The 576716-nt window shown below is 50.0% G+C and overlaps 5 protein-coding genes across 9 annotated transcripts; 1 reads left to right on the top strand and 4 right to left on the bottom strand.

Annotated features, from left to right (window-relative positions):
* Nucleotides 1-14044: 14044 nt before the first annotated feature.
* Nucleotides 14045-16363, bottom strand: TLX3 (T cell leukemia homeobox 3). Its single transcript, XM_037057725.1, has 3 exons — nt 15802-16363; nt 15204-15447; nt 14045-14255 (listed from the first exon to the last, which is right to left on the bottom strand). Exons 1-3 carry the CDS (start codon nt 16361-16363, stop codon nt 14045-14047), a joined length of 1017 nt encoding a protein of 338 aa, XP_036913620.1.
* A 9040-nt stretch (nt 16364-25403) lies between these two features.
* Nucleotides 25404-264539, bottom strand: RANBP17 (RAN binding protein 17). 2 transcript variants are annotated; one of them, XM_037057757.1, is made up of 29 exons: nt 264433-264539; nt 256067-256213; nt 253230-253320; nt 250302-250468; nt 247150-247215; nt 241614-241718; nt 239935-240100; nt 238050-238123; nt 233768-233887; nt 231524-231670; nt 230784-230956; nt 227962-228155; nt 222956-223061; nt 215371-215506; nt 123826-123885; nt 116575-116648; nt 115492-115572; nt 106217-106280; nt 106022-106130; nt 95796-95899; nt 89991-90079; nt 81698-81805; nt 79443-79525; nt 64553-64767; nt 61739-61877; nt 47930-48096; nt 29451-29549; nt 27523-27650; nt 25404-25781 (listed from the first exon to the last, which is right to left on the bottom strand). In XM_037057757.1, exons 1-29 carry the CDS (start codon nt 264448-264450, stop codon nt 25685-25687), a joined length of 3327 nt encoding a protein of 1108 aa, XP_036913652.1. In that variant the 5' UTR covers nt 264451-264539; the 3' UTR covers nt 25404-25684. The 2 variants fall into 2 exon arrangements, with proteins under 2 accessions (XP_036913652.1, XP_036913653.1); XM_037057758.1 differs by lacking the exon at nt 123826-123885.
* Nucleotides 264540-298365: 33826 nt separating this feature from the next.
* On the bottom strand, nt 298366-317808 carry GABRP (gamma-aminobutyric acid type A receptor subunit pi). The gene is made up of 10 exons (XM_037057756.1): nt 317655-317808; nt 314664-314757; nt 314138-314256; nt 309998-310065; nt 309039-309256; nt 306917-306999; nt 303001-303138; nt 302372-302524; nt 301694-301881; nt 298366-300934 (listed from the first exon to the last, which is right to left on the bottom strand). Exons 2-10 carry the CDS (start codon nt 314714-314716, stop codon nt 300632-300634), a joined length of 1323 nt encoding a protein of 440 aa, XP_036913651.1. The 5' UTR covers nt 314717-314757; nt 317655-317808; the 3' UTR covers nt 298366-300631.
* Nucleotides 317809-330237: 12429 nt separating this feature from the next.
* KCNIP1 (potassium voltage-gated channel interacting protein 1) lies at nt 330238-575845 on the bottom strand. 2 transcript variants are annotated; one of them, XM_037057752.1, is made up of 8 exons: nt 575050-575845; nt 340434-340558; nt 339660-339729; nt 338229-338299; nt 337423-337530; nt 335942-336046; nt 335018-335080; nt 330238-331093 (listed from the first exon to the last, which is right to left on the bottom strand). In XM_037057752.1, the coding sequence occupies exons 1-8, from the start codon at nt 575135-575137 to the stop codon at nt 331046-331048; spliced, it is 678 nt and encodes a 225-aa protein (XP_036913647.1). In that variant the 5' UTR covers nt 575138-575845; the 3' UTR covers nt 330238-331045. The 2 variants fall into 2 exon arrangements, with proteins under 2 accessions (XP_036913647.1, XP_036913646.1); XM_037057751.1 differs by lacking the exon at nt 575050-575845 and adding an exon at nt 493325-493817.
* Nucleotides 549017-558684, top strand: KCNMB1 (potassium calcium-activated channel subfamily M regulatory beta subunit 1). 3 transcript variants are annotated; one of them, XM_037057755.1, is made up of 4 exons: nt 549017-549271; nt 551545-551702; nt 552975-553146; nt 553514-553693. In XM_037057755.1, exons 2-4 carry the CDS (start codon nt 551569-551571, stop codon nt 553676-553678), a joined length of 471 nt encoding a protein of 156 aa, XP_036913650.1. In that variant the 5' UTR covers nt 549017-549271; nt 551545-551568; the 3' UTR covers nt 553679-553693. The 3 variants fall into 3 exon arrangements, with proteins under 3 accessions (XP_036913650.1, XP_036913648.1, XP_036913649.1); XM_037057753.1 differs by lacking the exon at nt 553514-553693 and adding an exon at nt 557856-558684 and having other exon boundaries at nt 549022-549271; XM_037057754.1 differs by lacking the exons at nt 549017-549271; nt 553514-553693 and adding exons at nt 550861-550955; nt 557856-558684.
* Nucleotides 575846-576716: the final 871 nt, after the last annotated feature.

The following is a 576716-nucleotide window of genomic DNA, read 5'->3' as shown; positions in this document are numbered from 1 at the left end:
CTTCGAAGGAGGCCTCTGGGTTCCAGGGCCATTCCCCGCTCCGGGCACCCCTCTTACAGCCGGAAACTGTCAGTTGGTGGTCTCACAGACCTCCTCGTGGCCAGCAGCCAGAAGAGCTTCCCTAAAATTCAACACCCCCCCAACACCCTGGCATAGGGCCTTTCAGCAACCTCTGAGCTCCTAGGCAGGAACTGGAGCCCCCGGGGGCGGAGGAGGCCACTCTGCTGTGTCCCTGCCCAGCACCCACCCCACTCTCCATTTTGGGGGGTGACTTCTCCACTGAGAACACTTCCGCTTCCCACTCCTGGCCCCAGCCCAGACCTCTAAGATGGACACCTCTCCCCCACGTCCCTCCTCACCCAGTCCCCGCACCTGGCTCGCTGTTGGTGGACGTCTGTCTGCCCACCCCTGACATGCAGTCCCTCCAGGATAGTGTCTCGGGCAGCAGATGCAGAGTCGGAGCCATGGCAGGTGAGGAGGAAGTGTTTGCTGAACCCAGAGGTGAATGCACTGACTTTGATACCTGTTTATAACAAGTAACTGCACTGAGGAGGATTTGCCTGACCCCTTTGTCTTGCCAGGGAAGGTCTTAATAGCAGGTTTTGCTCAAGGAAAAAGGGTAACCTAGAGACGTCACCCAGAAGGTGAAGGACGGAGAAGGCATCCGAAGGGTTGGAAGAAAACACAGCAGAAACTCCACGTGGCAGCAAGTACCCTTGCAAACTTCTTGCCTGGCATGACCTTCCTGTGCCCGGCTCACCTCCTGGTCTCGGTGACCTTGGGGCCAGGCCAGGGCTTTTCTCTGGGCGATCTCCCAGGCTTCCATCCTTCCTGCTCTCTTGTCACCTCCATTGCAAGTGGCCTATGTCTCCCACCAGCCTCAAATCCCCACCCTGTGCACTCTGCCCCACAACCCCTAAAGGGTGAGTAAGTATAGGCCGTACTTAGCATATGTCTGAGGTCACTCGTTACCAGAAAAGCTAGCAGTGTTGACATGCAGGGACAGCCACTTTAATTACGGAAAGGGACCTCTTTATTAATTATTTAGAGCCCACAGAAAATAATGCATGGAAAATAAGAGCAAAAAAATAGCCCTCTCTTCTGCCTCAAAAATTTGACACAGGGGCCATTACCTGGGTACATGTACACACACACCCACACACATACTCCACACACACCCACACACACACACACTCCACACTCACACACGTGCAGAATGACACATGCACCCAGATCCATTCACCGCCTTGATTTCGTGCTTCCAGATTCTAAAAGCGCTACCTTTTGGAAAAGGAATGAAATAGCAGAAATTAACGTTGACCATGTTTGCAAAAAGCCATTGGAAAACAAGAAAATCTCACACGATGTTGGCATGGTGAGTTCGAAAGAGTATTTAGTTGAAGTAACTGATACCACCCCACCCCGCCCCGAACTCAAATGGGTCTGCAGCACTAGCCAGAACAGAGTGACGGATCGAGGTGATTATCCGCCTCGGTCAGGGTAAAAATACCTCTGGAAGCGTCCCAGTCACGGAGATTAAACGGTTTCCCCAGGCATCCGCTCCTCCTCCAGGTTGCTCAGCTAAAACGTGCCCTTGCACTTGGCACACATAACAGCGAGCGGGTCTGATAAACGTTTCAGGTTCAGTGTCTCTGTGCTGGATCCTGAAAACTGCAGGGAACTGCCGTGAGTTTTTAAATCTTCAAGGAATTGGGTTTGAGAACCTACTGAATTCCTCCTGTTTTCAAGGCGTGGTGCCAGATATGGGGAGAAACAAAAGCCGGCTTGCTTAATCTAAAGTTTTGTCTTTTGATGTCTTACAGAGTTTTGTTTTTAGTATTGCTTAAAGAAAAAAAGCTTAATGTTCTATGAGCTTTAAAAAAAAAACCCAAAAACTTTGGAAGGTACAAGCTAGCAAGGTTCTGGTGGCAGGACTGAGGGTCATATTCCCCCTCACTACTCTTCTGCATCTTAAACATTATATAACTTTTGACTTAATTCAAAATATATTTATTTACTTTTTAAAAAAGGTTTTATTTCTTTATTTTCAGAGAGAGGAGAAGGGAGGGAGAATGAGAGGGAGAGAAACATCAAGGTGTGGTCGCCTCTTCAGTGCCCCCCACTGGGGACCTGGCCTGCAACCCACGCATGTGTCCTGACTGGGAATCGAACCAGCGACCCTTCGGTTCACAGCCCGGCACTCAATCCACCGAGCCACACTAGCCAGGGCTTCATCCAATTTTTAAAAACCTTTATTTTTTTTGCAAATGACGTGATAAAGTAAAAAGTGCAAACCTTTTTACTTTTTAGTAAAAATCAAAGTAAAAAGTGAAAAATGCATGCCAGCATTTTTTCTCAGTGGTAACCTGGCAAATCTTTTATTTGGTGTCTGTCCTTTTAGACTTTTGTCCTGCATGGCTACAAGGTACACCTGTGTGTGTGTGTGTGTGTGTGTGTGTGTGTGTGTGTGTGTGTTTAATGGGATGTAATATACTTGTTATTTTGCCACTACATTGTTTCACTTAATATTGCATCATGGAGTTTCCTGATGGTCCCTATCAATTTCTTGTTGCTAGTTGCCCATTCTTGTTGATGGCTGCTGTTCTTTCCATACTGCAGATGACTTTATTTTAGGCGCCGAATCTCTAAATGATGGACGTGTGGTTATTTCTAATTTTTCCCTCTTACAGCCATTGCTGGGATGACCAGGCACGTGCGGCTTTGGACACTTGCGCTGGTATTCCCAGGATGCCTGCGTTTAAAAGTCGGGGTGGAGCTCACACAACACATAATGAACGGTTTTAATGTGTACAGTCCAGTGGCATTTAGTGTATTCACAACGTTGTATGGCCACCATCTCTCTCCAGTTTCAAAACCTGTTCACCACCCTAGAAAGGTGCTTCTTACCCATTTAAGCCATCACCCGCAACTCCTCCGTCCCCCTGTCCCTGGTGACCGCCGGTCTCTGTTCTGTCTCCACGGGTTTTTCTTTTGTGGACATTTCATGTAAGTGGAATCACACAGTAGGTGACTTTTAGTGTCTAGCTTCTTTCATGTAGCAGGATGTTTTCGAGGTTCCTCCAACTGGTCCCCCCATCCCTTTTTCCTGGCTGAGTAATATTCCACTGTGAGTCCATCCCGCCATGCGTTTATTCATTGCTCCACTGAAGGACTAAACTCCTTCTCTGAGAGAACGGTCGCAATGAGCAAGGAGATCCAGCAAGACTCTTTCTAGAAACAGCCCACAGCATTTGGCTGCATATCCTGGGGGACTTCTCTGTCCAAGAACGTGTGTTTGTTCATTTTTCTCTTTTGGTCAAGGGTAGGATGAGAGTCATCAGTCCCCAAGAGCCCCATGCTAGGGAGCCTCTCAAATTGGAGGGGATGTTAGGCAAGCAAGTAGGTTGGTCGGTTTTTTCCTACACGTGCCAGGAAAGAAGCAACAGAACAAAAGAGTCCCACTGCTGCTCAGACTGGGCCTTTGGAGCTGGAAAATGGCCATAATAATCACCCCTCATACTTCAGCCAGGGTTGTGTGAGCTCGGTGGCCGTGGGGGGGCGGCGGTGACCTCCAACAGTCCAGCAAAATATCAATACCTCTCGCTAGGGTCAGCATTTCTCCCAAACGTTGCAATGGAAGCTGTATTCGCCCATCCTTCCCCTTCTTTTTTCGCTTTGGTCGCTTACATCTTTTTAAAAGGGCCTTTTATGTGGCAGGCACAGCGGGAATAAAGATAAGAGACAGGCCCTGCCCCTGTGAGCTCGCATCACCGGGCAGATGGGCATGTCAAGAAAGAACGCTGCCCCTTGGAGCCAGAAGGACGGTGGGGGGCATGGGACTGTGCCCACCTGCCCAGATGTCCAGATGCAAATGGGAGCATCCTAGTGTTTATCTGGACGCTCACTAGCTGGCATCACGTGGACAAAAGGTGCAGGTGAATAATGGGGTTGCTCGCTGCTCACCCTGTACTGCTGCCTGGGAGTCAGTGCTCTGCGGTGTCTGGGTTCGAATCCTGCTCTACTCACTAGCAGCATAACATCAGGAAAGGACCTTGCCCTTCCAAGGGCTTCCCTTCCTGACCTGCAACATGAGGCAGAAGTTAGCTCTCAGCTGTGCCGGTGAAAGTACACTATGTGTAAGCAGATGGCGCATAATAGATGCTCGTAAATATCATGTGTCCTTTTCCCAGTTCCACATCAGTCCATTTTTTCCCCCCATAGTTTTTAATCTAACAGCAGCCCAACCTCTCAAAGTCCTGTTCCCAAGTGGGACTAGAGACCAGTGTGCCCCGGAAATGTCTGGGGGAAGCAGGGGTGTAGGGGGTGGCTCAGGCTGGTACTATGTTCCCTCCTTCTTTGCAGAAAACTCGGTGTCTTTCAAGTTAGAACAGGCAGTCGACACCCACACTGCAAATTCCCCGTCCATCCCTACTGTGAACTCTCTCCATCCAGCTCCCAGCAAACCTGTCCTAAAGGCACAGCCTGTCCCCTGCATCCGGTGCTCCCAGGAGGCACCGCAGCTCCCGAGACCTGCCGAAATCCAGTGTCCCACGAAAGGCCATCCTTGTCTGACAAACAGAGCCTGGAGCTTAAGATCTCTTCTGTTAGAACTTTTTAACGGTGTCATAAATCTTTTATTAACATTTGGTATTATACTAATTAAAACTGTTCTCTGTATGTATTATTAATTTCCCCAGCACTTCTTGCTGGGGTGACGGTTTTAGCCAGCTAAGCAGAATGTCGCACAGTAAATAAGGAGAAACTCATTTCCAGACAATTAGCCTTGCAGAAAAATAAGTTGGTTAATGGAAGGCATGATGATTACAAATTTTACCTAAATAAACAGGGTATCTTAATGGTAACTCTTCAAGCTAAGTAAACAGATTGGGGTGGTAATGTCCTAAGCAATACTTAAATGTAACTGTTTAATAAATTGGTAAATTACTCATTTCATCTTAGAACAAAATGGTAATACTGCAGTAATAACCTAGTATATATTCCGTAAATATGAAGCATTATCACGTTAGCTCTGTAGAAATCACCACAGTGATATGTCAGCATTGATCTAAAACTGTGGCATTTTATCTCAAGTTTATTACCCATTTTTGAGAATCGCTGAGATTTTCAGAGCATAATGGCAATAAAAGAAGAATTTAAAAAGCGCTTTAATGTGCATAAGTTAATCAGAGGTATTCTCTGGGGGGAAAGGAAATTTGGTAAAACATGAATTATAAGCATCATTTAAACTTACTTTGGACACTAGAGATAATAAATGGCATCATAATTTAGAAATAGCTTTTAACATCAATGACGGTAAGTACCACTTTACTGTTCATAAGAATTGCAGAGCGATGGTGCTGAGGCCAATTTTATTAGCCATTTTTTTCTTTATAAAAGCAATCCAGCCCTTTCCACAACTGAGGAGACAGGAACAAGAGTTACGTGCTAATATGCAAAATGCATTTAAGTTTTTTGAAATAGAGAATAATAAATTGTGCCAAAAGATAGAGTCTGGAGACAAATGAATGATCATTTAAAAAGAATAAGGCGCTCTCAGAGTTTACGTATTTGGGGGAACTTGATCAAAAAAAAAAAGAGCCAACAAATTGTTCATACATTCTCCCATTTGCCAGAGCACACGGGTGTGCTTTCGAATCCGAGCGATGAAGCTGTAAATCTCGGCCATTGGGAGATGCCGCAACAGGAATATATTTTTGCGAATTGTCGCCACTGACAAATCATTTCCAAACTACATAAAGTGCAGGTTCAACTTTCTCTTCGGAGAAAGCTTCCTGTAGAGAAACCTTGGACTCTGACCTTCACTGACCATCAAGCCAGACGAGACAGAGAGAGAGGATGCTGGCAGCTGGGCCATTTGCCAGACTTCACTGAACCACCTACTAAGTGCCCAGCATGCTGAGCATTCTGGGGCCCGGGAGGAGGTTGTCTGGCGCAGCATGGGACCAGGTTGGCAAAACCTGGCTTATGGGAAAGAAACGCATCCCAGAGGACAGCCCAGACCCTGCCCTTTGGGATGAAGTAACTCCAGGTTCAAGGTCTTTTGCTTTTTACTTGACGCATTTGAGGATAATCAAAATAGTCCACTGTGTTACTTGATCTTTAAGTCTTAGATGCAGTCGGGGAACCTGGATGTCCCCCACTTCCCTGCTTTTGAACATGAACTATATAGAATGCCTGAGGTCTGTGTTTGGAGCAGCTAGCTCTGGAGGCAGGTCGGGACAGACCCCAATATAGTGTGCAGGGGGGAGGGAAGCCGGGATAGCAAAGGGAGACCATGGGGGCCGTGAGAAGCCGCTCTCAGCCCTTGGCTGTCCGGCCGCAGACAGACAGCAGGCCTGCGGGGGGTCCCCCATCCACCTCCACCCTGGCTTCTCTATTTATGTTCATCTTCCTTGGGACAGTCCATGCTCGTCTGCTAAATACCACTGACCTTCCCTCTCCCGGAGAGTCCAGGAAAGACCAAGTTCACCCGCCCCCTGCTGGGAGAGGCCACATTTTTGTGTGAGAACTACACCCTCCGTCACCGTCACCGTGTCCACCCCCCTCTCCAGAGAGCAGCCCGACTCCTAGGGTTGAAGACCTCAATTTTCTAAACAGAGCGGCACATCCTTGGCCAGTGACAGAGAGAGAAAAAACTGTGGTAGTCAAGCCAGCTGTGTGACCTTGAGCAAAGACACTTTAAAGTCTGTAAAAGCAAAGTTTAAAAAAGAAGGTTATGGTGAGGACTGAGGGAGAAAACGAGCAGAATGTGCGTGCACTGTGCTCGGCACGTGGTGGGCGCTCGGCACACACATGAGACTCTTTCCCTCTCTGGTGTCACAACCTCCGGATGCCGGCCCATCCCCTGTGGGTGACACCAGTAAGTTATTTAATGTCCCCAAACCCCACGTGTCTCATCTTCAAAATGGGAGCTACTGCCGAGGTTTGTTTGAAGGGTTCCGTGTGATCATTTGTGGAAAGTGCCTGGTTAGCTGCCTGGCCCACAGTAGATGTTTCTGGAAATGCTACTTACTGTTAGTATTCTTTAATCGACACATACTGAGCAGCTGCTGTGTGCCAAGCAGTAGCAACCAAAATAAAGGGAAGCCCCAGAAGGCTGCAGAGCACCTGGTTACTCTTTCTTATCACAGTCTGGGTTTCCTACCACAAGTCAACAACCCTTTCTAGAAGATTCTTGGGGGGGGAGACTTTGCCCAGACAGAGGGGAGGCAGGGCTCTGAATGCCGGCATAACCCGGTTTGAATTCCGGCCCCACCATGTAATGTCTGGCGGCGAGGGAGTTTCTCTGGGTTTGCTTCCTTCTCTCTGCGAGAACAGGAACAATTGATCTTGTGAAAATTCATCTTCCTTGAATAAGAAGAATAGTAAATGCATCTTCGTGCTTACCGTACATCAGGGTCCTGATGAAGGGCTCCACGTGGATAATGGCATTTGATGCTGAACCTCAGGAGGACCAACCATCTCTCCTTACAGACTCCAGGCAGGTCACGGAGGCTCAGAGAGGCAAAGTGACTGCTCCCAGGCCACACAGCTGGTGGCAGTGAACTGAGATTTTACCCCAGGGGACTGGTAAAGATCCATTACCCGTTGTGTGCGTTTTGGCCTGGGAGGCAAACTGCGCATAAGTACCATCTCCTTCCCTTGAGCTTTCAATTCTCAGGGTCCGGCTGCCCTGCGGCCCATCGGCGCCCACGTGGCCTCAGAGGAGACTTTGTTTAGCCTGGGCTTATAGAGAGCGGAGGACCCCTCAGTCCCTCAGAAAATGTGCAAACCCTATGCCTTCCAACCACCTTCAGGGGCTCAGAAAAAGAAAAAAGAAAAAGACCAGGGCACAGTAATGGGAAGGAAGAGAGGCCACGGAGATCCTGCCCTAAATACAGCAAACCTGGGTGTATCTGACTGAGGAATGATGATTTTCATCTGCTGTGGTTCAAGTCCTGGCCTGGGAGTGGCCTGGGAGTGGCCTTGGGACTGTTGGGTCACTCCTCAGAGCCCCAGCTTCCTCATCCGTAAAACGGGGACTGCAGCACTACGTACCTATCTCCTAGGGTCGTTGTTCGGGTCCCACGAGATCGCTGTGCCCTCGCTCTGAACAAACGGCGGCCTCCGGGCGCCCGCACCCGCCGCGGGCGAGCACAGGTGGCGGGAAGCTCTGCGGAGGCGGTGGGGGCTCCGGAACCGGGGACCAGGCACACGGCTCCATCCCTGTGCCAAGGGGCCCCTCCGACAAACCCACTTAAAGGCGACCCCCCTCCCAGAGCCCTCTTCCTGCGTCTTCCCGGGGTCGGGTTTCGTCTCCACCCTCCCCACCGGCCTCTTTAGTCCCACCACGTCCTACGAACAAAGTGTTCCAGCTGCGGCCGGCCAGACAGCAGATGCGAGCGCGAGCTGTTTAGCATTCTGGCTGTGCACCAGGGCCCTTCTGAGCCCTGCGCCACCTTTCCAGCCCTGGGGGCTCCGCGGGTTTCGCCCATTAGTGCCCGCGAGGGCAGGCCTTCCCGAGAGAGGAGGGTCCATCTTCTGGAGCGCTCCGCGCCCGCCCGGGGCTGCGCCTGTGTTGGCTAGAGAGGGAAGAGCGGGTTTTTCCTGGCGGGGGCGAGGGATGAAAGATGCACTGGGTGGGCCGCCGGCCCGGGTTCCAGGCCTTCGACAGTGTCAGATACATCGGCAGGGCTTGAGAGCAAATACATTTCAGTAGCCGGCCAGCGCCGGAACTCTGCGGGGTCCGGTCTTTTAAAGCCAACCGAAGCCTCTCACTCAGGCGAAGATTTGGATTCTTTAAAATCGGGGAGTCTGCCGTCAGCACAAGTCTCCCGAATGACCCCGCGGCCGCCGCAGCCTGTCCAGGCTGCAATCGGTAGTCCGGTGGGCGCCCACCCCGGCGCAGGCCCCGTGGTCAGCCGGACGGGCTCACCCGGGTTCCAGCCCAGAGCTGAGTTGGGGTTCAGAATGAACCTGGGCCGGTCACCTGCCTTGTCTGCTCCCCGACTTCCACAGGACCTTTCTGGGGATCCGATGGGATGGTGGCCGGTGTCAAATCCTCGAATTAAACATTCTGTTCAAATGTGTTTTTTCTTCTCCCACCCGCCTCTTCACACCAAGTGGGAACCTATCGAAGGGGGTTGATAACTAGAGAACAACTTCCTCTAAAGTGAGAGTCAGGAAACCAGACCTCCACCCAGGCCAAGCCGCCCGGCTTCCCACGACTTCTTTGCCGCAGGAGAGGTGGCGGAAGTGGGGCTCCACTCCTCCTCTTTCCTTTACAGGAGCAACACCTCTGATTAAACCTCTACAGTATTAGAAGGCATTTCATTAGATTTCTGATCCGTAAATATGGTTGAAACGATTCTATTCTCACAATACACTCACAATCAGCTGTACCGTAAGCCCCCGGCCTGGAAGCGACCTTAAAGACTAGGTCGGACTAATTTTAAAGACGTGGCAACCAACGCGCAGAGAGTCGAAGCCACCTGCTCAGGGCCACACAGCAAGGGGGGCGAGAGAACGCAGGGGCGCACTCTGCGGACCGGCGTCTGGGTGCCACGACCGAAGGCGCACGTCGCTGTGGAGTTTGCGGTGTCTGAGCCACAGGAAATTTCCCAACTGGGTCTAGGCGTCGCTGAGAGGAGAGGCGAAGCTCGCACCCAGGGGGTGCTTGGGAATGAGGGGGCCTTGCGGGCGGCGGGCGGGTTTTGCGTTAGAGGCCCGCTTAGGATGCAGAGTAACCGCCTCCGCTTCAGGACGCGGGGCCTTGGGCAGCGTTTTAGATGCTCTGAGGCCGAGGCTGGGATTTTGGCGAGGGTTCCCCGGAACTTCCAGTGCTGTCGCAACCTGGGCCCGATTCTGGGACAGACGGTCTCGGCGGGAACTTGGGAGGAGGCTATATTCCGAGGCCCCTGACCCTCTGTGCCTACCCGGACCGCTGCAGAACAAACGCGCGTTGCCGGCTACAGCTGGGACCCCGGCGGCGGAAAACGTGCCGTTGGCGGCCGAATCAGCCTGGCAAGGCCGCGCGTCCTTCGGCCGCGGGTCCTCGACAAGCGTCGCAGGCTCCAGCTGCTCAACCAAGGTAGGCGGGCGAAGGGTGCCCAGCCCAGGGGCGCAGCGGGTCCTCCGGGCCTCCCTGCCGAGCCGAGACGGCCGCGGCTAAGTCTCCCAGCTCCTCCACGGACACCGCGCTCAGGCCGGGGAGGCAAGCGGTGCTGGACCCCCTGGAACTCGGAGGCCGAGACTTCCTCAGTTGGAGCGAGAAGGCCCTTCTGTCCACCTAGACCCACGGGCCTAGGGTCGGGGTGGCTGCAGACGCCCCTAGGCCGCCCCGCAGAGCTCACGATGCAAAGACCCCCTTTCCTCACAAGTGTTAGAGCGCGGGGTTTGGAGGCAAGAGCGCAGGTCCTCGCCGCTGCACTACCCGGAACTAATTTCTGTACTGCTGCGAACGTACGTTTTTCCCACCGCAAAGTGGAGCAGCCCAACCCGGCAGAGACGTTCAGCCGCCATAAACCAACCACACCGCGCGTACGAGGCGCGCGGTTTCTCGGCGGCGGTGCTGTACGGGGAGCCGAGGAAGGGGGATCATTCCCACCTGATGGAAGCCAGTGTCAGCCCCCCTGTCGGTCTGTCTGGCTGGCTCTGTTCTGCCCCGTCCCCGCCAAATCCCCATAATTCCAGACATCACTGGCTGTGGAGCTTGCTGGTGGCCTAACTACTTGTCCTGGGCCGGCAGCGTGGACCCTCTTTGTGGACTCCTAGGGCCCAGGCCTCCCCACCTGCAGGCAGTGCCCCCAAACCTTCGCACTGGGAGATATCGCGCAACCAGCCTCTGGGCCCAGAGGCTGCTTCTCGCCTCCGTCCCGCGTCTGTAAAATGGGGCAGCTTTGGAGACGCTCCAACCCAGGCGAGGGCAGGCTGCGGGGAAGGGCGGCGAGGCGAAGTCTTCCGCTCTGGCCCGGAGGTCGGCTGCTTCTCGCTGTCGCAGCTGGGCTGGGTATCCCCACCCCCTCGGTCCCCGGAGCTTCGCCACTTCCTCAGGCCAAAGTGGGCCCTAATGTTAGGTGAGGATCTCCAAGGAGGAGCCCGTGAAGGCCTCCCCGCCTCTTCCAGGCCTTCTTTCCCCTAAGTTGAGCTTTGGGGGCGCCTGTCTGGTCCGGATATTTCCGCGCCCCGGCTCTGCTTCAAAGCCATCCTCACCAGGGGCTGGGAGCTGTGCCCGTCAAAGCCGCGTTCTCCGCTGTATTGCTGCGCCGCTACAGTGGACACGGCGACCTCCGGGCGCTGGTTTTCACATCGGGAAGGAGGGGTCTAGGCACCGAATACCCGCGCATCGCTCAGAAACGGCTCCCACCCACGGGGGGCGCCCGCACTGCTCTGGTGGGCACTGAGTCGCCACCAGGTCCCACGCAAGTGGGCTCAGCAAGCCTTGGTTGGGGCGAAGCGCTCGGAGAGGAGGAACGCCAGGACGCACCGGGTGGGGTTGAAACCTGGGTTCCCCCCGGGGCCGCGCTGAGAGTAAGTCCCCATCCCGGAGCTTGCCCGACTCCCAGTGGCCTTCGCAGTCAGAGGCCTATTTTTTTTTTTTTTTTGCGAAAAGCGAGGCAACAGAGAGAAAGAAAAATACGCAAGTGTGTCCCCCAACTGTCCCAAGGCTGGAAGGTCATCCTGGTAAAACAACAAAAATAATTTAGGAAAACAAACCCCACCAAGCTGATTACTACGGAGAAATGGCCTAAAAGTGAGGGAAACTGGAAAGTGGCGGCAGGCCCCGGAGAAGGGGCTATTTGGCCACCAGCGGCAAAGAAAAATCGCTGTAGGTCTTAGATGCTCAAATCCCCAGCCGAGGGGCCAACCTTTGGCATCCCGATGACGGATGACCTCCTTCACTGGGCTTCTTATCCGGGAAGACAGACGCACTTCAGGAAAACACCCGCCGAAGAGGCACGCAGTTCTGAGCACACCCCCCACCCCACCCCAGGCCCTCTCTGGCGTGTCTTTGGGTCCCCGGCGACCCCAGCTTCCGGATCAGTGGGCCTCGGAGGTGGAGGTGAGCGCAGGAATCCTGAGAGCTCCAGCCGCGCTTCTCAGACACCCTCCCCTGCCTCCAGCCGGGCCCGCGCAGACGATCCCGAGGCCCGCATACATCGAAGGCGCCCCCAACCAACACCCGAGCTCGCAGGGAGGCGCCTGGCCCCAGGGAGGTGGAGAGAGGAGTGAGGCAGGGCTGCTATGGGGCCTCTGGGACAGCGCCCAATGGGTTTAGTCTCGGGGAGCTATTGGGACCCTGGCCCTGAGCACTGAGGAGGAGGACAGAGAGGGAGACACAGAGAGACAGAGGCAAAGAGGTGATCAGAGCCGAGCAAGAGAAAACAAAAAGACAAAAAAGAGAAAGAGAGGGAGGGAGGGAGGGAGAGAGAGAGAGAGAGACCTAGAGATAGACAGAGGGAGTCAGAGTCAGAAATGGAGAAAGGGACAGGACGAGAGGAAACGATAAAGTCAGAGAAACGAAAAGCAACAGAGAAGGAACGACCATGGAGAAAAACGTGAAACTGTAAAGAAAAGGCAAAAGGTACAGTCACGCAGAGACGTGGAGGAGAAACGTAGAGGAGGAAACAGAGAACACAGTAGAGAAAGAAACGGAGAGGCCAGAAGCAAGAAAAGTTTTTTGAAAGACCGAAAGGGAGAACGACGAAAGGAAAAAGCAAGGGGAGACCTTCGTAGGCGCTTCGAGTGCGTTTGTCTTTGTCGGAAGGAGCCTCCGGCTGCCAAACCCGCGATCCCCAAACTTCCTGCTTTTGAGTCCAGGTAACGCTTGGGTGGACTGGGCCACACCGCCTCACACCTGGATCAGGGGTTCGGGCTTTCCTGGCGCCGCCCCGCCCCAGCCCGCAGTGACGTCACGTGACGCCACGCTCTACCTGTGGCCCCGAGCAACCTACAAGAGCGCAGGTGTCCTGGGTTGTGCGTGGCGGTCGTCCCAGACCCCGAGAGTTTGGAGACCATGCGCACCCTCTCCACGCACAGGCCTTCCGCAAGGAGCGCAGAGCCGCTGCAGCTGGTCGGTGGGGCCCGCCCGGGGCCTCATTGGGAAAGGAGTGGACAGTGGGCTGTGGGCTGGGGGGCGGGATGGGGGGGGGCTCCGAGTTCCCAGACGCTCGAGGTCACAGGGCCTACCACCCTCCAGGTCGAATTGACTTGGGACGGCCTGTCGCTCCCCAACTCCAGCGCTGGTCTAGTACCACCAGGCCTAGAGGGCCCTTCCCACGCGCGACCCATCCCGCGGGCACCCAGACTGCGGGCGGCGGGCACACACTGACCTGCACCGCGGATCCTCCGCGGGGCCCCGGCGTGGGTTTGAGCTGAGGCGAGTACGGACGAGCCTTGGAGACGTAGACGTGCCCCGCACGCCAGGGCCAGGCCTCTACCGCCGTAGGGGTGGGGCGCAGGCCGGGGGTCACCGAGCATTATTGGAACGAAAACAAAATAAAAGCGGCGTTAAGTGAAATAGCTAACTTTTTTATTAAATAAAACGACTTAAATAAAAGGAACGGAAAGAAGTGGACCCTGCCTAAATGCAGTCTTGCCCCCAAGCCACTGGCTCTTCCCCCACCACCTGGTCGGCCGCCCCTCCTCCAGAGGCCCCCGCGGGGGAAGCAGGTGGCCGGTTCAGGGGCGGGGGGAGCCGAAACTTTTATTATTTACATGTTTGGGCAAAAGTACAAAGTATAATACAGGCGCCCGGCCCGGGGATGCGGGCGTGGGGCGGAGAAACGTAAGGCGCTTTCTTTGTCAGGCCCTGGCCTGGGGCGGAACTGGGCGCGGGGCGGGGGCTCGGATTGTGCAGCCGCGCGGAGCCCCGGCCCAGCCCCCTCCTCGGCCGGCGGGGATGCGGTTGCGCCCCGGGGCCTCCTGGAGCTCGGTGGCCCCTACCCCTCTCAGCCTCGGTTCCCGCCCCCCCAGCCCGGCTGGAGGCCCGAGGCGCCCCACCGCGTGGAGGCGGCGATCCTTGGCGACCGTGCGGGTGGGTGGCTCACACCAGAGAGGTGACGGCGGGGACTTTGGAGCTATCCTCCTCCCAGGGCTGCAGATTCTGCAGCGCAAAAAGCGACGAGTTGTGCAGACAGAGCGGGTCCGGCTGGATGGAGTCGTTGAGGCTCTTTTGGAAGGCGTCGTGTTGCAGCTGCAGCATGAGCCGGCTCGCCTGCTGCCGCTCCGCCTCCCGCTCCTCCGCCGTCTGCCGCCTGCACGGGGGGAGGGGGAGGGAGAGGGACAGCACCGTCATGCACCCGGCACCGCGGGGCGCCGGCGGGGCTCCAGCCCTCCCGGGAGCCCAGGCCAGCCTGGAGTCCCGAGGCGCAGAGCCCGTCTGCTTCCCTGCTGGTACTGTACGCCGGTGGCCGGCGGGCGCGTCGCGGGGCTGGGTTGGGTCGCTCGTTTTTTGTTGTGTTCCGGGAGGTCGCCGGGAGGGGACTCCACCCGCTGCCCACCTGCAGGCACGGGTATTGCGGCTTTGCCAACGACAAAGATCGTTTCTTTTGTGGGACAAGGGCAGGGTGTGCGTGTAACAGACTTGGCCCTGCGGCGGCCGGGAACCCACTGGGCTCTGCGGGTGGGCAGGCTGGCTCTGCACCGCCCGCGAGCTGTTCCCGGGCGGGGTCAGCCCCTCCAGTTCTCCCAGGCCCTGTCTCGGACCCGTCTTTCAGGACCGCTTCGCCGTTCGCGGGTTGGATGGAAAAAGGGATCGGATAAACATGGGGCTGGGGTCGGGATGGGGAGCTAGAAGGGGAACGTGGAGTCCGCACGGATTGTCGGAAACCCGAGAGGACCAGTGGAGGGAGAAGGGGAGTGCGAAAGGGGTGGGGTGGGGTTGGTGTTGGGGAAGGCAGGTGAGAGGAAACCGGGAGAGCGAAGGAGACAGAGTTAAACACGCAGAGAGTTGGAGAGGCGCAAGAGAGCGACACAGGAATGGCCACGGAGGAGAAGCCGAGGAGCAAGAGAGTGGGGAGAGAAACACAGGCCGGCGGGAAGAAGCGAAGGGAGACAAAAATCTGGGAAGGCAGGGTGGGGGGGAGGCAAGGCGCGGCCCGGGCAAAGCGGAGTAGGGGTAACGCCGATGGGCAGAGCGCGAGGCTGCAGCGTGGGGCGGGTGAAGGGCAGGCGCAAGATGGGCCGGGCTGGGCCTCTCTCACCGCCACTTGGTCCTCCGGTTTTGGAACCAGGTCTTGACCTGCGCGTCGGTCATTTTGAGGGACTTGGCGAGCGCCGCCCTCTCGGCGGAGGCCAGGTACTTCTGGCGGTGGAAGCGCTTTTCCAGCTCACAGATCTGCACCCGAGAAAAGGACGTGCGCGGCTTCTTACGCTTGGGCGGCGTCCTGTTCTGGTAGGGGTGGCCGATGCGCCGGGTCACCGTGAAGGGCGTGAGCGCTGCCGCCGCTGCGGAGACACACGAGGCCCCCTGAGGCCCAGCCCGGCCCCACTGCCTTTCAGGCCCCACGCAGACCCCGTGCTGCCCAGTGGGGCGCAGAATGCTCTGCTATGTCGTTGGTCCCGCGCGTTCCCAGCGGCACCAAGCTGCTTGGGAGATGCCCCCCCTGTGCCCTAGGCACAGGCTTATTTCCCCGAACTCCCAGATTCTGGTCCCCCCGCGGTTGCCCGGGATCCCTGGGCGCGGAGGCCTCCGCCGCGCTTGGGCCTCAGGAATCGTTTCCCGGAGTGGAGCTCACTGGGCGCGGCGCCTCTGGCCCCGGGAGGGCCGTGGCCAGACGCCAGTTCGCCCGCCCTGCTCACCTGTGAATCGGTCTTTCACGAAGCGGCGGCTGCTCTCCATCCAGGGGAAATTGAGGCCGCCCAGGCTGGAGACCGCGGGCACGGAGGGCATGGCCGGCAGCGCGCTAGGTAGAGGCGGCGGCACGGCTCCGGGCAGCGGCCTGTGCGCTGGCACCCGGATCACGCCGGCGGGCGCCAGGCTCAGGTTGACACTGTAAGATCCTGCGTCCTCGAAGGGCGCGCCGAGGCCGGCAAAGGAGGCGGGCAGAGACGGGTATGTGGCGCCCGGACGGCCCCCGGGGGGCCCTCCCAGGTAGCTGGCGCCGTCGGGGCCCCTCGGGGCTGGTGCGCTGTCTTGGTCCGGGCTGTTGAGGATCTGGTCAATGCCGAAACTGATGGGCTCGTGCGGGTGCGGGGTCTGCGCGCTGGCGGGCGCCTCCATCCTGGGCGGGCGTAAGGGCTGGGCTGGGCTGGGCGGGGAGGCGGCTGGGTCCCCGTTACGGCGCGGCCATGGAGCGCCCGGCGCCTCTCGTCGCACTGAAACTTTGCCAAGAGTGCGCGGGCCCGACAGGCTCTGTGTCATCTTTCTTGAACCGAACCTGGAGTTTCCGCTGCTAATTCCTCTCCCGCCGCAGCCATTGGCTGCGATCAACAAGCCTCTCTCCTCCCATTGGTTCCCAGCTTTCAATAAAGGCCTAATTCATGGAAATAGGAGCTTAGGGACTGTTCCAAGGTGACATCATTTTAACAAACGAACAATAGGTCAAATTTATTAGCTGGGATAATGGGCGGCGGATATTAGCGCCCGAACCGCAGCCTCCCAAACACGAAATCTAACGAAGCTGCAATTAGCAGACGCTCCCCGCTCCTCCGGGTCTGGGCCGCTTCCCCGCCGCAGCGCAGGGCCGGCCGGGGCGCTTTGCTGGTGAAATTGTCCTTTGCGGAGTGGGGGGGTTGCCGTTTTCTTCCAAAAAAAATTTTTTTTTTCATCTGAGCGAAAACCAAACCCTATGAATCCTCTCAGTTACAATGGAATTGCAACCCCGGAATGACTCCGCAATCCACGGAAGCGCCTTGGACACTCCAGCGCCGCGGGAGCAACGAAAGGGGCGCACCCCAGGGCGCAAGCTCCGCGCTCCTTGCGTGCGGGGCGACGCGAGTACCGCAGCGTGCTCCGCGCTGCCGAGGACACCGACCCGCGTGGGCAGAATTCGCCCCCGCCTGGCTTTCGGCCGCGGCGTCGCGGCCACTTTGGAGACGCTCCCTGGCTCCCGCCGGGAGGACGAAGGAGTGACTCAGAGGTGCCCACGCCTGCCCTGCCCGGAGGGGCTCGGGACCCTGGGTCGCCCGGTGGGGAGAGGGGATCCGGCCCCTCGAAGTTCGTTGCAAGATGGACGGGACTGTTGGTCGCTCGTGGGGACCCGCCCGTGGCGCAGCAGGTGTGGGGACCTAGGGTTCCCAAGGGGCGAGGGCGGGGGTGGCTCATATTTAGAGCAAACAGCGGGATATTTCTTCGGGTAACGAGAGCAGCGAGCTCCTCCGGCTCCAGGGCAGCCTGCGCGTTGGAACCGTTCCCCGCTTAGCTCGCACCCTCAGGGGCTGTCCAGGCAGAAGAGAGGCCCCGTGGACCCGAACGCATGCGGGGCGGTCACCCCCGCTCCAGCCTCCCCTGTCCCCCCCCCCAGGGGAGACACAGAGTCGTTTTCTACCCGCTAGTTCTTGAATTGTTAGGTGCAAACTGACTGCTACACCCTTGGCCAGGCCTCTCCCTCGCGCTCCCCGCCTCGAGGACGTGGTGAGAGGTGGGATGCGCGGTTGGCCAGAAATGAGTTTAAATGAGGGCCGGTCACTTCCTAGCTGAGTGACCTTGGGCAAGTGTCTCCCGGTCTTGGGCTTTGGTTTTCTTCTTTGTAAAAAAGGGCAATGCGTGCACTGCTGGGTTGTCGCGAGCGGGGATGGCAGGGCTGAGGGCGCGGGGCTTAGGGCCTGGCACACAGTAGGCGCTGAGCGGGTGGCTGCCCGCCACCTTCCCACCCACACCACCGCTCCCCGCCCCAGCGTGATGGCTGATGGATGATTCTTCGGATTCTTGTTTATTTGTTTGCAGTTTTATTTGCGGAGGCTCAGCATCCTGGAGAGATGGATGTGTTTGGCTCCGGTGGAGCCAGTCTCGGAGGAAGGGCAGTAGGCAGCACGAGGGGGAGGGGCCTCAGGCCCCCGAGTTCGGTCGCCACCGGCAGTGTGACCTTGGGCAAGTCTCCGGCCCTTTGTGGAACCTCAGCGTCCGGCGGGGAGCAGGGGACCTGGGAAAATGGGGCTGGCTCCACCCCCTCCAGGGTGCTGGGGCCTTCAGTGGGAGCAAACGCAACTGCTTCTAACCCCTGGCCGTGCCGCTGCGGTGCTGGGGCGCTGTGGTCTCGGCCCGTCCCGGAGCCTCACTTTCCGCGGCTGTGCAGCAGCTCCCCCGGGGCCTGCGGAAGTGTCTGCGAGGAACGCTGGCGGTTCCTCCATTCCTAGGACAGCAGGAGGCTGCTGGAGGTGGCTGGGGACCCGGTGTGTGCCAGGCAGGACGTGGCGCTGCGCCTGTTCCTCCTCAGAGCTCAGGGAGGAGAGGCTGTTACTGGTCCCATTTTTTTTAACATGATGTGGGAACTGAGGGTCATGGCGCTTACCAGACTCCCAGGCCCCAACGCAGGAGTTGGCCTTGGCGCCTCACCCGCTTCCCTTCTGGTTTCCAGAGCCCTGGGTTCCGGGCCTGTCCTGGCCACTTCCCAGCGGGTGAAACTGGGATAAGAAGTCCCACCCCGCACGCAGGTCTGTGGGCACAGGACTAGGGAGACGGTGTGGGCAGTGCGGGCCAAGCCGGTCCCAGGCCATGGAGAGCGGCCCAGCGTTGAAGAATTGCGTTTGTGCCTCTGTTTACCAGGTGTGTGGTCTCAAGGAATTATTGGTGCCTCAGTTTCCCCAGCTAGTAGAGCAGTGACACCAACGTCCTGGGACTGCGGGAGCCCTTCCGGGTGGAAATACCAGCTCAGGGCCTGGCAGGGGAAGGGCTCCGCCTCCCTGCGCCGGCCTGGCTCTCGGAGACCCTGGGTTTCTAGCACCCAGCACTAGGCACGTTGGGCCGGGCCAGGGTTGTCAGGAAGGGAGGAAAGGGGGCAGTTACCGTCCCTGGGACAGTGGTTCTGCGAGTGTGTCCCGGGCCAGCCGCCACTGTGGCAGCAGCGCCTGAGAACGTGTCAGAGATGCACATCTTTGGCCCCCAGGCCAGACTCACTGGATCAGAGTCTGGGGTAGGGCTCAGCAGTCCGATTTAACCAGGCCTCCAGATGACTCTGAGGCCCCATCAGAGTTGGAAGCCAGTGCCTGGGATATTGTCCATTTCATCCAAGCTTTCGAATTCATTGTTGTAACACTGTGGAAATATTCGACTCATTCGAAACTCTCATGCGAATCTGAGTTAATGTGGTCTGCATTCATCCCCAGCATGACGGACCTGTGCCTTGTGATCTTACGTGCCAAAGGTTTGTCCATTTCATTGGTCTTAAAAAAACACTTATTTCATTGTTTTCTTTTTTATGTCATCTTTTATGTCTTGTTTCGATTTATTTTTGTCAATTAATTTCTTCTTTGTTGAAGTGAAAATTTAGTTCATTTTTTTCAATCTTTCTTGTTTTTTTTTAAAATATACATGTTTAAGGGTATAAATTGACTTTTAGGCACATTTTTTGGCCAAGTATTTTTGATGCGTATTTGGTAATTTCGCTGCTCCTGCTCACCTGCTATCCATTGAACAATCTTACACACACACACAAAATCAAAATTCTAAGAACTGGGCACCTGGGGCCAGGTGTCCTGAATTCAGAAGGACTTTTTGGGGTATGATGTATTTTCTCCATACTTCCCCGTGGAGAAGCTGGGAGAAAGGGCAGAGCTGGTGGAGGCCTTGCTAAGAGTCAGATAGGAACCCGGAGGGCTTCAGACCCCACAGGCAGGATGCTGGAATTTCCAGCTACGCATGTGCAAGAGGCTTGCTCTACCACTGACTTCCTGTGTGGAGCCGAACTCCGTTTCCCTGTCTGTGAAATGAGGGAGGGATGGAATCAGGGCTCTTAAACGTGTTTGGATCAGCAACCCTATTTGAAAGACTGATGAAAATATTACAGGCAACTTCCAGAGACAAAGACACCCGCATGTAACTCGGTGCATGTGCTGAGTCCCCGGTGACTTGCCTGCCTAGTCTCCATGGCCACACCCTGGTCAGAGTCTCTCACGCTTAGAGACACCTGCTGAAATTGATCACTCATTCACCCATTCCGCAAATATTTACTACTGAGTGCCCGTTCAAATTTTCTGAACCACGTCCCAACTTTGGGCCTTCTTTTCCCCATCGAGAGTGGTCCAATGCAGTTTGAGCTCTTTATCGCTGCCTCCCTCTGCCCCCTCTGCGTTCCCGTGGGTGGGCTAGAGGAAGAGCCTTCCTGAGGGGTCTGGAAGGGCCCTAGACTCTGCCAGCTGCGGAAGGCAGAGCCCCCTGGGGGCTGTGTGCTTCTGAGGCTTAAAAAACAGCTGGTCCAGGGGAGCGAAGCCCCTTCCCAGAGGCATGAGGTTGGGAAGGCTGGAGCTGGGATTTGAACTCAGGGCTGTCTTGCGTACAAAGCCCATGCTTTCTCCTTTATGCCGCATCCCCATTTCCCCCTGGGAGCAGGTAGGAAGGACTCAGAGTCACAGGACCCAGCAGGGAGAGGAATTAGCAGAGGGTCACCCAGGAGTAGGCTGAGGCTGGCTATGGTGGGGCTCACTTCTGTCCCCTCCGCTGGCCCAGAGTTCCTTTAATGCAGGACAGTGTTGGTGGCATTTGATGCCATGACCTGGGGCTGGGCTCGGAGTCTGGGGAAAAGGGATCAGAAGCGTGTGCGGGAATTTGCTGGCACTCAGCTGCGTACCCACTTCCCCCAGGTCTCTGGCTGGGGCCTGTCCGTCCTTGAAGAAGACCCTGGTCAGCTGAGGCCTCAAGGCCCACCCTCCTCAGCAGCCCCTCTGCCTTATCCCTGCTGATTTTCATCATTGCCTTTGGATCCGAGATCTTTATCCTGCTCACCAGCCCAGGACAGAGACTTGTCTCACTCCCGGCTTTCTCTGGGACAGGCGAATGAATGAGCGAACGCATGCTTTCTGGGACCCTGTGCTGAGTCAGACCCGGGCCCTGGCCTTGGGGGTGCACCCTGGCAGCAGCCTGAGAAAGCTGGCTCCTGGCGGCGGGGGGGGGGGGGGGGCTGGGAGCTAGAAGAGGGTGTAAGGTGAGAAGGGGGAGGGGAGGAGATACCTTCCTCCCACAGACAGGCTGGTGGAGGACACAGAGGGAGTGTGAGCAGGGACCCTGTGCAGAAAGCAGTGTGTGCAGGGTGGCAGGGCTTGGTCGGCGCGTGAGCAGGCACACTCGGAGGGCAGGCACGCTCAGTGGCCTTTGTGGGGCCTCCAAACCCGAGCACATGCCCTGTTGTTCGCTTCCACCACCCCGCAGCCATTTTTCCTGTTTTGTGTTCTACAACTTTCCTCTCTTCCTGACAGATTTCTGTACTAAATTTGACTTCGTTTCAACACTTTTGTTGGGCAAATTACATTAAGATGGATGTTGCAGGTATGCGTTATGGTTTATTTATTGTGATACTGTTGGTATCTCACACTTATAAATAACTTATGTTATAGCTTTTGTTTGTGGAAATGTAACTTACATATTTTATTACGCTTTCTGTAAACCTCAGAAAGAATCTTGTCAGGGAAGCGCTCTTATCAGCAATCCGAACTGTGAGACGTGAAAATCGACACTAACATTATTTTTTAATATGCCAAAAAGGCAGGTTACTCTTGCTGTAGTTTGAAGGGTTTGCTGTCATCATAAACTTACACCTCAATAAAACATTAAAAAGGCTCAGAATGATTTTATAAAGTTCACGGGGGAGGAGGAATGGGTGGCAGAAACCACAGACACGACACACCAGGGGCGGGGGGATGGGACTGGCCTTTCTTTGCAGCGGGAGTGGGGGCAAGCCCCCAAATAGCCCAGAGGCACCCTGCTCCCCAACCCCTATCCCTGCCTCTTGCCACCCAAGCCTGGCTGTGAGGACCTAGTTTAAGGGATTAAGGTAGAAAAGCAACATGAGTTTTGGACCAGGCTGACCTGGGTTTGAATCCTGGTTTGTCCACTTTCTAGCTATGTGGCTTTAGGTCAGATTTTTAGACTCGGTTTTCGGATCTCTGAAATGGGGATGAGAATGCTTACCTGACATTCTGATTGGGAAGCATTAAATTTAAATGAGACCGCAATTTGCCGTGCTCGGCAGGTGTACTCAATACAAGAGAGTGGGGCCAATCATTTAATGCTTGTCTCTAAACTTTCGGCTTCTCTTCTTCTTCTGCCCAGCCCTGCCCTGCCCTGCCCTCCGGGTGCACTTCCCCTTCTCCACACCGAGCTGAGTTCCCTCAAATGCCCCTTCTGGTTCACCACCCCCCAACACACACCATTTCCCCAGTTTCTCTCTCCAAAGCTATCCTGTTCTTTGTTCTCATGCTCAGCGCTCGACTGGTGGTTAATCTAGTCACTGATCTCAGCTCATGGCCCCGTGCCAGGCTGGTTCTGCACATTGGAAGGAACCTCCAGCGGGTGATGCACAGGCGCGCTATGGGGGGGAAGGGGGCGGGGGGGGGCCAAGCCGAGAGCTTTCCCGGTTTCTAAGATCATCGTGCAGTACAGGGGCCTTGAGCTTCCCCATATGCCCACCCTAGAGGGGCCTGACTGGGAGGCACAGAAAAATGGGACACATCTAGAATACAGCGTTCACGAGGGTTAGGTTCTGAGGTTAGCGTAGGAGGCAACAATTGAGCAATGTCGGACAAGTACCCCCAAACTGCATCTTGCCTGAGTGTCCACTGGGGCAGCTGGCCTGATGCAGGGCCCCACGTGCATGAGTGACACATGTCCACACAGGAGAGTCTCGCCAGGACGACGGGGGGTACCCGCAGAGGCCCCCACCTCCCACCCTGTCGGTCTGCTTGGGAAGTGGTGGGCCCCGTGGGGCTGCCTGCCCTCTCTCTTCCCTCCCACTGCTGAATCTGAGTAAGTCAGACACACCCGTGACCTGACGGGAGCACATGGCAGTGCTCTTTTGGGTCGGCTCCACAAGTTGGGGTGTGCCCTCGAATGCTTGTCTTACCCCTGGGAGACCGTGTCCCTTGCCAAGGCCGACTCTGGCAGGTGTGGTGAGGGGGCAGTTAGGGGTCAGGTTCCCACGGGCTGGGGGACAAGTGCATAGGATGTGTTCCTGAAATGCCCAGCTTCCCGGCCCCCTCTTCTCAGAAAGGGTGCAGAATGGAACTGAGCCTTCCAAGGAGAATCGGGGCTCCTTTCCAGGTTTCGAGGGAGGAACTCACAGCCAAATTCAACCTCTCTAGCACTGGTCCGTAAGGGTTGTGGCAGGTGGTTCTGAAAATGGCTCCTGGGGGCCCTGCCTCCTGGCACCCACACCCTCGGTCGTCCTCCAGTGCGGGAGTGAGCCGGTGCCAGTGGTTTTAGGGACCAGATGGAGCGGAAGTGATGGGTGCCCCTTCAGAGACTGGGTGGGAAGCGGCTCCCAGGCCCAGCTCTCTCCACTTTTTCCCTCTTGTTCTGATGAAGCAGGATGCTGCTGTGTGAGCTGCCCGTGAAGAGGCCCATTTGCCAAGGAGCCAAGCTCCCGGGCCACCGGCCCCCAAGGGACAGACCCCTGCTGCCAGCCGCCGGGGGCCACAGAAGCAGGTCTTTCCCCAGGGGAGTCTCCTGATGATCGAAGCCTGGCCGCTGCGCCTGTGGCCTGAGCGCCCCTGAAGCAGGGGACCTGGCTGTGGACTCCAGACCCCCCTAGACTGTGACACAATCACCGTCATTCTAAGCCACTACATTTTGGGGTATGCTGGGTAGCATGAGTCCCGAAAAACCAATGGCAGTGGATGTAAATGTCAACTGCTTTCAACTCACCATTCTCGAGTATGTCTTCCGTGGAAGAGACCAGGAGTTCTTGGGGGTGGAGTAGGACTGGACCCCAGCCCTGCGGTGTGACCTGTGTGAACTGGATTCCCACTCCGGGTCTTGCTTTCCTCTCCTCACAAGCAGGGACAATGGGGCCTTACCTTCCCGGGGCTGTTGTGAGGATGCAGGGACAGAACACAGGTCACGGGGGCATGGTGGACACTAAGTGTCAGCCGCATCCCTCCTCCAGCCTGCATGCGCTGCCCTGCCACGCGCCTCGAAAGCCCAGCCCACGAGCAGGCCCTGGCTGCGGTCGGGCCACTGTGGGGCAGGCCTGGCGAGTGCCCGGAGAGCAGCTCTCCAAGGCCAAGACTGAGGAGCCCTCCAGGGCTGGCGTGATACCAGCAGGTGACCTCTGGCACTGTGGCAGAGACAAGCAGGTGCACAGTTATTTTCTTGGGATTTACTGCAAATACTTTTGGGCCTTCAGGTCTTAGACTTTTGGAGAGACAACCGAGCCGACGGGCAGGGGCCCACAGTGAAGACTGTTTTGTGGGATGAATGTGCAGTAGTTAAGTCCCTGAAAACCAGAACTTCTCAGGTCAGGCTTCTTCAGTCGATGTTTTGTAAGGCCCATGAAACACCAAAAGCAACCCTGCCCACAACACTTTCCCTGACTTCTTGGGCTCACGCACGGAAGACAAACGCTTTGAGGTGAACTTCGGTGACTCTGCTTTTATGCAACAAGCCTGTTACAAAATCCCTCTCAGGAATGGCTTCAACAACCACGAGTCTAAGAAACGAAATTGTAAGAGGAGCCTGCAGATTTCCTTCTTCTTCAACACTAAGGCCAAGGTCTCCCGTCTTATCAGGAATAAAGGGCCTAAGGTTTACTGCCAGCCTGGACCGTGAAGGCAGGACAGTGAGATGCCCCGGCCACCTGGGAGGGGCCGTCTGCTGCGAACAGCCTGGTTACGGTCACCCCTCCTGTCCTGGGGGTGCGTCCCGCTGCCACCCCCATGGGGATGCGTGTCTGTGGAGGGATGGGAACCAAGTATTCCTCCATTTCCGAAGACCTGAACTTTGGTCCCTGGAACTGTTCTGGACGGCCCGGGAAGGCAGAGCTGCCTCCAACCCGCGTTTTGGTTAGATGCCTTTGGGTCCTCTTAAAGACCGAACACAGCAGGAGGCCGGGTGCCTCCATCCCCCTGGGAGTGCTCGCCGGGCAGCCCAGCTCCTCCCGCAGAAAGGTCTCTGTGGGCAGTGACCACGCAGCTTAATTCTTCTAGACCAAAGCGCTGCAGATTTATGCCCGTGAAGAGCAAACGTTGTTTGTAAGCCATTTAATTGTGTTACTGTCTCTCCGCTTTATCAGATGCTGCTGAGGCAGAGGGGGCTGTGCGGCCTTCGGAGCGCTCCCAGGCTTGGGCTCGGCCCCCACAGCCCAGCGCCCTCCCCACCCCGAGCCGCTCCCTCCAGACTCTTAATGAACTGCTAACACAACGGGACCGAACGGTATTTGTCTCCATCTGGGGTCCACGGTGAAGGCTGCATCGCCCACACTTCTGGGCTCTGAGGGAAGAGCCATTAACTGGTCCACACTTAGGTGCAAACCTGGTTTATTATGTTCTTTGGTTAAATATTTCTACACCGTTTCAGAGCATTGTAAGAACAAAGATAAGGACATCTTTATAGAAAGATTGAAAATGCTTCTGCTTTTTCAGAGCAAAGAATGGATTTACATTGAATGAATTTGCACTATTATAAATTCTTTTAATTAGGCTAGACTTATAAAAAGGTAGGGCTTTTGTTGCTGTTTGTTTTGAAAAATAGATCTCCCGGGCTAGCCAACATCGCTGTCCTGGGCTGCTCCTCCCGAGGTGGCTCGGAGAAGCTGTGTCAGCTCATCATGTCCAGGCCGCATGGCTCGGCTCCGCCGTCGCCGCGCAGGGCCTCCGCCACGTCTCTCCTGAACGCAGACAGGTTCTGGGTGAACCTGCGGAGAGAGGAAGAAAGCGCCGAGGGCAGTGGCCGGGCCGCGGCACAGGCGTCTGGAGGGCGGAGCCAGGGTGGAGTTCAGCACCCTGGAGAGGGCTCCAGGTCTGGCTGGACGGAGGTTTCCTTCCACCCTAACTAGCAGGACCGCCCTCTCAGAAAATGAAGGTTACCACGCAAAGCACTCTGACCGTTTTGAGGGGTGCATTTTGTGGTTTTGCTGTTTGAAAATTGCTTTTAAAACAGTCAAATCACACATTGACAGTACAGGAGATTATAAAGAACTGAAGCCTAGGTTGAGCTTAACGTATGAATTCCTATCAGCAGCAGAAGTCTTCCCAAAGGTAGGTAACAGTATCCTCATTTCACAGACGAGAAAACTGGACTCAGTGCTTCGAGAGAGGGGCACTGGGTTGGACCGCCTGGGCTCAAACCCTGGCTCTCCCACTTCTCAGCTGGGTGATCTCGGGTGAGTACGCAGGCGCCCGATACGAGGAGCTACCCCATGGGATGGTGGGAAGTGAGACTTTTTCCCCGGGACAATGCCCGTGAGTGCTCAGTGCACAGCTGGTGCTCAGGAAACACTGCCCTTGCCGGTCAGTCCTCCGGAAGTGAGGGGCGCTGGCCCGGGAGGCGGCACTCCAGTTCCCCAACCCCTGGGGAAGCCACCCCCACCCCGCTGGAGGCACCGAGGGTTCCCCGCTCAGTGCCTTCTGCCAGTTGCCCCTTCCTGCCCGAGGGGGCATCCTGGCAGGGAACGAAGGAAGAGTCTACAGAGCCCACCCACTTGGCCTCGCACTGGCAGAGCCCAGGCTGGTGACTCCAGGACACACTGGCCACTGGGATGGCTGACGTGCGTTTCCAACGGTGTGGCCCTTGAACACTACGGCTTTCCCAAGAGGGTGGGACAGGCAGCTGTTTTTCCTGCAAACGTCACTCCTTACTGTCAGTCTTCATCAGAAGCTCCCTGAACAGGTAGCTCCCCATTGGTGTCCCCACACCTGGCGCACGGCGGGTGCTCCATGACATCCTGTGCTCTGACGGATGGAAGAACTCGGGCACGGCTGTTAAGTGTAGGTCCCTCTTACTTAGGTCTCCTGGGCGACCCGGGGGTCTCTGCTGTCACAAAACCAGTCACCACCGCACCCCCTCTGCTTTTTTTTTTTGGACCAGCCACTCTTGAAGGCCAGGCAGAGGAGCTGGTCTTTGCTGCAAGCCCTGTGTCTCCGGGACCGCTCTTCTCTACAGTCGGCATCTAAACACCACTGCCAATCACCATGCTCTCCGTTTTACTAGTAAATAAACTGAGGACCCATGAAGCCGACGTACTCATGCCACGCAGCCTTCAAAGTCAGGGATGAATTTAAGTTGGAGTCACCTGACTTCAAAGGCCGTGCTGGTTCAAATGCTGGGAAGCCCTCCCCTGTCCTTTGTAGCAAATCTGAACTTGCTTTCTTTGGCTTTTTGTTGGTTACTTTTTATCTCTCTCCCGCTGGACTGTAAGCTTAAGCGGAAGCTGGGACTTGTTTCCCCCGGGCCCCGTGCAGTCCCTGGTACGATGCCTGCAGGACGCGGATGCCCAGTCACGATTACCAGGCGGGAGGGAAGGGAGCCAGGGTTCCGAGGTGTAACGGAACAGCCACGTGCACGGGTGAGCTGTGTTAGGCACGACCCGGCTCTTCTCCACAAACCCGGAATATCCCCCTCCCTTAGAGACGCTGAGCCCACCTCGTATTGCTTACCTGTCCCTGTTCTTGACGGACAGGCTCTGCTCCACGCCTTCCATCAGGTTCCTGAAGCACTGGGCAAGGCCCTCCTGCTTGGGGAGAGGCTGGCTGTCGATCAGGCTCGCCCTCAGTTCACTGAAATACTGTTGGGGGACAGGGCAGGCGTCAGACTCTGGCCCAAAGCTGGGGCCCGGGGAGAGGCCTGGGGAAGGGGCCAGGCCGGCTCCCAGCTGCCCAGGCTCCCGACTGGCAGGGGAACGCCGGCCCGGGTCCAGTCTGCGCCGTGAGCCTTTGCAGAAGACGGAAGCAACAGAGGCTTTCCTGCGCACAACTTGCGTTCCCCTTCCTCACAGAAACCTCTCGCCATGCCTGTTCTGTTGTCCCTGGAGACTCAGGCTGACGGAGTCCTCACCTCCTCTGTGGGGACTGGGCAGGCGGAGGCCTTCCTGACTCGTCTCCACTTGTCACGCAGAGGCTGGGAGAGGCAGGGCCTCTCAGGCAGAGGGGAGGACGGACTGATGCCCAGGAAGCCTGGGGTCCCACAATCCTCACAGCTTCAGGGAATCGCCCCCCAACAGCCCTGGGCTTTGTCTCAAGTCCCTGCCCTTTGGGGTCAGGATGGGGCGGCTCCGCTGAGGCGGGCACGAGAGGAGCCTGCTTAGTCCTGGGGGGGTGGTCTGTCGTACCTGGTCACACTGGACCCGCAAAGCCCCTTCTCCTCTGGGGATCGGGGAGCTTTTGCTCAAACAAAAGCTCTTGTGCTAAACACGGCCCCTAATGATCGGAAACAGCCTAATTTCGGCACAGAGACAACATTTTGCCAGTCATGAGTTTATCCTTCCTAGCCCAAACAGCATGGTATTTAATTTCCGTCAGACATTAAAACAGCTCACATCAAAAACCCACATAATTAATATGGAGTCAGACGAATACTTAAATACTATATATCAGAGGCATTAGATGTAAACCTCACTGTCTTCCTGAACAAGATTGGGAATGCACAGAACTACTTATTTTTCCTTTTTATAATGATGCAGTGACTCACACCAAATAGAAAATTATTAGTTTTTCATCCCAAACCATGAAATATTGCCTCCATCAGTAAAGTATAATATTGTGATGTCATAAGCTTTTTCTAAACACTGAATTTGCCCTTATTCTCTCTCAATCATTTTAAAAGAACTGCTCTCCTTTATAGAGCCTGGATTTAAATCACAATAACGCCGGGGGAAGATGAATGGCGGTGCTCCGGAATGTGGCTAAAATTGGATACTTCAGCACAGGTGAGTGATGAGACAGCGCCGCTCTTTTTGATATATTTTCTTCTTCTATTAGTTTCCTTCCAAGGCTGGGGTTTCAGTTTGAATTTTAATGTATGCGCCTCCCTCTAATCTCACTGTCTCTCCCCCCAGTACTATCTTATTGTACAGACAATTCATTCTCCGGAGCAGTAACGCACTGTTCCCACCCACCGCTGGGGGACAGGGGTGGCTTCCGGAGCCAGCCCCGGGCGGCGTGCACTTCGGGACTGGAGCCGTGCGCTCCCGGGTGAAGGGGCCTGACTCTGGGTTTGGTCCCCAGGGGCTGCTGCTACGGTCTAGGGCAGTGGGGATCCCAGACTTAAAAGGAGGCCAAGGAAGGGGCAAAAAGGATTATTGCTCAGAATTCCCTTGGAACAGGGGGAGGAGATGAGGGAGGGCTGGAAGGCCTGCTGGGCACGTCGCCTGCCCTGTGCGTGGGAGCTCCGAGTTCCAGAGGACCTGGCCCCTTGGCCTCTGCTTCACCGAAGAGGACCCGAGGCCTCTGGGGAGGGCCTTCTGGGGGAATACGGCTCTGCCCCCGGGGCTTCAGCGCCCAGCGCAGTGGCCCCTTCATCTTTTGCTGGCGCAGCTTCTGCCCCACCCAGAGCCCGCCCCTGGGGCCCTCCCTACGGCCCCACTCACCTTCTCATGGAGCAGGATGAGCCCCAGGAGGGGCCTGGACACCGACCACTGGTTCCGACAGTCTTCGAAGACGATGGTGTTCATGAGGACAGACATCATCTAGGGGACAGGGTCACATGAAGACACGGCTGCCGTGGCTCGGAGTCCCTCCAGCCGCTGGGCCCTGCCTCAGCCCGGAGGTGCTTCCCCTCCACACTAGGTCACCAGGTGAAAGCCCAGCTCTCCTTGCTTTCTGCCTCTCATTTCACCAGAGGTCAAGTCACGGGAGGGGAACGGCTCTCAGAGGGAGGAGCGGGACACCTGCCACGGAACTGTGGAACAGCCTGTTTCCTGCCGGCTCAGGCTGCGAAAGGCTCTCGTTTTCCCTCCTCTGATTCGGTCGCTCACACGCTCACTTCACTCCTGCATGTGCACCCACCCATTCTCTCAATCGAAGCCTGCAGGACAGCCAGTGGAGGAAAGACGCCTCATCACAGGCGCCTCGCACAGCCTCTGCCCTCGAACAGCTAGCTGGAAGCTCCCGGGGGCAGACCGCCAGGAGACAGCGGGAAGGACACAGGGCTGGGTGGGTGCCGTGCCGTGGGCATGCGGCCGAGGACAGAGACAGGTGGGCAGAAGCAAGACCCCAGTGCCAGGTGGGAAGGCCACGCCCGAGGATCTGCCCTTCCCCGTGATGGCAGTGGGAGCCAGCCATGGGCGTACAACAAAAGGGACACAGGCTCAGACTTGTCTGGGGACACAGGCGACGTGTCCTGTGCAGATGACGCGGAAGGAGGGAGGCTAGAGACGAGGCTGCTGGAAATCCAGGCAAGTGGCAGTCTCCGCAGCTCGCGCTCCTTTCCCCACGGAGGGCACAGGCCACCACGCACACCACCCCGCACTGGGCTCTGTGGACACTTGGTTCCCCCTCTGGCATTTCTGCAATCCGGTTCACACTCCGACCTCGGGCAAGTTGCCGCGCCTGTCCCTCTCTGTCCTGTGTCATTGACTGTGGAGAGGAAAGTAAGGGTCCAGCAGAAGGAAGCTCGGAGAGTCAAACGAGATGGCGGAGGGAGGAAGTGCTGTGAGGAGCACAGACGTTCCAAGTGCATAATGACCACAGGAACGGGCGCCTCTGCAGCTCCAAACACCTGCCGCTGCAGGCACACGTCCCCACCATCACCGCCATCGCCACCAGGACACCTGCCAGTCCCTGACTGCGTGCCCAGCCTCTCCGGGGAGAGGCGAGGTCTCCAGCCTGACCCCAAGCATCGTTTGCAGACCACGTGTTTCTGCGTGTGACCCAACGAGCCACCCAAAGTCACAGAGCCACACATGAAACTGACAAGCAAAACTAACAGACCCACGGAGACGGTCTAAAATATTACACGCTTCCCAGTGGAAAGGCGGACTGGGTGTTTTAGTGGGAAAGCTGCAAGTTAGAGGCGCTGAGCTTCTGCAGTAACTGACAAGCGTCCTGAAGTGGGGCGCCAGTTGCTTTATAGGGCTCTCCCGTGGGCTCGTTCGTCTGAGTGCGTGTATTTATGTCTGTAATAAGTAAGGGGATGTGTGGATAGAATACTTTTCTAAAAATAAAGTTAGCTAAAGTGGATGGCTTTTTCCCCCTTTTTACTCTTCCGGAAAAATGGAAATTAGTGAGCAAATCTGCTGAAATGGCACTGACGTGGCGTCTTCTTTGCAGAGTTCTTTTCCCTAATAATCGTGGAGGGTGTGGAGGAAGCGGCCCAGCCACGCGGCAAGTTCCTTCGGAGAAGGAAAATCTCCCTCCCCCACGAGGAAGCACACAGGGTGAGACGCCCAAGTCCAGAAGCCTGTCCCTGGTGAGGGGAACTCGCTGTGGGAAGCCCTCTGCGGTTAAGGTGGGGGACAGTGGGGATGCGAGGGGCGAGCTCTCAGCGACTGCGCCGGCCCACCTGGCCCCACTGTGCTGCCAGGCACCAACAGTGTGTACTGCGTAGAAGGAACGTAGGAGAAGTGGCCTTCTCCCAAACTGTTACAGGGATGGTCAGAATGGCCGTTTCCAGTTTGCCCGACCCAGGCTGCCATTTCCAGAGCCTATGTCCAAAAACACACACGAGCCACGTATTATCCTTGCTGTATTGTGCCCAGCCCAGGAGGGGACCACGTGGGAAGAGCGCAGGCCACCCCACACTGCCTCGCCACTTCCTCCTTTCCCTTTCTCGTTCCCACAGGCTTTGGCACGAGATAACAGGAAACCCCTCTCAACGAAGTGAAACCCACATGCCGTAGTAGGGGACAGGCTTTGGAGCCAGTCAGAACCGAGGCCAAATCTGGCCCGGCCACACACCCACCGAACTTAAACTCAGGAGGCTGGGCAAGCCACTCATTTCTCCGAGCTTTAGTTCCTTGCGTATGGGTGGGGACTGTAGGTAGGTCCTTGCCGGTGCCTGTTGGAACAAAGGAGCCGCCACCATGGCCACGTGCTGCTCCCGAGGCCCCGTGTGCGTGGGCAGCACACTCGGAGATGTGATCCTCCTCAGACCAGATATTAGTCATCTTTAGGGAAAAGGAATCAGCTGCTCTCTTCGCCTGCTGTCTGCCCATGTGGGTCAGTGGGACGCTACGGGAAACAAAAGCAGAGGGAAGACAAACGTGCCCTTCCCTGCCTGGACTACCCAAGCCCCACCATCTACGTTACCTTCCCTCTTTTAACATCTACACAGTCAGCACACTCTGGAATTCCTACACGTCTTTGTGGCCTCGTAATAGGAAAATGCACTTAGCATTTTCAGTGAAAAACCTATCCAATGAAATGCACGACAAAGTGGGTCTCTTTTCAAAGAAACAAGAATGTGGTCAAACAAAATTACGGGCGACCCCCTCTCCTCCAGAAAATCAGTTCGGGGTCCTGCCTACTGGGCCCTTGCATGGGGCTAGCTCTGCTACAAAAAAAAAAAAAAAGAAAAGAAAGAGAAGCAAAGAGGCTCCTTACCAATAAAGGCTTCCACTAGCCTCTGGGGGTCCCCGATTAGCCAACAGGGGTGCAAGCTCAGGGGAGACTAACAGAGGCACTTGCGCTGTGACTCCGTTGGGAAAGACCCGCCTATCCTCACAGGAAGGTGTACTGAACTCGAATCCTAGCAGATGTACAGGGCATCGCCGGGCAAGGAGGACTTATTTGGAACAGACAATAAAACGAGAACCAGCACAGGAGACAGGACACAGGGCCCGGTCTGTGTGAGAAGCAGTCAGCCCTACACAGGAAGCTTCTGAGAGAGACTTTCTGAGAGGCAGGAAGTGGAGCTGACGACCGGGGGAGGCTGGGCTGAGCCCAGGCTGTAAAGGCCTTTTGGGTCACGCGGAATGCAGAAACGAGTCTGGGCCGGGATGTGAATGGGAGCCTTCCATGGCCCATGGAGTGGGACAGTGACGGATGGGGAACTGAGGACCGGCACCCACGGGCAGCTGGAGGCAGGGGGCATGGCTGGAGCCCGCGGCAGGACTCCAGCGGAGAAGTGACGTGGACCTGGCAGGGCTGCGGTGGCAGACACGCAGAGAGATGACTGGCATTCCTGACTGCATGCCCCGATTTCTTCCCAGTAAATGAAGTCTTTCCAAGAAACATGACCTGATACGGAAGCCGCAGGTAAACACTGAGCTTTAAGGACATGGCCTCAAGTTCAAGGCTGCCAATGGAGAGAGAAGGGGTCAGGTGCTAGGCGTGGTGGGGAGGCGGTTGTGTCTAGCAGGTCAGTAGGCCAACAGTGAATGCGGGGGTAAGGAGCAGTGAAATGAACCCTAACCAGGGTACACACATACGCATGGCAGAGACGAGTACAGGCACGTGCTGGTGTGAAACACTCAGTGATAAACAGCGAGGCCGCTGGAAATCAGGGAGGGGAGCAGGAGACAGCACACCGCTTTAGCGAACAGGCACCCAGCACTCCCCGACGAGTACCCTATTTCACGGCCGAGCAACAGGAGGCATAATGGCAGGAGGGCCTCTCACACGGTCCTGATGCGGAGGGCGATGGATATTGTATTTCGGAATAAATGTATTACCCCACAGTAGGAGGTCCGAAGTTTCATCACCTCTCATCTATTGCCACATTCTCCCTGTTTCATGGGGGGATTTGGTTAAATGGACATAAAACCTTCAGAACCAGCAGGGGAAGGTTATTTCACGTATCATGTTCACAGTGTTTCTGAGTGGGGAGAAGCGGTATTTTTGTGGAAAATTCATGAGGCCCTCAGAAGCACTTTCCCTTGAAGACTGGGCTCTGGCTCACATCTGAACCACAGCGGATGGCACGATGCCGCTCAGGTTTGAGGGTTTTTATTTATAGTTGTCTAAATGGCGTATCGAGTACTGGCCCAGGGGCCCGGGAGATGATTCCAAGATGTTGCTGAGATTTGCGAGCTCTTTTGCCCCGGTAATCTCCCAGGGGTCCTAAGAAACGATAGTGACCGGAAGTGCTGGGAATCAAACCTCGCTCCATGGTTTCTTCAGACACTGGCTGACCGCCTCCTCTGTGCCGGGGTCAGGGTCTGACCCCAGGGACCCAGATATGCAAGGCCCGGTCCCAGCCCTCAGAGCTCACGGTCAAGTAGGGGAGAACACGCACAGTAGTTAAACGACGACAAGACAGTACAGCAAGCACCACAAACATAGGTCCACACAGGGGGCGTTGAGAGACCAGAGGCGGCTGGCAGACTGCCTCGGGCTGGGGCGGGGGCAGGCGGGGACCCCCCAGTGTGTTGTAGGGAAGGAGCCAAGGTGGTCAGGTGAGAAGAAGGGCAGGCAGGTGCAAAGGTGTGGGGAAGTGGGGTGACGAGTGGTTCTCCGGGGCCGGACAGGAAGTGTGGGCCGCGCTGGTGACGGGCCTTGTCAGGCGCTAGACAAGGTGGACTGCATCCTGCAGGACACGGGTGGTGTTCAAGGAACCCTCCCAGCAGGGACGTGGAGAGGTGAACTGCCTCTGTAACCATGGCGCCTGTAGAAGTCTGGGCCTCCTGACTTCTTCCAAGAAGACGCGGCTTTTTGTCCTGTTCTAGGACTGGGAAGCCACAGACGGGCTGCCTGCGTGTCCCGGGCCGCGGTCAGGACGCACCTCAGTCGGCGCACCTGCCCTGCTGCTCGGTGGCCAGCGCCCTGAGAGACGGCACTGCCATCACTTCCGCTGGCCCGCAGCACATAACTTAATAGTGTCCCCTGTCAGGAACGGTTCTCTTTGTCAGAAAGCTTTTTATTGATGCTCAACCTTCATTTTCCCTTTCTTAATATTATCCCATTATGCCAATACTCCATTGTGCCAGGCTAAGTAATTCCCTTTCCTCCCTGGCATTTACATCCTCCGAGTATTTATAGACTTATCAGATGCCCCATTTAGTTGTCACTTAGGCTGGCTATACATATTTAGCTTCTTTAATCTGGCCCCATAAGCCAACCCTTCCATTCTCCTAAATCACTTGAGTTACTCTCCTCCAGGTTTCTGTCAATTTTGTTTCTAGCCTCTCTGTAATTCAGGGGGCTCAGAAAACAGACTGGGGGGCAGGGGGAGTGGGAGGGCCTGCTCCCTCCGTGGGATGGGAGCATAGCATTTGCATAGGGCGGGGCTTCTTCCTTAAAGGGCAGCCTCCCTTAAAGTGGTCCAAGCTTCTGGAGGGGCTAGGAACTCTGCAGGCTTTTCAAGTCAATATTCTACTCTCAGCTCTTATTATGTGCTAGGTGCACCCACACAACACATGTTCTGACCTCCTACTGTATGGCAGATTCTGTGGTACAGAACTGAATAAAGTGCGGTCCCCGTAGCCTCATGGAGCGTGACAGCCTATATATTTATTAATCTCCTGTTGTCCGCACGTCAAAGTTGTCTCCTTCTAATCTTAAGGGTCTCGGAGAAATCATCCCTAAATGCACTTAACTCTAATTGACGCTTTTAGCTCCCCGAGTGGGACTTCTCTGTCCCATCTAAAACGAGATGCCACATTAAGTATGGGCATTAACACAGGGCTCCTGCTTTGGGCTTTCCTTCTGCTGGGTCTCTCTGGGGCCTAAGAGATTTCTCTTCAGGTCTTGCACTTTCCTTCGCTGTACTTCCTGGCAGTTTATTTCTTATTCTTTGTTCCTATGACCTCAACTAAATGTGCCTGTGAGTGTTTTGCTTTTCCGTGGCACCCGCGTTCCAAGTTATGGGGCGGGCTGAGGGGGTCATGGAGAGAGCTCTAAGGCAGTGAGTGCTGGCTCAAGTCTTGGGGAGTCTGGGCATGAGACCCCAGGACAGAGCAGTTCAGCCGCCTCTTCCTGGGGCCCAGTTCAAGTAAGGCACAGAGTTCTCCAGGGAGGCGCTGTTCCCCTTGAAGAAGTGGAGTAACTAACCCAAGGTCACAGGCAGGAAGCACGGGACTGTCCTTCCATGCTGGGGGTGCCGACTGCAGAACCTGTCTGTTCTGATTGTGATAAAGTAGAAACTCCTCAACCGATACAGAGAATCTGCAGGGGAACAACCTTCAAAGGAGGACGGAACTGCCTCTGTCTGGAAGCACGAGTCTGTATTTCCCAAGCACAACAAGGGATACGCAGTCGGCACGTAAGGGTCGGCCGGGTTGCAACGCACAGGAAGCAGTAGTNGGCAGGAAGCACGGGACTGTCCTTCCATGCTGGGGATGCCCACTGCAGAACCTGTCTGTTCTGATTGTGATAAAGTAGAAACTCCTCAACCGATACAGAGAATCTGCAGGGGAACAACCTTCAAAGGAGGACGGAACTGCCTCTGTCTGGAAGCACGAGTCTGTATTTCCCAAGCACAACAAGGGATACGCAGTCGGCACGTAAGGGTCGGCCGGGTTGCAACGCACAGGAAGCAGTAGTAACTCACAGAAGGGGGGATCAGGAGGCCTTGACCTTGTTCTTCAAGGAGTGATCTGACTGCGACCCAAAAGAAAGTCTTCCCTAGCGTACGACACAAGCTCATGGCCGCCCCGCAGGCTGCTGCTGTTGCCTGAACTCTCCAAGAGTTAGGACAGAAACGAATACAAGGCCCTGACTCACAGTGCCAGCACACTAATACACTCTGGGAAAATCTCACAGAATTTACCCTTCACGCATGTGCAAGACCAGTAACAAAATGAAGAAATCATGCCATCATTAAGCCAACTCTCACTTCATACCGTTCCATTCTTCCATAAAACCAAAGAGCTCCTCACCCCCCTCACAGTGCCACTCAGAGAAAAGGCTGCGGGAGAGACCCGGCCCTTTATCCTGCTGCCTCCAGGGGACAGGCATGGACGGGTAGGAAGAAAAGCCTGGAAGGGAGGAGAGGCCAAGGCCCTGGGAAGCCTCGCTCTGGAGAAAGTGGCACCGTCAGGAGCTGCACCCTTTGGTGTGTTCCGGGCACCAGCATTTAGTGGCTGTGTGACTGTGGGCAAGTTATTTGGCCTCTCTGAACCTCTGTGTACTTTCCCCACGTGGGTGCTATGAGAATACATTTGTTAATGTACTTGTGCTCCCAAGTTCGAAAATATCCATACCGGCCTTATCTACCCGTTGGGACAGAATTTCAGAAGAGACTTAGGTGTGAAGACGTTATATAAAAGGAAAGCGTTAGGAAGCTCATTTTCCTTCTTGCCTGGAGCATGCGGGAAGAGTGAGTGTGAAGAAGTCAGTTTGGGGCCGACAGAGGGGCACAGGAAAAAGCGACTGTTTTTCAGAGTGCAGGCGCACCTGACACATTCAGTGAGCCCGCCTCTGGGTCAGGGAGGCGATGCTCCGTGGTCCATCTTGTCCTTGCAGCTTCCTTGTCTGTGAGGACAACAACTGCGACAGATGAAACTTAGGCCAGACAGGGCTGACTTGAGGACCGGAGACCAGGCAGAGTAGCCAGGCCTCGTAGGGACCCATAAGTAGGGACAAGGGGCTGCCAGGGCCTTTCCCAGTCTCTCCCCCGCCCCCTCTCTGGAACTGCCTGGCCCCTCATCGAGATTCTCAGCAGGTCGGCTGAGTTTCCCCTCGCTGCGGACTGGCTACTCCTCTGAGTACGTGGCAGGGGCTGGCTGCCCACGGCTCTTGATTTTTCAAGTCTTCAATTCAGGTGAAGACCAGAGGTTGACCAAGACCTTTTAAATGCTGATTTTTAAATCTAGGGGGGGACCCACTGAGGCAGCTTGTGCCAAGGGTTCACCTCTTGTCCAGTCAGTTCTCCAAAGAAGGGCCCTCAGCTCAGTCCAGGATTTGTGAGTGATGGAGTACCGCACGCCTCCCCTTGCCTTCCCTCACTCCACCAGTCCTGCTTCTGGTCTCCTTGAAATCTGTCCTGTGGAACAAAGAGGACTGCCCCCCACCGGCTGGATGGCTTCGGGTGAGCTACCTGACTTCCCAGAGCTGCAATGACCCTGTTTTGACTATAAAATGGAGGTGAAAATGTCTGCCTCACAGCTGGTGAGACCTAAATAGAACACACACACTAGACGTGTGCATGTAAGGACGTGCGCACAAAGCACTGAGCCCACAACCTAGCGTGTGATGATTATTGTTACTTGTTTTCCATCACATCATTTGTCGCCATAATTCTCTGAGTCTGAGGTGGCCCTTCCACTGTGACGGCTCAGGCCCTAGTGGCCCCGCAGAGAGCAGGGTGTCTGTGACCAGATGGAGGAAAGGTCTGGCTCTTTGAGGGGGTGTGGCAGTCCTTCCCCTTGCACGTGAGAGGAGTCCCCCACCCAGCACGTGCTGGTTAGCTCGGTCAGCCTCGCTGTGACACCCGAGCAGGCTAGGACCCTGCTGGTGGGCCCTGGCTTGGCTTCAGGGTGAGTCAGGACAGTGACCTCAGGTGTCATCTTCAAGGTCACAGAGACACCGCTCAGAGAAGAAAGACTGCACTTAAAAGTGCCCGTGAAAACCTGACAACTCCCACACGTGAAGAGTGGACAGCGCCACCGCCCGTGCCTCGCCAGCGTGAAAAGGTGGGGTCATCTGCGGTGCTTTCTTTTTCTGAGAATTCTCCAAAACGACAACAAAACTGACCCTTTGGAACACAAACTGTTCCTTTCCCCAGAGGTGGTCTCCGTACGTGAGATATGGACTAGAAATTTTCCTTGCAGAGGCTTTTACAAAAGATACGTTTAGTGAACTATTTCTGTCCTTAACCTACAGCGATAGCCACTGACGCCAGCCCCTGTTAAGGCAGACGCTAAAACCACCTTGCTCGCCACTTGCCACTGGGGCGATGTGCCTCACTCTGCCCTGCTGGGCTCAGCGGGCTGCAGCTCTCGGCGGCGTTTCCCTAGGAAGCGTGGTCTGTCCGCCCGCCCTCCGTGAGTGGGAAGGGAGAGGCGTGCCCACTGGTCGTGTCTGCATGGCCCCCTGTCCACTCCGAGAGCATCAGCTGCAGACTGACAGCTGAGCCGCAGATGAAAGGAGGATGATGGGCGGTGGCAGCTCTAATTCATAAAGAGCGCCCTTGGCGCCCCTGGGAGCGCCCCATCCAGCCGCTGGCACCCAGTGACTTCACAGCAAGTCACAAACTGTATCATATTTTTTTAGATTAAACGCAAGGGCTAATGGACATATGGCTTATTTATTTCAAATTCTTCTTTTATGAAGGAGTGGGCTCCTGGAAAACATTATAATTCCCCTATTCTATAAACACACAAGTATAATTGCAAAATGACATCATTCTGTTTTCATTTAATTACTCCTGAAATGCTTTCTATTTAATATTCATTACTCAAAAGCTAATTTAAAAGAGAAAGAGATGAGACTTATTCAAAAAGATGTACTGTCATTCACAGCAATAGTTATCTAATATACAGAAGTTAATAAAGCAGATTAATCTACAAGTCCCTTTAAGCCATTCTTGAGTTTTGAACAACTGCCTCTTTGACCTTTCACCCTCACGCTGAGCACCAGTAGCAGGTGCTGTACAGAAATTATGGCTGCGCCTCTGAAGGCAGAGTCTTTTCTTACTTCGCTTCTGACCAGCAGCTGACCCTGTAGGAGTGATTGTTTCTGGTGCCGGCCTAAAGGCTACATAAACCAGTAGCAGACTAACAAAAGGCTACACAGACCAGCTGCCTCGCCTAAGGGCACCATCCGAGGCTGACACCTCTGCTCCGTCTCCGAACCGCCCCCCCCATTTGTTTCCCTGCCTGCATTTCCCCCTTGTTATTCTGTGTGAGGGGGGGGGCAGGGGTGGGCAGAGGAGAAAGCCCCCTCGAACTTGACTTCTGAGTATTCCGTGTCAAACTGTGCCATTATGATGCTAATCTAGGTCTGATTTAGCAACTTTAATAAGAGGCTAAGCCCTCTTGTAATTAGATAATAAAATTTTATTATGTATTTTAATATTAAAAGTCTTAAAATCAAACTCTTCAAATCATACACTGGTACAGAACTAAGGTACTTAAGTACAGTGGCCCCAGAAAGGGAGCGTGAGGAAGCACAGTGTGGCTAATTTTTGACGCTCAGAAATGTAAACACGGAATTCCTACGTGGTGGCAGCGAAAGCTCCGACGTCCTTAATTACGTGCAGGGACAAGCGGATGCGTTCAAGTCTGGAGCGCACTGTACCACTTCCCGCAACGGCGCGAGATGGCTTTGACAGTTATTTCTTGGATACAAATTACACAAGTATAAAAACAACCCCCATAATGATTAAATGCAGTTATGTACATGGGAGAATACCAGTGCAAATGGTAACATATTTAAATGGTTTTCCTTCATTAAAAAAATTATATATGATATTAAACCATCAATCACTGTTGGGGCACAGGAGTTTCCACGTGCTGTCGCCGGCTGAAATAAATGACTTGGAGACTGAATTCTGGCTCACTCAATATGGTGCCTCCGCTGCCGCTCAGGCCCCCAACTCTCTGCTGGTTTGTGCTACATCTGGTAGATTCCATCCCTTTCAATTAATAAGGGCAGTTACGCTGTCAATGGATTACATCTCTAAACTGTGCTTAGAGGTAGAAAGAACACATGTCCTAGTGAAAACAAAACAAAACAAAACAACACGTCTCTCTGTTCTGTTAACCAGATAGTTCTGGAACTATATTTGAAGTAGTTATTTCTCTCTTCACGCGTGTGTGGAGTGAGATGTTGTTGTGGAATTTCGGCAGGGTTACAAGGTGGCAGACGGTAACAACTAGCTCATCTTAGCATCACCAGTTAGTTTATTTCGCAGTAAGTGGTCAATGATCACGGTGATTTGGTGCCTAATGCCACTGCCTGCAGACTGGACTTTGGAAGTCTAATTCTGTTTTTCTTAAGGTTTTATTTATTTATCTTTAGAGAGGAAGAGAAGAAGAGAGGAGAGAAATATCAATGTATGGTTGCCTCTGGTGAGTCCCTGCTGGGAACTGGCCTGCAACCCAGGCATGTGCCCTGACTGGGAATCGAACCTTGATCGTGTGGTTCGCAGGCCCGCGATCAATCCACTGAGCTACACCAGCCAGGGCTAATTCTGTTTTTCTTTTTGGCTTGTTTTGCAGACAGTCATCGACTAGTACGAGGTGCCAGGCTCCACCAGGGGCTGGGACAAGTACCGAGATGGTGATAATCTTTGGGGAAAACAAGGGATTCTGGAAAGACAGGCCTTATGGCCATAATGCTAATTTGATGATTTATTAATCAAGAATAGGTTACTATTATAACTGGTTTTTCTGTTTTAAAATACCACTCTTTTTTGGTTATAGTTGAAACAGTCATTCAATAATTCTGTAACAAAAATGAGGTCAAACTGGCAAAGATGATATATGAAAAGGATACAGACTAAAATCCTCCGTCTAAACAAGGAGAAATAATTTATAACGTCATGGATAAGATGCCATTGAAATGAAAAAAGAGTGTTTTTTATTTTTAAACACATAAACTTGACTTTTCTACGCTGATCTTCAGCGGTGGCAGTCACATACTCATCATTCTCCCCCGTGGACATCTATTACCTATTATCTAGATAATTTTGTCCAGCCCTGGTTCTTCTACATATTCTGATTTCACCCTGAATCATCAGATTTTACCGCATCCCTTCCGTATGCAAAATAACACATCCTTTAAAAACGAATGAAACAAGTGTGCTTTGGAAATTATCAAAGCGCCAGAGAGAAATACAAATACCGCTGTAACCGGGCCACAGGAGCTGGCGTGAGAAACGCAGGGGACCGTGCACTGGGGACCTCAGGTTCTGAAATGCTCTGCTACCGTCCAGCACAGAGGGGCAAAACTAGCAACCAGACATTCAGTGCTGACCTGCGGCGTGCTTTTATTTTTTCTTTCCAGTTTTCCGTTAGTGGCCAACACTTTAAAATCTAGATCTCTGGCTCCTCTTTGGGGGTCCGTCTCAATGTACCTGGCAACACCTAGCCTTCGCCCTCCCTTTTCCCAGGGAAGCAGTTCTCTGGAGCTGTGAGGACGATGCCCCCTTCAGACAGGAATGGGCACTCAATGTAGTGTTTTTCCCAGGCCAACTCATTCACGTTTTCTGCTTGGCTCTAAGAGGCACCTTGGCTTGCGGACTGGAAGGTGAGCAAGAAGGAGGCTCAAAAGAACCCAGGTGTGGGCTTCGGACTTGCCAATGTGGGAAGACCTTAAGAATGACCTTTGATAGAGCTAATGGTACTCAGTAGTAGAAGCTTCCATTAGAAAAGAGGAGCTGTTTATGACCAGGGGAAGGTGAAAAATGGTGTTCTGTACTGACAAGTCAGTGACGAAAATCAGGAGCAGGACGAGGGATGTGCAGGGGATGGGGATGGATGCAAACCACTTGTTGCTTCCGCACCTCCATTACCCGGCTGCCCTGCTGCGCCTACCCCAGCACGATCGGGTGCGCGGCGAGCGCAGGGGCCACCTCAAAGGCATGGAAGGAGGGTCACAGAAGCACATCAGGAGACAGTCACACTGCTGACTCTGCCCTTCTCAAGGAGACATGTCTTGCTAAAGTTCATACCCTCAGTGCCTGGATATGGCACTAACGCTTGGGTTTGGGTGGAGCAGGGGAGAGAGGAAACCCTGTTAGCTCTGCTCCTGCCGCCTTGGGGACGGCGGGGACCACCGGGCGTCGAGGTACCAGCTGGCGACCTTTCTCTCCCTTGTCCGTTGCCTCTTTGGGTCACTGCCCATCTGTTTCGCCCCGGCTGCAGCACCAGGTTGAGGTGTAGGGTGACACCCTAAATCATTCTACCTTAAGGATGGCCCTGGTGGGACTTTCTGGAAGCTCAACTTGCCACACTGCTAGTGCCTAAAATACACACACTCATTCAGAGGAATCACCAAGCGGCTACAGCTTTGTGGTTGGCATCTGAACTCGGGAGTTAAATGGGCCTAGGCTAAAATTTTAGTTTTTCTACTTATTGAGCAAGTGACCTTGGGAAAGTGACTTAATCATCTGGTGCCTCAGTTTCTGTGTCTGTAAAATGGAGACCACGTCCCAGAGGTACTGTGATGACGAGATCTGATGAAATACGCACATAAAGCGCGTCGGCCAGTGCCCGCCCAGAGTAAGCACGTCCAGTTTGTCAGTGTTACTTGTTCCCTAGGCGTACACACCCCGGGCGCGCAGGGCAAGCTGGGAAGGCCGAGCTCACAGCAGCTTCTGCGGAAACCAACTGCGTCCCGACACGGTCTAATGACCGACACGGTCTAATGACCGACCCCTGGCTTCCTTCAAACCTTTTCAGTCCACGTTACCCTCTGACCCCCCTGCGAGTGCCTGTCAGTGTGTGTTTCTGATATCAATCTACTGTCATATTTTTGATAATAAAGTTGCGAATCCACCAGACTGAGCTAACGGGTCATGCGGAGGGCACACATCCTATTTAGGGTTCACGAGAAATGCCTTTAACAGCATTACAAAATCTGGCTAATCATTTTTTAAGAGGCTAAGAGACATGAATATATTTCATCTGCCTAAGTGTTTCCCACAGTGAGAGTCTCGCGAAGTTTCCACAGGCCCAAACCTCCCCATCAGTTAAATGTGCGCCTGCACTCTTCCCCGCTTACGATTACGGAATGGAATCTTAAGTATGAACGATGTCTTGGCTAGCATGTCAAAATGTTGAGCAATAGCGTTTCAATCTAAACGCAGAAATGAAAGAAGAGCAGACGATTTCCCTCTTGCTGTAATTCACTTTGGGATGTATGTCATGCAGAGCACTGTACAAAAGCAATTTTCATTGATTGACTGACTGATTGAGGAAAAGGGTGAATGTTCTCGCAGCTTACGTCCCTGCTGGAGTGTGATTCTTATAGCTCCTGACAGCTCTTCACAATCTGTAGTTAAATGCCAGGTTAGCGCAAAAAGTGGGGTGGGGGGAGGGTATTTGGGTTTCTGATACTTGATCCAAACAGGGAAATAGATGAGGGCAAGACATTTTCACACCTAAATGTTCCACTTCGTCCATTCAACACAGAAATATATTTAGATTTTAGAGAATGTAATTGCTAACCTACCTTGTTAGTAAGTCAACCACATAATCTAATCTAATCAGCAGGAACACTGCCGCTCACACGGTTTTTGTTGCACTTCAGCAGAAGGAGCTACTGGCACTAGAGAGATTAGTTCTAGCGGACATTCTGACTTAGAGAAGCACTCGGAGTTGGCTCTCTGTTCTTACAATCCGGAAAAGAGGAAGTCACGTCTCTGACACGGCCCTGTACTTCCACAAAACTCACTCCTCCGTTTACCTAATTTGGGCAAATCCTACGCTCTGGGAGATAACGAAATGAATGTTGATCTATGGGTTATGGATGCAAACACTTATCGTGACCAGTGGTAAAACTGGAAAAAAAAAATGTCGCCGAGAAGTTGCATCTTCTAAATTACGGCCGCGCATCAGGGCCTCCTCACGGTTACCACCGTCCTGTTCTTAAAATTTCGGCTTATCTTTCTAATGGCATGTAAACACACAGGGAATTTTTTTCTTAATATATGTAAACTGGGTTTTTCCCAACCGCAAAGTAAAAACAATGGTGGCTAGAAAATGATTCTTACTTGAAATGGAGCTACTTAATTGTCGTGCGTCTTCGAATGGACTCAATGTAATGCTTGTAAAGTCAGATTGGTTTGAAAAACGTGACAGCTAACTTATCTGGAGAATGCTCTGAACAGCACGGAAGAGCTAACGCCACACGGCAGGTCAGGGTAAACACAGCTGAGGTGAGAGGCCCTTCGGATGTCTGTCCCAGGCGGCCGCACACGAATGGAGGGCCCGCCGAGCTGCTGGGAAACCCTTTACTCGGCCTCATCTGCTTTGGAAGCTTCAGGAGATCATTTCTGCAATTCGGAATCAACACTCCTCCTGCAATGACGCTGCCAGCGATATGGATCCAGGTTGGGGGGAAAAACAATTCAAACTAGTAGATAATTGCAGCATCATTGCATCAGTTTAGTTTTAAAGAGCTGACAAACCCTCTCTAAACTCCAAGCACAATTAGTCATCAGGGTCTAGTTTTTCAGCACGGTTAAGCAATTTGTAACCCGTTCCTTTTAATAGGGTTAGGCGTTACTTAGCGGACACAGATGTCTTGGAAACTGAAACCTCGAGTTACGCAGCAGCAGCCTTGTTCATTACTTTCTGGGATAGGCAAATCATCTATAAAATCAGCGTTTAATGGGCAACCAATGAATAATCAATGGCTCACTTTTCATCTGAGTGTGAAATGAGAATAATCTAATACAAAATCCCTCTGGTAAGGGGCCGAGTCTTGGGCTCTGCCGCTCTTCAGGGCTGATTTATAAGGTCTGAGAAGCTGATGTAAACAGATGATCAATGGGACCCATCCTTGCTCATAATAACCCCCAACTGGCCCACTCCCTCTTTTCCAAGTCCATCCCTGCAGGCTATTAGCTCCGTCCAGCTAATTCTTCCCACTGCCCAGCCTGCTGCTTTTACTCTGGCCATCCGTTCAGCCCAGCCGACTCAGAAGTAATTTTATACGCAGCAGAGAGAGGGTGGAATTGATTTTTCACTCAGCACTCAGTTCCCATCTGAATAATTATCAATTTTACTGCCTCATAAAGGGAAGAGTCAAAATTTCAAATCAATTCAAAAGAGCTTTTGAGACGACAGAAACTGTGCATAAGAATAGAGGTCAAAGTTGTCAGTGACCTAAGGAGATGATGTCAGATATTATGAGGCCCGATAGTTGACATCAGAGGCACTCAGGATGATATAACCTAGTGCTAATGCAAATCGTATTTATGCTGACTACCAGATACCAGTCATTAATATTTAAAATGCTATCTGAAAGCCTACATTCCAAATAAATAGAATGTATTCCACTGTTAATAAAGATGTATCACTACTTAGTCCTACACTACAAAGTAAAGGGTTACCAAGTGTTATTAACACAGAGAAATTACTTAAAGCAACGAACGCATGGTGCCTCTGAGTGCAGACAAACCTGACGGTCCCCTGCACTGCCACGTGACTTGCTCTGCATTGCCTCACGGCACTTGTCCGGGACCAAGGCCTGTTGATTTTTGCTAAAATTTTCCACCCATGTCAAAGTTCCTGCCAAAGCGTATAGGACAATGCTGAGACCACGGCTGAGTGCCGGTAGGGGGCATTTGGCGACCTTGTTGCCTGCCATGGTGGGGCGGGGGCTGGTCCGGTCCCTGGCCGATCCATGGGTGTTCATGTTCTCCAGGGGCTCCGTTCTCCAAGTCCGTGGTTCTCAACCTTCTCCTTGCAAACACCTAGGGCTACGGCACGCTGCCGACGGTACCAGCGCCGACCGCGGTGGGTGGGAGGGCAGTGGGGAGGAGAAGCACGCCCAGCTCTCCACACAAGGCAGTCTGGGTGAATCTGCGGTCTCACCCCCACCAACGAGACCCCTGAGAACCAAGGGCACAGGTGGTGAGGACTCAGGCTGTTGAGTCCAACAGACCTTCCTTCCTATCCGACTTCCCAGTTGATCTCTCTGAGCCTCAATTCACTCATCTGTAAAATGGGGATGATGATACCCACATCTCAGGGTTGTTGGGGGGGCATCGAAAAGAGACAACTTCCCTGAAAGTCCCCTTCCCCCATGTCACCTTGTCATCACTGCACTAATCACACCACCATGTAATTGGTTACGTATCTCTCTGTCCCACCGCCAGGAGACTTTTTGAGGAGGGAAGTTATGTCTTATGAGTCTTAATTGCTCTTGTACCTCACACGTAGACAGTTCTCAATAAATGTGCGTTTCCGTCTTCTTCTGTTCACTGTATCACCAACACGGAACAATTCCAGGGTCATACCAAATAGTTACAAGGCCCCAGCCCTTTACCTAGTCACACAAAATCTTAACTGCACCCCTCCCCACCCGGAAAATAACTGGTTAACTGAGACACTGCCACAAATAAAGTTCTCATAATTTCATTGAAATATTGGCCGAAAATGACAGCCAGGAAGAAAACCCCTTCCCACAGCTGCTGTCGTTTCCGCTTCATCCAGAGTGACCTTGTCTGTCGACTGCAAACCACTTATTTGCTGGTTCATGGCCATGGTAGGGCGTCTACATTTGCAAACCAGACCACAGCGGAGATAACAGAGCAAAGCAGCACAACTGGAAGCACGACAAAGTATCATCCTCCACACCTTGTGAAACTGGAAAATGTCAGAGTGATAGTACTTCCACAGAAAAATGGTATTATTCTTCCGAAATAACAGCATGCGCATTTTTTATGTGCATACTGTTCTGGTGATTTGTTGAAGTGAGCTTTTTAAGAACAGAGACAGAATCGTGGATACGGAGAGCGTTTTGAAGGTGGCTAGATGGGAGGGGCGTGTGGGGAATGGGTGAAGAGGGGAAGGGGTTAAGAAGCAGAAATTGGTCCTTCCAGAATAGCCAAGGGGATATAAAGTAAAATACAGGAAATATATAGCCCAAGAACTTATACGCGTGACCCATGGACATGAACAATGGTGGGGGGACTGCCTGAGGTAGTAGGGGGTGCTGGGTGGAGGGGGGCAAAAGGGGAAAAATTGGGACAACCGTAATAGCATAATTCATAAAATATCATAAAAATAGAGAAAATAAAAACAATATTAAACTGAGTCCTAACTCATATTAGCCACTGAGAAAACACATTTGACAATAAAGAAATTGTGGCTTTATTACTTATTATTAAATGCTCCTGGGAATATGACCCAGCCGGACCTTGCTTTCTCATCTTCAACTGGGAAACACCCACCGTGATATGATAAATGGAAAGTTCCTAGAAGGTTTCCCTGGGACCGATGGGAGCTCCCCACTTCCCGGAGTGTTCACCAGGCCAACTCAGACGGCATTACTACGGGCTCCAGGGAAGAGGTCAGAGGTTTGACCATTTCTAGCTCCAGTTTCACCTTCCCCCACAGGCCTCCGGAAGAGCTAGCCCCTTTTTGAGTTCTAGTTCACTCCGGGAGAACCGTCCTAGGGACTTACTGACGAAGGATCCCCGCAAGACCAGCCGCTCTCAGAGATATTCAGGGGCCAGGCTGGCTTTTGGGAACCTCTGTTTCTTAAGCCAGACGACCAATCGCCTGTTAGTTACCTGCTGCAGGACATCTGGGTTTTGCTGCATGAAGTGCAGTAGTCTCTGGCCGGCCTGGGTAGCTTCTCTGCATCGAAGTGGCTTCTTGCCCTCTTTGGCTATGTGCTTGAAGAGGTAGGTGACGATGGAGTCCAAGCTGGTGCAGCAGCTGGAGGAGACAACCGTATCTGCACGAAGAAGAAGGGAGAACTCAGCTGCACCGCTGACGTGTTTGCATCACCGATTCCTCACAACGCCTCGACTGAGACATAATTTTCTGGTTTCAAGGCATTTCCCCCCAGCTTTCTGAGTTTATTTGGGTGACATTGGTTAACAAAATCATTCAGGTTTGAGGGGCACGATTCTAAATCAACACGTCATCTGTACACTGTACATGTGTTCCTCACCCTAAGTTAAGTCTCTGTCCGTCACCATTTTCCCCCTTAAACCTCCCACCCCGTCAATCACCACATTGTTGTCCTTGTCCATGAGTTTTTTTATTTTCTTTTTTGCTCAAACCCCACCACCTGACAGCTGTCAGCCTGCTCTCTACCTATGTGCTCTCACAACATGCTCTTTAGTTCATTTTGTTCATTGACTGGCTTATTTCACTTAGTGTAGAGCTCTCCAGGTCCATCCATGCTGTCACAAAGGGTGAGATTTCCTTCTTTTTTATTTTTATTTTTTTTAAATATAGTTTATTGATTATACCATTACAGTTGTTCTATTCCCCCCTTCACTCCCCTCCACCCTTCCTTCTTTTTTATAGCTGAGTAGTATTCCACTATGTAAATAACATACCACAGCTTTTTCTTTTTTATCTACTCAGCTACTAATGGACACTCAGGCTGCTTCCGAATCTCGGTTATTGTAAATAACACTGTAATGAACGCAGGAGTGCATATATTCTTTTGAATTAGTGTTTTGGGTTTCTTTGGATAAATTCCCAGAAATGGAACTGTTGGGTCATAAGGCAGTTCCATTTTTAATTTTTTGCGGTAACTGCATACTGCTGCCCACAGTGGCTGTATCAATCTGCACTCCCACCAACAACGCATGAGAGTTTCCTTTTCTTTACATACAGCCAAGACTAATTCGTTGATTTACTGACGATGGCCATTCTGATACGTGTGAGGTGATATCTCATGGTGGTTTAAATTCACATTTCTCTGATGATTAGTGGCGTAGGGCATCCTCTCACACGCCTATTGGCCATCTGTACGTATGTCCTCTTTGGAGAAGTGTCTATTCAGGTCCTTGGCTCACTTTTAAATTGGATTGTCTGGGGTTTTTTGGTGTTGAGTTTTATAAGTTCTTTATAAGCCTTGGTTATTAACCACTTATCCAATGTATAAGGCAAATTTGTTCTCCCATTCAGTGGGTTGTCTTTTCATGTTGTTGATGGTTTCCTTTGCTGTGCAAAAGCTTTTGAGTTTGATGCAATCCCATTTGTTTATTTTTACTTTGTTTCCCTTATCTGAGGAGATATATCAGAAAAAATATTGCTACAAGAGGGACTTCCGCCAAGATGCAGGCATAGGTGGAAACACTGTGCCTTCTCCCACAACCAAGTTTGAATACAACAAAGGTTTGGAACAAAGACACAGCCAGAGAACAGAAAATGGAATTATACGGAAGTCTGACAACAACGAACCATTCAACCGGGGTGGTAAGAGGGGCGGAGCCAGCAGTGGAGCAGGGTCGGGCAGGACAGATCCCCGACCTAGGCGCGCAGGTAGCCCGGACCCAGTCAGGGCTCGGGGTAGACTGACCGTGGTCACACATTTGAGCACAGTGAGATGGACCACGCAGGCCCCAAGGGGTGAACCCAGTGGTAGAGGGCTGACGGCGGTGGCACACTCGAGTGCAGTGGGACGAAACACGTGGGCCCCGGTGACGGTGGCAGCTGCTGCAGGAGGCGGCAGACGTGACGCCATTGCTCCTCTGTGACCCTGCCCCCACATATAGTGTCACAACCCAGCGACTAAGTTGCCCTGCTCTGGTGAACACCTAGGGCTCCGATCCTGCTACATAACAGGCACGAACAGCCCAAAAGATGGCACAAGAAGAATTCAAAGTCCCAGAGGCGATAACTCTAAGCGACCAAGAGATTGCCAGCCTCTCAGATGCACAGTTCAAGACATTTATCAGGATGCTCACAGAACTGGTTGATTATAGTCACAAATTAGAGGAACATATGAAGGCTAAACTAATTGAAATGAAGGGAAATGCACAGGAAACCAATAGTCATGGAAAGGAAACTGGGACTCAAATCAATGGAATGGACCAGAAGGAAGGACGAAACATCCAACCAGAAAGGAATGAAGAAATGAGAATTCAAAAAAATGAGGAGAGGCTTAGGAACCTCCAGGAAATCTTTAAACATTCCAATATCCAAATTATAGGGGTACCAGAAGGGGAAGAGGAACAGCCATAAGTGGAAAACTTATTTGAAGAAATAATAAAGGAGAACTTCCCCAGTCTGGCAAAGGAAATAGACTTCCAGGAAGTCCAGGAAGCTCAGAGAGTCCCAAAGAAGTTGGACCCAAGGAGGAACACACCAAGGTACATCATAATTACATTAGCCAAGATTAAAATGAAGGAGAGAATCCTAGAAGCAGCAAGAGATAAGGGGACAATTACCTACAAAGGAGTACCCATCAGACTGTCANAATAGCATAGACAATGGGTAGAAAATAGATAGGGGGAGGGCAAGAATAGTAGAGGAAATAAAGAATCTAAAGAACTTGAGACACATGGTTATAAACTAAGGGGGGGAGAATGGTGGGGGAGGGAGTTTGCGGGTGGAGGGGAATGAAGGGGGGAATAGAACAACTGTAATGGTATAATCAATAAAAAATATATATTAAAAAAAGAAAAAATATTGCTACAAGAAATGCCTGCGATTTTACTACCTATGCTTTCTCCTAGTATTTTTATGGTTTTAAGTCTAACATTTAAGTCCAACATTTACAAGGCCAGCATTATCCTAATGCCAAAACCAGACGGACACTATAAAGAAAGAAAATCATGGGCCTATACCTCCAATGAACACAGATACTAAAATCTTCAACAGGATATTAGCAAACTGGATCGAGCAATACATTAAAAAGATCACATACCATGATCAAGTGGGATCTATTCTGGAGACGCAAGGTTGGTACAATATCCACAAATCAATAAATGTAATATACCACATAAACAAAACTAGGGGTAAAAACCATATGATCATATCAATAGATGCAGAAAAAGCATTTGATAAAATCCAGCACCTATTTATTTGTGATAAAAACTCTCAGCAAAGTGGGAATAGAGGAAACATACCTCAATGTAATAAAGGCCAGATCTGACAAACCCACAGCCAACATCGTACTCAGTGGGCAAAGACGACCGGGGTTTCCCTTAAGACTGGGAACACGACAGGCATGTCTGCTTTCATCACTTCTATTCAACACAGTACTGGGAGTCCCAGCCACGGCAATCAGACAAGAAGAAGAAATAAGCATCCGGATGGGAAAGCTGTCGTTATTTGCAGATGACACACTACTGTATGTAGAGAGCCCTAAAGATTCCACCAAAGAACTACTGGAAACGATAAAGGAATCCGGCAAAGTAGCAGGATATAAAAACAAGTATCTAGAAATCAGTTGCATTTTTATACACCAATAATGAACTATCAGAAAGGGAAACTTAAAAAAATCCCATTCACGATTGCTTTACAAAGAATAAAATACCTAGGAGTAAAATGAACCAAGTATGGAAAAGACCTGTACTTGAAAAATTACAAGACACCGAAGAAAGAAACTGAGAAGATACAAATAAGTAGAAGCATATACCTTGTTCATGGATAGAAATAATTAACATCATTGAAATGTCCACACTACCCAAAGCAATCTACACATTCAGTGCAATTCCTATCAAGATATCAATGGCATATTTCACCGAACCAGAACAAATACTCCAAAAATTTATATGGAACCACAAAAGACCCCGAATAGCAAGGGCAATCTGGAAAAAGAAGAACAAAATGGGAGGAATCACACTACCTGATACCAAACTATACTATAAAGTTACAGTTATCAAAACAGCATAGTAATCAGACGGCATAAAAACAGACATATAGATCAATGGGACAGAACAGAGAGCCGGGAAATAAGCCCATGCCTTTATGATCAATCAACATTTGACAACATTTTATCAAATGTTGAAAAGGAGGCAAAGGCATGCCATGGAGCAGAGCTAGCCTCTTTCATAAATGGTGCTGGGAATAAAGGATAGATACGCTCGAAAAAATGAAACCAGACCACCTTCCGACACTGTACACAAAAGTAGACTCAAAATGGACCAAAGCACTTTCATCAAACTGTAAGTTCCTGAGGGAAGGGATTTGGCCTTGTTCATCTCTTTAAACCCCGTGTCCACTGCAGGACCGGTTACGGTGACATGTGATTACATATATGGCTCCTGGATACAAGTCAGGGGGAATGTTCCGTTTGTGACCTTAAAGACCCTCTGCTCAATGCGAGTGCCTTTACTACACATCTGCCTGGTGCACAGTGCCCTGCTTCAGGGGACACGCCCACCCTGGTGCACAGAGGCCACGGTTTGGTGCCTCAGCCACTGCAACACAGTGAACGACAAAACTGCTGGGAGGATGTCAAAGGGGACGTCAGCTTTGGGTGGGGCTCCAGGAGAGTCTAGTGAAGAAGGCGGCACCTGAGATGGGCTTGGAGAAGTTATTCCGGTTAGACATAAGGAAGGGCGCGTCCACGTGGAGAGATTAACACACATAATGTGGCAGAAAGGTGAGCTCTGGTTTCAAATCCCACCTTTTCCATTTACTTGCTGCACCGTTACTTTGAAAGAGGCACTTAACCTCTCTCGTCATTTGTAACATATACTGTAGAGCTGAATCAGAATAACTAGACATTCTCATAATGACAACAGCGGATACTTATTGAGAATTATTGTGTTAGTTGCATGGATTATTACTGGTAATCCTCACAATAGCATTATAACAGTTACTACTGTTCTCTCCATTTACAAGGAGGACAGCGAGAGATCCAGAGACTTGCCCAGTGTGGGGCTGTGATAGGGAGGGAGACAAAGAACAGAGACCCATGCTCTTAAACACGAAAATTGAGTAGACATTGGGCAAAATTGAGTCTTCAGGAAAAATATACGTAAGCATCAAGCGAGGTCCAAAACCACAATGGGGACTCAAAAGATGTCACCCTGGTGCAAGAGGAGGCTGCACTCAGGGAGCGGGACTTCCGGTTTGAGTGAAAGACCGCGGAGGGAAGTCGCAGAGAAGGCTGACGAGGAAGGTTCGGGTCCTGGAGGACATTGAATATTGGGCCGGGACATTCACGTTTACTCTGAAAGGCAACAGAGGCCCTTGTGAGATTTTTGGTTTTTTGTCTTTTGCAAGTAAGTGACACAATAGAACAACCATTTACTCATTCTCCTTTGTACATTTTAAAACGATCATTTCATGAACTTCTGAAAACCACTTTGTATATACGTGGTGTTATCTGCATTTTTCAAATGAGAACAGTGAAGCCCAGAGATAAGCAGATTGTCCAAAATTCATGGGTTTGATTCACAGCGTGACACTGCCCAGGTATTTTTGGCCAATGGTAACATACAAACACGATCCCGGGGAGTCTATGAAATGTGACAGAAACAGCAAGAGAAATAGTTAAAAACACCACGGACTCAAAAAGTGGCAACCATGCCAGACACCGGAGAGAAGTGGACTGGGAAAGCAGGACCAGGGAGCAGTGGGTTATTGAGTTCCTACAGCAATGGTTTCTTACTCGCTTTATTCACCTCTGAGGTTTGGGGACACACGTGCCCGTCACAGATTAGAGATGAAATATGAGCTGAATTGATTAAAGAACGGTGAGCAAAAGTAACCTGAGAAAGTTTTTGAAAGGTTTTGAGTTGTGTTTAGTAATAAAACCTACAGTTGATACACCACCAGAATTTAAAAACTCACATATACTGTTTTAGAAAGAAACGACACAGTAAATAAAAAGGGGCAGGTTGGGGGCAAGTTTTAGAGTACAAACATATGCATTCAGAACAGAGGCTGATGCCCCTGCTGGTGTGGCTCAGTGGATGGAGTGCCGGCCTGTGAACTGAAAGGTCGCCGGTTCGATTTCAGGCCTGAGTTGCTGGCCAGCTCCCCACTTTGGGGGCGTGCAAGAGGCAACTGATGGATGTATCTCTCACACACCAGTGTTTCTCTCCTTCTCCTGCCCTTCCCCTCTCTCTAAATAAAATCTTTAAAAAAATAAAACAGAGGACAACGATGGCAGCAGGATCACAAGGGGTTGCATGAGAGTTTAGACGATGGGCCCAGACAGCAGTTTCGGGAACCTGTGGAGCTGCTGGCTTTTCAGGAAAGCACTGTCCCCTCCTCCTGAGGCTCTGACACGTGACTGAATTATTAGTTAATTAACTGTTTACTCTCCCCACTGCCTGGGTTACTCTGCAGAAAAGGGAGGTTCGGTTTTACAACCCTGAGTGGCCGCGTGCAGGGGAAAACCAGGCCCGAGCGCCAAGTGCACACTTGCTGAGCCTGGGCGTCTTCTCTCCTCCACATTTCTACCTTGGAGGTCCTCAGCACGACAGTAAATGGGGTAAGTAACTTAACATCTGCAAGAGGAAGCGAGCAGGAAATAGATACGGTTCCTCTCACCAGTGGAGAGCAATGCGCTATCAATCATGCAAAATGGTGAAGACTTCACATAGACTGGGTGACCACATGCCACGCAGGTTGCATTAAAAGGTTCCAATGCACTGAGTCAGCTATGAAAAAGCACGGTAAACACTTTACATACGAAGGTCGGAGCGCACACCCTTGCAATAAAAGCACGGAGAAGAGCTTCCATTATGGCTGATTTATGGCCGGTGACTTTGAAACGGATAAACGTTATTTCAGGGTAGAATGAAACGGGAGGAATCGTAAGGCTTGAGGGGCATGTGACCAAAAAACGGAAGGAACAGTGCCGAGGACTGTGCACTGTTACTGGTTTTCTTCACGTGCGGCTCAGGCTACTGTGTGAGATTCAGATAATGAGTCTCTCCTGACGTAAAAGAACAAGCAAAAGTCAGAAATTTTCACATTCGATCCTATTTTTTGGTGTTCAGAATCTATAAGAAGGATTCATCAATAATTTAGGCAATTTTGGATATAATTTTTGCTAAAGATTTTATTTATTTATTTTTAGAGGGGGGACAGGAGGGCGATAGAGAGGAAGAGAAACACTGATCAGCTGCTTCTCCCAAGCCCACAGCTAGGGACCCAGCCAGCAACCCAGGCATGTGCCCTGACCAGGAATTGAACCGGTGACCTTAGGTTCGCAGGCCAGCGCTCAATCCACTGAGCCACACCAGCCAGGGCTAAACAGTCCTCTTTTTTAAACACACAGGGCACAATTCACCCACCAGTTATCCAGTGCTGACAATGCCATTTTGCAACAATTTAAGAAACTGAAGATAAAATCAAGAATACAAGGAAAACCACTCTTACCAGGCATCTAGCCATCAAAACTGTGACCTTTGTCAGGTACGTCTAGCAGGCTGGCAGGTAAAGAAGAATGGATGAGTTGTGAAGTTAGAAAGCCTCCCAGATCAGGTCCTAACAGCTGTATGACCTTAGGCGGATCGCTTCACCTCTCTGAGCCACAGCTCACCATCCGTGTGATGAACACGATCTTACCTGACTGACTCACTCAGAAAGTATTCATTGAGCACTTCCACGCTAGGCGCTGGGAATACAGTGAGATCGAGACTGCGCCCCTCCTTCAGCTCACAGTTAAGGAGGGAGCAAGGAGGACAAACAGTGCATCGGAGGGTCTGGCCCAGTCCCGGTGCGCAGAAAGCGTCCGAGGAAGCAATGAACACACGGGAACCACACGTGGGAACGCCGACGGCAGTATCGGGCACAGGGTGGGGGTCCGTGCTCATGCATTTAGTGAGTGGCAGCACTGGCTCTCGATTCCAAGTTCAACAGTCTCCCCATAAGGCCACTTTGTCAAGACTCACGCGAGAACCTTGCTTAAATGCAGATTCCAGGCCTCAGACCAGACGCTGAGAACAACACAGGCACCAGCGCCCAGTTCAAACTCTCCCGGAATTACTATGATGAGAGAGAAAAGAACGCCAAGCCAAACTGCAATAATAAAAGACATCAGTTTCTGTCCATGAAGAATTAACTGCCATGAGAATTCTCCCTTCTTACGTAAACAACTAGAACACGGAACAAAATATATGAAACAACATTTTCAGTTATCGCCCAACAAGTAATACAGGACTATTGAACCAGAGACGAGGGAAGCAAATGAGGTAATACCCACACAACTGCTCAAGCTTACTGCGCAGTGCAGTCTCCAGGCCGCAGACGAGGGAGGGGGAAGCAAACAAAGCCAAGTTTCTCACGGCGTTGAAGAGGAACAGCTGGGTCTGGGGAGGCTGAGGCAGCTGGAAACCGTGGGGCCGGGCACTAGGGAGGGGCAGCTATTCCAGGAGGAGTTGCGGAGCCCTGCAAGGAAGCCCTCTCCCGTCCCTGAACCACACAACCGGGACAGGTACCACCTGTGCACCTGGGGTTCCAGAAGGAAGGGAGACAGAGGAAGAGAGACAGACTGTAAGTATTTGAAGGCAAACTGCGATGGTATTATTTGAAGGTATACATTGGGAACCCTTGAGTACTACTAAAATTAAGAAGTATGGCGAAGAACTCAAAGGGGTTATAAAATGAACTCATAAAAAACACTAAATCCAAATCAAAAGAAGGGAGGAAAAAGAAAAGGAACGGAGTCAAGATGGGTTCCAGAGAAAACCAACAGCGACAGTGAAGTTTAAACTCAAGTTTAAACTTGGTAGTTACATGGCATGAAAACGGTCAAACCACTGATTAGAGGGTGGAGGGAGTCAGATTCGACATAAAAATATAACCCAACCATGTGCCTAGTGCTCTGCAAGTATGTCCACATGCTAATCCCCAGAACCTGTGAATGTGTTAGGTCACAGGTCACGGGTGTTCAGATGGAGAAGGTTGCTAATCAGTGGGACTGAAAATAGGGAGATAATCCGGGATTATCTTGGTGGGACTGATACAGTCCCAAAGACCTTAAAAGTGAAAGAGAGGTGGAAGAGGTCAGAGTCAAAGACAGACACACTTAGGGAAGGAGGACCACAGAGACCGGGTGTTGCTGGCCTACAAGACAGGAAACGGGCTGTGAGCCGAGGGATGTAGCTGGTCTCCAGGAGCAGGAAAAGGCGAGGAAATGCACGAACCTCTAGAAAGAGACCCAGCTCCGCTGACACCATGGTGCGAGGCGCACATCAGAGTCACGGCCTAAAGTGGCAAGATAACGGATTTCCATGGTTTGGGGCCACCAGGTGTACAGAAACTCGGTACGACAGCAATACAAAATACTGGGTTGGCTAAAGTGTCCGTTAATTTTTTTCTGTAAAATAAGGTGCATTTTTCATTTTCACTGGCAACTTTCTTGATTTGGACATTCTGAGTATGTCGGCCATCTCCTGCATGGCTGACGTTGACCATTCTCCCTTACGGTCTTGATGTTATCGCTGTGAATTTCAACTGGTCCACCCGACCGTGGAGCGTGATCCAGCAAGAAATCTCCGGCACAGAACTTCGCAAACCACTTTTGACACATTCAGTCAGTCACAGCACCTTCTCAGTATAGTGTACAAAACTTTTTTTGCATTTCATTTGTGTTTTTATCTTTCTTGAAATAATAAAGCATAATATGCCAAAATTGTGTGTTTTCCTCCATCTTCAGTGTTAAAAGGGCTACACAAAAATTCACCAATTTTGATAAGTTTTTTTTTAAAAAAAACATGCTCATATGACAACTGTCACACATAATCTAATGAAATTGTTTCAAATGAAGTTAAAGACAACTAAGTGCTACTAAAGCCATCTTACAGAATAAGCCAAACAAACTTTTTGGACAACCCAATCCTTGCTATCTATAAGACACCAACTTTAAATATAAAGACCCAGAGTAAAAGCAAAATGATAAAAAAAAAGATAGAGGATAACCATACTCAAAAGAGAGCTGAAGAGGCTAGTAGTATTGAAGTATTGCAGATTTCGGAGGAAAGAATATTCCAGGGATAAAGAGGGTTCTTTCACAATAACAACAGGGTGAATTCATCAAAGGGACACAACAGTCCTGAGCATTTGTACACCTAATCGTGGAGCTTCAAAATGCGTTGTATGAAGACCAATAGACCTGAAAGGAGAAATGGACAAACCTACAATTACAGTAGAGTCCACAGCACATCTCTCTCGGTAATTCAGAAAACAAGCAGAAAGCAAACAAGCAAGAAAGCAGTGAGTTCAGAAAGACCCCGGACGTTATCAATCGGTTGGAACCGACACGGAACCAGCGCCTCCCAACATCACTGGAGCACACGCCCATGTGCCCCCGGAACACTCGCTGTGTTTTGGACTATAACAAAGACTCAGTGAACATAAAAATTGTAACAATCATTGAGTATATTCTATGCCCACGTGGAATTAAACCAGGATCAATAATAGGAAGGTATCAGGAACATCTCTGAGCATTTGGAAATTGAACGATGTGTTGTTCCTAAGTAACAACCCATCAGTAAAAGAAGTCAGCAGGGCAGCTAGAAAATGGTTTGTTAACCTAGTAGAAAAAACACTGATATAAAAACTTTGTGAGGTGTAGTTACACAGTGTTTGCGTTCAGGCATTAAACAGGCATCTCAGAAAAGCAGGAAGGTCTAAAATCACTGATCTGAGCTTCTGCCTGACAAAACTAGATTGGGGAAAGTGGAGTAAAGTGAAAGACGGAAATAATGAAGATTATATATCCAATCAATGAAATAAAAATGGAAAAATAGGGGAACACCAACGAAAACTGGAAGCTGGTTCTCTGCAACATAACCAACAACCTAGGGCCAGAACGATCAAGAAAAAAAGAAAGAAGAGGCAAACTGCCAATGCCAGGGACAAAGGGGGGACATCACTACGGAAAACAAATCGTGTGAAAGGGTACATCATGGACAATTTTATGTCAAAGATGTCAGATTAACTTCAGATAAAAAAGTGGACAAATCCTTTTAAAATGCTACTCAAGATGTAAGAGGTAATTTGAACAACCTTATACCATGAACGAGATTTAATTTGTAGTTAAACACCCTGTAACAGAAGAAAAATCTAGGCCTAATGGTTTCACTAGAGGATTATGCAAATAAATGAAGAACTAATAACAACTCTACCCACGGTTTGAAGAGAACGGAAGAGGGCAGCATTTCCTGATTCACTGACGAGGGTGCCACTCTGACACTAACACAGGCAAAGGTGTGAGAAGAACAGAGAGCCATAAAAGAACTAAAACCTGTTTGTTCTAACAGTTTAGAAAGTGGAATCCAGGAATCTAAAAAAGAGATAATACCTTGTAACAAAGTGTGGAATGCAAGGTTGGTTTAACATTCAAATATGCATCAGTGATGATTAACATCATATCGTGTATTAACACACCTCTTCCCTAAAAAACCCATATGATCATCTCAACAGATGCAGAAATAGATGCTTTTTATCAAACTCAATACCCATTCATGGTAACACTCTGAGAAAACTGTAACAGAAGGGAATATCCTCAACAAGACAGACAGCACCTACGGAAACCCAGAGCCAACATTATACTAAGTGATGAAAGGATGAGCGCGTCATCCGTAACCCTGGAGACAAGAGAAGGCTGTCTGCGATCACCACATATTCAAAACTGTTCTGGGGATCCTAGCCAGTGGGATAAACCAAGGCAAAAAGCCACAAAGATTGGAAAAAAGGAGGTAACACTGTCTTTGTTTGCAGATACATCTATGTAGAAAAATCTAAAGTAATCTACAAAACGCTACCAGAATTAATAGGTGAGTTTGGCAGAGTTGCAAGATACAAGGTCGACATCCAAATATCAACTGCAATTCTACATAGTAGCAAGGAACAATATAATAAAATACTGAAATTCAACGCCATTTACAACAGCATAAAACATAAAATACTTACTGATACTTATTTATAAATACAACAAAATACGTACAAGACCCATACACTTAAAACCACAAAAATGCTACTGATAACGATTACGGGGGATCTGAACACCCCGATGTGCCGTTTTAGGGACTGGACGCTCAATAGCGCTGATGTGTTGGTTCTCACCGAAGTGGACTGGAGATCCACCGCGAAGCCCGGCCCAAGTTCCCTGCTCACTCTTTTTCCTAACAAGAGAAATGGACAAACTGACTCTAAACATTTATATTAAAAAGGCCAGGGACCCAGAATAGCCAGTTTTAAAAGAGAAAAACAAAATAGAGGGCTATACTGTCTGATTTGAAGGCTTACTACAGTATCAGGACAGCGCAGGGTTGGTACAAAGTAACCCAATAGATAGAGGATATTTTTTCAACAAAGTTGCTAGGACAACTGAATATCCACATGTTAAAAAAATCTGAGCTTTAATCTCATAATACTATATTCAAAAAGTTAGTGAAATGGCTTATAGACCTAAAAATAAGAGCTAAAACAATAAAACTTCTAGAAAAAAAACAGAAGAAAAATATCTGTATGGCCTTAGGGTAAGTAAAAATTTCTTAGTATGGGACCCAAAAGACATGAACCATAAGAGAAAAAAAAATTGGATTTCCTTAAGATTAAAAGCTTTTGTGCTTCGGAAGATATTGTTTAGAAAATAAAAAGACAGGCTGAGGGCTGAAAAATAACTGCAAAACATATATTTGATAAAGGATTTGTACCCAGAATACAAAATAAACCATCCAATTTAAAAAATGGGTAAAAGATTTAAACAAACTCTTTGCCAAGATACATGCAGAGCAAATAAGCAGGAAAAGAGGCTCAAATCATTAACCATTAGTGAAATGCAAATTAAAACCACAGTGAGATTCTACTTCACATCTACTGGGATGGCTAAGATGAAAAAGGCTGAGAGTAGCGGTGTTCCCATCGGGCACCCGGAGCCCGCAGACACTGCTAGGAGGAGCCAAATGGTACCATTACTTTGGGAAACAGTCTGGCCGTTTTTTTATGTTCAAAATATACGTGGCACACAACCCAGAAATCCCACTCCTTGGTATTTACTTAAGAGAAATGACATTTGTCCACAGAAAGACTTGTAACTCAATGTTCATTACTCAAAATAACTAAATAATGAAGACAGCTCAAGTTTTAAACAGCTGGTGAACAGATAAAAATTGGTGGTAATCTATGAAATGGAATAATACTCAGTGATGGAAAGGGATAAAGTAACTGATTCATAAATACAGGGGCGAGTCCCAAAGGCATTTTGCAAAATGAAAGACGCCAGACACAGAGGATTACACAATGTACGATTCCACTGACATGAAATTCTGGAAAAGGCAAACCACAGGGAGAGCAAGTAGACCGTGGTTCCACGGGGCCGGGGCTAAACGGAAGCACCGATTAGACGGGGGTGCGAGGGAGTGGGTGGTGGTGGTAATGTTTTACGCCTTGGCTCAGCGTACATACATTTGTCAGGGCTCAGTGAACAGTTCACTTAAAATGTGTAAGTTTCAGGATGTGTAAATTATACCTTAATAAAGCTGATTAAACAAACCGTGTATCAAAATATAACAGAAGCCATTTCACACTTGCAAGCAATTGTCACAACCTTTCAGTCTGGGCACGCATCCTGCCAGCGGGACGACCATCGCAATGAGCGCAGACAGCGAGGAGCACAGTCGAGTTTTTCCCGTGGAAGCGACGTTCCCCGTGCAACCTACCGAGGGTAGTGAGTCCCTCCGAGACCGAGGTGAGGACATACAGGAGCACGGGAGGCTCCAGGTTGGTGATGAAGCCCATGTGGTCCTGGGTGAGGCTCTCCAGGAGCGGGTAGTAAGCCTGGCTCAGCTTCCGGTATTGCTGCAACACAGAGACACTGAGTGTCAGTCACACAGAGGCCACGAGGACACGTGACAGTCCCAGCGGAAACTGCCATCTGTAACATTGGAAATGATAAACTTAAATAAAATAAACACGACATAAACACGTGAAACAGATGACGTAACGATTCTCAATTCGGCATTGAAAGGGTTCTAACGGGCATCTCTTGATGTCCAGAAACCCTCATTTGACAGCACAGCGTTTCATTTCAATTTCACTCTATGTGGCTAACACACAAATGCAAGTAAAATCTCTGTAGTAAGGAATTCAGAAGACTGAATTATTTTTCTGGACTGGAATATTATAACACCGAATACTGCCTAATCGTGGCTTGGCAAACCTTTTCTTTTTTTCCTTTGAACACAAAGAAATTTGCTCTTATGACAGGGTTTGGGCATTATGGTCTGCTGTATTTACACAGTGCCAACCCACCTAACTAAATTATAATTTAGTAAATGGCTTAACCTATAGCATAGACTACAGGCAAAAGATAAGTACATGAGAGAGATACCTGGAAAAGCTGAGATGAAACCCAAACCAGTATCCAAAGAAGCATACTCAGAAGAGAAAGAAGGCAGAGTACTTCTCAAAGTGCGATCAAGACCATGTCCATAAGAACTACATGAGGTGCTTGTTAAAAACGCAGTTTTCTGATCCCCACTTCAGATTCACTAAATGAAAAGCTCTGGGAAGAAGTCCAAAAATGGGCATTCTTAGTATGTCCACTAAGGAGCCATAGGCACCCTCAATTTTGAGAACAACTGAGGTAGAAGCTTGCCGGTCTATGAGAAAGAGGATGAGAGACATTCCTAGAACCACACCAGTTTGGGGGTGGGGCCTCCATTGCAGTGGAGGGTCCCCCCCATGAGCTGGTTGTAATGCAAGGCTCATCTGACTCAAGTTCCACTTTGTAATTACCGTTGCCCGGGCAGCCTTCAACATGCCTTCCATTCTCCTACAAAGAGGCTGAATCACTCTGCCTTGAGGACATCGAGGGGCATCTCCCACACAGGTTCACTCACGAAGGCCGCTGGAGCTCACGTGTAACCCTGGGTTGGGAGCAGGTGGGAAGCCTGCACTAAGGCTGAGCATGAACTTGGCTGTGCTACTGGAGTAATTACTGTAACCACACTGGGCATGTATTAGCTTTTGTGTAATCAGGCAGAGATGTCTAAAAAAAAAAGTCTGATGATGAAACAGCTCCGGGGAGGAGCCTGGAAATTTGAATTTTCCACAAGCACTCCAGGCGACTCTGATGGGCCTCCAGGTTTGAGGACCACAGACATACATCACAGAAAGTAGGTGGCAGAGTATAGAAGGGACCTAGAAATCTCCGCGTTTAAGTCACTTTACAGGTGAGACAATGAAGGCCTGGGGAGACACAGAAGGTGACTTATTCGTGGTAAAGGACCAGTGAGCGGCAGGGTTGAGGCTACGCACCAGGCTGCTCAACTTCCAGGGGAGCACTCTGCCCCCCAGACCCGAGTTTTGGAGGCCGTGGGGCCACCCAGCAGGGGAAGCGGACAGAGCAGACCTGAGGGGAAGACCCTGCAGCCAAGCCCGCACTTTCTGCTGTGGGAAACACAGACCTTTGCTGAGTTATAAGCGCAGCTGTAAGCAGCGAGCTGAAATGGCTGAGGACACGTTCTTGAGGTGCAGAGCCTGGAGCACGCGGGGTGGTTGGGCTGTCAGAGGTGGGGGCCGCGGTTCCCAGAACGGCGCATTTAATTACACAAACTCGGCCCCTGCAGTCGCTCAGCCTCCCTAAGTTCAGCCGAGATGCTGCTCTAACACGAAAAACAGTCCAGGCACCACCCAACCCCCCCCCCCCCCCCNTGGAGTAATTACTGTAACCACACTGGGCATGTATTAGCTTTTGTGTAATCAGGCAGAGATGTCTAAAAAAAAAAGTCTGATGATGAAACAGCTCCGGGGAGGAGCCTGGAAATTTGAATTTTCCACAAGCACTCCAGGCGACTCTGATGGGCCTCCAGGTTTGAGGACCACGGACATACATCACAGAAAGTAGGTGGCAGAGTATAGAAGGGACCTAGAAATCTCCGCGTTTAAGTCACTTTACAGGTGAGACAATGAAGGCCTGGGGAGACACAGAAGGTGACTTATTCGTGGTAAAGGACCAGTGAGCGGCAGGGTTGAGGCTACGCACCAGGCTGCTCAACTTCCAGGGGAGCACTCTGCCCCCCAGACCCGAGTTTTGGAGGCCGTGGGGCCACCCAGCAGAGGAAGCGGACAGAGCAGACCTGAGGGGAAGACCCTGCAGCCAAGCCCGCACTTTCTGCTGTGGGAAACACAGACCTTTGCTGAGTTATAAGCGCAGCTGTAAGCAGCGAGCTGAAATGGCTGAGGACACGTTCTTGAGGTGCAGAGCCTGGAGCACGCGGGGTGGTTGGGCTGTCAGAGGTGGGGGCCGTGGTTCCCAGAATGGCGCATTTAATTACACAAACACGGCCCCTGCAGTCGCTCAGCCTCCCTAAGTTCAGCCGAGATGCTGCTCTAACACGAAAAACAGTCCAGGCACCACCCAACCCCCCCCCCCCCCCGCCCTTCCCCGCCTCATCACCGCAATCCCACACCCGAGGGGGCAGCACTTCACACGTTCTGCACAGAGGCCCCGGGGATGCACGCGTGCTCACCAGCAAGTCGCTGTGGGACACCGAGAGCAGCATCTTGACGAAGGCCTGGAGTGCGTTGTCAAAATGGTCGTCCCCGTACAACTTGAAGACGCCAAAGCTGACATAATTCCCACACAAGGCCGATTTGAGAGCTGAATAGCAGATGGAGATGCCCTTGAGCTTCATCGGATAAATCTGATCTTTTGAGAGGCTCCCGAGGGACAGTATCTGATTACCTGTTTGAGGGTAAAAGCAGAAAGAGAAAGGGCTACAAGGAGACACAATTTGGAGCAGTTAGGAGGCGCACTATTGGACGATTCTACTTTCCTGCTTATGTTCACTCCCCCTGCCACGGTTCCAAGAATCATGCCATTCATGCCCTGAAAATGTAACTATCTAAGGCAGTTCACCTGGGAAGTACAAACAGCCTGAGGAAAACCAATTAAGGGCATTAGAAAATATTTTATATTTTTATCCGGATGCATATCTCGATATGTAAAAATTCACTGAGTTTTACTCAGGATTAGTTCACTTTATGCACTTTAATATGTGCGTTATCCACTCTCCAATAAGCTGTTAAGGAAAAGTAGGACTAAATAACCAGCTAAGTCAAGGGGAAAAGATAACCTAGACTGAGAGATATAAATTACTCTGAATTCTGCAGTGAATTTTCAACCTTTTTTTATATAAACTTGATCTTGAGATACTTCACTTTTAGGGGCCTCACAGGTTTGGCATGTGAATTAAATGAAATAAGACACATAAGAAGTTCTTGGCACAGCACGCAATAAATGTTACTTCCTTTTCCTCCTTAGACCCTTTTGGATGACTGCTTTAAAAACTGTACTTCAATTCTATGCTGACCATCAAAAGACAAAGAAATGTTTATATAATCACCTTAAAATTTTTACTAGGTATGTTACTAGGTGAAACCTGAGAATGCTTTTTCAAAAAATATAAAGCTGTACATGTTTCTTTGCTCTGCTTTTCCCTGTTCAAGTGCCGCTTCTAAAATGGAAACAAAATTCAATTTACAAAATTTAGAGGTGCATTGTTGTAGTTTTGCACTGTGTCGACTCGACTAAATAAGAATTCAGTTTCCCAGAATGCATTTCCCTGTATGGTTGTTGGGAAGAATTGGGCGAAACAGAAATGTGAGATTTGGGAGGTGGAAGTGAAGCAGCCGCCGTGGTTTTCTTACGGCCATTCTGATTAGAGAGTGAGAGTAAGACGCAGAAATGCCAGTGGGTTTCAGTTCGTCCCCGCTCTTTCCTGCTCTGTGACTAGAACGACCAGCTGTGCTGACCGCTGGTCCCAAGCTCACTGCCAAGTCCCTGGCAGCACACTCGCAGGGCGGCAGCGCTGCAGAGGCGACAGTCTCTCAGTGACTTGCACCCCAGTCCCCGCGCCACACCCCTCCTCTGAGGTGCCACTCGGCAGCTCGGGTGTGTGCAGCTTCCAGCCTTCCCCGCTGCTCCAGCCTGTCCTTCTGTGCCACGGTGTCAGGAGGGCTGGTGGGTGATTTTTCTCTTGAACTTCCAACTCCTCCCACTGGATCTCTCTCCCCACCTTTGCCCACGATTATGAAAGGTCTGATTCCTAAATTCCCTATTCCGTGTGTTTCCCCGTTCGACCCCTGATGGGTATGTTTATTATGGTAGTCACACGTTAGAGGTCTAAGAGGTTAAGAAGCGCCAATACTTCTAGCAGATCATAAACCACCCTCGGCCTGTCCGAGTGAAACCCTGTGTGTAGGTTTCCTTCTGTGCATCCTTAGAAGCCCATATAGCCTTGCTTATAATTTGTCCATCCGACTGCAGAACCACGGACTGGAGGCTGCAGCAAACCTTGGAGTTCGCCCCACACCCAATTCCGTACCCCCTCTTATGCCCTCACCTCGACTCACCTGCCACACCTGCCAGTGAGCGCCACACCGACTCGACGCAACACAACGGCACCAACTCGACAGTTACTGCGTGTGCGGAGCTGGGCTGAACAGAGCGATGAAATAAAACCTCTGCTCTGACGGGACACCAATAGATTTGCAAAGACACGGCTGCACACCAGGCGACAAACACTGTCAGAGAGGCGTGTCTGGATGCTATGGGGATAGCAGGGACCGACTCTGCGTGGGCAGGAGGGTGGTGGGTTCTTGCTCAAGGATCAATTGCAGCTCCCCGGCAGATGCGGAGGGAGAGGAGTGTTTTCCAGGGAGAGCAGGTGCACAGGTACGGAGGTGTAAGACAGCAGGGTGTGGCAGGACAGGTTCTACCTGTCCTGTGCCTCAAACTCAATACAAGGCAAAGTGGGCCTTTCCCGTCCCTCCCTTTCCCAGGAAAGAAAAGTACCGTTTACGTGCGATGGAAAGGGGCAGAGTAACTGGTGGGAATGGGGGGAGGGGGTGACGGGGGTTGTTCACATACTTTGTGGGGTTTGCTGGGGTGGCCAGGGTCGAGGGGAGAAAACTGGGTCATCACATTTGGGACCTCTGCATGCTCATGTTCTGGGGGAAGCAAAGGCTCTGCATTCTTCAGAAAGAGACGGGCTAGGCAGGCCAAGAACTCTGAGGGGGAAACACTGATTGTAAAGGCCCGGACGACCTATCGGCAAGAAGGATTAATTACTCAGAGCCACAAGCTGCACCTCTACGTTAAAGGTGCGGTGCGGCACGTCTTTTGGACTGTTCCAGACCACCTGTGTTGAAGGCCGTGCACAGCATTAGAGCAGTGAACAGTATATGGCATCGTGACCGGGCCACAGTGGAACGAGCAGTGCTTTTAAGACAGGAAATGCTTATCTCGCTGTGTTCCAGTGCCTTGGTGGCACTCCCTGGGGGCCGTGAAAGACCAGGGATGCAGGTGAACAAACGTAACAGACCAACAGAAACGCAGAGACGCAGACGACAGTGTGGTGAGCACCAGAGAGAAAGGGAGCGGGGGAGGGAACAAAGGGTAAAGCGGATCAAAGACATGGTGACTCGGGAGCAAGTACACCACGCGATGGACAGCTGATGTGTCACAGAACTGTACACGTGAAACCCGCCTGATTTTATTAACCAATGTCACCCAATGATTTTAATTAAGAAAAAGAAAAGACTATGGAAGAGAAGGCCTGGCTCAGTTGTCATTCACTGACTCCAGTGCAGCTTTTTTCAACAACACTTACTGAGACTGGAGGTCCTGCCCTCAAAAAGCCCAACATCCAGAAGACGGCCTCTCACTACTGCAGACGAAAGGGACTGGCCTGGGTTTGGTTCTGACGTTCCTCTGAAGGTGACAGCCCCCCTGGCCGCCCACCCCCCACCCGAAAACGCCCTTTCCTTCCTTCCCAGCACCCCCCACAGGGGGAGGTCTGTATTACACTGGCGGGCAGCTGGGAGATGTAGGCATCGCCAGCCTGGCAGCCACGGAAGCCAGTAACCGTCGCCACTTTGGTGCTATTGTTGCAGCACTAAAGGAAATGATCCTTTCCTCAGTGAAATAAAAGGAACTTTGAAAGTTTAGAGTCAAAAGGAGAATCTGTACATGTTCCCCTGACTCCACCTGCCATGAGTGGGGGCCGGGGGAATGAGGTGCGGGGACAGGCTAACGTCAGACCTGGGTCAGACGGCTGGTGAGGTTACACGCTGGGACTTGGGAAAAGACACCGTGAACTGAGTGGGGCGCCTGGCCGGAGGTGATGATAGGGGGCAGGAGGCGCAACGCCAGGAGCTGCCATTCTTCCTCCTGCACGCGCAGCGCAGCAGGAGGGGTCTACTAAACGGTAAGGGCAGTGAATGGGGACACAGGCGCAGAGGACGCCCGATGTAGGTAATCCGGCTCATTAAAAACATTTTCCGCCCTGGCTAGTGTAGCTCAGTGGATTGAGCGCGGGCCTGCGAACCACACGATCACGGTTCGATTCCCAGGGTTGCAGGCCAGTTCTCAGCAGGGGACCACGAGAGGCAACCACACATTGATGTTTCTCTCTCTCTCTCCTTCCTTTCCCCTCTAGAGATAAATAAAATCTTTACAAACAAACAAACAAAAATGTTTTCCTTATTATTAGCGTATGTTAACTGCTGGGGTTCTGGGGAAGCCTTTTTTGTGTGTCTGTTTCTGGTTAGCTCCCAGCACTTAGTCAGCAGTAGGCAACTCTCAAGATCTAGGTTCAGAGAGGGGAGTCCATATAAAGATGCAAAATCGCTTACTTTCAAGTCTGTTTCTTAGAGAAACTTTTTTCCTCTGACCCTCTCTCTTCCAAGGACACCTACGGAGGAGCAGCGGCCGCCACGGGCCTCGGCCGGGGGTGCTGGGCGGCAGGAGACCACTCTAGCCTACGACAAACGTCATGAACACACATGCAGCGACGAACTGGCGCGCTGCCGACCCGGGCTTCGAGGACTCCATCTTTCTTACTGCCGGGGTGTCTGAGCAGATTATTACGGTCTGCCGGCCAGTCTCCTCATCTATGGAAAGGGAACAGTCACAGTTCCTGTAACTCAGAAGGCTCTCAGATGGCGTGAAGGAGGTGGCATCGGCGAGGAGACCACCACAGAACCGGCCAGTGCTCCGTAGGAGTAAGCTGCAACGACACCCATACTGGGGGCCACTGCCTCCTCCAGTCTGATAGCTCGTAGGGTCACGGTTGGGGAGCTGTGGCCTGGCAAGGAGGCAGCGGGGAAGCTGGGTGTGTGCACTGTGCAATACCGTCCCCTCCTTCTAACACGTAATTCAAAGGAAGGCCAATACTTTATCTCTGACCACCTTCGCTCTGTCCCTTCAGTGGCGAAATGGCTCCAGGGGTCACAGTGGGGTTCTCTGCCCCCCGTTCTACCAGTTCTCTGCGCCCTTAAATGCACGCTTAGGGGAGAAAAGGCCCAGTGATGAGATATTGTAACAGAGCGCTGTACCAGGAGAACTAACAGCATGGACAATCCATTACACCGATTTACCTTTTCCTTTTCCCTTTTAATCTCTAAAATCTTAAAGGGAGCGTGATATTTAGCTGACAGCTATATGGGCTGAATGTCTCCATTTATCACCGGGGCAGCTACGGGGAGAGAACCGCAAGCGCGCTGCCACCCCGTGGTTCAGGCCCCTCTCTGCAAACCTGCCAAGGCCTGGGTGGAAACAGCCCAGTGAGAACAGGGGCTGTGAAGGCTGGAGAGGGGTCTGCTTCCCTTCCAGGTCGGAAAGGGTGGGAACAGGGCAGTGCGCAGAGGCTGTGGGAGACGGAGGAGAGCGCAGGAAATGTGAATTAGTACAACCAGTCTGCAAGGCAATGCAGTGGCATTTCTTTAAAAAGATAAAAATGCGTAAACCCACTTCCGGGAATATATTCTAGTTCCCAGCGCCAACACCACACCCACATCTGCTGGCATCTGCACTCACACGCCGTCTTCTGAACAGGCCGCCCCCTGCGTCTGTTCGACTAACTCTCATCTCCTTTACGTGCTTAACCAAGTGTGATTCCCCCCTTTCTACGCAGTCATTTTTTTGTTAGATCATCTTACTGGTATACAAGTTATGCTATTAGCTCTTCCATGAAAAAAACACAAAACCTTACCTTGTCCCGACTTCCATGCTAGGTAGGTATCATTCCCCCTTGTACTAAAACTTCTCTGGAAAATGGCCTGTATTTGCTCTGGTGAGCTGCTCTCTGACCCTCTTGCACGCCCACTTCCACACCCACTCCACTGAAGTGCTCTGTTCGAGGTTCCCCAGGATCTCCCCGCTGCTAAATGTCATGGTCAACTCTTGGTCCTCCCCTTACTTGATCCATTGGTGGCTTTGGACGCAGCTGCGTACCTCTCTCCGTCTTACAAGACGCACACTCTTCCAATTTTCTTACTTCAGTGCTCGCTCCTTCTAACCCTCCTTCGCTGGCGTCGTCTCCTCTCCCTTCTTCCTGATGCTGCAGCGACCAAACCTAGGTCTTTACATTTACATCCCCCCCCTCCCCCGCAATGCTGGTGATCGGTAACCTTACCTAGTTTCCCACTTTAAACACCATCTAAGGGTCAATGACTTCCCTATTTGTTTCTCTAGCCCAAACCTCAGACCCATCTACCCAACTCCATGTTCATCCTCTCCACTTACACGTCCCATCAACATCTCAAGCTCATTACGACTCAAACGGAACTTTTGATCTGCTCACACCCATCTTAGCCTTCCCCATCTGTTAACGGCAACCTCGTCCCCCCAGCTGTGTATGCCAAAATCCTCTATGTTATTCCTCTCATGCTGTGTAGCCAATCCACCAAAAAATCTGATTTGCTTTCCCTTCAAAATACATTCAGAATCCAACCGCTTCTCACCAATCCCCCTGCTATCCCCTGGGCCAAAGCCACAGGAAGCCATACCACTCCTCTGCTCAAGACATTTTAAAGTTGCTCTTTTACCTTGGAGTTAGGGTCGGAGTCCTGATAATGGTCTATAGGACATGACATTAACGGCATTGCTCTCGCTGTTTCTCTCCCTTTGGTTTATTGTGCTCTGGCTACTGAGCTCCTTGCTGTTCTTCAGACATGCCAGACACGCTTCTGCCTCAGGACCCCAAAACTTGGTGTTCCCTCAGCCCGGAATGCTCCTCCCCAAGATGTACCTACAAGAAGCCCCCTCACTTACTGCTAGTCTCTGGCAGGCGCCATCTCAAGGGGGCCTACCCTGACCGCTGCATACAGCTGCAGGTTTCCAGATCCCCGGCACTTCGCATGCCCCTTCTCCTCATTTCCTGCCTCCCTCCCTCCCTTCCTTTTGAAAAATGTTTTATTGATTTTGCTATTGTAGCTGTCTCAATTATTTCCCCTTTGCACCCCTCTGCCTGGTATCCTCTTCCCTCCAGCATACCCCCCACCCCCACTTAGTTCATGTTCATGGGTTGTGCATGTTAAGTTCTTTGGCTTCACATTTCCTATACTGTTCTTAACATCCCCCTGTCTATTTTATACCTACCAATTATACTTCTTAATCCCTGCACTTCTCCCCTCAATTCTCCCCCTTCTCCCCACCCTAGTGGACACCCTTCCAAATGATCTCCAAGTATCTATGATTCTGTTCCTTTTCTGGTTGTTTGTTTCTTAGATTCAGTTGTTGATAGTTGTGAATTTTTTGTTGTTTTAATGTTCATAGTTTTGATCTTTTTCTTAAATAAGTCCCTTTGACATTTCATATAGTAAGAGCTTGGTGATGATGAACTCCTTTAGCTTTACCTTGTCTGGGAAGCACTTTATCTGCCCTTCCATTCTAAATGATAGCTTGGCTGGATAGAGTAATCTAGGTTGTAGGTTCTTGCTTTTCATGTCTTTGAATACTTCTTGCCAGTCCCTTCTTGCCTGCAAAGTTTCTTTTGAGCATCAGCCGATAGTTTTATGGGAACTTGTTTGTAGGTAACTCTCTGCTTTTAAGATTCTCTCTTTATCTTTAACCTTTGGCATTTTAGTTATGATGTGTCTTGGTGTGGTCCTCTTTGGGTCCAACCTGTTTGGGACTCTCTGTGCTTCCTGGACTTGTGTATTTTCTTTGCCAAATTAGGGAGTTTTCTTTCACTATTTTTTCAAATAAGTTTTCAATTTCTTGCTCTTCCTCTTCTCCTTCTGGCAGCCCTATGATCCATAGGCTGATACATTTAAAGTTGTCCCAGAGGCTCCTAACCCTATCCTCGTTTTTTAAAATTCTTTTTTTTTCCCTGCTGTTCTTATTCAACGCTTTTTACTTCCTTGTGTTTCAAATTGTTGGTTTGATTCTCGGCATCCTCCTCTCCACTGTTGGTTCCCTGTAGATTTTTATTTCACTTAGTGTAACCTTCCCTTCTCCCTTTATTCTGTTCCTGTGCTGAGTTCTCTGAGCGTGCTGACCACCGGGGTTTTGAACCCTGCATCTGAGAGGTGGGTTGTCTCCGTCCGTTCTTTTCCTGGAGTTTGTTCTGCTACTTCATTTGGGTCATGTTTCTTTGTCTCCACAACTTGGCAGCCTCCCTGTGCTGGTTTCTGTGGATTAGGTAGAACTGCACTGACTCTCTTAGTAGCGTAGCGTGGCTTTTTGTCAAAATGGCACCTGAAAACTGTGTGGGGTGGAGCCTTAGGAAGTTGCCAGAGTAGAGCAACCTGCTTCGCCACTTTGTGGCTGCGGGTGGGGGCAGGGCTAGGAGAGGGGACAGTGCGGCTGCCTGGCTTCTGGAGGTTTGCCCAGCACTGGCCCCATTTCCAGTCACTGCACCCACTTCTGGTGTGCGACTGGCACCCTTTCAGCCCTGTCCTTGTGGTGAACCCTGCAGTGGGTGGGTTGTGTGGGTACTAAGTTGTGCAAGCCCTTTAAGCAGAGTCTCCTGAAAACCCACCAGCTCCCCTCGCCACCCCAGTCCGAACCGGCTTTTTACAGCCAGAAGCTCTGGGATTTACCTTCCCGGCGCTGGAACCCTGGGCTGGGCGGTCTGGCCTGGGGCTGAGACGGCTTGCTCCCGGGGTGTCCCTCCCAATTTTTACCCGACATATGCGAGGGTGAGATGTCCATTCTGTCGCCGCCGCCACCTCTTTGTGCCATGCCCCATCTCCACACCGCGCCTCCCATCTCCACGACTCCACCCCTCCTACCTGTCGGGAGGAATGAGGCTTCTTTAAATCCTCGGTTGTTGGTCTTTCACATGGCTCGATTTTCTGACAGTTCTGGGTGTTAGCTGTGTTGAGATCTAGTCGTAATTCCCTCTGTGGTTGCATGAGGAGGTGAAGCGTGTCTACCTGCACCTCCATCTTGACAGGAAGTCTCCTTCCTTCCTTTTTTATGGTACTTATTACCTTTTAACATACTGAGTCATTTATTTTTCAGTTTTGCTCAGTGCTGTATCTGAAGAGTCTGGAAAGCACCCGCTGCTCTCAATATTCATTTGTTGAATGAATGGAGCTCAAAAAACTGAATGTACAGGTTGCTTGGTGAAACATGGTGTATGTAGTGAGAAACTATCATGCACATATCATGCACATACACATGTTTATTACGTGTATCAAAAAGTGAACAATAGCAGCTATTTAACAGTATGTGGTAGATTCACACACAGGAAAATGGAAGGATGGTCACGATATGAGTAAAAACCAGCAAACAATATGATTGGCAAGTATGGTGTGATTTCACTTTTGGAAAGAAAGACGCACGTATATATGTACATATAGAAAAGTATGCGAGAGCGCACACTAAACTGTTAACGACGGCTTTCTTTGACAGATGAGATAATGAAGGATTCTCACCTTCTATTTTTACAACAACTTTGAAATCCCTGTAGTTTATTAGCAGACGACACTGATGTGTTTTAGCGATGTGATTTTGTGAAAGTTACTGTCCGCTTGAAATGCCCTTCTCCAACTTCTGGGTCGAGTTTTCATTCCTTTAAGAAATACTGCCTCCTCTGGGGTCTCGGCCGACTTACAAACCTGTCCTGGGCTCCTACAGCACTGTGGACGCTTCGGCAGCGTGCGAGTGAACGCAACACATCACAATTCTTCATTTACTTCTCCGAATCCCCCGCCGGGCTCAAGTGTCTTAAGGAAAATCTTTTTCTGTGTCTCCTTTTCCTAGGCCTTGTGACTCTCACTATTGGACACACAGTAGATGCTCAATAAATGTGAGCTGTACAGGTGAAAGAATCCACTGAATCCTGAGAAGTCACCTTCACTTATTAAACCGCTCAATTAGTGGGGTTTTTTTGCCGGCCTGTAGAATGGGCCCAGTTCAACTTGTGTGGTGGCAGACAGATGCAGACCAGCGCCTCCCGGAGTCCCTGTGGCTGTTTTCCCGAAGGCCCTCCTTTGCTAAGCCCCCCCTGATTCTGCTGTTGGGGTCCTCAAGGTGTTCATCATTTCACTGTCTCACAAGCCTTCCGTGAGCTTTACTCTACTACTTTGCCATTCTGTGTCCCCAGCCAAGGCTTTGATAAGATCTAAGGCCACACCTACGGTTCCGGACAGTGCTCTCCAGAGCCATTTTTCCTGGTGACAGTTTATTAAGCCTCGAGTTATTTCAAGATCAAGGCATTCTTCAGTTATCTTACAGTAACTGTTTAAATAACCAGCATACAATCGTAAACCTTCGTTTTTACGATACTTCTGTTAGTACATTCCAGTAACTTTCAAGTTCTTTTCTAAACACGTTTTTTTTAAGACAGAAGACCCCCTTGACAAACAAATCCAGAGCAAACCCAGACCAGCTGGGCGGGCTGGTCCAGGGGCAGGGGGGTCCCCCTGCCCCCCCCTTCTGGAGGCACTTTCTGCAAAACCTAGTTAGACACCGCTGGGCTGTTATCTAGGTCACAATACATAACAGTGGCCTGCACTTTACAAATTCAATTCCTGCGTCTTATTAAGTCATGCCTTAAATGCATCTGGAGCACAGGATGCCGAAAAGAACCGTGATGTAAATTCTTTTGTAGAATGAGTAATCACAGCCGGTTCTATTCATTTTTAGAGTTCAGAGTTTTGCACACCGAACTTTCCTAAATCTGCGGCCTAAGGAAGGAACGAAAGCAGGTCCATCGGGGCGGCCTCAGGAAAACAATCACTGTTTCCCCCTTTGCTCTCTTCAACCAACAGATGTCACTAAAGATACCGCTTACCCAGAGGCCAAGGGGAGAAGAGATTAGACAAATGGAAACTGAGCATAAAAAACATCCAGTTCTTACAGCTGAGAAGTAGGTTTCCAAAGTAATAACATTTATTACACTGCATGCAACATTTTAACCAAAAATTTAAGAAAGAAATTTCTTTTATTAAGTTGGTTAGGCTGAACGGATCACACGGCACTAAGTTTTGAACTACACGTCCTTGAAGCAATTTAAAACTCATTAGAAATAATAGGCTTGGGCTAGTAGAAAACGTGGTAAAATTTAATCCTCATCCAAATGTTACCTGGGCTGTACAAACAGGAAATTGTTCTGTGCTACTGTGGCTAACCTCACGGCTGACCCTGAGCTGCAACAGCGAGAGCAGCTGAGAGCCGAGGCAAAATTAAAAACTTACATCAAAGTATATCATGACAGAATGTAGATAAATAAAACAGCATATCAAAAGTATTATTTTTCTGCCAGTCTCATTGAGCAGGGAGGTGGAGGTATTCCACAAAATACAGAGCCAATCAGGTGCATTTGGAAATGAGTCCCCCGCCCTCGGTAGTCCCCCCACTCCTGGCTACCCAAGTGTTGCCCAGCAGGGGTGAGCAGAGAGAAGGCCCGTGCGCACGGGGACAGAAGGGATCACAGAGCTCCGGCCTCGTGCCCCCACGGGCCTCCCCTTCCTTCACCTGGGCTCACCAAAGAAATACTTAACGCCGGCTCTCCTGCATCCCACCAGCCCCTCTTCCCCTCATCTTCCAGACTCCTGGAGGCAGCCACACGATCCCACTCCAGGGCGCACGTCAGAATTTCCAGAGGTAAAAAGCAGGGTAACCAAAGATTCCAGGAGGAAGAGAGAGACAAAACCGGATTGGCTGATGGAGGCCAGAAGGGGCATCAGTGAAGGATGAGAAACATTCTTCTATCACCCTTCTATTACCACCAGTGTCAGAGTCACAGGTGACACAGTTGAAGGACATTTTCCCATTGAGCCTGATTTCCCTTAAGTTTTAGGATGGAAATCACCATACTTAAAAGAAAAGTCCGTCATCAGAAACATCCAAGGTACAATCTTTCTTTGGCCACTCCCCAGTAGCAATGAGAAATACGAAGACTACTGCCTGAAGCCAGACAGACTGGGAAGGAAATCCCAGTTCAGCTCCGTGCTGGCTATGCGGTGTTTGGCCAATCTCTTCTCAACCCTATGAGCTTCAGTTTTTCCCTCACAATAACCATGGCAGCTCATTGGTCTAAGGGCTTTTCACGCACAATCTAACTGAATCTTCATAACCACCAAATGAAGCAGGTATTATTTTCTCTGTTTAACAAGAATCTGAAGGCAAGTGGCCAAGCACCTCAGCCAAGTTCCAATGGCTAGTGGGTGGCAGCACAGACCGACCTTGAGAATTCAATGGGCTAACGTTTGATATACGGTCCAGGACAGGAGTGGGCACGTAAGAGCTGGTTAAAGAATGGAAGTTACAGTTACTAGCAGTACAAACGGGACCAGAGTGTGGGCCTAATCTCCTAGTCTCTCGTCAGGGTGAAAAAACACCTTACTGACTTTTCTTCTCAAGGATGCTTTCAGGGTTTTTCTCTTATCCATCCCACCTCCTTTCTCAGCTCCCTTACCATCCTCTGTTTCCATCTGTCCCCTCACGTGCTCCCCCCAAGTAACCCTTACATCTCTCTCAGCTTTCCTTTGTCTATGGCAGACAAGTGGACAGAGGGCTGGGTAGCTTTTGGAGCCCGTGGATGTGGCCTTGCTCTGAGATCGCTTGGTTGTCACTTGCTGGCCATATGTTTTTCTGTCCTAGAGGTTCAGAAGTACCACCAGGAAGAAGGCCCTGTTCTTCCCTGCCCCCTGCACTGACGAATGAACCTCAAGGGAAGGGCTGTACTTGGTGAAAGAAATTAGATCCAGAAGGAGGGACACGAAAGACACAGTTATGACTGGTAACGGGAATCTAACGCTCACACAGTTACAGCTCTCCTGCCTGGGAAGACATTCAAAAAAGGAAATCCATGCACACTTTCATAATGGAAAATGTTATCTCCTTTTAAAAAGTGAGGAAACGGAAACTCAGCCCTTGTCACAGGCAGAAGGAAGCTGAGCAGTGAGGTCCAAGTACGAGGTGTCCCTGAACAAAACTGCGATGACGTCTGTGCACCCTGTCCAGGGAGAGCCGGCTCTGTGCGTGCCAGAGAACACCAGCGGGAGGCGCTGCAGTGAGCAGGGTTCGGTGCCGCCCCGAGCCGAGCCGTTCACCCAGAGCGGCTCCACTCACCACCTTGTGGGCGACCTGGACAGGCAGGTCAGTAGCTACCGTTCACTACCATTGGCTCTCTCTCTACTGCGCCTGCAGTTCAACCAACTACAGATCTAAAATCACTGGAAAAAACAACCTCAGAAAATTCCAAAAAGCAGAGCTTGAATTTGCCATGCACCAGGCACTATGCTGAGTCCATGGGAATGAAAGGGTGTGGAGGCGGACCCCGCTGCCCCGCACACGCAGATCCTGTGCCACGTTCCACACGGGCCTGGAGAGTCAGGGATATTGGTATCTGCGGGGGACCCTGGAACCAGTGCCCCACAGACACGGAAGGACAACTGGAGTCCTAATTTTAGAGCATATGAGAGAACCAGGCCCAAAAAGGCACAGGGTCTTCGGTGAGGCTCATGGAGGTCACCAGGGCGGACACTCAGACCTTCGAATCGCCAAAACTATGCTTTTCTCTAAGGTCCCAGGCTTTTGGAGAAAGATCCAGATGTTTATCTTTGTATGACAGGACGCTGACAGGAATTAGACAGACGAGGGACGCGTGGCACTCCGCACTGGGAGTATTTTAGAAGGGGTCCGTTGTGACAGTTAGGAGGCAGAGCATTTCTGTTCGTACGACCCCGATGTGCCCATTTCGAGAGATGCGAGAGCCGTGGCAGTTCGGCTGCTGGCGGAGACGAGAACAAGGCAGTGCAAGTTCGCTGACTTGAGTCAGGTGATTTCTGCAGCTTCTGAACACTCGCAACCTCCGACTCTAAAGTCAACCGCACAACGAAAACTGGGCATTTTAAACAGAAGCCTCTAATGCACACACATCAGAGCCCCAGAATACATTCTTTTTAAAAAAAATACTCAACTACAGTTGTCCCCAGTCTGTGCCCCCCCGCCCCCGCTGCTGGCTTTGTCCAGGGGTCCCTTGCACGTGCTCCTTGACGACCCTCCCCTTCTCTTCCCCACTACCCCTCCCCTCCCCTCTGCTCACTGTCAGTTTGTGCTTTATTTCAACGTCTCTGGTTATAGTTTGCTTGCTTGTTTGGTTTGTTGATTAGGTTCCACTTATATTCTGCATTAATGTAAAAAAATGTAAAACAACTGTTTTTCTGCCTTTAAAATCATGGGGTTTTAAAAAAGTAACATGCTTTTAATGGTGGTTCTCTCTCTGTCAGACACACACACACACACACACACACAATAAAGAAGCTTTATAAATTTTTGTAAAATCTGTTTCTAGGCACCCAAAAAGATCTATGAAAATCGCAGGCAATTTTGACACCAAACGTACTTGGACTTGGCCACTGCCGTGGGAAAGTAAGAAAGGACAGGCAAAGAGACCAGAACAGAGTCAGAGAGGACACAGGAAATGCACCTCGGGGAAGGGCCCTCCCTACATGGGCCCCGCTTGGGCTCAGCATTTGGTCGGTGTGTGGCCAACATATCACAGTGGGCCCCCGTCCGCCCCATCCCCATGCCCTGGCTCCAGAAAAGTCTCAGCGGTGAGAATCTCACGGATGACGCTGCCAGAATAGGTAAGTATTAAGGTTTATGGTAGTTGTAAGGCCCACTTTGAGCTATTAACCCAATTTTTTTACTGTAATTAAGACAGTCTGTTGAACTCTGATTATGGGGGCTGTAATGCCCCAAAGTCCCTATGACACTGCTCGTTACCAGGATATTTTCCCCAAATTTTGTGCTGGTGACATACTGATCTAGGCATTTCTTCACCTGAGACAGCAAACTGCCTGACAGAACTTTTAGCCATTTTGAATATGCTATAACTTTTCCATATTCTACCCAGTGTATTCCCTGTGCCTCCTGACACTGCAATTTTATCCAAGAGAAATTCATCAAGTCGGTCAGGAATGATTTGCAGTCAGGGGCACACTGCGTGCTTCTCCCGGTGCCGATGTGACAGCTACCTGGCTCTGTGCAGCCTATTACCCACTTCACAAATGCATACAGATATGAAGTTCAAAATAACAACGTAACTAACATCTTTCTTCCCTCCAAAGAGATAAAGTTATATTGCAGAGACAAATATGGAAAAAGATACTCACCATAAGTGCAAATCATTTTACTAGCTTCTCTGAAGAGAAGAATTCCATTAGGGGATGATACATCAAAATTCAAACGCTGGGATCTAAGAAATATAGCAAAAAATTAGACTGCCTGTGCAGAAAAAGAAGCCAAATATAGGTTTAAAATGCCTAGCACTTCCATTTATGAGAAGTAGCGGTAGTACAATTAGCCCTCTTTAAAAGTGCTATTCCATTAACATATGCTAATTTTCTCACTACAGAGATACTAGGACAAGTAAGAAAAGTCATTTTTACTTATTTGCTGATTCAGAGAATTCACTTTTTTTTCTGTAGAAACAATATCCTGACACCCTGTATCACAAACACCGTTCTCCTTCCCTGCCGAGTGGCTGATAGGTAATAATATAAAGCCCGGGTGTGTACCTGCCGGTTTGTGCAGACACTTGGATAGAGATTTACATTTGAGACCTCCTGCCGTCCCCACCGCACATTCTAAAAACAGATTCTAAAGAGACAGGAAGCCTAGGTACCTTTAATACTGCACATTTGCATAATGACTCACCTGGCCCTTCGAACTCACCGGGCATTTCAAACCCGGTAGTTACACAGCCCATAGTTCCCACTGCACACAGCTCAAGGGAAGGAAAGCCAACCCCAGAAGTTCTGAATGAGGCCTAGTCTGCTGCCCGGCTCCTGACAGAGGAGGGCAGTGGGAACAGGGCAGAGGGCGTGCCATCCTGATACAATATTGGCCTTTTTAACCTCACTTTGGCTTTAGCTGGTTCTAACATGCCTTCCTGCTGTGCTTTCGAGAAATGATATGTTTCTAGGAGAATGAGCAAAAATATGAAATCAGGCCAAAGAAATACCAAAAGGCGGAGACACTTGCTAAGGCGCTGTTAGCTGGGAACGGGATGAAGTACTGCTTTTCCATGTCTTCTGAAAATGCTTTGGAATCAAGTTCAGTTATGACTTATCAATACTATTGTAAACTTCTGATCGGTGGTATGTAATTCCTGATTAAAAATGTACAGACACAACTCACATTAGAGTCTAGAGAAACACAGACAAGGGAACACATTTTCTGATACCAAGAGGGAGCTATTACAACAACCGTGCTAGATAAATTACCAGCCTACGCTCACATAAAATACTTCACAACGTATAATGCAATGTTTTTCCTTTAGCATTAAATATCACAGCAGTAATATACAGTACCAATTATCTGGCTGAAAACATTATAACTGAATAAAAAACTAAATTCCTGGTATAACATGCATAGCTGTGTTTCCCTATGAAAGTGATACCCAAGAAAGGGTATCCCTTCCCTTAAGCGACCTATGAAAATGGCTAAGAAAAAACTAACAGCTTTCAAAAGAATAACACTCACAGTTACTTATGTGCCAGGTGTTTTCCCACCTCTTGCCTTAAAAGTTTCAAACTCGTGCCAGAGAAACGCAGCACCAGAGCAAACGCTGGAGCTGAGACCCAGACTCCTGCCCGAGTGCCTCCCGCCAGCCAGCAGTTCACAGAGAGGAACTGATGAGACTGGCGGGCAAAGTGACAGGTAATTTGGTGCTGAGCCTCACGCACAATGACATTCTTTTAAAGAGGTAAACCAATTAGCTTACTGCAGTTTTTCTCTTTTGGCCACATCTTTGTTAATATTTATGTGCAGAGTTATTGGATCTCTGCTGGTCTATGCAAATTAGAAGGTCAACCAGGCAATTCCTGGGAAGCGTTGCGGTTGCTATTGAAATAACAATTCCGAGTGCATAAATCATCCACCGACCATGCACCCTGGCGCGGAGGAAGGAAGATTAGTTGGAAGTCAAAGCAGGGCTATTCCCAGGGCTCCTCAGACAAACTGGCCCTGGCCTGCTCTGGGCCTCTGTTCCCTCACCCATAAAAGGAAGCACCCACACTCCCACGACTCTAGACTTCTTTCCCGCTTTTAAGTTCTACAGCGTTGCAGGCAAGCAGCGAAACAGCTGAACTAGCTGCCCTTGCTCCACATCGTGCCTTTGATTATTTTGAGGGTGGCTGTAGCCTTCTGCCTTCTCCAGCTCCCGTACACGCCACAGCACACTGTGTTCTTCCTCCCAGAAGGACTAAGTCTACGCCTGAAATTCTATTGCCACCCCCGATCATCTTGTTTCGGCCCCTGGGTTCGAGCTAAGTCTTGATTACCCACACGTAAAGCAGTAAATACACTCCGATCTCCGCAGACGGCCGCCAAATGGACCGTATTCCCTCCCCATCGCACCCCTTACCTGTTCTGCATCAGTTCTGCCATGAGTTTTAAGATGGGCGTGGTACACGCTGGCTCTCCGTACCACCGCCCCACCGCCCTCTGAAGAAGGGGAAGATAGGTAGGGTACCTTTTATGAAGCCTGTTAAAGAATTTAAGGGTCACGAGAAGTATTGCTCTTGAAAGTGTTGCTTAAGAAGAAAAAAAAGGAATCCGCATTTGTTCTGTGTTTCATATACAATGGCAGTCTTATAAATCACTCTCCGTAACCTGGGCAGCTATGTTTTTGAGACTGCAAATGATTTGCTCTTATTTGTAACATATCCCACATGTGACCTTGCTTTATTCTTGGCAAACTCTATAAATAAAATACAGAGTATCATACAAGTAACACATTTCAAGAATTATGCTTAATAATGTAGAAAAAAAAATTTTGTGAATGAGGATAAAAACATATTTTAATTGTTATTCGTACCAGGCTTTCTTGGGCATCAAACTATTTAAGAAATAATGTTGCTCATTCTGAAATTTTAAAAATACATAAAAGTAGAGGGAAATAGTACAACCAACCACATGTACCCATCTCCCAGCTTAGAAATTACATGCATTCTTTTCTTTTCGAGTTGTTGACTTGTTCTGCTTGGACCACCGAAACTAAAGAACATCGGGGATGTTAACTCGAAGAACACCTTTGGGTAACTTTTAAGCTACTCAGTGTGGCTACCAGGTGGTCCCGTGTACACACACCAGGGAGAAACATCAATAGCAAGGAGCGTGCGCCTCCATGAGTCAACGGCCCAGACCATCAGAACCCACAACAGGGACTCTGCTCCACTGGCCCTTTAGCCCACAACCAGCCCCCTCTTTGTCACATGGGCACAGGAAGGTTAAGGTGAGGCCAAAAACTGCAGCGGGAAAAACTCACTGTGTGGCTACCTTCACTTCCTGGCTCTTTTCCTAAAACCCAAGTCTCTCTCTCTCTCCGACGCTTTCCGATGTACTGGCCTTTTTGCTGCAGACCAAGTGCTGAACCGAACCTTTTCACGGTGTTCCGTGGGGTGTGGTGGAGACCTCCTTGATGAAAAAGGTCCCCATTCCCCTTCCTGCTCTTGGAACGAACGTGCAACTCCTTAGCCGAGCACAGAGGCCATCTCAGCACTCCCGGCCCACCGAGGTCCAGCCATTCTCACCGTCCCCGCACACCCCGTGGCCGACCCTCTCGTCTCCCTTCCTTCATGTGCTGCCTCCTCTGCCTGACCCACTCCCATCTTCGATGCCCAGCTCAAGCGTCACCTCCCCTGGGACGAGGAGACTCGCTCTCTCTGGTCAGAAGGCACCAACCTCTCCTCACCCATGCCCAGAGCACCCGGGCAGCGCATCTCTGCTAACACAGCTTATCAGGGTCGGTTTTGCTTGTGTTCTCCGCCTGCCCGTCAGAGAGTGAGTTTTGGAAGGGCCGGGTCAACCTGCGCTCCCCTACCACGAGCCTGCTAATTCCGATTTGTCCCCCAGATTTCAAGATAGATGTCAATTATCCTAAGAGGCCTCTACGGCCCCTGCCCCCTCACCCCTGCACACACAGAGCACGGGGTGAGGTGTGTCGCCCGTGTATGACCATGGTAGCACGTCTATCACTGGGACAGCGCTTTATCTGTCACAGGACACGCTTCTGGAGGGCGGGGGCCTAGGTGCTCCCTGTGCACATGGGCCTGGCGTGGAGTAGACTTCAGCAAGGATTTGTTGCCGTAAACTCGGCACCCTCAAAATGAGGCATAACGCATTTGCATAGAACTACCTGTTTCATTTGTTTAAACTGTGTATTTTACTCTGAGGCTTCAGGAAACAACATTCAATGAAAATAAGCCCGCTACTAGTGTTAAGAGTGGCGTGCTCCTTGCAAGTACAAAAAGCAATATTTTTATCTCCCTAAGATACACCATGTTCAAGGTGGCATTTGCTTACAGTGAAACAATTTACCTAAGTATTTACTGAAGCCCTGTTCCACGACTGTGCTCACTGTTTTGGCCTCTCTGCAGACGCCAGTGAACCAAACCTTAAAAAAATCACTGCCCTCACAGACTTTATATTCTAATCAGACAGAAAATAAACAAACTAGATATGCAATAGGTTAGGAAAGTAGTACAAAGGACAACAAGGCGGAAAAGGGAGGTAGGAGGCGAGTGTGTACGTGAGTGTGAAATTTCAGTTGAATAAGAACGGAAAAACTACAGTCAATGAACTTGATTATTAACTCTAGGTTGGCTGTTGTTGCATAACTCACTACTCTTTCCTATCAGCTAGAAAATTTGTTAGCTCTCATCGATGGTAGATAACTGTGTGCCAGGTACTATGCGGGGGGCCAGGGATCTAGAGATAAGCCAGCCACGGCTTTCATTCCTGGGCAATTCGTGCTCAAGTCTGGATGGCGGGCATGTAGCAGGGATGCTCTGAGCAGCAAAATCCCGAGGCAGCGCCAGAGGAGCAAGGGTGAGAATATATTCCGCCGAGAGGCCTCACGAGCACACACACACTCAGTGACCACCAGTGAGAAAGCACCTGGAAGGCTCATTGGAAAATTGGGAAGACCGAAATGCCAGAATCTAAGGCCCCTGTGCTAGGCACTCCACAGGCATTAGGGCATCCTATTTTTCAGAGCACAGTGCAGTCACTAGGAGATACAGCTGGGGACATGTGGGGGTGCTCCCTTTCCTGCGTGGGGTGAGAGCTGTTCTCATATGCTCCTGACAGAGGTGACTGCCACAGAGAAAATGAGGGACAGTGGAGAACAGAGCAGGGAGCTACCCAGCAGGGAGGTCAAAAGGCTTCAGAGAGAGAAAGCCAGACTTACATCACAGGGCGAGGAGCAGAACCCACCCTCGATTTTCCCACGGGCTTTTGAGCCCTGTGCATACAGGGACAGGAGGGAGGCTGCAGTGGCCCTTAGGTGGGAGGGGTACGAATCTAACCGCCTTCACTTAGATCTTCTCAATGAATCCCCAAGGTCTGCGTCGGATGAGTCAACAAACCACAGATGCGATGTTACTGTGTAAGATGCCCAATATGAAGAAAATTGAAGAGTATGTGAGACTTGCTTCTTGACAACATCCACCCACCCACCCGTCTACCCACCCACCCATCCAGTAGTTATTAGTACTTTACTATACTATGTGCTGACCCCCCAGCACCCCCGCAAAAAGAAGTGAGTAAAGTCGTAATTCTCTCCCTCTGGAGTTTCACAACAGAGAAAGCATCACAATACACTAGAAAACAACAAGAGTTTCTGCTAAAACGGTCGGGAGGTGAGGTGTGAGGATGCGGGCGCAGGAAGAGCCTGCCACTTCTGAGCTTACTCTGCGGCCCCTGCCTGCGCATGTGAACCTCTCTGCTCGTGGAGGCGCACGCCGCCGCCGGGAGCCTGTCCTCTCCCTGCTGCCTGGCCAACGCCCACGTCCCTGGGAAGCTCCCTCTTTGTGCCAATCTCTTCCTCTCACACGTCCACGTGGTTTTTTTCCGTGCATTTTTGTTAGAACGCACTGACTGTTGATTAGTGACTTGTTATATCCACTAGATTGTGAGCTTCGAAAGAGCAATCAGTTGTGTTCATTCTTGTAAAGAGCAATCCTTTTATTCATTCCTCGTGCCTGGCACCGAGCACTCAGAAAAGAAAAAAAGCTTGCAGAACCGATTTTCCAGGCTTACGTCCTTCCCTGTTGCAGTCTGTCCAACATACTCATTATTTCGTTCTTAAAACTGAATTCTGATTTTCTTAGGCAACCCAAACAGTCAACTGCTTTGTACCGTCGGTGGAGTAAGGGTCTACATTCCTCAGCCTGACACTCGAGGGGCCCAGACAGCCTGCATTTCCGCCCAGGAAGGAAGTGGCCCCTGCAACAAACGTCGTCCCCACTGGTCCCCTCCCTGAGACTGCGCTTCGTTCGNGTTTCACAACAGAGAAAGCATCGCAATACACTAGAAGACAACAACAAGAGTTTCTGCTAAAACGGTGGGGAGGTGAGGTGTGAGGATGCGGGCGCAGGAAGAGCCTGCCACTTCCGAGCTTACTCTGCGGCCCCTGCGTGCGCATGTGAACCTCTCTGTTCGTGGAGGCGCACGCCGCCGCTGGGAGCCTGTCCTCTCCCTGCTGCCTGGCCAACGCCCACGTCCCTGGGAAGCCTCCTCTTCGTGCCAATCTCTTCCTCTCACACGTCCACGTGGTCTTTTCCGTGCATTTTTGTTAGAACGCACTGACTGTTGATTAGTGACTTGTTATATCCAGTAGATTGTGAGCTTCGAAAGAGCAATCAGTTGTGTTCATTCTTGTAAAGAGCAATCCTTTTATTCATTCCTCGTGCCTGGCACCGAGCACTCAGAAAAGAAAAAAAGCTTGTAGAACCGATTTTCCAGGCTTACTTCCTTCCCTGTAGCAGTCTGTCCAACATACTCATTATTTCGTTCTTAAAACTGAATTCTGATTTTCTTAGGCAACCCAAACAGTCAACTGCTTTGTACCGTCGGTGGAGTAAGGGTCTACATTCCTCAGCCCGACAGCGAGGGGCCCAGACAGCCTGCATTTCCGCCCAGGAAGGAAGTGGCCCCTGCAACAAACGTCGTCCCCACTGGTCCCCTCCCTGAGACTGCGCTTCGTTCGGCCACCGGAAACGGTCTGAGTCTGCAGGTCCAATGGTCCAGCTCTACGTACTCGATGAGATAAAAACAAAAAAACCTTCACCTTTAAGGAGCCTTCGCTGATTTCCCAGCTAAACGCAATCACTCCATTTGCATCTTTAAGGCACGTATCCCCTTTTATATTTTATTATAGTCATGTATGCAGGTATCTAACCAGGCCGATCTATCATAAGCCGTAAGCTCATTTTGGGTAGGGTTTGATCTGAAGTGATCTCCATCCTTCATAACCCCTGGCACGGCCCTCAGCAAACCCACCGGTAAGTGAATGAACGGACTCCCGTGCCTCCCCACTGGCACGCACAGAGCTAGAAGGACTGCGGCAGAGCGTTCACCTTGAGCCAGACCCTGTACCAGGCCCCTTCCGTACGTCAGTGCACCCACTTTACAACATCCCCTTAGACAGGTACTATCAGCCCTGTTCTACAGAACAGGACCCTGTGGCTCTGAGACACTGAGCGGCCCACCCAGGACCTCCCGAGATGTTTCGTGGTGAAACGAGAATGGAGTCTAAGACGACCCTACCCCAGAGTGTATGCTCGTCTACCAAGCTTGGTGTCTCGCCTTATCTCTGTAGGTTTTGATGCATATTAATAATCAGAACTGATTGATGGGAAAACAGTGGACCTCAAGGTCAGACTATGACAATTAAAACACCAGCTAGAACTAGCATCGTACACATTCTTCCAGGTTTTTTTTTCAATTTCCCTCTGGATTTTTGACACTTCAGTCTAAATATGAATCTGCGGAAAGTTTAAACAAGGTGACTTAATACACTGTGAGATAAGGTGCTGTTATATGGTTGCGTTCCCACTACAGGAGCAAATAGTGTATCAGTGATTCTTCTTCAGTTCTCCAGGAGGGGAACAATTCATCAACACGGTTGCTGTGCAGTTTCAGGCAATTTGGTTTTGGAAGGACAGAGTGATGAGCAATGTAGTTTGTGTAGCAGTTAATGCAGTCAGTATTTATAGAAATGTTTTTGAATTAAATAGCTAACCACTAAAATAGCATTTTGTCAAATAATCACCGTAAATAAAATGCATTTTGACTCTAAGACGACACATGCTCTTACAGCATGTCTCTTCTGCATGCCAGGGACGGTCTAACAAATTAAAGGATGCACCGTTATGTGGATAAAAGGCAAATAAACTTTCCCCAGCAGTAATGTGGGAATCACCACTGACGTTTTGACACATCAATATTTCAGGAAGAATAAATGACTTTCATATCCATGTTTTTTTAATCATATACTTATTCATTTTTACATCACCAGAATACTTTGAAAGGATCTGTACTTTATCACCTGAAACTGCTTAAAGTATTTCGAAATATTTTAATAAAGCTTTTTGAATGATCAAATCATGTAACTTTTAAACAAATTTTACTATTATTATAAATATTTGCTCTTCATCCCTGGCCCAAAGGAAAACTATAAATCTTGTCTCCACTGAATGAACACCATTTATCATATTCATTTTGTTGTCAATACAATTATGAAAAGCCTTTGGCCTTCTCCCAAGGAAGCTGATTTGCTACTGAAACTCAATTATTATAAGCGAGGACCGGACCACGCCACCCGTTTAGCGATCTAACCCAACTTCCTGCCTAGGAGACACCTGGCCCTGCGCCCCTGACCCTAAAGCACCAACCTCCAGGGTCAGGCAGGTGGAGGAGACAATGGCCTCTGGTTCACAGCAGAACACGGTCCCGAGGTTTTTGTTTGCTCTTTTCTGCCATCTGCTGGACAAAAGTTTCACTTTACATAGGTGCCAAGAAGAAGGAGCTGAAGCCAGGGAATGGAAAACAGCCTTAATTAAAAACTTAAATCGCAATATATCCTATGAATTTCAGGCAGTGCCAATTAAGGAAGACATTTCTATTCTTTAACGCTGAGGGAGAAGGCTCTGGCCTTGACTCTTGGTTGCGTCCGTGGAGGAAGACACGAAACATCAACTGCTGGGCATCCGAGAGTCACAGCTTGGTTTCAAGGTCACTGCCAATATTAAGGTGCCCAAAGTAGGCTTTTATGCCTTCTCAAAGAAATGAACGCCTTACTTCACGAGCTACTTCTTTTTAGAGAAATAAAAGGGCCCTATGTAATTCCAGTTTATCATTTACAATTGTTGAATGACTTTGCACATTGAAATCCATCATCTCTGGAAATGCACTTTGGTGATCTAAAGACACATGTGATTCCTCAATGACACGAAACATCATCTTTAACCCTTCTTTTTTTAAAAAATATTTTTTAAATTTCTTTTTAGAGAGAGGAGAAGAGAGGGAGAAGGAGAGGGAGCGGCAACATCAATCAGTTGCCTCTCTCAGGCTCCCAACTGGGGACCTGGCCCACAACCCAAACATGTGCCCTGACCAGGAATCGAACCAGCAACCTTTCGGTTCACAGGCTGGTGCTCACTCCACTGAACCACACCGGCCAGGGCTCTGACCCTAATCTGGGCACATAAATTTGATGAAGTGGATTTAATAGTAAAATGTAAGTCAGTATTCAAATTAATGTTAAAAATTAAAGAAAAATATATAACGCTCGCTCTAAAACATGCCAGGTTCCTAGTTAGTTATTTTTTTGGCCATAACTGTTGCAGACTGCCTTAAAAAAGTTTCTTTTACAATTTACGGGGGAAGTTTGGGTAAGAAGGGTTTGAAAGGAGCAACTGAGAAACAGTACAACTAAAAACTGAAAGAGCTTTAAAGCCTTAGAATTTTTCTTACGTGCTCTGATGGTTTCATGTATAAAGGCATGAAAAGTTTACATCACACCTATATGACTTGTGTAAGTTGTCACTTCCTATTAAGACCAAAGAAGATTCATATCATACTATGAAAGCAGTATTAATAACAACCATTTAAGACCATCAAACACGTTTCAGACCTTACACAAAGTCACCTAGTTTAATGGTCACAATAAGCCATGACACTGGATGTCTCCGTGTTCAGACGAGGAAACCTAGACTCTGAGGGGGTAAATGACTTGCCAGGGCTCACGTGATAGAGAAGAGCTGGGATTTCTGACCCCCCAATCCAAGTTCTTTTCACTCTTACGTGGTGAGACATTCCCATGGGAGATGTCTGTTCGTTTGTTTTGCTGTCTGTACTAAGCCTCGGCAAAGGTAGACTTGTACAACAAATGAAAAGTCCTGACCACTCGTTCCCCCCTTTCCACATCCACGGATATTTTCATGATGATGAAAAACTGGAGCACGATGAATTAAGCCTCCAAGAGATAAAGTGACCTTCTCGGTCCTGCTAATTAAGATGGAGGAGAAATTCAAACCACCTCAAAACACCAAACGCTAGAGTTTGTTGGTCCCGAGTCAAAGATGTTAGCCCGATTACCTCCCGACCCTGACACAAACACTCATTTGGGGACGTGATTTTTAAGTTGTCAATGTTTAACGGCACCGAGAAAGTGACCTCTCTGAGCCGGGTCTCCAAATGCGGTGCTCCGGTAGCTGCACCAGGGCCGCTGTGCTGTAATTTTTAGCTGATTACACATTAGTTCATTTAGCTTTGTTTCCTCTTCCCCACTGTGCCGTACTATTAAACGAGAGCGAGGGGCCCGGCATCCCTCTGTGCACAGGGTGGGTACTGTCACAGTGTAATAAGGATACATCCAGTCGAACAGCATGGTGTAGCTGGTCTTTGTGTTCAGCGCGAAGGCAATCCCTCGAAGGTCTCTTGCCAGCCCGATCAACATACGCTGTCAGTGGGGAAGAGACACAGTAATTGATTTTCACGTTAGCACAGAGCAGATGGAGTAATAATCAGGCAATAATGACCACATATCTGATTTTGATTCATTAGCTACAATGTCTCGCTCAGATCCTTTTCTATAGAAAACTATAGACCCTTTAACCAAACAGACCACATATCTGCTGACCAACTCGACTTTGATCCTTATAAATTGAGCTAAGTCATAATTCTAGTAGTGTGGGAACATGTAGATTCTTAATATATTTTGTTTCCAAATAAAGTCAAAATTGGAATAAAAGGACTGGTGATTCCACAAGACAGAAATGCACACAACCTAGACATTAATGAGAGCAGGTCTTAACAACGCTGGCTTGCATGGGATCAGTCCTACTACGCACTCTGAAGTCTATTGTGGAAGCATACTGGCATTTAAAAGATCTCTAAGAAAAATCCTGAGTAACTTAGGACGAAATAAAACTGTCCAGGTGACCTATTGGTGCCTACTTAAGGCATTCGTAGTCCCCAAGCAAAAACAAACACAAAAACAAAAACAAAAGGAGAAGGTGTAAGGAAGAGATTCTATATTCAATGCCAGAAGACTGAGTATCAAACTCCAGCTTACTTTTTAATTGTAAGTCTTAAAGCAAAGCAATTTATCAGTCTCGGTTTTTCCCATCCATAAAAGGGGCCAATAATACCTCTTTCAGAGAGGCATTGTGAAGAATACATTTAATAAATTTATGTAAAAATGCTGAACAAGAGCCTGATACATACTAAATGCTCCACAAACATTTAGTTTTAGAAAAATAAAAAGGGGGCTCTAAAATTAAAGAGCTCTGACTTATACTCTGGATGCTTAATTAAGCTCTCCTTAGGAGGATGCCTGGGAAGAGAAAAATAAAACCCATGAACAGATGCTGGAATGTCAGAACAAAGAGCGCGAATAAACATAATTGCAGAACAAGGGGGCGAGATAATTGAGAGACGCCACTGCGATTTCTGAAGATACTGTTTCACTAGGACGGTCTGCCGGAACACGGCTTCTGAACTTCCCATCTGACCAGATCTCCTTGTTCCTCATCCTCACCCTCTGGTAATAAAGGAAAGCCTCTTTAGGAAGGTGTTTGAATGATCACGAAGGACTTGGAAGTGAATCACGACCCCCAGCTTCATGGCTGACTAACACTTCCAAGCACCAAATAAGTTTCTCTGTCGGGGTGTCTGAACTCCCGATCCTTCCGCCACCCACCTGCGAGGTGACTCGTTACCACTGGAAGCTGTTTATAAAAACGCTCAGTTTTGATGCTAACTGTTTACAGAGTGATGGTTATGTGATTTTCTGAATCTGCAAACCCTGGATACCTGTTTCTGCTTCACCACGTGACTCATTCTTTTTTTCTCTCCTATCTCGCCAGTCCTTGCTTCTCTGTAATCGGCTAGCTGCCTCTACAGTTCTCTCACGTGACCTGCTATTTTTTTAAAAAAACGTTTTGCCTTTTATTTAACCTGCTTTCACCCCCCCAGCACCTGTTCCCCTCTTTCTCAGAGCAGCCTCCAGGACAGAGCAGGTCTTCTAAGAAGCCTTCTCAAGCAATTCTATTCTGACTCGGCAGCTCGGCAGTCTTTCTATTAAAGTGGCCCTTCTGGTCTACTTTTCTTACGTTTGCTTACAGGTTACAAGCTACTCTCCGAACAACCTTACACTCCCATGTTTAAGTGGCCCCCACCATTCCACTCTGGATTAGTCAATAGGAACCAAGAGGCAACTTTCTTTGTACCTAGTGCAAAGGATCCTTCAAATATTTCAGACCATTCTCATTACACAGAAATGTTAACATTTATTCCATTAAACATTTTTCTCCTTTAAAAGATGCCAAGTTAATTGACAAGCTCTAGTTGACTCACATCTATGAAAATCTACCAAATGTTTAATTTTAGAAAATGTCACTATAGAGCAGAGTAAGCATTAAGAAATAATAATTAAATGTATGTTTTCAGTAGACATGGCTGAGCAGGAAAGTGTGGTGGTCATGTAAGAAGCAGATTTCCTGTGCTCACACAGTGTCTCCCATCTCAAAGCAGCGAGAGGACTCTGACCAGCTAGCCAGAAACTCAAACAGCGGGAAGGGAGGATTTTCTCGAGAGTCGAAACATCCCCAGTGCTGGGACGAGAAAGGGAAACTGCTCACTGGGAGCTCAACCAGCTACTGAGCCACCTCAGAGAGGGACAGGCGATCTGGCTGAAACGTGGCGGGGGTGGGGGTGGGGGAAGGAGCCCCAATTTACCATCTCATTTAAAATAGCACAGAGAGGTTTATCTGAACAAGCTGCCTTCCTCCTCTGGCTGGCCAACACTTGACTGGTCTGAAGAGTGAGCGGTGCCTGTGTTTTCAGTGAGGCCCCCTGGGGGGCGTGGGGCGGCCCCCGGGGTACCTGAGGCTGCGGGTTCCTTTTCGGACGGCCCGAGGAGAAACCGCTCCCCGCCGCGATCCGCTGCCCGGCGGACACTTGTCCGTGTGCCAGGCGTGAGACGGATGGGCTGGGAAACAGCCGAGACGCGGCTCCTTCCACCCTGACCCCCAAAACAGGGTTTCTAATGGAAAGCCTGACAGACCCCCTACTGTAGTGGCACTACTGGGGGCAGCTATGATATTATCCTCATAATTCTACGATATAATAACAACAAAGGAAAAGAAGGTGAAGGGTCATTGTGCTTTGTCTTTAGAATTAAGATGGCTGTCTTCATCCTTAAAGCAAACTCTTAATTCTGGAGACACATCTTAATAACCTCTAAATAGTTCCAACAAAAGAGCCATGTCAGAGGAATGAGCGGGCCCCAAGGTGTTTCAACTGGAGTGTTTTCATCTGCCTTTATTGCTCTATCCCTCTCCAGAATTAAGGCAATAACCTGTGATAAATTATTCAGGAACTGCTACAGGGATCAAAGCAAAATCATTCTGTTAAAGTGCTGTTTGCAACATTTGGCACTTAGTGCGAAAACTTTTAATGTGCGCATGCTGAAAATCAAGGATTTTAAATAATTTAACATTGTGGAGTTTATACGGAGGGACTAAAGATAGCAGGTTCCCATTTAACTGCTCCTCTTCCTCTGAGAAGTTTTCATTCATTTTCCTTAAAACCGATGACGTCATGGTCCAATCAAAGATGATGCATGAGCGGGGGGTGGGGGGGTACTGGGCTGTATTTTACTACGGATACAATTACGTGGGAACAACATGTATTTCGAACGAATGCTTTAGAGCCAGGATCTGTCGCAGCATTTTCTTTCTTTTTCCCCTCTACTTCGAAGAGAAAAGCCCAAGACAAAAATTCAACATTCTCTTCATTTCTGTTTGGACTAAGTAAGAAAACAAAGCCATAAATTTAAGAGTGTCGCACCATCTCCTCCCTCACGACCATATTTCATCTTGGCAACACAGGTCCTTAATGTTTATGTTCGTCCTGAAATCTGCATTTGAAAAATGTCTATAAATAGGGAGTTAGAAAATCTTGGTAAGGGTTGCAAATTAAATGAATATAGCAGTCCTGAGGCATTTTCATAGAGATATTTTACCAGCATCACCTCCTGTGGCTTGGAATACTAAATACTTTATTGAGGAACAAAACAGAACCGTTTTTATCTTTAGTACTTGCAAAATGAAGTACCTGAAAGCACTTTTGCATGTATTATTTATTCATCATGATAGAAAAATAGCCTTAACCTAATAAATTACATTTAAAAGCATTTAGTGCAAAAGTTTTGTTTATGATAAAGCAACAGATTTAGTTCCTCCCTGGTAGCTTAGAGCACCAAGTTTCCTTTACACAAATTAGACAGATGGTGCTTACAGTAGAATTTACTAAAGGTCTGTCACAACAAATGCAGCCAAGCTGCATATTTAATCACTGCAGAATCTTGTCTACCTGCAGCTGCCAACTGCTAATCCAATTTCCCTGATAAATGTGGCAAGAGACACGATCAGCAATAAAGAGCATCTAACTCCATTTTCCTGCAGGGCGTCTTTTGATGAACATTTAGGACGGAAGCGGGGAGTGCACTGTGTGGCCCTGGTTCGTGGCAGCTGCATGCATTCTGAGGCACAGTTCTCAGATTACTCACTTAATTCTGCCACCATCATTACGTTGCTATTGATCTCAGTAGCTGTTGCCTACACAGCATTACTCTGGATGAAGCTGAATCAGGCAGTTATCATGCATCAAACTTGCTCAAAAGCCTGGAGATTTCCCCTTAATTACTTGTGATTTTATTTGCAAATACCGTTAAAGTGTAATCAAGCAGTCACTTTCCAGGGTCGTTAAGAACTTGCTGGTTTGGGGATGTATCACTGGAACTCCATTAAAAATGACTCGAGGAAGAGGGTCTCCATCAAACTAGATGGGATCACATCAAAACGGGCTTGGAGTCTAATGAAATCTTCCGATGAGGCGAGTGTGATTTTTATAGCCATGGTGTTTTTCAACCTCGCTTCTTTTTGGCATCACGGACAGCGATAGCCAGCCCAAAGCTGCAAAGATCTGGCTGGTCAGTAGGGATATTTGTGAGACACCTAAACACACAGCTCATCTGAAGGGAAACTACTCTGGGGAAGAGTTTCAGCAAGGCCATAAACACAAAGAAAACCGCTACCCTCTTCTTTGGTTTTAAAATTCTGTGACTACTACACGTTGATAAATGCTCATTTCAAAAACCTTATTTCAAATTAAAAAGCATAGTATTTGGTAATTATTTTTTGGTAGAAGAATTATCCTAAAATAATGGTCAGAAGTGATCATTTTTCTATTTGGCTTCTGACTGCTATTTTTTGGCTTTTGTTTTTGTTTTCTGGTAGAGAGAAAAGGAGCCATGTAAAATGGTGGTTTATATTTTGGTCAACTTATTTCAAATAACGACAAAATATGACTCAAGTATCACCAACAAAGGCGCCTAAATTCTCAAGAGTACACTTATTGGTCTCTTAAAAAAAATAATAATCAGTGCCAATCTATTTAACATGGCCCTGACACCTAATGATTTCAGAAGATGCTCTTTTGACTTAGCAGACCTTCTGCTCTCCATCCTCCAGATTAAAATATGGGACTGGTTTGTCACAAACAGCTTGCTACACTTAAGGATTTTACTAATAAAACATAATGTTGTCTTAGATATTATGACTGTTGCCACAGCTGAACTGACTTGTCAAATCAATCCTAATATGCCTCCCACAGGCACATAAAAACCTTATTTAGCTATCAGTTATCCTAATCACTTTGTTCAGTTTAAGAATGCAATACTTCAAGACCAGCTCCTATTTATACATATATGCCTAGCCATTTAATAAAGTCTTGATTTATAGAAATTCCTGTTTAAAAATATTTAGAGATGTAGTGTTTTAGCATGTGTATGTTTGTGCGTTCTTCCATATACACAGGTTGGAAACCACAGAGCAGGGCAGATGAGGGAGCAGGGGTGTGTAAAGGGGTGCACCCGTGAGAAATGTTCTTTTAGAGACATGAGCTGCCAGAAAGAGACGAAGCTGCGTCATCTAATCATAAACCGACTACCCAAACTCACCGCTGATCTCCAAGTCCATTTGTGTAAGACACGAGCGGTTGGGAGCGCAGCGGGAGGGGGCACAGAACACACACTGGGCGGCAGCCTTTTCTGCACTAGCCCCTCGGGAGTGAGCAAAACGGTCTTTTCTCACGTGTGGAAACAAACCCACCTTTACGTCTTCTTGTTTAAAGTTGCTGTTGAATATCTGTAATACTGTTTCAAAAGAGACCGTGAGAGGCAGCATGAAATTCTCAAATTCGTCCTCATCTTCGCCTATCGGAAAGACAAAAGGGTCACCACGGTTTAAAACGCCTGCTATTGTGTGCCGGAGCCTCAGCAGCGAGTGGGTTATGCCGGCTCAGAAGGGTGCCTGAGAAGGGGGCGCCGGCGTTCGCATCCAGGCCACACTTCGTGGTTTGGCTCATTGAATATTCTGGTGTTTTGCCTTCTCTTTTTGCACCACATGAAAGAGCAACATGACTCGCCAGCCATTTTTTCCCCTGGCTCTTTATTGGATCACAGACTCATGCCCCGGGCATCTCAGCCCTTCGGCTCTGAGGGCCCCCAGAGCTTCCCTAGTGCCCCAAGGAAAAGTCACTTCCAAAGCCTCTGAGACAAGGGCCTTTTCTCTCCCTTCTCTTTGGGTGCCAAGGCCCTAAGGGGCTCACAGACTCAGGTGCCCAGATAGCTCCAAGTTATTATTCTCTTTTATTTATGTTCTTTTTATTAATTTGTTAAATAGATGGCAGGGAAACTTCGATCTGCCCAACAGGCTGAGGTCCCTCCCAGGTCATTTGGATTTTCAGCACGTTCTCCACAGGCACCTTCCTCGTGCACTAAGCTTCCTTTTCTTTATAGAAAAGAGAGAAAAAGAGACATTTTCCACTGGTTTTTCACTTTAAAGGTACACTACAGTTTCCCCGAGGGTTCTGCCAAAGCGGAGTCTGCACCTCCCATACGGGTAGGCCCAACCGACAATTCACGTGGTGTTCTTTCAAAATGGGTTTCTTTTCAATGAGAGTTGATTCGCTCGTTCATCCTATGCCACAGGGAACCAAGAGGCCCAGTTTACTGATGACGAGCACATGAGAAAGGTCAAGTGACTTCCTCAAGGTAACTGCCTTAGCTGGAGGTGGGACGATGTGGTCCGGATGCCTGATTTCTACGCTTGCAGTTTTTAAATAGAGCATCCCAGAGGGAATGAGCTCTCAGAGAAGAGGCCGGTGGCTCCCCAAGTCTGGCCCTGGCCCAGCAGCAGCAGCAGCAGTATCCCCTGGGAACTCGTCAGGTGGAGATTCCCAGGGTCCACCCCAGGTTTACGGAATCAGGAACGCTGGGGTGAGGCCTCGCAATGTTCATTTTAAGAACCACCCCCCCCCAGGTGATTCAGATGCATGCAACTGCTGGAGAAACACCAGCCTGTGCACCGCTCTGTGGGTAAGGACACTGAGGGTCAAGGCCACACACACGGAAGACCAGTGGCAGAATGGGGACCTTCCCGCACTCAAGGGGTGGCTGACCGGGCTGACACTGACCGTGTTTGACTTTTCCTTCCCCTTCAACCTTACAAACTTGTTTCTAGAGTCCAACAGACGCAGAGGCTTAGCTTTGTTCACAAAGACGTGTCGAAAGGCCAACGAGCATCTCCTGGTCTGCCGTTCTAGACAAGGGTCAGGGTCCTAGGTGAAGGGGAAGGCGGTGCAAGTGACAGTCCCCGCTCTGTCCGTCAGCCCCGTGACCAACTTACTCCTCTCACACGCGCCCTCTGTCAACTGGTGAGAACGCCAGAGCTGCCTAGAAGCCACTGTCATTGCCAGAGCCCAGGTCAAATGATCGCATGCCCAGTGTCTGAGCCAGGCTCCCTGCAAGTACACCCTGAGGTCCCACCACAAGCGTCCCCCCTTCCCTTCGGATCCCCACGGCATTTTGTCTGACTCTGCCACACACAGCATTTTTATCGGGAAGCCTGGAATTGCAAGTATTTGGGCACGCAGCTAATAACATTAATACTACCACCTACAGCACTTCACCGTTTCCACCATCTGATGAGGATTACTGTGGGGATTGAACAAGATAAAATTTATACTGTGTGTAAATTACCAGGTATGTCAGCCTACACTGATAGCATCTTTGGCTTCCCTTCTGGAGAACTGAGACCTGCATCTTTGCGCTTCTCAGTGAAGGAAACGAGCCAGGGAGAGCTCTGCGTGAGCAGACCCGGAGTCTGCCTCAACCACACACTGCTCAACTTGGGGTACTTACTAATCACTCCGAGCCTCAGTTTCTCATCTTCAGAATAAGGATGAAAATACCCATCTTTTAAGGTTATGGTGAATATGAAACGTTACATACGACACGTGAAAAGCAGATGCTCAATAAACGGTAGAGGTGGTTACAGCGCCAGCACCTACACCAGTCCCTGGCAATAAGGTGGGATGGCTCCCCGAGACCGCTGGTCACGGCCCCTGGTGGCGGGCGCAGGTGCAGGAAGGAGCGGGCGACGGGCGAGTTCTAAGCTCGGACCCTGGCTCTGCTACCGTTAGCCATCTGGTTTTGGACAAAGTTGCTTTACTCATCTAAGCCTTAGTGTCCTCATCTGTAATTGAGAGACATAATATTCACAGTAGACCCCTCCCTTAGCCATGGCTTCACTTTCTACAGTTTCAGTTACCTGTGGTTAACCAAGGTCCAAAAACACCAAATGGAAAACTCCAGAAATAAACAATGTATAAGTTTTAAGTTGCATGCTATGCTGAGAGGCGGGACAGTGTCTGTGCCATTTCGCTCGCCCGGGTCAGAGCTGCTGTCCCACTGTCACAGAGCCTGTGCCAACTAACTCTTATCTTACTGCTAATGACCCTGAAGTACAAGATTAGTGATGCTGGCCATTTGGAGATGCCAACGAGAAGCTGTCAAATGCTTCCTTTAAGTGAAAGACGAAAGTTCTTGACTTAATAAGGAGAAGAAAGTCATACACAGAGGTTGCTATGATCCATTATAAGAAGAATGGATCTTCTATCTGTGAAACGGTGGAGGAAAGACACATCGGTGTTGGTTTTGCGGTCGCACCTCAAGCTGCAGGTGTGGCCACAGTGGGTGGGGCGTGCCTGGTTACAACAGAGCAGGCACCGAACGGCGGGCGGAAGGCGCGAACAGCAAACGCGTTCTGATCGATGGAGACGTGCTGCCCCCAGAAAGCAGCGAGACTAAAGGGGTCCCCTCCAGCAAGGGGTCCCCTGAAACAGGGGACCACATTCATACAGCTTTTATTACAGCCTGTTGTTCAATTATAATTTCGTATTTTATTATTCACTATTGTTGTTAATCTCTCGCTGTGCCTAACCTATAAATTAAAATTTATCACAGATACGCGTTACAGGAAGGAACACAGTGTGTGTAGGGCTCAGTACTACCCATGGTTTCAGGCATCCCGGGGGTCTTGGAACGTGTCCCCAGTGGATAAGGGGGGAGCTGCTAAACTTCATAAAATCAGCTGTAAGGATTAAATGACCAAACATCCGTAAACCCCTCTGCGTCAGTGTCTGGCACTGCATACACGATAACCACTAGCGTTTGCTGTTTTCAGTCTACACGGACTTCGGTGGTTATGGAGACCAAAGCGTGTCCACAAGGCTGCCAGCCCAACGCCCTCCGTTGGGGAGCAAAGCTCTTCCTAGGTACAGATGTTCACTCCGAACATAACCTCAGGACTTGAACATTTCCACCCTTCACTGATACACTGAGCCACAGATCAACATGTGGACTTCCTTCCCTTCCGCAATCCATCCTGGAGGCCAAGCGAGGTATCAGGGCCACAAGAGACAAGTCACCCAAATGCGCTGGGAGAGGTCGGGGAGCAAACAAGGCAGCCACTCCGAGAGGCCTCTGCTGCCCACTCACCTCACCCAGCGCCAGGGCACCCCCCCCTCCCACTTTCCAGCCCCACAAGTGACTGGACTTTCCTTAGGAGACTTACTAGACTGGCTTTCACTTACACATGTATTCGCTGGCTTCCCCACTACGGCGGACGCTCCTTGGAGAAGCAGCCTGGTCTGTTTGGGTGATGGCTGTGTCCCCAGTGCCTCGATGGGGGCCTGCCACCTAAGAAACAAGTATGTCGTGACAGCTGGAGCGCAGGGCTGAGAGCCTGTGTCGACGACAGCCTCCTGATGGGAGAAGGCAAGGGGACAGACTCCTCCTCGGGGCCTCCGGAAGAAACGCTGGCCTGCCCACACCTTGAGGTAGCCCCCTGAGGCCCGTTTCAGACTTCTGACCTCCGGAATTGTAAAATTACAAGTTTGCAGTATCTAAGTCATTACATTTGTGGTGATCTGTCACAGTGGTAATAGGAAATGAACATAGTCGGTAAAGGTCGGGTCTGATGCCTCTGTTCCAAGCAGAGCAGAACTGTGAGAGCAGACAAGAGGCACAGAGGCAGTGAGTGAAGAGACAACTCCGTTTAAAACCAGGTACCTGTGGGTAATCAGAGAAGGGCCGCACCGTCTGCTCTTCGGCCCCCAGCCCTTTCTTAGCGCAGCGCTTTCAAGTTCTGGGATGAGTCTTGAGACACGTGCTCAGCTAGACCCCTCTAACCTGGGCTGGAACTCGGTGCTGGCGCCAGGCCCTCCACGCTGCCTAGCAGGTCGGGCGGGCTCTGAGACCACATCTGGCGACAGGCAGGGCAGGAGGCTTCTGCATCCGTTAGGAGGTGTCGTCGGCTTGTGGTTTCGTAGGAAAGGAACAGCCCAGACTCTGAAGGCAGAGCAACTGTACTAAGGCCCTAAACCGGCGTTGTTCTGAGGTCCCATGGCAGTCAGTGTCCCTGAGAGTGCTGTCTGTGTACATGTGTGTCCTAACTAACACAGACCAAGTACTTAGGTTGTGAGCAGAAACTGTCCCAGGCCCTGTGCACACCTGTTACCGTATTTAAGCCGCACGACTCTCCTAGGTAGGTGCCTCCACCTACCGTGAGAACATCGAGGCTCCCTCTCATTCCTCTCCCGAGGGAACCAGCCTGTTGCCTTCGTTCCCAGAAGAAAAACGCAGCACCCGGTGCCGACCGCTGAACGAACACCTTCTCCAGGACAGCTACCTTCCCGTTTCACCTGAGGCCCCTTATTCCCTGGGGTGCCCCGGACTCTCCCCTCCAAACCAGGTAAGCTATTAAAGCTGGATCTGGGCTTAATGGGCTGCTTTCTGCCTACAGGGCCAGCTAATTAGTCTTAATGATCTCATTATAGATTCCAAGTATTTCCAGCCGCTTCTTTACCCATTATTGCCCACTCCCACCCCACCCCTAACCCCCCGTGTCTATTTTCCAGACAGTCTCCGCCAAGTCCTGGACACAGGTGATACACGGATGCGCCATTCCTATCTATCAGAACATCCGCTGCTTCTGATTAAGCTTCTCCCTCGCTGGATCCCCCCGGGGTATCTGCCTTTGTGTTCCTTTGGCTAGGGGAAAATATGCTTTGCCCAATTATTAGACGTAAGGACAGATTTTAAAAACTACCTCTGACTTTCACTGATCATATGACTGTAACCTACCCATAAAGGGCCAATCATAAACACGAGTTTATCTGATAGAAGCTTGGAAAGTAATCCCTTCTCCCTTCTCTCATTGCCCCCAAGCCTCACAGCACTCACTCAGGACAGAGTTCAAATAAAAATGAAGAAGAGGAAGTTACTTTTCCTAATTGGTTGAGGAAGTAAAAGGGAAGCAAGAGCTTAGCAAAAGTGAATGAGGACGTGTTGCCGGAGGGCTACAGACTGACCTTGGGCAGGCCACTTAATCTCGACACCTCAGCTTTCCAACAGGTAAACAGTGTGACACTCCTCACCTCGTGGGGGCTCTTGTGAGGGCAGAACAGACTAATGTATGAGAAAGCGGTATGCTCACTGTAAATTTGTAAACAAATGTTAGTTACTATCACTAAAGAAAAGGCAAGTTTCCTTCCTTTGTATTTCTACTTCTCTCTGTAGCAGTTCCTTCTAGAATACCCTCCCCTCTTGATCCAAGTCATTTACTTGCTATTTAAATGGTCTCAACTTTAAGCTAGAGGTCGCTTCAGGCACCAAGTACTTGTTATGTATGAGCCACAGACGTAGATGGAAGCTTTGCTCATCCCTGGAGAGCAGCGGTCCTCCCCTTTTGGGCACCTGGGGCTGGTTTTGTGGAAGACAATTTCTCCTCGGACCTGGGTCGGGGGTGGGGGGTGGTTTCGGGATGATTCAAGCGCGTCACATTCAAGCTCGCCTCCTGCTGTGCGGCCGGTTCCTAAGGGCCCGACCAGCACCGGTCTGAGGCCCGGAGGTTGGGATCCTGCTACAGAGAGAACCGTCTCACCACGTCTATAAACCCTTTTCATATATCAGCAGGGCCAGGATCAGCAAAACGCATGACTGCTTCTCAGGAGTTCGACTATCTGAGGAGAAGCACTGCTCACTCAGACGCTATCAACACGCTTGTCATCTGAGAATTCCAGGTGAGACCGTAAAATGTCCAAGGAAAACCAGTTGGCCGGGGCACTGAGCACTTCCAAATTTGTGGCTGGTACAAACTTCCTTTGCAACTAACAATATCCAGCTCTCTGTAAAACAGAAAGCCTCGTTATGGCTCTTCTCCACACTTCCCCTCTCCAGTGTTTGTCAACTGAGTTCACCTCCATTCAAATTAAACAAAACAGAAGGTTTTTATTTATTCTGGTATTTCACACCGAACAGCTCCCCGGAGGTTCTCCACTTACCGGCCTGAGTAATACTATCTTTCCCCTAGTTTATTAGGTTGGCGAAGTTAATTTAGAAATAACCCAGGGAACTCCAAGGATCCTGGGAAGGGCTAAGACACAGGCACACCTGCTCGGCATCTCTCCTGTACGTGGCCATCTCGCGAAGGGGATTGTTTTGCACTTATTTATATAATTTCTTAGAATACAAAAAATACATTGCTAACACGAAACATCTTCATTCTGCTCACAAAATGCTTCCAATTCTTTATTTCATCTAGTTTAGACCTGGAACAATTTGATAAACTCGTGCAACTGTTCATTGCCAAAAACCTCCCCATTTTCATCTGAAATACCACCGGGGGCACACAGCATCTAATTAAATCCGTACAAAGCACAAATGATTGACTAGAAACCAAAATGCACTTCAAAGTAAATCTCAATTAATGTGACACCCAATTTCTAATCACTCCAATGTTCAAGGCTCACGCACAAAACATATTCAATTTATTTTGTAGGATTCTATTAGAATACGTTTTATATTTCAACCCAAGAATCACATCTAGTGGTTTGCCAGCAGTTTGGTTAGGTATTTTTTTCTAGTTTAGTCTTACCAAAAAAAATGTTATAAGAAGTTCCTCCTCAAGTTCTTCTTTGTTTAATTTGAGAAGGACTCTCACTGCCTGACATTTCTCTCTCTCACTTGGTGTGTGGGTCTGTGCTTCCCTCGGAGAGAGCACAGTCCGTCTCCTCTTTCCTGGTTTCCATGACAGTGAACACCCAGTGGAAAACCATGAAACCGTCGTCTGTGCGGGAGTCACGACAGCAATGTGCCAGTCAACCCGGTTTGTGAGACAAGACCTCAAATAACAGCGCCGTGTTCGACAACACGCAACAAATGAGCGTTTCTCGAGCAGCAACTCTTTTCCTGTCCAACAGAAAAGAACAAACGACTCATCCAGCATAAGAGTGGCCAAGCGCGGCTCATCCCGGGTGAAAGTAATCAGCCATTTGATTAGTTCTGTCTTGCAGAGGCCAATGGGCAAAGCTAGTCCCAGAGGGAACCTGGCTGGCAGAGCTGATGCCAGGAGCCGTAACGATGGCATCCTGGCCACAGTATACTCGGGTGTCACACTGTCAACCCATGCTTACAGCGTCCTCCTCACAGTGCAGAGCCACCGAGACTGGTGCTACAAACCAGGGGACAGACAGAGGCCGTCTGGTGAGGGGCTGGGAGGAGGGGCCCCTGCGGTTCTTGTCAAGGGAATGACCTCGATACATTGATCACCAATCGGTACTCGATGCGTATAATATACATTATTTCAAAAGATAAAAAAATGCACACACAAGGAAAAACTCTCTTTTCAAACAACGCAAAGCTCCCACGAGTGCAGCTGCTGTGTTTTCACGTCACCCACACCCACTCCATTCAGTTTTCCTACCGCGAACGCCTGCGTGTGCCAGGCACGTCCACACAGCCTGTCTTTCCCTATTTCTCACAAGGCATCTAAAAAGTGCTTGCAATGTAACGGATGTTTAGTTTTTTTAATAAAACACTAATTAAAGAAATCAATTTATGCTTTACGTTGCTGTGGGTTAAATAATTCAAAGAAACTGGCGGAAGCTAAGAAAGTCCTAATACTTAAATTCACATATTTTTTACTCCCGTTTCTCATCCCTCACAGTCAACACCGAGCAATCCTGAATCAAGTCCTCTTGGCGAGGGCAGTGCGCGAAGCAGGGTCTCTCTGGGCAATGCTGCGCCTGCGGATTGTCGGCCAACGCTAAGCCAGCTGTGCTGTGCGCACTGCAGTGCCGTCCTGCTGGTGAAGCCTCTCAGGTTTATGGGGGCCCTTGCGTCCAGGAGGACCTTATGGAAGAGGGTCTAGGCCCTCCCTTTGCCAGTCCCGAGATGTGCGTGACATGAACCCACCCCTAGGCGAGCTCTGCCAGTTTGTTCTCGTTAACTTGGGCCTCCTCATTTCCTTCACTGTTTGACGGGGCCACTCAAAGGGCATGCTGAAGGCCTGGGAAAGAACCAAGTCTAGGGAAGGGCTTCTCAGTCTTCTTTAATGCTCGGACATCGGGAAGTGAGAGGGCACGCTCCCCGGTGGGGGGGCCAGCGTGGCAAGGCCCGTGGGGTGCCCTCAGAGCTCGGCAGAGCGTGCTCTGAAATGACCACTGAGGACGAGGACAAAACCCCAGCCTGGCCCTCTTCTCTCCCAGGCAGCAGCTGGGGCGTGATGCAGGTCATCGGCGTGCAGTGCACAGAGCTGGAGCTCCCGCTGGCCCACGGTAGCAGATGACTGGGTTTTGCATGCCTGGTTTACACTCTTCAAATATTTATAGACCGCTGTCTTAGCCCCGAGCCCTGGTTGTCACTTAGCCAAGTTATACATTCACGGTTCTTTTAATCTTTCCTTAGAAATCAATCCCACTTCTCTCCACTTCTGGCTGTTCGTCTTTCTGGTAATTTATTCTTTTAAAATGCATAAAAATAATACAGGTGTGGAGCAGAGAGGGGCTTGCTCTCCTTCCCCATTACAAGGTTATGTGCAAAATAAGATTATTCAGACCCTTTCCCTTTGTATGATCATGTTTTAAAGAACTCAGATTTGAGTCGATGGGCCAATCAGTGCTTTGCAAGAGGAAGGGAGAAGAGTCTCGTCAGCATCACGTGCTCCAAGGACGACAGGGTCACTGCGCGGACTCTCTCACGTGTTCACAGAACACGGTGAACAATGGGATCCAGAGCCATGTGGCCACAGAGAGGCCGCCACGCCTGCCCCCCGGCGCCGCCTCCCCGTGGTCACTGCCAGCCAACTTCCGCTCTCCATGGAAACAACAGACACAAATGAGTTTGTCCCACTGCAAAGGAGCACATGAACGAAAATGTCCCGGAACCCGACATGAGGAAATGCTACCTGTAGTCCACTATTCAAAGACAGTATTTAACGTTTTTGAAGAATTTCACGGAAGCCTTTTTTTGGTGTATTGCTCCCCCCAGACCCCAAGAGACATGGTCATACCACCTGCAGAGTTTAACACCTTGCTTTTTCCACCATTATAATAGAAAATTTCAGGTCTGAACTGTCTTCAAATTGGAATAAAAAACATTTTTAAAGACTTTATTTTAGATGAGGGAAGGCAGGGAGAAAGAGAGGGAGAGAAACATCAATGTGCAGTTGCCTCTCATTTGCCCCCCCCGCATGGGGACCTGGCCTGCAACCTAGGCATGTGCCCAGACTGGGAATCGAACCGGCTACCCTTTGCTTTGCAGGCCGGCACTCACTCCACTGAGCCACACCAGCCAGGGCAAATTGGAATATTTAGAGGCCATATATTATTCCATCCAGTAAGTGGATGTATCTAATTTTACAATTCCCTGTGTTAGACATTTATACTGTTTCCATTAGTTTCTATATTAAATGTCGTTATAAAGAAAATCTATGTGTAAGCCTTTTCTATACTTAAGATTATTCCTAGATTCACATCACTAAAATTAAGATAGCAAAGGACACCCAGAAAGCAAATTTAGAAGAAGGAAGGAATTATTGCTGGAGGCGGCGGGTACCGTAAGTCACCTGCGGCCCTCACCAGTCTTTCGCCTCTCCATTCACACGGGGGGTGGTCAGTCCCTCAGCGAGCAAGCGCTAGTTCTCACTCTTACCCAGCTCTACCATGAGCAGGCGCGTGAGGGCCGTGTAGAAGGTGGTGCGGCACCTGAGGTCACCGAGGCTGTGGCTGTCGCTGACCCCCAGGAAGGGGAAGTGATCGCTCTGGAAGCAGAAGAGCAGCCGAGGTTACACGCTTGCCGACACTGCCCGGGGCAGTCCAGTCACCAGCTCAAGAAAGCACGACTCACCGTGTGGTTTTTCAGCATGAACTTCACAGCATCTATCTTCACAAGTTTTTTCAAAAGGATATAGGTAATAGAAGTTAAGGAACCTGTGGGAATGTGATTGTCTTATTGATAGGCAATAAGCCATAAGATAGCACTCAATTATGATGGCGCCAATTTCTATTTATGAAGAATAATTATTTCTAAAGAATATTCCTATGGACATGTCCTTCATACTATTAAGAAGGATAATCTATTATTAACTAGTGCAATTACTTTCCCTATCTTATACATATTCTCATTATAGAAAGAAAGAAGGAATTTTATAATTAAGACAAAACTTCTTTACTATTAAAACCTTCATAGTAGAAAATTAAAATGACCTTTTTCTACATTTTGGGTGTCATGTGAGAATTTCTTTTCACTTAATATTATTTCATAATAAAATAATTATAAAAAACCCATAATATGCTATCGAGAAAGAAAAATTTTCAATTCGAAGGAAGAATGAGCTCGGTTAGAAACCTAAGGAAATTCTGCATCAGATGAAGGGGACCAGCCCTGGATGGAGGGGGGGGGACACACGGGACAGAGCAGACATGTCACCGAGCATTGAAGGAGAGGCTCAGCGGACTGAGCACTTCTCGAGAACCTCCTGGGTGCAAGGCATTTTGGATCTGTTAACTCACAGCCACGCTGTTCAACTCGATCTGTTATTTCTAATCTACAGACAAAACAGGCACAGAGAAGCAGGGGTCTTGCCGAGGGCTGCACAGCTGTGGATGGACAGTGCTGGGACTTGAACTGCAGTCGGGCCCTGAAGGTCCTACTCCTTCTCCTGTCCTGCTCTGAGGCCTGAACAGTTCAGCTGAAAATGAGAACCAAGTTAAAAAATCATAACCGTGATCACGGGTCTAAATAATTTCTGGTTGATGCCGTCATCAAAGTAGGACTGACATGGGTTCGGAGGACATCGATTCAGGATGCAAACACCCCCCTCCTCTACCTCGCGGCAGTCAGGGGCCTCCTCCTCCAGCCAGGGTCTCTCTTGGCCACTCCCCACACTCTTACTCGGGCCCTTCTTGCCAACCGACCGTAGTAACCTTCCAAGGCACCATTCGGGCTGCAGTGAAAACAGGGACTTATTTGCTTACATCATCTCCAAATACAGCACTCTGTAAACTGCCTCTGCAGGGGGCCACTCAAGTCCAACTCCAAGTTTTTGTCACTGGGGCCTGATGTCACAGAGTGGAAAGCACGCTGGAACACGGGTCAGGAAACCTGGGCTTTCGGCTCCACGACTCCGTCCACTCAGCCGGTGGAGTCCGGCACTGCGCTCTGCCACGTGGAGCCTGCGTGTCCAGCCCCAGCAACTGAGGGTGAAACCCGGACTCGGGCTACCCGTCTCCCAGAACTGCTGTGAGGGTGGGACGACGGAAACGTCTCGTCCGTCACAGGCCGGGGAAGAGGACGCAGAGACTGACGCAGACGGAAGGGGCACTACTTGCCAGGTGGATTCTCCCCATCCGAGATAGGTGGCGTCACTTCCGTTTATCAGACGAGGGAGCACACTCAAAAAACTCAGTGAAACTGTCCATACGAAACCATCAGAATGACTTACACTCCAGTCCCTGGGACTCTCGAGCCACCATTCCAGCTGCACAGACAGCCAGCATGTGTGGCCACCTCCGCGCCAGGCCGGACGCTTTCCGGGGAAGGGGCCGTACCTGCGCGTCCCCCTGTCTGCACTGCGCGCAGCAGGGGCTCAGTGAACTGCGGGTCCCTGGCAGGCCAAGGGCAAATGACCTCTGGCAGCAGGTCTCTCCCTGCCCACAAAGACGCAGATCCGATGCTCTTTCCCGGTGAAAATCACTGAGCAGAACAACTGCCACTCAAACTTGGCTGGGTTCAACAGGGCGGGGATCAATACACTAAGAAATACCTTAAGCAATTACCAAATACAATTCTCTTAGCATTGCAGAGTTAAAGTGACAGGGTCTGTGGGTAACAAGAATGCTGCCATTAATAGGAATCTTCCTGTCCGCGCTGCTAATAAACAGCAAGTCACGTTCCGACAACGGAATATTTATGGTGGCAATAAACAGAACATCCGCAGGACGGACCTCCTCTGCCACAGACACACTCTCTGCGGAGCTGCGTCTGTCCACCTTGCACCAAGGCCAGCCTCCATGCCTTTTAATTACATTCTGAAGGGAAAAATAATTAAGAACGTGTATTTTTTTCAATAAAGAAAAAAATGAGAGTTCGTCTGAATATTTATCTTCCCTTATAGGAATTCAATCCAAAGCCAGTTAGGGTCTGTACTGTTGTCTTTTAAAAGGCAAATGGATAATCACTGCATGGTCTTTTGTACCTCTATCTTATTCTTCCCTAAAAGACTCGGGTTCTCATGAATGGCACCACTTTATCTGGTGGGCGTGTTCTAGCTGGGTGGTGTTCTGAACAGCTCATAGCAGAAAAGCATGGTGACAGTGTTCCACAGTGACAGCGACAGGGGGAGGGGTCGAGAGTGAGCGAGAGAATTCTGAGGGGTCGCACATGGGACGTGCAAATGGTAGAACCAAGATTCAAATCCGACTCTGTGACGTAAGTATGAGCTTTTTCTCGAGGTTACATCACATTCATTCGATTTCAAAGAGGCTGGTGATTCCACGCAGACTACTGGCTTTCTGCGATACCACTGACGCTGGAACTCGGTCCCACAAGGAGGTTGTTCTTTCAGGAGGGAACCAATTCACGGAAGAACTTTCATCACACCCGGGACTGAGCCAACTCACAGCCTGGCTAATATCCCCCCACTAAACAGAATTCCCTGAGAACTCCTTTCTGTGTCCGTGTGGTCACGAAAACACCAAGGAAGGCGGAGACGGTCTGGTGGATAGCCAGCAGGACAGAGAAGGGCGAGAAAAGTTTAAAAAAAAGTGTCTCTTAAAGGGGGTTGCAAACTTTTGAAATCTGTACCCTTTGAGGAAGAGGAAACTACACTGACAATTAACTGGTTTCCTAAATTACAGGGGCACCACACACTTTATCTGAGTAGCTGACAGGCACATGAGCACCCAATACAGCTTCAGTTCATGGTACCAAGCTTTCATGGCGTAGCTACCATATTTCATCAGACCTACACCACCAGTGATTATAAAATACATTATTTATTGTATGCGCTACTACAAAAGGGAAGGCATTTAAAAATATCACAGATCATATGACATCCTATTTAGAGAAGTGTTAAAATGTGAAGAGATTTCTGTTTGAGAGTCGAAGGAGTATTGTCGTAAATATATACTTACCAAGCACAAGAGGGTGGATGATGTGCTGATCTGGGCAACACTCTTAAAGCCGTACCTGTTTATAAATAGTTTTTGCAGACCGAATTAGACCCTGATGATAAAAGACAATTCACCACTAAGAAAACTACGTGTCGGAAATTACTGTAGATAGACGACAGATACAAGGTCTAATTATTAGACTATTAGTCCACCTATTTCACAAACAGGATTGTGCTAATAAGCCCTACTGGACTAAAAAACCCAAACAGGTACAACCAAAAGGAAGCGTCTTACGGGATACGAATGCTCACTTACAAGGAACAGGAGTTCAAGTCTTCGTCCTTCAACAAGAGGGTCACAATAGATTCAAACGTCCACCAGGTGGAGTTCTGAAACCCTGGGGGGGGGGGCGGAGGAAGAGCCCTTCTCTCTAAAAACTCACAACCTAATTGGAGGGAGGACTAGCCAATACCAAACTATATTACATCCATCCTCAGATCCATGAACTGAATACCAAACTATATTACATCCATCCTCAGATCCAGGAGCTCAGTGTTCAGGAACATTTAGAAAATTACAGGCGGTAGGAACAAGAAGGAAGGGTTTAATTGAGTGAGCACCTACTTATATGGCAGGTGAATGGCACCGGGTACTTTATTTTTGTTAGATAACATAAATACCTTGTTATACATCTGTTATTTAATTTAGACAAAAACCCTAAAAGGCAGACAATACTTCCTACTGATGAAGAAACGAAGCCTCAGAGAAATGCCACAGCTTGTTCGCGTTCTTTCAGTTAGCGCAGTTACTACGGATTACAGCTATTTCAGGATGGCTGTACTAAGCCTTCAGCAAGACCTGAAGAAGAAAACGTTTTTTTGAAAGAGATCGAATTGAGTTGCCATGGGTCAGATGATGAGAACAGCGAGCACGGGGATTCAGTGAAAGGTCATGGAGGGTCATGGAGGGTGTCAGGGGGAAGCCAAAATAAATTTCCTTGGCCCAAGGAAAAGACTACAGTACAAATCTTGGTTGAGTGGTGGATCAGAAATTAGTTGCGGGAACTCAATAAGTCAGGTACTGTTAAAGGACTTGAGTTCAAATCAATAATTTTACTTTGACCTGAGAAGCAAGTAGAAGTTAATTCTGGGCTTTTGGGAAGAGAAATGATCAGATTAAAACAATGCTCCAGGAAGGTAATCTTGTGAAGCAAGAATTTAAAGAACTGAGTGAAGGTCTGAAAACGCAGCCTACGCCAAGAGTAAGCAGGATTCTCACGCTTGATTCTAGTAGAAAAACAGATACAGAAGATAAATTATGGGGCGCCTTTACCATAGGTGAGAGAGACAGAAAAGAGAAACATAAATCAACATTTCTTTTGATGAGGAATGTTAACAGAAGTATGCCCGAGGGGTGTGCGCTGAAGCTGGTTTGAACATTCTCGAAACCATCGGGAGATGGTGGGATCCGGCGAAAGAAAGCAATGTATTTTAATGCTGTTTCACCAAAGCAGAATCACTACTATTTATTACTAAATACTTCCTGTAACAGACATACCCACTTCTATTTCCGTCCTGCACACGTATTTCATTCCAGACCTTTGTTTCCTTTCTCATCCTCCACTCTTCCCTGACCCCCGGCTCCTTCAGGATTCACACCCAGTGGCGGGAAGACCAGCCACGGGGTAAGGGTGTCTGGTCTGCATATTACTCGCACGCTGAATGGCTTGTACATGAGCTATGTCTAAATGACCTTGAACAAAGAGAGCTCCCTCAAAGCCACCACATCAAAATGTCACATACCCACTTTATGTTCAGCAGGTAGATTGTCAGAAATTTAGTATGTGATCTGTCTGAGTTAAATTTTAAAAGCTCTCAGTAGAAATATAGGAAAGGAAGTCTGGAGTCAGGACCAATTCCAGGAAGGCAGGGCCTGTGTCTCATTTCTCCTTTTGCCCTGTACCGAGCAAATGTTTAATATTTGTTGAATTGAAAGAGGCCAGTAAGGTAAAATAAATCATTCAGATGAGTATGAAATTACAATTTTTAATCATTATTTCATTCTTATAAATAAGGGTGCGATTCTAGCTCTCACACTGGAACCAGCGAGCACCAAAGACAGATGCAGCTGGAAGGGGCTTGGGGTGCAGAAAGCAAACCAGCAGGGTGAGCCAGAACAGGAAATGAGAGTCCCTGGCTGGCAAAAGTGAAAACCATTGAAATAAACAAATAGATAAACAGATCTATGATGCATGTGGACCAAAATTACAGTCACAAAATCCCGGTGTACAGGAACTAAGGAGACAGTCTCAAAGTCTTGGAGAGTTCCTCTGAAGCCAAATAAAAGGAATCACTGTTTCACAGGACAGATAACCCGGGCCAGCCTCGTGGGTGTGCAAGCTGGGCTCCGGCACAGGGTCTTGTGCTTGGCTCAAAGCTCTGCTGTCGAGGCCCTGGAATTCTTAGCCACTTGGGAACAAGTGTTCCCGCACGTGGTCATGTTGTACTGGGCCCTGCAAACTACGTAGGTGGCCTTGGAATAATACGGATGAGTTATTAATCCTAAGAGCTGTCGAAGTTAACAGTAACAACAGGGTAAAAATGAGTCTGGCTCATTTCATGAATTAACGTAGAACTCTTTTATAGGGTTTGTTGTAAAAAGCTAAGGACATTCGGGGGTTTTCTTAAACCTGTGAGGATGATGCAATGAGGGCAGCTACCAACAGAGGGCGTAACGGAAAATCAAAGCCCTCTCTCTGTTATCTATCCGAAACCCACGCTACTGCAGTACACTTGAGCAAATAAACAACTGCAGTCCAGATATTCATCAGTTATTTTTCAAAGGAAAAATCTGAAGGAACAGTAAGCAAATAAAATTTTGGATGCAATGCAAGCCTTTCTTCCCTCTTTCTCTGCATTCCGTATCAGGTTGGCCTGCGTTGCTGCTCTGTGCGACCTCGGTTTCTCCGGTTTTCCCAGCAACTTCCTCGTTATAGTCATTTGAACAATCTCATCCCCTTCCAGGCAGAGCGAAACTGGAACCGCTGGTTGGAAAGCATTTTAAAAAGGAGAAAGATGCCTGAACCTGACCGTGGAGGGCTGCCCCAGGACACGGCCATCTCAACTCTGCGCGTGAGAAAAAGCTAGGTGGAATCTGGAAGTCTTGAACTTTTGTCTTGGATATTTAAAGAGTATACTAAAAAGCTACTCAGACGTATTTGCTAAAGAGATTTTATATGCCCCATATAATGTATTTGATTGGAAAACAAACTTTCTCTCAAAAAAGGGCTCTGGATTTTAAAATTACAGTAGTCTTAACAATTTGGAACACTTCACAGGGGGCAAACAGAAGCCCTGGGTAAAATGGAACAGGCTCGCCCTCAAGTCACAATCAGGGACTTCCCGCCCGGCAGCCTCCTCACACACACATTATTTAGGGAGCTGGACTGCAGGTAGTGCTCAAAGTATAGTCCCTGAGCCACCAGCGGTCCTGGAGACTTGCTGTAAATGCAACTTCTCAGCGCCTGGCCAACACCTGCTAACACCTCCATTCTGGAGGAGAGGCCCGGCTGTTCGCGGTCTAACGAGCAGGTGCTTCGATGTCCACTGAGCCCGAGACGGCTGCCTCGGGGCAGGTGAGCGCAGGCTTTCTCACGCGTCCTACAAGTGAGACTCTTTTGGGATTTCAATTTCCAAACAAGTGGTCAGATAGGAAAACACCAAAGTTCAGAGACTGACTTTGTAGACCATAGACACTGAACAAAGAAATAAAAATAGAAAAAAAACCCAAAAGTACCTGAAAACATGCATTATAAAGTCATAGGGAACATTCCCTATAAAAGCATAGGGAACATGCTTTTCATTTGTTATTGGTACTTTAAATACACTTATTTCAAATATTAATAGAGAAACAGATTTACATTAACAGGGGGTCAATCAGGGACGATTTTAATACTGCATAACTGTTTCTACTTCTGAAGAATACCATCTTGTTTTTAGCACAGAAAGAATGTATTGCTTTAAAATCGGGACTTGAAAACACATTACAGTAAAGAAATGTACTGGAAACAAGCAAACATGCAATAGGCATCTGCAACTGCACTGAAACAGATTCACCAGTCACATACTCCATTATGTAAATGAATTCAAAGATATTTCATGACTGATCAGCTACAAGGGACATAATGATTTATAATTCAAATAACTGAGCACAGAAATCAAATTGAGCTAATATATATTTCTAAATATGCAAACCTGAAATAATTGTTAAAAAATATAAATCAATGCACCCACATTGAAGCCATTCATATCCCTTAGTTTAAAATGTTATAGCTTTTAAACTTTCATCTAATAAGTTTTCTGAAAATATGATTTTTTTATTAACTTCAGGAAGTGCTCAAAAGCAATAAGCAGCTTATAAAACAAAAGGTTATAATTTTAGGACTAAAGAATATATACAAAACATAAGGTGATAGGGAAAGAATCTTAACAGCAGGAACAAATAAATTGGGCATTATGCAAATTATACTAAAAAGAACACAAATCAAATTAATTTTACATTAGATTTCAATCTCAACCTAAAAAGTCACGTAAATCTAAATAACAGATATGTGCTATAAAATATCACAGGCTTCTTTGCAGATAATACGGTCACAAAGTAATTCACCATGAAAAGGCCAGCATTTGCAATACTAGGAAGTACTTATAAACCACTTCATATGTTAGAAATAAAGAGTGTTTCAGCATTATTATTTAAAAAATACAGGCTCAGTGCTTTTTTTAATAATAAAAAAAAACCCCGCGTATCTTCAGAAGCCGAAATGACCACCAGAATTGGGCTGTGATTCCCTTTCCAGCAAAAAGGAAAAGCAGCCTGGACAGGTGTAATTTATCATTTTTCTGATTTAATATCAAAGAAATATATTAAAATAATAAAAAGAATCCTGAAATCCTCAAAATTTGTAGTGATAAATAGCCCTCCCTGACTTTATTGCATTATACCTACTAACAGAAATATTGCACGGTGGATTTTGCCAGACAAGGACGATTATTTTCCAATAAAAAGTTGCATATTAAATTCCAGCACAAAAGTGGGTGTGTAATACTTTGGAAATCTTTTACGGTTTGCCAAGGAACACAATTTTAAAGTTAACTAATACAAACACACTCGGGAAGTGAACCTACACCAAAAATTTCTCTCCAATGCCACCCATTGTCAGAACGTTACCTCCGTATTAAAATATGAATGCATCTCACTGTTTAATTAAACCAACATTTATTTTTCACAACTTCTCCGTATTTGATAGATAACATATAAAAGACGAACTTCATGCTTCTCTCTTATCAGTCAAAGCACGACAGCACTACCCATTACTAAGAAAAGAAGGTTCTGGGTTTAGATTTGGAAAATCGGCCACGGAGAGAAGACCAAGCCCCACACGTGCACCAGGCAGTGCGGAGTAAGTAATGCACTGATGGGGGGCGGGGCGAAAATCAAGAAAGGGCTCAAAAACTTACAATTTTCTTCCTATTCCTTGTGCCTCTTCACTAATGAAAATAATACCCTTTTCAACAGAACAATGCTGACTATGTATCTACTCTGAGGAATTCAGTTTTGATAAGGTAGTATCGTTAGAACATTCTGACCTTCTTAGAATTAGTAACATGCTTTCTCTTAAAACAAGAGCTTCTGGACAATCGTGCAAAACCATGGGTGAAAACACACGTGGCTGCAGACTTTCTGACATAACAATTTATTAACCTGGGTGCATATCAGCCAGAATGTTAGTTAGGAATCTACACATCCGTCTACATTCATTCTGACTCTGAATATAGGACAGTATGAAGCTAATGTAAATCTTTCCAAAACATCCATATACAGATAAGGCTAAATAAAAGGCTTTTTTTTTTAATGTGCAAAAAATATAAACAAGGAAAATACCCAGCCAATAGCGTGCACTTGTCAGGTTGTTTGTATAAATAATCAGACACACAGCCAAAAAAAGGATATCCGACAGAAAGGTCGTTCAGGAACTGGAGGGTCCTGGAGATCACAGGCTCGCACCTTCCCCAGTACTTAAGGTTGGTCACACTGAGTAGGAAAAAAGGGGTTTTGAACTGTGAGCCAGGTATTTGCGTGTATCGGGAGAACGCAGAAATACACGTGCATTTGTGTAAGTGAGAAGACCTAACGCACAAAATACCGATGGAACAGTTTTTATTGTATTCTTTTGAGATAGCACATTCAAACTTATAAATAATCAATGTACAATGGACACTACCGTCCAAATGGTGTATAATTCAATAAATTTAGTTCTGCAAATCAAAAAGCTACCTAAGTGTTTCACAGGAGACACATTAAGCCTGTGCCTAAAACACGGATTTGGGGGACACAGAGGACTTACAAAGGAAGTCAGGTGGAGGTGCACAGTCACCACTGAGAAACGAACCGTCAAACCTGCAGTTCCAGACTCACTTCGTATGACTGTGACTGCTTATCTAGCTTTTACTCTCTGTCAGCAAGACGGCGCTACTTCCGTGTCACACAGACACGGGGGGACGCCGCGTGGAGGTGGACCAGGGTAGGGGAAGCGTGCAGAGTCACGTTTCTAACCGGACACTAGTGGGCTCTGCGGACGCTGTAAGGACACCTCCGTTTGCCGGACCGTGTCCCCGACAACCATTGGTTCCTCCTGGAGGCAATCAGATCTCTCTCAGCGATTCCAAGGTACAATAACCTCTTCCCCGGCTCTTCAAAATTGGGTACTTTCTTTTTAATTAAAAGGAATCCTGGTCGAGTGACTGGAAGAGTCAAAGTCTGCACACTCTCCAAACCCGGGTTTCGGCGCTGCACACCGAAGTTGTTGGAGCCCCTGACAAATACCAACGTCTCCCAGGTGGGGAACTTTACATCTGAGAAATTAAGTTTTAATTAAAACCATGCTACCATTCTAAGAATTAAAGCCTAATTTTTAAAGCCATTTATTAAGAAAATGAGTATTTATACAAATATTTAGACAAAGTAAAAAGGTTCGTTAGAGTCAAACCAGCAGCAACAGCACAGAAAAATCAAAGAGCCAAGGCAGGAACTCACATCTTCGTCATGAACGTCTCCAGAACGTGGCTGTCATCCGTGATCCCTAAGACTTCCGACATGCGGGCGTACACCTGCGTGAAAAGAGTCCATTGTTAAAGGCTTTCTCATTAGTGTATATTTTCAAAAGGCTATTGAATGGAACAAATGTAAGAGTTAACGCACTGTTCCATCAAGACAGAAGTCGGGAGTGGGGGGAAGGGAGCAGAGCGAATCAAGAATTTAGAAAAGTGTTTAGCTCTCTCAATTAAGCTCCCCCCAAACCCAGAGATAGGTCTTACTTTCCATGCTGAAACCAAAACCCGGGGCTCAGGAATTCTCCGCTGGGCACCCCAGGGCCTGGGAACCCACTAAGCTTCCGGTGAGAGTGGGGGCTGCAGAGTTTGTCTGGGACTTCCGTCCCAACCCAAGCCCCACGGAGCTGAGAAACACATACCCGCTTCAGCTGGGAACCTGCCACCGGCAGCCAATGGAACCGTCCCTGAGAGCCTGGCAAAGCCGAGAGGTGGGTTACCACCTCCGAACTCCCTGATGTTCTGGTGTGGTTCCAGGTCGCCCTGCCAGACGCCAGCTGTATGGGATTTCTCTTCTGCGACTTGATCCCCTGTGCTTGTGGCTTCTCACTTTCTAGGGACCAGCCCCTTCGATGGAATGGGAGCTTAGCTTTCACTCTCTGCCGTTTCACGTCCACTACAGCTTGGTACACTGCCACCGGTCAGGAAGGTGACAAAGAAACCGCAGGGCACCCAGAGTTGTAGGGTTATACAGGGGAGCGAAGCTGCTCGCTGCCTGGGTCTCGTATTTGGGTTTTAAACACTACTCAAACCAGAAGTTTATGTTCCAGCATTTCAACCTAAGTCCTGTGACCAAAAGCTCCCCAGGCCATGGAGTCCACTAGAGAGGGGGAGAAGGTGTGGGGGGGGCAGGGGGAGAAGGCAGGAGGAGGAAAGAAGGAGCACGAGGGTGGGGGGAGAAGCAGGGGGGCCCAAGTTCCTGCTGTTGCCATTTCTGCTGACTCCCGAGCCATCAAAAAGGCATTTCAATTACGAGATCTGTGACTCTGCTCGGGAGGGTAGGCCTCCGTCTCTTCTAAGACTGAAGCCGTCAGTGTGTCTGTAAGATGTTTGGGGAGAAGAGGAAACGGGGAAGAGAGAACTTAGATCACTAGGTTCTAGGTTCTGATCACTACTCGACCTCAATGATCAGAAGAAACCTTGGAGCACGAGGCTCAAATGAAGAATCGTGGGTAGAAAGGGAAGTTTCCCAGTCTCACTGTGACCCGAAACCGCTCTCGTGGGTGGGAGTGGATTGGGTCCCCTGGAAAATCGCACAGAGGGATGATGAATGGCATATGCAGCCCTTCACAACTTGACCCTGACCTACCTCTCATCTACCATGTCTCCTCAACCTGAAGCCAGATGAAACGCTGCTGGAACACCGATGCTTCTCACGCAGCGTGGGACCTCTGTGAGCACACATGCTTCCGTTTTGCCCGAATCTGCCTTCTTCCTCCTCTCCCCAGCCCCGTGCAAAAGTCATCTCTCCCCTGAAACCTCCCTCCCCCCCCAGCAGGGAGGCGCCCTCCTTTGTGTCTCCACAGCGCTGGCTGCTCCCTCCACCAAAGGGCTCTCCACACTGCGGCTGGGTGTCCGTCCTCCACCCCCACGACATTGTATTGCCTTTTTATAAAATCACGTTGTTTACTTCCAAGGCTCTACAAATGCTTTCTCTAAGGACAAAACTCAGGATTATTCTAATTTTGATTTTACCCATGCCACACTAAATAAAAAAAGCACTAAAATGTGCTTTTAAACATTTAATATATTTTAACAGTTAAACAATGTTTTTTTTTTATTAATAATTCTTACAAGAGAGTCCCTGGAACTCAAGAAAGCAGCAGGCTAGACAGGCAGGCCTGTTGGGCTCTGCTGTCAAAACAGTTTCTCAGAGCATCGGGCTTGACCCAATAAGACACTAGAAAAAACAGTCAACATTGACACAAGGCAGCGCTTTAATCCACAATTATCCTCTAACTCGCACGGTTCCTTTTATCATCCATTAGCTTTGATTCCCATTACCCCATCCAGAACTGTGTCAACGCTTTCGTCTCCAGGGATTCCTCTCCTCTACTAGGATCTGACAGTCAAGCCTGAGTACTAAACAGGATCATTACCTCTTAAATCCACTTATCTGATCTACTGAATAGTAAATTGAAAAGCTCATTAAGAGCAACAATCTGATTTGTTTTCCTGTGTGACAGGGTCATTTAAAATCAATGTGTGATTACTGCATTTCTTTTAAAAGGCTGTCTCACATTTTCCAAGGCACCTTGTCATTCAGAGAACATACAGAAAATATGAAAATGTCTTCAAACATTTGGAATTTAATTTCGCCATAGACACACATAATTTGGGGGTGGGAAGTGATGTGCCCAGTGAGAAAAGATCTATAAAATTGTTTATCATAAAATGAGCAAATGAAAGTTCTCTACAGATAAAATTCTAACACACTATTTATGGGTTTTGACATTATCTAAAACTTCTATCATTTCATCAAACCTAATTTTTATGACAGCCAGAAGAAGCTACATCATGATGCTGATTTTAAGAAAGGATACAGACAGCATAGGAATGCAAGGCGAGGTAAAAACTCACTTTAGTTCACAGATTCCTAATCTTTTATCCTAGAATTAAGATAATTTGATCACAGTGAAAAATGAGCAAAACATCTAAGAAGTAACAGACGACGCTCATGGTATTGTCCATCTGCCTCCGAAGGATGCAGTGCAGTGGAACCAACAGTCACGTTTTTGGTTATACGTTTCCCATCCTCAGAGACGCTTACGTCGGGACCCAGTCTCTGCCTGTCAGCCGGTGCCCTCCTCCCTCTCTCCCCCCGCTGTTAATGTACCTGTATTTCTCGACAAGACTGCAAGCTCCCTATGGGCAGAGATGATGGTGTCTTTTACCTCTCACGGCCAATACTCAGTAAATGTAAAATGGCTCAAATAAGGTAATATTCAAATGTTACTTTCGGCTGATTCCATTTCATTAAATTTAACAAAATGAAAACAACCCATAGAAGGTTCTTTTAGAGTACCTTTTTCCTAAAAATAATACACCCCAAATTCCACTCACCAGAGGTGACCACTGGCAAACTTTTGTTATTCAAAAAGATGTGGTTTTAATGCTTCAATAATATTTCTGGAAGAAGCTCTTCCTGGGGACCCAGTAAGAGCAGCTCTCCTCCGGAAGCTCGGAGCACCCGCTGTGCCGGCCCGTTCTTGGTACTCCTCACACTGTGTGAAAGGGTGCCATCTCGTTTCGGAATGCCCTCCCCTGTGAATATGGAAGATGCATTTTCCTCCGGGATTTCAAACCTGTGCGGAACTATTCCCTCCGGCATTTCAAGCATGTGCTGCCTGAGGGCAGGGCGGGTGTCTGTTTCTTACAAGTACATGCCCGCAAATACTGGTAAGAACTGAATTTAGCGACAAAGAAAAAGCCCAGGTTCTGGTCCCAAAAGTCTGGATTTGCCCCCCAGTCCACCGCTAACTAGGTGTTACTCAAACCCTCTGAATCTCGGCTTCCTACCTGTAAACAGGAATAATGACCCCAACGCCTTCTTAATGGGCTTTCGGGAAAAATAAATGGCGATCCCTGACACTGAGACTGGCATTTAGTAGTCACTCAACAAACGCCGCGTCCCTTCCCACTCCGTTTCGGGAAACTTTTCTCACGGCAGGGGCTCAAGGTGTCCGCTACTGCCTTTTCAAGACAGGTTCATGAAAAATAACAGAAAAAATACAGTGGGATGAGAAGGAGCTTACCTTGAAGCTCTTGACATGGCACGAACAGGGCTAAAACAAACAAGACTTTAAAACTGGTGTTAACTTAGAAATCTTTTCATTTCTGTTCGGTCAACACACCCTAGTCGAGGTCAGCAATGGTATTTGGTAAAGGTATAAAGCTTCAAAATTTCATGACACAAACCCAATTCTCTCCACTTCTAGTTACTGCCTGAATAGACAGAAAAATGGCCCACTGTAACCAGCCATCCATCTCTCTGGCTCTCGCGATACAGGAAGTTGTTAGAAATGTAAGACATTACCAGTAATACAGACTTGAGAAGGCACGTTCCTAAAAAACGGTTCTAACATGTGTGCTTTCTTATCTCTGCTCATGTTACGTGAAGGAGATTTTAGTTTCCAGAACAGAACCCTTGGCTATGCACCTCATGCTTCAGTGACCACCAGAAACGTCTCTACCTCCTCAAGGAACAGAACGGCAGGTTCTGCCTGTACACACGCAGGGAACTTAAATGACCTTCTATCTGGTTTTCAAAAGGGAAGCGGATGAGATAAGAAGTCCAAGACAAGGACATAAACATATAAATAGCAATAAGACTTGGAGCTGTAAATTCAGTTTAATAAAGAATAAAAGTGTGTGCTGTGATCATTTTTAAACTCCTTTCTTTTTCCAACCCTAATCCTAGGTCTTCAGTTTCCGCAGCGCTGTCTCTAACGTTCTGGTTATAACTTTGAAGAAACTAATTATGTCAATCCTTAAATTTGAAGTAGATTACAGAACTGGGAAACCCGGAATATTAGTTCCTAAAGGTTGTATGGATATATAATGACAGGCACAGAAATTCAATAACAGCCCTCTATGAAATGTACTCAAAAGCACCACATGAAACAAATTAAAAAGAACAATGAATCGCTCATTCTGTGCAAATAAGAAAATAAAAGAGAAAAACTGGTTCTGCAGGTTTTCATAAGAGTTGTTATAATGAATTAAGATTTTGGATAATGAATCTTCAGAAAATTACAGTAAGTTAATACCCCCAGGCCTTCTATAACTGCTCTCAAAGAGCGTTTGCAAGCAGGCTCCACGCAGAAAATTAGCAGGGCTGTGAGAATCAGCTACAAAGTATTCTGCCGTCAGATGATGTATTCCTGAACCAGTTTAGGCTGAAAAATCCACACACGATAATACAAAATCGGTACCACAAAATTAAAAAGAATTGTTATGCATTTTAAAGCATTCCTGCAATCTATTGAGATGACTTACCAATCAAGACTGTTTTTAGCTGGTTGTAATTTGGCAAAACAAAATCTGTCACCAGAAAGGACCTAATATAATGAAAGAATTAACGTCCCTTTGGAAAAGAATTTTGGAACCGAGTGTGAACTCATTTGTCATGAGCAAGAGACCGATTTCCATTTTTTTTGCCGTAGGCTTCAAGTGCCCTTGAGGTCGATGTAGTGCTTTCTGTAAGACAGCCATTTCTGGGGGGGGGGGGAAGTGAAGAGGGGGCAGAGCACTTGATCACTTGCAGGTAAAAGGCTCCGAACTAAAGATACTAAGCTCTTTCATCAACATCGAAGCAGAATAAAATGTGATCAGCACAATTACCCCATGACCACAACAAGAGAATTAACGGTACAAACACCACTGCCACATATGAAACACACAAACTTAGTGACAGCGAGTAGGTCCACACCAATCTTGGCTGATTAATTTTCCCCTATCATCTAAGGTAACATCACAAAATACGGGACCCAAATCCCATGTAAAAAAAATCTTTTGCCAGAATGTAATTTTGAAACCGTAAGATATGTTGGAAAGCAAGTGGTGAATGTTTAGGAATCTGCTTGCCTTACTCAGAATGGCACCTGATGAAGAAAAGCTGGCTATGGAAGTATAAAATAAATACGAACGGGAAGTACTAATTTCACCCGGAATTTCGGAGCCCACCATCTGCGGTGGCCATCTTGCTGAGGGGACACATACCTCACAAGGCTCCTAAGAGGCATTCCCAATCTGCTTGAACAAGCTATTGTGTAAGAAAACCCGGAGCCACCCCTTTGGCCTCCCGTCCCTTCCCTCCGCATCCTGTGGCACAAAGCAGGAACCCAGCAGGCTGGGGTGCAGGGCTGCCTGCTGCCTTGCGATAATCCCCTCTCCCAGCAGGGGCCTCCACTGATGCATGGCTAAGAACACGCTTCCTCTTTTGCTTGCACCCCAGTGGGGCTTCCGTTCCTCACTTGGGCCCAAATCCAGACTGCTGAGGACGGGCTCCAGATGCTGCCAGAGATATGTTCGGATTAGTGTCCAAACAATCATTTGCTAGGAAGAGGAATACAGGTACAGGGGGAAGACCGGCAACACTGGCAATTTGGGAGCCATTCTCCGCCCCCACCCCCGCCCAGATCTAAGGTCTAACTACCACCTGTTCAGCAGAAGCTGGCGGCTTGCCTCGTTTTCCTTCGGGGAGCCGCTGACTAAGGATCTCCACCAGCATGAGCCTAATGTCTCCCGACAGGCCTTCGCTAGCCAAGAGGGACCCGGGTCGAGTGCACCAGTTACTGGTCACAGGATCCGCTGCCCGTAGAAAGGCCCCTGCGGCGCAGCCAGCTGGAAGCCAACTAGAGAGGATGGGCAGTGTGCATTTGTCCTGACACAGCTTCGCTCCCGCTGGCTGCCAGCTCCCTCGTGTCGGGGGCCAAGCTTCTGTTAAACTCGTCTTCTGTGGCTGAAGCCACGGCGAAGCCCTGGGTAGATTATTATCTTCCCAAGATCATACAGTAAGAAGCGAACCATGGCTACGGCATAAGGCTGTTGGAAGAGGGCTTGACTAATTTTGGTAGAAGGTCTGGAGACCATGATTTCAAGGGGCATTTAGGGCACTTCGTTTACAATTTTTTTGCAACAGCAATTTACAAGATGCCATGATTAGATCTTGGAGCACAGAAGTGGACGCTGGATGAAGTCTGTGGGAGGGCAATGGTGGAGGGAATCAGCCAAGGAAAGATGTGTGTGACGCTAATTGCCCGTACTTCTCAGAATGTTGGCCACAAACAGGTTCTGGCGCACAGGACACAATGTGCACCAGATACTGCTCAGTAACAGTTGCCACATAAAACGTTCTCCTTTCAGGTAGGAATACCTGCTTAGAACTGGCAGCTTCAGAAATGTTACGATCTGGAAACATAGGCTGCTTTCACACTCTGCAAGAGCACTAAACAGACTTGGCAGTTAATACGGCTTATTAGCTGGCCAGTGGATGTTCGGTTATAAAACACCCACCCTTCAGGGTTACGTACTGCACACAAAGGGGAACCAAGACAACGCACCCCTACGGATGTCACTGCCAGCATGTGCCTGTTTTGGTACCAGGAATCTGGGGCTATGCTGAGACAAGAATCAAGACTGGTGACCCACCATAATAACCAGCAACCCAACTCACCTTCACTACCTTCCAAGCCTTCTCTGGAACTCTGGACACATCACTCCTCAGGCGTACAACCTAAAAAGCACAGAGTTTAGGGACCTGGCGTCGGAGGGAAGGGAAGAGCAGAAGGCCTCCCCAACCTCAGGTACAGGGAGAATGTGGCTCGGGATCTTTGTGGCTGCCCCTCAACATATTCCTGGGACTTGGATTTATTCTGGAGGCCACGCGCAGAGGCCTGGCAAAGCGCTGTTTGAAGCCTAGGTGTGGTTAGAGGGATTCCATGGACTATTTCAAGAATCCAATTACTAAAGGATAGCCCTAAAAAAGAACCAATTATAAGTAATATTGACAGAACTCTGTAAAAGAATCTGTTAGCACTACTGCTTCCTACGGGACACTCTCTTTTGCAAGCGTGGCAAGTGGGGCTAATGATTTAAGGAGGCCAGGGCACCTCCTCACGGGTAAAAGTGCATCTTTAACAAATGGAACTCATTTCTACAGTCAGTCAGAGGGTAAGCAAATCAGATTGAGACTTCCGCCACTGAGTCCAATTCCCACACATACGCCCTCCCCAAACTATGGTTACAGTGGGGACTGCGATCTTTACTGGGTCCCTACTTCCACCTCTAACATCTTTATCTTTTTCACACACGTTTCCTGATAATACGACCCTATTTTTGCCTCTACCTTGCCTCCTTGAAACATGTCCCGTTTTCTAAATTACTCCTGTGCCTTTCTCTTACAAGATCTCCCCGCTGTCGCTCTGGGAAGGACCACCTGACATGAGGAGTAAGGGCTCAGGGAATAAATGGGGAGAGTCAATGCCATCAGCTATATTTTTGCTACCTTGTCCAGTCATCCCACATTTTACTCAAAGATCCTGTTCCCACAGTCCTTCGTCCCTTGTCATTTGTCTCTCACACTAGCCTGTAACTTTAACTTACAGTTTGCAGTAACTTTAACTTACCCACGGTAGTGGGTCAGCTTCACCTTCTGATGGGCCACGAAGGCCCTTGGACACTAGCGTCTGCTTTCTCTGAGCAGGTGGTGTCTGTGGGACAGGCCAGTGCCGCCTGCAGCCTGGTCTACCTAGCGAATACTTCTCGGTTGAGAACTAGCCACGACATATGCAAAAACCCACATGGTGGACACAGTTGCCAAGCAAGCACATTCGTCTCTCCGTAAGAAGACAGAAATGAGCGAGTTAACTGAGTACATGTTTTAGATGATTTCACCTGGAAGGACCCACAGAGTGTGCGTGCAGTGCAGCGCATGGAAGGGTCGGAGTCAGACTCCGATACTGGCTAGCCTAGCACAGTGCTTGGCCAAACAGGCACCGAATGAACACTTTTATTCCGATACATTGACTCCATAATCCTGGTTAAAATGAATTAGCCTCACAGAGCTTTAGTTCTTCATCTGTAAAGTGGGAAGGACAGCGTCACGACAAGTTCTCTCACAGACTGGAAGGCAGGCCAGTGAAGTGGTTAAGGACACATTCGAAGGCCAAGACCAGTTCGATTCTATCACTGACTGAGTGGCTTAGAGCAAGTTCCTTACCCTTCAAACCTTAGTTTTCTCAAATGTGAAACGAGGATGAGCGTAGGACCTAAATTACCGCATCTGAGAGGATTAAAGTAGTTAATTTATGCAAAGCACTCAGGCTGTGCACACAGTAAAATTCCCATGTGAGTTGTTATCGACATTATTCTTGTCATCCCATGCTGTATTATACACGGCACCGCCAGCCCGGGGTCAGAAACGCTTGGAAAGTTTTTAGTACGCAGTGAGCACCAAATAAACATTAGCTATTAGCCATTAGGACAGGTGGTCAGCCGATGGCTGCTATTATGATTAAATAGTATATAATGGAACATTAGTCTGACACTAAGGCTATGAGGCACGCGCCGTGATGACCATCTCTTTTCTTTGTGCTTTATCTGAACTAGACACTAGAAAACAGGTTCATGTTCTGAGTTGGCACCAGAGTGGCTTTAGTAAGGGTTTCCCCAAAGCAAGTTGGAGGGGAAAGAGCCCTTCTGAAAGCCAGCCTAACTCCCACCGTACCTTCTACCGATACCTGCGCTTTTATAGGAGGAGGAGCAGGACGGGCGTTGGGAAAGCAGGCAGGGGAGGAACCGTCTGGAGGCGGCAGGTGGTGTCTTATCTCAAGGGCTCGTTTGCATCACACAAGTTCCCAGTCTCGAGCCCCCATCTTCCTCTTTGGGAGTCATCACAAACGCCTCTATCTCCTGGGTAAGTTCTCAGCTTACTGGGTGACCAGATATTGGCATCCGGTGACCAACACATTATCAAAGTCTCCCCAGTTCAGACCAGTGAGTCCACCCAATTCTCAAGTTTTCTTTGGTAAATTAGTGCATGCAGACGACTGGTTTCAGAACACGACCACTAGCTGACAGTTATCGGGAGTTTTGGTAAAGGGCCACATACATGGTACTGGATGGAAACCAGACTTTTGGTGACAAGTGTGCATAGTTTATACAGAGACAGAATTATGTTGTACACCTGAAACATACACCATGTTACTAACCAAAGTCACCCGGATTCTGTGTGACAGGCTCAGTAAGAACAGAAGTGAAACGCCTTTCGGATGTAAATACAGTATCGCTCTCTGACACCAGACCATGAGCGGAGTTGCTTTCCCTGCAGTAGGGAAGGATTACATCAAACACCCAGGACCTAGCTCAGTTCTCCTGTGACCACCGACGGCTCCTCAGGACCAGAGGTCCAGTCTGTGGCTGTAGAGGTAGGTGTTTTCCTTGGGAAGTAAAGCGGCAAATCTGGGGATCAAACTTGTGCTGCCGGTTTACCAAACATTACACTTACACCTGATCGTGCCTGGACTTGAGTCTACATACGGGCCCAGGCAATGCGACACCGTGGAAGGCAACCCTGGGCCCACAGTGGGATGATTTGGTCAATCCCAGAGTCTGCCTCCAAACAAGTTTATAACCTTCCTGAAATCTATTTCGTATTCTGTAAGACGGAGATAATCACATCTACTAAACAGAGTCCTGCTGAGAAGACTAAATGAGAAACGTAATGAATAACCTCACAAAAGGGTCAAGCCCAAGGTAGAAACCCAGTACAGATTCAATTAAGGTTGAAGACACAACATTCTCAAGTGATAGTTCCCAGACATTTCTCACTCTGCATTATCTGAATATACGGAATTCGTAAGTTACAGCATGGACCTAATACCCAGCACCTTGCACTTTAGGCACGTCAGCAATATTGGGGCTGGAAACTGTGTGTCAGGCAGCTGCACCTGCTGGGGGGCATGCTACTGCAGCTTCGTTTCGTAAATGCAGACGGGCAGGAAAAGGGATGGCAGAGACCTGGGACCACCCAGCACGAGCATTTCTGATGAGCGAGGACAGTGGGCCAAGAGGAAGCCTGCGGGGACGTGGTCAGGAGCGCTTATTTTTACAAGGAGGACCAATGGCTCACAGGAAACTGACCTGATATTGAACATCCACTGTCATCAAGACATTAAAAAATAATCAAAAAAAGAAGTTGAAGAAGAAAGACTAAGATGAGGAATAAAGGGTTAAAACAAAAATCCAGAATCTCAGTTCTCGGCACCCGTGAAGCCATCGGCGTAGCGAGGTGCCGTGCACCCTTCGGCGTGGTCTGGGTTTGACAACCTCCCTCATCCAGAGGTCTGAGGGGTTTTCCACAGAAATGCAGTCCCAATTTTGTGACGGGAATCAGTCAGAAAATGTAATTCACCCTGGGGAAAGTTGTTTCAAAGCCAACTTCGCTTACACACATCTACTGAGGAAAGCAAGGGGCACTGGCACCAGGGAGCCACGCGGGCCGAGGGGAAAACCAAATCCCAGGGAGCCTGCCAGATGCGCTTTTACATTTCAGGGCTCCTTCAGCAGAAACATTCTGGGAGATAGAAATTAGGAAAACACTGAACTTGACGGATTCAAAATGTTGAAAAGATATTTTGCATTTGTGTTTTATAACCGAGCGCTTTTCCCACATTTGTCCCAAGGCAGCAGATGAAGCGTTATATTCACCCATGCTAATACTAGCAATTGGAACATGCTCTTTGGCAAGGCAGAAATAAGATAATTGTTCAACATAGCCTGGCTTTTCAGAAATACTGGAAGCATTGCCTGTAATTATAGACATCTGTCACTGCTAGCCACTCAGTACTAACCCTGACATCAATATATACAACCGTAGCACTAAACTGCCTGCAGGCACGGCCGCGGAGACCAGACACGCAGGCAGGCAATCATCTGCTTCACCCGCACTATCTGTCAAAGGTTCCCAACCACAAACAGCTCTTACGTTTTGTATCCTTAGGATAATATGTTGATTTATTTTAGGTTCCCTAATATTTACAGTCCAGGCCATCTACTAAAATAAAGAAACAAAACTTATGGCTAATGGAGGCAGTTACTGTTCACAGTCATCATAAAAGGTCATAGCTCAACCGTCGAACGTTAAAAATGGACGGCAGCTTTGACCGTGCACTACCACACAGGTGCTCCCTTCTGTAGGGGCGGCGATTTTCAACGGCAATTCAAAGTGGTAAATACAGCTGTTCACCAGCAAGCACACCGCCACAAATGACTCGATAGAAATGCCTGTATTTTCAAGTCTTTTTTGAGAAGTAAAGGTAGGTTTCGATGTTGAGTACTGCAGAATCCGATCACCAGTGTGGGTTTGGCCACACATAGAGTACTGTGTCTGGCAACATGGGTTTTGTTTTATATATACAAACGATGTGCTCTAAAAACCAGGAACTGGTATTGAAGGATGAAAGACTTGGTTAATGAATGAGTCAACTGACATATAATATTGCTGGGCATAGAGCTTATTGAAATCTGTGCACACACATTCATATTTTTAAAAGCCCAGAGATACACGATAGCTTTAAATGCCACTCTCTTCTTTTTCTTTGAAGCAGGCAGAGATGCTAAAAATGACTACACATTTAGGCTAATTAGGAGTAAACACTCACAATTATCGTAATGTGTTCCTAAAAACCCAGATATTTCTTGGTCTGATCCCAGCAGCCTACGCTGGAGAAAAACTATTAATTACTGACAGACGGTTAGCTTACGAGTGAGCTGCATCTTAAAAAACCTCTTTTAAAATACAATTGCTAAATGCCTTACAGTGCTGTAATGTGAGACAGGTTCAAATCTTATTACTTCACTGAAATTAAAACCTAAGTTTTAATACTGTTCAAGCCGAACAATGATTCCACACTTTATTGCTTTTGAAATCCCCCGATGATCATAGGAAAAAATGCCCTCGAGAAAGAAAGACTGTTTTCGATAAACAGAAAATACAGTTTGCACTCTTAGCCTCTTTGTCATCACCAAAAAAGGATTTAATGCCAATTCTTTAAAAAAAGACTTTTCCCCACAAAATGTGCACCTTGTGTGCCATTTGTAAAATCAGTTCACTTTCTTTTATTTATTACTGCAGTGCGGCGAGGCAATAAAGAAGCTACCGATAGCTAATAAATTACATGCCTTTTAAAACAATTCTCTGGCTACAAAAACATGGAACTACAAAGGTTTACATTTACATGGTACATCACATGAAATGTCTATATTTGTGTCCTATTAACCATTTTGGCAAACTGTGGATTGTCACCAAATAGCTGATGAGAAGGAAAAAACAAAGTGATTCACAAATGTCGATGTAATACAGAAAAAAACCCTTTCCGGGAAACTACTCTTACGCTATTTGCACTTTCGAAAAATCCTCCCAAATTTCTTTTAAAACATGTCTCGATAAACCATTTCATGCATCAAAAAGGAAGTGAAAGAGAGTCTAACCAAGGTCATTTTAACCTTCACTCAGGGAACACCAAGACCTAAGGAAGCACCTCCCCCCTAATTGATGCTGCTTGTACCACAGAGTCTCTTAAAAATCACAGCTCCTAGCAATTACTTAGAACAAATTATGACGAGGAGATCGCCGGATGTAAGGCAAAAATGACCCACATTTGTTCCTTAATATAGTTTGTGTTTTTAGAAAGAACTTGGTTTAGTAAATACAGGAACTTGGTTGTTTTAAAAATCTTCACATCAAATATCTTGCTTAATTATAATTTTTCTTTGAAAAGAATATAGTTTCACATATCCACAAGGACTGCCTAAAATCCCTACTCTTTGAAAACAGGCTGTTTATTTTGTCTTTCCGGTTTACCTACATTCAGATGAATTTTGGAATAGCCGCACTCCAATTCCAGGTTTAACGTGTTAAATTAACCAGGGCATCTGTTTAACGCCCTCGCCCTCTACCCCAGCGACTTCCAACGGGTGTGCCGCAAAATTCTTCAAAACATGCAGTGCCTGACTATTTAGTCAGGGGCACTGACCTCCTCTCCCTTATGCTGTCAGATAAAAAAGTGGCAACAGCCGACATAACAATAGCCGTCTGGTGTGAATGAATCAAAATTATACCTATATGTTTGTCAGACAGGCAAAAATTTTATTTATTTTTTGGTGTGCTGCAGAATTTTAGTAATTATTTTATGTGTTCCATGAGATGAAAAAGGTTGAAAATAGCTCCTCTAAATCTCATGATGAGCATGTATTTATGAGGTAATGTACTGTCTTTTATTATTAATTTCCTCCATTTCCTGTAATAGCTATCAGAGCTGTGGCTTTTTTTTGTTTCATACCTACAGAATTTCAGCTTTGTTCAATTATGCATGACGGGCGATAATTCAGTTTTGAAAGTACAAACAACGTCTTTGCACGGCATCTTTCCTTTCGGACGACAACCCGCTACGTACCGACAACTGCGAAGGCCACGCTCCATGGCACTCCATCTAGGACCTGCTTTTTCCTCCTTTCTTTTGATATCAGTTTGATTATGGTGATTAACCATCAGAAATTTGTGGAAGATATCTCTTCTGAAGAGTTCAAAGAAATCATTTCACTTTCGCAGATTTCTTTGGAGGGGAATTATTACCATCGCAATCATATTCTATAAACTATGTGTCTGTACATGACGAGAACCCTGGACCATGTCCTAATTCCTCTTTCGCTTGTTTCCTGGTGTTTTTTTGAAACATGACCTTACCCCACAGCGCGGCTGAAATGATAAAATTCTCAATCAGCAACCAGGAGAAAGAGCTGACAAAATACCTCCTTCCTCTATGGCCTCTCTCTCTCTCTCGCATTGACAAAATTTTCTTTTAAATCTTTAATTACTGGGTTTACCTTCCCTCCCGCTGGGAGAGGGCTCACAGTCACCATATTGCCTCTCTTGGACCTCTGAGAATGGGCACCAGAGCAGGGAGGACAGGGGTCACCAGCCTCATTGTTTTAGATGAGGAAGATGAAAAACGGTCAGACCGCTCATGATGACACAGTAAAATGGCTTCTCCTCCCACTTCCTGTTCACAGTTCTATTTGACAACACTGCTTCCTAGCTGCTCGGGAAAAATATGTATTCGTGGACATTTATTCTACTCGAGCCAAACTAAACTTCCTATTGGGTGCCATTTTATTCACTGTCTGGAAAACAACCTTGACTTACATCTGGCACCTGACGGAGTGGTAGTGGGTGGTTCTTGGCACCAACGGAGGGGGGCAGCAGAATTCATGCGTTTTACTAATTACCCTCTTAGAAGTGATGGAACATTTTGTCATCAACCTTTTTAATTTGGCAAACAATCTAAAGTGTACTGATGTTTCATTTTCTTGGTCTTGTTTTGCAATCTTAAAAAAATTTTATTTATTGATTTGGGAGAGAGAAAAAAAAGCCACACAAATTTGTTGTCTCACGCCATTTGTGCACTCATGGGTGGATTCCTCTCTGTGCCCTGACCAGGGATTGAACTAGCAACCCTGGTGCCTTGGGACGACACTAACCGACTGAGCTACTTGGCCAAAGCTTGGTTTTGCGGTCTTGATGGGAAAGTAGAAAACACACAGCTGGACTCTTCTGGCCTCTTTTGGCACCGATACACAACGAATCCTAACTGTACTTTATTTACCTGTTAATGTAACACACACTAAAAGAAACCCCCAGCCTCCCCCGGGGCTTACGTTAGGATTCTTCTTATATATCCCCACTGTTCTTCTGCGAAGCGCTCGTTCCTCATCATCCCGAGCAAGGCTTACCTGTCAGCTTTGTCTCGTTCTCGACGGGTCTGTGATGGCAGGACTCATCGCTGTCCAGCGCACAGCAGGCAGCTACATGTGTCTGTAATTCCAGCGTGTTTTCCCCCCAAAACCATCAAGTACTTCTCCGATTCTCAGTGGACAGTGATCAGATCCTAACTAGGTTCTGACGCTGTCTACCTAGAGCGAGTGTCAGATCGCATAGGTGGGGGCTCAGTCCCACAAGACTGCCCCTGATTCAGGGGACAGTGGAGAGAAAATCCAGATCATCACGTACAGGGCAAAGGTTCCAATGACTCCCTCCTCGGGTTGAATTTGCTAGAGTAGCTCCCAGGACTCACAGAAACACTTCCTTCCTGGGTTGCTGCTACGAGAGCTGTAACACAGGGACAGCCAGACAGAGGAGATGCTTCCGGCAAAGCACGTGCGACTTCCACGCCCTCTGCGGGAGCCGCTCTCCCTGGATCTGCCCGTGGTCTCGAACCCGCAAGTGCTCCAAGCCCCGTCCTTTTAACTTTTTACGGACGCTTCCTGACATAGGCACCACCGATGAAGTCACTGGCCACTGGCAGTGACTGAGCTCTATGCCCAGCCCCTGCCCCTCCCCAGACAGAGATCAGGGGACGGGGCTGAAGGTTCCAGCCCTCTAATCCCGTGGTTGGCTCCCCTGGCAGTCAGCTCCCATCCTTAGGTACTTTCCAAAAGTCACCTCTTTAACAAAAACGCAGGTATAGCTGAGAGGGGTTTGTTACGACCACCAAGACACCTTCACTGGCACTTACTCACTTAGGAAATTCTAAGAGTTTTAGGAGCTCCATGCCAGAAAGGGGAACGCAGACCGAACACAGTATTTCTTATTATAAATCACAATGTTGGAGTAATTATAAGTCCTTAAGTAATGAAACAATAAAAGGGGGCACTGACTGAGCCCCACATTACATGGTTACACCTACTGTAAAGGTCCTTTTCTAATTCACCACCTTGGGAGAGGGAACACGGGCTGGTTCCAAACCAGTTTCTCACCAATCACGGCTTTAATTAATGATGCCTCTTCCAGAAACGTGACTAGGGTCAGAATAAAATCTCTGTTTCTGTCCCCATGAATTCTGACCCTACCTAATCCATGTTCAATCAATAGGGACAGTCTCAAACTTGGTTTAAAAAATGAGGACACGGAGCAGAAAACACTTAAGGAATGATACTGGGAATTACCGCTCACCCTTTACTGGGTTTGGACCCAGACCTAAACACCAAATCACGTGCGTCCTCGGTCAAGTCACTCTGTCCGTCCAGCTGGGGTGAGAACGCCATCATCAAGATTATTTTGAGGCTCATAGGATATAATGCACGTAAAAGCTTATTGTCCCAGTGCCTGACATATACAGTGAAGAATAAATGAACGCTAGCATTGTCGTTATCATTATCACTTAACTAAGTTTAATGACTAAACCTAAATACTGAGAACTGTAAGACTGAACACCCGAGTAGAAGAATGGAGGACGGGAATCGCGGTGGCTGGAGGACGAGCGAAGGAAAGAGAGAAAGCAGAATCTAAGAGGAAGAGGGTGAGAGCCAGCCGGACAGACGAAAGCTGTGAGAGCTGCAACCGGCCAGGAGGAGCTCGGAGGCCTCGGGACACTGGCTCGATGCAGGCCACGGAGAGGCCTCTGAGCCCCGTGGGGACCGTGGGTTACAGCGTGTCCAGCGGCAGTGCGTGGATGGGCCACCGAGCAGTCAAGCCTCTATCCTTCCGGGACGTTCGCTGACTCTGACGCCATGAGTTTCCTCTCCTTGGGAGTCCTACCTTCATGGACTCATGGCTGNCCAGGAGGAGCTCGGAGGCCTCGGGACACTGGCTCGATGCAGGCCACGGAGAGGCCTCTGAGCCCCGTGGGGACCGTGGGTTACAGCGCGTCCAGCGGCAGTGCGTGGATGGGCCACCGAGCAGTCAAGCCTCTATCCTTCCGGGACGTTCGCTGACTCTGACGCCATGAGTTTCCTCTCCTTGGGAGTCCTACCTTCATGGACTCATGGCTGTGGGTTCTCATTTCTCTAATTCTCTATTTTCAGTCTCACAGTTCCTTGGGGAAGGTTCATCTGCTCATAAGATTTCAGTCAAACATGTACCTAAAACCTCTAAATCCGTAGTCCCAAAAGTCAGTGCTCAGTGTGGGAAAGGAGCCCCTCTGCCCCAGCTGTGCTGCAGAAGTACCGTATTTTTGCCGTGTTTAAGGTGCACTTTTTTGCCTAAATTTTTGAGGGAAAAATAAGAATGCACATTATACACAGGTACTGCTAATTCCATATCTATATGCATGTTTTTAATTCTTTTATTTATGCCTATGTGTTAAAAGTATAACTCTAAAAAACAATAATGATACCTGTATGCAAAATAATACCCTGGAATACGATGCTTGGTTTTGTTTCTAAATATATATAAATAAAAAGTGAATTAAAAATGATAATGAGCCCTGGTTGGTATAGTTCAGTGGATTGAGCGCAGGCTGTGAACCAAAGGGTCACTAGTTCAATTCCCAGTCAGGGCACATGCCTGGGTTGCGGGCCAGGTCCCCAGTGGGGGCCATGTGACAGGCAAGCATATATTGATGTTTCTCTCTCTCTCTTAAAAAAAAATGAAAATGAAAGATCTTTTTCCTGAAGCTTGGGCCCAAAACGTGGGTGTGCATTATACATGGCAAAATACGGTAGGTAGGGTTGGAAACTGAAAAGGAATGTGGAGGTGGCAAAACTGTGACCATTCCGGGTGTGTCTGGTTGAAGAAGAAAGTCCGAGGTTGGCCAGGAACCTGAGGGAGACCTCTGCTACCTGAGTCGGGCACGGGAGTACACAGCCTGCAAACCCAAGAGCTCCTCGGGTCATCATTGCCTCCGACCTCTACTCCGGTCACCTGCTCTGCAACCGTGACTGCTGACCTTGAAAGGTCAGAGGCGGAATCTAGATAGTTTTTTCTGTATAACTGCTTGAGAGTCTTTCATTCACAGGCTTATCAATCTGTCCGAACTCTCAGTGTGTGATACTGCTTGCAACACAAGTTCCATACATTTTATTATCCACCAGAGAAACAGAATCTCCCCCTATTCTCCCTGCACTTACTGCAGGGCTAGGGGGCTCCGGAACTTCACTTGGAGAAATCTTCCAGTCTTCCCCATTTCCCTATTAAGTAAAAATCTGATCTCCCCTCTTATGTGTTTAGTTTTCTAAGCTGAAGAGGCCTCATATTTCCACAGTGTTTTATTTTTATAGTGTGTATATAAGCTGTGTTCTGAAAAAGCAAAACTATATAGATTATACCTATTAACACTGTGCTTCTAAATCATTTGAACTATTGCATCTTCAGGGACTGTTCTGCGCAGACCGCAATTCTGGGTGGTGACAAAGGTCAAAAACCATGTAACGACACCACCGTTCAATTCTGACTGAAGTCTTAAAAGGCTACGAGAGAGGCCTTACGCTGACAGAGAGAAGGCCCAAGGGAAAAATAAACAGGTGGTGTAAATTTTTAGAAACAAGGCAAACTCGTTCATTTTCTTTCTTTTTAAGTAAAAGTGTTTTTGAAAAAAAATGAGAAAAGCAGAAATAGGGAACCAAGGGTCACAGTATTTCTCAATGACTAGAGAAGAAAATAAAATGACCAGAGACCCTCGGAGGCTAGCAAGAGTTGGAAACTTCACAACCAGATGAAGTGCGCTCACCTGCAACCACATAAAATGTGCTGGCTGGATGCCTTGTGTAGACACCTTCTGTCACACACCGAATCGTGTTTTTGACGGGGCATTTTTGAAAAGCAGTATACAAGAGGGGTCAGAGGAACTAGAGTTCAAATCCCGAGTCTCAGGTATGACCCTGGACTGTCTTATGGACCTCCAACTTCCTGGAGAACCCATTTCTTCATCTACAAAACAAAGACAGCTCCTATTTTATAAGGCCATGGAAAGCACCAGCAACAACTCAGACCAATGCCTAGCACAGGACCTGGCTGGGTCCCAACAGGCAGTTCATAACCACGACGGCTACTGTGAACATCAGTTGCATATCCAGAAAATAACTGAGCTTGTAAAGAATTAGGAATTCTCATGAAATTGTACAATGCTCTTTTTTTAAATGAAAAGGGAAAAACAAACCATCATTTGCATTCAATTACTATGCACCTATTAATATATCACATTATTTAGGCAATTTAAATTTTGATGTCTGAGAATAAGTAATTGGGAAGGGGGAAAACATTTTAATTGCATAACATATAACATGCTGTACCTAAATTAAAAAGCAACTATTCTCCGGAGCATTAAATGGGAATATCTAAAGAAAGCATAAGGTTTTTAAAGAGTGGTATGGATTCCTAGCTTACTATGAAAAACTCCCGGTGCCCCTTAAAGCTTTTTAAGAACACCAGAATGGCCAACAGTCGGGGAAGAGAGCATGAAGCAGATGGTTCGGACAGTCTGAATGTGGAAAAGCAGGTGCTTAGCAAAACAGAAGCATTTGCCAGTTTGCCAGCACTGCTGGTTCCTGCTTCCACATTCTGCGGGCAGCACCGCCCCCCCACCCACAGCTGCTCACTGGTGCTCATGTGATTCACTCATTTGACTCAGAAGCAGAACAGCAGCAGCCTGCAACCCCAGAGCCGACCGAGGTCTGTTATTTAAAAGTGGAGTTTTCCTTTCTTTGCAGGTTTTTCCTCAATATTTTGATCTTAGAGAGGTGGGAAAATTGTCTTTCAATGTAAGACACATTTCTTTGAAGATAATTCAACAAGAGCACAGTGAAGGGGTATCAATGCCTAACTTATGGCACATGTTAATACAGAGAGATGCGAACTAACTCCAAGCTTAAACCATGTCTGCAGATTATATTCTCCACTGCCCAAGTACCGTAAAAGAAGAACTCGCCATAAATTAGCGTCTAAAAACAAAGAAAACAACCATGGCCTCACCGATCACAGGGAGAACCAAACTAGGCACATTTCTCACAAAGTACCACATTTTTCTTTTGCTTCTGAACAAAGCTAGGAACTTCTGAGGAGAATACGGCACAATTCAGAAGGCTGAGAATCCAGCAGGCTGAAAGAATAAAATTAACGGTCACATGGTGAAAAGGACCCAGATGGGAGACAGTGATTTTCCCTTTCACATTCCGCTACTCGTGTGCCATGGGATCTAGAGAACAAAAATACTATAGTGTGTATCTACTTAGAAACGTAATGGACACCCGTGGAAAACAAGCGTAACTCAGACATAAACGAAGAGGAGGAGATCAGGGTATCTCCAGAAAGGGTCGAGGATGCGGCAACTGAATACCGACTGGTAGGTACTGGAGCAGAAAGAGTCCCTGTGAAGCAACCAGGCACGTGGAGGGTGAGCTTACGAAAATGGCAAGGGCAGTGCGTCAAGCCGGCTACAGACTCCACGGTCAGGTTTACTTTGCTAACAAGCAGCCTTCTATCTGGCCCCGCTAGTTTTTACCGTGTCACTTGAGGGTACTGAAGTTCCAGGGACGGAGACAGGGACAGTGACGATGAAGAGGACATGAGCAGTCCTCATTACTGAGTGCTTGTCGTCTGCCAGGCTCTGGAAGCAATCTGGCTTGAGTCTTCTTTACACACAGAAATCCTGGCATTAATGTGTCGCCTTCACAGTAGGTGCTAAAAGTACCTTTCAATAAAACAACAGCCCTCTCAGTTTACTAGCATGCAAGCATCACACAAATCATTTAATACTGTATTTAGTCACAGAAAAGCCAAGTGAAACGGAAGATGCTCTCCCAACAGGCCGCTTCTCCATATATCTTTATGCCTGAAGCCAAAATCCATCACAAGCGAAAATACTCAAGAGAAAGAATAATATAAAAATCATGTGTCCTTCCCATTCTCCATTCCTCTGAACCAACGCGGAGCACGCCATGGTCTGTGACATCCGAAGGAGATGATGACAAAGGAAACTACAAATTATCCTGTCTCACAGTAAGTCATAATGTCATTTCAAGTGAAGCAAAACACAAAGAGGGATTTCACAGAGAGTCACTCAGTTTTAAAAGGTCCTCCAAGCCTGATCTATGCTGTGTTGTGACAGGCAGACGCTCTAAAGGACAAGACACCTTTGACAAACCGTCTAATGGATACTCGCTGCCACCGCAAAGGGCCCGGGCGCCAGCAGGCATGGAGGATGAGGTGGCTGAAGGGCAACGTGGACTAGAGGCCGCACTTCTGCCTACCCAGGATTACGACAGTGTCACCGGAATGATGCCTCTGGAACACCACGTGGGTGGTCAGGCCCTGCTCGTCTAGCTCCAAGTCCCCAGGGGCACCCTATTTCCCACAGGATAAACCCTTCTTGCCTTACTCTGCGGTCCCTAACCACAGTGACCCCCTCTGTCCTGGCTTGCCGTGCACTGTCCAGAATTTCACCGCACAAAGCTCCCTGACCCCGGCTGCTCACACCATGCATTCATGCCTCTCTGGCTTTGTGTCCAGCCAGGAACAGTCATCCTCCCCTTTGCCACCTGGCGACATCCTCTCCACCTTTGAGACCTAGTTTAAGTGCCATTGCTCATGGGATGCTTCACTTCTCTCATATGACACTTCATCAATTCCGTCCTGCTGTGCTGTCAATTACTTGTTTATCCTTCTGTCTCTTCCACAGTCTGTGAGCTCCCGGCACAGAGAATGAATGGGGACACAGCACATGATAAAGCCAATTAAAAGGATGAATAAACTATGGTATTGAAGGTCCTTGTCCAGCCCTGACTGGCTTGGCTCAGTGGGTTGGGCACCTTCGTCCAACCTGTGTAAGTTCCGCAGCCTTTCTTTGACTTTTAGGACCTCGAGGTGCCTGTGAAGGACTCCACGCAATGATTTGGTAGAACGTCTATCTGGGCCAGTCTGAGGTTTCTTCGGGAAGAAAGTGAGGTTATATATTTTTAGCAAGAATACCGGAGGGGAGAGCATGTCAACAGGTCTTGTTACTTGTGATGTCAACCTTGAACTCTTGCCCGTTTTTCATTGCAGGGACTATTTTTCCTCTCGTAGCGAATATTTGGTGGGAAATACTCATCTTCTTGTGAAGATTAGGCAAATAACCTGTTTATCCTTAAATTTAGCCCAGTAACTTGAGCATCCATTGGTAGATCTTGCCTACAACAACTGTTACTGTGGTATCTGAATAGTGATTTTCTATTTTCTTCACTCCCTCTAAATTTATTAATTGGAAATCGTCCACAAGGAAGAACTTCCTCTTATTCAGCTGAATTTGTGTTGCACCTTTGTAACCATCAGAAAAGCATATTTGTGCGGGTCCATTTCTGATTTTCTATTATGTCCCATTGATCTGTGTCCAAATTTTCGCCAGTGCCACACCAATTATTGTGAATTTATGGCAGGTCTTGAAACTTGAGTGTGTGCATCCTGTAATTCTGTTCTTTCTCAACATAGTTTTTGGCTATTCTTGTTCCTGTGCCTTCCCAGATTAATTTTAGAATTAGGCTTGTCCATGTCTACAAAAAATCCCGAATCCTCTTATTCTACAAAGAACTTGCCCATTTATTCAGTTATATATGCCTATCAGTATTAACTCATGAATATTTATCTCATTCTGAGTGTTATAATCTAATACTATATATCATTCATTTCCCTGCTCGAAATTATTCCAGCCAGCCATTGGGAGTTCTTTCAGGGTGGCTCCTGCTTCCTGCCGGTGTGCCCACCTCCTCTGTGCCCCCTGCCTTTTAAAAAGCACCTCTAGCCCTGGCTGGCGTAGCTCAGTGGATTGAGCTCGGGCCTGCAAACCACATGACCGCGGTTCGATTCCCAGTCAGGGCACATGCCTGGGTTTCAGGCCAGTTCCCAGCAGGGGACGCATGAGAGGCAACCATACATTGATATTTCTCTCCCTCTCTCCTTCCCTTCCCCTCTAAAGATAAAGAAATAAAATATATAAAAAAAAAAAAATAAAGAGCACCTCTTTCCTTGCTGGCGCTGTAAGAAGCTCTAAGCTCATCTCTTCTTTTCCTTGACCCAGCCTTGGAATCAACCTCTTCTCCAAGAAGCCTTGGTTTCTTTACTGGAAAACGGTATTTAGAAATCAAGACGTGGGACCTAGATGCTTCTGTGGTGTCACTGATTCTCAGTGACAAACCAAGCAAATACAAGTGGATTACTATACACATATCCATGTTTATTTCTGTAACTGTGTATACGCAGGAGACACTGATGTGCTCTAATTGTGATGGAAGACCACCGCTCATTCCAGCCTCCCCCTTTCCTTATCTGTAACTCCTTTTCTCAGCAGGAAGAAATACAGTTCTTAGTATCTATGACACTTGGTATTGTGAGGTTTAAAAAAAATCTAAACCCTTCTAATGAAGTTGTAGTATCTTGTTATGGTTTTAAAACACATTTTCCTAATAATAATAATGTTGAACTTTTCATATACTTATTTGCTACCTGTATACATGCTTCATTGAAGTATCTGCTAATGTGGTGTTTCTCTTAATTGGGTTTCAAGACTTTTTTATGCAGTTAAAATATAAGTTGTTTGTCAGAAACGTAATTTGCAAATATTTTTGCCAATCTGTGACTTGTCTTGTAATTCATTTTGAGTTAATTTTTGTACATATTGTGAGATACAAAGAGAAATTCGTATTTTTGCATGTGGACATCCAAATGACCTAGAACCATTTGTTGAAAAAGACCATCCTTTGTCCAGTGAATGTGCATTGCACCTTTGTAACCATCAGAAAAGCATATTTGTGCGGGTCCATTTCTGATTTTCTATTATGTCCCTTTGATCTGTGTCCAAATTGTCGCCAGTGCCACACCAATTATTGTGAATTTATTGCAGGTCTTGAAACCAAGTGTGTGCATCCTGTAATTCTGTTCTTTCTCAACATAGTTTTTGGCTATTCTTGTTCCTGTGCCTTCCCAGATTAATTTTAGAATTAGGCTTGTCCACGTCTACAAATAATCCTGCTAGCATGCTGACTGGGAATGCATAGAATCTACAGGTTCATTTTGGAGAGAGTTAACATGTTGACGACATTGAACCTTCTGCTCATCATGAACCCTGTGTATGTCTCCCTTTATTTGGGTCTTTCCTTTCTTCTCTCAGTGTTTTATAGTTTTAGCATACGGGTCCTACATATACTTTGTTAGCTTTACATCCGAGTAGTTAATCTGACAGTACTGTTTCACATAGTACTTTGACAATAATAAAAATTTGATTGTTTATTGCTAATGCAAACATACAGCTGAGATTTGTGTTCTGACCTTGCATTCTGCAACCACGCTAAACTCACTTGTTTCCAGGATCTTTTCTTGACAATTTTTAAAATTTTTTGATAGATTTCTTGGCATTTCCTATATAGGCATATCATTTGGGAATAGAGACAAGTTTTATTCTTCCTTTCCAATCTGTGTATGTAAATTTTTTCTTTCTGTCTCACTGAACAGAACAGAACTTCCGTCTGATGCCGAACAGGAGCGGTGAGAAAGGGTACCCTTGCATCATCACTGATCTCAGAGGAAAGCATTCGGCCTTGCAGTACTCAAGTATGACGATGCTCTTCACAGGCAGCATCGATCAGACTCAGAAGGGTCCCTTCTACTCTCGGTTTATTCAATTTTTACCAAGAACGGGTGTTAAAATCTTTTTCTGCATCTATGGCAATGACCATATATTGTTTTTCTCCTTGAGCTTGTGAATAAGGTGAGTGACATTTATGAGTTTTCAATGCTGAGCCAGCCGCGCACTCCTAGGATGATTCCGTCTGGTTCCGCTGCATTGTCTTTCTAACATGCTGTCAGATTTGATTGACAAACATTTTGTCAAGAATTCCTGAGTCTATGCCCCGAAGGACATCGATCTTTAGTTTTCTTTTTGTGGAATATCTTTGTCTGGTTTTGAAATTGGGGTTATGGTGGCCTCGTAAAATGAGTCGCAGAGTATTTGCTTCTCTTTATTTTCTGGAAAAGACTCTAGAATCAGGGTCATTTCTTCCTTACATGTCTGGTAGAATTCTCCAGTAAACAACTGGGATCTGAGGTTTTCCTCATCAACAGGTTTTTAAGTAGAAACACAGTTTCTTTAATAGATACCAGGCTATTCTGGTTATCTGTTTCTTCTCGAATGAATTTTGGTAGTTTGTGTCTGACAGAACTAGTCCATGCAGTCCGAAGTGTCCCGCTGAATCGCTTCACTGTCCCTTTAACGTCCGCAGGACCCGCGCTGGTGTCTGCACGTTCATTTCTGATGCTGGTTTGCGCCTCTTTGACGTCCCCTTGGCCAGGATACCTAGATATTTACTCATTTTATTTCTCTTTTCAACCAGCTTTTGGTTTCATTGACTTTACTATTTTTCTGTTTTAAATTTCATTGATTTGTGCTCTTGTATTTACTATTTCCTTCCTTGCTTTGACTTTGAACTTAATTTGTTCTTCGTTTTCTGGATGAGGGGTAGGCAACATACAGTCCCTGGGACGACCTGGATCTTGACAGAATTAGTGCCAACCCCTGTTCAAGATTTCTAATTTAAGTTTCTTTTTCTTTCTCTAATATGCTCATTTAACACTAACATTTTACTCTAAGTACTTCTTTAGCACTACCCCACAAATCACGATATTTAAGATTTATTTTCATTTTCATTCAGTGAAAAGATTTAAAAAAATTTTTTTGACTCATGAGCTACTTAGAAGTGGTGGTTTTATTTCCAAATATTTAGTCATGTTCAGGATAGCTTTCTGATAATGATTTCAAGTTTTATCTTCTCATGGCCTGAAAACATACTTTACAGAATTTCTATAAATTTGCTCACATTTGTTTTACAGCCCCAAATAGGGTCTAGCGTGGTGAAGGTATCACGTGTGTGTGAAGAGAGCGATGCTCTGTTATTGCTGGATGAGCTATTCTCCAAGTGTCAATTCTCTCAAGTTGGTTTATAGCATTATTCCCGTCTTCCAGTCTACGCGTGCGCCGTACTTATGCTTTGGGAAAGCCTGTTCTTTTAAAGTTTCTTCATTCTTTTTCCTATTTATGTTTCAGTTTGGGCAATCTCTCTTGACCAACCTTTGAGTTCACTGATTCTTTCCGTAACTTTGCTCAGTGTGCTGATGAGGCCTTCAAAGGCATTCTTCATTCTTAGCATTTATATTTAATTCTGTCTTACAATTTTCAACTCCCTGCTGAAATTACTCATTTGACATTGTATGCTGTCCACTCTTACTATCAGAATCTTTAATGTATTAATCACTCTTATCAAATTCCTCGTCATATAGTTCTAACGGCTGTGTCACAGCTGAGTCTGGTTTTGTTCCTTGCTTTGTCTCTTGGCAGGTGGCTGCTTTTTTTAAACTCCTTTTTATACCTTTTTTTGTCGAAAGCCAGATTTTTTGGTGGTTTTTGCCCCTGGAAGTGGGCGTGCTTTTCTGCTAGGCCTTTCATGTGGGAGTCTGAGTTGACAGGAACTGGGTTAAATCTGAAATGTCTTGTTGAATGGTTACCTACAGTCTATCACAGGCTTCAATTTACTCTAGTGATACCTCTGAGTTAGAGGGGAGGCTGGTTATCAAGAGGATTGTCAGGGATCTTCCCAGTGTCTGCTCCACCCTCAGCATTAGGTCTCTCCTTTGTGCTGAGATCAGACAGAATCTATGTCCTCACGCTCTTGGAACTCTCCCACAGTTTCCTACGATTTCACTGTTACCCGTTACCGGACACTGCTGGTCTGGTGGTGGGGACCGCGAGGAGTGTCCTCTGCTGTCTGATGAGGTCTCAGTCCCAGGCAGGCACTGTGTCTCCGGGGGCTGGGGGTGTGGCCTTCTCAGCGCTCCTTTCCCCAGCAGCTGTAGTTCCAGGCTGCAGCTGATGTGGTCCTGGCTCCCTCACCGGCTCAGTCACCTCCCCATTCGCAGCTCCTCCCCGTTTCCTCACCTCAGCTGCCATAGATTTTCGTGGGTTGCCTTCCTTACTAGGCACAGTAGCCCCTTTTTTCAGTAGGGGAGACGGAAGGGTCCTGAACCCTCCACCTAAGGGTTCAGGTGGAGTTCTGTGCCCTGCATGGCTGTCCCCTCACCCAGGTCTGCACCTTGGAGCACGCCTTCTCAGGACTGTCACTCATCAGTCACTCACCTGCACTTTCTGGTGCAGGCAGAGACTGCCTGGTGGGGTCTGTGGAGAAAAAGCGTATAAAATCCCCACACATTTCAGGCCTCCGGGGCCCCACTCTCTTGCCGGCCTCCATTGGTTCATGAACTGTTTTAGCCCGGTCATGGTCATTCCAAATGGTTTTGTGAGTCTGTCCCGAGTAAGAGAGTGCTGTGCTCCCTCTCCTCCAGCGCGTACCTACCGCTTCTTAGACTTAGGCTACTGGTTGCCCTGCCGTCTCGGGTCTTTAAAAGGCTGGAGAAAAGTCACACAGCTGAGCGGTCCGCCCGGCTTTTTGTTGCTGGAAGGATGGCAGCTACGCTCCTGCAATCCTCTATAGTCTTGTCACCCCAATCAATTAGATTTAAAGAATTTATTTATTTATTTATTTATTTTGTAAATGTAAAGAATTTAAGAAAGGAAGTCCTCTCCCATCTTTACTCCTGGAAAGTGAGTCAGAAAGGTCCCAGGAGCAATCTAGTTCATCACTTTATTTTACAAATGAGAATACTGAAACACTGAAAGAAGAAAAATAACTTCTCTGGATATTTAGTGGCAGAGTCAGGGCAAGGTTAGTTATTTATACGGTGACTCATTTTACATGGTATCTGGAGTCGCATATAGGCAATCCAGGCATTAAAAAAGGAATTAAAATGAAACATAAGAACTGGATACAGTATGAAGTTGAATAAGAGGACAGATTGGGTCGGGAGGAGAATGATCAAAATTCATAAAAGCAGGTTATTAAGTTTCACACAATAGTATCTAGCTGAGCCACAGTGCCAAATTTCCAGATGTCCAAAGTGAAAAATGAAAGGTTATTTTAGAGTCTTTATTCCCCATCAGAGGAATATATTTGCATTTTTTTCAGGAAATAAAAGCATATCCTAGTGCTAATTTTTAAAATAAATTTCTCTCCTGTGGCATCGCATAGGGGCCCCTGTGGAATACAACGGGATGAGAGCGGCAACAACACCCCGAAGCAACAGTTATCGGGCTTTACACAGTGTTGGGGTGGGACTGCGGACAGAAGAGTTTGGTCCTAAACTGTGTGGTTGACTCCGCCACGCAGTTTACGCGGCAGCACGCCACTGAGACGGACCGCCACTGCACAGACTGCTGATGATCCCCGGCGACTCGAAACTGGGAGGTATGTCCTGGGTTACAAAACTCTTTCAGAGTGGAAGGGTCCTCATCAACTCATCCCGCCATCTCATTTAGATATGAAATAGATCATGCAAAGTACTTTCTCGTGAAGAATGTGCGGTATGGCCCTGGCTGGTGTAGCTCAGTGGATTGAGTGTGGGCCTGCGAACCAGAGGATTATTGCAGTTCGATCCCCAGACAGGGCACATGCCTGGGATGCAGGCCAGTTCCCATTAGGGGACATATGAGAGGCAACCATACATTGATATTTCTCTCCCTCTCTCCTTCTCTTCCTCTCTAAAGATAAATAAATAAAGTTAAAAAAAAAAAAAGAATGTGAAGAATGGCAGGTTAAATTCTTACTCAGTTTAAAAAGAAGTCTCTTAAAACCCAGCTAAACTGACAAGATATTTTCTCTTTAGGACGATATTGATGTTAATAATGGAACTTTATAAATATTTCAAGGTAATTCCTGAAATCATAAACAAAAGAAATGGAAAACAAAAGCCAGCCGTGAACCTTCCTGCACTGCCAATGACTTACTGGAGCGAAAAGGGTCAAAACCTAGACAGAAAGACTGGGAGAAAGCACAAAGTAAAAAGAAAATGAACAGTTACTCCGGGGATAAGATTTCCTACAACTGCTCAAACTATACAGCTTCACAGCTCCAAGTTTCAAGGGGGTGATGAATTTTTATTTAATTTTGTACATCGAATGCAAAATTAGTAATTTCTAAATTTTCAATTAGCCATTGAAAGTAGAATGACCTAGGGTAAGAACATACCTATCTATATGTAGGAGAACATTCAAAGAGATTGCAATTAAACATGACTTCACCTAGAAATTGAAAAAAAAATCCTCTGCTTATGATATTCGAATTCTCCCTTTAAGAAGAGCTGGGAAAGCCTCTGAAGAAATGCAAGGCTGGCTTTGGGTGCTGTTCCAAATACGTGTTTGCAGGACGTGCTGGGGTCAAGACCGTCTCTTCACATAACGCAATCTTACCTGAGACGGACCCTGCATCAGGCACCCGGGTACAGAGTCAGAGAGAGACCCCAGCTCTCTCTTTCTCTTAAAGAAAAAAAAAGGGCGGGGAGATTTGAGTAAAATGAAAATTGTATGTGAATATATAGAGGTCTGTTTGAAAAACAAATACCCAGTTAATATTACTGGGCATCCTGATAGCGAGAAAATAATTTCACTTCCCATTTGGCATGAGCTAACTCATGGCTAAAAAAAGTCAACATTAACAACCCTCACAGGAGGAAATAACTTAAATAAACTAAAGGGCCAAGAATGTTACGCTGGACCTATAATCCTGCCGTCATTAAGTCGGGATGTTAGTAATCTTAATGACAAATTAGGATTCAAAGACCGACTAAATAAAAATGAAGATGAACACAAATGCGCGAACACAAAATTAACTGTATATGGCAAATGCATGCCTCTTAGCACCTGTCCTCACATGTAGAAAAGAGCGTCAGCCTTTGACTGATTATTTCTTTTTGACATGATTTATCACCCGGGATTCTTTAAACTGGATAAAGCAAATTAATCTTTGATTGCAGGCGGCACTGGAGGTTGCCATTAGTCACGTAGTTGGGCGGGGTTCCTTGGGTTTCATTTACCGGGCGCGCAGCGCAGCAGAGAGCCCGGAAGCGACCGCCTCGGCTCTGACTTCCTTCCCAGTCCACCCCGGAGACATGATCAAAGAATTCAATATATGGCATTTGAAATTACTTCTATAGAGCTGACCAACAAGGGGAAAAAAGACTTTTCACTTTACTCTGTTTTTGTAATTATTTTTTAACCAAGAACAAGGGAATAGTTAAAATTTGTGATTTCAACATTAACAACTCAAATAGATTTTTTCTTTGTTATGGGGACAAGGACTGGGGGTAGGGAGTAATTAAGAATTACAATTTTTAAAGCCAGAATCTTAAGAAAGAATGTTTAGGAATCAACTATTAAGAATACAGACACAACAAATTGATATTCAATACTGAAAAGGTTCTTATCAAAACCATCTTTTACTGCAAAATACCTTCTAGATTAGTAAATATTTTATCCTAAAATTTTATCTAATTTTTGCTTTAAAAAAAATCAGTACACAATGATAGGGAATCTGTCATGACTTTTAAAGCTTATTCCTTTTTGGGCTCCTTACTTTACAATTTAACACTCAAAAAGCATTGTGTTGGTCTAACGCCATCGCTCGTCCCAGTATCTCAGTGCACAGAAGAGAGAGATTTAGCTGATGAAATAACTAGCAGGGAGCAAGGTCTGAGTTAGAACTTAGGGCTTTCTGCTTTTGGTCCTTTACTGAAGTGACAATGCCTACCGAGGACATGCCCCACAATTTTAAAACACAGATTCCCCTACTACACTGTCAGTAACAAACCGTCACATGGTGTATAATCTGGTCATTTCAATGAGACAGTTCTTCCACGTAGCCTGAAGTAAAGGATTGCAACTTTGATCCCTAAGAAAGGTGACACTCTATTAGGCTAAACTGGAGGAAAAAGCACCTGAATTAGCTGCTGGAGAACTTAATAAACCCCAATACTTATGAGACAGCCTCGTCTTCCAATTAGTTTGCACAAAGGACACTTCTACGCCTAAAGGGGAGGAGGTTCTCTTTGTAGCTGAAACCCACCTTTAAATAAGTCATTTATTCTCTTAGAAAGAAACCCAAATAATACATGAATAACTAAAAATACCAAATTCCATTTATGATTTATGTAGTGTCTTTTCAAAAAATTATATTCCATTAAAATGAACTGATCGGAGCAGGCCAACCATCAGTTGGTGGGTCGAGCATTTCGAGCGACACCATCTGCTCACGGAACAAAATTCTGCAAATGATCCAAATGTGGAGATAAAGGCATCGCATGTGTAGGTGCTTAGAAGGCCCTTCCTTCACTGAAACTTTAAAAACAGCCCCAAAGCATGGTGATGTGTGGAGACCAGCTGCAAGCTCGAGTGCGACAGTGCCTTTAAACACATGCGTGTGTGCATACACACACACACACACAGACCTATTAATGTTCTTATTCCAATGACGTCTGGTGCATCACACCCACCAGACTCCTGGCCATACGCTGAGGTAGGAACTATTATTAAAGGGAGCGCGGTTCCTGCCCAGCTTCCTGCCGTCTGTATAGGAACTGGGGCTCTGGGGCAGCCCATGCACACCGACATGCACAGAGAGAGCCGTCCCCTGCTCTTTTACAGAATTTATGAAAACAATGCCACAAAATGTAGTTTCCTGATTCCCAGTCAGGGCACATGCCTGGGTTGCAGGCCAGTTCCCAGCAGGGGACTCACGAGAGGCAACCATGCATTGATATTTCTCTCCTTTTCTCCTTCCCTTCCTCTCTAAAGATAAATAAATTTAAAAAATGTAGTTTCCTAAATACAATCATCTCTTCTTCCTTAACATGTTTGAAACCTTGTTAGAAATATCACTTTGTAAATTGTAAAGAGGAGGAAACCTTAACAAAGTGATTATATTAAAATGCAGGGATTTGAGCATATACTGTCTGTAATTGCAAACAAAATGCACCATTGGCTTGGCATTATTTATAGAAACTTTAAAAAGCCAGCACAATTAACAAACTATAATATTAACAGTAATCAGAATGATAAAATCTATATATTCCTTATAGCAAATATTGTCATATGTAAATAAAAACATTATCTGTAATTGTGTATTATCTTTCAAAAAACATACGTAACTCCATATTATTTCTACATTTTACCTTAACTAATTAAAAGACAAAAACTCTGACTAATACCATGAGTTTATAATGGACAACTTCGTTGCAACATTTTCTTCTAGAATCATTATCAATGATCACATTTTAGAAAATCTGAGAATGAGAGTTGGAAACTGTCAGAATAGAATGATGGAAAAACTTCCAATCTGCTAGATTCCAACAGATTTTAGTCCTGTTCCTGGCATGAGACCCCGAGAAGGGAAGACTCAGACAAACAACGTGTTCTGAAGCAAGGGTTTCGGCCTTCCATTAAGGCCTCCCTCCCTCCCTCCCTCCTCCCTTTTGACTAAAGAAGGACATTTCAGGGAAGAGTCTATTCAGTACGACAAAAGTCTATCTCTCCCTTTTTATTAGTAACTCCAGTTGTAACCTGTACGCTTATTGAAGGCAGGTTCACATGGAGCAACTTACTATTTATATATGAATATACACTTACTGCTTGGCTCCATTGAGAAACTATAAATTTCATCTATTGAACATTAGCAAAAAATTACATGTGTTTATCATCTGGATTATTCTCAGATTAATAGAGATAAATGACAAAACATAATCAGTAGCAGCTCCGCAACTTAATCATTGCATCTGAGCTATAGGAAGCACTTAATTACTCTCATTTACTAGGTTCAATCTAATGAGAAAGCATTAGCCAAATGAAAAGAATGCAGTACAAACAAACAAAATAGTTAGACCATCATTAAAAAGAAACTCTGACAGTGCAGGTGACAGCACAGGCGGGGTGAATTACCATAATGTTCTAAATGCTGAGCTGTCGGCGTGCTAATGCCGTGATCAGACGCCCTGGGAGTCTCGGCACCGTAGCTGTCAGGGACGGCTATCATAAATCACCGCTCTCTCCTGTACAGCTCATTATCGCAGCTATGGTATACGTGTTTTTCAGCACACTTCAGGACAAATTTGAAGGCAACACTTATTCTTACGAGTGGCTCTGTTTACTCTTGCAGACACTAGACAATCCCCGCCTAATAAATGGATACTTTATTTTGCAATAATGAACGACAGGTCTTAGAACACGATAGGCCTCTGCTTTTAATTCATAAACCACCTGAATGAACAAACTGCAAAAACAGCACATTCTCCCAAGCTATACAACAGGGTAGCAGGGAAGCAGATAAATTAACGTTATTTCATTGAACAGAGTATCGTTATTTGCAATCGGCTCCTGGATCTGGAAAACAGTAGTAGCAGCTACAAATTAGCAGCAGATACAAACCACTTCTAATGCCTAAAAACACTTAAAAAAACCACCAGTGAAATTAAAAGGCTACCTGAGGAATGGGGGGAAATATTTGCAAATCATAAATCTGATAAGGGCTGAATCTGAATATATAAAATGTATACAGACTCGTACAACTCAACAGACTTTAAAAATCTGGTTAAAAAATAGGCAGAGGATCTGCCCTGGCTGGTGTAGCTCAGTGGACTGAGCGCGGGCCTGTGAACCAGACAATCACGGTTCGATTCCCAGTCAGGGCACATGCCTGGGTTGCAGGCCAGTTCCCGGCAGGGGATGCACAAGAAGCAACCATACATTGATGTTTCTCTTCCTCTCTCCTTCCCTTCCCCTCTAAAGATAAATGAATAAAATATTTTAAAAAAATAAAATAAAGCATTTAGAAGAGTGCCTGGCCTATAGTAGATGCTAAGTAAGTTTAAAAAAAATAGGCATTGGATCTTAATGGACATTTTCCCAAAGACGACATGCAAATGTCCCGCAGGTACAAAAAGGTGCCCGACATTCCTAATCACTAAGGAAATGCAGGTCAGAACCACAGTGAGATACTACCTTACACCCACTAGAACAGCTATTGTCAAAAAGTCAGGAAATAAGGGTCCTATAAAAGACATGGCAACAAGTTGCACTATTGGTGGTAATACACCAGCAAATTGGTGCGGCCGATGGAAAACAGTACAGAGGTTCCCGAAGAGTTAAGAATAGCACCACCACGTGATCTAGCAATTCTACTTCTGGATAGCTGCCTAAAGGAAAGGAAGCCACTATCTTGAAAAGAGACCCGCCCCCACGTGCACTGCGGCTTTATTTACAATGGCCAAGACACAGAAACGGGCTACATGGCCGTCAGTGGAGGAATGAAGAAAATGTGGCACAGTGGAATCCCACAAAAAGAAAACCCTGCCACTCGATACAACACGGACGGGCCTTCCGGACAGTACACAAAGCTAAATAAGCCAGAGAGAAAAAGGCAAACATGGTATGATCTCATGTATATATGGCATCTAAAATAAAACCCCAGAACTTAACAGAGAACACGGACTGGTGGTGGCCAGAGGTGGGGGTGGAGGAGAGTGGGCAAAATTGGCGAAGGTGGTCAAGAGAAGAAAGACATCACCTTAATTGTTTTTCAGGGAAATTTTTTTTCCATAGGGAAAAAGAGCTAATATATTTTGAGAGCTCATTATACACTATCTCCTTTAATCCTTACAACAGCCTTGTAAATCAGGTATTACTGTTCTACCTTTAGAAGCAAGAGAAGGAAAGCTCTGAGGGTTTGCGAAATGTGCCCAAAGGTCACTGAGCGGTAGAACCATTTTTGAACCCAAGTTCGTATTATGCCCTTATCACTGATAGAATTAGCAAAAAATTTTTGGAAAGTCTAAAAACATATATAACATAAAAGATTTCTCAGAAGGGGCACCCCATCTCCAGTATAAATAAAATAATATTAAACTGTTAATTTCTTTTTTAGATACTGTATTTATTGTCTCCTCTGGTTTCTTTTTTTTTTCAATATTTATTTATTTATCTTTAGAGGGGAAGAGAAGGAGAGAGGAAGAGAAACATCAATGTATGGTTGCTTCTCGTGCATCCCTTGCTGGGAACTGGCCCCTGCCGGGAACTGGCCTGCAACCCAGGCATGTGCCCTGACTGGGAATCGAACCGCGATCGTCTGGTTCACAGGCCTGTGCTCAATCCACTGAACTACACCAGCCAGGGCAGGTTTCTAACTTAATTTTTATTGTTGACACTATTATAGATGTCTCCATTCTTCCCACCCATGCCTGCCTTCTCCCACCCCTCATCTCCCCTTCCCTCTGGCCACCACCACACTGTTGTCTGTGTTTGCAGGTTACGTTCTCTGGCTAAGCTCTTCATCTTCACACTACAAATTTTTACAACAGGAAAAAAGTATTTTTAAGGTAGTTTGATTGAGCATAAAAATGTAAGGAAAAGAAAAACATTATGTTACATTTGAGGAGCATAATTTCCAAAGAAAATGAAAATAATGAATGACTTTTTCCTCATAATCTGTCTACAGGCTCTCCTCGGCTAACCCCAAGAGAATGGCGTTTCTTACTGGCTTCTGGAATTCTGGTGGGAGGGAAGTGCTGGAGGAGCAAAGTGTTACAAAAATTGTTGTTTTAACACTCTCCTGTCAAGGATAATTGAATCACATGTTGAAATCTCAGTCAGTTTTTCTTCTGATGATAGTACACTCTGTATTGTAACCAGAATGCTCATTACTGTAAGTTTAATCCTTTTTTTATTTAGACAGACACCACAGCCCGTTATTCTTCTTTTACAAAATAGCTCTGCCTCGTGTGTATTTTCTTCCTTATGTGGCACAAAATCATTTCATTATTTTTGTAGAATTTGACTCTCTTCTGGCTCCATTTAATTCTACCCGTATTACTTGGAGATGTAACACTACGGCTCCCTCCTACGGGCCTATTACGTCCCAAGCAGTGTAGCTATTACATCAGGAAAGGCCCTCTGAGTGCAGAGGGTGGATCTGAACCCAGGTCAGTTTGGGACGAAGTCATACGCTAGTGTTCACGGTATAATACTGTTCTCTGCTGTGTGTGTAAATTTGCTTTCCTAGACTGTCCTGGGGAGAAAACTCTGTACATCTCACACTCATTTATTTCTCTGACAGACTTGCTACCCGGACATGGTCGTTTGATGGCGACTCAGCATGGGACATGCTTTGGAAATAGGGAACGCAGAGGTGCAGCAACACGGCTCTCCGTCACCTCCCCTGGCCCCTAGATGGCGCTGCGGGCTCAATGGCAGTGCCAGATTGAAGTAACTGGTAGAGACGCAGGGAAAGTTTGGGGCGAGGGAGGGAGGGAGCAGGAGGAAGAGAAGCCCCTGGGGTTCACATGCTGTGTACTTCAAAAGGTGTTAGCTAGTCTAGGTCCAACGAGCCCTCATTTCATTGGAATTTTTGTGGAAGTAAAAACTAGCAGGTTTTAAAAGATTGTAAATTTTGTTCCTAGGCAAACTCCTTTCTGTCCAGGCTAGTGGTATTCACCACACGGGAGTCCCAGGGCCCTTTGACCCCGAAACACCGGGACATAATGCCTGCTGGAATGCTGCTCGGTGAAGCACCAGGTGTGAAAGCAAGGCAGCCCTGCAAAACACTCCTGGCTGCAACAACGAAAACCGAAACTGCTTTCCCTGGCGTGGGCAGCGTCCGTGTTCACTGTGATACACAGATATGGGAAATCTACACAGAAATGTTCCTCAGTTTTCTGGGAAATTTGGGAGATCGCTCCCCTCTGATGACCATATACACTACTCAACTGGGCGATAAACTTATTTTATAGTGAACATTTTCCAGGGTCTACTCTTTAAATACAGGAGACAATGTTATGTCTTTTTATCTTGAGGGAGATTAGATAAAAAATATTAGTCATTGCTTTAAAAAATACTGAGCACTGTATCAGATATGAATAACTTCTGCTACATACCAGAAGGAAGATTTTATTACTAATTAATAATATTCATAAAATAGGCTATAACCTTTTTATTCACATAAAATCAATGACAGGCATCATTCACCAATAATAAAAAAGATGTTAGTTTTGGAAGTTTTATACTGGTTTGGCAAAAATACCTTTCATTTAACACAGAAGCTGGTTCATGGCTAATAAGTGTTAAATGAAAGAAATAAACAGTTCTTGTAGAAACTGTGACATGCGCCTGTATTCTGCCACGCCTCTAAAATGACGAAAAATGCACAACACACAAATCCTACCTAAAACATGCGGCCATTTCTTCATCTAAGAAAGGTAAATAAAATATATTTTTTTAAAAAGCCCTGGCTGGTGTAGCTCAGTGGATTGAGCGCGGGACTGTGAACCAGAGGATCGCGGTTTGATTCCCAGTCAGGGCACATGCCTGGGTTGCAGGCCAGTTCCCAGCAGGGAGACACACGAGAGGCAACCATACATTGATATTTCTCTCCTTCTCTCTCTCCCTTCCCCTCTAAAGATAAATAAATAAAATATTTTTTAAAAAGAGCCAAAATGTATATGGGATGGGTCTCAATTATGGAAGTAAGAGCGTGAAGCGGCGGCTCTCAAACGCACTGGTCCCTGGTGCACTAGAGAAACCTGCTGAGGAGAAACTCAAACAGCTTCAGCTCACGCGGGCTATCTCTACTGATGTCTACTATACTAGATATAAAATAGAATTTGTAAAATGTTAACCTATTAGAAAAATAATAGGTCTATTACATGCCAATATAATTACCATATTTAATGGGAAAAGCCTTGTTCTCTAAAACAAAAATCTGAGTAAGAAGAGCACCACTATGTTGCATTTTTATGAATCGCTAGCATCTGGGCAGCAGAAGCAGACACAGCGGGCTCTCTATCTGCCTCTGCACTCGCTCCGTTGCCCTCTTGCACGGCAGGCGGCCTCTAGAAAACTCCACTGTCCATCAGGTAGGGTACGAGAGTGAAAAGGTTAACACTGGCCTGGCCTCATCTGGAGATTAGTTTTGACCTCAGCGATCCCCAGAAGGGCCTTGGGACCTCCAGGAGCTCCTGGACCACGGGAGGAGACCTGCTGGCACGGAAGTTAAAACTCAGGCTCTAGATTCAGAGGTGCTGGGTCTTGTCCCAGCTCCCTTTCCTGTCCGCTCTGTCAACCAACTTCGTGGGGACTCAATTTCCTCGCCTGCAAAGTGGGGATTAAGAGTGGCACCTACTTGGAGGAACTGCTGTTATGAATTAAACAAGACGATCCATACCAAGAAGTTAGCCTACTAGATAATACTTTTAAATAATAATAAAATAGCTAACATTAAAAAATGTATTGCTTTAAAAGAGGTATGCACATCTTCCCATTTCACATTTGCTAATAAGTCCAGCCATTTTCCCAACGTGATGCTAAGGTTTAGCATAATTTGAAACATGTCTGGAATGTAGGAAAAGCTCAAATATTTGTGAATAAATTACCGAGTAAAGAGACAAGTGGCTGTCCACATACTACAGCTGTCGTCACACTCCAGCAGTGACACGATTCCTCTCTACTTTGAAACGGCAGTAGGATGGGCAGTGAGGGCCGAGGAAGCTCAAATCCGCACATCTAACCGTGGGTGGTTCAGAAGCCAAGGAAACAACGTGTGAGCGCACGGAGGGAGACTATGCGGCAGTGACTGTTTAAGGGGAAGAATGACTGTGAGTGATGCATCTCCAGGGCCAGTTGCAAATCTGCAGTTTGGCCGGGCTGCTTTGTCAGATTTATGTGGTGCGTCCGCCAGGTGGGGGAGTAGGAAGAGAGAAAGGAAACTGCTTTCACTGAGTGTCTATTCTATGCTAGCCACTATTTTGAGAAGAAGGGATTTTCATCCCCAAGTTACAAAGGGAAACTAAGGTAGGTTACATTGTCTGTGGTCGTACAGCTAATGTAACTTCCCAGCTACTTCTTGCCATGTCTCTAAACATTTTTGTCTAATTCCTTGCATACTACGGATCTTCAGTAAATGTCTACAGAATGAAGACGGTGGATTACGTCCAATCTGAAGGACGTGGATTCTTAACAGGTAAGTAAAACCGTGTCCTGGAAAGACAGGGGTCACCCTCGCCAAGGAGGGCCAATCCGATTCAGCTGTAGGGCATTTCACACGAACTCATGAGAAAGGGGACATGGAATGACACACTCAGTGGAGGAGCAGCAACAGGAGACATAACCTGGACTCTGTTGAAGAGAAGAGTGATCATTTGAGGACCATCATTGTCTCTGCGCAGCAAGTAACACGTGACCAGCTCTTCCGACTCAGCATGTCCCTCACGGCTCCCAGTCTCAAACAAAGAAGCAAGGATGTCTGTTTTTGGAAGATGAGTTATTAGGAGACTAATGACGTTGTGGCGGTGGGAATGAGGCCACTCTGCTCGGCAAAGGGAGGACAGGAGAAGAGCCAGCAGACGTTATCTTATAAGAAACATTATTTACCACCTGCAACCCACTGTTTTTCCATTAAGTGTACTTTGTTGTTTGGTGTTTACTGGGCATCTACCGGTTTCCTAGGCACTAGATGTACAGAGGTGAATGGGGCATGGTCCCCGAGTGTAAGGGGCACCAGAGACAAGGATACAGACAAGTACGATAGAGTTTAAATTACCACGAGAAGTGCATTTATTGCCTTGTACGTGTGCTAAGCCAATTTGGAAGAGTACCTAATGCACAGCGCTATTGTGGCAGGCTGCAGGGAGAGCATTTGAGAGAAAGAGGAACACGCACGGGCCCAACAGCATTCCAGGGGCACGGCCACGTCCAGAGAACTGTAAACAATTCAGTGAGGCCAGTGAGAGGCGAAATAAACAAAGCCCAGAGAGGGAGGCGGTTCTGGAGTCTGGATTCACCTTGAAAGCAGCTTTGTCTGGGGTGTCTGGGGAGGGGGAAATCAAGACTGGAACGGTGGGTGAACACAAAGGTGGTCTGAACGGGGCAGAGGGAGAGAAGCAAGCAGCGACATTCAAGAGAACTACAAAAGGAGAAGAAGCGTCTGAATGACTTCTACATCCTTCCGCATTGGTCATTCCACGGAGCTGAGGATGACATGCGCTCTCAGCGGGAGTGAGGGGTGTTTGGGGAGAAGGTGAATGGTTACGTCTTGGGTGATGAGTCTGACCCAGTGTGTGAGAAATACAAGTGGAAACTCACGGAAGGAAGATCAGCTATGAAAGCTAACGGGCTGGTGAACCCTGGTCATGAAGCAGGGGCTGTGTGCTGGGCCACCGCCCTGGAGGGTCTGTGCCCAGCAGACAGAGGGCAGATTGCAGCATCCGGGGGCCTCCGCTACGTGATTGTGTTTACCTACTGTAACCTCACAAACACTAGTCTTCACAGCAACCCTGGGGGTAGGTGTTTATTACCCCCACTTTACAGACGAGGAAACAAGCACAGAGAGGCATGAATGTTTGTCCAAACCCACGCAGCAAGGCAGTAATGGGGCTGGAATCTGAGGAAGGCAGCCAGGCCTTACGTACCGCATTACGCTCCTGGTGATCACACTAGGAAAACATCGTTTTTAGAGCTCTGTAATTAATTTTAAAGCATTTTTCCTGATAATGAGAGTAGTAATATTCAGAAATGATTCTAATGAAAAAAAATAGAATTACTTTAAAATACAATTTATATCAATACTATAATAAACATATTTTATTTTATATAATAAAATACAGAGTAAGAAAAAAAGGCATGGAATAAGACCACCGCAGGACAACCACTGTTCACATTTTTAGTATATTTCCTTTCAGTTTATTTATTTATTTAAATATATTTTATTGATTATACCATTACAGTTGCTCTATTCCCCCTTTCATTCCCTCCCCCACCATTCTCCTCCCTTAGTTTATAACCATGTGTCTCAAGTTCTTTAGATTCTATATTTCCCCCACTATTCTTGCCCTCCCCCCTATCTATTTTCTACCTACTCTCTATGCTATTTTCTGTACCTTCTCCCCCCTTCTTCTCCTCCCACTCCCCTGTTGCTAACCCTCCATGTGTTCTTCATTTCTATGGTTCCGCTCCTGATCTAGCTGTCCTCTTGGTTTGCTTTTGTTTTAGGTGTGGTTGTTAATAACTGTGAGTTTGCTGTCCTTTCACTGTTCATATTTTTCATCTTCTTTTTCTTATATAAGTCCCTTTAGCATTTCATATAATAAGGGCTTGGTGATGATGAACTCCTTGAACTTGACCTTATCTGAGAAGCACTTTATCTGTCCTTCCATTCTAAATGAAAGTTTTGCTGGATAAAGCAATCTTGGCTGTAGGTCTTTGGATTTCATGACTTGGAATACTTCTTTCCAGCCCCTTCTTGCCTGTAAGGTCTCTTTTGAGAAATCCGCTGACAGTCTGATGGGTACTCCTTTGTAGGTGACTGTCCCCTTATCCCTTGCTGCTTCTAGGATTCTCTCCTTCATTTTAGTCTTGGCTAATGTAATTATGATGTGCCTTGGTGTGTTCCTTCTTGGGTCCAACTTCTTTGGGACTCTCTGAGCTTCCTGGATTTCCTGGAAGTCTATTTCCTTTGCCAGACTGGGGAAGTTCTCCTTTATTATTTGTTCAAATAAGTTTTCCACTCGTGGCTGTTTCTTTCCCCCTTCTGGTACCCCTATAATCCGGATGTTGGAACGTTTAAAGATGTCCTGGAGGTTCCTAAGCCTCTCCTCATTTTTTTGAATTCTCATTTCTTCATTCCTTTCTGGTGGGATGTTTTGTTCTTCCTTCTGGTCCATTCCATTGATTTGAGTCCCAGTTTCCTTTCCATCACTATTGGTTTCCTGTGCATCTCCCTTCATTTCAATTAGTTTAGCCTTCATATGTTCCTCTAATTTGTGACTATAATCTACCAGTTCTGTGAGCATCCTGATAAATAGTGTCTTGAATTGTGCTTCTGAGAGGCCGGCAATTTCTCGGTCGCTTAGAGTTATTGGCTCTGGGACTTTGAGTTCTTCTTGCACCATTTTTTGGGCTGTTTGTGCCTATTCCGTAGCAGGATCGGAGCCCTAAGGTGTTCACTAGCGCAGGGCAACTAAGTTGCTGGGCTGTGACGCTGTATGTGGGGGCGGGGTCAAAGAGGGACTATGGCGTCCTGTCTGCCTCCTTCCGCCTCGGCCCTCACCGCTGCCGCAGCTGCTGCCATCACCGGGCCCACGCATTTCGTCCCACTGCACGCGAGTGTGCCACCGCCGTCAGCCCTCGCCCCCTGGGGCCTGTGTGGTCCGTCTCACTGTGCGCGAATGTGCGACCACAGTCAGTCTGCCCCGCACCCCAATGGTTAGATGTAGTGGGACTTCCGTATAATTCAATTTTCTGTCCTTTGGCTGTGTCTTTGTTTCTCCAAACCTTTGTTGTATTCAAACTTGGTTGTGGGAGAAGGCACAGTGTTTCCACCTATGCCTCCATCTTGGCGGAAGTCACCCCTTTCAGTTTTTTTTAATAACCATCCTCCTTAGCCTGGAATATGCAACTTTTAGCTTTTTAAAAATGTAAGATGGTTATTTTTTCAGAATATTAAAATTTCTATCCTATCATTACTGTTAATGGCTACAATGCAAGGTAGGGCAAAAGTAGGTTTACAGTCGTTTATATGAAAAAAAGTAATAAATAATGACCCAAGAATAAACTCCATGTCTTCTGTACTCACAAAGCGAAACCTACTTTTGCCCGACCCTGGACTTCAGACTGATGTACGCAATGGGCCCAACACACATGTCGATGCTGAATGTTCATGTTGCTCTTCATCTCCCACTATGATGAAAACGTTGCAATGAGTATCTTTGTATATAACGCTTTTTCTGCCCATAGTAAATTTAAAAATAAATTCTCTTAAAACAAATTCACAGATGATCATTTCAAAACAATACACATAGTCAGTGATGGATAAAAATGATAAATAAAACCTAACAAACTTTTTTCTAGAAATAACTTTCAAAATACATTAACAATATTTAACTTTAATGGAAAATTACTTCAAAAACCAATAGAATAAGAATAACATAATAAAAAATATAGCTAAAAATGCATAGTTCTTAATTTGAACAATTATCTCTAAATTATGGTAGTTTGAAATACATTAAAATAGTAACATTCCCTTGGTCTAAACTGGCAATTAATATTTTTAGTCTTATTGGATCAACACGTATTTCATTAAGTTTTTCTGAAATAAGTGAAACTCTGTCAGCCATTTTTCCGATATTATTTGATTTGAGTGAAATATTGTATAGGAAAAAAAGTGTAAGACACAAAAAACAACCATGTAATCACATCTGAACCTGAATCTTTTGTTTATTTATTTAACGTGCAAGGAACTTTTATTTTTAAGCAACATGGTTCATTTCTTTTAAATGTTTTGCTTATGCTATTACAGTTGTCCCATTTTTCTCCATTTGCCCCATCACCCACCACTCCCAAAGTCACCTGAATCTTTTAAACTTATGTGTGAAGTATGTTGATGTGCCTTGTATGAGTCTCCCTGTTACAACCTGACATAACATGTGAAAGTCCCCTTTGGAAGGACACTGCTTCGTGCTTAAGAAATTGGAAATACTGAACACTGAGGAGACCAAAAGAGTTCCTAAAACAAAACAACAAAAATAAACTGTTACTTATATAACTGTTTGACAAGGCATCTGGCTTACAAAATTTCTATCTCCAAGAGTCAAAAATGGAATACTTTGCTATGCCAACTTTATTTTTTTAATCACACAATGAGAAGATGAGTAAATTATAATATCCATCACCAATAAGCCTTCTTTGAGTAAGTATCAATTGACTTTGACCATAATTGATAACCTAAGCCAATAGTACATTCTGTTACAATTCCAGGTTCAAAAGGTTAATTATGGCCTGGCCACAGGCTCATCCGGAAATCTGAAACTGATTGCTATATGCCTGCTTAATGAAGATGTATTGTAGACGCGTACGCGTAAGTGATCGGAACCCCCGCCATCAATGCAGCGAGCAAGCATTAACCTCCACCACGTCAATTTAACTGTCATTCTCGCAGTTTATATCCCATCAGGTCCTTTTATTCTACGAGAAGGATAGTGTCTGATAACTGTATTTCCTTTGCAAAGACAAGATTTCCCTTTTCATTCTAATGAATACAGGAATCAATACTGGTAGGTCAATTCAAACTATGTTATGAATTAACAATACCCAGGAAAGTTAAGAAGAGATTAGAGTGATGATGAGAGTTATCATTTGTCACCCAAATCTTTAATTTGCGTGTAGATTTACTGCCCCTGTGCACAGGGCATTAGAAAAGTGTCCGCATCTTTTCTTTCTAAGAGGCAGGTACACTGTCCCCTTATTTACAGGCCAAGAAAAGAAAACGGCAGGCCGGACTAGGAGCATCGGCTCACAGATAGACCACTTTAGCAGCCTCCATGGCCCGCACCAACGCTCACTGCCAGCTTGAGGTGGGAGAGCTGGCACGTTCTAAAACCGAGTTGGAGGGACTGAGACACCTTCGAGAGAGCACGCTTCCTGAACTGATCGAGTGATGACAATTAGCCACAAGATCACTTCTTTGACAGGGTAGATAGCAGAGGCAGCGTGGTGTAATAGAGTGTGCCTTGAAACAGGAGGCTGACAGCGTACTGGCTGTGTTCTTTCCTGTGCGTGAGGCCTTTTACAGCACGCTCAGCTTCACCACCTATAACACAAGAACAGTTGTTCCTGTTTGCTTTATCTCATAAACACAAGTTTTCACCCATGGCTACACAGATTCTGACATTCTTTGTGTCAGAATCATGTCAAACTTAAAAAAAAACAACATAACTGTGTCTTACTGCAAGAAATTCTGACCAGGGGGACTTCTGCCAAGATGGAGGCGTAGGTGGAAACACTGTGCCTTCACCCACAACCAAGTTTGAATACAACAAAGGTTTGGAGAACAAAGACACAGCCAAAGAACAGAAAATTGAATTATACGGTAGTCCGACAACAACGAACCGTTCTACTGGACGGGTAAGAGGGGCGGAGCCAGCAGCGGAGCAGGGTTGGGCAGGAAGGATCCCCCGACCCCAGGCGCCCAGGCATCCGGGGTAGCGTCCGGCGGACCCAGTAAGGGCTCGAGACAGCGGGAGTAAGAAGTGAGATAAACCATGCAGCCCCCAGCAACGAACCCAGCAGCGGCTGACTGTGGTCGCACATTCGCGAGCAGTGGGCTGAGTTGCGTGGCCCTTGGTGGCGGTGGGAGGAAGCAAAGGGTGCCCGCCATTGCTTCCTTTGGCCCCGCCCCCACATACAGCGTCACAACCCAGCGACTGGGTCACCGGCCCTGGTGAACACCTAGGGCTCTGCTCCTCATATGTAACAGGCACGAACAGTTCAAAAGATGGCTCAAGAAGAACTCAAAGCCCCAGAGCCAATAACTCTAAGTGACCAGGAAATAGCGAACCTCTCAGATGCACAATTCAAGACACTGGTAATCAGGATGCTCACAGAACTGGTTGATTTTAGCCACAAATTAGAGGAACATATGAAGGCTAAACTAATTGAAATGAAGGGAAATGCACAGGAAACCAATAGTAATGGAAAGGAAACAGGGACTCAAATCAAGCGGGTGGACCAGAAGGAAGAAAGAAATGCCCAAACAGGAAAAAGTGAAGTTACAAGAATTCAAAAAAATGAGGAGAGGCTTAGGAACCTCCAGGACATCTTTAAACGTTCCAACATCCGAATTATAGGGGTACCAGAAGGGGAAAAGAAACAGCCACGAGTGGAAAATTTATTCGAACAAATAATACAGGAGAACTTCCCCAGTCTGGCAAAGGAAATAGACTTCCAGGAAATCCAGGAAGCTCAGAGAGTGCCAAAGAAGTTGGACCCAAGAAGGAACACACCAAGGCACATCATAATTACATTAGCCAAGATTAAAATGAAGGAGAGAATCCTAGAAGCAGCAAGAGATAAGGGGACTGTCACCTACAAAGGAGTTCCCATCAGACTGTCAGCGGATTTCTCAAAAGAGACCTCACAGGCAAGAAGGGGCTGGAAGGAAGTATTCCAAGTCATGAAATCCAAAGACCTACATTCAAGACTGCTCTACCCAGCAAAGCTTTCATTTAGAATGGAAGGGCAGATAAAGTGCTTCTCAGATAAGATCAAGTTCAAGGAGTTCATTATCACCAAGCCCTTATTATATGAAATGCTAAAGGGACTTATATAAGAAAAAGAAGATGAAAAAGATTAACAACGAAAGGACAGCAAACTCACAGTTATTAACAACCACACCTAAAACAAAAGCAAACCAAGAGGACAGCTAGATCAGGAGCAGAACCATAGAAATGAAGAACACATGGAGGGTTAGCAACAGGGGGGTGGGAGGAGAAGGGGGGAGAAGATACAGAAAATAAGTAGCATAGACAGTAGGTAAAAAATAGATAGGGGGGAGGGCAAGAATAGTAGGGGAAATATAGAATCTAAAGAATTTGAGACACGTGGACATAAACTAAAGGGGGGGAATGGTGGGGGAGGGGTGTGCAGGGTGGAGGGAAATGAAGGGGGAAAGAGAACAACTGTAATGGCATAATCAATAAAATATATTTAAAAAATAAAAAAAAAAAAGAAATTCTGACCCAACTGGTTTAGGATAGGGGCCCAGGCACAGACAGATATCTTTTGGTGGTGGTTGTTCAGAAAAACTTCTTAGAATTTTACTTCTTAAACTTTTTACCATAGAAATCTCCGAACATATACAAATACAACGGGGCTACTTTAATGAACCCCAGGTACCCTCTACCTCGCTTCAATGATTATTACCATTTCGCTAGTCATGTACGTTCCCTTCCCACCCCTCAAAATTTAAAATTTCTGTTGGAGTATTTTACAGCAAATCCACACTGGAATTAAAAAAAAAATCCCCATGTGATTATACTGCAAAGCCAGTATTAAGAACCACATAAGAATTCCAAAAATACTTTCTAAATTACAAAAGAGTAATAATAAAAACAAAGCCACGCACAGATGGATTATTAAGCTCAAGCATTTTTACGGAAACTGACTAATCGAGTCATTAGAATAGAATAGAATAGTCCGGTGAAAACATTTGGGTCGGAACCGACTAGTTCTGTTGCAAAACAGGCCCTCCAAGGCCACGGCAGGAGAACCTCCTTTCCCCCCTCACGCCCAGCACCTCCACCTCTCTACCCCAACTTACAGTTCCCCAAACGCGCTATTCCTCAACCTGGAAAAATTTCCCCCTCCTGCCCCTCACCCCCACCTACCTGCCAACCCCCTAGTGGGCCTCAAAGCCCCAAACACACAGTGCCATACGAAGTCTCCTGGCTCTGATCTCCCCTCTGACCTGCTCTCCTCCTGCCCAAGGGAGGCACCCCTCCTAAGGCGGCCGCAGCCCCGTCTCACCCCAGTCACAGCTTTGCCTTCCAGTTCTTGTTAGTCTCACCACTAATTACAAGATTCTTTTAATTTATTTTTAATAACCATCATTTTTTGGAAAACTTTATTTTTTATTATATTTGTCATTAACATTTTAAAAATTATTCATTTAGAAAAGAGAACAGGAGAAACAGAGAGAACTATCAATTTGCTGTTCCACTTATTTATTCATTGGTTGATTCTTGCATGTGCCCTGACTGGGGATGGAACCCACAACCCTGGTGTATCAGGACGACGCTTCTGAAAGATCGGAAGAATCGGTGTTAGAAGACAGGCTAGGTGACAGAGGTTCAACGTCAAGAGCCTGCAGGGTCTGAAGAAGCATTTGAAATCTCGGTTATCCGAAGGAGTACCCATGTCTACGAAACATAAATACGGAGGGGGTCCACAGAGGCACAGACCAGCCTTAAACACACGGATCATTATATAAAAGTGACGACAATGATGACGACAGTAATAACAGGCTCAATTAACAGAAGGATTTATAAAATGCCGGCCACTTGGCCCAGTTACTTCGCAGACATAATCCCTAATCCTCATATAACTTCGCAATGAAGGCACTAGGGGCCCATCTCTGCTGGAGAAAAATGGGAGAGGTTAGCTCGCCTCCTACTCGGCGAGCTGCCCAGGGCAGCGGTCTCTTATCAGCCAACACACGCAACTAAAAACCGCACACATGTTGGTGGCCGCTACCTGGACTGGCATCTGATTACTATTATTTTCCATTAAATAAAAAAGCCCCACAAGGCCTTGCACCAGAGTTTGTTGGTTCTTTCATTCCTTGGTCTGTTTGAGAACCCACTGCAGAGTTAACACATGCTGAGATACATTGCATGCTGGTAAATTATACTTTCAGGGCAATGGATTCCAAGCCCTTTAAAATAGTTTTTCATACCTAATGATTATTTTTAACAATATGCTTTTTAAACTAAATTAAGGTTAGCTACCATTACGGAGCAACTTTCCATGGCCTGGTACTGTACTTAGTGCTTTGTGTATGTTGCCGCAATCAGTGGAGATGCAGGTCTCTGTGATCACAGAACCAGGAGTCTTTCCCACTCATCACCTTGGCTCAAGCCCAGCTTTGCTGCAGTTTGCATTCGGCATGGCACGAGCACTGAGTCAGACTGACGCAGGAGGGCACTATTGCTACGGGGGGACACTCACACACTTAATCTGACTACATTACAGGACTGCACAAAAACCCAACTAGAAATGACCAACACATTTCTGCAGCCATTAAAAAAAAAGTAGCACTGTTTAGGGTTCATAAAAAAGTACAGCAGCAACTATGATTATTTGTCCCCTGTCCCTGAAATTACTAATAGACAGTGACGATGAGAGGTTCTTCTCCAAAAGGTCCCTTGTTACATACGCTCTCTCACACATCACACATCCCCTACTTAGAAAAAATAATCAACTAATACATGCTGGGCAGAAATAAACACTAGAAGGAGATAAAAAATTACAAAAGTAATTCTTCTGACTTCAAGAAGCTTATAGTCCACAGGGGACAAAGTCAGGTGTAAACATATATTGTCTACGACACAAGAAAAATAAATGTGTTTCTATTTTGTAACAAATTTGGGGGGCTAACCCACAGCTGCAAGGATTGGGATGTTGGGAGAAAACAGGGGTGTATGGAGCTGACTTTACAATACGCTTGTCTTCCCACAAAGTCAAAGACAGAAGCATTAGTAGGCATTCACTGAATGCCAAGCACAGAGTTTAAGGGCCAGAGATCAAAGGTGAGTGACGGTTCTAAGAATGTAAGTTCTTGCGCAGAGCAGGTTCCTCCAGCCCTGTTACTACAAAGATAAGCTTCAGAATGTGAAAAGTCTCTTAGCAAACGTAAACGGAAGTGACAGATACTGTTAAGCTCTTTTGGTTGAGAATTTCTCCAGTTAGACAGAACGTTAGCAGTAACCCAGGGCAAGCCATCAGCTCCTCAATCGAACCTACCAGGGTAACGTCACACAGTAACCGAAGGTCGAGCCTTGTACCTACTCCACCCTAATGACAGGGAGAGAAGTCTCAGCAAATCCCTCGTCTCTCAGTTTACTGTACCGACGTTATTAGGAAAGGAGACTATTTATTATGGAAGTCAGTAGGACATGACAGGTCCTCAGTCACACACTGAGAACATATTTGTTGTAAGAGCCACTGCAATGGAACTGTGCAGTCACAGATCAATTTGGCTAAGCATTTTCAGAGCTTCAACCAAACTTGACGTATCCCTCCACATGCTACCGGGAGTTCGCTAAACGCCAAACACAGAGCAGCAGGTCTAGGGACCGCAGGTGAGTGACAACTCTCTGAAGGTCAGAAGCTCCTGACAGGGTGCAGGACAGAGAGGCAAGCGTGGAGGTAACTGCCGCAGTAGAAGATATACAAGGAGTCACAGAAAGAAAAAAAGTAGTACCGATTTTGAGGAAGATAACTTCTGTTTTAGTATTAAGTCATTTAATAAGGCACAAAAGCTATTTTTCATAACTTAATCAAATATTCAAATTCAGAGTTTGCCAAGAAAATAGAAAACTTATGTGTTCTTTAAAATGAACAATAGTTTGTAGGCGGGACCAGCATAGACGTAATCATAGTTTACCATAATTAACATTAAGTTAGATTTTGGAGCAAACTTTTTTTTGCTTTACTGTAATTTTTTTAGGTATTAAGTCATTTTCCCACTTACTTTAATAAATTTAAAACCATGTTCTTGGGCATTCTGGTCCCCAAAATAGATGTTAATGAAATGAACCAATATAGATCGGCTCATCAAAATAAAATATTTAAACATTCAAACCTTCAGTAATCAATGTAAAATATAAATACAAATCAACACGGAAAAAATTTTACATTTAACAAAAAGATTAATAGTTGAAAGACAAATAAGAAATGGCACTGGACTAAGTAGAACGCTCTCGACTGAAAAGACCCCTCCATTTGGTTAGTCTGTGATCCCTGCCATGTTCGGGAAGCTACTGTCTTCTTTAAATGTGTGTGTTTACTGGGTAACAAGGATGAAGACCAGGAGACAGTAAGTCAGGAACGGACTAGATAAACTCAGCAATACAGTCTTAGCAGTTACATTGGATCGTACCCATAAAGTTGTAGTTTAAGAATTTGAAATTACACATCAAACCCAGGTAACAAAAACTTGTACTAGCAAGATACCTAAATAAGTATTGTCTGACAAGTCAGCAATTATTAGGAGTTCAGATGCCTTCATATATGTTAATTCCAATCATTTTCACACTAATCCTGTTTAGAAGGTACTATTTTCACCGTTTTGGAGATGAGCGAACTGGGGCATCAAAAGGTTATATGACCTTCCAAATCACGTGAACAATAACGAGGTGGAGGAGTCAGACCCCAGGAGAGGGTTCCTGATTTCTACTCTATTCTCTTCTCAGCGGCCCTGAGTCTGTGTGAATTTGAGCAAAGCGGAGACAGACCACGACTTTGATTCTGAGATTCATGTGTGTTTCTCAAACTTGCCTACCCTGGGATTGCCTGAGAGTCATCCTTTCATCCCAAGTTCCACTATTTCCTACATGCTCAGCAGTGAAGTACACAGTCAAATTGATCCCTTTACTCCTTTGTCACAAACAGAATTGGTTATCATGTACCTGAATACGTTAGGCTCCCAGAGAACCTAAGAAAATGGCTGATCAATCGTTCCTTGATTGGCACCTTCCTAGAAGGTCCGGAGTCAGGGTGTTTCACGTTTCTTTCACACGAGAAGCAAAGGAGAGGCACCTACTGGAGTGGGGCACGAGCCAGCTAGCCAGTGCAGTGGCGCCGACTCCGAGAACATTAGCTATTAGAAGAAGATCTATTTTTAAGGGGTAAAGGGAATGCATTTAAAAATGTTGTAGCAAAGATTACTTTTTACGATTGGTTGATTCCTTAAAAGTATGTGACAGAAAAGATGACTTCAAACTGAAATTCTAAACCTAACAAGTCACATAACTATAAAGTTGGGGTCATGAGGACACTTAGTTCATTTCCGTTTCTAAACACGGAAACAAAGAGTTAGGCAAGTTAAGAGACTGTTCCGTGACATTAACCAAAAAAAGCAGGAACGCACATTTCATCTGACTGTACTTACACTCAGCAGATCGAACCTGCATTGCAATAAACCGGTAAAGAGCGATCTCACCTCTTCTTTTGGATATTCCAATTAATTAACTATTAACTATTTCAATTAATTAACTATTAACTATTAACTATGGTAAAGTATCCTTACGTCTAAATTCACATCAGATCAGGTTTGATGTGAACATTTTTTATTTACCAGTATATGGTTCACTATCGCTAATTATCGAAACACTGAGTTTGTATTCTTAGTTTGAGTTAGAAATAACACTCCCAAGTTAAAGAAATAAGTATCTTACTTTCTCCAGGGTAATGGCTGCACAATGGTATGTGTGAATTGGCTGAATACTGGGAGAGTCAACTGTTCTGTAATGGCAAGTTTTCCATGTTTCCAAGTATTTAGAAGTATTTTTTTTTTTACAACAAAACGCATAATTCTATACCTTGAAACAAAGGACACTGCATGACATGTTAGGTTAATATTGGAACACTTGTATCAGATTTGGCTTATTGTGAATATACTGCTGAATGCTATATCAATCTACTATCTTATAAATCATTCATGAAAAAACAAATCCCATATCCCTTTATTCAATGACCACGGTGTAGCTCTTATCCTCTTATTAAATGATATGGAGATCTGTCACTTACAGTCAGTTTCACTGCCTGGTGGAAAGAGGAGGGAGCGAATAGGAGACACCACCACTAAAGAAACAGCGTCAAAGGTGAGGACATCTTTTACGGGCCTGTCCTCAGAGAGCAGTTGGGAGAAAGGTAAAAGCATAAGCTTCTGACGTCATGGACCAGAGTTTTAAATACCAGCTATACCACCAACTGGACGACCTTAGATAGAGGCTCTGGGCCTCGAGGTCACCTGTGACATGGAGAAGCATCACCTCCCTTAACATCCCCCGATGAACCACACCTGCTATACCGGGCTGAGGGAGAAGTGTGGCGTATGGATTACACACAGACAAAAACGAAATGGTGAGAGACAGCCCTCTCTTTTCATACAAAAATGCCCCAGAAGGCTCTGTATTACCATGGGCAGTCACGTACAATCTCTTCCTCATAGGAATGATGAAGAGCGTTGTATGCAGAATGTTCTATCTGCAGCTGTGGTTTGCCGTGTGCAGGAAAAAAACTGCTGACACGCTGAGAAGATATTTTCCCGTAAAAGGTTGAAGTCCTTAAGCAGCAAAAAACACTGACGTCCATCATCTTTAAACCCTATTGATTTCTGGTGAAGATTTAAAAGGCTGTTTACTTATTTCCCATCATTTCTGTCAGAGCCGTAACAGTTCTCTTCCCACTGAATAAACCTCTCATGGTCCTCCTGGCGATTAAGGTCAGACAAAATGTCAAACTCCTAATGCTAAGTGCTTTCCCATTAAAAATTCATATCAAATCACCAAGTAAAATCCAAACAAGAAGTCAGACATGTAAACAGTTCGCAAAAAGGGGCTGCAGTGACCACTGCAGAGTCCAGGGGCAGCGCAGACGTGGACAAAGGGGCGAGCAACAGGTCAGGACCTCTGGGCACCTTCGCTGTCATTTCCTAGTTTAGAATTAGTGGCCGTCCTGGACCTAAGTTGTGTGTGTGTGTGTGTGTGTGTGAGAGAGAGAGAGAGAGAGAGAGAGAGAGGAGGAGGAAAAGAAGGAGAAGGAGGAGGAAGGAAGGGAGGGAGGCAGGGGAGGGAAGACAAAAGAAGGAGAAAAAGATGAAAAAAGAAAGAAGAAGAAGGGGAGGAGGAGGACAGGGTGAAATGAGAGAGGGAGGGAGCGGGGAGGGAGGGAGTGGGAGAGACAGAAAAGATCACTGGTATGGCTCCAAGTCATTAGCAGCCATTTGGTTCTACCAGTTCAGCTCCTCTTTCGAAACGGGGCATGCGTGGAGGGAGTAGGCGTTCGGTAGCGAAAACAACCATTGCCAGACCTTCTCGTTCGTCACAGCCGATCACTGGGTCCAGGGGACAAAGAAACAGCATCGGGACTGTCGCTCTCCATCTCTCAGTATTTCATTCGCCCGCAAGCTCGGTTCCGAACACAGCTGCTCCCTGGTAGCTCCAGGACTTCCTTCCCCGGCCACAAATTCAGTGGAAAGAGAACTTCTCTTTCCAAACAGTTTAAGCAGGTCTCAGAGACTAAATCTCACTGACCTGGATTCAGCTTGGTTAGTATGTTCATATTAAACCAGTAATGGAAGTCAGGAAACGGGGTCAGTTCCCCATGAACTCAAAGTAGGAGAGACAGCATAGAATTCACTTGATAACAGACATCAGCATATAACTGTAAATAAAGGCCTGAGCAACAACAACAAAAAGACCCCAGACAAATAAGCTGGACGTTTACTGAATTGGAATCTCTGCACTTCAAAGGACATCATTAAGCAAGTGAAAGGCAACCCTCGGAAGAGGAGAAAACACCTGCAAATCGTGCACCTGACGAAGGTTCCATATAAAGAATGTATGAACGATTCTTATAATTCAGTAAGAAAAAGACAACACAATTAAAAGGTGAGTGGAAGACTGGAATAGATACTGCTTCAAAGAACATATACGAGTCCCTGATAATGTGATCAGTGTCGTTTGTCATGAAGGAAATGCGAATCAAAACCACAGTGAGGTGTTACTTTACACACAGAGAGGCCTGGCTATAATAATTATAGGTTGTTTAAAGGGCTGAAAGGACGGGAGAGGGGCTGAGAACTGTCCGCGGAACGGCCTACCCAGAATTCCGCACCCGGAGGGAAAATGTCCCTCGTAGGCAAAGGTGAAGTAATGACCACTCCCTGTGACGGAAAATGCAGAGAATTCACTGTTGGGAGACCTGCTCCGTAAGAAACGTTAAAGGAAGTTCTTCAGACAGAAAAAACTGGTATGAGGGAAAAAGCTGGAGCGTTGGTACTAAAACAGAGAAACAGAAAAAAGTAAATATATGAATAAATACAATAGAATATTATTTTTCTCTTACATTCCATGAAATATGTATAACTAACTGTTCAAAGCGAAAATTGTAACATTATTTGAGAAATCTTTAGTGTATGTAGACAAAACATAAAAAGGCTCTAAAACAAAATGAGTGGAGGATAAAGGGATTTATGTTCTGTGCTAAGTGGTGAAGTCGTAATTCTAAATATATTGTGAGAAGTTCAATATGTATGTTACAATCCTAGAGCAACCATGAAAAAAAACATTTAATGAGACAGTCAAAAACTCAGCAGATAACATAAAAGGGAATACTGTAAATGTTTAAGTAATCTAAAAGGAGGCAGGAAAGGAGAAATAGAAATAAAGAGGGAACAAACAAAACAAATAAGAAGGTAGACTTTCATCCAAATATCAATAGTAATTAAAAGTAAATGGTTTAAACATGAAAAGACAGAGACTGTAAGAATAAACCAAACAACAACCGAATGACAGTTATCTACCAGGATACATTTACATTCAAAGATACAGGAAAAGGATGGAAGAAAGACACACACACACAAATGATATGATTTAGGAGAACGAACATCTCTGTGCGTTGGGAATACGCAGAGTTCTCACACGTTGATCATTTAACTCTGCAGGACGCCAAAAGCATGATCCACCAGAAAAAAAATTCATAAATTAGTTTTCATTAAAATTAAAAATTTTTGCTCCTTAATGGACACAGTTAAGGAAATAAGAAGATAAACTATATATTGAACAGAAGACATCTGTTAATCACACATCCAGCAAAAGACTTATACCCAACATCCATCAAGTACTCTAAAAACTTGAGGACATGAAAACAAATGAGCTAATTTTAAAAGGGGTGAGAGACTTGAACAGATAATTTTCCAAATAAAATGTATGGAAGATAATTAGGTACAAAAAACAATGTCCAACATCGTTATCCATTCAGTGCGAAACCACTATGATTTATTAAAATGCCTACAACAACCACTTCCCCCCCAAAAAAGCTCGAACAAAAACCTACCAAATCTCGCTCCCCAAATTCTTGCTGGATTTTCTTTAAAAATCAGGATTGTGTTGAATATATACATCAATTTGGAGACATCTGACATCTTAACAATATTGGTTTCAATTGCACTGATATTTAATGATATACAGTTTAAAATAAAAGTAAGACATTTTTGACTAGACCTGCAAAGATTACAGAGAAGGATAATGAGGGTGAAGTAAGTGTGCAAACTCGCTGAATGTCTCTGGAAGGCAAATTGTGATTCACACAATTTTTCGCGTTTATTGTGTTTCCATGTCTTTTACCCAGCAATTTCACTTCGAGGAGTTACTGAAAGAACATGCATGCAGAAATACACGCACAGGAATGGTTACTGCAGCACCGAATGCCGTTGTTTAAAAAAGTCGAAGCGTCTGTGTTGGAGGCTGGCTAAACAACGCACGGTGTGTCCACAAAATTACAGTGGGGACAATGAAAACGGCAGAACTGTATGTATCAGTAAGGGCAAAAATCCAATTCTAGTTAAGAGGGGGATACTATGAAAAAGAAACTAACTTTCCCTATGGGCAGATCATCTCTATTAATTGGACACAATGATATCATTGTTGCTATTCAATTTTGGGAGGGGCAGATAGGAAACAATTTATTGATATTACTAAAACATGGATGGATCTCAAAGGCTTTGCAATGAATGAAAGCCAGTTTCAAAAGGTCAAATACTATGAGACCCTATTTACATGACATTGCAGAAAAAGGCAAAAGTACAGTGACTAGGAACAGACCAGGGATTGCCAGGGGTTAGGAGCAAGGGGAGAGTGGCAGAATGAAAAAAGATATGTTTCAGGTGACAGAACCCTTTTGTATACTGATTGTGATGGCGGATCCATAGGTTAAAACTCACAGACTTGTACATTACCCTCCAAAATTAAACAGTGAAGTTTACTGTATGTTTTTTTTTTTTAAAGAACAAGGTTTTAGATTACATACTCTTTGGAGGTTATTTTGCTCTTTCCCCTGGCAAGATTAAATTAGAACTTTATATATATCTAATATATACATATATAACTAAAGCCTTTGTTCTCATTCATTTCTGACTCAAAACAATTAGAATCAGTTTAAGTAAAAGTGATTAAGCAGCATATTGTTTCTGACATCCACAGTAAGTTCTTAACATAAATCTTCGTGTCTGAGAATGTGGAGAGACTTCTTCCTTCTATCTACAGTAAAGGCACAGAGAGATGCTTCTGGCTTATAAAATAAGAATTAATCAAGTCTCTTATGCTGTACCATGTCTTTAAGTGCCAACTAAATACCATCTTAAGGAAAACTAACACGTCTCTGGTATTATCTGTTCTGGAATGAAATCTGTTCATGCTTCTCATAATTACGTCAGTCACTACACGAGATATTGAGGAGTTTTTATTTTCTCTATCCACAGAAATTGCCATTCTTTCGGCCTGAATTTGTGTTAAACCTTTATCTCCATGTAAACTAGAAATAATGTTTTCTCTTGCACAAGAGCAGAACATTATAAGCATTACGAAACTGCTCAAATTGTTTGTTAAGTTATACATTATAATTAGTTTGGAAGAGCTAATACAAATCACATTTACAGACTAACAATAATAAAATTGAAGTACCAGTTAAATATCCAAAATAATTAAAGGAATCATTTTTAGCCTGGCATAATTAGCTAATTCACTTTACAAGCATTTATTAAAATGAATTCACATGTTATTATTCTATAGGTAGTTACACAATAGTGTTTATACAGGAAAAAATAATGAACCAAACTCTTTGTATCCAGCCCTCCACAATTAAAACGAAGACTCCCCAAGTAATATCAATCTAGGGTAGACTAATTAAGTTTGGTTTGATAACCATTCATTTCTTCTATTGCCTCTGAGCAAATTGTTTATTAGAGAAAGTTATTTTACACAAATCAAATCAAACTGGGTAAACCATTATATTTGAGCGAAACTTTAGCCATCAGTCAATTAATCCATCATTTTCTCCAGACACTACTGTTTAACGAGCAGATCATATTATCAACAACCTAGAAATCACATGATTCAATTATAACAGTAAATTTATTGACAGCTTCTCTAATACCTTTATTATGAGTAAATTTGGATTTCTCTTTACCTTTGCGAGCAAAAGCAAAACCAGGTTGAGTATTATAGTCAAATGTCAAATAAATATAAAATTCTCAACAAATTTTATAATAGTCTAAAAATATATTATCACCAAAGGAAAAATAAGCCTTCAGGAATTAAAATTGATAGTAAAGTAAAATAAAATTTAATATAAAAATAAATAAAATATTTCTTTAATATGCTGAAATACATCCATATGACCCTAAAGTTAAAAATTCATCTTAAGAAGACTTTCAAAAATATTAATTTATATCCTAAACAATCGGAAAAATGTGCCACTTTAATATTAACGTTCAAGCCAAACGAATCCGTATGAACTGTTCAAGCCATAGCCTGGTTCGCGCTAGGTTTCTAAGGATGCAGATTTCACAGGAGGTGCTGAAATAAGAATGTCATGTGACTTGCTCACTTCCGGGAAGCATGAGAAGGAAACTCACACCCTCCCACACTGGCCTGGAAGGTCACATTGAAGGCCAAAGTAGAGTGGCAGGGTTGATTTTGCGTTCCCAGTGGGAAATGCATAAATGCACAATTTGTTAGTTTACCTAAATCAGATGACATCTCAAACAAGAACTTTTTCTTCATCTAAGCATTGGAAAATAGATCCTTTCCAAATACATCTGTCTCTTTATAATTTTGGTTCTTAAAAGCCAAAACATTTTTTTTTAAAAGATTATCCAAAGCCTGTATAGTTTCTTTTTTTTTTATTAAGATTTTATTTATTTATATATCTTTAGAGGGGAAGGAGAGAGGGAGAGAAACATCAATGTATGGTTGCCTTTTGTGCATCCCCTGCTGGTAGCCTGCAAGGAACCGGTTTGCAACCCAGGCATGTGCCCTGGCTGGGAATTGAACCGCGATCGTCTGGTTCACAGGCCCGCGCTCAATCCACTGAGCTACGCCAGCCAGGGCTGCCAAAACATTTTATTAATATTTTGTTGATAGGTTGTCTCTCTTCATCATAGCTTGGTTGGCTTTAATCTCACCAAGCAGAGTTTAACCCCCTGGGAGCGATGGGCTAGGGCCAGGACTTGTCCATCAGCTCATAAAAGGAAAAGGCTCTGGGCTCTCTATGGAATGACAGAATGGTAGGTAGGTGCTTGGCAAGAGCTTCAGATTTGACTGCATCCAACCCTCTTTCATCACCTACACACAAGGAAACTGAGAACTGGAAGGGTCTGAACCCATCTGAGACACCTGAGTGTGGGTGCGGACTAGACCGACATTTTGACTAACAATGGCTCGGACAGCCAACAAGCACGGCACTTCCTGCTGAGTGAGTGTCCTTGCTGCTGGCCAGTGCATGTGACCCAACAGTGACACCGGGGCAGCAGTGAACAGCACAGGGCCTGTGAATGGTGAACTCCTACATTTGTCCTCGGTTCTCAAAACACCCTCCTCAAAGCCCTGGCTGGTGTAGCTCAGTGGATTGAGCGCGGGCCTGCGAACCACACGATCGAGGTTCGATTCCCAGTCAGGGCACATGCCTGGGTTGCAGGCCAGTTCCCAGCAGGGGACGCACGAAAGGCAACCATACATTGATATTTCACTCCCTCTCTCCTTCCCTTCCCCTCTAAAGATAAATAAGTAAAAATAAAAATAAATCTTAAAAAAACAACAAAAAAACACCCTCCTCAGAGGCGCAGGAGACACTGCAGGGGCCCCACCGAGGGAGTGAGGACACAGCCACTGGGGCACGCGTGGCTCCCTGCGACCCACGTGCCCCCATTCCAGCCAGAGCCATTTGCTTTGGCCGCCTGTAATTTTATGTTCTTTAGTTACATTTAAAAATAATACAGCCAAGCAACGTGCAACCTTTTTCAGCCTGTTGCACATGTAAGCTCATCACTAAAATTCTGCAGCACACCAAAAATGTATTATTTTTGGCCAATCTGCCAAACATAGGTATATATATATTCATTGTATTTTTCCCACTACCACTTGTCCCCCTATACCTTCTTCAACCCCCAGAGCCGTTTGCTTTTGTGTAAAATGGTTAAAAACCAGTTAGAAACCACTACCCCCCCCACCATGTACACTCCTGGAAACTTCACAGTGAAATGGTTTAAGAAGAGAATGACCTCAGGTTTTGTTTTATAAAAGAAAAACACTGCATTTCACATATCTGCCTCAAAAAGACTTACCCTCTGCAAAGTACTTACAGAAGCATCTGCATGAAAGTGCGGCGGTCAGTCACGTGGCACAGATCGGTCCCTGCACGTCCACACCATTTAACGCGAGGGCAGGAAGGCGGTCAGCCGTCAATGTGTAACATCGGCTCTCTCTCCTATTCTGAATTTGTCCCATTTTCATTCAACTTTTGTACCCACTAAGTACTTCCCTAGTATTAATGTAAGCAAACTACTCTACCCTCCTCTAAAGTACTTACTGTACAAGTGACTTTGTGTTAACTGTTTCTCCGAACATCTGGAATATAGCCACTCCCTTCGCAAGAAGCACCAACTTAAAAGAAGGGGCCTTTCTGTGACCTGGGTCTCCCTGGCAAAAACATTAAATGGTTCTTACGCAGCTCTCTGTCACTTCACGTGGTTTTGGATTTGTATTTATAATTAAGAAAAGCAATGGAAAAACAAACACTAGTTAGAACCTTTTTATCCAAAGATGATTCAAATGCGCGTTCTACCGTGACCCAATCACTCTCGGTGTTCCAGATCATTCCCAGCGTATTAGCAAAGGGAGGATTCCTCTCTGATCCAAACGAGTCAACAGCATTAATTAGTCATCTCCTTCACCACAAATATTTCATTAACACTGAAAACAACACATGTATTTAAGTAGGGCATCTGCTTACAATGATGTACTTCAAAATGGTTTCAACTGAGATATGGAGGACTTCCTTCAACAAATAAAACTGTATTTTCATATTTCATCGCAACTTAGATTGTAAAGGGGATTGTGGTGGGAATTTGGCTTCTTTATTTGTTTTGGGAGATATGTTGCTTTGCGCTCAGTAATAATTCAAGAAACTTAGGAATTACAAGATATAATGAAGCAAATGGGCGACATCACTTACGGAAATAAATGGTTCTCATTGCTTAATAAATATTACATAACACAACCCTGAATTTTTACAGAAGCCTTTTCGGGGATAACTCAGACGCCTTTCAATATTGCGTATTTATCGCAATTTCATGCCACTGAAGGAAAGCCTGAGGCATGACAGGACTTAGTCAATCACCCAACATCATTCAGTGAGAGAACCAAGACTTCAGTCTAGTTAGCCAGCTCCCCTGAGATTAAAGACTTTCTTACAAGATCTGACTACCCCCTCCATAAACACACATTGCATATGTAACTGTGCACGAAAATTATAAAGCCCCTACAGTATGGCCGATATTGTGTGAGGTGTATGTGTCTACCTTCACACTTCCGGTGTCTCGGTGTTCCTTCGGAATTATTATTAGGTTTCCCCACTTCCAAAAACAGGATACTAAGCCTTGGGGGCTGGGGCAAAGCTAGTAATTTCCCTATGTTTTATCTATAAATAGTAGTGTCAGACTTAAAGAATAATTATAAATATAGTTACAAAGAATTCCTATGTATCTTTCACTCACATCCCCAACCCTGCCCCAGGGGTATCCAACCTTTCGGCATCTCTGGGCCACACTGGGAGAAGAGTTGTCTTGGGCCACACATTAAATACAAAAATGCTAATGAAAACAAAAAAGCTCATGTTTTAAGTAAATTTATGATTTTGTGTTGGGTTGCACTCATAGCTGTCCTGGGCCATGGGTTAGACACCCCTGCCTTATGGTCATAAGGCTTTTTAGAGATGTGGCTAGAACCTAAATAACAGCTTTCTCGCTCCAAATGATACATTTCTTTCAATTATGCTATCATTTTAACTGCACATGACCTACGCGCAGGACAAGAAATTGTTAAGACCGTATGAGAGGCCACTACAAATATCTACGCATTCTACACAGACTATGCTAATGGATAAGACTTCACACACTGGAGTCCAAACTGTATGTAGTGATTTTCGATACTAAAAAGAATTTTACCAGGACTACCACTAAGAAGCAAAAAAAAAACTGCAGCACAGGTTCCCCGTTTGTCATTTCCCACAGCTTCGGATTTTTATGTGGGTTACGGTGAGAACAGCAATGCCAAGTCCAGTGCCTGGGATGTGGCGGACGCTACGCCATTTAAGCATGGTTAGTGTTTCCGGCCCCCATGACATCTAGGAAAAGGTCCGAGACGTGATCATTGCTGCCGTGTCACAGGAAGCATATCGTTTAGACAGAAAGAGCTGGATGTTAGTAGGTTTGCTAAGATGTCAGCTACCGATAATAAGTTGTACATGTTGTCCAGGCCAGGCAGAAAAGTTTCCGACTCTTCGCCACTACAGGTCGGCACTCATTCGGAAGAGCGATAGCTAGGAGCAGTATCAATAGGTAGGAGTCGCAGGTAAGAGTTTGCTCCCTCAACATTGTATTACAAAAATTTTCGAAAGATGGAGAAGTTGAAAGACCTGTACAATGAACAGCCGGCCATATGCCCGCCATCTAGCTTTTATAACGAAAGCTCTGCATCACTGCGTATCACGCCACCCCTCCACCCACCCCTTAGTCCACCAGTGGGGAGTTTTCAAGCCCTGAGATTCATAAAACTTTTTAACAATGACATCGGTAGGATCCTCGTTAGATGGACCCGTGGGCTTCGAAACTGCTCAGCACCACGATTACTAGTTCCACAGGGAGCGGTGCAGAGTGCACAGCCGGACACGCCATTCCCTCCATGACGGCTCCGGCCATCGATCTCTCCGAGTCACAGCACAGCAGGCCCCAGTACATGGAAGCTGCACAGTCTTCTACCAAGGCTCCTTCCAGCCAGGCTGACCCCTAAATCTGACCATGAGATCCTTCCATTCAATAATGACATAGGCTGAGAAAATAAAAATCCAGGGAAGCCCACATTCTCGAACTGGGAGAGGGAGACCTGAGAAGGTCCAAGGAAGTTAGCTGCCTTGGAAGCCATAAGGACAATCAAGCTGTCCTTTTAAGAGTTCCATGTGGTAAGAAAGTGAGGCCCCTGTCAACAAGGAGCAAGGCACTGAGGAGGCCCCCTGCCAACGCCCAGGGAGCAAGCCAGTCTGCAAGCTGACTCTCCGACCAAAGTCAAGTTTTCAGCAACGACAGCCTCAGGTGAACACCCTGAGTGACCCTCACGTGAAACCCCAAGCCACAGCCACTCAGCTACACTGGTCCCAAATACCTGTCTCCCGGGCCTGTGTGAGAGGCAGTGTGTTTACCCCTGCACAGTGGGTGATCCACTACGGAGTGATCCGTGACCGATGCGGGGCACAGCCAGGGGGAACTTCTTCAGCAGTTTCCTCTTGTCTGTGTCAGAACTTAACCTTCATGCTTTTAGCTTCCTCTCTGTCTCGGATCCTTGTGCTTCTAGCAAGGTCTTTTTACCTCTTTCCCCACATTTGGTTCTTCTGTTCCTCACCTTCTGCCACAGAAGACCCACTTTGTAGGATGAGAGAGCCCCCCAAACTCCCTGTTTGATCTCCTTCACGATCAGTAACTCCAGCAGCTGAAACAGCAGCGCCTCACAAACCTTCACGGAGCCACGGGCTGCTCTGCAAGGGCCGGTGAGTGCAATGGGGTTTGCTATTCCTGAGCGCTCCAGATAAAATGAGAACCTTCTAACAACAGTAAAAGTACAACTGTTTTCCAATTGTAAGCTCTTGAAATACATAGGAAAGTCCATGGCTCACACTGAGACTTTCTACAACTCATCAAAAATAAAAATCTAGATCCCCACAAAAATATGTATGATAGAGTATGTTAAAAATATACTCAAACAGTTTAAAACTATGTAATTTCCACTATATTGACAAAGCTAGTAGAAGCATCATTTGAGTCTGAACTGCCTACCCAACCAGAAAAAATCTTTAATGGCATTATATTCATCATAACTTAAAAATTGCTGAGCCAATATTTTAATTTTATTTTTTTCAGTGTTAACATTTATTCTGCAGTGAGATGGACGTGAACTCTGGAACGAAGACATGGGGGAAGAGCCCCAGTTTGCGAGAAAAAGACCTGCGGCGCTTGTAACGTCCGGAGCGTCCTTCCCCCTTGCTCACCCACCGAGGCACGGTGGCCTCGCTGCTCTGCAAACGCACCACGTGTGTGCTCCGTCTCAGAACCGCCGTCTCCACTGTCCTGGGACCTTTCCAGCACGGACCATCATGGCTTCTCATGCACGTTGCTCAGATTTTCGAGAAAATGTCCTCTCACTAGGAAGGGCCTCTATAAATATCCTGAACACAACACCCCCCGGCCCAGCACTCACGACCCTCCAGGTTCCAGCTTGCTTTCCTTCCTGGCACTGATTGCTTACTCATTTTATTTCCTGTTGTTTATTATTTTTGTTCTTCATTACTCTCTCTCCAACTAGACTGTTAAGAATAAGAAATGTAATTTATGTTATTCATGTTCTCCCTTGTTCCCCAAAAGATGTTGAGGGAGGTAACAAATTTAATACAACATCTAATCCTGCCTGAAATGACATTAAGTGTAACATGAGTCACGGACGGTTTTACAGATTTAAAATACATCTCTCAAAAGTCTCTAAACTTTGCCCCCCTCCATTATCCTGGCATCTTGCTTTTGCATTGCTCCCCCCGTTTGTTTTTAACAAGGAACGTGCTCCTGCGATGAAATCAACCAACAGAAGGTGACAAGAAGAAGCACGCAGTTCAGAATGGTTGTGTGCCCCGGCGAGCGCGGAGTGGAGCTGGTTACTTAGGCGGCTGTACGGTTTTTTACCTTCTAGGAACCTGCTGGCTGCAGCTGGCTGCGGCCTACGCCCCCGTGGCCAGTTCTGAACTCCGTGAGCAGCACTGGAGACTGCAGTCAAGACTTCCTTGACAAGCGTTCAGCCTCTATCACCACAAGCGCCGTACGTGTTATAAATAGAAAATACAATTTACAAAGGGCTGGTAATTACATTATGATAAGCGTCACAGTAATGCCTACAGATGAGATATTATAACCTGAGAATGAAATTAACTGTAAGAATGTGCTGTGATTTCTAACTTTGCAGCTGGTTGTTACTGCTTTAGCTAAGAATTTTTATGTCATGTGCTTTATAATAATGCATATATTTAATCCAGCTTTTGTTTTTTATTTTATATTGTTATCTGCTATTTCAGCAGTTATGGTGCCAAATCACAATGAGGCTGAGAGCAGAAAGCACGGAGCAGAACTTGGAATTTCAGCGATGATCTTAGACCCAGTCAGCGCGCTGGGCTTTTACTGTTCTAAATAATGCTCTCGATGTTATAACTCATAAACGAGACTCGACACAGAGAGGATGAACATATGCACAATTTAACTAACAAGGTCTCGTTTCCTGGGATTTTTTCCCTTTAATATAGAGGCAATATATTTCTTCCATTTCCCCCTTTGAGGCATCAAAAGCCTTTTACAATCAGGCCCCAGGCAACTGTCCCATATTTTACCCCTCTTCATCGCTTAGAATATCGTTGCATTCAGACATTTATTATTTCACCTAAAGAGCCTGAAGACTACTGACCTGTTTCCACTGTTACCAAAATGTATGGAGAAACAGCCTGGAGTTTAAAGGGCATCACCCACCCACAGAAATGTCAGGCACAGCAGCAGTCAAATCCCTAATCTCTCAAGTGGCAAAATGCAGGTTCCAAGTCCAGCCCTGAGCATCCAAAGTGCATCAGACCACAGACTTCAAAAGGATGCATCTGGGGAAAAAATCTACAACATATTCGGAGGCTATGACTCATGTAATACACAAGCAACAACCTGAGCACAACAATTACATCTGACCTTTAAAGTGGTAATGAATGTAAACAGAGTTTCTAGTTTTCTATTACTGCTCATTTTATTTTCCTCTTAAGTTTCACCCCATTGTGGTACAATAATCTCTCATTACTGTAGCACAACAATGCACAGTCTATACCCCACCTATAGTTGTCTGGTGTCTGCTTAGTTTTATAGCAAGCAAGCAATTTGAGAATATGGTAATAAAGCCTCAATCACAGTAATGATGTATGATGGGCTGTAATTTCTCTGTGCTAATGGGTTACAAACAGTATTACAGTGATGACGGGAATCTCATTGATTCATTATAAGACTGCAATAATATCAAAATGACTTAATATAGATCACGATTAAGTCATGCACACGCGACTAACAACCTCCATATTTCACTATATAGATATAGAGGGAAATAAAATTAATACTAGTCTTTCTATATAAAAGTTCACACAGCACAAAACATTCTGCGTTGAGTACCCTAAATCAATGTTTAAAGTTGGAATTACTGCATTGAACTGGTTCTTTGAAAAGAAAACCATTGATTTTAATCTGCTTGAAGCAATCAATTACCCCTGTCCTCTTTATTCCAAACTGTAATGAAAACTAAACTGCGTTGTCTTGAAAACTAAATGTGAAGATGATCATAAACAGAATTTAAACTCCATGGATTATTCATATCCACCCATTTAGATTTGCCATTTCCATTATGAGTACATTTGCCACGAGCATTTAATGGACATCTAAAAGGGAATTCATTAAAGCAGAGGCTGCTGGCAGCACTTACGGGCCTCAGACTGCTTTATGCTTGCCTTTAATAGCTCACTATTATAAAAGTGATATATTGTGTTCATCCCATTAGTAGTTTGCAGAAAGGTCTGCAAGAGATAACAAATCCTTCTGAATATTTTCACAACTGAAGGTAAATCACTGTTTGTAGCATCCGATTCTCATCATATACAATTTTTGTGTTTTCTAAATTTAGTTGTTTCAAGCCAAATAAGATTTTAGCAATCACAGACACATTTCTGAAGCAGGCACCACCTTTCTGAAATATTCTATGATTATTAACTTGAGACATCAGTAGCCGTCAGGCAATCTAACCAATTACTTGAAGGTATGGTAGGGATAACAGTGCAGCAGACATTTCTATGAGTTAATGGCCAGACACCACCAACGGGAGAGCTAGGGAGCGTGTTCCTCCAGGACCACGTGCTGCCGCTGTTCGGGGGTAGGAAAGAATGGTCCCTGGCATCACAGATGCATTGTGAGAGCTACTTTGAAGAATGACAGCCACTGGTCTTTTTTTCTGTTGTCCTACATGGAAACAGAAAGTGAACTCAAAGAAACGCAAAAGATTTTAATGTTAGAGCTTATTAGAGTACTGCAATCAAATCCTAACTGGGGAGAAAGAATATGGAAAGGAACCCCGATTCTGGCATGTAATCTCTATAATGCCTAGGTCTACACGATGCCTTACTCCAAATCGAACATATTTTATGTAAAAGATGTGAAGATGAAGCTTATGGCAGGTAGCAGCACGCCGTTGTATTTTTAATTTCGATACATGGAAGAGTCCAAAAGTCATGTATCTGGTTTTGGAAGGTCAATGACCTATTTTTCATAGCAAATTTGCCTTTCTAATTTAGTTTTGCTTATAGTAAGGTAAGTTAGCTAGTATGTCTTTTACTATGCATGCCAGGTGTCTCCAAAATGTGTTAACGGCTGTAGCACAGAAATGCTACCAGGGGTAATCAAAATCTATACATGTGACGTCTGTAAATCTCTGTGTAGACAAATAAAAGTTGACTCCATTATGACGTTCTAGAAACTGATCTTTTAAGTCTCTAAATTTTAGTTCATTCACTTATTGAAACAGATGTTGCAATGACTTCACTGCTAAAACGAAGGAACTGTCTAAAGTTCACAAGCGCATCTTCACAAAAAGCCACTGGTCACACAAGCAGAAGGTACGAGGAGGATACAAGTAGCAAAGGTTATTTTAAAACTCACTCCTCGGATATCATTCCAAAGCCAACCACATATACTATTCCAGTTTCACCCACAGGAGGCAAAACTTCTTCAAAGTCACACTCCTTCAGCACGGCGGTCGGTCAGCCCAGCCCCAGCATGGGGGGCGGGTCTGTGCTACTCCCTAGGGTTCTGAATCACAGCCACGGAGCACATTACGGTACAGAGTCTAATATTTAGCAAACATTTTAATGTGTCTGACATTCCTGGTTCACTAATGTAAGTCAGATTTCTAAATATTTAAGTTACTGTATGGTAATATTTACATAACTGGGTTAAAATGTGTTCACATACGCATGCAATGACCATGTAAGAACCTAAGCATGTTAAAACAGCAATGATTTGGTGGTAAATACCTTTGTCTTAGACTCGGAAGCAGAGTTAAACAACTTTCCTGTTCAGGAGAGATGCCATGGAAACATTTAACAATCAGTGAGTGTTTTCTGTTCTTCTGCTCAGGCCACACTAAACAGTAAGGGATCAGAGAAATAAAGAAGGACTTGTACGCAGCCGATTTTGCATCTAAGTCCGCACTAACTTAACCATTCTGCTACAGAATCAAATAAACAACTTTGTTATTTGGGTTCAACATGGGGAAATACAGGTGGGTCCACATAATAAATGCTTGAAAAGGTGCTTTTCCAGACAAAGAAAAGTTCTCTTGCTCAAAACTGTATCGACAGTTTTGAGTAATAAATACAAACAATGCATTTCAAAAAGCCAATAGTGAAGAGTAACACAACCATTCAGCTGTCAAAATTGAGAGTGGCGGCCCTGGCTGGTGTAGCTCAGTGGATTGAGTGCGGGCCTGCGAACCAGAGGATTGCGGTTTGATTCCCAGTCAGGGCACATGCCTGGGTTGCAGGCTGGTTTCCTGCAGGCCAGTTCTCAGCAGGGGATGCACAAAGGCAACCATACATTGATGTTTCTCTCCCTCTCTCCTTCCCCTCTAAAGATAAATAAAAATCTTAAAAAAAAAATTGAGAGTGGCGACAGCCTGTTCTTCCCAGGGACCAGGGGTCACTCTCTTCACCGCGGTGAACGCGCCAGAGTGCATTAACTTCAGTTTGTAACTTGAGGATCATTTGGACAGTGAGCCCAGAAAAGGATACTAGAGCACAATTTCTTCCCATCCACATGTTGGCGGATGCAGGGACAAGGTATATTAGAGTAGAATTACTTTTGTTTCCCTCACAGTGAAATGCATACGGTGTTACTACCAGGATGAAACGAGCAGTGTTTTATAAGACTGATAACTAATGCGTGCATACGGTGTTACTACCAGGATGAAACGAGCAGTGTTTTATAAGACTGATAACTAATGCGTTATGGTGTGTAAAGGGTCACCTACAAAACAAATCACATATAATGCACAAGTGTATTTGAGGGACAGAATATTGGAGTCAGAATCTAAGGCAGACTATATTTTCCCCAATTAAAAAAAACTTTTGAATAATAAGCTACCTTGAACATAGCCTCATAGGCACAGATCTAATTCACTTTCCAACTTAAAAGATACATCCAGGGGCAGAGCTAGACTACACTTGCCTGAGGCCACTTGCCTGAGGTCCAGTCATCAATTTCTCCCTATACCTCCCACACGGAAGTTGGATACAGAACAGGGAAACCCTTGTCTGTTTCCTCAGTCATTCTGACGTTAGATGAGAGAATTCACGCAAACCAGCAAAGACTTTCATGACCGCGAATGCTGTCTTGAATATGCTGAATCTACCTCTGGTTTTCAAGATACCTACAGACATAGTTAAAAGCTATTAAAATTACAAGGGTACACGACTATATATGCCGGATTGATTATAAATTGTTCTAAACTCTTACTAGGTCAATAAAAATGGAGACACGAATCAGTTCTAAACTGCAACTAAAAAGACATCTGTTTCAATATACATCTTTCTCACCACACGTGCATACTCCTTTTAAGACTTCGGGAATTAAAAATGAGTAAGTATCCTCAGAGGATGACTGCAAGCATCAAAGAAAAAATTTTGATGATGTGATCAGTCGTTAATAGTCTAGGTGGGTGCTTGCGTTAATGGGTAGATGAACTGAGTCTCTCTCTCTCTGTAGACTGGGAAGCTTGGAAAACGAAGACTGACTGATGATGAGCGAGATCATGCCCGAGTGTGACTTACCTGGCCAGAAAAGAAATGGGCTTAAAACAGACTGACCTGCCCTCACCTGGCCCCTGAGAGTGTGGTCCCCGGTTCGGATGCTGGTGGACCAGATCGTTCCCAAGGAGGAGGAAACCCGAGTTGGATACGTTTGCCACAAGCCCCTCACAGGAAGATGTCAGTCTTCTGTGCAAGACAAAAAAGAAAGGACAAAAGGTACAGTGGTAGTGGATGAATGTTCCTCTCTTAGGAGAGGGGAAAAGGTCAGGTATGCATATTCGCCTCCCGCTACCTCTTTTTGTACACGGGCAAAGAAAGTCTCTGTAGAAGCCGGGAGAGACAAAGGCGTGAAAAATCAAAATCACCTTGGGATGGAGACTGGAACGATAAAGATGCTAACTAGAACTTATTGTTTTCACGGCCCCTTAAAATTGAATTTTGGGAAGGTCAATAATCAAAAGTTTGCTTTCGTGGGCAAAGTGATTAGTCCTCAAATATTCCTAAAAAGACTTAAATTTGGATATAGAAGATGTAAAAAGTCCAGTGTCAATCCAGATGGTTAAGTTATTCTCAGGTATTGTAGCTACTGTAATGGTGATTTAAAAGAATGCATCTCTCCACCGTTCGAATTAGCAGACATTCCCAAGGCCAAGATCTGTTATGTCTCTAGCATGTTCCAACTGGGTTTTCACAGGTATAAAACAGTCTTATTGCAGTTTCGAGTAAGAATTCTAAAATACACTGTTTTTCCCTCCAAAACTGGTGATTTCCTATTTTTAATTCTAGGGTCAATATTCAAAAATACTATGTCAGCTCTTTTTACAGATATGTACACTACTGACTGAAAAAAATGATAAACTTTTGGATTTTAAAGTGTCTATTTTGCCCTCTTAAACACAAATAATTTTTGTTTTTTATTTAAAAATTTAGGGGTTTTTGGTAGTGCCTTAAAAATTAATATAAATTTAACACTTTTCCTTCATAAGCAAGTTTAAAATTTCACTGTTCTGGAAGTTACGGGCATCACTTAATTTTTATTTTTAAAAAAATCAGTAAGCACAAAATTCCTTTGCACAGGAGTGACATGATAGGGTGAGATACACTCATAATAAGACTGGCTGCAAAAAATCGAATAGGCCCCTAATTAAGAGCTGATGAATTTATATGAACTCAAAATCCCTTCCTCGTCTCTAGTTCTCACGTCCCATTGAACAAAATAACCAGAACCACCATGTCTGGCAGCGACACTGGACTCGTGAAATAACCCGAGTCCCCCACGTAAAAACGAGGCTACGGCAACCGCACTGTGGGGCTGGTGTGAGGGCGAAGCAGTCCTTGGCTGCACGTAGCATGACAAAGAGCAAGCGCATCGAAGTCGCTCAATAAATGGCAGCTATCATCGTTACTCTCGACTAAATGTCTCCCAAGGAAAAATGACAAGTTATAAGGCTTTTGTGGTCATTAGAACACATCATACCCTCATTTCACTTCACAAATGTCTACTGACTTTTAAAAACAGCATTGGTGCTGAGGGTGTGAAACAAGCCCGACACAACTCCTTCCCGCATGGAGTTTACAGTTTTGTGAGAAAGACAGACAAATAATGACATTAATTACACTTGTAACTGATCACAGTGTTGCAAGTGCTTTGAAGACTAAAGACCAAGTAATATGATTTCCAACAACTGCAGGCCCTAAGATGGGAAGCAAAGGTGACGGACGGCTGCCCAGGGAAAACGGTGTGAGCACCGGCTGGTTAAAGAAGAGAGAAGGGTCATTCCAGGCAGAAGGAGCAATACGTGCAAAGGCCCTGAGAAAGTCATTTGGAGAATCTGGGAATTAAAAAAATGCCCGAGTACCTACAGAGAAGAGAAAGAAGGGAAAAGGGTACAGCAGAAGGCTGAAGGGAGAGCCTGGAGAGAAGTTTCTTTAGCAGGTTCTATAAGCCATTCAAATATTATGAATGGCTTTATCTTAAAAGCAATGAGAGGCCCTGGCTGGTGTAGCTCAGTGGATTGAGCGCGGGCCTGTGAACCAGATGATCACGGTTCGATTCCCAGTCAGGTCTCATGCCTGGGTTGCAGGCCGGTTCCCAGCAGGGGATGCAGTTCCCAGCAGGGGATGCACGAGAAGCAACCATACATTGATGTTTCTCTTCCTCTCTCCTTCCCTTCCCCTCTAAAGATAAATAAATAAAATATTTAAAAAAAAATAAAAGCAATGAGAATACACGGATTTTCATTTTAAAACAATCACTTCAGCAATGGGATGGGATGGGAGGGGCCGTATTGAGAGATACAAGAACGCATACAGGCAGACCAGTAGGAAACTGCCACAAAGGCCACACGAGGTGGCCTGAACCAGGGTCATGCTAATACAGACAAAATGATACAAAATCAAATACCCAGGAGCTTAAAACCGAAAAGGTCTTAGTGGCTCCGGTGATGAGTTCTAGGTTATCAGCATGCACATCAGGGGCCATTTACTGACCAGGGAAATGAAAGGTGAAGCAGCTTTGACCAGGGGTAGCGCAAATTCTGCTTACAGCCTCTTGAATCTGAGATGCCAGACAGATGCCAGACAGACAGCTGGGTACATAGCCTGAAGGTCAGGAGACAGGCCTAGCTCCCGATATATATTTGGAGTCATCAGTAAATAGATGGCAACTGAAGACACAGGAATGAATGCACAAGGGTAGGAGGCAAACACAGCAGACAACATGACAACCTATCAGCCCAGTCCTAAGAAACTCCAATGTTTAAAGGCACGATTTAGAAAAATTAGTATACAAAGAAGCTGAGAGAGAACTCAGAGAGAGCTGATTTTTTTTAATATAAAAAAGAATGAACTGGGAAAAGCTAAAAAGGATGAACTTCAACAGGCTGAGAAATGAGCAGGGGATGAGGCATGGCCACAAGTGGCCTAGACAGCAGTTCTAAGAGGTTTGGTTGTGAATGGGAATAAATAATGAGGTTGTGACCAATAGGGGAGCTGGGGGTGGGGGGTTGGGGGGTGCGGGGCATGGTTCGAAGTCCAGTAGTTTACAGCTCGGCAATAGTTTGGCGCTCCACCGCGGTTGGGGCGTGAGCAGCAGGTCAGGCCAGGGAGTGTCTGGAATATGGTAGAGGCTCAAAGTAAAAAGCTGGATGTTGGGATCGCCTCGGAATTCTGGGAGCTGCTTCAAACATGTTCATGAGGAACTGCGAGCAATATCATGAATGGTTGCTCAGTAGCACTGCACCATTTTAAGGCAGTTCCAAAATGAATATGCACACAAACCCAGGGGAGTATGTCTCGAGATGTAACTCTAGAATCAAAACAGACATCGAAGCTTCCGCACGCCATTCACAAACGGACCACTTCCCTGCTTGGGGTAACTGCAAAGCGACCAGAGGAAATAGGAAGCCAAACGAGACATCTTATGTAATAATGGGAGAGATTAAAATGTAGCTCCTGTGTGATGTGAAATGAGCATATACATTCCTGTCTTTATAAGTATTCTATAATTTAGAATCCAAGTAAAATTAATTTGTAAAAAAAAGCCCAAGTCTGAAAGTTATGATTTCAGCATAGAAAAACTATCGTCAAAATCATGAGTTAACTGAAAATAGAACAGCAAATAATGATTTAAGAAGATTTTCTCTTTGGACACTGGAAATTTCTCGATCGACTGACAATTTCTACTTTCACTTATGAGAAGCATAGTTCTCAAAGGATGACTAGGTGTCTGGCCCAAATGCTGCTTCCCTCTGAGTAACCAGAATCCTGACCAAAAATAGTTTTCGCAAAAATATCCTAGGAAAATGTGAAACAGCAACTATCACATTCCAAGTCTAGCACATAGATTGCTCAGTGAGGGCGTATACACAAAAGAGATATGAATTTAAAAATAACTGTAGACTTTTACCTTAGATGAATACTAAAATTTAGCTCATTTCCTACATATAAGACAAAGTAAGGCGGAATTGATATCAGTAGGATAATCTTGTAAGTATCAGGTTTGCTGTTTCTAGCATTTTATCTACTTGCTCCACAGTTCATTGTTGGTCTACAGTGCCCTTTTTGCAAAAGTTTTAATAAAATTCTATTTCCTTAGCTATGTAGCATTCTTGGCGCTAGTGTTTAAACAGAGTTGAGGCAATAAGCCAAGAAACACAAATTGTGGGGCTTTTTATGTCACTGCTGGCGTGGAGTTCTCAAGAAAGTCAGTATCGTGAGACAACCAAAGGTGGCAAAAAAACTTTAGATTAAAGAGAAATAACTCAATATACAATCGCCGTGGTGTTAAAAAAACTACACATGACCGTACTGAGACAACTGGAGAATCTTAAATATGGACCATGTATTAAACAATATTCTTATGCCATCATCACAGTGGGGCGAAGTGGGTTTACAGTTGTAAGTAAGTGAAGGTTTATTCTTGTATTACCACTTATCAATTATTGCTTTCTTTTCCATGCAGACAACCATGAACCTACGTTTGCCCCACCCTTGATATCCAGTGTGATAATGGTGTTGTGTTCAGACAAGAGGACATCCCTGACCGCAAGAGACCTGTGAAAAACATCAGGGTTGACTGTCACGGGCGTAGCACATTCAAACGGGTCAGAGAAAAACGACTGTACACAATGTGTGCATATTACACGCACACTGAGTGACATACTAAACAGATGTGGCTAAGCACGTGGCATAAAGGTACTTGTTATAGTGTTATTCCAACCTTTCTGTGCGTTTGAAAAATTTTCAAATATGCAATTGGAGAAAAATAATTTTCCACAATTATCATGAAAATGCATTAAAATCCCTTTTTAATGAATAACATAAAAATAATAGAAAAAATAACTGCCTGCTCTAACGTCCTAAGGAATAGAGGCCATAAGCTACACCGACTGGCTATCTTCCTATCACACCCCAGTCAGTTCTGATCACAAGCTGGTATCAACACCAACAGTTATTCATGTTCTGATGGGAGGGCAAACTGAAGAAAACAAATACAGGCAGCCCGTTACCTACTCTTCATGGAAATACACTGATTGAGGTCTTTTCTTTCCTATATAATAACTAGCATAACGCTCAAAATGATTTGGGGGTTTTCGTGTTCAGGTTCCTGAGGTGTAGAGGCCCAAAATATTTTTCTAAAAATGCCCTTGTTGGGTTTTGGTATTAGGGCTGCACCAGACCCACACAGGAGACAGGGCAGTCATTCTTCTCCTGAAAGTCTGCGTGAGATCAGGGTTGTTTACGCCACCGATGCTTCACAGAGTTTGCCAGTGACAGAGTTCACCAGTGACAGAGTTCACCAGTGATGCCGTCTGGGCCTGACATTTTCTTTGTGGGGAGATACTTAATTACAAGTTTTATTACCCTTATCAAATATTAAACTATGTAGATTTTCCATTTTTTCTTTTGTTAGTTCTGGTAAGTTCTTTTTTAAAAAGACTTCTGTCATTTTCTCTTGCTGTCAAATTTACTGGCATAAAATTATTCATAAGGTTCCCTAATTATCCCTTTAATGTCTGTAGGGTTATATTGATGTCCCCTTTTCATTCTGATATTGCTAATGCTAGGGTCTTTTATTCTTTAATCCATCTTTCGGGGTTTTTTTTAAAACTGATTTGAGAGACAGAAAGCGGGGGGTGGGGGCAACAACGCAACATCAATTTGCCGTTCCACCAACTCACGCCTCCTGCATGTGTCCTGACCGAGGATCTGACCCACAACCTCGGTGCACTGGGTCCACACTCCAATCCACTGAGCCACCTGGCCAGGGCCGATTTCATTTCTGTGTTCAAATAACCAACTTTTCATGCATTGGTTCTCTCTATTGATTGCCCATTTTATAATCCATTGATTTCTACTCATATTTCAATGATTTCCTTTCTCCTACTTACTTAGGGTTTAATTTGCTCATCTTTTCTGACAACATAAGGTAGAAGTTAAGTTGATTTTAAACTTTCCCTTTATCACTTAAGCACTGCTTTAGATGTGTCCCACACATTTACTGAGATTTGCTTAATCTCACAGCGTATGGTGCAACCTGTCTCCATGTTCACAAACAGGCATATTCTGCAATCGCTCAGTGTAGTGCTCTACAGTGTCCTGCTGGGGGTTGACCGAGCTTCCTAGATTTGTAGGGCATCTTTTAAAAATCAAATCTCTGTGGTATAAACCTGGCCCATATTGCTTTCATTTTTTTTCTGTCCTTTCCCAGCACTTTGTGGGACTCCAGCGGCACAGGGGATGGGCTACCTGACACCCTCTCCTGGGTGGCTCTGCTCACCTCCCAGCCTGCCCATCGTTCTCCTCTCTCAGCTTCAGCTCTGATGACCTACAATGCTCTGTCTGTGAGGCTGCGGGTCCTTCCTTCTGCTGTGTCTAATTTTCTGATAATCCTAGTCACTGACTTTTTAATTTCAAAAATGGTAACATTCAGGTCTAGGATTTCCCACTGACTTTTTAAAAATGATTTTCACATTTGTCCAAAAAGTCCCTCACACATTCACTCAATTACTCTTTCATTTCATGAAGATCTTTAAACACAGCAGCAATTTTCAAGTCCCGGTCTAATAACTCCAACATCTGAGTAATCCTGGTCTGTTTAGATAGATTCCCTCGTCTCCTGTGTATCACTTTCACTGATTTTCACACGACCATTAATTTTTTTACTGCCTACTGCATAGAATGTCTGAATTCTGCATTATATTAGCTTTCTCCAAAAAATAATGAGCTTTATTCTTGCAGGCAACTGAATTAGTAGAGGATCACCTTGACCTCGCTAGACCTGGTTAAGGGTTTGTTGGAACACCTCCGTTTCAGTTTGCACGGGTCCTCTCACAAAAATGCTAGTCCCAGAACCTGACCTATATTCCTCATGTGTGGCCATTCCTGGTTCTCAGTGGTGAGCCGGGGGTGTTTAACACACTCAAGTTCAGCAGGACTGGAGCACGACACTCTGTCTTCAGCCACTGCTGAGAGCACGGCTTGGCCCTTCAGCGTCTCTTGAGTGTTGTCCTGACCTGCCCCAGGAGGGGTTTGGGGAAGTCTGGGTACAAATACTGGGGCTCCCCGCTTTGGGTCTCTTCCTCTCTAGCATCCCCCTCTATTTCCAGCTGCCCTGACAACCCAGATTTTCATCCTCCGACTCATCAAAAACGATGTCTGATTTCTGCTTGGGCTGTATGTATTCCTGCGCCACTGCATGAACTTGTGAGTTTCTTAGAGGAAAAAGCCAGAGAAATGTGGACCTCAACCAATTTTATTTCTTTCAAGGGGCAGTGTCTCTGGTTTCTGCCTATTCTGGGTCACTCTCTAGAGCTTTAAAACAGTGTTGTTGTTGTTTTTAAAAGATTCTGTCCAATGGTTATAATTCAACAAGAAGGTTATCTGATACAAGTACTGCACACTACCAGAAGCCAAAAGACAACAATGATTACCTTTGAGAGCAAAGGTCTTGATTAAAAAATGTTTTTCAGAAAGAATTTCTCCTCTTTTGGCTGCATTGAAGCTGACTGTGTAACATACAACTGTACCATTTTATCACTAGAAAAGAACTTGGAGATCACCTAGTTTGAGTAGTAACCCTGTTCAAAGATCTAAAAACCGCTTTAAGAATCTGAGGAGCACTACCAATCTGTTCATCGAAGTGTGCAAAATAAAAATGATGGCACATTATATTGAAGACCCCGACACCCATTTCTCCTCGTCTGGGTCAGCCCTTTTCCTTTACATGGGGCACAGGTGAGACTTAGTCCGGAGCTGGCTTAGCCGAGGTTACACAACTAAAGCAACGGCCATGTTTACAGAACACGAATTTGGTGTGCAGATCTTCGTGCGTATACCTCCCACCTTCCTGGCGACCCTGCAGGGTGTTTTATTTAGGAAAAGGGATACCTAAGGAGGTCAGGTCAATTGCCAAGTCTGCAAACCTACTGAGCGACACAGGCTGGCACCTCGATCAAGTATATCAGGTCCCCAAATGCAATGTTCTCCACCACGAAGTGCAGGATTTGAGTCAGAGGCCAAAGCAGCCGGCAGCTCTCCTGGCTCCGGCCTTCCTGCTGTGCAGTGTGAGTACGGATGCCCGAGTGTAATGGGGCCAAATAAGCTACATAATGCCATACAGCAACATGTAAATTATGCAAATTAGAAAGGTACAGTGTAGAAAATGGTGAGGTATCTACATGCAATGTTGTACAAAAAAAACCCCACTCTTCCAAATGTAATAGTAAAAAAGAAAAAGGGGTACTTATTGGAAATACATCTTCAGGTTGATTTCAACAGTCAACATAAATATTCAGATTTCAAAGCATTTTGAACTGATACGCCCCAAAAGACTGAGTTAAAAAGTTTAATTATACAGCTAGTCCAGTTTTACTGTGAAGGGAATTTACATATATTTTATTTTGTATGGCTAAAAGGTGAGGATATGGAGAAGCTGAAACCCTTGTGCACCATTCATGAGAACGTAAAAATGGTACAACGATGGTGGAAAAGAGTATGGCAACTCCTCAAAATATTAAAAATAGAATTACCACACAATTCAGCAACTGCACTTCTGAGTACTCGAAAGAACTGAAAAGCAGGGTCTAGAAGAGAGATTTGTACCCCACGTTCACAGGAGGACTCATGATCATTAGAATGTGGGAGCAACTCAAGTCTCCATTGACAGATGAATGAACAAGCAAAATGTGGAATAAACATACATCAGAATATGATCCAGCCATGAAAAGGCAGGAAACCTTTTCACACTACAACATCCATGAACCCTGGGGACATAGCCAAGTGAAACAAACCAATCAGAAGCAGACGAATACTGTATGATTCTACTTATAGGTGCTTAAGAGTTATCAAAACCACAGAGGCAAAACCAGGTCGGTGGCTGCCAGGGGCCAAGGGGCGGGAGGAAGGAGAGTCGCTGTCACTGCGTAACGGGCCAGGGCGCCAGTTCTGCAAACCGGAGAAGGGTCTGGAAGTCGGTGGTGGTGTGGCTACATAATATGAATGTGCACAATACTGCCATGCACTTATAAATGGTTAAGATAGTAAGTTTAATATTTTATACAATAAAAATAATTTGAGAAAAGATTTCAGTAAGATTAATATTAGGTTAGCGCAAGTGTATTAAAATTCATTCATCTCGACTCATATTTTTCAATCATCTTTGAGAATGCCCATATTTTTCTAAGCATATAAAAGACCAATAAATATATATTCAGTGTTCATTTTTAAGTTTTGCAAAAGATGGTATCAATTCTGAGTCATTTAAATATTAGTTTACAAATACTGCTTATAACTTAATAGCATTGTAGATGCAGCTTCACCAAGATATTGGCTCTAGACAGTAATTATATACTCAGCCTAATGTCTTAGTTAATGGACGCGCATTTCAGTGATAATTGCAATGCTTGAACATAATGTGCCTTTATTAGCAGTATAAAATAAAGCCAGCTTATATCAATTGAAAAAACAGGCTATTTATTTTTATAATTGCTTATCTTTTGCTGTAAAGATATTATAAAATGGCAAAAAGAAAACCTGTAAGAAATACTAGCATTTTATTTACAATTCTGAAAATACACTTAAAAACTTCATGGTGGTGGCCCTGGCTGGTGTAGCTCAGTGGATTGAACATGGGCCTGCGAACCACACGATTGCAGTTCGATTCCCAGTCAGGGCACATGCCTGGGTTGCAGGCCAGTTCCCAGCAGGGGACTCACGAGAGGCAACCATACATTGGTATTTCTCTCCTTCCCTTCCCCTCTATAGATAAATAAATAAAATCTTAAAAATATATAAATGTTACTTAAAAAAAAAAAAACTTCATGGTGGTGAACACTGGCATAAGCCGTGTTTGTTAAAAATGTATCAATGTAGTGATCCAAGAAAATAATTAAATAAAATGATTACATTAGGAAAACAGCAGTCTGGTTTCTAGTTTGTTCTAACACAGACTAGCTATGAGACCTTGAGTAGGTCACTTACTCTCACACGGCTTCCCTGTTAAAATAGGTTTAATCAATCAAGGTAGCATATGATTCGTTGAGATCCTTCCTAGTTGTAAACTTGACAATGCTACTATAGTATATAAATAAAAAATAAAATCTTGAAAGTAAATATCCTACAATGTGTGGTGTGGCTCAGTGGATTGAGTGCCAGCCTGTGAACCAAAGGGTCGCTGGTTCGATTCCCAGTCTGGGCACATGCCTGGGTTGCAGGCCAGCAGGGGTTGCAAGAGAGGCAACTACACACTGATGTTTCTCTCCCTCTCTTTCTCCCTCCCTTCCCCTCTCTAAAATAGAGTAATAAAATCTTTAAAAAGATAACAATATAAAATATCCTAAAATGCAATATTCTGTTTGGGCTCATGGACATTTCTAGAAACGATGCAAGTGGTAAGTTATAAAAATACCCTGAAATTTCCCATTCAAAATAAAATATATTTAATACAAATTAAAAACCACAGCCCTGAGACCTGTGCTCCCCTGGTATTTTTTCATTAAGACTGGAACAGATGACTTTAATTTCCCACCAGCAAACGCATCTGGATGGACAGCCAAGACAAAAGCACAAGCACAATAAAACGGACCCGTCGGTAGGGCCATTTTTAATTAGCAGCGGTTAAAACGCCTGGAGGACCTCAATGAGACTATTAACCTACTCGACGAGAAGGGTTTACCACTGAATTAACACTGCCACCAGAGCCCCCCACCCCGGTGCTGGCGTCACTGCCACGTGCACGGACATCTTCCTACTGCACAGACACGGCATCCACGTGCTGTGACGATGTGAAGTCCACCCACAGTCATTTAGGTAATCTGACACGGATATGCCTAAGAATGAAAAAAATTTTTTAAGCCATAAACCCAAGGTTTATGAATGGGGTCCTATGTCTTTCAGTAAGTAGTTTGACCTCAGAATGGCCTAAGTATTTGAAATTATTCTTAATTAGTTGAAATGACAATTGCTCCGCCCTGACAATTATATTCAAAATGCTGTATCCAAAAAGGTACGCATGTGACAATAACATTTTCCAAGGACAGAGCGGAACTAAGAAGTGATAACAACGTAGGATTTAAAACACCATGTTTACATGAACAGCAAGTTTACATGCATTTGGCAGACTTCACAGCATGCTGAAAAACTGTGTACGACAGAGAGTAATGTGAAAAGCCTTAGACTTCTACTGTATAATCAAACCAATTGTGAAGATACTAAAAAATAGTTGCTTGTAATGTGATCCTTTTAATAAAAAATACAAGGTGGGGCAAGAGTAGGTTTATAGTTTTCAGTATGTAAAACAGTTTACTTTTGTATTATTTGTTAATTATTATATTATTTTCCATACAAAGAACTGTAAACCTACTTTTGTCCCACCATGTAATACTGTAAAAACCACAGTAGTAGAAGAAAATTTAAGAATTCTCTGTAACTGTGATGAGAGATAAGGAAAATGAGTATTTTGGTTCATTTCCTTCTAAGTCCCTTTTTTCCCCTCTTTTTTCATATAGCTGGGTCTTTACATATAATATTGTGCACTGTTTTCTATTATCATAAATGAAGCATTTTTCAAGTGAATTCAGATTTCATCCTGTCTTTTTATACTAAATGTATTCCCTACAAATACCAAAGCAATGACTGATAATTTCCAATTAATACATTTCTAGATATGGCAATTAATTATATCAAAGGGTATGCACATTTTAAAAAATATTTCATTTCTTTATTTTTTAGAGCGAGGGGAAGGGAGGGACTTAGAGGGAGAGAAACATCAATGTGAGAGAGAAACATCTATCACACCCGCCCCCACTGGGAACCAAACCAGCACTTTACGGGACGGCGCCCAACCAGCCGAGCCATCCTGGGCAGGTCAGGGAGGGTCTGCACATGTTTACGGCTCCCAACACGTACTGTGAAGAGCTTCACAGACCTTTGATTAGTATATGGTTTTCCAACAGTGGAACAAAAGGCCCAAAGACACAGCTACCAAATAACTGCTTCGTCAACCAGTATTTACTTAAGAGCAGGTACAGGGAGGTAGAACTTCACCAAGCCAAACAGACAAACAGCAATCCAAACCAAACAAGGCAGAAACGCTTCAGTGAGAGGACTCAGAAGTTATCCATTACCCTCGGCAGTATATCCAGTATGCGGACCAGGGGGTAGAACTGCACGTAGTCCCTGCACGCAGGGACAAGTAACTGTACGTAGTTCAGGGACCCGCTACATCAAAGTTAGGAGGAGTGCTTGCTACAGTAACGGGTCCTGCCCCAGGCCTACCGCATCAGAACCTCCGAGGATTATATGAATCTGTATTTAACACCCTCCTCCCCTGACCCCCCGCCAAGATGCCTACCCACAACCCAGTCTGAGGAAGCACCATTCTCCAGCTCCCACTGAGGACTTGGAGCTGTAACCTGGGACTTAACTGACATGTTTTTTTTCTCTTTTAGCTGGCAATTCACTTTTCAGTTTTTAGAAACAAATAGAAACGCCTAAAAAATCTTATCTTTTAGTAAAGCTAGAAAAGGATAAATGACCCCTTTCCAATTCGTGCAGCAAATGTTTTGGAGTCTGAACAACCTAGGTGGGTCTGAGTTCTGTCTTCACCACTGTTTTTCTATGAAAACTTCCAGCATGTCGTAACTATGACATCAAAACTCTCCAGAGGAGAAGAGCAACGTTTTTTTCTACTCATCTAGCTTTGTTGCTGAAAGCTGCTGTTTAGCAGTGTGTGTATGAAACAAACTCCAGATTTCAGAGGCCCAAAATACCGGATCCCACGGAGATCACTTGGGTATCCCCTGAAGGCCGTTTCAGGTGTATTACAATGACTCCATCCAACCCACATTCCCACTCCTCCCATTTTTCACTTCAGTGACATAACTGGCTGCCAAGTTTCCAGGCGGACTAATGCTCCAGGCCTGGGCCTCAGTTTGAGGCCAGAGCTGTGATTCGCTATTGTCAACCTTCGAAACCCTCTCCTGGTGACCCTGACTCCTTTCTTCGACTCTGATTCTGACATTCTCTCCCATTCTCTTACACCCTCCACTCGCTTTTCTTCTCCTCAGAATTACTGCCTTGACTGCTTTTTTTCTTGTTTGTTTGTTCTGGGGTAGTTTGTAGACAGGTGAAAGGTACTGTTCTATTTCCTGTAACATGGAAATAGATACAGAGCTTCATATTTTATAACCTACTTTCACATACACTTACTTACTTAGCATTCATAATTCTAATAAATGAGCTGGCAGTGTTTATGTGTTAAGGTAATGCTAGTCTTCATATCTAGATAAGCTGCAAAACGCTCTTCCTGCTCCATCTCTTATGAGGGTCCACTCCTTGTTCCTACTTAATTGTTTACCAGATTTGTTTTGACAAAGCACGAAGCGTAACTGATACAATTCATTATCAAAAGAGCGATAGGTACCATGAACTTCATTTTACTGTCAAGGAACACAAAGTTGGAGAGCGGCAGTGTCAGAGACCTAGTTCATGGCCTGTGCACTGCGTGACTACAACCCAGAATGACGGAGGAGAAGCAAAAGAGGAGGAAGGCAGGAGACACAAATCCGACATAAGGATCAAAAGCTAAGAAGATAAAAAATAGAAATTCTGAGCAAAGAACAGATTTGATCACATCGGAAGTCACGCTTTTGCCTTTTTCTAAAGACTACCTGGTTTTAATGCCCATTTCTGCCTGGCGTTAGGAAAAAGCGCGAACTCAGTTTATCTGCTGATGTAACGAACACTAAGTATCTGTCCAAAGTCTCCAAAAAAGTCTATTCGTGATAAATCAGGTGGTTTCCAAAATAGAGCAGGAATTACATTAGATATTCTAAAAATTAGATCACATGAAATTCTTTTGAGAAGACCTCTCATTAATTTAAAAAATTTTACCCTATCTTCTAAGTTTCATCAGTAACAGCAGCCTTTTTCTTGAGTATCTGTATTGTATTAAATGCTCTGCTAGGTACTTGTCACACACCTTATTTAATCCTCACAACTCTCTGTAGAAGGCATCTCTCCTGTTGATAGGTGAGGAAATTTACACTAAGAAAAATGAATAGATCTGCCAAGAGCAGTAAGGGTAGAAGGAGCACAGAGCAGGCTGGAGGTCTGACTGAACGCCCACGCTGCTTCTCACCGCACGCTCCACCTTTTCTTCTCAACAGACAAATCCTTTCTTTAACTGGACTGTCTGATAGCTACCTCATCTGGGGGAAGGAAAAGAACCCACAAGTACCATTTCTAAAATGCACAGGCTCTAATTTTCCAACACTGCCTACCAGAAACAAATAAGGTGACCGCCTTCACAATTTCCACCCTGGGCTGCTTTTTAAAAATAAGTAATCATCCTCATCCTATAACACATGACAGAGGTTACGTGCCGTTCTCATTAGGATGCTTTCTGAAACTCTAACTGCTAAACTGAAACGAGAGGCATTTGGTGCAGTCTGAAAAATATTCAGTTCAATTAAAAGTAATTGATGCATGGTGAAATAATTCTTCCCAAAGCTGCTGTAAAATCTTCAAAAAAATAAAGCTACTTAATAATTTTCATCTCCTACAGGCTAGAGAGAAGCATTATTGCATATTAAAAATTGGAGTGTAGTTTTCCCAGAGGTAAAAGAAAGTTATTAAAACAACCTATTTATTGTTGATATAACTATCCATTTGTGCCACACAAAAAGTAACAAATTTCAGTACATTAAAAGAAAAGCTAATTAAGGTATAATTAGTATTTTCTGTATTTTGATAATTAGGGGTTAGTTGGCTATTCCTTTTTAAATTTCTATTTGATGCACCCTGACAATGCCTTTAATGAGCAACTAACGCTATTGAATCCCTCATGGCGGAGGGGTTTAGTGACCACGACTACATTACTTTCATTTATCACTGCCTCTTTACCTATAAATTAATCCAGCCCTGTAGCTATGTTGATCTACTTTATATCAATTTCTTCATCCATATCAGCTGAATATGTATGGCATTAACCTCATTTGCTAGTTGAGAAAAGCAGAATTAAAATGAGATCTAATTTCTTGTGCACAGCACAATTTCAAAACTGCCTGCTAATTTCCACCACCTGTCAGTGTGAAGAGCCTTGACTTTCTTGTAATTAAATAAAACAGTATATTTTTTAGCAGCTCTGAAAAATGCTAATCTTTCAAAAGTGTTCAGTGATCATTAATCATTAGGACAGTAAAGGAGCCGTATTCCGAACGCTCATTACCCTTTGTCTAAGCTTTAAAAAGAATATTTTTCGGCCTTCTCACAGGAAAGAAAAAACCAAATGTGCCAGATGGAATATACACATTAACCATTCTAATCCACATTACTGAAGTTTTTATCCAGTTTACTACCACATGGTAAAAAAGAGGCTTCACCTAATAAAACCTGGATGTAGCTGGTTTGATAAAATAAGCAAAAATATAAGTCCACGATATTCTCTGAAATCTGGGGGAATCTATAATAAATGCACACGGCATCCATCTGTGTCACTGAACCTGAATTTATAAGACTTAGAATATAGGATAATTGGTGAAAAACTTTGACAACACATTTAATCAAACACATTCAATAAACTGCCTACTACGCTCCACACTGAATTACCGCCTGGAAATACCACCCGGACAAAGGCGGTGCCATCCAATGCAGACGTGATTAAGCTCCGTTACCTGGAGGCTGCTGGGTCTCCCAAACAGATATAACCAGGAGGAATCGGGGAATATTGAAAGAACTAAAAGACTACACTGACTGTCATTTTAATTTAGAGAGCAAATTAATATTTTATCTCTCTGTACTAGTCTTCAAATACTGGTGTGCCTCGAAAGTAATATCCCATGTTTACTTCCTTATCCCTATCCTATAAAAATGCACACCATATTTGTACATAAGCGATAAAGTGATATAGAGAACTTATAAAGAATTAGTAAATGGTTTAAAATTTTTAATGATTAAAAACGCATGCCATTCCTTGTTCAACTTTGCAGGGAACGCACGACCCTATAGGATCACTATTTCAAAGCCTAAAACTCTACTGGAGATATTTCAACCATATGTACTTGCAAATCAGTAACTAAAATGACTTTTGCTATCATTCCAGCCGATCATCACAATACCTAATAGGTGTTAAGATTCCTTGAAGCAAAAGACACAGAGATGTGGGTGGCTTATTTACAAATGTTGAGTAAATTTGGGTTTAAGGTTTTGGGGTTTCTACAGCAGAAGTAGGATGGGTCCTCTCATCCCGATGCCCTCTAAGCGAGCTACTTGAAGCAATTATGGGAAGAAAGGCAGTACTTTCAGGGGTGCGGTAAGAGATCCTCACTGACCACCACTTTGACACTAAGTAGTAAAGAAAGAGAACTAACTTTAGCATCAGCATCACAGGCGTACGCATTTTGGACCGAAATCTAGAGAAAGATTTACATACACCTCTACTGCTGAAATGCCGAAGTTAGTAATGTATTTTACAGATGGGCTTCTTTGAAGAACTCAAATAATTTTTAAGAGGAGATTCCTCCCCAAGATCCCACTAATGAGGTTTCCCATCTCTACCATACAACGGTTCAATGAGGTATTCAGTAAATTCTCTACATTTTCACTTAGAAGCCAGAACTATCAAATAAATGCAGACACTGTGTGTGTGTATGTGTGTTTGTATGCTGTGTGATATATATATGGAAATGCAGACACATGTAATTAAATTACAGGAAAACCAGCCCTGGCTGGTGTAGCTCCGTGGATTGAGTGCGGGCCTGCGAACCAGATGATTGCGGTTCGATTCCCAGTCAGGGCACATGCCTGGGTTGCGGGCCAGTTCCCAGCAGGGGACACATGAGAGGCAACCATACAATGATATTTCTCTTCCTCTCTCCTTCCCTTCCCCTCTAAAGATAAATAAATAAAATCTTTAAAAAAATAAAAATAAATTACGGAAACCTTTCTTAGGGAAACGATATTTACTGAGTGCTTCGGCTTTGATTCGGGGGAAGATCGTTTTGTGCCATGATTTCCACGAGACCCAATGACTATTAAGAAAAACTACAGACCAATGGGGCGGGGAGGGGGGGCAGAAAAGGAATTTCTGAGCTGCAAAATCTAAAAGTAAAACTTCTTTAAATTAAGAGTGCTCTTCGGCGCTGAAATTCTTCAAAGACAGAGCTCAGTCACACACTGCACATTTTTTTTATTCTCAATACAAGTTTCTTTAAGTCATTAGAAAAATTTTAAACATTAGAAGGGAAGTTGGGATACATACATCCGAGGCAGAAAACTTACAAAGCACCACCAGAAGAAATTGCCTTGCATCTTCCTTTTAAGAAAGTCATCAAGGGAACAATCCAGAACATGCCATTCACGACTGTGAGTACAGAGGGAGTTTTCACCTCGTGCACATTGTCCACAGACGTCAACTTTTAAAACGCTTTAGACTTTATCATCAAAAACAAATGAAAAGAAGAAGAAAATACAGGGTAAGCATGCACTCTGTCATGTGCCTACAAAGAATCGTTACCTTTTTTTAAAAAAATATTTTATTTATTTATCTTCAGAGGCGAAGGGAAAAAGAGAGGGAGAGAAACATCAATGTATGGTTGCCTCTCATGGATCCCCTGCTGGGAACTTGCCCCTGCCGGGAACTGGCCTGCAACCCAGGCGTGTGCCCTGACTGGGAACTGAACCGCGATCGTCTGGTTCGCAGGCCTATGCTCAATCCACTGAGCTACACCAGCCAGGGCAAGAATGGTTACCTTTGCGCTGCTCCGGGGTCTCACACAGCGGGGGAGTGATGGAGACAGTGAGTGTCTAACAAACGTATGGAGGGAGAGTTACAAAATCACACATAAGTCATGTAAGCTTTGATGCCGAGTAACGCCAAATAGTGTGATAAATAATAAATAATAAAAGTCCGTTTAAAAATATAAGCCCATGTTTTCCCATTTAAATCCTGTATTTCTTTTGCATCATAATTTCAATTATTAATGGCGGCTAAGATCTTAACTTTAGGTCTTTCTGCTCCAAACTTCCTTGTCTAGTACTTAATGCTTTTGAGTCAACACTTAAATGCACTTCGGGAGTTCATACTTAAAAGTATAAACTGGCAAATCCATTTATAAAGCAAAGACACCTTAAAAATAAAATAAGTAGGCTTTCTATGTGCCGTGTTCACCTTTCTGTTAAGCAGAGCCATAGAATGTGGTTTTTAAACAGCTAACATATATTATCATGTAAGAGAAATTAAGTGGGAAAGGGTATAAAAAACCTTCTTTGTTAAGAAGAGTATATTTGGCTCAGTTGGTTGGACATCATCCCCCCAAAGCAAAAGGTTGCCAGTCGGATTCCCAGTCAGGGCATGTGCCTGGGTGCGGGTTTGGTCCATGGTCGTGGCCTGTGAGAGAGGCAACCACTCGATGTTTCTCTCCCTCTCTTTCTCCCTCCCTTCCCCGCTCTCTAAAAATAAACGAAATCTTTATTAAAAAAGAGCCTATATGAATAGTGATATTTTAGATGGATCAGATGTATTTTGATCATTAAAAAACAAATCCTTGACCAATAAAATATAGCAATGTAAGCATTAACTTGGACTCTAAGTACTAACCATTCTCTAAAAAAGGAAACCTAGCTAGCTCCAAAACCACTCTATCACGGCAATGGATTATGACATATTTACACAGTAAATGTGAACACAGCATATAATTAAAGTCCAAAAGTTTTAAAACACTTGGTGAAAATTCCAAAAGTCATTGATCATCACCCTCTAACACTCAAATGTGAAAAGATGATCTTAACTTTTCAAGGTACTTTTCCCCTGCATGATATACTATACTATATACTATATACTATAACCTGCATGATATACTCACTACACTAAAATATTTTAAATGTTTAAGAAGTTTTCAAGCAGCTACTTATCCTTCACCAAAGTGAAAAATCTATGCACAAAACAGTTTTCTTGTGATTGAACTACCTAAATGCTTTTCCCTAAGAGTGCTATCAAGTACAAAGACGTGTTCTCCCAACTGAAATATATCCAGGTACCCAAGAAGCAGCATGCACAGTATTTCAACACTGGACTGCACTTCTGGTTACCCAGCCCACTGAAGGCACTGCTACGGTATGTTTTTGTTTCATGATTCGAGTGCTTTCCTACTCAATTTTCCAGTAACTGTGAGGAGTGATCTGTGCCCGAGAACCTCACAACCGCAGGGAGAGAATGCCATCTGCTGCTCCGTGTGGGTACACAACAGGGGAAGGCGAGCTGGCTAACAGGTGGAGTAATTACATGCAACAACCGAAAAACCCGTGTGCAAAGATAACGCTTGCGAGCGGAAGTATTCCCATTCCTATTTTGAGTAGCTTGGAAATACATCAACGGGCACTTACTGTCTTAATGTAAATTCTAAGTTACTGCACAGAATTACAAGGCTACCACGTGCTTAGATTTCACTAGTTCATGCTTATAAACAAGGCTTTTTCTCAGGTACGAAGAGCCAGAGAGTTGAAAGAAAAGGATCGGCTGCCTAGCTTTGACAAAGCTATTTCCCATTTATGAATTACTACAGTATCCTGTTTATGAACATGTAACATATAAATAAAGTTTATAATTTATTACCCACACAGGGACACATTGGAGAATGAAAGGCACAGCAACTAACTCTCAGTTACAGCGGGACCAGTGTGCACCCAGACCACCCCAGGCAAAACCGAACGCTGGTCACCCTGTTCATAAACCACTAGGCTGTCTTCACTTCCTCCCAGTGCCTAGAGGACCTCCCAGAAAGGTAACTTGGATATTTTGAGGGAAGAGCCAGATTCAAGAGGAAAGCAAAAAGGAAAAGAAAAAAAAAAGGGAAAACTTAGTGCAGTGGACTCCCAGCCAGATAGTACCTGGATCTAAGTACCTGCCTCAACACTAGCAGATTTTTTACTTTCTCCCCTTTGCTAGGTCACTTGAAATTCTTCGGCATTAATAAATTCTTCCTTTAGAAAAGGCCAAGCCTTTCTGCGAGAATTCATTCATACACTAACTGGAATGCTTTCCTTTTGACATCTGGTAGACCCCAGGTGTCTGGAAAGAAGGCAGCCTTGGAAGGCAGGGGCGGGTGTGCGCACGTGTGTGCGGCCGTGTGCGGAGTGGTGATGGAGGAAGGAGAACCCGTCGTTTCAGAGGACGAATCCCTCTGTGCTGGCTGACTGGGCGGGCGTGAGCAAGGGGAGGAAAGTCTGAGACTGACTCGCCTATTTCAGGTTTTAAATCCTAAGAGGGAAAAGGAACTTTCTCCTCCATTTCTGATGCCTCAGTTTAAGAGGCCAAAACTCAGACAATGTCTATGAATACTATAGCTTATCAGTGTCACTGATTAAGTAGCTCTCTGTGGATCTATTTTTAAAGGAAAATACACTCCAAGGTCTAAAGAACCACATGTTAACGAACTTTTGGAATTTCATTTATTGGTGAGATTTTTGTTACCAACCAAAGCAAAACTGATGTTTATGGGTAGGAGTGAATAAAAACAGGAAAACAGAAATTAAGGACAAAACTTCCAACCCTCAGTAAACATGCAGAAGCCAAGCTGCCTGTGTGTGTGTTTGAAAGGGTTCTTCCGTATTTAATTTTAAGTTTTTAATTCTAATTTGAACTGGATTGAAAATTTGAACAAACTTTCCCCCCCCAAAATGAATGGACATCAAATACAAAAATATAATATTTATAACTGTTCTCAATAAACTGAAGCCATTAACAATTATGGTAAATGGTGGCATCTTCTATAGGAGATCAAAGAAAGCATGAATATTTTACCAAGGACTGAATACAAAAAATACTGCAAAACTTCTGATATACCCTAAAAATTCCATTATATTTAGTAGAGTTTAATGTTTTACATTGCACCCTAATATTTTAAGGGGGTGATCTATTTATATATACAGTTTACCAACTAGCCACACTTTTGATTAGTGCATTCCATTCCAAAATAAAATGGATTAGTGTAATTACGCCGTTAGTGAACTCCAGAAGAGATTATTTATCTATCTCAGAAATAATCCACTTAGTTGGCCGACCAACTGTTCATCTGCAGAACTTGCTACACCACCCCTTCCGCCGAGACTCCTGGCGCCCTCGCTGACAGGCAGGCTGCGTGTGACTGCTGCGTGTCTCCTGTCCCCTCTCAGGAAACCCTTCCCCATACACCTGCTCTGTCCTCAGGGGCTCTGCACGCCCACAACACCACGTGCTTACCATCACCACCTCCTGTACAAAGCGACAGTGTAGTTGTCCAAATTAGGTTGTACTTCTATAAAACTACACATGTACATCACTGAAAAATCAAAGAGTAACAGTAAAAAGCCTGCTATCCTCTGACATACTCCTCCACATGTCTGACTCCAACACTCAGGAAACCCACTGGAAACTCTCTCAGCTATTTCTTCCACTACTGTCAGCCATTTTTCTAAATAACACGCTGACCCAGCTATTTCTTGAATTTTGAATTTTAGACATCATCTCTTTTTAAAAAATATTTATTTATTTATTTATCTTTAAAGGGGAAGGAGAGAGGGAGAGAAACATCAATGTATAGTTGCCTTTCGTGCGTCCCCTGCTGGGAGTTGGCCTGCAGGGAACCAGCCTGCCACCCAGGCATGTGCCCTGACTGGGAATCGAACCACGATCCTCTGGTCGCAGGCCCGTGCTCAATACACTGAGCTACACCAGCCAGGGCTAGACATCATCTCTTGACTCCCTAACATCTTTATGACTATGGAGCTATCATGCACAACTAAGCTACATAATTCTACTCTAACTGGATTTCATTTCTTGTGCAAACATTTAGTTTGACTCACTGAGTTTTCTATCTTTCTACCGATTGCAAATTGATCCTTGAACTCTCTTCCTGATCTGTAAAACCTTCAACTCCTCTCCATGGGATCCAATGCCTCTGGGAATCAATCGTTCCTCCACAAAAGAAAAGAGAAACCAATGACCTCCCACCTGCTCCGGTCTAAACCGATGGGTCCCTCTGCTGGAGGCTCCATCGCCTCCCAGGCCGTGCTACAGCTGCCCTTGGCCCTGGCGTTGGAAAGTCCCTCTGCCCGCCCCCTGCATTGGCTAACCCGATTCTCCGACCCCACGCCTTCCTCCTCGTTTCTGGGGTTACTCTCTCACTCTGGTGGAACACACTTCCCAGGAGCTTCCCAGAAAAGAACGTAAGGGAAGCCAAGTTTGAGATTTTGATTAGAAACGTGTTGTTTAAGTTTGACGGGATATAAAAGTTCAGGTCGGAATTCAGTTTTTCTCTAAACCGCGAGGACACGGTCCCACTCTCTAGCTCTAGGGTTGCAGCTGACAACGCCAGTGTAACTGTCATTCCCAGTCTTGTGAATGGGGCGTCCAACTCTCTGGGCGCTTTCAGGGTCGCTCTTCCCTCCCTGATCACGTGAATTCCCAACGATGCACCCTGAGAAAGACCTTCTTTCCCTCACTTTGCTGGAGCCCAACACGGTCCTTTTCAGTCAGTATAAAAGCCTCTTCTCCTTCATTACAAACATTTTCTAGTATTCATTCATTTCCTCTTGCTGGAACAAATATCTTATTAATTCACTGTTTCAACTTTCTAAATTGCCTCATTGTCTTATTTTTCTCCCCTATTGTTGAGGTATAACGTACATACAATCAGGTACTTAAATGATAATTATAAGCTGAGTGAATTTTTACCTATGTATACACCCACGTCGCTCTGATCAAGATGTAAGTATTTACGCTCCCCAGACAACCTCCTTGCTCAGCTTCTCCTGCCCATAGATAGACTCTCCCTCCCCAAAGGCAGCCACCCTCCTGACTTCTACCACACAAGTCAGTGTGGACTGTGAATAAGTTAGAGTCATAAAGTATATCCACGTGTGTCTACCTTTTTCATTTACCATATGGTTAAACTGATTATCATAAATTTACCCACATTTTTGCACGTAGCAAAATGTTTTTTCTTTTACTGCTGTGTAATACTATCTCATATGGCTCTATGTTAATTCACTTATACATTGGACTGTAGACGGACATGGGTTTCCTGTCCTTGGAAGTTACAAATGAAGCTGCTGTGAACACTCTTACACACGTCAACTGGCGGCTGTACAAACTCCTTTCTTCTGGATGGGTACCTAAGAACGAAACGGATGGGTTACAGGGTCGGCTATGTTCATCGATACCATCAAATAGTTTTCCAAAATGGTTACATGTGCACCTGCGCCAACAACATACGTTGTTTCACATGTTCCACACCGTCAAGGCTTGGTCTGATCAGTCTTTTTCACGTCTAGCCATTGTAGCAGGAATATATTGGTATTTCATTAGATTTCACTGATGATTAACAATGTTGAGCATGTTTTTATGTGATTATTGGTCACTTAGATATCTTCTTTTGATATATTTGCTTAACTCTTTCCCTCCGTTTAAAAGTGGGTTTTTTGTCTTATTTTGGTAATAGCTGAAAATCATTCACCTAAATTCAGATATTTAAAGCATACAATGTAATGGTCTTTAGTATATATCCTCAGACATCTGCAACTATCAGCACAGACAATTTTAGAATATTTTCAATACCACCAAATGATGCCTTTCCTAGGCAACCAATAATCTCTGTTTCTATAGATTTGCCTATTCCGGAAATTTCACATAAATGAAATCACACAATATTTGTTCTTTTGTGGCTGGCCTCTTTCACTTAGCAATATGTTTTCGAGGGTCATCCATATTGTAGCAATACTTCATTCCCACTTACGACCAAGTAATATTTCACTTCTGTACATACGACACTTTATTTATCCATTCTTCAGGTGATGGACACTGGGTCTTTTCTTCTTTGTGGCTATTAGGAACAATGCTTCTGTGAAGAGGTTGTGTGGCTGTGTTTTCATTTCTCCTGGGTAGATACAACAGACAGGAACTGCTGAATCATACGGTAACTCTACGCTGAACTTTCTGAAGAACTGCCAGAGGTTTTCCAAACTAGGTGCACTCCGTCGCATCCCCAGCAGCACTGTGTGAACAGGTCTAACTTCTCCACATTCTCACCAAGATCTGTTGCTACCCGTTTTTATCATTCTATCCCTTGTAGGGGGTGTCTCATTACAGTATTGACATAAATTCCCCATAAATTATAGTGATGTTAAACATCTTTTCATGTGCTTACTGGCTGTTTGTATGCCTATTTGAATGCTTTTTCCATTTTAAATTGGGTTATCTTTTTATTATTGAGTTTTAAGAACTCTTTATGTATTTTTAGATTCGAGCCCTTTATCAGAGAAATGATTTGCATGTATTTTCTCCCACTCAGGGGGTTGCGTTTTTACTTTCTTGATGGTGTCCTTTATAGCACAAAAGTTTCTAATTTTTAATGAAGTTCAACTTACCTATTTTTTCCTGTGGTTGCTTGTACTTTTGGCGTTGTAGCTAAGAAACCAGTGCCCGATCCAAAGTCATAAAGATTTACTCCTATGTTTTCTTTTAATTTTAACTCTTACATTTAAGTCCTATTCATTTGGTAACTTTTCTGTACGGTGGGAGAAAGGGGGTCAATTTCCTTCTTTGGCATGTGGCCACGTTGTTGTCCGCAGCATCTTTTGTTGAAAAGACGATTCGTTCATCGTTGGACTGTCTTGGCATCCCTGGCAAAACAAACTGCCTGCCAATGTGAGGGTTTCTACCTGGACTACCAATTCCATTTCACTGGCCTATGTATCTATAGTTACGGCAGTACCACACACTGGCTGATGATTATTGAGGGTGGAAATTGAGAAGGTAGTGTTCTTCTTTTTCAAGATTGTTTTGGGTATTCTTGGTATTTTAAATTCCCAGATGAATCTTAGGATAAGCTCGTCAATTCCTGCAAAGATGACAGCCAAGATTATGACACAGTGTTGAAGCTGTAGGTCAGCTGGCGGGGTAAGGCCATCCTAACAATATTAGGTCTTCCAACTCACGACCATGGGACATCTTTCCATCTCCTATATTTCCTTCAATTTGCTCCAACAATGCTTTTTAGCTTTCAGTTTATAAGTTTTACCATTTTGTGAAATTTTAAGCATTTAAATTTTTATGCTGCTGTAAATGGAATGTTTTCTTCACTTCCCTTCCAGGGGGGTTACTTCAAGTGTAAAGAAATTCAATTGCTTTTTATATTGATCTTCTATCCTGCAAACTGACTGATGTTTTTTATCAGTGCTAATCATTTTTAGTGGATTCTGAGGATTTTCAATATAAAAGGGCCCGTCATTTGTGAACAGACATAGCTTTACTTCCTCTTTCCAATCTGGGTACCTTTTGTTTCATTTGGGGCCTAATTGCCCTGCCCAGAACCTCTAGGACAATGTTTAACACAAGAGAAATTCTTGTCTTGCTCCTGATCACAGGGGGAAAGCATTTATAAGTTGTTGGATTCAGTTTGTTTGTATTTTTCAGTGTTTTCATCTCTATTCATAAGAGAGATTGGTGAATTATTTTTCTTTTTTGTGATGTATTTGTATGGTTCTGGCATCAGGGTAAACCCGCCTCTTAGAATGAGCAGGGAAATATTACCTCATCTTCTACTTTTTTGAAAGCATGTATGAAGGTACTGGTATTAATTCTTCAAATGTTTGCTAGGATTCCTGAAGGAAGCCACCTGGGCCTGGGCTCCTTGTGGGTCGTCTCTGATTACTAATTCAATCTCAAGTCGTACGTCTGTTCAGATTTCTATGACTTCTTGAATCAGTTTCAGTATTTTATATCTTCCTAGGATTTGTTGATTTCATCTAAGTTATCAAACTTGGTACTAACTATTCATGACATTCCATTACAATCCTTTTTATTTCTGTAAAGTCAATAGTAATGTTTCCTATTTCATTCCTGATTTTAGTACTTTTGAGTATTCCCTCTTTCTTGGTCAGTCTAGCAAAGTGGTTAAAAGCACAGGCTCAAATCCAGTTCAACCAGTTAAGCACGGTAATTAACCATTCCAAGCCTCAGCCTCCATATACGTATAAAGGGGTGGGAGTGGATGTTAATACAAATATCTATTTGTGCAGAGTTTCCGTGAAATAAAATTGGACGCTTGTCAAGTGCCATGCAAAATCCTTGGCAGAGACTAACCACCAGACAGACGCCCACAGCTGCCACTGAGGATTCCATCTCACTTGCGGACGTACTTCCATGCATCGCTGAGGACTCTTCAATGATTCCACCTTAGTTCCCCAAACACTGATTTCTATAAATCGTATTATTTGCATATGTAGTCTTTTATACAATTTCAAGATGCTTAACAGTATACCTCATTTAAAGCTGCCACATAATTTCACAGAAGTCAGCATCATTCTCCTTTATCATCCTTAATTACCTGAAAGTATTATATCAGGAGGTCCAGGCTGACTTTGTATGGAATTCTGCTAAATATACATACTCAAGCACTACATAGTAGAAAGCATACAAGCAATATGCCTGGCACTTGGAGGTGAAAACAATAAAAAAGGCAGAAACAGTTCTAACCCGAGTTATAGTCCACATATTTTTTACTAACATACGTAATTACAATGCAATGTAATAATGCTAAAATAGAAAACACAGCATGCTGGAGAGCACAGAGAAAAGAAATTCTCCCAGAATTTAAGTTAAGAAGGGCATTCTAAAAGATGGGAGTCTGATGTGGAAGACAGATAGGAGTTACCAGAGAAAGGCAGGGAGGCCGAGTTGGATTTAAAAGAAATATGTCCTAGGCAGAAAGAAACATTGTGTTCAAAGGCCCCAAACTGACGGAGAACGCAGAATTCTGAAGGAGCTAAAAACGCTTGGCACACACACGTGTAGCGCGAGTCCGGAGTACTAAAGCATGGAACTGGTGACGTGTGGAAAAGAGACGGGGAAGAACCCTGTTAGGCCGTATTCTACGCAATCTAATTAAATGAAACAATGCTTACAGGTGTTCAGTACAGTTCCCGGCACAAAGTGCCAGCTAAACTCAACATTATTCTCTTACTGCTACCTAACACTCTCCTCTTTTTTGACACAATTTGAAATGCAACAATACACTAATCCCCCAAATATTTTCCTTCTAGTCTTTCTTAGTTGGATGCCAGAAAAATAGTATGTGGAGAACTTACAAATGTCTCGGTCCGCCCTTTCATTTGTAAATGGTTATGATATTACCAACCTCTGAGGCTTGCTGTAAGGACTAGGAAGGCCCCGAAGAGCTCCTAGAAGAGTTTTGGGGTGCATATTAATGACCTCCCAAAACAGCTCCTACTCAGGCAGACTGGTAGACCAGCCAGAGGAAGAGAAAAGCAGAAAGTTTTGTTTCACTCTGGAGTTATGCAGCGGAAATCCCTTAGAAAGAATGTGAACTTAGGCCTAATGTCTCCTTGAAAACAGGCTCAGATGCACCCACCAAAAATATTAAAGTTTCACTCAAAGAAACAACACTAGTCTGATAGTTTATTTTTTTTTAATGTGTTATCTCTTTCAAAACAGAAAGAGACCTTCCATAATTCATTTTTTCACAATTACCTTATATTAAAAGATGCGTATGTATATTTCACAAGTCCCATCATCCTAAAACAACTACTCCTATCTTACGAATTTCTTTCCAGTACTTTAAACACATTGGAAGGTTTTTCTACTCCATAGTACACTGTTCTGATTTAAGACCCAGACCAAATGGATATTGAATAAGTAATGTTTCCAGAGTATCTTGCAAAAGCAAAAAAACAAACTCTATGGGTACACTTAAAATAAGACAATTAATAATTCAATTTACATTCAACTTCTGAGTAACGCATCGAGGACTTTAAAAGAGACTCCCTATATAAATTTCACAACATATGACTTCTGTCTGATGCTAATTTGTCTTAGTCCCAACCTAACACATTTATTCTAGCTACTCTTTTTTTCCTCCCTAATGGTCTCATTCAACAGCAGCTTAATTCTGAGAAAATGTTATTGAGATCAATCATAAACAGAAATAAAATATCACATTGTGTTTGTACAGAAAGCATCAAGCTTTATCTCTTTCTTAAAAAGCAAACAAAAAACTACCTGAAATAAACTAAAGGATGATCTTAACAAAATCAAACAAATATTTTTTTCACACTACTATATAGCTATTATTAACAGAAAATCATAAATGAACTGAAGGTTAAACTAAATTTCCCAGGGAACAAAATGCTCAGTTTAATATAAAAAGCTTCTTCTAGAATTTTCAAATAGGAAATACTTCCACATGACTAATACAAACTGTAAATCCAAAGAAGATAAGACTATATCCTTAAGACTTCTTACAGAGGTTTTGGAAAGAGTTACTATTCCAGGAAGAAGAAAAAAATCTCACAGATCTTACTCAGTGTTGCAATACTCCTGAGTATCGGGTTAGGGTTCACATACACGCCCTCAGTCGTCCCTCACTATAGCTTAGGTTCCATTCATCTCTATTTGCTGATGCTGAACTTCCAATTACCAGAGGACAAGGGTTCTCCACACTAAGGTAATTTAACAGGGACCTCTCAAAGACACCTCTAACTCTCCTAGTTGTCATAATCTATCATGTAAAAATGTCAAGGAATGAGCAAAACATATACTGGAAGTCACATAAATAAATAAGTGTCCAGAAAAAAACCAAGAACTACTAAAAGAGTTAATCGTATGTTTTAAACCTTGAACTACAAAAAGGCAAAATTCATTAAGATCTTTAAAATAATCTTAACTATTTAATGAGTAGTCACATAAAGAACATTCACTAAGTCTGTCTGTCAATCAGTCTTCAAAGAAAATAGTAAATCCAGGCATAAAATGAGCAAATTAATCTCACATTGCCTTCAATGGCAATTAATTGATTGATTTCAATTGACTGATTACATTTCTTATGTAGAAATTGCCCAAATATATCACCAGCTCAAAGCTGTTACATGTAAGTATCTTTCTTCATCTTCAAATACATTTTTTTGAATTTCTAGTAAAAACCTACCTTTGAGGTTCTTTGAAGTTGATCACCGACATAGGTTTTACGAAACTGATCCAAGAACCACAGAATTGCGAGCTCTATTTTCTCATTAGAACACTGAGGCAATCCGGTATCCATTAAAGATATAAGCTGAAAAACTCTTTTCATGAAGGAGAGAAAAAAAGCTTCAGTGAAAATTGTTAGGAAAACAACATTAAAATATACATTTAACACATTTACTGTCAATGTAATATATAACTACTGTAAAAAGCGGAGACACACAAAAACTTATAAAGAGCCCTGGCTGGTATGGCTCAGTGGGCTGAGTACCAGCCTACAAAGTGAAGGGTCGCTGGTTCGATTCCCAGCTAGGGCACATTCCTGGGTTTTGGGCCAGGTCCCACTTGGGCAACCAATCTACGCTTCTCTTGCGCATCACAGTTTCTATCCCTCTCCTTCTCTCTTCCTTCCCCTCTGTCTAAAAATAAATAAAGACTTAAAAGAACCTATGAAGAAATTATTTTTAAAACCATTTAAAATTTTACTACTAAGAGATACAATTTGGTCTAATTCCTTCTAATCTTTTTTCCTAAGACATACATATACATACATATATACAAGCATACAAACCTACACAGATATAGTATTTTACAAAAAGGTTATATTTAAACACATGTAACATACATGTATAATATACATAGATATAAACAAATACGATTATTATGAATATAATACATGTGTTAATATGTGTATAGATAATATTTTAGTAAATTAAAAAATGACAATGAATACATAGTTTTGGGTTTTACTTTTTCAATAAACTTTGTATTTTTATTTAGTAATATATTTGGGGGTCCCATGATTCAAAATACAGAAAATATCAAGAGGTACAGCCATCAAGTTATATCACTTTCTTCATGAATAATAAACATTTGACCTGAAATAAATTACAAGATGGTTACATTAACATAATCAAATATTTTTAACACAAGTATGCTATTGTTATGATCAGAAAAATCACAAATAAACTGAAGTTTAAGTTAAATTTCCTAGAGAAAAAAAACCTTAATTCACTATAATGAAAAGTTTAGTCTAGAATTTTCAAAAAAGAAATCCTTTTATTATCTACCTATTACCATTAAAATGTTCCAGGGGATGGCAACCAAGTGCCTGGTGCTAACAAAGCCCAGCACAGTGTAAGGATCTTTTAAGAGACAGAAGTAGAGGCTGTTGAGGAAGCGGCACCTTTTCCTCCTCGGTCTAACCGCACAAAGGCAGCTGGGCAAGGCCTGGCCTGCCTGCTTCCTGCCATGTACGCACACAACACATAAACGCACACTGCTAACCGCCTATGTGTCCTTTCGAGGATGTTAAAAAATGTATGTACAGGCAAACATGACTATATATTCTAAATAGATACATACATCAAACTCTGTCTCTGGATCCAGGCGATATTTCAAGTGATGTAATTAAGGCATATCTTGCTATTAAATTATTTATTGAGTAGGACTTCCCTTTTCCTGCTCTAGTTCTTTGTTGATTCTATGTAATTGCTCTTGTTTACTTTTATTTCCTTTTAATAGCACACATTCTAAACTCCAAGGAAGACATGAGACCAAAAGACAGTTTGTTGAGGTGTCTTTACAACTCATATTAATAAGACGCTGATTTGCATCTCCCTAAGCAGCAGTCACATCCCTAGCAGGACAGTAGAAAAGAGTCCCCAGCAGGGCACACGATCCACTTGCCAAAGAAGTTTTGGTAGTTGTACAAGAAGCTCAGCTTCAAGTGCCTNCCGTCTATGTGTCCTTTCGAGGATGTTAAAAAATGTATGTGCAGGCAAACATGACTATATATTCTAAATAGATACATACATCAAACTTTGTCTCTGGATCCAGGCAATATTTCAAGTGATGTAATTAAGGCATATCTTGCTATTAAATTATTTATTGAGTAGGACTTCCCTTTTCCTGCTCTAGTTCTTTGTTGATTCTTTGTAACTGCTCTTGTTTACTTTTATTTCCTTTTAATAGCACACATTCTAAACTCCAAGGAAGACATGAGACCAAATGACAGTTTGTTGAGGTGTCTTTACAACTCATATTAATAAGACGCTGATTTGCATTTCCCTAAGCAGCAGTCACATCCCTAGCAGGACAGTAGAAAAGAGTCCCCAGCAGGGCACACGATCCACTTGCCAAAGAAGTTTTGGTAGTTGTACAAGAAGCTCAGCTTCAAGTGCCTGCAATCCAAAATAACAATGGCTTAAACAATATCGATGTTTATCTCTCAAGCAAAAATTCAAGGCAGTACTCCAGGACTAGTTGGTGCTCCATGGTGTATCAGGGACTCAGGCTCCTTCCATCCTGCTGTTACACTTGTTTTCATTCACACAATCACTTCATGGTCTAACACTGCTTCGTCAGCTCTACCCATTACATTCACATATGTTGCACATACTGCATTTATTTACATCCAAGTGCTGAACATAATCTAAGTGCTTAACTATACCTAGCTGCAAGAGAGTCTAGTAAATCTAGTCTTTATTCAGGTGGCCACAATCAGGTATTCTATTACTTCAGAAGAAGGGAATAAGAGATATGGCACAACTAACAATCTCTGCATGGTATACTTCAAAGATTTTTGGCCACCTCTAACAAGTGCTTAAGATCAAAACTTGTATTTTATAAATATATAATATTCACTTCCAGATCCAATTTATTGTTCGACATTTATTTTCTCTTTATGTTATTTTTGGTAAAGAGCACATAGGAAATAAAAAGATAAATATATCATTAAATTATTTTGATCTAAGTACAGGTACACCATTTCAAATACAATGAAATGAATTTTGGACAATCATTTCGTATTTCCCTAGATACCCAAGTAAATAATTATTCAGTAGACAAATATTTGAGGGTTTACTATATAACTGATATGTATTAGATATTCAGAATACAACAATGAGCAAGACATATATATTCCCAGTCCTCCAAAAATCTACTGTCTATGCAAGGAAAAACAGTAACACATGCAATTATAATCAAGATTGACAGTGCGATAACGAACCCAACAAAGAAATGAGTGAGGATTCCTAATACTCTAGAATGGAAGGGGACAAAGAATGTTGAGAAAGAGGAAAGTAGATAGCTATGTAGGAAGGTAAGAAAAAGCATGGCTCATTTAAGAGCTGAAGAAAGTTCGAAATGGCGATAAAGCAGACAGTGGCAGCAGAGGAGGCTAATGAGACAGGCAGAAGCCAGGTCACGAGGAGTCCCATAGGCTGCGTTGCTCTGCATCCCGATGGCAATGGAGAGTCTTGTGGAGTGTGAAGAAAGCCAGAGCCGAGGTGAGGTGCCCATTTAAGTCTATAGCACGACTCCAGGTGAAGGATCACAGGGGCTAAAACGGCAGGGGAGACGGAGGTAACAAGACTGACTGAGATAACTAAAGGGTATGACTGACAGAATTCGATGGCTATATGGATGCCAGTGAGAGGGGAAAAAATTAAGGCTAACTCCCAGGATTCAAGCTTAGGCATATGAGTGGGCGGGGATGGGGGCTTAATTTTAGTCAATGAACTGGAGGCACGTGTGGGACGGGACATGCGTGCCAAACGGTTCTGTAGGGGTCTGGAAGCCAGAAGACAAGAATTGCTAAAACAACACAGAATCACCGAGCAACACTGAGGGCTGACTTGAAGGAGAAAATACATACATAGCTTAACTGACAGTAATACCTATGTACAGAGGTGTGCGACTTCTTTTATCATCACTCAACAAATCAGAGAAAACCCTGAATCTCAAGGGTGCCAGGCAGATGAAATAATACAGCAGTGAACAAAGTATATGAAGCCTCTTCCTTCCCTTATTGCCTTATTGTGAAATAAACAAATACAGGTCAAGAGGTTACAGTGCTATAAAGAAGGACATAGAAAGCAGGGTAAGGATGCTATCGTGGGGAGGGAGGTCCAAGGCGGCAGAGACATCGACGGCGGGGAGGGAGTACAGCGCAAACACCTAGGAGAGAGCATGCCCAGCACAGAGAAGTCCAGAGGCAAGGAAGTGAAAACACTGGTAATACTCAAAAAAGAGCCAGGAGGCCAGTGTGGCTGAGATGAATTAGAAGGGAAAGGAAATCCGGTCAGAGAAGAGTATAGGATGCTTCAGACCAAGACAAGGATTTGGGAATTTGTCCCTTGTGAGACGGGAAGCCACTGGAAGCTGATGAATAAAGAGAGGACAGTGCCATTATCTGATAGCACAGAAGGTCATCTACTGTTAGATAGTAGGGTTTGGGACAGAGAGCAACACCCTGAGACAGTTGTCAAGGCCTTCAGAGAATGAGGAGGGAGGATGGACACGAGCAGGTGGGACACCGGGAGACACAGAGGGCGGTGCAGCAGAAAAATGACCCGAGAGCAGCAGCCCGTCGGCGGCACTGGCGAAATGAGGGCACAGGACGAGTAAGACAGAATCCCTGGGAAATCTCTCAGGAGGGTTACGCATTCTGGTCCTGATGAATGCAGCCGAAATGGCTATGAAATTATCCTCATTTAATTAGGATTGTGTGGCCTGAGCACAAGTACATTTATTTGTTTTCATTATAATCATCACAATATTGGGAGCTTTCAGGAATATTAACCTGCTCCTGATAAAACAGCATGCAGATTTTTGGCAGGAGCGCCACAATCTCCTAATTGGGTAGCATTCTCCCAGGGTTTGAAAGGTGTCAGACACCCACACACCGAAGGAAGCGGTATCATAGTTCCAATCACTTGGAACTTCTTCGTATGCCATTGGTATTTTCAAATACTAGGTAAAACACCATTCTTAAAAATCTCATTTTAAAACACACACCCGTGGTTTTTCTGGACAAAGCAGGGAAGCTGCAGCGAACGTCCTACGCTCAACCTGCCCCCCCAACCACTTCTCACCCCACCCCCCAGCCTCAGCCACTTGCCCTGTAGCCTAGGAAAGACCCACGAGTTCCCGTATTTACACCGAAGCCTCCCTCGCCCGGAGAAGAGGGGAGGCCTGCTGCAGCTCCACCCCTTCAAAGAGGCCAGAGACACAACTAAGAAATGCAGAAGAGTGAAGCACCCCAGGAGAAGATTTCAACCAATAAAAAACAGGACACAGAAGTAAGTAAGTAACAGATACATGCTTTCCCTTAGTTTCCACCCCGCCCCACTACCACCACAGACAGCCTCGAGGCAAAGAAAGGGGTTCCACGTGGCCTTCGGGGAAGGCGCCTGTACAGCCAAGCCACCAGGTGTGTGACGCGCCACCGTCTGCAGTTCACTGCCATTGCTCATGGTAGTTCTGCTCTGTGATGTCGCCGTGGGCACCGACTCAGTGAGTGCTGAACCGCTGCTCCTGAAGGACATATAGGGTCAGGTTCCCGAGGAACTACGGTCACGTGTTCATCGGCCCATGGACACGTCACCTTGTTTTGTGGGTGTGTTTCTTTAAAGACACCCTATTTAACATAGAGTTGATTCATTAATGCTGAACTCCCAGCCGGGGGCACTATCCCGTGCCTAAGTAAAGCTCACCGAAACACACGTCTTTTCTTTCTAAGGCACATTACAGCTTTTATGTGCTTAGAAACACTAGCCAGCACTTCAGCACTAACTGGAAGGGCCATTTTAAACAGCAAAACCACCAACAAAACCCACAAAAATGCAACAATGATGGCACTACGTAGGCAGCAGCAAGGGCGCATTTACAGCATGAGCCAAAAGAAGGCCGCGTGCCTGCTCCAGCTGAGCTAGGAACGTGTGCGTCCGGAACTCAAATTTCTCGCCACTACACGCACGTCCAAGAGCGACAACGGCAGCACCTCGCGGACTGACTGGGGTGCAGATAAATTTGAGCAAGTACCTCAGCCTGTAGCAATGAAGTCTGTGAGAGAGGACTGACTTTGTTTGTTTTCTCTTATTCTCCGGCCTCCTTTTCCTTCATTCTCTCTTCCCTAAAAATGCACCCTTCTCCCCGCCCCTCAAGAAAGCCTTAGTCCATGAACTTCACTGAAGGCTTTGTCTTCTAGACAATGCTGACTAAAATACAAATCTTATTTAAAGTTATAGAGATGTGTGCTGTGTAAAGAGAAAACAAATTTTTTCACTTGGCAGATAGACACCCTCTTTTGCTTACTTCCTCTTTTATATTTCTCAGGAAAATAGGCCAATAGGTATTTCCCTACCTGATGACAAAAACTTTAAGAATTAAACTAGGGCAATAAGTAGGAAATTGTTCACTTGGTTTGAAATGAACCAAAGCATTTTAAGAATGCCCACATTCCTATTTTCAAGTCATTTAATATTAACAATACAAACCTTAAGAGAAACTAAAAATATTTATGTTACATTTGGATTCAAATTTCAATAACAAGAGCTACTTTAAAGGCTGAAATGGGTATGGAATGAAGGGAAAATACAACTGAAAGAATATTTACCTTAAGGTAGTTGATAGTAACAAAAAACTGAGAAATGACCTAAAATTCCCCCCAACAAGGGGCTGTTTAAATTATGGTACAGTTGAGAATATGTCATGTCTAGGTGAAATGTTCATAATATTATGTTTGATTTTTTTTTTAAAGAAGTATTTTTCCCTGGCCAGGTGGCTGGGTTAGCTGGAGCGTCATCCCCACACCAGAAGGCTGCGGACTGGATCACGTTCAGGGCCATACATGCCCATGGGAGGAAGCAATCACTGTTTCACCGATGTTTAAAAATAAAAAAAGTGTTCTGAGGTTTTGTTTTTTGGGGTTTTTTCCCAGTAGTACAGTACTTACCATTTGCCAGGCATTGTTCTAAGCATTTAAAAAATTTTAACTCATTTAATCCTAGTAATGGCCCAAATGAATTAGGTATTATTATTAGTATTCCTATTTTAGTTTAGAAAACAATAGTGTGATATAGTTTTTGCTTTAAAAAGTTGAAAAATACACATGTGGTGTACATGTGTGTACATAATTCAAGCATGAATTAAAAAGACTCAAGGTCTTTACCAAAATGATAATAGTAGTTATTTCCAACTCAATATATGACTTTTCATTTGAATTTTTAAGGGTTCTAAAAAGCACGTATTACTTGGTTAATAAAGACATCATTACAAATAAAACATATGGAAAACCAACTCACTCATATTATTCATATACAGGAATTTTCCCCAGGTGAGAACAGAAACATGAATTGCTTCTCATCAATGACACATCTGAAGTGCAGTCTGGTCCACAATCCTACACAAAACCTGTCCCGCGTGACTGGCTTTGCTTTCTGACCAGAGGTATGTCACTCCCCAGTTTTGCCCCCAGCCCAACAAACACCAACTGGGCGTGCTTCGTCAGGTCCCAAGAAATAAAAAGCAACCTAAATCTTCATCACACTATTTAAACACGTTTAAAATATACTTGACTATAACTTACCACAGGCTCGACATCTACAAACCACTTAACCTCTAAGCCTTGGTATTCTCATCAATAAAAGGGAAAAGAATACCTTTCTCAAAAGGCCAGATACAAATGCTTTTGCTTATAATACCAGTTCAATAACGGTGTCAGGACTACTTAGTAAATTTCTGTAAATTGCATGGCCATTACCTACCGACAGGATAGTTCTCCATCCATAGCATCGTGTTCATCTGTACTGGTATACGTTAATCTTCCTCCAACAACTGTCCCCACGAGGTACACCAGCCAGGCAAGACGTCCTAATAAATAACAAGAACAAAAAATGTGTAGGAAGTACTGGAGAAAGTTAGTTTATTTTTCCAGAAAATAAAAACTTTAGTAAACTCCAAGCTTACTAAAATGATCTATTCTTCCAAACATGTTGATAAAACTATCGTGGACTCAGCTCTTCACGGTGTGGAGAGCTGGGTTTTAAGTTTATCAAGGCGCTAAGCAGAGTAAAAATGACAGGTTTGACAGCCAGGTAAAACTGTGTGAATCCCAGCTCTACCGATTTGCTACGTGATCTTGCGTAAGTTACTTACCTCTTTACATCTTACAGTTTCCATCTGCAGAGCAGAGAAAACCGTGAAGACTGATGATTAAAGTTGAACTTGATCACAAAAACACAAATGGAACATCCAGCCCAGGGCTGTCAGTCACACTGGGAGGATCCAACCACCAGGACCTTCACTGCACGGACAGTGCCGTGACAGCGCCAGTCTGAGTGTTTTTGACGTTAGCCCTGCTTGGAACGCCATAATTTATTCCCTTTGTGTTTTTATGCACAATTTTTTAAAAATCGAAGATTTTCACTGTGCAATTCACATTGTGTGACGACCAAATTAACTTCCCGGGCAAGAGGAGTGAAGGACCGAACAGCTGCACATCACGGGCACAGTGGCACACGTACAGTCTTCCCAAATCTCACTCTGGGGCGGCTGACACTGACCATTTAGAAATGGAGGTATTTGTACCAAGTGGCTTTTATTTCAAGCATATTATTTTATATCTCTAGATTCAGCAATCTATGTCACAGGTTCTCCAAGACTTTTGGGAACTTCATGAATAATTAACATACCAACTATCTTGCTAAAAAAAAACTTCGTGCTATTCTTGGAGACTAATTGTTCAAAGACGATCAGGCTGTTTCACGGTACTGAAATCAATGATGTTTCTGTCTTGGGAAACCTTTTTAAGTGAACTCCAGTGTTTGGGGTTTTTTCCCCACAAGGTATTGAATTGAACAGTAATAACAGAGGGTGTGCACACTTGTAAGAAGACTTAAGAAGGATAAATAAGTAGGCAGCAGAAAGAGGACATATTCTCCTATCTTCCAGGGGACACGAGTAGCGGGCGTTACTGTACTACGACTAGTCGACAGCGGCTTCAGACTTCTGGGAGCGCGAGCACACTGAGGTGACAAACGTCCTCTAAGTCTGAAACGCAACCCGGCAAGTGTCCACACCCCTGAATCTGTCGTGAAACAGCAATGACCAGATCAGAACTGACCCATTCTGCAGCCGTGTGTCAGCAGTGTGAAACCGGTCAGATAAAAGAATAAGATCACTCATTTGATCAAGCAGTCCAGGTTTGTGAATTAGTGATGTATAATTTGTGCAAAAGGTTAACAAGAAACCAGAGTTCACGCAGGAAACTGAAGGTGTCAGAAAGTCACCTTACGCACCTCAGCGCTTCATGGTCAACACGAAGGTGCGTTACTAACACACACAATACACCTTTACCGAAACCTCAACAATTTAGACCAGCAGTATTTAAAGCAATAAAGTTACCTTGGTTACAGCATTACTTCCACAAAGTTTGAAGAATCATATAAATCCATAAATTTAAACTGTATTTAGGAAGACACTCAATAAATATGTAACACGTGAGTTACGTATCTATAAATTTTAAAAATATCTCACGCTATAATAAGACTAAATTTCCATTTTAATTTTCCATTAATGTTCAGGGCACTTCTTTTAGCAGCTGTTTGAGCACAGAACATTTTTTCCTTTAAAAAATAATTATTGCTGTAATAATCTGTAATTATGGTTTATAACTGCAATAATCCCAAAGAAATCAGTCATTACCATAGATCACAAGTAATCGCTAACTACTGTTAATGACCTATTTCCTAGAGATTATTGTTTTCGTAAGCCATGACCGTATCATCACAAATATGGAAGAGCAAGACAATATAATACAAATGAGATCATAATATAATAATAAACTTATTTTGTAACATTAAAAGCCATTAAGCATCTAAATTAAAGCGCACATAACGAGAGCATATAATTTTCTTTGTTCAACACTAACTGAAGTGTTTGGTCTGCACAAAAGACACCGAACACTCCACACACAACGAAACAAACTGCAGCCACGTTAGGTGTTTTTCATGATATAAAACCACTGTTTCTGCGTGGACCCCAGGTACCTTTACGAGGTGGAAAAATTCCTTCCTCTGGACCTTTTGACTACAAAGCAACAAATATTTATTTACAAGTTTTTATGTATCAGGCATTATATCAGAGACTTTGAAATGTCATTTTATTAAAACTACAGAATGTATCTAACTATAAAAACGCCTTCAATGTATATTAACTAAAAATCAAATCTCAAAAAAAATCAAGTCTCACTTATTTTATTCAATAAACAGACCTTTACTTAACATTAGTAAATTATTACTGTTCAGTTATTTCCATTTACATTTCATAGAACAGCTAATATCCATTTGTAGGAAATGTCATCCTGTAAGAACACAGGTCTTTTTTTTTTTAAACTGTTGTTCAAGTACAATTGTCTCCATTCTCCCGCCACCACCTCCCTCCGCCCTCCGCGCTGCCACCTGCCCCCTCAGTCCCACCCCCTCTGTCTCTGTCCATAGGTCCTTTACACACGTCCTTTGACTTCACAACTGAATCCTTTCACTGGGTCGGCCAAAAAGTTTGTGTTTCCCATACGATGGCTCTGGTGGCACTCTGTTATCTGACACTTCATTTGAAACAATGTTGTTAGGTTGTGACAGGTGTCATATCAGCATGTGTTAAAAAAAAACAATCAAAATTTGTGAATTTGGGGGGAGCCATTTCGGCATATTTTCAGCATATTATGCTTTCCTACTTCAAGAAAGGTAAAAATGCAACCGAAACACAAAAAACGTCTGTACAGCGCATGGAGAAAGTGCTGTGGCTGGTAGAACGCGTCGAAAGCGATTTGCAAACCTTAGTGCTGCAGAGTTCTCACTGGCCGATGCTCATGTTCGGGTAGACCAGCTGAAGTTGACGGTGATCACACTGAGACACCCATTATTTGAGAACAAAAAATGTTATACCACACGGGAGATAGCCAATATACTCAAAATGTCCAAATCAAGAAGATTTTTGGTGAAAATGAAAAATGTGTCTTTTACTTTATGGAAAAAATGTGACAGACTTTCTGGCCAACCCAATACATTGTATTTAATATTTACATATATGAAAAACATAAGTAATGTAGGTAAAGTGTAATAAAACAAACAGCCGTGAACACGCTACACAAGTTAAAAACCAAGGCTTTACTGTCACACTCGCCCCTGCCTCCGTGCTCCCGCTGGCTCGTCTCCTTACTCCCACCCTGGAGGCGACCGTGACCCTGTATTCGGAGCTTACCAAGCCCTTGACATTTTTCTTTCATTTTGTCACTTGCACAATCACTACATGTTCCCACACTATAATATTTTCAGTCTCACTTGTTTTGGGGCTTCAGTAAGTATTTCGAACTATACGCAGTTTATGAAGAATTGCTTTCTTCCCCCACTAAACACCTCACCTCTGACACTTATCTTTAAGTGGACTTGTGGCTCAGCCATTTTCTTGTTACACAGTATCACTAGGTTGGCCAAAACCCATGTACTATTTTCAGAATATATAAATATGTAGTAAACATATGAAGAAAAGGCATTCAATGACATGGAAATTTAAGACTGCAAGTCCTGGCTGGCGGCAGAGAGACAAACTCGGACAGAGAGGACGACGGGGACAGCAGAGCCGGAGGTGCCACCCGGCCCTTTCAGCTGCGCGACGGGTCTGTGGCTGCTGGTGACTCCATCCCAATATGTGTAAATGTCCTCTGGTGTGTATTTGGCATTTAATAATTTTCAAAACTCGACTAAAAGAAGAAACCAATCGTGAAAAGACTAAATGCTGCAAAATGTTGGTTCTCGCCCATTTATTTATAAATAATGAAATCCTAACCCAAGAGAGGACGTTTCAAGGAGAGAACGTTAACTGGTCCACTACTTAGTCCCTTGGCAGGACTGTGTAGCACAAAAACAGGAAAAATACATAACGAATAAAAGGCATCTTAAGAAGATGTTACATAAATGTAGAGGATAACCCTCTAAATACGTTTTACAGAGAAGTTCAGGCGAGAAATCACTGAAGGTAAGTTTGACTATCACCTCTTACTGCTCACTTTCTGAAACAACATAAAGGACACAAATATTTTTAGAAAATTCTTGGGCTATAATTAAAATGCCTTCTCTTAGAAATGTATAGAATCAGTTCCATTCTCATAATTCACATCATTAGAAGAATCTGAAAAATGTATTTATTTATTCTCATGCCCTGCTAAGATCCTGATAGGATTTAAAGGGATATACATAAACAAATCCTCCTCAATAAAGGATTAAAGAAAAGCAGTGAGATTTGTAAATTTCAAGAACTAAAATTTAATAATAATAAAGTTAAGCCCTGGTGAAGGTTCATACACAAATGCAAATCCAGGAGGAGGTCTTACAGGATCGTTTCCTGGCTGAACCCGGGCCCTGAACTTGCAGTTGACAACGAAGATGGAAGCACGATCGATCAGGTCAGGTGTGAGATAATGAACTCTATTCATGATCAAAACTGATCATGAATAGAGTTCATTATATTTGGTAACAGTTAAAACACTCGATACTGATTCCAGAGAGAACTATCTCCTATGAAGATTATAAAGGAAAACTGAAAATTAACGGTCAAGCCACCAGAATATCCAGAGGTTAAAAGAATTAATGGCTTATTAGGGGATTAGGAATTGGGGGAAATACATACAAGTAATTTGTATAAAATTATTAAAGTGATTAATGGAACTCCTTAAAACCCCACCTAACCCAGGGGACAGACGCCACTCACTGACCCTCCTGAATCGTCATGTCCACTGTCGCCCCAGAGGCAGAACGCAGGAGCTTCTGGTAGTTCTGCGCGTCCTGGTCAAACAGCCGCACGAGGAGAGCGCACGTCTTCTCATAGTCACACCTGCTGACGGTGCACAGCTGCTCCAGCTGCTGGAACACGGTGGCCGTGTCGTCCAGTGGGTCATCCAACTGATCTCTGCGAACACAAGCACAAGTGTGCAGACGGCGTTAGAGTGTAAGGCACTGCAGTCACCACAAATAAGCTTTACTCGTGTTAAATAAAACTCCACAGTGGATATAGGGATAAAAGAAAAACAAACTGGAATCTAAAACACAATGTCTATATCTGAGTAGGAAATGATTACCTACATTTAAAAAACACCCCCAAAAAGCTGCTTGTACTAACAGGAGCGCTTACCAAGGTCCTGGCATACAGGGTCAATGTACAAAATTCAACTGCATTACTACACACTAGCAATGAACAAAGAGAAACTGAAACCTAAAAAACAGTATCTTCCAAAGGCACTAGAAAACATAAAAGACTAACGAAATCGAAGTAAACACCTATAAGAGCTGAAGGCTGAATACTACAAAACACTGATGAAAGAGATCGCAGAGGAGCTAAAGAAATTAAAAGACAAACATGCTCATTGGCTAAAAGACTCGATATTGGTTAGATGATCAATTCTGCCCCCAAATTGATAAATAAATTCAATGCAATCCCAGTCCAAATCCCACCAGGATTTAGCTGTCAATACTGACAGGATAATTGTAAAATTTACATACATGGAAAAACAAAGAAAGGAAAAAGAGCCAAAAAGAATTTTGGGGCTCCCTCATTTTCATAAAAACTTTCGCGTGATCTAAAACACACACACAGCAGAGCCCACAGATTACAGGTGCACAGCTTAATGAATTTTGACCAAGTGAACACACCCCTGTGACTGGCACTCAGAACAAAAACCAGCTCGTTTCTAGTACCTCACAAACCTCCCTATTGCCCCAAAAGCCTCCTCTTATTTACCCAAAGGAGGAGCTCGGATTCATTCTGCCTGACTTTGAACTTGACGGAAGTATACAGCCCGTACTCCTTTGGGTCCGTCTTCCTTTGCTTACTCTAACGTTTGTGGAATTCACCCATATTATTGCACATAATTGTAGAAGACGTATTCCCATTAGAGTCCAAATAATTTTGAAAAAGAAAGACTAAGGTGGGAGACTCATACTACCTGATTTCAAAGCTTATTATAAGACAACAGTAATCAAGATAGGTTATTAAGCAGGAGAAACATAGATTAATGAGAAGAGAGTCAAGAAATAGAACCATATGTATGTGGTCAATTACTTTTCAAAAACAGTGTAAAGCCCTGGCTGGTGTGGCTCAGTGAATTGAGCGCGGGCCTGCGAACCACATGATCATGGTTCGATTCCCAGTCAGGGCACATGCCTGGGTTGCAGGCCAGTTCCCAGCAGGGGACTCACGAGAGGCAACCATGCATTGATGTTTCTCTCCTGCTCTCCTTCCCTTCTTCTCTAAAGATAAATAAATAAAATATTTTAAAAAAACAGTGTAAAGGCAATTCAGTGGAAAAAAGACAGTTTTTTCTTTTTTTTTTTTACAAATGTTATTGGGATAACTACTCGACCATATGTAAAACAACAATAACCCCAGAAACCTCGAGCCTTACCTCATATCACATACAAAAATTAATTCAAAATGAATCATAGACCTCAATGTTAGTAATGAAAGTACATAACTTCTAGAAGGAAAATACAGAATAAATTGAACTTCATCAAACTTTATAACACCTTATCTTTGAAAGACTGTTAAGGAAATGAAAAGGCAAGCTATGAACTGGAAGAAAATATCTGAAAAAACACACGTGATAAAAAGACTTGTGACCAGAATATACAGACCTCTCCAATCTCAATATAAGAAAATAACGCAGTAAATAATGGGCAGTGGATTGGACTTTGCCCGGAATACACACAAATGACAAATAGGCATATAAAATGAGGCTCGGCATTATTAGTCATTCGGGGAATGCAAATTAAAGCCACAATGAGGTACCACAACGTACCTAGTGGGTTGACTACATTTTTAAAAACAGACAGTATCAACTGCTAATGAGAATGTAGAGCAACTGGACCTTTCGGACATTGCTGGTGGGAATGCAAAATGATACAGTTTGGAAACGAGTTGGGCAGCTTCTCACAAAGTAAAACACGCACTTACCATGCAACCTAGAACTCTCGCACTTCACCATCTACCCAAGAGAAACAAAAAATGTCTATGCAAAAATTTGTATGGGAACATTTACAGCTGTTTTATTCATAACTGATAAAAATGCAAACAATCCTAATGTCCATCCACAGGTGAATGGCTAAATTGTGATACATCCACAGAACGGAATACTACTCAGCAATGAAAAGGAAACAACCACTGCTGCAACATGGAGGAATCTTACACGCACTATGCTAAGTGAAAGAAGCAAGACTACAGGCCATATCCTACATAATTTCATTTTTGCAACATTCTGGAAAAGACAAACACTATAGGAAACAAAACGCATCAGTAATTGCTGGAGGCTCATGGTGGGGAAAGGACTAACTACAAAGGAACCCAAAAGACCTATTCAGGGATGAGGAAGCCATTCTGTACCTTAATTCTGATGGGTGTTACACAACTGTATGCACTTGTCAGAACCCATAAAACTGTACACTGAAAAGGATCAATTTTACAGTAGGTAAATTACACCTCCATTTAAAAAAATTCCAAGATGCGATAGATGAAAATTCAACAGAAAGATTTAGTTTTCAATACCTCACAACTATGGCAACAGATTCCAAGCGAGAAGTGATAAAGGCCTTCGTGATTTCTGGTGCATAAGTGTCTAACAAGTGGGGTTCGGTTGATTTCACAAAAGGAACCGAAGCTACCATCCTTTGCCACAGAGTTAATAAATAATGAACACTGTTAGGAGCAAATTCCCAATGCTATAAAGAAATAAAGCAAATGTTATTTAAAATGACATAGCTTTCCAGAATAAGAATTACAGAAGAAAAATGACTAAACACGGATTTTAAATTTAACATTGATTCTGGTTATAGAACCAATGAAAGCTTAGCACAGCAAATTTTGTAAATGCAAGAAATGTATAAAGAAAAAAACAACAATCTCTCATTCTTCTTCCACCCAGGACTTATAAGTATTAAAATGTTAGTATATTTCCTTCTAATCTTCTTTTCTTGAATAGTTTTCTACAGAGTTGATATCATTTGAAAAATAGCATTTTTAAACCTTCCCCCAAACTTATAAATTTCCCCAAAACCAATCTGTAAAAACTCTTTTATTTCCTCACATACATTTTACTGTAGCTTCTCAATTCATTCTTCAGTTATTAGACATTTAGATGCCCTCTAAGTTCTTATCATAAAAATGTTATAATAAACTTTTCACCCTAAAACCTTGCAATGAACATTTTTAGCAAAGTACTTTAAAAATTCCCTACCAAATCTGACCAAGAATCTACAGTTTAACATCAATTATATATTTCTATTTACCTGTAGGCTAGTAATGGTAAAATTAGCAATCAATCTGATAACTTCAGGGTACTCCTTCACCATAACCAATTCTCCCAGCTGGTAATTTGTCTTCAAACGAGCCAAAAATCGACAAAATTCATGATAATTACCTGGATCAGACAAACCCTAAAATATGAGACAGAAAGAAAGGCTTTTAAAAATACTTGAAAACAAACCAAGCCAAGGACCATCAGTAGAATTCCAAGAGTACTTTATTAAGCCTTCCAGTGTTCATGGGTACTCACGGTATTTTGTATCAACTAGGTAGGTAGTAATGAAAGCAAACGAACACTTTCTGCTGGGTTTATTAATATTGTCATCAACCATGAACAGTAAGGAATCCAAAGCAGAGCCTTGGCAGGAAACTCTGCAGCATGAAAACTAGTATGCTTAGGAACTCCTTACACCACCCAAAATGTGTGTGCGCGCACGCGTGTGCACTTGTGTGTGTGTGTGTGTGTGTGTGTGTGTGTTGACCTATACAGAAATCAATAGGAAACTTGGAAAATAGTTAAGATAAGACAATAAGAAGACTCTTGCAATCCCGGAAAAGAGTAATACCACTGAATTTAAGATAAATAGCGTACATGCACGGCACACACAAGTCATAGAAACTTCTTTTAATTCAACAAATTTTTATTGAGAACCTACAGGCACTGTACCTATAAGCATCTTCTGTTGCAAGTGAAGAGTCATTTGAATAGATTAGTGCAATGAAGGGCTCGAAGTTTAACAAAACTACTCTAAGACACAGAAATGGCTCCTGGGGGGGGGCGGGCAGGGTAAAAGGAAAGACCGAACCAGGTGCCCGCAGTGGTCTGTGAGCTCCTGGAAGGCAGGGCACACGTGTCACCATCTCTACAGTCTGAACACTTCGCAGTGGAGCTGGCAAGGAACAATTCAGAAAGTACTCGTTTAACACTGATAGAGTGTAGAGGAAATTTCACTCAAATGAGTTCACGGAAAGAATAGAAAATAGTGTGTAATTATTTAGGACAAATTACAGAAAGTACTGTGTACTCACAGCTCTTTTAATATGTGTGTAATCCCAAAATAATTAACATAATATTCAAACTAACTTTCAGAGCCATGAAACATCAATATTTGGATGTTAAGTGAATTAAGAAAATTATATGATATTACTTACCCTCCACATATTGATTGATGGTAGTAATTAAAATGAAAAACATTAAAGTATATTGGTAAAGTTCCATTTATCAGCAAAACACATACACTTTATAGTTATAGTAAATTGAAGGTGAAGCAGGGTGAGGGGACTGGATGAAAGAAGGTGAATGGATTCGCCAAAACACATGTATGTGCAATGTGCAAACACAGCCAACAACATGGCGATAGCCAGAAGGAAAGGGGGAGGGGTGGGGAGGGGACAGAGGGGAAGAAATAAGGACAGAAAGAGACTTTGCCCGGGTGACGGGCACCCGACGCCGCAGGCAGATGATGACGTTCTGCTGAGTGGTTCGCTGGAACCCGTGTGGGTTTATTAACCAAGGTCACCCCAGTAAGTTCCACTGATTTTAAAAGAGGGTAACGCAAAGGCACAACACATAAAATACTCCTAAGACTAACCTGCAAAAGATTTATACAAACTTCCTTAAATCACCATTTAACCTTTTAAAAGCTGTACTTCTGTTATGGATATTTTAAACCAAGCACAAAATAAAAAGTGAAACAAAAAATTTGATCTAGGCATGTGAAATCACTACTTGATAACGGCTTTGCAATGCTCGGAAATGAGTATTGCTATTGAAGTTTTGCAGTTAGTGTAGAAAGTAGACTTTAAAATCTACAAACTCTTATTTGTCCACAAGAGGGCAAAAAGACAGTATTTCATAATTTAAAGCCACTTAGAGCAATGTTAGCATTCAGACTTATATTTTCTAGTTCAGAAGGCAGCTATAACTCTGAACTCATCACTTCAGGAATTTAAGAAGAGCAAGCAAAGAAATGTAGTACAATAGTGAAAAGCGGAAGCATACTATGATACATGACATCCACTCAGCTCAAAGAATGGAAAAAATACAAGGGGAAGAACACACAAGTATGTCAGGAAAGGTGCCCATTTGCAGTACAAATGAGCCATGAGAAAGACGAATACGCTTCGTGCTTTCCTACAGAATGATAATAAAGTCACCAGTTTATGATGCACCTTTCAGCAGGAAACCTGTATTTCTAGATGGTAAGTATTAAAGTCTTCATAAATACCTGAGGGTTCTCAAGTATCCGTTTCACCCCCTTAATTAAATTGCTGAGGTACTGGGCACGTTCAGGACCGCTAAATAAGGATCTTCTTGTAGAAGCAAACTGAACCAAACATGAAAGTGCCTGAAAAAGGAAACAATGAAAGTCATTTCAATTTTAGAAGTAAGTAGGGCCACAGGTAAGGAACATGAGTCTTTACATAAAAAATATTTTTAATTTCTGAGATTAAAAATGCATTATAGAATCCAAAAATAATGAAAGCTAAAAATTTAACGTATCAATCACCACCACCATCCACAAGCCTTCAATCCCATTAACATTTCCATTAGTGTGCCTCCTCTTCTGATATTTTTTCATATATTAAATATGCCCAGAGCAGAGACTTCCGCCAAGATGGAGGCATAGGTGGAAACACTGTGCCTTCTCCCACAATCAAGTTTGAATACAACAAAGGTTTGGAGAAACAAAGACACAGCCAAAGGACAGAAAATTGAATTATACGGAAGTCCCACTACATCTAACCGTTCAACGGGGATGGTAAGAGGGGCGGAGCCAGCAGCGAGCAGGGTCGGGCAGGACAGATCCCCTGACCTAGATGCGCAGGCAGCCAGGAACCAGTCGGGGTGCGGGGCAGACTGACCGCGGTCGCACATTCGCGCACAGTGAGACGGATCACGCAGGCCCCAGGGGGCGAGGGCTGACGGCAGCGGCACACTCTCGTGCAGTGGGACGAAACGCATGGGCCTGGTGACGGCAGCAGCTGCAGCACTGGTGAGGGCCGAGGCGGCAGGCGGCAGACGGGACGCCATAGTCCCTCTTTGACCCCGCCCCCACATATAGCGTCACAACCCAGCGACTTAGTTGCCCTGCGCTAGTGAACACCTTAGGGCTCCGATCCTGCTATGGAACAGACACGAAGAGCCCGAAAGATGGCACAAGAAGAACTCAAAGTCCCAGAGCCAATAACTCTCAGCGACCGAGAAATCGCCAGCCTCTCAGAAGCACAATTCAAGACACTGTTTATCAGGATGCTCACAGAACTGGTTGATTGTAGTCACAAATTAGAGGAACATATGAAGGCTAAACTAATTGAAATGAAGGGAGATGTCCAGGAATCCAATAGCGATGGAAAGGAAACTGGGACTCAAATCAATGGAATGGACCAGAAGGAAGAACGAAACATCCAACCAGAAAGGAATGAAGAAATGAGAATTCAAAAAAATGAGGAGAAGCTTAGGAACCTCCAAGACATCTTTAAATATTCCGACATCCGGATTATAGGGGTACCAGAAGGGGGAAAGAAACAGCCACGAGTGGAAAACTTATTTGAACAAATAATAAAGGAGAACTTCCCCAGTCTGGCAAAGGAAATAGACTTCCAGGAAATCCAGGAAGCTCAGAGAGTCCCAAAGAAGTTGGACCCAAGAAGGAACACACCAAGGCACATCATAATTACATTAGCCAAGACTAAAATGAAGGAGAGAATCCTAGAAGCAGCAAGAGATAAGGGGACAGTCACCTACAAAGGAGTACCCATCAGACTGTCAGCGGATTTCTCAAAAGAGACCTTACAGGCAAGAAGGGGCTGGAAAGAAGTATTCCAAGTCATGAAATCCAAAGACCTACAGCCAAGATTGCTTTATCCAGCAAAACTTTCATTTAGAATGGAAGGACAGATAAAGTGCTTCTCAGATAAGGTCAAGTTCAAGGAGTTCATCATCACCAAGCCCTTATTATATGAAATGCTAAAGGGACTTATATAAGAAAAAGAAGATGAAAAATATGAACAGTGAAAGGACAGCAAACACACAGTTATTAACAACCACACCTAAAACAAAAGCAAACCAAGAGGACAGCTAGATCAGGAGTGGAACCATAGAAATGAAGAACACATGGAGGGTTAGCAACAGGGGAGTGGGAGGAGGAGAAGGGGGGAGAAGGCACAGAAAATAGCATAGACAGTAGGTAGAAAATAGATAGGGGGGAGGGCAAGAATAGTGGGGGAAATATAGAATCTAAAGAACTTGAGACACGTGGTTATAAACAAGGGGGGGAGAATGGTGGGGGAGGGACTGTGCAGGGGGGAGGGGAATGAAGGGGGGAATAGAACTGTAATGGTATAATCAATAAAATATATTTAAAAAATTAAAAATAAATAAATAAATAAATAAATATGCCCCAGAGCAGCCCTGGCTGGTGTAGCTCAGTGGATTGAGTGCGGGCCTGCGAACCACATGATCGCGGTTCGATTCCCAGTCAGGGCACATGCCTGGGTTGCAGGCCAGTTCCCAGCAAGGGACTCATGAGAGGCAACCATACATTGATATTTCTCTCCCTCTCTCCTTCCCTTCCTCTCTAAAGATAAATAAATAAAAATTTTTAAAAAATCTATGCCCAGAGCAGTGCCTGGACACTTGCACTCAAAAGGCTCGCAGTTGCTTCCGATGACCAGGTCTGTTTGCAAACCCTGGGTTCGCAAACAGAAAAGAAAAGATGATTTTCTGGCAGAAGATGTTCGGGCAATACTGCATATTATGCACTGTGGTATCCTGTACATGGGTGGGGGGACCTTCTGCAACTCAACCTAATCCAGCATGTCCCAAATTTATTTGATGACAGGATACCTTCCCACTCATAAATGTCTTAAGGAACAAGATGGAAAATGCTGCTGGAAGAGTTAGATACTCTATGAAAATTCCCACCAAGAATATACGGTCTAGTTACCTCCTTAAATTATTACTTTACCAGACAATTTCACTACTTAGCTTCTTAATCCCACCACTGGTGCCCACGGAAGTCCGCTGGATTATTAAATGGGAGGCCCCAACTTGGTAACTTTTAGGTCAAACTGGCCCATATATGTTTTGTTTTGGTTCACATAATGTTTGCTTGCCCAGTTTTTTAAAAATATTAGCATTTGCTGTCAATATTTAAATATTTCAATTTCACAGAAAATGCCTGGCTCTCTTGGCAAGGCTGAGAATAAGGGCAAAAATCATGGGATGACTGTCTGATGTTCTCCAGTTTGCCACAGTCCTTACCGTTAAAAACAAACAAACAAACAAACAAAAAACCTTAGGCAACTCTGATGTGTAGGAAGTTGGAGAACCACTAGTCTATTAAAGATACCCCAGGTCTGGGGCCCCCAAACACCCAGGTTTGAAACCCTGCCCCGGTATCTCGTTTGCTGCCCTGGAGAAAGTCTGGTCATTTCCTCATCTTCACAGTGAGGATAATACCCCGCAGCCTTTGAGGGTGAAGTGACATAAGCACCGTATGTTAATAGGGCACGCCCAATAAATGTCACTCTCTCTTACAGCTTATATGTTTACGTTTCATAAACATAACTGTACATGAAACCCTGGTTTTTAAACCACTAAAAACAGGACTATCCAGTTAAAAGACGGAAAGCTGAAGTTCTGCGGCACCACCTGGAAACTTAAGTGTCCCGTGAAACCCGGTTTAAAAACCAGCATCTTAAAACCCCAACTTCAAGAAGACACGTTCTGAAAATAAGGACCACTTTTGTGCACGAGTCTGTCCTGCCTCCCTAGGCAATGGTGCATCCAAACAAGCACGCCGTTCACACGCAGTCAAACCCGGAGCACCTCTTCTGGGGAACGGCAGCCTTAGGGGTTCCCCAGCTCTGCTCCTACAAGCTTAGATGTTAAACTGACAACTTTTTCTTCTCTCTTTTTTTTTCGGTCTTGCCTGGCTTCTGTTTTAGATTCCACAAAGATGGGGTTCACAGTTTCAAAGTTCTAGATAACCCAAGAGTTTCAGGATTTACTACATGGCATACTAGAACTGGATTTAACACTAACAACTGGAATGATGAGCACCAAACCAAGTGAGCAGACCGCCCCCATTTCTCATTCAGAGAGATCTGTGGGGGCTGCCTGGCGTGTCAGAGACACAGAGGCAGGCAGGGTTGAGAAAGAGCTACAGAGGGGGTCACCGAAGGGAAGGGAGCAGAGGAGGACGGCCACCCACTGAGCGGAGGTCCAGGGGAGGGACGAGGACTGAGGGGAAGGAAGATATACTTAGAGGCTGGTGGCGGGCCTGGCTCTGGGTGGAAGCGAGCTCGGGTCCCGGGCTCACCCACGAAATGGGGTGCACTGGTGACTATCGACAGAACCTGAGGAGCAGCGGAAGCCACACAAATCCCAGAAATGTAAGAATTTCCTGAGAGATAAACCCACTCAGGAATATAAACAGACTCTTTACAACCTTACATGAAGATCCCAAGTGCTTTTTAATGAAATAATAAATGGTTTCTACTTACTATCTGAGACAGTAGTGGTGGGAGCGAATGGTACAAATTGAAGAAAATATCCAACGTTTCCGGTTCCAGGAAAACTGGAAAAAAAGTTATTTTCTAATACCATTACTTTCAATTTTGTGATCTGAACAAAGTTAAGACTTCATCACACAAACCAAGCGCACCGAGGTCTCTTCGTGGGGCTGCCCTTTCCAGTTAGACTCAATTCCTTTTTAATTCCTAGTCATCTTCTTTGGAAAGATGAAACAGTACAGAGATAGCAATTAATTAGCTAAGATGCTCCTCATTTCTATGTAGCATTACAGTTCTTACTGGGAGAACCGTCTTTCTATTTTCAATGGTATTAAAGTACAGACATCTAAAAATTCAGCATTAAAAGGTAACTATAAGTACATAATAAAAGACAGTGGTACCCCACCCCAATTCAAAACCTTTCAACTCTTACCTATATTTACATACATATTTCCAAATGGCATGCTATATACTATTTCTTTCTTTAACTTTCGGTGTTAATTTACCTCACCACTCTCTCCACAGTCCATCCTTTTCTAAGAATCCATCCACTATCATACCAACTTAAGATTAAATCAATTCTAAGTGTTTATATTTCTTACGACTTATGTAAATAACATTCACAGCTGAAGCAAGGACTGCATCACATTTCAAACGCTCTCTGGATTTCATACCATCTCTTCCGTACTCACGCTGTACGTGTACCTGTCACCAATTCTTTACAAATGCTCTCACAGCTTTGCAAAATGTTCGTGCCATTTTCCATACAATCAATAACATCCAGTAACTATCATGTTCACTTTCTCACTCCTTCCTCCCAGAGCCTTCGCCTCAGACTGGGTATTCCTACATTTGTTACATAACTACCTCCTTTGTACATGTAGTATCAAGAAAGAGTGGAGAGAGACTCCGGGCCCCTAACCCAGCCTCCCCCAGGGTAACCTCCTGGAAAACGATGACACCGTATCACAGGCCGTACACAGTCGGGAAAGGACACCGCGACAACCCACTAGCCTAATTCTTGTTTCCCAGTTTTACATGTGCTTGTGTGTGGATCCAGTCTGTATGGTTTTCATTAGAATGTCGGTTCATGGATTCATAACCACAGTCAACGTATGAAATCCCTTTTGCTTGTTTTAGTCTCTAATTTCCATATTTGTTTTCACAGTATCTGTGGCATTTCTCCAATATATCTGATACGCCTGAATATGAAACCTCTCTGATTTAGTATCTTGACGGGAAAACGGCCTGGTCTTAAAAAGCGAGAGGGACGTGCACACAGGGGAGAGAGAGGGAAAAGGCAGGTCACCTGACTGTGCAGGTGGCACAGAGGGCCCGGGAGTGTGCATGGAACTTTGCACCCAGCCCTTTCAGCCCCATTCCGTCTTCTCTTGATCATTTTAGTCTGCCCCCGGGAACGCCCCACTGCCCTCAGCCCTCAGCTTTCTGGGATGTGTGAGGGCCTATCATCTTGCTTTTTTGGGATCTCTCTTTTTGTAAGAAAGTAAGTTGCAATTCTGTTTGCTAAGTCAGTGACTCTTTTCCTTCTCTTTATAACCTTGAAAAACATGTTGATATCTGTTGCCAAGTGTTGTATCCTTTCCCACTGTTTATCTGAAAGTTTCAAAACAGAGCTCATTTCCCCTCTCAAACCCGTTTTCCCCTTAACTCCATAGTCAGCCTTCTCCTTTTCCCAAAAGCAAAATGCAGTTACTCTGATGTGAACTGGAGACTGGAATAAGCAGCTACCTTGGGTTACAAATCCCTTTGAACTCTGACTGTCCAGTAAAAACTGCAGATCCCTGCACGCAGGCAACTACATTGCTTCATTCTGGGCATAAAGCTGATCACCCCTCACACTAAACTCCTTTCTTACTTGTTCTCCAGGTCGTTGGAATCTGCACAGTGCAAAGGTCATCTGCAGATTCGTCTGCCGAACTGCCAATGAAGTCAAAGTTAAGGCAGTTGAGGACCAGTTTCAGGACTTGCATTACTAGGTTCTGCTGATCCTGATCCTGAAGATTTAATGGTTTGGCCAACACCTGGATAAAAGTTCAAAAGCAAATAAAACTTTATAAAACATGGCAATAAACAAATTTTCACTAATTAAAATAATTTTCCAATGCCAAATTAAAATGAGCAAATGAGTTTGCAAAGTTATGTTATTGTGTATATTAGAAAAAAACTAAAAAATAACTCTCAAAAACTACAATGGACTATTTTCACACTTGATTTTGTAAAATGGGAATAAAAAAATGTTACTCTTAACTGTACAATGTAGGTCACCTTCAATAGTTTTAAGAGGTAACTTTAGAACAAACACTTTATATAGCACAAACGTATAAATGTATGGAATTCATTCAAAGGCTTCTTGGAACAAGCTGAAATATAATATTCTTCGAGAAAAAGTGGGGGAACTTCATGCGTCAATGATGCCTATTCAGCTAACAAAGGCTCTCAGAGCTGCTGGAAAGTGGGAGGACCCTCACGGGCTTCTGGAGAACGATTCTGACCTCCCCCCGCCCCCCCCCAAGGTCCATTCTGACATGACCGGAATAGGTTGTATCTCCTGGAGATGCTTTATGAAATATTTGTGGAGGAAATGATATGAAGCGTGGGATTCTGCTCGAAGAGTAACACAAAAAGAAATTAAATTGTTAGGTTGGGGACTGAGATGAATGAAACAAGACTGCTCCTGAGTTGTTACTGCAAACGATTGATGGATTCCAAGGGAGTCCATTACACTATTCCACCTTCGTCCCTACGTGTTAAAATTTCTATACTAAAGGAAAAATTGTAAAATCACAGGCTCTTTCAGCCTGGCCTCGTGTGGCCTCCGCCATGTCACTATGGAACTGAACTAGGTAGAAAACAGTGAGCAGTGGAACACACTTTGGGAAATGCTGTATTACACCAATTAACAAGCCTGGGCGGCATGACGGAGTCCCCATACCACAAGATGACACAACAGAATTGTGAACAGTCCTAACCCTAATGACCAGTAAGGCACAAAGTAGCAAATGGTGAAACAGTGCTGCCCTAAGGGATTATTGAAGTCAACTATCCTGGCTCAACTATGAATAAATACTGATAACTGACTAAAGAGAAAAACCTACTGTCATTTCACTGTTCATCTACACCCGGTTAAAATATGGGCAGGGCGTTAAAGAAATGAAGACTCAATTAGCTTCTGCAATAAACAATCCGAGGCAGGAAGACGCCAAAAGTACCATCCAAAGAATGGTACTTTCTTTGAGACCTTCCCAATTTTCTTTGCATTTTACTCCGTTATATTCCTAGTGAGTGAACGTCAATTTCTGGAACTACAGATTTGTGGAAATCCGTAAGATAGCTTAGATTAGAGCTCCGTGCGTTCCGCCTTTTGAACAGTTGTAGAAAATCCTAAAATACAAAATATTGTCTAAGAGAATTTCTTAGGGTTGTCTACAACTCTTCAAAAGGCAGAACGCTGGGAGGGAGGCTCGCTCGAAATTCCCTGAAACATAGAATTTCCTGGACACTGTAGCTCAGACGCTGCGTCACTAGGCAACTCACCTCCTTGAGAAGAGAGCACGCGAGCACTAAGACGTCTTTGAGGGACGTGTCGCGAAACGAGGTGGCTATTTTCCTGTGCTTTGCTGAAGGTCTAGAGTAGTCAACCTGAAAAGATCAAGACGAATTCATTTAGCCAGGCTCACCGAATAGGAGGACAAAATTCACTGAGTGGGAAAAACACGGAAACGATGCTCAAAGAATCACTAAGTCTAGCGCTGAAAGAACTTTAAAAAACCTGCCGGGATTCAGCGGCTCGCTGAGCGTCACTCAGAGACGTAAGGGGAGCGCCCAATCAGAGCCAAGCTCCGCACCATCTGAATTCAGTGCTCCTCCCACCAACCACGCTGATCCCCAAACCTCAAACCAGAACCGACCAAACTCCCACAGGCAGTATAAACACATACTATAAACAACAGACAGATACTAAGGGTATCAGCTCCTCAACTATGCACATGGAGCAAGTGACAACTTCTCTGTTCCTCAGACTCCCCCTTAAAATGATAACTATCTAAAATAATCTAATCTTCCAATTCTATCTTTCTGTAAATCAGCAAACTGAACCAGTTATATAAAATGTCTCCTATATAAAAATGGTATTTCTATATACACCAGGTATGTCATTGGTCTTATACATCCTTGGTACTCTAAAAAGAAACCAAGGCAGAAATGATAAATAATTAGCAATTTGATTTATTATATAAGCAATACCATATTCCCTGTGAATATTTTATTAATGATAAATAATCTTAAAAATAAATTTACTAAGAACCTCTAAAATATATATGGTCAAAACTATATTATTAATACCATTAATGTTTCCAATTACCAATAGGCAATAGCAAACAAAACTGAAGTCTGAAACCCAAACAATTATTAATACCATGGGCAAAGTGATTACAGAAAGCAGTTACTGGAATCTGTACCCAATGAGTAAGATCTGAATTGATATTTCCAGCATTCCTCCCTTCTTTCAAATCAAACTTCAGTCTGTGAATCCTACCATACTTCCCTTAATATATAAAAAAAATTCTCCTTCAGACAAATTAATAGTAGTTTTACAGCATTACAACAGCAATTTCTGAAACATTCTTCACACATTACCTCAAGGAATCCTCCAAACTAATCTGTTAGGTACCTATTTTCCTCTTTCTTGCCTACGAGGAAATTGAAGTGTAGGGACACACTGCCTTGGACGGGCCTCTCATTACCAGCGCATCCACAGCACAGAGAAGGGCCTTGGGTTCCCTGACACTCACACGCACCAGGCTGGGGGCCAGCAGCTGCCCCAGGAGGGGGTCACAGCAGAGCCACTCTCGCTTTAAAGACAGCGAATGTGCGTGCAAAGCCATGGGCAAGTGCATACTAGGCAGTAAGCACAAAGCTGAAACACAAGCCCAGGCCTTACTTCAGAATTATTCTGGAGGCCTACACGCTTACTGGTACACGGAGACGCCCGATTTTCTGAGAAGAAAAACTGTGGGTCCATTTTCTACTGCGCACCTACACGCCTCTACCACGTAGGCAAAGTACATTCCACTCCTTGAGGATTATATATTGATACACTCCAGGAACAGCAGACTTTGCTTCTAAAAGAGCTGAATAACATCTACTACTCTGAACTTTTAAGAAACTTAGATCTTTTTCTTAAAAGGTACATCCTGATATTGACACCACGTGAATCTACCTGGCTCACATTTGACCACCACAGTATTGAATTTTCACTATGCATTGTAGCTCTCTGACTGTCTGGTCCAAAAGTACTTAAGAAATTCTAGTTGAAATGATCAATGCCGTAAAATCAGGCTGAGTGGCATCTGTCCAGAAGCCATATTATTTTTTTCACTATACAAAGCCAAAATCAGTCTTGAGACCTTGAAGCTTGTTTCAAAAGGCACTTGGTTCTATACAAGATAAGCCTGGAACATCTTGTACCAGAAAGTAAGAAAATGTTCAAAGGACAGTAAGTAAATGTCAAATGGACATAGAAACCAGCTTGAAAGGGTTCCTGCTGGCCAAATCTGGGAAAATTTGAACATCAAAATATGTCAGTAATGAATTATAACCCATTAAATAAAATACGAAACTAGGAGTCCCTACTGATGTAAATAAATGAATAAATGGAAACTTTGATACGGAATAAGGTATTTTCAGAGTTTTAAAGTACCTCCCAAGAACATACTTATTATTGACAAAGGGTAAAGAGCAAATTCACAGTTGGAGAAGCCCAGTAGAAACCGTCTGAATCACATGCCCCCAGTGAACATCGTTAGTAACGTGACCAATCAAATCCGTGTGTTCCTGACCCGAGACAAGACCACGGCGTCGCTTCTGTGATATTCCCAACAGGTTCGCAGATCTGAATCCACGAGGGAAGAAACATTAGACAAGCCCAAAGGCAGGGCCATTTCACAAGTACCAAGGTCATAAAAGTGAAGGGAAGATTGAGAACTTTTCTAGACTGACGGAGACTAATAAAACATCTGGTAAATGAGATGCATGATTCTAAATTGGTTGCTCCCTGGGACAAATGATGAAACCTAAATGGAGTATGAGAATAACAATAATATGTCATTTAATTTGCTACTTTTAATGTGTAGGAGAATGTCCTTGTGTGTAAGAGACACACTAAAAGTATTCTGGGAACACGTCAGTAACTTAGTAGCAAATGGTGTAAAGAAAACTTCTTTTTTTTTAAAAGATTTTATTTATTTATTTTTAGAGGGGAAGGAAAGGAGAGAGGGAGAGAAATATCAATGTATGGTCGCCTCTCATGTGTCCCCTGCTGAGAACCGGCCTGCAACCCAGGCATGTGCCCTGACTAGGAATCGAACCGCGATCCTTTGGTTCGCAGGCCCGTGCTCAATCCACTGAGCTACACCAGCCAGGGTGAGAAAACTCCTTTGTATTATATTCCCAAGTTTTCTGTAAGTTCAAGAAAGTTAGTTTTTTAAAAAAAAAAACTTTGTTGCTCTCTGGGTCATACTTTTATCAGAACTCCAAACTACCTAGTATTGTCTTAGTAACAATCCACACAGAAAACCCTCACCACCAGAGCAGTCTGTATTCCTATTCTGTGAAGTAGGAAATGAAAAAAAATCCCCGTAATTCGGATGTTGGAACGTTTAAACATGTCCTGGAGGTTCCTAAGCCTCTCATTTTTTTGAATTCTTGTTTCTTCCTTCTTTTCTGTTTAGATGTTTCTTTCTTCCTTCTGGTCCACTCCCTTAATTTGAGTCCCAGCTTCCTCTCCATCACTATTGGTTTCCTGTGCATTTCCCTTCATTCAGTCAGTTTAGTCTCCATATGTTCCTCTAATTTGTGGCTAAAATCAACCAATTCTGTGAGCATCCTCATCACCAGTGTTTTGAACTGTGCATCTGAAAGGCTGGCTATTTCTTGGTCACTTAGAATTATAGGCCCTGGGGCTTTAAGATGTTCTTGAGTCATGTTTGCACCTGTTATGTTTGAGGGGAGGAGCCTTAAGTGTTCGTCAGGGCGGGGCAACCCAGTCGCTGGGTTGTGATGCTGTAGGTGGGGGCGGGGTCACAGAGGAACAGCCACGAGTGGAAAACTTATTTGAACAAATAATAAAGGAGAAATTCCCCAGTCTGGCAAAGGAAATAGACTTCCAGGAAATCCAGGAAGCTCAGAGAGTCCCAAAGAAGTTGGACCCAAGAAGGAACACACCAAAGCACATCATAATTACATTAGCCAAGATTAAAATGAAGGAGAGAATTCTAGAAGCAGCAAGAGATAAGGGGACAGTCACCTACAAAGGAGTTCCCATCAGACTGTCAGCGGATTTCTCAAAAGAGACCTTCTAGGCAAGAAGGGGCTGGAAAGAAGTATTCCAAGTCATGAAATCCAAAGACCTACAGCCAAGATTGCTCTATCCAGCAAAGCTTTCATTTAGAATCGAAGGGCAAATAAAGTGCTTCTCAGATAAGATCAAATTCAAGGAGTTCATCATCACCAAGGGACATTTCTGCTGTCCCTTATTACATGAAATGTTAAAGGGACTTATCTAAGAAAAAGAAAATAAAAATATGAACAGTGAAAGGACAGCAAACTCACAGTTATTAACAACCACACCTAAAACAAAAACAAACCAAGAGGACAGCTAGATCAGGAGTGGAACCATAGAAATGAAGAACACATGGAGGGTTAGCAACAGGGGAGTGGGAGGGGGAGAAGGGGGGAGAAGGTACAGAAAATAAGTAGCATAGACAGTAGGTAGAAAATAGACAGGGGGGAGGGCAGGAATACTATGGGAAATACAGAATCTAAAGAACTTGTGACACATGGACAGGAACAAAAGGGGGGGAATGGTGGGGGAGGGATGTGCAGGGTGGAGGGAAGTGAAGGGGGGAATGGGAAAACTGTAATGGCATAATCAATAAAATATATTTTTTAAAAAAGAAAAAAAATAAATAAAATATATGTATTTTTAAAGAAGAAAGCTACAGCTCTTCAGACATATTTACAGAGTCTAAAGGTTTGGCCAGACTCCTTGTCATAATGTCCCATAATGTCCCAATGCCGACACAGTAACTCTGTTCGAGAAGATGTTACCACTAGTCCTGGATACATACACAGATGTTGGCATAAGGCAAGAAATCCTCATGTCCTCCAGGGAAGTGACCGGCTTGTGGTGTGTAAGAGATCCCTTTAATTTTAGAAATCCTTCAAATCCAAAAGTATTTTCTAATTCTTGACTGAACACAAGTAGAAAACCGTTATTTTGGAGGCTTCTTTTTTTTATGCCCTGAAACCATATCATCTCTCCAAAGGCAGTGTGGCAAGCGGTCCTGGCAAGCTTCCCCGACACGTATGCACGTGTGTGTACGTAAATACATGCATGCATCCATATGTGGACACGCACACACACACACAGACCATTCAAGAGGACGATCAATTTTGATACAAGAGCCTCCACTTCCCTTTACTGCACCATGCCACACAGAACCCAACTTCCGCCTTTGCGCTGCTGAGAGCCATGTGACGTGCAAACGTGAACAGAGGCAGGTGACAGAGCCCTCAGCTGCGGAGCTCATAAAGGCACTGCTGGGGGGCAGCGCAGCTTCGGAAAGCCCCCCTGGTACAGGGTTAAAATCCCCGCTGGCAAGTGGCCAAGTGCCAATGCCTGCCCCACGGTAGCCCCGCTGTGCACCCATGATGGAGTACGGTGTCCCAAGGCGCTTCTCTCCTACCTGTAAGCAAACACAGGTTGGTTTCTCTACTGCACATCATTTATTTTGTATGGTTAGGATATTACTATATATGCAGAACGTAAAAGGACAATTCTCCCATGGCCATGGAGCAAGGACCGTGTCTAATTCCCTATTCTTTGTGGTACTTTCTACTTTTGGTGTTATTTTCAATAACAATGGACGTATTCCAACACTTATTATCCCACCAACAGATTAAGAAAAAACACCTGACTATTCAGAGTTGTATGACCACATAAAGAAGATTTTACATCAAAAATCAGCATTGCTTAGCAAATATCATGTCACCGTTAGATGGAAAGGCTTACCAGGTTCATCTCCTGAGTCAGTTCGGAAAGGATTATTACTCCTATTACGCAGTGTTCCACGGTGCCCTTGGGAGAAAATAACCAAGGTCAGACTAACTGGAGACGTGATTGGTTCTTAATGTGTAAACCAGGTAGTATTTACAAGTAATTAAATACTGAAACATAACATTCTCTTAACGTATATCGACTAAAATATGTAGAAAAAGCACAATGAGGTCCACAAATACAAAGAATTTCGAGTTCATTTTTTGAAGAATAAATTGGTACACAGAGCTGAGTGGGACAGAAGCTCATGAATCTTAGAACTGTGTGATACTCTACAAAATGTTTTCAGCAACTTATCACGAACTAAACCTGAAACTGTAGGAGTCTAGTTTCACACTTTTCACAAGACCCTCAATAAGAACGAACAAAAAATACTTCTTAGCTCTATAAATCTGCATGAAGGGTACTGAGATACATGCATTCAATAAATAATGAATAAGAAGCTTAGAAACTAGTTTAAATCCTCAATCTAGCATCAGATAAGACCCCCTAGCCCCCTTTAATACTACGTAACAGGGCGTGTGTATACACACATCACGTGTCCACAATGAAGACACCTGTGGTGCCCAGAGCATGACGGCAAACACATGCCCATCAGTATGGTACACCGTTTCACAGCCTCTGTAATCGATTTTTACATAATCGATTTCCAACTGAATCTCAAAAACTTCTTCAAATCAAAATTCAGGTTTTATGTGCACATTATTAGCAAGCCACCCCACTGCAGACTCAAACGGTAAGTATGAAATAAATGCAGCACCCAACTGGAGTGGGGTCATAAAAGCCCACTAATAGATGACACACTTTTCCAGTTGTAATTTTACAGCTGGCCATTCCGTCACTGAATTCCACTAACGACGGGTGACTCAGTGTAACTAAGTTCCAACCACCTCATCACAAAACCATAAACAAAAGAAGTGCACCATAATGTTTGCATCTTAATTCTTTAAGACAAGCTGAACTGCTTGAACTGAGCTACAGGTTTCCTGTTCCCGAGGCCTCCGTCTTCTGGGTGCACCAGGCTGAGACTCCACACGTGGGGTGCCCTGACTAACCGGCTGGTCCCCGAATTCGCTGGTGGTCTGCAAACCCAACTCCAATCTGAGAACGGTCTGATACTGGTCCATGAATGGATGAAAAGCTTTGTGCCAGAATATAAAAGAACTAAGTGACTATGCACACTGGTTAGTTCAGCTGGCACGTTCTCAGAGCACGTCCTTCCGGGTGAAGTCAGCACCGTGTTGACTTGCATTGTGACACAAACCCCTCATTTTGCTGCGGGCCAGCAACGGGAGTAGCCCGGCCGCGGACACCAGGAGGGTCCTCCAGGCGGGTGAGTGTGGAAAGGAGGCACGAAATGTGTGAGTGTGGCAGCCACAGACGGCAAAGACGGAGAAAAGAAGATGTACACACCTTCAGGCCATTAAAGATTTAACACACTTAAAATAATTGTTAGCAGAAAATTCACAGAGGCCACTAATCCCAAAGGAAGCCTTCGGTATCACTATTTTAGAGTGCTCAAACACTCAAGTTGATTGTCCTTCTCCTGAACCAAGGACAGGTTAAGTAACACACCGAGAAAGCAAGTGCTTTTTCTGATACTAGAATAAACTTTGAAAATCAACCATTTGCTGTTTTTTCTGCTCTCCTGCAACAGACAACAAAGAACACTAAAGCCCAACTTACCAGCCACTAAACATGGAGCCTGAAAAATGTTAGTCAACAAAAATGATTTCATTCCATTGAGTTTCAACCTTGATTTAAAAAAAAAAGAACTTTGAAGCCTATTCTTGTCTATGCTTATGATTCTTGATGAGCTGTATGCAAGCGCAGTGAAGGACAAGAGAGGGGTGTTGGCTTCTGTGTTGGCCAAAACTCCAAGTACTAGTCCACCGTGAGAAACCCACCCGTCTCTGAACAAACTGACTCTGTCTGCCCAAGGGTGGACCTGCTCAGGGCAAAAAACACTCATTCACGTGGTTTTAGATGATCAAACATTGGAAGTGCTCAGGAGGTGCTGCTACTTTAAGTGAAATGACTCATAGAGAAACCAATTTTATTATAACACTCATTGATACAAACAGAGCTAAGCTGCTCTGCATCTCATCGACACTGAGATGACATTACGGGAGGGCCTGCGTATTTGTGAACCGTGGTTTGAACAACATGAATGAAAGAGCCGCAGCCCGTCCAGCATCTCACTTGCCGAGGTGTCCAGCATTGTACTGCATGGTGGAGTTACATCACCTTACACAGGGATCAGACCTCACAGTGGCTGTATGAGAAGTAAGATCTCAGAAAGTCCGAACTCCTCCTGACTGCTAATCAACCAGTACTGCCCCATCTCTCAATTAACCCAAACTGCCACATTTTCGAGAACTGTTAACAGATCACTGCTTGTTCAGCACAGCACTAGCTGAAGTACTTCTCTTGCAAGTAGGGTTAAAGTCTGGGTAGAACATACGTTATCTGTAAACCTCTGAATCACACTGAGCAGAGCACTCGGGTCATCACGAGAGGCACACGGGGGCAGGAAATCACGGACGTGGGTTTCCCGACACTTGCACTGGGTTGAAAACATTCTTGAGAAACTAATATAGTCAATGTGGTACAATGTAAAGATTAAATATATCAGTGTGTGTGTGTGTATACATATATATATTTATGTATCTTAAGTTAGATAACTTGTTGAAATGCTAGCTCTACGCATTGCCAGGTCACTGCACAACCTCGTGCAAATCAGTTTTCCATACCTGTGTTCTCATTTACAAAATAAAATCCACTTCGAAGAGATGTAATGAGCAATACACGAAAACATTATATCCGTGTTTTGTATATATGAAGTACATAGATATACACACACTAGAAATGACAACATATACTTCTTTCACTAAAAAACACTACAACCCATCCTCTGGGTCTGCATGTTATTGGACCCTGCACAGCAAGGTCCTTATTTGCTGGCAATAAAAAAAAAGGACCCAGAGGACAAGTAATAAATCATATTATTACAGAACTGATAGCCACAAAACAAACCACAGAACTTTAACAAAAGCAGTTTTTTAAACCTAAAAATGATGTTCTAATACTGTTACAATGCCTTTTACCTGAAGAAACTTCTTTACATCAGCAATAATTTCTCGGAAGACGAACTGGTCTTTCTGAACTTCAAACCACCCCAGTTTGGTGATTTTAGCAATGACCTGAGTCAGGGCTTGGATGACAAAGGGAGGCAGCTTGGGCCGTGATGCCACATAATTGAGAATGTAGTTTCCTGTAAGAAAACGTTCTGTGGTCATTTGGACTTTCCAGTAACAAAATAGGAATCACGTGAAGAAAACGAGGCAATAAATACACACTCTTTGACAAAAGGTTATTCCCTTTCTTTAAGATATATACTTACTTAGTCAATTCTACTATAAGACTCACTTTGAAAAAGCAAATTTGTTCCAATTCAATCGATATGTAAGAGAATAACTGGAGTATGAAGAAAGCGTCACTTTTGCTTTGGCATCATTTCTCACAGGAAAAAATGCGGAGTGAATCCAGAAAACCCCACCCAGGCTGAGTGAACTGAGCCATACACACAACCCTCATCAAGGAAAAAACACAGACAGCAAACAAGCATGTGAAAGATGTTTAACATCCTATGTCTTCTGGAAAATGCCAATCAGAACAACTGCAAGATACTAACCACCATGGGGCCTATTAAAATGGCCAAAGTGCAAAACACAGAGAACACCAAAAGTTGGCACGGATGCGGAACAACGGTAACTCTCATTCACCGCTGGTGAGAATGCAAAATGCTACAGCCACATGGAAGACACAATCTGGTACTTTCTTCCAAACCTAAACATATTCTTACCATACTACCGAGCAACCACTCTCCTTGGGATTCACCCAAGGAGAAGGCTTGTGTGCACAGGAAAACCTGCGTTACTGCCGTTTTATTCGTAATTGCCAAAACTCAGAGGCAATCGAGTTGCTCTCTGGGCGGTGAATGGAGAAACTGCTGTACCCAGACTGTGGCGTATCACTCGCACTTTAAAAAACAGAGCTACCAGGCCACGAAGACGTGAAGAAACCACCTTCAGTGCGTACTGCGAAGTAAAAGAAGCCAAAAATGGGTACATTTTCAACTACTGTAATTATAGTATAATTCCAACTGAATGACATTCTGGAAGAGGAAAAATTGTAGAAACAGTTAAAAGATCGATGGGTACCGGGGGTTAGAGGTTAGAGGGAGGGAGAGATGAACGAACAGGATTTTCAGCAGAACACGAGATTTTCAGGGCAGTGAAACTACACTATGTAATATTACAGTGAGGATATATGTGCTCACACACTTACCCAAACCCACAGAACGCACCCCCCCGCCCCGAGCCCTGATGTAAACTCTGGACTTTGGGGAACAATGTTGTGTCGGTGTCGTGAACTGTGACCCAGGGGCCACTTGGCTGCAGGATGCTGACAGTGGGGGAGGCCACACACGTGGAGGGGCACGGGGTACAGAGGAACTCTGTATCTTGCTCGGTTTTGCCGTGAACTTGAAACTGCTCTAAAAAATAAAGTCTATTTAAAATGTGCATGTGTGTGTGTGTATAAAAGTCAAACAAAAACAATGTTTTATGACTTAGGTTTATAATGTTTAACCTTTGTTTTTAAAACTGTGAATTTCTCTTTTGCATTCCTAAGCACCCGCGTCCACANTGACAGTGGGGGAGGCCGCACACGTGGGGGGGCACGGGGTACAGAGGAACTCTGTATCTTGCTCGGTTTTGCCGTGAACTTGAAACTGCTCTAAAAAATAAAGTCTATTTAAAATGTGCATGTGTGTGTGTGTATAAAAGTCAAACAAAAACAATGTTTTATGACTTAGGTTTATAATGTTTAACCTTTGTTTTTAAAACTGTGAATTTCTCTTTTGCATTCCTAAGCACCCGCGTCCACAAGGGCGCGGGTGAACCCTCCTCGGGGTTTCCTGAAATGCCTGTGGCTCTGGGTGCTCAGAGAGGGATCAGTCCAATACGTGAGGCAAATGACGCATCACTGTCTGGTCTGTTCCAAAATTGGTCTTAAAGGCCCATCACACACATTGTAATGTTTCTGATACACAAATATGAATCATGAGAACCTTGAGACCAGAAAGCAGAAATAAATTGGTCATCTATTTCTAATACAAAAAAAAGTTTTTTTAAATCCCATACCTCAATTATTAGAGCTCTGTCCATACAAAAATTAAATTTACACGCAAACACACACACACTCCTTAAAATACACTACTAATGACAAACACATTGTTACTTTAATAGAATCAGCTTCCAACTACATTTCAAGTACTACTCATTTGCATATACAATACCTTCCTAATAAATAGAAATCTGCTCCTTTAAATTTTAATTATTTTTATTTTATTGTATTTCTCCCATTACCAGTTATTCCCCCCATACCCTCTTCCACTCCTCCCCAACCTCCTTCAGAAATCTGCTTTTGATTTTACACATGCACCCCAAGTAATTTACATACAGCATCCTGAGAAATACTGGAAAACTGACTTTTTTTTTATCCTTCAATTGTATATGAAGTTAAGGCAAGACTAAGAACACGAGGTCCGCACACCTCGTATGGGTTTCAATCACAGCTGTTTCCTCTCAGCTGTGAGATCCTGGACACGCCACAGAGCCTATCAAATCTGATTCCCTCATTTATATCAAATCTGATTCCCTCATTTATATAACGAGGGTAACAACAGTGCCAACCTTCTATGTTCAGCAGCTAGAATAAAACAGTGCAAATCTTGGTAAATAGTACACAAAATACAATGCTAGTTGTTATTTGTTATCGATTTAAACAAACGCGTTTTCAATGACACGTAGCTGTGTGATCACCATCATTCATGACCAGATGGGTGAAGGAGACTTGACCACTGGTCTTTATAAAATAACAGAATCAAATAACTTGCACACCTATAACAGTTCAGCGTATTTAAAAGGGAAAGAAACACAATTTGATGGAAGGCATTTTAAGGCACTTACTGATATCTACCCTCTGTTCAATCGGCAGAGGGCTGACCCGGCTAACGAGTTTTGAGAGACACGTTGCTGCAAGGAGCTGAGCGTAGGATGTCTGAAAGAACGATAACATTTATTATCATCACAAATGAAATTAGAGAAATTAAAACTACACAGTAAGAACTTTTCCTAAGCAATAATGAGACTTTTTCACATGAAACAAACAGAAAAAGGAAAACATTTAAAACCAAGTCTCTTGTCACAGCAGAATGTCTTCACAAAAACAGAAAATGAGGCCGCACGTGACTGCAAGTGGCTCATTTGTGAGCCAAGCAAGCAAAGCCACTTACCCGTGGAGTCCATTAAACCATCATTATTTGACTGCAGCAGCCAAAGGGATACAAGCGGAGAAAATAAACTTCAGGCCACGAGCCTTTCGGTGCAAACAGCGCGCAGGTGAAGACGCCTGACCGACGCTGAAAGCGGATTACAAGCCAGACACATGACCTGAGGTTCTCCTTAGTGCTCTCTGAGGTGACAGATGCTACTGACGCCGCCTGTGCTGTTACCGGTACCCACCGGTTACTCCAGAGATCAATGCTAAGTATGGAGCGACTAAAGAGCTAACCCCCAAAGANGCTCATTTGTGAGCCAAGCAAGCAAAGCCACTTACCAGTGGAGTCCGTTAAATCATCATTATTTGACTGCAGCAGCCAAAGGGATACAAGCAGAGAAAATAAACTTCAGGCCACGAGCCTTTCAGTGCAAACAGCGCGCAGGTGAAGACGCCTAAGCGACACTGAGAGCGGATTACAAGCCAGACACATGACCTGAGGTTCTCCTTAGTGCTCTCTGAGGTGACAGATGCTACTGACGCCGCCTGTGCTGTTACCGGTACCCACCGGTTACTCCAGAGATCAATGCTAAGTATGGAGCGACTAAAGAGCTAACCCCCACAGAATCTGTGAAACTACAGGCCAGAATATTCTTCAAGAAGTTGAGGACACACTAATTCTGTGCAACCTGAAGTCGTATCTGCGAAGGTGCGTCACTAGTGGGGGTAAAAATACGTGGATGGGAGAAGGGCTCCTGGACGTGAGAGTCCCACACCTGCGCTCAGGGCTGCACTGACCATCAGCGGACACTCTGCAGTCAACGTCCGGATCTGCCGCCGTGGTGAAGCGGGGGCGTTGACTGTGGACTTCTCCTCACTTCCGTGAACTTATCTCCACTTCTGTGAATTTCTACCAGACATAAAAGCTGGAAGTCCTCCCGACTTTCCCGGCCACCCGGTTAGTTTGGTGGCTTATAGCAGAGGTCGAGTTTCGTCACAATTTTTATTTTTAACTCAGGGCTGAGATGAAACTTTTCTGAATGAGAAGAACCATTCTAAGCCACTCGCTACTGCTGACCACTAAATGGCTTTAAGAAATTATCTTCTGCTGCAAACTTGATGTCTCTTAATGACTTCAACCTCAAGTTGTAAGTGGCCTAAAAGGCAAACAGCGGTCAGGACTCACAAAGCTTATACTGCAGTGAAAGTCACTTCAGTGGTGACGGACACTGTCTGCAGCCCAGGTTTTACTGAGCTGCTTCACATGTGCCCACACGGTCGGAAGTTACAATAAGTAGCTAGATCTCTATTCCTGATACATATTCTGAGCTCAAAGGACAGTTCCAGCGGTGGTTTTCAGACCTTGGGTTGCAAGTGCAAAAACAGTTTCCGTATTTTAAAATCCATTTAGCTGAGCAATTGAGGAGCTTCCACCCGACCTTCAATGGGAAGTGACTAATCAGCAATGTATTCACATTCTAAAAGGCAAATGTCAAGAGAAGTTTCAGAATTCTATAAATGCCTTCTCAGCGATGCATACGCTTAATTGAAAACGTATGCTCATGGACTGATGTCAGTATGTCAGAACCTGTGTGAAAAGGCATTTTCGAACATGAAATACGTAAAGTCTCATTACAGATCTGTATTAACAGATGAACGTTTGCAATCAACGTTGATGACGGGAAATACTAACTTTGAACACCAAGTAAGCAAAATGTTACCCCCAAAAGGATAATTCCACTCTTTTCACTAGCAGGCCTATATGAAGAAAACTGGACTCAATTCTCACATTTTAAGTGAAAATTGTTTTAAGGGGAAATTTGTTTTCTCTCTTCTTATAGACATGTTTACAGAAGATCCTTGATTATGTCTCTTGGCCCACAAAGTCTGAACTATCCACAAGCTGGCACTTTGCAGAAAAGGTCTGCTGACCTCTGCTCTAGACCACATGGTCACTTACTGCATTGCTCACTGTCATTTCAGAGCTCTCCACACAGCTACGCCTCCTCCACTAAACTGTGAGTAGCTTCAATGCACACACATAAAGCAAGCAGGCAGCGTAGCACCCGATCCTCGGAAGTATTTGCTAATTGCTGAATGAAAAAGGCTATGAGACTCTAGAAGGGAGGGAGGCAAGAGGTCCCCAGCATCCCCCGGAATCATTCCTTCCTGTTTCAGAGTCAATTACAACTTGCCTCTCCCACCTTAGATTTTTTTGTTGAAGCTGTCAGTCAACTTTATACAAATGTAACTTTTGCCCACTGATATGATACATAAAGAGGGGCCAAGCGGAATCAACAAACTATTTCAATTGCTGCCTATTTCCGCCTCTTGCCCGCTTCTCTAAGTGTGCTTTCATTCAGGCTTTCCGATTCTTTCTCTGACTCAGCTTTCTGACGATGAAATAAACGGTAGCAAAAAGACATGCGGTAATACCGATCAGTCATCGCTACCTACACAAGTTCATTAGGAATGAATCACATGTATCTACTGATCTTTTACGATTAATCACTTATCAAATACTTACTGTTCCTTGTTCGAGTAACAGCTGACACTTGCTGAGGCATTCTGGGCTGTCGATAAGTTCCAGCAGTGCCTTCTCCGCCTCTATTCTTTGTGCAAGATCAGTCCCTATGTAGAGATGGGTGCATAATACTTCCAATTCTGCCAAACTCTTGAAAAGAAAAAAAGTGAGTATTTTCCTCGAGTGGAAAAAATCAGATAAAGGTATTGATCACAGGAAACAGGAAACAGGGATACAGATATCGAGCCTGTGTTCATCAATTCAACACACGCTTACGGAGCTACCTCTACTCATTAGAGGCCACGGCGGTGAACAAAAAAGGCGTCTCTCCTACCCTTTATTTTATTTAATTAAAAACGGATAGCTCTGTGATGGAAAAGTAAGAGGATAGAAAGAGGAGGACTTGCCAAATCCAAGGAGTTAGGAAAGGCTTGCCTGAAGTAATAACGTTTATGCTGAACTGAAGGGTGAACCAGACGAAAAAATACTGGAGCGCAGTCCCGGCAAAGAAACGGCATTTACCAAGGCCCAGAACAAGGCTGCATCATTTCAGGACATTGAAAGGTCAGTATAACTGGTCAAGGGGCAGCTAGGAGGCCATGCCTGATAAAGCTAAAGAGATGGGTGGGAGGAATTACAGGCAAGCTACAGATACTACACGGATATACAGTCTTTCTCAGACTGCAAGAACTTCTATGGTGCCATCTATAGAAAAGAAAAGACCATTACAAATGCGTGCGGATTTGGGGCTTCCGCACTGCTGCAGGCAGACCTCATGATTTTCAGGAACCACCACTTGAGCCGTGTGATTAGCAGCAGTGCAATAACTAGTTATAACTGTGGAGGCGCCTACTTTACAGGCACAAAGAATAATTCACTCTGTTTACAAATATCATCTCAACCGAAGATACAGGACGCACAGATAGAACCTGAAACACATTTAAAAACAAGTTCAGCATTCCTCTCAGCTTTAAAGAACTTTTGTTAATGGTGTCCTACTAACACAAACCACTCCCTTGGAACCCGAATCAGAGGAGAATTATTCTCTGGAAGACAGACAACCATTGGCACAGATGTCAAGGTGAGGTGGGCATATGAAAAAATGCTATATTCTGTGCCCCTTCCAGCCTGAATTTTGGTGGCAGCCTGGCAGCTGCACTGGTCCAAGCGCTCCCTCAAGTGCACGGACACCTCTGCCTAACGGGAATGCACTGAGATGACCCCCCTGCCTCCAGACCCTGCTCACTTCTCCCTTCTTCTTCGCTCCCCCACCCAGCACTTTCCACTTCCCTACCCAGGTCGGAGCCCAGCATCCCAGGCTTGGGAATCTCCAGCTAGAGTGAAAATAAAAATACAAATGCAAGGCTTCAGGGGGATAAGTTAAAATAAAGGAAAAAATAAACTAAAATAAAGGATCTCAAATGAACCACATTTTAAACACCCCCTGCCCAGCCCCAGATGGTCCAGCAAGTCTTCATGGTATTGAAATCTGCCAAGAACGTATGACTCACTGATACACACGAATCCCCCTATTTCCCACAAGGATAAGAAATACAAAAATGAGCCCTGGCTGGTGTAGCTCAGTGGACTGAGCGCAGGCCTGTGAACCACACAATCGCAGTTCGATTACCAGTCAGGGCACATGTCTGGGTTGCAGGCCAGTTCCCAGCAGGGGACTCACAAGAGGCAACCATACACTGATGTTTCTCTCCTTCTCTCCTCTCCTTCCCTTCCCCTCTAAAGATAAATAAACAAAATCTTACAGAAAAAAAAAGAAATACAAAAATGAAAGGAGCTGCCCCTTTCCTTCTCATACTTCACGATGCAAGCTCAGAAATCTTTCACCGGATAAACTTGAAGGGCTGGCCTTTAGAACTGATAATACCCAGAATAATTTAATAACAAACGGGCTTTGCCATGCACATTCATCTCGGTCTAAGAGTCTCTGAAGAACTGGACTAGAAGGTGACAAGACCTCACTGTTTAAACACAAAGAGCAACAAGAAGACGAGACTAACGGCAGTGTCTACCTACCTCATAGGTCCGTTTGGAAGATTAAATGAGGGAAGGAAGCACAACTTTTGAAGACAGTGCACACTATAAAGACCAGTTGTTTATTATGAATATTACAACGGATGGAATTATATCCCCCTGAAAGACATGTCCAAGTCCCAACCCCTAGAACCTCATTTGCAAATGGGGTCTTTGCAAATCCACCAGAAAGGATCTCAGGATACAAAATCATACCGGATTCAGGGAGGCCCCTAAATCTAACGATTCGGAAGAGAAAGGAGAGGGACATTTTAGAGGCAGAGACCCAGGGAAGAAGGTCCTGCGGAGGAGGAGGCGGAGACTGGAGTGGCACAGCTACACGGCTGGGACACCAGCGATGGCCAGTGGCGGGCAGAGACGGGGAGGAAGGAATGAACAGCATCCCCCTCAAGGCCTCCAGAAGGAAGCAACACTGCTCGCTCGTGGGCTCAGACTTCTGGCCTCCACAGCTGCGCGAGAACGAATTCTGTTGTTTTTACCCACCCAGCGTGGCAATTGGATACAAGAGCCCTGCGAAGCGAGTACAGATAACATTAATCAATTCAATGGTCCCTAAGTAAATCTACTTGGAAAGATTCTGGAAAAGCTCTGAAAATTATTTTGCCTATTTTCTTATACTGATTTAGAGATCTTCAACACAGAACAAGTCAGGAGTGTATGTACGTTCAAGTCTAAAATGTCACCAATGACCTACTTGTCCCCCACAGGTATTTTTGAACTATTAGCAACTGAAAGGCAGCGCAAGATAGAAAGGTTTGAACTTTCGCTTCCAAAAGACTGAAACAAAGGAGAAAAAAATCAAGTTATTCTTTCATTGTAATTACTGCAGTTAAACACACGCCTGGCATACCAAACCTGTCCAGAGATAAGCACGCGCACACACAGACCCTCAGTCTGATGGAAAAGCACTACCCAAACCTTTAAAACAGTTCAACCCACAGTGTGGTGAGATTGCTGACTGACCAAGCAATCTTCTGATTAGCATTGGATTTTCCAAAGAATCTCTCTGTAGAGACTTTATGTTTCACAGTGAATTGATAAATTGGCATCTTAGTTCTATACACTGATGTCAGAGAATATGATTAACATGAGAATGCCTCAAAGAAATGACTCCCTTCTCGACAGGTTGACAAATCAGGTTTGAGTTATTAAAGCTTCTACAAGGCTTAATATCAACATTATAAGTCCATTTAAATAACTAATGGGTAGAACAAGTAGAACTGGACATCACCTAACTCTGTAATACAGAGCACCTATCAAATACAAACAGACAGCACCCAATTTCCACAGCCCAGGAGACAATGACATAATCCTGCGCACAGTATAAATAAAGATCTTCCAAGTTATTCTGGGCTTATTTCTGGCCTTTGCACTCGATGCACAATTAACCCTAAATGATGCGACTTCCTTCTGGACAGTAATTCCCACACATGTGTCTATCCACTGGTAAATGCTGAGTAAAAGAAGCCAGACAGCCCTGGCTGGGGTGGCTCAGTTGGCTGGAGTGACTTCCCACAAATCTAAAGGTTGCAGGTTGGATTCCCAGTCAGGGCACATGCCTAGGTTGCAGGTTTTGTCCCCAGTCAGGGGTGGGGGGGACACATGTGCGAGGTGACTGGTAGATTCTTCTCCCTCACATCGATGTTTCTCTCCCTCTCTCTGCCCCTCCCTTCTCCTATCTCTAAAACCAATATGCATGTCCTCAGGTAAGGATTAAAAAAAGAAGACGCCAGACAAAGAGAATGTATATATATGATTCTGTTGTGCCAGAGATGAGTTCAGCGGCCTCTGGAGGGGGAGGGGGGAGAGGCGGCATCACGTCTGGGGAACGACAGGTGTGCACATTATCTGGACGTCACCCATGGATTCACAGGTCTACCGGAATGTCAAAGTTCATCCATCTGCAGAGTTTAAATAGGTGCAGTTTACTGTCAATTATACTTCAACAAACTAAAAAAAGGAGGCTTTTTTTCTAGGGGGAAAATGTCCCCTAATATTAAAATAAAATAAACAAACAAGCCATGAAAATCCCACCTCAATTCAATTTAAAACTATTTTCAATTATTTCCTTTTATCTTTCCTGCCTTCTGGAATTAAGCTTCTTGATTAGCACTAATTAAAAAAATGCCTTTATTCACTTTTGCATTTCCCACAAACTCTTCGTTTCTTCCTCCCTTTACTGCGCTTTCCTGGCTTCTCCCTGGGCCTCTTGTAACTCTTCCACAGTGAGCTGGACAAGCGTTGTTTTAGGGCTTTATCGTTTACAAAAGGATTTCCATCTTTCACTTTTCAAACCAATCCAGAAAAGCAGACCCCTGCAAAGCTCGGACTACAGCACACCTACTTCACAGACAAACTGACGGCGAGAGATCAACGATACATGTAAGTTGCTCTGTATCAAATTGAGTAAATGGTCAAGTCTGAGCCAAATACAAGTCTTCAGGCCCCATGTACACGCCGTCTCCTCACCGCCACCTTGCCACCCTTCACTTTGGTCATCGTCCACCTGCAGAGGATGTCCTAGTCCATACTTCCATCTTTATATTTGCCTACAAATGTCTTCCTCTTGGGGGAAGCCAGAAAGATGCTGAAAACAACCCCAAAATGTCAGAAACTGAATTGAATATATTTCCCACAGATGTCCACTCGGTCCCTTTATTTTCCTTCAGTGGCTCCAGGGGTCTAGCCCAGAAGCTAGATTTGCAATCTTGATGTTATCTTTGGCTCTTCATTCCCTGTAGCCCCTCCTCCGTAATTAAGAGCTTGGTCCTGCCCAAAGAAAAGTCCGGCCTTTGCCCTCAGGTACTGGGGGATAATCTAGGTCATATTCGATAGATATGCTTTTGTGAGGTCCACCCCAGTCTGGAATTGGGGACTGGCCACACCAGAAATGCCAACCACCTGTTTTTGGTTGGGGACTTTGGATTACATGGTATCTGTTTCCCTTAAGGACTGAAATCAATCACATGGGCAATCAACCAACCATGACTATGTGATGAAGTCCCAATAAAACCTCCAAAATGCAAAGCTCAGGCTTCCCTGGTTTGCAATACTCGGTGCATACTGCCATGGTGAGTAGTATGTCCTGAGGACAACAAAAATGTTCTTTTGGAATTCTTCGGGACTCCACCCTGCACATCTCTCCTTCTAATGAGCTTTAATCTGTGTACTTTCCTGGTGATAAACTGAAACCTCGAGTATGACACCGTTCAGTGAACTCTGACACCTTCTGACAAACCCGAGGGTGGTTCTGGGAAAGCCCCCACACAGAGTCAGTGTCAGAAGTGAGCTCTTGAAGTGTGGCTGATTTCAGGGACATATCTAGTCTGTCACAAAGCCCTACCAATTCTTTTTAAATAAAGGCTTCACACCTCTGTGATATTCACAGATAATGGAGCAATGAAACCCCATTTACTGACTGTGGCCTCCAGTGCCCTGGATTCTTAATTGGTTTCCTTGGGAATAAGAGTGAGAGCTTCGGAGTCTGGCACTTACTTACTTACTAAGCAACCTCGTGCAAAATATTTAACCTTTCTAAACCTCATTTTGAAAATGATAAGTATTAGTTTGAAATAATATCCACCTTCCAAAATAACTGTAAAGACTAAGACAGAAAAGAGGAGAGAAAGCTTACTCCAGTGTCCGGCACGCAGCGGATCCACACTGCGTGGTAAATACTGTCTCGGTCACTGACAGTGCTAGAACACCACCCTGTCCTCTGTCTACGTCCCTCCAGTTCAAGTCCACACTGCCAGGAAGGCCATTCCCAAACCCGTTTCACCACCGACTCCAAATACCACAGTTCACAATCATGTCTAGATCAAATCAGACAGCCTGGCTGGGTATTAACAAGCATGACTACGGTCCCTGGTTCTGGAACAACCCTGAGAGAAAAGAGAAAAAATATGGGCCAACCAGGTTGCCTATATTATCCACAACATTCTCTCTACATTCTCATCAAGGTCCCCCTATTCCATGCGCTACCCTATATCTTCCTTGTTCCCAACTCTGTTTCCTCGTGCTGCTCCCCATGTGGACTGTCTCCTCTCACATAACCCAAGTCCATTACTTCCTTTTGGATGGAGCGCCCTAACTCACGGCTCCCGAACCAGAATGCGTGTACCTTAAGTGGGTTGTGGGTGTGCCCAATATTGATTCTGCTGCCCTCTGTGCAGCCAGGCTTCTGGCTTAGGACAATTGATGTCAATGAGCCACCCAGTTAGCATTTTTATGTATGCCATGACGGGGAAAAAGATCGTGAAGCAGAGCCTTAACCCCACCTTACACAAACCCACTTCTTTGCTCATCACCCAACAGCGTAATGTCTGCCTGTCTGCTGTGTTGGGGTGATGGTCAAATACAGGCATGAAAGAACATGGAACTCTTGAGTTCCTGGGTCTACTCTCACCCTGCAGCCTGGGCAAGTCACAGCTGTTCTAAGACTCAGTGTCTTCGGGAATAAAATATATGCATACATGCACACTTCTCAAGTTAGTTGCGGGGCTCAAAATCTACAACAAACATGGAAATTCAAAATGCTAGGGACTGGTTATTATCACTATTAATAAATGCTCCTTGAGTTAACTGGACAACAATATGATCCTATAGGCTGAAAAGAATTCAAAGTGAGAAGTTTTGGAGTTTTTTTTCTGCCCCCCCAAATGATCTGATCTTTTATTTGTCCAATTCCACTTTTAGGCTGCCCACAGCTGCTCCAAAATACATTGCTAGGAAACCAGTATGGGCAGTTTAGGCATCACCAACTAATTGTTCCAATGCTCTACCTAAGTATGAAGTAGTCTTCCAGGACTGAGTGGTAACTATTGTGCATCACCTTTCCAAGTCTGAAAACGTTCCAAACTTCCGCCATAGTTTTTAATTCACCCTCAAGATTTGAATGGTTAACATCTGATTGACTGTTTATAATCCCTAAGTCTTCCCTGTGAGATTCTTCCTGTGAAAATTTCCCAGGGAGGCAGCTTTATAAAGTGCTAATAAATCACATTATTTTGACCTGGAGACCCTTAAAACGGCGATGAGTCAAAAGGCCATGTGTGTATGGGGCTCACCAACTCCTAACCCATCAACACCTTGCAGCAGTCAGTTAAGGGATGAGGGTGACAACAGGGGTACCCAAGGAAGTCTACAAAGAGTACATGACACTTGGATACACTGTCATTGTATCAAGAAATTGCCTATCTTTCCCTCGTCGACTCTCCTGCCATCTTCTGCGATGACTCCTCCACTCCAGCCAGACCCAACTTCCTGCCCTGCGCCATGTTCTCCCACAATTCTCTGCCTCAAACGACATGGTCCTTTCGCCTCTACGCCCTTCCCTTCCTCTTCATCCAGCCAACTTCACCCAGCCAACTCCAAGTCTTTGGAGAACCACTAGTTTGCAAGTTCCCTGACAGTGGATATCACTGAGTTTTGCTATAGCTGTATCTTCAATAGTTAGCAAAGTATGAATTCAATAAAAAAGTGGACAAATGGAAGGTGCAAGATGCTCAAAGCCTCTCCTATCTTGAGAAGCCTGGCAGCGCTGCCTCCCACACTTGGTGGGCTGCCCCCTTCTCAGTGTTCCCTCTGATGAGATCTAGCACACCATTTTTCACATGTGCCGTAATAATGTTGCATTCGGTGAGGGCAGGCATGGGAAAATGATGTCATCCTTCATCCCAGAACTTTGCACAGTGCTTAAGACACAGTGGGGAGCTCTATAAATGTTTGTTGAATAAATAACTGGAGCACACGCCCGAGGAGCCAGAGAATGCGTGAGCCTTCCTCTTCAAACATCCTTGGCATGCCCACGCTCCCCTGTGCACGCCGGACCAGAGTTTGTGCCTCCAACTCCCTGCAGACACAGGCCCTGCCCGCTCCGGCCAGTTAAAGTCCAACTGCTCCCGAGGCACCTTCGGCAACTCAGGGCCCCTCTCGAGCTCTGTCCCAACAGTGTGTTGACTGACGACAGAGCTGCGACACGGCGGGAAGGCTGTCCAGTCGGACTGGGTTCCCACCTGCCAGGGAGCCGCCAAAGCCGCCCTTCCCGCCGATCTCCAGGGTCTGCACCGCCCCCCCATCCCCCCCAGGGGGCGACCTTCGAGACCGGCCTTTGCCCCCCTCCGCCCCCCCACTCAGGCAACCCCTTCCTCCGGCCCCTGTTGTAGAGACCAGCCAGTCTGTGACCGTGTCCCTGGGGCGCCGGTCCGCAGCCCCGCGGCCTCCGCCGCCGCCTTCAGCCCTCAGTCTCTGGATCCCAGAGTCCCGCGGGTTCCCGTGGCGGTGGAGCGGGGACCCGCGGCGCAGAGCGCACTGACCTGGAAGTGCAGCGCCATCTTCCCGGGAGGCGGTGCCGGCCAGCGGCCCCAAAACCCGAGGGGAGGGAGTGGAGGCGGGAGCCACGAAAGCCTCAGCCACCGCGGGGCCCCTCTGCCGCTTGTCCGCTCGCTCTCGCCGCTGCAGTGTTGCCCGAGTGTTCTAGGCGCTGGACAGGGCGGGGCCTGACGTGAGGGGCGGGGCGATGGAGGCAGTGCATGGGGGCGGGGACAAGAGGGCGGAGCCTGGGGGGGCGGGAATCTCAACTGTCCTCAGCACTCATTTCAACCGCTGTTTAATTTCGTACCTCTGTCCTTCGACACAACCACCACAATCCAACTGTCAGCCGTGACCCCGGACTCTTACATCACCCACGGATTCCTGATCCCTACCTAACTCCTACAGCGCAGCTACTGCCCCTGGCATCTAACTACCACGTCTCTACAAATTCTCAAGTCCCTTAACGGACCCTTGCATAACAAAATCAGCCATAAATTTTGATTCCTATGCTCTGACTTCTGTCCTTGACCCCTNAGCCGCCGCCGCGGGGCCCCTCTGCCGCTTGTTCGCTCGCTCTCGCCGCCGCTGCAGTGTGGCCCGAGTGTTCTAGGCGCTGGACAGGGCGGGGCCTGACGTGAGGGGCGGGGCGATGGAGGCAGTGCATGGGGGCGGGGACAAGAGGGCGGAGCCTGGGGGGCGGGAATCTCAACTGTCCTCAGCACTCATTTCAACCGCTGTTTAATTTCGTACCTCTGTCCTTTGACACAACCACCACAATCCAACTGTCAGCCGTGACCCCGGACTCTTACATCACCCACGGATTCCTGATCCCTACCTAACTCCTACAGCGCAGCTACTGCCCCTGGCATCTAACTACCACGTCTCTACAAATTCTCAAGTCCCTTAACGGCCCCTTGCATAACAAAATCAGCCATAAATTTTGATTCCTATGCTCTGACTTCTGTCCTTGACCCCTGACTCCCAGAGCCCAACTTTGTTTTTTTAAACTTGATTTAGATTAAAATTAAACTGACATGGTGTTGAGTTGTAGAATTATAGCTTACCTCTTTTCTATATTTCACTTAATATGGACTTATATTTTAAACCAAGTTATTCCATTGGAGTGAGAATTTATTTGAACAAAAAAGGAGTCAAACTCACGTCTTTCTGATGTACTTCATTACTCCTTGAAGGCTGACATCTCTGGTTGGGATCATTGTACTTTAGTGAGAAAAATTCCTCTAAGACTTCTTATAGATCAGGTCTGCTGGTGACAAATCCACTCAGTTTTTGTTAACATGCAAATCTCTTTATTTAACCTACATTTTAAAAAGATAGTTTTGCTGGGTACAGAATTCTATTTTGGCTTTTTAATTTGGGGACATTTAAAAATGTCTTTCCCTTGATTTCTGATTGCCATCGTTTCTGTTGAGAAGTTAGCCAGCAGTCTGATTTTTGCCCCTCTGAAGGTATCATGTTTTCTTTTCCCACCCCTGGATGATTTACAATTTTTCTTTTGTTTTTTTTTAGTAATTGTATGAGTTTGTTTGTGTGCATGTGATTGTATGTGTTAAGATCCCCATTTGGGATCTTAAGACTTCTTGAATATAAAATCTGATTTTTTTAAATCAGTGTTTGAAAATTCTCACCCACGATTTCTCTAAGTATTGCTTCTATCCCCTTCTCTGTTTCTATTCCTCTGGAACTCCAATTATATGTACGTTAGACCTTTTTTAGTACTCCATATGTCTTTTATACTCTTTGTTTTTTTATCTTTTTTCCTCATTGTGCTTTAATTAGCTTATTTTTTACTGACCTATCACCCACTCACTACAACCTCTTTTGCTATATCTGAGCAGCTACACAACCCCGCTAGTGAATACTTATTTTTATTTATATTTTTTAGTTCCAGAATTTTCATTGGACTTCTCCCCTTCCATTCTTTAAGTGTGATTCCAATGCTCTGGTGAAATATTTTATCTTTCCTCTAAGTTCTAGCACATTTTAACTTTATTATCGAAAGGTCTTACTTGGTATCTTCAACATCTGAATCACCTTTAGGTCTTCCTGGTTTTTTGTATTTGGTTCTATTTTTTTAAGCATGCCTCATGATTTCTTACTGAATGTCAGACAGCATGGAAGAAAAATTGTTGAGGCTCTGGATGATACCAGATTTCTCCAAAGAGGGTTAAGTTTTCTTATGGTAATAGGCAGATAGAATACCAGTGAATCACACAATCCCAGTGAAGCTTGGTTTCATGCTTATAAAATCATGGTCCTTACTAGATCTTACAACTAAAATTCCAGGATGCTTACCAAGGCCCCTCTACCTTGTTGGGCTTGAACTTGAACTCCCATTTCCCCAATACTGTGCAGCTGCTGAAATCTCTGTTCAACTCTTTAGGTGATAATGTTTTCCTGAGTTTCTTAAAGTCCTTCCCTGTCCATGTGCATCTTAAGAATCGACTGATAATTTGAGGGCAATTGGTACACAGATTTTGGGCTCACACCTCTGTAGCTTCCTCCTCTCTAGAATTTTGCCCCTCAAATCCTAGCTGCTTTTATTATCCAACTCCCACCTCTTCTTCTGTCCTACTGAGGTTGCGCTGGCTGTCTAGTTCTGTTGCCCCTTGAGCCAACTGAAAATGCTTTGGGGAGTGGGGCGAAACGGAGGTGAACATGAATTTTGCCCTGAATGTTTTCAAAGATTGAAGTCAATCAAACCCTGCCTTTATCTGATTGTTCTCTACTGCCTTCAAGCAGTTGTTTTATATATATATATATATATATATATATATATATGCACTGTGTGTGTATATGCATATAGGTTTTAATGTGTTAAATTATCATTAAATATATTTATTCATAGTTGTTATGTATAATATAATTGTTAAATATCTGTCCTGTTTTTATCATTGTTTTCAATGGGAAGTCTAATCCAGCATAAGCTATTCCATTCCATTGAGATTATTTCTACCTTTCATTCTTGATTTTCATAGCTCATCCACAGTGCATGAATCCTCATGCCCACAGCTCAACTCCTAAATTTTAAAATAATCAACATCCTCATTCTGCCATTTTTAATTCCCATATCCCAGAGTTTTTGATTTCTGTATTCTAACTTTTCTTTTCATGTGTCAGCAGTTTTGATATACAATCTCATTGCCATTCCTGCATCCCAACATTTCTGACCCCCCATCCCAAGAACCAACATTGATTTCTGACCTCCCTATTGTACCTGCCATATAATTTCTCTAAAAAAGATTTTATTTTTTAAAAATAAAAAATAGGAGCTACACTGCCCTGGCTGGTGTAGCTCAGTGGATTGAGTGCAGGCCTACGAACCAGAGGATCACGGTTCGATTCCCAGTCAGGGTACATGCCTGTGTTGCAGGCCAGTACCCAGCAAGGGATGCATGAGAGGCAAGCATACATTGATATTTCTCTCCTTCCCTTCCCCTCTAAAGATAAATAAATAAAATCTTTTTAAAAAACATTTTATTTATTTTTGGAGAGAGAAAGAGAGGGAGAGAAACATCAATGTGCATGGGAGAAACATTGATCAGTTGCCTCTTGCATGTCCCCAGCCAGGGACCTGACCTGCAACGTGCCATATAATTTCTGTTACCTCAACTTTTAGGTCATTAAAGGAGGAAAAATTACTTGAGATTTGATCATTTGACCTTTTTCTCCCATTCCAGAATATCCTTGTCACAAATAAGAGGTTGCGATAAAAACAGCAGCTGACTATTTTATGGACTCACCAGGTAATTCTGGGAATGAGAAGTCAATTATTTTTTCCCCTTAAATTTGAGTGACCATTTAAGATTTCTGTTTCTGTTTTCCATTAGCTCTCCCTTTCAAGCTTTCTATCAACAAAGCACCCAACTTCATGTCTTTTTTGTCAATAAATACAATTTAAGATAGAAGTGTGTCACTGCAGTCATTAAAATTAGCCCAGAAAATGCTCCTGGATGTCAAACAATTCATTTCTAGCACAAAACTCAATTAAAGTAGGGAAATTTAGAGCCTATAGGAATTACAAAATTATCTACCTTTTGCCAACAAGTCTTCTAAAAAAGACAGATGGATCTTTGGTCGTTGAACCTTTGCCAGGGATTCAACTAACATTGGTAATTCTGGCAACCTTAGAAAACTCATCTAACATATTAGTTTTGATTTGTTATTTCTAAAATCAGAATAACAATAAGTCTGCAATTAAAAATTGTATAAGAAGTAACATTGAGATAAGGCTGTAGAGTACAGTGGTTAGGAGACCAGACACTAGAACCAAACAACTTGGATTTGAGTATCAACTGCATCGCTTACAGGCTGGTGAGCTTGGAGGAGTTACTTACCCTCTCCATGCCTTCGCTTCCTCACCTGTAAACTACAGACTAATAGTGTCTGTCTCATAGATTGTCATGATTAAATGAGTTAAGACTTGCGAAGTACTTAGTGCCTGGCAGGTAAGTGCTACATAAATACTAATGACTATTATTAAACAAATTTCTATAATTTTCTGAATAGAATATTGAAACTGAGATTTTTAATGGAGTGGAATTATAATTTTAATCAGAGTAAACTATTCTAGACATTTTTCGCCTATAAATTTGCAGCCCAGCTAGCTATTTCCTCGGTAGCCCTCCTATCTCACCCAGCTTCCCTCTCTTGAGGAACTTTGAAGTCGGTGATGTTAACAACATTTCTAGTTTATTTTATCATAAACTAAATGTTTGCTTTATCAATACTTAAAATGTGAAATCTATGGCCAGTCATTCGTTTAGTCACACATGTAAAGAAAATATAGAAAATGTTAGTACACATTTTCCTTAACTTAATCTACAAATGTAATTTTATTAAATACACATAGTGAGGTTGTTTAATGCCTCAGTAAGTTTAGGGAATCCAGCAAAGTGCAGGCAAGTAAGAGAAACGGGAGAAGGATATATCCAAAAAGTTCGAATTTCCAGGAAACTTGTCCCCCCTCCAAAAAATACCCAACAGTTGCATAAAATATTTATCTGTGTACATTTCCTTCATGTTGGTTGATTTCAATGATATCTTTGTTTTGTCAAGGCATTAACCTTAAACTCTATTTATTTAACTATTCACCGTGAAACCAAAGTAACAAAACTATTTCTTCTCACTGGCGATGTGGATATGAGTTATCTCGCAGTGTTGTTTATTACACATGCACTAAAAGCTACACACACTTTTCTGCAAATGATTTTATATTCTTAACATGCACCTATAGTAAAAGTGTATTGCTATGTCTTCCTAATGCCATTATGCTGACAAATAAAAATTAAGTGATATTACTTATTCCATACATTCTGTATAATTCCTTATGTTATTTGCATATTAGTTCTTTCACATAATATAGAGTGTAAGGCATTTTTGTATAAGCAACCTAGTAATGTTATGTAAATATGCATCCCTAAAATTACTGCAAAGCAGGATTGCGATACAGTGTTGCCGTTGATGCAATACTATGAGATAAATTAAACAGTGTAATCTTCCTGAAAAGTATTTTTGCAGTTTACATCGAGAACCTTGAAAATGTCTGTCATTTTCTCCCAATTTCTGGTAAGAGAGTCTAAGGAAATAACCTAAGTTTCAAAAAAATGTTTTATGTGTGATGATATTGATTACAGCATGACTCATACAATAACAGGAAAAAGTTAAGTAAACGATGGTGCGGCACGTGGCAGAGTCCTGGGCAGTCATTAAACCTTACGGGAGAGCTTTGTAAAAACATGGAGAACACTATGCTACAAGATTTCTATGTGAAGGAAACGGCAAAGTAGAACTCTGTATCATTACAATCAAATAAAAAAGGCATAGAAAAATGAATGAAACCGAATCCAAAAAAATAAATGTTAACAGTGCTATGAATGGCAGAATTAACAGGTGATTTTCTTTCTTCCTTATAACATTTCTGTGTTTTCAAGATTTTTCTGCCCTGTCTGGTGTGGCTCAGTGGACTGAGTGCCAGCCTGTGAATAAAAGGGTCGCCGGTTCAATTCCCAGTCAGGGCACACGCCTAGGTTGCTGCTGGGTCCCCAGTGGCAGTCATGAGAGAGGCAACGAGACATCAATGTTTCTCTCTCTCTCTCTCCTTATTCCTCTTTTCCTCTCTCTAAAAGTAAATAAATGAAATCTTTAAAAAAATTTTTTTCTAAAACGTATGTTACTCATATTTATAATCCAAGAAAAAACTTATAATGAAAAATTAGACCTAAGCAGAGTACTGTTAATGCTTATTAATGTGCTCATTAAAGAGGTAGCTATTAGAATGTGCTGATGGGAGGCATGGTGGGGGGAGGGGGAGAAGGCCAATAGAAAAGGTACACTTGACCAGCCAGGCACTGTTACCATAAATCTTTTTTCTAATAGGGCAAAGTGTGTCTTGTACATGCAACTTTTAAAAACAGTGTAGTCTCAAATGGAAGTGGAGAGTATGAAATGTGTCAACTGGAAGGGAAAAAAGAGGGGCCAGCAGTCATAGCCCGTTTTATGTACGTCGCGACGTCCCCGAAATAGACATGTTCTGCTTTCAAGTGCTTCCCTCTAAAAGACTTCTATAAAATACGTTTAGGCCTTATCAATGAGAGCATTGCAGTTTAATTATTTTGAGTAAAATTAATTTGCGCTAATATATAAAACTGAGTCCCTCGTACAGTAATATTACTTCGAGTAGGCAATGCTATGCCATTTCTTAGAGATTAAGCCCTTTCCTGAAGGGGTCAACATTTTCCTTTTGCTAAGAGTTATGTCTTAAATTCACGGTAAGGATACCCAGCTGACCAGGCAAGTCTCTTATTATAAGGAAAAATGAAAGAGCTGAAGAATAGCTCAAGGAAAACCAAGTCGTCCACTTTCTTCTTTTTCCCTTCCTTCTTTTGCCTCCCGTCTCCCCCCCCGCCCCCCGCCCCGCTCCCCAACACACAGTCACGCCCTCCCCGGGGTTAGGTTAGGCCGTACTGAGAAGCTCTGGAGAGTTCATCAACACTGACACCCACATTGTGTCTTTTTAAATTGCAGTGACTTATTTTAAAAGAGTATTTCTATGATTCTCTCCTGGTTACAGAAGAGAGCTAGGGTTTCTACATACAATTTAATAACACAAAATTGTATAAAATGAAAAGTGAAAGTTGCCAAGAATGGCAGCCCCTCAAAGTAATCCACGTTAATACAGTGGTGTGTGTCCTTCCACGCTTGTGTCTCTGCACATACCTACGTGGGAAAAATGTTTCCTTTCATACAAGTGAGATCATGCTAAACCTCTGCGCTGTACCTCTCCTTTTCTGCCTAACAATATATTTTAAGGTGCTCACTTCGGCAGCACGTAAACAATATATTTTAGGCATCTTTCCATGTCAGTATTATAGATCTACCTCATTTCTTTGCAAGACCATCATATTTTACCACATATATATATACATATATATATATACTGTGTGTGTGTGTGTGTGTGTGTGTGTGTATGGTCTGTCCAGGAGATATCCATCTAGGTAATATGAAAAATAGAGATATGTATTAAAGAAGATACGAGATACAAGAAACATTGTACACAGGACAATGATGCCTCAGTCCCCTTCAAAGTAGGCACTTTGGGACCTCACACAGTTCTCCCAGTCACCATCAGCTGTCCTGTAGTATTTTCCTGAATCTCATCAATGATCTGAAATCTCTTCCCTTTCAAAGGTGATTTTAGTTTTGGGAAAAGCCAGGAGTCACAGGGCACCAAATCTGGGCTGGAGCGGAGATGAGTCACCTGGGTGATTTGATGTTTCACCGAAAACTCGGCCTGAGACGTGATGCCTGACCAGGCGCATTGTCATGATGGAGCTGCCAATCACCAGTTGCCCCTAAATGTGTCCTTCTGAATCACCCGAAGAGTTCCCACAGAGGAATGTTCAAGCTTAATGCAAAACATGATGCAGACTCATTGTTCTACACGCTCAGTCATTTTCAATGAGACGGCCACACAGTACACATGCTCACTCAAAGGCATTTACCACGTCCATTGACTAGTATAGTGAAAGTGTCATTGGTTACATCGGTATAGAGCAAACTGTTCTCATTATATTAACAATGGCTGGACTTTTTCTGGATAGACCTTGTATATCATGGTATATTTCATAAATCCTCTACTGAGAGAAGTTTAGTAGTTTGTCTGATATTTTTCACTATTCTAAGAAAAGCAGATGGTAGCAATATTAAGTGAACACTCAGTAATCTGTATAACTAGGACAGGTGGAAAAACACAAAAATTTGCCTTTGGGACGCATTTTAAAAACTGCCCCTAGAAAAACTTTCTACATTGTCCTATACGAAAATTGACCACACAGCTTACTGTTCTTGCAGGGTACGTTTGAGAATAAAATGTCAAGGCAGGCTCTGTGCTGGCCCTAGGGCTACCCAGTAGGGTGAGGCAAGGCCCACACCAGCTGTGGCAGAAGGAGTGTAGGGGAGCCACTCTGGCCCAAGCAGGGCGAAGAGGACTTCTGCGTGGGTGGTCTGGCCGGCAAGGGTATCAGGGCCTGAATGGGGTGAGGAGAGCACCCAACATGACAGCGGTCCTCGGGGCGTCAGAGACTAAGCAGGGGAGGAGGGCGTCCAAGCAGAGTTTTGGTCTATTGTGGGGTTTTAGAGTCCCGTTGCTATGAAGAGGGTATGCACGCATTGAGGGGAGGGCGGGGGGCACAGTGTCGGATTGTGGAGCCCAAAAGACCTGCTGTGAAAGGCATCCTTGTGGGGTGGGGGAAGGGCTAGCCAGGTGTGGGGAGTCCGAGCCTGCACAGGGTGGGCGGCGTTCATGCGGGGGGTGCCTGACAAGCATTGAGAACCAACCTACAAAGGGGAAGAGGATATTCACATACGGGAAGAGCTGGCAACGGAGCTGGGAAACTGGTCACGCACTGGGGAACTAAATAACTATATTAAAAATAACGCCGGCCAGATTTCTCATTGCAAGAGAAGAGAGTTACAAATATGGAAAGAGAGAAAACTAGAATGAACCCTGCGGTAACACTCCCTCAAGGAAGATTTACAAATAAAAGGTGTGTGTATATGTATATGTATATGTTAGATTGGAATTAGAAATACCAGTGAAAATTTATGGTTTTCGAAATATAAAGATAGAGAAATAAACTTAGGGGTGTGTGTGTACATATGTATATTCCCTACCAAGAGTACCTCAGACCAGCAACACCCCAATGGCAATGAGCGGAGCTACCAACCAGAACTTGGCTTCTGATCCATAAACTTGGAAGGGATGCTAAAATTAGAACACCGCTGGTTTACAGCCCCTAATGAATGAATTGGTCCCGGCAATAATCATCCGTTGGTTGAAATGATCTGTTGAAAGGTACTGGGGGACTTTGTCATAGTGGAATCAGTTTTTTACCTCCTGAAACCAGTGACCAATACTGGCATGTCTAACAGTGGGAGAGCCAGATCTGAGGTGTCTTCTACCTGGATGGATTACGAAGTCTGCAACACGCAACAAGGGACGCACGCCCACAGAACCTGAGTCTAAGGAAGTCTCCAGAGCAAACGTGCATTTATAGGAACTAAACTGGCCATCCCATCCCATGCAAGCCCATGGATAAATCCAGAGTACGAGTATTCTGTGTAAACAAATCATCTGGTTTCTATAATAAGTCAATGACGGAGAAAGCAGGTACGCAAAAAAGGTGCATTTCTAGATTAGAGAGACCTGAGAAGCCTGCTAACCAACCACCTATGTAGTTGGTGTTTGGAGCCTATTTAAAAAAAAAACTGTGAAAGGACATTTTTGAGACAATTGGGGAAATGTGATAATGGACCAGGTGGTAGATAGATAAATGATGCCAAGGAGATGATATTTTAACTTTTTTTAGGTATGATAAAGGTACGCTGATTATGTAAAAAGGTATCATGTATATTACAGATGTACACTGAGGTATGGCGGGTAAAATAATAGGAAAGTTTGGGATTGCCTCAAGACATTTTGGCAAAAATAAGCAAAATAGAGAAGGGATGGAGGAGTCAATGTAGAAAATGTTGGTGATTATTAAATCTGGGTAATGAGTGCATAGAGTTTCGCTAAACTATGCTCTCTACTTTTGAGGATATTTGAAAGTCGTTATAATAAAAGTAACTCTTCCATGACTTCACAGCTTGCTGTGAAAAATCCCGACTCTGTCCTCCGTTTACGGTCCCCTTTTCTCGCCCAGTCCTACTTTTCCGGATTTCCCTATTGCTATTCCCATACACACCCTCTACGCAGAGCCAGTAATGATTTGCATAGCATGATTGTCCCGGGTGCTTTGTTGCCCTCTTCCCTCCACGTACAGGTCATCACTACCCACTGAATACCTACTCTGGGCAAGATTACGTGCTAGGGGACTGACACACATTCACTATTGAACAACTCTGAGATGTTTTGAGAAGGTGAGGCAATTGGATCAAAGATCGTTTTCTCAGAGTATTTTTTTATTCTGAAGCATGTTATGCTACTTATTTACTTGCTTCCTTACTTAGTTGCTTACTATGCCCGTGGTTGTCAAAATCCAGAGTGAATTAGGGTCATCTGGGATGACTATTTCACAATGCAGATTTGTAAGGCACAGCCCCTGTATCCCGATCCATCCTGGCTCCTTGGGTCCTACAGTGGGATGGCCATTTCACCAGGGTGTCGAGATGACCCTGTGATCTTCAAGCCAACCTCTGAGAAACACTGCCCCGCCCCTTCCATCCTAGCTTCCCATTCACCAGGCGCAGACCTCTAAGTCATATTGAGGGGCTCAGATATGTGAAAAGATTTTGCAAATCTTCTAATACCTGGAACATGGAAGTGATTAGTACATTGCCTGAGATGATTACAAAAGAAACATCTCACTATTTCAAACTGGCACTATAAAATGTGAACTGCAGGAGGGAATTCATTAACAGCATCAACAAATACGTTGACTACTTGTATGCACCGTGCACGTAATTCACACACCTGCATTGAGATAGGCCTGTCGCCACCGGGAGGAACATTTTGTCTGCCCTTTTCTTTCATTCCAGCTGTGGTGTCCCATAGGCTGAACCTTCACGACCCAAAATGACATCATTGACTGAAGTTCTCTCTGTTTTTGAGGAGGCAAAGAAACAACAGGAACCACAAGGAAGAAAAATTAAGCAAGAAATTTGCATCAAAGATGGCTCTCGTGTTCAAAGAAATATTTAGGGCAAATAATTTGTGCATGTTTAAATTCCACTGCACAAATAACTAAGGGCATTTAAAGCTACTCACATAAATAGTTAGTAGGCTTTTAGCCAAAATTGTTATAAAAATATGTGACATATTTGAGCAGCATGAAAAGAGGAATTCCTCTTTAGGCTGATGATACAGAAACCTTGCATCATAAACTTATTCAGGGGTGCCTGTCATTCCATCAGACAGAAATGATTGAGAGCAGAAATTCTTGTGTCACAATTTCTAAAACACTCGGGGAAAATGAAAGTTGTGAATGTGTTCATACTAAATTGGGCAGGCCGTGTTGAGGGGGAAGATAAGGAAAAAATGGGGGGAAAGGAACCCCATAGACGATAAGGGGCTATATCTAGAATTATAAAGAACTATTACAATTCAATAATAAAAAGACAAATAACCCTATTTAAAAAAGGACAAAGGATCTGAGTAGACACTCCCTCAAGGAAGATTTACAAATGGTCAATAAGCACATAGAAAGATGCTCAGCAACGTGAGCCATTGGGAAGAGCAAATCAAAACCCCACTGAGACACCATTTCGCTCACGCTAGAAAAACTATATTTTCACAATGTGGACGGGAGAAAGGAAAATATATTTTTGAACAGTTACGTACCAAGCTTTGTGAAATTCTTACTAATATGACCAGCTGGTAAGATAGGTATTTTTTTAATTTTACAGATGACTTCAGAGAAGTTAAGCGCCTTGCCCAGGTCATTCACATCATTAAGTGTCAGGGCTCAGATTTAAATGTTTATCTGTACAAAATTTTAGCCCTGGCTGGTGTAGCTCAGTGGATTGAACGCAGGCCTGTGAACCAAAGGATTGTGGTTCGATTCCCAGTCAGGGCACATGCCTGGGTTGCAGGCCAGTTCCCAGCAGGGGACTCATGAGAGGCAACCATACATTGATATTTCTCTCCTTCTCTCCTTCCCTTCCTCTCTAAAGATAAATAAATAAAATATTTAAAAAGAAATTAAATATTTTCCCATTGTACCATAACTAGCTTCATAATTTTATTTCAGTAATGGAGCTGCATCTAAATAGATCCTTTATCCAGAAATGAAATACAACAACAAAGAATATGGTACATTCTATTTTGGTATTATTTTAATTAAAAAATTATATAAAAATATCCTAAACTTTTACAAGTTGCATCACAGAATATTTTCATGCATTTAGAGGATACAATTCTAAGTATATGTGTATGTATTTCATTAATATTTAATTATATATACTAAAAATTCTTTCAGAAAAAATATTGCAATATCATAGTCACATAGCTCAGTTTTATCTTAAGTGACACAACTCTTAGAAATTGGCTTTATTATCACCCAGGAAAAGAAAAACAAGCCCCCTTTAATCTAGCTATATGCATTTTCTTGCCCACTTATTTATCTGTTTATTCACTCCAGTCTGCATAGCAATTGCAACAGCTGACATGGTTTAATTATTGAACGGTTGATACGATCCTATAAAGGTAAAGGCTTTTATACGTTTTCTATCCCCTAGTTTTTATGTCTTAATATTAAGTATTTTTTCATTAGTAGTAATCTCAGGAAACCAGAATGGGCCATCAGTCAGTTGACATTGACGTGATTTCTCTTTTTTGGCCTGAGAAAGCAGGCATGTTGATGCCAAGGGCACCAAATAAAAAACCAGAAATCACATAAATCTCCCTTTGCAAGGACAAAACTACTCTATGTCGCCTTTGGAAGTATTGGGTTGTGAACATCCAATCAAAAATAAATGGGTTAAGAAATAAAACCCAAAGTGGACGGGTGTTCAATTGTCGCTTCTCAACATTAGGGAGTACATTTTATAGCAAGAAACTCATAAAGAATGAATGATTTAGCTAACCTCTCCCCACCACCAATTTTTTTGTCCTGGCTTGTGCTAAAAGCTCCCAATATTTGTTAGTACTTCTCTTTTTTTGTTTTTCCTCTTTTGGAGTTACTTTTTGATTGCTAACAATAGTAACCTTTTCTTGGACTTAAATGAATCAAACGTATTTAGGTTTAATCCCAAATTGTCCCCCAATCAATTACTTGGCTAAAAGAAATTTTAATATGACTCCATTGTTCCAGCTGATATTAATCAGTAAAGTTGGCCTTTTAATTTTCCCAACTCAATAGACTCCCAATAATCTGCGCTAATATCGCTCATGACAAATCTACCCGTCTTGCCTGCAAAAGGTCTCCCAGACTTTCCACTGCCCTAGCATGACACAAGTTCAAACTTAACTCATCATATTATCTGCCAAAACCCCAAAGAAACCCGTACTCTATGGACTGTTAGACCACATGAGGTTTGTATTATTTGACTCCAGAACATTGAGTAAGAGTTCAGTAAAATACAGTAAAAGAGTTCAGTAAAATATTTTCAAGGATTTCAGCTTGTTGCTGCTGGGTGTATATATGTGTATGGTATAATAACTACAAATTGTTTCTTCTGGGTGTAAGAAAATTGTAATTGCTCATGTTGCAAAGCCTGCAACTTCAGACCATTGCAGGAAGGCGTGAACATGAATTAACGGACTAATGGTCAATCATGCTTTTGTCAACGTGGTGCATTTTTAAAAGCTTGCCACAAGATTCTGAAAGAACCCTGCTCTCGGAATTCATTTTCTTATACTTTAACTTCACAAAGTGTGATGATCTATGTAGAAACCAGCGTGTGGAAGGGGTAGCCAAAGAAAGAATGGAGGGATTTTGCATTCTCAGACTGCTGACATCACTAGTCCTTTCAGATTCACCTTCTCAGCCCTAGGCACTCACTCACAGATCACGCTGAGAAGTTGTGAATCAATGATTACAAAAGATGTAGGAGATTTCCAAAACCCAGCCTGTGAGGGCCTTAAAAGTAATGCTAGAAGGGCTACCCTAACTTTAAAAGTGAAAAAAGAGCCCTGGCTGGTGTGGCTCAGTGGACTGAGTGCCAGCCTGAGAAACAAAGGGTCATGGGTTTGATTCCCAGTAACGGCACTTGCCTGGGTTGTAGGCCAGGTCCCCAGTAGGGACTATGCGAGAGGCAACCACACATAGATGTTTCTCTCCCTCTCTTTCTCTCTCCTTTCTCCTCTAAATTTAATTAATTAATTAACTAAAGAAAGTGGACACTGGAAAACTTAGTCTTACGAATACTCATTAATAATAAATAAGATAAGGATATCAGGATCACACGACTTCAAGTGTTACTGTGATTCTATCACTTTGGGAAACATGACTGTTGTTTCTCATTTCTAACAGAATACGCACACTCCCAGTAATAGGTTACAGCAGATGAAGATACCATGTTGAACACGTGGATCTTAGGCACGAGATATTTTCTTTACTAAACTATGGAACCCTCCGGAGTCTGGAGTTTCAGCACACCCGGTGGTACCGCAGCGCTCTGCAAACATTACTTCAGCAATGGGTTGACATTACTTCCCCTAGGGAAGCTTTATTTCATTCTGGGAATCTGCTTCTCGAGATCTCGAATCTTTGCTAATCACAAACAACTGAAGTAGAGAAAACGGCACCCACGGATTTTTGGAAACTAAGTGGCATGGTCACGTTCTGAAATACCTGAGCAGCTAGTGTGAGCCTGTGATAACACGTAGCAGATTCTAGGTGCGGAGGTAATTGATAAACATACCCTATTTTCATCAACAGCTATCTGTATTTTGAAGTGTTTGATGAGCAATTCAGAGCTCTGGAGAGCGTGCATGAGGACATTTCAAAATCTGTAAGAAATTGGAATGGCTCATTTTTGAAGAATGAATTATATTAATCTGGGGCTGTAAAGCTACCTGCGAAAGTTGCTGCTGTAATTGCTTTATTTTTCTTCATCTTCCCAATGAGTGTAGCAGCATTACATTCACACTGACTTCTTTATCCTCTCTAGGAAAATGCACAAGAATTTATTTTGTCTTGTTATGGTTCGTAAGTGCACCAGAATAAATGCAAATGATTCCTCACTGACATGGGAAGTCTTTTCTATTTACTGATCAAGTAAAGTAGATTTACAGTCTATTTGTAAGTGGGTCTTTCAAATGATATAAGTTTTGACTCTCACACCAGAACAAAACTTCATTCAAATGATGATGGGCCACACCCATACTTTCAAAACTGTGTTACATTCAGCACAGATATAATTCCAATTTATCAAGTCATTTGCATTTTATAGCTTATTATTTTTTAAAAATAATTTTATTTATCTTTAGAGGGGAAGGGAAGGAGAGAGGGAGAGAAATATCAATGTATGGTTGCCTCTCACGTGTCCCCTACTGGGAACTGGCCTGCAACCCAGGCATGTGCCCTGACTGGGAATCGAACGGCGATCGTGTGGTTTGCAGGCCTGCTCAATCCACTGAGCTACACCAGCCAGGGGCTTCTTATTATTTTTAACTTCATCTAGAGATCGCTAACTAAGAATTTAGTTGAGTTTGCACGATAACTGTAGAGGAGATAAAGAAAATTCTGTTGTTATTGTTATGAAATACATAAACAGAACCCCTTGCTATTGTGAAGTCACACAGCTGAACTTGATTACAGTTCTGTTTTCTTTTATTCTTCTATAATTTTTTATCTGTGGAGCGCTAAATCAAGCCCTGGGCGAGTAATTTTTCATACCTGAATTTTTTAGCTCTGTTGGAGGTCAAATGACCCAGATTTAAGTCAGATTCTGAACACAAAGAGATACCAGATTCTCACATCATTTCAACACCCATAGTCAATGGTAGAAGTAGAAAAAGATACGCAGAAATCCATGTGTTTCTTTTTTTAATTCCACTGAGTAGTATGGGGATCTGCATTACCCGATTTACAAGGTCTTTTGTGTTTCATTCTGTTGTGGGTGCTCTTCCGAGCAGGCAGTCAGTCTCTTAGGTCTTTCCTTTGAGCCCACAGATGCTTTGCTGGGTCACAGAGGTGCCTTATGGCTCATGGCGTTCTCCATCCATCAGCACCTCTGCATCCAGGACACAGGCTACATGGTGTCCATAGTGATCATAGAAATGACTTTCCTGTCCAAGTGTCAGAGCCGACCTCCCACATTCCCATACTCAAAGCAGCAGCCACCTGGATCTGACAGTCCCAGGTGGGCAGTGTGCCAGTGGCAGCAGAATTCGAGATCACATTTCCCTGGGTCACCACCTCGCATCAATAATGGCTGAGTAACGTCAGTCAGCTCTCATGATGCAAAGTGGGGGCCCTTTGGAAAGCAGGCAGCAGGGCTGCAAAGGCCGCTATGCTCACCCAAGGCTTCATTCAAGGGCAATGAACATGAGCCTTGAACGTCTGGTTTTAAGCCAAGAGAAAAAAAAATGTCCTAATTCTTCTTTTCTTTCCTTTTTCCCCTCTGAAAAAAAAAATCACAAATTGCTACAGATGGTTGCAAGCCAATATTGACATCAGATTCCAAGTCTGGAGAAGATAAATAGGATATTTTTAAATCCACAAATGCTCTTCTGGGATGCCATTTTTGTACAGCTTTTGGGTTTAAAACAAACTACACCCTTGGCAATGGAAGTGTAGTTTTTGCCTCCTGTTGGTTCTGGAAGCCAAATCCCAAGACAGTTATCGTCTGAGAATTGAATTGTTTTATACCACTGAATAGTGAAGCCCAAGAAGTATTAATGAAGAAAAATTATGTAAAGGTTATTATCATGCGTCATTCAAAAACATTAGGGAAAGACTTTACATGCCTTTCCCCATCCTTCTTTTCTCTCTTCTCCCCACCTTTTTTTCTTCTCTTCTCCCCACCTTTTTTTCTTCTCTTCAAGTGTTAATAGTTAGACCAACATGTTTAATACACCAAGGTTACTATTTTATGAGACAGTAGAGAATATCTATGGTCCAACCTAATTGGCTCCTGTAGTTCAGGATCAAGAGAGGTTTTAGGTTGCTGTTTAACACACTGTGATTCTAACATAATCACTAAACTAGAATAAAGCGTGGGGCTTCTGATTAAACACGGTAAACTATTTCTTACATGCATTCCTGTACTCCGCTAAAATCTCACAAAGATGATAATGAAGGAATTTGGAAAACGCACACCAATAAGGATAATGAACAGGAGAGGGCTCCACAGCCAATGGGGAGATCAGCTCAGTGTTGGAAGCTAATATGCAAATAACCAGGTGATAACTGACTTAGCACAGCAGAGAGAACAGGACCCTAGGTACCCATAGTGGGACAAGGTACAAGAGGCCAGCTACGTTGCTTACTCCTGAACTTCAATGTCAAGATAGGAAGGCAACAGGAACTTCTGGAGAAAGTGTGGAGCGGGGCTGGAAACAGGGGAGGTTTTGAAAGTTAGCATACAGAACAGTAAGATGCGTTCCCTGGTAGCCAGCCAAGGAAACAAAAGCTCGGTCTGCTCAGCTGTGGTCAGGGGTTAGGCGCGGGGCCAGGAGACTGAGCAGAGAGACCTGCCCACCTGTCCGCGGGGCTCCCAGGACGCTGGCAGGAAGCAATGGGGAGGATCCTTCTGGGGGAAACTGACCTCCCTGGAAGATAAAACCACTGGATGAGGACCACACGTGTCAACCAATGAGAACACTGACCCACCACCCCGTTGTCCTTTTATCAGTCTCTTAAAAAGCTCATCAGTTGAGTGTTCGCCCCTGCACGGAGCTTTCTGTACCACATGTAAGGGGACTGCCAAGCGACTGAGGCATGAGGTGAAATCCTCCCATATGGAATAGGAGAGCCAAGTAAACCAAGAGAAAAAGACTACTTGAAAAAAAAATAAAAATTTCAAGAGCCAAATAACGCTTTTTCCAAAAAATTATCATTAATATGTTTAGAGAGAGAAAAGAAAATTTTGCTTTCCTGGAACAAGCACGGATGCTCTGGTTAAGAACTATTCCGAGAATAAGCAATAGAGCTTGGAAAAAAAAATACCACAAATAAAAAATCCATTAGTTGAAAGAAAACGTTGAAGAAATCACCCAAAATATAAGCTAAAAAGACAAAAAGATAGGCAAGAAAAGATGCGATAGAGGATCTTTTCCAGAGCTCCAATATCTAACTAGTGAGAGTTGCAGAAATACAGGACAGAAAATTGTCAAACTATACAGGAAAACTTTCAGAACTGAGGGACAGGCATCTGTAGGCTGGAAGAGACTCCTAAGAAGCCAACTCATGAATAAAACAGGTGTTGGGAGTCATTGGTGTGGGTTGACAGTCCAGGGTCTGTACACTGAATGCGGGGAACAAAACAAAACAAAACGAAACACGCACACCCAGAAAACCAGTAAAGCACTTCATGCATTTGACCAGATTGAGTGTTCTATGGTTCCGGCAGACAGCTAGGGATGAATTAGTAATAGAAACATAAAATACTGAAGAAATGGAATGGCAATGCGATCACTAATTCCAGGGAACACTGTTGTACAAGAAAAGACACATCAAGGTATACTACGACAATTGTTCGGCTGTGAATGATACTGATATGTCCAAATCAATGTAAACACTGACTATCAATCTAATTTAACAAAAACCCTTTGGTATATTATTACATTAGGAGGAGGGAAGAGGAGAATTGGAGGGGCATGGTGGTTGAGAGTTAAATCCTCATCTTTCATAGCAGTAAGTCCATTGTAATTCAAAACTTGAAAAATCAGGAGTTAGCAATTAAGCACACTACAAAAGAAACATAGAGGTCAATAGCAGAAAAAGCAGTCAAAAGAGATTTCCTCTGGAGAATGAGAATTAGAGGTGGGGAAGAATGCAGCCAGGGGCCGCTGCTATTTTGTTCTAAGTCTTGTGGAACTCTTTAACGTTATTTGCACACACTACTTGGCAAAACAAATTCTAAATGAAAAGTAATAGTATTAACAGAACACAGTCAGGTGACCACTTACGACTTGTTTCCATCTTGGCTCCGCCGATCACCAGCTGTGATGCTGAACCAGTAACTACACCAACGTGACTTAACATTTCCTTAAATTTGGAAAACCTTTTGCAAAGTTGTGATGAGGATAAAACGAGATACATACATACAAGCTTCTAGGGGATAAAGAGACCTAATAAATAGCAGCTTTTTCCATTAGTTCATAGCAATCAATAATTATAGTAAAAGTAAGTCCTCTTGGAATGATTAGCCTGCTCTGTCATAGTAACCTGTGGCTGACTATCGCTCGTGGGCAGAATATTACATTTGCTTGTTTTAGACTCCTGCTAAGTGGCCTGGCGGTTGCCTGAGAAACAGCGATATAAACGAGACATATGGATTTCTGTCTGAGTATGATAGATGAGTTCAGATAGCAGCTGGGAAAGGTAGAAGCTTAAGGAAGAGGAGGGAGAAGGGAATTGATTTGGGTTTTCTTCAAAGAGCGGGTGTCATTTTTCTTAGATTTGTCATCATGTCTTGTTTGATCACTTGAATCGAGGTGTCCAATCCCAGTTGCATGCGTCACAAAAGCAGCAGGTTTTACAGGGGGATTTGACAGTTTTGGGAGATAGAGAGGAGAGGAGGGGATGGTGTCTGATGCCAGCTGCCATTCTGGAGAGGGACCCCTACACAGGATGAGGGCCCTGGGGGATCCCTGAAGTTCTTAACTCCTAATCCCACTTCATCGTTCAGGGATCTGTTTCCCATCTTGGCTAATCTCCTTCAAACCCTCACAACCGCAACCTTTGCCCAAATAACCAATTCACGACAGGGGTATCTATACCCTCTGCCCATTGACAAATGAGAACACTGAAGGAAAGAGGTTAAAGATTTGCCCAGTTTTGAGTATTTAGCAGGACCAAGACTTTGCACCCATGGAATCTCACTCCAAAGTCTGTCTACCTTTTTGTTCTATTGTCCCCGGACGTGAACTTATTTTTAGGAAATTGTGCCTGCGAGCCCTTTGTCAGGCATAAGACATCTCAAAACGTTTGGGAAGCCAGTGGTACTGGAAACTCAGAGTAACAACTCTCTTGTGTAACGCCCAGTGCTTTGTAGTTTGTGAAGCAGGTTGAAAAAGAGAAGGGAATTCGAGCCGGAATGGAGATAAAGTGGAGATAAGGATGAAAGGTGGTGAGTTTTAGTATTGCAACAGAAAAAGAATAATAAAATTATTTCCGAGTGGTAGAAATTGCTTACCTTAAACATGCATTTCTCTCATGAAAAATTACATAAGTATAACAGAAGTTTTCGGTGTATAACATTAAGGTCGTTCAAGGGTGTGTTACAGGAAGTTTAGGTTCTTGCTACTCAAAGTGTGGCCGGAACTGGAAACTCAGCTGCCTCACCTGGAGTTTGTTGGGGCCAGAAATGCAGACTCTGGCCCCACCTGGGTCGGCAGGGGCATTTGAACAGGTTTCCCAGGTAGCATGTATGCTCTTCACAGGCTCAGAAACACTGCTTGAACCCAACAGCTAAAAGTCGTGGCTGAAGAGAACAGGGCATAAATTTAGGGAAGGGATTTGTAGGTCATAATTATTTTTTATGAGGAAATTAATTTCAGGAAGTATCCTGAGTACTTTTCATGGCTAATCAGTCTATGAACGAAGCCTTCTAGTTGCGACAGAGCCACAGAACTGTGGCTGGGGAGTGAGAATATGGGGGGATGTGTCTTATAAATAAAGTTCACCAAACAAACAAACCCAAAGCAGAGGTATTAAAAAGGATCCGAACATTTCATTCAGGCTTCGTTTTAATTAACCAAGGATGACTTAAGTAAAACCTTGAAAATATAGCTTAAAAATTTCCCTCTAATAATGTTATATAGGCTAGGAATTTTTTTTTTTAAAGCAAAACTTGCCCTGGCTGGCGTAGCTCAGTGGATTGAGTGCGGGCCTGCGAACCACACGATGGTGGTTCGATTCCCAGTCAGGGCACATGCCTGGGTTGCAGGCCAGTTCCCAGCAGGGGACTCACAAGAAGCAACCATACATTGATATTTCTCTCCTTCTCTCCTTCCCTTCCTCTCTAAAGATAAATAAATAAAATCTTTAAAAAAAGAGCAAAACTTTGTGTATTTCTCACTTGCCAAAGCAGTTCGGTATTTTATAAAGAAGTTTGGTTTATTCCTTCAGTGGGCTGAGGAAGAGGGCAAGCGCACCTGGTACCTTGTGCAAACCTGCAGGAATGGTACCCGTTGGCCTTCTAAATCTCCCCAGGTGCTAGATCGCGTTTCCTGCAGCCTCTCATCACCATTGATGACCTTTGCACTCTTCGCGGAACAGTGTTCTAGAAGTTCCTGGTGGAGGCTTGAGGCAGGGAGACGGACATCTAAGGCTGCCCATCTGCAGCTACAGGTGTCTGACCTGAAGAAAATTATAATCCCTCAGGTCTGTGGGGATTGAATGAACAATTTACACTCTTTCAACCAATTCATCAACAGGTATTCTGTAAACACAAACTTTGTGCACAGCTCTGTATAGTATATCAAAGGGTAAGCCATGGTTCTTTTCTTCCACAATATTGATATCCCCATGCTGGAAACACAGAGTAATTCATTGAGGGGTGGGTGATGCGTATTTGGACAGCAGGGGGCACTGCAATAATACACTGCCTGTATTTAAGACTTGTCAGCGGACAAAGCATGGGTGGTCAGAGGTCATCGGTTTTCACGGTTCAGAGCTTTAGAACGACATTTGGAGAGGTGTAATGACTCACGCATGGTCATCCTCACTGGTAAACTGGCAAAGCTGGAAATAAAACCCAGATCATCCATTGCTTAATTCCACGAGGACGAATAACCCAGGTGTTGATGGTGACGGTGATGATGATGGTGGTCATGACGATAAAGATGGCGATGATGTAATGGTAGTGATGGTGCTGGTGGCGATGACCATGAAGAAGATGATGATAGTGTGGCCGTGATGACGATGATGGTGGCGGTGATGATGATGGTGGTAAGAAAGCATGAAAGTTGAGACGGGAAGTGCTAGGGACGATTCCTGGGTTGGGGGGGATGTTCCTGTTACTCCTCCCACTAATGTTGTCTGTCCTGGTTGAAGGAGAAAAAAGATCGGCGTCCAGGGACTGAAACTGAAGACAGGAAGAGGGACCGGGCACCCCGAGGTGAGCTCAGCCGGGTGGGGGTTTCCGCATCTCCACGAAGTGGGTGTAATAATCCTCATGGTTGTCGTAACCCACAACTGAGGTGAACAAACTCAGGGGCTTCAGTAAATGCATCTGGCAAGCATTTCGTCTTCCCTTAAATAAAATAAATTCCCTTAATAAAGCCATTGGAGGCCGGGTTGGTGGCGGGGGTGGGGGGCGGAGAGGGTGTGTATGATTTATTGTGGATCAAGGAGAAGGCCTTGAAGGCTCTGAACTATCTATTTAGAACCGCTGGCTCTAAAACCCAGCTGTACATTGGTTTCTCTTTTTGTGCCAATCTTACATCTTAAAAAAATATAACTTTTATGAATATCATCATTAGTGCTATAAGCATAGGGAAGTATAAGTTAATTCTACAGTAAAGTGATTATTAAATCCATTAGTCATATACAGGGAATCCATAATTAACTTATTCTCCAGCATCAAGTAAATGATTCTACTGTGTGCTTTAAGAAAGCAATTGTTCACTAATATGCAAAATACAGCAGAACTATTAGATCATAAAGCTATGCAATCTTATAATTAAATTATAAATTTTACATATTTTAATAATGTGCTTTATATACTTTAATTGTTTTCTACGCAAGATTAAAAGGAGGTGCCATGGTTTTTCTCAGACATATTATATCTTGACCCGAACCTTGCAATACTTAATAATAATTGATGGGCACCTACCAGGGTCGACAGCAGTCTTTCCGCAACGTCAGACGACTTCTTTGCGTTGTTGCCAAGGACGAAAATGAAGACCTGCGTTAGTCTTACGTGGAGTCACAGCCGGACCCTTGGGCTTTCTATTGTTTCCCCCCATTCCTGTTACCACAGCCATAGGCAACCATGTTCTCCCTTCCCAGGCTGTGGGAAGGGGCGAGCCCCCATCCCACCGCCTCGACTATCTATGTTATGTATGTGGGTAAAAACAACACGCACATTACATTCTCTGTAGGGGACTTACGTGCCTGCTCGAGCAATCTATCGTTGTTATTGTGTTTTGGATTAAGTAATGATTCCATTCTTTTCTGGGTGCGCAATTAAGTGTGTTTGAAAGAACTGGGAAATTCTGTGGATCTGTGCCACGGGGCAGGGAGGGTGGTTGCCCCCGTAACCCGGTGCTTTTCCAAAGTCTGATCGCTGCCCTGGGGACGGTGGGGAGGGGGCGGGGCACGTTTCCTTTCTTCTCCCTCTGGGGAGCCAACCTTTCTGGCCGATGGCTACGCTCCTCCAGCACGCTTTCCAGTTTTCAGAAGTGACGTTGCCTCGAAGATGCCTTCCACACAGGCGCAATAAACAGTTCATTCATGCCTTCCTTCATCCAGCAAACACTTCCTGAGGGTACCACAGGCTCAGTCCTGAGCTCAATGGGAGGGGGGGTAAAGATTTAAAAGATAGGCTTTGGGGGGCCCGAGTTGAGTGTAAGAGGGATGAGGGAAGGGACGGACACAATGTTGAGTCTGGAAGGTGGGTGGAAGGCCAACCTTGGTGGACGCTGTGAGTCACGCTAAGGAGTTGGGACTTGATCNCCCCCGTAACCCGGTGCTTTTCCAAAGTCTGATCGCTGCCCTGGGGACGGTGGGGAGGGGGCGGGGCACGTTTCCTTTATTCTCCCTCTGGGGAGCCAACCTTTCTGGCCGATGGCTACGCTCCTCCAGCACGCTTTCCAGTTTTCAGAAGTGACGTCGCCTCGAAGATGCCTTCCACACAAGCGCAATAAACAGTTCATTCATGCCTTCCTTCATCCAGCAAACACTTCCTGAGGGTACCACAGGCTCAGCCCTGAGCTCAATGGGAGGGGGGGGTAAAGATTTAAAAGATAAGCTTTGGGGGGCCCGAGTTGAGTGTAAGAGGGATGAGGGAAGGGACGGACACAATGTTGAGTCTGGAAGGTGGGTGGAAGGCCAACCTTGGTGGACGCTGTGAGTCACGCTAAGGAGTTGGGACTTGATCCTGAAGGTTGACAGAAACCCCCAAAAGATTCTAGGCTGGGGAATGGTGAGCTCAGTTTTATTGTTCACAAAGAAACTGGTGTATTTAGGGTACCATGAGAAAGGCTGCCAATGTCCCAAAAGATCTTCCCTGTGAGGTTTGCTTGACGTTCTCAACACCAGAGAAACTTTCCTTTGGGTCACTATTCTATAGATGTCATCCTCTCTTTTTTTTGAATGGCACTAATCACCCGGTGCCAGGGGAGGGGGGGCGGAGTTGTGGAAAAGCTGAGACAGGAAGTGCACTGCTGGGAGCTACAGTGTTCTTTCTAGAGAACAGGTCCCATCTTTACTACCGCCCAGAAGAAAGCTGCTGAGTCTGCAAGGAGCCCCAAGGCCAGGGCCTAAAGGAAATTCATGAAGAAATCAGGCCCACAGAGCCAGCTTACTCAGACCCTCCTCCACCAACCAGCTTGGCTTCCCAAAATTGGCCGAGAGAGCAAGAGCTCATTTAATTTGCAAGCTCTGGACACAACATCCTCCTCTGTGGCAGCTCCGATATTGGCAGATGCGAGATTCAGCTCTGTCCTGTTTATATAACAGCAGCCGATGATAGATAATGATTTCATAGTTGGATATTCATAAGAGGTTTCATTTCAAATAATACAGTTTTGGCCTGTGGCAACGCGAAGGCTCTTACCCATTATTACCGCGTTGCTAAATCCTTAGGATATGGGAACCTGAATGGCAGGGTCAGTGCGATCTGCCCAGAAGAACTGGAAAAGTTAATATTTCTCAAAGCAATGAAAGCTTTATTATAAAAAGTCTCATTAGGAAGTGATCTTTCCCTAAAACATACAGGCTATCAGGAGGCCAGGTATAAAAAATAGCAACTTTTCAGACTTCCCTTTCATCCTATAACTTCTATCACATAACAAGGTAATTAAAAAGCAAACACCTTGCCGTGCCCTCTGGCCAGGTCCCAGGACTGCCGCCTTTGCTGTGTTAGGTACTGGGGCCTCCGCTAACGCAGTGCTGTTCCCACACCTGTAAACTGTCCTGTGTCCTGACTGTCCTGTGTCCCCAGCAGCCAAAGAAGACTACCCTTGCTTTAACACCACCTGGGCAAGTCTTCCAGAGCCTGTGGGTTTTAAGTCTTTGGAGTGTTGTGGGAGATTCTGGGCAGCCAAGGACATTACTGGGTGTGGAGAAGGCGGCTGGCAGGGGCCTACAAAGACCCTTAAAGATGGGTGTGAAGAATTCACAGGGGCAGCTCTTCTCAAAGGGACTGGATGGCACAAACGGGCCTGAGCCACAGAGGCTTTCTGGGTTTGGGGAAGACAGAATAAAAGCTGAAGTGGTTGGCAAAAAATGGGCAAGAAACAAGGGTGAGAGATAACTGAGCAGAGGGCTTTGATGCGTGCGAGTGCACGCGCATGTGTGTTTGAAATGCAAGAAATGAGCGGGACCTCAGCACCTTCTCCTGTCTCGAAGTCCGGACGGGAGTTATGGGATGCATCTTGCCATCCCTTGTCCCCGCCTAAGATTCATATGTTGAAGTCGTAGCCCCCAGAGCCTCAGAGGGGGACTGTATTCGGAGACAGGGCCCTTAAAGAGGTGACTAAATTAACATGAGGTCACTTGGGTGGGCTCTAATCCAGTGACTGGTGGCCTCACGAGAAGAGGAGATTCGGTCACAGACTTACAGAGCAGGAGGGTCCTGTGAGGACAGGAGAGGAGGCAGCTGTCTACAAGCCGAGGAGAGAGGCCTCGGGAGAAACCGACCCTGTGACCACTTCGATGTTGAATGCCCAGCCTCCACAACTATGGAAAAAATAAGTTCCTGTTGTCTAAGTCACCCCATGTGTGGCACTTTGTTAGGACAGCCCTAGCAAAAACTGACACAGCTGGTGAAGTCACTTGGGGAGAAGGGAGAGAAGAGCAGGCTCTAATAACGCCGGGGTCCCCAACTTCTGGGCCGGGGACTAGGGCCGGTCCACACCTGTCAGGAACCGGGCCGCACAGCAGGAGGTGAACTTGAATGCAATGGGCTTGAAATGTCTCAAAGCCATCCCTGCATCCCAGTTCGTGAAAAACTGTCTTCCGCAAAGCCCATCCAGGTGCCAAAAAGGCTGGGGATTGCTGCTCTAATGCATAACCATGTGGCACCATACCTGATGTCCTTCTCTTCGAAGTGTGAACCCCCGAGGTGGGAGTTCCCGTGCCTGGGCGTTTCTCTGAGCTGCATCAGGCTTCCACTGCAGCTTCTGCTCTCAGGGACTCTTACCTTGGCCAGGTAAAATGCTGGGCTCCGAGAGTTTAAGGCTAGGTCTCTTTCTCACGCATTGTATCTCATTAATTCTTTTTTTTAAAAGTTGCTTTCTTGTTAGAGTCAGTATGTCTTCAACACCCATAATTACGGCACATATTTGGTCCCAAATTCTGTTTCTTGCAATTTTGCTACTAAAGAATCTAATACAGTATTTTCAAAAGTGTATTCCATAGAATAGCCATACGACACTCTAATATATTTTACTCACAAAAAAAACGATTCTATTGTCAAATACATTTGAGAAACATACATTATGCTCCTATCTTACACTTCACAGTGTACATTAGCACTTCAAAAGCTGCAAGAAGTCTTGCATGAAAGAAAGCTTTTTAACTTCATTTCATCCAGTATCTTAAAAATTATTGGACCAAAAATGCCTTTTTATCCCCAAATCATCTAGCCAAAGTGGCGCTTCAAGAAATATGGCCCTGGCTGGCGTAGCTCAGTGGATTGAGCGTGGGCCTGCGAACCACACGATCGCGGTTCGATTCCCAGTCAGGGCACATGCCTGGGTTGCGGGCCAGTTCCCGGCAGGGGACACACCAGAGGCAACCATACATTGATGTTTCTCTCTCTCTCTCTCCTTCCTTTCCCCTCTAAAGATAAATAAATAAAGTCTAGAAAAAAAATTTAAAAAAAAGAAATATAATAATGGTAGGTTATATTTGCGAGGGCTTTGCTATGCACAAGGCATTGTAGAAATTTTAACTCATTTTATCTCGATAACAAGATAAGGAGACAGCTGCATTTTCTCTTGGATTGAGCCATACATGAGAAGACATGGAAAGTCTGGTAGAGAGGTTTCCTTGGGCAGGAGACATGTTGAAGGGTGGTCTTCATTTCAGCTCTGCGTGTGGCTAGGCTGCTCGTGTATTTTCAGCAATCCTATGCAAGACAATTTTTAGAAGAGTTTGGGAAGGGTGGATATGAAAGCTATGACTTTATTATGTGGAAATAAGAAACCGTGGGCTGTGCGTTTAAGGGACTGACACGGTAATTAGAAAGTCTAGACACGCTGACCTCACACTCTTTCGTGGCCCTGATTCTCTATTTAAACGGGCAGGGGAAGTCACATGGGCTCTCTCTGGAGCTGTCCAACTGGACTTCGGTGTCAGCGAAGTCCGAACAAGAGTATCTGTTCTTGAAAGCAGAAACCACTTCTTGTTTTTAAGGTTCCCTTACACCAAGAAGTATAGAACCATTAGGTGCCAGCAAAAACCAGTTACATCAGAAACTGTGATGTTCTTAAGCCAACAGTGTCTTTTATTCTTACAAAGCAACCTAACAGCAGCAGTTGCCGTAAAAATAACCCTTACTAAACATGCAACAGTATATGCCCACAGTATACTACACACTTTTTATTATTCAAGCCTGTAAGGACGTTTTCCTGTTTTACAGAGAGGGAGGTACAGTTCGAAGAGGTTAAGTGAGGTCATACAGCTAACTGGTACCAGATCGGGCCAGGGCTCCAACCCAGGAGGACTGAGGTCAAAGTCGCAGCTCCTGACCTCTCCAGGGGACTGCCTGGATTTCTCACACGGTCAGCTTGCTGCTTCTCGTCACCCTTGTGAGTTACGGGCTTTGCAGATGGAAAGTTCAGTGGGTACTTCCAAGGTAGGAAGGAGAAAAAGATATTCTCATTACTGTCTGTATTTATTTAACTCCTATTATTGTCTAATTCATACCCAGGCCCTGGAGACTTCTAACTACTTTTTAGAAGAGGGAGGGAGACTTGTCTTGGGGTGGTGAACATACAATACAATACAATGTAATGTAATGATATAGCAGCAATCCCCAGCCCCCGGGCTGTGGACTGGTAATGGTCTGTGACCTGTTAGGAACCGGGCCACATAGCAGGAGGTGAGTGGTGGCCGAGTGGGCAAAGCTTCCTTTGAATAACTGCCTGGGCTCCGCCTCCCATCTCTCCCCACCACCCCCGCCCTGTCTGTGGAAAAATTATCTCCCACTAAGCCAGTCCCTGCTGCTGCAATGGTTGGGGTCTACTGTGTTGTAGAATTGTATCATCAATAAATCAACAAACATCCAGTGCTGGTGAGAACGTGGAGGAAAGGGAACCCTCATGCACTGTTGGCATGAATGCAGATTGGTGCAGCCAGTGTGGAAAAAAGTAAGGAATTGCCTCAAAAAATTAAAAACGGAACTGCCTTTTGACCCAGCAATCCTATTTCTGGAAATATATCCAAAGAAATCCAAAGCACTAATTTGAAAGACCATATGCACCCCTTTGTTGACTGCAGCATCATTTACAAGCACTAACATCCAGAAACAGTCCAACCAAATGCCCATCAGTAGATGAGCAGATAAAAAAGCGGTGGTACATTGACACCATGGAGTACTACATGGCCATAAAAAAGAAGGAACTCTTACCTTTTGCGGCAGCATGGATAGAACTGAAGACTATTATGCTAAATGAAAGTAACCCAGCCAGCAAGACAAATATCACATAATCTCACTTACATGTGGAATCTAATGACCAAAATAAACCAACAAACCACATAGAAACAGAGGTGTGGATACATAGAGCAGACTGACAGTGGTCGGGGGTGGGGGAGGGGAGCTGGGTGAACAAGGTGAGGGGATTAAGCAGTATATATATTATATGTATAAAATATATACATATTTGACACATAGACACAGATGATAGTGTGGTGATAGCCAGAGGGAGTGGGCATGGGGGAGGGAGAGGTTGGCTAAGGGCGGATGAATGGAGACTGAAAAAGACTTGACTTTGGGCGGTGAGCACATGGTGCAGTGTGCCGATGCCGTGTTACTGAGTTGCACACTTGAACTCTGTATGGTTTTATCAGCCAATGTCACCCCAATCAGTTAGACAAAAGTAGAAAAAAAAGAAGGAGGAAGAATGGGTCTTGAGACCAAAAAGATCTAGGTTCAAAGCTCACCTGTGCCACTTATCAACTGTACAACCTGAGCCAGACAGTCTCGTGGAATCACTGTGTTTTTATCTACAAAATGGGTTAATAGCATCTACTTTATGGGATTGTTGTCTGATGAGATATGCTGGGTTGGAGGCTTGGAACGTGGTTGGCACCGAACACACTGTAGCTGTTGGTTAGCATGGAAATGCCGTGACCTCCTGTCCTTGTAGGTGACTCATGACATCATGCCTGGAGCAAATATCTGCGAAGGAGCAAAATGAGGAAGCCACTGATGGAGTGTGTCGTGGTGAGGATTCTTAACATTTTCCTCCAGGAGACCGAAGGCGAGCTGTTTCATGCCTGTGTCCTATTTGAAAAACAGTATAAAACTGAGCAGACAACAGTCCTGTGATTGCACGGTGCTTACGGAAGCCCTGGAAGCTTTTCTGATAAAGATATAACTTGATTGCCCTTAATGTACTCTCTCCGTGAATACAGCAGGTGAAGGGGAAATAATTTGAAATACCTTCACCACCATTTAGACTGTCAGAATGTACAACGCACCTTTAAAAATGCAAAAGATTCGTTGCCGTGGAAGGCCTTGCTTATACATCCAAATGCATTTTTAAAACAATTTACCTGTGCGGTGCAGAGAGGATTCATGGTCTGAGATTTCTTACCTTTGCAGAAATGAAATAGGATTTTTGTGCTCGCTGTGTTTCAGGAGCAGCAAGAGAGGTAAGAGATCCATCCAAGGGCAGTGGGGGGCAGAGGGGGGCGGAGGGGGGTGTGGTTGGCACAGGACACCCATTTTTGGGAACCCCTCCGCAGGACCCGTTGGAAAGAACCAGTGAAAGAATGGGTCCTGTATGCAGAAGATGACTTTAGAAGTCCTTACTCCTTTCTGGGGAGGAATTTTCTGATTTGGTCGCGAAGACAGTGGCGATGCCTCTGTCTCGAATTTCTGGGGGTATTAGAGTCCTGGAAGGTTGAGAGACCCTCAAGACGTGGGCCACAGACAACGCTAGTGCATCCTGGGGGGGGCTGTGGCTTTTGCTGCCCCGCGGGTACTGTCGTCTCAGGGAACTGCTTTGGCAAGGCAGAGGGGGATTGTTTGAGGAGGTGATGGAATCGGCAGAAAGAACGCTCGCTGGCTTAGGAGACGGGGCGCCCAGCCCTGGCTGTGTCCAGTGTTTGATCTCGGAAGCACCCTGTGATGTTCTGATCCTCTGGTGCTAAGATGTCAGACAAGCTGGTTGGACTTCATCCCTATCCTCACGTTCTAGGGGATGTAATGTGTGCATAATCACAGATCAAACTAATTGGGACCTGCTTCTGCTATACGTTTCCAAAATACCTTCACATTTATAATCTCGCCTTTAACCCTGTCACGAACTGGGGAGAGAAGAAGAGAAAGTATTCTTGTTCCACTTAACTTATTAGGAACAGGCAAATCGAGACTAGGTCAATGGCAGAGCCCAATCTCTGGGCTCGCGTCCCTGGGCTTGTCGACTACATTCAACTGGATTGGTCTTCTGGGGTACGTGTGAAGGGATACGCGATTGGATGCTTTGCGGGAAAAGATAACTAGGTAAGTTATATTACATCATTACGGACGTAGGTAAAGTTCTATTTCCCTTCCTGGGCACTCGCCTTTGAAGCCCTCTGTGAAATGGATTAGAATGTTTTGTTAGGATGTAAGAAATATACAGACCCAGGAAAGGTACACCTCATATTCTTCTAAATGGATAATTCCTCCTGGGACTTCTTTACATTCTGAAAATTCACTTTGTTATTACATTCTAAGGTCTGTGGCTTTAAATGCCATGGCATCCGAGGCCGGTGCTTATTGCTAATATTTGTGGTTATCACTTTCCTCTGTCACCCTCCCCCGTTTCCTTTGTTTTGATCCATAGATACAGTTTGATTTATGAATGAAGGCTTTCTGATTCTTCAAGATATATTACGGTGAATCGGTTCAATAACTTGTTATTGAAAAGCAAAATCCATCAGGGGCGCGTATTTTCCTACTTCCCCTAAAAAGAAATCTCATCGAAGTCAACTTTATTCATCATCACGCCACCTCCTTTTGTTTGTTAAGCATGCCCCTCAAAGTATTCAATCTACAAAGCCAGCTTCAAGACATTCTAAAATTTAGAAATTAAGTGATTGTCTTAATCCATGCCATAATAAACACAACGCAATCCAAAGGCTTCTGTTGGAGAATTGGTTGGCGGGCCAGACTAAACGAGGCCCTAGAAACGAGAAAGGGATTGGAGATTGGAGGTGCTTGTTTACATCACAACTTTGAGGATACAAGTTCTCTGCCCAGTCCTCTCCGTTTGTCACTGTGAGTCCTTCATGACCCTTTTGGGGTCATATTCTTAACCTCCTTGAGAGGCAACTAGGAGGCATCATTCAAGCTGACTTCCACCTCCAGGTCTTTGCAGAAGCCAAAGTCTCTGGCTGCCTGTCGTCTAACTTTCTGCTTTCCTGTGAAGGTTTCTAGATCATTTGCATGACTGGTGAGGTTTAGTGATGCAAAAACTGAGAGACTTCTGCTTCTCTGTATTCCTGCCGAACTCTCCAAAGACACGTCTACCATTGGCTGACTTTTTCTCATGCTGTGGCCTTATTGGAAGTCGAACCTATCTTGTTCCATCTTGGAACTACCACAAAAGATTCCATGAGACACAGGAAAAGCTTTGCTTTATGCCTGCTGTAGACATTATTCACATTCAATAATCATACCATATTGAGTTGGGCTCTCCCCTTCCATGTGGAAGACACACTGTCTTATTTTTCTTCCTAGAAAATATAGCTTTCCTGTACCTGTTGTCCTCCACTGAGGCATTCGCCATCTGTCTTCCCATCTGATTTTACATTTTAAAAAAACATCTGGGGAGCTTGGGAAAAATACAGAGCTTGAGTCCGTAGGTCCGGGGTGAGACCCTGGAATCTGTCTGTAAGGGTCCCTCAGTGAATCAGTCAGGATGAGCAACCACTATGTCAAAGCGTGCATGTCAGAACTGCTCCGGAGCACTCCCAAGTTCAAGGAGCTGCCAGGAGGACTCACAGGACTCAGCAGATAGAGGGAACTCCTGACTATGATATAGTCCAGCCAAGGATACGAAGTGCAATCAGCAGAGGGGAAAGACCCTGGAGCCAGGTCTAGAGGAAACCAGGCACAAGCTTCGAGAGTCTTCTCCTCCCATAGTCACCAGGATGTGCTCAATTCCTCCGGCAATGAATTTCGACCATGTGTGTGGAAAGTTATCCATCGGTAAGTTCATTAGAGACTCAGTTTCTGAGATTTTTTGTCAGGGCCGGTCTTACAGGCACCTTCTGCTGAGCGTGAACCAGAATTTCAGACTTTCTGAAGAGAAGCAGATGTTCAGCCTAAGACACATGGCTTGTGCACACCGTTTAGGCACCATGAGCCACTCCTGTCAAATAGGGAGTAATGGGGCTTCTCCCCAAATCCAAATTCTCAGATGCCACCAAAGCCATTTTGCCACCAGAAGGACAGCAGTCTCGGGCTTACTGTTTTCCTGTACAGCATATCAACCAAGTTTCTGTACTGGTTGTCTCTCTCCAAATGAAAATGCAGATTCAGGTGGTGGAGTCTGAAATCCTATTCCTTGAGGATTTTAATAAAATTCATGCCTTAACTTAAAAAGGAAGCAGGCCATGCATGTGGGGTATGGACCGCCTGACCTTCCAAGACCACTTGGCTTTACTCAGGGCTTAGAGAAGAAGAGATCATTGGCTTGTAGATGCAGAAGTCCCCAAGGATCACGGGGACATTGGGTCAACACCCAGCCACTAACTCACTTTCTGTGTTCTGTTCCCCTTTCCAAATGGGGTTGTTTCTCCTCTCATTTCCGGAGAGGCACAATGGCAAGTCATGAGGGGGGGATGATCAAAGCCTACTTCATGTCCAAGTCACTGAGAAATGCAAGTCACGTGACTTCCCTTCCAATCCCCCCTGCACCCCCCCCCCTTCCCGCAAAGAAAGCGTAGTCTTGGAAGTCCACCTTGTGGGCCTCCAGGAATATCTTTAGGCTTCGTTTTTTTTTTTTTTGTTAGCACTACCTGGTAGGCAGCGCTGTACTGGGATTGCTGCGGCCTGAGGAGTCTCCCCGCACCCACGGCCTCCCAGGATCGCCCGGCAGAGCAGAGCCCTCTGCTCTCAGGCACGTGGACGGCAAAATCAGAGGGCCGAGACGATTCACTGTGCTTGTGGGAAAGTTCTGGGTGGAGATGAGCCATTTATCTGACTATTTCATTATCCCACTGCATTCCATAACTCTCACATTTTCTTCCTTCTGAAAAACGACACTTAGTCTAAGTTCATTTGTCTGTTTACTTTTATCCAGTTCACTTATTCAAGTGCATGGAAGAACAGCGTGTTCCTTGCACAAAACTCTTCTTGAACCCTGGTAGACATTATCCTTTAGCCTTGCTTATCAAGAGGTTAGTCTTATTATCTTTTTTTACCCTAGAAGTAACTGTTTTTGAATAAAGTGAGTCTTGGACTGATCTGGGTAGGTAGGATACTAGGGAAGAGATAGAAGATATTAGGAGTTTTTACTGAGAACTCCAGTGTTGTAGCCCACTTCAAGTCCGGAATGATACAACATCCAAGAATTTTTCCCCCCAAAGTGTATCCTCAAACTATAAAAATCTCATTCCACAAAAACAAAAGAGAATTTCAAAACAATAAAGAAGGCTTGGGAGGGCGTCGGCGGCACTTTGGAGAGCTGGGCCTTTCGGTAGCACCGGGCCCGGTGGCCTCACTGCAAGGCGAGTGTCGTGAGGCAGTAATGTGAGAAGGACATTGACTGTCTGTATGACCAGTGGTTACCTTCCTTGGCAGGAAAGTCTAGGGGTGTATGTATGTGTGTGTGTGTGTGTGTGTGTGCTGTACTGTCTGGGGTGGGGGGACATGAGGACAGAAGAGTGTGAGCCCACTGAGTGTGTTCTACAACATATACCTTTTCCAAACGGGCTGTTACAACACTCATCCTACAGATGACCACTTGATTTGGTGGGTAGCTAATGTGGTACATTTATTTCACAGGTTCACGGATTTACAGTGTTCTTCATATGATATCTTGTATGGGGTTCCAGGAAAGAGATCTCCTTTCAAATCTTTTTTTTTTAAAGATCACAAATACAGTTGAACCATACAACTACCTTCCACCTCTGTTAGCAACCCCATTCCCATTAGAGACACTTTGTTAAAAGCTCAGGTGATCAAACCCACAGGAACTAAATCGGGAGACGTACCATAATGAGAAAAAGAATGAGAGTTTGTGGTGCAGGGGACTGTAGGAGAGAGACAATCTGCCCAAGCTGTGGGTTCTTTCTAAAAGGAAAGGAAAGGGAGGGAAAAGGCATTGCATTTACTAGAAAAGGAAGCTAAAGAATGAAACACGGCAAGATTCTTTCAAATGGCTGAGACTGAACCAGAAGCCTCTATCACAGACCACTCACGAATGGCCACTCAGGATGCTGCCGTGGCTGAGCGTGGCCAAGGGGCAAGGAGAGGTGCGTACGTGTTCTTCTGATTTTAGGGTGAGAGGGGCTGGTTCACCTGCAGCCTGAACATAGATTCTGTAACAAGTCCTCTTGTCACACAGAAAGTTCAGGGCACAGGGCCAAGCCGCTCAGAGCAGCTCAGCTAGAGGGATCGGGGCTTTGGGCACAGCCAGGCTTGCTGGTGCTGCACTGCCTGTTCCCAGGAAACGCAGGTCACTGGCTAATAAGCATCACTCCTGGTCATCAGAGCATGGGGACCAAAGCTCTTCTCGGAAGGATGCAGAGGCTCTGCGGCTGGGAAAGAGGAGCAGAGAGAAACGGACTCGACGCTGCCAGTCTTCCCGGCAACGTTCCGCACTCAGACTCCCACAACTAAGGTGGAAAATACAACAGCTTCCATTTCCATCCCCGATTTGGGGAAAGGGCTCTAGCGAGGTTGAGGTTCGGTGTCGGATACTGGTAAAGGGATAAGACACGTCAAGCGGGGAATGAAGCCTCAGAGCCCTTCTGGTTTGGGGAAGCCATTCTATGCCTTGGAAACAAGGGGTTTCTGTGTGAGGTTATTGACCCACGAAACGTTTCGTCACTTACATTGGACTTTTCCATGGTAACCCTTATCGGAATTGGGGGGCAATTCTGGCGTGGTATTAAATACTATATTAAAAACTCCTCTCGGTATTGAGTTAATACAGTGACCTTGGTCCATCGACTTAGGCCCGCATTTCATTTTAATCAAAAACAAAAATGAGAAAATGTTGCTCCTTAAATAGGACCAAGGTGTTTTATACGCACTGCAGAGTTTTAATAAATAGCGTGTATGATCAGTTCCGAAGCAACCTGTGTCCCCTGAGGGTTTCTCAAGGCCCGTAATGGCCTTCTCAGTTTTTCTTAAACGAGGTAATCAATACAAACGGGGGGAGTCGCCAAGCAGTTGGCCAGCCCTGGGGAGGTCTGTAATCTTGGGCTCTCTGGGCATGGATTTTGCAAAGATTAAAAAAATGGATGGACATTTCTATGACAAGACTTTGTAATGCTAGGGCTCCTACAAGCTTAAATAATGGGTGGGGGTCCATTCCTTGAAAAGAAATGCTCAATTGTTGCTTTTGTGACTTATAGGAGCATTGGGTTGGGGTGCACACTCGGCCTGAATACCATTCACATCATTATCTTGTCCCGCTGAAGTCCTACGGCACACAAATTATTCAACCGACTCTTAAAAATACATGTAGTACGCCCAGTAAAATACATTGGCTAGCATAAAAATCAAAGGAAAGAGTAGTTTGGAATATCGATCAACATTACTGGGGTTTTGAATGGTGAAATAATCAACAATCCTTTCCATCTTATCTCGGAAGACCAGCTTGAACTTGTCACTGGTTTTCATTGTCAGGTTGCTGTAGTCGACGTTGTCCCCCGAAATTTCAATGGTGGCAAAGCTGATCTTCCGTTTGAAACTGGAGATGGAGCTGTTGATGATGTTGGTGATATTGACCTCTTCCACCTCCTTCGGCATCTCCTGGTTCACAGACAAGCCAGTTAGTTGGAAGGGTTGGCTCAGCAAAATAAATGAGTGGGTATTTATACACTTTGAGGCCTAAATAGTGCATAATTAGGTTTGATAGAGAGTGGCCTTGAGCGCGTCAGAAATTGGCTGGTTAGCCAGAGTTGGCAGTCCCGGCGTCCTGCCTGGAGGCACTGACCCCTGGTCATCAGCTCGTACAGTGGGGAAGAAAAATACCATCGCCCACTCTAGCTATGCAGAGCTATCTGCTAAACGCTACATCCATGTGCTTAATAGACAATGGCCATTCGTATTATTCTGAGAGCGGAGCCTCCTTTCCAGAAAAACACGCAAACCCAGAAATTTATCACAATGTGATTTTTCCATACATTTTCCAGCGAACCAGCGATTTGTGTAATTTAAGAAAAAAACGGCGCAGCAAAAGAATTAAAGAGTAAATATGTATTCATCTGAAACTTGTAAGCAGCGGATCATAATAATTTGGTTTAATAGTGGGTTTTTGTGGATGCTTGTTCTTGTGGTTGTGATTTTTGTGTTGCATGGGGATAACATAGTTATTTTCTGCTGGAAAATTAAATGTATCGCTGTCTCCCAGGATTTGGAGAAAAGAACAATCTTTCTCAAGGGGTGTCCTGATTTCCAGAAGCTGCTACCAGGACCAGGATGAGGGTCACTGGAGCAAAGGGAATCCCTGGGGGCTGGGACCAGGTCCCCGTCACCTCTGCTGCCCGGCACAGGGCCCCAGACACTTACCCTGTCTTTGGCTGCCATCTGCTGTAAGGAGCTGTAGTGGGCGACGGCATACTCCAGCAGGGCCCCAAACACGAAGCTGAAGCAGATGCCCAGGTACACGTCGATGGCCTTGACGAAGCAGTTGGTGTTGGGAAGAGAAGTGCGGGACCCGATCATCAGCGTGGTCATTGACAACACGGTGGTCACTCCTGGGAAAACATGGGGCCGTGTTCCCTCGTCAGGGGCCAGTGAACCTTCCACTGTAGGCCAGCAGACGTGGGACTTGGCAAAGTGCGGACAGGACTCAGGAATGGAACTTACGTCATTCTGAAAAACCCGTGCCCCTCTGGAACAGGGGTGATGGGTCCATTTTGTACAGAGATGCGTGACAGGGTTTTGTAAATGTTTCATCCCTGTCTTCTCATTGGACGGGGGTGTTCGGGATGCAAAATAACTGACAACAGACCCTCTAGGCTCAATATTCCCTTCTCTGTCACTGTAAAATATAAGCTTACAAATGCACTACAGCCAGAGCAGTGTCTCTGTATCTTTTTCTTTCTCTCTGTGAAGGAATCTCTCAGGAAACCAACTCCTGGCACTGCCCTGTGACTATTAATGAAAACACTGGGAGACGAACAGGAGGCGGCGGGGAGGACCCAATAACCCAGTTCTTAGCAATCTTTGGTTGGAGCTGCTCACCAATGCAGGTTCTGGCCGGTACCGAATCGAGGGAGATCCAAAAGGAAACCCAGGACAGTACCACCAGGAAAGTGGAAGGGACATAGGTTTCCAAAATGAAATACAGGACGTTCCTCCGAAGCTCAAATTGCAAGACCAATCGCGTGTAGTTTCCTGAGAGGGCAAACGAAAGGTAAGAAATGATGCCGGCTCCTAGGGCAGAGCGGTTTCCCCGTGGGGTGGTTAATTGAGCTGCGCATATTAGTCACATTACGTCATTCACCCAAACCGAGTTAATCACAAGCTGCCATTGTGGTTTTTACTTAAGAAAATGCTGGTGTGTAGAGTGGGGTTTAAGGGGGTGCTGATGACCCCCACCCATGATCCTCTCCCCGTGCCTTTCTCCGTCATATTCTACCTGCAGCATCATAACTGCTGGTGTCCTGGTCCTTTCCCTCACCAGACGCTGAGCCCCTTGGGAGTCATGCCAGTTCTGGGCGAGGAGCAGGTAAGAGTGCCAGTCCCAAACCCTACCACCCCACCACACTGCAGAGGGGCCCCTGGGCCCCAGAGGGAGACGTCAGTGGAAACGAAATGATATCTCGCGGACCCAGCCGTTTTGCGCTTGCGCAGTCTGTCCCGCCCGGTACCTGTCTCCTGCTGCGTTCTGGTGACCAGGGTGAAATAGCGCTGTACGGTGTACTGAGCCAGCCGCAGGTTCTCCAGCCCGCGCACGGAGTCGTTCCCGCGCAGCCAGCTGAACTCCACGTCGCTGCCGTCGTAGCCCCCTGGCAGGTGAAACGGAGCCTGGTCAGCGCGAGGAGGGGGCAGGTGGAGCGGGCCTGGACCATGCTGCGCTGTGTAGACAGCGGGAGCACCATCTTGTTGGTGCTAAGTCCAGGGCTGATTCCAGGTAAAACTTGGCCCAGTCTCTCAAGTGTCCCTGCAGTGTCTGCTCAGAACGAGATGGCCTGCGAGGGCGCTGTGTGCCTTCAACTCAGAACCAGTTCAGGGCAAGCTACATACACCTGGTAGGTGGTAAGCCTTCAGAAGTGGCCTCTCTCACCATTTAAATATTTATTGAACACACATACGCGAACACACAACATTTATGCCCCACAGGACAGTCGGACGACTCCGGCAGTGTTTCCAGGGACGGCACAATCAGCCTGTTCCCACTTCCATGTGGGCGGAAAAGACAAAACCCCCAAATACCCTGCAGCCAGCCACTTCATGGATGTCTACAAACACAGATGTCTGATAAATCTCAAAGCAGTTTTACCAACAGAGTTGATAACGGTAGTAAGGACTGCCTTTTAGTAAATATTCACGTTAAGTCCCTTACACGTGTGTTCTCTAATGTTCTCACACACTCTCAAGGCAGACATTTCTATTTTTCTTCATTTCCTTACATTGAATTTTTTTTTTAATTTTTCAGTTACAGTTGACATTCAGTGCTATCTTAGTTTCAGGGGTACAGCATAGTGGCTAGATAGTCATATAACTTACAAAGTGATCCCCCCAATAAGTCTAGTGCTTGCTTGGCAATACACGTAGTTACTACAACATCATTGATTAGATGTCCTAGGCTGACCGTTTCCATTTTCTGCAATTGGGGTGGGTCGTGTGTGTGTGTGTGTGTGTGTGTGTGTATAAAATTTGATCCAGCGTCTACTCCTAAGTGTCTGCCCAAGAGAAACCAAATTGTGTCCAGCAAAAGGTTGGGACACAAATGTCCACGGCTGTGTTACCCATCAGAGCTCAAATGAAAGGCGGAAGCGAGCCAGAGGCTTTGTCCTGCTTGTATTCTTTCTATGGAATAACGAGGAATAAAGCAGTAACAAGGAACAAGGTGCTGATACATGGGCTAACATGTATGGACCTCAGAAGCATCACGCTAAGCGAAAGGAGCCACATGCAAAAGGCCACGTATTGTCTTGATCCTGTTTATATGTAATATCCCAAAAAGGCAAAATCAGAGAGGCAGAAAGGAGATTGACGGTCGCCTGGGCGCTGGTGGTGGCAGCGGAAGGGACCGTAAATGGGCACAAGGGGTCTCTGTGGGCGACAGACATGTTCTCACAATACCATGTGGCCGTGGGCACACAATGCGGCAAACTCACCAAACATCTTTGACCGGTACTCTTAAAATGGGGAGGAATCTCTGGTATGTAAATACACCCCAAGGAAGCTATTAAAAAAGTATTCTTTGAGTCAGACACTATTAGTTTTTTCCACTTTACTCCTGAGGAAACTGAGGTACAGAGATGTCAGCGCTCCCCACCCAGAGTCACACAGCCAGCGATGGGGAAAGCCCCGTGATTCCGGTACCCGAGATCTGAAACACGGAACCACACGGCCTGTGTTTCCCCAGCCTGTGGGGCACGGGGGTCCAGGCCTGGGACTGGCATTTTGTGGCGTCTTAGCTATGGTAGCCGCCGTCTAGAAGCAATGAACTTCCATCCAAGGGCAGGGAAGTAGCCATGACCCCTGGGGGAGTTTCCGGGTAAAAACTCTCTATGGGCTTTCCCTTAGAAGCACCCCCAAATTTCCTGAAGCTTGTCCAAATACTCCTAGGAGCCCAAAGAAATTTATATCTATATCTATATCTATANGTATGGACCTCAGAAGCATCACGCTAAGCGAAAGGAGCCACATGCAAAAGGCCACGTATTGTCTTGATCCTGTTTATATGTAATATCCCCAAAAGGCAAAATCAGAGAGGCAGAAAGGAGATTGACGGTCGCCTGGGCGCTGGTGGTGGCAGCGGAAGGGACCGTAAATGGGCACAAGGGGTCTCTGTGAGCGACAGACATGTTCTCACAATACCATGTGGCCGTGGGCACACAATGCGGCAAACTCACCAAACATCTTTGACCGGTACTCTTAAAATGGGGAGGAATCTCTGGTATGTAAATACACCCCAAGGAAGCTATTAAAAAAGTATTCTTTGAGTCAGACACTATTATTTTTTCCACTTTACTCCTGAGGAAACTGAGGTACAGAGATGTCAGCGCTCCCCACCCAGAGTCACGCAGCCAGCGATGGGGAAAGCCCCGTGATTGCGGTACCCGAGATCTGAAACACGGAACCACACGGCCTGTGTTTCCCCAGCCTGTGGGGCACGGGGGTCCAGGCCTGGGACTGGCATTTTGCGGCGTCCTAGCTATGGTAGCCGCCGTCTAGAAGCAATGAACTTCCATCCAAGGGCAGGGAAGTAGCCATGACCCCTGGGGGAGTTTCCGGGTAAAAACTCTCTATGGGCTTTCCCTTAGAAGCACCCCCAAATTTCCTGAAGCTTGTCCAAATACTCCTAGGAGCCCAAAGAAATTTATATCTATATCTATATCTATATCTATATCTATATCTATATCTATCCATATAAAAGTGAGTCATTCAAGCCCCTCCTTGGACAGTTTGCTTTGTGGGATGGTATCAGTTCTTTTCTGGGGATGGCGTTCAGGATGAAACCCTTGGAGAGGTTTCTGTACCCAAATAACTGCTAATAAACCTGCGGCGAAAGCATCTTCTGCTCGCCAGGGATGGTGTTCGTGCAGACGGAGTACCGGAGTTTCCAGGAGGAATCTCACTCCTGGGACTCGGCAGGAGAACAGCCACACAGGCAGGGCAATTACTTTTGCCATGTGGGGCTGAAAATGAGTTCTCGTCTCGATAACCTCCAGCTTTCTCCTGCCCCCAAACAGCTGTATTGCTTCCAGAAGGTTATGCACGCATTTAATCAATAAGGTAATTAATCTGCCTGTCTGAGTCTTTAATTAAATGCCTGCCTCTGAAAAATGACCGTTGCCTTGTAACGGTGGTGTTCTTACACGTCGGCCACTCGCGTGCTCGAGGGCCCACTGGTCCCCAGCACCTGATCAGAGCGTCTCTTCCTCGCACAGGCCACGCCTCGATTCCCCAGCGACTCCGGTCGGTGGCTCTGTTTCCCCGGGACACCTGCCACAGGTACCACGTTCCCAAGTGTGGAGGGCATTTCCCAGTAGTTCACTAGGGAAGGATGGCGATTACTCAGCCATGCCGTCTGACACACGCTGGCACGGGGCAAACGCTCGTTCCTCACAGGAGCAGCTTCTCAGGCTGCAGTCTAGAGGCCTGCGTGCTGGCGGGACGGTGCTAAGCGTCCTATATGTCCTGCCATTTCTTTCAGAACTTGAGAGCAGCTGTGCCACGGATGTCCGGGGTCACTCTGTATGTTTGCCAGCTTCTAATCTCTGCTGTGCCCTTTCTGCTATGTCTATGCCTTAGCAGATTCTGGGTCCCACTCCCAGTCCTAGTGACCCCCATTTCCTTGGCTGGCTTGTCCAGCCTTTGGTGGAAATATTTTATGACAATGCACAGTGGTCTTGCCCAAAAGACATCATTTTGGAAGTTTTGTCTGTGAGCGTCTCTAAGTTTCTCTGGCTGTACGGTCAGAAGGGCCGAATCGGATGTAATCGACGCCAAGGAAAGAAAGACCACTGTGCGTCCGTAGCGCACTCTTGGTGAATCCGAAGGTCTCAGTCACTCCGGACAGTTGGCTCAGGGGCGCGTGGGATGGGTACTCACAGCTTTCCAGCTGCAGCTGGCACGTCTGGGTGTCCATGGGGTACTTAGACAGGTCCATGTTGCACGCGACCGTCGTCGTGATCCTGCGGAAGGAAGAATGGGTTCAAAAGTGTTAGGTGCCACAGAAAGTGCGCAGGCCCCTTCCAGGGCCACTCCCGGAGGACTTTCACCTTGGGTCCTACGGTGAATGTGGGACGTGGAACCTGCGTGCAAAGCGTCCCTGAGGTTTCCTGTGCTAAGCAACACCTGTGCCCCTCGGTTAAATCCGGGACCCGGAGTGGAGGAAGTTGGAGTGTTGGCAGCTCAGAGGCAAACTTCCCACAGTATCGCAGAACAGAATCACTCATCTGCTTGTCTGGGGTGCTTTTGTATCCACTTATTACATTTCCTCCTCATGGCAAACCGTGAGGAGCCAGAACGGAGATCACTGTCACTATCCTCACCGTTGACAGCAGACGTCGGGGCTGCCTTAGGCTCTCGGTGGCAGAGCTGGGGCTGGAGCCCGGGTAGGAGACTGAACAGCTCCCCAGGTCCCTGCCTCCCGGGGCAGCAGCACGCAGAGGAAGTGGAGGGCATTGAAGAGCACCAGGCGCTGCGGCTATGGGGGACCAACATCAGAGATGTTCAGTTAAGCATCAGCTAAACCCTCGCAGTGGAGACTTCAATCGGCAGACCTTGCCCTTCCTTTTTCTTCAGTGTCACGCACTTTTATGAAGCGCATTTATGGATTTACACAGTGTGCTGGGCGCTTGGGAAAGTGGAAATGGTGATGGCGTGGTGCCCGCTTCTTTAAGGGAGAGAGAGAATAACAATTGACTGACCACGAGCCAGGCCCCGGGCTCACTGCTTCGTGTGATCATCTCTGAGTTTCTCCAACGGCTTTATGAGGTCGGACCCCTAATTATTCTCCTGCTTCTGCTGAGGAAACTGAGGCTCAGAGAGTCAAGTAACTTGCCTTAAGGCTGCAGGAAAGGGACCGAGCAGGGACTTGCCCCCAAATCTGTCTGACTCTAGAGCCAGACGGTCAACCACCACCCATTTTTGTAAGCCTTGTGCGTGGCAGATGTGTTATGTGCCACGACACGGACAGACACGCGCACACACCTGCACATGCATCTGTGGGAACACGGGGAAGGGGGGCGTCAGTGTGGATGGGAGTTGGGGTGGAGGGAGAGGTCTCACTAGGCTCCTTGAAAGAGGAGTCAGGGTTTTGGCTAATTTTTGCAAAATTCAGTGCAGCCGAGGAGGATCAGATCACTAATATAGGAATCCACATGTTGAGTTAGCTCGGTCTTTGTTTGACAGCTTCAGCCTCTTATTTAGGGATTAAAGATTAGCCCCAGGACACCTGGCTTCCAGCCTTCTCCCCTGGCCTCTGGGAGTGTTCCGTTTGCACAGGCAGAGGTGATTGCCGCGCCCCCCAGCCCCTGCCGCTTCCCCAGTGGGTCGTCTCTTCTGTGGCACTACGGAGAGCCTTTGCTGCTCCAGTCCACTGGAGCCTTGAGGAACAACAGGTTGGGAGGATCATTTGGCCTCGGGGATTTGGGGAAGGGGCAAAGGGAAGCCCATGGCTGCAGGCAGCAGAGGCCTTGAGGTCCTGTACTTTGACTCTCTGCACAAAAATGACTGGGGCAAGGAGAGACGCATTCTGGGGCTACCCCAGCCCCATGCGCCCCAGGAAAGGGAAGGTGCTGGTATGGCCATCTCTGTGGGCTCCTGCTGCTCCCTGCCTTCTTCCCTTGCTAACCTCTTTGCTCTTTAGAAGTCAGCACAGAGTCCCATGAAAGTGTCCTCACACATCACCCCAAACCCCCCGCCTACACCCTCAGCTCGGGGCCCCGCACCCTGGACTCCCTGTGCTCCTGTGTCGGAGTTGGGACAATGCCTTCCTCCCTCTGTGTCCTCTGTGTCCAGCACGGGGCCTGGCACAGAGCAGTCCTGCTGCTGATGTCATTGAGCCAAACTGAATGGAGGGCGGGCCCTTCTGGCACGGGGACAAGGAGGGGAGAAGGCAGGAGCGTGGGAAGGGGGACCTCGGTGTGGCTACTGGAGCGCTCGTGAGAATCTCTGCCTCTTCGTCCACCTTTGGCCTCTCAGCTTGGGGTCGCAGGTGCCTGCTCACCTGAGTGCGTACAGGACTGTGCCATTGGAGAAGAGGCGGATGAGCCTGTTTCCCACAGTGACCTCGTGGAGGAAGGACGTCTTGGATTCCACAATGTAAGTGTCTGGCACCCAGAGGAACTCCACGAGGCGGGCGTCCAGGGTGACGCTCTTGTTGCCTTCGAAGACCAGCCGCTGGTCCGTCCAGCGCTGTCTGAGGTATATGGTGGCCGTGTAGTCCTGGTAGAGTAGCCAGGGGGAGAAACAGGTGACGAGAGAGATTCCGAAATCAGAAGGGGTCGAGTCTCATGTCCCTCCCCACCTCCAGGGAGGTCAAGTACGAAAGTCTATTGTAGTAGGCACCGGTGAATAAAGTTTGTCTTGGGGGGATGATCTGGAGCTGTATGTGAACAAAGCACCTTATTTATTCTAGATAATAACTCCCACTGGCAAAAGGGAAGCCTCCAGGCGCATGTTCAGGGCCTTAACTTACTTGCCCTGGGTCGAAAAGGCCCCCAGCAAATTATGGAAGGTTTTTATGAGTTACGCGTTTCGGTGGTCTTGGGTTTAACCTGAATGCACAGTGGGGCCCCTTGGCGAGCTGCCGTCAGCGTCAACGTGGCCTTAGCGTCTTCTCCTAAGTGACGGGCTGGTGGGAAGCAGTTATGTGACTGCTGGTTTTTGCCAGCTTGTCTCCGGCTCTGTGAGGAACCGTGTGCTATTCTGGCTTCCCCACAACATGTTCATTCTTTTCCCCGGTTTTTAACCCTCACTAACCGTCCCTCCTGGCCTTTGAATCCATTTTCTTCCTGATACTCCTTGAATCTATTTTATAAGACTCTCCCAGTGTCTTGAGTTTTTGGTTAGGTCCCCACCACCTTCTGCCTTTCCGAGTGCAGGAGGGCCGTAAGTCTGTCCTGTTTCCCTGTAAATCACAAGGAGAGGGACCCGGCAGGTGGCAGGTGCAGGAGCCACACTTACCATGTTGCTCTCCGAAATGCTGGAAATACTGGCAATGTCCAGAGTCAGGGCTATCTGAACCGGGTCTCCTAAGGTTGAAGGAAAACCAGAAAGACTGACATGGCAACGGTAACGAGGTTTCCTAATATCTCATTGGCATTTCAAAACACACACACACACACACACACACACAAAAATTGCAAAATAACACTTACCTGATGGGAAATTTTAAACGCTCCATTAGTATCTAAAGTACGATTTCAATTTCTACCCTCCCCCCCTCAGGAGGAAACAGCGTGTGGACTGGGCCTCTCTTTTGTATGAAAAACGGGCACAACTACATAGTTAGCTTAATGAGAGACTGCCCTACATTGGGGCAGTAGTGTATTTTAAAGGGTATAATGGTGTTTCCCTCTTCATTCCTGGAGGGCTTTTCCTATGGTGTTGGTAGGAGACTAATTATCTAGACATGAAATTGAGATTTGGGAGTTTGTGCATGGGTATCGTTCCCCCCTCGGCCAAGTAAATTTACCACAAGACAGGATTCCAGATGCTCACGGCTGAGCTCTCCCCAACCTGTGACCAATATCTTTCCTTCTTTACTCTTCAGGAGCCCCAAGCTATTCAGAATTTCAGAGCCTCCCCGACTCAGGCTGCCATGTGGCTCTCAGGCCTCGATTCTGGAGTTTCCGCAGACAGGCCACCTCCCGGGAGGGCCAGGCCCAGCTCTGGAGACCGAGGCCTCAGAGCCACCATTCCTGGAAGCCAGGCCTGGCCAGCCCAGCGAAGTTTCCCCAGACTGGAATGTTGGACGGGAAGCCCGGGAGTCAGAAAGATGCGACTCTGGGCTCAGCTTGGTGACCTGGGGAAAGTTACCAGAGCTGTCAGAACTGCACTTTTCTCACCTGTAAGTAGGGAGAAGGCCAAGGGCACCCAAGGAGATGAGGCGGTGATGGCTTCTTTGCAAGGAGGGGACGAGGGAACACACATCCAGTGCCTGCCCAGCTGGGCATGGCATCTGTCACGTAGTAACTGCCGCTCAGTAGATAGCATTTCCCTTCCCTGCCCACCCCCTTCCGTAACCCTAGCTAATTCTGGAAGAGGAACAAGTTCACGGCCCTGGTTAGTACATGCGGTAGCATTCACTTGCAATAAATAAAAGGGTGCCTCAGGGGACTGTGATGATGCATTTACCGGGAACAGGAGAGGCAGGATTCCAAGGAAGCTTTAAAAACATCTAATCGGTGAGATTCATACAAAGCAACCTAATTATTCATCGAAGGATTCCCAAGCTATAGAAAACGGGTAGGGATTTGGAAATGAAATTTCAGAACCAATGCAATGGAAAAATAATGACGTTAATGCTTGTTCTTAATACTTGGTAGAAAAAAGGAAATCTTTGGGGACAGACCGGGGGAGGTGCCAATGGAGTATGACGCATTGAGGGGCCGTCTACCCTCAGGGCAGCAGCGTCCAGCACCGAGAAGAGAAGGCTGAAGTCCTAATGTTTGGATCCCACACCAGCCACTTCATAGCTGTGTGACCTTGGGCAAATTGCTAAGCCTCTCTGTGCTACAGCATCTCGCCTGCAAAACAGAGCTCCTAGTGCCTACCAGGAAGGAATGGGCCAGGAAGTTCACACTGTTTTAAGTGCCTGGAACCCAGTGGGCCGTGGGTCAGTTGAGTTGCTTTCCCCGAGGCACATGGAGAGTGAAAAACACAACTCCGATGCACTGTGTGTCTGTTTAGTTTGTTTCCACGTGGTTCCATCCAGGCCTGGCCTCAGCAGGTAGTTTTGTGGGCTGGAGCTTGCTCTGTCTTCCCCTTGACTTAACAAAAGTGCGTTGCACCACCAGAGGGCAGCTTTCTCCCAGGAAAGAGGTCAGAGCCGGTCCCTGGATGAAGTTCACGAGGGTGTGCTGCTAACTCCTCCAGTCTAGCTCAGTCCGGAAACGTCCCATGGAGGTCTTGTCTCTTAAGGACCCTGGGGTGCTAGCACCTGGGTGGACAGACGTTGCGGAGAGCAACGACCCCTCCATGGGACCCTTGGCAGCCCTGTGAATGTAGGCTCCTTTAGGAGCCGAAGTGCCAAAAGGCATCAGAAAGGGGGCTGGGGGTTTGTGCTTTGGGACCAAGGACCCCTTGCCCCATTTTCACCCCAGGGGGATCAGGTCTTATGTCCCCTTGGGTCCATTCTAGGTCTAGAATGAGCCCCTTACCCAGGGACTCTGCATCTTACTGACCAGTGAGCAGGCAGCAAGAGGGACAGTGTCCCACCCCAGCCTAACTGGGCTTTGGGAGGCAGAGATGTTGATGGGGGACCACCCAGGGTGCGCAGACTCACACACCTGTTGTTAGTGTTCAGCTGGGGCTGGGAAGACCAGGGGAGGTTGAAGCATCCCCCTACCCTAGGTCCCTTAAGGTAAGGACCTCAAATCCTGACGGTGTGGCCGTGAACAATACGCTTCCGACCTCTTACTGATGGAGGTGTGACTGGCAAACGGCCTGGGGGCTGTGCTCTGAAATCGCAGCCTCGTTTGTGACTAAGGGGCTGAGGCAGGCTGGTCCTGGGAGGCCCGGGGGTGGGAGACTCCTCTGATGGGAACCTCAGCCCCCAGACTCCCAGGGAGCCTCTCCGGGCACACTGGGAGCCCCACTGCTAAGACACCCCCACCTGACCTCCCTCTCACCCCCACCCCAGGGTTAGCCCTGTAGGACAACCTAACATTTCGTCAGCTCCCCCCTTTCTCGCCCCATATTCCTCATCTGCATTGCCCAAATGGGTGTCTTGGACAGGTGGTCCCTTCTCAGTCTGCTTCTCAGGGGACCTGGACTAACCCACCCTCCCAGGCCTGACCAGGGGATTTTAGCCCCTGCTGGGAGGAGAAGGAAGGAATGGGGTTAAAACAGACTGGCCCTGACGACTCGGCAGGGACGATGCTTCACGTGGACACTCTTTCCTGAACTCTGTCCCCCCTGTGAGGAGGAGTAGGGGGTGGGGGATATGTCCCCTTGTTCCAGAAAGAAAAACTGAGGCTCGGGAAGCTAAAGTGTTTGCCAAGTAGGAGAGCCAGGGGCCAAACTCAGCTTTGATCAAGTCTAAGGCTCTTCCCACTACTTCCTGCCCTGTGCAATGGGACATTGGAGACCACCTTGGTTTAATCTCGCAGTTTATAAGTGGGGCCTGAGACCTGCACGGAAGTGTGTGGTTGGTCTCATGCCCTCCCTTCTGGCCTCATTCTTTCAACAAATGTTAATAACTTCCTATATATCAAGCACTGCACTGCTGCTGGTGGGAGTGAGGTAGATAAAGTAAGACTCCCCCAGGGGGCCGCAGCCTAGAGCCGAGACAGACATCGCACTGGCGACTGTGACAGTTCCACCAGGAAACGGCTAGGGTTGGGAGGTCCATTCCAAATGGAGTGTGAAGAAAGGGGAGGGGGCCTGGAGGAATCTGGGATGGCTTCTCAGAGGAGGAAGCCTTTGCCCTGAGACCTGGAAGAAAATTGGGATTTCACCAGGAGTCAAGTTGGAAGAAGCCTTTCTTGGCAGATAAGTGACCTCAGCAAAAGCCATGGAGGCCAGGGAGGTCAAGGAGGTCAGGGAGCATGCGGGGCACACTTGTGCGGAGGGCACAGGGGGGTGGACTAAGACTGGCAGACAGCAGAGGCTGGGCTGGGGCCTGGCAGGCCACGCAAAGGGCTTGGGGCTCCATGCTGACGATCCTGGAACACCAGCAGGTGTTACAAGCAGGCAAAGGACCCAGCAGGCATGTGATCCAGGTGGCAAGAGTGGAGGTTAGCCCTGAGGAGGGAGGCTGAAGGCAGGAAGACCAGGTAGGACAGGCCTGGGGAGAGGAGAGACGGCATGTCCTGTGAATAATGGCGCTGGAACTGGGGGCAGAAGGCAGGCAGCATGTGAGGTTTCTGGGCGGCTCCAGGCAACCTTGGTGGGAGGAGTCTTTTTTTAATCTGCAGGCGGGGAGACAAAGTGCCTTCTCCGAGGGGTGTGAGCGGCCCTTGGCGGCTTCGCTCATCCATCATTGCCAATCCTTAACAGGCTGCCGGTCGGAAAGAAGGACCGGCTAACCCTACAGAAACCTCCTCTGCTCTTGCCCTGTGAATTGATGTCCTGGACAAAAAAAAAAAAAAGAGGACCTACCACCGAAATTGGGCCTGAGAAATTTGTTATAGCCCACAGTGAGGTTCTCGAACCCAGGCAGGGAGAGCTTGTCACTTCTGCTGACCTCCACGTTGAACCGACTGCCCCGGGCGCACAGCCTGGAAAAGAAAGCAGCTCGTCCGCACAGACTTGTTCATGCGTGAATCACACGTGCGCACGAACACGGGCTTTGCCTGCACATGTGTGGCCGTGCCCACGGGCCAGCAGTGGCTGCCGGATGGACAGATCCCCGTCCCATTCCATTTTACCACCCATTTGCCACATTGTGATCAGCTGGGAACCCTCTGAGCATCTTCCGCCCAAATCAGAAGGGGTTTGTCCATTCTCAGCCATTTGGGGCATGTGAGTCTCCCAGACAGAGCCAACGGCAGAACACTGCACTGTCCTGGTGCGTCAGGGAGGTGACACGCTGCGGAGCCCGGAGGCCACCACCTCTCCCACCACACACGTGTCTGCAGACGCAAAGCAATTCAGACCAAGGCCCCCGTGGGGAGGCAAGGCTCACCTTCCAGCGAAGAGACTCAGACACACGAAGGTCAAGGGGAGACTGCGTCTCATGATGATGAGCCGCTTGTGCAGGGGCGCCGGAGAGGAATCACCTGGGAAAACAGGTGGGCAGGTGGGAGGTGGACGGCCTGAAAGGCTCGACCCCTCTCGGCCCGGGAATTGTCAGTGGCAGCATTTCCCCACCGTGCGTGGGGAGAGGCCTCTTTCCATGAGTTTCAGCTATGGCGCATGTTTCCCACCTGCCTCCCCAGAAGGATTTCATTTTTAAAGGATCCTTTTAGAGCGTCATGTTTGAAATCCAACCCAAGTGAAGGCTGGAGGGCGGCTCGCCAGCACCAGAACTGCAGCAGGTCCATCCTGTCCTTAGCCCTAAGAGCGACCTTACTCTGTCCTTGTCCTGACTTCGCCAGGAAGGACACCCCAAACTATACACCCCAACCCTGACTGTGCCGGGCAGTCTGGACCCAAACTCCAAATACCTGCCTGTATTGCCAGGAGGAAGCAGAGGCTCGTGGGAAGGGCACTGCGCTGGTGAATGTCAGAGGAAACTTTGGATCCAGGCTGGCTGCCTCCTTTGTGGTCCAAGGCCATGGCCACTTTCCCACCTCCCAGGCCTGCCCCTGGGATGCTCCAAAGCCATTTGGCTGGTGTGGTGAGCACTGAGCACCGTGTATGGCCAGCACCATCAGGGTAGGCGTGATAGGGTAGGCGTGGCCTCGCCGGCTGTGGGACCTGCGGTCAGGTGTCCCTCTGAGAGAGCAGCAGACAGCCTGTGACAAGTCATGGTCATGCTGGTGACAGCAGAGTGGGGTGGTTAGAGGCGGGGCTCGGGCTGTACCCAGGCAGGCCACGCTCTAGAATCTAGTCATTCTTGGGGCGCCGGCCATGATCCAGCTATTCATTAACTAATATTATTTTACTTAAAAAAACACATGGTCATTGAAGAAATGAAAACCAGATAGAAATGTATCAAGTTAAGAGTGTAAGTTTCCAGCCCTGGCTGGTGTGGCTCAGGGGATTGAGCATCAGCCTGTGAACCAAAGGGTCACGGGTTTGATTCCCAGTCGAGGCACATGCCTGGGTTGCAGGCCAGGTGCCCAGATGGGGGCGCATGAGAGGCAACTGCTCAATGTATCTTCCACACATCGATGTCTCTCTCCCTCTCTTTCTCTCTCCCTTCGGCCTATCTCTTTAAAAAATAAATAACATCTTTAAAAAAAAGAGTAAGTCTCCAGGAGTCAATAGATTGAGCAAGTGAGAACGAGGAAGGTTGGCTTCTGTGAGGCTCCATGCTGCTGTGAACCTAAAACTTCTCTAAAAATTTAAGTCTATTACAAAAATGGGAATCCTTCCCTCACTTCTGTCCAGTTTCATGCCTCTGAGAGATAACCACTGTTAACAGCTGTTTATCATGTATATGCCTGTATATTTATACATATGCAAATCTTCACATGAAAACAAATGAAAAAGTAAAGTGGGGTGGTAGCATGCATTTGTGCTATTTACTTTTTGCCTTAGTAAGAACAGCAAACATTTAAAAAATACTTGAATGCAGGCTTGCCCTGTGCTAAGAATCTCTCGAACCCTCACAACTACTCTTGAGAGTATTACCACCATTCTCTTCACTGTCCAAGGAGAAGGCTGAGGCTTAGAGAGGACACACAGGGCCCCAGGTGGCAAAGGAGGCGAGGGGCGGAGCTGACCCCAGCGAGCCAACCCCTGCACTTTTCGCCAGGGCACCAGGCCCCAGGCTCTCTCCCAGCATCAATGACACAGTTCCGTGTCAGTTCCTACAGGCCTGGCTGTCTTTGTCACCCTGCAAGGCATTTCCTAAGGTCAGCATGCCTGCACCTACGCAGCACACGTCCTCTTTACGAAGAACGAGTCGTGTTCGAGTTTCTTACTCGGGTGATTCTGCACTCCGCCACGTTTCTCTGCCCCAGCCCTTCTCTCTCATCGGAAATACCAGCGATAGACAAAATGCTATCAGTCCACCAATGACCATATCCCAACCTCTCCCTTTATTCCATGTTCCCGATCCCTGTCTCTCTCCCCCGTCCCAGCATCGAGTGTACGAGGGTCGGTGGAGGGACACCCATGCCCTCCCCCATTCACTCATCCCAAAGCCTCCACGAGCTCCCCTGCTGAACGAGGCGTCACTGGAGCAGAGCTCTGGACATTTACCCTCTTGGTGCCTTGGTTTTCCCACCTGACAAATGGGGAGAGACAGCACTCAGGACACTTCAGTTTCTATTCTCCTCTCCCTTTTGTGTCTTCCACAGGGACCTCAGTGGCCCCACTGTGACTCTGAGGACCCGAAGTGCAGGCTCCTGCTAGGACACCTGCTGGCTGCCACCCAGGGGCTGAGCCGACTGGAGGGTCATTCTGAGGTCACTCAGTTTGGCATCCCCTCAGAAAGAACAGGGCCAGAGTCACCTCGGTGGCCGATGGCACCTGTCTGTGGATGAGCTCTCAGAAGCAGAGGTAATTCCCACAGGGGTGGGTTTCCACCCCCGCTCCCAGGATCCCCAGCCCACAGATGCTGTGCCCCACCCCGAGCCGCTTTCTCCCCAGGCACCGCTCCCCGTCCCTGGCCGCTACAGCACCGAGAGAGAGCCACGGAGAGGAAACAAGAGTGAAGCCGGGACTGGGTTGAGAAGGGCAGAGTCATTATGGCCGTGGGTCCTCCTTAAGAAACTCATGGAAGGTCAAGTTGTGTGGTGGGTGCCCTGGTTGGCAGAGCAGAGAGGGACCCCTGTGGCCCCAGCGTCCGCCAGGAGCAGCTTCAGTCTAGGCTCGGCCACTTGCTCTGACGTTGTATGACTTCTCCTGGGGTTTAGCTCCCTGCCCTGTAAATGGGATAGCCCTCCGCAGGTGTTCAGGCAAAGGTGAGACCTGAGACTAAGTAAGTGCTCGGCACATTCCAGGCCCTGCCCCCTCCCCTCTGCTTCCTCCAAGCATGGGGTCGAGGGCCCAGCAGTTCCCTTACCAGGCAGCTGCCAAAGCTGCGTTAGGGCAGGTCCTTCAGGCCTTCAGGCCGAGCTTTCAGGCAGGGCACGGTCTTCTGGGTCCCCAAGATACACCCCATCCTCGGCCCTCACCTCTTGGACGCTGGCACACAGCCACTCTCTGGTGGAGCGGCCCTCTCTGTGGGAAACACTGAGCTGCAGGGCCAGCTAGGCAGGCTGGTGGGCGGGGCCTCCTGCAGCCCCTCCCCTGGGTGGAGCTCTGAGCCCACCCAGGCTGTCTGGGGGAATGGCCCAGCTCCTGTTAGGACTGCTGGCTGCCAGGGGTTTGATCCTGAGTGGTGTGTCAGCTATGTTCCCAGACCACAGAAAAACACTTGCAAGATCAAAGACCAAGGAAAGTCAATAAAGTACACGTCCCACTCACCCTGCCTGGAGGAGTCTCCAGTGGGCTGAATGTGGAAGACACTGGTCTATACTGATACAATAATGGAAGGGGTGTTAGTAGTATATACCACCTTGGGCAAGCCAGTTCGCAGCTCTCGTCCCCAGCTTCCCGTCTGTAAGATAGAACTTCGCCATTTCTAAAATTCTAATTCCTGGTTGTTCGTTGTAAGAGCATTTTGGGGACCGACAGAAGCCTAGTCTATGCAAAAAGAGACTTGCAGGTGCTAAGGACACAGGCTTTCTGGCTGGGAAGTCTCCCACAGAGCCATGGGGGCCAAGCGGGTGGAGGATAGAGGCTGAGCAGCCAGGGCCAGGGTGGGACAGACGCTGGGAGAGATTCGGCTACATTGCTAGATCTCTCCTCCTTCCCCACCCCATCCTCCCGCAGAGGAGTCCTCCACCCCCCCTCAAAGTCCCTCCAGGAGCTCCTGATCTCCGTGGCCAGCCCAACCTCCTAACAGACCTGCTTCCACGGTGCTTGCTCACCCAGCCCTGGACCTCCTGTCCCCATAAACAGTGGCCCGAAAAAACTGCTCCTGGCTCCAGCCCCATGGGAAGGCACAAGAATGACCTGGTGGCCTGGCTTTGCACCTGCCAGAGCTGGGAGCTGGGGAGGGAGGCCAGGGGAGGGGCCTGGGAGCTGAGGTGGTGGAGAGATGCCTCCCGCCCTCCTGACATTGCAGCTCCTGCCCAGACCCCTCCCGCCCCCCGCCCCGCCCCCAATCCGTCTTGGAGGGGGAAAGTGGAAAGACAAGAAGGGAGAGAAGAGGAGGGAAAGGAGGTGGGAAGGTGGCGGAGGGGCGGGCGGGTGCTCACACCCCAGAGATGCCTTTGGCTCCGTGCTAGTCTCTTTAAGTGTGCCCCTGGAGCCGGGCCAGCCTCGGGAACATTTCCATCTGGTTTGGGGGAGCAGGCTCTGAAGAGAAAGCTCTTTGATCTCTCCTGAAGGGACACACCTTCACCTGGGTGCCTGGAAGGTGGCCGAACAGCACAGGCCGAGGAGCGGGCTTCAGGTTTTCAGTGAATGGGAAGTGGTTAGGGGGTTTTCTCTGGATTTCCGAGATGTTGCCACACAAAATAAAGGCTAGAAAGAAACAGATACACTTCAGAGCTGGGAGGTAGGAGCGTGTGGGGGGTTCCTTCTGACTTGCAAACACTGAGACTTGGATGAAAGAACACAGGCTGCCTGGCGGGATGGCTTGGAGCAAGTCGCTTAACTCCTCTGGACCACAGTTTCCTCGTCTGACAAATGGCAAAGATGATTTCTCACGATGTTAGTGCAAGGATTCATGAACGACAGGTGCAATATCTGACACTCCCTGGCATAACTCGCCTGCCACATTGTAGATGCTCAATACATTGTTCTTTTCATCCTGATGTTGTATTTTCTCCTGTTTGTACTAATCTATCCAAGCCTCCATCTACTATTACACTCTTACATTTATCTCTACCCCTACCATTCATCAACGAATCAATCAGTCTATCTACCAAGCATGCATCTGTCCTGTATTTGACCCTCCCAATCAGACCGTTAGTGTTTTCATTGCACAGCTGTGTATCGATCCCACGCAGGCATTCAGTACATACATTAATGGACTGATTATGCCTGGGGGCCCGGGAAAACCAGGCTCAAGTTAATAAAGCAGGAATAACGGGAGCAATATCTCCCAGCTTCAAATGGTGCTTCCACTTAATGCCCGCGTCCTCTTAGATTTACTTCAGAGCAACAGGAGGAGTGCCCTGAGTGGGGCATCTGCAGTGGAGTCAGGTTCTTCTCCCGTGGTCTTGGGCGGCCTGGTACCTTGGCCTTGCACCTGGGCCTCCAGAACGCCCAGGATCCTGTGTACCACCCAGGCGGCCTTGTTCCCACGTGTGGCCTCTGGTCTCAGGATGCCTGGGCTGAGTGGTATTTAGGGATGTTCAGCTAGGCAGACATAAGGCCCACGGGTTCCCCATTTCAGTGTCCTAAGCTGCACGGCTCCTCGCCTCCTAGAAAAACAAAGGCCAGAGCGAGTGTGCCTTTCCAGGTGACCCCACCACCTTGCATACGGGGTGCTGAGGGGGTCATAATAACGCTGTACGTTTACACAGTGCTTTGGAGTTTGGGGAGCCTTTGACGTGCCTCAGCCTTATCGTATTTGAGCCCCATTATCATCCTATGAAGCAAGCAAGGAGTGTTCCTTTATTTCCATTTTGTAGAGGAAGAAGTGGTGGCCAGAGTCACATACTACTCCAAGATATGGCCACTTTTTTCTGCACGACCCCGCTCCACCAGCTGCTGACTCCGCCCCTCTTACTGTAGGTCTGGCTGAATGGTTCGTTGTTGTCAGACTTCTGTACAGTGCAGTTTTCTGTCTGTTTTGGCTGCCTTTTGGTCACTAAAACTTTGTGAAATGGATGCAACGTAGACTAAAACATTCCCGGACTGATGGATCTGGGGCCACCGAGTCACAGACTTAGCGCCTCAGTTTGCTCGGTGAATGTCCCTTTCTCTCGGCCATGTGAAAAGCTCACCCCAAAGCCTTCACGTTAAGGGGCTAGTCATCGCCAGCTTCCCTTGGCAGGGTACCAGCTGGCTAACCCGTCTGCATTGCTACAGAGAAGGTGACTTGTGGTTTGCAGTTCAAAAGTGTAAGTGGAGCACACGCCGTTTTGCAGTTTCCTTGTACACAGTATACAGTGTGTGGCCAGGCTGTCTACGGGGGCGGGGGTTGTGACGTCAGGGGGAGGCTGGCTGTCACCGCTGTTCAGGAGGCTGACAAACAATATAAGGAGGCAATGCACTGGCTCTCAAGGGTGGCTCATTCACTTATTGAGTGCTCTGTCTCCCCTTTCAGCCTCGCGGGAGTGAATGTGAGAAACAGACCTCTCCTTCGCTGGCTCCAGGGTGACCGGCAGTGTGTGGTGTGAGGGCCTGGGCCTTGCCCACATTCGAACTACAGGTCCCTGCTAGGTCATGGAGGTGGGCATAGGGCTGAGGACAAGGCCAGGTTGGGTGGGCAGCAGGGCTGGTCTGAAAGAGGACCAGGCTCGGGCGAGGATCTAGGATCCCCCAGCGCTCAAGTCCATAGCCCACTCACCTTGTCTCCAGCAGGGGCTTTGAGCCAGGCAAGTGGCTGGCTGGCTGGCAAGGTCAGTGGGTGAAGTATTGGCTACGGTGTCAGGAGCTGGGAAAGTCACAGGGATGGGAGAAGCAGGGCCGAGGAAGATGGCTGGGACAACAGAGGAGAAGCGCCTCTTCATCCGTCCACTCACGCATTCACTCCCTCGTCCGTTCATTCAGCAAACCTTTATTCATACCTGGGCTGGGAAATACAAAGATAAAAGATGCGGACTTCCTTGAAGGAGTCCAGAGCCTTGTGGGAAAGAAAGGCGAACAATAATGGCTAGAAATACGCACCGAGCCTTGCTAGGTGCTACAGTTTTTGAGCCAACCCCGAATTCCCTCCGAGGGCCAGCTGACACCTACACACGCTGTGGGTGGCATTTCAGCAGCGGACACCTGAGCAGACGGGACAGGAAGCCCACCTGCCCTTTGCTCTGGAGGGAGATGCTGTGTACCTCCTGGGGACATTTGCTGCACAAACGTTCTTGGAAAGACAGTCTAGAACCATGGCAGTGTCCCCGCTTCCAGGACATGAAGACACGGGACAGACCCCGGGAAAAAGGCTTCCTAACAATGATCAGCTTCATTTTCACAGGATGGCAGCTGGTGTGGAAAGAGCCCCGGTACCAGAGCAGGCCCCCCTCTCCTCTGGCAGCGTCCTGTCCCGGGGTTTAGCCACGCCAGACCAGGCCGGCGAAAGAAGTATACCAAGTCACCAGTGGGAGTGGGAAGACCCTGACAGTGTCTCTTACTGGCCAATGGGAAAGGCTTTGCTTTGGGAAGAACACACGGCTTTATCCTATCAGCATCTCAGAGCAGATGTGTAAGGAGAAAGGCCATCTGCCCTGGGTGGGCGTGGGGGAGCGTTTTGTGTACAGTTCAACATGGTGGTCTGAAGGAGGGAAGGAGAGAGAGAAGGAAGGAAGGAAGGAAATGAAATTCTGTTGAGGTCCCGCAGTACCCCAGGATCTGTGATCAATATTTCAGTAACTTGCATTTAATCTCATTATAATCTTTTTTTTATTACGGTAATAAACACGCATAATTTACCATTGCAATGCCTATTTAAAAGTGTGCAATTCGGTGGCATGAAGTTCATCCACAAGGCTGGGCAGCCGTCACCACCATCACAATAGTCCTAGAACATTTTCACCACCCCAGACGGAAACCCTGGACCCACGACGCAGTCACTCCCCATTCCTCCCTCCCCCCGAACTTTCTGCCTCTATGGCCTCGCCTCCTCTGTATATTCCTAACTAGCATCTGACCTAAGGTAGTTATAATAACTGAGCTGGTATTGTTATTCCCATTTTACAGATGAGGAAACTGTAGCTCGGAGAAGTTCACATGTTGGCAGGTGATGGAAGTGATTGGTTCTGTACGAAGCCCCAGGGAGAGGAGGAAGCCCAGTGAATGAAGTGCCCTTGGACTTGGCTTAGACAGGCCTCTGGGAGCATGGCCCTGTTAACGTGTTGAGGATACCGAGCAGGGCTGAGCAGGGAAGGAGGGACCCTGTGCAGAAGGCCTGTATCAGAAGGAGGGGGGAAGTCAAGGTGTTCCAGGTGGAGGAAGGGTCCAAGACTATGAGACAGAGGGGCTGGACAACCGGTAGAACCAGGACCCCAGGGTGGGGGGCTCTTTCTTCTTCAGGGGCTGGGGCAGCTTCTGGGGCAGCAGGCTATGGCCCCCACTTCAGACCTAACAGCTTTGTTCATTCTGGGGAGTCCGCCATGAGTCCACCCCAGGAAGTCAGCCGCCTCAGGTTTCTTTTCTCCAGGGAAACATAGACTTGTCTTTGGGTGAAAGTCTCTCTTGTCAGCTGCCAGCACCCTGGGCTTTCTGGGGGGGCTGAGTGACGTGGTGAATGGCCTTGGGGCAGAGGCAGCTGCCAACTGGCGCCTCCCACATGGCTGTGCCAGCCTTTGTTGGTCCCCTGGGAACCTGAGAGGAGCCGGGGCCGGGTGCCGCACGCCCACGGCAGTCTGTCACTCCCGCGGCCCGAGGGGGCTGCATCCTGGGCCTTCGCCCGAGACGCTGGGACCCAGGGAGCCCCTTTTCTTGCCTGTGGTTTTATGGCACCTGTTTGAGTGTGTTCCTTTGTTACTTCCTACAACTCAGAAGGTTCGCGGTCTCTCTCTCTGGGGAATGCTGACCTCCCACATCCCCAGCGCTTGTCACCTCGTCAACCTGGGCAGCAGAAGGGGGTTGCTGTAGGGGTCTGGCTTATCCTCTGCAGAGGGGACCTTCTTCTCCTGAGCGTCTCTCTCACTGGGGCATGGTGTCCCTTGGTCCCAAAGGCCCTTACAGGGGTGAAGCCTTCAGCAGAGAGCGCTCTTCCAGGTGGGGTGCTCCATGGCAGCTGTCGTGTCGGCCCCCCTCCGCTGCCGGCCCCCCGGGGGCCTTTGGGGCGCCACGCTGACTGCATCTGGCTGCGTCTGGCTCAGTCAGATGAGCTGGGAGGTGAGGCATGCGGCTTCCTGCTTGCGGTGAGCTGTCTGTCTGTGAACGTGACCCCACAGATGTCCGCCCATCTGCCTCCCCAACCCTGCACCTTGCTGGAAGGAATTTCCAACCGCAACCTGACCCCATGGGCGAGCCTGCTCCTCGGGGCTGGTGACCTGACAGCGCCTGGTTGGGGTGGGTGGGGATGCAGGGGGAGGGTGGGCACGGGAGATACCTGGCTGCCCCAGAAGATGGACCTGGGGGTGAGGACCCTATTCTTTCATGGCAGAGCAGACACGAAGGCAGAACCCACCTGGGCTCACCCAGCTCTGCCCCCCGCGGCCAGGTGAGCTGGAGAAAGCCACTCGCTTCAGCAAATCTTCACCTCGCTGAGTTGTTGTGAGGTCTAAATGGGAGAAGGTATGGGAAGTACCCAGTAGATGGGTGATCGATGTAAGTTCATTATGGCCCAGGTGTTTCAGATGTGGGTCCTTCCAGGTAGCATGAACACATCCCAAATGAATGAATGGACCTGCTGGGGGCCCTACATACATCTCTGGGAGATGCAGGGGACTGCCCCAGCCTCCTGGGGGATGTTTCTGACCAGTCGCCCGTAGAAGTGGGTTTCTGTAAGGGACCACCACAAGAATCTCCTCTGTCACCCGCCAAATCGGTTAGCAGGCATTGCAGTGATGGTGCTAGTGACGGTGACAGCTGGCGCTCACGTTGTGTCCACTGTCCCGAGTGGTTTTCCTGGGCTGATGCGTTTGCTCCTCACGGCAACTCCACGAAGCAGGCGCTGTCCCTCCCTTTGGTGCTAGTTAGGGTCCTTCGTGAAGCAGGGGCCAAGGTGGCATTAGAGGTGGCAGAGATTTACAGGGCAAAGCAAGGAGCGCCCACGTGGTCTGGTAGCTGGGGCAGGAGAGAGGGCAGGAGAGAGGGCAGGAGAGAGGGCAGGGGAGGCTGGGTTGGAAGAGCCTCGGACAGTAAGCCGTGCGGGTCAGAGAAACAAACCCTCAGCCAGGCTGATGGGGGTCTCCAGTGCCGGCATCTCCTTGGAAGCATCAGGGGTCCTGTAGGAATGGGCTGGACCAGTCGCCCCTCCGTGCTCAGCCACCGGCAGGGTGCAGCCCAGAGGGTCATGTAAGCGGCTGCCGGGCTTCGGTCCATGCACATGGAAACAGGAGGAAGCAGGTCTCTGAAACCTCATGGAAGGGTGTCTACCTCCTGCTGGTGGTGATTCCAGGTCCCGTCCATAGTTCTCTGTGGGATGCCTGGCAACAGTCCAGAAAGTTGGGTCTTGACACCCCCACTCCCTGCGTGCAGACACAGCACCAGGCTGAGGCCAGATCAGGGACAAGGGGAGGAGGGCTCCATTTCTAACCAGGCCTCGTGCACCGAGCTGACTAGCTCCGACCTGGAGCCGTGGGTGACCATGCTGGAGACAGTCTGGGAGGTTCTGCTCAGATTCTCTGGACGGTTCTAGAAACCAGCTCTGCTGAGAACACCACCACCCTGGCTTTGGACTTGTTTGCTTTTTCTGTCCCTTTTTATGTTGTGTGATCTCTGGTGGCCTCCTCTAGGAGGTGGAACGAGATCAGGAACTAATACTAACTGAGCACCTACTACGTGCTCGCCAAAGCACCAGGCACTTCACACACTCCAATCCCAACTTGCCCACAGCTAGTGGGCAGCCTAGCTCCAGGGAAGGCGCAGTTGTCAACCTGGAGGAGGGAAGGGTGCCAGCTCCTGGCTGCCCAGGTCACCTCTGTAGTGACGTCCAAGGTAGTGCCCTTCTCCAGGCTCCGAAAGCCTCAGTGACGCTGGTGAGAGATGTGTTCCCTCAGCAGGGAACTCCCATGGGCCTCCTGTGGCAGGTGCCGTGTGAGGCGTGGGGGTGTGTGTGACGCGGGCCTCCCTGTAAGGGAACCCCTGAGATCCTGGGGGACGCGGACACAGCAGGGTGTGGAATGTGCACCGTAGGGGGCTCAGCCACACTTGAGGTCCAGAAGGCTTCTCAGAAGTGGCAACACTTACACGGAGTCTTGAAGCCCAGGTGGAGGTGTGCCCATGGACTAGGTGGAAAGAAGGTTCTAGGAAGAGGGACAGTGAGTGCAAGGACAACACCCAGGCACGGGGACACAGTAAGTGGCCGTGAACCCAGGCTGCCTGACTCCAGGTACACGTCCGTCACTGCTTTTGGCCCAGGGAAGAAAAGCAACTGTGAGAGGCCCAGCAGCGTGATGACGGGTGCAGTCCTCGGCCCAGCAATTCGTAACCGCTGCTCCAGCCTCGCCTGGGCGAGTTTCCCCCCCTCGCTGCTACGGTGTCAGGCTGAGCACATGGAAGGTTCCAAGACGCTGGGATGGCAGGTTTCGTTCTCTCCACTGCCGATGTTGCCTGGTTAATGTCTCTGGGATTGTCACTTCTCCCCCCCAAAGGCTGGCAGCAGGGGGGGCTCTGAGCTGACTGCTCTGGAGGCGCCAGGCTGGCTTTGGGCTCCAGTGGGTGGACGCCGGGGCAGGGGCCTGAGTGGCCTCTGCAGTGACGGGCAGCAGACCCCCTCCCCGACCCGCCTCCCTCTCTCCTGGGGGGTTAATATGATTGACCCCCTAACAATGATCTCACTGAACCTGTACATCAACTCAGGCAGGAAGTCTTCACACCCCACTTTTCAGATGAGGAAACGGGGGCTTGTGGAGGGGAAGACTTGCTCGAGATCATCCGGTTGGTAAATGGAAATCCGAACCTGGTCCAACCGACTCTAAAAGCCACTCACTTCCACCCTTCCCCCCCGACACTGTTCCAATCTCGCCAGCATCACCATCCCTGCTTTATAAACGAGGAATCAAGCTCAGAGAGGTGGCGTCACTTATCTGAGGTCACACAGCAAGCAGTTGGCAGCAGTGGGGCCCCAGCCCAAGCCTGTCTGACTTCAGAGGCTCCAGGGCAACCTTGCCTCCCGGCTCAGCCTGAACTTGGAGGAGGGCGCAGGACGTGGAATCAGAAGAATCTTTTGTCCTCCACTCCCCGGTCCCCTTCCCCAACCCTGTCAACCCACTCCTAGTTTTGTGGGTCTGGCAGATGGAGAAACAAAGAGGCTTGTTTTGCCTTTTTCTCCCCTTCCTTCCCTGGGGCCCTGACTCTGCAGTACTGGGGTAAAGCCTGAATCAAAACTTAGAGAAGACTGGGTTAAGTCCTTATGTTGCCCTCTTTGATCTTGGGCGAGTCACTCATTTGTGAAGTGGGGTGATGGGTTGAGTGGGACCCTGCTGGCTTCTCAGGGGAGCTGGGAGGAGGATGGGGCACTGTGAAGACCTGCAAAGGGCCCTAACACCAGCCCCAGCACGGACGACCACATGGGGGCGGTGAGAGTATGATTACCATTGTTGTTTTCCACCTGCCCTGTGGCCTAGCATTCATTACCCCCCAGTTTTCCTGCAGCCCCCACACTGTGCAGGGCTCCCTCCAGACCCACAGTCAGTCGGCAGTCAGTCTGTCGCTTCCCTGGGGGTGCTGGTCTGGCCTGTTGGACCACATTTCTGACAGGTTTCCTGCCCTCCGCCCTCCAACCTGCTGGGAGACCTCTGCCTCCCACCCCATACCCTAAGGGGCAGAAACCGGAGAAGATATAACCCAGCTGTCTTTGTGACAAAAACCAAAAGTCAATAAAGAAATATTTACTGAGGACCTGTAATGTGCCAGGCACTTGAAGTATTTAACCCTGGCAGCAACCCTGAGAACTTTTCCTTGTTCAGTTCTGATGAATGTGAGGCTCAGAGGAGCCCACCACTTAGGGCCATGGAGATGGAAAGGAGGGGTGGGGAGCCAGGGTTTCAGCGCTGGGCTGCCTCCCTGCCTGGGAAGCCAGACCCTTTCCTCCCTCCCATTCCTCACACTCCACCGACCTGCTTCTCTTTCGTCCTCTGGGTGGCCCAAGTCTGTAGCCGTCTGTCTGTCTGTCTGTCCAAGAAGCAAACGCCAGGATTAACAACTTGGGCCGGGATGGCTGCCTCCTCCTCCAGGCTGTGCAGTGTATTTCAGCTCCCAGAAGAAATGGAGACTCGGAATGGCGCTCGCACCTGGGGCCCCTTGATCCCAACCCCATCCCAGCTTGTGAGCGCCAGGTGGGCCTGGAAGAGGCTGCCTGCTGGGCTGCCAGCAGGGGGCTGCGCCTGGGCCTGCGCAAGGTTTGGACAGCCGTGTACAGCCTTGGACAGCCTCCGAGCAGGGTCGGAAAGCACCCTGCACTTGGGGGTCATCAATGTCTTTCCAGCTGGCTCCACCAGCAACCAGCGTGTGACCTTGGACAGGTCTCATCCCCTCTCTGAGCCTCGGTTTCTTGGTCTATAAACTGGGGTATTTTCACTTCGCTGGAATGAATGAGTCACGGCGTGCAATTCTTTAAATGGAAAGCTCTGGGTAGGACGCAGTGCAAACAGGAAAACGTAGGTTTCCTTGTTCACAGATTATTAAGAATTTCAAGGCAGTGGTAGCAGGGTACGACACCAGGCACTCAGCTTTTGGAAGTGCCGCGCTTGCGGATGTACGCCGCGCCCGGGGATGCAAGCGCGTCCTTTCCGGGCTAGTGGCCCCCGCGTACACCCTGGGCTCCCGGGCAGGCGGGGTCTGGTGTCTCAAGCAACGGGTACGCGGCGTATTCGGCGGGGCGCCTGCGCCATCTAGCGGCTCGGCGGCGAGCAGCAGCCACCGCTCACACCCAGCGGGAGCTGCCTGGGTGCCCCATCGCCCCGCCGGGGCATGGGGTTGCTTACGGGGCAGACCTGCTGCATATTTTAACCCTCCGTCTCCCATCGGTCACCACAAGTATGTCTTTCTCCATATCTCCCCGAGCCTGTACCTATTCTGTGTCAGCATTAACATGGGGTGGGGGGGTCTTTGACCCCTTGGACGGGGGAGTTGGCCCAGGGTGGGGCGGGGGTTCAGGCAGTGGGAGGGTTGGATACTCTTAGCTCCCACCCACGCGTCACAAAAATCCTTGCCCCGCTTCAGGTGTTCCCGTGCAGAAGAACATGTGAACGTGGTTCAGTGAAGAGAAAGGTGGAACGGGCCTGCGGGTTCTATTTCTCGCTTCCATGAGTCCGCCTAGGACTTGGGCACCAGGGCGGGGGATGGGGGAATGGGACTGGAATTGGGAGGGTTCCTCGTGGGCGTAGAGAGTGATGGGATGCAGGTGGAGAAACTTCGCTTGGAGCGAACTGTCCCGAAGGTTAGATGCGGAGGCTTGTTAATGCAAAGTGCTTCTGGGGAGGTCGCAGAGGGGCAGGCAGCCGTGGAAGGTGTTGGTGGTGTTCCCCCGGGGTCGCAGACCTAATTTTTTAACAGCGGGTGGGCGGGAAAAGGCTCAGCTCCCGAGCTTCCTTCCCAGCCCTGGGTGTGGCGCCTTTCCCTCCTTATCTCTGGACGCACTTCACCATCGCCTGGGCGGCTTCGGAAAGCGTCCTGATTGCGGAGCCCCACCCACTTCAAAGGGTCTGGAATGGGGCGCAGGTGTGGGCGCGTTCCAGGTCCCTGGGGTGATTGTGCTGTGCAGCGGGGGTGAGAACCCCCGGCCTTGACCTTGTCCCACCTGATGACGCAGGTTCAGACCCCGCGTGGCGAGGGTCCCCAGTACAGATCCTCTGCTTGGGCCTAGGTGAGTGCCTCGCTGGAGGCCAGCCCCAGTGTCCAGCATCCTTGGATGACCACATGGCCGCACTGGGTTGGTGCAGAGAGGAGCAGAGCTGCAGCCCCGCGACCTCCCAGCAGGCGAGGTGGCCCCTGACAGCAACCGGGTTGGGAGGCATGAGATGTGGCGGGTGGCCTTCTCTGGGACCTGAGGCTCTCCCCTTGTCTGCCTCTGTTTCCTCATCTGCTATCTGGATTCGAGGAATGCCCGTGCCTCTCTGAACTGACTACAGACGAATGCCATTTGTCCGAGGTGCCCGCGGTGCCCCGGGTAGGAAGGCTCAGGATGGAGTGGGAAGAAGAGGTCAATCTCTCTATGGAGCTGTGTGCGACCTGAAGCCGGTCCTCACCTCTCTGAGCTTCAGTGTCCTCATCAGTAAAACCAGGACTCTCTACCTTCCAGCATGTTCTACAGTGAGCGTGAAATCATGTCCATAAAGCCCCTGGTACAACACCTGGCATCTAATAGAGGTTCTGTAAATTGCTTTCCTTCCAAGAATGCCACTTTTAGCTCTTAATCTTTTAAATGTGATTTCGAATGTGTCCAAGGGGAAGACCAAGACCCACAGTGTTTTGCCTAAGTAGCCGTTTGCTGCCAACAGGCTGAAGCCCTTCACCACCCCCTGGGCTGCATGTCCCTCAGCGGGAGGTCCTGGCCACCTCTTTACCACTGCATCCTCACCCACACCCCATGAGGGTCCAAGCTTTCTACAGAACAGGGTCTATCTTGTTGGGAGGCCTTGGGAAGAGTTCCCTCCTTGAGCCACAAGTGCCTGTGGCCCCGGCATTTGCATCTGAATCCGGTGTTTGCCTGGGGACTGGCAAGAACTAGTAACTGGACGCTGAAGGAACGGACTAGCCCTCCCTTTTCACAACTTAACTCTGGTGCTCACGGGAGTCATGGAAGGAGTGACGACCAGGAGTGTAAGAAATAATTCTGTTTATTGATTAGAAGATGGTATAAAATTACAGCACTCTGCAGGCATTTGGGGCTTTCTGGAAGGGACATGCGACGCTGGGCTCTAGCAGAAGATGGTATGGAGATGTGGGCCACAGGGCGCTGGCGCCCGTCCTGGGCAGTTAAGGGATTTGTACCCCCAGCACAGACGCTGGTGTGAGAGAGAAGCATCGGTCCTGGCCTCTGGGAACAAAGGACGTAGGCAGTTTGGGTCATCAGGCCACGCCACGCTTGGTAACTCTGTCCTATCCACACGGACAGGGAGGTTAGGCGCTGGCGCTCCCCATCGGTCGTGGTAGATTCGGGTTGTTCGGTGCAACGCTCGCTCTTCCCACCGAAGGCGGGAAGGGCAACAGGCACGTCGGTTTGGGAGGCCGGCAGAAGATGGCGTGCGTTTGGCTCAGGTCGTCATGCTTCCAGGTCCGTGGCGGGCTGCCACACGTGGCAGCGGTGGGCTGGGGCGCGTGGGTGACGGGTGTGCTCTACTAAGCTGAAGCAGAGGGGCCGTCCTCGGGGCAGCAGCGTGAGGCAAGGAGCATGCTTCCAATATCGTCTGGTCTCTCTCCGGGAGAGGGAGGAGGGAGAGCTGGCCATCAGAGACCGAGCCGCAGGGTGCTGGGCTCCACTGGAGGTCCTTGGTGGAGGCTTCTTCCAAAGTGGAGCAGGCCTCTCTGCCCAGGAGTCAGTGTGTCAGACTGGAAGGGGGGCAGATCACGGTGTTCAGGGGTGGGCTTCGTCCAAGGTCTCCGAGAGCCGGATGGCTGTGTCCGCAGTCACATGACGTTTTGGAACAGCTGGAGGGACCTCATGATGTTGTCGTCCTGGGGAGGGGGGAGGGGGAAGGAGAGAATGGTTAGAATCCGGTGAGGCTCCTGCTGAGAAACTGTGATGAGCAAACTTCCAGCGTTGAGTCTCCTGGGCATGAAAAGCTCTGCCTTCCAGGCCTGAAGGACCGAGGGGAGTGAGGAATGGGACCTGAAAGATCAGCCCCTCCAGGTGAGGGGCACCTTCTCTGGCCCTAAGAAATTTGGAAGGAACAAATTATCCGGTGAAACCGTGAATGTTGCTTCTTGGAAGCAGCTCTGGGCAACTGCATTTGATCAAGTGGTTTTTCTGCATCTGCTAAGATGATGGCGTTTTTTCTTTTTTATTCTATCACATCATTCATTACACTGATTAATTCTTGAACATTAAACCAATCTAGCACTCCTGTAACAAACCCCATTTGTTCCTGATGCATTATGCGTTTTTACATATTGCTGGCTTCTATCTTTCACGTCCATATCCGGAAGGAATGTATACGCCTGAGTTGTTTTTTTTTTTAAAAATCTTGTAATGTCCTTGTCAAGTTACTATATTGGGTTATGATAGCCTCACACATCAAGTCGAGAGCTTCTTCTTTCTCTGCTCTTTGAGTTTGTATAAAATTAGCATCATTTTTTTCCCCTTTAAATGCTTGGGAGGGTTTACCAGTGAAGGCCTCTGAGCCTGCCATTTCCTCAGTGGGGACGTTTTAAATGACAGACTCCAATCTTGTTGGCAGGCATAACACTGTCCAGGTTTTCAGCTGGTTGTTTTGTTAGTTTGGATAAGTTGTATTTCATGGGCATGAAAATATTTTGAATTACAACGTAATGAAAATACGACGCCGGAATTTGGCGGCTGTGAAGCAGTATCCGAAGAAAACTTCTCTCTTTATATGTATACATCAGAAAAGAAAGGCTGAAAACCAGGGATGTCAACTTCCACCTCAAAAAGCGAGGTGAAAAGCTAGAAAACCAAATTAAAACAAAAAAGCAGGGGGAAGGAAACAATTTAGAGCCTACAGTGACGGGATAAACAGCAGAGTTATAGTAGAGAGAATCAACAAAGGCGAAAGCTGATTCTGGGTATGTGCACCTTCTAAAACGTTCTCGAACAGGGAGGGACAATTTCATGCTGTTTGAGTGTGGTGTGTGGGTTCTGGAGTCGGGCTGCCTGGAGTGGTTCAGGGCTTGGTTCTGTCCCCTACTGGAGGTAGCATTAGGCAAGTTCCTTAATCTCTTTGTGCCTCCATTTCTTCATGTGTAGAACGGTATCAATCACAGGATTCATTTGTACAGCAGGCTGTGAAAACCGATGAGTTAATTAATGAAGAGCTAAAGCAGTTAGTTGCTCATGTGGGAAACGGAATCGATTACAAAGCTGCTCAGCAAAGTTGTCACAGCCTGCTCCAGCACTGTGCTTAAAACTAGAACGGCGGAGTTCAACTCCCATCTCGGTCACAGAGTGTGTCTTCGCCGCGCCTCCGTATGCCCTTCTTTAAAATGGGTATGAGAACGAGAGCTGCTTTGCCTTTCATAATAATCAAAACTTCACAGTTCACCTGTTGAGGAGTAGCTGCTGGCCTGAACCTCCCCCACCCCACCCACATCTTGCTCTCTGGCTGCCTGTTAATTGGCTCAGGACCCCTGGACCAGCCAAAGATCCCTCAACTAACNTACAGTGATGGGATAAACAGCAGTTATAGTAGAGAGAATCAACAAAGGCGAAAGCTGATTCTGGGTATGTGCACCTTCTAAAACTTTCTCGAACAGGGAGGGACAATTTCATGCTGTTTGAGTGTGGTGTGTGGGTTCTGGAATCGGGCTGCCTGGAGTGGTTCAGGCTTGGTTCTGTCCCCTACTGGAGGTAGCATTAGGCAAGTTCCTTAATCTCTTTGTGCCTCCATTTCTTCATGTGTAGAATGGTATCAATCACAGGATTCATTTGTACAGCAGGCTGTGAAAACCAATGAGTTAATTAATGAAGAGCTAAAGCAGTTAGTTGCTCATGTGGGAAACGGAATCGATTACAAAGCTGCTCAGCAAAGTTGTCACAGCCTGCTCCAGCACTGTGCTTAAAACTAGAACGGCGGAGTTCAACTCCCATCTCGGTCACAGAGTGTGTCTTCGCCGCGCCTCCGTATGCCCTTCTTTAAAATGGGTATGAGAACGAGAGCTGCTTTGCCTTTCATAATAATCAAAACTTCACAGTTCACCTGTTGAGGAGTAGCTGCTGGCCTGAACCTCCCCCACCCCACCCACATCTTGCTCTCTGGCTGCCTGTTAATTGGCTCAGGACCCCTGGACCAGCCAAAGATCCCTCAACTAACAGGTTGGCAACTAGCAGAGGTCCTTTAGGGCGCTGCTGCAGGACGTAGGGCCAAGGTCGTAGGGCCAAGGTCGGTGAAGACTGGTCAGTTCTCAGGCCATTTAAGTTACTACCGAGTTAGAATGTCACACCGGATGGGGCCCCTCCGGGGTTGTCATGAGGTTTCTGCAATGAGCCTGAAACACAGTAGGTGCTCAGCATGTGTTCATAACGCCTCCCCTGCTTTCTCGTATTTGCAGTTCTCATGAGCGGAGCTCAGAGTGACTGCACGGCTCTGAAATAACGTGCGGGCAGAAACACACTTTTCGAACGTAGACGAGAGCAGTTAATTCCAGGTCAGTCTCTGGCAGGCCCTGGGGCCAGTCTGTCCTTTAGACGAATGTAAATGTGGTCCCAATACAACACAATAAAAAAGAATGTGGTCCAAGGACCAGCAGCATCAGCATCACCTGGGAGTGGGGGAGTCAGAGAGGCAGCCCTTGAGCCCCAGCCCAGACGGACTGAATCAGGATGTGCGTGTTAACGAGAGCTTCAGCGAGGTTGGGTTGCACGTTGAAGTCTTAGAAGCATTGGTCCGAGGCACTGGTATAGAGAATGAAGATTTCTGGACCCCACCCCAGTTCTGGGGTCTCTGGGGTTGAGGCCTGGAAATGTACATTTCGAGGATCAGCCCAGGCGGTTCGCATGCGCACTGTAGTTGGAGAACCACAGCTTTCGATTTGTTCCCTAGCTCTTCCCCTGTCGTCTTGGGGCGGCGGGGGGGAGGGATGTCATCAAGCCAGAAGCAGGTTAAAAAAGGACCGTGTGCACATAGGTAGCTTCTAGCACATGTTTTGGTTTTTAAAATTAGAATGACAGAGTTCAACTTTGTCAACTATTGTAAACCATGTTGCTATGCATATTGGTATATGAGTGGATCAAAAACCTATGGTGCATTTACACAGTGGAACACTATGCAGCAGAAAGAAGGAAGGAGCTCCTGCCCTTCACAACAGCATGGATGGAACTGGAGAGCATTATGCTGGTGAAATAAGCTAGGTGGTGAGGGACAAATACCATAGGATCTTACCTTTGTCTGGAACCTAATCAACAAAACAAACAAGCAAGCAAAATATAACCGGAGACATGGAAATAAAGAACAAACTGACAGTAATCAGAGGGGAGGTGGGAGGGGATAATAGGGGGAAAAATAGAGGAAGGTCCATCAAGGAACATGTACAAAGGACACATGGACAAAGCCAAAGTGGGTAGGTTCAAGGGTGGGAGGTGGGGCTGTGGTGGGGTGAAAATGGAGACAACTGTACTTGAACAACAATAAAAAAAAAGGATGGCGTGACCCACTTGGGGAATCTATGGTTTCAGAGACCCCTCTGGGCTTTCACAACACACCCTGTGCCCCCATTGCTTCTTAGGCTCAGTCCGCGCTTGGCCAAGAGCAACGGCAGATTATTCCGGGGAGCGGGGAGGGATGGGATTCTGACTTAGTGCTGGTGGTGCTGGTGGCGCTGACCTGAGGGGTCACAGGTTTCTCATCCTTTCCCGTCTGCAGGCCACTGAGCCCCGACTCTCCTTTCCCAGATTTCGAGACATTGTGCCCCGAGGTCTCGCCTTACCTCCTGACAGGATTCAAGGAATTCGTCCAAAGTCACGATCCCATCTTTATTTTTGTCCATTTTCTGAAAGACACAGGAGGAAGCACTTTCAAGAACCTGGTAATCTGCATTTCGAACCTTGCCTTTTATTAACCACCGCGGCCCTGAGGATGTGGGTGGTGAGACAGTTCCACGCAGGCCCTGGGTACAGCGCTTCGACCCCCGTGAGAGCACGTTTCTTAAAATGTAAAGACACACTCCGACTCTCATCTCTTCATCGCCAGGCCAGTCTGCTGATACCCGTGCGTGGCTTCCGGGCTCTCCTACCCCGTGGATCTGGCAGAAACAACACCGGACGTGACGGCTCCTACTTCTGCCTCTGTCACTCACTGCGTGACCCCCTGCGTGGGTCTGTACGCCGCTGTGCCCCTCTGTTTTCCCATCTGCGGAGCGACAGGGTCAGACTGGAAGGAACTCTGGTGTTCCTGGGGACCCCACTGGGAGGCTCATTTTTCCCCACAGCACCGACAGATCCTGCCACTCTTCTACTCACGATGAACTCCGGCTTCCCACCCTCTATGGGACACGGATGAGGTCTTCAGCCTGAAGACCTCACGATCCATCCCACCTGGGTTTCCAACCTTATTTCCCTTCCTCTCTCGAGGCAGACGCTTACCACCTCCGCACATGTGCTCGACGGTGTCTCCTCTGTCGACTCGGACGCTCCAAAAATTTCTGTGGAACTTGGAGTCTATGTTGTGTATACTCCCCCGTTTTGTCCTACCGTGCACACCTGTCTGCTGGTGAGAGCGGCTAGTCCCAGACAAGAGCACGTTTGCAGGTCTCCTCTGCTTCCTACCATGTGTGGGACGGGTGGGACACGGACCGCCACTCAGACGCTGGGGGGGGGGGGGTGGCTGCTCTTGCACAGGTGCACACACTTACCTGGAAGAAGACGTCCACATGCTGCCTTGGAGTGTCTTCTTTGAGCACGGGATAGGTGTACTTGCCCATCATGTCGTAGATGGCTTTGACGATGTCCATCATCTCCTGCGCAGGGGACACGGAAGCACTCAGTGAGGGAACCATGGGGTCAGGCTCGCCTTTGGGGAGAGTCTGGGGCTCCTTACGCCCCTTACGAACGACAGTGATTACAAGGGCCTTCTACAGCTGATGAGAGGGAATTGGAAAGCAAGTCGGGGTGGGGGTGGGGCTGTATTCTGGGAGTCTCCTCCTAAAGAGAGGAGAGCGGGAAGTTCTCTTTGCCTCCAGAAGCCCATGGGTAGGATTCTTTCCTCCAGCACTCCCCACAGTGAGGGGTTACATGGGGATCGGAGTGGACGCCAGCTTTGGAAGACCCTCTTCCCACTCCATTAATTCCTTTGAACGGGTGAGCCTGTGTGGCTGCATTTGTACCAGGTGACCTGTCCCTGTGGCCACAAGTGACATTAATGACAGGTGACTAGAACAGAGGTGGACATCCGACTAAAGCTGAGTTACTCTGTATAATAGGATACATACCACTTTATAAAGTGATTTTTAATGGCCACCTGTATTTGCATTCTATGTATTTACAGGATTCAGGTAGCCCATCTGCTGAGAGGGGAGATCAGGGTTTGCACATTTCCAGGGTCATCCACTTTATCTTGAGCCTCTGGAACACCTAAGGAGCCCTCAAATGTATGCTGAGCAAATGTGTGGCTGAATGAGTGAGGAGTAAAAATTGGGGAGAACCTGGCAGGGCTGGGGCGAGGCTTGGAGCTCAGGATGCTATAGGACACTAAATCCACGCTCCCACTGAGACCCCGGGGTGCAGCAGACACTGAAGGGAGTTTCCAGATGGGCCGGTGGGTATTTCCCTGGCTGGACACCACGTGGGCTCCGGGGCGCTAGCCGTGTCAGACAGGGAAGGTTCGGAAATGATCTGTGATGATTTCTTTAGACAGCCATGCCCTCCACCACCCTTGTCCCCACGGGTTTGTTTGTAGGCAGAATATCTTGGGGCCTATACGATTCCTAAATGTTGTCTCTGCTTTGTTAAAAATCTCCCTCTTCTCTGGGTAATAACTGCAGAAACTATGTCGACGTTCTGTTTCTGCAGCTGTCAACGGTGAAATGCAAGCTCCCCCAGGCAGGTCCACTCTACACTGAAGTGAGTCACTCACTCCCGCAGTGACATGTGCCCTGGGTATGTGTGACCCAGTGGGGATGAAGGACTCTCCTGAACCCTTCCTCGGTGCCTGGGACAAGGGGAATGGGAGGTCAAAGGCGAGCTGCCTCATTTTGCCTGGCACCGGCTCTGTGGGCCCCAAGCAGGTCCGTCCTCACTCGGAAGGCCTCCCCGTCAGGACCTGGGCTGCTCCTGTCTACAGTAACCAGACACCTGCCCCGTGGCCCGCGCACGGCCCCGGCCACCGCGCACTCACCTCTCTGTTTATGTATCCGTCTTTATTGATGTCGTACAAATTAAACGTCCACCTTAGCTTCTCGTGGACGGTTCCCCTCAGTAAAATGGACAGAGCGGTTACAAAGTCCTGAGAAGGAGAAGAGGCGGGAGTGACGTTAACGCCAAGCCATCGGGTGGGCTGCAGTTCTGTGTTGGGGTCCAACCGTGACTGCTCTTATGCAGTGGTACCTCCCAGGTGCTCTGTCCCCGGAAGGATGTGGCCAGGCCCAGTGAAGAGCGCCCCCTCCCACCCCCATTCCCTGCCCTGCTTGGAGCCCTGTGTGTGCGGACGCCTCCAGGCCCAGGGAAACCCGGCCCCTGGGACTGCCGCATCTCATGGCTGCACTCGCTGCCCAGGTGGCCATGTCATCCTGTGGCCAAGAACGTGGACTCTGGGCACACCCTGTCTGAGTTCAAATCCCTGCTTTACTGTTCGGCCTTGGGAAACTCACTCCACTTCTCTGCCTTCCATACAAGATAGCCCCCTACCTTGTATGGTTATCTCGAGGATTCAGTGAATTAATACATGCAAAGCACTGTGTGCAGAGCCTGCCGCAGGGTGAACTCTGTGTGAAATGGTTACCATTGGTCCCTGGAGGCCTGGAGCCCCCGGAGGGCAGGCACAGTGGCTGCCGCTTCTCCCTGTATTCAGGAGGCGCTGGTTAAATGGACGCAGGTTTCTGTGTCTTTGACTGAGAGCATCCGATGCTCCTACCCTTTCCCCAACACCCTGGGATGTAGAGGGAGAGGAGAAGGGTGCCTGGGAAGTCCCAGAGACACACGTACCTCGAACTTCACGGAGCCAGTCTGGGTGGTGTCGAAGGCATGGAAGAGGTGATGGGCGTACGTGCTGGCGTCTGCAAGGCAGAGAAGGAGAGGCGGGTGATGGGGGCAGAAGCTCTGCAGAGGGGGTGAGGCCGCTTCCAGCCACGAGGGAGAGAAGAGGACAGGGCTGGGGGGCAGAAAGGAGCTGCCTCTGCGGAGAGGAGCCTGGGCCTGTCTGTCAGTCCTGGGGTTAGATGGCAAGTTCTAGCCAGAGCGAGACAGGCCCTCACCTGTCCGACTAGCCACCCCCAGAGAAGGGCCTGCCGCTTGTCTGTGTGTGGTTCTGGTGGGGGAAGGACACAGCGACTGCATGGAGATGCTCTTCCGGGTGGCGGGGCAATGCACTTGGTCTAGGTGGCAGCTCTGTCCCTGCATCCCAGGCGCCTGCAGGCCCCTGGTGCAGCCTCTCTGAGCTTCACTCGCCTGGCTCTGTGCAACGGAGCTGGACAGGAGTCAGACCTGTCTCTGGATGTTTCTGGAAAATCATGTTACCCTCTTCACCAAGTCACATCGTCAGAGCCTCCAAGCCCAGCACACAGTCCAAACTCAGTGAGGAATGGCTCAAGAGAACTCATCCATCGGCCACTCTGGGGCCCGACGGGGACGAAGCTGCCCCCCAACTTGGGCAGGGCCCCATGCAGGGTCCCACACCCCAGAGGCTCCTGCGGCCGCCAAGCTGTGCTTGGGACGCTTGGGTCTCTGTTTCGTCAGGGTCCAGGAAGGGCCCCATGGGAGATAGCTCCTGGGGACAAAGTGTAAGACAGTATGTGACACGTGGAAGCCAGAGGAAGAGCCACAATGTCACAGGCTCATGGGACGAGAGGGGACTCCCACGGGGGCAGCAGGGTCCCTGGTGGAATACTCTCGCTCACCCAGATTTATAAACACAGCCCCCTGCTCCCTGCGGCTTTTGGATTTGTTTATTTTATGGCCTCTGGTATTGACTAAAGTTTCTTTTCCAAAGTCCTGACTTGCCTCAGCCGCTGTCAGGAAGAGAATGGAGGGCGTGGGGCACAAGCATGGCGCAGACATGGCGAAGCTTGACATCAGCTGCTCAGAGACCTCGCCCGGGCCTGGCCCCACTGTCACTGCCTGAGGGCCCAGCCTCTCTGAAGCCGGGATCGCACCACCTGCCTCCTAGAGCCCTGTGACACTCCTGAGACGGCCCTCTCAGCCCCTCCTCTTCCTCCCCTCCCCCACGGGCAGGGTCCATTTTCAGAGCCCTTTCCTGCTGGCGCTTCAGTGAGCTCCGCATCTTGTGATACGGAAGGCATCTTGCTCCGCTCCCCGATGTTGAGGAGGAGGCAAGAGACAAGGAGCATGAATTTGGACAAAGAAAGGCTGCCCCCCAAAGAGGGGGCCGGGCGGGATCTTTTTCGAGGTCGGACTCACCTCCATGAGGGAAAAACTGCGCGTAGATCTGCTTGAACGTCTCCTCGTTGACCACGCCGCTGGGGCACTCCTGCGTGAGGGGGACAGAGTCAGTGGGGGTGTCCCCCCTGGGGGAGTAGCCTGGGCCCAGCCTCGGAGTCTAGGGGTCCTCATGACTGCTGGTGGAGGGACTTCTACGTCCCTGAGGTGAGTGGCCGGAAGGCAGCCGAACCTTTGGATGGAAATTGCTTTGCAAAATGAACCCTCCCCACAGAATGGGCCCTGGTGGTCGGGATGGGAAGAGTTTGCACCTGGGGATGAGGAAGGCTGGGGTTTGGTTCCCGGCTCAGCCCTTTCTACGCCTTGTGACTTTGAATGAGTCAGTCTCTGATCTTCAACGTCCTTGGCTGTGAAATGGGGCTAACAGGACCTTCCCAGCAAGGCTATCGTGAGGTTCAAAGAATGGGAAATGTGGGGAATTAACACACCGGTGTCCTGGCTCACATGTCAGCCTCCGTCTGCATGGTTAGCAGCCGACCTAAGCCCTGGTATTTCTGAGGCACCAACCACACTGACAGTGCGCGTGGGTTACGTAGAAGCCGTAAGCCATCCTCACCAGCAGTCCTTCTTTCCAGCCAGGGCATCCTGCTCTCATGGCCCCGATGTAACATGGACCCTTTTCCTTTCACACCGATAGGTAAGGAAAAGCCCCCCTAGTGGGTCCCCTTGGCACCCAGCAGGGGCTGAGACCCAGGGAAGCCCTACCCGGGCCTCGGAGGCCGCGAGGGTCCTTACATTTTTGAAGCCTCGATAAAGGACCTGCAGCTCCCGCTTGGTGAAGTTTGTCTGGGCCTCGAGCTGCGCCAGTCCCTCAGGCCGATGGCAGACCATGGTCATTTCCAACTCATCTTCGATCTTGTCTGGAACCAGAGGGGACGGCGTTGGAAGGGTGGCCTCGGGGGGGGCCCCTTGTCAGACCAGACTCGGGGCTGGCACAAGGGTGGTGTTGTAATCGGGGTCAGAGGGTGGTGGGCTGGGACCACACTGCGGTCGGCCTTCCCCCCTGGAAGCCCCGCCCAGCCACCTTCTGTCTCTCACAGTCAGCCCACCCTTCGCCCCAGGTGTGTCGGACACCAGGTGAGGACGCTTCAGCGCTGGACAGAAACGCGCTCTGAGTGGAGACGGGGGCAGAAGTGCTAAAAATCAGCCCACGTGAGGGCATTTCCCTTCCTTTGGAAATAATATCTTTGCATATTCAGTTCGCTGCCCACTGAACAGCTGGGTGTTCTAGAGACACAGGTAAATGAGCAGACTGATCAACCCCCTCATGCAAAGGGAAACAAACCTGTTTAAAAAACAGGGAGTGAGCTCTCACCGTTTGGGACGAGAGAAAGGCTAGTGCAATTTAGCAAAATGTTCAGATTAGAGCATTCAATATCCACTTGAGAGTCTGAGCGTGTTTCTCAGTACCGTTTGGGAATACTCACTAGCCGTACATAATGGGAAACCAACTCGAACGGGAGCCAGTCCATATAAATAAAAACTCTGGCATTGAAGGGCTCTCAGCACAGCTGTCTTGAGGGGTGGTTGAACGACAACGCAATGTAATTTTCCACCAGAAATCTGGGAAGCGTCAGTGAATTAAAGCGAGAACTCGGCCCATCTCCTATTGGAGGATCCCCAGATCCAAATTGCTGGACCTCACAGTGTCCCCCCGCCATCAAAGCAGGGCGCGTGTGTGTTCTCCTCGGGGCCCTGCCAGAGCGCATCCTATAAATTTACTCCAATCAAGAACCGATTACCAGCTAACCTCCTCTGCTCACTGTTGTCCTGCAGATGTTCCCCGATCCATGTATTGAACGGCTGTAAATCTGGCAAGAACAGTGACGCGGTGCGCTGGCCACAGAGAGTGAGCGCAGGCTGTCTCTACCTGAGAGAACGGGGCGGCGGCAGGTGCGTGGCTCTGTGGGTCGCTTTAGTCAGTGTCTTTGCCTCGCTTTCCCTTTGATACTCCGATTCCAGCAGGAAAGGAATCCTGCAAAGTGAGCTTGAATCTCGGACCTTTTCCTAAGGGGACGGACCTTTGGCTAAGTTTCCAAGGGAGGGGCGGAGGAATTTGGTAACAATACTCACTACCGTATCCCCGCTGGGGGTCAGGCGGATTGTCCAACAAACAGAGGGTTCTCTGTTGATGCCACAGAGCTGCCCGTGGCCACTTTCTTACCATCCTTACAATCCTTACAGAGGCTTTAATTGTTGTCGTGTTTGTAGCTAACAAGGAGCAATTCCAGACGAACGACAACCCCCCACCTAAATCTAATTCAGAATCCTCACAGACATTTAACGCATTTTTAAACTATAACTCAGATTGTTGGTTGAATTCAGTGTTAGACTGAAGAGCAAGTTGATTTGAAAAAAATGCAGCTATTGAACACGGAGAAGAGGTAAAAGTTAAAATGTAAGTAAGGACGACAAAAATGTATTCTTGGGAGAAATGGGGTCAATTTAAGACATCTAGTATGCGTTCCAAGTTTATCTTACCTAGAAGCTTCAAAGATACTTTTTACAACATTGTGTTTTTTCTATTCACCTCCTTGTGACTGAATCCCGCACGAGCTCAGAGAAATCCATCTCTTTGCAGGAGTTCGAGAAGCCGTGATTCAGAAACTGCTCTCACTTGCCATCTCTTTGATTAAAAATGCACAGAGTAATTATTGGAATACCGACTGTTAAACTCGCTTCATTAAGGGAGACCTGGACTTTATTAATAAATGATTTGTTCGCCACCTGGGCAGCAGGATCCATTTCCATGTCAGACGGACTCTGGGATGCCCGAGGATCTGACGCCAAGCTTGGTCTTGTCTCCCTGGTCATTGCCCTCTCCTTGCCTGGCTGCGGGGGGCGTCCGCCGTGGAAGGACATCCCCGTCTCTGGGGCTCCAGATGCCGGGAAGTANTGTTAAACTCGCTTCATTAGGGAGACCTGGACTTTATTAATAAATGATTTGTTCGCCGCCTGGGCAGCAGGATCCATTTCCATGTCAGACGGACTCTGGGATGCCCGAGGATCTGACGCCAAGCTTGGTCTTGTCTCCCTGGTCATTGCCCTCTCCTTGCCTGGCTGCGGGGGGCGTCCGCCGTGGAAGGACATCCCCGTCTCTGGGGCTCCAGATGCCGGGAAGTAGCCCCCGCGTGGGCACCTGGGGCTTTCACCAGCGGGCCTCGATTTCTCTTTCTTACTGTTTCATAGTAAGCATGAGAGTTTACATCATAGACCAATGCACACATACCTACCTACCTATCAGCCAAAATTTTATGAAATGTTTTGAAGGGAAATATTTATGAAGTCATTCCTTCCCTCCCTCATGTGAGATGCACCGTGTTGTCAATTTTAATCTCTGTCTTTGTGAACCGTGCTGACTGTGCCTGCCATGTGTCGCGCGTGAAGATCGAATGGAAACCACTAATTTGTGTATTTATTTTTCTTCTTTTGGCGGCGACCTTCTGGGGTGCCCACACCAGGCACCCCCTTTTGCACTCCAGCTCCCCTTCCCTTTGCTTGGGCGCCTTGTGGATTGGCCACTGTAAACACAGTCTGAAGACACGTCAAAGGGGCCGCAGAGCTTTCCGTCCCCCTGCCCCCAGACCCCCTGGGTGATTTCCAGGGGGTCCAGGAGGGTGGCCCAGGTCCTTGGGTGGAGGAAGAGGAAACAGGACGAATGGGCAGGAAGTCTGCTTGCCAGTCTCTTTGGAGGTTTGTTAAGAGTCTCCGAGGCTACATGTTGCTCCTTGTCACTACTTTTGTCATTAAAAATAATGATGAGCCCGTTACCAAGTCAGACTGGGTTTGCATGACAGGAAGTTAACCTAGAGCTTTCACACTGCGGTGATAACCACACAGGAATGGTGAATTAAATTATCTTCTGTTTGTAAAGTACTTCTCATTTGTCAAATGTGTCTGTGCCCCTGACCCTGGTGGGTGGTGGCGAGGGGGGGACCACGGCCTCCGGCATCCATAAGATCAGGAAGATGGGAGCGCTGAGTGACAAGGTTCTCCATGTGGGAGCAGCTTAGAAAGTGGGGGGCCATTAAGAACAAGCAACTGGGGAGGGGCGGGGGACTCCCGGCTGAAGGAGAAGCTGGGGAAGATGACTCAGACTAAGTGGGCCCTCGAGTTTTGGGTGGCAGGCTCTTCTGGGTGCGGAGGAAGGCTGTAGACCCTCAGGGAACAAAATGCCCCAGTCTCGGTGTTTGGCCCATGTTCTCAGACACTTCCTGTGTCTGTTAAACACACGGAGCCCACGTTAATAATGGCTTGTAGCTCAGGTCCTTAAATGGCTTTGCTTGAGTCCTCAGTCACACTGACAGGTGGTGACAGGACTGGACTGAGAAGCCATCGGGTCCAGGGTCTCCCCTATAGATGTCGCTTTCATGCGCCCCCTACAATGGCTTCTGCTTTCCTTGAGCACAAACTGCAAATTGGTTTGTAACAAACCTACAGTGGTCCTGTCCCCAGCCAGCTCTGGCCCAAGTACAGGTTAGACTGTGGGTAGTGGGGGACCCACGCCTTTGATCTTCCTAGTGAGGTGCTTCCTCTGTTAGGCCCATGGCCATGGCCATGACCATGCCCATCTCCTTCCTTAGAACTGAAAAACAGTTTCTCCATCCTGGGGTCTCTGGGTTGGACTTTCTTCCTACCCACCTGGTCTTGAAGTTATAAAACAGTGTCTCTTGGCATAGATACAGCCCCAAACATAGGTCTTGCTTGGCCCATAAAATGTGTTCTGGCTTTTTTTTTTGGAATGAACTGCCAGTATTTGAAGATGAGGGACGCATGCACACACTTGGATTTCTGATTCTTCGTGGAAAATGGGATTGTCCGACAACTCCGGTCTCAGGTTGTCCCAAAGCAGTAGTTTATGATAGGGGAAGTGGCCGTCTCCTCTGGGGCTCACTCTATCTGCTGCTTGGGGCTCACGCCCTCCCCTCACCCCCCCTTCCTGGCTCCAGAAGCATTTCCGCTTTTTGGGTCTGACCTGTGCTCCTTACCTCACCCTGCCGACCTTCCTCCCGCCTCACCCCACTCCGTCTTCACCGTCTCTCTCCCTCACTGTTGGTTCAACACAGCCCCCTTTGTTTTACAAATGGATTGGAGCAATTACATGAAGTAAATACAATAATAAGAGATAAAACAATAAGAAAAACTGCCTCAGAAAACGTGGATTAGATCAGAAGGCCAAGATCGCAGGGAAAAAGAGGACGTAGAAATGCAGGTCACTGCACTTGACCGCACACTGACTCTGAGATCTTACATACACGTGATTGCCCACGAGAGGAATACATCTCAGTTGCATGGGGAGAAGCAGAGCGTTTCCTATCACTTCTGTCTAAAAGAGTGTCTCCAACAGTCTCTGTATAGGTGGGGTTTGTTAGCAAGACTAATCACAAAGCACAAACGCGTGATTAAATAGCTCCTCCTTTGAAAGTAACGTGACCAAGGTAGTCGAGTTAGTTTAAACTTTTTTACCTCTCTGATACTGGTAATACCACCAGGCGAGGTCTAGGAAAAAGTGAGAAAACATTTTACCAAATCCATTCATCAGAAAAGCAAACCACACTTTGATTTCCCGAGGCGGCGGCTCCTCTCTGAGGGTGTTCCAGTCGCCATCCAGCTCGGCTCGGGTGGAGACGTCGTGGAGCGGAGCTGGGCTGACCTCCTCCCTGTCCTTTTTCCCAAGGTCAGAACAGGCAAGAGCAATCGGTCGCCTCGCAGTGCCCGCGGCGCCCAGCAGGGGGCTCACTGAGCATGCCCGCAGCCATGCAGCCATGCAGCAGAAGAGATGGGATGGCATGGGGCAGAGGATGCACGGATGTGGATGGGCCTTGGAAACACCCGCACGTTTGGCCGAAGGGTGGCTTATAGATAGATACTTTCCGCAAAGGATGCCCCATCTCCGCTACTTGGTGATTTGAAGCTGACTCTTTATTCATTTATTCAACAACTATCAATGAAGCATCTACTATGCGTACAGCGAGAAGTAGGCTTACAGCTGCCCCATCCTGTACATCAGTGAATGAAACAACTCTGTCCCCTGCTCTCACCGAGCCTAAGACCCACAAAGTCTGCTTCTCTCGTCCCTTCTCAAGCAGATGAGTAATAAAGAGGCAGAAAAGGGACAATGCCATTGAATAGGGGGACCTGTGGGCAGAGTGGACGCAGGCAGAGTCCCCTGCGATGCCGAGTGTGAAACGAGACAGTGCATCTAGCCCCAGAATATTCCCCAGAGCACCAAGAGTTGGGGGGCCCCAAGTCCCAGAGAATGGGAAATAGGGGCTCTATTTGCTGCTCTCCCCCGGGAGTCTATTTGGGGGCCAGCCTGGGGGTCCTCTGTAGGCGATTACTGAACTCCTTCCTGTCCCTCCAGCACCCCTGCATACAAAGTGGGGGACAGCCTGGCCACCGCCTTGGTCACTTGCACCTGCAACCTCCCATAGGGGGGCTATTTCCCCGCTCCCTCTAAACTCGGTGCTCTAGGTAAGGATTCACTGCCATTTCTGCTCATTTCCTGACCTGAGTTTCACAGGAGAAACTCACTTTGCTGGAGTTAGTCGCCCTCTTTTACCGCTCTGATTAAGTGGCATTTGTATTTATTTTCTCCAACAGACTTTACTCTTAGAGCAGTTTTAGGTTTACAGGAAATGCTGAGCGTCCCACCCACCCACCCTCAACACCCTCATAGTCTCCCCTGTTAGTAATGTCTTGCTTTGGCATATTTGCTACAACCGAGGAAACAAAATAGGCAGATTCTCTTTTTAACTGAAGTCCACAGCTTACATTAGCGTTCACTCTTTGTGTGGTACAGTCTACGGGGTTTGACAAAAGCACAGTGTCCTGTATCCCACAGAACAGTTTCACGGCCCTAAAAGTGCTTAGGGAGCATGTTCATAGAGCCATGTCTCCGAACATGGGGTGGCCTTCTCTGGCAGGCCCGGGAGAGGGGCGAAGGACGCCGCGTTCTCAGACTGGCAGAGAGGCACACGCATGGACCAGGGATCGCAGCCCAGATGCTCAGGGCAGCGGGTGGGCCACTTGGATGAGGCAGGCGATGGGCGCACAAGCGCAGAGAGCTGCACCGACCGGGGGACCACTGCCCCATGCTACAAAGTGGCTCAGCGAGTTGTTGTCACGTGGAACTCGTGCCCAGGGAGGCCAGATGGTTCCATTTTTCAAGGGTTGCTACAACTGGAAATCATATTGTGATGCCCCCGTGTTATCCACGAGTTTAACATTTACAACTTACAGCTGCACAGACTGTAGTGCTCCCGTTTGTCGGGTGGCGTGGACCGATGGTGGGAAACTCTGCGTTGGCAAATCGTTCTAAGCAATGGGGCTTTGACTAAGACGTTGGGAGCAGAGAGGAGGAAGCCGTTCACTAATGCCTCCTGGACAGCAGGGGGCCGGGCAGGGGGCAGGGTCGGCTTCAAGAGGGGGAGGTGACATTTTCCCTGAGTCTTGAAGGAAGAGGGGATAAGCCACCAGCCTAGGCAAAAGCGCAGAGACCAAATGACAGGGAAGGGACGGCAGGCTCCTGTGACGGAGCTGGCCCCTCAGTGAGAACCAGACAAGGAGAACGAAAAACAAGTGAAACCCTGTCTGGAGGCACTGGAAGCTACTGGCATGGCCTGCGCTTTGGGAGCCGTGGTTCCGGAGGAAAGAGAAACTCATTAAAGTGGGCCTGACAGTCAAGGCTGCTTTTCAACTCGACACGGATGCTGATTTCTACGTGGCATGGGTAACGAGGCTGAGGGATCGAGCAGAAGGAGTCTGCTAAGAGCAAGGACCAGGAGCCTGGGAAGACAAGAACTGGATCAGGACCGGAGGGGCCAAGACCAGCAGGACCACAGAGCAATGAGCCCATAGCCTGGGCTGCTCACTTCCTGATGGCATTTGCTAATTTCTAGGTGACAGGTCAAGAGAAACTGAGACTGAGCCGAAGCCAAAAGGTTGCAAAGCCAACCGGGGTTTTCAGCAGGCTTGCAAAGATACGTGGGGAAGTTTCAACACAGGCGAGCAGTCTTCTGATAAAAACCGAACCCTACCTGAATGCTACTGACACGCACAAGGATGCAGGAAAGGTCGAAGGAAAAGGACGGAAAAGAGTACAGGATGCAAACCCAAATCAGGAAGAGCCAGCGTGGCCATTTTCACAGCAGATTACACAGACTTCCAGGTGAGAAACTTCGCTAGAGAGGAAGAGAGCATTTTCGTAAGATACAACAATTTTCAGTTAGTATGCACTAATAACATAGCTTCAAAATATATGTGAAGGCTGACAAAACTAAAATGAGAGACAGAAAATTTATAATCATAACTGGAGGTTTACAGGCCCCTCTCCAGTAACTGACGACACAGAAAGGTCAGTAGGAATATAGACCACACACGCGGCATCATGAATGAACCCGGCCCCACCGACACGTGTAGGGCTCTGTACCCAGCACGCACAGAACACACCACATGTCCTTTTCAAGGTCACACAGGACATTCGCCGACACCGACCACTTCCTGGGTCATAAAGCCCCTCTCGACAGAGTCCAAAGAATGGAAAACATTCAAAACGTTTCCCGTCTGGAGTGGAATTAAGCAAGAAATCAAGAGCAAAAAGAAAATAAGGGAATCTCCCAGTGTTTGGAACTCGAGCGATACGGTTCTAATTCCTAAGTCACCCTGGTCTCGAAGAAGAAACCTCATGGAAATTAGCAAGTATTTTGAAGTGACTGACAATGAAAGCATGGCATGTGAAAACTGGGGGGTGCTGGTAAGACCATGCCTAGAGGCCAGTTTCAAAGAGCGTGATACACCCGAGATGCGAATAATGTAGGTGACCGTGCACATGACATTGGACACCGCGCTCCCTCTTGAAATTACATGTCTGGTGTTTCCAGTGTCCATTTTCAATGCCTCTGTTGGCTACACTGGAGACGATATCAGCAATATGCTGGCAGCTGACATCTCTATGATTGATGGCTTAACCCTGTATGACTGGGGGGTGAAGATCCTTGCTGGCGTCTCCACGGAGCAGAGACCGAAAGGAACTCCGTGTGGTTCCGAAGTGCAATTGGGAGGCTGGGAGTCCTACAGCCCAGGCCTGGAGCTGAGTTATAACCTCACCCAGACCCACCTGGAACAGACAGCTCTCATCAGCTCTGAACTCAGTGAACTTGACTATGAGCCCTGGGAGTGCCGGGCTGAGCTCCAGACAGGTTTTCGGTCTTCTTAGTTCAATAAAACTCAACTCCTGTTTTGCTCCAAGCCTTTGTTCTCTTACTCTTCAAACCCTCCTGCCCCTTCTGAGCAAAACTGAGTTTATACATTCTTCATTCATTTACACCTCAGTCTTGAAAATGTTGTAAAAAAAAAAAAACAACCAACCAACCAACCAAACAAACAAACAAATGAAAAACTCAGAATCCTACAATAAAAAAATCCTGGAGTGCTGCTACTTCATTAGGTAGGAGGTTTTCTAGACCCAATGACTTGAAAATTCTTTCACGGACAGCGTATTTCGGTTCTCCGACCTGTCCTCCCAGGTGAGACTGTGTGGGGAGGGGTGTCAGAGGCCGCCCGCAGCTCCTTGGGAGGGTGAAGGTAGAAACATAACGAAATTATTAAAAGCCCACGAGGTCACTACCCAGACTGTGACAGAAGTCACAGTTCTGTGGCCTGTGTGACAGCGTAGCCTCCCACCGCCAACAATAAGAAAGCAAAGACACTCCTGGGGAAGAAGTGAGCCATCTAGGTCCAGGATTGGCGGAGGGAAGGAGCCCTGCGTGATGTTTCGGGACCAGGAGCAAGGTCACCTACCTGAGGGGCCCTTGGGGGCCCTCACCTCCAAAGCAACGTTTTAGGGCAGCTGAGACCCTCGCCAAGCTGCAGACAGAAATGTCAGGTCCCCTGCTGCGTCTCCTCCACGGGCGGAAAGCCCCGATGGTGTTGTCAGTGGGCCCCTTTGTCTGGAAAATGTGCCCCGTTTGCAACTTCCGGTGACTGATGGCGGGAGCCCTGGCAGTCTCCGTGGCTCCAGGGGGCAATTAGTCAGATGAGGCCCCGTCCTGCCACCAGCTAGCATCCTCCCACTGCTTCTGCTTTGGTCTCAGCTGGACACGGCCCTGAAGTGCCAGTACATGGGGCTGGCCAGTTAATGAGCCGTGGCCACCCCGTGTTGGAGACAGAGGGCATGTGGGTCCACAAGGTTTCTCCAGGAAGTGAGAGGATCACATGGGCGTGAGTCTGTCACTCGTTTTGTTATTCCTTTTGAAGGAGAAGCAAAAATGACCATTCGTGGCACATGGGGTGGGGGGAGTAGCGTCCAGGGAAAAGGGGCCCTTGGAGTTTTCAGATGGAAAAATGAAGGTGGGGAGGGAGGGTGAAGGGGTTTCTGGAAGGAAAAGTAAAATCTCCACGTGCGCAGGCCTCGCCTCAGGTTGGAATGGAGTTTTTGCGTCCAAGGATATTCATTTGGTCAAGGTCGTGCTGGGGGAGTGAATGCCTGACTTTTGGCCCAGGCAGTGTCCCAGCTTGCCAGGTGATGGTTCCTGGACAGAGGGCTTGCTTTGGTGGGCTGGTGGGCATTTAAATACTGGCTCTCAGGATGGGGGAAGCCAGACTGATGGCATTTTCTGATTTCCCTGTTGTAAATATCCCCTAGTTCAGGCTCTGAACCTGAGGCCGCTCAACATGGACTTGGGAAGGGAAGTGTACCGCCCACTGTCCTGACCTGGCCCCACACACTTCTGCTCTGTCGGAAGAGCTGGCATACGTTCAACCCTCCCGAACGAGTGTGCTAAGGGCCCCCCAAACCCAATGCAATCCAACCAAGTAAACCTTTCCTGGTTGTCAGCGTGAGAACAAACTTCTGTGCCCCGTACAGGGAACAATGGAGATTGGCCGAGGGAGCTTTTGCTGGAATCCAGTATTAAAGCACCTCGGACTACGTGCCTATCTTTCTGAGCTCCGAGAGCATGCTAATGGTTTTACAACCCATCTCATTGTATCACTGTCCCCACAAGGTGTGAGGTGTCTTAGACTAATCACACCCGCCTGGTAGCTGTGAATCCAAAAGAGATATGTCAAGGGCTCTATGCACATAGTAGGTACTCAAAACACACATTATGGCTGTTATTGTAAGGGTCCTTCTCAATGGTAGAATCCAGTCATCAGACGGGTTAGATGCTTTCTAGGCCACGAGGATGGCTTCTCCAGTGTCTCTGGTGGACGAAGTGTGCGTCTCTTCAGTAGAAGAAAGATGTCCTTGTCCTGGGATTGGCTGGCAGAGGCGCCCAATCGCCAGTTCGGGTTGGACATCATCAATCCATATGAACTGTGGTGGGCACAAACAAACCTGAGACTCTGGATGACAGAGTGGAATACCCCAGTCCGCTGAGTGCCATGGAACAGGGCAGGGCACGGTGGGCGGAGGCAGAGGCCTGATGATTGACAGGCTTTCAGACCCTTCTCCCCGACAGTTATCATGGGGGTCCAAGTCCTCTCAGCCCTTAGTACTGTGTTTTGCCATGTGTAACGCGCACTCACATTTTTGTGCGCATTATACACAGGATTATCATACTCACGGCACATCATCCTCATTCTCAGGTATAGTGCGCATCCTTATTTTCCCCTCAGAAATCTGGGCAATAAAGTGCCCATTATACATGCCAAAATATGGTAATCCTGACCGCCGAAGTGTGACCAGTTTCAATCCATTGCTTGGCTGGAGAGGGGAACTGGACGTGACCTCCGATCAGGACCTAACTGCCCCACGCAGGGACCGCAGCCAGTCCGCCGGAGAGCGGAGGTCTGCCTGTCCTGGGCGGGGAGAAGAGGGCCAGGGGCCACCTCCAGGACCCAGCTCGGAAGCCTCTTCACTGTGCACTTAATAAATGAAGCCTGGGCAGACACACCTTAAATTATTAATGACGTGATTCAGCCTTGATTGTTTCCTTCTTTGGGGGAAAGGTTATTCACTCCAGCGCCTTTGATGAGACGACACAATACATCACAATTGGGCCTATTTTATGTGCAACTTTATGGTGATAATAGTTCTGTCTCATTTAGAGGCAAATCAGACATTATGAACTTCGTGATTTATTAATGTATTGATTTCTATAAATGTCAGCGCATCTCACATCCAGTCAGAGAGCCCGGGAGCAATCAGTGAACGGCCAATAAAAACGGAAAATGAAACCGTCATTAAGAAGAAAGAAAAAAAAAGGAAATACTGCCTGTTTCAAAGGCCCGCTGCCTCTCGGAATTGCTTCGGCATCCAGATGGTTAGCAGGGGGCGCCCTCTGACCCCCGAGGAGCGAGCCTGTGTGAGGCTGCCTGGGAAGCCCCGTCTGCTGGTCTATTCTGCCCGGTCTGAAGTGAGTGCAAGGTGAGGAGTCGGACCTGGAGTGACCTCTGCAGCCCGTGCCCAGACGCCTCGCCCTGGAGAAGTCAGGAGGACAGGGGGCGCTCCTCCCTCCATACCCCGACTCCAGCCCACCACCTCCCTGCGGGGCAACCTGCAAAGTTAAGGCCCCGACTCCCCAGCTGGCACTGAAGGCTTCACGCTGCGGCCCGTTTACCTTCCCTGCACGATTCCCCACTGTCGCCTGGCATGGGTCTCTGAAACCACCACAGTCTGGTCCTGTCTTGACCCCTGTCTCTGGCAGGGCATGTAGCCCGCTGACCTCAGTCCCAGCCACCTCCTAACCCCAGGTGAAGGACACTCTGCTCCGGCAGCACTCACAGGCCGTCATGTGGAAAGTGTCCCCACCCCAAACGGGCTGATCATGTCTGACAGTCGCCTGGCTGACACCCGTCTACTGTTGGGTGTCACAGTTTTCTTTCTTTGGGGTGGGGTGGGGAGGTGGGAGATGTGTCTTATCTGTTTTCGTTTGCTCTTTATTTTTGGTACCCTGCTCCCCAACGTGAGGTCCAGCATCCACTTTGTACTTAGGTGCTTAGCGAGGCTCATTACTTGCTAAGAGTGTGTAGAGCTACAAGGATCCAAATAGGAAATAGATGAAGAATCTCAAGAAAGCAGCCAAGTGAATATCTGGAAAGTATCTGGCTAATTTGGTGGCTAATGCTGTTGTAGGACAGTTGAGCTCAGAAAGCACAAGCTGGCAGCCCACAGGACACAGCTGTCACCCTGCAACATTTATGTCACATAAAAGATGGGTTTTTACCTTCTCTTTAGAAGTCGAAGCAATGGCTGTGTAGACACGGCAGCAATGGGCTGGAGCTAAGAAGCAGGGGCTCACTGTAGACAGGCATGTGCTCTCTAGTAAACCGTAGTCCCCACTACTCTCTATTACCTCTCCGCACTGAGACGGTTGTTATCCCTCACCGGGTAACAAGTTGCATAAGTCACAGACAAACGAATTACAGAGAGCTGCTTTCATCCTGCCCTCTAACATCACAGATGTAGCTCCTGGGAGCCACGGAGGGACCCTGACCTGTCCAAGGTCACACACGGATTCCTGGCAGAACAGGATTAAATTCAGGTCCAGTCCTTCTAGCAATTCAGTGTTGTTTTCATAACGCCATTCACACACTCAACAAATAATTACTGAGTACCTACTAGGTGCCAACTCCTCTTGCAGGCAGTGGGGATAAAGCAGGGCGTAAGAGGCGGCAAACCGGGCAGGGATGAGAGGTGCTGAGGTGTGTTGTGAATGAAAGTAAAGTGAGGGACCCGAGAGAAAGGAGTCAGGGGAGGCGCTGTTCCACACAAGGTGGTCCCGGCAGGCGGCGGCCGGTTGAGCATCAGCCCAAGAGCGACGATGGTGAGCTCTGCAGCCCAAATGGTCCGGCTCGAATCCCAGCTCCGCAGCTTGAGAGCTGGCGAGCCTGAGCCCGTCCCTTCCCTGCTCCGAGACTCGGAGCTCTCAGTAGTAAGACAGGCACAGGGCCTTCCTTCTGCAGTTTGAGAGGGAGAACAACCAGGATTAACGCGCTGAGTTAATTTACCCTGCGAATACATTAGCGGGTCACAGGGCTCCGTAGCTGTTTAATCTGAGGAGGGGTGGTGGGTGACTGCCTCCGAGCCTGGAGTGATGCTCTGATGGAACTTTCCAGATCGGGGCTCTGGCTTGCATTTCCTAGTCCTTTTGAATTCCTTGCTGTGAGATAGTGGTATTTATCATCATTTAAGTCTCAGAGCAGCTCGCCATCAAGCTGAAGTCAGACCACAGGTGTCTTTGAAGAGCCAGTCTTACACCAGAAACCCAAACGGAGACCAGTCCTGCCTTCCCCGTGACCTCCCAGGCTGCGGGTTGGGCCCCGAAACACGTCTGTCTACATCCGTCAATGCTCCTTGCTGTGGGGTGAGGGGTGAGGGGTGGGGGGCGGGGGGAGGAAGCACACGTCCCTTTTCACCTTCTAGCCTTTTTGACGGTTCGAGACATGTTTTAAGCTCTGGGTATGGACTGCCTGCTGGCTTTGCATCCTTCCTCTCCCGGCTGGCTCACTGCAAGAGCCTCCATTAACCAAATAGGCCCGAGACTTGGCTTCAGTCCCAGCTCTCTGCAAGGGAGGGGAAGGGAAGAAGGCCTGTTTCTCCCCATCTGTTACTAAAGCCTATGACTTGAGATACTTGAGGATTCAGCTAGCAGGCCGTGTGGCCAGGCCACTCCCGTTTAGAACACCAAAGACTGCGTCAGCCTGGCTGCAGGCCGGACGGCAGCATACAGAATGTGGTCCGGCCGCAGAAGATCTCGGAGGAAGACTCTTTCCAGCTAATCGGGAACTTGCTCCTTTATTCTTATTGTATGCGGCCCATGACCCTGCAGGGAGAAATAGGTCCTGGTAGTTGTAATTAAAAGGGGGAGATTAAGTATATAAAATAAATGTGATAATTATTGAAGCAAACATCTATGCAGGTGGGAAGCAAGGGGACCAGGGTTGGGGAAATGGCGAACCCTGTACACGTTGGAGGTTATTTCTCAGGAATATTCCTCGATGAGGAAAAAATGCAGGTTTTGTAAAACAGGAAATTATCTGCTGATCAATCGATCGATCTGCCAGGATATCATACATAAACATTTTAGCAGTGGTTATCTCGGAGGGTTCGGATTATGGATGGCTGTTGTGTTCTTTTGGCTTATGTGCATTTTCTGCAGCTTCTGCAATGAGTAAGTAGGAGTTTCTAATAAGGAGAAATCCATAAAGGTTATTTTAAAGGACGAACGTGGAGCACCTTGATTCCCTGGGGCGGAGCTGCCTGGGAAGCCGGGCAGGGGAGGACGGGACCCTTCCGCTTGGAGATCTTTGTGTAGCCTCCGTAACATGCACTGCTTATCCATCTCGGTTTCTGCCTTGGGCAATGGGCTCTTGTGAGGTTTAAATAAAGAATATGGGTGGAGGTGTCCCTCGTGTGCAGTATACACCCAAGAGATGTTAGAGAGCCCCTAGTAACTCATCCCCAACCTGTAAAGAAATAGAAGACTCAGCCTGGTTAGAGGCAGTGGGCTGGGCGGGACACCCTCCATCCTGGAGGAGGCATTTCTGAGATGCTGGGGGCGGGGGGGTGTCTTCCACTGGCCAGGACAGCAGCTGGCATTTCAGAAGCACGTCCTAGGAATCAGGCCTGCATCTCGAGTTTCCTGTGCGTTACCTCCCCAAAGCCCGTGAGCTCCACACGGCTACCCTCTTAAAGACAAAGCACTCGGGACTTAGAGATGTAAGGTCACCACCACCTGAGGCTGCACAGTTAGGACCAGACAGGCCTGGGACGAGATGAATCCCCGTCCGCCTGATGGCAAAACCCTTGTTCTTAACCTACTGCACCAGAGTGTGCCCTTTATAGCCTCGTCGAGCTGGGTTAAAATTCCAGCTTTGCGGCCCTGGCTGGCGTAGCTCAGTGGATTGAGCGCGGGCCTGTGAACCAGACAATTGCGGTTCGATTCCCAGTCAGGGCACATGCCTGGGTTGCAGGCCGGTTCCTTGCAGGCTAACTACCAGCACAGGAGGCACAAAAGGCAACCATACATTGATGTTTCTCTCCCTCTCTCCTTCCCCTCTAAAAAATAAACAAATAAAATTAAAAAAAAATTCCAGCTTTGCCACTTGGGTGTGATCCTGGGCATGTCCCGTGCCGTCCTCCCGAGGACCGCGTGGGACGAGGCATTTGTGAGACCTGCGCCTGGCACCCCACGCTGCTGGTCAAGCACTTGGCCCCCTGCTCCCTTGTCTAGGTCCCCGACAGGACATTTCCATGGCACCTGGGTCCTCTGAGGGAGTGTCTCAAAGCTGCGCTGCTGAAAAAGCAATTTTTTCTTTTTCTTTTTCTTTTTTTTTGCTGTAGCTGTGTGGATAGATTTTTAATATTTAATTAGGGAGACCTTCCGCTTGCAATGAGGGCAGGACTTGTTATTAAATCCCCACTGCTTGGTCTCTCTCACTTGCCCGTGGGATTATTCATTCATTTCCAGTCACACAATTTAATATTGCAACAGCTAATGGGGAGATGTTGATAATTTGTAAAACCGGTTGGCCCCGAGGCCACTGCAGGGGGCTCTGGGCCTGGGCCTGGTACAGGGGCTGAGGCGGACCCTCGGGAGGCGGGGGCTCCCCAGAACCTCCCAGTCATTTTCTGCAGACATTCCTGACTACTGCCTTTGGAAGTGCCGCATTGGGAGCCAGGAGGAAGGCACAGACGCAGCGTTTGTCCTCAAGGAGTTAGGACCCTGAGACCCCAAATACCGTAAACGGGTTTCTGTGTTGGAATCTGTACCCAGGATTTGTGTTCATCAGGCAACAGTAAGACATGCAGACCCAGAAATGACCGGCTCGGGGAAAGAAGTTTATACTCACAGACCCCTGGAAATGGGCAGCACGGCCCACCACACAGGGCCGCAGGGGGGAGCGCCAGCTCTGGTCTGGGGGCAGAGGGAGCAGGGAGGCGGGGAACATGCCTTTACTGGGGTTTTCGGGGGAAGGAATGGGTGAGGCAGGATGGGTATACAAAGCAAGCTTAGGATTAGACATTGGGAATGATTTTGGCAGCCTCTGAGCATCGTGGAGTGGGGGGTGGCGGTTCCTAGCTGTCTGGTACCTGGTCCTGGGGTGACTGAGGGCAGGGGGGGCATTGGCTGGTGTGTGCAACTTAGGTAGTGGAGATGGGTGGGGTGCAGGCTCCGGACTGTCTGGTTTGTGTGTCAAAGGCACAGTGGCGGTGCAGTCGTTCGCTGTCCCCGGGAACTAGCTTGCTCTGGGACAGGCAGGCTCTCCAGGTTCGAGGCCCCACATGCTCGGGCAGCCAGGATACAGAAAATAAGAACACGCAGTCAGTCAAGTTTGGTTCTGCAGTCAGAAGGATGTGGGTTCAAAAGGCCTCCCTTGACGTTTCCTAGCTGGGGCGCTGGGCGTGAACACGCCTGGGACTCAGATCGAGTGCCCGGCGTCTGCGCCCAAGACCACAGCACAGCCCCAGCCGCCCCCCCCCCCCCACCCGCCTGCCTGCAGGCTCCGCTCTGCTCATGGGTTCCCTGTGCACACAGGCAGGAGGGCCAGTATAAAGCTGTCATTCACAGGGTGATACTGAGGTGTCTAGGCACTTTGATGGCAGAGTGACTGATGGTGAGCAAAGACAGGTGTGATTCTTGTCCCCAGTGAAGGCACAGTTTGGTGCATGAGGGACTTAACCTAAGACTCATAGGCACAAACGTAAAGGGGGTGCTGCTGGGGGCTGCAGGAGGGAGCGGCGGGGGGCTCTGGTGCAGTGTGGGCAGGCAGGGAAGGCAGGCTTCCTGGAGGCGGTGATGGTGGGCTTGCCATCTGAATGAGTGTGCGCTTACCGGAAGGGAAGGAAGTGTGTGTGTGTGTGTGTGTGTGTGTGTGTGTGTGTTACATTCTATATGAGGAGGACAGATGAGACGGGGCTTTTCAGGGACCCCCTCCGTAGAGGCCCTGGGGAAGGAGAGGACGAGGTGTTCACAGGAGCTACATCTGAACACGTCCCTCCCTTTGAAGCCTCCATGGGTTCCCCCTGGCCTGCGGGAGAGAGACCATGCCTCTTTCATGAGGTGTGCGAGGCCTTTCACAACCCGCTCCCTGCTTAGCCCCCAGGTTTCGTCTGTCACCTCTCTCCCACTCACTGCCGCGCTGCCCCACACTCACTCTCTCCCAGGACTTGCTGCTCCCCCAAGGCAGCCACTGAGCAATGCAGTTGGACTCTCTCCCACACGCTCCTGCCTCTCTCTCTGATTTCCTTCCCGGTTACGTCCTGGGTCTCCGTCCCATCTGCCCCACCGCAATGCACACCTCCAGGGGGCACTGTTTAGCCTGCACTGTGAATGGTGCCTGCTGGGGCTGCAGAGCCCTCTAGAACACACCACCTCAAGGACTACCTCCTCTGAAGCAGAAGCTTCTCTGTCTGCCCCAGACAGCATCTGGCTTTCTGTGCGGTGAGCACAGAAAAGCTCTTCTGTCCGTCCCCCTGGACCTTGAGCCCCTCGAGGCTATGGCGTGTTCAGGCACTCACTGAACAAATACGTCTGGAGCTCCTGTTCTGTGCCAGGTACTATCCTCAGGGCCAGCGACGCGGTCACAGATAAGTCAGGCGCGGGCTCTGTTCAGCAGGTCTGACTCGCCCGACAAATCATCACACAAATGAATATGCAATTATGAACTAAATCAAGCGCTGTGAGGGAAGAGAGGGAGAAAAACCAGAAAGAATCTGGTTGGAGACAGGAAGAAGGAGAGGCTGCAGACGTGCAGAGGGGAGATGTGAAGACGTGATGGCGAGCGAGGGGCGGGGAGTTTTGGAGACAGGGGAAGGCTCATGCCAGGCTTGTGAGAGAACGAGCTCGCCCTTGGGGGAGCTGAGTGGAGGCCAAGTGGTGGAGCAGAATGACCGAGAGAGTGGTGTCAGGGCCGAGCACTGGACTTGAAAGCAATGGGAAGCCGAGGTGTCACGTTTATAAGTGCCCAGACCGGAAACTCTTGCCCAAAGTGACCATCTGCAGTAAAATGAACAAGTCGTTAGCCTAGCCCCACAACGAAAGGCTACACAGTGATGGGAACGAATGGGCTACAGCCGAGTCAGACACTGTGGATGACTACAGAGGGTGCAGGCACAACCGGTCTGTGTTGGTAGGAGGAAGTCGGGACAGTGGTGGTCCTTGGAAGTAGTGAATGAAACAGGGCCGGGAGGGTGCTTCTGGGATGCTGCCATGGTGGTCATCGGCCTCCTCCTGCTCCCCCTTGTGTTTTAAATCTGGGTATTGGTGTTACGAGGGTTCTGGTGCGTAGTGTATTTGAGTAAGATGCAGAAAGACCTGCTGGGAGAGCGTGGCGATTGGCCGAGCGGTGATGCGAGCTCTGAAGGAGCCCACTAGGGGCGGCTTCTGAATCTCTGGTGGAGAGAGTCTACCAGACTTGCCAATGTAGGGGGCTGGAGGTGTCGGGGGGAGGAACCGTGAGGAGATGAAGAGGATTTTGCAGGCTTGAGCAACTGGGGGCAGGGTGGACTGTGGTGGGCAGTGGGGAAGGCTGAGAGAGAGGGGTGTCACACCTATCCAAACCCCGGCCCCAGCAANGCGTGGCGATTGGCCGAGCGGTGCTGTGAGCTCTGAAGGAGCCCACTAGGGGCGGCTTCTGAATCTCTGGTGGAGAGAGTCTACCAGACTTGCCAATGTAGGGGGTTGGGGGTGTCGGGGGGAGGAACCGTGAGGAGATGAAGAGGATTTTGCAGGCTTGAGCAACTGGGGGCAGGGTGGACTGTGGTGGGCAGTGGGGAAGGCTGAGAGAGAGGGGTGTCACACCTATCCGAACCCCGGCCCTAGCAACGGGCTGTCCGGGAGAACAGGCTCAGTGACTGCTGACTTATCTCTGGCTGTTTCAGTCACTCACCCAGCGATCAGTGCTGGCGACTAGCCAGTCACCACCCTCATGTTCTACGCATTTCATCTTCCTGGGGTAGTTCGGAAGTATTTGTTCTCCGATTGCCACAGCTCTTTGTAGGAGGAGGGTTCATGGGTGTTTGTCAAACAGACCGAACATACCTATTACCCTTGTAGGTCTGATGCCAGGCTACGTGCATGGGCGCCTACGCGTCACAACCTGGGGTGTTCTCATGGATCTGGATGTGGAGAGGACAGGAGGGGGCGTGGAGGGAGGGCCTCTCCGGGAAGCCGCTGTGCCCAAGGCATGTCACAGCCTGCAGGACACGCTCCATAAATAGCCTTGTGGGGCCCGCTTCCTGGGTCCTCAGGGTTTGGTTATTCGTTGTCCAGGGACTAGGGTGGGATTTGGCCTGCCTTTGTGTTTGGGTTGTGCCACGCTGCGTCTGTCCGGTCAGGGACGGAGGGCTGGACGTCTGAGAGGGTGGAGGCCCCCTCCCATTTCTGTTCCCTTGATGGCAGGAAGGAGCCCTGGTGCTCAGAAAGTGCTTGGAGACCTCCCCCCCCAAAAAAGCACCTCTCCAAGGTTCTGTTTTGCCATTAAAAAGACACAGAACAAAACATTTACCCACAATGTCTCTTTATGGGCCAATAAAAATGAACCATCTGTGAGGCGCACCGGGAAACGTCTCGGGCTTATTAAAAATATATGAATTTTTACTTTAAGAACAAGATGGCCCTATTATTCAAAATTGCAAGCCAAAATGTATTATCTAATATTAATTTCTATTTAATAGACATCTTTCTTACGGATTAGCATTCTAATTACTTCTGAAAAAGTGGGCAGCGGCCAGGCGAGGTTTCCAATTAAAATTGTCCCGAAGATAAATTGAGGTCTTTGGCCGAGAGCACTCCAGCCTTTTCCCCGTCCGGGACCAAGGGCGTCCGTCATCCCGGGGGGGCTGCGCCAGACCAGGCTTCTCATCGGTGCCAGATCTGACCCCCAGAGTTTGAGCTTCGCTTCAGGAGCGAACTGGCTGCCCCCTTCCTGCAAAGGTGTCACCTGAGAGCCACAGGGGGGGTGGGGGGGTGGGGGAGTGGGGGGGTGGGGGTGGGGGAAGAAGCCACCAGGGCAGAGCTGACTCCTGCTTGCCTCCCAGCTGCCTGCCCTTCCTGAGGCCCCCACCTTTGTGCCTGCAATTCCTCCCCCTCCCCCCAAACAAAACCAAAGAGCACCTGCTGTGCTGACTGCAGCCCACGGTATATGACATGAGAATTCAAGGGGTCTTTCAGATACTTTATATCATTGAAAACCCTCAGCATTTACAGTTTAACTGAGGCTCACTCGTGTTAATTCAGATCAGGCCACGTTGCCCGAGGGCCTTCTGTGGCCAGATGTTTGCCTCTGTAAAGATGGAGAAGTGGAAAGAGCTAGGTGCTGCGCCCAGGGAGTGTGGCTTGAATATCATGCAGTTCCATGCAATTCTGTCCCCTGCCCAGTGACATTTCCTCCTACATGCAGGGCACTCACTTCTCAGGGTCTTCCAAGGACTAGGAGACACCCAGGACACGGCACAGGCTAGGCGTGCAGTGGGTGGAGCTCCTTTCTCTTCTTTAAGGGACATCCTTTAAGGGACATCCACTTTAAGGGACAAGGAGTAGGAGGGTGGCTGTCCCCAGGGAGTCCAGGGCAGGGCAAAGAACACTGAGCCACCTCCCCAAACGCCCAGTTTCCATTCTCTGGGCTTCAATTTCTTCTGCAATAAAAGGGAGACGGGTATGGAGAGAGAAGCAAGAATTCCTACTTTTCTAGCCCTGAGCAATTCTCTATATTTTTAGTTTATTAATCAATTATGGATCTAGTTTCCAGAAACTTTACTCTACAGTCACCTTGAACCTATACTATTTTTAACTTTTATTAATTTCCTCTTGAGATACCAAGTTTCATTAAGTTTATTAGTTCGAGGTAAGTCAAACTTCTTTTAATCGGTCCTAGTTTACCTCTTTTAATTTAATTTTAGTATGGTTAGGATTTGCTCCACACTCATTTATTTGTTTAACAAGCATATAAGCACGTCCATGCTCTCCCCATAGTCAGGTCTCAGGAGAGAAAAGATTCAGATAAAAGAAGTTTAGTGAATTCCTAAGTAAAGATATGCCGAGTGCTTTCACACTTGTTAATTTTTTTAAAAATCTTCCCAGCACCCCTAGGAGGCGACACTGGTAACCCCAGTTTGCCACTGGACAAGGTAAGTCTCAGAAAGCTGAGGCAGCTCTCCGGGGGCCCCAAAGAGAGGGCCCCACAGAGAGTGAGCAAGCGTCTGTCCTGGGATCTCTCCACACTGTCATGTTGCTACGGCAGGTTGCAACGTTATAATGCCTGCCGGGCTTCTTTCTGCTTCTTTGTCCTCCTTACACATGCAAATGTGCAAGTGATTGTTCCTGGAACTGCTCGGCGTCAATTCACTGCTTCTCCTGACCTGGAGGATTTTTTGAGTCTCCTTGTCTGGTCCAAAACGGCGTGGAGTAGGCTCAAGAGAACAGGTCCTTTGGGGCTCCCATCGAGCAGGCTGCTTCTGTCCTGTTGCACTTGGCCTTGGCGGGATCTTAGGATTAAGAGCTGTGAGGGCTGCCGCTGAATGCAGACCTGGCTGAGCAGCAGCCCGTACGTTTCATACCAGGCATGTTTAATTGCATCTGGCCAATGAGTGCGTTGCATGTTTGGAGATCTTTACTTCAGTGGTTCTTGGGGAAATCGAGGGCATGTATATCAAGCAATTTTTGAATTATGTCTCTATTAGCATCTGTGAATGTCTCTCTGAGGAGGCCGGGAAAGCTCTATTAGCGGAGCAGTTTAAAACAGGATTGGAGGAAGCACTGGGGGAACATCCCGTGGGGAACAATAATTATAAACAGCACTTCCATGTAAACAGGCCTTAATGTGTTTTCTATATTGAATTCCTGAGAGTGAGACTCTCGGGTGGTATCTCAGAGCCTGCTCTGGGGCCGTGCCCCCGACGTGTTGGGAACCGAGGCAGAGGCTCGGTGGGCCCTGCTGCCCCCGCCCCCCCCCAGCTCCTGGGGCCTCTTGGACCACGGCAATGCCAAGCTTCAGGCAACGTCATCAAAATGGCATTGTGTGACCTTGAGGAAATCACGTCCTCTCTCTGGCCCCTTGTAGAATAGTTATTCGGCATTAGCACTGAGCCAAACATTGTCATACACTTGTTTCAACGATGCCTCCCAATGCCCTGCCAGGTGGCTTCTGTTGCCCCCTTTTACAGGTTAGGAAACTAAGTCCCATGGAGATTAAGCACCTTGCCCAAAGTTATCGGTCACCAAATGGCAGAGCTGGGGCTAAAATTCTGGCCTCTGACTCCAACGCCAGGCTCACTTCCACGATTTCGATCACGCTNCCAAGCTTCAGGCAACGTCATCAAAATGGCATTGCGTGACCTTGAGGAAATCACGTCCTCTCTTTGGCCCCTTGTAGAATAGTTATTCGGCATTAGCACTGAGCCAAACGTTGTCATACACTTGTTTCAACGATGCCTCCCAATGCCCTGCCAGGTGGCTTCTGTTGCCCCCTTTTACAGGTTAGGAAACTAAGTCCCATGGAGATTAAGCACCTTGCCCAAAGTTATCGGTCACCAAATGGCAGAGCTGGGGCTAAAATTCTGGCCTCTGACTCCAACGCCAGGCTCACTTCCATGATTTCGATCACGCTCGTTAGGGTCTTGTCCTGCTGAGCGTTCTATGAAACACACCTAATTGTTTTTAGTGCCAGAAGCTTGGTGATCTCGCCTTGGCTTTCGCAATCCTCCCTCAACTCACCTGCACTCTTAGCAGCCATGGGGACAGAAATGTCGCCCAGTAGTTCTGTGTTTTGTGGGCGTTCCAGGGGCTAGAGCTCAGGCCAGGGCGCACAGAAGGGCATCCTCACTGATGGGCAGTTGTCATGGTGAAGGTGCCGCAGAGAAAGGCTACGTAAGGCCCTGCCTGGGTCGCATCCACTAGGTTCACCCTGGAAGCAAATGCCTCACGGGTCTTCTTACAGGCAGTGGCACCGTGGGGCTACGAAAACGGCGGGGTTAGACGGACCTTAGCTGGTACCCAGGGGCCTTCAAAGGCCTACAGAGGCCAGGGCTTCTTTAGTCAAAGGGAACTGTGCGTGGAGGCGAGCTAAGGATGCAAAGAGAGGACAGCAGTCCGGTGACAGGCCAGGGCGGGAGGTCAGGAGCGTGTCGTTTCCCTTCCCTGAATCCCACAAGGTGATTTTGCAGGTCGCCCTTCAGAAACCACTGATCTAATCCAAGCGGCTCCCTTTCAGGTTGGCCAGGCTGAGCCCAGAGGAGGGCACTGGTGTGCGGCTCAGGGACAGGGCTGAGCCTGGCGTCCAGGTGTCCTGACATGCCAGCCGGGGCTCTTTTCTCAGTCCCGTAGAAATGGCAGTGGGGGGTGCCCAGGCCCGGGCTTGAAAGGTCCTCAGGTCCTTTGCTGTGAACGGGGATGGCCACTGCCATGTGCGCTGACGCACTCATTCACCGGCTCTCACTGAGTGTCTGTCTATTCACAAGCAGGGAACCTCTCTATTCTTGGGACGTTCTCTGAAATGTCAGGTGACTCCCCTCGGGCTGGCCGGAAGGGAAGAGCAAGCTTCTGGAAATGTTTAGCATGAGTATTAAGAAGGGAATGGAGAAGTCTGGGGAAGGAGCCAGGCTTTATGGGAACGCAGGGACCACCCCCACCCCTGCGCCAGGGGAGGACCAAGAAGGAAGTGTGGTCACATCACGGGTTGTGGGGTCCTTTCTGCGAAGCTGGGGGCCTTTGCCCTGGGTCCCCAGTGCGTTACAACTGCCAGGAAGCTTTGGAAATAAATCTCTGGGCCTGTCACCCAGTAGCTAGTTGTTCATTCATTCTCTCGTCACTTCCGGAACATCTACCACGTGCCGAGCAGGGCGGCCAAAATCAAGGTCTCCGTGAATGAGCCCCTCCCCCAGCCTCTCTCTTCTCTGCAGGATGAAGACACTTTCACATTCATTCATTCATTCATCCAACACAAACATTCATCCATGTTTGTGCCTGGTGCCAGAACTGACCCTCCTCTTCAGGACCCTCCCCTCAGGGGGGCATCACTGAGAGTGACCCCTGAGGGGACAGGTCACCTCAACCATCCCCCTGCTGGCTTTTAAACTGAGCAAACATGAAAGCAGCGAACAGTCAAAGGGCAGAGCACTATGCGAGCACCACAATTCAAGGAAAATATGTGACTTGGGCTCTTCATAGATAAATCCCCTGACAAATGATGCCCCTCGCAGGGGCCTGTTTTTCCAGGGGCTTTCTGGTCAGTCAGAGTGCAGGAGGAGGGAGCAGAGGGGGTGAGGCGGGCTCAGGCGGAGGTGCGTTAAAAGTGTGGGAGTCAGGGAGACAGTGAAGGGAGAGACCGTGTGAGTGGACACCACAGCAGAGGGCTCTGAGGGGCACGAGAGAGGTTGGGGACCCTGGGGCTGGGTGGAGGGAGGACGGGGGGCACGGAGAGTCAAGGGCAAGGCAGAGAAGAGGGATCCATAGGCGGCTTTGACTCGTTAACCTTTGCACGCTGCCTTGAAGGAAATAAAGGGACATCAGAGCAATGCTTGCTCATTTCGAGCCACTGGGTCAATGGCGGGAGGCACTGAATATAACAATAAACGAATGACCCTGAACTCTATTTCAGAAAACCTCCCACGCCCAGCGTGACGGATGCCAGGAGAAGTAACCGCACAGGCTGTACCTACTACGGGGGGTTGGTAGACGTCAGACACACGGGCGGGCTTTCTCCCTGGGGCTGGCTGTGTCTGGGGGATGGCGGGTGTTCTGGCCGTAGCTCAAGTGCCAGGCGGGCTGCTGTGACTTCCTGCTGTAGTGGGGTCTCTAGAGACTGAAGCACAAACAGCAGCTGATAAACTGTTAATTAGCTAAGCGGACTCTAAAGGCCAGTGATGATAGGAGGTAACCTGCCGGCCACCCGAGTGAACTGCGGAAGGTGGGGGGCTTGCCTGAGACCTGGCCAACCCTCTTTCCTGCAGTGGCTGTGCCCCCCATCCCGTCCCTCCCTTCCTCTCTTTCACGTCCTCACCGAGTCCTTCCCCGCCATTCTGACCATTTCGCTCTCCTCGTTTCTCTTCTGCCTTTCACCTTCCTCTCTTATTTCTCCTTTCTCTCCAGTCTCCTCTGTAGTTCAAAATGTTATGGGCTACACGGGTTCATTTTATTCCTTAAACAGATTTTATACGCACTCTTCTTAACATAAAAACCAGGTGGCGATCCTTCTATGTTGCTACTCGGGAATCTGAGTCATTTTGTTTAGCCTCTGAGCGAGGCTGGCGGCGAAACAGTCCCCAGCCCTGGGGGTGAACGTGGGCTCGGGTTGCTGGGGCAAACTACGGGCACGTCCACTTTGTCTGGATTGTAAGGGATTGTTGAAAAAGTGAGACTTCATCACTTCTGTAATAACTACCTCAATAAATAGGAAAACATATGTTCACATATCAGGGGAGTCGAACAGTTTCTATTTCCCGAAACTATTTCCCCAGTTTTCTATTTCTGGTCTCCGAAGAACCTGAGACCAGTTAACGGGAAGTTGCTCTGGCGAGTTTGGTGGCTCTCGCTCTTTCTCAGACTCCACGATCTGGGGTAGAAAAAGAAATTTTAGGAAGGTTATCATGCTTGCTTTGACAGACTGCAAAATACCAACTATTCTATACCGGCAGATCTAGCTGGGACTGTAGATGATTTTTCTCTGCGGCAGAATGGGTTTGGGCAGGTGTAGTGGACTGGCTGGCATCAGTCCTGTTCTCTGGGTCAGGTTGGGGGGTCTCAGGCGGTGGTCGCCTAGGCCTGGGCAGCTCTGGAGACCCCTCTGAGGTCAAAGGGAAGTTCAGAATGCCCTTCGGAACACGGAGTGCCTTCTCCTGAGTGGAGGAGGGGAAGCCTGGCTGTTCTCTCGCTGGTCATACAGGCAGAGGAGCTTTAGAGGTGGAAACGGGAGCCCACCCAGAGTCAGAGAGGAGACTGTACTTGTGGGGGATGAGGCTTCTGAGGAGGCTGCTCCCATTCACCTCGAAGGAGGCACGTTCTGGGTTCATCCCAAGTCCTGATGACGTGAAGATGGTAACCCTATAAAGAACAGGTTTGGGGGGCAGAGAGAAAGATGGGAGGAGAGAGAAGTAAGAGGGTCCTTGTTTTCTGGCATTTCATAGAAGGTGGGCATTAGACACTGTTTAAAGCCAGTGTGTAAGGAATCCAGGATTAAGTGTGCCATCTAAAATGTAACTGTATCAACAGAAGAATTAAAAATGACCAAATCTAGAGGTAGGAAGGAGAAAAAGAGAAAAGAGAGAAGTTTGGGGCTGAGTTTGTGGAGGAGCAATCCAGGCGGGTTAACCTGTTCATTCAGTGGTGGTGGGGGGGGTGCACACACACCCTGTGTGTGTGTCTATGTGCATGTGTGTGTCAACTAGGACCAGCTCTAGGGAAGAATCAATCCCTTGCCTCTTGCGGCTTCTGGTGGCCACCTGCAATCCTTGGCTTGGGGCCACCTCCCTGTCTCCATCCTCACATTGCTTTCCCCTCTTCCGTCTATGCCTCATCTCTACCTGCCTCTCTCTCGTTCATGACACATATGACATGGCATGTCAGATCCAACCAGATAACTCACGATAATTCCCCATCTCCAGATCCTTAACTTAATCACCTTTTTCCTTCTAAAGTGACATTTCCAGAATCCAGGGATTAGGGCCTAAAATCCCTGGGTGGCCATGATTCACCCCGCTACAACCTAATGGTATTAAGTTATGGGCACTTTACCAAGAGGAATAATATAGGTATTTGATACACAGAGACGGTGAGAGCCCCAGTGCTCCGGAACTAGGTTCTGTGCAGGCCTCGCTGCATTTGGACAATGAGTTTGGACGGTGCCCTGAAGTGGGACTCAGCAGACTTGACCTGAGTCCTGCAATTGTTATTCCCCAGCCATGTGGCCTTGGCCTCAAAGCCCCAGAGCCTCAGTTTTTTTTTTAAACTATGAAATTAGTTCGGTAGTAACATAAGATCTTTATGCATCACAGAATTTCTCTGCTGTCCAGGTCAAACACTAGCTGGGCAATGGTTTCTTAAGCTATAAAGTGTTAGCCCAGCTCCAAGCCCACAAGAAGTGGGTGAAGCTGGGTGTGTGTGGGTAGTTGGCTTCAGGTGAAGCGTGTTCTGTTATCATTGAGTGGGTCCAGCAGACTTCCAGAGTGACGCTACATGGGGCCGCACTCCTTCAGCCAATGCTGGGACCTGGAATGGTGCATCCCTCCTAAAGGAGTTACCATGGCCGAGCCGGGAGACACGATGCTGTGGTACATGCCCACGCACCACTTCATTTAACCCTGCAACAGCCATATGCAGTATTACTACTATCGTTACGGGTTGCTTTGTGTCATCCAAAAAGATATGTTGGAGTCCTAATCTCTGGGACCTGTCAATGACCTTATTGGGAAAGAGGGTCTTTGCGCAGTTGTGATCAAGTCAAGATGAGGCCATTAGGGTGGGCTCAATACCATATGACTACTGTCCTTATCAGAAGAGGAAAATACCACGTGAAGACAGAGACACACAGGGAGAAGAGGGCCGTGTGAAGATGGGGGCAGGGGGAGTTACGCTTCCACAAGCCAAGGACAGCCTGGGGTTACCAGACACTGGAAGGGGTGAGGGACGCTTTTCCTCTAGGGCCTCAGGGGCAGCACTTTGCTTTTTGGACTTCTGGCCTCCAGAACTGTGAGAGAATACACTTCCGCCATTTTGAGCCAACCAATTCGAAGCAGCTTGTGATAGCAGCCCCGGGAACTTTGTACAACGGTCATTCTCGTTTCTCTATTTTTACAAATGAGAAAAGTGAAAGCCAGAGAAGAAAAGAAACTCCCCCGAGATCACACAACTGATGAATAGCACCACCGGGATCGGAACCCAGCTCTTTTGACTTTGGGCCTACTATCTACACCATTTCAAAGTTGCTACTGAGAAATGAAACAAGATTGAGGGCCAGAGAAAGACTACTGATGGGTTGTCAGAGACGTTGCCCTGTGGAGAGACTGCATCATATTGGTACCAGCGTATTTAGTGGGAGGAGGTATTCCCTCCTGAGCGCACCGATGAGTGAGAGAAGTTCCTCCCATCACCACATGGTGAAGACTCTTCAGTAGAACCCATGTGTGGCACAGATGTGACCCCATGTGTGGCACAGATGTGACGACAGACCGCATCTGCAGCTGGCTTACTCGCCGAAGCACTTGGTGTACAAGAAGGAGGGTGAAATTTTAGGTGCAATACCTCCTCCTTGCTATTGCTGTATCTTTGGAATTTTAATGTAGCTTCTCTAAACCTTTCTTCTTCCTTATATAAAAGGAATGACGATGTCTACTTTTCAGTGTTATTTAATTTTTTTCCATAGAGTATTATTTTGAGGGTTATATCAGCTCACGTATATAAAAGCACCTGGAACTATGCCTGAGAGATTGTAGGCGTGGTGCCTGGTGGGAGTCTCAAACACATGTCGTCTACATTTCACCTTAATCCCCTCATCCCTATAACATTAAGTGAATAACTGATCTCTTCTTTGGTACTGAAACCAAAAGCTGTAATCTTGAGACACCAAAGTAAGAGAAGGGAGATGGATATCTATGAAAATGGAAAGGAAGATGAGGGCAATAATTCCACTGCACCTTCAGCCTTATAAGGAAGCAGGGAGCTCTTTTTTTAAAAAATTTTTTCTAGATTTTATTTACTTAACTTTAGAGGGGAAAGGAAGGAGAGAGAGAGAGAAATATCAATGTATGGTTGCCTCTGGTGTGTCCTCTGCCAGGAACTGGCCCGCAACCCAGGCATGTGCCCTGACTGGGAATCGAACCTCGATTGTGTGGTCTGCAGGCCCACGCTCAATCCACTGAGCCACACCAGCCAGGGCGGAAGTAGGAAGCTCTTGCATTAGTTTCTAATCTCGGTGGGTATCTGCTCTGAGGCTCTGAACAGGAATGGAACACATTGGGGTCTGGTGGGGAACAGGGGCTTTGCCCCATTGTTACAAACTGGCAAGCTGAGCTTGGAGTTTAATAACAGCACATACAAGGGACCCAGGACCAGGAAGAGTCTCTGTGTGCACATGGAACCGCCCTTACCGATGCTGAGGTGTCGGGAGCTTTTGAAGAAAGAAAAGGTTTCCTGAATGGGCTTCGGGGAACCACAATCCATACACTCACAGAATCAAAGAAGCACAGATTGTAGGCTAAAGCTTAAAGAGCGCTTACACGCAGGGTTAACGTACAGGACGCAGTGGAGCTGGTCCTGCTGAAGCAGAGATGAAGGGCTCAGAGCCTGGCCCACCGGCCTGACCACACAACCGAATACAATGAAACCTCTGGCTCGGTCCAGAACCCCATGACGCAGGGATCAGAACTCCCTGATATTCTCATAAGGAAGCTGAGATCCAGATCACTCGATCAAGGTTAACTAGAGACAACTCTCTAGTAGAAACCAGAGCTCATGCAATCACACAATCCTGCACGTCAGCCTCTGTTCTCCCTCAGCTTCAGTTGGTCCTTTAATACTCCTTTGTCTACAAACCTATTTCATCATTAGGTACAGCGGTGGCATGGGATGCCTGTGAAGAGAAATTCTGTCTACACTATGCAGTTAGGCAGAAGTATACATTGAACATGCATTGTTTATACAGTGAACATGCATTTTTTGGGAGGCTGGTCTTATTTGCTCATCAAAATCAGAATCTTTCCAGGAGCTTAATTTTATGTGTCAGGACTCACATGGAAAAACTATGAGGTACTCGGAACAAAGTCTCATAATGAGAGAGAAAACATTCTTCATCTATCCAGCTTCTTTAACCTTGGAGACCAAACCAGTGACTTTCTAGTCATAAACAGCCTGGTTCACCTGAATTTTGACCACGTTCTCGTTAAGGGACAGAAGCTAAAGTCACAGCTGATGAGGTGGTTTTAGAGTAAGTGTTCTTATGAGGGTGACGCTGAGGGGTTGGACAAAGAAACTGACATTTGTTAAATGTCTTCTAATTGTCAGGCACGGTGATTGGCATTTTGCAAAAGTTTTACCATCATCATCTTTCCAGCTACTTCTTAGAGTTCATGAGAAGGACTTGTACAGTTCATTGGCCTCTATGGACAATATAAAAAGTTATCAGATACTCCTCAGAGAGGATTGTGGCGTGTCGTGCTGGTCTCTCACAGCTATAATCCACCAGGACTCACACGCACACGGTCCCAACCCCCCTTCGGCCCCTTAACTCTCCAGACGCGACGTTTCAGCACCGCGGACAGCGCACCAGTGGGGGATCAGAGCCGCTCTGATTCAGCGCCGGCTTTTTCAAATCACTCGGGTCTCCGCGCGGCGACTTCCCATGCATTTTCTAAACTGCTCTCCCAACCACCGAATCCGAAACGCACCTTTATACAAGACGGGGAAACTTGAGGGTTCGCTTACCGTCTGACAAGTCAATCAGCCCGAGGTAGTGCAAAAGTTTCAGAGAGGAGCACACGACCACCACAATTCCCAACGTTTGCAGACCCTCTGACTCGCCCACGGTCCACATCCTCTGCGAACCACCTGCGGCGCACCAGCCAGGCGCCAGCGAGGGCTTTTCAAGCCGGAAAACCCGCGTTTGCAAGCCCCGTTCCCGCTGTTCTCCTAAGCGCTTGGTTTATTTTCCCCAGCCTTCTTCCTCCTCCTGTCTCCCTGTCTCCCTCCCTCCCTGCCTGCCTCCCCGCTCCCTCCTCCTCTCTCCTCCTAGCTGGCAATCTCGGCGTTGTTTCGTAGTAATCTTTACTTTTATTTCCTCTTCTCCCAAGGCAACTCCCCTGCAGGTTTGACCAACCCCTAACCATTTACTCCCCTGTGATTCAGGGGGAATTTGTGTGAGCGTGGACTGCTTCAGGAAAGAAAGGGACAGGCTTACGGCTTGCAGTCTGAGAGAGATTAGAGGTTGAAGGCCACTTTTCAAAGGGACAGTGATTTGTACGTGTCCAGTAAAAAGCCAACCAAGCTTATTCTGGAATAAGTTTGACATCAGAAAATGTCCCTGGGAACTATGTCACCAAGAAAGCAATTGCAAAGTGGGCTGAGTCCACAGGTGCATTTGTGTTTGGGAAGGTTTTATATCAAAAGCAGACACCATTAAAAACAAAACAGAATGAGCAAAACTTGCGGAAATAAAGCAAGCCTCCCCAAAACCCCAAGAAAGCAAAGTGATGTTGGTGTGTCCCGAGCTTTGAAGCTCTGTAAGGAACTCTACATGCTTCTTGCATGGAATTGTTGGCAGTGACCCTGGGGGTGGAGTGGGGGAAAGGGTGGCCAACATGGCGAAGAGGAAAGATTGGAGACTCAGGGTCACAGAGGCCTGTCCTAGGGAAAGTTCCTCGATCTCCACGAGGCCCGTTTTCCTCTTCTGTGAACTGACCTCCCTCAAATAAGGGAACCCATGGCAGGTGTGAGAGTAGAGCGCACTGCTCTCGGGTTTGGAGGACGCGCTACGTCGGCAACAATGTGGGGGAAGCCACTCATGACTTGTTGATGGGAATGTAAATTCACGCAACCTCTTGGAGGGAGAAAATGTACACGTAACATCTGATCCTGAAATTTGATGGAGAAACGCCTACCCATGTGCATGAATATGTGTGCACAAGGCTACTCATCACATCATTTGTTTATCACAGAGAAAGACTGCAAAAAACTTACATGCTCATCAGTGAGGAAACTGGTTGAGTAAGTGATATTGCATGCATGCAAGGAATACTATAAGGCCATTAACATTACATAACACATTTCTGTATCTTTCCCTGGAAGAATACTGAAAATGCATTATTAAATGAAAAAAGTAACTTGGTCAGTACATTACCATTTTAATTTTGAGAAGGGACACACACATACCACCATTCCAGAAAGATACACTGACCATTGAGGATTTTAGTTTTCTCCGGAGTGGGGAGCTGAGAGTCTGGGGTCAGAAGGGAACCCACTGTTGCCATTCTCTCCCATGCGTGTGCAATCAATGTAAACAACAACTGAATGTGAATGCTGGCCTCTCCTGCCTTTCCTTCTTTGTGATGGGGAGACATATTCTACACATCCAAGTGAGACGCAGGGACCTCCTGTCTTCTCCGCTGGTACCTCCCCCCTTGGCTCTCTCTATACCAACCTCCAAACTCACTGGTGCCTGGGCAGTGGTGCCCGGCAGTCAGCCCATTCTAGCTAGTAGGAGCTGATGGTAAAATTCTTGTGAAATCAGCAAGGCGGTTGTTACCTGTTTGGTGGCTTTAAATCAGCCACAATAGGAGTATTTGCACCACAGACGTTGGTGAGCACCATACACGCGTACTTCCTCTTCCTCCCACACCACCAGGTCATCAGGACGCCAATCTGCCCAGAAGGAAACCAGACAAACTCACCTGCCCAGAGGTTTTCCTGACTTACTGGTTTCCTACCCTCTGGAGCGATAGCGGGTGTAATACTTAACCCAACATCTGAGTGGGATTTCAGGCATTAGCATATCCAGACATGAGAAACTAAATTAGAGCAGAGAGACTTCCAAGTGTCTGGTAAGTCCGAAGTTTGTTCTCTTGGCTTCTCTAGCCTATACCTCTCCTGGTTTCACCTGCTACTACTTGCTCTTTCTCTCTGCTTTCCTTTCCAATGACTCTGCCTTGTAAGACCAGTGCTGTCTCTGCCCCTCAGCCCCTCTGCAGGCTTCCACATATTCAGTGCTCCAGGGGCCAGCTTGGGGCGGACGGCTCTGGTCTCAGCCACTTTTCTGCCCTACATTTTCACCTCTTCTGCTATTTCTCCTCACACAGCGTTTGCAGTGCGGTTCCACCAACAGGTACTAGACACAAGGCCAGGTGCCAGGAACCAGACCGAGTCCCTCGCCGCTTTCTGGAATTTCTGGGAATGAATGACAGGAGAAGGACAAGTAGTGGGTCCCACTGTCTGCCTTGCTGACACCAAGTGAAGACTTAAATGATTCCAAGAATTCGAGCCTCAGAGGCCAGGCCCCTCCTGATTGTCTTCTAACCTGAATGTTGGGAACACCCACCTCTGGGGTGAGCTACCCAAGCGGCAGGCGTAATTACTATTTTCTAGAAACTGTGGGGTTCCGTCCACCGGCTGCTGCCTGGATTCTCACAACATACCTGTGGGGGTATTGCCATGTCTCACCCCCCAAAAGATCAGAGGGGAAGTCAGGTCTCCCGGGGAGTTGGCGGGCGTCGGGGGGTGGGGGGACAGGCAAACCAACCCAGGTCTACCTGACGCCACAGTCCTTGCTTGTCCTGCACAGCCAGCCAAGGAAAGGTGCCCCTGCGGTCTGGTGCGTGTGAGAAACCCATACATAGACCGTGCATCAGACATGCTGCCTTTTTCTCACGTCACACTCCCCCGCAGCGCCCGGTGACGTCTGCACAGGTCTTCCCCCTACGTGGAGCCTCCTCGTACATTTTTATTCAAGTTCCATCTTTCACTCAACGAGGACTCCTAACTGGAGCACTTTGGAATCCACTTCACAAACTGCTTTTTCTTATTTCCATATAGATTGAAGGGTGGCTACGCTCACATTGTAGCTATGACCCTGCACAGAATCGGACACCTCTCTCACTAATTTGTCCCAAACGACTAATTTTTTTTGGCCCAGAATCCTCACTTTGTTGGTTTTCTTTACTTCTTGATCAGCACTAGCAGGCATTTCCCCCCTCCAGTCTGCATGCCATGGAGAGATAAGGGTTTGACCACCCATGAGTGGCTCCCTCTGGGTGAGAATGGTAGGGGTGAGGGTGGGGGTTCATGGGGCTGGAGGGGGGAAGGTGGGCAGGTAGCGACCTGGCCTCACTTTGTTCTGACCCCAATGCCACTGAAGCCTGAATTCCCATTCACACCGTCGCACCCTGGCAGATGAGTACTAGCCGTGGCCTTCAAGGACCCCCTGGAATCTTGGGAGCCAACATGGAAATACTCTCAGATGCCTAGTGCCTTAGCCAGGCCGGGCTGCTGTGACAAAATCCCACAGACCAGGGGGCTTAAACGACAGGCATCTACTTCTCCTGCTCTTGGAGTCTGGGAAGGCTGGGACCAGGGTGCCGCCGTGGTGGGGTTCTGGCGAACGTGTGGCTGCCTTCTTGCCGTGTCCTCACCTGGTGGGGAGAGAGCTAGTCTCTTCCTCTCCTTATAGTGACGCCAACCTCATCCTGAGGGTTCTGCCCTTGGGATGTCGTTTCAACCACAATTGGCCTCCGGAGGTCCCATCTCCAAATACTATTGCGTCTGGGATTAGGGCTTCGGCGTATGAATTGGGCGGGGGGACACAGGAGATGGATCAGCATAGGCCATAGGGCCTAGGTTTTGCTAGGCCCTAGGTTTAAATTTTAGCCCTGCCACCTACTGGCCGTGTGAGCGGGGACAAGTCATCAGACTTTGGGTTTCTGCATCTGTAAAATGGGAATGATATTGGCACCAGGGTCACAGCACTGCTTCAATAATTTGATACCATAGGCTTTTCAGCATGGTTCCCGACACCTGTGGGTGGCAGCGTCGCCCGGGGGTTCAGAGCACAGCGCTGGGGGCCAGGCTGCCTCACGGATGCTCAACCCTGCCTCTCGTCAGCTCTGTGCTCCTCGTGAGTCACTTCACCGCTCTGTCCCGAGTTGTCTGACCTGTGAACCAGATGGTCACCGGCCCTATTTCAGACAGTTTCTGTGAAGATCGAAAAAAATGCCTAATGTTCCACAGAAAGAGCCATGGCGCTATATTATCCTTATCAATATCCTCATCACCCATCTGCTTGAGGAGGTCGGCTGGGTCCCCTGGAGGAGTTGCAGGTTGGACACAGTAGCCCCAGGAATACGCACCAGCTGGAAGGCTTGGCTCTCGGGAGAGGAAGGGGTGCTCTCAGGCAGGAGAGTCAGACTTCCTGGGGAAATTTCTGGGGGCTTGAAATTCAGTGCTCCGGTCACGCGTCTTCCTTCCAGAAAAGTGGTTTCATCTGCATAGGCTTCGTTGCTGCTTAAACCTCCCCGAGTGTGTGCCCCCCGCAGTGGGAGAATAAAATTCCATTTTAGCTGCCCCTTCTGCTGCTCTCCACTTGCTCGTTTCTGGGTTCCCGGGAGCAAACAGAGGTGTCCTGTGGTGCAGGGGCCCCGTGATTGGCGGGGCTGGGCCCTGTGATGGGCGGGGCCGGGCCCTTAGCTCAGTGAGAGCAACTGTACAATGCTGTGTCCACTTTCACGGGAGGCTGGCGTGTGGGTTTCTGAGTGGTCTTCTGGTGGGTACCGTCTAAGTCTCCTCAGGGGAAACTGACTTGGCGGGAGCCTCCTCTTCTGGAAGGTTCCGCTGCCGTTGGTATGAAAATAATGCCAATAATTACATCTGGAGTTTTCTTTTCTTGAAAAGGTGGGGAAGAAATAAAAGAATTCCTCAGAGCACCACTCGGAGCTCTTGATTCTACCGGAAAGCAAATAATTTAACTGCAAGACGGCTGTGGTTCAGGGAGAGAAGCATTATCATTCCCCTCGCTGGTCAAAATGGGGAAATTGTTCCTGTGCTCGCTATCCTAGCCTTTAGCTCGGCGCCCTTTTGGGGGCATTGGCTGGATTTGTTTAAATTAGTTTTCTAATGAAGATGATAACTGTACACGAATAATGAAATGACATTCGCCTGCCTCCCTCCCTTGCTACCCGCCCCCCATCCTTTTCTTCCCGCTCTCCTTTCTCAGATATTTGCTGGGTACATGCTCCACATGGCGGATAGCTTTAAAAAAAAAAAGAAAAATTTTCCCATCAGGAAGTCCACAATGTCTACACAGTTGACTAGGGTATTTACCTGCAAATTTCTGCTTAACCTTTTAAATCCCTTTGCATGTTCTAGTTTCTCAACAAATATTTGTTTAACCATACCGTGCCTCTCTTCCTAGTAAGCTTTTAAATCAGGTGCGGCATTATTTTTGCTTTCCAGAGGAGAAGACAGAGGCGAAGAGACAGACACTCCATGCTGTGAGCTTCGCCCAGGGGCCCGGAGGCGCTGTGGCGCTGGATGGCGCACAGGTTTCCCCTTATCGGTCGCTAATGGTCACAAGAACCAGCGAGGTTCTCGCCAGGGTGGAGTTACGGAAGAACCTCAGCCAGGTGAGCTCTGTCTGAGCAGGTGACACCTCTGGCTGGTGGCAGAGCCCGGCCTGGAGTTCAGCTCTTCTGTGGGTTCTGTCATCAGGTGTCCTCTGGCTGCGCAGACTCAGAGTCCTGGAGGTCAGGGGTGGTGGGCAGTCAGGGTTAGGGGGCTAGGGTCCCACAGGCTGCTGTCTTCCTGTTTCTGCTCAGTCCTTTCCTTCCGACCCTTGCTTCTCTCCCCAGTAATGAAAAATAACAGCAGCGGTCATAGCCGCCCTGTGTGGGGTTAGATTTTTCAATGCACTTTATACCATTTAGTCTCTGGCAACAATGCCCTGACTTCTTCACTAGTCAATACTGCCCCTGACAGGATGTTTACGGGATGGGGCAGGTGGAGGTGAAATAGCTCTATGCATCCGACTAGCCGGAAGCCCGTCCTCTGCAACACATCACTGGGAAGAGGGCCCTGCTTCGAGCAGCTTGCTGGGGAATCCGCCGGGCTACCGGCCCACTCCCTGGGTCCCAGCTCCCTAACAGTCAGCTCTCAAAGTCACAAGTGTTTGGTTGGTTCTGATTTGCGACCAGCTCCATGTACACTGGGGGACCGGGGCCACAATGGGAGAGGTGCTTTCAGGGTTTTTTTCCCCCCCGGATCTCAGAAAGCCCCTGGGAAAGACCATCCCCAGCACCTTAGGAGATCAATGTCAGGAGGGTCCTGGATGCTGCTTCAGGAATTCTGTGACGTTTAGGATGAACTTCAGGGCTGCCCGCCACGCCCTAGCTTTCAGCCTATGGGACTCAGTCTTCCTTCTCCATCTCAAGACCCGCCCCTCCCTGTGGTCTCCAGCCAAGTGGTTGCAGATGGAGGCCTCTCTGGTGAAAAACAGGCTCCAATGCAGGGGCTGACGTTGCCCAGAAAGGGAGAGTAACAAGCACATTTATTAATGAGGGCACAATGTTCTTATGGATTGTCCACGCCCATCGTTTCTCGGTATGAGCAAAACTTAAACGTTGTCGGTGGAAAGTCACTTGTAAATAAAGCCAGTGAGTCATGGCATTTACATATCCATCAACACGTCTCAATTCTTCTCCCTTTCGCTTTCGCAGGAGGGATCAGGCTCTGTTGGATTTCAAGAACTTCCAATTCAATACACAGATTCATTCTCCCCTTCCTTCTCTCCTTTCCTCCCTCCCTCCCTCCCTCCCTTTCCTCGCCTTCTCAAGATCACGTGTCCTGCCTACGCTGCCCCAAGCACTGAGGATACAACAGTGACCAAGATCAGTCCAGCCACCAAGAATCCTCCAGTCCAGAGACTGTTGTTACAAAAGGAACCACAGGGGGGCCTCGCTCCAGACCCAGCGCACCTGACACCGCCTCCCGGGCCCCCAGGACTTGCCCTGCACTGCCCTGCACCCATTCCCTTGTCTATTCCCTGCATGGCAGGGGCTCTCTCTTCTCGGCCTGGCCAAAGCCATCTCAGGGGTTTCTCAGGGCTCAGCTGAATCGGCCAAAGTCTGGACTCTCTTCTAATCTGCTGCACGTATCTGTCAACCATGAGCTTTCAGGGGAGTCTCCTTTCATGTCTCTGACGCTCACTAGCCCGATGGCCCTTAAGGGACTTGACCTTGCTGAGCCTTCGTGTTCTTACCCGAGCAGGGAAGACGGCGGCGTTTCCTGAGCCCTGGACACCCTGCGGTCCAAGCCTACGTACGGGGTGGGTGCAGTGCCTGCAAATTGCTAAAAGTCATACTTCGTCACGCACTTTTAAATAACAAGTTTTAATGGTTTCATGAATATGTAGTAACTCGACTAAGTTAGACAAACACTGCCAAGACACCCATTCCCTGGGGACCGCCCGTAACATACAGGCAGGAATAATCTGTTATTAGAATATGGACTGCATGCAAATGGTGAATCCTCAGAGTGTGAAAGTGACGCGCTCTTCCAGACTGTGGATTTCTCCTCTGCCGTGTAAACCACCCCAGCCCTGAAGATAAACCCTCGGAGACCTATCACCTTTGCAAAGGACCACAAATCTCAAATTTGAGATCCCGGGATGAACGATGCTTGCCTTCCCGCACCCTGTCTGCAGTCACGTCCTCCGATTTCGCCTCCATTCCCCATCCCCCTTTCCTCCTGGGAAGACATTCGTCTTCAGAGGCTGGCAATGAGGCATTCGCGATCACATACATTATGACATGTTTTACATATGCTCCAAGAAGCCAGGGCTAAATTACACTGGTGAGTTATTAAAAACAGCCTCTCAGTGCTGTTGTTATTTATTGCATTTCCAACTTTCTGCAGCAGCTGATTACACTGCTTAATCTCATATTTTTTTAAAAAAAAAATTCCCCACCCTGAAATTAATTCTCCCTGCAATGAATAAGCAAGGTCAGCTACACGGGGCACCCTTTGGAAAAGGCAGTGTGGATTCTGGGGAAAAGAGTTTGATTGACAGCCTTGGGCTGAGCCTCTGTTTCCCCAGAAGAGGAAGCTTCTCCCTTGAGACAGGAGCGCCTCTCCTCCAAAGGCCTTCCCGAGGGGCTTCTCCCAATTACAGGTCTCCCTGCACCAGTCCCTTCTGTTCTGTCCCCGCTGCCGTCTTTAACTGTCACCGAAGGTCCTTGGCCATCCGGCCGTTGTCCACTTCCCAGCCTCACTTCTCACAGTCCTACCTCTCCGTCCAGGGTCCAGTCACCACAGGGACTTGCGTTTGCCCCAGGGCCGGGCTCTGCTGTCTGAGCCGCCCTTGTACTGGAAATTCTGCCCCGACCCGACCCTGACTTCCTCGGCTAACGCCTTTCCTTTCTGGCTCCGCCCAGGAAACGGCTCCTTTGGGAAGCCCAGCCACTGGGGAACCGGGACACTTCCTCCCTGCTTCCAGGAAACGCCACTCACATCACCTGCAGCGCTCGCCACACTGTGGGGTCACCGTGTGCGTCTGCATCTGTTTCTTGTCACGCGGTGAACCGCCTCTGAGCAAGGGTAGAGCTTAGCTGGTTAAGCCCCCAGGGTCAGGCCTGGCACAGGTGCGTCAGAAATGAAGGAACCCAAAAAGGGAAGCACCAGAGTGGAGTAGAGAGAGTCACAGCTCCTGAATTAGGCCTTTATTCATGCAACCATTCAGTCACTCAAAATATTTATTGAGCATCTATTAGGAGCCGGGCACTGTACTAAACACACGAGATACAATAAGAAATCGATGGTGCTAATGGCCTAATGAGGGAGAGGGTACCCGACTGAAATAATAGCATAAGCATGTAATTACAAGCTGTGACCCATGCCATAAAAGAAAGATACTCAGGGCTATAATGACAAAGAAGCAGGGCCCAGCCCAGGCTGGAACTGGTAGAGGAAGTTTCATCAGGGGTGCCTTCCTGGCAGAAGTGATGCTTGAGCTGCAGACTGAAGGATGCGTCAGCATTCACTTGATGACAGGTAGAGCGAGCGCATTTAAGGGGAAAGCACGTTGAAGACGTACCTAGGAACTGAGTGAAGGCCACTGCTGGTGCCCAGGGAAGGGGCAGGGGCGGCGGGGGCACAGTGACAGATAAGGCTGGGAGCCCTGAGGGGTCAGGGCATGCAGGGTCTTGTAGACCACGTTAAGGGTTTGTTTATCCTGGTTACGGTGGGTTTTAAGCAAAGGAGCAAAATCCTTAGTGTGGGGGGTGGGGAGGAACCTATTGCATTTCAGTGCAATGTAGAGAACAGGATGGAGGGGGACGAAGCACACAAAGGTTGTGGGATAAGTGTCCTCCTACTGCTCCAGGTGCAGTTAAAACTGAAGGCCCACGTGAAGGTGGGACGTCTTCTAAAGGTCCTCACAGAAACACCCGGGCCATATGTCAGGGGCACAGGCCTGTTCCAGGATGTCCCTCTTCTAATGCAGAACCTTAGGGAGAGAGGCTCAGTCTTCTCCGGGGTTAGATGGTTCAGGGGCCTGGCGCTAAGTTTTGCTTCTCACTCTGGGTCTTGGAAGAGTTAAGCCAGCTCTACACTAGACTTGCTACTTTGGGGAAAATGGGACCTTGAGATGTTGTCTGGCTCATCTTTCCATTCCACCTACCCACCCATCCTCCACCCATCCATCTACCATCCATCCATCCATCCATCCACCCACCATCCATCCATCCATCCATTCTCCATCCATCCATCCACCCACCATCCATCCACCATCCATCCATCCATCCATTTATCTATCCATCTAACAAATATTCATCGAAAAAATACTGGAGGAAGATCTAGAACCTGGCCTCTCAATCGCTAAGACAGTATGTGTCCCGCCCTGGTCCACATCAGTCATTGTGAGTGAGTATCTTCCAGCTGTAACCAAGGGGCTGGAGTCTGGCTCAGACACCGTCACAGAGTTTTGTTCTTTCAGTTCTTTGATTACTGCATTGGAGCCCCAGGCAAACCCTGCATTCTTCTCTTCTGATTTAATTGGCCCATTATTTCAAACTTTTGTAGATAAGGGAATAAAAAAGTCCGTGGAATATTGTATTCATCACACTCAAATTAATATTCTTCATTACCACAAAGACAAGGAGCACTGTTGCAATATTTTCTCAAAACTTTTAATTGAAAGAGCATGGCGGTCGGGAGGGGGGGAAGCAAAAATGGAAACCACCGAGCTCTGATGCTGTTTTTCACTTTCTCAGAATGTGCGCTGTTTGTGATCCACTCATCTCATTAGTGTTAATTATGAACTAAAATAAAATGGCATTTAACACTGTGCTGAGACTTTAATNAGTTTTGCTTCTCACTCTGGGTCTTGGAAGAGTTAAGCCAGCTCTATACTAGACTTGCTACTTTGGGGGAAATGGGACCTTGAGATGTTGTCTGGCTCATCTTTCCATTCCACCTACCCACCCATCCTCCACCCTCCACCCACCCATCCACCCATCCATCCATCCATTCTCCATCCACCCATCCATCCATCCATCCACCCACCATCCATCCACCCATCCATTATCTATCCATCTAACAAATATTCATTGAAAAAATACTGGAGGAGGATCTAGAACCTGGCCTCTTCATCGCTAAGACAGTATGTGTCCCGCCCTGGTCCACATCAGTCGTTGTGAGTATCTTCCAGCTGTAACCAAGGGGCTGGAGTCTGGCTCAGACACCGTCACAGAGTTTTGTTCTTTCAGTTCTTTGATTACTGCATTGGAGCCCCAGGCAAACCCTGCATTCTTCTCTTCTGATTTAATTGGCCCATTATTTCAAACTTTTGTAGATAAGGGAATAAAAAAGTCCGTGGAATATTGTATTCATCACACTCAAATTAATATTCTTCATTACCACAAAGACAAGGAGCACTGTTGCAATATTTTCTCAAAACTTTTAATTGAAAGAGCATGGCGGTCGGGAGGGGGGGAAGCAAAAATGGAAACCACCGAGCTCTGATGCTGTTTTTCACTTTCTCAGAATGTGCGCTGTTTGTGATCCACTCATCTCATTAGTGTTAATTATGAACTAAAATAAAATGGCATTTAACACTGTGCTGAGACTTTAATTAAGGCCAAACTTCCATACCCAGATACTCTCTGAAATCCAAGGTAGTTATTCCAAAATGGTATAAATTCCCACCAAGCCAGTGGTACCCCCCAACCCCCCCCATCTCCTGCTGGTGGAAGGCCCCTCCGTCTGTAAGCTGCCTGTCCATCCATCCAACCCTTCAACAGGTAAGCTTTAATGTCAAAGTTTAACCTTCATGTTGTTCTGGGGGAAGAAGACGAATATTGTTAAGTTCCACTATATCTATCATTGTAAGTATATTATCTGAAACCTAACGCAGCACCAGGAACACAGGGAATGCTCACGTAAGGCTGGATCGTAGAACTGTATATACTACCTCATTTAATCATCGAGTCCCACAAGGGAGGGGGCAAATTATTACTATATCTATTTTACAGGATGTGAAACCGAAGTGCATAGAGATTACATGATTTGCCCAAAGTCATATTGGGCAACAGTTTTCTGCTGTATAACGTTGGGCTAGAAAGAGCATTCTGGGTGATCTAAATTCATTCATGCATTCATTCATTCATTCATACATTCATTCATTCATTCAACAAACACAGATCAGCTCCTTGTACCAGGATCTGTGACTGGAGAGGGCTGAGTCCCATGGTGCACGGGTTCGGCAGGGGACAGTTGGGTGGTAATAGCAAGTGGATGGGTGGTTACTGGACTGTGGGAGCATGGCTCAGGGGCCCCAAGCCCAGCCTAGTCACGCAGGACGAGCTCTCCAGGGAAGGAAGACTAGCGGAACAATGCCGTCCTAGAGAAGGACTCGGTCAGAAGGGAGGCCAGTGACTCCTCTTCCAGAGAGCCTGGCGATTCCAAGCCCAGCTGCCTGGCAGCAAAGATGGCACAGTGCCCACCAGCCTGACTGCAAGTCGGCCTCTGTGAAACGCCTGGAGACCACCCCCATGCCCTGGGCCAAGAACCAACCTGCCTGGCATTAGGCTCCGTGGGTAATGTTGAAACACCAGTGCCTGGCACACACTGGGCACTACTCAGTATTTTCAGCCTCTTCCTCCCTTCCATGTCTCCCCAACTCTGTCTGGCCCCCAGGTCCCGACACCTCCACCAGGCTCCTCCTGGCCGTGCCTGGAGTCTCTTTATTAAAGGAAAGTCAACCGGAGAGAGCAATCTCTGATAAAGTCAGGGGATTGGGGGTTTCTAGGGCTGACCCGGTGCTGGGACAACCCACTTGCTCATCGGCAAGGGGGGGGTGGCGAAAGCCACCTGCTCCACATCACACAGCAGAAGCAGGACTTGGACCCCGGATGGACCCTTGATTCTAGATTAGTGGTATTTCCCTTATTCCAGCTCCGCCCAGCAGCAGGCCTTTTGGATTGTCCTGTAGGAGGTGTGAGGTGAGGGCGCTGTAGGGGAGAGGCCCTTGCCCAGACACTGGCCTCCTGTTTGCCCAGCTGTGCATCACCTACTCTGTCCCCGGCCAGGAGCCTCGCCCCACGGGGACTCTGTCTGTGACTCTCCCCGTCTGCTCAATATGCAACCCCTCAGAGGTGTCTCCTCTGAAGCCTCGTCTTCAGGGAGAAGGGAAGAAGTTTCCAGGAAAAGCACACATTTCATTGCTTTTGGCCTCCTCACATCTACGCCTGAGATTTTCTTCAGGACCCCCTCGGTCACAGACATTGGTTGGGGGTGGGTGGGCACGTGACCGGATCAGAGCCAATGAGATACTAGGAAACACAGGAGTTTAGCATCATAAGCCGATACATTCCTTTTGGCTTCGGCAATTTTAGGATGGTTTTTCTGTTACTTACAAACTAAAGAGACCTAAATCATGGGATAATAAAAATAGTAACTAATATAAATTAAGTGCTTTCTCTGCAGCAGATCCTAAATAATTTGAGTTCTTAATTTTGTGAGTTTATTCAGTATTCACAGCAACTTTATAGACATGCAGTACAGGTGTCCTTACATTAGACCTGGAGAGATTAAATAAACTTACGGAACAGGGGGCCCGGCAGGTCAGTGAGGGCACTGGGGCTGGAACCCGGGTAGCCCAGGTTCACGTTCTCGGCCGCCACGCAACACTGCCCCTTGAGTGAAACCCCAAGGACCCTCTTTTCCATTTACTGGTCCTGTAGAGAGGCAGTTCCTCACCCAGCCTATCCAAATTCTTGAGAAAGACCAGATCAGCTTCACGAGGGGACCGTGGAGGCGGCTGTTTGCTCCTGCATTTACGCCTCTCCCAAGGGCCCGCGGACCACACCCAGCCTATACTTCCACCACTAGAGGGCGTGCTTCTTTGGGTTATTCATCCTAACTGTCGTTATAACACTAACAACAGCTTTTACTTGTTTAATATGTTCTTTGTGCTAGGCCTCTTTTAAGCACCTTGTACACATCATCTCATTTAACCCTTAGAAAAGAGGGGAGGGGCGGGGGGTCTGGCAGAAAAGAAGGAGGGGATTGAGAAGCACAAACTTCTAGTTATAACTAAGCCATGGGAATGTAATGCAGAGCATGAGAAAGAGTCAATAAGGTCACAACTGCCGGCACGGTGACAGGCGGTCACTGGAATTATTGTGGTGATCGCTTTCTAAGGTATGGGCATGTTGAGTCCCTATGTCACACACCTGAAACTAGTATTATATTTCACGTTGTGTGTCAACTATAATAAGACTAAATTTCATAAAAAGATAAGCAGGGGAAAAAAAGAAGAAGAAAGTCAAATCCACTCTCACGTCCAAGGTCACAGGAGTGGGAAGCGTTCTCATCCAGAGAGCCTGCTGGGGGACACACCCTGACTCCTGGTCGTCCAGAGGGCAGAGTACGCAGGGCCCAGGGAGCAGACAACCCAAGGAAGGCCGGACCAACTCATCCACTCCAACCACAGCTGTGGGGGCAGGGACGAGAATCATCCTCCGGCCTCCGGGGGTGCCCCTTGCTCTGATGGAGAAGCTCAAGTGCGAACGCACAGGAAGGACTTCTCAAGAGCCAGCAACCAGCACAATGGCAGGTGGAGCCACCCCAGTGCTAACTGCGGTTTCCTCTGCTGTTGGGTTACTAGGGGTACTTATCTTCACCCCTGTTCTTTTCGTGCACTTGCTGAATTTTCCATGATGGCCATGACTTACTTTTACGTGCGTAAAGAAAACAAAGCAACAACCCGTTATGAAAATTAATATAGGATTCTCCAATAAAAGGACACAGGGCTCCTTGGAGAAATGGCTGACTCCACAGCGGGGGTAAGACACGTAGAAAATGGGCCTAGGACACGCTGAAGTACCAGAAAGCAAGGAAGTGCTCACCAACGAGGCCCCCCAGTGACAGGGGTGTGTCAGAGAGACACAGGCACCACCTCACAGAGCTCCCTGTGGCCAAAGCAGAACAAACTGAGCCCTCCCCCAAAAGAGTTAAATATCATTGTAGTGCAAAGTATAAACGTGTACCCACAGGTCCGTTCTAATATAAACAAATCTCTCCTGCAGACGAATCCCAAACACTTTATGTAGGTGCTCTGCCCACAGGGAGGCAGAGCATAACTTTCCACTCAGGTGCGGCCCGTGCCAGGGGACTTCCTTTCTGAACCTGTGACCTTTGCTCACGAGTCGTGGGGCTGCTAAGGGAACATGCTAGTGACAGGGGACCCTGTCACAAAGGGTGGGGAACCTGGACACTGTGCCATTTCTGCTAAATTTTCCTCTAAATCTCAAACTATTCGAAAGTGGAAAGTTAATTTTTAAAAAGTTTATTCCTGCCCTGGCTGGTGTGGCTCAGTGGATTGAGTGCCAGACTGCAAAGCAAAGGGTCGCCAGTTCAATTCCCAGTCAGGACACATGCCGGGGTTGCGGGCCAGGTCCCCAGTGTGGGGGGTAGGAGAGGCAACCACATATTGATGTTTCTCTCCCTTTCTCCCTCCCTTCCCCTCGCTCTAAAAATAAATAAAACCAAAAAAATGAAAGTTTATTCCTTAGAATAATCCAGATATCTGTTAAAAACAAACAAAAAAAAAGTCTATTTGCCAGACGGGAAATGAACAAGGTTATTGTATGTAACTGGTTGCCCCTGAGTCCCACTGCGGTCTCGTGGCAGGTAGATTCATTAACTTGGTATTTTCTAATGATTAACACTGATCAATAATCCTCTGGGTCTGGTCCTTGAATCAATGGCCCCATTAATGAGAGTGAAAGCACCATTTTATTATCAAGCTCTGAACCTTTCGCAGAAAGGGCTTCTGGGGCTGGGGGCTCCCACCCCTCTGCTGTGTACTGGGTTAATTAAGATCCCCACGCAGGTCCCCCAAGCCACGTGCTTATGACTTGGAACAAAATTAGCCAGAGGGAAAGACTTTCAGAAAAATGGGTGGGAGCCGTTTACTCAGGGAGACACGCAGCTAGGGAGTGAGTCCACTGAGCTGTACTGAGGACGTGGTCAGGGCTCAGCCTCTGTCCAAATTCTGCCTCCTTAGGCCACTCTGTCCCTGCCCTGACCACCATGTTGAAACTGCCCAGGCCCCTGGGCTCTCGGACTTCTGCCTCCGCCAAGGACGCCGACCTCCACGGAGGGCGTATCCCAGGATCCCGGGACTTCTGGCTTCTCACTGGGTTAGGGGGGGTTGTTGGATGTACTTTGAGTTGTTACAGTGTCATACATTAAAAGGATGATTTAGGGAATTCTGACTACATCCTATGGTTATCTTTTTTGTTGACTCCAGAGCTACAGAAGTAATTATTTTATAATAATCTTTGTATCCAGGTAACGTATGGATCCTTACTTTTATAAAGTGATACCAATGCACACAAGTAGGATGCGCCTGATCCCAGCTCCTTTGTGAGTCGCTCCAACTTCCAGGTTAGCACGCTCCAAGGTCACGGTTTGGCGAGGCACGCTATATCGAATACGGAGAGTTCAGAACCAGGTAGTGGGAACATCATCTCCCTGTGTCTCAGAAAGCCGTAGAGACAACTGCTTCTCGCACATTCACCAGATAATGTTCTTGCAAATCATGAACCCAAATGCAAAACTCCTGGCTCCGAGACGACTCTGGAAATGAGTTAACACTCTAATTTTGGCCGGCCGGTGGCTAACCTCAGTCAGCGACAGGTAAGACCTGAGCTGTACCCAGGTGTCCGACGCACACGGGGATCGAGGGTAATATCCACGTAGGAAAGAGTAACGAGCAGGTCTAGTGTCCGCCGAATGAACGCTTTGTTTTAAATGTTTTACCCTCATTAAAGGCATTAATATTCATGAGTAAAGGATTATCTGTATGAATTTCCTATGGTAATAACCCAGATTTAGCCAGTTCTCCCCTTTACGAGTGGATGCCCGCGTCAGAGTGCGACACGATTTTATTTTGAACCGGGGAGTATATCAGTTTTAGGGAATGATTACCAATTTTTGGACATGGTCGGAAGGGAAGTTCATTCAAGGTTTCCGGGGCACTTTGCTCTTTGGGGTGTCCCCACTGCACCGAGGCTGGCACGCGGCGGGCACTCAGCAACCTCTGATCCTCGGGAGAGCAGGCGCTGGTGAGAATGGCCTGGCTCCTCCGGGCCGGGGAGCAGAGAGAAAGGCCAGTCCCGGCACCTCAGGGGCCAGCGCAGCCTTCCTGGGGGACGGGGGCCAGGACCGAACCCCTGTGGAGGGGGAGCTGGAGACTGGAGGGGAGCTGTGAGAGCACACCTCAGAATGAGAGGAAGGAGAGATGGATGGAGGTGGTGGCACAGAAACAGGATGAAGGGGGTGTGACATCTGCAGAAGGTGAACCCCTGGGTGAAGGGGTCACCTGTGGGCTTATCACACCACGACCCTCTTACGTAGGAAATGTCCTCCCCCAACTCGGGGTTTTCATGAAAATGACAGTATCTCTACAACGTGAGCTGGCTCCCTGGCCCCCTGCCGTTGGGTGGGGCAGGGTGGGGCGGGCGTGTCTGTATTCTTCGTGGAATGTTGGAGCTGGGATGCGGCTCTCAGTTCAGCCTCTCTCTCTGGGAGGCCAAGCTTTCTTTCTTTTTCTTTTAAGTCATTATCCGAGGATATGTATAGTGATTTTAGAGAGAGAAACATCAATAGGTTGCCTTCTGTACGCACCCCAACCGGGAATTGAACCAGCAACCTTCCAGTGTACGGAAGGGGCGACAGACGGCAGGAGCCTTCTAGGCTCCAAGTGACCCAGGGGCCACCCAGCCGGGGCGAAGCTGTGTTTTGATATCCACCGGAGCTGTAGGGGATGGCCATCCTCTGCCACGTGTATCGGAGAAATGCCCGAGGAGCCGTAGGAAAAAGAGGCAGACGGGGCTGCCTGGGAAGGCTGTTCCCTGCGGGCCCTGGTCGCTGGGGGCCCACTGCCACCCTGCATCACACGCCTCTGAGAAGCCCTACCTACCCTTTGACTCGAGGGGAAAGGAGCTGGTTTCTGAGGCCCGGCATCCAATCAGGTAGGTGCGCCCGCAGCCCTGTCTGGGTTAGGTAGAGGGGGCCTCCCCAGTCCCCGCACTGGCCCCACCTCGAAGCTGCCCACCTCGAAGCTGTGTGGGCTCCCAGATCCCCATTTTTCTTTATTTTAAAATATTTTATTTATTTATCTTTAGAGGGGAAAGGAAGGAGAGAGGAAGAGAAACATCAATGTATGGTTGCTTTTCATGCATCCCCTGCTGGGAACTGGCCTGCAACCCAGGCATGTGCCCTGACTGGGAATCGAACTGCGATCGTCTGGTTCGCAGGCCTGAGCTCAATCCACTGAGCCACACCAGCTGGGGCCCAGATGCCCATTTTATGACACCGATGATGAAGAGTGAAGAGGAGGAAGCCAAGGAGGAGATGCGTTCATTTCACTGCTTCCTGCTCTTTGCCAAAGTCGCTGGGACCGATCAGGAGTGGGCGGTAAGAACACGCCCCCCACTCCCTGCGCGCCCAGAACAAGTGGACAATTCCTGGTCCAGAAAACCCACAAGACGCCGCCCCCCTTGGTCAGCATTGCCGGAAAAGGGGTTCGGAGCTGGGCTGTCCTCCCCCACTTACCGCTGTGATTCTTCTGCCTGCATCCCAGCCCTGCGTGCCTGGGACTCCCCCCGCTGGTGCCCATTGTTCTCCCTCCCCCTGGGGAGGGGTGGAGGAGCACTCCGCTTTGCTTAGCCCCTCTGAGCCCCAGCTTCCCCATCTGCAGAATGGGTGCGCAGTGCCTATCTCTCTGCAGGGTCATTTTAAGAACCGGAAGAGGGATGCTGTGTGGAAAGGCGTGCGGGCACACCTGGCTCGTCGGAGGCATGTGTAACTGGCAGTCTCTTTGCCCTGGCAGGCCCCCTGGAGTCCGACTGCTAAGGCCACTCAGATGAGCAGCCTTCTCCACTCCAGCCTCTGCTTTTCATCCGAAGTGGCCATGCCCCCGCTGCCCTGTGTCTGGCTGCCTCAGAGGAGACCCAGTAACTTCCGCCCTTCTGTCTGTGGCCCCTGCAAGCCCCCTTCCCTGCAGGAACCTCAGCCACCTTGCTCTTTGTCTTCCCAGCTCTCCCTCCTCCCCCCACGCCCAGCTGGTCCCCCCTCCCCAGCGTTCACCCCACAACCTCAAAGGCCTATTTATTTGCAGACTAACTTCCTGGTGGTTTACTAGCCCCTTGAATTACTGTACACTCTCTTTCCAGTTGTATTTGATTATTTTTCACATTTAAAAACATGAACACAATTACCCAACAATGGTGCGCGTGCGCGCCGTGCCAGTCAGAAATAAAATAGCGGCGCAATGCCGCCCACGCGTCTCGGACACGCGGTCCGGCCCCGGGAAGTGATGGCTGCAGCCCGCAGTGCGACCCGCAGTGACGGGCCCCCGCCTGAGTGCCTAGGAGGCAATAAATAGTTACAAAGGGAGAGGGTGCTGAATAATTAATTCCCCTGCCTCTCTGGGCACGTTCTTTGTAAATCTGTCCCAGAGGTTCATTTGTCGCCGTTCTCGTGGCTGTTCTTGAACAGCAACAAATATTTAAAAGTAAAGTGTAAGGGATGTCCAGGAAGGAGCAACGGAAAGAGGAAAAAATGGTGGGAGGGAGAGGGCAGGTTAGAGATGGGGAGGGTTCCAAGGCTGTGGAACCACCCACCGGATGGCCTTGCTAAGCAGGTGGATGTGGGCAGGAGGGAGTGGCCTGGTCTGGGGGCGGGTCTAGGCATTGGGTGTTCAGACTGGACGCACGTCCCGGGCTTCCGACCCAGGCCCAAGCCCATGGGTAGCTGGAGAAGGAAAAATCCATAGGGACACATTTAGAAAGGTCTAGAACTCTCCTCTCTGCCCTTGGTACTGCAGGATCTCCAAGAATCGCAGGACAAGCCAAAGATTTTATGGGATCCAATGCAAGCTTGGCTTTGAGTTACACCCCACAGCGGAGGAGTATTTACCACCTTTCTGGGTGACTTGTCATCTCTCTAGAGGGCCGGACGGTTTGAAAGCTCTTCCTGTGGGGTCCAGGGCTGCCTCTGTTGACCCCCAGTTCCCTCAGTGTCCCCCTCAGAGCCAAGAGGAGGCCAAGCACTTTTTCCTATTGTGCATCTATATGTATATGTGTGTGTATGTATCTGTATATGTGTATACCGCCCCTCCCCCCGAAGAGATCACCTACCCCTGCTCCCGGGCCTGAAACTCCCCTGCTCTGAGATTCCTCCGGGTTCACACTCCTCCCTTCAGCTCCTCGCACGGGCCCTTCGTTCCTCGGATACGGTTACTGTGCTCCTCGTGTGTTTCATATCTACAGCCTTTACCGGGGACCAGCTTTGCAAATGTTTTCTTCCCCCCTGTGGCTTGTCCTTTCTTTTTCTTAACAATGCCTTTTGGAGCAGAAGTTACCAATGTTGAGGAAAGCCAGTTTGCCAATAGAGGGCGAGTAGAATGAAAAACGAAATGGCACGACTACTCTGGAAAACCCCAGGTTGGCATTTTCGTAAGTTACGCATTCACCCACGGCGCGACCCGACCAGCCCGCTCCCAGGCCCTTGCCCAGGAGAAATGGGAACGCACAGACTCATACGTGCACATTCCCTTCGCTGGCACAGGCTCTGGGGGCCCAAGACACCGAAGACACTGAGTGTGCACACAGTCGGTGCTCAATACATGCAGACCCCCCAGCTTTGTCTTCTAGGCCCCTCCCTGCTACTGGAAGGGGCAGTTTCCTGACTCCCGCTGCCTCCTCTCCTCTTGGGTCTAGAAAGTCAGCTCTGCTGCCTAATCGCTGATGGATCTGGGGCCATGACTTGGCTGCCTGGTCCCCAGATTCCCCGACACTTGACGAGAAGAGGAACTGAGGACACCCTGCCCCGCCCCTGGGGGGCTGAGGGCTGCCTGGCACCCCCAGGGCGGCGGCAGAGAGTATGTGGTCTGCCTGCTCCTTCTCAGGGGCGTTTGCATGTTCTAGGGGAGTCAGGGAGGGTGGCCTGGAGGAGGGACCTGCAGACACAGGGGCGTGGAGACACTCGGGAGTGTCAGGCTGTGGCACTCAGCGGCTCTCAGAGGACCTGTGAGTCACCGCTTACCTGGGGCCCTTCTCTGACAGGAGGAGGACACTCATGTATCCCTACTTCACAGATGAAGGAGCAGTGCACAGGGCAGGCTGGAGTGGGCGGAGTGGTGGGAGCCCCTCCGAGGGAGGAGGGGCAGTGCATTGGGCAGGGCTCCCCACCCCCACGGACGCAGGTCCAGGGTCTGGGATGAGGGGCCGGGGCGGGGGGAGACCCACTGTGTCTGCGGCAGAGTCTGGCTGAGGTTCAGGCAGCATCCTGGGGCCCAAGCACCTGGTCTCAGGGACATCACTTCTCAGAGAGGGTAGCCTGGTGCCCACCCTGGGGTTTGAAGGCCTTTGTCCCCTCATTTCCTATTTCTTGTGGACAGACAGCCCTGGGAGCAGCCGCCCCAGGGCACCCTGGGAGAAATCACCTGCAAGCCCTCGGGGGACACCTAGTCCCGGGACCAGTAGTTTGCACGTCGCTGCCACCTCCCCCACATCCAGAGAAAACGAATTTACACAGATGCGGGGACCCTGTCCCGCACTGTCCAGGTCAGAGCGGGCCCTGCCCGGGGGCATCGTGCTCTGCAGGGTGCTGAGGCCTGGGACCACTGGGGAGGCAAGGAGGGTCAGAGGGGGTTAACACTGGGTCCTGGGGCTGCCCTGGCAGGTTCTCGTGAGCCCTGGGTGGTTCAATGCCAGACGTCAAGGGTCACCTCGGCCAAGCAGGTTAACACCCAAAATATATAAAGACCTTATGCACCTTAACATCAAAACAAACAAAGAAACAAACAAACAATCTGACTTAAAAATGAACAGAGGACCTGAATAGAACCTTCTCCAAAAAGGACGGGGAATTGACCCCCAGACCCACGCGAGGACGCCCGGCGTCACTAACCATCAAGGAAGTGCAAGCCGAAACCACGAAGACAGGACTTCACACCAGTTAGGATGGCCCTCATCAAAAGGACAAAAAGTAACAAGGTTGGTGGCAATGTGGAGGAGAGGGAACCCTTGCGCTTTGCCGGGCAGAATGTACACTGATGTGGCTGCTGTGGAACACAGTATGGAGGATCCCCCCAAAACAAGAACAGAGCGACCATGTGACCCACACCTGGGTGTTCACCAGAAAAGATACAAAATACCAATTCAAGAAATATCTATATACACCCCTATGTGCATCGCAGCATTACAATAGCCAGGATATGAAAACCACCCAAGTGCCCATCAGTACATGAATGGATAATGAAGGCACACATATATTCAATGGAATATTACTCAGCAATAAAAAAGAATAAGATCTTGCCACTTGCAACATGGGTGAACCTAGAGGGTATTGTGGTGAGTGAAATACATCCAACGGAGAAATACAAATGGTGTTGATCTCACTTGCATGTGGAAGTATAAAAAAAAAAAGCAAACAACAGAAACGGACTCACGGATGCAGAGAATAAGCAGCTGGTTGCCAGAGGGGTGGGGGTGGGCGGAGAGGAGAAAAAGGCGAAGAGGAATAGCAGGCACACACTTCCAGCTATAAAATAAAAAAGCCGCCCACATGTAACACACGGCATTAATAATAGGGTCAACGATATCGCGGTAATCCTGAATGGTGACGGATGGCTACGAGGCAGACACCATGGCGAGCACTTTGTAAGGCGCACAAACGGATAACAAATGTCTGAACACTGTGTTGCCCCTGAAACTGATACAACATTGTGCGCCAGGGATAACTAAAAAATTAAGCTTAAAGAAGTTCCTTTAGAAACCCGATCCCGTGGAGACGTCACAATCCTACATACACGCGGGTGGTCGGGGACTAACACTGGCCCCCACGGCGAGGTGATGGGCGGGGGACAGGGACAGGAGGAGACACAGAGCCGGGGGGGGGGGGGTGTGACGTGGCGGGTGGGATGCCATGAGTTTGGAAACGGCCGAGGCTGCATGCCACGAAGGATGAGGGTCTTCTGGAGCACCCAGGTGGGACTGGCGAGGCCCCGAAAGCTCCCTGCGCCCCTCCATCCCATGCCAGTAGGTCTCAGCCGGCAGAAGCTGCCAGAAGACGCTCTCAGAGCCAATGTCACAGGTCATGGGGAGATGCCCCCCTTGGAGCAGGCAGCCCCGGGCATGCCGCATGCACAGACAACCGGGCCAGCGCCTGGCCTGGCGTACCCCGAAGCCACTGTCCCCTCTGCTTCCCCCAACCGAGGCTCGGGGCCCTCAGTGGGACCCCGAGGTCCTGCCTCCCCTTCCCAAATCCAAGGAAGTCTCCTTTGGGGCAGGAGAAGCCTGCCCACGGAGCCCGGCCCGGCTGAGAGGCGAGATGCAAGAATCGGTGGTGTCTTACTGCGGCCGCCTTTGCTCCCAAACTGCCAGTGTCATCACCGCCCTCCCGGCCGCTCGAGCCTGACTTACCTGCAAGAGAGAACACAGGTGGGGATGACAGACACCTTCCCTTGGGACCAGCGAGACCGTGGCCCCCGAGGAGAGTTGGTTCCAGAAAGGCCTCCCCGGCCGAGCGGAGATACCACGTTAACCCACTCCTTCTTCTTATACTTGACCCTTGACCTGGCCAACAGCCTGAGAGGACCCCGAGGAGGCCCAGAGGTCTGCCAAGAGGTTCTTCCTGGAGCCCGGGGTGCTGGGCAAGCCACACCCACTGGCCCCCGGGGGCCCACACCTGGGGGCCATCTCAATGATTGTTGCTTTCAGGGCCGACAGGTGAGGGCAGCTGCTGCTTGGATCTTTTCCTTGGGGATGGGAATGGCAGGGGCCAAGCTGTGTTCCTTTACTCAGCTGCCAGGGGCGTGGTGCTTCACTGGGGCACTTTACCCTCTGCACAACTGCAAGCCAAAAGGAATTAGCCACCGTGGGTGGAGTTTGCCTTCTCCTTGAAAGGTGCTACTCCCCAGCCCGTCAGCCGCACCAGGTGCTGATTACCAGGTACATTTCCCTGGGAGGATGTTCCAAGCTCCTCCCGACTTTGAGGCACCTCCTCGCAATCTCTGGGAAGGGCAAGGTGGGGCTGGGGTCTCAACACCAAGGCTCCTCCCCAGATACACACATGAGCACGCCTAGCAGACACTGGGAGACTTTTGGTAATCGTGGTTTGCTGCTGACTGAGGTTACATCCTGGGGGTGTGAGCACAGCGATGAGCAGGTGTCTGTGGCCGGGGACCCGAAACACTTTGTCCTGTTTCCCTGCTTTGCCATGGTTCATTTTAAGCCGTGTCTGGATACTGCTCTGTGGTTTGGGAGCATCATCAGTGAGGGGCATGCAGCCAAACCGGAAGGTACCTGTTTGCCCCAAATTCAAGGGGGCAGCCTGGGTTCAAGACTGCAGGTTTAACAGACTGCTCCACACCCTGCCAGAGGGGCCCTTGCAGCGCTAATAGGCCAACATACATTGTGGCTCTAGTGCCCACCACTCAACTGGCCACTGGACCACTGTCCCTCTCTCAGGAGACGGAAACAATATCCATCTGGTACTCATGTCAGCCGCTCAGGAGTCGCCCTTTCCACCTCCCTGGCCCCCATTTCCATACTGAATCCATCCCCAAGTCCTGTTGATTCTACTCTGTGAATCTCCCTGGAATCCACTGTCTTTGCCCAGGTCCCCCTAGTCGGTGGAAGTGATGGCTGGTGCTCAAGCAGCCTTCTTGGGCCATGAGTAGCAGCCATGGGCTAATAGCTGCTACACCAGCTCTACACCAACCACCTCCTGCCTTTTTTTTTAATGTGTGAGAGGCGCAAACTTCATGATCCAACATAATGTTATTTTGGAATGTGGTCACATGCAGCTGAACCCATCCCACTGAACCACTTGCTGAGGTGGAGTGAAGGGATCTGATCTGAGAACAGGTGTGTACCAGGTGGAGCTCGTGGGAGAGGGGGGACAGGGAGAAAAAGGCTCACCGGGAGAGGGCGGGCCCAGGGGGCCGGAGAGAGGAGTTGTCACAGCCCTAGGCGGCCAGGCAACTACTGAACACAGCCACCACCACCTCGGCCTCCCCTCACGACACCCACCTTCACGCGTCCGACTCTGTTATTATTTCCATTTTACAAGTGAGAAGAGGGAATCTAGGAAAGTGAAGGGACCGGCCATGGTCATGCAAGTTCGTGGTGGACGCAGGAGCTGAGCCCGGGCTGCCCACCCCCCTCCAAAGGGTGTGCTTGTTTTACCTAGATATTTAACGATGGGTGTCTTATATAAAATACACCAACTTTTCGCATTGTTTGGCTGTCAATCTGGAAGACACTTAAAGACCCTCTAGCCAGAAGGCATTATTATTATTGTCATTATTCAGTAGCAGTGGTAGTAACAGCAGCAGCCAGAGAGCCTTTGGTCACAGAGATATTAGGAAGAAATCAGAGGCAGGCCACTCCAAGCGATGGTGAGTGTGCGCCCCCAAAGAAACCTCGCTTGCTTCCCTCTGTCTCTCTGCGCCTTTTGGAGGAAGCGGTCCCCACGTGGACACACGGTTGCTCTTTCCTCTGGATCCCAGGACCCTTCCCCGGGCTGCTGCTGCCCTCTGCTGGCCACAGCTGGAATTGGCAGACATCGCCTTCCCGTGCAGAGATGAAGGAAAGCTCCAGGCTAGGGCAGAGGGTTCTGTCACTTCCTCCGGGACTCCACTCCCACTGCTCTGTCACTGTTATGTGGGGAAGGGCCACAGGACTGGCCAGGAGTTGTGTGCCAGAAAGGGGTCGTTTTATGTGGGGCCGGACTGCCCCCCGAAACTATGCACAAGGTTGCTTTGGGCTCCTGGAGCTGGATGGAGAGAGGACCACAAGCAGCCTGGGCTGCAGTGGGGGCCGGAAGGAGGAGGAAGAAGAGGAAGGCCTAGCACAGGGGCCGGGACGACCTCATTAAGGCTTTAAGGGGACACACCTACATCCCCAATACAGCAATTGTTACTCTTATTCTCAGAAACTGCCACTCAGAATGGCACCATAATTTCTACCCTGTAACTACCAAGCAAGACCTTAGGCTTCGGGGTCAAACTCTCTGGATGCGCGTCTCAGACAGGAGATGTGTCCTGGGCAAGTTCCTTAACGCCTCCGGGGCCCACTCCATCCTTGGAAAGGGGAGACGCTGCAGGCCACGGGGGTGGCTGAGAGGAGCCCAGGCGGCGGATCGCTGGGGCAGAGCTCAAACCTCAGGGCAAAGGCAGTTGCTGTCCAAAACGCACCCAGCGAAGGCTGCAGGCTGTGAACCTGGTCTGGCTGCCTTCCTACGGGCGGGGAGCTGCCAACGAGGGTCCTGGGGCCTGGGCTAAGCCTATAGGTGGCGCCCTTCTCCCAGAGGCAAACAATAAACCTGGCGGTACTGGGCCCGCTGGCATCCATTGCAACTCCTGCCTGAGACCCCTGAGCTCGCCCCCCACCCCGGGAGCCGTTTTCCCGAATCCCTTGGGCACCTCCCCCTTCACCCTGCTTTGAGCTGAGCAGAGAGGGTAGCGAGCAGGCAAAGCTTCCTCCCAGAGCCCCAGCACCATTTTGCTGGACATTCATTAATTCAGTAAATATGAACTGGATGCTTTTTCTGGGCCCAACACCCTTCTGGGTGGGGGGAGGGGGTCAGCAGGGAAGAGATCCATCTGTCTTCCTGGAGCTTACACCCACGCAGGGGCAAAGCGAGCTAGGAAGGCAGCATGCAGACCAGGACGAAATACAGTCTGGGGGGCGGGGGTTGAGGTCCCGCACAGCGAGGGTAGGGGGTTCCGTGTGCAGCAGGTGTTTAGGGGAGCAGCCCCCTTCCTGCCCTGTCTCACACCCCCTGAGAGTCGGCCTCTGTTCTCACCATGGCTGGTGGCCACGCCTTGTCCCTTCTGTCTGCAAACCCTCCACAGCCCCCTTCCACATTCACAGTCCCTCCCAGGGCCAACAGGCCACACACCTTTGGCCCCTGCTCACCTCCCCTGGGCCCTCTGACCTCAGCACCTGCCTGGCCTGCAGGGGCTGGTTCTTCTGCCTGCATCACTGTGCTCCCAGACACCTGCGCTTCCCACCTGACTTCCCCAGTCGCTCAGAGTCCCAGTGAGCGAGGCTCCTGGGACCACGCCAGGTAGAGTTTCAGTCTGTTCTCTTTGTTCAACTTTTCCTTTGTTCTTACGACTGGGTGTCTCACTTCTTATTCTCATCTTGTGTGTTGTCTACGTACTCAGTAGGGTGTCGCTCCCTGGGGCCTTGCTCCCTGGGGCCCCCCTCCCCTAAATTGCACCTGCTCCTTGTACCACTCTGCAGACTCCTGCTCGGGCCTGTCTCGCCCAATTTGGACACCAGGTGGCGCTGCACACCACTCCCAGCTCCTGGTTTCCAGGGCTCTAGCTGGAGGAGACCCTGGGAATCTATCTGCCCGGGTGGGGCCTCCAGCCCGCGCATTAAAGGAGGTCAAGTGCAGCGACAGATGGGTGCATTCTCTTCTAGGAATTCTTCAAAGACTTGCCAGGAAGCACCCTGAGAAGGGGCGGGGCTGAAGCCCAGAGGGGCCTCCGCCCGTGGAGAAAGGTACAAGGTTGGAGAGGGGGTCTTAATGGCGGAAGAATTGATAAGCCAGCATGCAGGGGGCTTCAGTCGGACAGGGTCCCCATTCCAGGGCACACCCAGAGCTGGCGGAGACCCCTCCCTGCCTGCCACCCGGTGGCNCTAAGGCGGCCAGGCAACTACTGAACACAGCCACCACCACCTCGGCCTCCCCTCACGACACCCACCTTCACGCGTCTGACTCTGTTATTATTTCCATTTTACAAGTGAGAAGAGGGAATCTAGGAAAGTGAAGGGACCGGCCATGGTCATGCAAGTTCGTGGTGGACGCAGGAGCTGAGCCCGGGCTGCCCACCCCCCTCCAAAGGGTGTGCTTGTTTTACCTAGATATTTAACGACGGGTGTCTTATATAAAATACACCAAATTTTCGCATTGTTTGGCTGTCAATCTGGAAGACACTTAAAGACCCTCTAGCCAGAAGGCATTATTATTATTGTCATTATTCAGTAGCAGTGGTAGTAACAGCAGCAGCCAGAGAGCCTTTGGTCACAGAGATATTAGGAAGAAATCAGAGGCAGGCCACTCCAAGCGATGGTGAGTGTGCGCCCCCAAAGAAACCTCGCTTGCTTCCCTCTGTCTCTCTGCGCCTTTTGGAGGAAGCGGTCCCCACGTGGACACACGGTTGCTCTTTCCTCTGGATCCCAGGACCCTTCCCCGGGCTGCTGCTGCCCTCTGCTGGCCACAGCTGGAATTGGCAGACATCGCCTTCCCGTGCAGAGATGAAGGAAAGCTCCAGGCTAGGGCAGAGGGTTCTGTCACTTCCTCCGGGACTCCACTCCCACTGCTCTGTCACTGTTATGTGGGGAAGGGCCACAGGACTGGCCAGGAGTTGTGTGCCAGAAAGGGGTCGTTTTATGTGGGGCCGGACTGCCCCCCGAAACTATGCACAAGGTTGCTTTGGGCTCCTGGAGCTGGATGGAGAGAGGACCACAAGCAGCCTAGGCTGCAGTGGGGGCCGGAAGGAGGAGGAAGAAGAGGAAGGCCTAGCACAGGGGCCGGGACGACCTCATTAAGGCTTTAAGGGGACACACCTACATCCCCAATACAGCAATTGTTACTCTTATTCTCAGAAACTGCCACTCAGAATGGCACCATAATTTCTACCCTGTAACTACCAAGCAAGACCTTAGGCTTCGGGGTCAAACTCTCTGGATGCGCGTCTCAGACAGGAGATGTGTCCTGGGCAAGTTCCTTAACGCCTCCGGGGCCCACTCCATCCTTGGAAAGGGGAGACGCTGCAGGCCACGGGGGTGGCTGAGAGGAGCCCAGGCGGCGGATCGCTGGGGCAGAGCTCAAACCTCAGGGCAAAGGCAGTTGCTGTCCAAAACGCACCCAGCGAAGGCTGCAGGCTGTGAACCTGGTCTGGCTGCCTTCCTACGGGCAGGGAGCTGCCAACGAGGGTCCTGGGGCCTGGGCTAAGCCTATAGGTGGCGCCCTTCTCCCAGAGGCAAACAATAAGCCTGGCGGTACTGTGCCCGCTGGCATCCATTGCAACTCCTGCCTGAGACCCCTGAGCTCGCCCCCCACCCCAGGAGCCGCTTTCCCGAATCCCTTGGGCACCTCCCCCTTCACCCTGCTTTGAGCTGAGCAGAGAGGGTAGCGAGCAGGCAAAGCTTCCTCCCAGAGCCCCAGCACCATTTTGCTGGACGTTCATTAATTCAGTAAATATGAACTGGATGCTTTTTCTGGGCCCAACACCCTTCTGGGTGGGGGGAGGGGTCAGCAGGGAACAAAGAGATCCATCTGTCTTCCTGGAGCTTACACCCACGCAGGGGCAAAGCGAGCTAGGAAGGCAGCATGCAGACCAGGACGAAATACAGTCTGGGGGGGGTTGAGGTCCCGCACAGCGAGGGTAGGGGGTTCCGTGTGCAGCAGGTGTTTAGGGGAGCAGCCCCCTTCCTGCCCTGTCTCACACCCCCTGAGAGTCAGCCTCTGTTCTCACCATGGCTGGTGGCCACGCCTTGTCCCTTCTGTCTGCAAACCCTCCACAGCCCCCTTCCACATTCACAGTCCCTCCCAGGGCCAACAGGCCACACACCTTTGGCCCCTGCTCACCTCCCCTGGGCCCTCTGACCTCAGCACCTGCCTGGCCTGCAGGGGCTGGTTCTTCTGCCTGCATCGCTGTGCTCCCAGACGCCTGCGCTTCCCACCTGACTTCCCCAGTCGCTCGGAGTCCCAGTGAGCGAGGCTCCTGGGACCACGCCAGGTAGAGTTTCAGTCTGTTCTCTTTGTTCAACTTTTCCTTGGTTCTTACGACTGGGTGTCTCACTTCTTGTTCTCATCTTGTGTGTTGTCTATGTATTCAGTAGGGTGTCGCTCCCTGGGGCCTTGCTCCCTGGGGCCCCCCTCCCCTAAATTGCGCCTGCTCCTTGTACCACTCTGCAGACTCCTGCTCGGGCCTGTCTCACCCAATTTGGACACCAGGTGGCGCTGCACACCACTCCCAGCTCCTGGTTTCCAGGGCTCTAGCTGGAGGAGACCCTGGGAATCTATCTGCCGGGGCGGGGCCTCCAGCCCGCGCATTAAAGGAGGTCAAGTGCAGCGACAGATGGGTGCATTCTCTTCTAGGAATTCTTCAAAGACTTGCCAGGAAGCACCCTGAGAAGGGGCGGGGCTGAAGCCCAGAGGGGCCTCCGCCCGTGGAGAAAGGTACAAGGTTGGAGAGGGGGTCTTAATGGCGGAAGAATTGATAAGCCAGCACGCAGGGGGCTTCAGTCGGACAGGGTCCCCATTCCAGGGCACACCCAGAGCTGGCGGAGACCCCTCCCTGCCTGCCACCCGGTGGCAGGTATTTTCCCTCCCCACTGAAACCTGGATTCAGATGGGGTCTTCCTGCTCCCCAAATTCGGAGGAGCCTGGGCTGGGACATGAGCAGGAGGACAGAGGACAGAGGGATGGGGGACGAAGGGCCACTTCTGCTGCAGGGGGGGGCTCAGAAGTGAGGGGCCACCTGCTGTGAGGGGGCGGGGCCCCTGCGGGGCTGATGGTCCCTGTGAGGTAGCGGGTGGGGCTGTTCAGTCAGGCTGTCATCAGCCAGGGTGGCAGGTGCCATCACAGAGCCATTGACCTCCCTCCAGCTCCTCCAGAACTGGACAGGCCTGGCCCTGGTGCCCAGCTAGTCAGCCATGGAGTGGGACCCCTCCCAGGTCTGTGGCCTCGCTGGCCCCCAGGGGTTAGACCCCCGGGAATCAGGNCACCTGCCGTGAGGGGGCGGGGCCCCTGCGGGGCTGATGGTCCCTGTGAGGTAGCGGGTGGGGCTGTTCGGTCAGGCTGTCATCAGCCAGGGTGGCAGGTGCCATCACAGAGCCATTGACCTCCCTCCAGCTCCTCCAGAACTGGACAGGCCTGGCCCTGGTGCCCAGCTAGTCAGCCATGGAGTGGGACCCCTCCCAGGTCTGTGGCCTCGCTGGCCCCCAGGGGTTAGACCCCCGGGAATCAGGTGTCCGGACTGTGGGAGCCGAACCCGGGAGCAGGGCGGCCAGCTCTGACCTGCAGTCTGAGGGGCTGCGGGGGTTTCTGCCACCCCTGGAGGCGGAGATGATGAACGAGGGAAAAGAAGAAAATCAGCAGTTTCAGGCCTGGTGGTTCCGTGGTGAAAAAGACAGCACTCACTCCGTGCAGGGAGATAATTCTGGTTTTTAAAAAAATCCCGTCCAGCCCTGGCTGATGTAGCTCAGTGGATTGAGCAAGGGCCTGTGAAGCAAAGGGTCGCCGGTTTGATTCCCAGGCAGGGCACATGCCTGGGTTGCAGGCCAGGTCGCCAGTGGGGGACCCATGAGAGGCAACCACACATGGATGTTTCTCTCGCACAGGAGAGCCTGGCTTCGAGTTTGAGCAGCCAGGCTCTCCTGAGATCGATGCATGTGTCACTGCGAAGAAGGAACAGATGTTTTCTGAACAGCAAATCCATAGATGCAGGGGTGGGAGGGGAGAGGAAGGGGGGCAGACAGTTCTGCATTCTGGAGTCTGCGGCAGGGGCGACAGCCATGCTCAGCGGGCGGGGGGAGCGGTGAGGGGCCCCGTGGGAAGCACTGGCTCCCATCCAGAGCTGCACTCAGCGTCCTGGGCTGCAGGCCTGGAAGGAGGAGAGGAGGTCAAGGGCAGATTCCTGTCTGACCTACACTGCTCCTCCTGGGGCCCTGGGGGGCGGGGAGTGCAAACCTGCACCACTCGGATGCTCTCAGCACAGGTCCTGCAAGTTAACCCGGAGCTCCCTCCCAGGAAACTCCGCTCCCAGAGACGTGTGTGCCGCAGCCACGTGCGCGTACATATTCACACACTGATGTGTGTGGAAATACCCACAAAGTGATGTGTGTGAATACCCACACACTGATATGAGTGTGAGCAAATACCCACACACTGATGTGTGTGTAAATATTCATCTACTGATATGTGCGAATATTCACATAGGAATGTGTGTGTGTAAATCGTCACATATTGGGGTGTGTGTGTAAATATTCACGCACTGATGAACCACCGAGAACAACCAGGCCTGCAGTGAGTGTGAAGTTCAGGCTGCAGGTCCTGGCTCCAGGCAGAGGGCATGCCGCACGCCACTCTGCATGCCGGTCACACAGAGAAAGTGCCTTCTCCGTCACTACCCATCTCGCTGACTCCCCGCCCCCAGCAGCGCTTCTGGAAGTTTCCCACAGGCTCTCGTGGGGGCAAGACGGCCAGGAAGGGAGAATCCCACACCCAACCGCACTGGAGATTCTCAGGTGTCCCAACAGCTTCTGCTACACAACCTGAGACTCCGCCTCCCCGAGCCTCAGTTTCCCCTGACTCGGAGAGAGAGGGCCGTGGCTTCGCTGCAGTGAGGTCAGCTCTAGGGGCCCTGGGGCCCTCTGGGTGACCTTCAGCCGATTCAGGGGGTGGTGCATGCATGTTTAGGAGGACGGCGAGGGGAAGTGGCCAGCTGAGGGGCGATTCACAGGCTGTCCAGGAGGGCCCCCCTCTAGGACAAACACCGCCACAGGGACCCTCTGGGTGGCACTCTCCTTTTCCCATGCCACCTCCGTGGCGGGGCAATCCCAAAGCCCCCCCCCCCCCCCCGGGGGCTTCGCTGGAGGGGGGGAGGAAAGAAAGGTGGGCTGGGCCAGCCCCCCCCCCCCCCCGCCCCCGGCTCCTGTGAGGTTAGGGATCGGCTGTGGAGTTCGGGAGGAAGGCTTTTTGTGTAAAAGCTCTGACGTCTACTAGGGAGGGCACCAGACAGTCCCACCCTGCGGGGATGTTTCCTGGGGACCCTCGGCTGCAGAATCAGGGTCCCCTTCCAGTGTCTGGGCCTCGGTGCTGGGCAGGGCTGAGAGGGTTGCGTGTGGGAGGGTGGGTAGCTGCCACTTGGGTTCCCACAAGCCTCAGCCTGATTGTGCCACCTGGCAGGGGGTGGGGCAACACCCCACAGGCCATTTCAGAACCTGCCCTCCAAGGGCTGTCTTCCAGCCAAAGGAGGGTGCAGGGGGCCTGAGCTGCTGCCCATGGCTTGGGCACCCCAGTCCCTGCGGTCAGCCAGGCTCTTGGGCAGTGGTAGGGGGACCTGGAGCTTCGCTGTTTTCTGGCTCCTTGGTGTGTGTGGGCTGGGGGTGGGGGTGGCAGCACAGAAGCTTCTGAACCAAGCGTCAGGCTGTGCGGGCTCTGAGCATGGTACTGAGCCTGGTGGGGAGGGCAGGGGGTTTGCTACCAGCAACAAAAGGTGCTTGAAGGAGCGGAAGAGGCGGAGCTCGAGGTTCTGCTGGGGGTGGGGGCAATGATGGGGCCTCAGGCCGCTGAGGCCAAAAGGGAGCTAATGACCAGCCCTCGGAGGCCAGAGGACCAGGTCTGGAGACACAGATACTCTCACTTCAATATGAAATGGTTTCTTTTCCGCGCTTATACAGTTATGTGGCCAGTAATAGCTCCCTGCCACTGAATAAATGGTGAGGGAGTTATGGGGAAATGCCAGGGACCTGAGTCCTACTCCTGACTCCTCCCTGTGAAGTCCCAGGACAAAAACAGATACAGGGAATGGGGGCCACAGGCCACAGCAGGAGGATACTGGCCACAGCTCCTGTTGCAGTCACCAGGTTACTGTCACCCCTGGCAATGCACCGGCCTCTGTGTCTCAGGCTCCCAAGCCTACCAGGGCCGAGGACACACACTTACACCCTAGCTGCAAGGGAAGCGGGGAACACCCTCCCCTCTGCCAGAAGCAGGAAGGCTGGGGAGTGGAGGAAGACCTGGGAACGGGCTGAGCCTCCCTGCCCAGCGACCCGCCCCCCACCACGCTGGGCCACTCAGGGTTGAGTGCAGACAGACCAGAAATGTCAGACTGCATGGGAGGCTGAAGTCCCATCTGGGGGGGACTTTCTGACCCTTGAAAACGAAAATTATTACAGAGATGAGAGCTGAGGGTATTGTAAAGCTCGGAGAACAGCCAGGGCTGTGGTATGTGGAGAGGCTTCGAGGGAACAGAGGGTTGGAGACAGAGTTTGGAGAAAAAGAGGCTGTTCTTAGGTTGTAACCCTCATGGACCTACTTGGTCAGTGAGTCTGTGACCTTCTGGTGGGCTGACTGGCTAACCATCCCTGCCTTCCTGCCCCACCCCCCACTACTGGAGGCTAAATCCCACCAGATCAGGGAGCTTCTCGGTCAAGTCCACTGCCATAGCCGCAGTACCTAGAACAGTGACCAGGAGACGGACACCTCTGTCTTGCGACGGACCCCCTCCGCAAAGGCAGGAAGTGGAAGGGGAGCAGAGTGGCCAGGTGGCCCGACCAGGGGAGACCCGGGCCCTGGAGGAGAGCAGGCTACACAGCTCTGAGCTTCCAGTGACTTCAGAGAGAGCAGATACCGTTCCCTGGAGAGCCAATTAATGCAAATGAATTTGCATATCTAAATTGGTTCATTAAATTGTGACAAGTTCCCAGCGGATTTGGGGGTGGGTTGAGGAGCATGACATCTGAAGATTTCTGTGTGAGTTAAAATGCTTTGTGTTTCCTTTCTCCAANCCCCCCCCCCCCCCGCCCCCGGCTCCTGTGAGGTTAGGGATCGGCTGTGGAGTTCGGGAGGAAGGCTTTTTGTGTAAAAGCTCTGACGTCTACTAGGGAGGGCACCAGACAGTCCCACCCTGCGGGGATGTTTCCTGGGGACCCTCGGCTGCAGAATCAGGGTCCCCTTCCAGTGTTTGGGCCTCGGTGCTGGGCAGGGCTGAGAGGGTTGCGTGTGGGGAGGGTGGGTAGCTGCCACCTGGGTTCCCACAAGCCTCAGCCTGATTGTGCCACCTGGCGGGGGGTGGGGCAACACCCCACAGGCCGTTTCAGAACCCGCCCTCCAAGGGCTGTCTTCCAGCCAAAGGAGGGTGCAGGGGGCCTGAGCTGCCGCCCATGGCTTGGGCACCCCGGTCCCTGCGGTCAGCCAGGCTCTTGGGCAGTGGTAGGGGGACCTGGAGCTTCGCTGTTTTCTGGCTCCTTGGTGTGTGTGGGCTGGGGGTGGGGGTGGCAGCACAGAAGCTTCTGAACCAAGCGTCAGGCTGTGCGGGCTCTGAGCATGGTACTGAGCCTGGTGGGGAGGGCAGGGGGTTTGCTACCAGCAACAAAAGGTGCTTGAAGGAGCGGAAGAGGCGGAGCTCGAGGTTCTGCTGGGGGTGGGGGCAATGATGGGGCCTCAGGCCGCTGAGGCCAAAAGGGAGCTAATGACCAGCCCTCGGAGGCCAGAGGACCAGGTCTGGAGACACAGATACTCTCACTTCAATATGAAATGGTTTCTTTTCCGCGCTTATACAGTTATGTGGCCAGTAATAGCTCCCTGCCACTGAATAAATGGTGAGGGAGTTATGGGGAAATGCCAGGGACCTGAGTCCTACTCCTGACTCCTCCCTGTGAAGTCCCAGGACAAAAACAGATACAGGGAATGGGGGCCACAGGCCACAGCAGGAGGATACTGGCCACAGCTCCTGTTGCAGTCACCAGGTTACTGTCACCCCTGGCAATGCACCGGCCTCTGTGTCTCAGGCTCCCAAGCCTACCAGGGCCGAGGACACACACTTACACCCTAGCTGCAAGGGAAGCGGGGAACACCCTCCCCTCTGCCAGAAGCAGGAAGGCTGGGGAGTGGAGGAAGACCTGGGAACGGGCTGAGCCTCCCTGCCCAGCGACCCGCCCCCCACCACGCTGGGCCACTCAGGGTTGAGTGCAGACAGACCAGAAATGTCAGACTGCATGGGAGGCTGAAGTCCCATCTGGGGGGGACTTTCTGACCCTTGAAAACGAAAATTATTACAGAGATGAGAGCTGAGGGTATTGTAAAGCTCGGAGAACAGCCAGGGCTGTGGTATGTGGAGAGGCTTCGAGGGAACAGAGGGTTGGAGACAGAGTTTGGAGAAAAAGAGGCTGTTCTTAGGTTGTAACCCTCATGGACCTACTTGGTCAGTGAGTCTGTGACCTTCTGGTGGGCTGACTGGCTAACCATCCCTGCCTTCCTGCCCCACCCCCCACTACTGGAGGCTAAATCCCACCAGATCAGGGAGCTTCTCGGTCAAGTCCACTGCCATAGCCGCAGTACCTAGAACAGTGACCAGGAGACGGACACCTCTGTCTTGCGACGGACCCCCTCCGCAAAGGCAGGAAGTGGAAGGGGAGCAGAGTGGCCAGGTGGCCCGACCAGGGGAGACCCGGGCCCTGGAGGAGAGCAGGCTACACGGCTCTGAGCTTCCAGTGACTTCAGAGAGAGCAGATACCGTTCCCTGGAGAGCCAATTAATGCAAATGAATTTGCATATCTAAATTGGTTCATTAAATTGTGACAAGTTCCCAGTGGATTTGGGGGTGGGTTGAGGAGCATGACATCTGAAGATTTCTGTGTGAGTTAAAATGCTTTGTGTTTCCTTTCTCCAAAAACTTGACTTGATCTGGCTTAAAACATAAGAGGCCATCCACTAGCGGGTGGCTTTATGATGGCCCGGGGCAGGTTAAACTGCGGGGACACTGTGATCAGGACTTCGGCGTCGTTCTGCGGTGCCTGCCCCCTCCCCAAATTAGTCGTGTTCCCATGGCTAGTTCCCTGGTGGTGCCAACCTGGCTGCAGCTGCCGCAGACCTAGTTTTGGTACCAAACTCCTTCCAGACAAAGCGTCTCTCTTTCTAATCAACAAACCAGGTTTCTAAGCTTCAACTTTATCCTGCCAGTTTGGGTGGCATGCCTTCCCTGCACCTGCGGTCAAGGCCAAGGGAACTGGTGTGGTTCGAGCCCATCGGGGCCCCTCCCAGAGCGGGCGGGAGGTGGGGACTGAATCCGATGCTGCAGGACAGGGAGACTGCGGGACGGGCATGGGGAAGACCCCCCCACAACGTCCCACACAAAGGTCTCTAGGGGGAGGAAAACGGAACTGACGTTCTCCAAGCACCTTCTGGGAGGCAGACCCCACAATGGTTTTTACAACACGTGACGTGGCAGGCGTTTTCACATCTGCTTTTCAGGAGGTGTGGGCTGAGATGCTTCATGTTACCAAGCGGTGGACTTCGGGTCGAGCCTCAGGCTTCTTGCCTGGCTCCTGCCATCGGCTGGGGTGGGGTGGGGTGGTGGCCCTCGGTCTCCTCTTCCTCCAGCTCCTTCAGACCCCTCGCCTGTCCTCCTGGTGGGAGTTTTGTGCTTGGGGGACCCTGGCACACAGGTCTGAAAGGTCTTGGCTGAAAGGTGGACAGAATCTGGTGCCAACAGTGCCAGGAGTTTACAGAATCTTCCAGGCTTCCCCGGTACCACGGATCACCATTCCCACATCAGATGGTGGGCTAACGGCACCGAGAGGGCAAGAGGTTTTGTTAAGGTCTCACAGCAACTAGTTAAGGGGAAAGAACGGTAAAAGCCAGAGGCCTGTGTGCTAACGGTCTCTCCTCTCTATCGCGCCATGTGATGGAGGCTAACCGGCACTTGCCGAATTCCTGAACTTGGATCTGGCCACTTGCTGGCGCCTCCAGCAGGCGGGCATCACCGTGGGCTGGGCACCTTCACTCTGGTCTGAGTTCGAGCTCCGCGGGGCCTGCCGGAACCTCACTCCAACCCAAGGGCCTTCCTACCTGCCTCCTGCCTACAGCCCCCCAGCCAGACTGGTGTCCATCAGCTCTTCACACCTCGCAGCTGCCCAGTGAGAGGGGGTGCTCGCTCGCCGGGTACAGAGGAGAGAGCGAGGCTCGGAGAGTGCAGCCGCTTGCCCAAGAGCATGAGCCTGGCCACAACTAGGGTCCGTCAGAGACTAGTGGCCGATGGTGCCCCACTCCCGATTGAGGCATTGGGAAAGGATTTAAAAGGGGTGGCGTTATGCCTGTGTGCTGAAGAATGAGGAAAAATGTAAGCTATCAAAGAGTCCCCCAATGGTGCAGTGCCTTTGAGATTAGAGAGGGTTAGTGCCCAGAAAAACCACTCACCCACTCACCCACCCACCTCTGCAGGCTATTGATTGAGCACCTACTATGTGCTGGGCAGTGTCCAGGTTTTGAGGAACCAATGACGGACAAGACAGGGTCTCTGTCCTTAGAGGCTTTGGGTTCTGTGCCGTCTCAACCACAGTGTGAAGCCGGCCACTTGTTACACTGTCATCCCCATTCGACAGACTGGGAAACTGAGGTCTACCTGAATGACGTGACTAGTTCCATGGTCACACACGCCAGGCAGTGACATTACTAGGATCTGAACTTCTCTTGTCCAGCCCCGTCGGTCACATTGCCCTGCACACCAGAGATAGCAAGGGGGCCTGTGACTTTGCTTTCTCTCTCTCTTCCTCCCTCTCCCTCTCTCTCTTTCTTGGCACAAAAACATAGAGAAATGCTGCATCCTTACAAGGCTCCACGTGGAGAGGTGAGGTCTGGGGACATCGTCCAGGCCCGGGGACCCCCCTGAGCTCCCAGGACTTTGGAACCAAGGTCCTTGTGGGGGAAGCTGTCCGCCCAGGAGCTGCCAGGCCGGGGTTTAATGGGGCAGCACTCAAACTGTCCAGTTCTGTCCGTGATTACGCCAGATGTTTACATCATCTATAACGAGGCAAATTGGGACAAACTGCCGCGGACACTTTTGTGAACGCAACCAACAGAAACGCTCCCGTCCCCAGGGGTCGCAGGAGGGCGTCTTCCTCTCTCCCTTGCCTGTCTCCCGGGGGTTGCTCTGAGGAAAGAGGGGCGCTTTGCATTCTGGAAACCTTCTCCCTGGGAGACAGAACAGGCCCTGCGAAATGACAGCTTTCTCCCCCTGGTCTGTTTACTCTCTCACCCGCCTCGAAGGGGACTGAGAGACAAGGACAGCATGGCTGTGACATTCTCTGGGGGGCCTGCCTGGGGACTGGGCGGGGCTGCATCTCATGGCATGCTCCTTTGGCAGACCAGGATTCCTTATTCAGTTCAACTTGGGGAGCAGGATGACTCAGGTCAACCTACCGTCCCCTGCAGGACTTTTTTGAGCCTTTGGTGACAACGAGCTGTGAGACCTCTAGGACCAGAGGGGCCAGCAGGACCCCCCCTCTGGGGGCTCTCCTTTTGGGAGACCTTCGGCAGACTGGTCCTGAGCAGAACCAGAAGGGTCTGCTGAGAGCCAGCCTGGCTGGCAGCAGCAGAGACCCCCCACCCCCACCCCGGGCCTGCTATAATTTGTAAGTCTGGCTCGTGAGAGCCCGGATTCTGGAGGGCGAGGCTCTGACCCAAGTGGGGAGCACACCTGATGTGGTGTGTACGCCTGGAGGGGTCGGAATCTGACCCTGCTCAAGCTTCCCACTCAACTTGCTGGTCTCAGCGAGGACTTGTGCTTTCTGGTTCCCCTGCCCTTTGTTCCTGCCGCATCCCCTGAACTGGGTGCCTTTCCCTTCCTTTGTAGCGAAGGCATGCGAACCTGGAACTTCATCGGAGGGGCCCTGTGTTACTGTCTTGAGATCTTTAATCTCCGTTTCTGGGCAGAGGTTTATTATGTGTTCACCGGGTGCCACATGCTGGGCCCTGGAGGTGCGGGGGCAAGTACCACGTGGACCTGCCCACAAGCAGCGCGCTGCACGGGGCAGGCAGCAGACAGGAGGCCACAGTTAAAATCGGTATGATCCCTGGGCTGCTGGGGATCGTCAAAGGACAGAGGCAGGGCAGAGGGACCCTGCCCAACCTGGGGACACATGGAAAGACTGGATCCCAGGGGACAAACAGTGAGTGACATTAGGGATAAGCTGGAGTCAGCCAAGCAATGACTAATGCATCGAAGTGTGTCCCAGGCAGATGGAACAGCCTGGGCTAAGACCCAGAGGCAGATGGTGGAAGGAGCTGGGTGAAGGTCAGTGTGGCTCTGGGAGAGCCTGAGAGATGCAGGGGTCTGAGGCGCCAGACTGGGTGTCTGGCGAGGAGGAGCTGAAGGGCACCAGATGCTGCTTGTCACAGACCAAGGGACGTCTGGGGGCCCAGCCCCTTACCAGCTCCTATCTGGGTATCGGACCCTGCCAGCTCCTCCGCTCAGCGCCCCCACCCTGTTGGGCAGGAACTTACTTGAAATTATGAGGGGAAAAAAGCCAGCAGGGGAAGGGAGCCTGCTCCAGCCCTTGTCTCTGTGGTTCCCTCCCCTCTCCCCGCTCCCCTAGAGTCTTCCCTCCCATGCCCACACGGCTTGCTCTCTCAAGTCATTAAAACCTCTCCTCGGATGCTCAGGCCTCACTTCTGGCTCTAGACACCATTCTAGAAGCCGCCCCCCGCCTTCTCTGCCTCCCTCCCCCACCCGGATGTCTGTCCACCGCAGTGACTGCCACTGATGTCACAAATGTTGATCTGCCAACTTCGTCACTGACCATTTTATGTACTACGACATGGAGCTCCACGGAGACGGGTCCACTCGTGTTGGGTGCAGTGCCCGGCCCTCAGGTGCTGTTCAACTGAATTAACAAACTGAAGGCCAGTGAGGAGTACCAGGGGCTTCCACAGGTATCATCTCATCAAAAGTAGCCCTGCGCCCGGGTGCCCCAGCTCTGTCCCTTCCAAGGCGCTGCAGCTCCCCAAGCTCTCTGGGGGGCGGGGACGAACAGAACCCCCCCACCAAAATTAAACAAATGATATGCACTGTTTATTGAGCACTTACTATGTGCCAGGCACTGCTTAAGGACTTTACCTGCACCAACTCCATGAATCCTCACAACAGCCTCCTAAGTATTATTTTATCCCCATTGGACTGACAGAGAAACTGAGGCAGTTTAAAGAGCCCAAGGCCCCAGCAGGACGCGGTGAGGTGGGTTTCGAGCTCGGGCAGTCGGGCTCACGGCCAGTAGCCTGTGTCCTCCACAGCCACAGCCGTGTAGGATGCCAGGTGGCAGTGGATTCTCTTTGTCCTTCATCAGCTTTAATCTGGTGGAAAAGCCCAGGCTGCTGGGATTCTCTCTGCCAGGTTCTAGGACAGACAATTAATCAGGAGCATTCATGAAAATGCCAGCTTCAGACTTCCGGTCAAGATGGAGGCGTAGGTAGACACGCTTCCCCTCCTCGCACAGCCACCAAAAGAATCACAACTCAACCTCAAAACAAATAACACCCAGAATTGTCGGAAAATCAAACTGTATGGACGTCCGACAGCCAAGGATGTCAAGAAGCCACCCTTATCCAGACGAGTGCCCTTCATAGGGAGTCAAAGCAGCTCTACCTAACGCACGCACGGGAACAAACACAGGGAGGCTGCCAAAACAAGGAGACAAAGAAACGTGTCCCAAATGGAAGGACCGAACAAAACCCCAGAGAAAGAACGCAATGAAACGGAGAAGGATAAACTATCAGATGCAGAGTTCAAAACACTGCGATGCTCAGAGAACTCACCGAGTATGGCAACAACAGAAAGGAAGAAATGAAGGTCACGCTACGTGACATAAAGAAAAGTGTACAGAGAACCATCCGTGAAGGTGAGGAAGCCAGGATTCAAACCAATGATTTGGAGCATAAGGAAATAACAGGCATTTGACCAGAGCAGAAAGAAGAAACACGAATTCAAAACACAAAGACAGTACAAGAACATGCTGGGGCATCTGCAAACGTGCTAACATCCGAATCACAGGGGTGCCAGAAGGAGAAGAGGAAGAGCAAGAAATTGAAAACTTATTTGAAAAAAATAGTGAAGGACAACTTCCCTAATTCGGCAAAGGAAATACACACACAACTCCAGGGAGCACAGAGAGTCCCAAACAAGTTGGGCCCAGAGAGGAACTTAGCAAGACACATCATAATTAAAATGCCAACGGTTAAAGATAAAGAGAGACTCTTAAGAGCAGCAAGAGAGAAGTGGAAAGTCACCTGCGAAGGAGTGCCCATAAGACTGTCAGCTAATTTGTCCAAAGAAACTTTGCAGACCAGAAGCGGCTAGAAAGAAGTATTCAAAGCGATGAAAAGCAAGGACCTACAACCTAGATTACGCTGTCCAACAAAAGTATTATTTAGAATGGAGAGGCAGATAAAGCACTTCCCAGACAAGGCAAAGCTAAAGCGGTTCACCAGCACCAAGCTATTATCACATGAAACGTTACAAGGACTTTTGAAGGAAAAAATCAACACTGTGAACTTTAAAAAGGCAACAAATTCACAACCATCAACACTGAAGCTAAAAGCAACCAAACGAAGCAAACAACCAGAACAGGAACAGAATGATAGGTAGGGAGATCATTTGGAGGGTTATCAGCTGGGAGGGAGAAGAGAGGGAGAATGGAAGAAAAGGTGCAGGGATTAAGAAGCATAAAATGGTAGGTACGAAATAGACACGGGGTATAAAGAATAGTATAGGAGATGGAGAAGCCAAAGAACTTACATGCACCAACCTTGGACATGAACTGAGGGGGCGATTGCTGGAGGGAAGGAAGGTACCAGGTGGTGGGGGGCACTGGGGTGGGGGAACAGGGACAACTCTAACAGCATAATGAATAAAATATACTTAAAAAAAAGAGAGAAAATGCCAGCTCCGTTCCTGCAGAAACTTAGGTCATTTATCAGGAACTGCACACGGGCCGTTACGACGTTATTACAGGTGTGTCAGTCACTGCTCCGTGGGCTTCCACCGAGGAGCCTTGGTGCTCGTGGCTCACAGTGGATGACACCTGGCGGTGCTGTGCCGGCGAGGGTACCGTACCCCAGCAGCACGTGGCATTGGGCCTCAGGGTGCTGCTTGCTCCAGCCACCTGTGGGGCTCCTGCCACGTGCCAGGCGCTGAGATGGGGAGCAAATAACAGAGGGCTTCAGGGAACGTGTAAGCTCCTGAGGGAAACAAACACGGAAAGGTGGCGACATGAACGTGCAGGGTAACAGCACAGGCAGTGCCGTTAGAAAGATCTGATCTGGCTCAAGGTGGATGGGAGGCTTCCTGGAAGAGGCGTCACTATGCAAAATAATTTCTTTCCTGGTAAGCTGCTTCTCGCTCATAAAACCCGATGGGAGGCACTGCAGAAGTTGGTGACCTGAAGGTTTTGAGTACAGCGAGCGTTCTCCACGGGACGGGCGCGTCTCCGCAGGGGTGAAGACTGGTTTGTGAGGGCGCACAGGCAAAATCCTACTCTTTATGTTCAAAGCACAGAGGTACAAGCGGTCCATAAACAGGCACTGAGTGTGTTTCTGGCATTAGAATTTCACAGTGATCGACACCAAGTCAGTGGGAGGGCAGGAGGCGGGGGTTAGAATGAGAGGCAGAGAAGGCTGGACAGAGGAAGCTGGGAGTTTAGGAAAAAGCAGGTGGTGGCCAGGCAGAGGCCGGTGGAAGAGCATTGAAGATAAAGAGGTTGGACACTAGGGTCACGGCGTAGCAAGAAATCAGCCTGCCCAAGATTGGGGGGAGGTGCACAGCCGTGACCTGAAAGAGGGTGCCCCGTGGGTCAGGTGGGGTCCCTGAGTTACGCCGACCACACGAGCTGAAAGCCCGACCGAACGTGGTCAGGGCAGGCAGGGCGATCAGTCTTCTCCCTTCCCTTCACCATGGCGACGAGACTGCACTCCATTAAACCCGGTTACGCCAGCGCTCCTGGCCCAGGGCGGCGGGGGCATCTCTGGGGAGGGCTGGTCGATCGCTGGCAGATCCCTGACCGATCTCTGACCCCGAGGCTCTCCCGGGAGGCTGTGCGGTTTCAGCCCTGCAGGCAGAGGACCTGTTCGCTGTCACTCACCCAACCGGGTTACTGAGGTTCCTGGGACACTCCATTCAGCCACGCAGTCTGTGTCCTGCTCTCCCGTCACCCCCATTAGTCTCGGAGAGGGAGAGCGAGTGCTTCTTACTGGATGGCTTCGTCTCGCTAATTGCACTTAATTCTCTGCACTGTGCCCAGCTGGGGCCTGCTGAGAGCTCCCGTTCTGGGAAGCTGGCTGGCCAGGCTTGAAAAGGAGGCCAGTGGCTGGGGAGGAGGTCTGGCGAAGGGCGGGGGGAAGGGCGGCCCAGAGATGGGGGGCACTGTGTGCCAGGTGTTCTCTGGGGCTCACACGTGCTTCCCGCCTCTCACCGCATGTGTGTGGCCATTGGGGTCCCCACGGGTGATAAGCTCGCTGAGGGCAGGGACTGTGTGGTGGACAGGCTCATCTCCAACGCCTGTCCTAACCTGGCCCGGGGTGGCCACCCAGTAAATGCCTGTGGGTAACCTGTGGGTTAGTCACTAGAAGGCAAGCTCCATGAGGGCAGGGACTTGCGTCCACTTTGTTCACTGCTACACAGCGGGCACCCAGTACCTTCCCTGCAAGGTTCACCGACACACATGGAGTGAACGAATGAAGGAGCAAGTCCTCCCTCCCAGCAACCCCGTGCAGGAGTCACGGCAGGCTGCCATGCCTCACTACCCCCTGCCCTTCCTGTGGGCTTGGCCCTGGGACTTGCTCTGACAATATAATAATTGGGGACCCAGAGTGACTCCAAAGTTGCTGCTCGTTGTTCCTCTGCAAACCGTTAGGTCCAGAAGGGGTTACTCAGGCAGGGAGGGTGATGGGTGTGAAGGCAGCCAGGTCTCCAGCAGGCAGCGCTGGGCTGGGCCTGGGCTCCAGGAGAGAGGGGAGGGGGGCAAGACAGCCGCCGCCTGGGGCTCTGACTGGGTCTGCGTGACACCCCCCCAGCACCACCCCCCCCTCCCCCCGCCCAGGCGCTGCCTTGCACCTCCACATGTTCTTTCTCTTGGAGCCGGTGGCTCTGAAGGCTCTGCCCCGCTCCCTGGGACTCTCGCCACACCCTGTTGTGAGGGGCTTTTCATGGAAACGAACCTCACCTCCCGGAGATGCTGTGGGCACGGGCTGGAGGATGGAGCCCTGGGCAAGGGAAGCCCCTGTCACAGCCTGGAACTCCACAAAGGCAGACCGGCGGCTCCCAGAAGGGGCTCTGCTCCGGTTCTAGAAGCTGCCTCCCTCCCCTCGGCCCCGGAATCAGAGGGGACTGAACCGCCATTGGGGAGCCACAGGGAATGACTGACAGAGTCCGAGTCAGAGTCAACTTTCAAACCAGCGAACCTGGAATGAAACCCTCGCTCTGGCACTCGTTGCTTCTGCGACTTCAGAAAGGCCAGATTGTCTGGGGGACCTCGGCTTCCTGGAGGAGAAACTGGGTGGTGACCACAACAGCGAAGAGCGGTTGAAAGGATAAAAGGATGTAAAATATGAGGACGGTATTTAGGTACCTGGTACATTATTTAGGACAGGCATCTCCAGACTAATCTCCCAGGAGCGGGGAGGGTAGACGCCACCACCGGCAGGAGACGTGGAGGTGGGCTGGTGGCTCGCACTGTCCCCGGTAGAAAACTCGCTGCGTATAACCACCAGACCGTTGATTAAGGGCTCACTGGTGACTCAGCGGCCACACTCACACATCACCCATTAGCCCAGTGGAACTGGTAGGATAGTTATTCCCATTTTACACATGGAGAAACTGAGGCACGGCGAGGGAATGAAGGGGACTGGCTACGGTCACTCAGTGAATGAAAGGGACGGCCAGGACTCAGGTCTGGGTTGGCCTGGCCCGGGGTCCTGGCTCCTAACAGGTATGCAAAGATGCTCCTCCAGGGTCCTCACACCTCCGAGCTGTGCGTGAGCATGAACACGGGCTGGCACACCTGTGTCTGAAGACACTGCTTGGCCCCTCTGGCTCTGCCGCCATCGAGTTGCGCCTTGGGAAGATCCCGCGGGTCTATGCCGGGAGACTTCAGCAGCCGCCAGCCTGGCACAGCCCACGATGCAGCTGGCAGTAAACATTTGGTTACCGTGATGGCCCACGCAGGTCTCAGGGAAGAGACCGGACAACAGTGTGGGGGCCTAGTGTGTCCTCATTTTAAGGTATGTGGTTCTTACACTTGAATGTGCCCCATCACCGCCTGTACTAGTTAAACAGATCAGCTGGCGCTCCCCCCAGCATCTGCCCCGGGGGTGAGAACTTCTGTCTCTCCTGAGTCCCTGGGGCAGGGATGAGGAGGAGCGATGCTGAGGCTGCAGACCCCCGGCCACATGGTGAGAGCCACGGCCGTGGAGGCTTCTGGGGCAGATCCAGTTTCAGTCTCTGCCGGGACTACCCAACGGCTTAGAGATGGACGGAGAGGTCCATCTTGCTCATACATGAGCAAACGAGCATTGAAAAAAAAATTTTTTTTTGCTTCGATTCCAGCGTTAGGCTGACATGGGATCCGAATTCCTCGTCCCCGTGGGCAGCATGCCAGCACCTGCTTTAAAGCCCCTCGGAAAGATGGCGAGAGATAACGCAGGTGGTGGAGGGTGCTTAGCTCCGTGCCTGGCGCGAGCGCTCTATCGATGGGATCGATTATTGTAATTATCGTTGGGCAGAAAAACAAGTAGCCTGTGGCTGCCGCTGCCCGAGGTGGCCTCTCGCACGTGACTGGGAGGAAGAGAGTGTTCTCGTTCTGTGTGATAAGAAGTCTCCGTGGGGACACAGCTTTCTCTTTTCTGGGCTTTGCTGTGTGGACTGTTGGTTCTGCAGGGGACTCGGCGAACAACACGCCCCCTGGAGAACTTGGCATTGTGGGGAGCACCGGGGGTCCCCTTATATTGCTGCCACACTGGGGGAAGCAGGCATCTCCCTGCAGGAGGGATGAAAGGTAACATGGAAGCACCAAGTCCACATCCAAGGGCCCGATTCCAAGCCAGAGGAGCCTTCCCAGCCTCCACCCAGGGTCCCGCTTCCAGCTCGGGCCTTAATCCTGAGTTTGTCTACCTTTCCTCCAGTGGAGCAGATGTCACACCAAGCACAGAGGAGCCTTTTGGCCTGTCATTGTCACTGCTCTGAGCCAAGGGCTTTCACATACTAATCTCATAGATGCAGTTCTCCCCACTGGGTGGATGGGTAAACTGAGGCCCGGAGAGCACCATGAACTGCCGAGGTCACGCAGTGGGTGCTGTCTGAGTTCAGCAAGCATTCCCATGTGACGGCAGCGTGAAGCCCGACAGATGTGCCCCCTCGCTCTTACCAACGTCGTTCTCCCTGTTTATCACTGGCTCCCGCCAACCTCGGGGTCTGCTTGTCAACACCAATAACGGCTGGCAGACAGAGTGGGGCCTTATCTGGAATACATTTAAGGAGGTCCTCCACTCCCGGGAGGGGCGGGGCCTGGCAGACAGCTGTGGGAGACCGAGGAAGGGGGCAGGGTATGGAGTGTGTGTTGACTTCCGGTGGCCTCTCGTTCCCTGACCCTGGCCTAGGCCTTGAGGTGAAAACCTTCCCAATGGGACCCAGGAGACTCAGGCCCTAAGTCAGAGGCCATTACTGTGCGAGACTCAGCAAAATAAGAGGCGGAAGTGTGTGCGGCAGTGGGAAGGGCTTTGGACCTGGGGTCGGGAGGCCCAGATCCGGCCCCAGCTTAGCCATTTGCTGGAAGTGGTGTGACCCTGCGTGTGACCTGAGGGTGATGTGGCCCCTGCAGACAGCCTGGCCTCCAGCTTCACACCACCTAGAGGCCGTACCCCTGCATCCCACCCTCCCTGGAGTACGGTGACTAAGGGCCCCCCAAGGTGTCCATGTGCCAATCCTGGGGTTACCTTAGAGAGCAGAGAGTGAGCAGAAGTGGTCAAGGATCTCAAGATGGGGACATGGTCCAGGATTATCCAGGAGGCCCCTAAAGGAGATGTCTCTTTACAATAGGAAGGCAGGGGAAGATCTGACACGCGCGAAGGAGGAGAGGGCAAGAGGCCAAAGATGGAGAGGTTAGAGGGATGTGGACACAAACCAAGGAATGCGGGCGGCCCCCAGAGCTGGAATGAGAACAGGATCTCCGTCCGCTCTAGCGCCTGAGCGGGGGCGGCCGTGGTGACATCTGGATTTCAGCCCAGGGATGCTGACTTTGGGCTTCTGACTTCCAGAACAGCGAGAGAATCGATGTCTGTTGTTTTCAGCCCACCTAGTTTGCGGTCATTTGTCGCAGTAGCCACAAGAAATTAATACACCTCCCCGTCCCCTCCCACCCTCAACAATTCAGTTCTGAATGCACTGATGTCATGCAGAGTTTGCGGGAGGTTTTGAGGCGAGGAAGAGAGTTCACACTGACCATGATGCAAACTACCCAGACTCCCCATTGCAGATCTGGGTCTTCCCTCTTGGCTGGAACCCACTTCTTGTCTCCACGGAGCCCTTCCATGGCCCCGGGGTGTCCTGAGCAGTTCGTGCACGGCCACCCTCCAGTCTTTTTTGGACTGGCCCACTCAGAGGTAGGGGCCAACAGTGCCTAAGAAGACACTGTATTTTCTCGGCCAGGAGCAGACTACGCATGGACATTAGCCCTGTGCAGGCTCTGTCCCCAGCTCCTGGGACATTGTGACCTCCGGGCTGGTACTTCGTGACCTTATCCTTTAAGTGAGGGCGGGAATACCCATGTCTTAGGGTCATTGTAAAACTAGGAAAGGCACCTAGCCCTGGGTTCGGCATATCGTCACCACTCAACAAATGTTCATTTTAATTCGATAATGATGCTTGGAGGAATTGAGCACTCACTGTGGGCCAAGCGTTTCCTAAGCTCTTCACTCATTGACTCCTCACCTCTGCTCTGTGAGAAGTACATTGTTATCCTCATTCTGTGTCGCCCATGAGAGAACAGAGGCACTGAGGCTGCTGAATGGATCTAACCCAGGGCCGCAGGACTCCAGAGGCACCATGGGCGTGGGTGAGGTGGGTGCCCTGTCTGTTCAGAACCCAAGCTGGGATCTGGACGTGCCTGGGCCTGCTGGTGAACGGGAGCGGTCCCTCCATGGGCCTCAGCAAGGGATCCCAAGGGCTGTCCCGAGGGACAGCACATCCTGGGACAGCGAGGACAGCGTGGTGGCAGACACTGGCATCTGGGCTGGGTGCTCCTGGTGGGAGGGAGCAGCTTCCCAGGCGAAGTGGAGCTTCTGGGGAGGGGAAGCGGAGCCGAGGGAGAGAGGAAGGGCTGGTGCCGCCTTGGTAGCTGAGCTTCTGCAGAGAACAGGCAGAAGGAGGAGCCAGGGACTTCTTGCTTCTGAGTTAGGACAGTAAAGGTGGCCTCGGGGACGCAGGCTGGTGAGGTAACAGTTACTGATTTTAATAAACGTTGTTAGGAAGACTAAATGAGGCCAGGCGTGCGTACCACAAAGGTCACATGGTGTGCCATGCCTAGGTCCTCACATTGCCCAACCCACAGCCTGGGAGGAAAGAAAAAAACCTGAGATGGCCAAGTTCAGGGTCACAGGACACTGGGCTGCCCTCTCCCCCCCTAAAATTGGGCCCACCCTTCTTTTCTCTCTCCCCATCTCATACATGGCGCCACCTGCTGGCCAAGTCAGATAACCGTGGAGTCCCTACTGGCCCCTACTGCGTGCCCCCACTGCCCATCAGTAGCCATGTTCACTTCCTAACGTCTCTGGAATCTGTCCCTCTCCCCACCTGAGTTCAGGCCTGACCATCTCCTGCCTGTCGCAGTTCTCTTTGACGGTCTCCTATTGACTTGGGTGGCCCCAGGCTCCTCCCCTCCACCTCCTGTTTCTCACTCAACCTGCCCTCTGACAGCAAACACAAATCTCATCCGTCCCCTCATCAATAACACCACAGTCCCGGTACTGAAGTCAGATGTATTTGCTTGGCATTCAAGGCCCTGCCTGGCAGGAGCCCTTGCCAGACCACCTAGGATTCTCGTGTGTGCCAGGCTCTTTCCCCCTCTGCCCTGGCTCCCACTGGCCCCTTGCTGGGACACCCTCTGTCCTGTCATTGTGGGCCTGACTCCCAGCACAGGGCCTGCCACACAGTAGGGGCTTCATATCACATCAGTAAGTCAGTTAATGAAAAATGATCCATGCGCCTGAGCTCAAGACTCTGAGGCGAGGCAGGTGGAGGTTCTTCTGCTGGCCCCTCCTTCCCACCTAAGGTGCGGCTTGGACCACTGTGGCTCCACTTTGCACCGATTTGGCTCAGCAGAGCCCCAGCAGACACTTTGAATTCCTGTAAATTACTTTCCTGCTACGACTTGTGAGCCGGGTTGCCAAGCAACGAGAGGGGATTTGGTCTTTATCAAAGAGCCTCATCCACACCCGATGCATTCGAAAGATGTCCTGGAGCAGGTTCGGGGGTGGGCAGGGCCCCACTCGCTCAGCCTTTCTGCCCTGCTGGGCACCCCACTCTCTCACATGTCGGGGGCTCCTGAGACATCTCTCCCTGAGATGCCAGCCTGACTGGCTCGCTCTGGGGTCAGGAGAGGGGAGAGAGAGCTCATCAGCCACATGAGACCTGTGCAGAAAACTCTGAGACCACATGCTTCGGAATCAGGAAGCTCACGGTTTGCAGCCCAGAGCCGGGATTCAGCCATGTGCCCCAGGGAAAGTCCTTCCTTCTCCTTGCTGAGTCTGGCTCGCTTCCCTGGCCAGGGTAATTATTAAGACCCACTCACCAGGGCCGAGGGAGGCTGAAGTACGGCAATGCGGTGCAAGCTGGCTCTGGGCTTCACAGAATGATCCGGTGCCACCCTGGGCTCCGGGAGGCCACAGCACTGGGGCTGCCAGACGAGGGGCCACTGATGAGGGGGTGAGGACAGGAGACAAACTGAAGTTAAGGTTGGGAGCTCCTGTCACCTATTCCAAATGGCAGCTGGGTGGAGGCTCAACCTCCAAATTTCCCTCCAGCGCTAAGGGTTTTCTCAGCTGCCCTTTATGGGGCCTCTGCTTCAGCCATGGGGCAGGGCAGATGTCCCCACATCTGCCAGGCAGCCTGTGATGAGGCTGCTACTGTCTCCACCTGCACCGAGGCTCCGCCGGCCGTGGGGTTTGAATCCAGGCACGTCCAGCCTGCAAGTCCCCGTGGAGCAGGGGCGGACCAGGATTGCTGAGAGGCGGGCGAATGCAATCTTCTCTTTCTGCTCTCTCTCCACTGCTATCCTAGTTATTGTTTCTGCCCCCACCTGCCCTCCGATTTCATGCCATTTCCTTCCTCCATCGCACACGACTTTCTAATACAACTTGCGTCCTGCTGGGATTAAAAACTAAGAGGAGCCCAAACAGCCGAACTGCCGTATCTTGAGGGAGGGCAGTGGGGCTGCAGTCCTGAGCTTTCAGGCTGGAGCTGAGGCCAGGCTGCAATTTTGCAGGATGCTCCCTTCTGGCTCCCAGGTGAGGAGCCCCCTCCTGCCTTCATCTCCCTTCCGTCTCTGGGGATGGCTGGCAGCCGACTGTGGTTCTGATCCATTGCTCCGATAATTACCTCCAAATGTTCTTTTCATGAAGCCATATTCTCCTCCACACTGCTGTGACTCCCAGTCGTCCCTGCCACGTGCCCTCTTAGCTCCAGACCCAGAGCTGGTATATTCAAAGGGAACGGCGGACCAGCCCACGGCCCTGGCATACACAGCGAGACGAGCCTGGAAGGAGAGGGCAGAGCCAGACGCGTATCTAACACAAGGCGTCTCCAACTTGGCAATGGCAGCTGTCTTTGCAGAGGCTGGTGTCTTCTGACCTGTGGTGTTGGTGGTGCATTTGTTTCAAAGACTGCGGAAGCTGAGGTTCTGAGAAGGGGGGCCGCCGCCCAGGGTCACGCAGCAGGTCCATGGCAGGATGCTGCAGGCTTACACCAAGGCCCTCTGGTCCCGAGTCTGTGCTCTGTCCCCGGTCCATGCCCCCGCTCCCAGAAATGTCCCCATTGCATTGCACAGAATGCCTGGTGCGGGGAAGGGCCTCGAGAAATGTGCCTCAGACGCCGCAGGCCAGAGTGCGCTGCAGCACCTGTTCCCTCCAGCAGGGCGGCCTCAATAGCCGACATTTACTGAGCACTTCCTGTATGCCTCCTACTCATTTTAATTGCGGCTTCCACCTTCACCCACGGACTGATGGCAAATTTTAAGGGTGAAATTTGCTGAAAGGAGTCGGCTCTGTCTGGATGCTGCTCTAGTGGTCCTTTGGCCTCTGGTTCTGGCTGGGACGGTGGCAGCGGGCCTCACCCCCAGGGCAGCCTTGCTGGCGGGTCTTCGAAGGTTTATCGGATTGAGAAACAGCCTACTTACGGTCCAGGGGCCTCAGCCCCTCTTCCTCCTGCCCCACCGCCCACTGCACATACACAGGTTGGCCTCAGGAGGGAGCAAGCACGCCAAACGTGGATCGGACCCCTTTCTTTGCGCTCCCATGTACTGTTTCAGCTCCATCCTCTGTCGGGCAGGGAGCCCCTTCCCCTCCAGGGCCTCTGCCGCCTCATGACCATGGGTCCCAGGCACAGCAGGACGGTCCCTCTTCCTGTCGGGGGCCCTTCAAGGGGAGTGAAGGGGCCTCGTTGGGTGCCCCCCAAGATCCCCTCTCTGTGCAAGACTCAGAGCTCCTCTGGTGCACCATCCCAAGCCAACCTACTTTCCATCCCTGGTACCCATGGCAACGGGCGGAGCTCAGGCAGGCGGCAGGCAGGCAGGCAGGCGCCCCACCCCAGCTCTGAGTTAGGAGGACAAGCTCACCCACCGGAGGGCACGGCTCCTAAGGATGAAACAGCACCTTTGCCTGCCGCTTGTGAAACCCTAAGTGTGTCCATCTCTCTTGCTCCTTTGATCCTCAGAAAACCCTGGGAGAGAGGCCAAGTAGGTATTACTGTTTCCATTTTGCAGGTTGGAAAAATTGAAGCTCAGAGGAGGGAAGTGACTTGCCTCGGAAGAGTGAAAGTGAAATCAAAGCAGTCCCACTGGTGTCCTGGTTCTCTGAAGCTGCCTCTCATTGTACCCCCCAGGTTTGCTTTTGTAGGCACAGGACTAGGTAACTTGTCTGGGGTCACAGGGTTGACAAAGGGTAGTTACCGAATCTGAACGCGGAGACCAGGGCCCGGTGTCCAGCACAGGGCAGGCAGGCAGTCACCAAACGAGGGATCGGATGGCTCCCTCGGGCACCTGGCTGGCCGCCCCCTGCGGCAGATTCCCGCGGCCCCGTCCAGCAAGCAGTGGGGAGGGCTGGCAGCTCCCTCCTTCTCCCAGCTTCCCGCTCCTCCGGAAAAGCAGGTGGCTTCCTCTCATCTCCCATTCACAGGGCGTCGAGCTCGGAGAAGGCAGATGAATGAGCTGCTCAGCCAGGGAAGATTTTGTTGCTGAAACCCACGGGCTGATTATGAGTGACTGAGGGCTGGAGTTGGCTGCGATTGGTTCTGATTTGCAGCGGGGAGGCACGGGGGGGGGGGGGGAGGGGGGAGGGGGGAGGGGGATGAGGGGGCGCATAGAGTTCAGTGGGGCAAGCTTTGGCAGCGACCGCTTTCCTGGGGACGCCAGGGCCCTTTCTGACAATTCCGGGTTTTCAAACGGGTTTGGAAATCAGATTTGGTGTGTTTACCTTGTCTTATCTCCATTTGGCATGAAAGCTTCTCTACTTTCTCTCTCTCTCTCTTGTTTTCTCTCTTCATGCGTGCTACACAGTTTTTATTTAAATATGTATAGTATTTATACATTTTACATGTTAATTGATTTCTTTAAAAATTTTAATATGTATTTATTTAAATGTATATTTAAAATTGTTCACTTCTTCTTTCCTTCTTTCCAGCATCGGGAGTGAGCCACAGATTAAGTGGCATCGGCTTGGGAAACCGACGCCCACCCGCCTGACGTGGAGCAGTGACGTCCCCACGGCCGGGCTCCACGACGGCCTGACCCCGTGTCTGTCAGACGAGCAGCACCTGCTCGAGGGAATCCATCCTGTTGGGACTGAAGGCAGTAATTGGGGCCAGCGATTCATGACCCCTTGATGGGCTCATGAATACATTCATCTTCCGGATTTATCTCATTTCAAAAATCCATGACCCTCTGCTCCGGCAGGAGGTGGGGGGAGGTGTGTGTGTCGGGGGGAGAAGCCGCTTTGCAAACAAAGATGTGTGGGGACACGCGGGGCTAGTCCCTGTGACGGGGGGTGTGGCTGCCCAGCGAAGAGGCTTCAGTTAGACAGTTTGGAAGACGGCTGGCTCAGCCCCGCAGCGAGGCCTGACAGCTGTTCCCTCATGGGCGGTGGGGGGCGGGGGGACTCAGGGCCCCCGTTTGTCACTTCTGCCTTGGTTTCAGGCAGAGGACTGCCACAGCTGCAAGGGGACTGTCCTGCTTCTGTCTGTTAAACAGGATGGAACCAGCCGAGTCTCTGGGGCCCAGACACCTGCTCTGTGACGAGGGCCCTGGACCGAGACCCCCAGAGGCAGGGCAGGCCCACGGTGAGGGGCTTAGCTGCTGGAGCCAGGTCAGCCATGTGCAAGCCTTTAGCAGCTGCTACAGGAGCTTCACTTCACCGTGCCTCGGTTTCCCCATAAAATGCACCGATCGCCTGACTGTGGGCCGAAAGGAGTGAGTGTGCACTGACACGGAGCACCACCAGGGACATGGGGCGTCTCAGTCAGTGTCAGCTAACGACGCTCGCTCTCGCTTGCTCAGCCCAACTGCTTCCTGGAAGCCCTGACCCTGGACACCCACCTCCGCTTCCAGTCCCACTGGTGGGGGGGCCCTCCGGGTAACCCCCTTCACTTCTGGCACCTGCATACCCTTTGCCCCTGAGCACAGCTCCAGATCTGAGCACCACCCCCCAAATCCTACTAAGCGGGCCCCACACTGGAGGGGTCTTCAGACAGGAGGAGAGCTTCGACCCTGGTTTCCAGTGGGGCCGGTGTGCAGGTGGCTGAGGCGCAGCGGAAGGAAAGGGCTGGCTGGGGCCGGGCAGCGGGGGACTGGCCGAACTGGCAGCCCTGGCTCCACTGTCGATTGCTGCTGGGATGGTGTTTTCTCTGCCTGCCTTTTTTTTTTGTCTCCTTGGCTGTGGCTCAGGCTGTAGTCCTGGTCCCCACATACGTGGCCTTGCAGCCAGGCGCCTGCTTTTGCAGAGCAACGTGCCAGCCCGGGTGGGGGTGGATCTGGAGGGTCTCTAATCTGGAACAGGTTGTTTGGATTACTGGCTCTTTGTGAGGACAAGAGAACGAACAGACCCTTTGTGCGCTATTATGCTTCCCTTCTTTGCTTTCAGAGCCATGTTCCCGGAGCCTTGGAGCTGCAGAAACGGTTCGGGTCCCTGCGTCTTGGCAGTGAGAGGAGCCCCAAGCAGCTTGTAATTGCACGGCTGGCAGCCTGCTCCCCAGCAGGCAGGTTAGGAGCTCGCGGGAAGTGTTCGGCCCCACACTCACCCCTGCACACCTCCCCTTACTCACCCCTTCCCTGAGGCTAGGAGGGAGCCCTGCAGGGCCCTGGCCTGGTCTAAACCCGCCACTCGAACCTGCACAGAGAGAAGAGATGAGCCGGATTCTCAGGAGACCGCGCCCTGGGTTCCAATCCAGCCAGTTGCTGGCAGTGTGATCGAGGCAAAAATTAGCTTGGGTCCCCAAGGCTCAGCTTCCCCTTCCGTAAAATGGGATAAAGAGGCTTGTCTGTCACAGTCCACAGGACAAGCAGAAGAGCTAACGCGGGTGCTCTATAGGTGCTGGTGCCTTTTCCTCCCCGCTTTCCCCCACATTCTGAGCAGTGAGTCCATTGGCTCGTCATAACCCGTGCCCCAGAGAGGCAGTTCTGGAGGTGAGAGGGAATCAGCTCCGCCGGGCCTGCGGGGGCAGGCAGGAGCCCCTCCTGGCAGCCCTTTGGGCTTGGCTATCGGGCTCTTCCAGGCACAGTGCCCAGTGCAAATCCAATGCCCCTTGCACAGGAGACCCAAGTCCTTCCCGTGGGGAAGAGCTGATCTTGCAAAATGGGTCGCTGAGGCCAGGGAATGGCTCACACCCCTTCCCTGCCTCTTCAGCCTGTCACCCCTACACGTGAGTCATTTTCACAGGTTTCCCTGCAGACGGAGCCGGGGCAGCCCTCTCGGACACGACCCCCCAATCTGACAGCCCATGGTCTCTGTTTCAGAGCAGACACACAACAGGGTGGCGCCATCCCCGACCCCACCTCCTGCCCTCACCCTCCTCCCCAGCCACGTCTCGGCCGATGAACACCATGGCTTGGGACTCTTGGAAGGAACGGGGCCTCAAGAGCTGCTTGGCAGGATTGGGGGGCCTTGATGTGGATTCCAGCACCCGCTGCAAAGGCAATGGCTTGGAGGAGCTTTCTAAAGAGGGGGTGGCCTGATGCTCCCTGCCATCCAGCTGTGCACACAGCACTCAGAACCACGTGGCCCGGCGACCCCGGCTGCGGTTTCCCTGGAGAACCCGACACGAACAGTGACCCACATCCCCCACACGTGTGCACTGCGCCAGGCACTGCCTTTGTGGCTCACTCAGGGACTGCCTGGGTTATTCCCAGTTGGTAGAGAAGAAGGCTATAGTCAGAGAGAGTCTGTAGCACGCCTGCCCCAGAGTGGGAGACCTTGTCCTTGAACCTTGGCTTTCTGACTACCAAGTGCTGTGCCTTTGGCCACATGGCCACCTGATTCTCCCAGAGGGAGCAGCGAAAGGCCGTCTCTTTTTCCCCAGGGTGAGGACTGTTCCAGGGTGCTTCCCGAGGTGGCCAGCACCCGTGGCTGGCTCTGGGTGCCACACATAATCCCAGCAGATGGCCTGGCAAAGCATAAGGGGAAGGCAGGCGCGTTTGTGGAGTGCACGCTGTGTGCTTCTCACCAGGTGGGCACTGTCAGGCACTCAGAGAGCCTGGCTCTGCCCATTCCCGCTGTGTCCTGCAAGGGAAGTCACCCCTTTGGAGTCTTGGGTCCTCCACACATAAAATGGGGAGCCCTCGGACGATGTCAAACGACTCCTCCTTGAGCTGTATCTCGACGCGGTCTCCTCAGGGCCGTCTTGTGTTTTGTTAGACAGCGGGGGTCCGGAAAAGCTAATGGGATTGGCCAGGACCACGTCCCTCTGGAAGGAGGGCCGGGGCTCCTTGCTCCCTTTTGTACGGTGACAGCTGGCCCCCGACACTTGCTCCTGATGCGAGCTGCCGTGGGGACCCCTCCGTCTCCCTCTGCCCTGGGAAGGAGTGACTGCGACACAGGGAATGCGGACCCCCGGCGGGCCCTGATGCCTGCCCTAATGAGGGACCACGAGAGGGTGAAAAACACACCCGATTTATCTTTGTTACCTAAGTACCCCTTAAATTCTCCCTTGAATACTTGTAATTCAGCAGAATGCGAACAATTAGAGCGGAAGCCATTCATAGGTGGAAGGGGCTGATGGAATTATTTATCACGGTGACATTTTAATTACAGTGAAGAATGCATTTGTTGTCCCCGGGATGGAAGGCGGCGCTGTTGGGCCCCCACACGCCCTCTTCGTGATAACCCCACTAGGTGCGGGCGGGGCAGGAAGCAAACGGCAGGCTCCTTCTGGGAACTGTCTCTGCGAGTTAGCGAGGTGGGTCCCCGTCAGGGCCTCTGCCTCGTGCTGGGAGGTGTGGGGTCTCTGGGAGGCCTGAGTGGCAGGTAGAAGCCACGTGGATGGAGAAGCATCTCTTTCTCACGCTCTCAGGGGTTCCTTCCCCTCCCCACCCGCACGGACCAGGCCACTTGCGCACATGATTCCGGTACGCACACTGTCTTCTAAAAGGTCGTCCGCATACATGGTGAATTCTAGCCATGCAAAAGTGTGCATGGTAAAGATGAAGTCACCTGACATACACGAGCCAATGTCCGTCACTTCCCTGAGCCCTGGCTTCCCTGCTCTGAGGTACCCAGTGTGTCCAGAGCCTCCTGAACTGGCCCCGAGATAGCCCTCCTATGAGCACAGGTACCAGCTTCATGCCAGCTTTGTGCTGGTTTCCATTTTATCCCCCACCTCAGAGGAAGGCAGGCAGAGGCGGGAACCATCACTCAGGCATCTCGCGGGCTGGACCGTAGCTCCTATCACAGCCGTGTTAAAAAGGTCTACCTTGTCCCCAGCACCCGTGACACGCCAGGCACCCTGCAGATGTATTGGTTCAGATCTTCCCGCCGGGCCACCGAGGGTTGGGTTTCTATCCCCAGCTTGTCGACAAGGAAACCCAACCTCAGAGGGATTTCCAACCTCGGTCAACTGCTCAAAGTCAAAGGGCGTGGTGCTCAGACCCCATCCTTCAGGATCTCGTACCCGCACCCGTGCCCGCTCCCCTGTCAGGGATGCATAGGGACAGGCTCTGATTCCCGGGCGCTCACAGTCCGCCCAGGGTGGGACAGGAGCGCGGAGAAGTGAACCCACATGACAGTCGTCTCACAGGACGCACCCAGCATTTGGAAGGAGGAAGCGTGATGGTTAAATACAACCTCCGTCACTTTCTAGGCCACCTATGACCTTAGATAAGTCGCTTTGTTTTTTTTTGTGGCTTAGTTAACTTAAATGCAAAAAGTGTATGGTAATACCCAGTTCGCTGGGCTGTGACAAGGACTGGGAACAATATTTATAAAGAAGTGAGGGCATTAGCTCAGACATTCCTCTGAGAAAAATCTACAAACAGGCAAGAAGCACGTGCCGAGACGCTAAGCACGGCCGATCGCTAGGGGAAAGCAAATGAAACCCACGGCGGGACACCACCTCGCACCGGACGGGATGGTTGTGGTAGGAAACAGAAAATAGTGTCGGTAAGGAGACACTGGAACCCTGGGTGCTGCCCCTGAGAACGCGAAGTAGATGGCTGCTTTGGAAGAGAGAATGGCTGTTCCTCAAAGAAAGAAATTAAAAATAGAATTATCGGACGACCCAGCAATTCCACGTCTGGATATGTACCCCAAAGAACCGAAAGCAGGGAGGAATCTAACAACGTCACCGCGGCGTCATTCACAGTAGCCGACGGGTGGAAGCAACCCGAGCGTCCACTGATGGGTGAATGGAGAAACAGAACGTGGTGCATGCGTTACAGTGGAACATTACTCAGCCACGAAAAAGACGGAAATGCCGACATATGGTATGACGTGGATGAGCCTGAAGGAAGCCGGCGGAGTAAAATGAGCCAGTCGCAAAGAGACAAACACTGTGATTCCATTTACACGAGCAGCTACTGAGAGCAGTTTTGCGCAGCTTCCCGGCCCCCTCACTGGGTCTCCCACTTCCTTCCGCAGGGGAGCTGTGCCGAGCAGCCGTGCTCGGGGGGTGGGGGACCAAGCCTCGGGGAGGGAGGCAGGCTCTCCCGTGGCCCTGCTCTGAGGCTCTGCCTTCCCCCCCACTCCACCTTGTTAAGCGATGACAGGGCGTCCCCACAGTCACGAGTGAGCCACAAGCTCCACCACAGCTGATCGCTGCTTTTGCAAATCTGCAAGACTGCAGGGCATACGAAGAACCCCGCCGGGACAGAGGACGTTCCCTCGAGGACAGCGCCCGTGGCCCCAGGAGTGGACGTATCAAATGCCCAGCAGTGGAACCAGGGGCACGGGCCCCGCAGCCGGGCGGCAGAGTCCCGTCTCTGTGGCTCTGTCACTCACCAGCTGTGTGGCCTCAGGTGAGCGAGTGTGCGTCTCTGTGCCTCAGCCCCTCATCCAGGAAACGGAGACAGCAGTGGCTGGTAGAAAGAGGGCTGTGGGTTAGGTGACTCGCCCTGCGGGAGGGTGCAGCGTGTGTCTGGTTTCTCCAGGCACCACGCTTTTTACCTTATGATCCTGACAGATGGAACTCTCCCGCAGGTCTGACCCTCGATGCCCGAGGGCGCATGTAAGGGTAAAGCCACGGGTTCTCCGGGGAGTCGGGAGAGCCCATGTGGCCGTTTAGGGCAGCTGGCTTCGTCTCTCTGCCTGTCTCTCTCTGTCGTGTTCATGTTCATTCACTCACTCACTCTTCATTCATTCTTTCATTCATTGCCCCTGGGGTACCAAGCAAGCACTGTGCTTGCTGAGGGCAAGGATAGGAGCTACCTGAAGCAGACACCCCCGGGGCCAGGCTGAACAATGGCCCCGAAGGATGTCCACGCCTCAATCTCTGGACTCTGTGAATACATGACCTTACATGGCAAAAGGCACTTTGCACATGTGACCACAGTAAGGATTCTGAGATGCAGGGATTATCCGAGGTGATCCCGGCGGGGGGGGGGGGGGCCGATGTACAAGAGTCCACTTCAGAGGCAACAGGACGACAGAGAAGGGCACTGTGACGAGAGGGCAGAGGTCATGGTGCTGAAGGAAGGGGTCATGGGACGAGATACTCATGCGGCACCCAGAAGCTGCACAAGGCGAGGCCTGTCTCCCCTGGGGCCTCCAGAAGGCAGGCAGCCCTGTGGGCCCCGATCGTGGCCCCTCCCCTCTCGTTTCTGATTTGAGGACAACAAGTGTGTGCTGTGTGAAGCTACTAAGTCTGTGATCATTCGTCACAGCAGCGATCGGAGACTAATGCTTCCCTCCTGTCNAGGCAACAGGACGACAGAGAAAGGCACTGTGATGAGAGGGCAGAGGTCATGGTGCTGAAGGAAGGGGTCATGGGACGAGATACTCATGCGGCACCCAGAAGCTGCACAAGGCGAGGCCCGTCTCCCCTGGGGCCTTCAGAAGGCAGGCAGCCCTGTGGGCCCCGATCGTGGCCCCTCCCCTCTCGTTTCTGATTTGAGGACAACAAGTGTGTGCTGTGTGAAGCTACTAAGTCTGTGATCATTCGTCACAGCAGCGATCGGAGACTAATGCTTCCCTCCTGTCCCTGTGTCAGGCGACTCCCTGGTTCTCTCCCGAGCAGGCACCGCCTCTTGTAACGGCACACCTGTCGCTGGCCCGTCCTCCCCTCTGTACTCTTCTCCACCACGAGGGAGGACCCCACAGAGACACTGCTCAGGGAATGGCTGCTGGGTGGGTGAACGCATGTCCTGTCCCCGCCCTCCAGGAACCCTGCAAGCAATGCACCACCCTGCTCTCCGGGGGGGCTGGTCTGCCGGCTGGGGAGACGAGAGCAGCTGCACTGCCCACCGCATGTCCAACGTGCGCTCAGCCGGGCGCTGCGCTAAGCACGCGCTTGTGAGCAGAGCTTCGTTCACGCCTGCCGACAGCCCCGCAGAAGAGGAGGGACAGGCCCAGGCTAACTAAGATGAAGCAACTCCCCCCGTCCTGTGGATGGGTAATTAATTTAAGCACAACTGCATTTAATTTCTATTGTGACAAAGCGCTGCCCCGTGATTTCTAGGCCCATTACATTCTCGGTGAGAACGTAACAGCCCTAATGGGCCTTACATTCTCACCGAGTCTCCTCCTCCCCAGCACAGTCGTCATCATCATTATCTTAATCACAACATCTTACTATAGCACCTAATACCCATGATGTGCTGTGGTTACAGAGGAGTAACCTTTAATAATAATAATAATAATAATAATAATAATAATAATAATAATGTATTACTATTATCGCATGAATGCTGTCACTTAACAAACCTCACCAGGTACCAGGGACAGCCTCACACACTTCCAGACATGATTGCATTTCACTCACACGACCACACCAAGGGGGAGGGATTCATTATTCCCATTTTACAGACCGGGGCACTGAGACTCAGGGAGGTTGACCCGTTGCCCAGCAGGGAGGGGGATGTTGGGATCGGAAAGGCTGTGTGACCGACCACTTCACTCTCCAGCCTCCCCACCTGCAGGGTCAAGGCCCTGTACTTGCAAGTTGCCACAGGGGACATGCAGAAACGCCAGCTCCTCTCACGCAGGGCTCGGGGGCCGGGCTCTGGGGACGAAGAACTCCCACTGAGATGGGGAGATGGCCCGGCTCCTGAGAGGTGGCAGGCGGCCCTATGAGTGCGTGCCGTGTGAACATCAGTCACGAGCCCCCCGGCGAACAGCCCTGTCTGCCCCAGCAGGGACACTCGGCTGTAACCTCCTCTGCTCGCCGTGCCCGGATGAGCCGAGTTCTAGATGCTGCTGGGTGCCCCGCCTGCTCTGGGAATACAGCACCGACTCTGCCGGGGGGTGAGAGGTGGCGGCAGACAGGCTCCCCGGGACAGCAGGCCGGCGATGGGCAGAAACGGCACGTCTGGGAGACTGGGAGGTGCAGCTGGACGTCTCTGAGCAAGGGCGGTGGGGAGCCACCAGGGCCAAGAGGCCGTTGTGAATTTGGTACTTGCTAGGGCCTTGCTGAGGGGCGGGGAGACTCCGGGGTGCGCCTGCACCCGCCTGGGGGAACGCGGGGGAAGGTGTGAGAGGACCCCGACCAGCCACGTGCGTCCCCCCCATGTCCAGCTCAGCGCCAGCTCATCTGCTACCTCACGGGCGCTCTGAGACAGAACACGTCCCTCTCTGGGGCTCGACTCCCCCTCTACCAAGTGAGGGATCCTTTCAATGAGAATTCTCTAAGGATACTTCAACCTGCAAATTTTTATGGCTCAGTGAAGCCAGAGGCATTGAGCTGAAAGAGCCAACTTGGAACTCAGATTTGATTTTGTTTCTGGACTTACTACTCAATAGTTGGATGACCTTAGGCAAGTTGCTTTTGCCTTTCTGAATCCTGGTTCTCCCTCCTATAAAATACACACGTTAGTAGCTCCTGCCTCACAGGGCGGTGGGGGCTTAGGGGGCCAATGGCTGGGAAGGGCCGACCTTGGGCTGCCCCCTGAGAGTGGCCCACCCCCACCGTGGTCACGGTCAGGAAGCCATGGGCCGGCTCTGCTCTGCACTGCCAATTTCTTCTCCTTGGGAAAATGGGGGAACGTTAGACTCGGGGAAACAGCAGAGAGAAATGTGGAACGAGTGAAGGAAAGCACCTGGATGTCTCTATTACCACTGATTGGAGCCGAAAATAAAACTGAAATTCAGCTAGAAAGGAAGGCGCGTGAGTCACTGGGGAAAAGAGCCCTCCGCCAGCCGCCGAGTCCTGCGGGGTGTCTCTCCACGTCTTCTCGTCCTTGTCACGGTGACCCTCCTCTGCCATGGGCTGGCACCTCCCCTCCACCTCCCACTAACCGCAGAGCTCTCCAAGCTGGTCCTTCAGCCTCCTCAACTCCTCGCTGCCAGGTCCTGGTGTTAAAGGCAGCATTTCCTGCATCGTCCCCCAGAGCCCAAACCTCTCATGGCTCACAGATTTCAAGGTTGACATCCCAAGCTTCTCCAAGTTCAGGCCCCAATCTCACATGCTCCTCTTATCTCTCACCATCCAGCCAGGCGTCCTCGGGGCCACAGGCAGCCTCTCTCGCTTCCTGCCCCCAACTGCTTCTCTGACCCTAGTGAAATAATCCATGTCCTCATTCTAGCCAACAACGCGCCCCTCCCCAGAATGTCTGTGAAGCACCAAGTTTAGGGAGCATGGCACGGCCCTGGTGCCCCGCGGGTGGCTGCCCTCTGGTCTGGCGCCCGTGGCAGACATCACTAGTAGATCACCATACGTTTTCTTTACCGAGCTCGGATGCCGCCTCAGAACTCTCAGGGCAACTCCTCAGTCAGGCCCTGCTCAGCAATGGAGGTGGCACAACCCACATGGATCTTCAGGCGGTGGGGTCAGACAGATGAGGGCTCCCGCCCCAGCCCACTGCCAACACTCACCCCTGCACGACCTCAGACGGGCACATGCCCACTCCGGGCGTCTATACCCTCAACGTAAAAATAAGGTCAGTTCTTTCGACCTCGTAGGGCAACCGGGTATTTGAGCTCAGGTACCCTGCAGGATAACATTCGGGGTTTTCTCACGGCCCTTCTGTACACACACACACACACACACACACACACACACACACACACACACCACACTCCCTCTCTCTCCCCCTCTCAGCAATCTTACTGCCTCAGGTAGGGGGTGGGGGGAATGCAACTGGGAAAGCCAGAAAGACGTTCAGTTTACTGAGCCTCCAGGGCCTAAGCCTAAAAGATCATTCTGGGTCCCAAACAACAGTTTTCAAAGAACGGAGGGGGAGAAGGCGGAGCTATTCCGCCCTCGGGCTAGATAAAGCTTCTCTAAGCTGGGGTGAAGGGAGAGGGGAACAGGGATGGGGGGGGCGTGGAGGAAAGAGAACCCTAAGTCAGTGTGGCGGGGAGAGTGAAGCTGAAGCGCCTGCTGGGCCCTGGGCTTCCCCGGTGCAGCCCAGCACACGAGCAGCAGAGATGTCCAGGAAGATGGGCTGGGACAACCGCCTCCCACTGTGCCCAGGCTGGGCACGGTGCCCACAGCAGCATAGCTCCTGAGCACTGAGGCCTCGGGGTGGGGCAGGCAGGAGGCAGAGCGAGTGTCCGGGAGGGGTGGGATGAGGTCCCCGCACCCACTGAGGGGGATGAGAACAGCAGAAGCCCTGTGTGCCTGGCTTCTCCCTTCTCAGTCAGCTAGAAGGCAGCTTCCAGGGTCCTTCAGGAACAAGAAACTCCCCAAATCTGCCCAGATCGATAGGCTGGGGTTGGTGGCCTGTGTGTCCTGCTGCAATGTGTTTCTGGGTGGTCCCTGCTGCTGACCTGCTGACAGCCCGGGAAGATGCCAACACGCAGAGCAGACCCAGGGGTGGGTGCAATGTCACAATGCTGCCACCTGCTCCCCTTTACTGAGCCACCGTGAACTGTCAGGTCACGCTCAGTACTTGTATTTTCTCTATTTCTCATGGCAACCCTATGAGGGAAGCCTTGTCCCTCACTTCACCTGTTAGCAGAAAGCCCCGAAAGAACCTGCTCATGACCAGCCAAGTAAGAGGTGGAGCCAACGGCGAGGGCAAAGCACCTAGATGTCACCTGCTACCTGCTGTATGCTGTCCTGGCTTAAGGCGCCTGTGCACCTTTTCCATTCCCTGGGTGGGGTTGATCATCATGCAAACACCCTTGAATCACTTTAAAAGATGACGTGGCTAAAGCCCCCTCTCACCTCTTATCTCTTCTGCAACATCCACGTCGCTTCCACAGGGCTCAGTCTGTAACATCCAGAAGTCACCGAGATGGACCAGCTCAAAGGCGCCGAACCCTGGGCACGCGGCTCCTCGCTGCCCCACCTGTGCCCGAGGCCGCCGTCAGAAATGATGCACAGCCCCCGTGACCACTGAACCCAGGTGTGGCCCCAGACTCCTTTTGACGCAGGACACCACGACCAATGAGCCAGAGGTGGGCACAGGTGAAAAAGGGGACGGTTAGTAAGTTCAAACAGCCAGCCGTAAACGCAGTGGTGGGGACACAAAGCACCAGCGGAGGGAATACAGTCGGTAACATTGTCGTTGCTGTGCACGGCACCCGGGGGGCTACCAGATTCATCGCAGGGGCCACTTTGGAAGGTGTCCGAGTGTCCGAGCGCTACGCCGTACGCCTGGAACTAACACAATGCCGAATGTCGACTGTAATTTAAACACACACTTGAAAAATGGTGGCGCGGGAAGTGAATCCTGTTTGCCATTGCTGGTCGAGAAGGTGCCTGGGGTCCTTCGTGTTCTGACACTCCATGGGGCCGTGTGGCAGCGAGTGCTGAAATGAGCCCAATCAGGCTCGGGCACTCGTGACCGGGCACCAAGGAGCCCCTCTCTATGCCTCCTAGTTCTTCACCTGAATCATTTAGCTCCGGGGTCCCTTCTGATTCCAGGAACCAGGATTCACGACCGACCACCCGAAGGGGCCTGGGTGTGAATGATCCCACAGGACATGGAGACGTCATCTGGGAGGAGTGACACCCACCTTTCTAGGAAGGTGTCTCTGCGAGGCATTTGAATGACAACAGAAAGTGCTGTTACAGACAGGGCTCCAGGGAATCACAATAGAACCCCATAAACTGGAGATCCGAAGGGCCCCCCAAGTTATAGGGATCATTTGTACTTGACCCTGGAGACCCTCTAAACTGTGCCCAGTGAGACGTTGCCAAGTCTCTGCTCATATGCCTTCAGGGACAGAGAGACCCCTGCTTCCCCAGGCAGCCCGACTCTCCACCGGACACGTCTGAGTGTCTGACAGCTTTTCCTCATGTGCCCGCACTTCTTCACCACAATGGACCCGTGACTCCTGTGCTCGCTGTTCCCTGGGCGAGACGGCCCTGCGTATCCACGCCCCACATGTGCCCCGGGCTGTGTCCCCATCCTGGCAGCCTGGACATAGCCGCGCAGGCGCTGTCTGCCCACCTCAGCAGGCAGAGCAGGCAGTGAGGTGGCGGAGGGTCAGGGTCCTGAAGTCAAAGAGGCCTTGGGTCTGGACCTCAGCTTTCTGTGACCCTGCCTTGGGGACTTCCCTGAACCCGAACTGCTTCTGCGCGGAGCAGGAGTAATAACAGTACTTGACTTGGGAGATGGTTACAAGCACTAAGCTGGCGAATGCATGCAAAGCACACACAGGAAATGCTCAGTCAATATTAGTTATTAGCACCCCGTCTTTCTCGAGAGGGTATTTCTGTTCACGTCAACCATGAAAATCACTTCCCAGCAGCGTTTCTAAGAAGCATCCCTGGGAGCACTTGTGTCATTTTTTGAGCGGGCCGAGGACCCGGGCGTGATGGAGGAGGTGCGGCAGGAGGGCAGCACACCCGAGCAGTGGCTGGCCAGGGACTAACAGCCATCTCTCCTTCCAGACTCAGAAAATCGAATGTAGAGCAGAGGAGGTGAAACGCTGGGCGGACAGAAAGCACCAGGCATACCTCTGAACTTGTAAGAAACGCGTGATTATATATTCTTTTCTTTCCCATTTAGGGCTGCTTATCCCAGAGCATTTAGGAGCTCATTCCGAGCAAAGCGAGCGAGCCGGTAATGAGCTTTCTGAAGGCCTCTCGTCTAAGGCTGGGATCAGAGAGGAAGCGCGGGCTGCCTGGCAAAGGCCGCTTTGATTCCCCGTGAGCTCTTCTAAGTCCTGGCCCAGCAGGTCTTCCAGCCTCCGAGCAAGAAGCCAAATCTGCCAAATCCGGCTCTGAGTCGGGGACGAGGAGCCTGCAAATCCCAAGAAACCTCTGTAGGGCTGTTTGCAGAAGCTCTGCCTTCACTTTATCATGCCAGAGAGCCCGGCAGAGCTCAGCGAGGAACAGAGCCCTAAGGGCAGTTTGCTAGACCCAGGAGGTGCCATTAACTCATGGCTTTCGGGGCTGGCCAGCGGGGTGGCTTCGCAGTGACAGGGTGTGCATGCTAAAAATGCCACGGTGCGCTTGATGACGTTGGCACAAGGTGGGGGCAGGGCCAGTATCTGAAGGTAAACACCCAGGGCCATTTTTCTGGCTTCTCTGAGGCTGTTCTTGGTACTTTTTCCATTGCTGAGTCTCCAGATGTGGTCCACGGACCCTCTTCATCGTAACTGCTCGGATTGATTTTGTAAAATTCAGATTCCTGGTTTGTCGCCCAGGCCTGTCATATCAGACTCAGGGGGGTGATGCCTAGGATGTTATGTACTTAACCCGCTCCACAGGTATTCCTCCAGCTCGTCAGGGCTCGAGAGCCACTGCATGTAGAAGTAGAAATGGCTGTTAACGTATTCAGTCCATTCTGAGGCTGCGGGGGCTCTTGGAGCACACAGGCCATGCATAGGAAGGCAGTGAATACAGATGGAATGAGAGCAGAGTTTGGACAGATTTGGGTCTAGTCCCAGCAGCTCGTTGTATGCTTCGGAGTGCTGGGGTGGCTTGTTACCCAGCACTACAGTCACAACTGCTGACTGATACATTTACTCTGGCCCTTTCCAAATTAGGTCAGTGGGCTCCACTCCGGGCTCTCTTTCTGTTCCTGAAACACACCACGCTTGTTCCCACCTCAGGGCTTTTGCTCTTGCTGTTTGTTGCTTCTACCTGAAATCTCATTCTCCCCGTGTATTCATCAATATCCCTTTCTCAATATTCATATTTTAGCTCAAATGTCCTGTCCTCAGAGAGATTCTCCGTGGCCAGTCTAAGTGGACCCCTCACCCCCATTCCTCCTCATGTCTTCCTTGGCACTGATCACTTCTCGAAACATACTGTCCGTCTTCTACTTTGAGGTGGCTTATTGTTCCCGTTCACTGCTGGGTCACATTACCTGGGACATGGCCTGGCATGTTACACATCTGGTGAATGAGCACATGCACCGGTTTTCCCAGCTCCGCACGTCTTGGGGGACCATGCTAGTTCCAGGGTGATTTTTTCAATGTCTTGTGATCTGTGGCGCTCAGATCTCTGTCTGGTTTTCCATCATTCTCAGCTGCCTCTTAGCCTCCCCTGGTGTCTGCGAGATTCCTCCAGTTTTCCTCCCACCCTCTCCCTCTGATGGCTCCGTGAAGGTGAGAACCTTCATTGTGTGGCCCCAGTGTGCGCAGCACCATGCGCCCAGCACATAGCGGGCACTCCAGGCACATTTGCTGACTGAATGAATAAATAAGTAATATAATATATGCTTGATCCTAACCATTCCGCATCTAGCAATCTACCCAAAGACGTAATTACACTCATACAAAGTTGCTCACTGAAATAATTTTTTAGGATAGCATACTATGGTAAACAATTGTGACAAGCCTATCAAGAGGGAGCTGATAAATATGTCGCGATGAGGAATAACACAGAGTTTGCAGCCAATACAAACGAAGCTCTTGATTCGTGTGCATTTGGGTGACTTTCAACTTTTTGGAGTGCTGTAAGGAACCCGCATTGGACATCCTTGCTCTTAAATCCATAGGCCGATCTCTGATACGTCCTTGGGAGAAGTCCCCCGGATCTGAATTATTGGGTCATTGGATAGGAACTTTTCTTAAAAAGGTCCTACTTTTTCCAAATACACCATGTGGTCTTCTAATATCCATCAACAAAATTACTCAGAGCACCTGAGAGAACACTGTTTCTTTGTTTCTTTAGCCCTTTTAAAGCAAACGGAAACAGCATTGACCTGGAGTCAGAGTTAACCAGGGAGACACTCCGTATGAAAAGATTCACTTAGAATGAAGACAATGGCATCCTATGAGCTCTGACATTCACACGCAACAGACACGTAAATGGATTTCTCATCGCTCCAGCTTTTGACTCAATGTATCCAGGCAACAGAAGTCTGGATTTAATAACAGATGTTCGCTGCATAGCAATCAGCGTATAATGCCAGGGTAGACTAAAACAGCATTTTATCAACCAATAAATGTGCTGTTTGCTTTATTTTACCATGTTGTTCTTTAGTTCCCTTCCAAACCGAGAAGACAGATTGAGCCACTCGGCATCTGCTGGGAACAATATGCTTGGGCTTCATTTACAATGAAAAGTCGGGTCTGTGTTTACACTTTTCACCAAAGCCTGGGACCCGCTGTGCTAACGTTCCCGGGGCTTTCAGGAAAACCTCGGGGGAGCTAGGACCAAAGCAGGGAGTCGGTCACCCTTCTGGGAAAGACATATGGCGGCCCGGCCTTCCATCAGCCCCACCAGAGAGAGGCCCAGCTTTCCCTCGCCTGTGGACCCAGCGTCGGCAAAAAGACCCCTGCTGGGTTCCTTCCCACAGCCATCAGCATTGCCACACGAGTCTACTTAGAAAAGGCCAATGTTTGAATAACAATCTATGTGTGCGACCTGTAAATTTATGAATGCCCACGGGATTTTCTGAGGGGAAAAACTTCCACAGTGGTAGCCAGGAAGGATGGCATTTTGAGCCCATCCAGGCCGACCAAGATGAGGTTGGGGAAGAGAGAAGGAAGCTGGTATTTGTTAGGTGTGCGTGGTGTGCTGGGAACCAGGCCAGCTTTTTACGTCATCTCATCGAATGGTCTGGGCACTGGCCTTGCCTCAGTGGTGGAGACAGAAGCTTGGAGAGTTGAAGTCCCCTCACTTGCCTAGGCAGCTGAGCCATGGTGGGGAACAGGGGCGGGGTGGAAGTTGCTCTCTGCTGACGCTGGGTGTGCATGTTTGTTTCCCGAGATGCCGGCCACGATAGCTACCAGGTGCTTTTAGGGAACCTGCCACTTCTTCATCGAGAGGCGGCGCCTATGGCCCCATCCATGAGACTGGGGGGCCTTTTGCTACAACAGCAGCCAGAAGGGTGTGAGGGAGGTGATGCGATGTGACTTCTGAGGCTAGATCATAAGTCTGTGATACAACTCCATTTGGAGTGATTTGTTACACAGCAACGCTGACTGATACGTCGGGGACTCGGAAGGTGCTGAACAGGTTTCATTCACTCTCTAGTCTTCAGTGCCCAGGTAAAACTTTTCAGTAAAAGAAAAAGCACTTTCTGTATAATACAGTGAGCTATTAAGAAGACAAGACTGCATAGAGCAATAGCAAGGCAGAGTTTTGGACACCTTTGACAATCGACATGGAGTCACTATTGTCCATGACATGTGTCAAGTGCTGTGGCAAGACTGAGGTAAGAGGGTATAACCGGAATGCCCTTAGGAGGGGCCTGAAACACCCACAATTCCAAATCTGCTCTTGGGTAAGGACTCCGTCTGGGTGGGACTTATCTGCCCCCCATGGGCTATAAGAACTCAGAGCCCCGACCACCCACACCTGAGCTTGGCTGTACCAGGGGTCACTCTTGGAGCCCTGCCGGACTCCCACTGCGCAGGACGCGGGCCGTCACCACAGCCACCTGGCTTGAGACTGACACCTGACTCTCCACCCACAGATGCCGTCAGTGACCGGGACTTCACACTGGACGGTCCCTCTACTGGCTTCTGTTGTGCAATTTCCCCCCTCTTGGTGCGTAACCTGCGTGTGCCTCTACGGCTGTGAGTGTGTGCTCACTGGGGGGTCTCCCCGAACACACCTGGCCTCGTGGGAAGACTCCTTTCGTGATGCTGCTTTATGCACAACAAAGAGACCGATTGTGTCAGTGGTCCTCTCTCGCTCCACCGCCTATCCCCACGCGGGAAAGTCAAGCGGGCGTTATACTTCTAAAGGCCTTTTGAGGGAAATGGCACTCCCTTTGTCCAGAGGAGAGAGGATGGAGGGAAAGTGGGCCGAGGGGGCACGAGTGGGTCGAGTGCTTCCCTAGCACGCGAGGGGTGATGCTGAGACACTCGAAGCGGAAGAGCCTAAGGGATGGGCAGCGGGGCCTGCGCACAGTGATGCCGTGCGGACTCAGGACCAATGCTGGAACCGGCCCCTGCCCCAAAACGAGGACCTGGCTCCAACGTAAGCTTTGGGCTCTCATTTATCAACTCCCTCTCCCCTCGGATTGGGGTAGGGACCTCCCCAAATAGCTGAGGCTGGCTTTTCTGCCAGACGGCAAGTGGTGTCTGAGACAGAGCACACTAATTTAAAGATACAATGTAATTGATTTTTCTCGCCTCCATGCCTCCTCCTTGAACTTGAATAACATACGCTCTTTTTAATAGGGAAAATTTCAGTAAGTGTTGACTCAAATTATTTTTATCATAATGTTACTTAATATACGCACCCATAAAGCTAGGTATAAAATCCTTATGCTTATGGCTCTTATGGCACTATAAAACCGAAACAAATTTCCAAATTAAACACAAAGAAGACGGTAAACCAATAAACTTCAGATTAACGCCATCCCTGTAGCGAGCGGCGGTGTGGCTGGGAGCGGCGTCACTGTGTGCAGGGTGCCTCTGGCGCGGAGTTGGTGCCAGCAGCCGGTTTCGCAGGGCCTGCCCAGATGCCTTAGGCTACGACAGGCCAGGCCTGTCGTCTCCTGTCCCCTGGAGCCCCTGGAAACCACACGCATTTGTTCTCACACAGGCGTTCTAGATACCGCAATCCTGCTTTCCTTATCTCTCACCAGCTCAGGACACTAAAAGGAAAAGCCCCAAACAAAACCATCTGGGTTCCCCACTCAGCCGGAAGCCCAAGGGTGTGCACGGACTATGTAGATGAAAAGAGGCCACGTGCTAAACTGACCAGCTCAGACACCTGACGCGGCCACGCAGGACAGTCTGGCACGAACACCTGTCCACTAGAAGGGAGTCACGGCGGGCAGTCGTGTCCCAGGATGGCATCTTTCTCGACCGAGGTCAACCTCTTCCCTTGACTGTCTGTTGGCTTTCGGCATCAACGATAATGATAGCATGCCCGGGGAATGTCAGAGTGACCCCCCTTCTTCCAGCCCCTCAGGGAACAACCTCCCCGCAGAGCACGAGGCCACGGAACCCTCACTGTCCCCTTGTTCTCCCGCTGGCCACCTCCACGTGAGCCGTTCACTATCCTCTACCCACCCATGTAAGAGAAGGGTGTGTCTCTCCGTTTACCCTGCACCCGGTCTCAGAGATTCCCCGTGCTGCCTTCTCCCCGCCCCCCTCATCTACCACCGGGGACCCCGTGGACCCCGTGGACCCCCCCAGTCTGCTCTTTGCCCTGGGTGTGCACAGTAAGTGGCGAAACCGCCATTTTCCAGAGCATTTTCTCAGTCCGTGGAGATTACGTTTCCCAGCCGTTGTCATCAGTTTGGCTCAAATACACTCTTCAGAATTCTCTACAGGTTTGGACGTTCGTTACGCCGACAATGCTAAAGGCACAGTGCGTCGTTCGGGGGTCTCTGCCGCAGTGCCCCCCCCCCCCCCCCCCCCCCCNCCCCCCCCCCCCCGCTGTCTCACTGCAGATGCATCAGGTGACAACGTGCAAGCCGACCAGCGCTGCTGTGGCCCCATCAACTTCAGTGGACCCCCAAATGGGAATTTCATAAAATCTCCACGGCGTGCAATATTCTTCTTCTCCTGCTCTTCCCTCCTGCCCCAGTGACCGAACGCTGCAGAAGGCATCTGCGGCTCACGGGCCGTGCAAGGCCAGGCCGGGCCCTGAGTCGGTCCCTGGGATGAGTGGTTTGAAGACTCCTGGCACGGGCTGAGTGGAGGCGATTAAAACAGATGATCTGGACTATTCGATTGAGGTTTCCATTATTATTACTTAAATGGAAAGTTTTAAATTTAAGAAAGAAGTGGCTCGTGAGAATTCACAGGCCCTAGGGAGTATCACGGAGGATCTGGGTTTGAGCAGCTGCAGCATCTCCAGGGAGCCAGCTCCGGGCTGCTCAGCGGGAAATGGGAAAATGAGCGAGCAGTTCCCCGCCCGCTCCCCCCCACCCCACCCCAGGAGCAGGCAGGCAAGCCACACAGCAGGCGCATACTAAAAGCTCCAGCCGTACAGCCACTGACCATCCGCGGAAGCTTTGTGGTCGCTGTAATTTCTGTAAAAAGAACCTGTTCCTTGCTCAGTCAGCTTGGAAGAGACTGCGGGGGCGCGTGGGGCTGGCATGAGAGAACGACGCCTGAGCTGAGGCTGGGCCTGACCTTGAGCTGCCTTCTCTGCTTCTTTGCTGACTAGCTCTGTGGCCTTGGGCTTCACCTGTCCCTGTCCCATTGAATTCCTGTGTCAAGTGTGCCCAGGCTCCTTGCCTTCTCCCCCGGCAAAAACACATCAGAGGTGTTACCAGGCTGAAACGAGATAGGAGACGCAATGTGCTTGGCACAGTGCCTGCAATACAGGAAGGCTTCAATAGGCAGCCATTAACTGCCAGAGTATTGATTGTTGTTGGATAGAGGAGTGCCCCTGAGCCCCATCGGGAGGTGGGGGTGCACTTAGGCTCAGGGATGGGGCGAAGCAACCAGTATAAAATGCTGCGCAGTGCGCGTGGGCTATGGGCCGGTCAGCCGCCCCTCCCCAGAGGGGCTGTTTCTGAGGCAAAGTCCAGAAATGATTATTTCTGTTGCAGACAGAAACACAGTACAGCTCGTGGTGACAGCTGAGAGGTGACCGATGATTCATGGACACCGGAAGCACTGGATGCTGCCGCAGAGAGGAAAGGTGGGCAATGTGCCCGTGCGCCTTGCTCTTCCACGTGCTGCCTGGCGGTGAGCCTAAGAAGGGAGCACATGGGGTGCACACCACCCTAGGCATCGGGTGGGTCCCGGGTCCTGGGTCCACCTGCAGGGGGCTTTCCTCCACGCAGCAGGAAGACGGACCCAGAAGTTACAATCTAAGAGCCAACACGTCTCGGCAGATGTTTTATTTGGCTTATTTGTTTTTAATTTTATTTATTTATCTTTAGAAGGGAAGGGAAGGAGAGAGGGAGAGGATATCAATGTATGGTTGCCTCTCGTGCGTCCCCTGCTGGGAACTGGCCTGCAACCCAGGCATGTGCCCTGACTGGGAATTGAACTGTGATCTTTTGGTTCACAGGCCCGTGCTCAATCCACTGAGCTATACCAGCCAGGGTCCCTGGCTTATTTTGTTTTTACGTGTGCCTGATCCTGGGCGTGTGTGTGTGCGTGTGCGTGTGTGTGTGTGTGTGTGTATAATGGGGACAACTCTGAAAAATCTGGATGCTCGGCGTGCAGTCTGTTTCCAACTTCTTCTGCAAAGTCGGGAGATCAGCCACGCCCCTGGGCAGCACCAGCCTGGGGCTCAGGGGCAGCTGTCCCTGCAGACAGGCTCCATGTGGCTCCATTCACGGGGCCCCCACCACTCCCTTCGCCTCTCTGACAAGTAGACTGCTTGGCTGGTCATTTATTACAGTGCGTAGGGTGCTATTTGTCCTACAGCAGAGACGAAGTTCTCTGTATTCACATCTCTATTAAATGTGGGGGAAATGAAAGATAGAGAGAGCGAGATGCATTTTTCAAGGAAAATGATGGAAGACATATTTTGTTGTGATTTTGAAGAATGACCCTCTGTATTTTGTGTGCAAGTGGCCAATTTTCCCACTTCCATGCCTCCGCTGGCCCACAGCTAAAGAGCCTGCTCTACGCCCCAAGACTCTGGAGGGCCCCCCCTTTAGGCACAGTCTCTATTCAGGTAACTCACTCAGCCAGGGTCCACCACGTGCCCCTGCTCTGCACTGGCGCCGTGCTCCTCGTCCTGGCCTGCAGGGGTGACTCAAGCAGACAAGCTCTCTGTCTCCCTTCAGTCCGGCCAGCCAACGGCACTGCCACTATGCACACAAGCCATCCCAGCAAAGGGCTGGTGGCAGAAACCAGAGGAAAGCCCTAGCGGAGCAACTGGGGGAAAACACCTATGAGGGGCCAGCAGTCTTTGCAGGAAGAACTGAGGCTTCAGCAGATCCCCGGGGAGCGGGGGCAGTGGGAGACAGAGCAAGTTGCTCCCAGCCAGGGAACAGCATAGGCAAAGGCAAGGAGGCAAGGGCGAAGGGTGTGCGAGAACAGGAGGAAGCAGAGTCTTGCTGGAGTGTGCAACGTGGTGGGAGAGGACAGGACCACCCAGAAATGAGACCAGTGAGGGGCGTGGCAGCTAGGCTGTAATGCAGAGGCTGCTGGAAAGGGCTAGCGCCCCCTGGGGGTCTGAAAGGCATGGCTCCATCCCAGGAGCCAGAGGAGAGAAGTCAGTCAGAAAGCACAGCGGTGGGGGTGGGGGTGGGGGTGGGTGGAGACAGTGCGGTGAGCAGACCGGACAGACAGTGGGGGCTGCAGAAGTGGGGCCAGGGCATCTGGGGCGGCAGCCCCTTGGACATCTTGACTGCAGTCCCTGCGTTCAGGAGTGACGGAGGCCCAGAGGTCACTGGCCAGGCTTCCGAGCTCGACAAAGCTGTGACATTCTCCGACGGGCCTTGGGACACCAAACATTTTTTAGCCTCAATTTCCCCACTGTTAATCAGGTGCTGTGAGCATCAAGGAGTTAAGAGCACCTGGCACTTCACGTAATACAGGTAAGTTGATTTTCAGTGGATTTTTGGTGCACATTTAAAACCTGACACCTAATCTGGGCTGACTTAACTTACTTCCTCCCCCGAGGCATCTCCTGTTCGGAGCAGCCCTCCCCGGCGCCTGCCATCTGTCACTGTGCTCCAGGGCTGACCGGAGCCTGGCACAGGCCACCGGCGTAATCACCACTTCTGAATCAATTCCTCCGAGCCCTTGTGAACAGGCAGAGGAATGCTGTGATTAAAATGATTAAGAACCTGCCTCCTATTTCACAGCTTTTAATATTTGATAAGATTTTGGAGAGAAGGATGAGAACAAGACATGAGGTCTGGGGGCTTACAGTCCCAGTCTCCCGCCCTCTTAGGAACCTGTGGGGCACTGAAAACAGAGGGAGAAGCTGGGGGCGGGGAGGAAGAGGGGAGGGAGGGAGGGAGGGAACGAGAAGCAGGGGGCACTGGCATGCCTTCTTGAAGAGGGAACAGCACAGAAGTAAACAATGCAATTCTTCTTCCATGGTTCTGAATGCCAGTAATAATTAAGGTGACTATCATGAAAATAATGATAAGGAGACTGGAGCCCCTCCCCTACCCAATGCATGGTATAAGGAATTTAGCTCCTTATTTTTCCTCCTGCTCTTACAAGGGAATTTTTTTTCTTAATGTTATAGAAAGGAGAGATTCGGGGAGATGAAGCGACTTCCGGTGTCCCTCACCGGGTTCCTGGGAGCGCTGGAATCCACGCCGGGTTGACGCTCCGCTGCGCACAGCATCGTGGACAGAACATCAGGGCAGAACGGAGTAACGGAGTGAGACCTCGGGCTCCCTCCTGGCCCGGGGCAGGGCGGCTCTCTTTCTCTGGGGATGGCCACCGCGATGGGCAGACACGGGCTGCCTGGTGCTTTGGCCTCTCCCTCAGGGCCACTGGCTCCTGCCCTCTCTCCACGCTCACCTCCTCCCTTTCCCCCCCCCCGGTCTTGATGACTCTGCTGGAACGTACTCGACAGAGCTCGGCTCCTCTGCCTTCACCAACGCGAGGGCCCGACAGAGCTAACCGTGGCGGGCACCTACCCAGTGCCGGGCACTGCTGCCTGTGTCCCCCGCCTGGCGCCGCATGGCACACGATGACCCCGTGAGTTCTTTACCTGACAGATGAGGANTGGCCCGGGGCAGGGCGGCTCTCTTTCTCTGGGGATGTCCACCGCGATGGGCAGACACGGGCTGCCTGGTGCTTTGGCCTCTCCCTCAGGGCCACTGGCTCCTGCTCTCTCTCCACGCTCACCTCCTCCCTTTCCCCCCGGTCTTGATGACTCTGCTGGAACGTACTCGACAGAGCTCGGCTCCTCTGCCTTCACCAACGCGAGGGCCCGACAGAGCTAACCGTGGCGGGCACCTACCCAGTGCCAGGCACTGCTGCCTGTGTTCCCCGCCTGACGCCGCATGGCACACAATGACCCCGTGAGTTCTTTACCTGACAGATGAGGAAACCGAGTCTCAGAGTGGGTGGGAAGCATATTCAGGAACCCTAACAGGAACCTGGACTGCCCTCCAGTGTGGAAAAGACAGCCCGAGACTTCCCAAAGGACGGGCTGGGGGAGGGGGAAGTCCAAGATGGTCAAAACAAGTGGTTCTGGAAAAGCAAGTCAGTGAAAGCCCCTCTCGTACCACCTCCAGGGGCAGATTTTGGGGGAACCCCATCACCCTGGGTCAGAACAGATGCCTCAGAGAGAGCCTGGGAAGTCCCTTTTGTTTTCTCAACGTGAGGACGGTAACAGAGCATTCCAGGTTACCACGAGAGAGCTCTGTCTCTCTTACTGAGGTGACCCAGGCCCGCAGGAGGCCGTGCCTGTGGGCGGAAGGGTCCAGGGTTGTAGCAAATTGGCTGCCTTCAACCTTGAGCGGGGAGGGGTACACGGAAGCCCACACTGGGCAGGACCACTCACCCGTGTGGAGGAGTTGGAAAGCCACCCAGATTGAGTGGAAGAGACTGTGTGGGAATACACTGGCTGCTGAGAATTAGGAAATAAAGAAGTGTAGGCAGTATCAGAGGAAGAGCCAGGACCACCCAGGTATGACCTTCATTATAGTCAGAGTGGCCTGTGAAAGGACATGCCTGCCTCAGGAGGTGGCGAGCAGTCATGGCTAGGAGTGGGCGAGCCAAGGCCACATACTGGGGATCTTAGAGAGGGTCCTGAAGCCTCAGGAGGGAATTCATGAACTTTAAGAAGATCCCCTTCAAACCTCAGGAATGCCGTGAACACAGAACAGAGAAACCAGTCTCTGTTTCTCCACGTAATTTTTGGGTTCGGCGTGTGTCTGGGACCTGCTAGATGCCCGGGGAGTATCTGCTGAGTGAAGGAAGGCTTCTACTGTGACAACTATGCACCAACATGTCCAGACCCACCAGCGGGGGAATCGGCTCCAGTAACAACAGCCAAAGTCCTCTACGGCTCACGCGACCCACATGGGTCATCTCTGTTACTGCTCCCATGTTACAGACGAGGACACGGAGGTGCAGAGAGAAGCAGCGACCTGTCAGAGGAGGAGGCGGCGGAGCAGGGATCTGGGACCACGCGTGTCTGACTTCATGGCCTGTGCGCTACATGAGGGGGCCACCCTGTCCCCGGCTGGAAGCCTTATCCTTCGCTGAGGATGCAGCCTTGCCCGGGGCAATTCTTCAAGGAGACCCTCCGTGGTGCCCGAGGTGGGAACTATTTCTACAGCCAGAAAGAAGTATGTGCTGCCTCCGTGGTTTTCCTAGCTGACCTGCATTTTCTTGCTTGGAGCTTCTTGGTCAGCTCTTCCCCTCCTGAAAGCATTCCCTCTGGTATTGGTGGCCTCTTCTCCCCCACCCCCCGCCCCAGGACTCTCCTCTTTCCCTCTGCTCTCAGCCATTGCAGGTCACCTCCAACCAGCAACTCACCCTGGACTCTCAGGGTCCAGGGTAGAATTTTTAGGTCTCCCAACTCATTGCTGGCCCCTGGCAGTGAAGCACCCAGACTCCTTGACCTTGACCAAAGATCTGTCCAGAACACCATCACCCCGACCCTCACCCACCAGGCTCACTCCCCACCCGGTCTCTGACTGGGACCGCTCCTCTCTGGTGGCCTTTCTCCCTGGCTCTGGCCTCTCTGGTCCATCCCCACTGATGCCTGATCCTTGCTTCTTCAGTGATTAGATCCCGACCTTGAAGCTGGTTTCCACCTCCTGGCTTCTTCCTGCCTGACCTCCCGGGCGCACTCCTAACAGGACTCATCACTTCGGCTCTTTGCGTCTGCCCTCTGTTCCTCCTGACTTCCCACCTGACGCTTGGTCTGACCTCCAACTTCCTCACTCATCTCTTAGGCCCTGGTGACACTTCGGGCGTTTGGGACTGGATGCTTCTCTGACGTGGGAGGCGGTCCTGTGGGCTGGGTGATGGTTAGCTGCACACTGATCTCTGCTCTCTGGTGCCTCCTCCTAGTTGTGACAATGGAACAGATAATCTCGAACATTCTCAGGGGCAAAATCCCCCTCTACTGATAGCCACCGCCTGTCACCTGTGCGTGCCTGTCCCTGCGCCTTGGACACTGACCCCTGTCCCATTCTGTGCCATCACACCTCTCCCCACCACCCAAGCTACAGACCTCTGCCCTCCAGAAGCCTGAATCAGATTCCTTCAAGGAATGTCCAGCAGCTTGCCGCCAACTTCCCGTTGTCTGCAGCTCCTTCCTTCCCTGTTTCTCTGTTCGTTTCCCTCCTTCTCTTGGTTTATGGATTTGCATTTTAATAACCAGCTCAATGTCTCAGGTACTTTGGGTGGGTCATTAATTTCATGGTGCCCCACTCCTGTTAAAAGCACTGCCCCCGACAGTCAGGGATCTGTAACCTCCAACCTCCCTCCCTGCAGCCTTGTTGTTTGCTTCGACCCGAGCATTCAGCCCTGGTCCAGTGTCCGAGGCACCAACGCTGGCCCATGTATCAGCCGGGAACGTGAGGTCTCCGAACCATCGCAAATCTGTTTCCTGAGGGGCGGGAGGCAGCAGGGTGCGTGAGGGCGGCATGGGTGTCAAAGCCACCTCGTCTTCCCGTTGGTCATTGTGTGACCCTGGGCCAGTTACTGAGTCTCTCAGAGGCTCAGTTCAAGACAATCTTCCCCTTTTCCTTTAGAAAGCATAAATAAAAATACACAATGGTACAGACAGCTCAGGAATGAGAAGAGGACAAACTTCCTCCCGTAATTGTTCTCCTTTCCTCTGCATCCTCATGTTGCTAAACAATGAAAAACGGTGCCCTTGTCTCGATTTTCTTACATATTAGGCATCTTAACACTTCGCTGTGGCGCGCGGAGATGAGGTGCCTGGATTGAAATGCGTTACCCAATCCCCCCCTCCCGACAACCCTAGGAGACAGATGTCATTTCCTCCCGTTTGGTGGATGAACAACTTGAGGTTACAAGATATCAAGGGACAAAGTGGCAGGCTGCGGATCACAGGCCTAGATTTCAGTACTTAAACCACATGCTTTGAAACAAATAGCACAGTCCTTCCCGTGTGGAATTAATAGATCTGAATGGAATAATGCGTACAAAGTGCCTAGCAGTGTCGGGCACATAAGACATTCCCTCCCTCAGTTACCTGTTGGGGCAATAAATAGAAACTGTGAGTGTTTTTAAGAGCAGAGGGCCTTCGTAAGTTTTTTTTTTTTTTATTTTTTTTGCCCGGGCCAGTCCCCACTGGGTTCTAGGTCCCTTGAGGCAGAGGCAGTAAGTGTCCCTGTGCTTCCTGCAGTGTCTGGGACCAGGCTTCATAAATAGGTACTGATCCCACCACTGGGGGGGCCAGGTCACCCCCGTGGGGCTCTGGGGTGGGGGGACCGGTGCACTGGCCCATGGCTGCCCACCGACAAGGGCGTTTGCAGAGGCGGAACGTGCCGTCCCCGTCGCTAAGAAAGATCCACACGTCACTGACTGGCAGGCAGAGGCTGTTTTCTCTACGGGGATCAGAAGGGAGCAGAGTGAGCCCTGAACGTAAACTCCCCCCGCAGCCTGCACTTGGGGGCAGGGGCGAGAAGGGGAGAGGAAGAAGGGGGCCCAGTGCACCCCCACACAGAGCTCTGGTCTCTGCGCCCGTTCCTTGAAATGTCCCGGAGTGACATCATCAGAGCAGGGCAACTTGGGTTGAGTTCCTGGATCTGCTTCTCACAAGCCAAGTTGGAAACAAATCTCTCAGTCTCTACAGGCCTCAGTTTTTGTGTCTGTCCAATGAAAGCAGCATGGTAGTAAGTGTCACTGGTGAAAACATTCACTGAATGAATGAAGGGAACCTGATGACTTTTCTAAGGAACATGTAAATATAAACGTAATGTAATTCAGTGTAAATATAAATGGTCCGCTTGCTCTGCGAGAGCATAAATAGGAAAAAAAGTCATATAAAAATAAAAAAATAATGACGAACCACATGCAGGTTTCTGGGTGAGGTTCAACAGGCACCCTCTGCCTCCTGGGGTGAGGCGCAATTTTTTGAGGTGCCTTTAAAGATACACATCTCTGAAGAGAGTGTGGATCCACAGGTCTGGGAGGGCAAGGAGAACTCAGGGATCTGAATTCTTATCTGTGGCCCCAGCAATCCGTTCCGGAGGCAACACTGGTTCAGGACCACGGCCAGCGCCACCGCCTTGGGCTTGCTCCTGCCACAGCACATCCGATCTCCAGAAAGATCACATGAGCTACCAGAGGACAGATGCTGTTCAAATAAATTTTGCTGCCCCCAATCTACCCTCCAGGACCCTTAGGGACGTGTTGAGGGCATCTGAGCAGGGATGGGGTAATAAGAAAAGATGGAAGATGTAATATGTGAACACCCCCCAGGACACCAGTATAGTTTGTCACATATTCTCAGCGTCAGCTTCTGTGTAAACATGCAATGTGCCTTATAGAACATACACAATTATAAAAGTATAAAAGTTAAAAATGATAAAATAAAAAAATTATTCACAGAAGGCCAAATGGGTTCTTCCTGCATCTGTGAGGACCACCTGTGTACTGAGGGGTGTGGGCTCCTCATTTCCGTGACTGCTGTGGAACATCGGCAGCCCACTGTCCTGCATCCGCTTCTTGCTGTGTCACCGCGTGATGTGGCCATGAGGGAGGGGGGTGGCATGACTGTGTGTGTGTGTAAGAACGGTGTTTGTGGGCAGGGATGTGTTATGGTGGGAGCCTTCCACCCCAAATCATAAAACCTCCCCTTCTATAAACTGTGTGCACGCCTTCACATTCCTCCCAGACAAGATGTAAAAAAGGGAGACAGAGGCAAGCTTTTCCTGCATCACTTATGCCAAATATTTGGTGCAGGCTCCCGACCTCAGAAACCTCGGGCCGAGGGTGAGGTGCCAGGGAACGATGGGCGAGGAAGCCCTGAGCACGGGCAGGACCGTGAAGACTGGATGTAGGACCACGAGCCCGTGTTCGGCGGGCTCTGCCCTCCACTCCACAGAGTTCCATCGACAGCAGCCACTGGGATGTAATTCCAATGGACCGGGCAACTGATGGATCCACTCAGAAGGACCACCAGACTCGTCCCTTTCCCCACAGCACCTGTGTGGTCGAACGGGGTGAGCTGGGCCCCAGCCAAAGTGGGGAGCAGGAGACTGCCAAGTCATCTGTCCTCTGGGGGCCTTCGAATCAAGTGTGGGGTGAGCTGGGTGGATGGAGGACGGGAGTCCTGGGTTTCCTAGACTCTCCGGACAAGTCTCCAGCAGTGTCTGCATCTGGGGGTGTGGGAGGGCATGGGTGGGTGAGCAGTGCTCCACACATCAAACCGACAGTCCAGAACCTTGCTGCCTCAGGCCTGGGCTCCCTCTCCCGAGTGCGGGACATGGACCCCGGCCTTCAGACTGGGGTCTGCGGGAGCCGCAGGCCTAGACTGGGTCCCACTCTGAGCAGATGCCCCGCTTTGGCTGTGTTTCGTTCTCCAGCTGCAGCTGTGAGCCCTGGGCTTGGGGAGATAGATCTCTCTGTACTATGATTCCAGGAAACTTTAAATGCAAAGTTGTGCTGGCTGTAGGGCCTTTTTTTTTTTTTTTTTGAGAAAATGGAGCGTGTCATTCTCAGACACAGGAGCTCGGGGGTGGGGAGGTGGCATGCAGGGGTGAGGGAGTGGGGTGCTCACAGGATGCCAGGCTTTGCAAAGGGCTCAGGGACCCACTGGGCTCTGGGAGCTGGACAAGGGACGGGAGGCGAGAGAAGAGAACGTTTGTTTATTTACCCAACTATCATTTGTCAAGTGCCTGCTGTGTGTCAAGGGCTCTTCCCGCCACTGGGAACAGAAGTGATGAACCAGACGGCTGAGATCCCTGAGCTCACAGAGCTCGGCAGAGCCTGGGGCAGCCGTGGGGCCCGAGGGAATGAGTGTCATAATGAAGCTGTGCTTTCCCTGTCTCTGTCCACTCGTTTGTCCCGGGCTCGCCCCAGCCTTGTGCTGGCTCGCTGGGCCTTGCAAATGCACATTCATCCTCTGGGTTTCAGCTTTGTTTGCGCTCCCCCGGGAAGCCTGCCCTGGGACCCCCGCTGAGCCAGCGGCCTCTCCTCCCTGCTTCCATCTTTGCCTTTTCCGTTTGTCTTTGAGAACCTGATACACTCCTCAGGGTCAGGGCTGAGTCCTCATCATTTTCTGACCTCAGTTCCAAGGGGCCGTCCTGCCACCCAGCAGGAACTCAGTAAACAGTGTTGCCCTGAATTGAATGGCCTGCTCCCGTGTTCCCACCGTGCGCCAGGCCCTGGGTACCGCAGCCTCGTGGGCAATGGAGAGCTGAATCAGACATGGACTCCAGACTCAAGAGCTCCCAGGCTGGTGGGGGGTGATCGGCCACAGGGGCAAAGGCTTTGCCCCTAAGGGACACGTGTACAGGTGAGCCACAGGGGATGCCCCAAAGGGAAGGGGGCAGATGGCACCTCTGGTCTTTGCCTCCCACGAGTCCCCTCCACACAGAGGCTGCAGCCAACTCCCGCCCATCCCTGCTCCCAGCCTGGCACCGTCCTGCTGTCCTCCGAGCCTGGAAGGCCCTCACCACCACCTCAGCCCCTGCGCCCCCTGCGCCCCCTATTGTGGCTGCCTGGTCACCCGCATGCCAAAAGCCTCCAGAGGGGTCACTGGAGGCAGACAGGAGGGTAACATTCATTTGGGGATCGGGGCGGGGGACAGGCAGCTAAGCAGAGCAGGACCGGTTAATTGACATTTAAATGTCAGTGCACGGTATTAAATGTTACAGGTGTTTCACTGAAGCCCTTGAGGAGCATAAACACCTCCCCAGCTCCTTAATTACTGCCCACATTAATTACAGATGCCCTTTGGTAGGCGGCCACAAACCCACCGCAGAAGCCACACTCCAGCCAGGAGGCTGGGCTCCTGCCCGCTGGACGGCAGGGATGTCCATCTCGGACAGGGCTCCCAGAGGGGACCGCCGCTCTTGAGAAGGATCAACATGCCCAGAGGGAGAGGCTGGGGGAGGAAGGGAGAGACGGGAGAGGAAAAGGAAGGCGGGGAGCAGGAAACAGAGCCCAGCTCCTGGGAGAAAGAGCATGTGGTCCAGGGGGCACGGGGCAAAGGCGAGAGCGGGCGGCATGCAGCGCTGAGGAGGAAGCCCCACTCGGACACGCGTGCGAGCATGTCCACCGTGGGTTCACCACGACAGCTTCGGTAAGATGGTGTGAAGGAGGCCTTGGGACCACAGCTGGAGTTTGAAAGGAACGTGCATGTCTCTCTACCTCTGTCAAATGTGTAAAAGGCGCTTAGGTGGGAAGAAAGGGATTGATCCTGTCTACAGTGATGGCGGGTGCTGCTTGGGGGAGAGGTAGGCAGGGGGTGGGACTGGGAAGAGGGTTCCCCGGAGAGATCAGACACGGGGCCTACAAAGAGCCCAGGCAGCCCGGGCGGCTGTGCACTGAGGAGCACCGAGAGTGGAAGCAGGTCTGGGGTGGAAGGGAACCTAGGGTCCTGTTGGTGTTTCATCCTCATATTTCACAGATGGAGAAACTGAGGCCCTGGGAGGAGGGGAGACCTGTTTAAGGCCACTCGGCCTGCCTGGGGGCCGACAAGGCACAGCTCCGTGTGCCAATCTAAAATTTCCGGGTTTTAAACAACTCTTGGATTTAGAAGTACCTCGTTTTATTTTATTAGACTTTGTGAGGCACAGCTGATGCCCTTAAGGATTCCTGTTTGCGCTTTTCCAGCTCATTAAAACATAATAATAGACTTGGGGAACATTGGGGTTTCAGGTCCCCGAGTCAGCACTCAGCTCCCTCTTTCTGGGAGACGCACAGGTGGGCTGGGAGGGGGCAGCCCATGTCCGGTCACCGTCCGCTGACCGCAGGGGCTACACAAGCTGCTGGGATGGCAGCTTCCCTGACAGCGCAGTCAGAGTCACCCTGAGAGTCCTCGGCCACCAGGAGCAGGGTGGCTCTGTCCCATCTCAGCCCACTCTGACCTTTTTCTACAGGAGACCTTGGAGTCTCGCCTGTCCAATGACACAGCTGGGAGACCTTTCTTTCCCGAGGTCCCAACCAGCTTGAACCTTCTGATCTTCGAAGGCAAGAGCAGTTTAAATAAAGCATCTTTTGAGCATGCTGCTTTATCTTGAAGTTCAAGGTCACAGCCACATGGGCGGGGGATGAGATGCAGCCATTTTATTCAAACTCAGGGGAGGAGGGGGACTTGGCTAAGTCACCCCGGCAGGGAGAGGTGGAATTTAAATGAGCCCATGTAAATTGAAGTACAGCACTCTCTCCTAAAGCACAGTGTCTATTATCTGCTGGCAGATAAGAGGCAGCTTCAGTACGGAATTTGGAGAGACCAGGAGTAGCCATAATGAATGCTCACAATTATGCCAGATGTTTTTTTCAAGCACTTGACTTACTTCCTCTCGCTTAACCTTCTTAACAACGTTATGCTAGAAAACTCGGTTTAAGCCCACATTTCTCACTGTGACTGCACCTCACCTCTGGCCAGGATGTGACTCCTGATTAGTCATCCAACTTTATTTCTCTCCGGTTTTTCTCCCGCACTATACTCTGACCTCTGACCTCTGACCTGTGCCTCCAGCATGTTCCCGCCTCAGGACCTTTGCACAGGCTGCTCCCGCCGCCTGGCAGTACTCCTCTGTCTGATGGTCCCACGGCTCAAATGCCACCTTCCAGAAAGGTCTCCTCTGGCTCCCACCAGTACATCCCACAGTCTGTGATTGCCTGTTCAAGAGACGACAGGACCCTCATGATTCACTGTCAAGTGCCTGACCCCAGGCACAGAGTTCAGCACCTGCAGAAGCCTCAGTAAATGCTTACAGTGTGACTCCCGTGCAGAATGCCTGGTGCGAGGGGAGATGAGCAAGAGAGGGAAAGAGATCGTGAGGTACCAGCACCGCCTGCCTGCTGTCACTCCCCCAGGTCACACACCTCCCTGGGATGGCTTCACAGCAGACACATCTTCCGGAAAGAACACCACTGACCGAGGTTCATCCACACTCATCCCGAAACACACTCGCTGTTCCCTAACAGTGGCTAACGTGTTGGAACACTTGCTATGCGCCAACTCTTTCAATGCATGAGTTTACTACGTCCTGTGGCAACCTGGTGGGATCCTATTTCACGCTCAGGGGACAGCCCCGGGGGTTGCTGAGTTACTTGGCCGAGGTGTCACAGCTGGCCAGGGGGTTGCACTCAGCCCTGGGATCGAGCTGCGGCCAGCTCGCCTTGGAGTCTACGCACTTCACCCCCTCACTCCTCTGCCTCTCAGGAAGGCGGAGGGACCTGTCCAATGTCACACAGCTGGCATACGGGAACACTGGATATAAACCCAGGTGTCCACCTCCCGAGGCCGGCTAGCACGGGCCATTTTAATAGGCAGCCTCAGCCATTGGAATGCAGGCTGCCTATTAGCAAGAATTCCCCATGTGGCAGCTGGAGCCGACTGCAGGATAAGGGCCTACAAATATTCTGCTGCGGTGAGGGGTGGGGTCCCTGAAGGGCTCCTGCCTACCTAATCACAGCTTGGGTTCTGGAACAAACACTCAGGGCCTCCCCTCCCAAAATGAGCCACCCGCAGATGGGCCTGAATGGAGACAATCAGAGGACACGCTTCCAAGTGCCAGAGCCGGGCAGCTGGCTGCAGCCTGCTTCCTGGCCCATCTGCTGCGTAGCCTGTCCTTCCCTCCCATCTGTTTGCCCCTCTTGCCTGCTGACACCAGGCCCTCCCCTAGCTCTGTCCTTGCCTGAGGAGGAGGCCCCTTCCATGGGGAGCAGGTCCCTCACCAGCAAGAGGAAGGGAAGTGCAGACAGCCCCTGAATGTGCTCAGAGGGCACCAGGCGGCAGCGATGCCAGAGCCGGGCGCACAGATGGCCCAGCTCCATGCAGGAGTCCAGGAATCTCCCCAGATCGGCAGCTCAGAGGCATTCTTCCCACCCTTGCCCCCAAACCGTTTCCTGCAGCCCCTCCAGGGAACACTCTGGAGTCTGGGAGGCTCTGGGACATAGGCAGTGCGGAGGGAAGTGCCCGAGCATGTGGTTGAGACATCCATCAGCCTGCCTGAGCCACGCCCCCATCTGGCCTTTGACCTGGGGAAGTGGTGGGATGAGCCTCACTCTGCTCCTCCGTCAACTAGGGATGGTGGCACCTGCTTCCCAGGGCCTTGCGGATTACGTGTGCTGACGCTTTTCATGCTGCGCGTAGTATGCGTTTTGTGCTCAATAAAGAGTCAAGGTGTGGCTACTTGTTGGAATGTGGCTACCCATGTGGGAATGGGTCCAAGGCTCCTAGGAGGCTGGTCCACCCTGGCCCAGCCTTGCCCTGTGCTGGGGCAGGAAGCCAGGTCACAGGGCACCTGGAAGCCAGGCTGGGCGTGTATAGTGTTTCCACCCCATCAGCATTTCCTCGGAGACTCCTTTCCCTGACTGTTATTCCTAGGCCCTGGATTATGGGATGGTCTCAATCACTTGATTCCTCACAACTCCTCAGGCTACCCTGTTTTTCCCAAGACGTGCGAAGATGCCACCCAAGCTCACTGCATGAGGATTCGGAGACCCTGCTTGACATGTGAGCACGACCTCACTACAGCACCGCAGGGCGGCATGCCTCGGGGGCCACGTTGCTCCTGGCAGAACCAGACTTCCCAACACCTACCCACGGATCGTTTTGGGCAGAGCTTTGGTGGGGGGGTGGTGGGTGGCATCCCCGGGACACAACGCCGTCAAGTAGGAAGAGCAGAAGCTGCAGGGTCGGCTGGACCTTGACTGCAGACCCGAGGCCCCCATGGCTGGCTGTAGAATTCCCGTTCAGAGTTCAACTCCCCATGTGGGATGATAATGCCGACCTGGCCAGGCCGTCGAGTCGGTGAGACAGCAGACGGGCACAGAGCAGGCACTCCATATATGTTGGCTCTGCCCTTTTGGACGCTGTGGTTCCCCACCTTGACCTTCTGCCCCAGAAGGTCCCCCTTGGGAGTAGTTTCCCTAGAACATGGAGCAGGGCACCCGGAGTGGCCACCAGGGTGCTGCTGACAGTCACGTCGGCGTTACCCTGAGTCATGGCCACGCTCAGTCTCGGCCTAACCGGCGAACGGAGGCAAGCGGGGTGTTTACTGGCACAGCAGTGAGGAGCCTAAGTCCTCCTGTGCTAAGAAGATGGGGCTGAGAAGGAAAGTGATCCTGCCCCCGCCTGCCAGTGACAAGGGATAATTACGGCACTTGTCAAAATAAGATGTGGAGATAGAGCCCTGTTGCCTGCCAGCCGGCTTCTCACACCCCCTGGGAATCCCTGGTTTAATTAAATACCTGGTGTAAATGCTGGGTGCTGGCCACATGCCTGGATGAAAAGTCCACCCAAACGGAGCCAAGAGGCGCGTGCGTCCCCATCCCCCACCCCACAGAGGGAGCAGGCGGGGACAAGAGAAGAGGAGAGGAAGGGGGACAGGAGCTGACGACAAATACAGGAAGAACACAGACAGAGAGCCAAAGGGAGCTCGGCTACCCCAGAAGGGATTAAATGGAACACGAAAAGCATTTCCCAACTGGGAAGCGTGCCTGCAAAGGCATTTTCTCTCTTGCTTAAGAGAATGAAACTCACATCCTTGCATTTGGCCAAGGAGGTTGGATCCCATTTGGGGGAGGAGCGCTGGGCTGTCGGCCGCGAGCCTGGCCTCTGAGACGCTGCGTGAGACGCGTCCCCTGCCTCAGCCATCATCCACTATTCCTCTGGCCCCTCGTTAGCATCCTGGCCCCGATTTGTACACAAGTACATCCTTTAATCCCCTCAGAGACTGGCTGGGTTTGGCTGCAACATTACACAAGACTTAACCGGAGTCCTGAGATGACAACCGGAACATGAACACTGATCTTACCTTGAATCTGGATAAGCCAGCGTGCAAAAGTGCAAAAGGCAACCTCCTCTTAGATCGCCACGCCAAGCCCATCCTGCCCCTCCTCCTACACACTCTAGCTGAAGGGGTCCCGAACCAGTGGCTTGACCTAGCTAGCACTCACAGGTACTTTCTGTGGGACACACAGTTTTTAAAAAACAGGTAACTTTACACGGCACCTGTAGGTCCAGGTTCTCATGAAACATCTGAAGCCCTGGCCACACAGGGCCGCAGCCCCACAGGCTTCTGAAGGACCGGCTGGAGCTCCCTCTAGACACGACACAGCCTTGTAAGTGTCTGACCTTGTCACGCCGGTCTAGGCCCTGCAGTGTCAGGGCAAGGGCCCCGGCGCTGTCTGCCTGTGCTGCTGCCTGCGCTGCCTTAGGTGTTGAGTCAGTCGCCAGATCTCCTCGTGGACCTTCTCATGGGCAGGGCGAGACGGCGATTCATCTCCCTGTCTCCTCGCTCATCAGGTGTCCGGGCACTTCCTCCACGTCAGGTACCATGCTGAGCCCAGAGACAGTCATCTCATGTCCACCTTCCCCTTCCGGGATCCCTGTCTGGGGCCCTCTCCTTCCTTGCAGGGAATCGTAACTAGGAAGGACCTCCCTTCAAGGACCGACAGGCTTCCGACGAGGCGTCCTGAGCGTCACAGACCCCAGGGTAACTGGACTGGGGACTAATCAACATCACCACACCATGTGTGCAAGACACGTGTTAGTCCACTGGGGTCAGATGGGGAGACCTCTTTATTGTCTTAGCTCGTGGACGACGGAGGGGAGGTGACATACCGTGGACTTCAAAATAGCATGATTCTGGGCCAGGCTGCCTGGGTTTAAATGCAGCTCAGTGCTGCCCTGGGCAAGTCACTTAGCCTCTTTGGGCCTCGGTTTTCCTCACCTGTTAAGGGAACAAATCATAGTTCCTACATCACCAAGGATGATTTCCCGGTACCCTTCCCTGGTCAGGATGTTAGGGTTCATCTGAAAAACACGGGTGTTCCTCCTGGGGCTTCAGTATCACCCAGAAAGTGCCTATGGCCTTCCACCCAGTCTCTGGGCCCCAGAAGGTGCTCATGGGGTTACGCTTCTTCCATCCCGGAGCACTGGGCTGGCAGCCTGATGCGGGGCGTGTGTCCTCAGCACACCCTCAGGAGGAGCTCCCTGCAGCATCTGCAGCCCCGAGCTGAGGGTGATGTCATTCACGGGGAGCCCTCCGGGGCCAGCTGGGCCCTGGGGGAGGCAGGGAGAGAGGGCAGAGCTGGCCCCGGCTTCTCATCAGCACCAGCTCTGCTGCGGACAGCCCCTGACTGCCCCTCTGGTCCACCCCACTGTACAGTCCTGCCCCCACGCCCATGGGAGCTGGTCATTCCTGCTCGAAAGCTTCTAGAACGGCCGCCTCTTGAGCCGCTATCCTCCTCGTTTACTGGGGCCCAGCCACGGCGGCCTTCCTCGTCCTGCTTCTGCCTGGCCCGGAGTGCTGCCTCCTTCCCCCACACGTTTGCACATCAGATCCTCACTGCTATTGAAGCTGCAGCTCTCTACCCGCCCCCGCCCGTTATCCTCCTCACGACCCCTGTTTATTTCCTCTGTGGCCGTCATCATCCGTTTGCTTCCTTGATTGCTGTCTGCCTCCACCTGCACTGGTAGACCATAAATCCCACGAAAACAAGCATTCGGTTCTACTTTCTTGCGTTCAGTTCCGTATCCCTACCCCGTATCCCTACCCCCCCCTGCACAGTGCCTGTTGTACACAGCAGGTTCTCAACAAATATTAGGGAAATAGATGTGTGGATTCATTCCTTTCAGAGGCCGAGAGATGTATCCTGGTCCCACCCAGGGCTGAGGCTGCACCGAGACCTCCTGTGACAAATGGTTCTAATTTTAATACCTTCCTGAGGGCGGAGAGAATGCAGTGTCCTTGATCTATGGAGCGGAGGACCGGTTCTCCCTCCAGCCCATCCCTGACGGCACTGGGAACATGCACACACAGCCACCCACGCACACGCACATGCACACGGGCACACAGACACCTCTGGTGAACAAGTGAGGCTGTGGAGAAGAGAATGAAGGCTGGCCCCAGATTCCCCTGGATACCAAGCCTGGTAGAGCCCTGGCTGAGGACGGTCAGGAGAAAAAAGTGTGTGCAACGCAGAGCCTGTGAGAAGTGGGAACCTGGTCCTGCACAGTTGCCACTCCAGGGGGGTGCATTTACTGTGTAGTTTTGCAGGGCTCTGGGATGCCACAATGAGGGGGGCTGAACGCACTGTGACTCCCACGTGGCACGTGCCCTCAAGCAGTACCTTCCAGGGTGGACACAGATAGCACGGACCCCGCGTGTGGTGAAGGCCATACAGATCCGTGCAGAAAGCACTGTGGGAGGCCATGCAAAGACTGTTTCATTCCCGGGTGGAGATCTGGCTCTGACTATTGAGCCGACCTTGATGGATGAGTATGTGTTTTGCTAAAAGACAAGGAGGGGAGAAGACAAGTAAGCAGGGGAGCAAGAGAAAGGCATGAAAGTGTCAATGGACAGGGTGTGCTTGGGGTGATGGGCTGAGCGTGGCTGAGCAGAGGACACGTGGTGAGAAGGAAAGAGACAAGTCTGGGAAGGGAGACCCTGGAGAGTCACCGAGCCATGTGGCACCACCCGGCACCTTGAGTATAGGCCCTGGGGGGTCTTTGTAGGCTGCTGGGCAAGGGACAGTTGTGGCCAGACGCAAGTGTTAGGAAGACTCCAAGGGTATAGGGTGGGCGTGGACTGCAAGAACGGAAGTTAGAGGCCGGAACATGCGATAAGGGGGAGGTGGAGAAAAGCCCCGGCCTGTTCTGAGAGTTATTGAAGCAGCAGATGCACAGTCCTCGGTGACCAATGGAACCTGGTATGGAGTGAAAGGAAGGAGTGGAAGATTACTACTGTTTCTAGCATCGTCATCGTCATCTCCATCATCATCGTCAAATGATCACCACCATCAGCATCACCATCGCTGCCACCCCCACCATCAGTAGCAGCAGCACTAACACCCTCATCACCATCACCCTCACCATCTTCATCATCCCAGCTAATATTCACTGACTTGGACTGTGAACCGGGCACTATTGCAGGACTTACTGCAGGAAGAATCCACAGATTCACCGGAGATTCCAAAGGCCTTGAAAAGCCCTCACTCGCTCACCTGTCTTTCCTGAGCTTCCTTTCCTTGATAAACTCTTTCTTTTGTTCCAGAACCAGGTGTGTGCGCGCTTAATCTTCTCTATGGTTTCCTTGAGTCGTACAACTGTGTCGGCAAGTTTCGCAGCTTCTAGGCTAAACACCACAGCCAGAGGCCCAGGTAGCTTCCCAGCTCGTGGGCCTGTTCCATGGCTATGGTCTAGTAACGTCGGGAACAGCTGGGTTCCAGCCACTTGATATTTCTCTCTTAATGCTTCCCATGACAGCCCAGTGATCCTACAAGTGTCACAAGACAGAAACTGTATCTGTTTTATAATCACAGTCAAAGGCATAGTAGGCGGTCAACAATATTTGTGAAATAAATGTTACTTGTATTGCTATAACCCCCTTTTCAATCTCCATCAACGGCATACACGTTCCTGCATTGCGACAACAGGGAATTCTATCCAGAAAATGAATCATCACTGTTCCAAGTTCCTTATATTTTTGTGGTCAAGTCTTTTCCAACAGGATTTGAAAGCATCAAATCAAACAGATTTTTAAATTCTAGGACTTCTCAGAGCCTTTAAAGGAATGCTATGAATCTCCAAGAGAATGCTCAATATTGTATATAAATAACATTTCTTAAGCTTAAATGTAGAAACCCTTTTCATAGTCTAATGTTTTAGGGAACACACTTTGGAAATTCTGGGGTTAAATCAAGTGTTCTGAGGCTTCATCATCAGTAAGCCAGTGACCAGTGCCCCAGATTTCCTTAATTATATTCTTCATGGGGCTAAGACAATCGATTTTATCAAATGTTGTATGGCTGCCAGTTCCTTAAACCAGAGCAGATTTTCTTAGCCAAGAACATTAGTGTGGTAAAAGGTTGGGACTAAAATCTCTTTGTTTCAACAAGAAACCAAGAATGCAATCTTTGTGATGATGGAAAAAGTCTAGACAAACCAAAGCTGATATATGGCATGTACTTTTCAGTACTGGTGAAATTTCTCCCGATAAGACCCCTGGCTCTGGTGGACTTGGAGCGGAGACCGATGGGCTTACCTCTGGGTGTGCAGAGGCCAAGCAGTGCCCTGTCCCTCCGAGTGACCATGAGTTAGTTCCCTAGAGCACGGCCCTGCTTCTCCAGCTCCAGGCCCCACGCTGGAAACCCCAGCATCAGATTCTTTGTTCTAAACAGGAACAGGACGGTTTAGTCTGGGCCAACTATAAAATCGGTATCTTTGGAAGCAGGTCTACTGTTTATAAATGATGAGTTACAGTGGGATTAGTTGGGCATTCACTGGCCACTCCTAGGCCCTGAGGTTAACTGCAAACCGTGCTTGGAAAGAAGTAGCTAGTGTCCCATCCTGAGACTAGAAGGACCTTAAGAAAGAATGTTTTCTCGTCTACCTTCCTACCACATCGCCCTGCTCATCCACTTGCCCAGGTCCGGTGTGCGGTAGCTTTGCCCCCTCCTCTGGATGAAGAAAAGAACTGATCTGTCGAACTTTGGGGAAGCTGGCAGATCTTATGATTACATGTTCTTCCTATTGCAAACATCTCCCTCCTTCTGTTACAATAGTTCCCCTCCCCTGATACCGCTGCAACAATGTTTTGGATGACATTTTTCTTTACCTAAAAATAAAATAAAGTAAAGTAAAATAAAATGAAATGGTTTTGGATTGAGAGTGATCTCAGGGGACTGGGAGAGGCAAATAGAGTCCTTCCGGAGAACTTCTGAAGAAATTTTAAATCAGTCCTGAAATAATTCTCAACGACAAGGTCCTGAGGAACATTCACTATAAAAAAAAAAATATGAAGCACACAAGGAAACGAAGCACTGTGAGAGAGAGCCAGTGAAAAAATAAATAGCAAACTCAGACCGGCCAAGCTTCAGATGTGAGAACTTTCATTAGACACAGCATAAAAGGGAGCAATGTTGATGTGGTTAAAGAAATAAAAGAAGCTTGAAAGCATGAGCCACATAATAAGATGCTTAAAAAAAAAAGAGTCTTAGCAGATTTGGAAAAGGATCATATAAAACCTGTAGAAATAAAAACCATACAATGAAAATCTTTAAAAGTCTCCACGGATGACTATGGACAGGTTAAAGGGCAAAGTGGACATACATCGGAGACAGAATCGGTAAACGACAACTGGGTAGACGGAAATGACAGTTCCCCGGAGGGGAGGCCAAGAAGACAAAGGCGGCAATGGTGAATGATTATAAGACACGGAGGACAGAGCGGGAGGGTCCGACCTAGGGCCGCTGCTTCTGATTACTCCGACAGTACCCAGCACCGACCTCGAAGGCCCAGGCGCCACCATGGTCGGGGAGGAGATATAGGAAAAGCAGTTGGAGGGGGAACTCAGCTCACCTACAAACGAACAGCAATTAGGCTTCCCGCCGTCTTCCCAACAGGAGCAGTGGAAGCCAGATACAGGGCGAGGACAGTTTGGGGGTCAGTAGGAAAGAACCGACTGCTGGCAAGTATGTGCCCAGAGAAATCACAGTTCAAGAATGGGAGCAAACTACAGACATTTCTTTGGACGGATCACAGTGAAGAGTTTACCACCAGCAGATCCTCATCGAAAGAAATTCAGAAGGTGTAGAAATGGAGATCACATGGAGGGTTAGCAACAGGGGAGTGGGAGAGGAGAAGGGGGAAGAAGGTACAGAGAATAAGTAGCGTAGACGGTAGGTAGAAAATAGACAGGGGGGAGGGCAAGAATAGTAGGGGAAATATAGAATCTAAAGAACTTGCGACACATGGACATGAACTAAAGGGGGGGGGAATGATGGGGGAGGGGCTGTGCAGGGTGGAGGGGAATGAAGAGGGGAAATGGGACAACTGTACTGGCGTGATCAATAAAATATATTTTAAAAAAGAGAAATGGAGACGAGGTAGCTTCGTCAGAAGAAAATTAACCCAGATAGAAGGTCTGAGATTCAAAAAAGAGGGCTGAGCAAACACGTGACAAATATAAGGGTGAGTCTAAACTGATATTACTGTTTACGTGAAGAATATTCATGTTCAATCTGCTGACTTGCAAGTAGCAAAGTCCTGCTTTTAGGCAAGATGTGGTAGATCGTGATAGATTAGCGCCCCGCCCCCCCGCCGTGACAATGATAAAAGAAAGAAAGCTGCAAAAATACAGATTTTGAAGACATCAAAGAGCTGTAGAAATGAGGATTAAATGGGCCAAAATGGCAGAAAAGGAAGAGCCCTCCCCAGCTGTTAGCTGCTGCAGCTTCCTTTCCTCGGGCATTTGTGATTCTGGACGTGGGCTGAGGCTTGGCCTGGCCTGAGAACCAGAGGAGCCAGGACTATAAGGCCAATGTCCCCCACAGGACACTGCTGAGTGCAGAGGCAGCACGAGTCACGGGGAAGCTGGGATGCAGTGGGAATACGATTTCTTAGACTCTCCCGATACGGAGTCCCACTGGAGGGCAAGGGACCGACATAAACGCCTGACAGTTTTCCCCTTTCAGGGATGGGGAGGAAGACCAGCTAGGCTCTCATTCAACAGCCTGGGAGGACCCCATTCAAGGTCTGGGACAAGCCAGAGGTGGTGAACTCAGTCTGCTAAAAGCTGCAACCCATCCATGCCCCACCTCGGCTCCTGACTGGACAGGGACAATTGACCTGTCACCCTGTCCCCGCAACAGAGGGAAAGGGGGCCTCTCTGGTAGAATGCACCAGCTGAATCTGCCACAGGTTTTCACTACACGTGTCCATCGTGTGGTCACAAGGATGAGGCGTGTGAAGAGGCAGGACAGGGAGGGACAAGGAGCAGATGACACAAAGAGACCCACTGAAGACCCGGACACTGCAGTCATGAGACAAGGATGTTAACACTGGATACCGTGGTAAAAAAAAAATTGAGGAAATGACAAAAGGAAGTGGATGAAAACAGGCAGCCTTCTCAAATCTGTCATTTTCCAACAGTTACATAGACTCAATAAAAAAGTACAAACTTAGGGGATGGATTTAACAATAGACGAGATATAATAGATGGTAAGATCAGGGGTTTTGAGACAGAACAATAGGTAAGAGTCAAACTAAATTAAAATCAGAGAGCAAAGAAGAAGGAACCATGAACCAACAACGGAGCGTCAGCACCAGGTGGGTCACACACGACTGGAATTCCAGAGGCAAGAGGAGAAACTGGACAGGAGCAATTTTCGGAGAGACTTAGTCAAGAGTTTCCAAAACTGATGGAAAAAAACAAGTCACGAATTCAAGAAGGTTTGTGAACCCCTGAAAGATAAACAGAACGAAAACCATCCCTGCACACTCCACGGTCACACTGCGGAAAAGGACGGACAGAGGGAAGTTCTCCACGGAGGTCACGGAGAGAAAGAGGACAAATTAACTTCAAAGACACATTAAAATCTGTTACTTGACTTTCAACAAAAACGAATGAACTCTAGAAAACATCCTTAAAAGGCTAAAATTAAGAAAAATAACAAAATTGCTGTGCTAGTATTATACTAGCAAAAAAAAAAAAAAGTCCTGCAAAAATTGAAACAAAATAAAGACATTTTCAGATAAACGGAAGCTAAAAAGCAGCAAAAAATTTACTGCCATCAGACTGGTCCTAGAACATACACTAAATGAAATTCTTCAGCCTGGACAGAACGGGTTCCAGCCAGAACGAAAAACTGTAAGAATGAATGAAGAACACCACAAAGGAAAAACGTGAGCTAGCGTTCAAGAACATTGGCTGTTTAAAATGACAGCATGAATTTTGACTCGTGGGGTTTACAGTATAGGTAGAGGTCAATGTTTAGCAACGGTGTCACAAACGGCAGGAAAGGGAGGAACGGGATACATAAGACACATTTTTATTTTTCTTAAGCACCTGCTACGTGCGCAGCACTGGACGCTGCAGGGAGCAAACAAAACCCTGACTCACGGAGCTTCTATGCCGGAGGAGACTCTCAGCTGGGCCCTCAGTGGGCGTCACTGCCCATCCCCATGGCAACCACTACTCAGGTAGGCGCTCTTATTAACGTAAGAGAAGTACTGTTGAGGCCAGTCCACAGCGGAGGGGACGGAGGGTCCTCTCTAAACCGATGGTGACTGGAGGAGACGACTCCGCCGGTGACTCCTCGCCACCCTGATGGCAGAACAGCAGCGAGCGGTCACCTGACGCCGCCGACCTTGGACACTCGAAATGGCATCGATTGGGTCTGGCGACGAGCAATCGGACGTCTTCTTTTCAAAGGCAGATTTACCTTCTTAATGATGTTTGAGTTAGATTTTCAAGGATATTAATTCCTACGCCCTGAGTAAACACAGAAGACAGGTGTTTGCTCAGGGGAAGGCCTGCAACAGTGCGAGGCCGGCGGGGTGAACGGGGATTTTGAAATTGCCTGCAGATTTTCAGGGGGCTGCCACCCACACAGGAGAGCAACTGGGGGCAGGGGCGTCGGACTCGCAATGAGTTCGGGCCTCAGTAGGAGGAGCCTCTGAGGACAGCCGCTCCCATCTTCTCTCTGACCCTTGATCAATGGGAGTGGGCATCCACTGTGTGCCGACTAGGCGTTGCTGGGGGAGCAAGGAAACGTGCGACACCAGGCCCCTGTTGCTAAGGTCTGAATGCTTGTTCCCCCCACATTCACAGGCGGCAGCCTAGTCCACAGTGTGATGGCTTTCGGAGGCAGGGCCTGTGAGTGGCACCTGGGCCTCTTGAGTGGGATTAGCGCCCAGATGGAACGGGCCCGGAGAGTTCCCACGCCCCTTCCACCACATGAGGGCACAGCGAGAAGACAACCTTACGAACTAGGAAGTGGGCTCTTACCAGATGCCAAGTCTGCTGGAGCCTGATCTTGAACTTCCCAGCCTCCAGAAGCGCAGAGGCAAATGTTTGTTTCCAAGTCACTCTGTCTACAGCACTTTGTTACAGCAGCATAAACGAAACAACGCCTGTCTTCTGGCTGCTGGCCTTCCCTTGTGGCCTCCAGCTCAGAGTGATGACATTAAAGAGAGCTCACATCTGCCCTTCACCCGTGGGCATCCCACTGTGGTCCACTGGTTTATGAGGCCAGAGATCAAGGAGAACTTCCACCCTCTGTCCACATTGGGGAACAGAGGACACAACCTCCCCTCCTCAAGTCTCCAAGGACAGGGCCTAACCTATATTTTTGGAGACGGAGCCTGGAAGGCACCGCTGCCCCTGACCCCTCCCAGGTCACTGGGACGGCCCTGGGACTCCAGCCCCCGAAGCCCGGGTGGCCCCCGCAGTCCCCCGCTGGCTGAGTCAGCCACAACAGGTCGGCAGCCAAGGGGACGATTTAGCAGCTAATGAGAAATGAAAACAGCAAGAACAAACAAATGAGGCAGCAACTGCTGTGGGGAAAAGTCGTTCATCAAATTCTTTCTCTCTGAGAAACCGAGGCAGCGAGCTCAGGCTGCGGCACCGGATGAGGCCAGGAGATGGCCGCTGTGGCCAGACTCCTGAGTGGCCCCTCGAGTCACCCAGCAGGCTCAGGCCCCCCGGGCCTCGCCCATCTGGAGCGTCTGTGAGGCAGAGACTGACCACAGGGTAGGACTGGGCACATTCTGTGGCTGCACTGACCAGACGAGTAAACCATGGCCTAGGGAAGCATCTGAGGGCCGGACCCCAGCCAGCCCACCTGGTCTAGTCTGTGCACCTCCTGCCCCGGCCCCTGCTGGAACCACCATTTGTTTATTGCTCATCGGAGCTGTTGGCTGTGCCTCTTTTGTAGGTCGGGAGACTGACATCTGGAGGGGCCACGTGACTTCCCAAGGGCTGCAGCCTAAGAGAGGGAACATGACCTCCGTGCACATGAACCTGGACTTCAAAGTCTGAGCTCTTTCCCCCTAGTCACTTCAAGTCCACAGCAGCCCCCCGCTAACGGTCGTAGTACCCCCATTTTACAGAGGAGGCAAGTGATGCTTACGGGGGTGAGCTGCTGATCCAGTGTCACCCCACTAGGAAATGACAGAGCAGAGTTCCCTGTGCTGGGCCCCGCCGAGGCCCAGGCACCGGGCCAAGCACTGGGCACATGCGGCAGGAGGCCCAGGGGTTAAGGCTCCAGACACGTGGGCCGCCTGGTGGGGGGGCTGTGGACCCAGGCAGCCTGGCCTCGGGGAAACTACGCAACCCTCTCTGTATGTTTCTTTGGCTGCAGAATCGGGACAAACATAGCACCTGCTGGTAGCAGTGTGACACAGTGTGAGGAGTGCCTGTGTTCGCCGGGAGTGCCCATGCATGCTGGCATGCATTAACCCCTACTCCATGCGTGGTCTCGGGATGTGGAGATGAGGCAGGTGCAGCCCTTCCCCTCTCTGAGCTCTCAGAGGACACTGGGTGTTCTCTGTTCTCAGTATTCTCAACGCCCGCACACCCCTCTGCGACCTGGGTGCAGCAAGGGTTCAGCGCTGACCCCCTCCAGGAGGCAGAGAACAGAGAGGCACTACTTGCCTTGACAACTGCGGGCAAAGACCTACAGCAGTGACAGAAAAGGCCTTGGATTGCCCGGGGTCTCTGAATGTCAAGGCGAGGGTGACGGAGGACTCCGCGGGAAGAGCGCACATGGAAGCCTGCGTGCTTGTCAGAGGGACCCCTGCCTCCCCACCTCCTCCCTGCCTGGCCGGAAACCTGCCTGGACTGGGGTGCCGAAAAGGAGGAGGAGGACCACAGGGAAGGAACACTAGGTGTCTGCCAGTGGTTCCCTGAAAGGGGACTGTGACCCTCCCTTCCAGCTGTATCACTCCCTAGGGTGGCAGAGGAGGGTGGCAGTGATTTGGGCATGAAGATGGTGTCCATGCAACAGGTCTGAGGTTGTGTCGGAGGACCGCATCTCAGAAAGCCCAGTGTGTCTTTGGGCCAGAGAGAGAGGGAGAAGGGGGGGCAGAGGAAGGAGAGGTGAGGGGAGGGAACTGGACTCAAGAGGCTTTGAGGCTCAGATGAGAACACACCTGGGATCGGCATGGGCCTGTGCTCTGCAGCCAGATGGGTCAAGGACGTCTGGAAGGATGCCAGCCCAGACAGAAGACTAAGACCACATGCCCTTGACCCTGGCTCCATGCTTTGGGACCCCTGCCTGAGATGCAAACTGCCTGACATGGAAATGCAACTCCAGAGAAGGGGATGGGGACCCTAAATCGACTAATATTTTGTTTCTTTCACTTGGCAAGAATGGGGCTGAAGTCAAGGTTAAGTTTGGTTACCAAACAACAGAGAAAGCATCATTTATTGTATACCCACGTCTGTGGTCTGAGTTTGCTGCAGACCATAAGCCAAGGAAAAGTTTTAAAATGAAGCACTAATCTCTACGATTTAGGGCAGCCTGAGGAGTGGAAAAAAGGAAGGTCAAAGAAGACTTCCTGGAGGAGGTGACTCAGGAAATGAATTCCGAAGGTCACGGAGGAGTTCGCTAGATGGATAGGAGGGCGTTTCAAGCTTGGGAACTGCCTGTAGAAAGGCTTGGCAGAGAGAGAGGAGGGACAGTTAAGGGAGTTAAAGTGGCCTGAGCCAGGCACCCATGGAGAAGAGTGTGAGTTGGGTCTGAGAAGAGAGAGGGCCAGGACTGGGGTGTTCGCAAGTGGTGAAGATTTCAAAGGCTGTGCTGGCTGTTTCCAGGGACGGGCCCCCTGGGTTGGGGGACGGGGGCTGCTGCAGGGCCTCACACACTGTTGCCACTCCCTAGGATGAATCAGAGGTAAAAATAGCACACCACACTGCTATCGTGCTATTGTGGGGTAAAGGAGCCAATCCTGTTTCTTCAACAAAGCAAATTACAAAAACGTCCTCATTAGGGGCAGGAGCGGCGTGACAAAGCATGCTAATAATGAGACGAGAAGCTCCTGGTGCCTGAGCACTGATATTACCAAAGATAGCAATAATTGTCGGTGGCGGACTTGCCAAGAGAGGGTTTGATCTCATTATTTCATGAAGCTGAAGTTGGCACTTGCATAACGTGTGACATTTTGCCCGAGGCCTGAGGGTCGCAGGAACCTCGCCACCTCACCGGTGGTCTTCGGCCTTACCAGCGTCAGCAAAGCCTGGCGTCCAGGAGTGCGCCGGCTGCGTTGGAAAGGCGAGGGCCCTGTGCGCAGCCCGGACTTTCATATCAGAAGTGCCTGCTGACAGTCTCCCTGGGTTACTCTCCGCGTGCGCACAAGAGCCTGCCAGTGCTGATGCCGAAGGCAAGGGCTTCCAAAGAGCTGTCAGCATGATAATGCTCCTCTTTAAATTCCCGGAGAGTCTCCTTGGTGCCCCCTCCTCTCCCGGTCCCCCTGACAGCCCAGAGCTCACCCTGCCTTCCCACAGGGTCCTGTCTAAACCCACTTGGGTGCCGTTGCTCCACTGTGTGTGGATGGGTCTGTCGGTCGGGGGCCTTGGCTGCAAACTGCAGTGTCCACTCTAGTTGGTTTATGCAGGGAAGGAATTTATTAAAAGATACTTGGTAACTCAGAGACTCTCAAGAAAGTCGAGGTATTAGGTTTAGAGGCCATCCTGCCAGAAATAGTATGTATTCCAGCCCCGCCGTGGGGGTCTCGGCAGGGAAGACCCCACCTGCTGTCCCCACTAGGATGGAGACGCCAGCACTTCCTCGTCACGGCTCTACAAAAGAGAGTTGGCTTTTGCTGCCGCCCTTGCCAAAAACGGATTCCACCCTTCCTCCCCCTTCTCAGGTGGACGTCTTTGCAAGATAATAATGACCACCAGTGATGGGTCTTTGGGTCGTTCCTGAATAGTTGGAGGCCAATGTCAAGCTCAGCTGCCTGGACCTGCAACAGTTCTGAGCTGCTGCCCTCACGCTGGGCCCTCACAACGTTCGTGGCCTCGTTCCAAGGGCAAGCTCACTGAGGCTCTAGGAGGCACAACGCCTTCTCCAAAGTTCTACAGAAGCCACAGCGCCCGGTCAGGGCTTCTCGGCCAGGCCTCTCTGATGCCAGCCCCTGCCGTTTCCCTGGGCCAGCAGCCCTGCCTCAGTCTGATGCAGCCTGGGAAAGGTGCACTCATTCCGTTGCCTCAAATCTCACTGGCAATGACTCGGAACATTAGCCAAGAAGTCAGTAGACGCATTGCTTTATTTAACTCCTGCTGTATGCCGGATCTCTGACCTGAAAGTGCCATGGCCTGGAGCTCCGGGCTGGGCTTGTGCTAATCCGGGGTGTCCTGGAGCAAGAGGAGGGTCGCCTGAGCCAGCCGTGGCATGGAGGGGAGACAAGAGAGGGCTTCCTGGAGGAGGTGATGCCAGAGGACAGGAAGGGGCTAGTCCGGCAAAGGGTGTAGATATGAGGCTGGGCAGAGGTGTCCCAAACAGTGGGGACAGAGTGAAAGCAGATGACACTCTCTCAGTTTTCCCCTCCCAGATGTTACTACCTGGGTTTCCATGGCAACTCTCCAAGGCCAGCAAATCCTGAAGGCCCAGGAGGGCAGAGCTCCAATTAAAGGGGGGCAGAGGCTGGTTGCAGCCCGTATGTGACATGCAGAAGGATGAATGAACCCCTCAGCGATGGCCCCAACACAGCCCAGGACACGCAGGAGAGCCTAGAACCTGGATGGATCCCAGCAGGCTGGGTTTGAATCCCGCCAAATGTGTCCCTTGCCACTCTGGGGCCTCCTTTCTTCCTCAGCAGACAAGGGACTAACCATGTCGGGCTGATGGCACTGGTACAGCTGGCTTTTATTGAGCACGTGCTACACACCAGTTCCAGGCACCGCGGACACGGTTCTCTCTTCATGGTCGCACATATCAACTGGCTTCTACAGTGAGGAAACCGAGTCCCCAGCAAGGGGACATGTGCACGGCAGGGGCGCACAGCTGGAAAGTGGAGGAGCCAGGGTGAACCCAGCTGTAGGTGGACGGGCCGAGCCACAATGGGCACAGGAGTGCGAGACTGGCGGAAATGCCACGGGTGGCATTGTAAGACGGAATTACCACCCGAAGTGCGGAGACGTGTCCCCCAGGGAAGTGGCCTGGTGGCTCCGGCACTCTCGGCAGCCCCGTTTCCCTGGTGACTGGCACAGCCCTGTGCAGGGGTGAGGCTGGGAGGCACGGCCCACACACTTGAACGAACGCCCTCATCCCTACCCAGGGAAACGGCAGAGACACAATGACTGAATCCTCCCTTAGACCAGGAGTACCCTAGGTTGTCAGATGGCACACCCCACTCCCACCCCAGGAGAAGCTTCCAGAACACTCCTGTCTCTCAGTTGCCAAGGGAGGGGGCTTGTTGCCACATTTGGCCAGCACCGTGCTACTGCAGTCTGAGTCAGAGACACACAGGCAGAAAAGGTCGAGGTTCCCAAATTAACTCGAGGGAGAACTGCCAGTCGAGGAAGATCTGTGCAAGGTCTGCGGGGAGGGCTTCCTGCCTCCGTGGCCCGGGGTGGGGGTGCTCGCGGGCTCTGCACAGAAATTCGGCTCTGCAGGCCCTGGCACTCTTGGGCGGTCCCGCCACTGGGGGCATGTGGAGCTTCGCTGGGTCTCAGGCACCACCTAGGGGGCTTGCCTACAGGTTATTTCCTTTCTCCTCATGGCAACCCCGGGAGGCAGCTGGGATTGGGGTCCCCCATTATACAGAAGAGGAGGCTGAGGCTCAGGGAGGTTTGGTCACGTGTCTGAAGTCACCCAGCTGCAAAGAGGGACGGTCAGGCCCTGGGCCAGGGCAGCTTTCAGAGTCCAGGCTCGGCCCCTCTGTGACAGGCCCCTCAGACCCAGAGATGGGACCCGCTCAGGGACCCCTATGGCTGTCCCGGCCAGGCCTGCTTGCCTCCCCAGGCACAGGCTCTTCCCACTGATGCTGGTCCACAGTGGGGACCTGCTAAAGGGGGAGCCCCAGACTGATCCCAGGGGGCCTCCCAGGGACAAGTCCCCACCATCCACGGATGGGAGTCCAGCCCCGCCCAACTGCCCTGTGGTCCAACATCTCCTACCGTGTTAAATCTGGGCCACACGGCTCTCCTCCCCTGCCCCACCCACCCCTCAAACACAGGGACTTCGTAGGGGAGCAATCCCTCTCACACGAGCTGGGGTTCAGGCACCAGGCTCCGGGGTGGCTGGGCGGGGGCCCTTCCCCTGCCAGGACCTCAGTTTCTCCCTCTGTGCAATGGGAGTGCAGGCTGGTGGAAAGCAGCAAGCATTTGATAGGCCAGTTACCACACGCTGGGTTCTGAGTGCTTTCTGTGAATTATTGGTATGGGTATTGATCCTACCGACAACCCCAAGGGCCGGTTCCTTCGCTCCTATTCCTTCTATGTTCTAGATGGGAAACGAGGAGCAGAGGGCTCAGGGGACTTGCCCAAGGTCACACAGCCAGGACGCGGGGGACCAGAGATGCAAAGCCAGAATCTGGCCCCGGAAGCTGGAATGTTCCCTTGACGTTCTTCCATTCCGCACTTCCATTATTAACAGGGGTGGCAAAGCCACGTTCCAGGAACTGGGACATGCATGGCGGCATCTGCTGGGGTTGGGTGGCACAAATGTGGCAAGACCGTGGCTGTGCCAGGCCAGGCAGATCGGGAAGGGCATGGAGCAGAGCCTGAAGGGGTAAAAGCGGCACAGAGAGTGACGGGAAACCACTGGAGGCTCGGCATGGGAGGAGACAACCAGAGTCCCAGGACAAACGATGGCTCTGCGGGCGGTGGGAGGATGGTCTCAGGGCCTGAGGGTGGAGGTGGAGAGGCCAGCAAGAAGCCATGACAGGGAAGCCAGAGATGACCGTGGAGCCCAGACCTGGGCCGAGCAAGGCGGGTGGGAGGCGGGGCAGAAGGAAAGAGACCCGTCTGCTGCAGAACGGACGTGACCTGGCCTTGGATGGTGTGCGGAGGGGGGAGGAGAAGGTCAGAAGGACTCTCGGGTCTCCGGGGGGGGGGGCCTGGTCAGGGAAGAGGAAGAGCTGCCTGCTACAGGGGCGGCCTCGGGTTGGAGGGGTAGAACTCAGTTCGGGGTGTAACACGTTGCAGCAAGCACCTGAAGCAGGGGCCCAACATGCACTTGGAGATGCGCGGCTGCAGCTCAGAGGGCGACGTGGGTGCTGTGGAGCTTGGTATCATCGGGCCCTTGGAGGGGATGGGCTGTCCCAGGGAGGCGACGTGTGGAAGGAGAAAACAGAGGGCTCTGTTAGAACTCTAGGGACGCCTCCTAGAAGGGGGTGTGCAGAGGGAGAGAGGACTCATCAACTCCTTATCTCTCTCAGCCTGACGCTGGCCAAGTCCTGGCCCTGCCAGCTAGGATTCTTAGGAAGCCGATGGTTTACCCTCTTCTCTCAAACGCGGCTCCGAGAAGCAGTAACAGGCTGCAGTCCGGGGCCCTGCCTCTCTGCTCTGGCACAGGCCCAGGGCTCTCCGGCAGGCTCTGAATCGCATAATTATCCATGCAGTAATTATGCCTGGCAGAAAGCTTCAGCTTTCCTGGGGGAGGGCTTCCCAGAGCACCCCCCGACAGCCCGGGCTCCACTAGCCTGCTCGGAGGACACTCGCCGAGTCCAGGCGAGCCCGGCCTGAGATCAGAGCGCAGTCCCTGGCCCGAGGGAGCCCAGACATCCAGTACAGCAGAGCTGGGCACCCGTGGGCTTTCTCTCTGGGGATCCCTGTCTGCACCAGCCATTCTGGCTGGACTCCTGGACGTACACAGTCCCATCGCAGACGGTTCCTCCCCAGGGAGCTTCTGCCACCTCCCGCGGCCCTGTTTATGACCCAGAGGGGGAACAAAAATCGATCAACTCAGAGCAAGCAGCTAATCAGTTTACTCGGTTGCCTCGGGTCTTCCGATATAATTATAATTCCTTCTAAGGCACTGGTGAGTGTCAGACTCATTTCAACAATGGCCACAGACAGGATAATCAAAGCGCCAGGATTCCTTTGTTCCAGGGGCTGTACAGACGAGGCTCATGAGGTAAGCTTTGGAGGGAAAACTAAGCATGAGATTTTTTTTTTTAAAAAATTCCTCTCCTTCCTGTCTCCTTCCTTACAGAGATCAGACAGAAGCTGCCAGGATGTCCCACACGCAGCCTGAAAAGACACCCAGACCGATGGGGCTGCGCATGTGGCCCCCACCCGCTCACGGGTGGCAAGCAGCCTCACGACGAGGCAGGAATGGTGCCCAGGGGAGGCCGCTGGCGGCTTCCCAGGGACCTCACAAGGTGGCATTTCCCTTGGCACATTCCCCAGCCTCTGGCCCCTGACCGTGGGAGCTCAGAAACCTGACTTTGCTGACTCGCCCGGAAGGGGCCCATCTGTTGGGAGAACACTCCCATTAGCTCCGACGACAAGGAGACCCAAGTCTGAACCGCACGGGAACTAACTGCCTGCGGGACGGCACTGCTGGCGGTGTCTGACCTGCATTGTGTCTCCCTGGAGGCTGCGCCGGGAGGCAGGTTGTGGTAGGAGGGTTTACGGCAAACCCAGAATCTTCCCTGAAACTGGGTGAACCAACCGCTTGAATATTTCACGGCATCAGGCTCTCCCTCGGAGGGACGCAGCAGGAGCAGATGGGCCTTGTCCCTAGTTCGAGCAGCAACTCCGGGGCAGGTCTGTTTGAAGCCTGCCAGCTGAGCCCTGGCTCCCGAGTGGTCCAAGACCAGCCCACAGCAGCCGGGCTCAGTGTCCCTCACCAGGCAGGATCCCACCCGATGATTCGGGGACCCCCAGGACAGCCGTCTTGGCAGGCCTGGCCACGGTCTTAACCACCTTGTGCTTCCCTGTGAGTATAAAGTTGCTGCTGGGGCCACCACGGACCCCATTTTCTGCCTCCCACCTGCCCTCGCATTGGCAGGGGTGGGTTGGGAATACGCTCTCTCCAGTGACACCTGAGCCCGAGTGGTGATGTTTGCCACTGCTGGGTCACCGTGGTTATGAAACCATGCGCCATCTCCACCCCCTTCACCAAGATGCAGAGGAGGTTCTGGGGCGGGGGGCGCAGTGACAAGTCAGAAGGACGCGGGGTGACCACAGGGAAGAAAGCTGTTTGCTCACGGGAACGCCTGCGTCAGCCAGGTATGTGCAGGATAAATAAAGATGTTTGGGTTAAGTCGCTGAAATATTGGGGTCGATGAGCCATAGCAGCCAGTGTTACCCGAAAGATTGAGGAGTTCTCCTCTGGCCCTACCTCCGGGAGGTTCCAGCCATCACCCATGAAGTCTCGTCTGAGACTTGAGGTGCACATTCGGCCACCGCCTCTGGTGCCCCTCCTAACAACGGCTGGCGGTGAGCGCTGTGCACCCGTTCTGCTTTCCCAAGTTCCAACTTGGTTCCCTGCCCTCTCCTCCCAGACAGGAGCTGCTGTTACTGGAGGGTCCCAGGGCCCCACTGGCAGGGATTCTGAAAGGATGGAGATAGGAACACATAAACCAACAGCAAGTGGCTGGAATGCGCTTCCAGCCTGGCACCATCATTTAAGTGCATACACACAGAAAGAGAGAGAAAGAGAGAGAGAGAAATGAAGTCACAAAAGCAGGCTGAAGACAAACCCTAGGCTGTGCTGAGGGAGCAGCAGATGTGAACTGGACCAGACACAGGGATGCAAAGGGACTTCGTGTGCCTTCCAGGCCAAGTGCAGTCCGTTGGTAGTGACGGCCCAGGGTGCTGTGTTAAGAAGGATTCTGAGGTCACCTTCCAGCATAGAAGGACAGTGATGGATGCCCAACGTCGGCCATAGGGAATGGATGAGGGAGCGACAGCACATGCCAGGAAGGACCACACCTGTGCTAAGGGCTGGGACTGCGGTGGCAGAGGACCTGTGTTTATCAGCTGATGGCCTCAGGTTAACTGTTGTTAATTCTCAAATGAGTGCCTATTATGGAGCAGCTGTTTTGCACGAACATTTTCGATGAGTCTTCACTAGTCTTTGATTAGTCTTCGACAGCCACCCTAGCTACCATCCCTGCTTTACCGATGAAGAAAACGATGCTCAGAGAGAACAGGTGACTTACCCAAGATCACACAGCTCCAGCAAGGCGGAGCCAAGTTCCAGACCAGGTGGGCCTGGCTCTGACATCTGTGTGTTTCACCATCATCACCACAGGCAGCACCACTGAGTGAGGTGGGGCCTGGGCTGNAAACCCTGGGCTGTGCTGAGGGAGCAGCAGATGTGAACTGGACCAGACACGGGGATGCAAAGGGACTTCGTGTGCCTTCCAGGCCAACTGCAGTCCGTTGGTGGTGACGGCCCAGGGTGCTGTGTTAAGAAGGATTCTGAGGTCACCTTCCAGCACAGAAGGACAGTGATGGATGCCCAACGTCGACCATAGGGAATGGATGAGGGAGCGACAGCACATGCCAGGAAGGACCACACCTGTGCTAAGGGCTGGGACTGCGGTGGCAGAGGACCCGTGTTTATCAGCTGATGGCCTCAGGTTAACTGTTGTTAATTCTCAAATGAGTGCCTATTATGGAGCAGCTGTTTTGCACGAACATTTTCGATGAGTCTTCACTAGTCTTTGATTAGTCTTCGACAGCCACCCTAGCTACCATCCCTGCTTTACCGATGAAGAAAACGATGCTCAGAGAGAACAGGTGACTTACCCAAGATCACACAGCTCCAGCAAGGCGGAGCCAAGTTCCAGACCAGGTGGGCCTGGCTCCGACATCTGTGTGTTTCACCATCATCACCACAGGCAGCACCACTGAGTGAGGTGGGGCCTGGGCTGAGAGGAGCCACGGAGGTCGGTCCTGCGATCTGGCTGCTGCCGGCTGACACAAGAGCACGGGAGGCAGGGGTGGGGCGGGGCGGGGCGGGGTGGTAGCGGGTAGAGGGTGTGTCTCCCGGGCAGCTCAGATGGAAGTTGGGTGAACAACACAGTGGTCTGGGGCTTGAGCCTCTCCAGCCTTTCTCGGACACTTCGGTTGGCTTATGGCTCCCCTCAAAATCTGGAAGACGGCCGGGAAAGGCAGGCAGAGAAGGAGTGGGAGAAGAGCCACTTGTGTTATCAGCTGCAGTGACAAGTGGCCTGCTGGGGAGAGATGGCGGGGCTGCCGGTCGGAGAAATGGGATCAGTGCGTGTTGTTTTAAGCTGGCCGTGCAACCGTGGGGGAAAGCTTTTGTGGGCCTCGGTGTCCCCCAAAGATAAGTGGAGCTAATGCCATTCAGCAACATTTGTAAAGTCACTGAGTGAGGGACAGAGACGGGCCTGGGGTCAATACGATCCCTGCAGTGACCTTGGGCAAGCTCACCCCTCTGAGCTTCGTCTTCCCCACTGGTCTCACCTCTAAACTGGAGGTGATAACCTCATCTCCCTCATCGGATCGGTACGGTTCAACGAGCTGATTTAGGGAACAGCCCAGCACAGAGCCAGACGGCCTACATGCGGGGGCACGCTATGCTTCTCTCTACACTAATGCGCGCACACCATGACAACTGGGACAATGTGCATGGCGCCACCCGGAGGTCGCCCAGCACGGAGAGCTGGCTGTGGCAGCCTGCGGCCTGCACTCCACGTGTGACGTTCTCTTATGTCCCCTCTCCCTCCCACCCTCTGTCCCCTTCTTCTTTTGTTCCAGGGTTCTGGGGAACAAGGCACCAGCTCCAGAGACAGATAAAGGCTGAGGACAGCTCTAATCCCCAAACCACTCCAGTCGCTCATTACCCCCGGTCTTGCACTGCCTGGGAGACAAACCCCACCCCCACCCCCACCGCAGCTCCATTTACACTTTACTCCCCGCACTCCTCCCGGGGAGCCCATGTGGTCGGGTTACTAACCTCACTGGTCACACAAAGAAACTCAGGTTCACCTAGCAACTCACCTAACAGCCAGGGAGAGGCAGGCCTGGGGGGTAAATCTGAGACTAGATGGTTTTCAAATCGTGTTCCCTATTCAACACAACGGCACGTGGACCCAGATGCCTGCAGGCCACCCGCATCTTTCTCAGCCAACCCACTGGCAATGTGGGACCCATTCAGGGGACCCCGCCCCACCCCCGCCATCGGGCGCACAGTTCTGGGACCCGGGGATTCACACCACACGTGTTCCACCAACCACAGGCATGTGCAAAGGCTGGGGCCTGGCATTATTTACCACTTGTTGCATGACTCTCTCTACCAGTGAACGAGAGAATAAACGCTACCGACATTCAGAACTACCTCCATTTATTGAGCCCTGACTATAGGCCAGTCCCTAAAAGCCACCAGACCCTACCATGTCAGCATGTGGTCACTCCTTTTCCGCCTGGCGGTGGAAAAGGCCCTGGGGGTGCCTCTCACTTGCCCAGGGTAGTGGGTGGGCCCTGGAGGCATTGAACTTGAGGCCACTTCTGTAATCTCTCCCAGGATGGGGAACCCAGGGTGGGGGGTTGGGGAGGAGGGACTTATTGCCTAAAGAACAAAAAAATGTCTCAGGGGTGGGTCCTGCCTCTCCTTCCTGCGGCACAGAGGCCGGGCTCTGAGGAGGGGGGCCCCAGAAGCAGCTGGTGGGAGGTGTCTTCTCCACTGTTCTCTTTGGTTAGCACAGAATTGGGGCGGAACACAGTCAGGCTTGGCTGGCCTCCAGGGCAGTCTTCCCAGCTCGCCAGAGCAGAGGGCGCTGCACCGTCCACGCTGGTCAAGGTCTGCACACGGGCACGTGCCGAGGTGATGGGAAGCTGCCTGAGAGCCCTGTGTACCTCGGGAGGCGAGACATCGAACCCTGGTGAGTTCACACAGCAGCACCGCCGGTTTCCTTTCCAAGTGTGTCCTGTCACCCCACAAATACTGAAATCTGACCACGGCTCTCCCCTGCACTGCGGCACGCTGGGGGTGCCAGTGTCAAGAAGGCAGCTCAGTAAAACCGTTTCTGAACGCAGTCGCCACGGGTAAGAGGAGGAATCTAGAGGGTGAGCTGGTTTGTCTTGTTCTTCCTTCCCCCCTGCGGACAAACCCCCCCCCCCCAGGGGGAATTCGGATTCTAGGGGTCGGAAACCCTTCCGCGCAGCCTGGCCGAAGACGACAGATTGGACAAAGGGCTCAAGTCCCCCAGCACTGCTGCCACCACGACCACCGATGTCACTATCGCCAACGCCACCAGTGCCAGCCTCACCCCCTCCTGTCACCACCACCGCCACCCTACTGTCACCATTATCCCCACCACGATAATCAGGTCACCAGTCACATCAGCAGGGCTTCCACAGCACCGGTACCACCGTGGACACTATTACTATAGTCACTGTCACCAACGCTTCGGCCATGGCCAACATTATCCCTACACCGTTATCGCCACTGATTCCATCTACCTGCTATCACCATCACCATGGCTGCCACCGCCACCGCCACTGGCACCACACTCCTCAAAATCACTCCTACCCTTGCTCACACATTGCTTTAGTTTACCCAACACTCCAGCCACGCTATCTCACTTAATCCCTGTAACACTCTAGGGAGCTGTCATCAGGACGCTTGTTGCTATTTAAGAGAGGAAGAAGCAGACATGCAGAGAGGGGCTGAACGATTTGCTTAAATACACAGCTCTGAGAGGTAAGCCAGGGCTGGCCCTCGGTTCTCTTTCACCCCACACTTCACACCTTTTTCTCTCCGGCAAGCAATTCTAAGCTGCGACGCAACAGCCTCCAAGGTGCTATGTTTGCACGAAAACCACAATCGCTGATTTTCAGATCCTGTGGATGTGCCGTGGGGGCGGGGTGCTCAACGCTGTGCCCAAGAGTCTTTGCTGCATTAATCCTAATTGGGGAACCCCAAATCCTCGTGCATCTCTGGGAGATGTCACACCAAGGCACCGAGTACCAACCACGTGCCCGAGCCGTGCTGGGCTCCCGGGAGAAGCTCCGGAGAGCAGAAAGAAAGGCCCCGTGCTCTGGGGTACCTGTGTCTGACTGGTGTGTCAGGGAAGTGACCATGGAGCAATTCCAGGCAATCAACTGCTAAACCATGGCACAGGTCACACTGTGAGTGCCCTGGGAGGGGATGGGGCCTAGGGGGTGTGGGCTGCCAGGTCCCCGGAAGACTCCTGGGGAGACAGAGCAAGGGTGAAAGGGGACAGTCCCGATCTCGGTTCCTCCTTCCTTTCCTTGCCCTTGCTCTCTCCTACCGTCCCGGGTCTTTCCGCCACCTTCCTGAGTGTGGACGGCCTGACTGGTCTCTGCCTCCACTCTGTCCCCTCTCATTTCTAATGGCTACCTTTCTATTGATGTCATCCAAGTCACAGAAGGGTGAAATATCACTGCCATTTTTTTTATTCCTTCTCCTTCCTTGCTGTCTCCCTCTAGCTGGCTGCTCGGACCACTCCATCTGCCCAGAATGTCACTGACCTGCATTCCTGCACAGGCCAAGCCAGCTGTATTCTCAGACTCCAATGCTGCCTGTCTCAGGCCCCCTCTCAGGCAGAGATGCTCTGTTCCTGTCCTGAGCACCATGCCCCACCCCCGACTGTGGTATAATCCGCAGTTCAGGACAGTGAGATGCCCCGACACAGGCCAGCCTGGTGGCTAAGCGTGCAGGCCCTGGCATCCAACCCTCCAGGTTCAAATCCCGGCACAGACACTGTCCTACATAACCAGCCTCCTCCAGCAGCTTCTTCCTCAGGGGATGCAGACGGGAGCCTGACTTGGCGGCAGCACGAGCTACGCGACGTGGACCAACGTGCAGTGTGGTCGTTCTGGACGACCAGGAAGAATCAGAGCTGCAAGGGAGGCAGCGCAAGGGGAGGATGGATGGTAGGGGAAGTGGGGAGTGACGGGGGTGCCCCGACAGGGTCAGGATAGAATCCAATACTCCATCTCTAGCCCCAGGCCTTCCCGCCCCTCCCTAGTATGCACGCTGGGAACGCATCAAATAACAGGGAGCTTCCGTCAATCCGGGCTGGCATGCATCCTGGTTCTCCCACTGGCCATGTGGGGCGTGAACCTGGTTCTTCCCCAGCTTTAGTTTCCTTGCCCAGAGAATGGGGGGGGGGGGTGAAAGCATACTTCTCACGGTATGAGATCTCACATGTTAGAGGGGGGTAATCATTGTACCGACCTCATAGGTTATTATGAGGATTCAATGAATGTATCCAAAGCACTTAGGATAGCACTAGGCACAAAGTACCATACAGGGTGGGGCAAACCTGGGTTTATGGTTGCTTGTATGGAAAATAATGTGATAATGAATCGATAACAGTACAAGCCTGAGCTCTGTGCTCTGCATACTCTGTAAGCCAGCTGCCCCACCCTGTGTAACTGTCCCTTCTTCTTACTGTTCTTTTTTCCTTATTACGCTAAGATCTTTAAAAATATTTTGTGATTGTGGTTCTATTTGCCAACACCTTGCACAGAGCCCAGCACACAGTAGGTATTCAACACACCTATTTTGAAAAATCGGCATTTTTATTTTTCCTGTCTGGTTGCAACTCCGATGTGGAAAATACCCCCAAAGGCACATTCAGAAGGCGGCCGAAGCACCAACAAAGGAGGAGCATCAAAAATCATGGGAAAAAAACAACAACATGTTTTGGAAGTACATTTCAAAAAACCCCATCAAAGTAGTCATGGTGGCAACACTCCAACTTTTGACAGACTTCTTGGACGCACTTTCCTGTTTCTGTTTTGAGTTGTCTGTGCAGCAGCTGGTGGGGCCGTGGAGGTGGAGGCTTCACCATTTAGCCTGAGAGGGCCTTTGGTGCTGAGAGTCCCAACCAGCCCGGGCCGGCCTGGCCTGGAGCAAAGGACGGGCGCCCCCAGCCACCCCCCAACCCCCGGGCTGTGTGAGCAGGGAAGCTCCTCTACGAGATACCTGCTGAGTGTGGGATCTGACCACCGGGGAGAGTCCCTGTGTGGGTGAGGCCCGGGGATGGGGAGGAAGGGGGCCACACGTGGGGGCCTCTGCACTGACTCCCTGTGAGCTGGGTGCTGCGGGCCTTGGGGACCCGCCTCCAGCAGCCACCAGAGGCCTCCTTCCCCTCTGGACCCAGGGCCAGCATGAGCGAGGTGCTGGCGGTCCCAGGGGGAGGCTGGCGGCTGTCATTTCTGTGTCCCGAGAGCTTGGCAGCTAGCAGCAGCTGATCGGCCTGTTCTTGTCCCGATGTGCTCTCTGGCTGGAGGAGGGGGCTGTGTGGTGGGGGGCCCTGGAATCAGCCATGCTTCAATCCTTTCTCTTTAATCACCAGATACTCAAAGAACCTCCCTGAGCCTCAGTTCCCCCATTTGCCAAGTGCGCATGGCACAGGACTGGCACAGGGCCACCGGAAAAAATGAAAGGAGGAGACCGAGGCAGGCAGCAGGGTGTGGGAGGCAGGGGCTCTCAGAAACCCAAACCTCTCCTCTCCAGCAATGATCCCCTCTCTCCCCAACACCTACCCCCCGTCGAGCCCTCTGGCCCCACTCGCTGCTCAGGGCAGGGCGCTTTCTACAAGAATCAGGACTGTTCGTTTTCCGACAAAGAAGGTCTAGGAGGCCCCGTGGAAAAGGGAAAAGCACTGACTTTCATGCTTCCTGATCTCCCTTTGTCCGCTAGACTCCCACCGACTTCTGTCAACTCTTCTGGCTTCCAGCCCCACACAGAGGCTTTGCACATGAACCAGGCCGCCAGCCTGCTCTGCCCTGAGCACTGCCCGTGGGGTCCCCCGTGGAGAGAGGCTCCAGTCCACCCTGCACCCTGTCCTGGTCTGTGGTCTCAGAAGCAACTCAGATGAAGGCCCAGAAAGACAACTTGTTATACCTTCAGAACCCAGAGGTATAAGGGGATGGCTGTAGAATCAAGAGTCAGGGTCTCCCACAGAAATTAAAATGTACCGGGCACACGCAGTCCTGTGCTTCTGGTTTTAAAAAAGAAAAAAAGGAAGGGAGGGAGGGAGGGAAGGGAAGGGAAGGAAAAAAAGAAAAGAACATCTCAACTGCAGAAATGCTAGATCAGAGAAATCTGACTTCACTGCGAGCCATACGACGGCAACCAGGGCTGGAGACGCTTGGGGTTCAGACCCCGGCTCTGACACTCAAGCTGTGTGACTGTGGGCAAACCACTCGCCTTCTCTGGGCTGTTTTGTTATCTGTAAGATGAAACTTGAACCAGAAGCTTTTGAAGGTCCCTTCCAGCTTGATATAAAATCTTATAAGAATATATGTCTCTTCTAATTATATACACAGGCATGCCGCTGGAGGCTGCATTTTTAACGAGCCCCAGGCGATGCCAAGGCTGCAGGTCCCAGGACCACACTTTGAGCAACACGGTTCCAGAGGCATTCTCACCATGACCCGGCCACCGTATCTTATGTGCATTATTGCATTTAATCCTCGTAACAACCCACTTTGGAGGAAATCACTATCGACACCCTATCCTCTGGATGTGGAAAAGAAGGCTCGAAGAGGCGTGGTGGCCTGTCTGAGGTCGAGCAGCCGACCCTACGCAGAGCCAGGTTTCGCATCCGGGTCTAAGGGGACCCTCCCACATCCGCCACAGCAAGTGCATCTGTGTGACACAGACTGAGGCCAACATGTGGCTAAGGACAAAGGGAACTCTCGAGAGAGCAGAAGGCCGATGCGCCAGTGAGTTCCAGGGTTTGTTTCCTTTGCAAGGATGACAAGTCAGTGACCACCTGACCCCTCCCCACCCCTCTGGACCACGTGGCAACACTGACCAAATCTGGTGGCTGATTATGAAGGCTGGAGACTCCAACACGTGTGGAGATATTTAAGGGTTTGATCCTCCCCTGACAGGCAGTGATGGCTGTAACAAAAGGAGGGAAATTTAGTTCTCATAAATGAGTAGAGCAGAAGATAGATGTTTAATCGCATTAATGAATTTGCTAATTGGCCTTCTGCCTGCAATCACTTCAGATTCGGGCTCGGGCAGGGTCAGATGAAGTGGAGACAGATCTGGAGGGCTTCGAGACGGGGCTAAAAGCCTTCTGCTCTAGGACAGCAGAGGGCTGGGTTGTTCGGTGTGGCTAATGAGGAGCTCCAGTCTAGCCCCGCCTGCCTTCTCCCCAGCCGCCGTGCTCCCCGTTTCAGCTGTTCCTCCTCCAGGCTGGGCCGGGCGTGGGGGGTGGGAGGGAGCCGGGGTGATGTGCAGCTGCTTGGGTCCTGGGATCAGCTGGGAGCAGGCACTGCTCGCCACAAGCCGTGTGACCCTGGCCAAGGCACTTCGCTTCTTAGAGCCTCAGTGTCCTCATCTGCAGAGTGGGAACTGGAATGGGGTCTGTCTGCCAGGGCCCGGGGGAGATGAAGAAAATAACACAGGAGAAGGGCAGAGCCAGGCGCCTGGCACAGAGAAGAGGCAGATTGGTGTGAGCTGCTGTTGTTACTATTATCACCGTTATTGGAAGATGGTCCACATGTCCCTACCCCCCTGATGGGAATGTCTTCCGTCGTCTGAAACTCAACGCCCCGTAGGAGTCACCAGAGAAGCTGCTCAGGGTTCTGGTGGCTCTGGGCCTGAGAGAGAGGGACTCAGGGGCCACGGTCTGAAGGGACAGAGACTGTGAGGGGCTGCAAGAAGCATCCTACAAATGGGGCAACGGAGGAGGAAGGCACCTGCCCCTTGAGGGACAAGAGGCTGCAGCAAAGCCAGTGTGACCCCAAGCTGCTGAAACCACCTCACCGTGAGCGAAGAGGCGCTCACCACCCCCTTGAGCCCCCCCACGGCCCCACAAGGGAGACACCGTCATCGTCCCCACTTTACAGAGGAGGAAACCGAGGCTCAGAGAGAGATGCAGCGAAGTCACCGAGCCAGAGTGTGAGTCCAAGGCTCCTCCTTTAACCGAGGGACTGTAACTGTTGCGCAGTCCTGGTCCTAGGTCCCTGACTGGATCGTGGCTCCCATTCCTTCCCCCACACTGCCCGCCCCGGGGGGCCTTCCGTTGGAATGAATCCAAAGCCCTGCTCCTGGGGCCCACGCACAGCGAGCTAGTACATCCCGACTGACCTCGGCAACTCCCTGAAAGTGACCCATTTAAGATGCTACCTGGAGCGAGGCGAAGCGTTTAAAGATAAGTCAAGTTCCTCTGAAGGCTCCAGAACTCTCAGGTGGAGCGTGACAGCCCCTCTCCCTGACCCTCTCCCTGCCTCTCTCTCCTAAGCACCGCTCCCTCTCTGCCTGATGAATGGGAAGGGACTTCGGCTCCAGGGCCATTATGCAGAACCTGGCGGCGCCCCTCCTTGCGAGCAGACCTGGACGTCTCTGCGCAGCTGCATCCCTGCACGCTCGGGGCCGCCCACGGCACCCACCTGGGCCAATCATCCTCTCTCCCACACAGCGGACACCCATCAAGTCTGGGCCCTGGGTCAGGCCGTGCAGAGGCCCTGCAGTGAGGCCCATTGCCTCAGAGCTAGGCAGAGAGAGAACTGTGTGAACCAACAACATTTCGTGTGCGAGACTGGAGCGAGGGGGAGTGCAACGGCGGTGGGGGAGCCGGGGGGTGGGGGGCTCTGCCTGCAGGAGCCGGAGGTGGGGTGCGGCGGGGGGGATACTGAATGAGCTCTTGAAGGACCTGCAGGAGGCGTGAAAGGACGTGGAAGAAGCAGCTCAGTGAGCAAGTGAAGGGGCGGACAGACACACAGGCTCCTCATCCCACCCAGATAAGGTGAACCTGAACCTGAAATGCCAGGGAGGTCTTCTGAGTCAGTCCTCACTGTAGTTATTTTAAAACATTTTATTTACTTATTTGTACAGAGGGGGAGGGGGTAGAAAGAGAGGGAGAGAAACCTCAATGTGTGGTTGCCTCTCACACATCCCCACTGGGGACCTGGCCCACAGCCCAGGCATGTGCCCTGACTGGGAATGGAACCAGCAACCCTTTGGTTCGCAGGCCAGCGCTCAATCCACTGAGCCCCACCAGACAGGCCACTTTAGTTTTTCGAATGAATCCACAAAAGAGTGAAAGCTTAGAGGTCCTTTCCCATCTTCCCAGCTTCCCCAAAGACACTACGTGTCTGCTGGTATTCAAAACACCACCAGGATTCTTCTCGACTGAATTTACAATTTCTCGCTTTCTAAGAAGCAGGTGCTGTATGTACGTTTACTATGATCTGTACCGGGGCTTTCTCTACCACCAACTCCTTCCACCTCTCATGGTTGGGGGAGGGGGGCGGGGAGCAGAGGGGCTTAGAGCCAAGATTTGGGAGCACAGCCATTAATGCTCTCCGTGCAAAGACAAATCTTTGACTGCAGCCTTTCGAGGACTTCACTCCTTACTAAGTTATGCACACAGGCCCTCATTTCCTCCATCACGTCTGCTATCACACATTTCACACGACACGTATTGATTTCCCCGTTCATTCCATCACTCGCTTTTCCACGCCCCTGCTCACTGGCGCACGTACGAAGCTATTACCGAGCAAAGCCCTTCTGGGTACACAGACAGGTCTGAGTCTCAGTTGCTTTCCAGGCACTGGAATGAGAATCTGCACCGATTTTAGGCAGCTGTCCCCTCTCTTCCCTCTCTCAGTCTCCCCCCCGCCCCCTGCCTCCTGATTTCTGTTCGCCTTCAACTCCATTCAGTTTCTTCCGAGGGACCAGAACTGCACCAGACCCTGGGCGTGGCCTACTTTTGTGACTGTCAGGGGGCTGGGGACTAGACACACTGTTATCGGCATTCCCCTGCTGAGGGGTAAACAGATTCAGAACATTTCGGAGACAAAGCCAATTCAAAGCCAGCAGACCAGATAACAGAATTCTTTCCAGGCAGAGGGCTGGTAACTGAAATTCCAGTGGTGTACTAACTTTTCCTGCAGGGTCTGCAATTAAAGGGAAAAAAACAGAGAGCGGCCAGCCATCCCATTCTTCATCATTTCTTCCAGAAAAGACTTGTTGAGTGCCTACTGCGTGCAACGCGCCGAGCCGCAGGCTGTGAAAGATGATTCAGACAAGCTCCCCCCAAGACGCCGACACTCTGGGGTGAAATGAGGGTTAAAACCACCATCCCTTCAGCAGCGCAACTGAAAGGGTGACTTGAGAGTCATGAGAAATTCGTCTTCAAAGATTCAGGAATTTAGATGGAAGGAATCACTTTTCTCTGGGGCCTGGGGAAGCCTTCCAGAATGTGGAAACAGCTGGGTGAAGTCTTGGAATGTGGGCAGAATTTTAACTATTGGCAAGGAGATGGGGGGCGGGGGCGGCGGGGAAGGGTGAACCAGAGTTAAAGGGATGGACAGAGACGCAGCAGCAGACAATGCCCAAGGCACGGATGCCTCTGCAAACCAGCATGCCTCTTCTGGACAGAAGGAGAGCCACATTTCCCAGGAGAGGCAGCCTGCCCAGTGTCACCGGAGGCCAGGGCCCTGTAACAGCAGGGCAATGGCTTCTCTCCGCGTCGCTGCCTCTTGCTGGCCGCCCAGATCACTCCGAGTAGAACGTGCTTCCCCACCGACAGGCCCCAGACCCAGCCTTGCCGGGCGCTCCCTGGTCTAGGGGCCAGGGGGCCAGTCCCACATCTGTTTCTAACTTGCCATGTGGCCTTAGAAAAGCAATGAGCAGCTGTGGGATTTTGTTCGCGCGTCATTTCAGTGAGCATTCTGGAGATCCTGTGCTCAGTCCTTCCAGAAGGTCTGAGAGCTTCATGCAGTCGTGGGGGATAGCCCAGCCTCCACGGCAACCTGGGGCTATTTCCCAGGGAGGGGCCTTCCTAGTGATGTTCTCCCTCAATTCTCTCGCCACCCCGCCCCCCACTGCAGACCCAGCTGCCACAGCTGCACCTCCTCCTCTGGGGACTCCGACACCCCAACCCTTCCCACTGACCCACCCAAGCCCAGAGCACTGGTCTCGGTATGCTAAGCACATGCAAAACTACTGGAGCCCGAAATGCTACCTGGGACCAGGGTGCAGAGGCTGCATCCCCTGAAGCAGGGCTTTTGCCACCTTCATTGAAGGCAGAGACCCCAAACGGAGACAGAAAATACACTGGAACGCCTTTCTACGCTGACGTGGCTCTCTGCTTCCTTCGGATTCCGGCTGCCTTCAGGACACTCTTCCCTGAGCGGGGCAGGAGCAACCCTCTCCCAGTACTAAGCACATACAGCTTTTGCTGCATTTTAAAAACATACGAGTGCTACAAAATCCTGTTTTCAAAGCATGCAGGGTACTTATGGAGCAGGCTGGAATGTTTTCAGGGCCGCCAGCAGCAGCAGCAACAGCAGCAGAGGTCGGGAGGGGCTGCAGCAATGGGGTTTGGGGTCCTGGTCACCTCGGCAGGGCTGCACGGGCGCTCCAGAAACCGGCTCCCCGGACACTCCGAGGCACTGACCACTTCCAGGATGGCCTCACTCCAGGCATTCAGAAGCCCCAAACAGGAGGGCCATAAATTACACAGCGGCTAAAATTTGCTGACTGCTTATTATGTAGCAGAGCTTGGCTGAAGCAATTGGCTTGTGTTGTTATCCTTGAAATCCACACACCACACAGCTATAAGATGGTAACCGCTACTGTCCCTGTTTTATAGTTGAGGAAAATAAGCCTTAGGCATACAGCTCGTAAGTGATAGAGCCTGGATTTGAACCCAGCAGGGGGACTGGCAACCTCGAGGCAGACCTCCTCCACTCTCTCTGACTACATCTCATTAGATGTGAGCCCCACGTCTCCGAGATCACAGCTGCCACTCTGGTAAGAGCATCAGCAACGAAAACCCACAAATCTGAGAACTGGGTGAAACCTGAGGAAATGTCTAATGTAACTACCTCCTTTTATAAAGGAGAAACTGAGGTCCCGGTGGGGAACACTCATCTCCCAGGCAGTTTCCAAGCCGCCTGCCTCTCTGCGGGAAGGGTCTTCTGCAGATTGGCTTTCCAGAGTGCAAGACAGGAAAATGGGCCCCTGCTACAGGGCAAACGCCTGGGAGCTGGTGGTCAGCAATGAGGTGGGGCTTTGCGCGGCAGGGGGCGGCCGCTCAGGGCTCGGCAGCTTGTGAGAGCTAAATCTGAATGCACACACGGATAAAGCACCCAGCACTGCGTCAGGCACACAGTAGGAGCTCAGTGAATGCTGGGGCCCTCGGCCCTCTTTCATAGAATCCTGGGAGGGAGAAGCAAAGAGCGTTGGCCTCTGGGAATCCTGTGGGGATGCAGTCGGGGTGACCTGCAGTTTTGTGTGGGAGAAGAGAATGGTAGACAGGCATGCCTGAGCTCTAAGCCTTCGCCCAGCCCTGTACACGGAGCTCCACATCCATCAACCATTTGATCTTCAGATCCTTCCCACAATCCCTTCTGGGCCCCTGGTGGCTGCAGCCAGCAGTGTGAGGGTCTTCCTCCCTCCACTTCCCCACACACCCAGTCTCCTGCCTGGAAGTAGTAATTCTCATACAAGTATGGATGAGAAAACTGAGGCCTGAAGAAGGGAAGGGACTTGTCCGAGGTTACAGAGGGAGGGACTCACACCCGGACTCTGCTAGGTATGGAGCTGCCTCCCAAAAGTGCCACAGGCATAGAAAATAATTTAAAACGAACACCTGAGACCCTTGTCCCCACAGTCTGCTGGCCTATGAGATGCATGGAAGTCAGACAGACAGATGATTGAGGCGGGGATAGAGATTCAGGGCTGAATCTCACCCGGAGTCGAGCAGTATCGGAGGGTTCTGAATGTCAAGGCCAAGGCTGGCAGACCTGTTGGTCCTGCCTGGGACGGCCAAGAGGGCAGCCAGTCCCTTCCCTGACAGGAGGATGCGCAATTTAGCGGGAGAAATGGGCCGAAGCCTCTTCCGTGTTTCAGACTGTGAACACCAGCCCGGCTTCGTCCCTGATGGTCTTTTCCCAGAGACCTCACTCCTTGGGGCAGCCAGCCTGACGTTTGTGGGGGGCTGGGTCAGATGCCTGGACCCCCCAAGGACAGGTCACTCGGGAGGGCTCTGCGAGGTGGACTCCCCCAATCCATCCGCTGAGACCAACCAAAGCCCTAAGAGAAGCCTCTTGGGGTGCACCCTGGGGTGCACCATTATCCTGACACATCTAATCACTAGCATTAGGGGTGAAGGGCCTTGCCTGAGGCCACAGGGGGAGGGATTCACGCCAGAACTGGGGCTTCCACGGCAGAATTTGAAGGTATCAGTGTCAGGTCACTGCAGTCCTCCTACCCCCCCATGACAGGAGTTGAGCGTGAAACAAAACAACATCAAAACCATCATTTTCTTCTCTCTAACGGTACCCAGCCTCTGCCTGCCAACCACCAACTTCTTCACTGCTGGATGGGAGGCCGGCACGACACACGTCTGTCCCAACTTCACTGGGACCCACCTGGTGACGGCCCCGCTGGGGACAGAGAGCAGGTCTCAGCTGGGGAAAGGCGGCTGTGGCGCGGGGGTGGGAGGGGCCCCGGGACGTCGCGCTTTCTAACCCTTGGTGTGAGCTCAGTTCCCCGCCACACCCTGGCAGTGCCCGTGGCTCCCAGTGGCTCCACAGCACGGCGGCACCCCTGTGCGATGCCCTGTCTCCTAAAGACTCCCCGAGCCACCAGGACGAGAGCCCTGGGAGGTGCACCACCTGGCAGCAGCTGATTCCTTTTGGCTTGCAGAGGGTTTCTGGGGCGGGCAGGCTGAGCACCCTCTCCTTGCTAGTGACGGGCTCCCAGGTCTGCACCAGCTTCGCCACCCGGGGAGTGGTGAGTGTGTGAGCACCCTCGCTGGGTGCCCGGAGTCACACAATCACCTGCCGTCATGGGAACGGGAAGAGCCGCCCAACACTTTGTCCCCACCCTCGACAATTGTCACCCCCCTTCACCGGGAATCTGCCCCTTCCTTCTGCTCTTAGGGGTTTCCCCAGAAGGAGGGTCCTGGTGCCCATCACCCTGGAAACAGGCACCGGCCCCCACTCTGGCGCCCTCCTCTGTGCCTTCACGGCTGTTCACACCAATTCTCCCGCCGGCTTCGTACTCCTCTGGATACAGAGGTGTGGACCTGCTCCTAAAGGAGGGGGAAGTCTGGGCCAGAGGAGTCAGGTGGGACACCCCAGCTCAGCCTTGAGCACCCCCCAACCCAGCCAGGGGAACAATAGGAAGAAGGAGGCATCTTACCTTTCGAGGGTCGTCTTTGTTTGGTTTGCAGTGAAGAGAAGGTGCCCATGACAGCCCCCATGGCAGCTGAGACTTGAGTTGGGACCCGGGCCCTGCCCCACCCCTCCCCTGGAAAGAAAATCAGTGTGGATCCTCCACCCGGAACTGGAGGGGAAAAAGCGCCCAGCAGCTCGCTTGCAGCTTGGTATTCAGGGAGCGTGGGGCCGGCAATGGGAAGCCTTTTCTTTTCGTCTTCAGCCCCGCACATTCACTGACTCGCCGGGCCAGGGCTGCCCGCGAGCCCTCGGACCCCAGCCCGGCTGCTTCCTTAGCCAAGGGCCGGCGACGGTGCCTCGGAGCCTGCCTGGAGCTGGACACGGGGCGGACGCCCGCCCGCCCGGCCGAGGCTACCGAGCCAGCGCTGTGTGCGGTGCGGGAGCCGTGCTTCGCCCGCCCCTCCTGCCGCCGCACGCTCGGCTCCCCTCCCGGCGCTCCGGCTGGGTCTCCGGGGGCCGAGTACCAATCATGAATGAACAGAGCCGGGACCGCGCGGAGCGGAGCCGCGCGCCCGCCTGCCCGCCCGCTGCCTGCCCGCTGGCGGCAGGCAAGCCTGAGCCGCGCAGAGAGCACCCGGTGGGTGGATAACCTCAGGGGGGTGGGGCAGAGCCGGGTCGCCCGGGGCTCTTGCGGGGCGCCAGGGACCCGCCGCTGCCCACGCCCCTTCACGCCCTCCCAAGCAGTGTGTGGACTCCTAGAGGCTGCGCTCCAGACCCGGCCCAAGCACCTGGCTCATGGGTGGGATTCCGGGGGCAGCAGATTGCGTCTGGGATAAATGTGTATGCGCTGCATTATTTTACTTGACTGCAAGGGAAACCTTACTTCACTCACCACCTGGATTCACGGGGTGGAGGGAAAAAGTGTGCCCTACCAGGGAGGGGAGAAAAACATATATGCGACTGGGCTGTCAGGGAGGAGGGGCCCCTTCTGCCGCTCCAAGGCCAGGGCCACCTTCTCGTGACAGAGAGCTGGGGACAGCAAAAGAGTCCTGCGCCCCTTTGGGCCCCTGCTTCCTCTTTTTGCTGTTTCTTTCCTGACTCTCTCCCTCCTTCACTCTCCTCCCCCCACCCAGACTAATCAGCCGTCAGCCTTGGGGCAGACTTGGAGTTCATGTTGAAGTTAGGCAGCAGTCTACCTGCTGTGAGTTCTCACTCCACGTCACACAGACCAGAACCCCAGTTTCAGCTTCTCATGCAAAGGGGCAAAGTCGGGGTCCACCCCTATGGCTTCTCCTCAGCCCTCTGGGGTGCTGAAATGCAAGTCTCGCTTCCTGGCGGCCTGAGGAGGAGTTACCCCTTCCCCAAACGGTAGTTACCTGGGTCCCCCCTGTGCACAGGGTCCCACAACATGTGTGTGCACGTCGTCACACACACATATGGGCACAGGTCCTGCCAGCCCACACAGGTGCTGCCAGGGTGCACACAGACACACACAGCCACAATATACCCACAGGCGCGTCCACAGGGCCCCATACGGGACACAGGCACCCAGGCCTGGAGGTGAACCCAGAGTCAGAGCAGAACGCATCCCAGTCACCCATTCACCCAGGCTCACAGCCTCACAGGCACGTGGTCATCCCCTAAGGGTGCAGCTTCCCCTCATCCAGCCCACTAGCTGCCCTTTCAGGGATACAAGTCTCCTGCGACTTGGCTAGGGACCTGAGTGACTTTAGCTATGCGGCACGTAGCGCTTCCTCAAGTCCAAACACGTCCTGTTTTGTGTAAGAGAGAAGGTACACCGCAAACATCCACCCCCTGTGGTTGCACTGCCCATTGCTGTGTGACCCACATGACCCCCACGTGACCCCACACCCTGCGAATGAGGTAGATCATTACCACAGTAGGTCTAATCATTACCATAGTGAGAAACCGAGGCTAAGACCTTCTTCACCTGAAGTGACCCAGCCAGAAGGTGGGATTAGGACTTGGAGTCCGGGGCTCTGTCACTGCCTCCGGATGGCAGATGAGGATGTGGGGGCCACGGAGGTGGGGAGAGCACCCCTGGGTGCCACCAGAGTGGAAGCTTCAGCCCTCCTAACTGCCGGCGCTCATCTGCCTCATCCAGGAGGCCTGTAATTCTGAATGCGGGAGGGTTGGAAGGGGCTCGCCCTTGCCTCCGTCCTGCCCACCCCTGCTCGGGAAGAAGGGAGGGGTGCAGCTGAAGCCACAGGTCACGTGAGAGGACCCATGAGGACAACCAGGAGTCAAGGAACAGAGAAGGTGTCTTTGCTGGGGCGAGGGTGGTGCTGCAGTCCCAGCCTTCTCAGATCCCCCGTTGGGGCGCCAAGCCACTCCACCCTCAGGCGCCCCCCCCCCCGCCCCGTCATCTCCACCAGCCCTCGGGAGTTTAGAAAAGGCTCAGACGCCGCTCTCTCATCCCTCCCTCCCCAGCGCCCTCCGAATCAGGCGCAGAGGGACTGCTCCATTTTACAGAGCAGAGAGAGTCGAGGGCTTCCAGAGGTTCACAGCTGGCTGCCTCAGAGCAGTGGGAATAACGCGAAGCCACCGAGACAAGGTCCAAACTGCTCACATGCACATGGTGAGGCCCTTCATGGCCTGGCTTCATCTACCAATCCCCTGCTCCCTGGTGCTCTCCTTGGGGTTCCGGCCGCACAGACCTTCACTATCCCCAAATGTGCCTCAGGGCCTTGGCACCTGCTGGTCCCTCTGCCTGGAATGTCCCTCACACCTTTTCCACCTGGCGACGCACTGCTCATCCTTGAAGACGCACTTCAGATGTCATTTCCTCCAGAAATCCCTCTGACCCCCAAGTATGTGTCCACCTTGGGGTTCCTGCAGAACGTGGGGTTACCCCCGATCAGAGCACACTTTGCCCCTTTCCTTGTCTGTCTCTCCCTCTGCACGATGCGTCCCCAAAGAGCAGGGACCACTGCTGACCTAGCTCTACGCTGTCTGCTCAACCCCTGGCTTCTGACAGGGGCTCAGTCCATCAGGGCTGAATGAATGAATGGATGGATGGATGGATTTTCTTTGCTCAGTGACCCAGTTGGTAAGTAAAAACTGATGATGAACAGATCATCCTTGCCTTCCTAAGGAAGAAGTACATTCTCCCAAGTGAAGATGTATTCATCCAACAAATATTTATTCTCTCACACAACAACCACGTACCAAATAATGACACCCACGATAACTCATTTGTTCCCGAGGATGCCCTGGGTGGCAGGTGTTATCTACGGATGAATAGGCTCGTGCTACGTACGAAGCAGCACCCGTCACCTACGGGGTGCGCACGAAGAAAGCACCCAGGGAGCGATACACATTAAGTGTGAAGGACAAGAGGGAAGATGACGGCAGACCCACTCCCTGTCTCTTGGGGGCTTGTGACGGAGCAGGGAACTGCATGGGGAGACAGGGACCTCCCCTCAGTCACCTGGCTGCATGGGCCATGTGACCTGCTGTCCCCAGTGTGGTGTACTTGCTAATGCAACTTTGTCTGCCCCATTCGACCTGGGCTTCGGTGGCTGTGGCTCCTTCCAGTCCGGCAGGTGGGTGAGCTTATGCTCAGTCCCCCACTCATCCACTAGGTTAGAGACTGAATGTTTGTGTCCCCGCCCCCCTCCCCCAACTTGTATGCTGAGGCCCTAACCCCAGTGTGGCCATGTTTGGAGATGGGGCCTCTGAAACAGCAATTAAGGTTCAATGAGGTTGTGAGGGCAGGGCCCTGATCCCTGTGTGGGACTGGTGTCCTTAACATCCCTGTAAGAACAGGAACCAGGGAGGCACCGCTGCTGCCCCACACAGGACAAGAAAAGGCCTGGGAAGCACGCAGGAGGAAGGAGGGGTAGCCGTCCGCAGCCCGGGAGCAGAGCCCTCACCAGACACCAGCCTGGACACGTGCAGTGCCGAGAACCGTGGGAAAACACGTCTGTGGTTGAAGCCTGCGGCATTTTGGTCCGGCACCTGAGCAGACGGATACGTACCCCCAACACCCGTCCATGTCCTCGGGAGTCTTGGGGGGCGAGGTCCTCCCTTTCCTCTGCCGTGAGCGCCCCCCTAGGAGCCCGAAGGGCCCTGGGGGGAGGCTGTGCAGGGAGGCAGGGAGGAGACGGTCAGGGATCCCGTTCAAGCACACACGAGTTCCCCTGTGATCATGCAACACGCAGGTGCGTTCAGTCCCGCGGTCTCTCCTCCCGCCTCTCAGTTCCCTCCCGGTGTTTCTTGCCACCCTTGTGAGTGAGGGAAGGTCTCCCTGTGTCCCCTGACACACGGAGGCAGCAGCTTCAGATTAAGGGCCTGGGTCTGGGAGGCTAGATCTGGGTTCCAATCTCGATGCTGCCCCTTAATAGCACAGTGACTCCGGGCCTGCTGAGTACCTTCTCTGAGCCCCAGCTTCCCCTTTGGTGGACGGCGTCACTGTGAGCAGTGGCCGGGTGATGCCTGTGGGGCCATCAGCAGGCGCCTGGCATGCAGCGTGGCCAGGTATGGAGGGGGCTGTCACCGCCGCCGGTGCTGCGGGCCAGGCACCGAGCCGGGCTAGAGTGGCGTAAACGTGAGCAAGCCGCAGCCTCCCCTTGGCTTCCGGCTTTGCTCTTCATCTGTTTTATAGAGATGCTATTCTCAGGGTTCCCATCTGGTATTAAAAGACTCAGATTAGTTAAGGAAGAGAGTGTGGCTGGCACCTGACTTTGTGCGATTCAGCACTGTGTCGGCTGCTGCCTCGTGCCGTTTCCCAAATGTTCCGCATGCACGAGTCTGGCCTCCTCACACACACTCTGAGCGTTTAGAAAGCAAAGCGGGCACCCCCCCCCCCACACACCCTGCCCTCCCCCACCCCCATACCACAGCGCTGCCTGGTGCAAGTTTTCCTTGGTGTTCCACAAATCCCCACGCTGAGATCATTCAGGGCAGGGGAAAGGCCACCACGCTTTGCCCTGGGATCGAGTCCCACTTCTCTTACTAAATTTGCACCGGGGCTGGGGCAGCTTCAGCTGGGAGCCAGGGGCAGGACCCCTTCGAAGGGTGGTGGGCGGGACGAAGGAAAAGCAGAGCATTTTGTCTCTCGGTAAAGCTCTCTGCGCACGTCCTCTGTTACTGGTAGCTCCGGGGCTCGCCCGCTCACTTGTTCCTTCATTCAGCGAAGTATCTGTGAAGCACCATCTGCCTGCCAGGCACTGTTCTGAGTGTATGGACCGGTAATGAGCCCCAAGAGCTGGAGGTGCAGGATTAAAGACAACCAACCCCCCCCCCCTCGTTACAAACCGCCACGAAGTTGGACAGAAAGCAGGGGAGGGGGCCTTTGGGGGAGGGCGCTCAGAGAAACCAAGTAGGATGGCCTTTGCAAATTAGGGAGTTACAAAGTGATGTCCAAGTGCACACAGGTCCTCAGAGGGCAGGGGTCGGGGTACAGCTTTCTAGTCAGGGAGATCAGGTTTCAGATGCATGGGGTGGGGGTGGGGGTCATGACCTTGAGTGAGATGTTTGATCTTTGAAAGCCTCGCTTTCCACACGCAGAAGAACCCCACTGATGTCCTTTGTAGGGTGAGGCTGAAGACTGGAGTGATCACAGCGGGGGGCAGAGTCCCCAGCTGATACAGCCCTGGCTCAGAAAACGCTAACCCCACATTCCTCAGTTTCCCCTTCCGGTCTCCTTTGCGAGCACCTCTTCCCCGTGGCCGCCCCCGGAGGAGAAAAGACTCTGGAACAGGACAGGGACTTGGAAGTGCCTGTCCTGAGCCACAGCCTCATGCCATCAAGCATGCTCTCCTCTGTCAAGGCTGGTCATGCCCCTCACGGGAGCAGGACTACTGCAGGCCGCAAGGGACACAGGGGAAGCGGGGACACAGGGGAAGCGGGGACACAGGCTCTGTCTTTCAGGTCCTGCCGGCTGCACTGCCCAAGGGTGTCCCCCTCACGCCCTAGCACAGTGTCCCCGCCCCCCCTGGGGGCCGAGAGGAGTTCAGACAGTGAAGCCACCCAGACGCAGCAGCAAGGCCCTTCTGAGTTACCCAGACCCCCGGAGAGGGAGGACGTTGCAGAGCACCTGGGATTTCATTATCTGAAGCCACACTATGTGTCAGGAGACCAGAGAAGTCCTGGGTGCCAGCAGCAGGTGAGGCACGAGGCAAGTACTTGGTGCAATTGACTAACGGCCCTCTGGGAGAGGATGGGAAGATGGACAGGAGCAGGAAGGGCGGAGAGATACATGGATTCCAGTACGTCCAAACAAGCATTTCAGCACCTGATGAAACCTGTGAACCGCCTCCTCTACAAGAACTGTGTGTGTGTGCACAAACACTCACTCTCTCCACAAACTCTCACGGTGTTCTCAATGTTCCCCTACAGGCACATCCATGGATACCTGGCCAAAAAACTCTGCCCTAAGGAGGAGAAAGATCATAGTAATGGACTCGATCCAGTCCTTCCTCAGAGGGGTGGCTTTAACTCCTCTCAGCCTCAGTTTCAACACCTGTGAAATGGGGGCCAGGATGGTGTCTCTTTCTTAGGGCTGGTGTGAGAAATAATAAGTGAGAAGAAGTATTCACGTGCATTGGTGTAGTGCCTGGCAGGCCCCCAGGATTGGTAAAAGGCGGGGGACATCCTACCGTCACTGGGAACCTTCAGTCACTCAGTCACCCAGTCACCCACTCACTCGTGCATTCGGCGAGTGGCTCCTGTTTACCACACCCTGAGTGGGGCTTGGGGTTGGAGATGCTTGTGCTCACTGGCTCGGGGAACTCACAGTTCCGGGGGCAAAGGGCAAGAAACCCTGGGGACGACATCTCTAGCTCTGGCCCTGGCTCTGGCCAGCCCTGCCCAAAGTCCTGGGGGGAAACAGAAGTTTGGACTTGGCAAAGTCTGGGGCGGGGGAGCCTTAGGTCCGCTCAGGAGGGCAAAGGTCAGGGTAGAGGAAGGCGGAGCAGTCAAGGGTAGAGCAGGTAGAGAGGGATGGGGCAGGATGGGGCAGGAGGGGGTGGAGGTGAGCGTGAGAGGCGGAGCAGGGCTGGGTGGGGTGGGGGTGGCCCTGGACAGCTGCCACACTGGCGTGGCAGGGTGGATATATGCTGAATGGCTGGGGCGATGACAGAAAGCACGGGGGGAATCTCATGTCTTTCTAACAAGTGCAAAATATGGATCCCCAATTCCCTGGGCCGACGTCCAGGAGTCGGTTGTGTTCCCTTCCCTCCTCGTTCTCCGTAGAATGTACAATAGTTACACTGATGATGGCGGCCACTCTCTTGGAGTTCTTACCATGGGCCAATCACGTGCCTGGTCCCACTGAATCATTTCAGTACCCCCTGAGGCAAGAGCTTTCAAGATCCTCCATTTAATATGAGGCAGCCAAAGCACAGAGAGGTTAAGTGACCAGCCCAAAGTCGCACAGCATGTTGTGGAGCTGGCCTTGAACTCAGATGCTCTGGCTTCAGAGTCCGCACTCCCTGTCTGGCCCGAAGGTCTACTGCTGTTGTTGAAACTGATTTCTTCTAGTAGTTTCTCTGGGGACATGGCAATTCACTGGGGACATACAGGTACGGTGTCGCTTCTTGGAGCCAAGGGAGAGATGCAGAGGACAGGTACACTGTGTCCTGGCCCTCTGTCTGGCAGCTGTGTGCACCCATTCCCATAGTGCCCAGGAGCTGCGGCCGTGCCCACCAGCCTGCGGGACACACACAGGGTCTGTTTGCCTTCCGTGGCTTCTATAGACTGAAGGCCCCGGGGGGAGGTGGGGGAAATGAGCAAGGAGGGGAGGAGGGAGCAGCGCCACGCTCCACGATGGTGGGTGATGGTGCCCGGAGGAGCGCCCCCAGCCCTGTGTGGCCCACTGAGCCTGCCCGCCTGGCTCCCTGCCTCCCAGCCCTGCTGCTGCCGCCACTGCGTGGAACCTGAAGAGGGAAGGAACCCGGAGCAGGGGGGCAGGGGAGGCAGGAAGGAAGTGGGGAGCTGGGGGTGGCCGTCACACTGGGGGCTGACTCTGGGAGGGGCCCACAGAAATGCAGCAACTTACAACGACAGGAGATCAGTGGGTGCTTCCTCGCTTATTTCCTGAGGCCACACACTCCGCCCCTCACTCCAGCCCTACAGCATTCCTCTCCTGGGGCAGAGGACACACGGGGACAGGAGTCCAGTTCTCGGGTTCTGACTTAGAGGCTCCAGCGTGAGACACAAGGCTCAGATAGAGGGCAGGACGGGGGCTTGTCCTGGACGCCCCCTCAGGCGGGCCCTGCTCAGCACTGAACCCCAGACTTCGGTGGAATATGGGGGCTGGGGAGAGCCTCCTGCCCCTCTCCCAAGTCAGGCCCGAAAGAGCGGAAACAACCCTGAGGCCCCGTGCCAGCCCCCCCGCCCTCTCCGTGGCAGAAACGAGCCCAAGCACGTTTTCTGTGACTGGAGTTTGGAGCCCTGACCTCTCTCCTGGCCGAGTCTGGTAAGGAGGAGAATCTTGCCCCTGCACCCAAGTGGGGTGTAGCCCGAAAAGCCCCGAAGAGCCAGCAAACCTCGGGCCGAGGCTGGAGGGCCCAGCTGTGAGCTGGCTGGGCCCCGTGGCCGGAGAATGCACAGGAGCCAGGGTGTCTTGGGGCTGCCTGCCCGGAGCGGTGATGGGCTGCGTACCACAGGTGGAGCCCACCCCACACCTGCATGCTTCCCAGGCCCCCAGAAGAGGCAGGCCACCCTGGGGGGACGGGGCGCCCCGAGTTGACTGAGATTTCAGTGCCGTCCCTGACCCCACAAGACGAGTAGGAACTTGGAATAGAAACCAAGTTCAGCAACTTAAGAAATAAGCAAGCCAGCCTTTCTGGCACACCCGCGGACGTTGCCTGAAGGTCTTGGCTATTCATAGAACCGCGCTCACGCCGCCTCTCTGGCAGGCACTGCTCTCTTCCCCAGCTTACAAATCGGCCCGACGGGGTTCAGAAAGGTGGGGTGACGTGCCCAAGGCCACGAAGCTGGAGTGAGCTGTGGAGCCGGCACTTGAAGCCCATTCTGCCCGTGTTCACGGCCCAGGCTGTTACCTGGCGAGGAAAGAAAGGCGAGGGAGCGGGGAAGGGCCGAGAAGGAAGTGGGGGGAAGCAGAGGAGCACCAGGAGGAACGGCTGGGGTGGTGGGGAGACTTCCACTCGCCCCCTCCCGGGATGACTGCTGCAGGTCAGGGGAACGTGGCCGTGGAGGGCCTTCGTCTTGGCTTGGAGGACACCAGGCCCAGGTGGCCTCTCACACAGGTGGAAAGGGTGATACAGCCCCTCCAAGAGCAAGGACACCCCCTTCCTCCCAGGCCCCTGGGGGGCTCTTCTGAGAAGCCAGGCTGGCCCTCTCCTCGGCTCCCCCGATCCCCCCACTGGCCTGCCACAGGACCGCCTGGAAAACAGCGGCACTTCAGGATGCTGCTCTGTGGTCCCTCCTTGCACTGGCCGGCCCCCAGCGAGGACGCTGGACTCTGGTTCCCTGGCCTGGCATTTGCACAGTGCCTTAATATTGGCGCCCGCAGCTCAGGGCTGCTCGGAAGCATGCTCTGCGGTGAGGGCTTGGCGCGGTGAGCTAGGGATTGAGTCTAGCGAGAAGGAGGAGGCGGAGGCAGGCTGCAGACAAAACCAGGGCCCCTCGCCTGGTTCCCACGCTGCCCGACCCAGAATCTGCTGTCTGTGATGTATGAGCCCCCAGCCAGTCCCTCCAACGATTCTGTCAGCGTCCACCCAGCCCCCGCTCTGCCCCACCTGTCCTGTGATGGCACGGGAGGCGCAGAGAGAGGTGAGGTGGCTTTGGTTCTGGCCCTCAGGAAGCTCACCATCCTGTGGAGACAGAGTGGTGCATAAACCATTTGAAGATGGAGGATGGGCCTACAGCAATCAGCCCAGAGGTCAGCCAGCGCAGAAAAGGGACATCTAATCCACCTGGGGGAGAAGAGTCGTGGGGCGGGCAGCCTGCCGGGTTTTTCAAGAGGGGCGGTGCTGGAGCTGGGTGCTGAAAGGCGGAGGGAGTTTGCCAGCCAAACCCCACTGCGAACACGTGACTTCAGCTGGAGCCTTCCTCCAACAGAGCCACAGTCAACGTCTATTTCACTCTGTAGCCACGCCCCCAGGGGGCGGGGCAACAGTGCGTCACTAACCCCATTCATGGATTTCCCTAACCTACAGCTGGAGGGACCGGACTTTGGAGCAAGCATGTCCAGCCACCATGGGCAGCTTTTGGCAGGGGGCATGGCTCCAAACATCTCAAAACCCCACCATCTGTCTGCCGGGCTCTCGACTCTGCCACCCACCAGCCAGTCCATGAGAAGTTACTTCAGTTACCCGAGTCACTGAGTCAAAGCTGATATGAAGCAAATAACTGCACAAATTTCACGGGACCGTTATGCAAATTTTATGATAGAATAGCTGTCAAGAGTCCACTATGGTGCCTGGCACGCAGTAGGAATTCAAAAACTGGCCATCGTTCTAATTATTGTTCTTGTTCCTACTAACGATTGTGGATGAAGCTGGCTAAGAGCCTCCCCCTTTTGGGACCCCAGGGGACGGAGCCAGCCTCGACCCGAAGCAAGCAGAAGTAGGGTAGGCGGGACAACCCTCGGGGAGAGTACCGGGGTTACACGGGAAGTGAGTGATGCTGCCTAAATGGTAGACCTCCTCTCAGTGGACTCCAAGCCCACAGTGTCTGTTCCTGCTAACGACTCTTGTAAAAGCATCAATATCGCCTGCCTTCTCCGCCGGTCTGCCCCACACCGCTGGAGGGGATGGCAAAGCATCGCGCCTGGCCGGAGCCGCAGACCGCAGAGCGCCGCAGCCCAGGCCGACATTCTGCCGGGCGTGTCTGGTGGAGGCAGACGCTTCAGCACTCGATAAAGGACGGGGATTCGGAGAGTCACTCTGCTGCGAAGGCAAACGGTGAGTGCGGCCTCGTCACTACATGAGGTCAGGAACAGGAAATGGCCACTGTTCTTCAGATGCCGTCAGGTGGACCGTTCAGGGAAGAAGCCCCCGTGGAGGGGCCCCTGCTCTCCACAGCAAACCCTCTGTAAGCAGCTCCCACTATGGGTGGTGGGGTTATTCTCAACTCTGCTCTGTCAGGGCAACAGTTCCCCAACAGACAGCTGCCTTTAGAGAGGAGGGCAAGTCACCCCTTCACTAGGGCGGTAGACTCGGCCCGACTTCTGCAGCCTTCAGCCAATGGACTCTGGATGAGTGAGAAACAGCCAGCACCGTATATGTGTATATTTTATAAGCATAAAACAAAATGAAAACGGGACGGATGATCGCCCAGATGAGAGCGTGAACTGTTGTCAGACAGAACGTATTTTTAAAACGCTGATATCAGGGCAAGATGCACTATTTGAGCCACGCTCAAGTTAAACTGGAAACACTAATGCGAACCCCTCCATTTAAAATCAGCGTTTGCCCAGGTCTGTTACTCTGTGGCCACAGCAGCCGCAGCATCAGCAGTAGCTCGAATGTTTAACCCCCAGCGCGCAGGTGCCCCTTAATGCCCAGAGTTTTTATTCAACACCCGTCTCCCCCGAAAGAAACGGGGTCCTTTGGGGGGCAGCTTTAAGTAGGAAGGCAGTTCCTTTTCGGTGAGATGCAGGGATGTCCCCTAGGGTGCCGCGGGGTAGTTGTGAAAGGACCAAGAAGCTGCATTAAGCCCAGACAATCTGAATATCAAATAAGACTAATAACTGTAATTAATTAAAACAAATGGAACCGGGGCAGGGCCATAAGCTCCTAATGAAGCTCCAAAGAGAGAAGGTGTTGGACACTGCACAGAAACAGCGAACAGGGCAGCAAGGCATCGCATTTTATACTAGTTTTAATAGCTGCCTTGTGTTGTATGTGGGTAATATTTCTTCTATTAAATATATGTGGGCTTTTTAAGCACGAAAGGGCACTTTTCTCTATCCTTGTAAGGAGGAGAGAGTGTATTTTAAACACACCTAATAGTTCTGGGGACAAAATAGAAAGTAGTAATCGGGTACAATAACGAGTAAAGAGGAAACCAGCCAGTAATGTGGCAGGAGAAACTGAATTGGCCAAATATCTCCAAGAAGACAGCAGACTGCTGGTTTTGGATTCCTGGTTTCTTAGGAAATGAAACTCATCGCTTTAGGAAAACCTCATGGTCGCAGAAAGGAAGGTCAAAGTGAAAGTCGTGGACCTCCACATCCTTAGCCAGGTCATGTTCATCTTAAGTACCATACTGTTGAAAGACACTTTATTGGGGTCTCAAATAAGAATTGGCACCCCTAAAATTGGTGGTCTGAGATACTATTTTTTCTTTTAGTTCTGGGAGAAATTTTAAGAAAAACCGTATTATTTCCTTTTACCCTAATTCTAGGACACTATCATATTTATTCTAAGAAAGTAACTCTGGGAAAATATAAGAATAAGTAAGAAAATGATGAAAACTCTGGTATTTATCCATCATCTTTATCTTTTCATAACTAGGGTAAAGGTTAATGGAAGAATATATTTTTCAACCATTGTGATGTTTCATGCGCATTTGGCCTGACTTTTTAGGTGTTTGAAGCATTCAGGAGACGTGAAACGTACGGTTTTAATTAAAAGTCATGGAGAGTGTGGTTAATATTGTTAACTAATGCTTACAAGTTTGAGAAACTCTAATTGGTTTAATTTTAATAAGTCTTGATTCATCGATTATGCCAACAGTGTTTGAACGTCAAGAGGAATGTTGTTCAATGAATTTGCAAGGTTGGCAAGATGAATTCAACAAAGCACAAACGGGCACGTGTGTTCTTCCTGGTGACAAGTGTCCCACAGGCATTAAAGGACCTGTAGGTGCATCGCAGCCCAAATTCCAGAGCCCCGAACTGGCCAGGAAACAAGGCGTGACCCTCACAGAATGCACTGAGAACAGAAGGGACTGACAATTACTTGTGCCTGGGGCTGTGCTATACGCTGTCTGCACTTTGACGTGAAGATTCTTACAACAGGAGAAATCCTCCCGTCCCCCAGGAAGTGAGCAACCGGAGCATCTCCAGGTCCTCTCCAGCACCCAGGCCCGGCGCTGACTCCTTCGGCCTAGCACTCCGGGACCATTTGATTAGGTCATTAACCCAGAAAAGCAGGATTGAGGAGACAAAACTAGGAGACAACAGGCCATTGTGTCCTGCTCAGTGGCTCCAGCTGGGGACTTCTTCACGCCCCCTGGTGACAAGCCCCCAGTTCTCTTAGCAACCAAGGAGAGGGGTCCTCTCGGAAGGCCCGCACCCTCGCAGCCACACCGCACCTCTCGGGGGTCCTCTGGTCTGGGGCCTCCTTGGCAGGTTACTTGTAATCCCACTTTCCAAAGAAAACGGGATTGAATCGTTTGGGGCAAAATGCCCCGAAGACACTGTTGACCCTTGGCTTCCCTTTCATTTTCACTCAGGGCCTTGGGAGTCATGCGGGAGATGGACACCCGCGCTGCTGTTTCAGCTGCAGACAATGTCCCTCCCTCTGTGTCATTTCTGGGTGCTCCCGGCACCTCGCAATTCCCACTGAGCAGTAATCCGGAAAGCGCCACACCTTGCAGAAACCTTTTCCTTTTCACTTTCGAGCTTACAAGGGTGTCCTGTTTAAAAAAGAATCCGAAATGCCAAAATCCTCACACAGAGACTCAGACACGCAGACAGTTGTTCTGCGAACGGGATGCCCGGCTGGATGGGGAGACGGTGCTCCTGAGACACCGGGTGTGCAAAAGTGACCTTGGTGGTGCAGGGTCCTGCCGTGAGCCCTCCGGCCCGAGATAGGGGTCTCTGTGGTCCTCAGAAAGCACAGCCCCTGAGAACTGCCAAGGGAGTGCCCCGCAGGCCTCGGGGGTTCACACCCACATCAGGGCGGCCCTCAGTACCTGGTGCCCTCCTGGGAATTGAAGGCCAGGAAGCCTTCTGTCCACTGAGAGTACTGTTCTGTCACTGGAACTGTTACAGGAGTCCAATTACAGGAAGCCCTATCTTTCGCTAGGTCTAGGATGTTGTTCCTGCAGGCAGTTAACTAGCTATTGAAAAGAGAGAGAGCAAAGGGCACCAGACACTGAGTTTAATACACTGGGAAGTGCATGTTTTCTTGTTCAGCCAGGAAGCGAAAGCACTTACAGACCCACTCACACGGCCCAGGGGACTCCGGTCTCTGAGGGGACAGGAGAATCCCCCAAGGAGCACTGTCCGTCCTCTGGTACCAGAAAGGCGGGAGGTGCAGGGTGGGGTGCTTGGTATAGAGGCCTGTCGGTCTAACTAGGGGGAGGACTTACCAAAAGCCTGTGGAAGTTTAGGAAACTGATTGGTTATTTTGAAAAAGCTCCTGGTTACAATCCCAGGGAAACAAAGAAGCGCCCCCCCCCACCGACCCCCCCGCCTTCCTGCCAGGACCTGCGCCTGCCCCACATGCTCCGTTCTCTTCCCTAGCAGCCACAGGGCCCGCAGCCACGTGGACTCTGCCACCCACGCAGCTGGGGACAAGCTGAGCCACCTGGATGGGGACTGAGACCACTCAGCAGCCGCCCACGGGCTCCACAGGACTGTGCTTTAATCTGAAACAGAGGCTCTGGTCACTAGCCTTGGCTTTGGCTTTGCTGAAGACACAGTTGGACTTCTTCCGTGGTGGTGCAGGTGGAGATGGGACATCGGAAACCCGGGGGCAGATTTCCACCCGAATACACCTCACCGTGTCACAGGCTCCCGGGTGTGGGTCCTTGGAATGCTTTCCTCGTGACCCCGCAGAAGAGCCTGATTCCCACCAACAACGCGACCTCCCTGGCCATCGCACCACCAAAGGTCACCACAATTATGGAACAGCTAAGCAAGGAACTTAGAGAAGACATCACATACGACTCTCACGACGTCTGGTTGGATAAAGCCCTGACTGTCAGTTGGCCCACCAGGCCCTCCATCACTTCACCCCCCTGCCTTTCTAGCTGCATCTTTAGCAGCTCCTGTGACCTGCCCTCTGTGTTGAAGCACGCAGGTGCCCTGGACCCCACCTGCTGCTCCAAGCCTCCGGAAGGCACAAAGATCCAAGAGCCACCTCCATGACCCTTCCTCTCTGAAGCCCTCCCTGATTGCTCCCCACCACAAGGCAGCTTGGTCCCCATCCTCCTTGCATGGGTGCCTATTAAAGTTTTTGTCACACACTATATACATGTTAATCTACATACACATCTCTGAAGAAGTGGACTCTGAGGACAGGGCCATGTGGGACTTGTCTTTGTCTCTCTCTCTCTCTCCCCAACGGAGGGACTGTGAACAGCAGCATCCAAACACGTCTGTTCTACGCGTGAACAGTGACCCACAGCCTCTAACAACTCTCAACCAGCCTGCTAACTAGTTAGGAGGCAACCCAAGAAATAAACATCTTTTGAAGGTCGTTATATCTTAGACTTGTAAGAAGAAATATTTGCTTTGTTCTGGGTATAAAACCCAGCATGAATTTATGGGTGCTGGTAACGAATAGGAAATGCCTTCCTCGCTGGGCCCAAGGGACAAAAAAATTTTGCATTTCAAAGCTGTCTTCCTGCTTCATAATTTACAGTGTGCATTCCTGCCAGGACACCTGAAGAATATTTTCATTTTTCCTGAATGGGGGGAATCTGAGGCTCCTTGCTACAGAGTAGGGAGTGATGTGTTAGCTTGGGGGATAACAATACTTCTTCCCGAGAATGGATCTCCCAACGCAGAAGCCGGCAGAAACGGGTTCTTTTATTTACCGAGATGTGCTTTCAACCAAAGCTTCAGGCTAGCGCTGTTTCTGTGAGTCGCGTCACTGTCCCGAGGCTGAACCTTCGAAACAAACCATTACTGAAAGGCCAAAGTTCAAGACAAATCACAGTGTGACTATCTTTTAAGCCTATCTTTACTCTTCCTTCTGTTCATCGGCCCTAGGTGTTTGACTGATCAGCCCAGGGTGGGGAGAAAGCCCCAGACTCGAAGGGCAGAGAAGCACACCTCGCAGGGCAGGGCACTGAGACCGTCCCGTTGAAATGCAGAGGAGCCTGCGTGTCAGGACGTGTCGGCCCCTGGGGAAACGGGGAGGGCAGCTCTGTACTCCGATACGTCATCGTCTGCCACAGGAATCAATCAGACACGCACGTCTGTGAATCTAGGACTGCAAATTAGAAAGGAGTTTAAACCAAAACCATCCCGATAATTGTGAAATCAGCTCCCTGACCCCAGAAAGCAGATGTCACTTCTAACTGGATCAATCAGGAGTTTGCTGAGCTGGGTGCAGGGCAGCTTCGCTGGGGGAGTAGATTCCTACACCGAATTGCGTCTTCTGGCCAGGAAGGAGGGGAGAGGGGAGGGGAGAGGGGAGCCAAGGGAAGCAGAGCAGGTGATCTCTCCACCCAGAACTTTTTGGGGGGCTCGTGAACCCCCAGGTAAGAACCCCCCCTTCAAAGGTGTCCTTGGCATAGTTGTGTTAGGAGAAGTGTCTAGAACAGGAAGATATTTTGAGACTTCTCCTAACTTTGTGACTTTCTCCTTTTGTTTTGTTATTTTTATCTCCTCCATTTCCCTGTCTTACCAGCAGTGAGATCCCTTAACTTAGAAAACCTAAGAAAAGCGTCCGGCGCATTCCTGGGACGGCAGAGCAGAAGGCCACCTCTCCGGGCTGTGGGGGCAACCGGGCACGCTCACCCCGCAGACCCCGCCCTCTCTTCCCATCTGAAGTGAGCAGGCCGGCTCCGGGTGATGGGTCCAAACAGCGCTCAGACCAGTGCCTGGCACACAGTAGGTGGTCAACACGAGGCTGGAACAACTGAGGACATGGGTGTGGCACAGAGGGAGGCTGAGCACGGGGGAAGGGCTCTGAGGTCAGTCAGAGCTGGCCTTCTGCCATCAGTTCCAGACTATGTGACCTTGAGCGAGTCGCGTAAGCCCTTTGAGCCTCAGTTTCCTCACCAACAAAATGGAGGCAAGACCACTGACCCCAGAGTTCGTGAGCCTCGGGCGTGATAAATGGCAAGCACACAGGAGGACAGAGCCAGGCACTTCTTAGAGCTCAATAAACGGAGCTGCCTTCTCGCCTTCTGGGCCCGTGTGCGGTTATTACTGTCAGAATGCATGCGTCATGTCCTAGCCTGTGGCAGCTGTCCCCTTGGTCAGCCCGTGCTGTGGGGTTCAGGGTGGACAGCCAAACAGCCAAGACGCTGGGACCAGGCTGCCACTGTGGGACCTGTGAATGAAACAGCACGCGGGAAAGGCGTGTCACCTGGGAGCAGCACAGGTGCGCCCACCGACCCCCACCCCGAGCCGCCAGCATGGCACTCAGCCACACCTGCGTTCTCAACTTCAGGGAGGGGTCTCCCAGATTACAGAAGGGCTCTGAGCCCTCCCATGCCTCTCCCAGGGCTCTGGCTTCGAGGTGACAAGGACGACTCTGGGGCTAGCAAGAGTTCAGACCTGGCTCGGCCCTCAACTCGCTCTGTAACTGACACACTGTCCTGGCCTCCCTAGGCCTCCATTCTCTCGTCTGTGACACAGGGATAATGCCCGTACCGGCCTCACAATGCCAGCGGCAATTAGGGTGGGTGTAGAAATTCCGCTTCTGCGCGTGAAGACTTCCACACAGGGCCTGGGTACACAGAGCACTTAATAAATGTCAGCTGTCACTGTGGCTGTGGGGACCCGCAGCTTCACCCATCCCTTACCCAGGCGAGCTGGCCCACCAGCCAGTGGGGGCAGGCACCTCCCCACCAGCTCCGACACCTGCAGTTTTGCCCCCATCACCCCCTGGGTGCGTCTCTCATTCTGACACCTTGCTTCTGATGCTCATGTGGCTCTATCAGGCTTAAATCGAGACTGTTCCCATGTTGCAGATGAGAAAGCTGAGGACCAGAGACACCACGTTCCTCCCCCAACACCTGTCTGGCAGCTGGTGACGGAGGCGGGACTTAGCCCCAGGCCTCCGGGCTCCATGTTTGATGCCCTTCCGGCCCCACCCCTCGGATGAAGAGTGAGGGCTCTGGGCTGGCGGAGAACAGGTCACAGCCTCGCTTCCTCCCCGAGCCCCCCACCTTGCCCAGGCCCCATGGAGCCCAGCAGGGGCTCTGACAGCTTCCACCCCACAGCCTCTACCCCACCCACCTGGCTGCCAGGAGGCCACCAGTGGCGAAGTGAAAAATGAGCCAGTAAATGTATTATGACTTCTGAGGCTGTCTTAATAATTAAGTTTTATTAAAATAAACATCAAGACATTTCCTGACAGAGCCTGCCTGGCGGAGCTCATCAAAGGTGATAAATGAGTGGGTTCCGGGGGAGGCGACCAGAGGGGGAGCAGGGACAGAGCGGCAGCGGGGGACAGGGCCGGCATGCCCAGGCCCCAGGCGGCGGTGCGGGGCCAGGCCTGCTGCTCCCCTGCCATCCCGATTTCTGCCCAGGCTGCACGTGGGCTCAGCGTGGCCCGGGGAGCAGAGTGTCACTGGAATAGACTTCAAACCGTGCCTCTCTGGGCCTCCCGCCCTCCCTGAGCTGTGCAAGACCGACGGGAATAAACTGTTCTCGTCTTTAAGGAGAGGTGGGCTGCTGTCCACTGTGGGGAAGTCGGCCATGTCTTCCTCAGACACTGACCAAGACACTCGGCAAACTGTGGTTCCTTCTGGAAAAGGGAGTAGGACTCGGGGGGCTACTCGAGTGATTCTGTTATCTGGACCCTCTACAGTTAGCATGGGTTGTTGCTTTTGCACTGAAAACCACGGAGCACCTCCACCCCACATGCCCCCCGGAGCACCGGAATGAGGGTCTGCGCGTAAACACGGGCTTGGAATTCAAAGACCTGCAGCTCCGTCTGGAGGGAGGGGCACAGGTCTCAGTCCCCACCCAAGGCTATCAATCCTGCCACGTGCCTGGCGGATTACTCTGCCCTCAATCCATGGCCCAGGGTAATGGCATTCTGGACGTCACCCCAAGATACGGTCCTGAACCTCTGTTATCCCCATCTGGTACTGAGAAAGAAAGAAGAAAGCGCTGTGGAAGGAACTGTTATTTATGGCGGATTGATTTAAGGACGTCCATTCCCTGGAAGACTCTAGCTTTTATCCTTGAATCAGGTCAGGCCATCTGAAAACTTGTACCCATAGAGAGATCAATGGAACAGGATGGTAAGGCCAGAAATGAGCCGCCACACAATGGGAATTCGGGGCCAGGGAAGGCGGCTTTGCAATTTGGAGATGAAAAGACGGCCCAGCCAGCGGGTCCTTAGGAGAGTCGACTAGGCATTTCGAATACTACCAAGTTGGAGTTTCACAAAACATATGATCAACCAGTTAAAGGTTAAAAAAAAAAGGGCAGAGACTACAAAATAGAGAAAGAAAACATGAATAATACTTTAATGAAATCATTCTAAGAAAAACACCAATCTCAAAAGCCACAAAAGATCGACCAATTTGAGTCCAAAAACATTTTTAAGAATCTATATTCTGAAAATAAGGTGCAAAAGCCCAAAGAGAAATGATGGTGTGGGAAAGAGACTTTCAACGGGAAGCCATTAAGGGTTTTCAGGCAAAGAATTGTGGGGGAGGGGATGGACTGGGGCATGAGATGCCATAATTAGGGTTCTATTTTGGAAACAAGTATCTCTAGCCACAGTGGGGACTGTGGAAAGATGGAGAGAGAAAGGCGACGTGGAGATCAGAGAGGGGGCTCTTGCACCCGGCCAGATAAGGGATGAGGCCACATGGGGTACACAGGGGCAGAGGTCATCCAGCAGCAGGAGAGGAAACCAACCAGGGGCTCGGTGGGGCCACGGGGGAGAGGGACTTTCAAGGGTGACTCCCAGGTCCCCGATGGGCATAACTGGGTGGTGGGGTGCCACCCACCGGGAAAGGAAGGAGAAGGGTCGACTCGGTGGGAGGTGTATGTTCCCCTAGATTCCGGATTCAGACATCTTCGCGCAGGGCTGGCTTCACGGACGCCCAACCTGTGGGTCCTACAGGGACCCACACTTGGCTTAGCACTCCCCTGCCCCCATCCTGAAACCCTTAAAACATTTCTAACGAAGGGACCTGCGTCTCCGTTTTGCACAGAGACCAACAAATCACTCAAACATCCCCACCTTTCAGCCAAATGGACGGAGGTGCTGGTGGAGCAGGTACTGGGGTCTACTGAGAGCTCTGCGGGGGCTTGCAGGCCAGACACACATACAGCCATGCAGGTCACCTGCATATAGTGGGGACAGAAGCCCTGGGCAGGGAGGTGACCACTTCAGGAAAAGGTTCAGGAGGACAAGAGGACACCCAAGGACCCGGTGTTGAGGTGTTCGCAGATGTCGGGCGTGGGGCAGGAGAGGAGGTGAGAACAGAAGACGGAGCAGCGGGAGGAGACGGGGGGCGGGGGGGGGAAGCCCAGTGAGGGCAAGAAGGAGAGAGCAAAGCCGTGAAAGCTGCAGGTCACAGTGCAGAACTGAGCCTTCTCGGGGGTACTTGGTGACACGGGGGCCACCGGTGCCCTGGGAGAGTGATGGTTTGTGCACCGAGAGGTTTTGTGGGGGGAGAGAGAGTGGACGCGATGAGGGTGTCGTGGGCTCTGGAAGGAAGTGTGGCCGTGACCTGGGCAGAGAGGTGAAGCTATATCCCAATAAAATGGTGAGGGGGAGGGACGGAGCAATTCTTACCTTTATTTTCATGAGAGACACGAACATGTTTCTGAGACACAGTGTTAGGCAGAGAAGCGGTGCAGGATATTACACAGAATAAATCTCTGTGTGGGGGGACAGTGGGGTGGGGAGGGTGGGTTCCACGTGTGTACGCAAAGAACACACTAGAAGCTAGGCATCACAGTTACCTGCGGAAGTGGGCCTGGGCGCCTCGCCTTTCCCCTTCTTCGCTGGTTCACTTTTTTTATCACGACCATATTTTTTACTAATAAAAACTATTCATCTGATGCCCTCAGGGGAAGCTCCTGGGCACTGAAAGTTTACTCAAAGGTTTGTTTGGTTTTTAAAATTAATACTCAATTTATTAAAGTTACAAATTCACACCGACCCAAAATCTTTCATAAACTTAAAGTTCTGTTTACAAATCTTATTACTTATTTATAAGCCTAGCAAATTCTAACAATCACTTTTAAAGGCACCTTTGAGAAATGTTTCTTCTCATTTACAAATGTGTTTAATTAAATTGCTCTAAACGTTGTAAACTGCATTTATAGATTCAACATATTTGAATCTCTTTTTAAGTACTTCAATTTTCTAACAAACCTCAAGTATATAACTACTATAAATCTAATTCATTAAACTTATAAATATGACAAAGTTTATATTCTTTTAGAGGTTCTAATACTTATTTAAATTTGTAAGATTTCAACTTAAGTCTGAATTCTAAATCAATTGCTGAATTAAACATTTCATGTGGGACTGGAACAGTTAATTGGTGATTCTAAAAGGCTGCATTTTCCTAAACAAGCAAATAAACACAACTTATCTCAAAGCACAACTATTTTAAAGCAAAGGGTCTAGTTCTCTTCTACATCTCCACACTTAATTCTGAATCCTCCCAGGATTAAGAGATGCTTACCTACTGTGGACTGAACTCTGGGCTGACCACAAAACTCTTATTCCAGCATGGAAAGCTGGACTACATTTCCCAGCCTTCCTTGCAGTCAGGTCTGACCTGGTGACCGAATTTTGGTATCTGGTTAATGCTGGCCTCATACAGAGAGTTGAGGGATGCTCCCTCTCCTGTTTTTTGGAAGAGTTTTATGCTCTTTTCTCTCTCTCCTCTCCTTCTGGACTCCCATTAGGCGTATATTCAGTGTGCTTAACCATGTCCCACATTGTTCTAAAGCTCTGTTCAGTTTCTTAATTCTTTTTCTCTTTATTTTTCAGGTTGTACAATCTCTATCAATCTACTTCAAGTTCACAGATTCTTTCTGTTGCCAGTTCAAATTGACTACAAGGCTCTCCAGTACATTTTTCATCTCAGGTATTCTGCTTTCCAATGCTAGAATTTGTTTTGTTCTCTTAAAAAAATAACTTCTCTCTCTTTACCGATACTCTGTCTTTGATGAGACAGTGTCACTGTACTTCCTGTACTTCTTTAATTGTGGTTTTCCCTTCTGTTCTTTGAACATATTTAGAATGACAATTTTGAAGTCTTTGTCTCCTAAGTCCGACATCTGGGTCCTCAAGGGCAGTTTCTGGTCTCTGCTTTATTTTCCTGTGTGGGGGCCACACTTTTCTGTTGCTTTGTCTGTCCTGTAATTTCTGTTGGAAACTGGGCATTTGGGGGAATTTACTATAACAATGCTGAACACTGATGCCCCGCCCCTGTGTCTTGCGGCTGTTTACTTGTGCAGTGATGTAGCCGGGCTGCTCTGGAGAAGCCTCCATCCCCACAGTATGACGTCTCCCATGTCACTTTTCAGAGGGCTGCGCCCTGGGCACACATGTACATGGTTGCCCTGGGAGGTCAGTGCTGTAGGGGGCGCTATGCTCCCTCTTTGGCTGTCTCTTTCCCTGATCTCCCTGCGAAACTGTTTGCCTCTGTCGGTGTCCTGCTGTTTGGCTCCAGGAATTGCAGACGGATTGCTCCGTAATGGCCTGGGCACCAATCGCTCCCCAGTCTGATCCACTTCAGCGGGGGCCCCCTGGGTCTGAGCTGCCCCCTTTCCTGGTTCCTGGCAAACTGGGTAGCCTGCAGCTTAGCTGGTTGTTTTTGTACAGAGCCCAACTCGCTCTTAACTGCTTACCACCCAAATCTCCGTCGTTTCTGAGAGCGTCCTTGGGTCTTCCGTGGGCCCACGCTCTGTCCTAAAAAACAAGTTCCTCTGAGTTGTGCTTTGGGGCTCTGATCCTACTGCTTCTCCCCTTGCACGAGGTCTCTAAGCCACGACTCAGGAGCTGCGGGTGGGGACGGTGGCCTGCTTCTCCTAGAGGGACACTGGCAGAGTACTTTACCAGGCAGGGGAGCAGTAGGCTGTGGCCCTCCTGGTTTGCTCGTCCAGCATGACACCCCCACCCCCTGAGCACACTGGGCGAGAGGTGATCGAGGCCCCTGGATGCTTGGTGCGCTGCACTTGGAGCAGAGGAGTCGGGGGGCGGGTGTAAGAAGGGAGCCCCAGATCTTCCTCACACTCGTTTGGGACTCAGCCTCTGTAACCCAGAGCGGGTGGAGGATGAGAAATACAGGCGCCTGTCCCCCTGGCTGAGGTACCATGGCCCCATGAGCCCTGAGTTGGGACCCGTGGAGGCGGAGTGCCCTGCTCTGGACCTCACCACCTGGTGTGGAACTGCCGTCACACTCAGGGAGGCAGGGACGAGGGGGCCGTGGCTAAATACCTCCGTGCTCACTGTTCTTCCCTAGATTGAGTAGACGTTCTCCTGAATGCGTGCGTCTTCATTTTCTAAAGACTTTAATCTTTGAAGAAAGAACTCTCACCATTTATGGCTGTGTTCCTGGGCAGGGGGCTCTTCTGAGCCCCTCCCGTCGCCCACCCTGCAGCGGATCTCTGCTGAGTGCTAGTGTTTTTTAAACCACACGTGTCGGGGGGCTGCTCTGAGAGCCCGCTCCGGAGTAAAGGCTGCCTTCCTGGAGCCCCGCCCAAACTCACTCAGCCCGAGCCTACACCCCTTCATAGACCTTTCCTAGCCGCCTCGGGCTCAGGCGCCTCCCTGCTCCCCGCCCCTGTGCACGCTCCCCCTACTGCACTGAGCCGGTAGACCCACTCTGTGCAAATGCAGGGGGTCCCTGGGGTCTCTGACTAAAAAGGGCTGACATCATCTACTTCCTGTCTCCCTGGATTTATAGCAAAACACTTAAATTCAAACCATCTGCAAACTAATTGATGGTGAGGAATAGATTTCTGATAAGGAACTTGCGCCGGAGCAGAGGACCCAGCCTAGGATATTGCTTTCTAGAGAGTCGCTTTAGCTCCCGAGAGCTGTGCGTGCGCGGGGAGGAGGGAGGGAGCTTGGCCCCCCTGGGTGTCTGTGATGATATGCTCCTCGGAAAAGAAGGATGTTACGGAGGAGAAGTGACATTTTCCGGAGGAGCACCTCGGTGTCTGTCCCAGCAGCTGCCCTGGCGTAGGGCCCATGCTGGGGGACTCTCATAGGTTGGCAACTGTCTGCAAGGCTGGGGTCAAAAATGCCTAGTGAGCCCCAGCCAGGTGGCTCAATTGGTTGAGGCGTCGTCCTATACACTAAAAGGTTGCAGGTTCGATCCCCGGTCAGGGCACATACCTGGGTTGTGGGTTCGGACCCAGGGCTCCTTCCCAAGGAAACATCCAGAGAGATGCTTGACTGGTAGCACGTGGGGCAGAGAACAGAGCTGGGCTTCAAGTGCAGAGCAGAGACAAGCGGTGTGGGGACCTGGCAGCTTGGACAGCGGGTGGGGGGGGGCTGAGCCACCCCAACAGAGGCAGAAGGCCAACAGAGGTAAGCCAGCCTCCCGGATAAAGACCAATTTTCTTCTTAGAAACTCAGAGAATCTTGACGGGCAAGATCCAAGTCGAGGTTAAGGCCCCTCCTCCCCAACCAGCAAGCGCCCGGAGTGCGTAGCGGTGGAAATCCAATATGAAATGGGGGTGATAAATGTGGCGACGGGGTCACGGATGTCGCATCATAAATTGCTACCTAGAATAAGGGCCAGGGCGTCGTGGCTGTCGGCCAGCAGGAGCCAGCTCTGGGGAGGACATTAGGTCAGGCCTGATCTACGAGGAAGTTCCACACAGGGGTGCCTGTCACGTCCCATCCCCAGCTGCCATCTGCAGCTGTGAAACTGTCACCCTGCCCTTCCCAGGCAGAACTTCTTTATGGTGCCGCCCATCAAATTCGTCTTTTGTCGTTTCTTCTCCCGCTCGCTTTGCTCCTGACAAGTAAGTGAACGGTTCCTCTGTCCATTATTTATCTGAGCAATTTCTGGGTGAAATTGCAAATATAATTGAATTTCCTGAAAACCATGAATTCGAATGAGGCGACAATAGAGGAAACGGCGTGATTAAAGAATTGTTATTCGCTGGTGGTACATCATTACCACCCAGAATTCGTCGCCGGGTCGCTCTCAGATGGAGTCGCTGAACTATGATTATATTTCAGAAAATGAAAGGGGACAGATCTGAAAAGGCAGTAAAGCAAATTAGGAGCCTTCTGGAGGGATGGGGTTATTACTGATTAAGTATATTTGGCGTCAAAAACATGCGAGCACTTTGGCAGCTTGAATCACACAGCCGTGCCGTTGACGTCTTTGCCGGTCTCAAAATCCTTCGTTATTTTGGTCTTCTACTCACACTCTCTCCCACCCTCTAGAGTGACAATTTGAAAGCCCATTAGAAGTGTCCGTTTTCTGAAGGGGCATTGGCTCTCCGGGAGCATTTGTGCTCAGTGGCTATTAAAACAGTATCGCCAGTCACTTAGCTTCTCGACTGAACTTGAAAGCAAAGTCACTGCCGTAGGAGAAGTCGCCCCTATTTCGACATTCATGGTGTTCGTGAAGCCTTTCCACGTGGGGGCGGTGCTGAGGGGTTGGGGGAGGCAGGCAGTGCCGCCCACAGTGGGCAGGTGTTTGTCCCGTGCTGGATGGGAAGGGACCACATTCCTGGCTCTGGTTTGCTTTCTGCAGGATTTGAAGGGGCCTCTGGGCCCTAAGCCTTGAGAAGCACTTTCACAGAAGTCTTGGCACAGCTTCCTATCAGCTCCGTGACCTCGGGTACACTTTCTCACTTGTCTGAGCCTCTGTGTCCTCATTTCTGCATTGCCCTGTGGGGCTGAATTTGAATGGTTCTGTATACACATATGGAGAAGTGAATGAAGGCTAAAACAACTGCCCCCCCGAAACAGAGGGCTGCAGAACATGGCAGAGGCCAGACAGGAGAGGGCCAGCACCTCCTCCAGCACCTCCTCTCTGCGGACCCCCTCTCCCAGCTCACCGAGGGGCTGGGGCAGAGTCACCGGCGCAGGAGAGTTTGCTGCCCTGAACCAAGAGCAGGAACAGAAACGCTGCGTCTGCACTTCCCAGCTGGGCAGCCCTGGGCAGGTGGCTTAGTCCCGGTGGGCCTCAGTTTCCTTATCTGTACAGTGGGAACAGGGTACTCGCCGTGCACGGCTGTTTCCAGGATTAGAAAGCACATTGTCAGTGTCCCCTAGTGAATGGGGCGTGTCATGCCCGGGGTGTCAGTGACAGCACAGCGACCAGGCATTTTACAGTGGTGGTGCGGCTCGTGAGAGGCACAGGTCTGTTCCTCGGAGAGGGGAGGGGGTGGGGGGAGTGAGGAACAGACCAGCTCATGCACTGTGATTTGTTTCAAACATCTTTTCACTTGTGGCTTTACACCTGGCCCATTCTCGAAAACTGCTAAATACATGGGTGCTGCTGTAGTGACTGTTCCCTCAAGCAACTCTGGTCTTCAAAGAATCACTATCGCAACCTGCCCATTAAAAGGCTTGCAGCTGACCCGCCCTCCAAGTGCCCGGGGCTTCTCCTACGGGGCAGAGGCCCTGTGAGTGCTTCTGTTTGCAGGATGGGAGGTGGGGGCACATGTGGCCGGGGGCCTGGTACCCAGTAGATGTGCAAAGCAAACGCGGCTGGAGGTACCAGAAGGCAGCACCACTCGGGGGGCTTCTGGAACAGGGCACCCCCTGAGCCCAAGAGTCAGAGAGGCTCTCTGTTGCTAGGAAGTGATGGTGGGGCCTCCACTGGGGACTCTCCTGGCCTGGGACAGTGCTCACTCACTCCCTCACTCGCTGGCCCGGCTGTCACGCAATGGAATACTGCAGCTCCATGGGCACGTGTGTGGCTCAGAGCGGTGGGGGAGACACAGAAAGAAACAGAACGCGGCAGGGTCAGTGCTGCCAGGAGGGACACGCGGGGCGGGAGCACGAGTCGTCTGGAGTGTCGGCGCTGCGGCGACTGCTCGGGGTTGGGGAAGTGGCGTGTGCAAAGGCTCGGGGAGAGAGGGGACACGCATGCCTCCAGTTGGGAACTCAAGACCATCTGTCTCCGCCAGGGCATCATTTACTTGTAAGAACAAACACTGAGCCCAGCCCCTGAAAGAAGAAAGGGGGTTGACTGACTCAGTGAGCCAATGAGTTGGCTCCCTGATCTCGGAGAGACACTAAAATCCACTTGGAGGCTACGAGGCAGGAGCAAGCACTAAAATAACACTGAAGAACTGGTTGCATGAAGATGCCCCGCTCAGGGCCACGACGTGGCAGGAGCCACTCTGACATTCCACGTGAGGCATGCCGACCTTGAGCCATTCTGTCCCCCAGGTCTGACTCGGGGGGGCCTGGAGAACATAATGGCCCTCCTAACACGGGGTCGTCCTCCAAATACCTGGTTTCATCAGTCTAACTCTGCCAGAAGCAGCTTCTGTCTCACACGCGTGATGACATGTTGGGCACTTCAACCAGCAGTGTTGCAATTTCACACCTGAGTTCCCCCTGGAACGCCCCCTTAAATCTTTCAGGCTGGAGCCTAGTGGACAGAGCACCACTCCTACAAAGTCCTGACAGATTTGGAAGCTTGTCAGCCCCCAAGGAGCAGAAAGTGCTGAGGGAGACTGAGGAGGCAAACCGTACGCCTCAACAGAACTGGGAGCTGTGACAGGGGCCCCACTTCGGGAAGGAAACATTTGGTCTCCTCTCTCTCTGGACAGGACTCCTGTTCTCAGCACTGGACACACCAAATCCCTCCAGGGCCCTTCTCTCTCACACGGAACCACTGCGGGCATCTGTGTCTCTTCTTGTCCTCAATGGTTTAGTTCCACTTTTTCCTTCTCCAGTTAGACAGAGTTCGCGTTATTGTGCATTTGTGAATTCTGCTGTCTTGCTGGTGCTGGCCAGGAGAAGGGTGCTGACAAAGTCCCTACCCCCTTGGAATTCTCTCAGTGCTGTGGTCAGTGCAATAAAGCCGCCCCCAATGCACCCACGACCTAGGCCCTGCACCGCGTGAACTGTTGTGCCACACGACGGGGAGAAATAGAGGTCACGAAAGGAGTTAAGGCTGCCGGTCAGCCGACTGTACAACGAGGTTACTCTGGATTATTATTCTGGATGTAACAGAACCTCAGGATCTTTTAAGTGTGGAAGGTGGAGCCAGAAGAATGAGACTCAGAGAGAGGTTTACAGATTCTGCGTGGCTTTGAAGGCAGCCACACGCCTAGGAAGAAGGCAATTTCTAGAAGATGAAAGAGGCAAGAGAGCAAATTCCTCCTTAAAGCTTCCAGAAAGCCCCCAGCCCTGCTGACGCCTTCACGTTAGTCCAGGAAGAGCCACTTGGGACTTCTGACCTCCAGAGCTGTGAGGTGATGCGTCTGCGCTGTTCAGAGCTGCTGAGTGAGCGCTGCAGGGGCAGCGATGGGAAGCCACACAGTGCTTACAGCGGGGGCGGGGGGGGAGGAGGCGCTCCTCTCTCCGGGGAGAACCATCAAGAAGGAGGAAGGACCGAGACACCTGAGGGTGCAGGGCTCTGACTAGGGACAGATGCCAGCTGGGGCGTCCCATCTGCCCCAACCTTGACCTCAGAAATCAGCTCCGGGGCCAAACTCCCAACATGCACTCTTTTGTTAGCAGGAAGCCCAGGAGGGCTTCAGGAGCACCTGCCTGTGGTCCCAGCTCTTTGCCAGGGGACTCAGCCCTGCAGGGACGTGAGGCTGGGGCTCAGAGGCCAGCTAGCCATCTGCAGGGAGGGAGACTGTCAGCGGCCACCCTGTGAAAAGGAAGCCCGTGCAGGAACACAGAGCCGGGGATGGGAGAGGAACTGGTCCCGTCTACACTGCGGGACCCCTGGACTCAGAGCTGGTGGAAGCCTTCCCGCCTGGAACTCGCTGACCATGGGAACCATGACATCTCCGCGTTAGTCAGGCCGATTTAACTGGGGCATCTGTCACGTGGGCAACACAGCGTCCGCATGGAAACAGCCTCCCCCTGGCCTCGCAGCATCCCGAGGCCCCAGTAACCTCTCAAGGTCTTGCAGGAAGGTGACAGGGAAGGCCCTCACTGAGAATGTGTTCGCTTTGGTTCCTCTTTGCCTCCAATTGCTGTGTGACCTCGAAGGTCCCTTCCCTTAGGGTCCTCTGTTTCCCGATCTTTGAAACAACAGCCCCTGCGCTTCCACCCATGGCACCCTGTGCTTTTGTCACGGGGGTTTACTGTCATTTTCTATTTAATCATCTTGCCTCCTGCGCACGGCCCTGGCAGAACCAGCCTGCAGGACCCTGCTTGCGTGGAGGAAGGGGCAGTGCGACCCCTCTTCCTTCTGGCTCTGAGTCCTCTGAGCCCAGGAGCTGCTAGGCTGCCACCCCACCCACCCCCGTTAGTGAGCAGGAAGGGAGCCACACGTGACCATGTCTGACTGGACCGGGGGGCTGGGCCTGTTAGGCTGTTCCAGAATCTTTAAGGGTCCTGCTGCCTCAGCCTGGAAGTCCTGAGGCAGAAGCTCCCCGGGGGCTAACCCAGCTTTCCCCAGCCTAGCTCGGGAGGGCCCTGCAAAGTGCTGGAACTCCGCCCACCCCTCTCCCGCCCAGCAAACATCTCCTTCTCGAGAGGCGAGAGGTGAGAGGCTGCGAAAGGGACAGGGGGACAGATGCCAAGCTCTGTCCCCCGCCCTCCCATCACACAGGCTCCTGACACATTTCAGGAATAAGCCCCAGTGCAGGTGGCAAGGAGCCTTCCTGGAAGGCAGCCCGCGGGGCTGGCGCCCTGCNCCCCCGTTAGTGAGCAGGAAGGGAGCCACACGTGACCATGTCTGACTGGACCGGGGGCTGGGCCTGTAAGGCTGTTCCGGAATCTCTAAGGGTCCTGCTGCCTCAGCCTGGAAGTCCTGAGGCAGAAGCTCCCCCAGGCTAACCCAGCTTTCCCCAGCCTAGCTCGGGAGGGCCCTGCAAAGCGCTGGAACTCCGCCCGCCCCTCTCCCGCCCAGCAAACATCTCCTTCTCGAGAGGCGAGAGGTGAGAGGCTGCGAAAGGGACAGGGGGACAGATGCCAAGCTCTGTCCCTCGCCCTCCCATCACGCAGGCTCCTGACACATTTCAGGAATAAGCCCCGGTGCAGGTGGCAAGGAGCCTTCCTGGAAGGCAGCCCGCGGGGCTGGCGCCCTGCCAAGCCTGCACGCCAGTTCCTCACCTGCGCCTGCCTGCCCGTCACCCTGCCGAGCTCTATAAATGCTGCAATTTGTGGAATTAAAACATCCCTCTCTTATTTGCGCCTGGCAGCAGGGTGCGGGGAGCCATGGAGAGGGGGGGGGAGGTGCTAACGTCTCCAGTGGGCTCCCACGACTTATCTGGACCCTCCTGCCTACCTGGCTCTGCAGGCAGGAGCATCGGTGGACCAGCAGCAGGCCCTTCCCTGGGACGGAGGGAGGTGGAGATGGACACACGTGAGGGAGGGCAAAGAGGCTGCAGAGAGGAGTGGGGTGGCGGTGGGAGGTGGCCTGGCACGACAGCAGCCACCACAGCGACATCCCTGCCTCGCAGCTGGCTCCCTGCCTCCACCCATCCTGCCCCCCCAGCCGGAGGCAGGTCCAGCACGATGCCCTCTTTGTCTCAGACCAGATTTCTGGATGCAGCGACTGAGATGGGAATTTCTGCGCCAGAGATTTGTCAAGGAGGTGCTTCCGGGAGAGCCCAGCAAAGAGTTGGGGGGAAGAAAAGCAAGAGGAGGGGGAGGCACCAAGCGAGGCCGTGGGCTCGGGCCTGAGGCTTCGGGACCTCCGGAGGGCCACCTGTGCCCAGGCAAGGGAGCTGGGCGCTCACTCTCCCACTGGCCACGGTCCTGGGAGCAGGACGAGGGGAGAGCGGACACACCCTCCCAGGCAGGTTAGGACAGGGCCAGAGAAAAGGCCCCTTCTGTAGCCCAGGATGGCCCCAAAGGGTATATCAGCCGTGGGCTTGAGGGGACCCATTATGCCGCAGAATGGCTGGGGCAGCTTTCGTCTGACGCCAAAAGGTAGACCCAGACTGAGCACAGAGTCCAGCCTCCGTGATCTGAGGAGCTGGAAGGGAGGGCTCAGGTGGCCAGGGGAGAGGTAGGGGAGGAAGGGAGAAGAAACCCATCAATGGAGGGCTGGGGGAGCCACCGGGCCCGGGACCACCCAGCAGAACAAGGGTCACATGCTTCTGCAGCGTCCGGTGAGCCTGCCGGGGACCCATTGCTGGGGACACCGAGGCTGGGGCCAGGGAGTTCAATGAGGCTTCACGGAGGGACCGTGGGGGTCCAGAGCGAGTTCCCCCAAGATGTGCCTCTGTGGCTGTGGAAGGCAGACTGTTGTGGACAAAGAGCAATTTCAGCTTCAGGCTGGAGAGACACTTCTGCCCCTCCCTGTAGCTATTACAAGACCCTGACTTAGGGGCCTTGCCCATCCTAAGCGGTTACCAGTGATAACCTTTTGACCCACCTAATGGCAAGGATAGTTTTTATTTATTAAACATCTGTTCTTCTTAACATCCTCAGGGACCCTCTGAAGCCCCCCCACCCCCCACCCCCCGCACAAGGTGCAGGTCTCATCCTGAGCTGGAAGACTGTGAAGGGCTGGGGGGCGGGTGAGGAAACCTCTCCTGGTTTTGGATCTGCCCGTGGCTCTACCTACTGGGGCGGGGGAAGAAGTGAGGGCAGGCCTGAGGTGGGCGCCTGCCTGCTGGGGACGCTGTCCAGAGGGGCCGCTTGCAGCTCCAGGACACGGTCTCCTGAAGGGGAGGGCTCCGTTCTGCTCGCACCCACACCCGCTCCCGAGCGTGCTAAAGACACTTGTCCTGTGCTGTGTCCCCAGCCCCCTCTGGGTCACTCCTTGGCTTAGTTCCCCACTCAGATCTGTCGGGGGGCGGGGGGGGGGAAGGGCGTGCATAATTGGGGGGTTGTTTCGGAGACAGTGCCTGCTGGACAGAAAGCACATGGTGGCCTTTCTAAACCAGCCCCCCCCCACCCCCCGTTGGCCTTGAAAGGGTTTGTGGATCCAAAGGAGCTGGACAGGCAGTTGCTGCCTTCGGGGCTGAGAACGGGGGCCCTGGGCTGATTCCCAACCAGGAAGTCTCGGGAGGCAGAGAACACACACACACACACACACACACACACACACACACACACACGGGAACTTGTCAGAAATGTAAATTCTCTCAGAGGCTCTGGGGCTGAGGCCCAGCCACCTGGGTTTCCATGAACCTCCCTGGGGGGTTCTGCTGCCTCTTCAAGATGGAGAACCACGGAGCAAGACAGATGGGGACCTTCCAGGTTCTGGCCTCAGGCCCAAGGGCTGTTTCCTGTCACCCGGTGGGAGGCCTGTCACTCTCTGAGGTGGCTGCTGCGACCCTTCTGTTGGCCTGGCTGAGCAGGAACTGGTCCCGTGGGCAGCGGCCTTCTGACTCGGCTGATGGGCTGCACTCTTCCTGGACCCGAGTTCTCTCCTGGAAATGAATAGCCCTGACCAGCCGCCTGTTTGCATAATGGCCCTCCTGTCCCCTTCACTAGCCCTAATTAATTGTTTTGGAACGCCATTTCCCAGCCTGGTTGTCTGGAGCGGTGGGGCTGTAACTCTGTGGGTCTCAGAGTGGCCTGGGCTGCTTGAGGAAATGCAGATGTCCACCCCCGCCCCCTCCGTGGTCCAGAACCCTGCAGTGTAGCTGGAGCTGCCCTTGCACTTGACACAGAAGGGAGACGAGGCAGGCGGGGCCTTGGCCACTGGAGGGGTGTGTGGTGGGCGGGCGGGCACAGGGTGCTGGTCCCTGGGAGATGGGAGCAGCTGGCAGGCACTGGGGGTGGGGGCGGGCGCTCAGGGAGTGAGGGGGTCCCTGGGGGGGAGGGTGGAAATGAGAAGTTGATGCAGGGAAGGGAGGGAAATCGGCCAAGTTCTGGCCCTCGAGCGAGTGTCCTCTGAGGGTCTCTGCAGAACATGGCAGGAAGAACAGTGCTCTTTCCGGATCCCACGGGGAGGGGGCAGCGGGGTCACACGGGAGTGCCGTGGCTCTGACCTTCAGCACCACGTTGTACTTCCTCTTCCTGGCAGAGATTGTCCAGGGCGGAGCTCGGCTCCTGGCGTGGAGGGAGCCTACAAAACCAGCCTAACCAAGCAGCCGCAGGTCACAGGCAAGGACGCTGGGCTCACAGACCCTGGGACCCTCTCTGCTCTGGGGCAAGAGTTCAAGCACATGCTCTGGTTTGCCAAGAAACTGCTGCACCAGCTAACGAAATCCAGAAAGACCGGGACCTTAAGGGGCTGAGATGAGGGAGGTGGGGCGCCTCCTGCCCGTGAGGAGCATCTAGAACTTCCCGGTCTGCAGGGCAGATGAGTGAGACACTGAGGCCAAGAGGCTGAACTTCGTAGTAAAGCCTCCATTGGAAAAAGAGCAGGTGGCAGAAGGCAGCCAGCTTGTGGCCTGGGCCGCCCTCTGCTGGTCACCGGTGGTACTGGCTGCAGCTCCAAGGCCCTGTGGGCCTCAGGCCAGGGCACCGGGGGAATTACCTAGGAAGGACTCTGGCCACTTGCACTGCAGCTCAGACAGGCCCACACCGGCAGCGCCCAAGGCCGGTGGGAGCCGAACACGCCCTTCCATCCTGGAGGCTGCCCGGCCTTCACCCTCCTGGCCAGTCCTGGTCCCTGGTGCTGCCCCTCTGTCCACAGAGGCTGACCCAAAGCAGCGGCTTCCTGCCCGAGCACCCACAGCGCACATCCCTTCTGGGCTGGAATTCCTGAGCCCTCCTACAATGGCCCGTCCTGGTCCTCTGGGGAGGGGCTAGAGGGGACAGCAGCACCCTGTCAGGGTGCCTCGTGACTGGGGACCATTGGGGTAATGCTGTAGTACCTGATAACTGAACACTGACTATTCTGATATACATGTTAGAATATACACATTCTAAGTGAATATATATAAGTGCACTTATACTCCGTTATCTAGTTCTCACTGCGAACTCAGGAGGAAAGAGGTATAATATTATCCCCACACTATAGAAGACAAAAACCGAGACTCACAGTCCACCAAGAGTTTGAGGTCCCACAGCCAGTGAACTGTAGAGCAGGACTTGAACCCAGGCTTTGGTTCCTCGCTCCTTGCCCTTGGCCATGGCACTACCCTGTGCAAGGCAGGGGCACCATGCTCAGAGGCCCCTGAGTCGAGACAAAGCAAGGCAGCCCCAGGCAAGGCGCCCAGGCTGGGAAGTGAGAGCTGAAGCCAGCAGGGGGCGCCTCTGAGTGCAGGGACAAGCAGAGGCTGGGGAAGAGTGTGGCCCTGGGAGGGAGTCCCAAGGCTGCCCTGGATGAGCTGGGAGACTCTGAGCCTCCGATTCCTCACCTGTAAAACAGTAACAACATTCCTGTCTGCCAGGGATTTTAAATGCAAAGTGCAATAATGTGGCGCGTTCATGGTACAGTAAGCCCTCAGCAGAGGTGACTTGCCTTTGAACCTGGACCTCGGCTCCTGAGGAGGCGGAGGCGGCCGTGATGTTGGGGACGCTGGCTGATGCCGCCTGCTCACTGAGCACCCATGCTTACCCCATAACTACTCTTGGCAGCTGCTGGTGAGTGTCCAAGCTTGGGCCTCAGTTTTTGCTCTGGCTCAATGGTTCATCCAGGAAGCTTGTAACAGCACCGGTGCCTGGCTCCTGCGGGTTTAATCGGGCTGGCACTGCACCGGGTCTCATCACGCCTTCTGTGGCTCCCCCGGGGGCCCGACCTGTGCGCCTGAGATGGCAGCCATGGAGAGCTTTCCCTCCTGGCTGCTCTTCTCCCATTTAACACTTAATGCTATTCAGATCTCAGCGTAGGGGTCACCTTTTCAAAGACATATTCTCCGACTCTCCAGACCAGCCCCATTTTCTTCGTTTTATACCACCGTAAATCTAGGGAGAATTCATCTCATTTATACTTATTTCTGTGGCCGCTTCGGTAATGTCCGTCTCCTCCACTGCGCAGTTTTCTGTCTGTAACGGGGAGAGGGACTCCTTCCTGGCAAGGCTGTGGCAAGGACCTAACGACCGAAAGCAGGTAAAGAGCTTCGTGGGCTTCTAGGGGGCCCTTTGAATGGTGACTCACTGCCTGGTCCCGGGGTGCCTTAGGGTGACTGCTGCCGTCCAATTTCCTACACGAACCCTGGCCAGCTTCCGAGTGGATAGGAGCGAGTGCAGGGAGGAACTGGGGGGTGGACAGGAGGGGAGGTCCTTTGGCTGCTGGAGGCTCGGGTCTCAGGGAAAAACTCCGGTCTTTAGTTCCATCCAGTCCTTTCCACACAAGCCCAGAATGGCCAGATTGGCCTACTTTCAAACAGAACCCAGCAGCCTGCATTTATCTATGAAAATCTCAGCTTAAAAAAAAATGGCTTAATTTGAAGAAAAGAACAAAATGAAACAAAACACTGTTGAGGCCAAACAAAGCCACTGAGAGATGGGATCTTCCCTCGGGGTCTTGGCCTCTGGGAAGGGAGTTGAGATTCCCGTGGGGCAGGCAGGGCGGGGAGCAGGGGGAGCTGGGGCCAAAAAGGAGAAGACAGGCTGGTCTCCTGAAGTCCAAAAAGATGCAGCCTGTGCACGGGGCCCTGCAGGGTGCGGGGCAAAGCCTCGGTGGGTGTGACAGTGCGTTTCGTGGGCCACTGAGCTCAGCGGTGCCCAGGCAACGGAAAGAACTTCATTTCCTGGTGTGTCTGCCAGGGTGTTTCTGGGAGAGATTAGCATTTGTATTGGCCCCCTGAGGCCAGAGTGGGCACCCTCCAATCGGGTTACGGGCTGGAAGAGAAGAAAAAGGCAGATGGAGGGTGAATTTGCTCTGTTTGCTTGAGCTGAGACACCCTCTTCCCCTGCCTGGCGCCCCTGGTTCTCGGGCTTTCAGACTCCCACTGTGACCAACGCTGGCCGGATTCAGGTCTTGGACTTGGACTGAATCACGTCACCACTGGGCCTTGAGTCTGCAGGTGGCAGATCAAAGGACTTCTTGGCTTCCCTGATCCTAGGAGCCAACCCCCCTAATAAATCTCTTACACGTAGCCATATCCACCTCCATCTACCATTCTCTCTTTTTCTCTACACACACACACACACACACACACACACAAATATAAACTCTCTTATTGGTTCCTCTTCTCTGGACCTCTGACTCATACTAGCAACACTGGGAACCTGGCTCCCCATGAACCAGGTCAGGGGAGCCCAGTTCTAGCAGAGACTTGGTGCCCCATAGACCCTGAATAACAGAGCCGTGAGCCCACAAGGCCCCTCGGGCTTGGGCCGCCGGGCCCTCAGCTGTGAGCAGGCCCATTGCCCTGGAGCCTGGTCCCTGCTATCTCAGCTAGAGAAAGGAGAAAGCACATAATCAGAAAAGAGATTCTGCGTCAACCCGGACCCTGACGCTTGGTTCCCAGAACAAACAACAAACGAGCGGTGGATATCTCTTCCGCCACCGAACGCGGGGAGTACGAGTGGGTCACACTCCCCACTCACTCTACAGACAGCTGTGGAATGAATGGAAAATCTGCCAGGGGCCCTGTGACCGGCAGTGGTTGGCCCAGGAGGCCGAGCAGCGAGGCTGGCTGGGTTCCACCGCACTCGTACACGTGAATGCTCTCTTCTGTCCACAGCCCAGTTGCCTATGAAACGAGGCCACTCTCCGCAGGTCCCCAAATTGGAATCGGTTCCTCCCATTCAAAGGCCAGAGGCCGAACCTGCTTTGCCAGCATCTGCTCTCGGAATGAGACAAGAGGCTGCCCTGCAGGGGGAGAATGAGACCTGCAGGGACAGGGCCCCTTCCCTGCCCTCCCACAGTGGGGCAGGGTTCTGTCTGGACGTGAGCAAACTCGGGCCCGTCCCCTTGGGACCAGGGGAAACGTCAGTTACAGGAAGGGCCGAGACCCAATGGTAACACAACACCTGTGGGAATGGTCACAGCTACCGAGACCACTGCCGCGTCGCTCCCTATCACCCGGAAGCCGTGCATCCTCTCCCACAGTTTCCACGGCAACTCTCTTCCAGCTCAGCCCCACACGGTTCCTGACAGGGAGCTGGGGCTCCCCACACACACCTTGGGGGCCGACGAGCGCTGACAGAGTGCCGCTCTGGCACAGGGCTACAAAGGTGCTTGCCTGATAGGACTTCCAGTCTTCAGATAGAGGCAAGCATTTTGGAAAGTCACCCAACACCAGACAGCAACAAGTGTTGCATGAGCCACACAGGGTGTGGTAGGAGCCAAGGAAGTAACTGTGTAATGTCCTTCAGGTGGAATAGTTATCCCGGAGGGGACAAATGAATTGGGCTTTGAAGGGTGCGTAGGAGTGTGCCGACCAGAGCCAGAGAAAGAGAATGCTGGGCAAATAGAACAACTTGAATAAAAGCACTTCAGGGAGGCAATAGCAAGCACTTCAATGCGCTGTTACCTAGAGTAGAAGAATATATGTGTTAGAAGGAAGAGAAAAGAAAGAGAGGGGAGGCTGGGGCTGGACGGTGAGACGCCTGCCAGGCCGTGCTGTGAAGTCAGATTTCTGTCCTACAGACAGGATTCACGGAAGGCCTTTAGAAGCGGAAGGATATAGCCAGTGCAGCCCTGGGTTTTAAAACGTTCCCTCCCTCGGCTGACGTGGCGAATCGGCTGAAGGCAGAAGCGTGCGGTGAAACGGGAGCAAGGAAAGTGGCTCACTAGCATGTCGCCTGGGGCTCAATGGAAGGCGCTTCCTAACACTTCAGGCTGCTACAGAATGGGACAGGGTGGTGACCAGAAGTAGCACGCTTCCTGTCGGTGGAGGGACCCTGGCAGAGGCGAGGCGTCCTCCACTTCCTTCTCGTCCTGAGACTCGGTACCTGAGTGGAAGACAGGTGATGCTCATGGCTGGGGTCCAGTAGAGGAGCCCCCCACCACGCTCACCCCCCACCCCTGCCTCATCACCAGAGGAGGAGGATGGTTAACTCCTGGGGCTGCCCCATGATACGCTGCTCACTCAACAGCCATTCCCGCCCCCTTGACCTACTTTCCCACCCCCCCAGCAGGCAGGAATGGAATCAAAACTGACGGGGGGGGGCGCTCAGAAGGGGAGGTGCTGCTCTGCATTTATAGGTGGGAGGTGAGGGACACACACACCTCCCTCCAGTCTGCGTCCAAGGGGTGTTGCTCGGGCGAGGCTGGGACGGAGGCCGGCCACCCCGTGACTACTGATGGGACAGCAGACGGACCTACAAGCTGCCCCAAAGCCCTGATGTGATGAAGCTGTGGAATTAACGGCCCTAGAATGGCCTCTACCCAGCCCCTTGTTGCTTAAGGCAATAACACTGGGGCTTAAGCCAATTTCAAGTTGGATATGATGCTAAATTCAGTCAGTCGGGGATACTGTTTCCATGAAAAGCAAGACAAAATGAAGCCCGCGCTCGGCTCTGGCAGCACGGGAGAGTGGTGCGGACTCTGCCGTGGGTGTTGGCGGGGAGGCTGCAGAGCACGCCGCGCCCTGCCCTCCCCACTGCGGGAAACCCTGCACCGTCCTGGCCCTTCTCCCCCCCTCGGTTGCGGCCACCCCATCCCCCCCAGCCTCCTTCCACTCCTAGATTCACTGCTTTTCATTTTTTTTTAATGTGAAGCAATTTAGGTCCTCTCGGCCTCTTCACGGAGAGAAACAGAGCTGGCAAGTGACTTTCAAAATTCAATTCTCACTTTCTGAAAGCCAGGTTAGGGTTAACCCAGTCTGGAGGCAGGGGGAGTGGAGGTGCCAAGCTAATTTATTGATTAGGTTACTATTTAGTGGGTGTGGGCTACGTGACAGATGCCATCCCAGGCCTGGGGACACAGTGGGGAATAGCCCAGGTGTCTGTCATGGTACTTCCATTCTAGGGAAGCAGAAAATGTCAGCCAGCTCAGAAACAGAGGTGGTGACGAGAGCTGCCAGGTTAAGGAACCAGAGCGGCACAATGAAGGGTGTCCACGGAGGGGGACTTTTTGGGGAGGTGACTCCGAGCTGAGGTCTGAATAACAGGCTGGGGCCAGCCACAGGAAGGCCTGGGGGAGGAGGGTTCTGGCACGTGCAAAGGTCCTGAGGTGGGTGTGAGCTCAGTATCTGGGCCGGAAAAGAGCCCGGATGTCCCCACAGAGAAGAGGGAAGGGAAGGACAAGCCAATGCCGGCAGAGGTCATCCCACACAGGACCTGGCAGGCCGAGGAGGGAGGTTGGGCTTTTTCTAAGGGGTGGTGGGAGACATCAGAGGCTTTTTAAACAGGAGAATGGCATGAGCTGATGTGTGTGTTTCAAAGATGACTCAGGCTACTGAGTGAATGATGGACTGAGGGGCAAGGACGGAGGCAGGGAGGCCAGAGGAGGCTGTCACAGGGGCCGGGTGAGGGACGACGAGGGCCCGGACTGCTGACCCAGGAGCTGGGGTTTTGAACATCACCCAGCCCTGGCCCAAAGGATTCCCAGGTTCCGGGTCCTGCCCTGGCCTTGGTCTCATCATTGCCACAGGCACGAGGTGTGTGGGGTGTGGAGTCTCGTTCTCAGACACCATGTGGGATGTGCTGAGGCTCAGACAGACCTGGGCTCACACACAGACCCTGTTCTTCCCCAGAGCCCTGGCCAGGCTGCCTCATTTCCCTAGGCCTCAGTACCCCATCTACAAAATGGGAACGGCATCGCCACCTTGTGGTGAGGATGAAACATGAAAATGCTGGCGCAATGGCGCACACCCGGGGCGAGCCCTGGACCAATTCTGCCTTCGTGCCTGCCTTCCCCTCCACACGCCCAGCACGGGGGGCAAAGGGGGGCACCCAAACATCCAGTCCGGAAAGCCCCCTCCGGATGAGAATGTCAGCAGCAGAAGAAAAGGAGCCGAGTGCTGTTGACAGCAGTGATGGCAATGAATGATTTATGTCCAGCGTAATGGTTACATAAGCAGCTGTTACATTTTAAGAGCATCATGCAAACAATATGAAACATTTATCTAAGTGGTTCTACACTATGGGGAATTCGATTTAATCAGCCTTTATTTCCGTTCTCATTAGAATGAAGTCTGGCAACTCTAGTCGACAGGCCTACCTCCGTTCGGCAGCTTCTAGCTACTGAAGGCAAATATTTTTACTGTTCCACAATTAAACATTTATACACACCCGGCTCCCCATCTGGCCTGTGGACTGGGTGGGGGGGAGGTACAGTGAATTTATGCCATGAATGTCTCACACAGAATGAAGCAGGAAACGCCCCCACATCTGACAGAATTAATAAACCATGCGAAGGGCCAGCTGGCGAATGACAAAGTTCGCTGATTCCTACCATTTCTCCGACCTGCCGGGGGCTGTAGGGAGGTTGCCTGAGGATCCTCAAGGTGGGCTTTTAATCTTTGCTCCTCTGGGCCGAGTGGATACTTTACTTTTGTTTTTAATTCTAAGACCATCACAACTTACAAACCCATGGACGATGCTAAGAGGATCCCCTTAGGACGATGGGGTTTATTGGAAGTTCCATCAGAACGTCCCTAAATTATGCCGCTAAATTCAGCATAATAGGGGTTCCCCTGAGGGACCATGGGGAGGGGCACACAGGGGCCATTTACTGTCTGGGCAACGCTTTATTTCTTAAGTCGGGAGGTGGCACATGGATATCGAGTATAATTCTGTAGGTCTTTCTGTCTGTCCCCAATAGTACAACATGAATAGAAAAAGCAAAGCAAACGTGTGAAGCATTGGTGTCAAAACCCTGAAAACCCAGTCTTGGCTTTGCCGCTGTCTTTGTGGGCCTTGGATTTGCTGCCTGCCTCTTCTGGGCCTCAGTTTTGCCACTAAAAAAAAAAAGCAGAGTTGGACTACAGCAGTGTTTCTCAAAGTGCGTTCCCCGGAACCCTTCCCAAGTGCTGTCCCTTTAAAATAAAGTTTCCCACCGTGCAGTAAGTCTGGGGGTGGGGGTGGGGGGGCTCTGGGTACTTTCTGCCCTCTGGGGAAACCATAGAAAAGCAAAAGGTCTGAAAGGCCCCGAGGAGCAGAGAGGTCTGTTTGGCAAGTGTCCACCCCCATCCGGAAGGACCAGCATTCTGTACACCAGTCTTCGGGGACTGTTATTCTGGATGTCCCCAAAGAATTCCGGAGCCTTTAAGTCAACGAGTCAGGCCAGCTTCCTGCCTCCGAACGGTCCTGTCTGTAACTGCGCCTGGCACAGGGGAGGCAGACATCCCAACCCACCTCTTTCCGTGGCTGAGCCCCCTCCCTCCCTGCTCTAAGTCCCCCGTTTCTGCTGGGGGGGGGCCCTCCCACTGCCATGGAACCTCCTGAGCCAATCACCGGGATTCCTGGATGTCTGGCTCTTCCTTCTCCTTGGCTGCCCACCCTAGCATTGTAAGTTGTCAAGACTTTCCATTGCTTAGCATGAGGTGATAAAGCCGAGGGCCTGCGAGGCTGTGCAGCAGAGGTGGGGGTCCCACGGCCGGGGGTGGCAGGCTGGGATGGGCACCAACTTCCTGTCTGGCTCCCTCCTTTGCTTTAGCTCCTGTTTGCTTTCTACCCCGAGCTGCAACATAAGCACAGGTGTCCTTGCACACTCTCACGGTGCTGTTTGTTTTTCTTATTACTGTTTGTCTCGGGTTGTCCTGCCCGTACTGTCCGTCTCCTTAGAGGCGGAGCGCTGAGGACAGACTCAACGCCTCGGGGGCGCACGCCCACCTGCCAAGCCACCTCAACCCTGCAGTGAGTGATGCTGGCGTGTCCTTCTAGTCATACAAAGCGTGTTTCAAGTTGCCCCCCCCCCCCAGTCAGAAGGCTAGACTCCCATCAGCCCTCATTACAGACCCCCAGTCAAGGATTCACTTTGCAAAAAGCCTCGGGGACTGGGTTTTGGCTCCCAGTGTGATTGAGAAAGGCGCCCCTTGGAGGAGACCCAGTTTTGACCGAGGCTTCAGAGAGAAGCAGTCAGATTGCTGGGGAGAAGCCCCACAGGGCAGTAACCCTGGGCCAAGAAGGAGGGAGCGCTGCCTTTCTGAAGGACGGCTTTAAACACAGGTTCTGAAAAACAGTGTCATTTTCTGCTAAGTCTTTCATGTGACTAGGCAACGAGATTGAAACAGGGTTTGCTAAGAGTGTGTTTTGGGTTTGCTCAGTGGGGACCGACTCAGCAGCAGGACCCCCTCCCAACAAGTTCTCCCCTTTGGGAAGTAACCCTGAACCTAACTGAGCGGTTGCCCAGGACCCAGTTTTGTCAGCGGTGACTGTCCTAGGAGCCTCTGTCCACTAGATGGCAGTGTGCCTGCCAGACCTCACAGGGCCTGCCCCTCAGCCCTGGCTGCCCTAGCCCAAAAGGCAGCTAAGTGTGGCTAATCCGAACTGAGGTGGGCTGCGAGGGTTCAACCGTCACCAATTTCAAAGACTTAACAGCAAGGGAGAAATGTACGATAGCTCATGAATAACTGTTTTCCACTGACTACATGTTGAATAATACGATGTTGGATATACTGGCTTAAATAACATATTATGAAAACTGACTTCACCTGTTTCCATTTAGTGTTTAATGTGGTTACTAGAACATTTTAAAATTTACATCTGGCATTACTTATCTTTCCGTTGACCAGAAAAGAGGGAACAAAGCAGGCTGGGAGGGGGCACCGGGCTGCCGGACCGGCCCCGGCAGGGAAGGCCCTGCGTGCGGAACAGACGTAGGCTTTGGCACAAGATCACCTGGGCTTGAACTGTGACCCCCGCCACTCACTCTGGATCCGTGACTCAGCTGCCCTGAGCCCCGGTTCTCCTGCCTCTAAACAGACACGCAGGTGCTGCCTTCTCTCAGGGACGCTGGGAGGGTTGGCCTGCGGGGGCGGCCACCTGCCATGGTCCACTTGGCCTGCACCCCCCCCCCCCATGACGGTGAACGCGCCCTCGCCAGTCTCAGAACTGCCTCGGTCGCAGCAACAACGTGCACGGCTCCCCTCGCTCAATGAGGTCACACGTGCTGAGTGCAGGCACATGTACAAGTGCGTGTGTAAAGGGAGCACAACCCACAGAGGTGGGGGAGTGACCCTCTCTTCTGGAACTCCGTGCAGCTCTGCGCAACTCTGAGCTCCGAGCTCCACATGCACTCGGAGCACCCAGCCCGGCCTGACCAGGTTGGTGCAGTCACGGTGGAATCCCATGCAAGCCCGGAGCTCAGCCTGTCTCCCTCCGGTTCCCAGGGCGGCCTCCAAGGTGCAGGTGGCTGGGCAGGGAGGGAGGCTGGCTGTTTACTTTCTCTCCCCACCGGACCTTGCCTCTCCGGTCACCACCTCCAGGGCCAATGACGTCATGCCATGGCCCTGCCATGGTCCGCAGCTCCGCATCCGCCGTGGAACCGCCAGACCTCCCTGCGGTCCCAGCCCCACACCCTCCTGGGGCCTGGCCATGGTCTGCCTTTGCAGAGACCGGCCCTGGAGCCTGCCTCCCCTCCCCTCACACTGTGGCCACCCTGTGGAGCTCTGCTTCCAGTCACTGAGAGTCCACTCTGTGCCTGCCCTGACCCCTGACCTCGGGCTGAGCTCATGGTAGGGAGACACATGAGAAAGGCCACTGGATGCAAGGATGTCACCATCTTAACTAAGACACATATGTGAGTGACAAGTGGGAAACGGTCCCTTCCAGGAGAGACACACAGGCACAGGGCCATGGGCTGTGGCAGGAAGGCTGGGGTGGGGACCCCATGCTGAAGAACCCTTAAGGACACCTGGCGGGGTGGGGAGGGCAGTGACGCAGCAGAGGACCCAGCACGAGCAACGGCTTGGGGACAGGGTGGCCTTTTTGTATAATGACTCAGTGGCTCTTTATACAATGTCTGTTTAAAGAGAAGGATCTTAATGGGATGGGGTGGGAGGGAAGGAGAAACCAGTCTGGAAAGCACCGAATTTTTGAAGGCTCTGGAAGGAAGGCTGAGGACTTGGGGCTTGGTCCCACGGGCATGGGTTTGGGAGTGGACAGGGTCAGAACCGTACTTCGATGGCCCTTTGCTAAAAGTCACACATAACACAGACCGAGGGTGGGGGGCTGACGGGGAGAGGACAGGAGGCAAGAGGAACTGTCAGGAGGCCTGGATAGGCGGAGGGGGGTGGTGCACCCTGACCTCACGCTCTGGCCTCCTGGGACACCTGCGCGGCCTCCCCATTGGCTGAGAGTGGGCCCTGGGAGACGGAGGAAGGTTCCGGCAAAGCAGCCCCAGCCCTGGTTGTCGGGGAGGAACCTGCTCACTAATTCCTCGGGAGAGAGTGATTCATGTCTGTTTATTCTTTTATGCAGTAATTTTCATCGGGTTTCTTTCTCATTACAGACGTAATACGTCGTGTTTTATGCAGGAAAATTGGAGGCCTCAGACTAGCAAAAAAGAGAAACTGAAAATCATGAGGAACCCCACGGTTCAGACAAAAGTGCAGTTTATCCCCACGCAGCTTTTCCGGATGTTTTTACTGCAGGTGTCCTGGGTGGGCACCTGTGGCTCGATGTCACTTTCTCGATGTCACTCCATGGAAGATCGTCTTCCACGGGGACACCACGGCATATTCAAACAACCCTTGGTGACGCCGACGCAGGCGGTGTGCTCCACTGGAATCACGACCTCCTCCCTGTAGCTCCATAGTTGGACCTCTTTAGGCTCAGGTCCTGGACGTGGAGTGCCTGACTGAGGCAAAGGTGTATTTGTTTGAAAAGATATTGTGGCGTATTCTGGCATCAGTTTTTACAAAGAGAACAGAGTTTAAGGGTTACTAGGTGGACTGTTTGGCCAAACCTGGTGGAGAATCCTTCGTGAATCTGGGCAAATGACAGTCTCTCAGGGCCTCAGTTTCCTCATTTGTAAAATGGGCGATCGTGATGATGCTCTTCTCAGGGGGTGGCCGTGAGGACGCAGTGAGTTACTCAGCCCAGCGAGCTCAGGACGGAGCCAAGGACCTGGTAGCTATCCAAACAAAGTTAGCCGTTCTCTCTAGCAAAAGTCTTCTCAGCAGGAGATACCAGCAGGAGATACCAGCAGGCTCCAGTTCAAGTTCTTTGTGCTAAATGCAGAAATGCCTTCTTCCCCTCTAGACCTCCAATCCCAGCCCCGTCCCAGCCGTGCAGCGCAGAGCCAGGGGGAAGCCCCACCAGGGTGGAGCTGACACACCCAGGAGCCTGCCAGGGGACCAGCTTCCTCGGAGCGTGCATCTGCGTGGCTCTTCCCCTCGGAGCAGTTCTTTACGCCGCCCTCTGCGGGGACCTGGGCACAGGGTGCGGGCCCTCCTGGCCGATGTCTCACACAGAGGCAGTGCTCTGCAGAGAAATGGAACGAGGTGGTGGGGTGGTGAGCCCCGAGGCTGGGCGGGCCAGGGGCTCTCGGAGGAGGTGACAAGAACGCTGAACTTGCTCAGGCAGAGGAAACAGCCATGGACCCCGGGAACCAGAACAGCAGTTCTCCCCATGGGAAATGTCCCCAGGGAGCCTGCAGACGATTGTGGTTGTCTCACATGGCAGGGCATGTGTGTTGTTTCTGGTGCCCAGTGGGGAAGGGCGTGGGACACTGCTGAACGTCCCATGATGCACAAGACAGTCCCCACGACAGGGAGCCTTCCTGCCCAAGTGTTGGTCGTGCGGGGCTGTGGGATTAGGAATCCAAAGATGAGGAACAGACGAGGGGGAAATAGGAGGGAGAGGCAGACCGAGCAAGAAATGTAAAAGTGGGGATCGTTCACAGGAGAACATGCCCTCCCCCACCCCCAAAGCCCGTCCCCTCACTTGGAGAAACCATGAGACAGCGTCCACCTGGGTCACCCAGCCGACACCATCACGCCTGCTCCTGGATAAAGATGCGACAGCCGAGACCATCCAGCAGCACCTGTGAACCGTGACAAGACAGACGCATAGGCGCTGAGCTCGCCATTCAGTGCTCATTCCGGCAGTATTGGCCCAGCACCTGCTATGCGTCAGGCACTACAGACCTAGCCGCACCTTATCGCCCCCTTCTCACGGGCGAGGAAATGGGGGGACGGGCCTTGCCCTCAATGGGGAGGTGGGCAGACGTGTGGGGTGTGAGCCCAGGTCATCAGACATAAGGCCTGGGGTCCTTTCCAGGACAGTGCAGCTGCAGGAGACGCACTGTGACATTTTGTGTGTAGCAGCTCTGAGAAGGGCTTCGTTGTGACAGGAAATGGCCCGGCTGAGTGCCAAAACTGGGCGTGATTCGTGTGAGTGTGTTCACCACAGCCCTGCCTGGGCCCCAGCCAGCAGGGCCCCGAGGTGCCTGGCTCAGCCTCTGCTTCCGAGGAGGCAGGTGCGGCCCTGGCAGGGTCCCCAGGGTGCAGTGCTCAAGCTGATGCCCCTGCAGCCACGCACTCACAGAAACACCCACCCACCATCTACGCCTTCACCCACTCACTCCTCCAGCAACTCTTCCCTGAGCACCTACTAGGTGCCAGGTGCTGCCCTAATGATGAGGCACAGAAGCACACAAGACAGAGGACGTGCTGGGGGTGCCATCTGCAGGCTAGTGGGCACGTGGGTAGGAGATGGTGCGGACAGACCAACAGGTGGAGCGGAACAGGCGGCACTAGGGGGCGGGAGGAAAATCAGCAGAGGGTGGCGGGTATCTGCTACAAATCGGGTGGAGGAGAAGTTAGTAGGGTGGTCCGGAAGGTGTCACGGAGAAGGAGGCATTGCGGCAGAGACTGGAAGGAGTGAGTCACAGAACTGGAGGAGGGAACAGCATTTGGGGACAGCAGGTGCACGGGCGCTGAGCCGAGGGCCAGGCGCTGGTGCCACCCCCTCTTCCACAATGCTCCCCGCAGGGGGCTTCATCCTGGGTCCTCTACTAGACGGCACTGCGAGGAACTCCGGAAGCGGCCTTCCCCACCCACGTTGGGTCACCCCCTGGGGCAGAAGCCCCGGAGTCAGATGTTTGGGTCACCAGGCCTTCGCGCCAGCAAGGGCGGCGGGACCACGGTCAGAAGCTCTCCTGCAGCATCTTCCTCTGTCCTGCTCCACTCCGGGCCCTTTGCTCCAAGAGCCAGACCCGTCGCCCCCCACTGCTGGCCCCTGCTGCTGACAGGTGTGGAGACCCCAGTGGCCACTGCCGGCCCGAGGGAAAAGGCTCGGCTCTGGGCCTGGCGTGCGAGGCTTCCTGCCTCTGCCGCCGACAGTCCTCTCCCGCCTTTTCTCCTGACCCACACAGAGCCCACCCACTCCTCCAGCAGGACTGGCGAGCCCAGCGCGCTCAGTGGAACGGCCGGAAAACGAAGTCAGCCTGACAGGGGTGGTCCCCAGTCCATTAAACCGCAAATGGTGGACGGGGCAGAGAGAGGCCCAGCAGCCGGCTGGCCCCAGACCTCATAGTCCCTGAGTCACAGCTGACCCATCACCCATGCACCGGACCCAACCTCCATTCACATTCAACACACACACACACTGTCACGTGCTTCAGGCAGGCTCTCTGCTAAGCAGGGGGGACCCCATAATGGCAACAGCTGGGGTCCTCTGAATTCCTCCAACCCCGCTGGGGCTCAACCTACCTGGGGCGTCTTCCTGATCACCCCGGAGCCCAGTCCACCCGCCTCTCCCCTCCTGCAATGCTCGGTCTCTGCCAATCGGGCATCTGGATAAGCTTATCAGTCCTGTCACTGACCGCTTTTTGATAACTCTGTTGCACCTCTCCATCTAGACCGAAGCTAGCAGAGGGTGGGGACTATACCTTTCTTTAGACCTTTGCAATCCTCCCAGCAGCTTCTGGATTATAGTCCACGTGGCACTTGCTAATTAAATGTTGGTTTGTTGCAGGTATGATCGGGCCTCACTTCTGCTCAAAAGCTATTGGATAAAATCCAAATTCCCTTGGCACACAAGACCTTTCCTGAGTCTCCTCTAGACACTGCCTTCTCCAGGGAGTCCTCCAGGAATGCTTATCGCAGGTGGACACAGAGCCATCGCCGTACCCACACACACAAGTGCCCACATGTGAACACACAAGGCTCCTCAGCTGTCTTCTGTCAGAGCAGCTGTCTGTGAGGTAGATGAACTTGGCCTTTAAAGGCACAGATCCCGGGTCCTGCCCCTGGCTCGGCCAGATGGGCTGTGTGGCAGCCCCCTCCTCTCTTTGAGACACAGCCTTGCCATCATTACCACACTGGCCACCTGGCAGGGCAGGAGGGCCGCTCTGGGAGAAGAGGAGAGCAAACGCCGCAGGCCTGCAGGCCCATGGACCGTGAGGCCGGTTAGCATCACCTCCCCATTGGCCACCTGGTGTGTCCGTGTGCCCCAGAGGTGGGCCCCGAGCAGGCTCAGTTCCCCTCTGAACCATCAGTACCTGTCGGGGTCTGGGACACAGAAGATGCTCAAAGGACGGTCACTGGGTATGCAAACATGCGCGTTGGCTTGAGAGAAAGTCCGGGGAGTGTAACTGCCTGTCATCCTAGGAAAGTAGCACGAGAAGCCCACAGATGAGGCACGGGGACCAGTAATGAGGCCAGCCGGGGAGTAAACACGCTGAGGCCTGGGGCCCCATCCGTGACACCCACCCTGCCCCCGCCAGGCAGCTCTGCACAGCTGCGTTCAGCCAACCTCCACGTCCGCCCGACAGAGTTGCCGCGTCTGTGCGGCCTCCACTGAGTTTTTACCCTTATTTGAATCCTGTGTGTCTTCTCAGCATAACTTAATTCTCTCCCTTCCTCCCAAACCAGAGCATGCTGCCCACAGAGACACGGGCCACGCTTTGCATTTATAGCATCCTTATTAATCCCGCCCTGACCTCTGGGACCAGCGCACAGCCTAGGGACACAGCTGCAGCCTCCCTCCACAGGGCCTATTAAAACGCCTTTCTTTTCATTGGTCCGAATCAGAAGATGAGCTAAAAAAAAGGCCCAGCCTTCCTCTTCTGTGTCAGGGTGTGAGGAGCTACGCACAGGCACACCTGTGTTGTGTCTGCGGCGATGCCCTGGGTGAAGGACTCTGGGGACCCGCACGGGGCAGGCTGACACAGCAGGAGGGCGGGTGGGGCTCGCAGGCCCTTAGACGGCTTTCCCCGGTCCTCTGATGGTGGCAGTGGAGCTTAGAACAAGAAGGTAAAGTTGGGCTAACACTGTGGATTTGAATTCGGCCATCGGCAGACTGTCCTGGGAAAATGAGGGTCAGGCACCGTAGCCGACCTGGCAGACGCTCACTCCGCGCCTGTGAGCATGCGCTCTGCTCCGGGCGCGGTTCCAGGAGCTCCCAACCCTTGCAAGCTCACACCCCTCCACAGTCACACCGAGTGGACTGTCCGGGAGTGAGAAATGTATCGTTACTGAATAAAATCATTACCACCTTGAGGTCGTTGCGATAGTTAAGCCATCTGGGCTACCTTGCCTCCTTCTCAGGGTTGTTATGTAGATTAAATAAAATGAGGGTAGCAGCTTGAACTGTGCACCCCTGGTACTCCCTATACACATTCACGTCCAAGTTCCTGGAGCTTGTGCATGAGGCCTCACGTGGAAAAGGAGTTTTGCAGACATATGTGACAGATCTTGAGACCGCCCCAACTGGACCCTAAGTGCCACAATGACTTTCTGAGACAGGAGAGGAGAAGGGATGTGAAGACGGAGCTGGAGACGGAAGCGAAGCAGCCCCAAGCCAAGGAGCCCCTGTCGCCGCCAGAAGCTGAGAGACACGAGGAGCCGTCCTCCCCTTGAGCCTCCGTAGGGGACCTCACCCTGCGGACGCCTTGAGTCGGGACTCCTGGCCCCCAGAACCATGAGAACAGACTTTCATCGCTCTGAGCCATCCACTTTGCCGCAATTTGTCACAGCAGCCCTAGAAAAGAATACGGCGAGGTATGTGCAGGGACGGGCTCGGTGTCTGGCGTGGAGAAAATCCTCGATAAACACTGACTTGAAAAAAAATCAGCTCTTGAATGCCACCACAGTTCCCTCCTTAGAGACAGGGTCTTCCCGGAGGTCCTGTCCCCCTGGAGCGGACACGGTTCAAATCTGTATGGTTGTCTCCCAAACAAGGCCTAGGAAGCTTCTACCAGTCTTTGCTCTGAGAGTAAACGAGGACCTCGAGCTGTGCGGGAGTGATCTTAATGTTTACAGATGACAGACAACATTTTCACTAACGTGTGACGAAGGGGATTAAAAAGCCCTGGCTGGTGTAGCTCAGTGGATTGAGCGCAGGCCTCTGAACCACACAATCGTGGTTCGATTCCCAGTCAGGGCACATGCCTGGGTTGCAGGCCAGTTCCCGGCAGGGGACACACCAGAAGGAACCATACATTGATATTTCTCTCCTTCTCTCCTTCCCTTCCCCTCTACGAAAAAGATAAATAAATAAAATCTATTAAAAAATAAATTCAAAGAACTTACATGCTAAAAAAAATGCCTCTCCCTGGCTTTTTAAGTGTCTGCAGGAAGTAGCTGCCGGGAGCCCCACCCTGGGGCAGCCCAAGTACTAGCCTTAGACACAAGGGTGCCTTCCCTCTGGGGTCCTGTCCTGGGGTGAGTCGGGGCTGAGGCTTGGTGTGGAGGTGCAGGGGGTGTCGGAGAGTCCCCCAGGATGTGCTGGAGACAGGCTGTGACGCAGCACATGCGAGGCGATGCCGGGCAGTGGGACGGCTGGCAGCTCACAGCTCGGAGATGTCTGTCCAATAAGGTGGCCACCAGTCACATGTGGCTACCTAATTTAAATTAATGATGATGAGATAAAATTAAAAATTTAGCATTCTGCTCACCCTAGTCACTTTTCAAGTGTTTAAGAGCCATCCGGTATTAGTGGCTACTACACTGGTCGGTGCCTCAAAGTTGTAGAACAGCCCACGGCTCTATTCCTTCCTCCCTCAGCCCCACGCAGCCGGCTCTTGGGGTCCCTGCACTTCCCTGTCCCCCCTCCCTGGCCCTGTCTTTGTCTGAGGTTCCTAAAACCTCTGCAAATCTCCCAATTTCTGCATGTCCCTCGAAGTCCTGTGCTAGAAAACCAGTTCTCCAGAAAGTGAAAGTGCTGATTTGCAGTGTTCGTATTAGATTTCCACGGTAGAAATACTCCCACCCCCGGCCAACTGCCAGCTCCCAGGGGCTGAACAAGTAGCTGGGCGAGGGTTGTCACAGAGCTGGTGATGCAGACCGCCTTTCCTGGGGTGGGGGGTGTGCCCAGGGCCACGGCGTCACTGGGAGCCCTCGGTGCCCACCACCCCAGAGCCAGGAAAAGCAGAGGTGGGAAGACCCACTTTGTCACCTGAGCCCCAAAGGGGCACTGCGTTTGTTCGGATGCCCACAAGCTACCCCTCAGCTTCCATCGGCCATTCTCCTTATCTCTGTCTTTCCCAGACTTGGCCAACCTGCTACCGCCTTCCACTTCCACGGCTCTCTCAGGTCCGGCCCTAGGATCTGGTCCCCAAACTGCATCCTTACAGATCCAGTCTCCCTCACACCTGTCAACTCCTGATAAATGACAGTGGGTGCAAGTGCAGATGAGGGCGGAGGTGGAGCAGACCCTCCGACCAGCAGAGGGCGACTCTGAGCCCCACTGAGCCGGCCAGCAAGCACCGTGACTTCATAGCCTACAGCGGGACTTTGATTAAATACACTCTGGTTTACCCATACAATGGAACCCTGCACAACCTTTTAAAAAATGTTCTATGGCATGGGAGAATGATTACAATACCCTGTTACACTAAAGAGCACATGATCTCTCTGGCGGCAGGCTGCAGCAGCAATGAACCTTGGGATGTGATACCAAGTGAAATAAGCCAGACACAGGAGGAGGAACACTGCCTGACCCCATTTCTGCGCGTGTCTGCAGCAGCCCGCCTGGAGGCAACAGGAAGGAGAGTCGTGGCTGCCGAGCGCCGGGGGCGGGGAGGAATGGGACCTGTTTCACGGGTGGAGAGTTTCGGTTTTGCCCTGTGACTAAGTTCTCGGGAGCTGCTGAACCGCAATGCAAACCTAGTGAACACCGCTGAACTGCACTTAAAAATGGTTAAGGTGGTTAATGGTTAAGAAAAACCCTTTTTTTAAAAGCAAGAGATATTTTTTTTTCTCCTCAGACCAAACCATTATAAAACCCAAGATTCTCCGTGTGCTCCTTCAGGTGTGAGTCATGTGTCACCGAACAGTTTCCTGCCCCAGGTATTGGGGAGCCGGCCCTCCAGTGGGGAGCCCAGTGCGTGGAGGAGGCACAGGAATCAATGTAAAAACTGGGCTCTGAGCATGTGTGCGGCTCCTGACCTGGCCAAGGAGGCAGGGAGAGTGCCCGAGGGGATGGAAGGGCAGGCGAGGACCCCAGGACTGAGTCCCAGGAAGGGGAGAGCCCACGGGCAGGCGGGGGTGAGGGGTGTGCCCGCTGGAGGGAGAGAAGGCTGCGTCCTCTTACGAGTGCTGGGAAGGACCCCCGCCCCCCATGTCCCCCCAGCAAGTTCCTCCAAGGGGTGGGGTTATCTCTGTACCCTTCTCCACCTGCGGCCTCACTTTTCCCCAGGGAGCGGGAGGGTTCTGCAGGAGGAAAAGACCGGAGCAGGGGCCTTACCGCACACGTGGACAGTAGCGCTCTCCATTTATTTACGTTCCTCCTTGTTTCAAGGAGAATTTCAAGCTGCTTACAATTATGTTAGCCATGCAGCAGGCTAAAATGCCTCGTCGTGAAGGAAGAAAAATGAGGTGAAGGGAAAACACAGCTCCAAGAATCGCAGGAGAAAGGACCCAGGTGTCCCTTCATTCACAGGGAGCCACCTTGTTCTGTTCTTCCTCAAATCCCATCTTGCCATTTAATCCACATGTTGGCCCTTAATCGTCCTGTTTTTGTGGTCAACTCTACCGAACAATCTTTCATTGTGGTTTCCTCTGCCCTTTATTACTCTCTCTCCCTTAAGTATGGCTTTTTATTTTTTTCCCCACGGTGTCTTTTCTGCGGTTAAAAAAAGAAAATCCATCCTTCCTTCCTCAGAGGGAAGGGCCACGGCTGGTCCACCTCAGCGTGAAACATAAAAGCCTGACACAGTCAGAGCCTCCGCACAGTAGCTCCTCCCGTGTGTGGGAATGACTGAGGGCCACACACAGCCACTCCCTGTGGCACTCCACCGGCGACACCCTCCTCCGGGCTCAGGACACGCTTGCCAATTTGATCGATGGAGCTTATTATCCCAAGTGGCGTCGGAGAATAGATATTGATTCAGAAGGGTTTAAATAAGTAAGTGGATGCACAGTCCAGACAGGGCTGTGGACCGAGGCGAGGGGTTTGTCAAGCACTGAAGCAGACGTCGTCATAAAGGAACGCTCAGGGGTCCTCTGGGGAACCAAGGCTGGGGGAGTCCTTGGGGGTGGCACAGGGATGGGCAGTGGGGTCTGAAAGCACAGTTCACATCCAGGCCCCATCACACCACCTGCCAGGGGAGTGACCTGGGCCAAAGAAGGGAAGCGAGAGGACCTCCATGAGGCTAGCTGGGAAGAATGCAGTGCATGTGTGTGCATCCGTGTGTGTGCATCTGTGTGCGTGCACAGGGAGAGCGCACAGGGGACGGGGGGCTGGCTGGCCCCTGCTCCGTGAGTCTGGGGCCTCAGGGCGGGGACGTGAAGGCTGGAGGCTGGACGTGTGCAGGCTCCAGACTCACGTGTCTGGTGGGAGGTGCTGGCTGAGCCGGGCCGTTGGCTGGCACACCCCACTGTGGCCTCCTGGTCTCTCCACACTAGAGGGGCTGGCTCTGTGGGGGTATCCCGGAGACAGTGCCCGGTGAGAGCTGGGCCCCCATCTCTGGCTCGGCCTTGGAGATCCTGGTGCCACTTCCACCACATTCTACGTGCCGGCAAAGCAGTTACAAAGCTATGCCCGGGCCGAAGGGAAGAGGGCACGGACGCCCACTCTGGACGGAGGGGAGGTGCTGTCACACCAGAAGGCACGTGTGCGAAGGATGGGGCTCGTGTTGGTGTGGCCGTGTTTGGAAACCACAACCTGCCACCCTGTGGGATCTCTGCTTCCTCAAAAAACACCGAGGGTCTCCATACAGTCACCTCCATTCTAGAGACGGACAGACTGAGGCTCTGCGAGGCAAAGGGACTTGCCTTGGGAAGTTCAGTTAATAACCGCTCTGCACGTCAGTCACCCACGCTGTAAAGCAGGTGGCAAAGTCTCTTCCTGAACGGGTTAGGGTGGGCCTGCAGTACCGACGACCCTAGGGGGCTGCCGGAAGGCTGCAGCCAGGGAAGGCGCTCTGTGAACGCCACACCCTGCGCCGTGCACAGCACAGACCTTTACTGTTGCTGCACTGTTATTCCCTCCCCTCCCCCCACAACCACCCGGGACACACAGCCCGGCCACAGCGGGCGGGACCCAAGGCGCACCCACATTCCCACCACAGCGAGGCACGTGGAAGCACGGGGCTCGGGCACATTCTTTACAGCGGAAGAGCCTGCCTCCCCTCCCCCTTCCCTGCCTGCCCCCACCTTCCAAGAGGAAAAGTACCCTGGGAAGAATGCTGACGTTCGTTTATAAACTCCGAACGTGTAACCCTCATAACTCGTTTGGGGGGTTATGAGCAAGCAGCCCTCTGGTCACACTTCCAGGGGCCTTGTGTGGCTCCGTACACTCTCCCAGGGAGCGGAAGGAAGGACTGGCATTTTGCTCTACTTCACGGGCCCCGGGAGGGCTCTCCGGCTCCTGAATGGACCAAGAACCATCCTTGGAAGGCCACTGCTGTGCGGATTTGTTCCAGGCCCTCGGTCCCTCCCTGTCAATCTGCCTGCGAGGTCTAAGGCCTTCAGAGACCTCCTTTGCTCTGATGTCCATTAAACGGACAATTTACTCTCCTGTTAATACGATTCAATCAACGGAGGGTGGAGGGGAAGGGCACTTCCCACTGCAGAGTGTCGTTTCACGGTCCGCTGGGCTGGCCGCCTGACAGTGGCAGAGGCAGGAGGGAGGGAGGGAGGGGGCGGGACTCATCTGTCAGGCATGCCTGGGCTGCAGCCACCTCCCTGGGGACTGGGGTCACTCGGGGTGACCCCCAGAACCTCAGGTGGCAAGTGACTGTATAGTGGAGGTGAGCTTTTATGTCTCAGAGCGGGGCCAGGCTCAGCAGTGACAGCCTGGGCTTTGCTGGCTTTGCCGTCTAGAAGGGCTGGCCTTGAACTTGGCTCTGACCCTTGGAGCGAGGTAGCGTGGACCAGCTCCTCCAGGCTGCCGAGGTCCAAACTCGGCTCCTTTACCTGACAGTTGGGTGAGGAGTGGGGACATCCTGCCTCATTGCTAGGAAATCCCAGAGTATCAGGTTTGTGGGTTTTTTTACTGATTTTTGATCCTTACAACAACCACTTTACAGATGAGGAAACGGAGAAATCTAGAAGCACAGTTTTGCCTGCAAATGCTGATGCTCCCGTGTCTCGCTGATAGGAACGCATCTCTGCCTGGCTCCAGATCGGACTTCCGGAGGGCCCCTGACGGAGCGGGCTGGCCTGTGCCTGGCTAGACGACGCTGCGGGGCTGGGACTGTCCCCTGCTTCTGCCTGGTTGGCCTTTAAAGCGGAAGTTTCTCTTTCCCTGCCCCAAATCCTCACCATCTGTGATCCTCATCACGGAACCCGAAGTGAGATGAGAAAACTGGGCTCAGAGAGGTGCCAGGACTTGCCCAGGCCACGCAGCACGCCAATGCCAAAGGCGGGAGCGTCTGGCTGCTTCGTCGGGGGTGCACCAGCTCCCCAGGGCTGACACCCCGCCCCCTCCAGCTTCAACTCCTCCTCCCTCCCGCCTGTCAACAAAAGGAAGGCCGTGTCTCATCCCAGCATCTCCACCAGCTCAAAGGGACGGAGGGAACAGGAGCTGCCAAACCCACCAGGACGGCCTTCCCCGGCCTCCAGTTTTCCTCTCTGTTGTTGTTGGAGACCCGTTTCCCAGGAGACTCCGGGAAATGCCCTCCATCCCCCTCCGTCCTGCTTGGCTGGGTACCTGCTCTGGAGCTTGGGCCCAGGGCAGCTCAGACTCAGACTTGACCATGTTTGGGCATGGAGGCTTATCTCCGATGGGGACCAGAGGCCACTTCCCTGGAGACAGAACAGGCTGGGAGTCCAAGCTTCCCTCTGGAGCTCAGGCGGCCTCTTTTGGGGTGAGGGCTGGGAGGCAGGCAGACAGGAGACGTCTGCCTGCTGAAGGACCTGAAGGCGGCAGGGCAGCAGGGCGCAGGGGTGACTGTGAGTACACGGGTGTCTCCCCGGCCTGGGGCTGGGGCTGGAGGGGACAGGAGGGAGCTCCCAGAGGGAGGGAGGGAAGGATGGAGGGGGCAGTGGGGACTCCTTCCCGGAGGGGCTGTGTGCCAGCATCTGGGGTCCAGAGGGACTGACCTTGCCACCACTGGGGACTAGAACTGCTGCCCCCCCCACCCCCCGGTCAGCTGGGAGGTGGGGGGCTCTGGGGCCCCGGTCACTTCATCAACTCAGCACCCCGGCCGTCAGGAGACCACTTTTAGACCCGCCACCAGAGGGCTGAGCCCAGCGAGCAGCCGGGGGAAACTCAGTCCCTTGTGACCCTGGGGTGTCTCTGTTAGACTGTAGGGGGACCCCACTTCTCAGTGCCCCCAACAAGGGAGGGAGACGTGTCCCCAGTGCCAACCCTGTCAGTCATCTGGGACGCAGTGACAGAGTTGTTGTACCCTTGGTGCCCAGCCCGGGTTTTCCCACGGGAAGGGGCGGGGAGGGGAGACGGCAGGGCTGGGTGAGGGGGCAGAGGGTCTCTGGAGCGTGACCTGAAATAGTCAGCGCTTAGGAGAGCGACCAGAGCAGAAAACAAAGCGCTTTGCTGGAAACCCCCTTGGGCTAAAGTCTCCCCTGGGCACTCGCCAACTCGTGAAAAGTAACACGTTAAGCCCTGGCCAGGTGACTCGACTGGAGCGTCATCCCATACACCAGTAGGTCAGGAGTTCAATCCCCGGTCAGGACACACGCCTAGGTTACAGGGTCGATGGGGTACGGGAGGCAACAGATCAATGTTTCTTTCACATCGACATCCGTCTCTCTCTCCCTTCCCCTCTCTCTCTCTAAAAAAAAAATCAATAAACATATCCTCAGGATTAAAAAAAATTACATGTTTATTACTTTAAAGATCTGGCAGGAAGACCGGGTTCTTCCTGACCTCCGGCTGCAATGCCCTCCAGTGCAGGGGATTTCGGGTCAAGGGCCCGCGGCCCTGGCACCCTCCTTCAGCAGAGGGGAACTACGGTTACCTTAAGCAAACAGAAACCACCAAGACATCTGCTTGAACTCTACGGCTCAACTCACAGGACAGATGGGAGACCCACACAAGGGACAGACGCCGGCAGCCATGCGGCTGCGGGTGACTCTCCGGGGGTGACGAGTCAGGCCCCTGGGGTGTTCAGGGCACCCAGCAGGGGAGGGCTGGCCCCTGCCGGCACTGGGAGGTGGAGTCCCAGGCGGCAAATGAGGGGCCTGGAAGGAGGGGGGAGGGGAAGGCTGCCGGCTACTTCCCAGCACCTGCTTTGGCCCTGGTGGCTCCAGCCCCGAGATGAGGCAGCAATTGCTGAGGCCACCGAACGCCTTCTGCCCCCGCTTGAAGAGGTCGGTGGCCCCCACAGGACCCTGACCGAGACCACCTCCTAGGCTCTCTGCCCGCTGCCCCGGCCCGGCCAGCCCTGCTGTGGGGCTGCTGGGCAGGACTGTGAAATGCTCCCGGTTTTTCTGAGACAAGTGTCCCGGCAGAAAGTGCCTGGGCGGATGTTCCGCCTCTGCCGCTTGCTGAAGTCGTTCATCCCTGTGCTACTTTCCCGTCGCTGCCTTGGTAAACTACCAGGAACCCGGCACCGCACACCACAGAAGTCTACTCGTGCGAACTTCTGCAGGCCAGAAGTGCCCAATCGGCAAGGTGCCCGCAAGGGCTAGAGTCACAGAGTCAGCAGGGCTGTGTGCCCTGAGGGGGGTCCAGGGGACAGTCCGTGTCCCCTGCCTCCTCTGCTTCTGGGGGCTGCCCGCAGCCCCTGGCCCGGGGTGGCGTCACTTTGACCTCTGCCTCCCTGGTCACTTTCCCTGCTCCTCTTCCGTGTCCTAGTCTCTGTTTGCCTCCGTCTTGTAAGGACATGCAGGGTCCCTACAGATAATCCAGGGTCATCGCCCCGTCTCAAGTGCCGTAATTTAAAGTCTTTGCCAAGTAAAGCGACCATCACAGGGTCCAGGGCTGTTAATGAGCCTATCACACAGCGTGACCTTGGGCAAGTCACTTCGCCTCTCTGAGCCACACAGGTCCTTCACCTGTAGAATGGGGGTGATAACACTCGCCTCTCGGGGCTGGTGGGAGGCTTACTCGGGGTCCAAAACGCCCTCTGAGGGTGCAAGGCCCCACATAACAATAGAGGCGATATCAACCTTTGAGCGCCCTCCCCTCCCACCCATCTTCCCTTCCATGCACTAACTGCCCCCTGTTCTGATCCCATGTCTGTGTGTCTTTGTGGCCCCAGAAATGACCGCTGTCCCCGGTGGACATGGGGAAGAAGCTGGTGATGGCCCAGAAGCGGGGGGAGACCAGAGCCCTTTGCCTGGGTGTGGCCATGGTGGTGTGTGCTGTCATCGCCTACTACATCCTGGGCACGACTGTGCTGCCCCTCTACCAGAAAAGGTACTGAACCCCGCCGGCCTGCCCTATTCTCCAGCCCCTGCCCCACTAAGCGTCTGGTCCGGGAGGAACCCCAGACTTCTTCCCACCCTTCCGCTTGGCCCCCACACCAGGCAGAGAGATCTGGGCAATGCTCATTCTTAGAGTCCAGGATTCACGGGCAGGGAGGGTTGGCTGGACTGGGCCCTGCTGGGAATTCTGGGACTTGCAGGCAGCATTCACAGGAGATCCTTTCCACAGGAAACACCACAGGGTCGGGGCAAATGCTCCAGTGTGAGTGTCGTCCCAGGGGGAATCAGAGAGTCAGAATCTTGTAGCTCATCTGCACAGTTTGACTATCCCCCGAAAACCTCCTGAGCAGTGGGCATCTAACCTCCTGTTGAATAGCTCGAGTGACGGGGAGCTCACTGCCTCACTGTGCACATCTACTTTCTGATAAGCAGGAAGTATCTCCACTGAGCCCAAATCTGCTCCCCTGGAGCTCTGCTCTGGCATCTCAGAGAATGTTCTACACCCTTGCTCCCTGACATGCCAACCAGGTGAGCTTCTAAAGGGTGCACTGGGCAGTCCTCACTCAATTTGGAACAAACACCCTCAGTTCTCTCGGCCTCTTCTTAGGATAAGGCTCAGACCCTTGCCTCCCGGCACATCTCAGCAAGTGCCAGCCCCTCGCCTGACAGATGGGATATGAGTCACAACTGATGTGCTGCTGATGTGCTGACGGGTCTGTCCGCCTCCCCATCCTGGGCCTGTGCCCTCCCCGCGTCGCACAGCACTGGACTGGCCCTACTCCAAGCAGCCTGTGCCCCCCAACATGGTGCCTGCAGGCGAAGCACTGCCCCCACCGCCTCCCCACCCAGCACAAGTCAAAGCCTCCTTCCTCGGCGCTTCGTAGGGGGAAGGGCACGGATTCTGGAGCCACCCAGACTGGGCTTCAGGTCCTGTGTGGCCTCGGAAACGTCATGTGACCTTTCTGAGCTTCTCCCATTCTCTGCGAGGTGAAGGCTGTGGTCCGGCCGCGCATCGGAATCACGGCAGCTCCTTCCACCACCCACGAGGGCCTGGGCAGTGGCTTGGATGGTGCCATACGAAAGGCCGTCAGCATGGACATTCTGAGTCTACGTTTCCTGCCCTGGGCCCAGGGACTCCGGGTCACATGGCTTTAGTGCTGGATGCTCACAGTACAATGGGCGGCCCAGGTCTCTCTGGAGGGGTGCACACAGGGCACCCTGTGCCATCCCAATTCTGAAATGCGTGTGTGTGTGATCTCTCTAGTGTGTGGACCCAGGAATCCATGTGCCACCTGATTGAGGCCAAGATCTGGGACCAGGAGGAGCTGGAGGGCAAGAAGGTGGCCCAGTACCCGTGCCTGTGGGTCAATGTGTCCACCCTGGGCCGCTGGGCGGTGCTGTACCACACAGAGGACACTTGGGACCAGAACCAGCAGGTACTGACTGGGGGGGTGGGCACCTGTCCCCTTACCCCTGGCAGGCGTGTGGACCTGTCCCTAGCTGGCTCCCTCTCCCCTCTCTGGAGAGGGGAGGCTGAGAAGAGACCACAGCTGCCATGAGGTCCAGCTAGACCTAGCTCTTCTGTGTTGGGATCAGACAGACCTCAGTTCGAATCCTTGCTGTGCCACTAAGTGGCTGTGTGACCTGGGGTGACTGACTGAGCCCCTCGGTGCCTCAGTTTCCACCTTTGCTGAAGTGCTCTTATGAAGTCAGGCATCGCATACAACGTGCCCGGCTTCCTGTCAGGTGGATACCAAAAATACCAAAAATACCAAAAATAAAGTGGTTACTCATTCCATGAAGGAGCCAGATGAGAGGCCAGGCCCAGAGCTGACCCCACCGAGGGAAACCCCTGTGAATCCTTCGCCCCAGGAACCCAGGGGTCCAGGCTGCAGCCAAACCAACACCTGGGATGCTTTCTTATCGCTGCCTCCTAGCGTCCCTCCGCCCCCAGGCCCAGCATCGTAGCCCTTCCTACAGGAAATACAAGTTGGCCCACCATCGTTTGCTCCTCTGCCTGCTCATTCGTTGGACAGTCATGGGGTGTGTCCTGCGTTAGGGGCTTTGGACTGAAGAGGAGAAGACCCACGTGGGAAGTCACACTGAGTAGGGAGGGACCTTTTGCAGCCCACGGGGAAGGAGGGAGGCAGACGAGGGAATCAGGAGGGCATCTGGGTTAGGCTTTCAAGTGCCAGGCAGGTGCTGGACCCACACGGACATGGAGGGGCATGTAAATCGAGCGCAGGGCACAGGACCAGGCTGGAGGGGAGGGCCGGGGACGCAGGGCCCCCAGAGAGCTGTACAGACACTGACACATGACGGAGCAAAGCAGGGGCAGGCTGCAGAGGTGAGCGAAGGTGTGTGCCCAGGAGACCCCCGTTCTACCCAAGTGTGGAACAAAAACGTTGTGTCTGTGTGTGCTGTTGTTGTTTTTCTGAGAGGGGCAGAACTTGATGAGGAAAGCTACGTGTTATACCTATTAGTTCCCATATTTTAAAAAAAATCCAGAAAAACACTTCACTGAAACTGTTTTGCTAAAAAGACCGTCTTCAAAGGNGGCCCCCGAGAGCTGTACAGACACTGACACACGACGGAGCAAAGCAGGGGCAGGCTGCAGAGGTGAGTGAAGGTGTGTGCCCAGGAGACCCCCGTTCTACCCGAGTGTGGAACAAAAACGTTGTGTCTGTGTGTGCTGTTGTTGTTTTTCTGAGAGGGGCAGAACTTGATGAGGAAAGCTACGTGTTATACCTATTAGTTCCCATATTTTAAAAAAAATCCAGAAAAACACTTCACTGAAACTGTTTTGCTAAAAAGACCGTCTTCAAAGGATGTCCAAGAGATACAGCAAGTACAGCACGATGGGAAAAAGACGGGGGTGTGGGATTCCAGCCCGAGACACACAGCACCGTTAGGGAAGCCGGGAAGCTCCCTTTCACACAGCACAGTGTTGGGCGTTTACGTGTGACCAGGATTCTTTGTTACGCCTCCAAAGTCCTGCACAAGGAAGGGAACTGAGGGCGCAGCTACTGTTACCCACAGGCACCATGTTACCAAATTGGAACGTTACAGGCCACTGGGCAGGGGGAGGTTAACCCTGCCTACGGAGCCACGGCCACGGCTGTCTGGTCTCGGTGTTGACGTGACGACCCGCTGGACGGTTTTCAAAGAAACTCGGATTCCACAAGGAGTCTCACCATCCCGGGCTCACAGCACATGGGATTCCTCTGCATGAGCGTCGGAAGGAACAGCTCACTCCAAACGATGCTCACGGTGCCGGCGGTTACAGGGCGTGGGGGGTCATAGCGACTCCGAACCCTCCTAACCAAGTCCACCGTTTCCTAGGAGGGGCTTCTACTGGTCCCTGAGGCCCGAAAGAAAATCGCAAAGAAGGGAAATGCAATGACATTCTGGCACTGCGCAGGCTGTGTGCCTTGTCATCGCTGCCAAGGACCAGCGACCCGTGGAACTGCAATGGGATCACACAAGCGGGGTCCCCTCAGCACTGGCTGTGCATGAGGAGCACCCCCACCCCCGGAGGGAGGCTCCCACACTGATGGACGGGCGGAGCCGCTGGGCCCTCCGAGTGATTCTGAGGTTGGGAATCACGGCTGGGAGCAACCTGGAGTCTTCACGGGGCTCGGGGCACCGGCAGAGCGGAGCAGAGCAGTGTGGGGTCAGTGACTGGGCTGTGGGGCGGGGCCACAGCACACACCCAGGACGAAGACCGGGCCTCAAGCAGGATGGATGCTGGCAGTCAGACTTTGGTGGCAGATGGGACGGGAGGGGCCCGGGTGCTGAGGGGACAGTGGGATCCCTGGCAGTGCCGGGGGGTGGGGAGCCTTGGAGAGGGGGTTTGGCACAGTGCAAGGTGGCCTGACCCATCCTCATCACCGCAGTGACTCAGCACCTCCAGCTGGAAGAGGAGCCTCGGATCCTGCTGAGTCAGCCCCCGCCAGGACTCTGGGAGTCCTGCCTCTTCCTGGCATTCAGTGGCCCCCGACTTAACCCAAGGAGCGAGAAGCACATTTTCCAAGACAGACGTAATCACTGGTGTGACAGGGACTGGGAGCGGGCTGGCTTGCAGGCCACCTCCCTGAGGCCACAGTTGCCAGCTCAGAGGAACAAGAGGCCGGATCACCCCCACCCCTCCCTGAGATGAGCTATCAGCAGCATGTCTGGCCGGGAAGGGGGGTGCTGGCTGGCCGCCAGGGCTGCTCCGTCTTCCCTCCCATGGCACCCAGGCATCACCAGGGGCAGTGCTGACGGCGGGCGGCTGCATGGGTGGGATGGTGAAGCACCTTTGTGCTTCTGCCACTAGGCTGGGTCAGTGGGCCAGCTGCCACTCACTTCTGCTCAGCTCTGGGGTGCAGGGAGCCGGTGCTGCAGGCTACCTGGGTGTCATATGAAGGGCCCCTCTTTAAAAAGGGAAAGAAGGAGCCATTGTTGCCATATCATCGTTAAGTCACACTGTGATTAATGACAACAGCATCTCCCATTGACTGAGCACTTACTACGTGCTGGGCTTTGTGCGAAGTGTTAATATGCATCTCTTTTAGTCCACACGACAATTCAACCAGGCCGGCACTCTCACAAACCCATGTCACAAGGCTCAGAGAAGCTGTGGCACTTGCCACGGCCACACGGTTTGGAATGAGCAGTTGAACACAGGCCTGCCAGGCTCCACAGCTGCACGTGTTGCTCAGCAGGCGAGGTCACCCAAGGTCACAGTCAGAGACATGGGGGAGGCTTGGGCTTGCCCCTCTTGGCTCAGGATTCTGAATCCACCTGCTAATGAGACCCTGCGGTACCTCACAATTCTGCATGCCAGGTTCCTCAGGAGCCAGCTTCTCCCCAGCCTCAGCTGCTCCCTGGCTGGCTGGTGACCTACTTCTGGATACAGCTCCCTCAGAACTCCCGGGCTCTCAGAACTATGATGCAACCACCCTTAGTTCTGCTGGGCTGAGCCCTGGCAGGGCAGGCAGCTTTGGGGGAGGGCCCTCCTTCAAATCCAGGGAGTAGCTGAGGCCTGGGGAGAAGCTGCTCAGTAGTTTACACATTTTGGTCTTGAACATAACTTGGTCTAGTCCAGTGGTCTCAAACTTCTGAATATGAAGGAATCACCTGATGGCTGGGCCCCCACCCTCAGTGATTCAGAGGGCCAGCCTTCCAGGTGGGCTGCTGGAGGGGCTGGGATTAGGGGGGCCGGGATCACACAGACACCTGCCACAGCCTCCCCTGAGGAGCTCTGCTGCAGGGCCTCATCTGCTCAGGCCAGGGGCTCCAAAGGGCAACAGTCAGTGTCAGAGTTAAATGTGCCCCGTGTCCCGCCTGCACAAAGCTCTTCTCCGTGCACCGCCCCCCACTCACCCCCTTTCCTTTCAATCCCGGTGTCGAACAGCGGCTCACCAGCATCTTTTGTTTGGCTCACACCAGGTTAGGCCACAGAGGCACTTCAATTTGAACTTTCGCCAACATTTTAAAAAGTGTGAGCATTCACATTACAATCTGGTTTTCTGGCTTCTCGTGAAATGTCAGAGGCCTGGCTGCAAAGGTCTTCTGGATCCCCTGGTGTCCATCGTCCAGATGGATGGTGGCCGCCAGTCTGGGCGCGTCTGGCCATCTCCACCCCACCAGGCCCACCACTCCCTGACAGTTCTCCCTGGCACGGAGGCAGGCCGGCACCTGTCATCTTGTTCCCTCACCCACACCCCTCGAGGGCCTTCCCTGCAGGAGCCCTGCAGATACTCGTGCACTTGACCTCTGCCCCGAATCCACACAAAGAGCCCACTGGGCCTGTGTCACTCACTGCCACTCACTGGTTTCATCTGACAGTTAAGCTTGAAGCCCTCCTGTAATAACATCCTCTGAAAAGGTACGGCTTGTGACCCATTTAAGAGATGAGGCTATTGAGGCCCAGATAGGGTGAGTGGTTTGTCTAAAGTTCTATAGCAATGGAGGCAGAGCCAGACTCCAGCTGGGCCCCTGGCTCCAGGTGTGAACGTGTCCCCGGAGCAGCTCCTTCACCCAGTTCTGACTCCCGCCGGGGGCCTGGTTCCACTGTCCTTCGCTGCTGACAGCCACTCATCTCGGGGGGCCTGAGAGGCAGGGACGTCCCGGCCCACGGGTGCTCTCGCTGTCCCCGCAGTGCTCCTACATCCCCGGCAGCCTGGACAGCTACCAGATGGCCCGGGCAGACGTGGAGAGAGTCAGAGGCAGATTCCACGAGCACCGGGTCTTCCACTGCCTCGTGGCCCCGCGGGAGAACGAGACCAGAGTCCTGTACAGGCGCCTCTACGGGCCGCAGACCCTCCTCTTCTCTCTCTTCTGGCCCACCTTCCTGCTGAGCGGCGGCTTCCTCATTATAGCCATGGTGAAGCTCAACCAGTCCCTCTCCATCCTGGCGGCTCAGAAGTAGACCCGGCCTCGCCACAACACCGCTCGGGCCGCTGGCACTGGGGACCCTGGACTGTGCCCGTTTGTGTACCCACCCCTCTTCCTCGGCCTTCCGACTCCCCGCCCCCCACACAACACAGTCCACCTGTTTCCCACTGTGTGTGTGGCCTTCCGTAAGGCACTTTCTGCTCAGGGACGTACAGTGGCTCCCTAGTGCCTTGGAGAGCTCAGGCCGGCTGGTTGCGGCCTCCATTCCCTGCCCCCCATCCACTGACCCCGCCCCCACCCTCCCCAGATGACGGTGGCTCTGACCTCTGTGCCTGTGTGCTCCCGGCTGGCTCCACGGCCTGCCTGTCCCATCCAGAAAGCCGTCCTTGGCAAACCTGCGCTGAGTTTCACAACGAAAACTGCGGCTCCCAGATGCAGAGCACATTCAGAATATCTCTCGTTTTTAGGACACTAAGTGCCATACCCATTTTTATTCCAATGCTAACGAATGCATAAAAAAATTATGAGACTATCAGGAAATACAGTAAAATACTGCATCAAAGTACTACCAGTGAAATGGTGGTTAATTTTCATTTTCTTCTTTATCCCCTTTTTTATCTTCGGTCTTTTCAACGAGGGGAAGGTTTGGTTTCATTGAGCGTTTAGTCAGAAAAGCAGCAGCGGATGCTGTTTCGGGGAAAGCCTGTGAGTCCCCAGCCCTGGGCAGGGGGAAGAGCGGGCTGCGGCGCCCCCGTGAGGGAGGGCCTTCGGGCAGAGGCTATCCGGAGAGCCCTCTGTGGAGGGAGGTAGCCGCGCAGATGGGGGCTGACGCTGCGGGCAAATGCAAGGGGGCGCTGGCTCCGCTGGGAAGCCCTCTCGGGTGAAAAGGGCAGAATTGGAGGAGGCTGCGACCCCCACTGTCACTGCTCCAGGCGGCTTTCCTGGGACACAGGGGTCCCCAAAGGGCAGCTCCTGAGCCCGTAGTGAGAGCATTCTGTGGTCACCTGTGAGGAATGCACGTTCTCAGGCCCCCTGGCCCCACCTAGTCACACGCCCTGAGAATGTGGGGTGTGGGGGTTTCCGACAGGTGCTCGCACGCAGGAATCTCTGGCGTGGCGGACCAGCGTCCTGTCACCGGGCTTTCGGCTCGGTGAACCAGCTGCTGGGCAGGCCAGTTCCGTGCCGGGTCAACTCCTGCAGCTGTGTCTTCTGGACGCGGCCCCGAGTTCAAGTCCCGATCCTGCCTCTGCCAGACTGCACCCCCCTGACTCTCAGTGGCTCCATCTGTGAGAGAGAGACACCGCCCTCTGGGCCACTGAAAGGGCTGGGCGAGGGTCTGGCCCAAAGTAGGTGCCCCAAAAGGAGGCTGTTGTTAATAACGGTAAGTAATGAATGCTCAGAAGCTTCCAGGAGAAATTATACCAGCAGTAACACTGACTAGCAGTTTAGGTGCTTGTCCCCTGCATTCCAGGCACCGTGCTGTGCCGTGGGCCTTGTGAGAATTCAGTGAGATGCTGAGTGCATCGCTGGGGAGACACGCAGGCTCCTGGGCATGTGTGTGGGCTTGCAACGTGGGTGCCCGAGTTCAGACACCCAGCCCTGCCATTCGAGAGCTGAGCGACTCCGGGCAAATAACTCAGCCTCTGTGTGCCTCGACTTCCTCTTCTGCAAAATGGGAATAAATAATATCACTCTTTTAGGGCTGTTGGTATTAAGTGGGCTGTTACATAATGTTCCTAGAATAGTGACTGACGCATGGTAGGTGCTATTCAAGATATTTTGAAAAACTACAGCTCTGAGCGGGCAGTGGCCGTGTAGCAAGTGCAGTCATCCAGCCAGGGAGACGCTGGGAATTAGGTCCTGGCCTCTCAAACGTGGTGCTCCATCGGACTCAGCTGACGAGCTCAGGGATGCAAACCCCGCCCCCCCCGGGGCCAGGTAAGGGACGGTGGTGCAACCGGGAACCCAGCAGTGCCCTCGTGCAGGGAGGTGGGGGTCCAGGGTCTGCGCCAACTCCTGTCACTTCCGATCCAAGCCTGATGCCCCTTCACGCCCTCCAGGCTCTCGCCTGACATGCTACTCCCCAGAGTCCCTTCCTTCTCAGGCTGGTCCCCCCACTCTTTTAAGGGAGTCCCAGTTGAATTATCTTCCTGCTGGAAGTTGCCACTGGGAAAATGAGGTAGAAGGTACATAGGATCTCTCGGCATTATTCCTTACAGCCGCCTGCGACTCTGCAATTATCCCAAAGACTTAGGTTTAACTGTAACAAATAAAAAAGAAAAAGAAAGCCCCCACCACGAGTCTCCCTTACAGGGGCCCCTTTGCACAGGGGTTCCACGCACCTGCGTTTGGGGCTAAAACCCACAGAAACTCAGAACACCCAAGCAGCCCCTGCAGGGGGAAGGTGCATGTCCCTCTAGAATGTTTAGTGCCCGGGGAAGCCCAGACCGGGCGGCCCCTTGCTGTATTAACCATGACCTTCATTCATTCGAGGCTAAGGCCTGCCTCCTGTCCACATCTGCCTGCTGCTCACGAGCTCCACGAGCAGGACAAGTGTGAGATGGGGCATCCAAGTGTGATGGAGTTACACGCGGAGGAAAAACGTTTTGGGGAATACTGTCTGCCTGGGAGCAGAGAGTGCTCATTAGTTCCTAATAAGTCACCCCGCTAATGAGCGCCTTATTACCGGTTTACTTTTCCTCTCCTGGGTCAGTGATTCACACCTGGAGAGGCGCCCCTGGCGCTCGCTCCCATGTCCCTCCCTCCCTGGGAACTGGGACCCCCCGGTGGAGGTCAGAGGCAAGGGGATGGGCAGGGAGGACCAGGGCACTGCCTGCCTCCAAGGAGCTGTCCCTCTTCTCGCCGCTCTCCCTGCTCTGGGCCCCTCCCCACATCACGAAGCTCTCCCACCCTCACGGCGAAGAAGCCACTCTCAGCAAACTCAGCAGAGGCGGCATAAACCAGCCACAACGTCTTAATTCTTGTGACTTATTGATATGAGACTCTCCTCTCTCCAAATGAACAACTTAGCCAAGATTTCTCCCGATTTCCAAACTGCCCGGGTGTGGGGGAGTACACCACATTCATTCTGCGGCTAACGGGCAGTGCGGGCCGGTGCGCAAGAATACCCGGTGTCCTTTGGATGCGTCCTGCCTCTGGGCGGTGTTTGAGCTACATGAAATATTTGCAAAGACACGGTGTGAACGAGGCGAGGCTGTCCTGTACCTCGCCAGCCACTGTCCTTTCCCGCGGAGGGACGAGAGGAAGAGCAAAACCAGGTCAGAAAGACAGACATTCACTCCAGTCCAGCCTAGCAGTTCTCCGAGGACGGGGCCTGCAAGGTCAAAGCCTTTTCATAATGACGCTGAGAGGCTACCTGCCGATTTCACTCGCCTCCGCTCACTCACCTACATGGTGTGTGGCACCGCAACAGGCTGAGCGCGGAGGCAGGTGTGAGGCTCCAGTGGCCTCTGGTGAGCCAGGCGTGGAAAGGCGTCAAAACGGAGGACAATGCCACTTTTCTCAACGCATTTTTTGGAACGTATCATTGTTTCTCATAAAAACAGGTTATTTTGTTAACATGGAATGAGATTATTTTAAAATAAGGGCACTCACGTTAAGCTGTCTTTTTCATTTCTAAAATAACAAATATTAGGAGCTATGATAAAGCAAACCTCCCTGGAGTTCATGGGTTCTAAGATTGTGACAGGGCCCTGAGACCAGGAGGTCTCAGAACTGCTGGCTCAGCACACCCAGAGACAGGTCTCTCTGTTCCTCCCACACACGCCCTGGGGCCCCCAAAGACCTCAGAGGGTGCCATCGCATTCCCACGGGGGAGTGGGGGGCAGGAGGAGAGCTTCGGTTTCCCAGCACCTCCTGGCTCCTGGTTCTCTCCCCCGCGGATGGAGGCTACGAGGGTTATCCTCCTGCCCTCAGGTGCCTTCCCCCATCTTCGTCCAACAGCTCCAACATGGAACGCAGCTTCCTCCTGGTTTGCACAGCCCTCGCTGCCCCCCAGAGAAAGCACACGCTCACCAGCCAGCTCCTGACAGGCTTGGGGAGGCGGGGAAGGGGGTGTGAACAGGTGCAAAGCAAGCAACTCCCACCCAAATGTGGGGCAAAGTGGGCGATTCACCGCCAGGCTTGCGAGTGAAGGGTGACTCAGGGAGACTGGAACCTCCCGAAGTCTCCATCACCACACACCAAGCTCCCCGGTTCCTGACACACATCGAACACGTACAAACGGGCTTGCTAAGCACAGGCAGCGCGAAGGCAGGCCCTCTCTCCCTGCCCCCGCCGAGGGGCACGAGTGCCGAGTCCTCCCCCTGTCAATTCCGGAGCCCCTGTTCCTCGACTCCCCCTTGGCTCCTCATACTCAGACGCAAACTCGCATTCCCCCCGGTCAGTAGTTCTTTAAAGATCTAATCTGGCGCTTGAACCCTTCCTCCAACATTCCCCTGTACTGACACTCTATATCAGCATCTCTTCGGGTGAATGACTCACGGCCCCGGGAGGTGGCCACTTCCATTTTGGGGCATGTGTAGCGAATCGCTCCCTGTACGATCATCTGTCATCTCTGATAGTAATAAGAGCTAACATTTGTTCAGCACCGATAGGCCAGAATCTGGGTTAAGCTTTTCCGTGTGCAGCACAAGGCCCTTTTGGTTGCTATCACGCTCTCCACTTACGAAGCTGAGGCAGGAGGCGAAGGGGAGGGATTGAACTTGCTGCAGACAGAAGCCGGTCAAGGGCGGAGTGGGGATCCACACCCAGAGACCATAGCTTGCGATGCTACTCCTGAACCCCAGTGCTTCCTGCCCCTTGTCTCTGCCCCCCATCCAACATGGAAACTGCCCGGCAGGGCAATGTTGGTGTGGGGAGCCTGGTGAAGGCCCCCACATACCTTCCCAGGGAGCCCAGGCTTGCGGGGAGGGGCGTCCCTCAAGCCACGCCTCTGAAGAGTCGGCAGACATAGGTGAGACCCGAACAGATGTGTCCAAGAAAGCCCTGTTGACTCTGATGCCAAGACAAGGTCACATGTCAGCTGCAACGAGCCAAACTCCACCCTCCCTCAGCCCCCCGGCGACTGAACGCCTGCAGGAGCCCGGGCCTGCCCCACAGCCCCAGCGCCCCCCAAACTGGTCACTCTATTCAGAAGAGAAGTGGGTCTGACGTGACTTTTCTCAGAGACCCCGCCCATCTCAGTCACCCCTGCTTTCTTTTCCAAATGTTCCCAAACCGCTGGTTTAACAGCCTGCACTAGAATTTACCCAGGAGTTGGGGCGTGGCCATTTACACATAGCTTTAGAACCTTTTGCCACCATTGATCAACACTGGGCCACATGCTGCCTTCTTGGTCCCTAGGTAACTTTCCTCTGACTCTGCTGCCCACAAGTCCTGTTCCTAGAAACACACACACACACACACTTATCTCTAAACGCTGTTGTACACACGCTGTTGGTTCTTTCCAACCCCTGGAACGGAACTTCCCTGAGCCACAAGCCAGAACCCCACTGATCGGGGGCGGCCAGAGTTCCTGAGCCCAAGGGCAGCTCTTAGCCACGGGGCCCATCACGCCTGGTTCTCAGATCTTACTCCTGCGGGGAAGGTGGGAGCAAGTCCAACAGAGGGGGCGTTGTTTGTCCCTCTACGAGGTCATTCGCCCCAGGCTGACCCAGCCATCAGTTATTGTCACTCTCAGAACATATTTCAAAGGCTTTCTCTCCTGTTACTCACATTTCTGGGGAGGGAAGTTTCAGCTTCGTATGACCTTGTTCTTCTGGCCCTACACTATGTGTTTGTATTTTCTCTAGTTGGGGAACCTGCAGAGAAGAATGCTCAGAAAAGCCAAGAGTTGGCATCTGGCTTGTCAGTGACCTTGGGCAGTTGATGTCACCTCTCCAAGTCTCAGTTTCCTCAACTGGAAAGTGGGTGCAACAGAGTTTGCTTTATAGGCCCCGGAGATGACTGGACACTGTGAGGGAACGTGGGGCACGCGGCGCAGCGTCTGGTGCATAGAAGACGCTCCGCAAGGGTTTGTTCTTCCTGAGCAAATGTGTCTCCTCCGCCTGATCAGACAGGCCCTTCTCGGCCGGAGCTCAGAGAACTTCCTCCTTCCCTCCTCCCGGCCTCTCTTTCTTGGGAGCCCCACGGGCTGTCTGGCCTCTCTCCCTCTCCATCCGTTTCTAGCTGGATCCCTTCTTAGAAATCCCCGCCACAGGCAGACGGATATACTTTCTTGAATCTACTCGTATAAACTTGGCTCCGGGGGAAAAGCGGTACCTGCCTGTACGGCACATCCCTGCCCGGTGGAACCCCCTGGGGTCCGAGGACCAGCTTCCTCCAGCTCACACTTCACAGGCGGGCCGTCCGTCACTGACAACATTAGGTCTGCTTGCAATGATCCTCCCAGCGCGAGGCCGGCAGGTCCCTCGGCCCAGAAAGCAGGCTTAATTGGAAATTAAATTGCATTTCAACACCAACTGTAGGAGGCCTGGACCCACAGCTAATTTATCAAGCTGACGCCTCGTCCCCAGGAAGCCTGTGGGAATGCAGTGGCTACGTCAGCAAAACTACCAGCTGGTATCTGATGAGCACTTTCCTTAAAGGACAAATTGAACCCTTCAAGTTTCTTGCTTTGGGTTTTGTGCGCTTCTTGGTGACCTTCTCTGGGCCAGGACCTGGGGTCAAGGATGCCGGCTGCGTGCGCTATAAGCAAAAGGTCCCCTTCTCCAGGGGTGTCCGACTTTTTGGCGTCTCTGAGCCACACCGAAAGAAGAGTTGCCTTGGGCCACACATTAAATACACTGAGACACATAATCACATAAAAAATTCTCATAATGTTTTCAGTAAATTTACAATTTTGTGTTGGGCTGTGCTCACAGACACACTGGGCCGAGGGTTGGACCCCGCTGTGAGTCCTCCAGGGTCGAGCAGCTTAGTGGGGGGTGGGGAGTATTATAAATGTCTTCATGGCTGAAAACTGGATTTTTCTATTTGGCGCTAACTGTACTGACAGATCACAATGATCTCAAGCACACCAGACTCTCCGCCCTGCCCTTCACACACATCCACCCCGCCCTGCCGAGAGCTGCAAGGAAGAAATACACCACGATTTTCATCACCCTCCCTCTCTGCATGGATGACAAAACTGAGACCTAGAAGGTAAGTAACTTGCATAAGGCCATCAACGCCCGGTGAATAGGCTGCGGAGCTGGTATCCGAACTGAGGTCATTTCCTAGCAGAGCCTGTGCCTGTGTGTACACATGTGTGCGAGCCCCCACATGCGTGTGTCTGAACCATTTGAGAGCTAGGTTCAGGGACTTTAAACATGAGGCTGGTTTTAGAAACCACATGGACACCGGTCTGGCCGGAGGAGACCATGCATGTAGGTGGGGGCACAGGGGCAAGAGGTGAGCTGAGGCCGTGGGTGTGGGCCAGGCGAGGCAGTCGGGGTGTGTGTGCGCCAACACAGACGGGATAGGCAGCAACGCAGCAACGGTGAGAGCACAACATGTATTGAAGGTGTTGAGAAGAATTAAACTCATTGAAGCTGTGTATCCATTGATGGATATCTTTATTGTCTGATTAAATATACATGCTTATTGTAGTCCGTGTTGACAGTACGGATAAGAATCAACAACTTGGAAAAAGGACCCTTAACCTCCACTAAGACCCAGGCTAATATTTCAGTTTCTTTCTTTTCTATTTTGCTTTTTCCACATACCCATTTACTCACGGGTTGGAACCTCATTGCACCAACACTTCCGTTGCCTGTGTTTCCACCCACTGTTCAATCGATGGCATTGCTGCGTGGTACTGAGCCGTCCTCAGAATCGTTTTGCAAAGGTTTAATACTATCCCACCAGACAGATGAACCAAAGTTCACCCCACCCACTGTGTTCAGACTGGAGTTTAAAGGTCGTGTCCAGTTTTACCTGCTGTAACGTGATTCCGTGGTGAACACCTGAGTGCAAGTCTGTGGGTGCATTCTGGTGAGCTGCTTCGACCTGGTCCCCTGGGGTGCACTAGTTTCCTGGGGCTGTCACAACAAAACACCCCTGGCTGAGTGGCTCAAACGACAGGAATTTATTTGGCCACCTTTCCCAAGGCTGAAAGTCCAAGGTCAGGGTGCTGGTGGAGCTGGCTTCCGGTTGGCGGCCTCTCTCAGCTTGTAGGTGGCCACTCTGTTCTTCCTGCCTCGTCCTCACGCGGCCTTTTCTCTGTGCGTGTGGTCTCCTGGTGTCCTTTCCTCTTCTTGTAAGGACACCAGTCCCATGGGGTCAGTGCTTCACCCTTATGACCTCACTTTCCCATAATTATCCCATTTTAAGTTCTAACCTCCAAATATCGGGCTTAGGGCTTCAGCATGTGAGTTTGGGATGGTGGGGGAGCAGAACTCAGCCCACGACAGGGGGTGAGGGTGCTGAGGGATTTGACCATGAGAGTGTCCCTTGGCCCTGTGACCTTGAGCTGACCCCATGGAGGGGTCAACCTCCCCCAGCTCCCGGGTGGGAATAACAATAGTAACTCACAGGGCTCAGGCTGCGCTGAACAGAGGGACCCCAGAACGGGCCCAGGAAATCAATGAGCTCTGACAATTACTGGCCCCCCCATGGTGGCTGTTCATTTCCAAGCAGCAGGTTGCTGTTTCTGGGCTGCCGAGGCACGGGTAGGGTTAATCGGCATCAGGATGCAGGGCGAGGTCTGCAGCCCAATGTGCCGCGCAGCTTAGGGACGTCCCCGGCTCCAAGTGACAGCAGGTGCCCAGCTGACGTTTGCAGACAGCGAGAAGCAAGCCTGGGCTGGGCTCTGCCTGCCAAGTGCAGATGGTTTGAAAAACGCCACCCGGACTGGCCCAGGGTTAATCAGATCACAGATGGAAAATTGGGGTGGGCTGACTCCAGCCTCCCAGATACAGCCTCAGATTCCCAGCTTCCTCCCTGGCTCCCGCCCAGTTCCAGGCAGAAGTGAAAATCGGCCAGACTGGAATTACCACGGGAATGCTTGTGGGGTGAGGTTTCCTGTCTTCCCTCCTTGTAGCGCTGGCTGTCAGGCCAGTCCCCCCACGCAGTGTATCGTGTGACTGTGAGGGTGACCTGTGGGTGACGGTTGGGGGGGTGCAGGCTGGAGGGCTCAGGTCTCAGAGGAATTCTCCCAAATTGTGCGGCTTCAGTCGGCATAGTGGCCTGGGAACCCGGATCTCTGAAATCAGTGTGCTGTCTCTTCACCAAACTTGGAAGGAACCAGTTTTGTCTTCACTGCTTGCTATCCTGGATCTGAGTTTCAGGAAGGGAGAGAATGTAATGTGGAGGGGAAAGCCGGTACCTAGGGACCGACGGCCCGGCTTCCGGTTCCGGTTCTGTCCCGGGCTAGCAGTGTGACTCGGAGCCAGGCCCTCCCCTTTCCAAAGTTCGGGTCTTCCCATCTGTCAGTGGGTCAACTAGAGCTCTCTGCCTCCCAGGGTCCTTGTGCATGTTAAGTAAATGGCACGTGAAGAACGATCAGAGCGGTGAGCAGGTGCCATGGACAGTGTCACTGTTATTGTTACCTACACTCGTAACTGCAAAGCTGGAAAGGACTTTGCAATCAGCAACTCCCCCATTGCAGAGACAAGGGAATTGAGAGAAGGGAAGCCACTTGCACAGGTAGCGAATGCGAAGATCTGGATTCGAACCCAGGTCTGGTTCCAAAGCTGCTGCTTTTGTAGCTCGGGGCGCATGGCATGGAAATATAATGACTTCAACAGAGAGGACCATGGCTGGCTTTGTGTTGACAGCCCTTCTACCTTCCCCCAGTGGGAAGGGAGCTTTCTTCTGCCTCCAGACTTGGGCCCTACGAGGAGTGGAGGGTGGGGACGGCGGTGGTGGACACCTCCCCTTGCATCTTTTCTGGAAGTCCTGGCTTCCCTTTCTGACCCAGGAAGCCCATGGGATCTCCCCTTCTCGGCTTCCTCTCCATAAAAGACCCTCTCCCCAGCTCTCTGTCCCTCTGGGGGCCCCCAGAGCCTGGGTCCTCCCTCCTGCCCTCCTGGTTGCGGTGCAGATGGACACTGGCCAGCTGCAGGAGACACTGGCCAGCTGGCCAGCTGCCAAGGGGACAAGCCAACAGAGTGTGTGAGAACTGGGAGGAAAGGGGAACTGAGCCCTCGGTCTTGCTTGCACTGACCTCCCAATCTCAACAAGGTCATTCTGGCTGGTCGAGTCTGTTCAACTCCAGTGCAGAAATTCAGGCCAGGGAAATGGGGAGTGAGACCCTCCAAACCAGCCTGGCAGAGAGCAGGCTTCACAGAGGGACTCCAGGCACAAGGCCAGAGTCGCTGAGCAGCGAAAGCTTCCATCATCACTTATTCAACCTCTCCCGGGTGCGGGAGGCTCTGAAACCAGCCCCACACCATGCACACTTACGCGGAGCTCACGTGCCCTGGGGTTGGGGGATGGCCGGTAAATACGTGAACCCTAAATAAAAAGGGCAATTTCAGCTCCCAGCAGGGCTAGATTTCAGAACTTGTCATTGAGAGGGACTGAGGGTGGAGGTGGGGGGAACTTTGGAGGATCTGGGGGGCTGGGAGAAGACTTGACCCAGAGCCCGTTTCTGTCTCAGCTCTACCTCCATCCTCCTGGTGACAAGTCTAAGTTCAACGGTATGAGAAGGTGAGAAGAGTGGGAACTTGATTTTTACGGGGCAGCTGCTACGTGCTGGGAACTGTGAGCGTCACAGGCACCGTCTCGGTCTCCCAGAGGCCCGTGTGGTGGGAGTGACGGGCCCATTTTCCACGAGAGGACAGAGATGCAGGTGGGAAGTGGCTTGTCCATGGCTGTCCTGTCAGCACAGGCCTGGATCGAGGGCTGTCTGTCTGGCTGCAGAGCTGTGCTTTCTGTCCCTGCATCCTGCTGCCTTCCATGGCTGCCTGGCCCAACTCCATCTGCACTCAGGAACCGACAGCTCTCAGGCACGTGGGACCTGGTGACGCGGGTGGCCCAGGGAAGGTTCTGTGGCCTGGAAGTTCCTGTTACCCTAGGAGCTCTGAGGATCACCTGGGCAGGGTCAGGGACCTCTGGTCCTCTGAAGGCTGATCAAAACCTGACTTGATCCACACTGCCCTGTGCCTTGGTTTCACAGCCCACGGTGCCCTCCTGCCCACCAGAGGGACCCACTGCCAGTGACTTTTCATTGGGAACAACTAGCCACTCCCTCACAGTCCTGAAGTTACCAGGACATCTGTGCAGCCCTGCGCGGATGAGCAGCCCGGAGCCAGTCATTCCTGTCTGGTGCGGGCTACCTGGAAGAGAGGCCCAGTGGCCCCAGAGAGGACAGCCTGGCAGGCACGGGGAGGTCTCACCTGCCTCTCTCCCCTCTGTCATGGGACTGTGGGGACCCTAGAGTGCAGCTGGCCAATGAAATGGGTAAGGGAGTGGAGGGCCTGCTACCAAGGGGCAAGGGTGCGAGACCCAGGGTCTGGAGCTGGGGCTACTTGGCCCTGGAGAGCCAAGGTGAGCACATGCCCCACCCAAGTGGCTTTGCTTGGAACAGAGAGGCAGGTAGGAGCCAGACCCTCAGTGATGGAAGCTTCTGCCTGTGACAAGGCAGGAGCAGACAAAGGTTCCCGGGAGCAGAGAGGCAGTGCAGCTACCCTGAGACAACCCCAGTGCCCACCTGTGCTGCCAGGACAGTGAGTGGGCTAGGACCTGGGGTGATGGAGACTCTCACCTCCCGCTGCAAATGGAAGTGCACACTTCTCAACGGACAGGTGGCTTCCTCCCTTTGCAGGGGGCACTGTCAAATCTCACAGGTCCCTCGGGCCCCAGCGTCAGGGCACACTGCTCACAGAGAATTCTAGTAAACAGTCAGTATTGCAATTCCAGACTTCCTGGCGCCCAACTCTATGTCTTTCCCCACTGACAGAACCGTGTTCCGTAAGAAAGCAGAGCTGTGGGAGATGGTCCCTCGTGGGTACAGAAGGCACGCAGAATCTGGCAGGTGCCCTGGCCCCAGCATGCCTCAGCAAAAGACACACACGTGGCTGTCTTGCTGACCGTGGCCTGTGGCATGTCCCCCTTCCCCATAAAGCTTTTTTTAAAAAAACTCAGGCCACGCCACATTATGTCCCAGCTCCTTGCAAGACAGGTGTCTGCCCTGAAGTGACTCGGCTGACGCAACAGCTCCTGAAGAACTCGCCTACAAGGTTAGTGGGAAGCTGGGCAGTCTCTGCTGGTGCCGAGGGGGCGGGCGCGCCTGCAGGGCCCTCTTCTCCGGCCCCCGTGGAGGCGAGACGCGCGCGCCTGGCCTCGGCGGCAGCAGGGCCTCGGCTCTAACTCCAGCTCGGCCAGCGGGGCCACCTGGCTTAACTACAGTTCGGTCTCCTTATCTGTGAACACAGTGGTGACCGTCCCTGCTGCCAGGGCCAGAACGGAGGCGGGAGGACAGAGGTGCCCGGGGTACAACGTTTAAGGAGGGCCTCGCCCTCTGCAACTTGCAGGTGCAAGGTCACCCTGAGAGCCGCCAGCCCATTACTGGCACTATCCTCCCCAAATTAAAAAAAACACCCTTGTGCAGTTGATAATATTATTGTCTCCAAGTAAGAGTGAGGGGCCTTGGCTTGGGGAGGGTGCACGCCTCCCTCAATCTCCCACAGCTGGTAGATGACGGACAGAACTGGGACTCAAGCCCAGCCTGCCTTAAGGCAGAACCCATCCCCAAGTTCAAACGCAGTTTCTTGAGGATCCTGAAGGGCAGTTGGGGAGGAGACAAGAGGAACGGCACGTCTCTGAGGCCCTGCCTCACACAGAGAGAAACAGCCTGGGCCCGGGTGGGCAGTGGGTGTCAGGGCTCCGGGCCCCGTCCGGACATAAATCTCACGAGGTCAGCCCCCACACCGCCTGCCCACCCAGCAGCCGCGTGGGTGGCCGGGACAATGCTACATGTTCTCCTGGATCGGGTTCCATTCTCCTGCTTGCTCTGGCTTTGCCATCTCAGCCTCGGGTAATGGCTGGGTTCCCCAAGTGGGAAGGAAATGGGCTGAAACCTCCCCGGCCAGAAGGAGGCCGTGCACCAGCAGCCCTGGGGGCTCCATGAGGTGTGGGGCTGCTGGGCTCACAGGAAGAGGCGGGTCCCCCAGACCCCTAGTTTAACTGGGCCTCTAAGTCAGGAGCTAGAAGGGCCGGTCTCGGGGAGCCATGCTCCTAACTCTGAATAAGGAATCAGGTATGGGAAATGGTTCCAAGCCATCTCAGCACTGGGAGGGGCCTTAGGAAAGCAAGTGCAGGTGAGGGGAAGCGGGGAATGTTCTAGAAACTAGAGACACCTTCCTGAATCTGTGCCCAGCACTGAAGAAACCGGCAGGGAGTGAGGAGTCTGGGCCGAGGCGGTCACAGCCCTGAGAACAGCAGCTACCATAGCTCCAAAGAATACAGCCTGAACAGGAGTTACGCGGGGAGCTGAATGCACACATTCGCACTCAGCGCTATAACACGGGCTGCGGGTTCCGCCTGATGGTTTAGGAAACCGAGGCCAGAGAAGTGAGGGCCAGCACCGGGCACCCCGGCCACTGTGCTGAGGACACCCAGGGTGACCAGTCTGGCACCCACTGCCTTACAGGCTTGCGGACTCTTTTTAAAGCCAGAGAAGCTCTCTATTTCAATTTAGAGAAATCAGTGTGCAAAGCAAATCCACGTGGAGCTGAAGGGGCCCGGAGGGGGGCTGCCAGAGCTCCGCCCACACGTCGGACAATGTAAGCGCCTTCCTGAGGCAGGAGGGAAGCTGGGGCACAGCTCTGCATGGACTGCCCATGTGGAGGCTCACGCTCCAGCCGTGCACGGGCAGAGTTCGGGGCCTGTCTGCTGCACCGCGGGGACGGGGGCCTGCACAGTGCCCTGCGAAGTTCCAACTCAACCCTGTCGTGGGCCCCAGAGGGTGTCTGTGTCCCGAGGCGCTGCTCTGCTCCCTTAACACTGTGGTGAAGCACCTGATCTGGCTGGGCACTGGGCGAGGAGCCCAGGTGACAATAGCGTGTAACGCTGCACAGGGTCCCCACCAATGCAGAGCCCGAGTCCACAGCCGTTGACAAACGTGATCCTAGAGCAACGTGGATCCCGTACGGTGATTGGGGCTATGGAGGAAAAGCTCAAGGTCAAGGGGATGCATGAGCAGAAGAACCTGACCAGTTCACCTCTGAAAAGGGTGCCATGAACATTCTAGGCCACGGAGTGGCTTAGACCGACAGGAAAGGGAATGGCTGTCTTCAAGGGGGGAAAGCCAAGGTCCAGGGACAGGCAGGGCAGGGGGGGGTGGTGGTACTGGGCTCTCCCTGCTCCCCTGGGCAGGTAAGAAACAGTACATTGTCCCCAGGGCCAGCAAGAGGTACCTGGTCCTGTAGAATCTTTACGTTAATCCCGAAAGGGACAAAGAAAATCTTTCTAAGGGTTGGATTACTGCAAAAGTAGGATTGGTGCAATGAATAATGAATAAGTGAGAACAATTAAAACCAGATGTCATTAAGCAAATGTAATATGTCCAGAAAGAGCCTAATCTAAATCCACTGAGGGCTGGTCTATACAGCAGAAAGATCTTTTCCGCTCCCTTCGCCAGGCCTGGCCCCGGCTCCCACAACGATTTATTTAGCAAACACTGAGCAAACACCTGGGTTGGGGCAGAACACCAGCTTCCAGCACATGCCTGGTGCAGAGCCAGGGCTGTGTGAACACTTGGTGTCCTCCGTGGGGTGGGGGGACAGGGTCCTGTCCTGCCACCTGCCGTGGCCGCCTCCTTGAGCTCGGCTACAGACAACTCAGGCCTGCAGCCGGTCAGAGGAAGGCCAGGTCCCCAGTGCGGGTTCCCATGAAGCACAGTCCAAGTCATGTGGCCTTCGGTGTCTGGGGTTCTTCCAGGAGAGAAGGGGCTGTCCCCATCCGGCTGGTTTCTCTGCGGGGCCCCGCACCCCTTCCCCCTGCCCCGTCCTCCTGCTCACTCAGCCTAGGTGCCACCTTCCCAGCAGCTCTGCACCAGCCCCTGGGCCATGTATCCCCTCTCTCAATCTCTCGTCCTCTCTTCCTCATACACACACCCACCCCCCCACACACGCCTTTGCACACACTCTCTCTGACTCACTTTCTCACACTAACCCCCCCTGCGGCGTCACATCTTCCTGTGCTCCCCCCGCTCTGGCGCTGCCTAGGGGACCAGACCACCTGCGCTCAGCTGCATCCAGGGGTGTTGGCCCCCGGCCCTGCACGCGGGTCGGCCTGGGCACCCTCCTTGGACCCAGGCCCGTCTCGGTCCCTGACCACTCCCTCACGTCTGGTCACTGCAGCACCCTCCGCAGAGGGGCCCCATCTCAGCTGCCTGGACCCTGGCCACAGTGCGGGGGGGTGGGCAGGCAGGGACACATTTTACACACAGGAAACGCAGGCACGGGGAGGCAGTGGCTTGTCCCGGGAGCAAGACCAGAGTTGAGACCCAGGTTTCCCAGCTCCAACCCCAGCTCTCTCGGTTGCACTTCCAGGAAGCAGAGACTAGCATAGGACGCTGCCCCTCACCCCTCACCCCGGAGATCCTGAGGTCGTGGTACTGGAGATACGGGACAGGGACCCTCAACTCGTCTGGGGGACTGAATGGCAGGATTTCAAGTGGCCTCCTAAACCGTCCACACTCTCCTCCTCCCCTCAGTGCGGCATGCTCGGTCGGGGTCTCTGATACTTCTGCCCGGCAGCTAACCCTCAGCCTTGGGCATTCAGTCCACCTGGGCTTCCTGGAGGAGGAGTGCCCCATTTCAGAAGGGCACTGGGACGGGACAGGAATGACAAAAGAGCCTGAATCAGAAGATAAGCAAAGTCTCACCATCGCCACCACCCACATCTGCCTTTCAATCCACTGCAGGCCAGTCCGCGGGGCAGCTGGGAACCTGGCCACAGCGTTACCGTTGGCCGCACACAACAGTCCTCTTCGCTCACCTTTGTGTTTTAAAGTCCTGCCCAAGCTTTGCGGGCCTCCCTCCTCCCCCAATCCCGACCCCCTGCCTGCTGCTTCCAGTGCCTCTCCGCCCCCTCCCTGCCAGCCTTGCACCCTGAACCAGGGCGTGAATATTTAAAGACATTTTTTTCAGCCAGTGAAGCTACCTCACACTGCTGCTGCCGCCTTTAAACATGATCCCCAGAAAGTTGGCCAGAGTGTCTCCAAGCACCTCGCCCTCCCTGGTGGGGGGGGGGGGAGATAAGGCTGCAGAGGCAATGACAGCCCCCGCGGCGCAGTACCCCCTCTGCCCTGGGGCCGAGCAGCAGGCACACAGTGCCAACTTTAGTCCACAGCCACCCCTTCTGGGCGCCCGGGCAGTTAGCCCTGCAAACTGCCTGCCACCCCGGTTCTCAGAGAAGTGGGGGAGGAAGATACCAGCACAGGCAGGAGACACGGAGGGACAGGGACCCACAAAGGCAGAAGCTTGACCGTGGCCCCAGAAACGCAGCATTCTCACTGAACCGGCGCGAGAGAGCTCCCCCGGCGCATCAGTCCTGGAGCCCACGGTGCCCCTGGCCGCCGCCTGCTGGCCTGGCCCCTTGAGCGTCTCTGTTCCGCAGAGTTACTCACAGCCCGCAGTACCAAATCCCTTTTATCAACAACACACAACACTCCACGGATAACTTCTTGAAACTCTACTCACGGCTAAGCAGCACGCAGCTCTGCGAAGGGTTCTCTTCCCTGCCAGCCTGTAACCAATCCGCCACACGCCACCAAATCCATTTCCGAAGTTCCAGGCAATCAGAGCCAGCTGAGCTCCCTGGCGTGGTGCCCGCCTGCTCCGAGCCAGGACCCAGGGTGTCAGTAACCCCAAACCCCAGCCCCTGATTGCTCCCAGCCTCCTCCGAGACCTGAGCACATCAGAGCGGCCACGCTTGCCACACCGAGGCTCCGTGAGCAGCCGGATCACATCAAGACAGAAACTGAAGGTCAAGGCCAGGCTTCCTACCTTTGCTGAGGGTCCCGGTGATGAGCTTAAAGATGGTCTGGGCAAATTTCACAAACCCCAGCTTGCATCTTTTGGAGCAGCCGCTCATGGTGGGGGCAGAGGGAAGGCGGGCTCTGCTGTCAGTGCCCAGAGGGAAGGCTTCCACGCCGCGCGCCCCCAGAGCCTGGAGCCTGCCTGGGCGAACCCTGAGACAGGGACGCACCCCAGAAGCTCCCGGAACAGCACAGCTGCCTCTGCAGTGAGTCTGGCTCCTGCATCCAGAGAGCCTGCCGGGCGCGATGTCGGCTCCCTTCCTCCGTCCTTTCCTCCACTCAAGTCCGACCCACAGGAGAAACCCGGGATGCCAGGGTTCGGACAGCGCTGCCCAGCACGGGGAACGCCGGGGGCACCGAGGAGGGGAGCGAAGCCGAGCAGAGCCGGGAGGGAGGAGCTGGCACTCTCCCAGGCTTTGCTGACTGTCTTTCTTACATGGCAGTGGTAATGTAGCAATTAATACTCCCGTCAGAAGGAGGGGACTGCTACGCCAAACACTCCGCTCCGCAGCTTCCCTGCCCGGCTCTCCTGCTCTCTGCTCGCAGGTTAATCTCCCCGATCAATTTTCCGTGCCTCCGTTGGGATCTGGGGGAACTTCCCGCAGAGCAGGAAGCTGCTGCTGGGCACTCAGGGGAAAGTTTGCGGGGCAGCCTCTGGGGGGCCTGGTTCAAGTCACGGGAAGTTGGACGGAGGGGCAGCGCCCACAGTAGGGGCTTTCTCCCGCCTCTGGCTCCAGCTGCTCCGACTCTCGGAGTCAGCTGCTTGGCTTCCCCTGCCGTCCCCACAGAGCAGGCAGGAGTCTGTGCGCGTCCATCAGGATAGGAAGAAGGGTGATGAGGGCGTTTCTTGATGAAGAAAGGGGTCCTCAGAAATGCAAAACGAAATGCCCAGCATTCTCACGATCTGCCGACAGGGCAATCCTCGAAGTAAAAGTGCAAGGCAGTGTGCAAACGCAAAGCCCGGCCACGGCTTCACAAACAGTCCGGCTGCCATTCAGCACCACAGACTGGGAGGGTTGCCGGGCCCCCCTCACATCCCTCCTTGACCCGGGGCATTACTGTCCTTCAAACGGTCCTCAGGGGCCCCCACCCCAGCACCAGGGGCCCATGCATTGTGGCTACCTGGGAACAGCAGCTATGAAACACGCCCTGGGAAGGTCTTTCTCTTCCTCCCCGCAGCTTGTCTCCATTACCTGCTTCTCTGGGCTGTTCGAGAGGGGTGGGCTGTCAAGAACCACCGACAAAACACCAGAGGATATGGAACTCGTGCCCCACGCCTGGTTTCTCGCCCCGCTCCCAGGAGACAGGAGGAAGTGTATCTTGAAATAAACCTCCCTTTGCGGGGCCGGGGGGGGGGGTCACCACCAAATTTCAGCTTCCAGAACAGACCCCGCAGACAGGCTCCAAGCACAGAGCCCCCCTCCCAGCCCCACAGTGGCCGGGGCTCCTTCACGTACCAGCACACGTCACAGCGTACACAGTGGGAAGGAGCCTGGGCAGAAAGGACCCATCGTGCTCGATGTCTTGGGTGTGGAAACTGCCATGTGATTTGCTCATTGTCTTGAGGCATTGAGGCCCCAGTTAAGATGCACATGGTGTCTGGGGCTGTACCTGGCACTGGGTCTGTCACCCAGC

This window comes from Sturnira hondurensis, unplaced genomic scaffold (assembly GCF_014824575.4).
Source record: "Sturnira hondurensis isolate 20B ecotype Veracruz unplaced genomic scaffold, ASM1482457v3 Scaffold0009733, whole genome shotgun sequence".
Classification (NCBI taxonomy): domain Eukaryota; kingdom Metazoa; phylum Chordata; class Mammalia; order Chiroptera; family Phyllostomidae; genus Sturnira; species Sturnira hondurensis.
This window is presented reverse-complemented; position numbering and strand designations above follow the sequence as displayed.

Excerpts from the sequence above, each read along its gene's own strand:
- RANBP17 (XM_037057757.1), bottom strand. Across the intron at positions 106,281-115,491 it reads CTGAACGACCTTTCTGTCGG|CTATATCCTTTTGAAAAAAC; the intron begins ATATCCTTTTTT and ends AACTTCTATTAC. Across the intron at positions 29,550-47,929 it reads ACCCAGATGTCCTGCAGCAG|ATGATGTCTGTCCTCATGAA; the intron begins GTAACTAACAGG and ends CCTGTCCCCTAG.
- GABRP (XM_037057756.1), bottom strand. The coding sequence starts at position 314,716 with ATGAGACGCAGTCTCCCCTTGACCTTCGTGTGTCTGAGTCTCTTCGCT. Across the intron at positions 307,000-309,038 it reads ACAGTCCTGTACGCACTCAG|GATCACGACGACGGTCGCGT; the intron begins GTGAGCAGGCAC and ends TTCCTTCCGCAG. Across the intron at positions 300,935-301,693 it reads AGATGGCAGCCAAAGACAGG|GAGATGCCGAAGGAGGTGGA; the intron begins GTAAGTGTCTGG and ends TCTGTGAACCAG.
- KCNIP1 (XM_037057751.1), bottom strand. The coding sequence starts at position 493,571 with ATGTGCGGGGCTGAAGACGAAAAGAAAAGGCTTCCCATTGCCGGCCCC. Across the intron at positions 340,559-493,324 it reads ACAAAGACGACCCTCGAAAG|ACAAGATCGAAGATGAGTTG; the intron begins GTAAGATGCCTC and ends CTCTGGTTCCAG. Across the intron at positions 338,300-339,659 it reads GCAGTTTTTCCCTCATGGAG|ACGCCAGCACGTACGCCCAT; the intron begins GTGAGTCCGACC and ends TCTGCCTTGCAG.
- TLX3 (XM_037057725.1), bottom strand. The coding sequence starts at position 16,363 with ATGACACAGAGCCTGTCGGGCCCGCGCACTCTTGGCAAAGTTTCAGTG. Across the intron at positions 15,448-15,801 it reads CGTGAAAGACCGATTCACAG|CGGCGGCAGCGCTCACGCCC; the intron begins GTGAGCAGGGCG and ends GTGTCTCCGCAG. Across the intron at positions 14,256-15,203 it reads AACCGGAGGACCAAGTGGCG|GCGGCAGACGGCGGAGGAGC; the intron begins GTGAGAGAGGCC and ends CCCCCCGTGCAG.
- KCNMB1 (XM_037057753.1), top strand. The coding sequence starts at position 551,569 with ATGGGGAAGAAGCTGGTGATGGCCCAGAAGCGGGGGGAGACCAGAGCC. Across the intron at positions 551,703-552,974 it reads CTGCCCCTCTACCAGAAAAG|TGTGTGGACCCAGGAATCCA; the intron begins GTACTGAACCCC and ends TGATCTCTCTAG. Across the intron at positions 553,147-557,855 it reads CTTGGGACCAGAACCAGCAG|TGCTCCTACATCCCCGGCAG; the intron begins GTACTGACTGGG and ends CTGTCCCCGCAG.